General features: G+C 43.0%; 7 protein-coding genes and 3 long non-coding RNA genes across 18 annotated transcripts; 6 read left to right on the forward strand and 4 right to left on the reverse strand.

Moving 5' to 3' along the window:
- Positions 1 to 96,014: 96,014 nt before the first annotated feature.
- Positions 96,015 to 233,657, reverse strand: PHKB (phosphorylase kinase regulatory subunit beta). Of its 8 annotated transcripts, none has more exons than XM_082232873.1 (33): positions 233,458 to 233,657; positions 226,314 to 226,382; positions 219,775 to 219,789; positions 212,485 to 212,574; positions 208,533 to 208,671; positions 198,253 to 198,352; positions 188,497 to 188,604; positions 185,011 to 185,091; positions 179,240 to 179,355; positions 170,620 to 170,683; positions 162,747 to 162,842; positions 158,514 to 158,711; positions 156,067 to 156,124; positions 152,128 to 152,205; positions 149,901 to 150,059; positions 148,971 to 149,065; positions 139,684 to 139,739; positions 138,579 to 138,672; positions 136,224 to 136,307; positions 135,720 to 135,824; positions 134,204 to 134,286; positions 134,026 to 134,116; positions 127,911 to 127,972; positions 127,586 to 127,748; positions 126,666 to 126,747; positions 124,376 to 124,433; positions 120,630 to 120,720; positions 116,545 to 116,747; positions 107,598 to 107,732; positions 103,214 to 103,343; positions 101,728 to 101,835; positions 98,967 to 99,107; positions 96,015 to 96,775 (listed from the first exon to the last, which is right to left on the reverse strand). In XM_082232873.1, the coding sequence occupies exons 1-33, from the start codon at positions 233,522 to 233,524 to the stop codon at positions 96,638 to 96,640; spliced, it is 3,357 nt and encodes a 1,118-aa protein (XP_082088999.1). In that variant the 5' UTR covers positions 233,525 to 233,657; the 3' UTR covers positions 96,015 to 96,637. The 8 variants fall into 8 exon arrangements, with proteins under 8 accessions (XP_082088999.1, XP_082088994.1, XP_082088992.1 ...); XM_082232868.1 differs by having other exon boundaries at positions 226,314 to 226,402; positions 233,458 to 233,618; XM_082232866.1 differs by having other exon boundaries at positions 226,314 to 226,407; positions 233,458 to 233,618.
- On the forward strand, positions 211,997 to 214,996 carry LOC309537893. The gene is made up of 2 exons (XR_014222046.1): positions 211,997 to 212,318; positions 214,822 to 214,996. It is a non-coding gene; the product is annotated as an uncharacterized lncRNA (long non-coding RNA).
- A 106-nt stretch (positions 233,658 to 233,763) lies between the features above and the next one.
- On the forward strand, positions 233,764 to 355,207 carry ITFG1 (integrin alpha FG-GAP repeat containing 1). The gene is made up of 18 exons (XM_082232921.1): positions 233,764 to 234,176; positions 237,149 to 237,221; positions 238,273 to 238,412; positions 239,683 to 239,740; positions 240,255 to 240,329; positions 249,820 to 249,914; positions 271,451 to 271,512; positions 274,718 to 274,802; positions 286,307 to 286,401; positions 290,140 to 290,306; positions 310,448 to 310,598; positions 313,777 to 313,885; positions 319,916 to 319,959; positions 323,183 to 323,261; positions 342,253 to 342,377; positions 343,132 to 343,214; positions 350,273 to 350,390; positions 354,040 to 355,207. Exons 1-18 carry the CDS (start codon positions 233,966 to 233,968, stop codon positions 354,097 to 354,099), a joined length of 1,830 nt encoding a protein of 609 aa, XP_082089047.1. The 5' UTR covers positions 233,764 to 233,965; the 3' UTR covers positions 354,100 to 355,207.
- Positions 355,208 to 363,808: 8,601 nt separating this feature from the next.
- Positions 363,809 to 403,066, forward strand: NETO2 (neuropilin and tolloid like 2). 2 transcript variants are annotated; one of them, XM_082232936.1, is made up of 10 exons: positions 363,809 to 363,908; positions 365,535 to 366,482; positions 384,817 to 384,873; positions 386,487 to 386,627; positions 392,273 to 392,521; positions 393,839 to 393,883; positions 393,979 to 394,106; positions 396,106 to 396,334; positions 397,567 to 397,680; positions 400,022 to 403,066. In XM_082232936.1, the coding sequence occupies exons 2-10, from the start codon at positions 366,449 to 366,451 to the stop codon at positions 400,600 to 400,602; spliced, it is 1,578 nt and encodes a 525-aa protein (XP_082089062.1). In that variant the 5' UTR covers positions 363,809 to 363,908; positions 365,535 to 366,448; the 3' UTR covers positions 400,603 to 403,066. The 2 variants fall into 2 exon arrangements, with proteins under 2 accessions (XP_082089062.1, XP_082089063.1); XM_082232937.1 differs by having other exon boundaries at positions 393,839 to 393,862.
- A 41,692-nt stretch (positions 403,067 to 444,758) lies between these two features.
- On the forward strand, positions 444,759 to 462,343 carry DNAJA2 (DnaJ heat shock protein family (Hsp40) member A2). Its single transcript, XM_082229239.1, has 9 exons — positions 444,759 to 445,059; positions 450,533 to 450,592; positions 451,375 to 451,598; positions 455,615 to 455,695; positions 456,569 to 456,702; positions 458,175 to 458,371; positions 460,549 to 460,693; positions 460,832 to 460,959; positions 461,557 to 462,343. The coding sequence occupies exons 1-9, from the start codon at positions 444,982 to 444,984 to the stop codon at positions 461,743 to 461,745; spliced, it is 1,236 nt and encodes a 411-aa protein (XP_082085365.1). The 5' UTR covers positions 444,759 to 444,981; the 3' UTR covers positions 461,746 to 462,343.
- A 2,659-nt stretch (positions 462,344 to 465,002) lies between these two features.
- LOC309537847 (borealin-2-like) lies at positions 465,003 to 476,574 on the reverse strand. The gene is made up of 10 exons (XM_082233013.1): positions 476,363 to 476,574; positions 475,391 to 475,519; positions 473,435 to 473,487; positions 472,157 to 472,217; positions 469,079 to 469,155; positions 468,075 to 468,142; positions 466,600 to 466,701; positions 465,932 to 466,061; positions 465,421 to 465,507; positions 465,003 to 465,161 (listed from the first exon to the last, which is right to left on the reverse strand). The coding sequence occupies exons 1-10, from the start codon at positions 476,496 to 476,498 to the stop codon at positions 465,120 to 465,122; spliced, it is 885 nt and encodes a 294-aa protein (XP_082089139.1). The 5' UTR covers positions 476,499 to 476,574; the 3' UTR covers positions 465,003 to 465,119.
- Positions 476,575 to 477,291: 717 nt separating this feature from the next.
- GPT2 (glutamic--pyruvic transaminase 2) lies at positions 477,292 to 504,433 on the reverse strand. Its single transcript, XM_082232929.1, has 11 exons — positions 503,339 to 504,433; positions 492,262 to 492,351; positions 491,013 to 491,121; positions 486,716 to 486,849; positions 483,767 to 484,010; positions 483,234 to 483,313; positions 483,013 to 483,149; positions 481,763 to 481,937; positions 481,220 to 481,375; positions 480,508 to 480,620; positions 477,292 to 480,382 (listed from the first exon to the last, which is right to left on the reverse strand). Exons 1-11 carry the CDS (start codon positions 503,654 to 503,656, stop codon positions 480,292 to 480,294), a joined length of 1,647 nt encoding a protein of 548 aa, XP_082089055.1. The 5' UTR covers positions 503,657 to 504,433; the 3' UTR covers positions 477,292 to 480,291.
- LOC309537892 lies at positions 502,522 to 510,656 on the forward strand. Its single transcript, XR_014222045.1, has 3 exons — positions 502,522 to 503,149; positions 509,383 to 509,531; positions 510,616 to 510,656. It is a non-coding gene; the product is annotated as an uncharacterized lncRNA (long non-coding RNA).
- An 81-nt stretch (positions 510,657 to 510,737) lies between these two features.
- Positions 510,738 to 513,682, reverse strand: LOC309537879. The gene is made up of 2 exons (XR_014222029.1): positions 513,549 to 513,682; positions 510,738 to 510,930 (listed from the first exon to the last, which is right to left on the reverse strand). It is a non-coding gene; the product is annotated as an uncharacterized lncRNA (long non-coding RNA).
- Positions 513,683 to 513,822: 140 nt separating this feature from the next.
- LOC309537862 (UPF0547 protein C16orf87) lies at positions 513,823 to 525,878 on the forward strand. Its single transcript, XM_082233035.1, has 4 exons — positions 513,823 to 513,977; positions 521,879 to 521,972; positions 523,068 to 523,250; positions 525,165 to 525,878. Exons 1-4 carry the CDS (start codon positions 513,912 to 513,914, stop codon positions 525,281 to 525,283), a joined length of 462 nt encoding a protein of 153 aa, XP_082089161.1. The 5' UTR covers positions 513,823 to 513,911; the 3' UTR covers positions 525,284 to 525,878.
- The last annotated feature ends 4,402 nt before the right edge of the window (positions 525,879 to 530,280 follow it).

A 530,280-nucleotide genomic window follows, 5' to 3' on the forward strand; every position in this document is an offset into this window, starting at 1 on the left:
CTGGAAAAATATATGTCCACCGCCTATAATAAATATCTATCTTACTGGAGCTCTTAATAGCATGAAACCATGGGTGGGATAGGAAAACAACAGGGTCTCCCTTCTACTTCATTTTTATTCACATTTTCTTAATTTGACTTCTGAAAGGAGCAGCCATACACAGGAAGCTGCCTTATACCGAGTCAGATCATTGGTCCATCTAGCCCAGTGTTGTCTACACTGACTGGCAGCATCTCTCCAGGGTTCAGGCAGGGCTCTCTCCCCATCGTGCCTGGAGATGCTGATAGGGATCTTCTTCATGCAAGGCAAATGCTCTACCAGTCCTTCCCTGTTTCAGAGCCCTTTCCTAGTGTCTTGTCTTAATATTAGCAGTCTTATAGCTCTTCCCCTAAGTTCTCCATGAACCTTATCTCTGCTTTCCTTAAAGCATCACTGCATATGTAGGCCATTATTGTGAACCTACCTCCACATCAGCCTGCCTATGCATTGTGATCATCATCAGATGCCCTCTGCATTATCTGCACTTTATTGCAGTATTCTTCTTGCTATACAGTGGTACCTCGGATTAAGTACTTAATTCGTTCTGGAGGTCTGTTCTTAACCTGAAACTGTACAGTGGTACCTCAGGTTAAGTACTTAATTCGTTCCGGAGGTCTGTACTTAACCTGAAACTGTTCTTAACCTGAAGCACCACTTTAGCTAATGGGGCTTCCTGCTGCTGCTGCACCGCCGGAGCACAATTTCTGTTCTCATCCTGAAGCAAAGTTCTTAACCTGAAGCACTATTTCTGGGTTAGCGGAGTCTGTAACCTGAAGCATATGTAACCTGAAGTGTATGTAACCTGAGGTACCACTGTATTCTTGTTGGGGTGCTAACGGAAGGGTAGAACCACTGGTACTACCTTTGTCCAACTTTGGTCCCTACTCTGCACTCAGCTCTCACCTGTCACTCCTGGAAACTGCAAGCATGCAACAGCGGCAATACCCCAGGGAACAGCTTTGACTGGCTGGCTAAACTAGGGACTCAGCTACATTAGTAAAGAAACACTGATCTGAATGCACTATAAACATGCAACACCAGATGGCGCTAGAGAGCAGGAAATTATAAAACACGATTTCCCATAGAGATTTTTTTTCTTTTGTTACAGCGATCTAATTTCTGGCTTATCTATAGCGCCCCTCCCCCCCATGTTTAGATCTACCACAGGTGAGGGTAGCCAATGGATTTCAAACCCTCAGTGAGTTAGGGACTTTCCCTGCATGTGAAGACAGGTTACAGTGAACTGAGTGGATAAGACCAATGGTGGGTCCAACAGTCAAGACGGCAGTTACTGCACATACTGTAGAGAAAAATGAGGGGCAGTTGGGGCTCGTCAACCTGGGAAGGTAGTCCATCTTGGAGAAGGAAATCTCTGGTCCTAAACGTTTGCTGCCTTGCGGTTACACTCATTTGTGGGAAACACTTTGGGAGTAAACGCTGAGGAAGAATCCGTACCTACTGCTGTGCAGAACATCTTCAGGAGAAGAAAAGGCTAAGGAGTAAACCCTATACAAATCCGGAGCCGAGTCCCTAAGAAGGTTGGATGATGTAATTTTTTAAAAATTTATTTTTATTTGCACATTAAAAATTACACATACTAAGACACAATATTCTGTTATAGAGAAAAAAGAGAAAAGAAAAGAAAGAAAGAATAGAAAGAATGTTAAACGACATATCTTGTCAAAAACATACAGTAATTTGAGAAATACAAACCATCAACGACATTATTATGAACATATGTTTCCAGTAAGAATTTCTTTTCTTTTCACCTTATCTTTTTCTCCTCACGACTCTCACTTTCTTATCTATACCTAGTCTCTGGTTTTATTCCCATGATTGATTTGAGGACTTCCTTCTGCCTCTATGCGGTTCCTAATTTCTGGTATCTTAAAATTTCTGCTTCCATTTTCACTTGTCGGAGAACCTTTCCATGATCTCTGTGGAGTTTAGTCTATGCTCAACCAAGTATAACCATTGGAACCATATTTCATCATATAGTTTTAAAAAACATCCCATTCTTTTTTGATCTTATCTCTTGAATTATTTCTTCTTGATTCTGTTAATTTCGCCAACTCAAGATACTCACATAGCTTTAGGTGCCATTCTTCTTTTGTCGGTATTACATTACTTTTCCAGTACTTTGCTATCAGAATCCTGGCGGCTGTATTTGCATATAGAAAGACTCTTATTAACATTTGGGATGTTTGTTGTAAAAATACCTAATAGAAATAATTCTGGTTTTTTAGGAAATGTGTATTTTAATATTTTCTTCTTCATACATCGTGTCCCACAATAATTTAATTTTGGGACACGTCCACCACATGTGGAAAAGGTTTCCATTTTCATGAATACACCTCCAACACTTACTTGGATGGTGTAATTTACACCTATTTCCAGAAACTCCTCCAGCCAAGCTGGTACCAGATGTATTGCTCTGCTTTCATTTGGACCACACCAATGAGGTTGAGTGGAGGTGTCTGGTCAGCCCATGGCCTCTATACACATTGCCCAGGCTTGTGCCCCAGAGAGGTCACTTTGGTGTTGCTAATGCAGCAAAAACAACATGGGATCCAGCAGTTATGAGTTACCAGTCTCTGCAACCATAGCAGGCGCTGTGATTCTTCAGCCATTTGACTTCACACTCCATTGTCTCTTGAGACAGGCAGGTGCCAGCAATATTCTTGTTACAGTGATTCCCAACAACTGGCATTCAGGGGCATGCTGCGTGTCAGAGCTGTCAGGTAAGGACAGTTGTTCAGAGTGAGGAATTAACTCTTTAATGTCAAAAGTACACATACAAATTAGGAAAAGGCATCTCCATCATTCCTATGTCTCTCAGGTACTTCTAGATTCGCACCCAATGAGGCAGTTGCTGCAACAGAAAGGCCCCACCACTGAGCTCACATTATTGCCTTCCCCACCTGAGCTGTGCACAAGCAGGTGAAGATTCCAGCTGCGTGTAACCTTTTGCTCCTCCTGCTTCAATCATCTTCTGGGCCCAGGGAGACAGGGGAGCAGGAGAGGTGAGAGCAGTAGGAGGAGGTGTGAAAACCTTGACTCTACACCAGCCTGTCCTATCTCTACCTCCTGCACCAGTTCTTCACTCTCCAATCCTGAAGCTTCTCCTGCCTCTGGGCGTTGGATCTATGCATAGGGGGGGAAACGCTTTACATAAGTCATAAATTAGATTATTATAACAAAAGGGGAAATAAAGCCTCTGTAAAATCACACAAAGTTTTTTTGCTCTACAGCGCCATCTGAGGTTGCATCTTTACAACGGAGTTACAATGGTATAACTGGCTGAGTGTGGCTATCCTGGCTCCCCTAGATCATCAATTCATTCTTCCAAGTCAGTCTCCAACCCCCCTTCTCCCTGATGCCATTTGCACACAGCATGCAAATACTCTTTTCTAATTAATAAAGTACTTTCCTTCCTTTCAACGGGCATGTTTCAGCAGTGGACTGACGGTAGTCCTGCTGTCTCTGCTATAATTCTGAAACCAGCCTTCCCTCTAGCCAGAGAATAGAAACCATGAGCTGCCTGTAGGTTTCGCTTCTGGAAGAGCGGAACCTTTGCCCGAGTGACAGATGGGCTGACAGTCAGGAGTAATGTGAATTTTAAGCTGCCAAAAAAGCAGGGCAGTAAGGCAGCAGAGGAGGAGAGCAAAGGCTAAGAAGAAGAAAATGAGATTTCAGTTAGCGCTGAATTGCATGTTGAGAAATACAGAGCGGTACAGCCCTCTTTGGCCTGTACCATTTGCTCCAGAGAGAAGGGGGTGGCAGGTGTCTGAATGCTTGTCCATATAAATGAACTCCTGATCCCTGAGAAAACAGTATGACTGAATGTGAGGTCAGGACCCCATTATCTCTGACTACTGGGCAGGCAGGCTGGGGCAGACGGGAGGCCACTAACGTCTGGATGAGGCCAATGGCTTATCTAGTCCAGCATCCTGTTCTCACAGTGGTCAGCCAGACCTGAGTGCAAGCAGGACCCAAGCACAAGAGCACTTTCCCCTCCTGTGGTTCCCATCAAATGGTATTCAGAAGCATTGCTGCTTTCAACTCTATAGGCAAAGCATAGCCACCATGGTTAGCAGCCATCGATAGCCCTCTCATCCATGAATTTGTCCAATCTTCTTTTCAAGCACACGTCTGACTCTGTGTAAGGCAGCTCCTACATTCACCGAGTGATGCACTAATATTGGTTATAGATGACCATTAGGCCCCCAAGGAAGCAAATAGGTAATGGACTGAGTAATGGACTAATTGTGAGATTGGCTGACCAGATTGTATGGGCAAATGTATCTTGCTATTTCTATCCACGGTAATGAAAATTGGTTCTTTGGATTTAGAGGATTCCCATTGGCCCACAAAGAGAGACAACAAAAAAACCAACATAACACACACTTCTATTTGCTAAGGGTTGATTGATAGCTACACTTACACACAAATGAATCTGCTCAGCAACTAACAGCTCACAGGAGGAGAGGAATTCCTTAAGGTGGTCAGAGCAGAAGAGGATGGGGCCCATGCACCTTAAATAGTTATGCAGAAGAGACAATTTCAGCATGTATGGCATACAGTGGAGCTATTAAAGGTGCATGAGCCCTCACCTGTTTTGCATCTTTCCACCCTAAACTTCATGATGCAATAGCAGATATATGTGAGCACATTGACACAACACATTTAAAGCGTTATCATACCACTTTAAATAGTCATGGCTTCCCCTGAAGGATCTTGGCAACTGCAGGCTGTTAAAGGTTGAAATATACTCAGAGTCGCAAAGTGATTTCATGCTCTTTATTCAGCTCATAGTGGTGAGGAGGAATGAATGAATGTCCCCTCAAAGTATCTGCTTTATATACATTATTTACACAATGGGCTGCACATGATTGGCTAATTCTGGGATTCTACTGTAAGCCAATCAGGTTGTGGATTCACTTATATCTGGAGCATGATTGGGTGGTTCCTGCCAACCAATCATACTGCTGCATTGTTCTAGGACCAATCAGACTGCTGCATTCGGAATCCTATTGTTCTAGGACCAATCAGACTGCTGCAGTTTGGATCCTATTCAACTCAGTACATAACAAAGGTGCTGAGAGTTTTTAGGAGACCCCTGTACCCCTCATGCAGAGTTCCCTGGGAGGAGAGATTGATTGCTAAACCACTCCACAAATTGGGAGGGGAAACAGGGACCTCCTAACAACCCCCAGCACTGTGAACAAGCTAGAGTCCCCATGATTCTTTGGGGGAAACCACGACCTGTTGAAAATGTTATAATAGTGCTTTAAATATATGGTTGCGGATGTGGCCATAAAAAATTCTTCCCATAAATATAAGAAATCAATTTCCCCATATTTCCATACCAAGTACAGTGGTACCTTGGGTTACAGATGCTTCAGGTTACAGATGCTTCAGGTTACAGACTCCGCTAACCCAGAAATAGTACCTCGGGTTAAGAATTTTGCTTCAGGATGAGAACAGAAATCGCATGGCAGTGGCACAACGGCAGCAGGAGGCCCCATTACCTAAAGCGGTACCTCAGGTTAAGAACAGTTTCAGGTTAAGAACAGACCTCCAGAACGAATTAAGTTCTTAACCAGAGGTACCACTGTATATTATTTAAATTGCAAGGCAAATCTCTGCGGAGCTTGCTTTTTATAATAAAGATTGAATGAGCGAATACTATGCTTTCTCCCTGGTTATTAAAAATTAACTCTTCTATAGACCAAGGCACTCTAGTGACCTTTCGTCAACAAGGAGTATAACTGTGAGCAAAATTAGCGTTTTAGTATAAAAAGGGGGGCTCAGGGGGATTGAGATTCGAAAGCCGGGCTGTCATTTTTCATTAGCTCCCCAACGGAAACAAGTAACAGCTCAATGGATCAAATCCACTTCTCCTGCACCTTTTGTATACATATCCAAGAGGTTCCTAAAAATATCCTTGCTGAATATATAAAACACTACACTCAGCTGATTAAAAAACCTGGAAGCAGCTAAGCAGAAAAATCAAATCAGGCTCTTGTGGTGTGTGGGCTTTGTGTGGTTATTTTTCTGTTTGCGGTCCATAAGTAGCAATGAACTGGACTGAGAAATGAATGGGGAGCTGTGCACCAAAGGTGGTGAGTTGTGGCCAGCCCCACGAATGGCCTACTTTGCAGGGGCTCCTTTGTGGCACTGAGGATTCCAGTGGACGATTCGTTTACTTGCTGAGGGCCAGATTTGACACAGAGGTTTTTGGAAAATAAATGACACATATGCCCTGGGTGTGGGGGGGGGGGGCGGCGGAATCTGGATCAGAAACTGGGGCTTTAATTTTTAGTCTCCCGTTGCAATCCCAGTGCAGATTGTAGGGTAGTGAGGTGGCTTCCTTTGGAGCAACTGGACGTTTTCTCCCCCTGGTGTAAATAGCCAATCCAGATTGGGGCCATAGCAGGGTTCAGAGGGTTAACTTCCACTACTCTGCACGCTGTTGTCCAGACCTGGCTTAGCCTCCTGCACACACATGCATCTGAAATCTACTTTTTAAGAGCTGCTCACGAATTTCTACTTGTATGAATGGCGCCTCTCCCAATTTGGCCCTAAGGTAGCATTTCCTGAATGTCTGAGGTTAGAAATGCAGACACGTTTGGGTCTTACACCCCAAAATGTTTATTTTTAGAGTGTGTAAAGCCATAACTGAAAATCCCACTGTCCCTGGCTGATTCACAGGAGATGAAATTGGGAGGCATGTTGGTGATTTGCGATCAAATTGTCACCATTATTAATTAGCATTTTTACACACTCTCCACTATAAGACCCCAGGGTGGTGTTACAACAATATCAAAATACAATATTGAAATGAGTTTTTTTAAAAAAAATTACAATAAGCAGAATAGGGTGGGTCCTGATCTATAGCTATAGCTACAGACCCTCCAAGTGCCCCTATTTTCCAGTGACAGGCCTGGATTTACTGAAGCTGTCCCAGTTTCTGATTTGATCCCAGAATGTCCTGCTTTTCCTAAGGATGTGCCTATTTTCATGAGAAATGTTTGAGAATGAGGAGTTATGTGATCTCCAAACTAAGGAGATAAGTAGCTAAGTAACTATACAACCTTTAGAAGGCATCAAGACATCTGAAGGCAGCCCTGTAGAGGAAAGTTTTTTATGTCTAATGTTTTATTATGTTTTTATATATGTTAGATCCCGCCAACCTAGCAGTTCGAAAGCACATCAAAGTGCAAGTAGATAAATAGGTACCACTCCAGCAGGAAGGTAAACGGTGTTTCCGTGCGCTGCTCCGGTTCGCCAGAAGCGGCTTAGTCACGCTGGCCACATGACCAGGAAGCTGTACGCCAGCTCCCTTGGCTAATAAAGCGAGATGAGCGCCGCAACCCCAGAGTCGGCCACGACTGGACCTAATGGTCAGGGTTCCCTTTACCTTTACCTTATATATGTTGGAAGCCACCCAGAGTGGCTGGGGCAACCCAGTCAGATGGGCAGTGTATAGATATTATTATTATTATTATTATTATTATTATTATTATTATTATTGAAGTCTCTTTTTCATTGGAGAAATGTTGGAGGTTATGCAGCTATCTCAGGTTAAGGGAAAGAGCCATGTCTTCTGCACATGATAAAACCATACAATTCAACTGGCTTGTGGCCCTCTGTGAGGAGGGAATTCCATAGCTTAGGGAACACCAAAGAATATGATGCCTGTTTGGGGAAAGGGGACTGAATCCAGACACCCACTTCTCCCAAGCGTTGTGCAGCACTTTCATGACTGCGAGCACCACTCACCTGTTTCTGCAGTAAGGGGGGGGGGTGCAAATTTGGACCCTTAACCACGGCGCTTTCTTGATCCAGCAAGATGTATTCTGTTGTATCTGATTCTAAAGAAATCGAGTAGAATGAGAATTCTTTTCCCAAAAAAAATGTATGTGCCTAAGAAAGCCTCTTTCGTTTAATATAGATGGGCTAAACACATTGCAAACTAGGTTATCTTTGGAGATTTTTTTAAACACACGCACACACACACACACACACACACACACACACACACTGGCCTGAGTTATCAGCTCTGGATTCAAAGCAATACTTCTTTTATATATATATATATATTAAAAAATGTTTGATCTTCTGCCCACCTGACAGCATGTTTAAAAGGCATGATAAAATGTTGTTTTTAATCTTCTTGGCGCTATTTGGACTGTACGATGCGTTTCCTCCTTCTTCCTCCCCCCCTTCCCTTTCAACTGCGAATGTGTAGGAGTTTCGTGTTTTGCAAGGTTAAGTCAATATATATCTCATCTTGTAAAAGTGTTAATTGGTAAGGCTTCAGGCCTCTGGAAGAAAGAATGAATGTATATGGAAAGGTAAATATGCAGTGCTTGTAATTATGGCGTTTTTGAAAATGTCCTACTCAATACAAACACAAGCAAATGCCCTAACAAATGCCAAGACTCAAAATCAGATAGGATAGCATTGCAGCCTTAGCCACTTAGCTACATTAGCTTGATTCAGGGAGCTAACTATTGAGTTCTTAGGTAATGTCTATATATATATATATATAGTCTGAATTTACATCTGTCAACCTTCCCTTTTTTGCAGGAAATTCCATTATTCCAGCACTGTTTCCCGCAGCTATCCCGGATTGTTAGATATCCCGTAGACTGTCCCCGGGATAGGTGAGGCTGCTGATCCCTTATTTTCGAGGCTGCTGATCCCTTATTTTCAAATCTGAAAGTTAACAGCTATGTACCAGACATCCCCATTTCCTGGGGACAGTCTCGGGATTTGTGAATAAGTCCCTAGACAAATTTCATTCCTGGAATGTCCCCGGATTTCATCTAATGTCCCCGGGAAACACAGCAGTGGCAGCCTCAGCAGCCCAGAGCAGTTGTCTCTGGCTGGCTTCAGGAGCTGCTCGGAAGTCCCCATATGATGGTGGTTCAGGGACTTTAAGATGCAGCTTCCAGGCTGCCTCCACCTTCCCTGACCCCAGCAACTATGCTGTGAAGGGAGGCTTCATGCTGCCTATCGGAGCAGCCTCCCAGCAACCTCCCAACTCCTACTTGCATGCAAGCAGGAGAGAGGGGGGATCTCTCAGCTGTGAAGGGAGGCTTCACGCTGTCTATCAGAGCTTGTGTGCAAGCAGAAGGGGGCAGGGATCTCCCAGTTAGGCAATGGGAAGCCTCCCTTCCCAGCTGAGGGATCTCCGCCCCCTCCTGCTTGCATGCAAGTAGGAACGGGATTGGGGCTGCTCTGATGGAAAGGGAGGCATCGCACTGACTGAGCCTCGCCACCGCCACCACTCTTGGCCCTTTTACTCCGCCTTCCATGCCTGACCCACCACGCACCACTTCCCCACCACCAAAGAACCAGCAACTCAGGGGCTGCCCAGGCTCATGGAGAAAGGAGATAGAAGCCTCGGAGGAAGGGGAAACGTGGTGGTTGAGGTCAAGGTGGTGGCCGCCCTCTGCCACCGCCATCACTGAAGCATCAACGTCCCGAATGTGTAGTATGTATGTATGTATGTATGTATGTATTTATTTATTTCCAGAGTCACTAGAAAAAAAACCTGGTAACCTTACTACAAAGCAGTTTGGGGCTAACACCTTTTTGTGTGACTGAAGATTGCTCATTGCTTAATTCTCTCTCTCAAGACCTACAAAGAGATAACCTCTGGACATCTCTAAACATTTCCATTGATTCCCCTCGATTTACATACCAGTTCTGTATCCCAGGAACACTCGGAAGAGGACGTAGCGCTGAGATATTGTAATACGCCAAGGGACTGAAATATTGATGAGAGAACTGCAGTTGCAGAAGATGTGCATACCTGAGATCAAAACCATCCCTTCCTCACTCCTTATATATTAAGATAAATGTGCCATGGGGGGAAAGGCTTTCACAATGGGTTCCTGACAGCTTTATGAACACGGAGAGATGTCAAGCATACCCAATCACACTAAGGTTATTGGGGGGATATTTTGAGGAATATTGGAGGTTTTTAAGCAGATGTTAGATGGGTGTTTGTCATGGATGCTTTAGTTGAGATTCCTGTATTGAAAGGGGTTGGACTAGATGCTACAATTCTACAATTCTTTGATTCTAAGAGTTCCTTAGGAAGAGGGACTGACTGTTAAACCAACCTGGGAACTGTAGCTCTGTGAGGGGAATGGGAGTCTCCAAACACCTCCCAGCACCCTTAACAAAATACAGTTCCCAGGATTCTTTGGGAAAAGTCAAAACTATTTAACTGTATAGTGCAAGTGGGCCCTGTGTATGGACTAGGGGAGCATGATGCCATCTTATCCTTTGCCTCAGGCAGCAAAATGTTTTGGTCCAGCCTTGCTCCGCTGTTGCAAAAAGGGGGGAGGGTTCATTTCACAGATTGTCTTTGGCTGTACATTTCAAGCACATGCACACACAGCAAAAAACAACAACTCTGGGAACTGTAGTTTGTTAATGGCACTGGGAATTGTAGTACTGTGAGGGGGAAATTACAGTTTACAGCATTATTTGGAGGGGGCTTTAAATGTATAGGGATGGTAGCTAATGCTAGACCTCCTTGGAGCAGGCCCATTGAGATCAATGAAGTACCCAATGTGCATTTAGTTCAATGGGTCTACTCTGAGTAGGGTTTGGTTGGCTGCAATCCATGCTGTGTATGCAGCCCTTACACGATCTTGGGAAAGGTTTCCTCTGCCTGTGAGATATTCAGAAAAATGCCAAGGAAGTGAATGAGCATCTGACAGTCACAAGAAGATAGGGACAGCATGCAGGGAATAAGTGCAGCACGGTTTGGTGACTAACAAAAGACGAATAAAATTGGAAAATGATGGGGAAGCAATTTTCTACAATAAGTATATTTGACAGAGAAGGGGGAGGTGTTGAGGGGGGACACACCACTCTTAAGGATACCTTTATAAACGAAGTGCTTTTTGCTTTGGAAGCAGATCTCCTCCTGAAGGTTACTGAGTTGTAAGACTAACTACTGCTATTTTATTTTTCTGTTGCTATTTTAATGGATGAGCTTTGATTTTTCTCTTTTTTCAAGCGCGGGGAAGAGAAAGCTTTTTTTTTAATAATAAAAAAGTTCTCCTTTGTTGCCCTGGGATTCTATTGAACCTGCTCTCTTTTTTTACAAATCTTGTCATATTTCTATAATCGTTCTTCCAATGGGTTCCTTTTGTACCTCATCACACAAAAGGAGCAAACGGTTACCGTAAGTTGTTTTCTTCTTCTTCTTCTTCTTCTTCTCTCTCTCTCTACTATGATTATTACAGTTTGCACACTTGAGAAAGCCCTTTCAGAAATATGATGAGCATTGGAAACATCCATCGCAGGTCATGTTCTTTCTCTCTTGCTGGAAAAGCCTTTTCAATATAGGGCCATTGTATACAGACGACAGACGTGTGACTGAAATAAATCTCCTCATTTCTTCACTGCGGCCTGGTTCCCACTTCACACGTCATGGTGAGCCAAACTGTTGCTTACTGTGTGAGAGGAACTTCTCTCACTTTCATTGCACATATTCTGAAGGTGGACCTCTTCACCCTTACTTTTGACACTTGAGGTGTATATTTTAGGACCTACCTAGTTTTTGTACTCATAAGTTGTTTCAAACTGTTTTAAATACAGTGGTACCTCGGGTTAAGTACTTAATTCATTCCGGAGGTCCATACTTAACTTGAAACTGTTCTTAACCTGAAACACCACTTTAGCTAATGGGGCCTCCTGCTGCTGCTGCACCGCCGGAGCACGATTTCTGTTCTCATCCTGAAGCAAAGTTCTTAACCTGAAGCACTATTTCTGGGTTAGTGGAGTCTGTAACCTGAAGCGTATGTAACCTGAAGCGTATGTAACCCGAGGTACCACTGTAACCTGTTTAAATGCTGTAACCCACCCTAAAGAAACAGCGACTTGAACGCACTGTAAATATGCAACACCAGATGGCACCAGAGAGCAGTAAATTTTGAAACACGGTTTTCCATAGAGATTTTTTTTCGTTTGTTAAAATGATCTAATGCCTGACTTATTTATAGTAGTCCCCCCCACCTCCCACCCCATGTTTAGATCCACCCTAGGTTGCACACAAAGCTTTCTAGAGATCCTTGATTTCATGCAAAATTTTATAGCGATATCTTAAGAGGTGTCCAAATGCATAGCGGATAAACAAACAACTTTCCAAAGCGTACAGTAGATGGTTGCCATTATTGACAATGAGAAACCTTAACACAATTACTGAATTTAGGTAATAAAAAGTCCCAAGCGATGGACATACATGTGTGTCTGTGATCTTCAGCAGAGTTGAAAGATAATATCCTCCTTGCACTTCTTTCCTCCTGCCATAGACACTGCGTTTGAACTGAGCCGGAACAATTGTTTGTGCAAGACTAACGAGAGAAGCTTGAGATGGTCCCTGCAGAGTTGTGGGAAGGTCAAATCTAGCCAGCTTTCATTAGCAAAGCTCCCCATTCCTTACAAATGAGAGGAAGGCCTTTATACCCGCCAATCACAAGACTGGCCTTTGAGTTAGAGGAAAGATTTCACATCTTTGCCAGGGAGGGGGGCGGGTTCTGGCGGAAGTAATTTTTATATTTATCCCAACTCTTTGAAGTGTTTGTATGTAACAGAAGAAGCTCATAGCTAAACAAAATCATACTGCACAATTATTTGCCCACACCAGCTTACAGACTTTCACTGTTACCTCTCCTTAAAGGTAAAGGGATCCCTGACCATTAGGTCCAGTCATGACCGACTCTGGGGTTGCGGCACTCATCTTGCTTTATTGGCTGAGGGAGCCGGAATACAATTTCTGGGTCATGTGGCCAGCATGACTAAGCCGCTTCTGGTGAACCAGAGCAGCGCACAGAAACGCCGTTTACCTTCCTGCCGGAACGGTACCTATTTATCTACTTGCACTTTGACGTGCTTTTGAACTGCTAGGTTGTCAGCAGCAGGGACCGAGCAATGGGAGCTCACCCCATCACGGGGATTCGAACTGCCAACCTTCTGATTGGCAAGTCCTAGGCTCTGTGGTTTAACCCACAGCGCCACCCGCATCCCTTACCTCTCCTTACCCCCACCCCATAATCCACCCTCACCTGGGCATTATGTCAAGTGTAATGTAATCTATACCTCCCCAATAATCAAGGGCCTTCCTGCAGTTTACATATGGGTCATAACTGGAGGTTCGTCTACCACACGGGTGTCAAACACAAGGCCCACGGGCCGAATCCGGCCTGCCAGACCTCGTCATGTGGCCCGTGTAGCCGCTGCCGACCGCCAGCCTTCACCTTTTATTCTTGCCTCTCTTTTTTTGACACAAGAAAGCTGCCTCTTCAGCGCATGCGCAGCAGCCTACAAGCCAGAGAACGTCTGCCCTCTAGCGGCGCCAAACTGCTGATGCGGCCCCCGATAAATTTGAGTTTGACACCCCTGGTCTACCAGGTTGTGAATGGGTGGCTTAAGCAAATGATACTATTATTGAGTACTTGGCTGGTAAGACAGCTACAGCCATTTCTGGACTGGGATAGCCTGACCACTGGTAACCTCCAGGCTGCCCTTCAAGCTGGTCTGGAAGTGGCAGCCGTTGCGAAATGCAGTGGCTCAGCTTTTCCCTGGGGCAAGAGATCACCAACACCAACCTCTGTTGAAAGAATGGCATTAGCTGCCAGCTAGCTACTGGACTAAGCTTGGCAGTTTTGGTGTATAAAGCCCTATACATCTTAGGACCAGGATACCTGAAAGATTGTTTCACCCCCTTACATACAAAATTGATCCCTTTGCTTTGCAGATGCAAGGCCTCCTGCAGACCCCACCTTATCAGGAGGTCCATTCTGCAGGATGTAGGATTTGCGCCTTCCCTTGAAGAGTAGACAGGTGAGCGTTGGGCACCTACCTACCTCTTTCCACAAACCTTTGGAATTGAGCTCTTCCCCAGCCTGTATCTGTATTGGCTTTGCTTTTTAAAGATGATTTCATCTAGTTTTATCACCTGTTGTTTTCTGCCCTGTGCTGGTTTGGGAGGAAGGACAGAATACAAATTAAACAAACAAACATACTTACTGACTGACTGCATTTATATCCCACCATTTTCTCCAAGAAGTTGAAGGTAGCCTACATTGTTCTTCTCCCCCTCCTCATTTAATCCCCACAACACCCCTGTGAGGTTGGGTTAGGCTAAAAGGCAGCAACTGGCCCAAGGTCATGCACAGTGAGTTTCATGGTCAAGAGGAGATTTGAACCCTGATCCCCCAGGTCTTAGTCCAACTCTACAGCCACAGCACCACACTGAAATTGAGATGGGGTGGTTGTATTGGCCAAGGAGGGAGAGGGGATTGCAAGAGAAGAAACAGTCGCCTGCTGCTGCTGCTGCCACTGCCACCAACTTATTCACCATGCGACCGCATACCATGTGTGATGGGTTGCTCCTGTTATTTTGCTACACTTGGGGTGGGGACTGTCTAATCGCAGCACTGACTGCCACTGGGTTGTGCTGCCATCATTTGCAAGGAAGTGCATCTAAAGCACCTTCTAACAGGACCAGTAATTTTTGCAAGACAAATTGAAAAGCCACAAACATCTTTATGTATTTACACAAAATCTGCTATACACTGTACGTACAGAAAAATAAGGTAAGCAAGTTGTTGCCATTAAATTATGCTCTAATCTTGCAAAAGCAGAACACAAGCAGCTTTGGGCTTTTGTTGCGCATTAAAAAGCAAGGCATCAAAAAGCAACGTTTTTCTAAATTATGATTGCCACTGGAATTGACAGCCAATTCCATTAAACACCATCTTTTTAATTAGGAATGACTTATTACAATTGTCAAAGGAGGAGGGGGGTGGGGACCAGGGGGGTAGAGAAGCTCTTTAAAGCCTTATCGGGTTTTGGTGCTATTTGTATATAATTATTCCAACAGTTTCCAAGCAAATTACTGTTGTGAAAAGCATTGTTGCTGTTTCTATGGGCAAAGCCCTTTTGGGGCTTTTCAAAATTGCATATATTTGATTATACAACATTCTCTCCTGCAACACTTTACCTGTTAATATTAAGGCCCAGAGTAAATGCATTACAGCTATCATTTCTGGAAGCCTATTTCCTGAAATATTTTCCCCTACCCCCCTCACTGAAATTTCTGGATGCCTTTGGATGTCTAGTGGAAAGGGGGACATGAGATGTGGCGTCCATTAAGACTCTCAGTGGCTGCTTTTTAGAAATCAGTACTTGGAAAGTAGCAAAACGTGAGGGAGGCTTGTGGGTGTGGGTGGGTGTGAGAGAAAGAGAGACTCACCCAGTCTCTGTGTGAGTGGACAGTCAAGAGAACGAAACAAAAAACAAACAAAATATATACCGGTATATAAATGGGGTTTCTTACATTTTATCATCTCATTGGTCTAAACCACTGAGCCTCTTGGGCTTGCTGATCGTAAGGTTGGCGGTTCAAATCCCCTTGACAGAGTGAGCTCCCGTTGCTCTGTCCCAGCTCCTGCCAACCTAGCAGTTTGAAAGCACGCCTGTGCAAGTAGATAAACAGGTACTGCTGCAGCGGGAAGGGAAACAGCATTTCCATGTGCTCTGGTTTCCATCACTGTGTTCTGTTGTGCCAGAAGCAGTTTAGTTATGCTGGCCACATGACCCGGAAAGCTGTCTGTGGACAAAGGCCAGCTCCCTCGGCCTGAAAGCGAGATGAGCGCCGCAACCCCATAGTCACCTTTGACTGGACTTAACCGTCTGGGGGTCCTTTACCTTTACCTTTCTGATATATCAACACATTCTCCATCCAGAGAAGCAACGGGCATGAGAACAGTTCAAGGACACATTCCAGCCAGGCAACAGCATTCAGGAGGTGCATGGAACAGGGCTGGTGAGGGGAGTAGTCAGGGCAGAGTCCTAAGGGCCAAATAGAGATGGCTGGAGGGCCACATGTGGCCCTGGGGCTTGAAATTCCCCACCCTTGTGCTAATGGGTAGCATTGGGGGGCACCATTGTCAAGAATCATAGAACTGCAGAGTTGGAAGAGGGTCATCTAGTTCAACCCCCTGAGGTGCAGGAATCTCAACTAAATCGTACATGGCAGATGGATACCCAACCTCTGCACTGCAAAGGCCAGCACCCCAGGAGTGGGCCCACAGCCACTCACTGGCACCTCTCCTCCTCCTCCTCCTCCTCCTCCTCCTCTTCCTCTTCATCTGCCCTCTCTGAGCGAGCATTCAAGCAACAAGAAGAGCAAAAGGGAGCCCTTCACTCATGCAGATTCCCCTTTAGTGGAGCAGGCAACCTCTGTTCTCAATAGGATGGAGAAGATGATTGCAGATTAAAAGCAAATTAAAAATAATGCTCGGCTAGGGAAAACAAATCAGGGCATTTGGAAGTCTGGGCAGGGAAGAATGCCAGCCTTCTAAGTTACATCCTGGCCTCAAAAGTGCTTAAATCCACATTAGCACCTGTATAAACACCTAAACGAAAACAAGCAGACCCTAAAAGAAAACCCACAGGGCAGATATTTAAGTGGGAGAGCTGCGGAAATGGATGGCAGCGTCTTGAACCACTTCTGTTAAGTTACACCTCTTGTATGTTATTGGAGTCCTCAGGCCCTGAAGGGGAGATGAATTCACTGGTCTTGACAGAGCTGCAAGCTTAACAGAAAGTCATTTTTAAAGGCTTTAAAATCTTGGCCACAGAGAGATAAAGTGAGAGATAGCATGGATTATAAAATGCACAGAAGATGCTCCTTTGGGACTCCGCCACACTTCTGTTTGTCCCATCACTTTCCCCTGGGGAAACCAGCTGCTTACCCCTGAACCGGAACAAAGGTCATTTGGGTTTTCTGAAGATTGATGCTTCTTCTGAGTCAACGGTAAACAGCAGGTTTTGGCAGGGCAAATGAAAAACTCTCAGACACATGTCTAGAAAGTGTGGACAAGCCCACAATGACATTTAACATGGGTTTAATAATGCAGCAAAGCCTTTTAGTATCTCTGCCATTTCAGGGCACGAAATCATTACTTCTGTGGTAATTTATGTTAAGTTTTCCCCCCCAGTATTGCAGTACAATACAAAAAAGAAAAACGGATACAAAATAAGGCAAACGAAAGACAACAGATAAAAAGGCAGAGGATTAAGTTCATACGTCTGGAGCAACTGAAAAACACATACATTGCTGAATAGGAATGAGAGGATAGAAAATGTGGAGAAGGGAGCCAGAAAGTCCAGTTAGAAAGTCTTTCAACTTCCATATTTCCTGTGAGGCTGGTGAGGGGCCTCTTCCCCAGCCACATCCTTCCTCCCCAGGCCACGTCTCTCATCAGCGCTGCTACATACCTGCTTGGAGTGTTTCCGCCATTTTGGAACCTCTTTATCTGATCCTCAGGACACACCCCTTCTCCTCAAGCCACATCCCTCCTGTGACACTCCCTTGCACTCTTCCTTTAGCATTTTTACCTGGCTGGGATGTGACCTTCAATTCTGATGATGCCCCTTGCTTGCTTGGGTGGTTGGATAGGTGTGTGAATGTATGTAGAAAGTGTGGGAATGTTCTGGGGTGCAGGAGAGGATATATTGACTAATTATATCCTTATCCAACTTGTGCCAACAAGTTCCCAAAATATCAGCAGAGTTTATAGACATTCCCCTTTAAGTTCGCAACGGTAACGTGTGCACAGGTTCGCTAGAACCTCTATAATAATTACTCTGGTAATTTCCCCTTTGTTCCCTCTTAAAATACAAGACACAACACAGTCTTTATAAAAGTATAAAAGAGTTTACTCACGATCTGTTCACAATATGATCCCAGACGGCAGACAGGCTTAAAAAGGTAAAATACACTTAGAATCTATCTTATAGGAAGATAGCCCTCTCCTCTCTTGGCTGAGAGCCAAGAGGGCATCCTGCTTCTTCGAAAGGTGATGGCAGAGAGAGAGAGATGGCTGCCTGCCCTGTGCTTTTGTCATTACCTGCACAGGTGAGACCACACCCACCTCTGGTCACATGCGGAGGAAGTCTGTCCCCAGGAAGTTTACCTGCTTGCTGGACAGACATCCCTCCCCATGTTGTAACACGTACACTCTAGGAATGTTGTCATTGACTGCTCCTGTGTTTACATCCCACATACCCCTTCTCAGGCAATACAACATATACAAAACATAAACAACTTTATTCAACCACCCAGAGTCCCAGCTTGACACGTAGATTCTGGAAACTCTCTCTTGGTAGGGGTTTCGTCAGGATGTCAGCAGTCATCTCTTGGGTGCTGCAGTAGGATAGCTCCACAAGTCCATCCTGGATCATCTGGCGTATGTAGTGGTATTTAACCCCAATGTGTTTTGTTCTGGCCAGGAACTTCTCACTCTGCGTCAGCTTCAGGCAACTTTGATTGTCCTCTAGCAAGCTGACAGGCCCTTTTCTCACCAACCCAAAGTCCTTTATGAGTTGATCAAGCCAGGCGATCTCTCTGCAGGCTTCTGTTGCTGCAACGTATTCTGATTCTGTGGAAGATAATGATACACAGCTCTGTTTATAACTGCCCCATGAAACAGGTCCATCCCCAAACATAAAAACATGACCACTTGTTGATTTATAATCAGCATTATCCCCAGCCCAATCTGCATCAGTATACCCAACCAACTTAGGGTCTCTGACGGCTGGTAACCTTAATTTACAATTCATGGTACCCTTCAAATATCGCACCACCCTCTTTACACCTGCCCAATCATGCTCAGTGGGAGAATTCACTTTTCTGCTAAGAATCCCCACAGCATTAGCTAAGTCAGGTCTACATGTGGTAACTAAATACAAAAGTTTACCAATCGTCGACCTGTAGTCATTGTTGTCTGGCAACTGCTTCGAATCCTGCTGATTCTTCAGGAAGTCAGTAGCCATCGGTGTAGCAACTGGATGTGCGTCTTGCATCTGCATGTGCTCAATTAGCTCGTGGATCTTCTGTCTTTGGCTGAGAAGAAATGAGCCGTCCTCTTCTCTTTCCACCTGGATCCCGAGGTAGTACTGGACATCTCCTAGCTCCTTGACCTCCACCTCCTTGCTAAGGTGTTTTACTATCTGTGTATAGTCTTTCTCACTTGCTGTGGCAATAACCAGGTCATCAACAAATGCTAGGATATATGAGAATTGTCCATTATTTGACTTACTGTACAAGCACTTGTCAGCGTCGCCTTGCTTGTACCCAAGTTGCGTCAGCATTTTATGCAACTTCTGGTTCCAGGCTCTGGCAGCCTGTTTAAGTCCATAAAGTCCTTTCTGCAGTTTGCACACTAGATGTGCCTCATGTGGTTTTACAAAACCTTTAGGCTGTTTCATGTAAATTTCCTCTGAAATCTGCCCATGTAGAAAAGCGGTAGCAATGTCTATGTGTTTCACCCTCATTTTCTTGGAGGCTGCAATGCTTAAAAGCATTCTTACGCTGCTGTACCTCACAGTTGGTACAAAAACTTCATCATAGTCTTCACCAAAACGCTGTGAAAATCCCTGTGCCACAAGTCTAGCTTTGTAGCGCTGCACTTCTCCTTCTGACCCCTTCTTAACCTTGAAAACCCATTTACTGCCAATGGCCTTCTTACCAGGAGGCAGCTCAGTGAGTGTCCAGGTCTTGTTCTGATGCAGTGCATCCATCTCCTCCTGCGCGGCCTTCCTCTAGAGACTGGCTTCTGCAGTTGGCATCTCCTGTATCTCTTCCCAAGTGGAAGGTTCCTGTGGAAACGCCGACCCTGCAAGGTAGGACAACCGTACTGGTGGGACACCTTTGTTGGTTCTGGATGAGATCCTGACCTCTGGTTGTGCGACTGCATCAGCTTCCTCATCCTCCTCCAACGCAGGCATGTCCCCATCTGAGTCCTCATCTTCGTCTCTGGTGCCGCCAGGGTTCTGGTCCTCTGTGTCTTCTGGTGCGTCGCCTGTAGGGGGCACTGTAACACTCGAAGGCAGATAATTACTTTGTGGGGTCTCAAAAGGGAAATATACAAACTCTTGAGTCCTTTCCGACTCATCTGAAGAATCCACAACAGTGTTCTTAGTGTCTACTTTTCCATATTCATCAACATAAACCGCATGGTATGCATTTGTCTTACCAGTTTGTAAGTCCATAATTCTGTATCCTTTGCCTCCAGAAGCATATCCCACAAGGATACCTGCTTTTGCCCTGGAGTCAAGCTTGTGTCTGTGTTCCTTGGGCACGTGGAAGTAACACGGACTTCCAAACACACGTATGTGCGACAGATTGGGAGCTTTCCCATGCCAAAGTTCAAATGGTGTGCACTCTGCACCTTTAGTTGGCAGTCTATTCTGCAAATAGACCGACGTGTACACTCCTTCGGCCCACAGCTTTTGTGGCAAACATGCATCCTTTAGCATGCACCTTGTCATGTCCATAATGGACCTGAACTTTCTCTCAGCTATGGCATTCTGCTGTGGTGTGTAAGGAATTGTGGTTACGTGTGCAATTCCTTCCTTGGCCAGGAGAGCCTGCATTTCATTTGAGCAGTACTCACCTCCATTGTCGCTCATTAGCACAGCTGGAGCTCTCTGGAATTTGTTCTTGACCATGGCAATGTATTCCTGGAGCTTCTCCACTGTTTCACTCTTCTCTTTGAGGAAATACACAACACAAAATCTTGAAAAGTCATCCAGAAATATTAAAATATATCTATTCTTTCCCAGTGAGGGAACATTCATGGGTCCACATATGTCAGTGTGCACTATGTCAAGCACTTTGTTGCTTCTTTGTTCTGCACAACGTGGAAATGAAGGTTTTACAGCCTTCTCAGTAATACAGCTTATGCACTTTGCTGGAGCTTTGTTGCTCTGCTTTACCTGCAAACCTCTTACAAGATTTCTTTTCTGTAGATCCAGAATGATGCTGGCGTCCCTGTGTCCTAGCCTTCTGTGCCATAGGTCCAGATCTGCTTCATCCTTCTGGCTGGAATGTGCCACTTTTGCAGACTGGTTCTCTGAAAGATCAAGCTCATATACACCATTTATTAGCTTTGCTTGAGCAAACACTTTCCCATTTCTAGTCACTTTACATTCTCCATTTCCAAATGTGATCTGGAAACCTTTCTTGTCCAATGTGGACACGCTGATTAAATTGCAGCTCAGCTCTGGAACATACAAAACTCTAGAGATTGTGTTCTCAATGCATTCATTGTTTATATTGCATTTCAGGCTCATGGAACCTGCACCTTTTGCTTTAACAATGTTGCCATCTGCAATCTCAATTTCAGATCCTTCTTCATCATTTATTTCATTAATATCATTAAAATAGTCCTTTTTATGTGAAAAATGCGAACTGGCACCTGAATCTAAAATCCATTTGTTACATTTATTTTCACGATTCTGGGCAGCTAAGTTCCTTTCTTGCAGTAACCATGTGCATTCACATTTCCCCTTCTTTTCCCCTTTTGGCTGAAAGGGGTGGGGTTTCTTCGCTTTAGGAGCTCTGCAGTTCTTTGCAATGTGTCCTTCTTTGTTACAATTGAAGCAAATCACCTCCTTAGGCATCTCTTTGGACCTTGTACATTGCCTAGATGCATAACTGCTGTCCTTGCTTCTAGCATTTCTCACTGGAGATTCAGCTCTATCTCTGCATTCTTCTTTTAAATAACCAATCAAGTCTTTAAAAGTCAGACCTTGTCTATGAGCCATCAAACTTACAAATGCGCCAAAGCATGGTCCAAGTGATGATAACAAAAATGCTATCTTTGTATCCTCATCAAAAGCTTTGGGAGTCAGATCAATTCTTTGAATAATCTCAGTAAACTTGTTGATGTGCTCTGTGAATTCCTCTTTTGAATTCATCCTCAATCTGGTTAATTTACACACCAAGTTTCTGAAGCTGTTTATGCTAGATTCTCCATATACGCGCTCAATATCTCTTAAGATTTGAGATGCATCATCTGTACTATTTATTAATGATAGCTGCTCATCACGAAGTCCACTCAAAATTATGTGTCTAGCTTCGCTGTTCATGCATTTCCAAGCACTTATCTTGGCTAAATCTTCCTCAGTCGATCCCGTGGGCTGAGGCTTTAAAGCTTCCAAAATATGCTTATAATCTAAACACGCTATCAAGCGCTGCTTCCAGTGCATGAAATTGTACTCATTCAGCACAGGCATTCCTAGATTTGCATCACTATCAAAAGCTGCTCTAGCCATCTTAAAATCCAAAAATTGAAAATTCTTCAAAATTTCAAAATTTCTCAAAATTTTTAAAATCAAAATCTCAAAAATCTCAAAATACAAAACAATTCTTCACTGCCTTGGATCACTGTGAACTCTGAGGGAAGGGGGGGTTGCTTAATCCCCACTGCACAATGGAACAAAGGACCATGTGCTTACCAGGAAGTTAACTCAGAAAAATACTACTCAACTCAAAATCACAATCCAATGCAATCCTTCAAAAAATACGCAGAAATATGCAATACTGGGGCCACTAACCCTTTGTGGGAATGTTCTGGGGTGCAGGAGAGGATATATTGACTAATTATATCCTTATCCAACTTGTGCCAACAAGTTCCCAAAATATCAGCAGAGTTTATAGACATTCCCCTTTAAGTTCGCAACGGTAACGTGTGCACAGGTTCGCTAGAACCTCTATAATAATTACTCTGGTAATTTCCCCTTTGTTCCCTCTTAAAATACAAGACACAACACAGTCTTTATAAAAGTATAAAAGAGTTTACTCACGATCTGTTCACAATATGATCCCAGACGGCAGACAGGCTTAAAAAGGTAAAATACACTTAGAATCTATCTTATAGGAAGATAGCCCTCTCCTCTCTTGGCTGAGAGCCAAGAGGGCATCCTGCTTCTTCAAAAGGTGATGGCAGAGAGAGAGAGATGGCTGCCTGCCCTGTGCTTTTGTCATTACCTGCACAGGTGAGACCACACCCACCTCTGGTCACATGCGGAGGAAGTCTGTCCCCAGGAAGTTTACCTGCTTGCTGGACAGACATCCCTCCCCATGTTGTAACACGTACACTCTAGGAATGTTGTCATTGACTGCTCCTGTGTTTACATCCCACAGAAAGTAGACCATTGTACCCAGGTAAAACATCCATTGCTCCATCCCCTTTTAGCTCTGGCACTGCCCTCCATTGGCGTGTGGCCCCCAGAAGGTTGCCCATGTGGCCCTCAGGCTGGAAAAAGAAAGCTTCTGAAGCCTTGCTTTAGCAGATTGCCAATGATGGGGATCTCTGGCACACGAGTGCAGGTGGCAAAGGTGTCACTGAACACTCAAGGTTTGAAAGCTGAAAAGTGTGTGTGTGTGTGTGTGTGTGTGTGTGTGTGTTAATCTCCTGTCCCCTTCAAGACAGTATTTTCCCCATTCTGCTCCCTGCTCCATGTTTTCTGCAAGACCTAGTCTGCTGAAGCTGACATATTTTTCTCCGTTGGTGAATTGATTAGCTATCTTTCCTTTGTTTGAGCTGCTCTGTTTCCAAGAAAGATGAAATACCTGCTTTGTGTCATGTTCTTCTGCAGGTGACTAATGAGAACATAACGTTTATGAGTGGTGAATTTGTATCCTTAAAAGCCTCAAATTAGCACCATTTTTATTGTAACAATAATTGTATTAGCATAATTTGCTCTCTTTTCTTTCTTTCTTTCTTTCTTTTTTTTTTTTTGGAGAAATAATATGCTCCATCAAGTTAAATGGTTTCAATTATAGACTTTTTAAAAACAGATAATTAAAGCCATTTGGGAAGTGGTGACAGACTACATTTGTGCCCAAAATGACACCTTGAATCCAACTGTCTCCTTGAATGCAAATGATAGCACCGTGGATAAACTTTGGTTTCTCTCTCCCATGTTTTGGACAGGTGACTGGCCAGGGTTCCATTTAGAACCCATCTAACCCTTGTTTTAAAACAGCTACCCAGGTTGCCAGTCTCTTTCCGGGCCCAATTCAAGATGCTCACATTAGTCTTTTAAACCACAAACGTCTCAGGCTGTAAATATCTGAAAAGCCACCTCCTTACCTACAGACCTTCTTAGGTTTTAAGATCAGCAGAGGGGCCTTCTTGGTAGTTTTTCCACCCTCAGAAGCTCAGGAATGGTGGTAGCCTAGGAGAGGACCTTCTCTGTGATGGCTCCTAAGTTGTGGAATTCCCTCTTTACAGGGGTGTGCCTGCCACCTTCATTATACAGTGGTACCTCTAGTTGCAGACACAATCCATTCCGGGGTGCCGTTCGCACCCCAAAAAGTCCACAAGCACAGAGCGTGATAGAGCTTTTATGCGCATGCGCGAAGTGCACAGAACACTTCTGCGCACACACGCGTGGCGAAACCCAGAAGTATACACTTCCAGGCTTGCCACGTTCGCAAGCTGAAAAGACACAACATGAACCTACCACAACACGAGGTATGACTGTACAGCTTTTGGCAAATGCTGATGATACACTTCTTTACTGCAATGTGTTATATGTGGAGCTGCCTCTGAAGATACTTTGAAAACTTCAGCTGGTGCAGAATTCAAAGGCCAGGTTGCTCACTGGAGCAAGACAGTTTGAGCATAAAACGCCAATCTTGGCCCAACTGCACTGGCTGCCAATTAATTTCCAGGCTCAGTTCAAAGTGCTGCTTTCGATTTAGGAAGGCTTTAAGGACTCAGGGCCACAAAATTTCAAGGACCGCCTCTCCCCGTATGATCCAACCTGGATGTTGCAATAATCATCTGAGGCCCTTCTTCATGTGCCTCCTCCACAAGAGGTCCAGAAGAGGCCTTTTCTGTGGTGGCTCCCTGCTCGTGGAATTCTCCTCCCGGGAGGCTCGCCTGGTGCCTTCATTACATATCTTTAGGTGCCAAGCAAAAACATTCCTCTTCTCCCAGGCCTTTGTCTAATTAAGCAACCTATGGTCTTTTAAACCAGGGTGGGGGTGGGGGTGGTATTGTATTGTTTGCTACCATAGTATGTATTTTTGTGTTTTTATATTCTAAACCACCCTGTGATCCCCAGGTGAAGGGCAGTATAGAGATTTAGTAACTAAATAAATAATAATGATGAGATTTCAAAGAGGGCTGGGTATCTGAATATGCTGGAGAATGAACCTTGGACATTTTGCCTGCAGATCATACATTCTGCCACTGCTTTGCCACTCAGGAAGCCTGATGGTATATTCAAGAGGCATTCAGCCTGATTCAGCAAGGTTATTCTTGTATTCTTAGGCGCAGCGTTCCCCAATATTGAAATGCAACAATGGGGAAAGCTTTACCTGCTGAAATTCAGCTTGTTGTTGCAGAACCTCAGGTCAGGGAGGAAAGAAGGACCTCTCTTCATTTTCTTGGAGCAAAATGGGAATGCAGTGCTATGGTTTGGCTCATGGAACAATAAGGGATGGAACAGGACTGAAACCTGTGCTGTTTCGGAGAGGCACTCAGTCTCAAGAGGATCAGCTTCACACTTCTCCTTGAAACTAATCTACATCTTTTTCTTACTTCAGATACACCTTTTACAGAGTCCTTTCCTTCTGCCTCTGTGGATCTGCTGTGAACTCTTGTTTTTTGAGCAGTATATCTCCAGGGGTGTCACTGCGATGCTATTTATATGCAAGGAGTGTTTTCAAAAAGCCCAAGGGGAACACAGTGCCCCAGATCTGGAACTTGCCTTACTATAGGCCACTGCGTTAATCAATGGCTTACGGCCCCAGAAATCCATTTGTGCAAAGTGTTCAGTTTTTCAAAAAAAAAAAAAAAAGCTTGTCCCTGTTGCCTGATGCCTTCGTTAGTTTTGCCTCCCTCCTTCCCCGCTCCCCAAAAAACCCCTGCAGGAGAACAGAAAGTTTGCTTCATTTAAGAAGCACAGACTTTAAATCCCAAGTTGAGAATGTTGTGAGTCAAAAGAGCAACTTAAAAATATCTCACCTGCTCCGAAGGACCAGATTTTAAATTCTCGAAGGCTCTAACATGTCGCTAACACTTAACCCAGAAAGAATGTGATACAATCTTCAAAGCCTAATGATGTTGTTGGCTCATGAATTCAAATATAAACACACAGCCCACAGAACTGGTTGACCAAATAGAGGAAAACCGAAGCCCAGAAAAACCAAAACCCAGGTCTTTGGCAAAACATTCATCCTATTTCTCACCATGTTGATTCAACCTTGGCTGAACTCAGGGGCAGGGGATTCTTTTCAGATGAACGGCTCCATCCCCTTGTGGGAAAGTTTCCAGGGGATGTATTGCAATGGTGAGTAGGACCAGACGAAAAGCAGGCAGAGCAATAGGCGTAACTTGTACAGTAGGCTACATTCTACCACATACCCTCCAACATTTATCTGATAAAATAGGGATGTTATATTCCATAACAACAACAACAAACAACAACTTTATTTTTAAACGCTGCCATTCTGACTGGGTTGCCCCAGCCACTCTGTGTGGCTTCCAATATATATAAAACATTAAAAAAATTAAAAAAACCTTCCCTTCTAGGTTGTATTGTTGTATTGTTACCCATCTCCTTGGCTTGGGGGGGGGGGGTGTCGCATAACTCCATACACTCCAGAAGGTCGGCAGTTTGAATCCCCGTGATGGGGTGAGCTCCCATTGCTCGGTCCCTGCTCCTGCCAACCTAGCAGTTCAAAAGCACGTCAAAGTGCAAGTAGATAAATAGGTACCGCTCCAGTGGGAAGGTAAACAGCATTTCCGTGCATTGCTCTGGTTCGCCAGAAGTGGCTTAGTCATGCTGGCCACATGACCTGGAAGCTGTACGCCAGCTCCCTCGGCCAATAAAGCAAGATGAGCGCCACAACCCCAGAGTTGGCCACAATTGGACCTAATGATCAGGGGTCGCTTTACCTTTAAGGGAAAACATGGAATTCTGTGATCAAGTCAGAAACCAGGACGGCTTCTGTAAATCTGGGACTGTCGCTGGAAAATAGGGACACTTGGAGGGTCTGCATCCATGCAAAATTCACAGAATTCTGTGCACACCCACCCACACCCACACCCCTCTGTTCAGGCGAGCAAGTGGTATCATTCCAGTTCAAGGATGCATTCCAACCAGGGGCATGGCCAGTGAGGATACATAGTCTGTGTAGTTATGAAGGCCAGATGATGAGGTGTGGAGGCCACGTTCAGCCTACAGAGAAGAGGTTCCCCAACCCTAGCCTAGAATAAATGCACCTGTTAGGAACTGTTTATAAGAACATAAGAACTCTATCCAGACCAGCCACAAACTCTTAATTCTGCCCTTGACTAACCCTTGACTAGGCTGATCGCTGAAGAATTGATGCTTTTGAATTATGGTGCTGGAGGAGACTCCTGAGAGTCCCATGGACTGCAAGAAGATCAAACCTCTCAATTCTTAAGGAAATCAGCCCTGAGTGCTCACTGGAAGGACAGATCCTGAAGCTGAGGTTCCAATACTTTGGCTACCTCATGAGAAGAGAAGACTCCCTGGAAAAGACCCTGATGCTGGGAAAGATGGCGGGCACAAGGAGAAGGGGACGACAGAGGATGAGATGGTTGGACAGTGTTCGCGAAGCTACCAGCATGAGTTTGACCAAACTGTGGGAGGCAGTGGAAGACAGAAGTGCCTGGCATGCTCTGGTCCATGAGGTCACGAAGAGTCGGACACGACTAAACGACTAAACAACAACAGTCATTTACCTGAAGACAGGAGTGCCTGGCGTGCTCTGGTCCATGGGGTCACGAAGAGTTGGACACGACTAAACAACAACAACAAAGTCATTTACCCCCTTATTCATGAGCCAGTCTGTTCTCAACCTGATGAGGTCTCTCCCTGGATACTGAAGTCTTCTGGGTCAGTGCCAGAGTTTGGAGGCAGGTATCCTTCTGCTCCCCAGCATCTCCTGGCTCCAAGAAGTCTGGTCCTTCGTCAAAGGATGAATCCTCTGGGGTCAAGTCAGGACAGAGCATGGCAGATTATCTGGTCCTAGTCAGCATCACACACAACTTTTCATCTCGTTACACACAGGACTGATCCGTAGCTGCTTCTTGTCACAGTAATAGCTGTGCCATTTGAAGGCTTTCCCTCTAGTCATTTTCAAAAGGGTTTTACATTTACACTGAAGTTGTCAGGTCACTGGACATGTTTGAATCCCTGGGACAGCACAAACTGGATACAAAGCCCTTCCCTCTTCAGCCCCCCCCCCAAATCCATCTGCAAACTCCCTTTGGTGGAATAAACAACACCTTTCAAGGTCACAGGAAAGCTGCTGTTTACCTCTTTAGCTTGACTCCCAAAGGATGATGATGCGGGAAGACAAGAGAGGGAGGCTTTTAAAAAGAAGAAGAAGAAGAAGAAACAGCAATATTTGGAATATTTATGAATAGATGCCAAAAAAAGAAAGAAAGAAGCAGAAACAGAAAACACCTGGTGCATAAATGAACTTATCACCAAGCTGATTCCCATAACGTTTTGGACATAAATGTTCTTCCTCGGGGAAAGCAGCAGGAAAAATAATAATAATGCATGCTCAAATCCATTTGCAGCAGAATCACACCAAGCCACAGGTGATGACAAATATACTATTTCGATAAATATATTGTATGTTTTAATTTTCCAGTGAAGCTGAATGTTGAAAGTCATTCTTCATGCAATGAATAGTTTGGCTACAGAACTCACTCCTGCAGGAGGACCGATAGCCACCAAGGCTTCCTAATACCAGTTGCTGGAAGCCACAGGAGGGGAGAGCGCTCTTGTGCTCAAATCCTGCTTGCCTATTTCCCACAGGCATCTGGTCAGCCACTGTGAGAACAGGATGTTAAACTAGATAGACTATTGGTCTGATCCAGTAGGATCCATCATGTTCTTTTGATTGATTCATCGCCCACCTGCTAGTGCAAAACCCACCACACTAGCAAACAGAGAATGTCTATATCTACATTGCTCATAGATATAAACACATATAAGATTAATACTGTAGCAGAGTCCAAAAAGATTCAGCTGTGTGTGACCTGAATCTTTAGAAATGCTTTCAGAGTGTAACACAACACCATCATTGCAGGCTTTAAGAAATGGGATGCTATTTCTATCCGGAAGATGAGTTAAACTTTCTCACTGAATAAAGGTAAAGGTAAAGGTACCCCTGCCCGTACGGGCCAGTCTTGACAGACTCTAGGGTTGTGCGCTCATCTCACTCTATAGGCCGGGAGCCAGCGCTGTCCGGAGACACTTCCGGGTCACGTGGCCAGCGTGACAAGCTGCATCTGGCGAACCAGCGCAGCACACGGAAACACCGTTTACCTTCCCGCTAGTAAGCGGTCCCTATTTATCTACTTGAACCCGGGGATGCTTTCGAACTGCTAGGTTGGCAGGCTGTAGACATGTTATTTCTATGTGCCTAGTATAGTAAAACATTGGTTCTTTTCCTCCTGCATTCTGGGAATTATTTCTATCTTCTCTTTGCTTCTAAAACAGACTATAAGGCTTGTTTATAATCAATCACGCTTCTCTCCCTCTCTTTCACGCACAAGGCTAAAGGTCTGTGCCTGGCACAGATCTTTCTGTATAGCATTCCTTACATACCACACTTGTCTTCTTTAGTTCACCTTTAGTTCACAATGATGTGTAAATCACAATGATGTGTTAATCCTCAATGTATAATTAATTGTGTGAGTTTATATAACAATCTAAACATTAGTAAACACCTTAGTCATAACATTATCAATCTTAGTCTTAGGTGGATTAAGAGCTTATATGCCTGTCTAAATACAGCTCTAACATTCTGTCTTTCATGTGCCAAAGATCTATGGAGCTATGTAAGCCCGCCTTACATACAAATGAGCCAATAGGATTTCAGTTTCTTTGTCTTGTATTGAGCCAATCAGCCACTGGCACATTCGTGGCCATGCTTGTTGTAACTTTGAATAAAAGGAGATGCTGTGAGGCTAGAGAAAAAAGAATCTCTCTCTCTCTCACTTTCATCTGGCACACACGCAAGCTCTCTGAAAGAAAACATCTCGTTGTCTGTCTTTATTCATCTCTACAAACCCCCAAAATCCACATCTGGTGACCCCTTGACGTGATCCTGAAGAAGGGTAAGTAATCAGATCCCAATAGAGATCCCTTTAGAGCCAAAAGCATTCCTCATACTAACCCGACTGGGAAAAAGTCTAAAGCGCTTAATTCGTTAGTATGGGAGGGGATTTAAGTAAGGTGCAAAAGGCTCACGCGAAAGAGCTTCTTTCGTTAGTAAGACAGACAATAGACAAGGTTCAAATTTCTCTAAAAGAGATTGAACAGCTACTGCAGGAAATAACTCATCAATGTCCTTTTTATCAAGCAGAAGGCTCATTGCAAATTAGCACATGGGAGAAAATCGGCAAAATTTTATTTTCTGAGCCACGTGCTCAAATCAGCTGTCTACTCACATGGCAAAAGTGTGCTAACGCCATAGCAAAATTAGAACAATCTTCTCTTTCAATTTCTCCATTGCTGGCAACTGCAGAAACCTCCCCCCCGCCATACCCTCTGATTTTGCCCCCTTTGTCTCCTTCATCACCTAGCCAAAATCCCCCTCCCTTTTCTCCTTCCCTTGCTCCTGCGTCGTCTCAGTTTACAAATTCCCCCCCAATCCCCCCTCACCCCCCTTCTCTGCCTGAACAAGCAAATCAGCATGCCTTTGTCCCTTCCTCTTTGTCTCTAGACCATGCTGCTTTGCCAAAACAATATGGAGCCGTCCGTGCTGGGCTTTTACAGGCTAAGCAAGATGGGCTTTTTTCATTGGAAGAAACAGCTGCATGGGCTGGTGAAATCATAATCATGGCCAGCCAAATGGCAGGTCCACTTCCTCCTAATATCACAGGTTTAATTTTACCTAAATTTTCTGCTGCAAAACAAGGCATTCATGTCATCCCAGGTGCCTTGCCTCCTGACTATGTGGGCACAATCATGGTTCAATTTTGGAGCCATATGCCCATGCAGTTAACAAAGGGTGAATCCTTTGCTCATTTGGTGATGCTGCCTTCACCACCTGATGTTGTTTATGCAATTGACACTAATCTGCACAAGCTCTCTTTATCTTTCCCCCCACAGCTTCTAGCTGTGACCCAACGTATTGGAAGAGAGAAACTCCTTCGTAAGTATAAAATCAATGGAAAAATATTAGAGGGTCTGATAGACACTGGTGCGGATGTTTCGGTCATTTCGAGTAATTTTTGGGAACAAATTTGGCCGCTTGAAACTTCTCCTGAAGTGTGGGGCGTAGGAGGTAATCAGGCTTCTTGCAAAAGCGCACAGTGGCTGCCTGTCTCTTTGCCTGATAGCTCTGAAGTTATTGCATATATTCAGCCCTGTGTGCTCAAAATTCATCTTAATTTGTGGGGAAGAGATTTGTTGCAACAATTACAAGCAACCATTCAAATAAATGAGTAAGTTTGTGCTTCCACTTACTTGGAAGTCCACTGATCCTATATGGATTCCGCAATGGCCTCTTACTACAGAGAAATTGATTGCTTTGAGACAATTGGTCGATCAGCAATTATTAGCTGACCATATAGAACCTTCTGTCAGCCCTTTCAATAGCCCAGTCTTCGTAATTAAGAAGAAAAATGGGAAATATAGATTTTTGCACGATCTGAGGTCCATAAATAGCATCATTGAACCCATGGGGCCTTTGCAATGTGGTATGCCTAATCCAAATATGATTCCACATTCATATCAATTGGCTATAATAGATCTGCAGGATTGCTTCTTCTCTATTCCCCTGCATGAAAAGGATCGCAAATTTTTTGCATTTACAATTCCAGAATTAAATAATAGTAGACCATCTAAAAGATATCACTGGAAGGTTCTGCCTCAAGGCATGATAAATTCCCCCACTATGTGCCAATATTTTGTGGATAAGGCACTTCAATCCTTTCGTCTTAAGTACCCACATCTTAAGATTCAGCATTATACGGACGATATCCTTTTCTATGCACCAGTCCTTCCCCCTAATTGGAAACATGATTTAATAACCAGTTTGTCTTTGTATGGTTTAAAAATTGCTCCAGAGAAGGTTCAGGAATCTCCCCCCTTTCAGTATCTAGGACATAAAATGATAGCTAGTTACTCCATTCCAATAATCCCAGAACTTCATGTTTCAAAAACAATGAAATATGTACAACTGCAACAATTGCTGGGAAATATTAACTGGATAAGGCCTTATTTTAAAATCCCTCTTGAAGTGCTAAGGCCACTGTTTTCAGCCTTAAAAGGCCATCAATCTCCAGGTGAGCAAATCACCTTGAACTCTGATCAACTCAAAACTGTTGCACAGTTGAAAGCACTCATGCGTATTCATTGGGTGGATCGAGCGATTCCTAATGTTATGCCTGATTTGGTCATAATGACGGATTCTGTACAACCTTTTGCTGCAATTATTCAGAAAGGTCCATCAAAAGTTCATATACTAGAATGGCTTTATTTACATCATGCACCAAGAAACACAGTAAACCCTTTAGTGGATCTCCTTGCTCAGCTCATTAGCAAGGGACGACGACGTTGTAAGCATCTTTTTGGTGTTGATTGTAATCAAATTATTGTCCCTATGCCTTTAGAACAATGGGAAACAGCTCTCTCCACGAGCATGGATTTACAGTGTGCGTTCGCTGATTTTGTGGGTCAGGTGGATTGTCATATTCCACCCGATACGCGCCTGCAAATGAGCAAGCAATTCCCTATGTCTTTCTCTTCTATCATTTCCCCTGTTCCTTTGAATGCCCTGACTGTTTTCACTGACGGGGCTCCTTCTAGAGGAGTTGTTGCTTGGCAACAGAATGAGGAGTGGCATAGCCTGTACACTCTCCCACAAAAGTCTGCTCAGCGTTCTGAACTTGCAGCTGCTGTAAAAGCTCTGCATCATTTTTCCTCACAACCAATTAACTTGATTGTTGACAGCTTATATGTTTCAAACGTCATATGTAGAATGCAAGGCAGTTATGTAAGTCCTTTATTAGATGATAACTTGTTGAGTCTCTTCCTGTCTTTGCAACTGCTTCTTTCTAATCGTTCTCACCCACTCTTTGTAGTGCACATTCGCTCTCACCAACCTTTTCCAGGTTTCATTTCAGATGGAAATGCAAAAGCAGATTCTTTGCTAAAGATTTTGCCTGTCTCTCCTATAGAAAGTCATGCTTTTCATCATCAAAATGCAAAAGCCCTTAGCCGCCAATTTCAAATTTCATTGGAAGAGGCGCGTGCAATTATTCAGCAGTGTCCTCAATGCTCCAATCAGATTGGCCATCCCAGCCCTGGTGTTAATCCCCGTGGACTGGAAGCCAATCAATTGTGGCAAATGGATGTAACCCATTTTGCCCCTTTCTCACCCTGGAAGTTTTTGCATGTCTGTATTGACACATTCTCAGGCTTCCTTTGGGTTACGCCTCAAAGAGGAGAGCAAGTAAAACATGTTTGCAATCATCTTGTTCGTGCAATGTCAGTTATGGGCAAGCCTCATTCTATAAAAACTGACAATGCCCCAGCGTATTGTGCAAAAGGCTTTGCTAAATTTTGTGAAACTTGGGATATTCATCATCTGTTTGGCATCCCTTATAATTCTCAAGGTCAAGCTATAGTTGAACGCTCTCATCGTACCCTGAAAACTGCACTGATCAGGCAGGAAAAGAAAGCAGGCATTCCAAACTCACTTTCAGAAAAGGAAAGTTGGTTGTCAAGTGTACTCTTTACTCTTAATCATTTGAATATCTCCATACAGGATCACCAATCTTACACACGTCTTCAAAAGCATTTCCAGCAAAAGGAAATTCTTCCAGCTCCACTGGTGCGCTATAAAATTCTACCCTCCAATGAGTGGAGTGAACCAGTGAAATTGATTACATGGGGTAAGGGTTACGCTGCAGTTTCTACTCCACAGGGTGCTCGGTGGGTTCCTGCACGTTGTATCCGGCTGCACCATGGCGTGGCGACAGGTTCTTCCGGATCCATTGCCTCAATTCAACCACCAACTCCAGATCACCCGCGATGTGACGTCCAGCCCCCCCAGGACTCGTAAGCGGGGACATCGCAATCCCCCAGTGACGTGGGGCCAAATAAAATCGCTCTCTCTACAAGCTGAACAGTATAGGAGAGAACAGCAACTGGAAGCAAGCCCTACTAACCAGCTTCTATCCCTCATTGCTTGTCTTAATATGAATTCCATGATAATTCTCATTTTCAGTATTTTAATTTTGCCTCTCTCTACTTCAGCTCTTCCTACTGGTGATTCCACATCGTTAAATGTATGGGAATCGTTTGCAAGGACGCTCAATGTCTCAGCATTTTGCCTTACTCAGCAAGTAGCCATTGGTGATATCCTTGGCTCTTGTCTCATTCCAGTTTGCCATGATCCTCATGACATACAGAATGATACTTGGTTTTTCTCATTCCTACCTCAAAATGATTCACTTCGTACCCTTGGATATAAAGGCTATCATAATTGGGGCACGCAAATGCGTGAACGCCCACCTTTAGCTATTGATTTGACAACACCATATGTGGCCTCTTATAATGCTATTTGTGCACGTATGGTCAACTGTACGAAACAGAACTGCGTGAAAATGGGCAAAAATAACTTCAATTGCTCTGATTATGTAAATATTTCATATATATATAAGTACACAGAACTGCCAGCAGGCTGGTTTTGGTCCTGCCCAGGTTACACTTTCAATTACATTCCGGCAAACATTAGTCACGGCACACCTTGTTGTTTAAGCCGTCTGTCTATCATATTGCCTGAGAAACATCATTTCTCTTACTCTAGACATCAGCGTAGTGTTGAATTGTCTGATGACTGTGATGATCTTGTCTCTCTCCCTAGCAGGTCTGAATACATCTCTTTAGCTGTCTCTCTCTTAGGTGTTCCAGGTTTGGCTGTGCGTAATAGCGCAAATATTAATTCTTTAGCTTGCTCTGCAGCAAAATCCCTGAATATTACGTCTAAGGCGCTTCATCTTCTCAACACAGAGCAAGCTGAACTTCGCAACGGTTTATTAAGGTCGAAATCTACTTTGGACTACCTACTCATGGTACATCATTATGGTTGCGAACAATTCAAGGAAATGTGCTGTTTTAACATCACTGACAATTCTAAGGCCGTTCAAAGGCAAATTTCTCATTTGCAAAATCTCACTCACCACATTAAAAAGGATATCGGATTTTCCGGACTCTGGGATTCCTTTTCCTTGTGGTCTACGGCGTGGCTACCTAATCTCGATTGGCTACGCAATGCCTTTTTTTATGTAATTATTATTGTATGTATATTAATTTTGTTTTGTTGCTTTCTCCAATGCATTCCTAGCCTTACAAATCTTTTTTCTCGCCTTCTCTCTCCTCCACCACCACCTAGCGCGCTCCTTGCAGCCTATTATGCGAAATGGCAACGCCACCAGTAAGTAAAAAACAAAAATAAAAGGGGAGATGTGGGTAGGATTATTTTGAGATTCGTTGGCACACCACTAATCTTGAAGTACTTTTGCCCCATCAAGCCTAGCAGTATTATTTCCGGCATTTGATGGCAAACCACTAATCCGGAAGTATTGTTGCTTTATTCACCTAGTTGCCTTACCTCGCAAAGAAGAAAAAAAAGGAGGAGATGTAGACATGTTATTTCTATGTGCCTAGTATAGTAAAACATTGGTTCTTTTCCTCCTGCATTCTGGGAATTATTTCTATCTTCTCTTTGCTTCTAAAACAGACTATAAGGCTTGTTTATAATCAATCACGCTTCTCTCCCTCTCTTTCACGCACAAGGCTAAAGGTCTGTGCCTGGCACAGATCTTTCTGTATAGCATTCCTTACATACCACACTTGTCTTCTTTAGTTCACCTTTAGTTCACAATGATGTGTAAATCACAATGATGTGTTAATCCTCAATGTATAATTAATTGTGTGAGTTTATATAACAATCTAAACATTAGTAAACACCTTAGTCATAACATTATCAATCTTAGTCTTAGGTGGATTAAGAGCTTATATGCCTGTCTAAATACAGCTCTAACATTCTGTCTTTCATGTGCCAAAGATCTATGGAGCTATGTAAGCCCGCCTTACATACAAATGAGCCAATAGGATTTCAGTTTCTTTGTCTTGTATTGAGCCAATCAGCCACTGGCACATTCGTGGCCATGCTTGTTGTAACTTTGAATAAAAGGAGATGCTGTGAGGCTAGAGAAAAAAGAATCTCTCTCTCTCTCACTTTCATCTGGCACACACGCAAGCTCTCTGAAAGAAAACATCTCGTTGTCTGTCTTTATTCATCTCTACAAACCCCCAAAATCCACACAGGCGCTGGGACCGAACGACGGGAGCGCACCCCGCCGCGGGGATTCGAACCACCGACCATGTGATCGGCAAGTCCTAGGCGCTGAGGTTTTACCCACAGCGCCACCCGTGTCCCACTGAATACATCATCTCAAAGATTTGGGTATAAAATAATTTTTATAAACCAGATTCATCATTTGCCGTCCTTAAGTTTTCAGTAATTAGATTATTCTACCTTTCGAGAGCAATATTTCATTCTTTTACATTCCATGCTGGAGACTTTTATAAATGTTATTTTACCACCAGAAGGACCAAAAATAAGATAAAAAATCCTTGGAAACCAAGGAGAGGGTGTGTTAATATCGAAGAGAGCACCTTTGCCCTTGTATGCATTTTGGGGAGATTTGTATACTAGCTCTAGGGGACTCTGCTATGCTGCAAGTTCTCATTTTTGAGGGTTAGGAACAATATCCTGTAGCTTCTATGTGGAGCAGAAAATTGTCATTTTCTTTTGTGTGCATGCACAGAATCGCTTGAGGCTTAAGTCAAAGAGCCTAAACTCCCAATAGCTGGATGTAACTTGCTAATGATATTCTGGCGAAAAACTTTCCTAAGTGAAGGATGGGAACACTGCAGTAAAATGAAGTTCAAATTAATCTTCGGAAATCATTTTCCTAACAGTTAATGCTCCTTTTGATTGGGAGGTTTTGATGTTTGCTTTTTTGTAGCTGGATATATATATATATATATATATATATATATATTTGCTTTCGTAGATTTTCACGGGTACAGGAATGCAGGTTTTGGTGTCTTCGGGTGTCTTCCCGTGTAAGAGTCGGGGTGTCTGTGCGACGTTTCGACGAGGTCTCACTCGTCATCTTCAGGCTGGTGCTTTCGGCTTCTTGTTACTGGAACAGAGCAGAGTCTGGTGTTTGAGTTCCTGTATAGCCTCCAACGTTCTGGGCAGAGAGGAAGTTCCTAGATTAGTGTGCCTTTTCTTCTTTTGTTCCTTAATTACTTGAGGGATATCTTGGGTGATTTCATGAGTGATATTCTGAATACCACTGGGTGGGTCATTAAGTGTAGATTAGTTGCTAAAGCTTTCGTGTCTTGACCTCTTGAGCTTGTGAAGAGTTTTTCTGAGAAGATGGCTGTGCTGCATTTAGTTGTGCTCTGGCTTGGCTTCGTGTATAGGGGCGAGCTGTGGTTTTGTGCCTTGTGCCAGCCAGATCTGTGTAGGGATTGCAGGGGGGTGCAGCATCCGGAGGTGCCACTATAGTTTGGCTACTGGATGGAGTCTGTAATATGTCTGTGGAGAGGGTCTGGGTTTGGGTCTGGTGTGGTTGATTGGTGACGGCGTTCTGTGTGCCTCTGGTTCTGGTGTCGGTTTTTGTGGGGAGGGCTAATTTCCAGATGTCTGGCAGGCGGGACGTGTCGTCACGCTTGTTCATGTTGTGAGGGTGTTTCTCTATCTCGATGGCTTCCATGATTATTCTCTTGTGGTGATGTTCCATGTTAAAGAGCAATTTGGAATCTGCAAAATTAATTTCGTGTCCTGTTTCTTTCATGTGTTGGAAAAGAGAGGAAGTTTTTTCTTCTTTTTTGACGGCATTCTTGTGTTCTGCGATACGTGCATTTATTCGTCTGTTTGTTTGTCCAATGTACGTGGCTGGGCAGACTTTGCAGGGTATTTCATAGACCCCTTGGTTTTCCAGCTGGATTTTGTCTTTTGGGTTTCTGAGGATATTGGCTATTTTTTGGTTGGTGCAGAAGGCTGTTTTGATATTGTGTTTATGGAGGATTTTGCTGATTTTGTCTGTAGTGCCCTTGATATAAGGAAGGAGGGCCATGCCATTGTTTTCTTCTGTGTCTTGGTTTTTGGGGGGTGTTTCTTTTTGGATTAGCTTCGTAACCCTGTTTTTCTGGTATCCATTGGCGATTAACACATTTGAGAGATTCTGTAACTCAGTTGTCAAGTGGTCTTTGTCAGCCAGGCGTTTGGTTCTGGAGATGAGAGTCTTGGCTACGGAGTTTATTTGTGCAGGGTGGTGGTGTGATTGTGCATGTAAGTAGCGGTTGGTGTGTGTTTTTTTCCGGTAGATAGTGTGTCCTAGGGAGCCATCAGGTTTTTTGTAGATTAGGACGTCAAGAAAGGGGAGTTGGTTGTTGTCTTCTATTTCCATAGTGAATTGTATTTTGGGGTGTAGGCTGTTGAGATGTGTGAGGAAGCTATCTAGTTTTTCTTTCCCGTGTGGCCAAATTACAAAGGTGTCGTCAACATATCTGAGCCAAAGTTTGGGTTTGTGTTCTGACTTGTCTAAAGCATTGGTTTCAAAGTGTTCCATGTACAAATTTGCGATGACCGGTGAGAGGGGTGATCCCATAGGTGCTCCTTCTATCTGTTTGTATCTTTGTCCATTGTGGATGAAGTACGTGTTGGTTAGGCAGTGGTTGGTCAGGTCCAGGATGTATTTGGGGGGGTTGTATTTGTTTTGAATGGCTGTCAAGGCTTCATTAATGGGCACTTGAGTGAAGAGAGATACAACATCGAAGCTCACAAGTAGGTCATCGGGATGTAGGTATTGTTTCTTTATTGTTTCTATGAACTGGAAGGAGTTAGTAACGTGTGAAGCGATGGATTCTGCATAGGGCTGAAGTTGCTTAGCGAGAAATTTAGCGAGATTTTGTAGAGGTGAGCCTATGGAGCTGACTATTGGTCTGAGTGGTGTTCCTTCTTTGTGTATCTTGGGGAGACCGTAGAGTTTGGGGCATCTGGATGATTTTTCTCTGGGGATGATTCTTAGCTGGATTTCTTCACTGATAGGAGAGGCTTTTATTTTGGATTTGGTGGTTTTTTCCAGATAGGTGGTGGGATCTGTTTTTATAGGTTGGTAGGTAGGGTCTTGGAGTAGATTTGATAGTTTTGCTTGGTAGTCCGATGTGTTCATCACAACAGTGGCGTTGCCTTTGTCTGCTGGGAGAATGATTATGTTGTTGTCTTTCCTCAGGTTGGTGAGTGCTTTCTGTTCTTCTTTGTGTAAATTGCTTCTGGGTGGTTTGCTGGAGCAGAGGATGTTGGTGACTTCAAGCCTGATTTTATTGGCTTCATCTGGGTCGATTTTGGTCAGGCTAGCTTCGACTCCGCATATGATGTTTTCCGTGGGGATGCGTCTCGGGGCGACTGCAAAGTTGAAACCTTTGGAGAGTACTTTGGTTTCAGTTGGGGTGAGGATCCTGTCTGATATGTTATGTACTGTTTGTTTCATGGGTTGTTGTGGAGGGTGGCTGGGCTTCTGGCGTTTCTCTAGTTTGTAGAGTTTGTTGGTGTGTCTGTCTGTCTTATGTGAGGTCTCAGTTTCAGCTCTCCAGACGGCTAGTTGTTTGCATTTGTCCCAGAGTGCAGGGTGGATTTTGTTACATAGTTTGAGGTGAAGAGTGAGCAGATCTTTGTTGGTTTGGTTTAGTAGGTATCTTTTCTTATGTATTTCGTTTCTGATTAGGGATAGTTCAGTTCGTTTCAGGATCCTTTCGGTAGCTGGGGTTTTAGAGTGGAATTTAAGTTGGAAGCATGTGGGAGTTAAGTTGTTGTCTCGGCAGTTGCGTAGGAACAGGAGATCACATAAGATGGTGGCTCTTCGGATTTCTAGTTTCTCGTAGGTTCTTGTCAGCTGGAAGGTTTCCTCCCCGTAGAGGTGAGATATTTGCTTTCGTAGATTTTCACGGGTACAGGAATGCAGGTTTTGGTGTCTTCGGGTGTCTTCCCGTGTAAGAGTCGGGGTGTCTGTGCGACGTTTCGACGAGGTCTCACTCGTCATCTTCAGGCTGGTGCTGAAACCTGCATTCCTGTACCCGTGAAAATCTACGAAAGCAAATATCTCACCTCTACGGGGAGGAAACCTTCCAGCTGACAAGAACCTACGAGAAACTAGAAATCCGAAGAGCCACCATCTTATGTGATCTCCTGTTCCTACGCAACTGCCGAGACAACAACTTAACTCCCACATGCTTCCAACTTAAATTCCACTCTAAAACCCCAGCTACCGAAAGGATCCTGAAACGAACTGAACTATCCCTAATCAGAAACGAAATACATAAGAAAAGATACCTACTAAACCAAACCAACAAAGATCTGCTCACTCTTCACCTCAAACTATGTAACAAAATCCACCCTGCACTCTGGGACAAATGCAAACAACTAGCCGTCTGGAGAGCTGAAACTGAGACCTCACATAAGACAGACAGACACACCAACAAACTCTACAAACTAGAGAAACGCCAGAAGCCCAGCCACCCTCCACAACAACCCATGAAACAAACAGTACATAACATATCAGACAGGATCCTCACCCCAACTGAAACCAAAGTACTCTCCAAAGGTTTCAACTTTGCAGTCGCCCCGAGACGCATCCCCACGGAAAACATCATATGCGGAGTCGAAGCTAGCCTGACCAAAATCGACCCAGATGAAGCCAATAAAATCAGGCTTGAAGTCACCAACATCCTCTGCTCCAGCAAACCACCCAGAAGCAATTTACACAAAGAAGAACAGAAAGCACTCACCAACCTGAGGAAAGACAACAACATAATCATTCTCCCAGCAGACAAAGGCAACGCCACTGTTGTGATGAACACATCGGACTACCAAGCAAAACTATCAAATCTACTCCAAGACCCTACCTACCAACCTATAAAAACAGATCCCACCACCTATCTGGAAAAAACCACCAAATCCAAAATAAAAGCCTCTCCTATCAGTGAAGAAATCCAGCTAAGAATCATCCCCAGAGAAAAATCATCCAGATGCCCCAAACTCTACGGTCTCCCCAAGATACACAAAGAAGGAACACCACTCAGACCAATAGTCAGCTCCATAGGCTCACCTCTACAAAATCTCGCTAAATTTCTCGCTAAGCAACTTCAGCCCTATGCAGAATCCATCGCTTCACACGTTACTAACTCCTTCCAGTTCATAGAAACAATAAAGAAACAATACCTACATCCCGATGACCTACTTGTGAGCTTCGATGTTGTATCTCTCTTCACTCAAGTGCCCATTAATGAAGCCTTGACAGCCATTCAAAACAAATACAACCCCCCCAAATACATCCTGGACCTGACCAACCACTGCCTAACCAACACGTACTTCATCCACAATGGACAAAGATACAAACAGATAGAAGGAGCACCTATGGGATCACCCCTCTCACCGGTCATCGCAAATTTGTACATGGAACACTTTGAAACCAATGCTTTAGACAAGTCAGAACACAAACCCAAACTTTGGCTCAGATATGTTGACGACACCTTTGTAATTTGGCCACACGGGAAAGAAAAACTAGATAGCTTCCTCACACATCTCAACAGCCTACACCCCAAAATACAATTCACTATGGAAATAGAAGACAACAACCAACTCCCCTTTCTTGACGTCCTAATCTACAAAAAAACCTGATGGCTCCCTAGGACACACTATCTACCGGAAAAAAACACACACCAACCGCTACTTACATGCACAATCACACCACCACCCTGCACAAATAAACTCCGTAGCCAAGACTCTCATCTCCAGAACCAAACGCCTGGCTGACAAAGACCACTTGACAACTGAGTTACAGAATCTCTCAAATGTGTTAATCGCCAATGGATACCAGAAAAACAGGGTTACGAAGCTAATCCAAAAAGAAACACCCCCCAAAAACCAAGACACAGAAGAAAACAATGGCATGGCCCTCCTTCCTTATATCAAGGGCACTACAGACAAAATCAGCAAAATCCTCCATAAACACAATATCAAAACAGCCTTCTGCACCAACCAAAAAATAGCCAATATCCTCAGAAACCCAAAAGACAAAATCCAGCTGGAAAACCAAGGGGTCTATGAAATACCCTGCAAAGTCTGCCCAGCCACGTACATTGGACAAACAAACAGACGAATAAATGCACGTATCGCAGAACACAAGAATGCCGTCAAAAAAGAAGAAAAAACTTCCTCTCTTTTCCAACACATGAAAGAAACAGGACACGAAATTAATTTTGCAGATTCCAAATTGCTCTTTAACATGGAACATCACCACAAGAGAATAATCATGGAAGCCATCGAGATAGAGAAACACCCTCACAACATGAACAAGCGTGACGACACGTCCCGCCTGCCAGACATCTGGAAATTAGCCCTCCCCACAAAAACCGACACCAGAACCAGAGGCACACAGAACGCCGTCACCAATCAACCACACCAGACCCAAACCCAGACCCTCTCCACAGACATATTACAGACTCCATCCAGTAGCCAAACTATAGTGGCACCTCCGGATGCTGCACCCCCCTGCAATCCCTACACAGATCTGGCTGGCACAAGGCACAAAACCACAGCTCGCCCCTATACACGAAGCCAAGCCAGAGCACAACTAAATGCAGCACAGCCATCTTCTCAGAAAAACTCTTCACAAGCTCAAGAGGTCAAGACACGAAAGCTTTAGCAACTAATCTACACTTAATGACCCACCCAGTGGTATTCAGAATATCACTCATGAAATCACCCAAGATATCCCTCAAGTAATTAAGGAACAAAAGAAGAAAAGGCACACTAATCTAGGAACTTCCTCTCTGCCCAGAACGTTGGAGGCTATACACCACACCCCTCAACAGTATTTATAGGAACTCAAACACCAGACTCTGCTCTGTTCCAGTAACAAGAAGCCGAAAGCACCAGCCTGAAGATGACGAGTGAGACCTCGTCGAAACGTCGCACAGACACCCCGACTCTTACACGGGAAGACACCCGAAGACACCAAAACCTGCATATATATATATATATATATGCACACGCAAAAGCGACAGTTGTCACCGGGAAAAATAATGAGAGGGGAAAGTGTAGCAGGTTCGAGTCATAAAACATGTGCATTGATAATGTGACATGTTTACTCGAGAATCACATGCCAATTAGAAAACCATTCATATTCATTCCTACGCAGTCTGGTTTTGCGATGCACACAACTGGCAAGTCACAAAACTTGACAAATGCGCAGAAGACTAACACGGAGATTACGGCATCCAAAACCTGTCAACCTCTTGAGGACTTCTCCCACACTGACATTTTTGACATGGACCACCTGCCAACATTAGGGCCACCTCCAGGTTTGATGTGGGGCCTGGCTAAAATTCCCTCTACTATCAATGAGTCCTGGTGTTGTGGGGGGGGGTGCCCTCAGGGTCAAGGGTCTCAAGGAGGTAAAAGCCTCTTATCCAAAACACCGAAGAGAGTGCAGTTCATGGTACAGCATCATCTTGACAACCCAAAGACTAGCACAGAGGATCAATCTCAGTTCAAAATGAGATCAAGAGGCAAGTAGTCCAAGGTCACTATCACAGCCCTTACTAACCTGAGCTGCTGGTAGTCAAGGCTTTCCAGAGACTGACTACTCACAAGGAGACCGCATGAAAACTCTGGGTCCATAGATGCATACTACGTATGTCATAACTCTGGTGGGGGAATTTGCCTTGGAGGTCCAAGTACAGTGGTGCCTCGCAAGACAAAAATAATTCATTCCACGAGTCTTTTCGTCTTGCGATGTTTTCCGTCTTGCGAAGCACGGTCCGTCACAACTGTGCCTCTTCAAGCAGCTTTAAGAAAAAAGCACAATACGTTTTTGTCTTGTGAAGCAAGCCCATAGGGAAATTCGTCTAGCGAAGCAACGCAAAACCGAAAAACCCTTTCGTCTAGCGAGTTTTTCGTCTTGCGAGGCATTCGTCTTGCGGGGCACCACTGTATGGAGGCTCATAGCAAATTCCCAATTAGAATTTATTCAGTAATGTATTAGTGGACTAAGCCAAAAGAGTCTGCAAGAGCTTTCCATTAGGACACACACTATATAGGCAAAAGATATGTCATCTTGGCTGTTTCATCTTCTTCCCAACCGTCTTCTGTCACCCCATTGACCCACCATCTCTCATCCAACCACAGTCCTTGGAATTCAACCCAGTTTCTTTTCCTGTATGTGCTGAATCCTCCTTGCACCTTACCTGGAGTTGTTTTTCACTTTAACATTTAGATTCCTCCTTAACTAATTCTACCAGTTTTGTGGTCAGGATGTATTCCTGCATATGTGACACTGGTCTCACTGATAATGGGTTTTACAGAAATCCCACCTCCCTCTCCAGTCCTGATTTGAGCCTTTTGGCACCAATGTTCTCAAGGACTACGGGGTGGCTCCACCTCCTCCTATGACCTCTCTAAGGGTTCTCCAACTAGAAGGCCCCTCTATGGGATCCTCTCTACTAGTTCCAGGAGACCCTGCCCACTCAGGGTCCTCAACCTGCAGAGTGATGGGTTCATCCTTCAAAGGCTCAGTTGCTGGAACCAGGTTGGGGCCGGGCATGACACCTGGTGGGCTCACTTGGCAGCAATGGCTGCAGTCTGGACAGCATAGCCCTGTACAGCATAGCCAATAGCCAAGAATGATGGGGACTGTAATCCCCTTACTCAATTTTTCTATGGTACTTGGTAGACCTGGCAGAAAACAGCATTTAAATTGGTCCTAACACATTTGTTCTGTGAGTAAAAACTGTATTCCGGGCAACAGCAGTGATGACGAAAGCATTCTGGATCTAGAGATTGTGAAATTAAGATGCCTGGGCTTGCATGAAGTCTGCCAGCAGGGAGACCATGTACAATTGTTTACCCTGATTTGCAAGTTTCAATGTTCCCATCATTATGATGGATGCTTCTTCTTCAAGGAGAGGGCATCTGCTGGCGAAAATAGAGACATGGGCCTGTGTAATTCTATTGGAAATTGTTCGTGGTTTTGCTTTGCTTTTCAAGTCAGGTCCAGGAGCCTCTTGTTGTTTTCATCTTGCAGCAGTGATTACATTTATCAAGAAAATGATCCCTGGCAGATGAAATATTTGGACTGAAGATCTGCTAACAGTGCAACATGGAGCTGGAGGATACAAATTAGTGTCTCGTTCAAGGCCTCTGGTGAAGATGATCTAGACGGGTAAGGAAAGAGACTTCCTTCTGATGAATTTAGCATCTGTTCCAGCTTTGATTAAACATTAAGAATACTTTTAGGGGTAAACATTGCTTCATAAGTGGCCCGAATGAATTGTAATTCTTCCAGTAGGCATCTAATTCCCCCCCACCCCCCACATAAACAGATGGAAATTGTTTTGTCTCTCTACAATGCAAATTAAACATTAGATTGGTAATTTACAAGGGCTCTGAATTAACCCGTGTGTGTGTGAAGTGGTCGAAACACCAGGAATATTGGCCCAAAGTAGAAAAATTGGCCGTGCTTAAGATTTGTCTTGGCGGCTTCTTCATATTTGTGTGTATTACGCAATAAAAAAGGAGCTGGTAAATGACAGCATTCACACAAACTGTAAATTAAAAAGAATTATTTTATTTTAAAAAAATAAATTGTTCAGTGGGCTGAAGTGTGCAGTCCTAAACATGCCTATTGAGACATAATCTCCACTGGGTTCAATGGGATTTACTCCCAGACAAGTACGTACAGTGGTAACCTTGGGTTACAGACACCTCAGGTCACAGACACTTCAGGTTACAGACTCCACTAACCCAGAAATAGTACCTCGGGTTAAGAACTTTGCTTCAGGATGAGAACAGAAATTGTGCTCCGGTGGCACAGCGGCAGGGGGAGGCCCCATTAGCTAAAGTGGTATCTCAGGTTAAGAACAGTTTCAGGTTAAGAAGAGACCTCCAGAACGAATTAAGTTCTTAACCCGAGGTACCACTGTACATGATTGCAGTATAACCCCTTGATCTTTCCTGGGAGGATGTTACTGTCAGTGGGGTCCTCATCAATGGTAGCTGGTGTAGGATAACCCAGGGAAAGGGGTACAGAGCAGAGCTGGCCGTAGATCCTAAGCTTGTCACTTCACCCGAGAGTGCCCCAATCTGGACTTTCACCTGGAACCGGCGTAGCCATAACTAAAGGAAACCCCCCTTCCTTCCTTCCTGGCCAATGTGAGCTGGCAGGTGGCCAGAGTCAAGCCACTACTCCATTCCACAGTTGGAAAGGGTTCTGAAAAGGGCAACCCTGATGATCAAAGGGACAGAGTGACTTCCCTTTGAGGAACATTTGCAGCATTAGGGACTTTCTGGTTTAAAGAAAAGGCGATTAAGAGGCAACATGATGGAAGTTTATAAAATGATGCACGGCAGGGAGAACATGGATAGTTTTTCTCCCTCTCTTATAACATAGAGACATCCATGAAGATGAATGTTGGGTGACATTGGACAAATAAAAGAAAGAACCTCTTTACACTGAGAGTGCATAATTAAAACGATGGAACCCTCTCCCATACAGGGCAGTTATGGCCACGAACCTGGGTGGCTTTGCAAAACAGCAAGGCAAATTCATGGAGGATAAAGCTATTGGTGGCTACCAGCCATGGTGGCCACGCTCTGCCTCCATGATCAGAGGCAGTCATGCTTTTGAATCCCAGTTGCTGGAACCAAGGCAGCAGTTTTATCTTGTACTCACCTTACTCGCCTTTTCTCCAAGCTAAAAAAAAATCCCAAACACTGCAGCCTTCCTTCACAAGGGAGCTGCTCCACCACCTTGATCATTTAAGTTGCACTTTTTATTTATACTGAACATAGCATTCAGCCAAAACCCTGCCTGGAACCCTCTTGCCCCGCCTTGCCTCTGCTGAAGCCAGTGCTCACATAAGTGCAAGTTGATTAATTGGGGAGATCATCTTTAAACGAGAGGGTCAAATTCTAATTGGTGGGGTCACCCATTAGAAGTGCACTTGTTTATTTTTCTCCCGTGCTACTGCCACGGAGAATGAAAAAGTAACATTAATTGCTCGTTGGTGGGAACTCTTTATCAGTAAGCTTGGCTTCTGTGTACTGTGCTGGTGGGCAAGCTGCAAGGGCTTCAAATTGCCCTACCTGAAATCAGTGGGTTAGAAATATATTGGCCTAGGCTTCAAGGGAGCCTATGTCCATCATGCATCTAAGCAACATGAGACCATTTGGCAAAAACCCATTGAACTTTGTTTGTTGATGGATTCCAATAGGGCCATAGTGGAGGACATGCAGCACTCGAGATATGGATGGACTCCAACTCCCATCGACTACTGGTCATGCCTGATGGGAGTTGGAGTTCTGCAACATTTGGATGGCTACAAATTCCGCATCCTTGCTCTAACCATTTCATCACCCCAACTCTCCTTGCTTTGAGTGCAGCCGCAGCATCTAAAATTTGACTGTTTTGTAAAAGAATACTTCAAGGCAGATTTTGAATATCATGCGCAACTGACAGGGAAAGGAAACATCCTTAATGTCAAGCAATACAACATCAATGGGAACCTGGTCAACGCAGATCAAAGATTAGATTTTGATGGGCTGAAGTTGCAGGCTTGAAAGATTACCGCTTCTTCAAGTGAATCATTAGAAAAGCATGAAAGGAAGCAAGGCAAGGGATGTTTATCTCCAAGTCCATACTCTTGAGTTGTGTTGGTGATATTTTGCGGTATGGAAGAAGCAGGAACCAAAGGGTTACATACAAAAAGAGGAGATAGATTCCTCACACTGCAAATTGGAGAAAGACCATAGCTAATATAGGTGACTCACTAGCCGTCGTTTTTCAAGAAACGGTATTTTTGAACACACTTTTTAAACATATAGAGCAGGTGATGAAAAGAGTGCAATGAAGGCACCTAATGTCAATAGGCAGAGAGTTCCAAAGTGTTGGTGCTTATAGATTGATTGATTTATTATGAATGTGGAGTGCATAATATATAGCACCTGTAACAGTGCCACTTCCGCTGATTGAAGTGGATGAGTGGGCATATATGGGGTAAGGTTTAGGTGGGGTCTGGCTGAAGGCACACTGAGGTTGGTGGGGCAACACCCCACCTGCCCTAATGGGCCAGCCTCCACTGGCAATGGCACATATGGTATGGCCATGTGGCTTGGACCAGAATGTTAGTTTGGGTCTCCCAATCTGCCAGGAGGCATTTATCTATTTAATGGGTTCCCCCCCCTCTCTCATTCATATATAAAAATAAATAATGGACTTGACAGGCAAAAGCAAAGAAGGAATCTGCTCATGCTGAAACGACTCTCCATTCCTGGGAGATGCTCCATGTCTATTGCCACAGCAGTGCCTGCAATGTGGTACATGCGTCTCGCTTGCCATTCACAGGGTGGTCTCTGTCTTGTCTCAGAAACAATAACACCCTCTATCCCAGCAGCGTCAAACAAGCCATACAACTTCAGCATTTCACAACTGACAGCTCTGAGGCTCATCGCATCTCCTTACATTGTGTCAGTCCTATTATGTTATATAAGCAAACACGAGTGATTTAATCTGACATCCTGTGTCAACTGGGACTGCCTCTCCCTCGTCGTCCTCCCCTTTTGCAGGTACACACACACACACACACACACACACACACACAAAAACTTTCTCCCCACCCACCTCCAGGGGGAAAAATAACAGCAACACAGCAGGTCTGTCTTACAGCAAAGGATTGGACCAGAATACCATCTCCTTGGTTTATCTCAGTCTCCATTATGTAAAGTGCCTCTGAAGTGAGCAAAGAGTTCATAGGCTGTGCTGCTACCAGTGAGGAAAATAAAACTCTTTTTCTTTCTTTCTTTTTTCTCTCCAGGCTGACCTCTCTCAAGATGTACCCATCATTTCTTCAACAGATCTCCCCCCCCCCCTGGGAGCTGGGCCATTTATAGCTACAATTCACGGGAACACAATGCACTGAAGTATCTGCAATGTTAGCCCAAACTCTATCCCAAACTCTCCCATCTTTTCCCCGCTCCTCCCTATCTCATTTCCTATGATTACCCCTGTCCTGACCATGGTGTCACAGACTGAAGGACCAGTTTGGTGTAGAGTGTCAGATAGGAGACCAGGGTTCAAATCCCCATGAAGCCCACTGGGTGACCTTAACCCATCATTATAAATCTCAGTTTGAATGAATGAATGAACCAGTTTATTATAGTCACAGACCAGAAATATCTCAGTTTAACCTACCTCACAGGTGGTTTTTTAGTGTAAATGGATAGTGGGAAGAATGTTTACACTGTCTTGAGCTCCTTGAAGGAACAGTGATCTATAAATGTTGTTAATATTGATAATGATAATGATAATGATAATGATAATGATAATGATAATGATAATGATAGACCCTGAATCCAGGTTCCTGTGTCAGCTCAAGGAGGACTCAGTTACAGATGGCATAAATCACCTCAGTTGTGGGTTGAGGAACCCTTGGAACCCTTTCCTACACATTCCCAGCCTTAGGATGTGGCTTCCTCATCATTTTTTAAGCTCTGGGGATGACTTTCACAGAGTTTCCACAGCCTAGTAGGGGCATGTGAGTAAAGAACCCCTCTGGCACTGCAGATGTCACTGAACCACAACTCCCATCATCCCTGGCCATTGGCCATTCTTGCTCAGGCGAATGGGAGTTGTGGTTCAGCAACATGCAGAGGGCCAAAAGTTCCCCATACCTGCTTTTCAGGATTGCGGACAGGTGTCCCAGGGGGGCAAAGCCATGGTTGGGGAACACCTTGCCAGCTGTCCTAAGCCTTCAGCTGACCCTGGTCCTTTGCTGAGACAACATGCATCACAATTGGGAGCTGTCCAGGGTCCTGATCTGCCTTGCCCTGCCTGAGCCTGACGTAACCTGACTAGAAAAGGCTCTGGGTAATTGCATTGTACCCAGTGAGCCCCAAGCACCAGGGAAACCAGGGCATTGCTCCTCCAATTCTACCAATCTCTGTGACATCATTTGCTGTTTGCTCTTCCAGTTCAGTTCCTGTTTGCACTGGTCCAGCCTCTCCCACATTGAACAAATCACCCCTCAAACTTGCCCACATTCACTGGATGTCAGGATTAGACACCCACTGCCATCTATTCTGAAGAGGTTCAAAGAGATCAGTTCTGTGAGGAAGCACGACAGTGGTGAACGTAGGGTGGCACATCCTCATCATGTTGAGCTTTTGTTTCTTTTTCTGCTCTTTCGGGTGTGGCAGCCATTTTGTGCTAAGCCACTCCCCCACAACAGCCATTTTCTGTGACGCCACACCCTCTCACCAGCTGCTACTGTTCCAAAATGGTTGTTGACCCCTGACATGCAAGCTGGAAAACACCAGGAGAGCCATGACAGGAAAAGGACCTGGAAGAAACCATTCTTAACTTTGCAGAAAGTGTTGTACTACAGCAAGGAGGGGGGCGGGGAAGCAGCAGAGTGGAAGAATAATATGGAAATGCTTCTTCATCTTCTGGGAGGTTGACTGCCATACTCATCTTGACGTGCCTCTCATCTTTCAGAGAGGAGAAACTCAGAGAGAAAGTAGTAAATCATTATACACAAAACTGCTCTCTCTCACACACACTCACACACGCAAACATCTCATCAATCAGCTTTGATTCTCATCATGCACTTCAAAGGCTTGGAGTTGTGAGGCAGCATAGAGCTCCTCACTCAGTCTACACATCCATCAAAGAGCATAAGTCTCGCATTACTGGCTTGACAAGCCATGAATTGCAGCCCTTCTCCAGCGCAAGTATCTTGGGCTCCTTGTGAAGCTGGGGGTCAAAATGCTGGGCGTGGGCTAGGAAGACTCATCCGGCTTCCCCTGTGCTTGATCCGGAAGCTGCAGTGACTACAAAAGGCTGCGACACAATTGCTGGCAGAAGTAAGGCCTTGTCAGCATATAACACAGAGATCTGCAGTGGTTCCTGGTTTGCCACCAGGCCAAGTTAAAGGTGTTAGTATAGAAAGCCTTTAAGAAATTGGGACCAGTTTACCTGCAAGATTGCCTTACCCCATATTTGCCCGCTTTGATAGGCAGAACTGCCACCCTTATGGGTGCCACCTGTTCCACATTTGTAAGAACTCATTTTTTTAGTGTGGCAGCAGCTACCCTTTGGAACTCTCTGCCTATTGACACCATAGTCTTTTCAGCACCTGCTAAATAAATTTTGTTTAGACTAGCCTACCCAAATGTTCAGAAAGCTTATGCGAGTTTTAATCTGTTTTTAGTCTAGTCTTATTTCAACTTTTTAAATTGCCATATTTTTTGCTCTATAAGACTCACTTTTCTCCTCCTAAAAAGTAAGGGGAAATGTGTGTGCGTCTTATGGAGCGAATGCAGGCTGCGCAGCTATCCCAGAAGCCAGAACAGCCAGAAGCCAGAAAGCTGTGCTTTCACTGCACAGCGATCCCTCTTGCTGTTCTGGCTTCTGAGATTCAGAATATTTTTTTCCTTGTTTTCCTCCTCCAAAAACTAGGTACGTCTTATAGAGCGAAAAATATGGTAAGTCTTTAATTACTGTTGTTATTTTTTTCTCTGTCTGCTTGCTGGGGTGGGGGGACGACACCTCTCTGGGTCCTAATGATTTTGGCCCAGATCCAGGGCCACTTGCACACAGAAAAATGCACTTAGCGTATGTCAGTCCAGATCTTAGATGCGGATGCAGGCTGGCATCTGCAACAGGAGGCAGATGAAAAGTGCAGCCTCGTCTTTCCTGGGAAGGGATCCCCAGGAAAAATGCTATGGATCATGTCAACATGTGCACAGCCATGCACATATAAGCCATGGGACCTGCTTCCCCACCTGGTGTCCTTATGTGCAGCAACATCCAGTGCTAACCTGTGCACACAGAGAGGAGCTTTCTGCAGCACGGATCACACACAAACCTCCATAGCAGGAGGAGGAAATCAATGACTCAGCACTCTGAAGGCATTCCCAATTAGCAGTCGGACCACACAGCCAAGCCATCGATTTTTTCTTTCTTTCTAGGAAGACAACACACCTACTCCTCCTATATAAAAGAACTTCTCTTCAAGGGGCTCTGGGACACGGGGCCTTATTATCCTTCGAGCAGGACTCCAGCTTCTTGCCAGAGGATATCATTGGCGGGGCAGAATCAAAGAGCCAAAGAGTCTGTCTCTTCTCGCTGGACCAACCTGTTGAGAGCTGTCTCTTTTTTAAATAAAAAAAGACTTTAATAATTCATAGGTGCCTACAAATCACTTGCATCTATGTTGGGCTTTTGTTTTCTTTCTTTTTTTATTGCCCAAACCACAGAAGATGGTTTGGGACCTCCAGGTATAGGGGTATATAAATTCAACGAATAAAATAAACAAATAAATAAATAATAAAATAAAATAAAATAATAAAAGATGTATTTATTTTTTAAAAACAACAACAACAACAACATGATTCCAGACAAACAATGGGGGGGGGGAATACATGCCCACAGAAAGGCACTAAATATTTGCCAATATAGAAATGTCTTGCACAGCATTTCAGAAAATGGTTTTTCTGGGCCAAGGTGACTCTCTAGGTAAAGAATTTAAAAGCATTGGAACTACCCCAGAGAAGGCCTGCGAGGATCTCAAGGTGGCATACATGGTTCTTCCTCCCCTCCTCATTTAATCCCACAACTACCCTGTGAGGTAAGTTCGGCTGAGAGGCGGTGGCTGTGCCCCAAGGTCACCCAGTGAGCTTCATGACCAAGCAGGGATTTGAACCCTGGTCTCTCCCAAGTCCTGGCCCGACTCTCTAACCACTACACCATACTGGTATATTCCATGCTAAAAGCAACAGTGCATTCGAATAGGGCATATGCAACAGATATTTCCCTTCCTGCTACCGAACAATTACTTTACCAGAGGCCACTTTAAATGAACACAAATGCTCAGCCGGCTGAGGGATTCCATGGTTCTCCAAAGCTGACTAGAACCCTTTTATTATCCCAGCACCGATGCACCTGCCTTTGCCGCCTCCATCTTCCCTTCCTCTCATTTTTAAAACTGCCTGTTCCTTTATTTTAGGCTGTGTAGCTGAAAGACTCCTGTGGGGAAGCGAGGAAGAAGCTTGGCAATTTTTCCTCACGGAGGCCGTGGCTCCTTGACGTGCCTTTCTGAGGCTGCCCTGAGTATTTACTAATCCGGGATGCCATTTTAGACAAAGTAGCCTCATGTGGCCTGCGGTTCCCCTCAGCCATGTGTAACTGCTGTGCTGCTGAGACAATAAGCTGTGTTACAGCAGCACGGTGGGAATGCCCCTGGGGGGGTGGGGGAAGGAAGCAGAAATACGCTTGGCTGCAATCACTCTCCAAATATTTCAGGATAGAAAGGAGGCGTTTTGCTCCCTGTTCCTCAACAGGCAGCCTGCAAACCAATAAATGAAGACCCTCTGAGCTTCTCTGAGCCGAGACTTTAACTCAGGGGTCAGCAAACTTTTTCAGCAGGGGGCCAGTCCACTGTCCCTCAGACCTTGTGGGGGGCTGAACTACAGTGGGACCTCGGGTTACATATGCTTCAGGTTACATACGCTTCAGGTTACAGACTCTGCTAACCCAGAAATAGTGCTTCAGGTTAAGAACTTTGCTTCAGGATGAGAACAGGAATCGTGCTCCTGCGGCGCAGCAGCAGCAGGAGGACTCATTAGCTAAAGTGGTGCTTCAGGTTAAGAACAGTTTCAGGTTAAGAACAGACCTCCAGAACAAATTAAGTACTTAACCCGAGGTACCACTGTATATTTTTTTTTTGGGGGGGAGAACAAATTCCTATGCCTCACAAATAACTCAGAGATGCATTTTAAATAAAAAGACACATTCTACTCATTCTACGCTGATTCCTGGACCGTCCGCAGGCCGGATTTAGAAGGCTATTGCGCTGGATCTGGCCCCCGGGCTTTACTTTGCCTACCCATGCTTTAACTCCTTCCTGTCCCTCTTTTTCACATCACCAGTGCCTGTCCTGGCCCCCAGTTGCAGAAGAACTGAGAGTGGAGGAAGATTTCTTCCCAAAAGGCTTTAATGCTTCAATTGCTGCAGTACATATGCAGAACAGGGGCAGACACACTAAAAGCCCTGCTAGGGGTCACTGCAGAACGGGCTCCTGGGATCTCTGGAACTTGCAGGAGATACTCTCCCCTGAACACAGCAATCTGCTGGGTATATAAGGTAACCTGGTCCTGAGCTGTATATGGACTTACATGTTAGTAACACCTACACCTTTAACTTGGCTCAGTAGCGGATTTGCAGCCAGTACGGAATGAACCAAAAGAGGAAAAAATGGAGGGGGATTCAAGCTCCTCCCCAAGTCAGCACATAGAATTATCATATTGGTGTGGGCCTTACTTACACCATCTAGTCCAGTCGCCGGCTAGATGCAAAGAACTCCATAACCAGGGAACCCACAACAGTTGTGTGGACAATGCCTGCTCAATTTCTAACCAGTGTGTCTTGAGATGTCTTGTGCCATTTTGTCACTTACTTCAAGCAGCAAAATACCTTGGGCTGCCCATCAATCAAGGTAGCCGTCTAGGTAAATATGCATTTCCATAAAATGCCATTCAGTAACACCTAGGAGTTTTTAATTTTACCACGGTTGCCTTCAAACTGCTCAGTCTGAAAAGCAGCTTGGGATGGTGTGGGAGGAACAGAGCAGACTGCTGGCAGAAAGCAAAAGTTTCATACCAGTAATGTAATAGTAACAATCAGCACTTCAAAAAGAGGAAAACCGAGCTGAGCACCTTATAGTATGGCACTGCATTCTGTTTAATATCAGTGGTGCACCAATAACATCAGGAAAGCAGCAATCATTTCAATATTGCTGGATAAAAGATACTGCAATTCCCTATTGTGACAATGAAATGCAGAGCTGAATTCTAAGCTTCTTATACCAAAGCGTTTAGCACCTTGAGTGTATCTGTTGTTCAGCGTCTTTATATATGACTTGGATTAAGGAATTGAGGGGATGCTCGTTCAATTTTCAGATGACACCAAACTGGGAGAGGTAGCTAATTCCGCAGAAGACAGCATTAGAATTCAAGATGACTTTAATGGATTGGAGAACTGGGCCACAACAAACAAAATTAATTTCAATAGGGACAAATGTAAGATTTTACACTTAGGCAGGCAGAATTAATTGCACCAAAGAAAGACGGGGATACTTGGCTTGCCAATAGTACATGTGAAAAGGACCTAAGGACCTTAGTAGACCACAAGCTTAGCATGAGTCAACAGTGTGATGCAGCAGCCAAAAAAAGCTAATGCTAGTCTAGGCTGCATCAAAAGTATAGTGTCCAGATCAAGGGAAGAAGAAGAAGAGGAGTTTAGATTTGATATCCTGCTTTATCACTACCCGAAGGAGTCTCAAAGTGGCTCACATTCTCCTTTCCCTTCCTCCCCCACAACAAACACTCTGTGAGGTGAGTGGGGCTGAGAGACTTCAGAGAAGTGTGACTAGCCCAAGGTCACCCAGCAGCTGCATGTGGAGGAGCGGAGACACGAACCCGGTTCCCCAGATTACGAGTCTACCGCTCTTAACCACTATGCCACACTGGCTACTCTATTCTGCCTTGGTCAAACCACACTTAAGAGCACTGTGTCCAGTTCTGGGCACCACAGTTTAAGAAGGATATTGACAAGCTGGAACATGTGCAGAGGAGGGTGACCAAGATGATAAGGGGTCTTGGGAGGAATGGCTGAGGGCGTTAAGTATGTTTAGCCTGGGAAAGAGGAGACTGAGACTGATATTATATAGAGATATCATATATCTCTATATGATAGGCATTTTCAAATATCTAAAGGGCTGCCACATGTGAAAAAACTCACCTAGTGTAACAGGGCAAAAATGACATTTATTGCTCTGTCCACTTCTCCCTCTGGCCCTTCCCACTACTGACATGTGGCCCCCAACAAGCTGCCCAGAAGGAATGTGGCCATCAGGCTAGAACAGTTCCCCCCACCCTGCTGCAGGGCATACGAGCGAGAACATAGGTTGGGCTGTCAAATGGAAATATGGCCAGGGAACAGGAACAACAGCATAACAGCAGTGATGGAGGATGTGCATTTCAGATGCCAAGTGAAGCATAAATCTGTCCTTCAGCTGGACTCTGCTCTGGAGGAGAGTAAGAAGCCCATGAAGCTGATGGGTGGAATGGGAGACACGGTTCACTGAAGTGCCTGGAACAAAGCAGGAGTCTGCTCTCAAAAATTTGATGGTCATGATACAGGAAAATAAGAATAGAGGATCCCCCAATATTAAAGGCAGGACACAAATGATTCAGGTGCAGGAAATGAGAACTGCAAAAAAAATAAAAATCAGCGAATTTGTCCAATGATTCCAATGAGGCCTGTGGGAAACTGGAAAGAACAGTTTCAGGTTAAGAACGGACCTCCGGAATGAATTAAGTTCTTAACCTGAGGTACCACAGTACATATGTCTTCAGGACTGATAGCCCATTGGAATGGCTGTCCCCTCTTGCTTCTCCTTAAGGACATGAGGTGAGCCCTGCTTGTTCAGATCAGTGGCTCATCTAGTCCAGCATCCTGTTGCCAACCAGACCCCTACATGGGCAGCACACAAGCAGGCCCTGAGCACAGCAGAATGCCTCCTTCCATGCACTGCAGACATCAGAATGACAGGAGCAGCCCACATATAATCTGAATGGCTAGAGCATTTCCATCCATCCCGAAGCCAGCTCTCAGTGCTCAGATGTGATCCGTTTATTTTTAATTAAAAGGAGCTGCCTGGCGCAATTCAAATTAATCAAGCCCACATTAGAGAGAAAAGGGAGGAGATGTTGCAGAGCCGGGCTGCTCCAGCGCTTACAATGGGCCTGGGCCATCGCACACGATTAACTCATTTGCACAGCCAGCCTTCCTCATTCTACAACATGTTGGGAAGATGAGCTCAGAATTGTGACATAAGGTCCCGCAATCACTTTTCGTATTTGAAAAGGTTGACTCCTGGCACCACCAGTAAACAGAAGCCCAGGCGGGATTTTTGCAGATGAACGGTGGATCTATGCAGATAGAAGGGGGCTTGGATCCCAGTGGCTCCCACTAGCTATTACTGTACAGGGTAAAGAGGCAATGTCGATAGCAAAGGGGTAACCCACTCACCACTCCTGTCTCCCCGAAAACTTCCAGAGGGATGGCTGCGCTGAGCCTGTTGTAGCAAAGAAGAGTAAAGGACTCTATGCAACACTGTTCCTACTCAGAGTAGGCCCATTGAAATGAACAGACCAAAATGAGTCAGAGTCATTCATTTCAATAGGTCCATTTTTGAAGTCATCCAGGTTGGTGGCCATCCCTGCCTCTCGTGAGAGTATGTTCAATAATACGATGAAGCTGTGGGTTGCTTTTACTGCAAGCCAAGGAGATGGATCCGGTTTAGTCCTGCTCCCTAAGATCATCCATTTCATTTCTCCCACATAAGAGAATGACTGCTGCATCTTTGCACTGATGGACTAGAAGCTTGCCTTGTTTTGACACGAGAGCTAAGATTCGCAAGACGAGAGCTATACCAAACACAATATTCAATCCCATGCTCTCAAGGATCAATTGTGCAAACAGAAAATAACTCACAGCAGTCTTGTGCTTATTAGAGAGCACTACAAATGTGCAGGTGAGGAAAACAGCCTTCTCATCTCCAGCATGACACACACCTCTCTTCAACAAGAGGTGAAATAAGTTATGAAGCGTTGGGAGTTCGTATTTATGACTTGGGAATGGAAGGGTTCTTTGAAGTCTCAAACGATGAACTTTTTCAAACCTCGAAAAAGAGACACTGCAGACAAGCCTGTCATGAATGATCTTGCAAGTACACCTGTCCTTTGCAGAGAGATTCATATTTTACGCCGAGGCTGTGGAAGAGGGGTTGTTTGTAGTTTTCATCGACTTGTGGGCAAAATTAGCACAGAAATGACCTTCCGCATGCCTGGTGCCTTGCATTAATTGCTACAAAAGAACAAATTGCATCTGCAATTGCTGACATTAGAATGCTTTTTCTTTTACAATACTTTATTGCTACAAACACAGCACTCTGCAGAAAGCAACAGAAGCAAGACCTGCATTTTGGGTTGCAGTTTTACAAAGTTTTGCTATGGAGAGGCAGAAAGAGGAAAGGAGTGTGGGGAGGAGAGAAAGAGAGAGAGAGAGAAAAGAGAGAGATGGTGGGGAAGGTGAAGGCATGGAAATATAACTACAAATGGCTTTGTTTCAGTTGGGGACAAGAATTTGATAGCAAAAGTGGATTTTATTTATATCAAACATTTAAGCCCTATTCTAGGGTTGTCATATTGTGAAGAACAAAAAAGAGGACACGTTTGGCAACTTCTAATTTTAACTATGGATTGCTATGGCAACTCTCATTTTACATACCCATGAGAAAGAGGCCATGTCCTGGGAAAAGAGGACATATGGCAACCCTACCCCCACCCAAAAAACAACAACCTTTCATCAATCTGTCATAGGATCCTGCAAGTGGAACCTTCAACAAAAAGTTACTGCATGGAGTGTGCACACATGGAGTCTGTTCTGCATTCAAGCAAGCCAGCCACAGCCTTTCCCAAAATACTTCATTGCATCTCCTATCCCCTCCTGGTATTCCATTGCACCCACCCAACCACCACTTGGCCCATCAATGCCTAAGCTGTCCACTTTCTTGGAAGAAGAAGAAGAAAAGAAGTTAACATCTGTTAGTATGTTGACTAACATCTCTAGCAAGGCACTAAGCTTCCAATGAGAAAAAACAAACAATCCCACCTGAATAATGGGCCGTGGTTGGTAAGGAAAGTTAGCTAGCCATTGTTTTTGTTTTCCCAGTTCCAAGATAGCTGTTGTTATCAAGCCACAATTGCGAAATTAAATGGCGCTTTAAATTAGCTTTTCAAAATGCTTTTCTGTTACGGGGTTCGTGGTAATCATGTATTTAAACGTTTTCTCTTTGCTCCCCCAGCAAAAAAGGACAAGCCGCTTTTTTGCAATCTGTGCAATTATGTAGTACATAATGCCTAATTACCCCCAACAATGACCCGCTTCTTCGCAACATGGAGGGGGGGAATCAAAGTGTTTCCAAAATAACACATTGTTCAGAGCAAATGGGAAGGGAGGGAGGTTCATTGCAGTGCTTGTGCGAAAGCAAAATATCTCCCCTGTCTCTTTCCATGAGTCACTCGTCAAGTGAGATTTTTTTTTTAAAGGCCCGAAGTTGCTGGGATGGGAAGCTGCTCACATGCTTCCTACAGAATGGCTGGCTGGATGGAGGGACCATTCTTTACTCAGCTGCATCCTGGTTTCTCTCAGGCCAGAGGTGATAGCGACCTTACAAGGACAGAATAAGAACATTAGCCATGGATAGTGTTCTGAATAGAGTGGCATCCGGTGTCTTAGGTACCCCATCTGCTCTATATATGTAAAGTGGCATTTGCCACCTTAACAGTCACAGCTTGGACATAAGAACAAAGTAGAGTCTTCTGGATCCGGCCAGTGGCCCATCTAGTCCAGCATCCTGTTCTCTTAGTGGCCGACCACATGTCTGTAGGAAACCCCCAAGCAGGATTTGACCACGAGAGCACTCTCCTCTCCAACTGGTATTCAGAAGCATGGCTGCTTCCAACTGTAGAGCCGTCAGGGCTAGAAGCCATCAATGCCTTTCTCCTCCATGAATTTGTCAAATCCTCTTTTAAAGCCATATAGGCTGGTGACCATCACTGCCTCCTGTGGGAGCTAGATCTATAGTCTTAACTATGTGCTGCATGAAGAAGGATTCTCTTTTATCTGCCCTGAATCTTCCAGCGATGTCCATGAGTTCTAGTGTTATGAAAGAGGGAGGAAAACTTTCCCCTCTCCGCTGTGACTGTGCCATGCACTGTTTTATAAGCTTCTCTCATGTCCCCTATAAGCTTCCCCTGGGAACTGGAGTTCATTGAGGGCTCATGGCTCAGATGACAGAGCATGAGACTCTTAATCACAGGGTCATGGTTCGAGCCCCACATTGGGCAAAAGGCTCCTGCACTGCAGGGGGTTGGACTGGATGACTCTTGTGGTCCCTTCCAACTCTATGAGATTCTTTTATTCTTCCACCGCTACAAGGTGGAAGAGCGACATAATTCCTTCTAGACAAGTGTGGATACAAAAATTGACTGAATCTGCTGGAGTAGATAGTCTATCTGAAAAAATAAACCGAGAATTGAATTTGTATCAAAACTGGAGGCCTTCAGAACATATCTTAAACAAAATTATACCATGTTAAAATCTGTAGCAGCTTTTAAGTGACCCCAGCAGTTTTTAGTAATTGCTTATATAAATATAAATATTTATAAACTGTGAAAATATTAACATAAGAAATAGTATTTTGATAAGGCAGTACAGTGGTGCCTCGCAAGATGAAATTAATCCGTTCCGCGAGTCTCTTCGTCTAGCGGTTTTTTCGTCTTGCGAAGCAACCCTATTAGCAGATTAGCGGATTAGCGCTATTAGTGGTTTAGCGGCTATTAAAGTCTTAGCGGCTATTAAAGGCTTAGCGGCTATTACAGGCTTAGCGCATTAGCGGCTTAGCGGCTTAGAAAAAAGGGGGGAAGCGGGGAAAAATCGGAACACTCGCAAGACGTTTTTGTCTTGCAAAGCAAGCCCATAGGGAAAATCGTCTTGCGAAGCAGCTCAAAAACGGAAAACCCTTTCGTCTAGCGGGTTTTTCGTCTTGCGAGGCATTCGTCTTGCGGGGCACCATTGTAAATTTATGTAAAAAGAATTTATGTAAAAAGAATTCCGGAGGCGGCGCGAAACGGCAATGGCGGTCCTCTTCAGTTGTTGAAGAGGGGCTCCGCAGAAAAGGATCGTGCGCTACGGCACAGCGACGATCCACTAAGATAAACCACGAGCAGAGTGAGCTCGTGGCCGTGGGACTCGGCGGGCACCTGGAGCGACCCCCAAAACGAAGAAGGGGGCTCCGGAAGCGTGGAGGGGAAGCGGTGCTGTGGGTTCATCGCTCTTTCTGCTGGAGTGATGAGCGCCGACCTTTCTTCCTTTGAATTGGACTCAAAATTATCTACTCGTGAGTAAGGATTACTCTTTCTTTGGGATTACAAATTTTTGAATTTCGGCTGAAAGCGAGAGACGAAAAAAAGGAAGTCCGTCTCTCCGCGTTGCTTAAAGATCAAAGACAAAGAACCGACAGCGGGAAGCGCTTTAAAGGGATTTAAAAACTGAAACCATCGTGCGTGAACGGAACCGTTAACCAAAAGGGTAAAGGCAAGCTTTCCTTCTTTTAATTTTTATGGCATTGAATAGACTGGGAACTTTCTCCTCCTTAGTGGATTACAAATTCTGAGATACCTAGTATCGGGCTGGCAGAGTGAAGGAAATCTATGGCTGCGGAAACTGTATCTAAAGTGGAACTTGATACTTTTGGGCGCTCTGGAGGATAATTTTAAAGAACTGTAGCAGGCACCTTATGGACTTTGTGACGATTAGTGGATACTCTGTAAGCTCTAAAGAGGTGGGTTAAGGCTTATTTTTCCTTTTCCCTTTCTTAAAAAAGACTTGTCTAAACTTTGTGGAACTGCAGGGACTTTAAATGGCGGACAAATTCTTTCTTTTCTTTCCTGAACTGCAATAATACTCCCTCTAGCGGAGTTCTGGATTTACAATTGCCTGGGAACAAACTTTATTTTGTCTTTCTGTGGTTTTTATTGGCAACTCTGGGACTGCTTTTCCTACGGGAAGATTGACAATTTGACCTTGAGTCAGAGACAGGTGTGGAATGAGTGGCCAGCCGAAAACAAGGGCTGCAACAAAAGCGAAAGCAGGGAAAGGACAACTTTTGCAAACAACCTTGACAACCCAAGCACGCAGATCATCCGTCCCTGCTGTATTAGACGAAGCTGGTCAGGCTGTATCAGAGGGTATGGCTGCAGGAGGGGCTGAGTCCACTTTATTGAAACAGATGTTGGATCAATTTGCAATCCTAAATAAGAAAGTGGATGAACAGACGGCTAAAATAGACTTAGCCACATCCTCCATTACTAAACTTACTGAACAAGTGACACAACACTCACAAGCAATTGGAGACCTTAAAGACACTGCATCAGAAAATCGGAAATTGGCTGAAGCTGCAAATTTGAAAGCTGAACAAGCAAATAAAGAAATTCAGGAAATAAAGGGAGAAGTTAGGCCACTACATAAACATATTAGTGACCAGCAGGCCTACCTGTCTTTGATTGAATTGAGAAACCGGGAAAATAATTTGAGAGTCCGCCTTATCCCAGAATCTGAGAAAGAAGATTTGGCTGGTTATTTGACAGAGGAGTTTTCTAAATTCTGGGGTATAAAAGTTGACCAGGACTTTAAAATATTAACTGCATTTAGATTGGGAAGAGCAACAAGGAGGGACAGACCCAGGGATTGCTTGATTATTTTGAGATCGAAACAGGAGAGAGACAAGATATTAGACCTTCACTTCAAGAAATCACTTGAGTTCCAAGACAGGAAAGTGGAAATTTATAAGGATATACCAAAACAACTTTTGGACCTTAGAGCTGTTTACACGGACCTAGCAAGATTACTGAGAGGCAACGGGATACCTTATAGGTGGGAGTTCCCTCAAGGGTTATCATTTACATATAAGGGAAAGAAGATTAAGATTAAAACGCAAGAAGATTCCCAGAAGTTCCTGCACGACCACGGAGAGGACTTACAGAAGGGGACAACGATCCCTTGGCCACCACCACCGCCCGGAGCAGATCCATTATCTTTGCCCTCGGGTCCGAAAGAAAAGGAGGACACCCCATAAAGAGTAACAACAGATCGATCCAGGATGTCTCTGCAGTTGTACAGCTGGAATATTAATGGCGCAAATTCTCCGAAGAAAAGAAGAAAGATTTTTCATATCTTGAAAAAAGAACATTTGGACATAATCTGTCTTCAGGAAACACATGTGACAAGACTCCAAAAGAAAGTGCTAATAAATAAAAGATTGGGCCAAGAATTTATTTCATCGGACAGAGTTAAGAAAAGAGGCGTAGTAATTTATGCAAAGGAGAATTTGTCACCAAAATTTTTGTTTAAAGATGAATATGGACGAATTTTGGCAATTGAAATACAAACTCAGGGTGAAAAAGTTTTGATATTAGGAATTTATGCACCAAATGAGGGGAAATCGGAATTTTATAAGAAACTGCATGAGACATTGCTGGACTATCTGGACTATACTAACATCATTATGATGGGAGACATGAATGGAGTGGTCTCTACCCTAATGGACAAGTCGCAGAATCAAAATTTGACTAAAGACGGCAGACTACCTAAAACCTTTTTTGAACTGACTGACAACATGGATTTGATTGATATTTGGAGGACAAGGAACCCCCTTGGTAAAGAGGGAACGTTCTTCTCTGAGGCCCACCTATCTTGGACAAGAATCGACCAGATCTGGGTAACTAGAGGGCTGGCACCTAAGACTGTAAGAGTGGAAATCTGCCCAAAAACCTGCTCCGACCATAACGCTCTGAAATTGGAATTAAGATTTATTCCAACCGGTTCCTTCAGATGGAAAATGAATGACAACCTGTTAAGAGATCAAGAGATTGTAAAGAAGGCCCAAAAAGCTTTAAAAGACTATTTTGAAATAAATTTGAATACCTCGGTGGAAAAGAGAACTATCTGGGACGCAAGCAAAGCTGTAATGAGAGGGTTTCTGATACAACAGAATACAATCAAGAAAAAGCTCTGGAATGGAAAAAAAGATAAGATATTAGAGAAGATAAAAGATGGTGAGAAAAAACTGAGATCTAATCCGAAATCAAAAGAGACTTTGAGAGAAATTAAATTCCACCAAGCACAATATATGAAATTAATAAACCAAGAAGTGGAATGGAAAATTAAACAAATGAAACAGAGATCTTTTGAATCAGCGAATAAATGTGGGAAACTGCTAGCATGGCAGTTGAAGAAAAGACAAAAATTGAACTATGTTACCAATCTAGAGGTCGAAGGGAAAAACATCCAGAAACCAGGTGAAATTAGAAAGTGTTTCCGGAAATATTTTAAAAAACTGTATACGCAAGGACCCGAGGAAGTGTTTGAGATGGATCAATTTTTGAAAATCAATGGCCTACCAGAACTTTCTCAGGAAAAGAGATCAATCCTGAATTACAGAATAACACAACAGGAAATCGAGGTCGCCATTCAGAATATGCAGTTGGGCAAATCTCCAGGACCTGATGGACTTACCTCCAAGTATTATAAGATACTAAAAGACTATTTGATACAACCCCTAACGGAGGTTTGCAACCAGATTATGGATGGAGGGAGAGCACCAGAAACGTGGAAAGAAGCTTTCATTACATTAATTCCTAAAGTGGAATCTGAAAAGACTCAACTAAAGAATTACCGTCCCATCTCACTCCTTAATGTGGATTACAAAATATTTGCAGACATTTTGGCAAATAGATTCAAAAAGGTACTGAATGAAGTAATTCATAAGGACCAGGCAGGCTTTCTACCAGGTAGACATTTGTATGATAATACCAGGAACATTATTGATGTCTTGGAACTTTTGCAAACTAACATTAACACCAAAGCAGTGTTAATTTTTATTGATGCGGAGAAGGCCTTTGATAACATTTCCTGGAGGTTTATGAAGAAAAATTTGGAAGGGATGGGAGTGGGACGGGGATTTGAAAATGGCTTAGAGGCAATATATTCAGAACAGAAAGCTAAATTGATAGTGAACAATGTGGTGACAGAAGAGTTTCAAATTGAAAAAGGAACACGTCAAGGGTGCCCTCTCTCCCCCTTATTATTTATCTCGGTCCTGGAGGTGCTCTTGAATATGATTAGGAAGGACCGGCAGGTACAAGGTGTACAGGTCGGAGAGAAACAATATAAACTGAAAGCATTTGCAGATGATTTGGTTTTGACATTACAGGAGCCAGAATCTAGTACAAAAAGAGTTCTAGAATTGATTCAGGACTTTGGTCGGGTGGCAGGATTTAAGCTGAACAAACAAAAAACCAAGGTATTGGGTAAAAACTTGACATCTTCAGAAATAGATGGGTTTCAGAGGGAAACAGAATTAAATGTCGTGAAAAAGGTGAAATACCTGGGGATTAACTTGTCTTCAAAAAAATTGAATTTGTTTAAAGATAATTATGAAAAATGTTGGACAGAGGTGAAAAAAGATTTAGAAACTTGGACAAGATTGAAACTTTCCTTGTTGGGCCGAATAGCAGTGATAAAAATGAATGTGTTGCCAAAGATGTTATTTTTGTTTCAAACCTTACAGATCGTGGACAGAGTGGAATGTTTTGGGAAGTGGCAGAAGGATATTTCGAAGTTCGTTTGGCAGGGCAAAAAGCCCCGAATAAAGTTTAAAATATTAACTGATGCAAAAGAAAGAGGGGGGTTTGCCCTGCCAGACTTAAGGTTATACTATGAAGCTGCAGCCTTCTGCTGGATGAAAGATTGGTTTTTGCTTAAGAACACTGATGTCCTAGATCTGGAAGGGTTTAACAACTCTTTAGGATGGCATGCCTATTTGTGGTACGACAAGGTAAAAACACATAAAATGTTCAAAAACCATATTGTCAGAAAAGCAATCTTTATAGTCTGGACAAAATATAAGGACTTGCTAGAAAGTAAGACCCCGAGGTGGCTTTCACCAGTGGAGGCCAAGGCGCGGAAAAGACCCAATATGGAGGCCGAATGGCCGACATATGGGGAAATAATAGAAAAAATTGGAGATAACTGGAGGTTACAGAGTTATGAAAAACTAAAAGATAAGGTGCAAGACTGGTTTCATTATGCCCAAATTCAAGAGGTATTTAAGACGGATAAAAGAAAAACAGGTTTCCAGGTGGAAAAATCGAAACTAGAGACAGAATTGTTAGAACCAAAGACTAAGTTGTTATCAAGAATGTATAACTTGCTGCTTAAATGGAATATCCAGGATGAGACAGTTAAATCGGCCATGATAAAGTGGGCCCAAGATATTGGGTACAACATCATGTTTGAAGACTGGGAAAGGTTATGGACCACCGGTATGAAATTTACGGCATGTAATGCATTGAAAGAAAACATTATGAAAATGATATACAGGTGGTACATGACCCCAGTCAAACTAGCAAAGATATATCATCTGACTGATAATAGATGTTGGAAATGTAAAGAGGCTGAAGGGACATTCTTTCACCTATGGTGGACGTGCCCTAAAGTAAAGGCCTTCTGGGAAATGATATATAATGAGTTAAAAAAGGTGTTTAAGTACACTTTCCCTAAGAAACCAGAGGCCTTCCTGTTGGGCATTGTCGGCCAAAAGGTGTTAAAGAAGGATAGAACGTTTTTTATGTACGCAACTACAGCAGCAAGGATTCTTATTGCAAAACATTGGAAGACTCAAGATTTACCCACACTGGAAGAGTGGCAAACGCAGCTGATGGACTACATGGAATTGGCTGAGATGACTGCCAGGATCCGAGACTTGGGAGAAGAAGCAATGGAGGAGGATTGGAAAAAATTTAAGGACTATCTGCAAAAGTATTCTAAATTATATGAACTATAAGAATTCGCACGATTTGGAGAAAACAGCTTCAGCAATGAGAGTGAAGGACATTGAAATTAAACAATGAATTAATTTGACAATAAGTAATTTAAACTAAAATGTAACTTTGAAGGTACAAAAGAAACGTATGAAACAAGGATATAATTTGTTGAAATTTTTATTTGTTAAGGATGCAATGCGGGAGAGATGTGGGGAAGTTCGATAGGTAGATTGGAACAAGCTTGGAAACAATCAATTTCTTTTTCTTTTCTTTTCCCTCCTTTTTTCTTTGTAAATGGATTTTGTATAAGTTGCTGAACAATCTTTATCTGGAAAAAACAATAAAAATATATTTTAAAAAAAAGGAATAAATGGGAAATCGGGTATAAAATATAATGAGATTTTTTTACTTTTATTGTAACATGAAATTGTAATCACAAATTTTTGTCATAATTTTTATCTTAACAGATTGTGTAAATATTATTTACTTTCCTTTTCCCTCTTAAGTTGTACCCCCTTTTCAGTATTGTTCCCCTTTTTTTGTATGTATTAAGCATGGAAATAAGCATGGGGGGGAAAGAGATTCTTTTATTCTAAGGGTGATACGAGTTCTTAGGAGACCCCTACTCCTCTCTCAGAGCTACACGTCTCAGAGTTTCCTCCCAGAGGGAATGAATTGTAGCTCTATGTGGGGGACTGACCTGATTTGAGCCAGCTTCTGACAATCACACTCCCTCTCCTAACATGCCACACTTTTCCCCCATCCACACTATACATAGGCACCAACTCCAAGGAGCCCGGTTCCTTTGCCCCCTCCCCCAAATAAAATATTTGGGAAGGACCATGTTGAGAACCATCAGTTGCATAGGAGGCTGGGCATGGAGCCTAGCACGGCACAGCTACAGTGGCTGTCAACTGATGCTCCACTTCCTACCATGGAGGAGAAGGAGGGGGAAAGCAGCTCCCAGCTGGTGGCATGGAAGGAAGAGGAGAGGTTGTCAAGTGTCAGGGAGGAGGAACTGCCAGTCATTGAAGCCACTGCATTTTGCTCCGCCCCCGGCTCCTCCCAGCGTCCCAGAGTCATGCACGCATCATGCGCACGACATTGGCCACCCCCAGTCTTCTGCTAAAGTTAGCACCTCTGGCACTAAATGTTTAAAGCATTATACCACTTTAAACCATCACGGACACTGGAAAAATAAGAAATCAAGATAACGCACTTTCTATAAAAGAATGGAAATAGTTTATTGAATTTTTACAGACAAATTGAAAACAGATAATAATATTGGCAGGATTCTTGTAATAACCCGCAGGTTTTTTTTATAAGAGTATGCATTTAAAGTAGATGAATAAATGATTAAGTTAAGTTAATTTGGAATGTGCAGATAATATGAATTTAAGGAAACACAGAAAGAGGGAGAAGGAAGTCAAGTTTCGAAATATTAAAATGATTGAAAAATTATTGAAATGTATAACATTGAAAATCATAAATAAAAATTATAATAATAAACTTTCATGGATTCCCCCACAAAAAAAATTTTTGGGCAATATAGTTAGTTAAGGGGTTTCTCCAGAGCTACAATTCCCTGAGTCTCCTGGGAAGAGGGACTGGCTGTTAAACCATGCAGGGCTGGGAGGGGGAGGGGGGCTTTAGAGGTTTAAAAAAACAAAAGACAGCCCACATTTAAATATTTATGAAACAGCTTCTGCCTATAATTAAAAACAGGTGCAATTATCACCAGCGCCATTCATTAACCCACGGAATTAAGTAGCTGATAAGCAAGAATGTTACTTCTTCATTAAAACCGTACAAGCAGTTTTGCTCCTCCTGCCTCCAAAGTGCTGGACGGCTGCCAAGCAGGTGACAATGACAGCTGTGGGGGCCTTTTCTTCAGAGACAAAGACTGGGGAGGGGGGAGAATTGTTGAAAATGCATTAATAATAAGCACCTGTTCCCCTCTCAAAAATCTGAGCTAGAGTCCCCTAGGAACAGGGACCGGCTGCTAAACCACTCTGGGGAATTGTAGTTCTGCAAGGAGAAGAGGGGTCTACTAACAACTCTCAGAACCCTTAACAACTTGCGGTTCCCAGGATTCTTTGGGGAAAGCCAAAGAATGTTTAAAGTGGTATAGTATTGTTTTAAATGTATAGTGCCTAAGCCTTGACTGCTGTTCAGGCAACCCCACATGCATTCAGTGCATGAGTGCATGAGTAGGCAGTAGGCAGCAGGATCATGCCTGCTAGCCACATCCCACGACACTAAGACAGATTTCAGCAGCTGCACAGAAGACGGGGATGAGGGGAAATATAAAGTTCAGTTTGCTTAATTCACACTTTCTGAAATAATGCAAGAACCAAGATGCAGGCTTCCTTAAAAATTCACGCTTTTCCAAATTTTACAGTGCAGTCCAGCTGAATTATGTGCACAAGAATGCATAGATTAAAGTATGCATAAAATGCATGCATTAGTTTAAAAACAACATTAAGAATGCATATTATTGTGAGAAATTGCATTTCATATAGATCGATCGATCGAACGATCAATAGATATAGATTACATACAAATAACATGCGTATGAAGACGTTTGAAACCCATATGCAACAAAGCCTGTTAGCCACCTTGAATGGCTCATTTCAAGATGGGCCAGACTACTGGGAAGTTTTCCTGTCCTTATGGCCTGTGTGATCCAACACCTTTACACTTTATCAGTAGACAGATCCTTTATGACATTGCCACTCAGTGAAGTAAGAGCCACTCCAATTGAGAGTCTGGTGAATGAAGGATCAATTTCATGTTCTGCAACAGTGTCTAGCATCTTGCCAATGTTACCTGACCATTTTCTGCTAGACAAGGTCTTCCCATTGAGTGCTGTGATCAAATCTCACAGGGGTAACTTGTTGGTGTGGAGGGCACAAACCAACCAGACCAGCTCACAACCAAGCTTGACCTCTACCCAATGCATGGTACCACCTTTTCAGCCAGTGTAAACATTTGCAGAGTCACCTCCAATGGCCTGCAGGCTCTTATCAAGGTCCTTCTTCAATAAATCTACTAGATTGTTAGCAATAACGTCAGCTGTTTTCTCTCTCTTTGAGCCTTTCTCCAAAGTGAAGTGGTAGAGATATCTTCCACCTGGCTCACTGCGCACAGAATAATGCTCTTCTGTGATGATGCTAGGGGACTGCTGATCTGAATTGTCTGCTTCCAGCATAAATTTAGTTGTATCTTCACAGCCGCCAAAGAAGATGCAGTCTATTTCACCCTTCTGACAAAGACCATCAGATTCCTGATCCAGGGATTTCATAACTTTTTCTTGGGTCCTCCTGACTTTATTGTGATCCACAAATTTCTTGTCTTCTTCAGTGATCAAGCCAGCATCCATAAAGGCAGCAGTGGTGATAGAAGCTGTAGCCTAAACCATATCTGATACTCTGCAGAGAAACATTATGCATTTCTAATGTGTTGCATTCTATTAGAAGTGGAAAACGTACATTTGTTGCTCCACCTATTTTTGCCACTTGCCCCACGCACCTCTGGCCTGTGGCCCTCAAAAGGATGCCCAGAAAGGAATGTGGCCCTTGGATGGACAACAGTACCGTACCCTTGAATTAGTTTTTTTAAAGAAACATATCACCTCCACCACCCCATTTTAAAAATTAAAGACTCACATGCTAAGTTGCAGGAATTCAGTTTTGAACTTGGAGGGAATTTGACAAAATAGCAGCAATACCACCACGTAAATTGTTTACAACCTATGTTAATGACTGTTCATTTGATGTAATGTGCTGAATGCAGTTCAACTGCTCCAGGGGGGGCTTCATCCTAATAGTCAATCTTGTCCGTAATTGCAATGGCTCTGCCTCCATCTGCCTTGCACAGCCAATGCCTGAATGCAAAGTGCCTCTGAACTGGGAAGCCGTTCAGCGGAAAAATCTTGCCACAAAGTGGAACTGAAATGCGGGTGGGAGAGGAACACACATCCAAAGTGGGTCCTCGAAAAGAACGTCACTTGCTCCCTCGCCAGCTTAACAGCTGCTGATCAAAAGTGTCATGTCCTTAGCAAACCACACAAGAGGTGGAGAGCCATAAAGCAAAGCTCCCCGGCTTCTCCTGACAAAAGAGAGACCGTGAAAACTCGGGATCAGCGTCTGAATGCAGTAGTGGGCTGGGTGAAGGCTAATAAACCGTGTTTTGATCCTGGGAAGATGGAGGCTCTTTGGATGGGTGGTTCCCAAGTTTGGGAAACTGGAAAATTATCTCTTCTGCATGGGGTTGCATTTCCTCTGAAGGAGCAAGTGCATAGTTCAGGGGTTCTCCTGCACACATCTTTGTCACTAGAAGCCCTAATGTCCTCTGTGGCTAGGAGTGCCTTTCATCAGCCATATCTGCTTCATCAGTACGGCTGTTCCTGGACAGGGATAGCCTGATTATTCCTGTCCATGCATTGGTAACCTCAAGGCTGGATTACTGCAATCTGCTCTGTGGAGGCTGGTCTTGGGCCAGGTTGGGAAGCTCCCACTAGTGCAGAATGTGGCAGTCAGACTGCTGGCAGGAGCTTCTAGTCAAGAAGACCCAAAAACTCCTGGGAACTGTGGCTTGTTAATGGTGCTGAGAATTGTTAGGAGTTACAATTCCCAGAGTGGTTTAATAATCAATCTTTCTTCCCAGGGAACTCTAATGCAGGTGCGGAGGAAGGGGGTGTGGTGGGGCATGCCTCCCTGGGTGTCACCACTGAGGGGGTGACAAAATGCGGGGTGGCACTCACCGCAGGGCCTGCAGTGTGCCCAAGCCACGCATCTCTCCTGTGAGTGACGCAGTGGCTTGGGTGCCTGCAGGCTCCATGCTGCCCCAAACAGTCCACCTGCTGCCTCTCCCCCAGCTGTAGGGTGGCTGAGTACAAGGAGGCAGGCAGACGACTTGGAGGCCCCGCGAAGCATCCTGCCCCAGCTTGCCCTGCCCCGTGAGCGCCTGGCCCCACCGCTGGGTGCAGGGCAAGGGCACCACCCCAAACACCCGATCAGCTTGCTCCACTGCTGCTCTAATGTAGACCCAGATTGTTCTGGAACAGAATCCCTGAGAGTTGCCGCTTGTTATGCAGCAACCAAAAAATTCAGTTCTTCAGGCTAGACCAGCCTTTCTCAACCAGTGGGTCCCCAGATGTTGTTGAACCACAACTCCCATCACCCCTAGCTAGCAAGACCAGAGGTCAGGGATGATGGGAGTTGCAGTCCAACAACATCTGGGGATCCACAGGTTGAGAACCACTGGCCTAGACAAAGGGAGACAGCTAGACTCTGAGTTTTCATTCCAGGCCCAGCCAATCCAGAGGCTTGATGCTGCCTGCCAATCAGAGGGGATAATGTTGGACACCATAGTTCACATTTGTACCAGATGATAGCTCTGAGACTTAAATGCACACAGGCTGTGATGGAGAAAATGTGGTGCAGTGGTTAGTGTATTAGACTGGTGCCAGGGAGACAGAAGTTCAAAGCCCTACACAGCCACAAAGCACAGTGAATGACTTTGGGCCAGTCACTGCTTTTGAGCCTCACCTCCCACATAGGGCTATTGTTAGGAGAAAATGAGAGGGAAGCTAGCTCTGCTGTTTGTTTGCTGAAGCAAGTACTGGCTTAAAAATGTAGTAATAATAATCTCCCTGGTTCAAGCTCCAGAGGCTTGTGAGAACAGATGAGTATAACAAAATGCACCTCCCAGATAAATGCACCTCTTATTCGGACTAGAATTGTCCGGCATCAAAGTGTGAAGTCAGGTCAAGCCCCAAATGGCAGAATGGAAACCTTGTTGAACTATATGTGTTTCATCCTGATTTCAAGCTCACATCTTTAATTTCCCTCTTTTGTTTTCTTTTAAAAAAAAAGAGAGAAGAGAAAATTGGTGGGGGTGGAGGCCATTAATTCCCAGAATTGTTCCCTTCAGACTTCTGAAGTTCTCATCATACTGAAACTGGAACAACTGGAGAGGGAAGGAAATATTAAACAGTTTTGCGAATGCAATAATCTTGGATTCAGGCAACTGGGCATAAACACAGCAAGGCCAGTTCTGAAATGCTTCTTTTTTAGTGCTCCATTAAGAAGCAGGCTCATTTTGCCTTATTTTACAACGCTTGACGGCCTGTTCTAAAGGAACTTAGCAGACTTTCCAAACACATTTCTTAACTCATGGATGTGGATTGCCCACCCGCCCCCCAGCTCGAGGGCCACATTTCCCCCAGGCAACCAGCCACATGCCTGTGGTGGGAAAGGGACAGAGGCTCAAGCACACAGAGCAGTGGGTGTAATTCTTCTCTCTGTACAGCCAGAGGTTTCTACATGCCCTCCCAGTTCTCTAGGAGAAGCTTGTTCTTCTTAAGACATTTTGTGAGTAGATGGGTAAGAAGGAACCAGGATTTGGAGCCTTAGCTGGATCTAAAGAACTGCCAGAAATATGTCACACATAGGGAGATTCAATAAGTTTTTAAAAAGTAGTTATTACTTAGCATCAGAGCTCACCTCTGAAAGCTGACCTGGCCCTATTCTTGCATTTTTAACAGCAGTTGCTCCAGGCCTGCATACTGTTTTTCCAGAGTATCCAACCAGATGCCTTTAGGGAACTCACAAGGGCAATAGCCCTTCCCTGATGTGGTCCTGTAGCAATAGGCATCCATGGCATCCTGCCATTGAATGTGTTGGATCAACCATTGCATAAGAAAAACTTTGCCAGTCCATCATCTTGTTTCTACCATGGCCAGTCAGGTGCCTCTAGGAAACACATGAGCAAGGCAGAAAGGAAATAGACCTTTCCCATTGTCACATTGCAGCAGCTGATATTGTTCAGAGGGATGTTTCCTCTAAACCTGGAGGTAGCATGTACCTAGACAGAGAGTGGATGGGGAGAAGTTCTCACTCTCCCATAACATTAGAACTTGTGGACATCCAATGAGGCCGAATGCAGGAATATTCAGGACAGAGAAAATAAAGCAGTGCTCCACACAGTGCATGGTTAAACTGTGGAATGTGTTACTACATGAAGCAGTGTTGGCTGCCAACTTATATTGTTTTAAAAGAGGATTAGACAAATTGATGGAGGACAAGGCCATTGGTGACTACTAGCTGTGATGGCTATGTTGTACCTCCACTGCCAAAGGTAGTGTCCCACTAAATACCAGTTGCTGGGAATCACAGGAGAGCAGAGTGCTCTTGTACCCATGTTCTGTTTGATTTGGTTGACCTTTGTGAAAACAGGATGCTGGACTAGATGGGCCATTGGCCTGATCCAGCAGGCTTATATTATGCTCTTGTCATGGTTGGCAGCCATTGGCACACCTGTCCTCCATGAATCTATTGAGTTCTTTGAAAGCCACCCAAGCTCATCATCATTTTATGATAACAAATTCTCCAACTGAACTATGCAATGCCACGTCTAACAGCTACTGAGAGACTTATCCTCCATGAATGTTTGTTTCTTTTCCACATTCACTCCCTGCTCTTCAATTGTGGGAATTGATGGGCCTTCTTTACTTTCCCCAAAGCTGCTGGCACTGAGCCTGAAATTCTCCAAGTGAGATATTCTCCCACCAGAGACCTTTTTTAAAAGCTTCTCCATCTTCGTAAGCATTTTGTGTTATGCCAGAGAGAGAGAGAGGCCAGGAGGTTTTGTAACAGGCCTCCCGCTATTATCCTTACATAACATCGCTTCTCCCATTTGTAGGCACAATTAATTTAATGTTGCAAAGAGCGTAAGAGCTTTCTTGCAATCAACACCATCAAGGGAGACTGTTATCTCAGTGGCCCCTGCTGGTTTGATGAATATTGAAAAGTATCTCCCCTAAGGCCACTGCTCTGTGCACACACACCCATTCAGCAAAGTCCCTGGAACCTAATCCAAGCTAATGTTGTTTAGAGGAACTGGGGACAGAGTGGGTGCTTGTTTCTGCTTTGTCATTCAATGCAGGGTAATCATCGCAAGGTTTTATATCAGACTGTGCTTACATAGCACTTCCGGCATGTTTTGGAGTTGACTTGGCATCTCTTCCAGTTTGTCTTGTCCCAACGAGAATGAAGAGTCCATGACAAGCTAGGCAAGAACAGACCTAAAACAGGTGCTAATATCGCCTGTTCCAGTTAGAATAGTTTCAGATATTTCAGCACCTAGGACAGTTCCAATGCTCAACCAATATTCAATTAGTTAAGGGTGTTCCAAAATCTTGCTGTCACAACAGAAAAGGCCTTCTCCCTCATGCAACCCACCATATTCTAGTTAGCAGAGGAACCTGAGGTGAGACATCAGAGGTATATATCAACACTCAAGCAGATTCACATAGGAGACGATTCTTGATATACGTGGACTGCAAGCTATTGCATTATGTGGCATTTCTCCTAAGTTTCTGGGGGCTCCATATCATCCTCATCTAGATCTTCCTCAACTATGAAGTCATGTTGTTGGACTACAACTCCTATCTTCCATGACCACTGGCCGCATTTGCTGAGGTCAATGAGAGTTGGAGTCCAGGAACATTTGGCTATCTCATATTGGCTATCCCTGAATGAGAGTGACTGTAAACATTAATAAAGCTTCACTGGTGGGGGGGGGGAGATGAGCTTAATTTTAATATTGAATCAAGCAATGCGGGTTTAGAAGAGGTCCAAAGAAACCCTTTCTTCCTCTTTTTGCATTATCAAAAGCTAGCAAATGTGATGGGGGATGACTTCCTTTTGCTTTTTGCAGCTCTGCTTTACAGTTGTGGCCGCTGGCCTTGTACAGCTAGCCAGGCTGCAAAGTGTCCTCTCTGATTTGCAGTCACTGGGGAGAGCTGGGGGGTTCATGCAAGGTTGCTCAGAATTGCTATATAGCATTCAGAGGAAGAGAGCTGCACAGTGTGACCCCAAACACTTTGCTTTAGCCTCAGTATATCTGCACTTAGCAGAGTGAAAGAGCAGACGCAATGTCAAAGCAAAGATTCTCCAGAAGCATTTCCTTTTTAAAAGGGACAGCAAAACACATAGAACGTTGTGTCAATTTTATGCACAGGGAAATATCTCTGATGGCAAGCTTCATACTTCTCAAAGGCACTGCACTTTTAGAGAAAGGAGAGGGACTAAAAGGAGGCAATGAGACAGTGTCGTTGACATCATAGGGGTAGCCAACGTGATGTCCCCCAGATGCTGCTGGACTACAACCCCCATCATCCACAACCATTGGCCCTGTTCTTGCAGTGCAAGAACATTCGGAAGGCACTACATTGGCCACTCATGCCAATGCTATGTGCAAGCTGTTGTAGTACTACAGCTCCCAATAACCCCATACAACAGGGCCCACGGTCAGGGAATTGAACAATAATATACAACAACAAGAAGAAGCTCCAGGTCTCCCCATTAGAACCTGCCTTGAAACTCTTCCCAGACCCCACCCTGTTTTTGTCAGGCTGGGATGCAATCATGCCTCTTGCTTACCTGGATGGAAAAGTGTGAGTGTGTGTGTGTGTGTGTGTGTGTGTGTGTGTGTAAAATAAACACATTGACTTTTGTATGGCTGTAATGTAGCCTATAGCACAGGCATCCCCAAACTCGGCCCTCCAGATGTTTTGGGACTACAACTACCATCATCCCTAGCTAACAGGACCAGTGGTCAGGGATGATGGGAATTGTAGTCCCAAAACATCTGGAGGGCCGAGTTTGGGGATGCCTGTGCTATAGCAGAGTTATCTGTTGCCCAGTTACTTTTGCCTCTGGCCCCACCTACCATGGCATGTGGCCCTCAGGAAATTGCCTATGAAGGAATGTGGTCCTTGAGCTGAAAGAAGATGCTCCAAGCCTGCTTTAAAGGCCTGTTTAAAAGCCTGTTGATAGGGCCCCTGCGCAAATCACTTTAGCTATCCCCTCCCCCTGGAATTTGCTTCTTATTGCCATACAGATTTCCTTTTAATCTTTCATTTTGCAAGATTTATCAATCGTGTAAAAACTTCACAAAATAAATATTTTGGAGACATTGATTGCTATTTTACTGGGCCTATTAAAAAGTGGCTCTCCATCCCCTGCATCATATTATATATTGAGAAGCATAATGAGTACCTCCGCCTATTTATCATTAGACCACAACAGCTGTTCACTCGTTCCTCATTGCATTTGCTAATGGTAGGTTATTTAATTTTATTACATTTATATTATGGCCCATCTTTGCATTTTCATTTATAACAGAAAATTATACTCTTAGGCATCACCGGTTAAGATAAATGTTGTTCTTTTAAAAAAATAATTCAGGAAATAAATGACCCAGTGAGGGTCTCGGAGCTCTTAGAGATGGAGAGGGAATCATAAATCATTCTTTTTTACATCTTGGTTTTCTATCAGGTGATTTGATCAAATAGCACATACACTCTTTTAATATTAGTAGCTTTCCTGCATCAATAGAGAAACTTGAAAATGGGCACCATCTGCCATTGGATTATTATTTTTTAATGGGGGTGTATCTAGTTTTAAGAAATTACATTATGGAGGTAGTTTTGTATTAGAAATAATGATTGAGTTAAACGGCAAGAAATTGCTACTATTAGTCTATTGTTGTGTTAATTCCCACCCTATCCAAGGGACAGTATCCAGTCATCTGAAGTTTCCACCCTAGGCACCAAAAATACACCCAGGTTTTGTGCTATGTTAACTATGACCAGAGCCTTTAGTGTGGTGGCACCTACAGTAGTGATGTTTAGAAACTTGCTTAAAATAGGAGAACCACAGCTCAGTAATAGAGCAAGTATTTTAAAGGTCCTAATTTCAGTTTTGGCATCTCCAGGTAAATCTGGGATTGTCCTTTATCTGAAGCACTGGAGAGACACTGCCACCCAGTTTGGGAAGGTGTGGATAACCTTTGGCCCACCCACTGTCACTGCACTAAAACTCCCAACATTCCTGGCCATTGGCCATGCTTGTTGGGGCTGATGGGAGCTGTAGTTCAAGCAGTATCTGGAAGGCCAAAATGTTCCCCAGTTTGGGTAATGCTGATATCTTCCTATGCTCAGATGTTCTTAACTCATTTGTCCCACTCTGGCTTTCCTTGAGAGGTGATCCAGTTTCATTGAGGTATTGCAGTCATCTACTGATTTGTGGTGTATTTTGAGTTTGCTATATTAATGCAATTTTGTTTTAATTATTTAATTACATTTATGAATCGCTACCCCTAAAACATGCCTAACAAAAAAAATTTTTTTTTGCTGTGCACCACCATTATATTTCCACAGCCCCCTTTAACGTTGGCATGATAGGTGATTATTATTATTATTACTATTATTATTATTTGCAAACAAATAAATGAAAGTAGTGCAGTTCAAAATATTCAGAGGGCACCTGGTTGGAGAAGGTGCTGCAGCAGGCAATGTGAGTCCTGATGGACAAATCATTTGGCCTGGTATAAAGCAGCAGCTTACGCTTTTGCTATAGCCATGGCACAGATGTTACAAAGCTCTGTAGCAAAGCATCAGTCACTTTCACGAAACTCTAGGCTGTCAGTTCTAAAATGGGCAACTCTCTAGTCCTCATGAAAATGCACAGGCAGCTCCAAGCTCAGAAGCAACCACAAGCTTCAGTGTGGGGCCCAGACTGTGGCAGGCACCTCTTTCTCAAACCTTGATCTGCAAACCCCGCTGCTTGCACACCATGATCTGTCACCACCCCTTGAACCACCCCTTTGCATTCATTTTAACAAATGCAACTAAAGGAGTCCCCCCCCCAAAAAAAAAAAACAACAGGGTTGTACTTCAGAGCTCAGACTGGTCATCTTTTAATCTATATAAAATGCTGCAGTGCTTCTACAGTCCTGGAAACATATGAGCAGAAGTGAGGGAGGGAGAATGAGAGAGAAGGTAAATCCTTTCTTCCCTAGAGGTTTATTCAGTTTCAGGGGAGGGACACAGAAAAAGAAGATGGAAGGGGTGAGCTAAAAGTTGCCTTTTATGTCTTTGCAGTTAATTCTGATGCAGCTGCTTGTTCTCAAACCCACACAGCAGAAAAAGACAGGTCTATGCTTTTGCTTTTTCTTTCAACTCCATAAAATACACTCGTCAGCCTATGGGATTTTTAACCTAGCAAAAGGGGAGGCCCGGCAGAAGAGCCTTGGAAAAAGCAGGGAAATGACAAGATTAAACAAAGAGGAAATATAGAAACACTGCATTATTAATCAACTTGTCTGCTGCAGCTTTGTCCTGTCTCAGGAAGAACTGACGCTGGCCGCCAGTTGCCGCCTGGTGCTAGGCTTTCAGCCTGTGATGAATTATAAAGCCCCTGCAATTCCCTTTGCAGATATGAATGGCAGCAAAGTTGTGGTTGGGAAAGTCCTGGTGGCAGGAGGGAAAGGAAAGGGCACAGAGAAGCACAAAGCTTCCTTTTTCAAGACTCCTTACTTCACTGAAATGTCCCCAGGATTTTCTTTCTTAGATGATAGTTTGTGCGCCATAAAAGATTTCATTGACAGGACTGTGCTGGCTTTTCTTTAAAAAAAACCATAACAAAACAAAACTTCATTTTTCACTCACACTGCTCAGGGTAGGGGACCTCTTATCCTTTTCTCTTCACAACAACCCTGTGCGGTAGGTTAGTTAGGCTGAGAGATGGTAACTAGCCTCTGACAACCAGTCGCTGGGAATCACCAGTGGGCGAGTGCTGCTGCAGCCAGGTCCTGACAAATGCTGAAGGATGGAGAGACCTATAAACATGGACATCCATAGTAATACTGTATGTATAAGTAGCAACAACAACAAAAAAAAACAATGTGTACAGGAGTCTGAGTTTAAAGGTACCCTCTTTTTAGCAGGAACATGGGAAACTGAGTTATACCGAGGCAGACCATTGGTCCATCTAACTCAGTATTGCCCTCACTGACTGGCCATTGCTCTCCAGAATTTCACACAGGAATCTAGGTGCCTGGTATGGAAGCATGCAACACAGATGTTCTACTACAGAGGCACAGCCCTTTCCCACAGCCCTTGATGAGTTGGCCCATCAAAGGCTATAGCCATAATGGACTCCCCATGTGTCCTTGAAGACCAGTTGCTGGGATAGGGGGCAACAGAGCAGAGGAATGCTGTTGTCCCTGCTCAGGAGCTTTCCATGAAGACATCCAGTTGACGACCATGAGAATCATAGAAGCATAGAGTTGTAGAGTTGAAAAGGACCCCAAGGGTCATCTAAGCCTCTGCCCTGCAAATTAGAATGCCAGATTGGATGAGCTTTTGGCTGATCCAGCAGGTCTTCTCTTACATTCTCACCATGGGTTCTGGGCCTGAAAACATTGATGTCTATGGCCCTGTACTCTACATAGGCAGGGAGCAGGCTGCACTGCAGGAGTCCAAGCATCCAAATAGTGCAGGATCTAGGACCATGGACAGCTCCTTGGTGATAAGGCAGTCAGATTCCTCTTTTGAACTTGCAGGGGTGAAGGTTCAGTTGTACAGGGGCTTTTGTGCAGGGCAAGAGCCGACTCCCTTTGGTCATGCTGACAGATCACCCCTCCAGAGCCAGCAGCTAGACTCTCCAGCTGTCACTCCACGTCAGCTGTCATGTAAAATGCCCTCTTCTTCCCCCTTTGGCTGGCAGTCAGCAATCTGTCCAGTTCCTTAAAAAGCTATACTTCTTCAATATGGATCCAGCACTTAATTTGATGGCAGAAGGATTCTGTTAAGTATTCCTGCCTTTTAGTTATGTCAGATTAACAGCCTTTATATATATTTTTATAAAAAGTCAGGATGAAAGAGCATGCAGAGATGCAGGCTGCAGTAATGCTTCCATTCCATTATTTGTTTTCACACAATGAGAAACTGATCTAAATACTGTATTCAGCAAGAAGCCAATTATCAGAGAGCCATGGTGGCTCATTGTAGACTTTTACATGCTGATAATCCACCACTTTTTCACTCATCACTCATGGGCTTCTGTGTTTTTATAATCCCCCAGAATTACAAGAGTGGTTTAAGCTAGATGGATTTTTAACAATTGTCTCCACTGTTGTCATGCAATTAGAAAGGCATGTTCCATTTGAGCAAGCTGAATAGAGGGATTACTGTATACACCTATTGCCACAGACCTGAAGTGCGCAACATGCTTGCATTGTTATTAAGCATGCATTGTGCAGGCAAAGCAGCAGTGAATTAACAGCTGCTACATGGCTATTACCTCCATTTAAGGAATTACATCCCACAATCCAGCTTGTGGGTCTAGGGGGCATGATTGCCCCTTTGGGTACAAGGGGGGCTGGGTTCAAGTCCTGGGCAAACCCATATGAGCAAGAAGAGGGACTGAAGCCATCACAATCCCTCAGCCTTTCCTGCAAACTTCAGTAGAACTTTTGATTGGCGTTATATAGATGCTATGTTCTTTTTAAAACACACACACACACACACACACACCTCCCAGCAAGCTGAGCAAGAGGTGCCTAGCTTAGAATTTATACACACAGTAAAATGGAACACTAATCTACTTTTAGCCAAAAGGCTTTGCATGATGAAACATCTTAATTAATTTTACTATTTGCACGTATTTCAGAAATATGATCTGAAAGAATGCAAAAAAAAGGGGGAGATTCAGATCACTTTTGACTCAGGCTGAGTCAAAGTCCCCTGCAACACCGCAACTCTGTTCACAGGATAAAAAGTTAGAGGGCATTTGGGTGATTTGGGGGGGGGGATGAAGTGTGAATGGGGGCAGCTGTGGGGCAAACATGCAGAGAGAGTAGTTGGCATACACCATTGTTTTCTTCACACAAAGCAGGAAACATGACCCTCCCCCTGATTGCTTCATGATGAGAAGCGATGATGTGGTGTCATCAAGGAGCCAAATCAGAATGAGGACAATTTCCCCTGCTATCACTCTGATGCTTTGGGGGTGGATGAAGTGATGCTAGGGAATAACTGGAAATAGAATTGTCACATACATGGCTGGCGCTGTGGGTTAAACCACAGAGCCTAGGACTTGCTGATCAGAAGGTCGGCGGTTCGAATCCCCATGACGGGGTGAGTTCCTGTTGCTCGGTCCCAGCTCCTGCCCACCTAGCAGTTCGAAAGCACATCAAAAGTGCAAGTAGATAAATAGGTACCGCTCCGGCGGGAAGGTAAACGGCGTTTCCGTGCGCTGCTCTGGTAAACCAGAAGCAGCTTAATCATGCTGGCCACATGACCCGGAAGCTGTACGCCGGCTCCCTCGGCCAATAAAGCGAGATGAGCGCTGCAACCCCAGAGACGGTCATGACTGGACCAAATAGTCAGGGGTCCCTTTACCTTTACCATTACATGAAAAGGTCAGTGTGGATCACAGGAAAACCCTGTGAAGTATCTCCCATTATCTAAGTCCCCTCTTTTGAGCCAAATTGTTTTTTAAATTGTAAGAAAAACACTGGGGCCTAATTTGAATAATATAGTGATTGGTATAGTGATTGGTATTGCACTTGGGCAAAAAAAATGAGAGGCACAAATACAAGATAGGTGACACCTGGCTTGAGAGCAGTACATGTGAAAAGGATCTAGGAGTCTTGGTTGGCCACAAACTTGACATGAGCCAACTGTGTGACGTGGCAGCTAAAAAAGCCAATGCAATTCTGGGCTGCATCAATAGGAGTATAGCATCTAGATCAAGGGAAGTAATAGTGCCACTGCCTTCTGCTCTGGTCAGACCTCACCTGGAGTACTGTGTCCAGTTCTGGGCACCACAGTTCAAGAAGGACACTGACAAACTGGAACGTGTCCAGAGGAGGGCAACCAAAATGGTCAAAGGCCTGGAAACGATGCCTTATGAGGAACGGCTAAGGGAGCTGGGCATGTTTAGCCTGGAGAAGAGGAGGTTAAGGGGTGATATGATAGCCATGTTCAAATATATAAAAGGATGTCACATAGAGGAGGGAGAAAGGTTGTTTTCTGCTGTTCCAGAGAAGCGGACACGGAGCAATGGATCCAAACTACAAGAAAGAAGATTCCACCTAAACATTAGGAAGAACTTCCTGACAGTAAGAGCTGTTTGACAGTGGAATTTGCTGCCAAGGAGTGTGGTGGAGTCTCCTTTGGAGGTCTTTAAGCAGAGGCTTGACAACCATATGTCAGGAGTGCTCTGATGGTGTTTCCTGCTTGGCAGGGGGTTGGACTCGATGGCCCTTGTGGTCTCTTCCAACTCTATGATTCTATCTGGTGGGCGGGGCTTGTGTGCTATGCTCCGGAATCATCCCCTCCCTTCTGTGTGAGTTCCGTTAACAATGTCGGTTAAGAGGCACCAACTGCCTCTTCTTGTTTCTTGCCTCAGACTTGCCTCCTGTTGTTGTATTCAGTTTCTCTCATTATGTTATTTTGTTATGCTATTTTTTTATTATTAAAGCTTGTTTACATTTACGTGAGCCACTTATTTTTCTCAAAGAAAAAGAAAGAAAGGTGGAATATCCTAAACTTGGGCAAGTGAGGGGATATTCCCAGTTTGCCAAGAGGATTGATTTTGTTAATCAACCTCCACCCACCCACCTCCACAACAAAAATAATCCTTGGCTCCCCCCTCCCTGAAATTCTACAACCTAGCTCCTGAAGTTCTGCATCTGACCTCAAAAATGCATGGCTGACACAGTGGCAAAGCAAAGGTACTCTGCACATGCTCAGAGGCACCCCTTTTCTCCATCCAGTCGTTGCGTATAAAGAAACAAAACAAAACACGTTCCCACTTAATCAGGAAGACTCGGGCTATAAGCTCCAACACAGATCTCAGCAGCCAATACCAGGAAGCCTCTGCTCAAATTAAGAACCCTGGCAAGGAACAATAGCACAAACAAGTTCTAAAAAATTGCTGCAGGGGGGAGAGAGAGTGTGAGATGACTTAAAAGGTCAGTTATTGGAAATATGACAAACCCATCAGGTGCTTTGTCTGGAAAACATATTAGAGAATGTGGGAGATGCCAATTACTAGCAGGCATGAATAAAACATGTGCTCAGAATGAGGCCTACTGCTTGCGGCTTCCTTGCAGAGGTGGTTAGAGATGGCAAATGTAGGAAACACAAACTGGCACATTCTTGTCAAGCTGGCCATTATGTCTCTTCCAATGAACTGATGGACTTGGTTTACTTCTTCTTTGCATGGAGTCCAGTTGCTGTTCAGATGCACTGCTATTTATAACCAAACCCTGGCAAGAAAGAGCTTGGCCAGGGACATCTTAAGGGCCCCCCAATGCTCTCTCGCTCGTCTCAATGGATGCCGGTGGCTGAACGAGGCTGTCAGATAAGGGAAAGGTGCAGGGGTGGGAAAGAGAGCTGAGTGGAGGAATGACATGGGATCCAGTTTTCAGCTGCTCTGTTTACACAAATCAAGTTTTGGAGGGCAGAGCATTGGAGGTGGCGGTAGAGGGGGAAAGAATGAATTCAATGTTCCTAAACAAAAGAAGAGCTGGAAAACAAACCCTCCGATGTAAAAGCCTGCTGTTCAAAAGAAGAAATCGATGCTGTTTCATTTTTTTTTTTTTATAAAATTTTTATTGGGTTTTCACATTTTATATAAACAAAAACAAAAACACAAAAAAGAAATAAACACATAAACAAAAAGAAAAAGAAAACAACAACAAACATATATACTTTCCCGAAAATGTTATTTCCTAACCCTGGTCATTGACTTCCCCCTACCCCCTCCCTTGCATCCCCATTTCCAAATTTATATCAGCAAATTGGCATTTCCCTGTCTTAGTATTAGTCCTTTTATAAAAGCAAACAAAATTAATTTTTTCTAAGTTGGACCTCAATTCCCTTCCATCGATTTCCCATTTTTTCTTGAATAATGATCTTTTTAACCAAATCCCATAATCATGAGTGTTGTTAGAACTTAATTTTTCCCTCCCTCCCATCCCCGGTTTGCGTCCCTTCCCAAAGCATGTCCAAAATAACAGTTCTTAGCCCGGGTTCCTCACGTCCGAGGCCCTCCAGTCTCTTTCAGTCCCTCTCCGCCGGTCTTGTTGGTAATCCTTTATGCCAGTCGTCACATCTCGAAAGAGCTCTTTCACCATCAATCCAAAGTCTCTTCCCATATTTGCAAACAGCTGCTGAAGAGTTTCCACAAGGCGTAAATCTTGAAGGTAATCAAACTCAGAGTCTATGTGGAGGCCCCGATTATATTTCTTTATTTTAAATTCCTTAATTTCATAGACTCCCAGGGCCTCCACTTTCGTCTTCTGCATCTTTCGTGGATTTATAATAGATTTGCTCCAATAATCTCCTTGTTTGTATTCCACAGGCATCAGCTTCTGCTCAGTATTTTCCCACATCACTTCTTCTCTTTCTTGTTTTGTCTTCTCCACTTCTTTTATTATCATTTCTGGTTCAGCTGTGGATTCTTTCTCATTGAGGTCCTCGTTACATTCAGCAGGACTACTTGTTTCAGAAGTCAAGGTCATCAATTGTTCACTCATAGCCGTAGTCTGCTCTTGTAAGATTCCGACCAAATAGAACATCCTTTCGATTTCTCCCAGTATCTTTCCATCCACAGCCATTGTAGTTCCACAGAATTCCCTCTAGAGGGAATCTGGTTAGTTAGTATTCTTTTCCCCAACAGTCCTCTGTCTTGTTATTGTTTCTTTATTTCCAACAATTTTAGATCAATTGTAACTCTTTTTAATCCAGAGGTAACTTAGGTAGCAATTTTCCACTATTAACAGTCCGTTTGACAGCTTTGACAGCTGTCAAACTCTGCACTTCTTAAACCAGCTCCAAAGCAGGACGCTCCCGGGCCCGGGAGGGGGGGTTGTTTACAACAGAACACAAAGCATCCAACACTCCTCTCTCCTGTTCAAAATTTCCAAATCTTGGAAGTTACTGTCTTTTTTTTAAAACTCACCCTTTACAGGGTAGGCACTCCAGCTTAGTTCTTTTTTCGTTGCTCTAGATCGTCTGCAAGGTGGGGGGTGCGGACTTCCTTTTAGCACATCCCCCGATCGTCTCAAATTCAGTGGATAAATTTCTTAAAAGCCAAGTCCAAATTACTCACGGGTTGTTTTTTCAGCCGAATTTCAAGGAAGGAAGTCAGCGCTCTCCGGTCATGGCTCGCGGCTTCGCTCAGCAGAGGTAGCGATGGACTCTCAGTGCCGCGCCACCCCCCGTATCCCCTCCGCAGCCTTTAAAAAGGCTCTTCGCGAATCAGGGGGGGCACTTAAGGCACCCGCCGAGTCTTCAGTCCGCAGGCATTCCGCGCCTGCGGTTTTAAGGGTCCCCGTGTCGCCGGCACGGCAAAGACCCGTCCCCTGCTGAGCCGATTCCCTCCGGAGCTCGGAGGGAATCCGCCATTCCCAGATCGCGTCAACCCCGGAAGGAAATCGATGCTGTTTCAAACACAGGGAAAGTAAACAAGCCTGTTGGATAGAGGACTCCTTCCAAGCTCTCCAGCTGATGAGTTTTCTGACCAAGAAAACTACAGACTTCAATACACACACACACACACACACACACACACACACACACACACATTGTTTAAGCAAACAGTTTCACACACACACACAGGCCCTAAAATGCCCTTTCAACACCTGCTCCCTCCCCCAGAAAAGAAAATTGTTCTCAGGATGAACTGTATACATTGAGATCATTAATTCTGATCCCAGGGTATGATTTCTCTCTCCCCACCCCTGCCCCAGAGTTTGCTAAAATATTCCAGAGAAGTGGGTGTTGAAGACAAGGGAGTCAATCAAGTGTGGGAGTGTAGAGCATCACAATATAGGATTCAGTGCCAGGCTTGAGTTGAGTTTATTTGAGAGTCTAACAGACACTGTTTAAAAGGAGATGAAAGCAATAGCTAAGCAGCTGAGCACATGTTTTCCTTGCAGAGGATCCCAAGCACAATCCATGAAATCCAAGGGGGTGCCTGCCATAAGTGATGGACCAAGCAAACAGGAGGCCAATAGTTCCAGGCAGATAGGGAGGGAAGGCAAGATCAGCACCTTGGAGAACAACCAAGGTGTGGGCTTCAGGACCATGGCTAGTGCAGCTGAGAGAAAATACTGTATGCATGTTGACTCAATGGTGTCCTAGCAGCGTATTCTTCAACCTTGGGGCAGTAGATGTTGCTGGACTACAACTCCCACCATCCACAGCCAGCATCACCAATGGCCTGGGATGGTGGGAGTTGCAGTCCAACAACAACTGAGACCCCAAGGTTGAAAAACATTGTCCTAGAGGAACTGGTGGACCTTTAGAACCTGAGTGAGGTATTCACTAAAAAGAAGCCCCTCCATCTGGACTCTGCTTCTGGTCTGAGGAAGGACAGAACCTTACTCTGGGCCCATTAGCTTCTTCTGAGCCTTGGGGTTTCAAGCAATGGCAATATCTTTTCGGGAGTCTCCTGATCTCTCTATATAGCACAGACCATGGAGAGGAGCCATCTCCACTCCAGGGCTGCCATCATCACACTCTGCCTATGAAGATTCCTGGACTGGGGCCCTGGCACCATCTTCACAGTGAAGAGTTACATCATAGGTTATGAGAAATATCTCTCCTGGAAATGTTAGAGGGCCACTGCTAGTCAGAGCAGACAACACTGGGTTAGATGGACCAATGGTCTAACTCAGTATAAGGAAGGTTTGTGTGCAAACCTGTGATCATCAAGATTATTTTTATATGATGCTGATAGATAATATGCCCATAAATTCTTAATCCCCATTTTTCTCAGCATAATATGTAGTCTGACTTTAAAAGAATGCCTGACTGAGGTGAGATTTGCACCTGGATTAGGCTGAGAAGAGGGTGTGGCTTGTACAAATCAATCCAGTGGTCTTCTTAGATCCCACCACCCCGACCACTGGGCATGCTGGCTGGAAAAGATGGGAATTGTAGTCCAAAAATATTTGAAGGGTGCCAGGCTAGGGAAGATCCCCAACCCATATGGTGTATTGGCTATTCACCGACCTCTCAAGTTTGATATTCTTGCAATGGTTTCCTAAACCCTGCAATAACTTTTAAGAATCTTCACTTCAGATATGCAATTTTTTTTCTGTAAGAAGATAATAACTAAATCCTGAAACAAGGGATGACTTCAAATTATACATAGGTATTTGGGATATTAATTGAAGCTGCATGCACAGAATGGGAGTTCGTGACAGCTTTAAGGTTTCACAGGACTTTGCAAGGCTGATGGCTGGAGGGCAAGAAAACAGAAGAGGACTTTCATCTCCGAGTTACCACTGTGTGCAATCTGACCCAGCAAATTAGCAATCAAAATTCATTACTAGAGAGAGCCTGGCAGAGAGATTTGGCTACAGGAAAATCCATCTTGAGCCTTCTGCTCATATGTGAGCTGAACTAAATAACAGAAACTCCAAAGCAATTTGGAGCATGTTTTTATTTGGATGCCCTGGGACTTGCATTGTAATAACTCAATATGACTCTGCTTATCTTCTTCAGTGAAAATTCAGACAGAACGCAAGTGCCTGCAAACAGATACAAAAGTCAGTTAAACCCAGCTGAGGACAGATGTGTATACCATGCTATAAACACCCACACTAAACCCAACAAATTAGAATTCTGCACCAAGTGAAGCCAAAATTGGCACTGAAAGAGATCCTCAGTTCAGTGACTTTTTAAAGTTATGGAAACTGGATTATGTCAGATATGTTAGGATATGTTAGGATGTTACAGAGAATGTTCACTTCTTAAATACATGTAACTTGAAGGCAGACTGGTTGAAATTGTGCAGGTTAAATAAAATCTCTTATGGGGCCAGGTCTGCTTGGTGTTGCTTGGCAAGATCTTTTAAGCTCTCTGCCTTGCTTGAGGGGGCAAGGACTGCCCAGCACACCAATTTGGGGAAGCTATCACGAAATATTGTGAGAGCCATCCAAGTTCTCAAAAGATTTCACCCAAGCATCCCTAGGCTTCCAGAGCCAGCATGCAAAGGGGGCCTCACTCCCCACGCAAGGCAGAGAGCTTAACAGCTCTTTTTTTTTTATATAAAATTTTTATTAGTTTTACAAAAGTTTTTATAACAAACAAACATAAAATAAAAACAGACAAACAAACAAATATAATTTCAAAATGTCCTTTCATAGACTTCTTTCCTCGGACTTCCCCATACCTCCCCTTTCTGCATCCTCATGTCCAAATTTTATAGCAACTTATAAAGTGCTTAACAGCTCTTTTTGTGCCAGATCAACTTGGGTTACAGATGGCTACTTGCGCAATTAGAACAGCCAGGGAAACATGGTTCCAGGCAAAAGTATGCATAAGGCATTCTATGCAAAGTTGTGGTTTATAAGCACACCTGAAGACTTCTTGTGACAAACATGTGCTCAGGTCTATGGAAAAGAATCCAACTGTGCAAGAGGCTTGAAATAAATTGGTGGTCCCAGTCAGGGCAGCTGCCAAGGGTGGGCAAGGTGGGAGTTCATTTGGAAGACATAGCTACTGAGTCAGGCCTTAAGCTAACACAACCTCAAAAACCATCATTTATCTGTCACAGAAGCCAGGATCCTGCCTACACAAACTGGCCTGTTACTTGAGAAAGGAAGGAAGCAGCATCTTTTCTGCCTGTGTTGCAAAAGAATCAGAAAAGATTAATGCCCTCCCAGAATGGGGAAAAGCTGGTAATGAGTGTGCTGACTGAGCTGAGCTAAGATGTTGTCAACATACAACCTACTTACTACTTCTCAACTTTGTACAACTTAAAAAGCCCCTTGCGCTGATGAAAAGATTTTGCTCTCCTCCTCACACCCAGAAAGTATTCTGTAGAATAGGAAGGTTGGCGCTTCACTGGCTGTTAAGATTCAGGAAGGATAAAAGGCTCCCACTGGCCTTTTCGTGCTTCCAAATATTTAAAGCCCCAGTTGGGTGACTTCTGCAGTCTGGCGACGTAAGTGCTGTGCACCTTCCAGTCCTCTAGAGAGCACACTCTCACTGATACTTTCCTTTCTCAACCCAAAGAGTCAAACATCAGCCATTTCTTTATTTGGGATAAAAGAGGACTTGTTGCAAAATGGATTCATAGAATCATAGAGTTGGAGGAGACCACAAGGGCCATCTAGTCCAACACCCGGCAATGAAGGAATATTTTGCCCAATGTGCGGCTCGGATCCATGACCCTGAGATTTAAGAGTCTCTACCAATTGAGTTGCACCACTTCAGACTACAAGAGAAGTGGGGTGGTGATATTGCTTTGGAATGCTCTCCAGAACTATTTTTTTAAATAAAATAATAATTGCAAGTTAACAATAAGCATCTGTTCCACATACAGAAGGTCTCAGGTCCAGTCTTTGGCATCTCCAGGTAGGCCTGGAAGAGACACCTGTCTGAATTCCTGGAGAGCCCCTGGCAGTCAATGTAGACAATACTCAACTAGATGGACCCGTGGTCTGACTCTGTATACGGCAGGTTTCCTCTGTTGCTGTGTGGATGGTGCTGTTTTGCTGACACAAGGATCCATATCAGAGATAATGCGTTCACCGTTTGCATAGGTCCAAGGGAATGTGCTGTTGGCCAGTGCACAGTTAGCCCAAATCAAAATCTTTCCAATGAAAGCAGTCATTACAGCTCACATCAGGAACAGCGTTTCTGCCATTTTTTCTGCCAACGATCAATAAGTGATTGGTTGAGGCTTGGTGCAGTGATTCTTAAATTAACCAACAGAGGCCAAATTAGACGAGGAAAAGCAGAAAGGTCCCATTTGTGATGCAATGAGCAAAAGAAAAAGAAATGTTTGCTCATTTGTAATCCTGGTTTTGGACAGTCAAGCGCATACAGCAAGTTGGAAATGGGTACAGTAGATGCCCTTGGCGCTGGATTTCCTGAGCCTCCTCTTACAACCTCTCCATGAGCTGAATACTTAAAAAGCACTCTTGTAAAAACCCAGGCAGTTCATGAAGGTTGATACCTGATCTACACAAGGCAGCAGCAGAGTGAAGTGGTAGAATGAACTGCATCATTTCAGACTGCGGGGTGAACTCTTTATTGCTCCCGTACATTACATACGAACAAACAAAACACTCTGCAATCAGAAAAGTAGAACAGCGGGAAGTAGACCAGGATTGAATCCCTAGGCTTATTTGCCAGCTTTCTTTTGTTTTTACTTGGAATATGAAACAGCAATCAAAATTGGTACACTACCTCCCCAACTTGTATTCTGAAGTGGTACCACCCACTCTACTATTTTCCATCACGGTACCGCTTCATTCCTCTATCTCTGTAGATAAAAGTCCATGGTTCTCCATGCAAACCCAAGAAAACAATTCACTATGGGCTTATGAAGGTAAAATGCCCTCTGCAGAAACCTTTGTGTCTTCCAAACTGAGAGGTCTATGCATCAGCATGAATACCCAAAAGCAGCAGATGTATCATGGGAGACATCTTTCAAGAAGTTCTGTTTCTTCCCTGTTGAGCTTTGTGGCTGGGTGCAAATAGCTGCTGGATTATAAAGCTGAAGGTTTCATTTTCTCTGTCTTGCTAGGAATCTGTGGCACTCCAAATGCTGCCAGACTACAATCCCAATCTTTCCCTGACTGTTGGCCATGCTGGCTGGGACCAATGCTAACTGGAGAGAACATAGGAAGGGGCACAGCTTCCTTATTCCTGGTTTAAATGTTGACATAAGACCATAAGAAGAGCCTGCTGGATTAGGCTAAAGAGGACCCATCTAGTCTGGCATCCGATTCTGGGAACCTGCAAAGAGGATTCAAGTGCAATAGCACTTGCTCCTCCTGTGGTCAAATTCTACACTACAAGACGCAAAGTTGGAGGAAGCCTTTTTAAAAGATGCGGTTCTTCAAGGAACAAATGGGGCATATGAGATAACCTTCCATCCTCTAGCTCTGCCATTATAAGAAAATAAGCTTTAAATCAGATTTAAGGCTGGTCATGCTCTGCTAAGTGTGCTAATATTTTTACCCAGTCTCTCCTGCAGCTGTTTAAATATTTGGAAGCACAAAAAGGCCAGTGGGACCCTTTTATCCTTTCTGAATCTTAACGGCCAGTGAAGCGCCAACCTTCCTATTCTACAGAATACTTTCTGGGTGTGCAGAGGTGAGCAAAAACATTTCATGGATTCACCTCCATCCCCACCAACTGAGTTAAGAGATCTTTAGTTTGGCAAAGGTTGGAGCTTGCTGTGTGGTCATCAGATAAAATATCTGCAGGTTGCTGGAGATCCAACACACCAAAGCTACACTAGGTGTTGCTTTAAGTCCTGTGCTGTTTTGTTAACACTCTACTTTTTAAACTATGCCTTTTCAAATTCACTTTGGCTATATCCATGTTAGGCAACTATGTGGTTTTTTTTTTAACCCTTCCCCTGCCTTCAAGGAGCTCAAGGGGGCTCCTGCTGGTTGGCCAGCAACAACCCCTTTTGGACAAAAATGACTTGACCTGACTTGACTTGACTCTAGTTAACTTCCGACTGGATTACTGCAACACACTCTACTTGGAGCTGCCCTTGAGGACGCCTTGGAAATTTCAGTTGGTCCAAACTGCAGCAGCCAGATTACTGGCCAAGATTCCATTTGTTTTTAAAACAGCTGCCCTGATGGCCACTTTGTTTCCAGTCCCAATGCAAGATGCTCCTTTATGCTCCAGATACCTGAAAGGCCACCTCCTTCCCGACAGACCCTGCCAGGTATTAAGATTGGCAGAGACAGCCAATCTCTAGAGTCTGGACTGTTCCACTGTCCTCAAAAGCTCAGGGTGGTGGCAGCCCAGGAAATGCCATTCTGTGGGGCAACCCCTAAGTGGTGGAACTCCCATCCAACAGAAGTACATCTGGCACCATTGTTTTACAGCTTTCAGGAAATACTGAAAACACACCTCTTCGCCCGAGCTTTTGACACTTGAGATGTATATTTTCAAGGCCCTTGTTATTTCTGTGATTGTAAGTTCTTTTAAACTGTTTTTAACAGTGTGTTTTAATTGTTGTAACCACCTTGGGATCTTAAGGTGAAAGGCAGGTAAATGGTGATGATGATGATAAATGTTCTCCCCTTCTATCACTTCTATGTGATATGTTAGGGCAAGAATTACCCCAGAGAAGAAATTAGAACCTGAGTCTCCCATATCTAAGTCCAACACTTTAGCCATTACATCATATTCCCCACCCCCAGAAAAAAGAAAAGATTAATAAGCCACTGTGCTATGTCAGATCTAACTCCCAGCTCATCCATAAGCCCATCTGGTGGCCTTAGACAAACCCATAAGGGTCATTTTAACATTGTCCTGCCTTACAGGGCTATTGTAAAGATTTACTGAAACAATGCACTATATAAATGCTAAGTGGCACAATGAGTCAGTGAATCATCTGGCTGTTAACCAGAAGGTAGGCGGTTCGATCCCACCCTGGGACGGCTGTGGGCAGGATTCCTGCACTGCAGGGCGATGGACTAGATGACCCTCGGCTTCCCTCCCAACTCAACAATTCTATGATTCTACATGTGTGCTTCAGGAATTAATTTAATCCTCTAAATTATGGGTTGTCAACAGTTCCACCAAAGGCGGAAACAATTCAAACCTACTCAGTTCCTAATGAAATGTTGATATGCACGGTACATTCATAGCTGCTGACATTAAGCTGTGCCAATCCCCCAACGGTACTGCTCCAAGGGTTCCTGTTTGAGTTCAGGAGCCAACCATGGCTGGTCTCCAGCGCCCTACCAGGTGCCACCTGGCTCCCCAATTACCAGCTCGCTTCCCTTTCCATGCTTCTTGAAGCTGCTCATAGAAGCTGGAGGGAAGAACTCACTCCTATGCAAGCTCCTGGCCCGCCTTTGGTTTTCTGGCTTGTTTTGCAGCTGGGAAAAGGGGCCAGGAAGCCAAGAGGAAATGGCGCTGGAGGCAGAGCAGTGCATGGAGAGAAGTGCCTGCTTTGTACGCCCTTCTGCCTCTGCCCTTGTCAGGGTTTCCAAGGACTGTTTGACTGGAAAAGACAAAAGGCAGAAGAGACTCTACACATGCCCCTCTGAAAAGGTTCAAAATACCCCTGAAAAGGTTCAAAAAGGGAGCAAGATATGAGACCTTTGCTGCTTTTGCTTACTTATGCATTCCTTCCCCTTCCTTAATATGGTGCGCATCTGTAGTAGTTAAATCATGGAATCATCAAATTGTAGACAAACCCCTCCTCCCATGCAAACCTGCCATCTAATGAGACCTTGCTTCAGTTGTCATTACCAACAGAGATGCCACTGGCAGCAACAAGACCTTTTTCATAGTGGCACCCAAGTCAATGGAGTTTGTCTAGCCCCCTATTTGACCTTCAAGATGGTGCTATTTTGCTGGGTTTGTGAGATAACATTGTTGGTCTGTATATATCTGCTGACAGTAAGAGCTGCTGGACAGTGGATCATTTTGGATGGAGCTGGACTCTACTGCATAGGTTTTTAAACAGAGGTTGGATTTTTAGCTGTGATTCCAACTCTACTTTTATGTGTGTGTGCATGTGTGTACAAACACACACAGAGAGTTTGCATTAAAAAATTCAGTGTGGTTTACAAAAGGAGTAATATAACTCTTCTATCATTTGCTGCTGCTGCTGCTGCTGCTGTTTGCTTCTAATGTTGTTTGTAGTTTCATCTGTTCCTGATCTCAGGAGCCTTCAGGCAGCAACCTACCATTTAAATAAATACAATTCAGAAGACGAGAGTATATTGATTTGATGTGCTGCTAAGCCAACGTGCAGTGGAAGAGGGGAGCGGAGAGCCTGGCTTGATGGCAAAACTAGCTGCTGACTGCCGCTTTAATGACAAGCCATGTCTAAAGATCAAACTCTACCATTGCTAAAGCCAGATTGACACCGTTGCAGTGCCCTATTAAAGAACACAGCGAAAGCTTTCTAAGATTCCCCCTAGAAAAAGTCGATGTATTCTTAACTGAATGGAACACATCCCAACTGGATGGAAGTGCCTTTGTGAAACAGGCCATAATCCATCTTGCATTGGGAGAGCCTTTTTCATTTTTACAGCAGAAACTGCACTTTATTCCTTTCTGAATTCCAACCCACCCCTTCTAATAGCGGGAGGCTTTTAAGGCAGGTTTCTATCCCGAGGCATGCCAGATAATCTCCCTAGAATGTTTTGAGATTGAAGTAGAGGCTTCAATCTCCTCAGCCCTACGATACCTGGAATTTACCTTTGGGATCAAAGTTGGATCAAAATCTAAGCAGGGCTCTGTCCTTATAGAAAATACACAGAATAAGATTCGATCAAGAGCGAGCCTGGCTCTGAAAACGTCCTCGCTTCGGTGGTGACGACCATGAAGAAGGCTCCTTTGAATGCATAAGAACTGAGCACCTCAAACAAGGGCTGTAAACTGTGTCTGTGAATATCCTCAGCTCTAGAATCTCATTCTCTGTTTGGAATCAGTAGGTTTAGTTCAAACTGCAAGCAAGGCAGTAAAAACATTGCCGCACTATTCCTCTTCAGGCTGTTGCTGGGGAGGAATATTCCTCCTGCATGCACAAAACTAGCACAGGCTAGAATTGCTCACCCCAACTAATTCTTCGTCTCAACTAGTTTTTTTCTTCCCACATGCAAGGTGTTCTTGGGTAGAAGGCTCATAGCTCAGGCTTTGGAGCACATTCTTTCATAGGAATCTGCCTTATACCAAGTCAGACCTTGGGTCCATCTAGGTTAGTACTGTCTACACTGACTGCCCAGCAGCATTTCAGAGTTTCAAGGAACAAGTACTTCCTTGTCCTACCTGGAGATGCTGGGGATTGAAGCTGGGACCTTCCGCATGCAAAAGCCCTTCTGCTCTAGTCCTTTCCCCATTTGCATGCGGAAGAGCCCAGCTTTAGTCCCCGGCATTCTGCAGTGAGAAGGATCAGAGAGGATGGGGAGGACCTCTTTCCTGCCTAAAACTCTGGAGAGCAGCTGCCAATCAGAGGAGACAATCCTGGTCTAGTTAGTTAGAAAGAGTCTGACCTGGTGAGGGCAGATTTCTTAATTTCTTTCTTTTTTATGTGGAGGTGCATTCAGGCAAACAGAGTGTAAGAGGCTGCCTTATACTTAGCCAGACCCTGGAGTCCATTTAGCTGAGCAGGACTGGCAGCTCTCCAGGGGTTTACACAGAGGTCATTCCTAGCTCCCTGTAACTGGATTAACAGGGATTGAACCCAGGAGCTTCCAAATACAACAGATGCATCTTAGTCCACTTATGTGCATGGATACAATTCTGCTTCGCAGAGATGCTCTGCAGATGGGAGTGGGTTCTGACTATAAGCTTTTTCATTCAGGGCATTTCTTCTAATATGATTTACTGTCCTCTTTGATCTAGGGGACCTTCTCTAAAGGTTAATTTAAAATCATGTCCCTTAAGGTGTCTGGACTGGGCCAAAGAAAAATCTGTGATGTGAAAAGATATTCTCCAGCATAACAATTATTTCCCATTTTCAACTGCAGAAAACGAATGTGTTTAAGCAATTAGCATGCTAAGCAATTATTAAACGGAAGAACTGATCACAGAAATATTCTAAAGCATATATAGAACACAGTTGTTTTATTTTATCCTTGAGCTTCATTGGGAGCACTCAGATCCAAAGTCACAGTTATCTTCTTGGAGTTAACAAGTAACTCAACTTCAAACACGGGGCTCATTTATTTTTAAAATTTATGCCTGTATTTCATCCAGTATTCATAATGAAGCCTTTCAATAATGAATTACAATACAAATGAAGGGGGAGAGCTGATAAATTTTTCAGCGCACATTTAATTCACTATTACATAAATAAATTTATCACTGCAATCATTCCCAAGCAATGCTTAAACTATAAATACGAGCCCAGTTAATTTTTTCTAAAACATCCAAAGTCTCAATCAGCACGAGCCGTTTCATGCAATTGCTCTGCCGACTCGCGACCGCGGTGCTTAGGTGGAGAGTGCAGGTTGCCATTGGAGACGCAGGAAAGGAATACGGCGCTTGATTAAATGAGGTTCTCGGCTACTACAGAATCAGCTGTGTGCTTTTGCTACCCTAAGTGTCTGAGCTTTGTCACGGCGGCCATTTATAACAGGGACCCGAACGGCACCCCTTGAACAGTGAGGAATTGAACATCACATGCCAAGCAAACGAGACTGCTAAAGATACAGCATCCTGTCCACCTGCTTTTAGCTAATAGTACAGGGGTCATCTGTGCTGGGCTTCACGTCGCCTTCCAGCAATAGATTCATCACCGCCTTTGTCAAATAGCTGCAAGTCCCTCTCTTTCCCAGCGGAGGAGTGTTGTAAAAGGGAGTCATGTCATCCTGCATAAGATAAACACAGTTTGATCTCAGTCACAATGCTGATGGGTAACAATCAGACACAACTGAAGACAAGGAGGGAGCCACAGATGGAAAAGCAGGGTGGTGATGAAGAGGGCACTTCACACACTTGACATTCTCTGTCATGCAGTCTGATAAATATTTTGGATTCCAACCAAATAGCAAATGGGGAACTGGGAGGGAGACAGTGGGAACAAGGAAGCTTCTTAACAGCAACAGAGGCAGACAAAAAATAAATAAATCTGATATGCATTGTCTCAAACACTGTGAGTCAGAGATCTCATGCTGCTTCAGAACATAAGCTTTAGGCCGTGGGAAGGCAGCCGCAGATCATACCATAGTTTTTCAGTGAGTCACCACTTCATTGGTGCCAAAGGTACAGAGCTCATCAAGCTGCAGGCTCACCTTTTGCAAGAAGCAATTGTCCCCAAGCAAGGAGATGAGTGGCGGAGGAGGCATGGTCATGGTTGTGTGCCCTGTAGTGATAGTGAACCTTCCCCCTGGGCTCAATGGAGAAGCCTGTGGCTTTCGAGGGCACGGATAGCACAGCAGAGCTCCTGTGGGCTACAGACGCAAGTGGCGGCAGGGGAAGGAGGGAGAGGGTGGAGCAGATGGGCAGTGATGGGACAGTGGTAGCAGGAGGAGCAGACAACCAGCAGAAGGGAGGTGGGAACGGGGGAGGGAGAATTTGAAAAAAGAAATGTGCAAGATTGTAGGTGTCTGTTTCATCTGGTGCCCATTCTATGATTATGTACTTCCACAAACACTTTGGGTGAAGCATTGGATTTCAGCCACCCGTCTGTAAACTACAGAATTCCTTGATTTGCTTCCTGTAGGAGTGTGGCATGAAGGTTGACTCAGCTTTGCTCGTTAGGAAGAAAACTTCTATTCTTTTCTTCCTTGCCCAGCAATAAAAGCCTCTGTAGAGTATCAGGTGAGGACCAGAAAGACCCAGGTTCAAATCCCCAATTCAGACACAGAACTATGTGGTTACTCCTTGGGTCAATCAGTGTCTCCAGGCTTAGCACAGCACACAGAGCTGCTGTGGAACGAAAGTGTCTGTGGAGGAAGGAGAGGCAGGAACAACACCCCCAGCTCCTTGGAAGAATGGTGTGATAGAAACATGAGAAATAAAATTGCATGTGAGAGAAACAGTTGCTTGCTCTGCCATTTAGATACGAGGCAGCCACCTTTACTAATATATGTAAGAATATATGGCGATATAGCTCCATGTTCTAAAATACAGTGATTTAGAACCTATGACCACAGATGCCCCATTCCTTTTCTAAAAAAACGATATGGGAAGAAACAACCCATCTCACACATTTGTATTTAGAAGCATGCAGAATGTCATCAATATGATGGTTTAGAACAGTGACGGCCAAACTTGGCCCGCCAGCTGTATTGGGACTACAACTCCCATCATCGCTAGCTAACAGGACCAGTGGTCAGGGATGATGGGAATTGTAGCCGCACAACAGCTGGAGGGCCAAGTTTGGCCATCAGTGCTTTAGAAGGAACAACTTTGGAAGCTACTGTTTTACAGAAACAGAGACAAAGGTTGTGTGGGCAGGTGTGGATAAACCAGGAATAATTTTCAAGCGTGGATTTTGATCTGAGCCAGAGAGAAAAAGGTTCTGATGATGCTCGTCTATTCTTTAAGACAAGCCCCTGAAGCTGATATGTGGGCCAAAGTGCAGCAAACTTTGCCAACACCTCTGGCAAAAAGAGGCTCAGAGCTGTGCATGCCTGCGCAAACATTATTTCTTTCCTGAGGATCCCCATAAAGAAGTTGCTATTCATCAATCTCATACAGTAAGGGTGAGGAGAGCCATCCTAGCACAAGGTTACAGTGGAATCATTGTGAATGTGACATTGTTTAGAATTTTAACGAAATTTGCTCCTGTGAAGACTGCGGGACACCTCACAAACCAAATGAAAAAAACACACTGGCCTTGTGGATTAATCAATCCTAGTAAGAAATAAGAGCAAAATAGGCATTAGGCCAGTTGTAGCCAAACCTGGCCCTCCAGCTGTTTTGGGACTACAATTCCCATCATCCCTGACCACTGGTCTTGTTAGCTATGGATGATGTGAGTTGTAGTCCCAATACAGCTGGAAGGCCATGTTTGGCCACCACTGCATTAGGCTTTGGCATGAGATTTGTACTGACTTGTTTCTCGGTGCCCTTGAGCTTGTTCTGGTCCTTCTGGAAATCATGAAATGCTTCTTTCACCAGTCCGTCCAAGTCCACTTTATCCTGAAACTCTAATTCAGGGTTTCTTTCCAGAATAACGGAGACAACCATCAACAACTAAAGAATAAAACAAAAGCAAACGATTTAGACACACTACCTTCCCTTTCAAGGGTAGTTTAAAATCTGGGTAGTTTCAAGCCACGAAGTAAAATGGGAAATTAGAAATGACTAAAAACATACGTAAAATATACCCAACACTTAGACATTTATGGTGGAGGAATATTCAAAAGATCATTACAATAGCCCCATTCATACATTATGTACATTTAGGGTGCTCAAGCCTTGAAGAAAGAACTGTGCATCCCTGCTCCCAACATTTGTGCGCTGAGCATGGACATCCAAAGAAGAATCCATAGAAATGAGCAGCTGTTGACACACAGCAGTTCCTCTTCATATGTCCGTGTGTTGGAGGAGAGTTAGCTTAGGCATGCAGGATTGAGGGTGGAGCCAGCAATACAACCTAGTCTTTCAATGCATGGGTGCCCCACTAGTATTTAATGTGTGAATAGAGGTAATGATCTGAAGTAGAAATAATAATAGCCAGATGTTGGATAAGAGGTGTAATTACTGGTAAAGATAAAACATCCATGGATTTGAAATACAGTGACGAAAGAAAAAGCCATTTGAAATATTTGTGGCACCTCTTCTGTTCTGCCTTCCTTTCCACTTACTCATATAAAACTCTCTGTTCCTCTCCCCGCCCCAAACTTAAACTTCATGCAAAGCAAATAATTTTCTTTTGACGCATAACATAATGTTTAGTCTTGCAGCTGACAAAGCTGAACTTAGTTTTTATTTTGCTATTTTCAAATAATGCAAGAAACAACACTTGGTGGTGGTGGTGGGAATCCTTAAAGATCTATTTCCTGGGAACTGGATACAGTGGTACCTCGGGTTAAGTACTTAATTCATTCTGGAGATCTGTTCTTAACCTGAAACTGTTCTTAACCTGAGATACCACTTTAGCTAATGGGGCCTCCTGCTGCCGCTGTACCACCGAATCACGATTTCTGTTCTCATCCTGAAGCAAAGTTCTTAACCCGAGCTACTATTTCTGGATTAGCAGAGTCTGTAACCTGAAGCATATGTAACCTGAAGTGTATGTAACCTGAAGCGTATGTAACCTGAAGCGTATGTAATCCGAGGTACCACTGTAATCAGCAAACAGTGGTCACCATCTAGAGAACTGGTTCTGAGTGATCCCTGGAGCTTTGTGCACAACGTGCAGAACCTGAGGCTTCTTCTTTTTAACATCAGTTGTCTCCACCATCACTCCACATAAACTGCATCACAAATTGGCACTTAAAAGATAATAAATAAAACCACTGGGTGTGGAATACAAAACCAAGGAAGCTGCCTCCCACCGAGTCAGACCATTGGTCCCAGTACTGTCTACACCAGGGTTTCCCAAACTTGGGACTCCAGCTGTTTTTGGACTACAACTCCCATCATCCCTAGCCAGCAGGACCAGCGGTCAGGGATGATGGGAATTGTAGTCAAAAAACAACAAATGGAGACCCAAATTTGGGAAACCCTGGTCTACACTGACAGGCGGTGATACTCCAGGATTTCAGGCAGGGGTCTTTCCCAAACATATCTGTAAACACCAGGGATTGAACCTGGGATGTTCTGCATGCAGAGAAGATGCCCCGCCCATGAGCTGTAGCCCTTCCCTGCTGTGCAGCACTAGGCAACTGTTAGCTACCATTCAATATATTTCTGAGGACCAAGGAAAGTTGAGAAACATTGTTGTCCATCAGGAGGATAAAGCAATCAATGACCACTGGCCATGCTGGCTATGCTCTACCTCACCTGTCAGAGGCTGTGTGCTCCTGGATACAAGTTGCTGGGAATCACTAATGGGTACAGTGCTGTTACACTTCAGTTCTGGTTTTGGGGGTTTCTATAGGCATCTATAGAACAGGATGCTGGGCTAGATGGGCCTTTGGCCTGAGCCATCAGGGCTATTCTTACATCACCAAGACAGTTGTTACTACTTACAGTGGTGCCCCGCAAGATGAATGCCTCGCAAGACGGAAAACTCGCTAGATGAAAGAGTTTTCCGTTTTGGAGGTGCTTCGCAAAATGAATTTCCTATGGGCTTGCTTCGCAAGACGACAATGTCTTGCGAGTTCCTGCTGGTTTTTTCCCCTCCCCCCCTTTTTCTAAGCTGCTAAGCCGCTTATCAGCTGATCCGATCAGCAGATAAGCTGCTAAAAGCTGCTAATAGCGCTAATAGCGCTAATCCTCTAATCCGTCAATGGGCTTGCTTCACAAGACGAAAAAACCGCTAGACGAAGAGAATCACAGAACGGATTCTTTTCGTCTTGCGAGGCACCACTGTATTCTAATTATGATGTCAGGAGACTACAGGACAAGACTGAGACAAGACTGAGACAGTGTCATTTTCTTTGAAAGTCTTTCATGGCTTAAGTCCCTGAACACATTCATTCAGTGGCGTAGTGTGGGTGGTCAGCACCCGGGGCAAGGCAAGTAATTTGTGCCCCCTAACCCGTGGATTTGCGCCCCCTAACCCTAACCCCCAGATGTTGCGCCCGGTGCGCCCGGCCCCCCCTGCACCCCCCACGCTACGCCACTGCATTCATTCACTTGCTGCTTTTTTAAAATGTAAGATGAAACAACTAATTCATATCTCTCATCATCATTTGGTACAAACCTCTACAATGATTTGCCTGTATTCAGGCTGATCAATACTCTTTAACATGTCCTCAACCAGAAGGGAAAAGTTCATTTCATACATGGTCATGTCTGACAATGTTGGTTGCTGTAAAACAAACAAACAAAAGCAGATGCTTAAGTGAACTTTAATAGCAATATCAGTCAATTTCTAGAAAGTAGAAAGCATTTGGCAAATATGTTGTTTGATAACTGAAAACAAGCACACGCCCTATTTCTTCAAGGTGGTGAGTGGGTTATTTGAACCAATTATAGGTGTCATCTGCCTGGGTAAGATTAAGCTCCTTTCAGAACAAGGAATTATTTTAATGCACAAGTCTGACACATCCAAGGTTCTTCTGGTACTGAAGAGCCAAGAAATCAACAATTAATTCCACTTCTCTTTGGAATTTGTAGACTGTCTTATGCATTTATGCAAGGCTTTGCAAATTTAAAGTGCTTTGCACTACAAAACTACCAACCAGCTCACCAATACTCCCGTTTTACACATAAGGAACCAAGGCTCAAAATTGAGCCTAAGTTCAGAACAAAGGGGACGGAGAAACTTGAAAATCTTGGACATACCCATTAACAGCGAGGGATACACTACAAGGGATGAATGCATATAGGTGACACTTCCACGATTAATAGAACTTGATTGGATAGGAACTCTGTGCCCAGTACCAAGGCAGTTGGACTACATGGGACTTTGACTTAATCCAGCAGGCTCTGTTGTGCTTGTGTCCAGACTAGCATGACAGCATCCATGGGGAGGGGAGGAACTGAATTCTGGGACTCAGGGGCGCCAGGTCGCCCCCAAGATTGAGGGGGCCTGGCATGCATTGTGCGGGCAACAGAGGACAAGCGCTCTGGAGGAACTGGCCATTGGCTCTCCAAAACATGCAGGGCTGCCTCCAGATTGAGGAGACCCAACCCCCTTAAAACAAATATTGAGGGGGCCAAGGTGCCTTCGGCCCCCTAAAGTTGGCACGCCTGCTGGGACTCAAGTTACAAGCCTAGCTTTTTTACCACTGGTGAATGTTTGCTTCCTCTCTGAGAACACAAAGTAAAGGTAAAGGGACCCCTGACCATTAGGTCCAGTCATGGCCGACTCTGGGGTTGCGGCGCTCATCTCGCTTTATTGGCCGAGGGAGCCGGCGTACAGCTTCCGGGTCATGTGGCCACCATGACTAAGCCGCTTCTGGCGAACCAGAGCAACGCACGGAAACGCCGTTTACCTTCCCGCCAGAGTGCTACCTATTTATCTACTTGCACTTTGACATGCTTTCAAACTGCTAGGTTGGCAGGAGCAGGGACCGAGCAACAGGAGCTCACCCCATTGCGGGGATTCGAACCGCCGACCTTCTGATCAGCAAGTCCTAGGCTCTGTGGTTTAACCCACAACGCCACCCGCGTCCCTGTCTGAGAAAACAAGGTAGTCATCTAAAAACAAAAGTGACTTCAGAGCCCCATGTGGGTGGTTTTACCTGTGGCAAAAAATTCCCTGCTACTATTAAACCGTTGGGTGTTCTCTCCAAGATTTGCCACACCCTGTCATAGAACCCACTGGGAGTTCGATTCAATGCACCATCAATCTGACGTCTGTTCAACCAGCATCTGAAAACAAAAGAAGAAGAGGGAAAAGAAGAAAATGTTGATGAGCTCACAAAAGCAATCTGTTTCCAGATCAAAACAATGCTTGCTTTGTGGATTAATTAAGCCCAGTATGAAATAAAAGCAAAAAAATCAATCCATCAATAATGCAAAACACAGCATGCTGTGCTGCGTTTCTTGCTAAATGTTTCATACGGTTATTTTAATGAAAAGGACAAAAGTAGACTCTAATGAGAACAAAGCAAAATGTTCAGCCTCACAGTCATAGTGTTAAAGTTAAACGTGTGCCTTATTAATAGGTCTAAAGATTTTCAAGAAGTTAAATCTCTTTAAGTGGGAAAACAAAGGAAATCAACCAAATTAATCTCTTTGGGTCACAACCGAAAGTTAATCTACTAGAGGCAGTCAAAGCCTTCAAGCGAAAAAGCATCCTGGCTTTTCAGGTATTTTCAACATCTTGACACGTTTGAAAAATGTAAGCAAATCTTGAGCCTGTAATTCATCTCAACTGTCGCCCAGTGCCCTAGCATCATTTTAAAAAGTTATATTTCATTTAGGAAGTTACCATCACCTGTTCTCTTTTGCAATTAAAGATCCCAGGGCTCAGCCCAGCTAAGGTTAAAATAACAAGGCAATTTAGGGTGACTTTAGCCCTCCCCATGTCAAACTGCAACACAGCAACTGAGCTGGATCAGGGCCCGCAGAAAACTTCATGTTGCTCTGCTTTTTATATGTTCTACTTTTATGTACATTACTTAACTATGTTTCTCTATGTCCATGAGCTTTGCAAGAAGTGAGGCTGTCTGGAATGCTGCCTTCAGAGTGATGAAGAGCTCTGGATAATTAATTTGTTAAAGAGGAGCAGTAAATGACGATGATATTTTTTTAAAAAGCTACCAGCTTTACTTAAATTAAAAAAAAAAATTCATCCATTGCTGTGCTTGGGGGAAAGAAATCCTTTGGAGCAATTTAGTATTCTGCAGGCAGCAATCTGGACAAACCTCCCGTATAAGAGGATGCCCCCTTCCAACACTAATAAGCACTGGAAAGAGTGAAGCTGCTAATGTTTAAAAATATATACAAGCAAGAATATACACCATGGCCACCTCTTAATTATTTAAGGAAAGTAAGATAAAGATACTAACCTCTCCACCCCCCAAAAATATGGCTTTTGAGATTTTTCCTGGCTTAGTATAGATATTACCTGATTTTGGAGGATAGTGAATCCCTTTTACTTCCCCCACAAAAGCGCTTGGACCTGTTTGTTTGCAACTGGCAAGCTTAATTCCCTCTGGAGGGGGCTCCGGAGTCCTTTGCCAAGAGGGAAAAAAGGTATAGCTATTTTTAGTTCCCTCTTAACAGGCATAGGCAAACTCAGCCCTCCAGATGTTTTGGGACTACAATTCCCATCATCCCTGCCCACTGGTCCTGTTAGCTAGGGATGATGGGTGTTGTAGTCTCAAAACATCTGGAGAGCAGTTTGCCTATGCCTGCCCTATAAGAACGAATGTTGTAAAAAAACAAACAAACAAAAACCACAGAGATAGATACACAGCAAATCTTGAGGCCTGTGCACACCTCTTAGCTATTCATAAGTGTTTCAGAATGAACAGAGAAATTATTATACAGCCTGAAAGGCATTGTTTAGGAAAGTTTTTAATGTTTGATATTTTATCGTGTTTTTAATATTCTGTTGGGAGCCGCCCAGAGTGGCTGGGCCAACCAGTCAGATGGGCGGCATACAAGTAATAAGTTGTTGTTGTTGGAAATTCTTTCTGAAACTGGCTTAAAATTTATCAATTTTCAGAAAGTAAAAAGATATAGGAAGGACGGTAGCTTAGTGGTACAGCACATGCTTTGAATGCAGAAAGTTCAAACTCAATTCCTGGCATCGCCAGGTGGTGTGAGAAAAGTTCCCTTGTCTGAAACTCTGATGGGCCACTGCCATTCCGTGCAGACAAGACTGAGCTAGATGTACCAAAGGCATGGCTATTGGGTGGCATTTCAACTGAACCACATCTCACTATCAGAGCTTTTGTAAAAGAGCTGGAATGTAGATGAATGGAGAAAACCGCACATTTCAAGGGATTCATTGGGGAAGGGAGGAGGCGTTGCAAGTATCATATTAGGAAGACTGGTTTGTGATATTGAGGTATTCATTCATTTTCATTTTAAACGTGCCTGTGGTGAACAGGTTCATATCATGCCCCCTGCAAATTCCCAAAATGGTAGAGACAGGGAACAGCTGTCATATAACGAGAGTCCTGCAGCACCATAAGCACTAACAAATTTGTCACACTGCAACCTTCTGTAGATGAACAAACTTACAGTAGAACCTCTACTTACGACCACCTCTACTTGGGCCTGATCCAAGTTGCGACCGCGGTAAACCCGGAAGTAAATACCGAGTTTGCTGCGATTTGCACACGCTCAAAAGCAGCTTCTGCCGTTTGCACACACACAGAAGCAGTTGCCTCTGTCTGCACATGCGCAGAAGCACGCTGCCGCCAAATGCGCCTGCACACAACAATGCTTCTACCAGCAACCCGGATCGACTTACGGACGGACCTCCAGAACTGATTACGTCTGTAAGTAGAGGTTCCACTGTACTAGTTTTTTGGGTCTACAATACCCTGTTGTTTTTGTTGCAGCAGACTAACATAGCCATCTCTCTGGAAGTTGCAATACAAGAAGGAATCCCAGCTCTGCGCAATCAAGGGCAGGAATCTTCTGAAAGTCTGGCTGTTACTGGGCTATAGTTGGAAAAGGAAATAAGCTAACTGGATTTTTAAATTATGCAAAGTGCTTTTTGCCTGCTTAAGGCAAGAGTATCTCCTTGGAACTGTTCTTCCCTTTGAAGATCTCTATGTAGCCAAACAGAGAGAGAGTAATGTTGCTGATGCTGTTCTGAAGTTTGATTTCATAAAGAGATAAGCTAAGAGCTTAGGAGAACAGCTTTTCTGTGAACTCCATCTTCACACGTAGAAGGTGGCTAAGAGAAAGGAAGCAACTCATTTACCAGGTTTCTCATATTCCCCAGTTCAAAAGATAATGCTGTATTATCAATATTTGCAGAGCTTCCTGCAAAGAGAAAATTAAACACCACCTTTTGGAGGCAAGAAAGGTGTTGATATTACATTCACGTAGATGTGCTTGGCAGATAAGTTGTTGCTCCAAATGTTCAGAGTTATTTTAAAAGTACTGTATCACTTTGTACACAAAAGCACCAAATCCAAATTAGTGGTAGATGATGCTGTCCAAAGAATAACAAGAAAATGGGTCCAGGCAGCCTGTTGAAAAGTTTGGCAATACTTTAAAAATCCTGGTTTAGGGATTCTATTTCTGTAACGATTCAGCCTTTCTTTTGTGATGGTTTTGAGTTCACGCCCCGAACCAAGGGAGCCCCATATACATGTGCAAGTCACAAGAGCAGAAAGGGCACTTTCTGACTTTCCCAAATGGTAACAGCTTACAACCACTTTCACTCTCAATACCTAAGGACAGATGGAGAAATATGTGAAATCTCCTTGCATATAGACCAAGCAAAGACATCTTCCTCAGCATAGTACATCAGTAAATTAGCCTAATTTCTTTCCACTAAACTTTACATGTTTAACAAAATGAATCTTGGCATGTTATCCAGTGCTTTCCTACCACTTTGGGTTTCAATGCTGTTCCAGGCATAAAGAGACTGGAGCCCCCCTGTAAAATACCAGTGGTCTTGAACCAAACAATCTGGCCTTGACACTCTGTGTTGGGAGTCTGCCATTGTCATCATACTGGAGTGGCATATTTACAGAACTGGTACACTTCAGGAAGACAACACGGTTGTGTCTTGAGCCTGCTGACAATGTTTAATGACAACCCAGAGGAAAGGGGTCAGCGATCAGCAGCTAAATCCTGCTCTGGCTGAAACAAACTTCTTAAGTAACTGGCCTCTGGGTTACGTTGGCTTCCTTCCCGGTGTCAAACTAGGTAAGGGAAACCCTACACACCAGATGCTGGCAGCCACTGCCAAGTGAGGTATCAAAATCTGATGAGAGAGCAAAGCTCTCTGCACAGCAATAAAGAGAGCGGATAGACTCACCCATGTCTGTCTTTGCTTTTTTGGCTTCAAAATAAGATAAAATAACGTACTGTGAGGGAAAGAACCATTTGCAAAGGGGAGGGGGGAGGAAAATCAGAGAAAACACTGTTTGTGCAATCAATCAGCAAGGAATGCCAGCATGAGATGTGCTGCGAGAGAGAGCTCCTTACCTCCCTTGCTGCTGAGGCTGAAGAATATCCAAGAGAAGTTGCTTCACCTCACTGGGTGACAGCTGGTATAAATCAATGGGGGGCATCTCCCCTGCACGGATCTTCAGTTCATACTTCATGGCATGCACAATCCATCTGAAGAATGAAAACATCAGTTAACTCAATCTTTGTTTTTTAAAGATCCAAGAGGAAACCGGGGGTGGGGGGTGGACCTGTGAAGCTGAAGTTTCCCCAATCAAGAAAGGTAGCAGGAGAAAATCTGAGGTGGATGGAACATATTAAGGTCTACACAACCTGTAGCCTGTCAAGCTGAGCACAGCCAATGTACTGCAGAGGAAACGCCAAAACAATGTAATAAAAAGGCATTTGATTGTGTGTTGTTTTGAGGATTTAAAGCCAACAACAAGAATGACTGAATACAGTGGTACCTCAGGTTACATACGCTTCAGGTTACATACGCTTCAGGTTACATATGCTTCCTCAGTTGCCAGTTGCTGGAGAGAGCACTCTCATAAGATGCAGTTCTCCCAGGTGATAGAGAGGATTGGCCAAGGAAGCAGCTGAAGCCTTGGGTAGGCGCATCAAGCCAAGCCTTCCAGTGCTGCATTTGGCAACAGTGACTACTCTTGGTGAACAACACCTCCAGAGTGTCCCCTGGCACACCATCTATTGCAGCCTCTACCCCACCCAACCCCTAAACATCTACTAGCTAGTACAGAAGCCAAGAGGAACAGGTTGAAGGGTGCAATGGGTTTTTAAAAGCTAGACAGATTTCAGGAACTAATCTTCGAGATGTGTCATTTTAATAGCAGCTTTTAAGCTTGTTCTCTAAGAAAAGAAAAACTTATACAAATTCTCTTGTGCCCCAAGGCACAGTTAAATGCTCTGGAAGGTCTACTCTGCGAGGGTACAGCTGAAAAGTCTGATAACATGAAATGTGGCCAGCCAGCCATCTTTTGCACAATTCTCTGAAAAGCCGTAAACGGCAAACAGAATGTACTGTTTACTTCGACTGCTTAATGGGCTATTCAAATTGCTTCCAAAAGCTGGCGCCTCGCCTTTAAAAGACAACACCATTTAGATGAAAATGAACTTGTCTGCTCAGTGGAGCTAATCTGGACCAAGTCACCTCACCCCGCTTTACCAAATAATCATTTAAATTAGAAGTTTTGTTTACTGTTTAATTAGCCTCAACAGACATCTTAGAAATACATTTTTTTTTGGGGGGGGGAAGCATTGACATTCCCATGTGTGCGTCTGTGGCTAAATGGCAAAATGCCACTCTAGCATCAACCAAAGCACATCTCAGGCACACAATGTTTTACATTAACTGTGCTTTGTTACTGATTAAGATTCTGGAATTATCTCAGAATAAATTGCAATTTGGGTGAGAATGTGGGAAAGCTCTCCCTTCTCTTTAAAACTTATGGTTAAAGTAAATATTTGTACTATAGTTACTGCATTACAAAAGAGAATAGTTAATAATGTATTTGTAGGGAAGACATAACCTGTGCTAATTGTTGCTTCTTAAATGACACAAATACTGTATCATTTAATACTTGTAAATACTTGTAAAGCCCTGAATGGCATGAAGTGTTCCCTCCCTCCCACATTTCCATACCTACCCAGACTATAAGGTCAGATTCTGAGGCCCTTCCCTGTGTGAGGGCCTATTCCAGGGGTCTGCAACCTTTAAGACAAAAAGAGCCACTTGGACCCGTTTCCAAAGAAAAAACAACAACTGGGAGCCGCAAAACCATTGCGACATTTAAAACAAATATAACACTGTGAACGGCTTACTGTGCTTGACTATTTCCTGAGCGGCTACAAAACTAGCATATGTTGTGGAATTTGCAGACTTCACCCAATTCTTGAAATTATTTTTGCTCCTATCAACCTTCCTCATAAGTTCTGCAATGGCTTTTCGTCTCTCATCTCCATCGGGATATTTTTCAGCAAAGGCTGTGTGTTTATTGTGGAAATGTCTTGCAATATTTGACTTTTTGTTGTTTGCAAATTTCTCACCATATATTAAGCATACTGGTAAACCAGTCTTGTCAGTAGAGAAGGCAAATGATTCTGTCCATGTATCATTAAACATTCTGTTTTCTTCAGAAATTTTTCTTTTCTTGCCTTTATCCATGGCTGGCCTATCGGGGGTCCAAAAGAGGGACGTAACTAGAAATCAGAGGGCCCCATAGCAAAATTTGCTATGTCCAATAATCAATGCCCCAAAATGCCATAGAAAATTAATCAGGGCCCCAGTGTACCATAAATCATAATCAGTGCCTAAGGTAAATAATAATTAATAATGAGGGCCCAATGTCATCCTCGTCATTTTAAAATAACTTTTTTTGACACTTTATTATTATTTTTTTGTTTGACCCCTCAGAATTACTCCTCCTCATAGAAATAAATGTTAAATTAACAAGTTACCTTTTTTTGAGTGTGTGTTCTTCACTCCCCTTCAAAACAGTGACCAGCTTACATGCCCCCTTTCAATGCAGCCTGTTTACAGCCCTCAACCAAAATGGCCGCTCCCGCGACTCCCACGTGCGCCCACAAAGATGGCGCCGACGATTTTCCCTTATCGGTGCCCTTTAAAGAAATGGCCGCCGCAGCTTCAACCCACGCCTAGAGGAGGCTAGAGAGGGAGAAAAGCGGGGGGGAGGAAAGCAGCGAGGACGGCAGAGAAGGACTGCCGGGAGTGGAATCCCACACACCGCGAGGGGAAGGAAGGGAGAGGGTGCGAGCTGGAACGGGGCAAAGAGGGCGGTCCCCGGTCATGCCTGGCCTTAAATGGGCTAGGCCACGCCTCCCCGGCCCCGCCGATTGGCGGGCAGGGTTGCAGGGACGCCCGGGGATTCCCCTGTTCTCGTGGGGGCAAAAGGCCAGCCCCCGCGAGTGGAGTGTGGGAGGGGTTAGCTCGCAACCCCGTCTCCTCTCTAGCTCGGAAATGGCTTTGCGGAAAATGCGCCTCCTCCCCTCGCCTCCGCCCCGGAGCCGCGGCAAAGGCGTTAAAGAGCCGCATGCGGCTCCGGAGCCGCAGGTTGCCGACCCCTGGCCTATTCAGTGCTGGCTCCCATGTTGTAGAGCACCCTCCTCAGAGAGGCTGGCCTGGCATTTACGTCACAATTTTTTGCAGCACCAGGTGATTTAATCTCATCATTTAAACTTTGCAAATGTGTTAGTACTTTTAGACATTTGCACTGCTGCTGATAGGTTTGTTCTATCCCTGTTTTTATTTGTTTTAGATATGCTACTATGTTTTAGTCTCATATTCTTATTTTTAAAAAACCTGTATTTTGAAGACAACTAAAAGACTATCATTTGGGGGGTAGTAGTAAATAAATGAACGAATGAAAATAAAATTTTAAAACCGCATAGAACAATTTTTCACACTATGTACTAAAAAAGTAGCAGTTGCTTTAGCAAGCACCGTGATAAAGAAGAAGTGAAAGCTGGTGGAGTCCTTGGACAGAAATAGCTTGGATAGATGGGGTGCTTAACCTGAAGCCAGCTATAAAATAGGAAGGGATATACATACATTTAGAATTAATACAATAGCCATACATGCGTGTGTGTGTGTGTGTACACACACACACACACACACAGAGAGAGAGAGAGAGAGAGAGAGAGAGAGAGAGAGAGAGAGAGGATACCCCCAAATACACACTCAGCTCAGGAGTTTGCTTTCAGTAGCAGAACTGAGTGCTCAGTCTTTTCACCTTCAAATCTGCACCTGCTTTTCCTCCAAGCTTCCTTTGCTTTCAGCAGACTAATCTTGGAGTGGGGAGGGCAGGCACTCTTTCAGATGCTGCTGTTGTTAAAACTGGGAATCATAGACCCTTTCACTTCCACTACAAATCACCCAGAGATCTACCACTAGATCCCAAGTCTACCTTCTGCCTGCAAGTGCTTTAACTGAGTGTCAAATCCAGCTGAGAAATGAGGGAAACCATTTGCTATTAAGAGTGTATTTAGGTTTTCAATCATATACAAAGTGCCAAATAGTGACAAGGTTATTCTTGCGGGTAGCACTAAACCTCCTCCATCTCTCTCCCCTGACACTCTTCCCACCCTCAGGCTGTCTCCTACTTATTTACTAGTAATAGTTGACTGCTCTGGAAATATTAAAAAGGACAAATCAAACACAACAATGAGAAAAGCTATTAATAGAAAGAACCGAAAGGGGAGCATCTACAGCCTGTGGATGTTTCCTGATCAATGGCACCTCAGTTGCCAAATAACATGATCAAGGGGCACAATGAAGGCAGTTTTGGCTCCAGAGACCAGAGATGTGTCAAAGGTTAACATGCAGATCTACTGAAGTAGCAGCGATGAGACACCATTCCCAGCCTCAGTTACTATTCTGGTCTCTCTCCCTCCACCAGCCCTCCATAGAAAGCAGCTCTGATACAATACTGGAGAACATTGCTTGGAGAAACAGCCTGAAGGACACACTCACAGATGCTGTTAATTCACCAAGAGATAGGCATCCAATTCACTGATGTATCCTCCACCTGCTCACGTGAGATGTTCTAGTAATGCAAAGCAGCAGATGAAAAATGGCACGTACGCGCCCCTTCCAAATCTTTAGAGGCATGGCCTGCAAAAACCTGACTGACAGCACCTGGGTAGTAAACATTTGATTGGAGGTGTTTACGGTAATGGGGCTGTCAGGGTCTGGATCTATTTCAGCATGAAAGCTGGCACACAAATCAATAATGAGGTACCAAATCTAATCATTATCAAGCCAGAATACTATTTCTGGGAGAAGGTTAATTTTGTTCACTGGAGTGGATGATAAAGGTGAAATAAAGGAAACTGAATGTATGGAATTAACCTTGGAAGAAGCAAGGAGACTGGTTTTGTCTTTCTGATACACACACACACACACACACACACACAGAGAGAGAGAGAGAGAGAGAGAGAGAGAGAGAGAGACTATTTAAATGGGCAAGAGAAGCTAATGAAGGCTGCATAAAAATCTTGTTATATGTTAAGATCCTGCCTGTCTTCCACCATTGAACTTCAGAGGGCTTCTTTCCCATCCAGGGGCTGCCCAGATCTAGCTCTGCTTAGCATCCTCAAGGCGGCTGTATTATGCATCCTCACACCACACCTGTTGATCTCTCTGATGCCAGACTGGCTCCCTCCTTGTCCTTATATTAGATCAATATTTCAGCTACCCATTTAGTAGTTCCATTGAATCATATGCTGCCCCGACTGCGGTGTGCCTCTTTAAAGAAGTCCCACTATTAAGTTCTAAAGAACAGAGGTGGCTAAAGTAAAATTGCAGAGGCAGTGAAACTAAAACCCAGATGAGCTCAGAATGCTCCCTGCAAACGGAAGAGTTAGCTAGGCCACCACTGCATCACACTCCTAATTAACACCCAAGCAAGCACTCAGCATCTAAAAGCAGCTAAGTGGCTTGTAAAAGGGAAAGGAGTATGCCCCTTAACAGCAACTAATTAACCTGCACAGGAGGAGGAGGAGGTACACAACCCATACAAGGTGAAACGATTTCCAGAGGGGTAGCCATCTTAATTTGTTTTTACAAAAACAACTAAGATGCGTGATGTGTTATTATTTCCTTCTGGCCTCACTGCTTATGTTTCCTCAAATCTACTCCTGCCAACGTAGGAGAACGCTTCTTGCATCTGCTGAAGTAGACTCAGCTGTCCTTCATGGAGTAGCTTATGCCCTTGGGTAGCCAATATGTTGCCCTCCAGATGCTGTAGGCATTATCCCAGACCAGCCCTCAGGCATACCGGGACTGATGGGAGTTGTTGTTAAAGGCATCTGGAGGTACCACCCCTGCAGGGCTACCCCTGGCTTATGCCACAATGAATTTGTTAAGACTGTCCTCAAACTCTGTTTTTGTTTTCTTGCACATAGTGAAGTTACCTATCGCAACAACAGAGGAAGTATGGAGGATTTATGCAAACTCCTACTTCCCAAAGCAGCATGGCTGGAAACATAATCACCAATGCCTTTGAACATCTACCTTGAGTTGTTCAAATACACACAATCCACCTGGGCCATATTGACTTGTACTAATTCTATTTTGGTGCTGGGTAACAATGAGTGAAGGAACTCAGACCCAGTCGTTGACATATTTTACTGAATGACGATATACAATGGAATTTGACAACAAGCTGATTTTTTTAGAGAGGATGGATTAATTTTTTTTTTAAGGATTAGTTATAGCAGAACCAAAACATTCTTGGTTGTGTGCTGGAAAGGCACAATACACCTGTTGTACAAAAATTAAAAGGTGACGGCATTTATTAAAAGACTATTTTCTTCTCCAGTAGAGAAACAACCAAAGACGTAGATTACAATTAAGAATGTAATGCATCCTGGTTTTGTTGTTGTTAATGGGGAAGTATTTAAAAATGTAACACTATTTAGCCTTTTATTTATATCAGGTTTAAGGGGGAAAGGTGGCATTTTAGCAAAAACTGAACTTTTTTTGGGTGCGGGTGTGTTATAGAATAAGGTAGGCACATAAACTGATTGCATGAAGTCTAAGAAAGCTTCAGCAGAGAGGTGTGGAATCAGAAGAAGAAACTGGTATTGGATGGAAACAAATTTAAATTCAGTCTGAGAAGGCAAAGTAGCAATAAGGCAGAGATATCCAAGGGAATAAAACATAGTACCATAAAAGCCTGGAAAAAGCCAACTTCCCTTTAAAGCTTTGTTTAGGGCCATGTAAAACGACACATCAATGCACTGCTGCAACTGGGCTGCTCACATCGTGAGCTGCTTGCTCTTTGGATCAGTCACGCACACAAATATTTTCCTCCTGCTTGAATGCAGAAATCTGTGGCACTGAAAGTGTTACAGCAATAATAAATCCTGTTAGATAGCCAAAAGCTAAGCTCTGAGAGGCTGAAGGAGCGAAAAAGGCAATCCACAAATCACTCAGTCGGCTTACTCCCACTGAAGCCAATGGGGAGGCACCAGTTTAAGCACATGTGCATTGCCTTAAGTGGCTTGTGAGTTATGGGCTCTGTATGAAATGGAACTGAGTTGAGCATCCCATTTCTAACTGCTATGGCAACTAATTTTGATCAAACGATGAAAGCTGATAGAGGAGATGTATTGTCTTAGGTTTCTGCTACCTCCAGGCAAATGGAATAGCTAGATCCAGACCCCAGGTATGCCATCCATAATTTATTGCTGTGTATTGTGTTGTCGGTGTTCCAGCACAGAGTTGCGACAGCTTAACAATCTAAAGTGCCATTGGGAAAACAACATAAGCACAACACTAGATGAGAGCATAAATTACACAGGATTTGCCACAGGGAACATCCAATGACTTAGAAAATGCCTGCCAGGTATGTTTTGAGCTTTACCCACGAGCAAGAGGGGTTGCCTCCCTACTGCTAGGAAAATACTTTGATTGGCTGATTTGTTTTTCTCCACATAGTTCAACCTGTAAACTCATGGTTGGTAACAAAAGCAGCAACAGAAAACTTCTGCTCAAATTGCCCCATCCTTTGCCAGCTTAGGCATTAATCCTATACGGTATACAGACCATAGGTCAGTCGTAGAGAATCTATCTACTTTGCATGCAGAAAGTTCCAGGTTTAGTCCTTGGCACCTGGAGGGAAACCAACCTGAAACCTTGGAGAACTGCTGAGAACTCTGGAGAGCTGCTGCCAATCAGTGTAGCTAGTTGGCTACACTGAGCTACTGAGCTACTGAGCTAGATGGACCAAAAGTCTGACTAGTATAAGGTAGCATTCTGCATGCTTATGCATACAGTGGCTTGTGAACAAGTCTAACTGAACATAGAAGGAATTACTTCTGACTAGACAAACATAGGCCAACAACAAAGATCAGCCAAAACTGATGGAGCTTTACAGAGATTTACAACAGGGCAAATCTGCACTGTATTTTACAACTGAGGGCCAGCTTCCCAAGATGCTTTTCTTCGTGTCTGTCTCCATGTCTGAACTTGACGCAGATTCTGCTGCTGAGGATATAATTAGGGTTGTCATTCAATATAAGAAATTAGCCAAGTAACTATATGTGTGTTGGTTTATTTAATCTATTTAATCTATTGAAATATGCATATCAAAACAATAGCTCTATAGAGTTTTCAAATTGGTGGCAGCAAGTATCATTTTAGAAGAGATATTCCTTGTTCTCTCACACACAGGAGAAATGCCCTTTTCAATATATTAGTCAATCCAAAACTTTAAAAAAACCAAAAACGATTGAGTGACCAATTGCAATGAGACACTTAGGAGGAAGTGAGCTATATGGCATATTGGGCCTAAGTCATTTTATTTTATTTATTTTTAAATTTATATCGTGGTCTTCCTCCCAAAGGAGCCCAGGGTGCAAACAAGAAGCAATAAAACAATAAAGAAATCTTAAAAGCAATTCCAGTATAGTAGCTGCAGAATGGGAAAGATCTTAACTGAAAAGGCTTGTAGGAAGAAGACCATCTTCAGTAGGCACCCAAAAAGTCAACAGAGATGGCACCTGTGTAATATTTAAGGGGAGGGAATTATGAAGGTTAGGTGCCACTAAAGTACTAATTCCCACACTGTGCAGAACTGACCTCTTGATAAGATGGTATCTACATGGGGTCCTCACCTGCAGAGCATCATGATCACTTAGGTATACAAGGGGTGAGATTATCTTTTAGGTATTTTAGGGTTTTAGAGGTTAGAACCAGCTCTTGGAAGAGAACTGGGAGTTGAGACAGACCATTGGCATGATGGTTTAATGTACTCTAGCAGACCAGCCAAGAAGGCAAACAGACCCCCATGTCCTGGACCTTGATTCACTAATACACTGAATTATTATTTCCTTCAAAGAGAGCAACCTGTCTGCTTTGTTGGTGTGCACACTTTAGAAGGCAGGCAAAGGCCAACTCGGTTCCTCGGATGATCATGAGAATAAAATTTGAAGTTGTTTTACTAACCCCACTCGGATCTTCAGCATTCCATTAAAACATTCTGGGGAGTTGGAGATGATCCAGCCAATATGAATGACAAGTTCTTGCTGAAGAACAGCTTCTCTCTCATCCTGCAAATTACACTTGTTGTAGATGATGTCCTTAATTGCACCAGGAGACAAGGGATTAGATATAATTTCTTCTTCCTGGCCAAATGCCCCAAGAGTTACCTAGAGGAATATATTAGCAGCAATTAGAACTACAACCTGAAACAGGAAAGCAGTGAAGGAGTCCTGATTCATTATACCCCCTTGACTCAACTCTCCCTGTTTGCATCAATATTGGATAGAAGGGAGGATAATTAGCTGAGTTAAATTTAAAGCCGATGGGTAAAAGGGGGTTTACATGGCTTTGTTATTTTGTATTAAAACAGGCATTTGTAATGAAAAGAAGTATCATTCCAAAAAGCAAAATAACGACTTGGGAGAATGTGTGTTCAAGAAAGTGGCCCGATTTGCCCTGTTGATTCCTTATGATTAAAACTTGCCCGGTATAATAAAAGATAAAATTGTTCTAGTTCACTTCTAGGGGAGCAGGAGGGAAATTGTCTATGACCACCATTAGGTCTTCACAGTCATGGAATGCCTCCCTGGTAGCCTTCAAGGCCTTACTTTGCCGCAAATTCCAGTGAAAAGTGGGAAGAGGGGAAGAGGAGCTGAAGATGAAGGGTTAGGGAGGTACAAGTTCAGGTTGATCTGGGAATGGGGCATGGCATGGATGGAACAGACTACAAACCAAGGGGTTCAGGTTGTTCAGGGGTGCGGGCACATGGCATGGATGATGCAGGTTTCAAACCAAGGGTTCAAATTGCTTGGAGGTGGGGGTCATGGCATGGCAGGCTACAAACCAAGGATTTAGGTTGTTCTCGGGGTGGGCATGGCATAGCCGGTGCAGGTCTAAACCTAACTGAGATGCGGGATGCATAATCATGAACCCTTTGTGTTTAAAGGCCCCCTTCCATATTTTCACTTCTGCATTTTAACACAATGCTACAATGCCTAATGTTAGGTTGCTTAACAAGGCATCATGCTTCTATCTGTTTCTTCACATACAGACACACCCTTGGTGTCAGCAATGCTGCCTGTCCTTTTAACAATGATTCATGAGCTGTGAGATCACATTCTAACAAACCCCTTCATTTGGACATTCAAATTACTACCCTGGTTTCTCTACAGTTATGGCCACTATGTCTGCATCAGAGTCACCCAAGGTTCCTACTAAGCAGGCTTCACTTCTCACCAGGAACTGAAAGCAAAGAGTCCTACCATCTGTTCCTCTAACCATTGCTAAGGCTCAGGCAGCATTACTGACTCTTGGACCCCGAGAAAAAGAAAAAGGAAGCTCTCAGCCAAAGCAGACAACAACCAACCGTGCCAGCTCATGCTACATAAAAGCATAACATTTCAAAAAATGATTACACAGTGCACTTGTGATGGAAAAGCCCCCTATAAAACAACACTGCCTTCCTGTAGGACAAGCGGCTGGGATTACAGCCACAGTTTTGTGAACAAGCATGCTCAAGTGTCAGTCCTTTTCCTTTGGTCTAGAAATTATTTGAGGCGCTTGTCAAAGGCAAATTCAATTCCTTGCCGAAACATTTACTTTCCCCCTTGTTTTTCATGGGTGATCCATACATTTGGCATACTATAAACTCTGTAAAGTCTAGACTCTTCAAATTTATAAAGAATAATTGCTTGAAAACATTTTTAGCATATTAAGTAAAGTTGTAATATGCTTCAAGGAAGCACCTTCAAAGTACAGCACATGGCCTCGAGAGTCTTGTTAGCACTGGTGGAGGTTAAATTAAGCTCTTGAATTGGTTTGGCCCCTAAGAGGTTGATTGGACCAGCATGCCAGAAGCTAAATCCCTAGCATGCCCTTCAAAAGAACCCTGGGTGTTGATGGAGCTATGACATATTTCTGTCCATTCCTGAGAAACTGCTGTCCATCATCTTCCTCCAAAAACCTGCTAATTTTTTAGAACCAGCTCAGCAAACTACTCCCAACGCAGAGCTAGTAGGTCTGAAGTATACTATTGTTCCTCAATGATCTGCTTGTTCTCTTTGATTTTGCCTTTCCTCCTCCTCCTCCTCCTCCTCCTCCTCCTTCTTCTTCTTCTTCTTCTTCTTCTTCTTCTTCTTCTTCTTCTTATTATTATTATTATTATTATCATCATCATCCATCATTATTTTAAATCTTCTTAGAGTTCAAGTGCAAACTCAAAAACCCACTTAGGCACCTAACTATGCTATAGGGCAGGGTTTCCCAAACTTGGGTATCCAGCTGTTTTTGAACTACAATTCCCATAATCCCTGACCACCAGTCCTGCTAGCTAGGAATGATGGGAGCTGTAGTCCAAAAACAGCTAGTGACCCAAGATTGGGAAACAATGCTATAGAGGAACAGGTAGAAGCAAAGTTGGGAAGCAGCTGTAGCTTAGAGCACGTGATTTGCATGCAGAAGGTCTCAGGTTCAATAACTAGGTTGGACTGGGAGACCCCGTCTGAAATCCTGGAGTTACTGCCTGTCAGAGTAGGCATTACTGAGCAAGATGGAACAATGATCTGACTCAGTATAAGGCAGCTTCCTATGTGTCTTGTGTCCAGAGCAACTAAGAGGTCAGCAACCTTAGGAGGGATGCATTCTCCTGTAAAGCTACTCTGTGGGCAGTTCTTAGCTGGGAGCAGGTGTAGAAAGTACAAAGAGCTGGTTGGCAGCCAGATAAAATCTTGGTGGCATGGCTATAAGGTATGCTTCTACTGGAAGGCACAGGATCCTGTGTTTAGGGTGGTGGTTGAATTCCCTCTCAGGTGAGCAGCTTGCATGACAGCATTATGTTAAATGAATGTTATAAGTACACCAGAATAAAAAAAACTGTGTACCATTGTTGTCCAAGATTGACAAAGCCACTGCAAAGTTTGGAAAAATCCTATGAAAAAAAATTAGACTGCACCCAAAGCTACTTACTTTGGAAAGTTTCTATTTAGACGGCCAATAACAGCTTTGGGCATCATACAACCGTGTCAGCCTTTAAAATTGTTGTGTCAGGAGGCAGGCAGAAAATGCTTCCTTTTGGAAATTTTGAAATAATGTTTCTACCTGCTCCTGGAAGATAGCTGCTAAATTCTCTTTAAAATGACAATTCCAGCAAATAATCACTGCTTTGTTACACTTATCATCCCAGCATCCCCCATTTTCTCCCTCTATCTGCCAATTTGCTGCTCCTGCCTCTACTTGCTTTTTATATTGTACGCATCATAGGGTAGGGACCTGACCCTTGGCTATGCAACTATACAAACTAAGCCTTAGGCGCACTGATGTTGCTTACACAGAATGACAAATAATAATATCCCCTACATCAATTTTTTGTAATGAAGAAAATGCCTTACTCGTGTAAGACATGCCACACTGTTCCTGTTTTAAACAGGGCAGAACAACAGACGGTCAACACCCTGCTCATGGCTACACAATATGCCCAGGGCTAAGTTCCGGTTTGAACCCAGGGATTCTAGACTTGAAACAGAGCTATTTGTCAAGTGGACAGCACCTACTCTTGCCCTCAAAATCTATTTATTTGGAGGCCTGGTGGGTTGCCTGTAAAAAATAAATCTCCCCTAGTATGTGTGTTCCCTTTTCAACCCAGTAACTCTTAACTATTAGTTTTCTATGTTAAGCACAACCACCCGTCACCCAAGCTGTAACTTATAAAGTATTTCTTTTTCTCACATGTTCTCCCCACTTAACTACATTTAATGAGCAAATGGCTTTACCGTGGGGTGGGGGGGTGCTACAGGGGTGGGGAGGGCAATACAGCAAGGAAGGGAAACCAATTTGCTAATCCCTGTTAGCAGGGTGCCAGCATGATGCTTGCACTGGTCCTATGAAAAGGTTTGATAGAGCAGCCATTATCTAGATTAGATGCAACTTATCTTTTTATTTTTATTTTTTTGGAAAGGCTCCTCTCTTTTTATTAAGCCAACTAATGTAAGAATCTTCAGAAATCTAAAGCTAATGTTTTATCTGATTAACAATTTCGAAAAGCACAGACTTACCTGTTTGCCCTGAACTAAAACATTAGTAATGGACGGTGCAAGGCTGTCCACTAGTTTACATAAAAGACTTGCTGCGAAGCGAACAACAGACCTAAGGGCAGAAAACAGAGCAGTCCTGCTGGATATCAAACACGAGTTTAATGAATTCGAGAATCTGTTTGAAATTGTGTTGCCATATTTCATCAATCCCCAAAACTAAACATTAAAATATGTATATGGTATTTTGTACTTGAGTTCTCTTTTCGTGAAAGCTCTTTTTTTGGGGAGAGGCTAAATCTTCAATTATTTAAGCACTGAAACAAGAACACTGTAAAAACGGCTATGTTGGGAACACATTTTGAATTCATTAAACTGCATACAACATTACAAGACATTGCTGTTCCTTTCTCTGACATTGCAACATGATGGCTTGATAAAAATTATGTAAAGAAAAAAAAATTCATTGCTTCAGACCTCCTTGGCAATTTGCATTCAGAAAAAATTCTCTCATTAGATAGGTGTTTTAGCTCTTCTGTTTTGGATCTTCTGAATAAGAATTAAGATACTTAAACCAAATGCCATTGTTGCCTTTTTGTATAGGAATTCGAAGTGTTTCAGATTCCTAAAGACACTGCTTGAGAAAGCAGAGAGTTTCCTGTTGTGAGGGAAAGTTACAGGGCACGCAAGACATATTTAACACCACTTGACAACCTCTTGGTCTTAAAATAAACTAAACATACCACACTCATATATGTAGGTAATGAATTTCAGTGGTCAAGTTTTGGTAGCCACTTGCCAAAGACAGCAGTGTTTTATGGTGGATTCAGTAGGTCCATTTTGATAGTGATTAAACTCGCCATATGCAAAGCTCACTTCCCCATTAATGAAAAATATATGCAGCCAGCCAGCACATATTGAAAACTACATATGATCATGTGATCGGAGCATTCACAGCATGAAAATAATGATCATATTAACCCAGGGTTTTTAACCTCTGCTTCTCAGACTGAACAAAATGCACTTCTACAAGCAGGCAAAATATATGCTCAACAGCCGCTTGCAATGAATCCATTATACTTGTTTTTTGATTCAAATATTCAGCACCACACCTGAAATGTTACAGCCCAGCAGCAGATAAACCATGTCATCTTCAGCAGATGATGTGGGAACAGTATAACTTTCTATGTGTATGCGTGGATATACCATAGCAGTGAAAACGTAAACCATGTAAAGTGCTGGGTTTTAAAATGGGCCGCAGTGTTTAAGAGTGATAGATATTGACACGGCTATCTTTTCTACGTAACAATATTTCTGAAGTAACTGGATGTTTCACATTGCGCAACACAGGATTTGTAACTGCAACTATTATTTTTCACAAACATTAATGAATGAGTGTGTGATATTTCACTAAGGTAGCGTGAAATCCATCAACCAAATTGATGTGGATTTGTATGATGACGGGTGCACACACTCCTTAAAATCAAGAGCCAAGCACTGGGAAAAGATAAAACAGCAGCACCATAAGCAAAGACCATCAAAATGCAAATAAGACAGCACATGTCAAGCGGCACAGCTCCAAACCTCTATGCCCTTTACCTGCTTCCCGTGGACTACCAAAGTTGTAATATGGGGGGCTAAAGAGGCAGCGAATTTCTGAATGTATGCCGCACTGCAGCGAAGCACCAACCTAGATGTGGCATATGACAATTATGAAAGAGGAATTCAAGAGGAAGACCGTTTCCACATTTATTTTGTACAAAATATGCCTAGTGATCCAGGGACTTTAGAGAGCTAGCTAGGCATGTCCGAGAAGAATGGTGTGTGCGTGTCTTGAGAACCAGAAACGGAAACACCCACTGGGGACGCTGAACTAGCCATGAAATTCTTTAGAAGTGATTTACCGCATTTTTCGCTCTATAAGATGCACCAGACCACAAGACGCACCTAGTTTTTTGGAGGAGGAAAACAAGAAAAAAAATTTCTTAATCTCAGAAGCCAGAACAGCAAGAGGGATCGCTATGCAGTGAAAGCAGTGATCCCTCTTGCTGTTCTGGCTTCTGGGATAGCAGCGCAAGCCTGCATTCGCTCCATAAGACGCACACACATTTCCCCTTACTTTTTAGGAGGGAAAAAGTGAGTATTATAGAGCAAAAAAATACGGTATTCCGACATGTTGTTAGGAAGATATGGCCGTAAGAAGGGCTTGCTGGATCAGGCCAGTGGCCCATCTAGTCCAGCATCCTGTTCTCACAGTGGCCATTCTAGATGCTTATCCTATGGGAAGCCCGCCAGCAGGGCCGGAACACAAGAGGACTCTCCCATCCTGTGGTTTCCAGCAACTGGAATCCAAAAGCATACTGTCTCTGACAGTGGAGGTAGGGCATAGTCAACGAGTTGGTAGCTGCTGACTTAGACAGCTTTTTAGACAACTACAGGGAGAACAGGCCACAATAGCTAAATGGAACCCCATGTACAGAGATAGTCATATTTCCAGATCCCAGATGCTGCAGACCAACAAGGGGAAATAGCTGCCACTTTCATGGTCTCCTTGGGAACACCCAGAGAAATATGACTGGTCACTGCTGTTAACGAAATGCTGAGCCAGACACAGCATTTATTATTCTGGCCACTGACTGGCTTACTGGGAGCATCTCAGTTTAATTCCATTCCGAGACAGAAACAGGTTTCCAAAAGAAGATCACTAGACTCCTTTCCTTGCACAGCTGAGGTATCAGAGGAGCCCATTCAAAAGACTGATGGCCAGACAGCTGCACATTCCTCCTGTTTTACTGTACATCTAATTCTAAAGGTATTGGGGTGAAGCAATGACATGGGAAGCAAGGCATCAAAGCAATCATAACTGGGTAGGAAATACAGATGACACGCATGAACCTTAAAAATAATGACTTGTATACAAGGCAGCAGTAAGCAATTATCAGTGCAAGGATTTCTGCCTGCACAAAAGGACTTTCCCCCTCTCCTCTCCTTCTAAATATGTTCTGCAGACTCCCCCAACCCTTAAAAGCAGATCTTGGGAGAGCATTGGGAAAGGAAGCAGGGGGCAGGGCAGGGAAAGAGTTCCATTGTGCAAGCAGAAATCCTTGTGCTGATGGGACAGTTACTTAGTGCTGCACTGGATACATGCCAACATGTATTTTAAAGGGCTTAGCAAAAGCAGTTTTAGCAAGTCAGTAATTCCCAAAGTGAAAAGAATGGGTCCTATCTAATTCATAACATCCACGCTGCAGTAATCAAAAGGGTTTTTTTAATAGTGCAAGTTGTCTGTTAATGCCGTCTTTCTTGGTTGTTTTCCCTCTTTTTCTCTTAACCAGCACTCAACTCTACAATGTGATTCATCCTATAGGTGCTATCAGGACTCAGTCAGTTTTCAACAGCAGCACTCACTTCTGAATATTGTGAAGAAGAGATGAAAGTGTTCCTCACCAGATGCAGAGTGCACTTACCACTGAATAACTATAGAGAATCCTTCAGCATCAGATATTAAGGGGAAGAGCCTCCAGATAATATACCAGTGTTCCAGCCAGAACTTAAGACCCCACCTTCCTTTTTCTACAAACTTACGTAATGGCTGCACACAGCCGGAAGAGGAACAAAAACACATTATTAAAGTGTATGCATTAGAACCCCGCCCCCCAAATGTAGCTCATTTACTTAAATTGCAGAGAACTAGATGTAAACCATGTAGCGCAGAATTCAACGAACATAGTGCAAAAATATTAACAAGAAGCTGAACACTAAATACAAACCAGAGCTTTCTGCTGCCAGCTTTTCGATAGATTCTTTCAATCTGATCAGAGACTGTACCTAATTCACAAGTAAAGTGAAAAAGAGAAAAAGAAAGAAAGGAAAAGAAGGTGGAGAGGTTATACTGCAGCTGGATAATGAGTTTGATCTATGCTGTAAGCTCATTTCATCTTGCTGTGTAAGGGCAGCACTGCCAATTCTGTCCACAATATGAAATACCTGATGGACCCCACTTTCCCATTTATGAATATGCAAGAGCATAAATGTATGTGCATACGCGCATTTTGCTTACGTACTTCATTGGTTTCTGGCAGAAAACAGATGAGCAACAGGTATCCTTTGGCAATTGTAACCTACAGAGCTTGCCCTTATCATTCGTAAGCTAATGTACAGTTATGTAGCTAAGCAGTTAGAATACCAATTGCTAATGTTTTTACTAAGGTGAGCCTTTTGTGCGATGCAGGCCTGTAGTTGCTTTGTGATTCTGCACTAGCAAAGCAATAGTTAAGCCTCTTCCAAAGCCCTTATTTGTACAGTTTCTTCAAACTGGGCCACAAGAGTCATTTTGATGGAACTTGTCAGAGAAGCTAAAAATGGAGCAAACCAGCTGGACTGAATTACCCAATTGCTAAGAATCCCAGTGCAGATTTTCACTATAACCCTACTGAAGAATTTCACTCCTAGTTTCTATTAGTTATATAATATTACTTGTTATATAGTTTCTCATATGTGTGTGTGTGTAAGCTTCCTGTAACATAACAAGGGGGAGAATCAATCAATTGGTACGAAAACTAAACAGGTTTTTGAGGCTAGACAATGCGTTCTATGGAGATCTGTCTTTAAAGTCCAAGAGCTCCAGCTGGTTGAAAATGCAGCCGCTGTGGTCCAGATGGGTGTATGGACATCACATTCAAGAACACATGTAATATAGCTGTACTGGCTTTCAATACATTTCCAGCCCCAATTTAATTGATTGGGCCCAAACTACTTAATGGAAGGTCTACGACCATCCTGCTCGCACAATGAGATCTCAATCAGAGGCCCTCTTGGTGTGTCCACCCCCAGGTTTGTAAAGTGGGCATCCATGATAGAAAGGGCCTTTTTGGTGGTGGCTCCATACCTTTGGCACTCTCTCCTAGTAGAGATGAAGCAGATGGCTGCACCTCTGACTTTTTGGCCTAAAGATTGACCTTTCATGAGTATTTTTTCCTCCTGCTCACTGGATGGAGTTTAGAATACTGTTATGTCATTGGAGTTCAGAATCTGTTTTATTTTGGGGTTTTTTGTAATATTGATTTTATTTTTACTTATATGCTAAGCTACTTGTATGGAAAAATAGACACGAAGAGGAATAATAATAATTTTATTTGTTCAGCTGTAAGCCATAAGGAAGGCATTCAGAACTGAGAACTGAGCCATAAATTTGGCTCTTGATTTCTTAAGTTGCCAATGCAAGTAAGCACTCAAACTCACTTGGTGTAGTAAATTCTTCCTGTGGCTAAACTCAGACAGATACTTTTTATATAGAGGACAAAGTAAGAGTAAGACAAAATAAATAAGATCTATGAACCAGCCATTCTGATACTGATTTATGTTTTTCATTAGCAACACGGGGATGGTCATCATGATGCAATCAGCTACCTCTGGAAAATGGAAAGGAATTTATCTCCTTAGTCACAGAGAGATACATTTTAAACAGATGTGACATTGATCCAAAAGTTTGAATATGTTCCCCCTTATTGCACAAACTGTTTTTGGCAGACAAGGTGTAATACATTTGCAAAATATTATCATTGAGATGTTTTGCAAAATGTGTTACATTTTAAAGAAAGAGAGGACTAATATATGGGGGGGGGGGCAGGTGCTGCACCTGTGAATTGATCTGTGTCTCTGCACTTCTTAAAGCAGTGCAGCCAGTTTTAAAAACTGTATTAAGCTTCCAACAGCAACATTAAAATAACACATTTGTATAGAAAACCAATGTGAAGATTCTACAATTTCAAACATGCACAACCTGCATTCCAGCTTCACCTTACCATAGCAAATGAAACCCTCTTCCCCCACAAACCGACATGCTCAGAATTATAAACAGGCAACCATATGGTGTACAGACTATTTAAGAGAGTTAATACATTTAACGGTTCATTCCACTCTACAGTGTACGAATGCATGTTTCCCATTTTAAATTGAAAGTGCTTTAATGGAGAGGAAAATAGCAACACAACTTGCAGTGTGCATACCCATTATTCATGTTCATCTATGGATGTGCAAAATTGCCTCCTGCAATCATACCTTCCTTGGTGATGAAATTCGGGCCTTCTCTTTTGAGCAAAATGTTCAGCAGAATTGCTTGGCTTGCTAGGCAGTTGCAGTCCTGATAAGGAACAGCCATAAAATGTAAATCAATAGCAAGGAAATGCCAAATGTTACAGGTTTAAGTTGCTTTTCATTGATGCTATGTACACAAAACCAGGTGTGTTTAAGGAAGGCGTCTCTTCGGAAATTTCAACTCTCTATCTCATTTCCTATGGTGGTAATGGCACTTAACAGGAAAAAAGACTCAGTCTATGTGAAGGAATGCTCACTTGAAAGCTTCCAGATCTATATAACAAAGTCAGAAAAACTGTAGGACATCCTGGGTGGTAAATGTTACTCTGTGGTTCTATACCACCAAACTCTAGCCTGAAGTCCTCCAGATGTTATGGATCATAACCCCTATAAACTCCAGCCAGCATTTCCAGGGGTCAAAAATGATAGAAATTACAGTCCAAAACATCAGGAGAGCACCAGGTTGGGGAAAGCTGGTCTTAATCCCTAAATGAGTTATAGGCAAGGACTTCCAACATTTATGAAAGATTACCATTGTGAAATTAAACACTGGATTCTCCCAGATTCTATCCCTGACATTGCAGTTCCTTAGAGAAACCTCTACAGTGCTTGTGGTAAAACATGCTAAGTACCCAATTTGAAGACCTCTGGATCAGATAGGGTAAACTCTATGTTTCCTCCTGTATTATCATCACCTTTCATATTTTCTGTTTTGACAAAAAGGTGAGGTTTGGGAATATTTCATGAACATTCCCGCTTGCTTAGATTAAATAAAACAGATTGTGTAGGATGCATGCCAGTGTCTATCCTCTTCAGTGAGCTGCATGCCTTAAGAGAAAAGCACAGATGGGTCGCAGTATATTTAGTTTTTCCTTTATACTTACATTCAGTTTCTGAAGAATCTCATAAGTCGGCCTGTTTTTCCAGTCATTAGCATTAATATCTGGCTGTTGTTCCAGTTCAGTCAAGTGTGGTGTGCTGGTTTGTCTCTTTACTTTTGAATGTTTTGGGAGGTCAAGCTCCTCAAAACTCTTAAATTCTGGAGGCCTGCAGAAAGACAATATTGAAATCTCCCAAATCCAGTGAAACATTTCAACTATAAATCTTTGTAATTTGATTTGGTGGTGGTGGTGGTGGGGAATCTAGTGAGGGGGCTTTGGGATGCTATAGGTTAATGTCCTACTGTAATTTGATTTCAAGCATACATACTCTTCTGTGTCACTTATTCTTAAGAAATCCAGTTGTTCAACAACTGCTCCAGAAATTATTGTCTGTAATGGAGAAGAAAGGGAATAGGAGAGTAATAATAAAAGTTAGCAAAGACATTACACTGCCCTCGTATAGGATGATCTAGAAAGACTTAACTAAGTGAGATATATAGAAGCTATTCCCTCCAACTAAAGCTTTAAAAATATATATGCTAATGAATGTTCCCATCTTCAGGCATGGTGCCAGGTTGTTCCAGGTGAGACTAGAGAACTGCAGCTTTATGTTCCCTGATGTTGCAAGTGGCATGGGCAGGGGAATGAATTAGGACAGACCTGACTGGGAATGACCCAGCTCATGTCCACTAGATAACAAGGAGTGGCCAGCAGCACCATCACTTATTCTCCAGCTTCCTGTCCTGTCCACTCTTGGGATCAGCAAATACATTAACACTACACACCACTGTGGATGTGGGTTGAACACAGGCTAATGACCTGTGTCTTGTATGTTATTGTTTTGTTTGTTACTGTGTTATATATGTTTAATTTTTATACTGATCTTCTGATAAAGCACTGTATAGAAATATAATGAACAAATGAACAAGGCAAGGAAGACTTTCTTGCTACCCGTGCTCACTAACCTTGGAAGTATGGGCACACCTACCATGCTCCATGCTGGTCTTGCTTAGGGTCACTTATTGCACACTGTTTATCAGCTGCAATTTTCCAAGCAAGGGTGATTTGGAGTAGGGCTTTTAAGAGGTAAGTGGCAAGGAGAATTTGTGAGCAACAAAGGGGTGGGGTGGGGATCTTCTTAATAAGGCTAAGGGGCCCAAATTGGTTATGTAACTGGAGAGGGGGCTTAGAACTACAGTGGTACCCCGCAAGACGAACACCTCGCGAGACGAAAAACTCGCAAAACGAAAGGTTTTTTCGTTTTCGAGTTGCCTCGCAAGACGAATTTCCCTATGGGCTTGCTTCGCAAAACGAAACTTGCCCCGGGGACAGCGGGTCTTCTCTTTTGAAGCAAGGGGCGGCGGGGAGAAGCGATCTTCTCCCCGCAGCCCCAGGTGCGGGGACAGCGGGAAGCGCTTCCCGCTGCCCCCGGACCTCTTTTGAAGCAAGGGGCTGCGGGGAGATCGCTTCTCCCGGTGCTCCGAAGCCGGGCGGGGGGGAGGGAACACCTCCCGAAGCCGGGCGGGGGGGGAACACCTGCCCCCGCCAACCGGCTTCGGAACGGTGCTCCAAAGCCGGGCGGGGGGGCGGGAACACCTGCCCCCGCCAACCGGCTTCGGAACGGTGCTCCGAAGCCGGGCGGGGGGGAGGGAACACCTGCCCCCCCGCCTGGCTTCGGAACGGTGCTCCGAAGCCGGGCGGGGGGAGGGAACACCTGCCCCCCCGCCCGGCTTCGGAACGCTGCTCCGAAGCCGGGCGGGGGGGCGGGAACACCTTCTGAAGGCGGGCGGGGGGCGAAAGTCTTTGTCCCCCCTGCCTGCCTTCCCAGGGGCTTTTAAATCGCCCTGGACAGCGGAGAAGTCCTCCGCTGTCCCGGGGCAATTTTAAAATGCCGCCCGCCAGCATTTTATGATCGCCCGGACAGCGGAGAAGTCCTCCGCTGTCCCGGGTTTTTTTAAAATGCTGGGGGTGGGAAGAAAAGCCCTTGCCCCCCCCCCAGCCTTCAGAAGAGGTCTGGGGACAGACTGTCCCCAGACCTGGTCTGAAGGCGGTTTCCCTAGGAACGCATTAATTGATTTTCAATGCATTCCTATGGGAAACCGTGCATCGCAAGACGAAAAACTCGCAAGACGAAGAGACTTGCGGAACGAATTAATTTCGTCTTGCGAGGCACCACAGTATGTCCCCAAGAGGCTGGAAAAAAGAGAGCAAAGCTCAACCTGCATTGGCATCTTCCCTGGTGAACCAGCCAACAGGTGAGTGGTGCTAGTGCAACCTACAGTATATGCTATATCCTCCTGTCCCTGCCTTGGGGGTGCCTAACTATTTTGGATATTGGTAAAGGTAAAGGGACCCCTGACCACTAGGTCCAGTCATGACCAACTCTGGGGTTGCGGCGCTCATCTTGCTTTACTGGCCGAGGGAGCCGGCGTACAGCTTCCAGGTCATGTGGCCAGCATGACTAGGCCACTTCTGGCGAACCAGAGCAGCACATGGAAACGCCATTTACCTTCCTGCCACAGCAGTACCTATTTATCTACTTGCACTTTGATGTGCTTTCGAACTGCTAAGTTGGCAGGAGCAGGGACCGAGCAACGGGAGCTCACCCCATCACAACCAGTATATGCTATATCCTCCTGTCCTTGCCTTTGGGGTGCCTAACTATTTTGGATGTTGGTACTTTTGCATTAAAATGGTGGTCTTTGACATCCCAAACTGAGGTATGATTCTGCTTTGTTGACTCATTCTGGGCACAGACCAAGGAGTCACTGAAGCCGGTTAAAGCATATTAAAGAAGTTAGGAATGCACAGAGCCTTCTAGAAGCACTCCAGTACACGATGCAAACAAATTATTTAGTAGCAGATTACGTGGATTATATTCTCGGAAATAGGATATGCATCCCTGAAGGGCCCTGCATTGCTGCCACTGCAGTTGGTTCCCCCAAGAAACAAGTCTTCCTGGATTTTTGCCTCTCAGCATGTGGCCATAAATCACATATTGCCCAAGCAGTCTTTCAGAGCGCTTACAGGTCACAGGGTAGTGAAGTTGTCCTTTAACTCAGAGGTCCTTAAAAATATGTTAATGCTATTGCTCATGGCGTTGTATTCCTTCTCATATAGTAAGGGAGGGCTATGAAAAGCCCATTCTGGATGTATCTTGGGGAGTGAATGGGGGAGGCAGTAAAGATCTGTGCTGCATCTACCCACTGCTCGCTTACTTTACTCATGGAGCAAGGAAGTTTGGCAATGGATTGATGTGCTCTTCTCAGATTGAAACTAGGGACTAGGTTTCTGCAGGGGAGAAGTTAAAAGACAAAGACAAAAACAAAAACAGAAAAGCCCCTCAGGTCACAGGCACACTATACTTTTAAAGGACTTTTATATCACATTAACCTCAATGACTTTCCAAAAGAAAATTCTGGGAAATGTAGTCTGCTGAGGGTCCTGAGAGCTGTTTGGAGACCCCTATTCCCCTCACAAAACTACAATCTACAAAGTGATGTAACAATCAATCCCTCTGCCCATGGAACTCTGGGAATTGAAGCTGTTTGAGGGGGGAAAGTCTCAGCACTCTAAGAAATCCTACCAAGAGCAGCCACCTGCCTTTTTAATAGAATTGAATCTTAGTACCTTATGCACCTTGGCCTGAAAGGAGCCCAGCATGTCCTTGGCATCCATTGAAATGGGGTTAACCTTGGACCAGGCACTCCAGAACAATAAAAGCTTTCAAATTAGTGCTATGCATCTTGTTGGCCAAGACCCTCTGAGAGGAAAACAGTAACTTCCCAGGTAAATGCTTCTGGGTTAGCCAGAGCATCTCAGCCTCCAGGATATCAGATGGAGGAGCTTTGACCAAAAATGCGTTGTTGGGCCCTGAACGATGTTCTCTTCCACTGGAAGGTGTTACAATTTCCAGACTGATATGTTCATCAGGTCCAGAAACTAGGACCTCCTTGACCAATACAGAGCCACAAAGATGACTTCTGAATCAGAGAAAAGGGAGGGAATGCCTACATCAGAGCTGATGGCCACTCCAGCTCCAAAACATCCAAATCCAAGGCATCCTGTGGTCAGCAAGATCTAGTGAGGGCTGTATGGTACAGACATGACCTATATCTCCAAAAGGGGGCTCACAAAGATATTGTTTCCTACACAAAGGCAGGAAGGCCAGATCCCTTCCTCTTAGCAGTTAGGATTTTTATTTTGAGCCCAAGCCAAGAGGAGACTATCCTGGATGCTGACTGACCTCCAGATGCCTTTAGGAAAATACCTCCATATTTTTCTAACAACATGCTGTGCTACAGATATATAAAGCATACATCTAAGACTTTATTAGGCTTTCCTCTCTTTTTTTCTTTCTCCCTAACCCTGCCAGCTGAATTCTCTGCACAAATATTTATGTGCTATTGGAGAACAATACTGCACTTTATGCTATCAATATTTTATTAGGCACCCATACTATTTGCTATTAATTCATCAAGTAGTCACATAACTTTTTGGTAGGGGGATATTTCCAATTAAACCTGTTTTTAAGGTCTTTTTGTTAAAAAGGGTTTCAAAGTAGTGAAGGAAAGGAAACAGATTCAGGTACAGTGAAACTTATGTAAGAAAAAATATTTTGATAGCAATGCCGCCACAATAGGATACTGAATGGAATGCAAAGACACGGTGGTTTGGTTGGGGATTTTGTTTAATACCGATGCTGCTTTTTTCTGTTTAACTTGCGTATTCCCCTTGAGCACAAATTACAGGCTGCAAATGTGAAAATTATGGCTAAGACAGGGAACCTTATAAATTTTGCAGCTGAAACGGATGGAAATATTGTTATGCAAATATTGCAAGCTAAGATTATCCAGCTTTCCCATGAATTAACATCTAAAAGCATATATATATATATATATATATATATATATATATATGCATGCATACAAATGCAAAAGCTGGAAGTAAATTATGAACGTGCAGTATATATTCCCTTTAATAGATAATGCATTATCGGCATTTCACAATCTCAGTATTTCAGTTTTCCCTCCTCGTTTTAATGAAATGGACGATATCCAAGACACGACACAAGATTAATTTAGGAAATTAATGATTAGCAAAAGGAAATGCAGCATGATTAAAACTTGAGAAATTTGGTGTGCAAAGATCAAGTTGATCATGCCAGTGTGACTCCAGCAACCAATCCCACTCTTAATTGCTGAGAGTTCTGCAAACAACCCCCCCCAACACACACATCAGCAGATCTAAGCACTCTAGTAGTTTCAAAAGGCAAGGAATAGAAATACAGCACCGCCGAACCACACTTTCCCCCCATAGAAAACCTGAACTGATGTTTGCTCCAATTCAGCTTCAAATAATGGGTTTTCTTGGGGGAAACTTGGGGCCAAAACTAACAAAGAAACACACACACACACACTATGCTCCAGCACACAGCATTGGAGCATGGATCTCTAGCTGGAAAGAGTAAAGGTGAGTGTGGGTAAGCCCTGTGTTTCTTCAGAAAATGAGAAAGGGCCCTCAAAGTTCCCTGAAATGGGCACCTGTGTTGGGTCCCTGATCAGAAGCGAGTAGGTGGATCAAAGGGTGGGTGGGGCAGAGGAGCCAGACTTGGAAGAATGGGACAGGGCTCTGCACATGCACAGGAACCCTGGAAACTATAGAGTCGGCACCTAACTGTCAAAGCCAATTCGACAGGCACACCTTGTGCAGTGAAGCACAAGGTGGAGAGGCAAGGCAGTTTCTACAACAGCAGACCATCATATAACTGATTATGTCCAACTTACAGTCATGCTTTCTTGAAGATGTTTTTTTAAAAAATACACTACAGTGCAATGAAGCTGAGGTCACCTTCAAGAACTTGTACGTAGAGATGAAAGCATAAAGCAGATCTTGATTAAAAATTAGCCCATTTTTTGAAGTTAATGCCCACCATGAATAAACACACTACATAAACAGCAACAACCGTCAAAGAAATAAAACATTCTTCTAAAATGCTTATTAATTATTAAGTAAATCTACATGGAAAGGTAATGGGGGAAGGAGAACAAGTGTCCTCTGAGGACTTTGAATTAGCCCCGCTTTAAAAGAATAACACACTTTGTAGCATAGGACTGAGAAAAGTCCCATATGATAGTATGGCTTTTAATCAGATAAAAGATTACTAAATAAAAAAGAAAGGATGCAAATTCCCCTGATGTCTGGTAATAATAAAGCATGCACACGTATGAGCCACACATATTACTGTAAGATTTTATCCCAGCAGGAACAAAATAAAGATAATTAAAACCAACAGGACCACCTAAACTACTGTACTTTCTGTCTCTCTGTATTTCAGGGCAGGATGAGCAATGAGAAACGGCTCGTCTGGTTTCCAAAAACAGCAGCAATCAAATTTCGTTTGGCAAGGCCACATAGTTGCACGTACAAAAAGGCCAGCTTACCTGTAGCCTGTCAACATGAACCTTTACTCCACCAACAACTCCCTTCTTGAAACTGGCCAGCATGTCAAGTATCGGATTGAATCTGCTTCCCCTAAGAGTTGGAAAATGAAATGCATCAATAGGGCAAACTTGAACCATCTAGAAGTGATAGGAGTTTTTGCATCTGTTGAGCGCTTACCTTATATTGTCTTCCCGAATAAGCACAAGGAACAGGGGGCGGCCATGCATTTTCCAGTACTGTTTAATGAACTGCAAAGCATTCTGCATAAATACAAAAATAACAATAAATGAGAGGAGGGAGCAGAATGCTGCAACTAGAACACTTCAACTACAGGAAACTCATGAAATGTTCAAAACAGGTCAGGAAGATTTCATTTCATTTCATTTATTCAAAAATCATAAAAGCATTTCTGAACTGACCCAGTGTGGGGATTATTGCAAATGATTTTGCAACACAGAGGGTTTCACTACATGCAAATTGCCAGTTCAAGCCATTCAAAAGCCCAAGGACCAAAAGGAAAAGAACAGAGAAATGACATTTGGTGCATGTTGTTCCGAAGTTCCCAGAACAGCCCTTATGAGCCAGCAGATGCTGATTGGGAGTCAACAAAATCTCTCATTGAGGAGCTGCATTTCAACTGCTGTTTCTCCCCATGGCCCAGCCAAGAAAGGTCTCTTTTAACAGGTGACCAGTTTTCTGTAACTGCCCCCTTGTTGCATCAGTCACACTTCTCCCTATCCATGAATGTATGACTCTGATGCCTACCTATGCAAGCATGTATTGTTACCAACTTCAATCAATTTAATATCCACCATCCCCATATGGTGTCCAGCCTTCTCTCTCATAGCACAGAACACTGCAAATAATGCTGAATTTCACAAAGTGGGTGATAGTGGGTGACTACTCTGCAATACTTTCCAATGACTGCTATAAAGGTAAAGGTAAAGGGAACCCCTGACCATTAGGTGCAGTCGTGACCAACTCTGGGGTTGCGGCGCTCATCTCGCTTTATTGGCCGAAGGAACCGGCGTACAGCTTCCGGGTCATGTGGCCAGCATGACTAAGCCACTTCTGGCAAACCAGAGCAGCCCACAGAAACGCCATTTACCTTCCCACCGGAGCGGTACCTATTTATCTACTTACACTTTGACGTGCTTTCGAACTGCTAGGTTGGCAGGAACAGGGACCGAGCAACAGCAGCTCACCCCGTTGCGGGGATTCGAACCACCGACCTTCTGATCGGCAAGCCCTAGGCTCTGTGGTTTAACCCACAGTGCCACCCGTGTCCCAATGACTGCTGTAGTTGCCCTTTCATATTCTATTATACCCCCTTTCTCAAGGCTGTCTATCCTCTGCCTTCATGTTTGCCCTAGATGTGTCATTTGAAATTTTGAAAATGTTCTACATCTGTGTAGGGAAAGGCATGCAAACCCCTCTGATGTTCTTGTGCAACTCCAAATGCAGCAACATTCACTGTGCTGTGAACATGAGATCTGTGCACCCCCAATTCTGGCTTCCCCAGAATTAAGACAGTGAGGCTTAGTTTCAAGTAAGCAAACATGGAGTTGTAGCCTCAAAATGAAAACTGTGTTCCCTCCTTATCAGGGTTGCAGCCTAATGAGCCATTGCCTAAGTTTTAAAATGTAAAACATTTAATGGGCACCAGGTTTTACATGTGCACATTTACACCTACCTTAATGTCATCAATCAGCATCATCACATCCTGAGACATGAAGAAATCACTTAGATCAAAGATTATTGGGTAGCAAACAACAGTCTTGCCAAGGATTCGATAAATCTACCGAAAAGGAAAAACAAACATTTCCTTTAATACTGTATATAGGATGCTGTTAACCAAATCTTATGAAGAAAAAAATCCATATTCTGTTTTATAATTAAAACTCGGCACTAAGACAAATCATGCAAATGAAGGAAGCTTTTATCTTCATTTTGAGTGTGGCATAAACTTTCATAGGCAAGTGCCTGACTTTATCATATGCATGAAAATTTTCAGGCAAGTAACCACAGAGGTGACTTTTCCTTAAAGTATCTGGGCAAAGCCTTTGGTAAACTTGAGCCATGTGAATTGCTTTCAGAGTTTAGAGGATAATTCAATTGTCCTCCAATATTTACACGCAGACCTCCTCCATTATTCACACTAACGAAAGCATGCAGAAGAGCCATTTCTTGCACGGACCTTTGATGTTCCAAGGCAGCCTACTGGTCGGTCAGGTCTTCCCGAGAGTCCCAGTTTGTCATTGACCCCCAGATGGAAGTAAGCCTGTAAAAACATCACAATGCACAAAGTCTAGGGCACAAAACGCAGCTTGCATGCTGTTTGGCAGTATTTATTTGCTACTGGAATCCAACAGGCCTTTTTAAAGTTCTAGCTCGAAATAAAAGATCTCAAACTGGCTCCAATTAAACATAAATACTTTTTACTGATATAATAGTCCAAAAATACAGTCTAACATAAAAAATACTGGGGAATACTGGGCCATACAATGTTAACTTAAATTCCTCAATGGGCTTTCAAGAGGCCCAGGGGGGGGGGGGAAACCAGAAGAGTTGCACAGGTGGACTCATAGCAACTAAAGGAAGGGGTCCAATGGACCCTTATAGCCTAACAGGGTTTGGTTTTCCTAAAATAACTTTAAAAATAAGAAATCACTGTTGCAGGTTTGTGCTGTTAAGATAAAGTCAGCTTGCAGCAGAATTAATCCCTGATGGAAAATTTACTCCCAGGTGCAATGAGCCCCTATACGGATCTGTAATACATGTGTCTGTGCACATGTGTGTGTGTTGTCGTTGTATACAAAGAAATGTAATGGGTTGTCGTTGCAAAATGACCAAAAGCATCCCCTTCAGTATTCTTAAGGGACTGAAGTAACAACCAAATGATGCAGGTAAGATGCCGTTTTCCCTACCTGAATTTGATAAGTTGTTGGGGTTTGAAAAGAGCCCAGCCTTTTCAGTGGTGGCTTCCCACTTGTGGAATGCCCCCACCCCCACCCTGGAGAGGCTTGCCTTGCGCCAGAATTACATATTTTTATGCGCCAGGCAAAATCATTTCTTTTTCAACAGGCCTTTGGCTTTTAATTATCTGTGGCTGCCTTGAGCAGGTAGGATGTTTTAATTCTGTCTTTTTAAAATAATACTGTCTTTTAGATTTGTCTTCGTTTTCTCTTAGGACAATTTTAATGTGTTTGTTTGTGGATACATTGTTTATATACTTGAGTGACCTTGGTGAAAAGCGACCAACAATTTAAACTAAAAACAAACGAACAAATAAATGTCCCATTCATTTAAATAGAAGTAAAGCCTTGATAAGTTAAACACTCACTGAACTGTGTGTGTGTGTGTGGTATTCATCAATATGGAGTACCAGCACCTCTCTCTTTTTTGCACTCACGGCACTTTTATCACTATATGAGTACCAACACCTCATTTCTTTTACCAAAAAAGGAGCACTGGTTGAATAGTTGTATAAATGGTTGAATATATACATAAATCGTTGACATATATTTCAAGCAGCTGCTGGGGTAAATAGCAGCCCCCTTAGCTTGGGAAGCAGGGTCTTAGCTGGGATGGGTCGGTGTGGTTTCTGGAATGACTAATCCTTAGGTCTTACGATTAGATGCTCCTTCAGGCTAAAAGAGGATATTTATGGTCTCTGAGAGAAGAGATGACAAGTGAATGTGAACAGGAGAGGGAAATGATCTGGAACACCCCAAAAAAAATATCTCACCAGTTAGTACTTTTTGCACACAGGATAGCTTCACTGAACACATTAACTCTTAGGGCCCTTGCCAAGGCAATCCATCTGCTGCTTTCTGAGCCAAGTAGACTACAGGGAGCATGGTCAATGGTTCTGCAGCAGAGTGACCTTTTTAGAAATTAAAGGTCATCTCGTTACAGAATATCTAGGGAAAGAACACCCTCTTTCCCACTAGGAGGGTGTGGAGCTACTTGGAAAGAAAAGTGAGCACAGGAAAGGATTTTGGAGAGAGTGGCCCCTTGTCTTTTTAAGAGTGGTTAGAATGAAACTTGGAAGATACCAGACAGAAGAAAGAATTTTTTGTGCGCCCCACCCCCCATTAAAATAAAAATCCTGTCCATTACTGAATAGTGAAGCTTTATCATCACCATTATGAAACTTATGGACAAACAATACTGATAAGAACGCTTCATTATTCAACGAAGATTACCTGAATAACATTATTCAATACAATGAACTTGAGATTACAACAGCACCAGGAGCATTTCTTGCTCTTAAGTACAAGTACTGAACACATATTAGAGATTTCCTAGATACCAAAGAAAGTACATCATCTACTGCATCTCGCCATGATTCATTCCCACCTTATTTCTAAAGTTATTCCCAGTTTTGTAATTAAGTGTGTGTTTACTGAACAACAACGGACATATTTCGGAGAGTTTCAGGTATCGCTGGAATGGAACAGACACCAGATGATTCATCACAGCATAGGAAGCATATTTAGTAAGCAAAGAAACAAGAGGTCTACCTATAATGTTGAAAACAATGTCTTACTTTCACAAGCTCCTGTTGTGGCCATATCTGGATGGGTTCAACCTGCTGAGGAGTCTGTGTCTGGATTCCATATGTGTTCAAGAAAACCTGCAGGCTTTTTTTTAAAAAAATGGAAATCACAAGCAATTAGAATGCAGCAGAACTGGAGCCTCCTATTAAATATGGATCTTGGTAGCAACTGGCTTTGAAAGAAATACTGGATTTCACACCTAGAATGCAATCCACCCCACAGAGGCTGTAAGACTGTGATGAGAAATAGGATGTCTTAGTGTGTCAGAACATGTGCTAAAGCCAGCAAGCCAGCAAATGTGTGTTTGGCAATACCTATTTCTCAAAATGTCTCCTTAAAGAATTAAACTATCGAAGGCTACTATAGCCAAGCTGGGACCACATGGGATAGTTGCTACCAAAATCTATCATTTCCTGGAGCTGGGGAACTTAACTGGAGTCGGGGAGGGTTGTCTACAAAAAAAAAAAAAAAGAGCCCAAGGACACATTTGGAAATCTAATAAACAGTTGTGGGCATCACAAACTACCCATTTCACAGAAGAAAAATCCTCAGCACTAACCCCCAACAAGCAAAACAACTGCATCCAATCAGAACAAGTGAAACAGAGGCAAACAGCTCCTCCTCTGAAAAAAACCTAGGCACCCCTGCATCACACCACCAGAAAGCAAAAAATATTTTTTTTTAAATTAGCAAACAGGTGAGACAGGGACCATTAGAGAGTTGGGCGTCTCAGGGCACGTTGGGGACTCAGCATTAGAACAGGAGATTTGAGCTGGATCCTGAAATTCAGCACACAGAAATTGCTGCTCTTTTGAACAAGAAAAGGCACCAAGCCATGTTCCTAATATGTATACCAAGTCTGGTCAGTCCAGGGGATTCATACTGCCCAATAGTTTGCAGATTGTTCTTATAAGAATACTGCACACTGTTTTGCCCGAAAACAGCTCTGAGGCTTGAGCATTCACAATCCCATGTAGTCCATCAAAACATTTCTAAGTCTCAAATCACAAAGTTTCCGGTTCAGACACACAAGTCTCCAAATAATGCATTCAAATCCAAGCACTGAGGCTCAGATCACTTATCTGAATGGCTTACCGTTGGCTTTCAGCAATCAACGCAACTTGGACCACCAGGTCATTTTCGAGAGGACCCTTAAAACGCAAGAGTAAAACCAACATTTTTATTGGTGGAATGTGTTGGCTGATTGTGAGCCACAATGAGATACAAGGACAACATGAACAATAACCATTCATTAATATGATTGAGATCGTCTGGCCGCATTGCTGCTTTCCCTCGCTCTTTATTGCCCACTAATCAATTTGACGGTGCAGACAGGGAAATGGAGCACCAGGGAGGTAGCACACATAAATCTCAATGCCACCTGAGGAGCTGAATTGTCAATGCACTTTTGAGTGATGCAATAGTGGGATGTTAAGGACAGGTTCCTTCATTTATTTATTTTTTACTATTTTTGCATCAAAAGCAAAGGGAGGGGAGAGAATCAACAGCCTTTGATTTATTAGGCATGCATTGCATCATTAACAAAACAAAACAAAACCTTAATGTATTTTGCCAAGAACTGCAAGTCTCTTGATGATTTTCCAGCACCAATGCTGCTTTCATCTGCTGCACACACTCCTCATAGCAAAAAATGTACATTGACAGTATATATGGAGCGCCTCTACCTAAGATGGGAGCGTGATGACCCCCCTGCGCATTCCTTGGAGTACGCAGATCAGATCTCTACAAAGGAATGAACAAGCATGGTTGAGTGTCCATTTCTACATCGGAGCATATGCCAATCTCTGAGGTGAGGCATGTGTGCAAATAGGTTATATCAGTAATTATTTAAGTTTCCCTCTCCATATTCTTAAATAACACAAGTTAAAGAAACCTTACTACAGGGGTCCCCAACCTGTGGCCCGCAAGCTGCCCAGAAACTGATCCTTTAGTTTATTCTCACTTGTAATATTGTATTTCCAGATGTTTATAGAGGTTTGGTTTTATTTGATTTATTATATTTCCATGCCACTTTTCATTCCTGTGTAATGCCCTCTCATCAGATGTCAAGGAGATAAAGAACTACACAATGTTAGAAGGTAGCCCTGTATCAGGAAGTTTTTAACACTTGACGTTTTATTATATTATTATATTCTGCTGGAAGCTGCCCAGAGCGGCTGGGCGGTGTATAAATAATAAAATTCTTATTCTTATTATTAAATGAACTGCAAAGTGACTTACAAAAACAAAACAAAAAATAACATTATAGAACATAACAGATCATCACATATACAGCATGAATCATATAGATGAATTAACAAATCATCAGCAAAGCAATTATATATCATCAGTAAAACAATAACAGTAAAATGCTATTAAAATACTAGGCAAAACAGCACAATTACAACGAATAATATATTATAGCATTCATAAAGTAGTACATCATTCATAATCTATGAAATATTAACATTAACAAAATAGCAACCAGAAATAAGCAAAACAGAAAACAAACTGTTGAATTCACATACACTCTCTCCACCCCCATGACTCATAATACTTCACTCCATTCAGCTCCTTAATATACACATAGACATAATGCCCATGGCAGTAATCCCCTTCTGAAGGTTTCTTGGGCTGGAGGTGGGGCAGCAAAGGTCATCCCATGATGACAGACAATGTCTCTCGCCCCTCACAGTTCTTCCTCTGGAAGAAGTTCTTATGAAGGTGGAGCAAGGTAGGCGGAAAAAGCCAGCACAAAGTCTCTATCCCCTCACAGAGGATACTTTGTTTAACTGTTGACCGTGTTTTACTATGTGAACTCTCTTTGAATTTTTGTAGCTGGTTTTTATGAATAATACTTATTTTGATGCGAATGAGGGTCCTTTAGTTTAGCTGTGTCTTACAGAAATTCTCTGTATTTTGGTATTTGTTTTTTTCTTTGACATGTCTTCCGCTATGTTGTAACACTGCTTAGAGATCTGTTTAAATATAAGTGGCATATAAATTGTCCGTATAAGTTAAAAAATCAATAATTGGATGGCAATAAAAAAAAGCTTAAGAGAAAAGAAAATACCGTATTTTTCGCTCTATAAGATGCACCAGACCACAAGACGCACCTAGTTTTTGGAGGAGGAAAACAAGAAAAAAATATATTCTGAATCTCAGAAGCCAGAACAGCAAGAGGGATCGCTACGCAGTGAAAACAGCAATCCCTCTTGCTGTTCTGGCTTCTGGGATAGCTGCGCAGCCTGCATTCGCTCCATAAGACGCACACACATTTCCCCTTACTTTTTAGGAGGGGAAAAGTGAGTCATATAGAGCAAAAAATACGGTAATTTCCTTTTTTTTTTTTAGTGTGAAGGGTTTTTCATTGGCTAGCTATAACTTATTGTGATGACACTACTTAGATATGTGGGGTTTTTTTTAAGTGGTATATATATATTTCTAAATCAAAATAAATACATAAATAAAACTATACACAATGCATTTCACTGGCACTACACCTGCTTACCACAGATTGCTGTTTGTTTTAGGTGAAAATCATAGTTGCCATACACCATTGGAAAAAATGTCTGTAATCCATTCCATGGTCAGAGGTGCCCGATTTGAATTGAGGTGTACATTTTTGTAATGCGGTGGGATGCAAACACTGCTGTTCTCTTTTAATAAATGCAGGGTGCACTGTTGCAAGTTAGCCAGAGCTCCCTGCTTTAAGAAAATCAGTTTCCCTGGGGATAGCTTGCTATAGCAGATGTTGCGAATTCCGAGGCTCTAAAAGGTGTGAGGTTTGCCCTTCTAATGGATCCTAACGTAACTGTTGAGGAATATGCAAGCTAGTTTTTTTCTGCATGTTTCTGCATTAGCCCACGACTCTTGCAAGGAAGCTGAGCATCACCCTGTCATGTAGCTGTTAAAGGCGTGGGATCCTCTTGCCTAGAAATGAATTGACAACCCTGCTCATAAAGGCCCTGGATTTAGGTGTGTAACTACTTTGAGCTACTCCGAGGGAAGAGCTGCAGTCTGTGAGATGGGAGAATACAAGAGCAGAATACTGAAGTCACATCTACCTGAACGCTAGGGGTGATTAAATTCCAGTCAGGCAGCTCTGTGTCAGACAAAACAGCATACAGTGCAGTCAGGAAAATCACGGATACTGGTGGACTTCTGCAGTAGGCCATTTCCAGCTGTTATTAAGGAGATTCAGTTTTGATCTGCCTGGCATGACACCATGGTTGTAAGCCTTTTACTCTATTTTTTAAACGACCACTCAACAACAGACTTTACAGTGGGATTCTGGATGTTGCTATTCACTACACCAGACTCCGGGGGGGGGGGGCAAAGTGTGTGCCGCTTTCAGAAAAATAGATAAATGTAGGGACACAAAAACTGGAAATGTAATTAAATGTGTGCCCTTGTTTTTGATGGCATTTTTTCTCCTGTTTGGACAAATATAGTCATTTGGGAAGGTGGCCTTGATAAGAATTTTGTACTTCAGATAACAATCAGGGTTGCAGGGGAGAGAGGAGGTTTTTCACAAATAGCAAGAAGTAGGAAGATTCTTATTTGCAATCAAGAAAAGCAGCTGCTCTGGTCTGATATTTTGCATTTTATTTCCCAAAGAAATATATATATATATATAAGCAAAAGAATTTCGGTACACAAGTTTAATGGACAAATACTGTCGAGAATAAAAATCTGGTTGCGGTTTTGCCTGATAATAAATGGCTGCTGCTTTTATTTCTCATTTAAATCTTTTTGCTAGTGAGCAGAATTTCATGGATAGCTGCACTTGATGAAGTGCTTTATCAACAAGGAGCTGCAATCTTTTCTCTAGGTGACTTGATGCTTCAGTCATTTTTATTTTAGAGTGCCTGGCTGTGAGAAAAGTCAGTCTGGGAAGTGGGGAGGACTCTGCAAGCAACTCTGTTTGGTGCTTAAAACTGGAATGCTGCTTCTTATTATTACACCAAAAGCAAAAGCAACTCTTTGAAAAATAAAGACGGTGAGAGATCAGACATCTGAAAAAGGCATATTTATTCATCATGATTTATTCATTACTTTTTTAAAAACTGGATTAGGCATACATAGTTGTGTCCACAGGAAAGAAGGAAGGAAGGAAGGTTTAGGGACATTTCTGGAAAGCCACTTGGAACTTATGTGGACTCAGAATGAAACTTGGTTCACCAAGAAAAATGGAATCTAATCTACTCCAAAACAGAAGAATCAAGTCAGACAGAGACGAATCCTAATCAGGCCTCCCTGCTCTTAGCCACTCTCTAGGGGGCATGACTTACATAACTTCACCAGTCACAGGACCGTTTCAGGTGTAAAGAGCCCCAAGATGTCTCTGCTTAGAAGATCACAGCTTACTCTTACGTTTTTCAAGGCCAGGGCCTCTGCCTACTGCAGGACGTTGAACCAGCAAATGCTGACAATCAAGCAAAATATAACTTATCATCAAAAAATACCTCCCTTGGAATTGCTACAGAGGAAGGCAAACACACTTATGCCACCCACAACTCCGATGGAATTTCTGAAAGACGGATCTTAGCAAATGCAGATCTCTCTCTCTCTCTCTCTCTCTCTCTGTGTGTGTGTGTTTGTGTGTGGCAACCCTAAATCAGAAGCCACAACACAAATGCCTTCTTTGCTCTGTCAGTCAATAGCCACTTGAGATTAACAGCAATTTCCTATAGTGCAGGATGGATAACCTGTGGTCCTCCAGATGTTGTTACACTCCAATTCCCATTAGCCCCAATGGCCAATAGTAAGGGGTGGTGGGAATTTTTAGTCCAACAATATCTGAAGGATCACAAGTTCTCTAAACCCAAATGACATTATGGTGACTTTACATGATGTCACAAGCCCAGATGTATCAGAGAAAAATGTCTTTAAAGCACTGTGAAACTCTATAATTTCAATAGACATACAGAATGAATGTTGAGTTGACACAGCTCTATGCTGGGGTGGTTTTCCAACGGTGCTTGGTCGATGTTCTAGCACATTCAAAACCTGTCACTTTGCTGCACTGACTTCTAGAGGCCTCTATAGGCTTTAGTGGCTCAGCTTTAGCTGTAATAACTGCTAAAGCACTCCAGAGAGATAATGCTGCATTTACAAGCAATCCATTATAAATCACTCAGCAAGGCCTTATTTCTTGTACAGGATAATGTGGACACATAATCCACAAGGAGTCCTAAGGAGAAAGATCTACAATCACAGTGACAGAATCCTTAAACATGGCACATCTAATTTTATACAACATTCAAGGGAATTTGTGTTTGTTTGTATGCGTGTGTATCTAAAATATCTTGAGTTTTTCGTTCCCCATATAAGCATAATTTGTGCTCATTAGGCTTTGTTTGTAAATCATGGTACTTTCATTAGAACTGAATCTTTTTCAGTACATTAAGAATTCTTTAAAGAGAGCACGGAGACAAAGTTTTTAGAACATGAGTTAAGATAAGCCACTGTGCCCACATTAGAATATGATCTAAGCAGCATTACAAGTGTTAAGACAGGCTTGAAAATAAAGCTTTGTTGTTATCTTATACTGCAACAGACCTGCTGAGGATGGAACCAGGCAATGTGCACTGCCTGTGGTTTCAAGCTCCATCTACACTGCAAACGCGGACAAATTTTATACCACCTTAGCTAGCTGTCCCCCAAGAAAACCTGGGAATTGTAGTTTGGTGAGGTGCCAATAATTTCGTTGAAGATTCCTAAAATACGCACTCTGAGCTACAATTCTCAGAGAATCCTGGTGTGTGTGTGATTGGTGCGTGACCTTAATCAACAGAGCTGAGTTGAATCAAAAGGTGGCAAAAGCTGTGAAAATCATTCAGATCTCTCTCAGGATCAGATCATGTCGATGTATACAGGATCCATACTTTTTCTAAAGGTGGGGGAGTCAAGGTGAAAGTGCAACTGTTTGGGTGATCAGCAACAACCCCCAAGTTTGATCAAAGAACTTAGATACTTTCAATACTAAATCCATTCCCCAACCTCTGTCCCTGGGCGTAATACACTATAATAACCAATGATGCACACACACCTGCTACATCATCACATTGTTCAGGAACATGTAACACTCCTTCCCCACAACGCAGAAGTGAGAATTCTTCATGGTGGCATGTTTACTGCATGAACCCCAAACCACATGGTGACACAGGCTAATGAACATTCCTGTGAATGTCATATTAACACGGCTAGAAAAATTGTGTGGTCAGTTTCAACTTAGCAATTTTGTTTTTACAATTTTTAAAATTATGATTTCAGTCATATCTATAAGCTGCCTCTAATGGTATGAAGAAGTGGGGCAATTGTAGGTTTAATTCAGAGGCAGGACTGCAACACATAGAGGGTGACAGGCTCCACACCCCAGGTTTAAATAACTAAACCAGCCCGCAGAGGGATTTGACAAATCCTAAATATGCAGAACAATTTTCCACTTTCACCACCATCACTAATCTAAGGAATATTTGGCAGCATCAGATATAGCAATGGAAGACTGCAGCTCAAACACACAGGTTGTAAAGCAAGGTTAAATGCAAATGAACTTTTAATAAATGCCTGATGAATCCATTGTGGAGGGAAGGAAGGAACCTTTTATGACTTATTTATTGGATTTGCGATTCTGTCTGCTTTATGACTGAAGGGGAAATGCTTGAATAAAGATATTTTATGGTGCTGGCTGGAAGAAACAAATCAGCATGTGCCTTCTTTGTTTTTATGGTGATATAATGCCATGATGCACTCCCAAAAGACCAGCTGCACAAAAGGAATGGCCACAACCCAACCTCAATCAAGCCTGTATGGGCTTAAAGGCAAGTCCATGTGCTCTAAGGTCGGAATTACCAATTTTTGCTCCAAAGTAACCCACATTTTGCACCAAGAAAAGTCAGATTTTGCCCCATATCAATGATGTATATATATAAAAGGCCTGCATATGCTTATGTTGTATGATTTGTTTTTATTTTCATAGCCACAGGGAAAGCAAAGCATGGTCTGAAGTTTGTTTACAATCCTCGTTTAGAGGGCAAGTGCCTTTTATTTTTGTCAGTTCTGATATAATGGGAAAGTATGGTTCACTGCAATCCAGAAGTAATTGATTAATTGCAGGAGGGAGCGTGTGAGCTCAAGGCACACAACATTAACCCTTGCTTTGACATTTGATGGGAGACCCCATTGAATAGGATGGGAGGTGGCATGAGGTGAGGCAGAACTGTCACAAAATGCCTCCTTCTCTCTTCCACCAGAACCCCCGCTGGACTTTATGAAGTATGATTTGGCAAGGATCCTATCCGTTATGTTAGCAGAGTGTTTAATGCCAGAGTGTTTGATCACTCTGATGCTCAGTTTACTGGGGGATTTGCTGTTTTGATGCTTTAGTGCAGCATCGTGGAAGCTTAAGCCTTCCAGACCAGCATTTTCCTGCATAGAGTCCTTCATGCTTAAATTCCAGCTTTTGGTGCCAGAAAAAGCTGCCTTTTGATAGATTTGGATCCAAGATAACTGCTTATATAAAATGGTGCCAATTACTAGAAAAAGACTTTTGTAATGGCAATCTGTGTTACAACAAACCTTGAGTCTGATTAAATTGTTTTATTACTAATGAGAATAACTTCAATGAACCCCATTAATGAATGGGATTGCTTTTTTAAAAAGTGTTAAATTTGGGCTGATTGATTTTGCTTCCACAAGCCTATCTAACATTATATACATTGAGATGACTAAATGGATTTTTTAATTTGCTTTTGAACAAAATGAGATGGTTTAATTTGATACATTTTGTAGAGGGAGGAAAAGGAAGAAAGCACTTTTAAGAAGTGAAGTGGTGTTTGGGTTCTGAAGACATCATTATTAGGTGAAACGTTTTGTGCTCCAGTTTCAGATTCCATTTTTGGCTGGTTCTTTTAACACTTCAAACCAAACACAGACAGGAGCATCTGTAACTTTCATCTGTACACTATGACTATGCATACATTAGCAAACATTCAGATAAAGTATTTAAATAAATAAATAAATAAATAAATAAATAAATGAGAGTTAGGGGTATCAGTGAAAGATGTCTGACATTTGTGTCATGAGGAAAGAAACAAAAATCAGACTTGACTTTATTTTCTGTACTGCAGTATACCTAGAACTATTACAAAATGAGCTGTGATCCAGATGGAGCAGAACTGATGGATCCACAGTGAACTATCTCTGAAGGGAACTAAAATGGGTAGGTGGAGGGGGGATTTGCTCTCCCTGCCCACCTGGTGTGCTTGGTCAACCTTCAACATCCGTATCTACTTATGGAAGGGAATAAGCAGGCTTTCCCTAGATTATAATGTTTTGCTGCACTGGTCTGTTTTTAACGGTATGTATTCATTGCTTCATTGCTTTATTTTGTGACAAGTATTTACATTTCGGTTTCACTGTCATCGGGTCTATGCGCATTAAGAGGTATAAAATATTATAAATAAATAAATAAAATAACAAAATTAACCTATAGCCATGTGTTCCAGTTACAGATGGGTAGCCGTGTTGGTCTGCCATAGTCCTTCCTGTAGCACCTTAAAGACCAACTAAGTTAGTTCTTGGTATAAGCTTTCGTGTGCATGCACACTTCTTCAGATACACTGTGTATCTGAAGAAGTGTGCATGCACACGAAAGCTTATACCAAGAACTAACTTAGTTGGTCTTTAAGGTGCTACAGGAAGGAATTTTTTTATTTTGACTATAGCCATGTGGTTCACATCATAGGCCTATTCACATGGTCCCTCCCATTACACACATATGGGGAGGGGCAGATACACTAAGCGGGTGGAGGGGCTGGCATGTACTTAGTTGACTGATCTGACCCCTAGTGTGCCACTATGTTGGGGGAGAGGAGAGAGCCACTTCTTCAAGAAAGCTTTTCTGAAGACCTGGCTGATGCTACAACCTCAACTGCCCCAAAGTGAGAAAGATCAGATACTCCTCTGAAAAAGTAAACCATGTGGGCATTTTTTTCCCAGCCAGCAGAGGAGAAACACACTGCAACAAACAGGTCCATGAAGTTAAAAGTGACCATAACACCACCTCACCTTGCCATTTATTATCTGAAGTTATAGCTTGCTCTGTTCAGGCGAGTATACCAATCTATTAAAAATAAAATAAAGTTTCGGGCAGCCAGAAACTTTAACAAGCCACTCAAAAGGAATGTCTACCCAGCACTTTCTCTGAGGATGCATAGAGTTCACTTACGCCATCTGAACTCTTAGTATTTGTTTCGTACAGAACAAAGCCCAGCAGGGACTAATGCAATATTACTACTGCTGCAACATATTAATAAATGGCACGCCTCTCAACTGTATTTTTTTTTTTAAAATTAGCTTATTAAACACACTCATACCTGATTTGAATATCTCATGCTAACGTTCCGTTGATCTTGGGGAGGTATGTAACGCTTCACTGGGTCGATATCTTTAACACTTACTAAACCGTCAACTGAAAGCAAATCACCAACAATTCATCATTTGTCTCTTTATAACCAAAAGCATTTGTCATCATTATTACTCTGGAGCATGCAAGAATAAAAAAGCAATGGATTTAAAGTTTGGCATTTGAATAAATCCCCAGAAAAGCGATGGAATGTAGAAGCTGGTATTTCAATGGTTCAATGCATCTGAACATATTTTTCCAGAATGGGTTATCCATACATGGTGATTGTAGCAGGTTTTGTGAATTACAGTGATCGTGAATCCAGTTTCAGCTCATAGGGCTACCTACAAGAAAGCTGCACAGGCTATCCATTCTGATAGAAATATTTTTGAATGTGTACAAAGACCTAGTTCAGAGATAATGATCTCAGGCCAATAAACCATGAACAAAACATGTGCTCACATACTCCTCCCACAATTCCATCTTCAGCACTGAAGGTGAAGCTTGTTCAAACCACAGTTTCCTGTTACATTTACACCAGGAAACTGTAGCTTAACCCCTGTTTACTCTGGCTTCATGTCCTGGTTAGGAAGCCTTGCTTAAACCATACTTTTCTAATTTGGCTGTGAGAGGAAACAAGTCACACCACCAGTGTTGAAGCTAGGGATATGAGGGGCGAGGCAAGGAGAAACCAGGTGGGTGAATGGTTCATTCTCTGCCCATTAAACGGATTAATCGTTGGTTCAAGAATATTCTATCTCAATTGGGCTGTGTTAAATCTGAACTGGCCATCAGTCTGAAAGTTCTCGTAGTCACACAAATACAACTTTGGAGGCAGGCAGGGGCACATATCAAATCTGAGAAAACTCAAATTCTTCTACTTTTGCAAGTGTCTACTTACCAAGAAGTTTTGCAATAATATAAAGCGACTGTCCCCAGAGAAAGAATTTTCCATCTCGCCCATGGTTGCTGGGAAATCGTTTCTGACTGCCAGGATTTTTCTTTTCCAGTTCAACAAAGTCAGCTGGCACATAATAATACTTAGGTACAACAGGAAAGCCTGCGAAGTTTTAAAATATGTACTTAAAGACATGTAAAATTACATTATTACAAAGTGAGGAAACGTATCCCCCATGCACAACGTAAATGAAGTAAAAACTTGCTGATTGTCGTTCCTAGTTATAATTCGATGCCAGTCAGCTAAGAACACTTAACTGCTATCCTGAGCACAGGTTTATTTATGTCTCTCTTCTTGACTGAACAGATGCAGTGCCTATAAACTGGTTCCGAAAAAATAGTAAAGTTTTACAGATGGGAGGGGAAAAAATCCCCTGCATTTCTTTAGAGGTACTATTGTTGCTCTTGTGCAACAGAAGAGAAAATATGTACAACTGCTATTGGTAAAGGAGTACAAAAGCTTCAGGCAAGAATAAAAATGAACCTAAGTCTTGGATTGAAAAAAGTAGAAGGCTGATGATAAGCAAAAATGTTTTCAGTCACTTCTGATGTATTTATCAGTGAAAGAGAAAATACATGAACTAGTTGTGGATTCTTGCATTTAAGCTACTGTCCTCTACAATAAGGCTATACACTTTTAATTCCCATGTGCTATTTAAAGGGTGCACTTGAGTTTTCTTGTGCAAACGAGGAACAAAATGGAGAGGAGGGTTGGTTACACTGGAAGAAGTTTGCCTGTTTGCACCTTCTTGCTAAGGTCAAACTAGATGTGACGGTGGCAGTGCCATAAAAAGTGCAGCATGGACAGAAAAGGGCAAGGGAGCTGAAGTCTCCAATTGCCTGCAGTTCTTTCCCTGTCCACCGCTCTCCCTCTTTTAAAGTTGCTTTCCACTCTGTGATTGGAAGTAGAGATAAGCAGGTCGAGTAGGGGGGAATTGCAAACACCTCTATTTTACAGAAGCAGCAAGATAAGTGTATGACCACCTCACTTCTAGTTTCACCCTAGAACTTCTGTGTAAATTGAGCATGTGAATACAGCACAAAGTAATCCCAATCAAAAGTACTGTTTGGAGTCTTTAGCAGATGAACGTGATCTTAAACTGAAACTTCTTTAAAATAGGGAGTCCCCCCCCTCCAAGTTTTGCCCTCATTAATTGCGCTTCAACAGTTATTAATCAGAATATTGATTATACTGTACAGGGTGAGTGAGGGCATGTGTGTGTATTTAATGAAATCAAATATGACCACACACACACACACAAAACTGCAATGGAAGTTAAATGCTATGTCAGTAGGGGTGCTATGTATGAGATTATAAGCAAAATTTTTGTTCAGTAAATGATAGATCTTCCATAATTTATGTAATAAGAAATGGGAAGGAGCAACATCTCAGTCATTCTTCCCAAATTGTTTAAGTTGCAGGAGGTGGCTGAGATAAGCATACGGTGCAATCCAAAGTCTGGAGAAAGCAATCACTGCCCTTTTCTGAGCTGCAAAGAATACTGAATGGGTATCCCACATGCCTCCTCTGGATTTTATTTACTGTATGAAGGAACTGAAACTACCTTTTCACATTTTCAGATTGGGAAGGGTTAGAAGGCAGGAGGTGCCAGAAAAGGGAGCGAGAAACAACTACATAGAGAAAGGGAAGTGAGCAACTATTGCCATGCCTAGTTTAATGTGTGGTCTCTCCATCCTCTGATGTACCAAACTGCAACCAGTGTATCATATTCATGGCTAACCACCTCTATTGACAGCAGGAATTAAAACACATATATTATGGAAAGCTTTTCCATACTTAAAATAATTTTTTTAAAAAAATGGATCACATACTTAGGCTTTTCTAATTACTAGCCATAAGGTCTCTCATGCAACTGAGTAAATAACAGCAGGAGTGGGGGCGGGAAATGATTCGGGCGCAAACCTAACATTTAACCTATCAGCGTTTCTTTCACCAGTTAATGAACTCCATTTTATGATGAGCCATATTTTACTGGAGAAATGAATCACGTTTTATGTTCACACTTGGCCTGGAGCTCTGCTTTTGTAAGAACATAAGCTTATTCTCTGGGATTTGATCGGCACTTGCTACAGCTCCATGCTGTAGGGCCACCCCCATCATTTGCATTTGCAAAAGTTCAGATTTCTCCAGTGCCACTGCTGCACCATACCTTCTGCTGATTGCTGTAGCAATGGATCCAGAAGCTCTTGATATTCTTTGACTTGCTCAGTGTTACCCTTGAAGACTCCTAAAAGCAATTCCAGGAACAATTAAGAAAAGATAGTGCTTATGATAAGTGTCAGCATCATTTCAGATATTTTGCGCCATGATGGTTGGATGGGAAGGCCATTTTTGAAGTGCTCTTGTGAGCAATAATGGGGTCATTCAAATGGGAACTAGTATCAGGGAGCCTTGGGCTCATGTGGGGCCTCCTGCCTCGTTCAATTAGTGATTTCCACCCTGCAAAACATAGTTTGCCATTTTATCCAACCCAGCAAGCTGTGGTCTAGTTCAAACACCATTAGAGTTAAGAGCATGAGCCTTGATCCTTGAGTACAGTTTGAAGTTGGGTTGTTTGGACAATCCACAATTAAAACTAACCAGTTTGTCCCAGTTCAGTCATAACAACAAACCAAAGTTGGTTAAAATGCTTCTGATCTCCTTTTCATGACTGCACCATAGAAGCAAAGGGAAATATGCCAGCATGAGGCTCGTGCATGTAATGTTAAACCATGGTTTAGGGTTCCATGTGACTACTGACTATGTTTTGTGCTTGCTTGCAAGTCAGGATCTAATTCTAGCAATCCAGTCAAGAGCAAAACATAGTGCAGGCAAATCGGCAAAGTGTGATCTGCTGCAAGGAAAAGTCAGCATATGAGAGGAGGAAGGAATGGGAGATTATGAACCTCAAACTCTTCAGTGCTTGCACAATCCCAGTGAATTACAAAATCTGTTCCCTGTGCATGCTCTTCTCAATTCAGCTACCACAAAAGTCCACAAAGTCATTTTTTCATGTGTTGCATTCATCCCCACTACTTTGGTGTCTGTTGGCTGAAAATAAATTCCCCTCTCAGGTAGAGGTAATGCAGTGGCAAATTGACTTCCTACATGCTCTTAGGATCACAACGTTGAGCCATGATCAGTGTGGATTTTCATTTGGTGACATTTGTCTGTAATTCACACTTCTTGGCTGTTCCATTTCCCCCTTTCCTTGAAACTAAATTGCATATACAATTCCAGATTTTATATTTCCTTTAAGACCAAGGCTGCAAAGCAAAAAAAAAAAAAAAAAAAAAATTCTTTTGAACTAGATGAGGTTTCAGCTAGAGTTATTTTTACCAGTAGTTATTCTCACCATTTTTTTACAGTGCTGTGGCTTTAGGCCCTGCTTCCATAAATGAAAATCCTAATGGCAGATACAAAGGAATTTTCTTACTCGGTCAAACAAAAAGATCCATCTAGCCCAGCATTGTTTCTAGTATGGACAGCCACCAGATGCCTCTATACATCAACAGGAGCAACATCTGGTATACTGTCTATATACAGGCATGCTCCATTTAGCCATAATGGCTAGTAGTAATTGAAAGACTGATTCTTCATGGAGCTTCTCCTCTTTTTGAACATTCCTACAGCATCCGGTCATTAGAAGAACTAGTAACAAAGAACCTGTACCTGAGTTTGCTTATTTCCTCCTCCCTCCCTATTAATTTTCCTTTTTGCCCTCCCTTTTTAGATTGTATACCCAGTGTTGTAAGCTGTTATATTAACCTTTTTTCCTGAAGCATGGGATAGGAATTGCTAAAATTAATACATAATAAATAAATAATACAGGGAAGTCAGAGTGTGGCACAGGGTGAACTGTAAAGGTGAAACATACAATAGGTTTCAATTAAAAGTTTGAAATTTCACTACTGCCATTACTACCATTATATAAGGTGCTGAGCATAATGGATTCTATTCTGTTCCTATCCAGAGGGCTCAAATTCATAGTCTTCTCTGATTTTTAGTTTTCTTCGCTTTGCTAATTATTCAACATGCAAATGCCTCTTTCAATGGATACAAACTGGATTACTGTCCTGGAAAGCTACATTAAAAAAACACCAAAAAAAAAACCAGCTGCTCATGTACAGTGGCAAGGAGTATTAAATCTGAGCCAGGAAGTACTGATTCAAATTTCACTTAAATCATGAACTCAGCTAGGAGACTTTTGGCAAATCACCATCTCAGCAAGCTTCCCACATGTAAAATGGGGATAATAATACCCACTTACCTTACACAGGTTTTATAAAAGATTTATGACACATATATGCTCTCATTAATCATTCAAAAGGTGCTAACTACATGCCAGGCTTCACAAGGCTTTAGCTAGGAATTCTCTTTTTTGCATATTTCCAATGCTGCATGAATATTGAGGGGGAAATGCAATATTGTATGTTTGCTACAGAACACATTGGAACTTAGGTTTCGGAAGGGAGTTTTTCCCAGCCCTTCATAGAGATGCCAGGAATTGAACCTGGTCCCTTCTGTATGCAAAGCATGTGCTGTATCACTAAGTTACATCCTGATCTGGAAACTCTAATGTCCATCAACTTACAGGAGAAAATGGAATCCATGCTCTTTTGCTGCAGAAACTCTAAATGAAGAATTATGATAATTTGCTCATCTCTTTACTTCGCAGATTGAGGGCAAAGAGCCCCAGGAGAGACTTACACATGATAAATACAAAGAAAACCCCACAAGCTCACGGCTAAGATGAAATCAAACTATCTAAGGAACCTGCATGCCAGCATTCTCTCCTCATTCTCTCGTTTTAATTTAATTGTTACATCACAAGAAAGGGACACGATAAAATTATGAACAGTGTGCAATGGGAATGGTATGGAATGACCGGATGGCTAAAAAATGTTTCATTCTTTCAGATAACAACTAACGCTTTTAGAGTCTCCCAATGAAATTGATGGCTTGTAAGAAAGTATTTTGTCAGTTTGACAAGAGAAACTATTTCAAACAATGCACAACTGACTTGTGGGAGATGTGATGACTACAATTAGCTTAGGTGGCTTTTAAAAATGGATTAGAAAATGGGCGGTCCATTAACAGCTACCAGGTATGGAAGCAAAGCGGAGGCTTCACATTCAGAGGCCATGTGTCAGCTGAATATCAGCTGCTGGGGATAAAGACCCAGGAAAGGTGAATGCTTTCATGCCCTGCTTGTGGCTCTCCTGAACCTATCAAACTGGCCACTCCTAGAACCAGAATGCTGGACAAAATGGACATTTGCATGGCAAATCAATTCATTTAGGGCTACTCAATAAATTAGTACTTTTGAAGCAAGTTATAAGGACACTGATGGTACAAAGAGGAGGAGAGGTTAACGTGTGCCCCCCCCCAGCCAGCATGAACAACAATCAGGAATGATGGAAGCTGTAGTCCAGCAATATCTGGAGGGTCACAATGATTTAGAGGCATGCCTAGAGCAGAAGGGAATCTCATGAGTGTACAGCTTTCTTCATTCATTTCAATGGATATCTGATCCACTTCTGCATTTTGAAGTTGATTCTGCCATACGCACCTCACGAGATCGCACGAAAGCTCCACAAGATCTCGTGAGATCTCACTGGAACCTGCTGCTGCCACTGCTTTGTGGGCGCCACTGCGCAACCCAGGTAAGGGAGACCTGGGAGGGGCAGGAGTTGGGGAACATCTTCCCATTTGGCCTCAGGCAGCAAAACAGGACACACCGTTGCTGATGACAGAAACAAGAGAAACTCAGCTTAAAGTATTTGCGGGGAGGAGACTTGCGGTGAAGGGACAGAACAGAACTTTTGAAATTTTCCTGGCCATAAACAAACCCAAGCACTCTTCTCAGAAGTAAAAACTGATGTGCACAATGGAGCATTGCACACTCAGATATAAAATTCATAACAGAAAATAAGTTTATTCTACAAGAGCTGAAATCATTCCATTAGTTATACTTTGGCAGCAACACTGTCCCTGAAAACCTTGGCATAAGTAGATTATAGCCTTCCCTCTTGGATTGCTAAAAACATTTTAATACTGAATTCCAAGACTCATCTCTGACAGAATAAGAAAGTAAAGTCATACTTACCATCAATCATCATGAAAATAAAAAAGAGAGGAAATTCACACTCAATCCCATCAAAGAGCTGAAATTAGAAAAGGGGAGAATTTAAGATGCATTTGTGTTGCTTCTGAAAATCTATTCAAATTTCCCACTACATCAAAGAAACCAAAGATAAACATGAAAACAAATTATTCATTTAGACGCAACAACTTTTTTAAAAAAAGGAGGAGGGAAATTTCAGCTTGCTGCAAAAAGATTCACAGGACTTTCAAAAAGTGTTGTAGCCTAATTTTATGCACAAAATGCATCACAGGCTTTTTATTCTCAGCAAGGAAATTTTCATTTGAATTGAAAAAGGCAAAAACAAAAGCATTTGAAGGAAAAGCAAGGATTCTATTCAGACAGCCTTTAATGGCAAACATTAATACTCTGAAGCACATAGAAATTTGGTTATTAATACACTCCAGCCTGTAGTCAGCTGTGAAATTAAATAAAATGATAAATAACTCAGCTGTTTGTTAGGGGGAAACAAACTGTACATTGAGTTTGAAATGTAAGCACATTTACCTCTAAACAAATCAATCAGGGAGAAAAGTGCTGATGCAGCACTCCTGGGTACTGCACACCCAAAGCTACCACAACCATCTCCTTCGCTAAAAATAGATTGCAAAGAAGTGCCAAGGCTAATGGTTCATATGATTTGCTGGCTCTTCTCTGCTCCCCTTTATAGAATGAAGTTGTTCTCCATTTTGGAAGTTTTTGCAGGGATTAAAAGAACACTTGAAACTAAACCTTTGTCTTTCTCTACAGATTTCACTAAGCAAAATCAGGATTAAAATAGTTAAACCAGGCTTAACTCAAAAATGTAAGTTCTCATGTACCACTTGCCCTGCCTTACTTCCTCCCCCTACCCCCATTCCCACTCATAGGGATAATCTGTCTTGAAAGATGGCTCACATCTCAATTCATTCTTGGGTGGAGCATGTCAGCACACAGAGTGGAGATGTACCACTCCTGAGCAATTAAGCATGGCTAATGGGTCAGGAATTAGGGAGTTCAGTGACATAGCATGTACATTACATGCATAAGTTCCAGATTCCATCCCTAGCATCTCAACACAGGGCTGAGAAAGACTCTACCCTAAAACACTGAAGATTGCTGGCAGTCAATGAAGACAATATTGAGCTACATGGACAAATGATCTGGCCTGGTATAAGGCAGATTCATAATAGGTCACAGAACTGTATATTTCCTCTCCTATATAAATGAAGCTGCTGGATAATGAGCCCAACCAATGGGCTGTCCAGTCCCTTTTGGTCTTCTGAGACTGGACATGAGTTTCCAGGGTCTCCTCTTTCCCAGGCCTGCCGCATGATATGAGTCAGACAATTACTCCATCTAGCCGTACATTGTCTGCACTGACTGGCAGCAACTCTGCATGATTTCAGACAAGGTTCTCTCCCAGCCCTAGCTGGAAATGCCAGGGGTTGAACCTGGGACCTTCTGCATGCAAAACAGATGGAGCTGTGGCTCTACCAGAAGGTGCATCGCAAACTTTAGAATCACAGAACTGTACTTTTAGAAGGAACTTGAAAGCCATCTAATCTCACAACCAAGACTGCTAATGGATTACCTGGAACCAATTTCAATTATAGTGAAGTTGCTTGGTAATCTGTACAGTAAACGTTGCTCTAAGACATCAAGTCCCAAAAACAGTCGTTGCAATAGCTTCTTTCCATTAAGTAAGGGGTGGGGAACCTTTTCAGCCTGAGAGCCACATGACCAATCTTCCAGAAGCCACATGCTAGCAGTGGGGAGGGCCAGGGGTAAAAGCAGATGTGACTACAGGCAAAAGCAGGAGTAATAGATGTGACTCTTGTATAGTGGACTACATTCCGGGTAGGAAAGTCAGAGTTTTTACAAACACACTCATCTCAGCATCAAGGTCAGCAAGACGACACATTCCAGGGAAAAGGAGTGTGTGAAGCAAGGCTGGTGAGACCTGGGGTGTGACCTAGGGTGAGATGGGGTGGCCTAGGAAGAGTCCTGAGGGTTAGAGAGGCCCAGAGGACCTGAGGTTCCCCACCTCTGCATTAAGATAAAAAATAAATATTTTGACAGGTGGGAATGTAAGAGGAATCAACAAGGAAATCTGATCAAAAGTAACCTAACATTAGAATTTTTTGTTAAACCAATAGATTATATAGGAAGCACTAATAGAATCTGCACTCAAGCATACACAACCATGTCAGTACAGTGAAGCTAATTAGAAATCTGAATCTGACATTCAGAGTCAAGGTAATTAATAGTTTAAAAATTATTCAGTGGGCAAACCTGGAATTTCCTTGCCTGGTAATCATAAAAAAACACATTTCAATGAAGAAGGAACAAATCCTATACACAAGTGTACATCAAACATTTGGGCACACATAAGCCAATCCTTTCCAGTATCACATGAACAGACCCTTTACCTTAATTTCTGCTGGTTTGTAATAATGTCGATTTTTGTCTTCCAATGCAGTCCTATAGCCATCTCTCAAAAACCGTTTGAATCCGTATTTTCCTTTCAGCTTCCTAACCACCTTGTCAATTGTTTGGCTGTACAAAGCTTCATCATCCACAGCAAAGGCAGGATAGCTAATACAGGGCAGGAGGGCAGCATCAGTGTTCTGGCAGAAGAAAAAGGGATGTTTTCTAAATTATGGATGATACAGAGCGAAATGAAACATGAAAATGGAATCTAGATAATGGGAACTACTTATCTATGTTTTAATACATAGGTTGGAAACTTTGTTGGCATGGCAAACCAAATCTTAATCTCCCCCACCCCCACAAGTCAACTTTGACCGGAGGGGTGTCGTGACCCACCTGTCAATCATCTGATGTCATAATGACATCAGGTGATTGTCAGGCAGGTTGTCCTATGCACAGATGAAAGTTGGCACACTGGCATAGCAGAGAGTTCAATCCTGCTTTTTGTAGAGCCTGAACAACCAATCCAGCCATATATTATACCTGCTCCACACCTGGCATCACCTGTTTGGCCTGTAGGCCAAAGGTTTCCCACCCCTACTTTAATAGCTACACATAAAATCCCCCACATTCAATAACTCTAATCCAAAGTTCCTTTGGTGTTCCATATGAAGCTCCAATGATAGGAGATTTCCTCTCATACTTCAGTGTCAGGAGCTGCTTGCTAAAGAAAGTGAGAATGTGTGAATGGAGCTGCTTTGACCCTGAAATTGAAAACACTTTGTATAAGAGTTCTGTGTACCCTCTGGAGCACCCATCAAGGTTTGGACTGGATCCTTTTTAAACCACATTGGACCAACTGTTTCTGCTGCATCTATAACAATTGCACAGATCGTCTCAAGCCCTAAAACTATTTGCATTCAAGCATTTAAAGAAATATTATAATTACTTAAGAACCATGTTTATCCCTGTTCCTTGTTTACTTCTGAGATACTCAGCAACAATTTGGTACTGATACTCTAGAGAGGTCTCAGTAATCAGCACATTTTTTAATACGCTAATATATATTGAGCAAATAGCAAACTCCCAAAGGAGGCTTCCTTTGCAAAAAGAGTTTGGAGAAAAACCAATAAATTAGGTAAAATAGTTTTAACATCAGGGCTGCAGAAAATATAAGCTAACTGAGTGACAGTTATTCAAAATCCCATGAGAAATAATGGAAAGAAATCTTGAAAGTTTACAACCAGGAGAGACGGTATAGAGAATACGTTTCATTGTGTTAGTGATCCATATGTATTCAGATGCATGTGAACTAAATATTGCAATGCTGAAATCAACGGTCCCGAGGGAAATACATTTTATTTGCAGCATTCAAGAGCGAAAGAAAATATAAACAAAATAGCTGTCCGTGCCATTTTCTTTTAATTTTCTAAAATTAAATTCTAATTCTTCCATGAGGCAAATGCAGCACTAGCAGTGAAGATTAATGTGTTGCTTAATTTGTGGAAATGCTACCAGATCCAGGAATGAAGAACAAGGCATCATGTCATGACTGTTAATTTTAAGATGATGAACAAGAGCACACTGTGATGCTAATGAAAAGTACCTAACACTAAAATAGCATTCTTGATTAAAGACATCTTATGTCATATTAACTTGGCCTCACAGCAGGGCCTTTCCCAAGAAAATAATCTAAAAGCCAACATGTAAACTACCAACCCCAGAGGCAAGTGACATATATTTCTGTCCTTAAGATCCCCCACACTATAATTTTTTAGAGGTCTAATGCCCAGAGAGGGAAGAAACACGGGCTGTGCCTTCCACCTACACCATTTAGAGACAATGCAGACAACTTATAAGTGTGGATAATATGTTCAGCTCTGGAATTCATGCTGCAAATAGGCCATGAGCTGGAGAACTGAAGTTGATTTGCATGTTTCAGGTGCATGTAATTAATATAAATTTTCATGAACTCAGCAGCAGCCAAACAACATTAAGTATGCATGTTGATTTGGAACTGTTGCCCTCAAATGCAAAAGGCTTAAGTTGGTCCTTGGAAAAAGGAAAGGTCTGGATTTATATATTTTAAAAGATTTATTTATTTTTTAAATACCTCATATACATTTGGCCTGCATTTTATTTTATTAACCACATCTATATGCGTTCCCATTTTAAAACTTATCTCTGTGGTTAGAAGGGCTAGAAGTTCAACCTTAAGAAGAAAAATTGTCAGGTGTGTGACAACTGACGGGTGTCGGGAGCTGGTCAGCGATAACTCACAAGGTGTCAGTGACGTTAACTCTTTCTTCAAAGACACAAAACAGTTCAGACCTAGTGAGCACAGCAACTCTTCCCAGTAGATCTTGACCCAATGAGGAAGTTGTGAGGACTGAAGGTCCCCGCCTTCCCACAGCTCTCCTTCCCAAGCAATCTGAGATTCTTCTGCTCCACCCTCTTCATGACTCTGCTGGTTCTGGGTGACCAGGGGCAAAGGGAGCTGCCTGTCACAGGAGGGGGAGACAGCCTGGCTTCCTTATCAGCCTGCTTCATCTCTTGGCCCCCTTCCTCTCGTCTCCACTTCTGCCTCTGATTCTGGACTGCTCTCTGCCACAGACTCTTCCTGCTCACTAAACCCTGTTACCTCTTCAGTTTCCAATACCTCCTCTTCTCCGTCTGCTCCCTCTTCTCCCTCTGATCACTCATCGTTGTCCCACCACCAATCCCCAGGCTGTGAGCCTTCTTCCCTTGGGGGTTCCCCAGCTGGTTCTTCCCACTGCTCCTCTGCATCTAGCCAGTCCATGACAAAAATACAGCTGAGACTCTCAGGGTTTTTACACTCCACACTAGACTCATTCAGTTCTCTTCCTAAAGAACATGGGTTTATGCAAATGTGCTTATTAGAAGAAAAGTGCATTATATGTTTCAGTCCAGATGATGAGACTTGTGCATATATGCAGTGTGTGTGTGTGTGTGTGTGTGTGTGTGTGACTTGCAAGACTGAATTTGATGCACAGATTCTCACCAGGATGAGCGTACCACCTAGCCACTTTGACTAGCATGTATGTTCTGATATACATCTAAGAGCACATCCTTATCAGTGTTCATATGCAACTAGTCATGACTTAACAGCTGATTTTATCTTCTGTTTCAGTCAAGGTGATTAAAAACTGAGGTGGAAGAAGATAAATGGATATTCAGGTTTTCCACTTGGGTGCTAACATATATTGCTGGACATCTTAAAGAAAGTTGAAGATGGAGCAATGATGTTATGGGCAGAGCCATACGGTACCATTTAAAGCACGTTTAGTGCACATTGAAAGCACATGGCTTCCCACAAAGAATTCGTTTCTTAAGGGTGGTGGGAACTGCAGTTCTGTGAAGGGGAAACCGCAAATCCCAGGATTCTTTCGGAGGAAAGTAATGTGCATTTGATGTACTTTAAATGTATGGTGTGGACCTGCCCTATCATTGTATGATGTGCAAGCAAAGCGATGAGGAGTGATAGATGGGGTGATCTATTTCCCCTTTGCAAGCAGGGCTCTTTTGGTCTGACAAAGAAGGGAGTGCAGACGAATGGCAAGTGAAGGATGGCAGCTGAGCACTAAAGAAGAAATGATGCAGCTATGGGAGGAAATGATTGACATATGTTTGCAACAGGAGCGATAAACCTAATTTGGTTTGATTTGTAATAATTTGGAAAATTAATAAAAAATGATTTAAAAGAGGGGGGAAAGAAGGGAGTGCAGACTGCGGTCTTGAAAGAAGCCAAGAGGGGTATGGGACCCTGAAAATGTGGCACCCACTTTCAAGCACCGGGAGCGGGGAAGAAGTGCTCATTCCAAAATGAAAGGATTTTGCTCTTTGCCCTGTTGTGAATGACGTATAGCAGTTATCTAGAAAAATCTCGCTTGTGCAGTAGTACTTAAAACAGCAAATTGTAATTTCTCCCTGACCAGCAGCCCTTTAGTTTATCGTGTTTATTTCTTTTATAAACTGTTGGTTTTACCCCTATTTTCATAATTTAATTTCCTCTACTGTTTTTAATGTTGCTACTTTTAAATGAATATTTTATACTCTTATGCAAACCACATATATTATTAAGGGGTTTATAAATCTTGCTTAGCAAATATATATAAAAAACAGACTATTAAACTGGCAGTATAGCTAATAGCTATACCCAGATGCATTTGCTCCATGTTTTGTTAAACTCTGTTTCATCAATAATTACTTACATGGGACCTTGATTCTCGGGGAAGTAATGAGCAAAGAGTTTGTCTGTTCCGGTTGTGGGCATCAAGGTCTACAAATATGACAGACCATGAGCAACCCTGTAAATGGAATAGAAAATTAACACAACATAGGATATAGACAGCCCAAGCCTGGCACAGCAAAGACAAGAAAAGTGAATGGGTTCTTCAAATATCATGATTGCTATCAGCAATCATATACTAGTAACTTCAAATAGACAATGACATTTCCAAGACAAATGTACATAATACCATTTCACTAATATTAAGGGGATTAAATAGACATTTTAAAACCAGTTAGCAGATAAGAGACTTGAGATTACAGAAACTTAAATCTTCTCATTTTTTTTACCACTATTATTTAATTACACCTCTAGCAAACAGATAAAAGCTTTAATTATAAGGTCAATAACTTGACGACTAAAAACAATTTGATCAAAGAATACAGATCTGGAAGCAGGATAGTGGTTTGGATGCATCTAGAAAATCCTATTACCAACAAGGAGCTTAAGGAGAATTTGTAGGGATTTTTATTTATGTATTTACAGTATTGAATTTGTATCCCTTTTTTTCCTCCAAGGAGCTCAAGGTGGCATACATGGTTCTCCCCTTCCTTATCTCCATAACAAACCTGTGAGTTAGGTAAGACTGAGAGACTGGCCCAAGGTCTCGCCCAGTGAGCTCCGTGGCTGAGTGGGGATTTGAACCCTGGTCTCCCAGGTCCTAATCCAGCACTTTAACCACTGCATCAGACTGGTGATGGTACATCAAATGCAAGACATCAATATGAAAATGCTGTGGGACCACACCTGTTGGGTCAATAAGCCCCTTCTGGGCCAAAAGTATAAGCCCACCTTGCTGCTATGTCCTGGGTCAGTTGGCCACTGTGCTGAGAGTGCGAGTGCACTGCCATGGTTTTGTAGCTATGGCAATACAGCAGTCTTTGTGCACATGCTCAGTGCTTTACACTTATTTGACAGTGCAACAGATGACAAGATCCACACAAATTAGTAGCAGAAGCTAAAACTGTGTTGTAGTACCACTAATGTGTCACAAACGGTTTTAGCAAAATAGCTGCTTGCCCACCTACTGTGTTTCAGCCTATGAAATATGTCAAAGTCAGAAATTTAATTCTTCGTGAAAAGAAACAAATGAGCTGGAGTGTCTGACAGATGCTCCCATGCTTACTGGATCCGCTAGATCTTGGAAAGAAAACATCGACGTGGTGAAATGACCCTGCCCTCATCCCAACAAAGGAATATGCCAGGGAACCTATTCAATTGCAAACAAACAACCAGATGTGGAACAGGGGTTTTCAACCTCCTCCCTCCCCATAATGCAGCTTTTGCGAACCATGTGCCTTCCAGATGTTTTGGACTACAACACAACTGTGCTGCCGGGAGCTGATGGGAGTTGTAGGACATTGGCAAAAGCAGCTCTGTGGCTTTCTGTCTTGTTTCAAAAACTGCTCCCAAGGTCAAGGGAACTCTCTGAAATGGGGTATGGAGGCTGCATCCCATGATTTGAACATATTATGAAGCATAGGTCTGACCCTATCAGGTTTGAGGGGGTTCTGGGCAAAGTGGCCTCTGGTGGGCTCTCACTGACTTGCAGGTTTAGCTAGGGGGGCGGGGAGGAGACAGCAGAGACAAGAAGCAGGGTTGTGATCAGTGCCAGGTTGTTTGAAGCACTGGGAGCCACCATTTTATTCTGCTACAATGCCCTACGAGTTATGTTTTGTTGGGGCACTATGAGACATTAAAATTGTGGTTTCCACACCTAGCCATCCCGTACAGGGAAACCAGGGCAGGTATCAGTGCAGTGCTGTGCCCTGTTGAGACACTGGAACGCTCCCTGAAAGCTGCTAAAAGGTGCTGCCTGCTCACGGTGGCCCAGATGCTAGCATTTGTGACTGCATTAGCTCATGTTCATCCCTTGCTACTCTCAAATTTCCCTCCCTTCCCTCTGCTGTCCTTCCTAGGCTTGATTTTAAGCTCCTAGGGGGCAAGGATATGTGATTCTTTGCTTGTGAAACTGCAGGAAATACCATGTGCACAAAATGTTAGCATGTAATATATTCTTGAAAGTTACACAAATGTTGAAGGCCACTTAAATTTTATTTTTCAGGTCATTTAAGGTTTATTCCATTTTGTTAACAGAACAGAATTTTACAAGATATAATTTCTTTTGTTTCCTGCCAATCCTAATTTTAGAACTTCTTGATCATTTCTAAATGTTGAGACAGTATTTGTTCATCTAAAAAGTTTAACAACAGCTAGTTTTCTATCAGTCAGAGATCTCACAGAAAAAACAACTGGTTCTGAGTTACTGAATCGCGTACAGTATAATTTCTATCTCGTGCATTTTTTTTTAAAAAAAAACCATATTGCAGTATTTCAAAGGCAAACGTAGGTCAACAACACTAGATTGATTTTATAAAAGATTTGCAATTATGTCATCTTGCTCCTTAACAGACATGCAAATAGTTCTCAAATATATCTACATTCATTTACATGGTTTCAAGTGTGTGATCAGTGTGGGGGAGGAATGGGGGGGGGAACGATGCTACAAAATCTAACTGCACTGTTTACAGCAACTGCTTCATGATCAGAAAATGTAGCACAGAAAGAGAGCAGCAGCCAGTGATTCCAGATCCAAGGGGAGGGAGAGTAAAATGCATAAAAATAATTAAATGGATAAGCAGAGGATAGGATTAGGGTAGGTCTATTCACCCACAATGAATTTTAATGTGTACATGGGATGGTTATTCCATCGAGTGGGAGCCCCAAGTTCCAAATGAAATAGCACAGGGTGTGGTCCTCTGGCCTGGGGGGACAAGGGGTTCAAATTAGCCCCATGGCCCTCACTATCTGGCCTTTGAGACTCTCCCCAAGCCACGCCTCTTCCCTAAATTATGCCCCTCACTGGCTCTGCTCAATGCCTTCAAGTGATTTGGACTGGTTTTAAAGTGCCCTTGAACTGTGATTAACACCCTTTTTTTGCCTGATGGAAGATGTAGAGATTATGTGTGTGTTTGTTTCTGACTTCTGCATGGCTAGAATGCAGCATATTTTGCAAAGGAAAGGGTCACATCCTTTACTTTTCCCACATTTGCCCTGCCCACCATTTGACTGTGCCCTCTTGGACCCTGCCCATGAGGGAATGTGGCCCTCAAGTTGTTGTTCTTCTTTCCTGGAATAGTGCTGTGAAAAGTAACTAAGTTTTTGTGAGGATGCAGGGGTTGTTGCTGGAAGCAGATTCCAGTACAGTGGTACCTCAGATTATAGACACTTCAGGCTACAGAGGCTTCAGGTAACAGACTCTGCTAACCCAGAAATAGTACCTGGGGTTAAGAACTTTGCTTCAGGATGAGAACAGAAATCACGCCGCTGCAGCGTGCGGCCCCATTAGCTAAAGTAGTACCTCAGGTTAAGAACAGTTTCAGGTTAAAAACGGACCTCTGGAACAAATTAAATTCTTAACCCGAGCTACCACTGTAAAAGGTTTTGGTTTTCTGAAAAGCAATAACCTCTGTTTTTAATGCACCTATTACTTACTTCTACTGAAACTCATTGGAAATCCTGAAAGTTTAATGAAATGTTTTAGGCATATCATCAAGAAACATGAGCCCAAAGCTTGCTTGAAAGCATGGAACTAGATGCATGGATCAGCAAGGGAAAGTCAACAAAAATTACTATACTGTTGTGAGGTGCAATGAGACATGACCCAAGAGAGTTGCTCCAGAAAGGGATGAGAGGAAGTAAGACTACTGTCATTTTCACTTTTTATTACTAGAGAACCACTTCAATCTTGACAGAGAAAAACATTCAGAATTCATCAAGAGCAAACTGAGGACACTGAGCTTTACGCCCACACCATCACACAGGGAGCATGATGAACTCTTCCCTTGTAAAGGGAAAACAACATTTTTAATGTGTTTTTTATTGTATGCTTTTATGTATAGTTGTTGTGAACTGCTTTGATAGTTTATAACAAATAAATGCCCTCTTCCAGGATACAGTAAGTTATAAGGCAATCCACACCCTCCTCCCACCTACTCAGTTTTCCATCTTTTGGCTCCTACCTTGCTCAGTCCCCAAAAGATTGGGAGAGATTTTAGAGTTGGGGGGGTTGTACTGTAAACCCAAGACCTCCCTCAAGCATAAGGATTCCTCTTTTTCAGCAACTCCACTTGAGATCCATTTCTATCAGTACTCACCACTTGTGCTTACTATTATAGGGAGTGATGAGTGCAGGCTAAGCCTAGTGGGATATAAGCTAGCATAAAATGACAAAACTGAACATGCAACCAAATTGTGTTCAGTTGGGTGGGGGTTCTTTCTGCAGCTTGAAGGATGCTGAGATAGGACATTCCTCAGTGACCTCCAGCTGGGTGCCTCAACACCACAAATCTCCACCAGGACAGTTGTTGGGACAACCGTGAGAAATTAAAGAAGTTGTCCTGGGCTAGTGGTCCATGAGGAAATTCCAGTAGCATTAAGGATTAGTGGCAGAAGTGGCATGGAGAAATCATATTCAGTATAAAATATAGCAAGGAGAATACCTGTTACTCTTGGAGGGAAATGACCATATAATCTATGTTAAGCCTTGGGGACAAAGGCCATGTTTTGTATAGGAGCAGCAGGGAAGAACTGGATCATAACAGCATACCACTTACTGATGCCAAAAGTGAAAAGCAGTTAACCACCACAGAATTTGTTGACAGGAGGCCCAGAGAGGCCCTCTGAAAGTCCGAAAAGTGAGGACAGCAGTGGCCATGACTTTCAAGGGCTACATTTTTTACTCAAAGGCCTGCATGCAAAGTGGGTCACCCCAAAGGGTTAACACCAGGGGGGCAGGGTTCTGGCCTCTGTGAATGCTGATCCATGAATTATATGAGGAGCTGGTAGGAAGAATGTGCCTAGAAGTGCTGCTTGGGCTGGAAAGGTTGCAGCTGTCTACAGTGAAGACTACAATTCAGCTGGCTGAAGAGGATTAATTATATTAACTGAGTGGTAGGGATTGGACTCGGCTATTAATTTCTTGAGTAGATTTTTTAAGTAGTTGAGTGGCTAAACAGTAATTTAATGATTACCTTGATAATATAGTGCAATTAATATTTGTCATTACTGACTATAGCTCAACTGTTCTGATTCAAGAGGAGTCAATGTGGTGCCATCCAGATGTTGTTGGATTACAACTTGCACCATACCATGCTGGTTGGGGCTGGCAGGAGCTGGAGTCCAACATCTGGGAGGGTTCCATGTTTGGTTCTTGTGCTGGTTAAAGTCCTGTATTGGTATTATACAGGTGATGGGGGTGAAAGGAATGAATTAGAAAAGGAGGAGAAGAGAGAAAGAGGTGCTGTGGTGATGGACAATGGAGGTGTTGACCAGGGCAAAGATTGTTAGACATTTTAGTTCTATCCACCTTCCAGCATTACAAATATTTTAGGCTTATCTTAGCCCTCACAGGGCTGAAGCAAAAAATGCTAAGGTCAGTCAATGGAAAGGTCTTGTTATCCTTGACCTTATCCTAGGAGGACATGCCAACTTGGCCTGTATAAATGAAATGTGGTTGGATGAAGGGAGGTGTAAATCTCCCTAGGTTTCTAGGTCAGTGTCAACCATGCTTTGAGGGGTGGGAAAATGGGAGTAGTTGTGACCGTTAAGGATTTCATTTCCCTGGTCAGGTACTTTATCCTGCAGTTACATTAGACATTAGAAACTCAAGACAGGAGCGGGATTTAGCTGGTGCACTATCCACCCTATTGCCTAACAGTCTTCCTCCCTGAGTTGACAGAGGTAGTCTCAGAGGTGGTGTCGAGGACCCACCCCCTCAAGACTTTTGGCCTTCAGGGACTTCAACATATATGCTGAAGCTGACTTGCCTGGAGTAAATCAGGAGTTTATGGCCTCCATGACCATCATGGGCCTGTCTCATGTATCTAGCCCAATGCACACAGCAGGACACACCTTAGATCTGGTCTTCTGTACTGAGGTAGGGGATAAACGTAACGTAAGGCAATAAGGCCTAAGTCATGGATTTCATGGATCCATTTTGTAAAACAAATCAGCTCTATATTCATGGAAAGCATTCAGAGAGCAAGAAGGATGAGCTCTGTTATTTCAAGGCCAAACAGAGGTTACTTGCAAACGCTCAAGCTTCCAAATCCCCCAGATTAAGACATAGTTAAATTAAAGATGAAAGGTTCTTTTTTCCTGGTAGCTGTTTACACTTTGCCCTGTGCTCACCATAAGGATCCAGTTAAAACTAAGCCGAATCCCTTTAAGAAGCCTTAAGCTTTTCAGATAAGTGTGTCTGCTGCTCTGCATGCCAGTGGTCTCTTTGACAGTGGTGTCCTCAGATTAAACAAAGGCGACAATATTTCCACAAAAAGAAACTGATACCATGGGGTATGTCACTAATCCTTAAGAAACCCTTGGTGTCTTGGTTTTCTTTTCTTTTTTACCATTTGTACGTTCTTCCTATATATAGCTAATAATAACTTTATTAATGTGTAGCTATATAGCTATCTGGGACGCAGGTGGCGCTGTGGGTTAAACCACAGAGCCTAGGACTTGCCGATCAGAAGGTCGGTGGTTCGAATCTTCATGACGGGGTGAGCTCCCGTTGCTCGGTCCCTGCTCCTGCCAACCTAGCAGTTCGAAAGCAGTCAAAGTGCAAGTAGATAAATAAGTACCACTCCGGCGGGAAGGTAAACAGCGTTTCCATGCAGTGCTCTGTTTCGCCAGAAGTGGCTTAGTCACGCTGGCCACATGACCAGGAAGCTGTATACCGGTTCCCTCGGCCAATAAAGCGAGATGAGCGCCGCAACCCCAGAGTCGGCCACGACTGGACCTAATGGTCAGGGGTTACTTTACCTTTTTATATAGCTATCTATCCTGCACTTTTGATTTGTAAATGAAAACAGCTCATTTCATGTGGGGGAAACCCAACGCACACAACATGATTAATACTTTATCAATTTATTGCACTTTTAGTAGCATTAATTCACACTAGAGTAGGAAAGCCAATATTTTTAGACGAAGAAGTGTGCATCTGAAGTAATCTGAAGAAGTGTGCATGCACACAAAGCTTACACCAGAACAAACTTAGTTGGTCTCTAAGGTGCTACTGGACAATTTATTATTATTTTTTATTTTTACTTCTGAAAATGGTTCTATTGTAAAACAATTCTAAACTAGGGACATACGAATCGCACACAAGGCATTAGACCTTTTCCCTTTGTGCTTTTGCCTTTTCTTTTCATTTTTAATGGCTATATAATACGTAGAGAGTGAGACAGAGCTAGGACCAGTTTCTGTGATAATCAAGAGAAGGCTATGCATATCAAAGCAGATTTGGAGCAATTAATGAAAAGCATGGCTATTCAATGGATTCCCAAATTATCTGATAGGGGGTATGGGGGGAGACCCTTAAGAAGGTCAGTAAAAGAAAGTGATGGTGTACTGTATCAGAGGCTGAAAACAGAAAAATGGAAAGAGTATTTGTATAAGCAGCCAGAGCTGTTTAATGTCTTGATCAAAAGACTAGAACAGCAAAAAATTTATACTTTTCATTTTCACAAGAGTTAAATAAATGACTGAAAGGAAAAGTAACTTCTGTTAACTGAGGAAAGAGCTGGTTCTGTTAGCCTTTGAATCCTGTATCTAAAGTAGAAAGAAATAATTTGTTAGCCTAGTTCTTTAAAAAAGAATAATAGAAAATTGGAGAGTGAACAGGCTTTACCATATGGATATTAAGTGTCCTTTGATCTGCAATGAAAGCAATTTACTGAAGAACAAGCAGTTAATTAAAAATGGAAAATGAACAAATACTTAAATATTTTTACTACCTGATTGCCAAAGAGGTTGAATCCATTAATTGCTTCTAGGGCTGCTTTTGCTAACCCAACAGAACTGAAAAAGAGAGAAGAAGAAGAAATAAAAGTTTGTTACGCTCACAACTCTGGAAATAAAATCCAACTCCCTCAAGGCTACCTTGCTCATCAGATCTGTTCTTGCTGAGGAACTGAAAAAAACCAAACTAGGGTAAAATGATGATATAGTAGGCTTATTCTTTACTATTTTTCAGCAGTTTATCCTTAAAGGTCGCTGGCCATCTGTTATATATAGGGAGTCACCTTGTGTTTGGACATCTGGGGCTATGGGTTTGAAGGTCTTGCTGAGAGGGCACCAGTGACAGGAAAAATATCAGTGCTCTATGTGCTCATCTGTCAAGAGCCTGATGATAAAGCACTGGCAGCTTTTGCACATGTGAACTTATTTTATTCCACTTTATCCCACCTTTCCCTCAAGGAGTCCAAGGTTGTGTACATGGTTCTCTCCCTCTCCATTTTATCTTCAGCACAGCCCTGTGAGGCAGGTTAGGCTGAGAGAAGATGGCTGGTCCGAGGCAACCCAGCACCATCGCTAGGCATGGAACTTGGCAGAATAGCACCACATGCATAAAACCTAAATTTTGCCAGGCTGGGCAGCCGGGAGAGGCAATAACAGGAGGGATGGCAATAGTGAGGGTAAGCTTCATTTCAGCTGGGGTGAGGACTAAAGAGCTGAAGAGCAAATGTTTCTAAAAAGCAGAAAAGATGGGAGGTTATTGTTGATGTTAGCACTTATCAGTTGCTTGTTACCCTAAGAAGGTCTCCGAATGACTTAAAATAAATAAACACGAATAAATTATACCATAAAAGAGGCTAAAGAAAAGTAATATAAATCAGTGACATTGTTTATCATTTAGTGAACACACTCCAACAGACAGTAAATCTGGCAGCACACTAACAATGAAACATAATCAACTCAATCAATCAAAGGCCTGGGGGGAAAGAATAAGTGCTTCTACCACTATCATGGCAGCCCACACTGTGTTGGCTTTAAGACCGTACATCAGGAAATGAGCAGACAGACAGGGATGAGGGACCTTTGGCCCTTCAGGTGTAGCTGGACTCCAACTTCTCTCAGCGCCTGCTGGCATGGCTAACAATTGGGGATTGTGGAGTCCAACCTCTGGAGGGTCAAAAGTTCCCAACCCCTGTTCTACACCAAGGCAATATATGACTATCCGACCTCCTCCAACATCATACTGCGGTCACATTCTTTGCTGAGGAAGACATATTCTGACAGTTGAAACATTTCTGGTCTAGTTAATTGGGCATTACCCTGTCCCTTTTAAAATAAACACCTCATTAATATCTACAGAGAATATCTATTTTATGAACCCGAACATCACCAGCTGTTTCCATGAAATTAAATCATTAAGAATAGGTGGTAGATGGACTGATGATCCATTTGTGTGCACCCTGAGGTTATCTGGTGATTATTTAGCAGCGATTGCAAATGTTCACAATGGAGGGTTGTTGTTCGAGTTACACACGCACACACACACGTGGGTCAGAGATCAGGAGACAACAATAGATAGGAGAAGGGGGCTGCAGCTCAGCTGTAGAACACCAACTTTGCACACAGAAGGTCCCACGTTCAATTTGCCATTATCACCACATAAAAATAATATTTAAATTGTTCAGCGAAACCTGAGTAAACTGCTGCCCGTCAGAATGGCAATACTGAACAAGATATGGTAGTTCATACAGGCCAGTGCATGTACATGGGTCTGGTGTGTTCTGGGTGTAAAGCCCTTCATTAAGGTAACTATCATTTATGAGGGATAGCGGTGAGGGAAAAGTAAAGTAACTTAATGTAAAAATGGCACTGACAACAGACCCTAAGATCAAAGTAGAAAGCAATGATGGATTTAACCTTGGCCTTCACATTCAGTAGCATGCAGGCGTTTAGAAAATTAAAGCCCAGTCTGTAATACAGATACTAAATACGAGATGGAAAAAACTTATCGGATTCAAATTAAAAGCAACATTAGCCTGATGATTTTACTGCAGCCTCACAGAAGCAAGAATGGAAATGGGAACAAACGTCTTGCTGCGTGTAGCATATTTATCATAAATATAGCTTCTGTCGGAACATTTTCATTAACAGCTTACCATGAAACATTGATTTTAGACTCTTCCTTTATTTCTAACCGTCACACCAATAGGTTTCAAAGCCTTTCAGAAGCAGTGCCAGGAAAAGAAGAGAGAGAAAAGGCTTGTGGGGTTTAATTCTAATTGGTTCAACAAGGAAAAGCTGATTAGGTTGGCTACAAAACTCCGCTCTAAGCAGCTGCCATCAAAGGTTGGTGAAACTCCACAATTTTCTATCTTCTGCTGATTAAAAGTTATTGTTATCCAGATAATGGGATGACACATTAACAGAAGCTGGACTGGCGAGCATGCTGTTTCACTAAGAGCAAGCCTCTAAAAGCAGTGAAAGCCAATCTCTAGGGTTAATGAGCCACAAGCAAATTCAAAATATTAGACAGTGCCATGATGGGGCCTGAGCTACACAATGAGGTGGTGCAGTAGACCAAAGTTTTGACCCTGTGGGTGGGATTACTTTTTTGAATGCCCCCTGCAATGTAAATAAAAGGGTTCCTGCAAATGGAAAGGTTCCACATCTGGGTAAAAGTATGTAGCCCTCTCCTTAATGTATTTGATTTATACTTGCGGGAAGGGTTTTTTGGGAGGTGCCAGGCCTGTAGGACTGAGCCAATCCTTTCTTTCAAGTTTCTTTTTATCTGTTGCTCTTGGGACTGGATTTCGTTTATTTTGGGAATATATTTCTTTAATGGTTTTTAATGTGATGTGAGCCTCCCTGAGTGCTGTTTTACAAGGAGCAGGTAGGAGATAAATACTTTAAATTAATAATAAAATAAATATATAAAAATCAAGTAGTTTCTCTTTCAGCTCATTCTTATATCCAGCCCAATTCCTATCTATCTATCTATCTATCTATCTATCTATCTATCTATTTAAAAAGTTTATTCAAAGAGCAGAAAATCTAAAATGGATGAGCACACAAACTTCACAAAAAAAAATCTTCTCCAGGAACTACAAGTACAGCAGTTCAGTAAAAGTGTAATAATGCCAAGCCATGATAAACTCATCACTTGGATAATCACTTGCATTAGTTATTAATGGAGACCTCCCTGTTTAAACCAGCAAAAATGAGTAGCTTTTTCAGAAACAAGATTAGCCAACTGGTACAGTTCCCCTAGTTTAAGACATCAACTGCGGCAGAAATATAAAGAAAAGGGAACAGATAATACACTGCAATGAGGAACAACAACATTAGCTGCTGCCTTTTGTCTACACACAGGGCGTAGACACCAATAAAATGGATATAAGAGCTCGTTAGAGGTGCCAATATACCCCGCTAACGAGTGGTGGCAAGTCTGAAGAATGCCAAAGAGCTATTTCCAAGAACAAGCTCTGTGATTAGGTATTATGGCTGCTGTAAAATTTTGGGCACTTGATTGATGCCTTCATGATTGCTGGAGGAAAAGATATGAAAGACAAGGCACTCCACTACTAAATTACAGTCCATTGTCTTCTGGGCATCTTTAATTGCAGGCTCCAAGGATTAATATAAGAAACATGCAATCAGAGCTAAAGACTTCAGGAAAGGTGCAGGTTTCGAAGGATATGGGAAGATTGTCCTTTAACTGCATGAGCCAAAACTCCCCCAAATTACAAAAGGGATAGGAGTTATTTATTTATTTACTTATTTATTTATTTAATACATTTCTATCCCACTTTTCTCCCAAGTTGGGATTCAAGATGGTTTACAACATCTTTAAAACATCATAACAAAATACAAAGTAATAAAAACAAACTTGTTAAAATCCAATAGAACACATTTAGAACCAGCATTAAAATATTGATGGCAGTGACAGCAGCTAAGTAATCCACATTGTCCGCACCTAGTTTTCAAAACCCTATCCGACGTTACCTTGTTGACACTAAAAGCCCCTTGGAAGCTAGTTAAGATTTTCCAAAATTTCAGCTACAGACAGTGCAAGAATAAAAACTGCTGTCCTCAAATCGCCTCCCATCCTGGCTGTTCACCCAGCTCACAAGTTCTTTGCATGCTTACAGCTGCCTGCTGAATTCTTCACTCATTCAGGACGTGCTGGTTTCCAGCCACTACTAATTAGGTGATCAAAAGCAACAAATCCAGACTAGATATATGGGATTAAAAAGAAAGAAAAAGCTTTCAGACAGGAAACAAAGAAACTAGGTTACAAGCAACGTAAAGAAACCCAGCTACTAAGACTCGGATTCAATTACTGAGAACCTCAGAAACCTACTATGTATCCTGAGTATAATTTCCCCATGTTCACAAATGATGAATCTGTGTGAAACGTTGGGAACAGTGCTAAACAGCAATAAAGAAAATAAAAGAAACCATACGTAGGTGTTTGGGACTGAAAGCTACATTAAAAAGGCAGCCAAGCAGACAAACAAAATAACCCTAATAGGGACAGGCAGCATGACAGCAGCATATTAGCTGTAGAACAAAGGAGAACAAGTTGAAGATTCCGGTGCCTTTCTAAAGCTCCGGAGTACAAAGATGCTGCATTTCAGAAACACCACTATTATCAGTAACACAGATGGGAGATGTCAACAGTGTTTTTGCAGAGGTATTCAGCAGATGCTTGGGAACAGCTTGATCAAAATGGTTACAGGACAAATGAATACTTCAGGAGCTCGAACACATGGGACGGAATCGTACGATTCTAGCGAGATGTTGCAAAGCTTGCTGTTCAAAAATCAGCGGATGATTGCAGACCGGCAAATCTTCCTCGCTGAAAATTCAGCAGTAAAAGCTGTGCTGTCTGCAAGAAATGTTATGAAACTATTTTTCACAAGGAGCCCAAAATACAAGGTTTTGATTTTGTGTGGGTTTGAGACTGCCCCCCCCCCCGGAATTTCAAAGTGCGGTGCATTTTTGAAAGTATAGACATGGCTGGTAATTATCACACTCTATTAGGGTGCAGCTCTCTTTAAATGAGCAGTCTTACTAGGCAGGACCAACAGTAATTTAGAAAACATGGCATTCCTCTTTCATGAATTTGTGTCAGGCACAGATTTGGGGACCTGATCTAGAATCCCCAGGGATGGCTTTCCCTGGTCCAGCTTTTCAGGGCTGTTTTATTCTCTCACTAGTATTTAAGGTTACATCACCCCAGGGTTGCATTGGCTGGTCCATGTATTATCACTTGGACCCCAACTACAAAATTCAGGCGGCACAGGTGTTAGTAATCTGATTTATTAAGAGGCTTCCAAACAGCTCCCAGCCAAGACACTTAAGCAAGTGTGCAGAGCTGGGTTACCCTTAAAGGGACAGTGAACAGTTAATTTGTTGTGCCTAAATACAGAACAGTCAAGTTATCAATGTGTCAGTAGGAAGAACTGTCTAACTAACTTCTAAGGTTTGCCTGACCTTACCCTCAGGTTGTTCTCTGCGCTTATTCCCATGTACTCCCTGAAATGCTATCCATTTCTGACCCTTGACTCAGTTATTGGCATGACTCTTCTAATTACTGACACGGGCATATGGCTCCTGCCACACAGCTCCCTTCCACACAGCAAACTGAATTGGTTTTTCATAACACTCTGATCTGTCACAATCTGTCTCACGGCTATCAGGTGCACACCTAATGAAGAGCAGAATTCTCTTTCCCCATACTAACTAATTGGGCAGGGAGAGAGAAAAGTCTCCTTTGGTCAGTTGTTTCCTCATTTTTTTTTCTTTGCTATGGCTACATTTGTTAAACCTGAAACAAATATTTTGCAGGTTTAAAAGATAGCTGATAGAACTGTATTGCTGTGCCACAGCTCAAGATTACAGGGGGAAGATGCAGCCTGAATGGTTCCTACAACTTTCAAGGATCTGACTGGTGCCAAAACACCTTAAATCTGCTTTGAATGTAATGGTTTGGCCCTCAGGGTCATTATCTATCATTTATCTATCTATCTAATAATACCACTTGATCGTAGAAAAAACCCTCAAAGCTATCATGCTCACATGATCCTGCGGCTTCCAGTTTGTGTTTAAGTGTAAACAATGGTTCATGTGCAATGGCAAATTATGACTATCACAAACCAGAAATAAGGGAAGAAAAGAGTATGCAGGCTCGAGACATGGTCCCAAAAGGCATTCCATGGTTTTGCTGTGACGTCTGAACTGGACACAACCAATTAGCTGCTTGAGAAGGCACCTTTTCTGTGGTCAAAATATCTAGGTAATGTTACATGACCCTAGGATGCTTCAGGTCCCCCTGCCCCCCTTCTGCCTTGCTGAACATCTTGTACTTTGCTTGCACTGGGAAAGAGTACAGTCTCTCCAGCACAGAAACAGCCTAAAGTTTATGACCTTGACACATTCTCTGAATACAACCACTCAGATCAAGGACTAAAGTCTGACACTAAAAAAAAAGAAAGTAGTTTAAGGTCTATTGAAATAGCTCGGCTTCTTGAGTTAAGTTACCAATATATATTTTAATGTGTACTAAAACAGCAAAAGGAAACATCTAAAATTGTTACAAGTATCTCATTTTTATTGCAAGGAGAACTTACAAATACATAAAATTGCAGACACAAGCGTCCACCTGACTCCCTTAATGTTACTGCATACTGAAATAAACGCACTGAGCCAATACAGCAAATTTTATATATAACTATTGTCATTGTGACTTCTCTTTTAGTCTACAGTATTTGTAAGCCATTTTCCCGGGAAAATTATTACAGTTGTCATCTAAAAGGCCACAGTTCTACTGACTTCACTAGTAATGGAGCACAAACAGAGGTAACATATAATTTCAGAATTTTATTTCAAGAAGGTATGAGTAATAAAAAGAGCACAACTACAAAGAATATTGGCACTCTTAACACAGAAGCAGTCAGACCATGGAAGCTTTAGCATTATCCTGGAGTCTGTAATGATCTGGCTACATGAACCATAAGGTGTATTTGTCTGAACACTCCCAGAATAATATCAGACCTAGTATGGTCTGATATTCAGAGTTATATTTAAAACAAGGGGAGCCTGCCACTTGGTCCTTAGGATGATCACTGCTTAGGAAGTGAAGTGGCTTTAGAAGGCTCGCTTTATCGCATGGGGGAGGGAAAGGAACAATTTTCAGTTTTCAGTGTTATTAATCCAGTAGGATGTTGGATATGCTCCTAGGCTGTATCAAGAAAACTCAAAACTTTGCACTCAAATCAAACTGAGAATAGAAATGTACATTAGCTATTCATGTCTATCTGGCAATCTAAGTGATTTCATTTACACTACAGCCAGAGTACATTTTCTATACAGTCATGTGAATTGATTCAAGTCATCTTTCATTAACCATAAGACTGACAAATAAAGCATTGTTTTACAGTATCCAGGTTGATCAGAAATATAATGGCTTTCCCTAACACTACCGAAGCAGCCATTTGGACTACTGCAGTGCAGTGCATGTGGGACTGCCCCTGAAGACAGACCAGAATCTACCATTAGAATAGAATATAGCAGTTATTACATGGTACTGGGCATGTAGGACAAATCCCACCAGTCCTGAGACAACTGCATGGGCTCTCAATACCTCTGAACACAAATCAAGGTACTGGCTGAACTGTTCCAAGCCCTGAACAGCTTAGGGTCAGAACACCCCAAGGACTGCCTCATTCCATACAAATTTGCCTAGGTATCAGAAGCCCTCCCTATGGGTCCTTGTGCCAATGGAGGTTAGGCTAGGATAATCCAAAATTAGACCTTTTCAGATGTAAAGTCCTCTTTTGGGGATTCATTCTCCAGGCAAGCATACCTGGTGGTATCCCTATTAAGTTTCTATTATTATTATTATTTGTAGTGTTTAGATGTTCAAAAGCACAGCGAGATAATGAAAGGAAATAAAATCCAAAGGAAGGAGGGGAGTCGGCAACAAAGGGCATTTAGTTAAAAGAGTTCTTTGAGCTCCGATAAGAGCGTCTTACCTCGGCGCCATCTTGAACCATCTTCCCTATTTGTTGCTTTTGATCACTTTATTATTCACCAGTGGGTTTTTTAGGATGTTTGGTCTTAATGATGGGTTCACCTGGCTTTTTAAAAAGCTGCCATCTTCTGCTTTATCATATTAATATTCTACAAATACAATACTTTTGTAAATATTGTAGGAACCATAGTTTTGAACCATTTGCTAAATTTACTTACAGATACTCCATCTGAAAGGAAAAGCAAAACCATTTTCTTTTCATCTTGAATTAAGGCTCCAATATTTAAGAAACCTGATATGAACTGACCTCATCTGTACCTTCCAGGCTAATGCATGAATCAGAACTTAGCTATCAACCTGATTTCACATTTCTAAATGTTCCATTGCAGTTTTGGAGAGAAAATTCATTTGGCAATGTGGCTTTGGAGAGAAGGTATATTTTAACACACATATTTAAATAACAATTTTCATGTGGGTGTTTTTTTTAATGTACATTAATGTGGAAATGGAACAAAATGGTTTTACGGATCAATACATGCAAAAGAGGCACAGACTGGAAACAGAAGGACTTGCCCACACCATACCTGGAGTGCAGTTCAGCACTGCCGTTGTTGTATTTGCTTCCTCTTTCCCACACACCAAAGTCGGGCACACGATATGCCCTTTCCACACAAAATACAAGGTTTTGTATGAAGGTCACCTAAGAGAAAAAGAAAACAGAAAGGAGATGAAGGGGAAAAAGAAAAACCTGAAATACGCCAATATTTCTTCCATAGTTGGATGCTACAAAATTTTCAGATGTCTCTGTTGCTCTTACTTTCTGTTTCAACATATAGGGCAGGAGTGGGGGACATTTTTGGCTCTTGTTGACTGTATCATTATCTGCCACCACCCCTGAGGGTAATGTCATGATGATGTTAGATGACTGAGAGGTAGGTTGTCCCGCCCACCTGTCAAAGTCCCTTGTGCAACATTTGGAAGCTGTAGCACAAGGGGTTTTGCCAGACCCATGTTTGACACTTGGCAAGTACTGAGCACAGGGCTCGGAAAGTGCTTTCCGGCATTCTTGAGCTCAGCTGATGGTCAGTGAGTTCAGGTCTGCTTTCTACAGGGGTTGGCTGCAAGATTGAGTTCGCCATGGGGAACCTGGCTGCGCAACCAATTCAGTGGGCTAGAATTCACCGTCCATCAGCTGAAGGGGTGTGAGCTTAAGCCTGATTTCTGCAGGGCTCGGTAGCACAAAGCAGTTTGCATTGGCACACCAGTTAAAAAGGGGGAGGGCTCAGTTTTAGCAGTGATATCAGAGTGAGAGCTCACTTTAAGCTCCTGATTCTTCCCATGTAGCCATGTTGGTACCTGCCTATGATGGTACTTGTGGGAAGAGTGAGCATGGTTTGGGGGGAAAGGTTTCGTGGACCAATATGGGACATCTGCTGGGCCAAATCTGGCCTACAGGTCAAAGGTTCCCCACCCTGGCTATAGGGACATATAACTTGGTACTGTGTTGAGTTGATTGGTCAGCAGCAGTCTGTGCTATGGCAACTGCCAACTCTTTCTCTCCTCTTCTGCATTGTTGCCAGCAGAGGAGGAGAAAGATACACAGCTACAACTGCTAGAACACTGCTTAATTTCTATAAAGCACCCAGAGGACGCAACTGTTTGGGCAGTAGAAAGGTGCCTAAATAAATCAATATATTTCACTGCTGAGGCTATTCTCCTGTCTTCCTTCTTTCTGCCTCTTCTAGTACCATTAACTAACAAACCGGTGACCGTTGTCCTGCCTAGTGGTTGCTGCTTTTAAACAACCCTGGCATATAAATATCTTGTAAACATGTTTCTGGCTGTTCGGGGGCCTATAGAAACAGAGATTCTATTGAACGGTCTAATCTTGTCCAGGAACCCCACACAGAGCAGACACTTCCTAGCTGACAGCTTTGAAACCACCGGCCATCTGTCTGCATCTTGTTAATCCTGCAAGAAAACTACACAGAGCCTAACACATACAAAATTGTTATTTTTCCTCCCAGGTTGGAAACATTCAGCTTAATGGTGAACTTGGGCAATTAGATGGAAAACAATGAAGTGATGAACAAATGGAAATAAAGGAAAGGATTAAATGCATTTCTAAATTATACTGGTATCATCCAACCTTCAGCCACTTCAGTATGGCCAACTTGCCCACTACAGCTCCTGGCTTTGGACCAACTTAAAGTTTATTTATTGTAAATACTGCACATTTACAAACAAACGGAATTGAAATGAGAAGTTGTGTTTCTCTAGAAATTTCAGTGTACAGTGGTACCTCAGATTAAGTACTTAATTCATTCTGGAGGTCCGTTCTTAACCTGAAACTGTTCTTAACCTGAAGCACCACTTTAGCTAATGGGGCCTCCTGCTGCCGCCGCACCGCCAGAGCACGATTTCTGTTTTCATCCTGAAGCAAAGTTCTTAACCTGAACCACTATTTCTGGGTTAGCAGAGTCTGTAACCTGAAGCGTATGTAACCTGAAGTGTATGTAACCTGAGGTACCATTGTACAAATAATTCAAGATGAAGTCTTGGCTCTGGAGTTCCAGAAGCAGAATGAATCTTGTGGAATGGGACTGACCCCTCCTCCCCCTCCCTTGCAGACCTCCTAAAAGCCTCTCCAGAGTGTTGTGAGAATCTCATGAACACTCTGCTCACTCATGGTTCCCAATATAGGTGATTCCCTCCAGGAGCCATCTGAGTCACAAAACATTCTGTTCAGAAGAGTGCCCTGAGAAGCTTTCCAGGAGGCAAAGGGGACCCAAATGTCTCCTTCCACAAGCCCCCCTCCCCCGCTCAGTTGCTAAGCCATAGTTTATCAATACTCATTTTTTATTTTAAACATATACATGCCATTTCATATATGGAGTCCTGAAATGATATTAGGCTATAGACCAGGTTCATGGATACTTAACCAGGTATGGTGCATTGTATACATCTGTTGCTTAAATAATAAAACTGAAAATAAGTCGTTGTCGCCCCCCCCCCCTTTTGTAAGGATTTAACAAAATACTGCTGTTCTATGCTGGGAAACAAACCCCATTAAATTTACCCAACCATTCAAACTTGCTCAGCATTTTCATCTACTACCAGAGGCAGCTCATTTACCTCCGAGGGAAAAAGGAGTAATAATGAATTGCTTCACTGCATTCAATAGGCGTAACATCCTGCACAAGTGAATTGTCTAAATGTGAAATAAAGGAAGACGAGAGGGGGAAGAGGTCCCAAAGAAGTCTTCAAGCATTAAAATAGACTCAGCTATACAGAAAAGGGGCCAATTCAAAGGAAGTCAAAAGCAGTTCAGAGCTAGGAGCAAATTCAAAGTGTATAACATCCAGCTGGGCAACAGAGTCTTATTACTGCCTTGCACAGCCGGATCAATTTTCATCACATGAAGAGGCGATTTGGTGTAGTGTAATGGATAAGAGTGGGAGCTGTGAACCAGTCAATCTTGGGTTCAAACCTCAGCCTAGTAGTGAACCTATCAGATGGCTGTAGGCAAACCACTACCACCCAGTCCTCTATCTGTAAATGCCAGGATAGTTGTAAAGATTAATGAGGTTAATCAGCTGTGTCCAGTCAGGCAATTGGCAGGTGAAATTTCTGGCAGTCGCTATATCCTGACAAAGGTAGGATGGGGAATCCTAAACCTTACCTTCCAGAACTGGTGGAGGTGATGGTGGGGGTACTGATGAGTGGCTAACGGTCTGGGTGCAGACTACTGGCATCAATAGGGGCAACTCAGCTGGGTACTCAGCACTGAGTTAGATGGGGCACCCCATCAACACCATCAACAGATCAGGGTGGAAATCCTTTTCTCCACTCTTATCACACCATGCAGTGGTCACTAGCACTTCTCACCTAGCAAATCTCACCAGCCACTGTACGTAACTCAGGAGAAACACTCTGAACACACTGTTTAAATACTATTTGAGATGCAGGCCACATCTCAAATTTTGAGAAAGTGCCATGAACGCCAGCTACAAAATGGCTGCTGTGGGGGCACGGCACAATGCAAAATGGCTGCCACACCTAATAAAACAAGCAAAGAGACAGGACCTCAAAATGGTATGGGCATGCTTCCTGGTCTTTGGGGGAAAGGCGCCTACATCAGCTATCACCACATTTGCTCACACAAAGAAGCTCTTTGCACCTCTCCTCTGCTTTGGGTGGAAGCGCAGGTATCCAATCCTGGCATTCACTGAAGTGTGAGCAAGTTTCAGGGAACATTTCCAGGTAATAAAGGCTGAGGCTGTGCAAACAGGAACTGAGCAGAAAGAGCAAATAGATTGCGCAGATTTTTGAGGGGATACTTACTAAGACCTTTCACAAGAGCTGTAGGACGTATGGTGGGCACACTTGTGCACACATGGATCATGTTTGGAAACCCATTATACAGGCTGAATATCAGCTTTGCATGCAATTTCAATCAGGAAATCAGTCCAGAATAAAATGCTGCAACCCGCAGTTGTAAATGGAAGATTGAATTACACATTGTGACTGCAAGATTCAGATTTGATTGAAACAGATTGTCAAAATTCTAACTTTTTAAAGACTAAAACCACATTTAAAAAACCAGCATTCAAAGGGCCATTTCTGAATCTATTCATAAAAAGAAATGGTGGGGACTGTGAAATCTGTTGTGACTCATTAACAAGGACTTGCATGGACATTTTGTATGCATTTTGAACATGTACAGCTCCTAGCACAACAATAAGGGCATTATTCGTTATTAATGGTAATCCCTGCTACACATACATGTACACACACAAAACCAACAAAGTAAATTCCATAAAAGAATGCAAGGTTTTAATGCAGAACTTGTAATACCACTAAAAAAAAAACCCCACTATTCCTGCTGAGATTAAGGCTTTTATATTATTTTGAAAGGCACTGATTATCCAAATCAATCTATATGGGCTTTAGAAGCAGCTGAAGGATGATGAATGAAAATGGTATGAAAGGAAAAAGTCACATTTAAATGACAGTTTGAAGTTCTACCAACCTATCCTTTATTTCCATGACAGCACCATGAATCTTGGAGAGAAGGCAGATTTGTTTCACATTTGTTTCCCATCCCCTCTTCAAACAGCTCAGAGAGGGTAGCTTCCACAGGGTTACATTTTTCTTCTCACAACAACCCCATGAGGTAGGATAAACTGAGCATAGTGATAAACTGAGAGTAGGAAGCCTGTCATAACTCCCATTGGCCTAAGACAGCATGGCCAATGGTCAGAAATAAAGTGAGTTGTAGCCCACCAAATCTGGAAGATTACAGGTTTCCCCATCCTGGAGCTTCATAGCTGAACATGGATTTGAACCACAGTTTCCATATACAAAGCCAACACTACTAAGACTGAATGTCGAACAGAGCAATCTCTGCTGCTAGAATATTCTGAAATTACAATAGGTTAGATTACTGCAATATATTATATATGGGACTGCCTCTGAAGACAGTTCAGAAACTTCAGCTGCTGCAAAATGCAGCAGCCAGGTTGCTCATCGGGGCAAGACGGTTTGAGCCTATAACACCAATCTTGGCCTAACTGGCTGCTGATTAGTTTCCCGGCTCAATTCAAAGTGCTGGTTTTGACCGATAACACCTAAAATGGCGCAGGACCACAATACCTCAAGGACTGCCTCTTCTCATATGAACTGACCTGGACCCTACAACAATCATCTAAAGTCCTTCTTCATATGCATCCTCCATGAGAGGCTTGGAGGATAGCAAGCACAAGAAAGGGCCTTTTCTGTGATGGCTCTCCACTTATTGAATGCACTCCCCAGGGAAGCTTGCCTGGCGCCTTTGTTACATATCTTTAGGTGCCAGGCAAAAGCATTCCTCTTCTCCCAGGCCTTTGGCTAACTGAGCAATCTATGGCATTTTAAACTGGGGGGTGGGGGATATTTTGTTTGTTTGTTACTATGGGGTGTGTTTTTGTGTTTTTATATTGTAAACTGCCCAGTGGTCCTTGAATGAAGGGCGGTATAGAAATTAAATATATAAGTAAAAGGAAAAGTTATGGGTCACCACATATGATATTTTAAAAGCAACCTTGTGGGTGAAACCTTAGATTTAAAACAATCCAGATGTAATCCACAGAACATCTCTTAAGTAAGTTGTATGGAAGACAGGCTAACCTGGTGTAGTTAGTGTCTAAAGTATTAAGCTAGGACTAGCAAAACTTGGGGAACCATAGAACACACTTGGTGACTTTGGTACATTCCCCTTTCTATTAGCTTAACCTACCCCATAGGGTGATTTTATGAAGACTGTAAGAATACCTTCAACATGTTCTAATGATTCATGGGGTTGGTGAATTCATACCTCATCTGTATTGTAGATAATCTGCAAACCAGATGATATCATCTCAACTAGGTAGAGGAGGAACAACGACACAGCATTTATCTGTTAAAAGGAAAAAAGGACAAGAATGGTGAGACAGTAAAAGAAATGACCCTCAAAGCAAAAAAGAATCACCTATTATATCTCATGTTGAGTTTGTGCTCCCACTTGAATAAGAAGTCCTGCAGCAAAGTTGTCAAAGAACCAAAAAAAATGGAGGTGGCTAAAGTGAAACTGTCAGAGTGAGCAGAAAGAACAGGAACAGATGGAGAATTAATGCATGTCCTGTACATGAAGGGGTATGTAAGCTAAGAGCTGTTGGCTTGCTCCTGTAATTAACTATCATCTGTTGAAGTATGGCCCATGGGAATATTAAAGCACACTTGGGGCATCAGGAGACGTACACACACACAATCAATGTTGCTTACAGCAGAATCCACACAGCATCTGTTTTAGAAGGTAAAAAAAAAACTTTTACCTGCAGTTGGAAGTTGTGAAATTAAGCAAATTAAGTTGTGAAATTAATCTAGCTAGCTAGCTAGCTGTTTTTTGGTCTTCTGTTTTAAACAAGCAGGGATTTATTTCAGTGCCATTCATGTCAAAATGCTTCTAGTAGATGCAAATGACAGTGCAGATGACAAAGCAAAAAGAAAAGACATACAGTGGAGGATATTACTGCATCAGGCAGTATACCCCCATCTCCCACCTTGTAAACAAAACATTCATGCAGCCTCCTGCAGAGGGAAATATTAGTCTCAATCAACTCTTCCGCATTTGATTAATAGAGTTTAAATTATATTTACGAAAAATGAGTTGTTTTCTTCTGTTAACATAATTATCTATTAGATATCAGCATCAACTGCCGTAGCACTGCCAAGATATTGCATCGTAGGGGCAAAAAAAAAAAAAAAAAAAAAGGCAAAGTTATCAGAGAAATGAATGCACACAAAATATAATCATTTCACAGCAGCTAAGATTACATGTTGCTTATTCATGCACCTTCCATTTGGAGATAACAGAATAGTTTCAATTTATTTATTTTTTAAAGAACTGTAACCCTCCTTTCCTGGCAGTTAATAACAATAAAATGAAGAACAAGCAATTAATTACAAACAAACATCGCTAATAAAATGGCAGGAATAAAAAGAGCAACTGCCGTTAAAATAGAAAGTTTGAAACAGCAACAACGACTAAGCAGATTATGGTCTGGTGCCGAAAAATCATGAGAGGAGGCACCACGCAAGCAGCCTTGGGTAGGGCATTGAGGGTGCTACTACCAGCTGGATTGAAATTAAGCGGTTTCAAGCTGTAACTATGATAAAATGACTTTCTTTTTGTAAGCAAGAATTTAAAGCTATAATAATTTAAGATGCGGAGATAAGGATTTGCTGTATAAACAATTTAAACTGGGTATACAAGAAGGGGAGGTATGAGGAGGTCGGGGAAATAAGTCACAAGAAAATAAGTTGTGAAATTTATGTGTTTTTAATATTTTTATGTTTGTTTTTTCTTTTTTGTTTGTATAAAATTGGAAACTCTAATAAATATCTTATATAAAAAAAGAGGGTGCTACTACCAAAAAGGCCCTTTCCCCATTTTCCAACCACTTCACCTTGATGGGGGTACCAGGAGGAGAGTGTCTGAAACCATAACAATCTGGTTTATACAGGTGCATGCCTCTTTAAGCACCCAGTTCTAAGCCATAGAAAGATGCAAAGTCTGAAACCAACTGTGCTGACTAGGGCTGATGGGAATTGAAACCCAAAACATCTGGAGGGTACCAGGTTGTAAATGCCAGATAAAATGCCAGTAGTTACTCTAAAGGTGATGATATGTATTCTGACTAACCAGTCACAGGAATCACTGTTTTATGCTCACCACAGGTTACATCCAAAAATCTTTATGATTATGGCCACATTCATGCCATATATTTAAAGCACTATGCCACTTTAAGCAGTCCATGGTTTATCCCAAATAATCCTTGGGAGCTGTAATTTAAGGGTGCTGAAAGTAGTTAGGAGACCCCTCTCTTCAAAACAAAACTACGATTCTCAGAGTAGTTTACCAATCAATCCCTTTTCACAGAGAACACTGGGAACTGTAGCTCTGAGAAGGAAATAGGGGTATCACAACAACTCTCCTCACCTTTAACAGACTACAACTCCCAGAATCCTTTGGGGGAAGCCAATGTGACTGCTTAAAATGGTGTCACAGTGCTTTTAAATGTGTGGTCTGAAGGTGTCCCCAGGCTGCCCATGCCTAGGGGGTATTTGGACTCATGATTCTGGAAGAGCAGCCCCCCTTTGAAACCAATTTTGAAGCTGAAGGAAATCTCACAAGCACTTTGAGCACAAGACTGGCATGCCACAAAGAAGTAAGTCCAACTTTCCACTAGAGATGTGCAAGACTCTGGTTCCCCTGGAGTAGGTCTCTAATTTAGATGCCAGCCACGGGTTTGAAAACGGCAGCTGGACCATTTTCTGAAAAGTGGTCTTAGCTCTACTGTTCTTGCAACAACATGTCTATTCCTAAGAAGTACATCAAAAAATCTAAGAAGTACATCAAAAAAGGTAGACAAACAATGCCAATAAATGGTGATGACTAAGTTCGATGTGAGAAGGCTGGTTGAAGGTATCTGCAACATTCAGTTCAGTTCCTTTGTTTCAGCTACTGGCCATGACAAATGAAAAAGTAGAATACTAAAAATAACACAATAAAACACATTGGGCAGTAAACGAAGAAATCCACATAAAAGAAAGCCTACAATGTATCAACAGCTCAATGCCAAACTAGGCTCAGCAGCAAACATAATGATTACAATCTGCAATACTGTGAGTCAAAGTAATTTTGAAGAAGCTTGCAGCCAAGGCAAAAGTAGCCATTCTAGTGAAAATTTCCTCATGGCAATTATCCAGGAGAAACTCTAATTTCCATTGGCTGGACAAATAAATTTCTGACCATAAGCAAACATGACAAAAGCAGGAAGGAAACTTCATTTGTAAATCACAGAAATGTGAACTATGAAAACCAAAGCTAAAAATTAAATGAAAAAGCAGTATCAGAGTACATTAAGTCCTTCTTATTAATTAAGCTGTTTCCTAGTAAGTGAAGCTAAAACATGTACAAAATTACAGAATACAGCATCAGATGTTCTCAAATTTTATTTATAATACAAATGGTTTTTTAATATATATACTGAAATTACTTGCTGACAACAGCTTGTGTTGCTTCAAAGAAAGCAACTTTTGGCCATTGTAGTGCTATTTTATTCAATAAGATATACAGCAGAGAGTTGGGCTACAAACAGCTTGCTTTTATTGGTATGTTAAAGCGGGAAAATCAATTTGCCAAGCTCCAGAGTTTGGCACATCTTTAAAGAACTCTGGTCTTTAACTGAGCAGCAGGGGAAAGGAACAATACTCAAAGCCACTCAGTCCCTGAAGTATATTTAAGAATTTTATTTCATACCTGAAGATGTCCATATTCCTTGTGGGACAAGACTTCATCACCTGTGTGGGCACTGAAAACAGAATGGAGGCATTTGGATGGCTTAGGGTCTTGCTTATATTGTTGAACCTTTAGAGAGAGAAAACAGAGATGATACTCCTAAATAAATATACAGATTATTATGTTTCTATCATGAAAGTATCACAAGGCACTGAAGATTATAATTGTTGGATTAACTTTTTTTATCAAACAAAAACCCCATTATGCAATGTAAAACACTATGCTCTAAATATAAAGCTAATTCTAAAGATCACCTACTGGAGCGGTAAAACCCATATTCTTACCAGTCTTATGAATAAGAGCCAGACAGCAAAGGTGGCAGGATCCATCTCCAAACATAAGCTTTCTTCCACATGGTTGTTAAGGGTCCAGAATGGCCTATCACATCAATGGACTGGAAATCCTTCCCTTTCTATGCAATTTCCACATGGCAATGGAAAATGTGGCATTATTATTATTATTATTATTATTATTATTACTTTGGCGAAAACCACTGATTTCATTTTGGGGTCTTTCCTTCCAGCTATTTTTATATCTTCCCACTAGAATTCTCACTACAGAGAGATCAGAAGCAGGTCAGATTCCCCTGTCTTTCCACCGTTCCCCTTTTTGAAAGAGAGCGAGCTGAGTGGCAAAACCAATATACCCTGTGGCGATTTCAATGTGAGAAGTCCTTTTAAACCTAGCAGTCTAGACTCTTCCCGACTCCCAAAGCGAGTGGGGAAGGAAGGGGTCATGGAAGCCCAAGGCCTTCTCTGGATTGCTCAGGATTATTTTTTTAATGATTCCCCTCCGCAATCACTTCTCAATTCCCTCTGTGCCCCTCTAGCCTCGTGCTATGGTCCCCCATTTACACATTTTTCACCTGTGGCCCCCACGGAATATCCTGGGGGGCCCCAGGGGGGCCATAGGCTCCCCAGTTGGGAAACACTGGCCTGGAACCTAGCCTGTGGGTTTTTTCCTCCCCACATAGAAAGTGTATAGAGAACATAAGATATTTAATTAACTGAGTGGTTCATCTCATTGATCTTTGGTGCAGGTGATGAAAATGAGTAATTTTGCTACCCTAAGAAAGGTAGCTATCTTCACTAGACAACTGAAACAAATGTTTTATCATCACAATCAGGAACTACACTAATCTCTTCTATGAATCCATCCATCTTGATTATTGTTTAACCACAGACAATTCTAACTTACTTGAACTGGCACATGGAAAGTAATAAATCCTGGGCATATGCAATCAACAGAAAAAGGCTGACATGACTAAATGAGGTCAAGCACCATCATTTTTTTAAAGTCAACAAAAGTATACCCCTGTAAACAATACTGATATTTGTAAATTATTCAAAGCACGTAATATCTGCAAAAAACTAAAATAAAAATGTAGCAGTGTGGAGTGCTCCTTCTGAGGATTCTATGAAATCTTGCCCTTTTCCAGGAGATTCCATTAATGTTCCATTCCCCAGTTTTCCATTTCCTCCAGTCAGCATTACATACCCAATTGGTTGTCAATGGGCAATTTGCCCCTTTTTGCAGATTTTTTTTAAAAAAAATCTTCTGCAAAATTTGGCATTCCAAAAGAATTTCATCTTCCCAATCAACACATTTTGTATCATTTATTATTTATATGATTTTCTTTATTTTCAGTGTGTACACTCCAACTAACAATTACGCAAGGTGGCTTACAATAGAAATGTAAACGCAGTATCCAACAGCAACTTCAGCAAAAGCACAGAGCAATCAAGAATGTGCTGTGTTGCCACTCCACCAAAAGGCAGTAGCAGCCATAATACATGACAAAGAGCCTTCAAAGGTTTATTTCCGCTTTGTTGGACTATCTGCATCTTAGATTACTAACCAGAAACAGCTTTCAAAAGGTGACCCATCCCTCACTCCTCAAATAAGATATGTATAGATGATAGATAGATAGATAGACCGTATTTTTCGCCCTATAGGACGCACTTTTTCCCCTCCAAAAATGAAGGGGAAATGTGTGTGCGTCCTATGGGGCGAATGCAGGCTTTCGCTGAAGCCTGGTGGTAAAAGCTATTCAAAAGTGGAATGGACTCCTTCGGAAGGCAGTAGACCCTCCTTCCTTGGAGGTTTTCAAGCAGAGGTTGGATGGCCATCTATCATGGATACTTTAGTTGAGATTCCTGCATTGGCAGAGTACTGGCCTAGATGACCCTTGGGGACCCTTCGAACTCTACAATTCCATGATTCTATATATTTATTTGTCAAATTTGAATCTTGCCTTTCCAACAAATCGTGCTCCAAGAGGCTAACAATAATAAAACAAATACGATACAAGATTATATAGAAATATAACACTGGGCAACAATTTTTTACTTTTTGAATGTTGTCTAGATTTCTACAACTGATTTAGGGTATTTTTGCACTGCTGAATCAGGAAATGCCATCCGTTTCTCTCCATCAGGTCAGGTTTACTGTAAACTGAATGGTGGGCATTGATAAAGGTAAGTACATGTAAATTGCATGTTGCTTCACCATTTTTCAAACTTCAGGGCTTGAACTTCCGTTTCTTGGAACTCCTGGAATGCTCAGCGGCAGGGAGGTCTCTCTTCAGAGTCCAGCAGTAGTCAGCCATCATGACTGCGTCCCAGCGACCCTGATACCTGGTCTCCATCTCTTTCATGTCCTGATGGAATCTCTCCCCCTGCTCGTCACTCATTGAACCCAGGTTCTCAGGAAACCGGTCCATATGTGAAAATAGGTAGTGCACCTTGACACTCATGTTGCAGCCTAGGTTTCTGAAAGCAGTCAGCATGTTGTTGACAAGTTCTGCGTAGTTTCTGGCCTTATTGTTGCCAAGAAAGTTCTTCACTACCAGAACAAATGCCTTCTACACTTCCAGTTCCACTTCGTTCATTGAGTTTCTGAACTCTGGATCTCTGATGAGCAGATGGATCTGAGGACCATCAAAGATGCCAGCTTTCAACTTCTCCATGGTCAATCCTGAAAAAGCCTGGCACAAGTAAGTGAAGCAGTCACCATCCTTGTCCAGAGCCTTGGTGAACTGCTTGATTAAGCCGAGCTTGATGTGCAGCGGTGGGAAGAGTATTCTGTCTCTGTCCACCAGAGGGTCGTTGATGACGTTCCTTTCTTTGAAAGGCACCAATTTCTCCTGCACAGGCCAGTCCTTCTTCATGTAATGCTGAGCACGGTCCCTACTATCCCACATGCACAGAAAACATGGGTACTTGGTGAAGCCAGAGTGTTGTCCCAACAAAAAGTTCACCATCTTTAGGTCAACACAGATAAACCACTTATGCTGATCCCAGTCACATCAACAGCGCAGAAGTAGCAGTCAGTGACATGGTTTTATGACTTCAAACTGATCCCTTTTCAACATAATCACCCAGAACTATCGGACCTGAATACTTCTTGTCATTAAAATAATCATTTCCAATCAAAACAATTATTCGACATGGCATTTTACCCCCACCAACTTCTTCTAAAATGCTCCACACAAGCGTACATGTGAACAAAAACGTAAAAAATGACATGTGGCCATAGCTCAAAAACTTGACCTGATTGAGCAAAACCAATGTGATTTTTGGATTCAGTGCATCAGATTCATCCTAAATCAACTGAAAAAACGCAGACAACAAATTTGTTGTTGACCAGTGTAATTGACTAATTAAGTCACCACCGCTTTGGACACAATTCCTCCTCAGAATGATGTCACTCTACCTTACAAAAGACATTTTAGTTTTTCTAACCTCCACTGAGGACAAGGCTCTTTCAGCAGTTACTAAGTTCTCTTTGCAAATATATTTAACACAAAAGCCTGCATACTCAAAACAATGCATTGGAAGTGTAACAGAGAGCTGCTTATTCTCCAGTTCCAGAAAATGCTCTCGGCAGCTTCAGTTCTGAGATCAACATTGATCTTTTTTTCATACCAAAGACATCTCAACATGTAAAGATTGTATCAGTTTAGCAAAGCAATATGGGCCTCAAATAATATTTCAGTGCTCTATCATTTGTATCTCCCTCTAATACACATGAGATCAGAGCTTAAAAATTTCAAGACAACCATTATGCAGAGGGAATACTAAGTACAAAGGTATAAAAAATTATTTAGAAAAAGAAACAATGAAGGAAACAGTATCAAGGTCCTTAAACTCTGAAGCTGTTAACAGACAGCCAATTTAAAAATACTAGGTAAAAAGGCAAAATTGATAACCTTTAATGATTAGGGAGGCATGCCATTTGGGGATTAACATAAATATTACAGGATTAGTATAAAGCAGGAATGAGGAATCCATGGACCTCCAGATGTTGGTATACTACAGTGCCCACCATCCCAGCATATTGGCCATGTTGGCAGGGCTGATGGGATTTGTACGCCAATGACGACTGGAGAGCCACAGCTTCCCCATTCTTGGTATAAAATGAAGAAAAGCATTTAACAAGTTTTGGACAGATGCCAGAAAATGTGCTGGTTTGTGTGTGCGCACATGTGCAAACACACACACCACTAAGATTACAATATTATGTGCACTAGGCAAGTTGCATTAAATTCAGTGGGACTAATTTCTAAGTAAGCAGGCACACTATTGGGCTAAGGGTCCCAGCCTGTTAGAATTATCCTTACACTTTTTTATGAGGATTTCCAACTCTCATGTTCAAGAAGAAGAAACATATACCTAATAATCAGAAGTGGATCTGAGTGAGGTTCGGGCTCAAAAGTACAGAGAAAATGGTTTAGCAGTATGCTGCCTTAAATCAGGTCCATTGAGATACACCTTGGGTATTTGCTAGAGCATTCATGCTGTAAATAAATGATGAAGAAGAAGAGGAGGAGGAGGAGGAGGAGGAGGAGGAGGAAAGGTCCAGATCCATCTAGTCTAGTATGGCCTGTTTTGTTCTGAATGTTGTTGTTTAGTCGTTTAGTCGTGTCCGACTCTTCGTGACCCCATGGACCAGAGCATGCCAGGCACTCCTGTCTTCCACTGCCTCCCGCAGTTTGGTCAGACTCATGTTTGTAGCTTCGAGAACACTGTCCAACCATCTTGTCCTCTGTCGTCCCCTTCTCCTTGTGCCCTCCATCTTTTGTTCTGAATAGCAATGGTATTTTTAAATAACAGGGTAAAGGTAAAGGGACCCCTGACCATTAGGTCCAGTCGCAGACGACTCTAGGGTTGCGGTGCTCATCTCACTTTATTGGCCGAGGGAGCCGGCATACAGCTTCCGGGTCATGTGGCCAGCATGACTAAGCCGCTTCTGGCGAACCAGAGCAGCGCACGGAAACGCCATTTACCTTCCCGCCAGAGTGGTACCTATTTATCTACTTGCACTTGATGTGCTTTCGAACTGCTAGGTGGGCAAGAGCTGGGACTGAACAACGGGAGCTCACCATGTTGCGGGGATTCGAACCTCCGACCTTCCGATCGGCAAGGCTCTGTGGTTTAGACCACAGTGCCACCCGTGTAATAACAGGGTAGGTGGGGTTAAAAAAAATCACACCTATGACCTATCCCACAAAAGGATATGGATAAAATTGGATAAACCCTTAAATATGTTGCCTTGAGCTCCTTGGAGAGATTATATATAAAATGTGATAGATAACCTGTATATCTACTATTTACTTAATAGCTATCCATGCATTTTTGTTATTCCTATTTGCTTTGGAATTGCTATCTTCAGCATGGCACTGTGCACCATCAAATAACAGCTTACAGAAAGTGTTTAGCTTATGCTTACTAAAAGCTAAAATTAGAGAAAACACAGGACTGCAAACTCAGTTCACTTGTGCTATTCCATTTATGATTAAGTGAAGCTTATTGCAGGCATCTTCAATCTCAAGATATTGACATTGCTCACATACATAAAATGAAAATATAGGCCATGGTGTAACTATTGGTATATTAGATTACTCCTTCAAAATTCATCAGTTATGGCGAGATGAGTTGGATTTTTACACTGCCATGCTGTAAATGACTGCCACCATTAGCACAACTGGTTACCTCTTTGTACTCTGGAATGAAATTAGTTCTACTGTAGCATAACATTTGAAAAGATCTTTCTTGATAATGATGTGCAATGTCAAGCCTGGGTAGACAAATTATAGGCTTGTTAAATAGCTCTGCCATCAACTAATGAATACATTCACTTTCCTATTTGTTATCATTTTAATGCATTCTTTTCTTGGCAGAGTATTCTCAAGTTAGCTGCATGCATAGGTATCTCAAAGACTGAACATATGGAGAAAGTGTGTGTGTGTGTGTGTGTGTGTGTGAGAGAGAGAGAGAGAGAGAGAGAAGAGGAGAGGAGAGGGATTCAAATAAGACAAAGAAATATTGTTTCCCAAAGTCCATAAATGGAAAAGATCAATTATGAAAACTGAGCCATACAGTGATATTTCTATGAACACCCAGTCTGCAAGATATTACCCAGGTCATGAGTGCATCCATTTCCCTAGCTGGAATGTTCAAACAAAATCCACTTGAATGATGGCATCTAGACAGCAGGTTAAGGCTAGTTGTAAGACTGTGAAGGCCCAGCTTCAGCCCCACAGGAAAGGTTGGAGGCAATTATCTGCCCAGGCTGCTTTATTTGGCAAATGGCCATAGCTCAGTGGTAAGGCAGATACGCTGCATGCGGAAGACCCCATGCAGTGATTGTGAAGAAGCTTCTGCGTGAGGGAAATATCTGAAAGACTGAACTTTAGGGAATTAATGTTACTGTTACTTTTACCTTTGTTGACTGGAGGGAGCCAGGGGAGACAGAAGACAACTGGAGTGGAAGGTATTACATTGATTTTTTCCACTATATCATACTATGGCCTTGGAAGGATATAATAAGAAAAAGAGACCTGGAGGTCAATTACAGTCTCCAACCCTGCTAATTCTAAAACAATATAAAATTGACAACTTCATGCTAGGTAGTTCTGGCACCCTGGCATCCTCCCTTTCTACATTGATGTACCATGATTAACACAAGGTCGAGTTTGTTTCTTACGGTTCACTTTATTACACTGTTTAAAAATATATATATGGGGAGGGGTGGGGAAGAACACCTAGAAAAGTGAAAGGCTTGGGCATGCCTAAAGTAGCTTTTTGACCCCAGCTTTTCTGCTCGTGATAAAGTACTAGCGGGAAACTAAGACTTTAAAAAGTTATTATATGGGAACATCCTTCGTTATCTTCAAGCAATATCCAATAATTACCCTTCAGGAACAAGTTCCAGTTTCATTACAGGGAAAATGGTCTCCACATACAGAGTAAATGGAAGGAAAGAAAGTTGTTCCATTTTTGAAGAGCAAGACAAGATCCTCTTGGGGACATGAGCTCATAAATAATCTTTCCTGAATTATCTCTATCAAAGATGTTTGCACAGCACCTTGTCAAATCAACCCATACAGAAAGGAGAGAAATACCTTACTTAAAGGAGACCTTGTCACATTGAATTTTTCAAAGCAGATAGATAAATAAAAGACATGTCAAGTGAATCATTCTTTTAATAGCATGGTCTGAATTCATTCTTAAAGTTCCATGCTATTTTTTTTAAGGTTTAATGAATGGGACAATGTGTTTTTATAAAAAAAAAATACAGTCATACCTCGGAAGTCAAACAGAATCCATTCCAAAGTCCATTCAACTTCCAAAACGTTCAGAAACCAAGGCGCAGCTCCTGCAGCCAATCGGAAGCTGCGGAAGCCACGTTGGATGTTTGGGTTTGCGGCATTCGGGAGCCAAAACGTTCAACTCGCAAGGCATTTGGGATCCAAGGTACGACTGTATTTGTTATCCCTTAAGATCTTTTCCCCTCACATAACTAAAGAGATGGCAAATGTGCAAAGATTTTTAATCTCTCCCAAACAGCATTTAAAAGGAGATAAGTTAAAAGGTGAGCTCGTTTGCTAGTTCATACAAGTCAACTGCATTGGACAATGTTGTTCTGAGGACATGTTTCCCTCTCTACCGACAGAAAAGTGTTGGGATAGCCCCAATTGTTCAGTGTGTATCCCATACACAAATGTTACACCACAATATAGTTTATTGATTATATATTTATTAAATGTATTTTCCCAAGTTGGGATTCAAGGTGGTTTACATTTAGAACCAGCATTAAAATACAGTTTGCCCTGATAGCCCAGGGATCAGCATCATCTGCTCCTAAGTTTTCAAAGGCCAGTCTAAACAGGAAGGTCGTAGCCTGCCAGCAGAAGGATAACAAAAAAGAAGCAAGTCTAAACACTCCTTGGGGGAAATTCCACAATATGGCAGTAGCTGCAGAAAAGGCTTCCTCTCATGTCACCACTAACCATACGTCTGATGTTGATGGGACCAAGAGAAGGTGCTCACCTGAGGATCTTAGCACCTGGGCAGGTTTGTAAAGGGAGATATAATATTTACAGTAACTTGGGCCCCAAAGCCATAAAGAGCTTTAGAAGTCATAACCAGCATTTTGAATTGTCCCTGGAAATGGACCAGTTGACACATGTTGTAACCAGAATGGCAGAAAGATGCTTCCTAACACTAAGAATGGCTGAGCAACAGAGGTCATACAAATTCCTTTCCCAGGTGCTTTTAAGAATGTATTGACATTTATTGAAGGTGATTTAAAATCTCAAGAATCCTAGTTGGCTGCATGGCTCAGTCAGTTCCAACCATACAATGTAAGCTAATTTGTACAAAAACGCTGCTGATGTAAGCAGTCTACTCATGTGAGCCATATAACAAGGTTGGAGCAAAAGCAAACAAAATCAACTGCTCCCTCCTAGAACTGGAAAATGCCACTTTTCAATTCACAGAAAAGAGCAGACTATTCACATTCCCTGCTCCCATCTGTACATCGCTCACAGAACAGCCTTGTAAATGGCTCCCACAAGTCGTTGTTGTTGTTGTTTATTTATATCCTGCCTTTTCCCCAGACTAGGATTCAAGGCAGTTTACACAAATTAAAGCAATACAGATAAAACACCAAAGGCTAAAAACATATAAGATAGTTAAAAAGCAATTAAAATATAATAGAACTAAAAGAATATAAAAACAGATCTATTAAAATACAGAGAGTAAAAACAGCACAGCACTATTTAATAATCCTTTCCTTTAAAAAAAAAAGTCAGTCCCCAAAAGACTGTTAGAATAAAACAGTCTTCACCTGCTGGCTGAAAGACAACAAGGAAGGATCTTCTAGTGTCTTGTCAAAACCAGTTTTCGGGGGGGGGGGATTTCCCAACTCTATAATTTGATAGTCTATTTATTTATTCCATGAAATTTACACACCACTTGATCGTAAAAACAACAAAGCTCAAAGTAGTTTATAAAAGGATAAAATAAGAAAATCGGGGGGGGGGGGATACAACAATCCTTTAAAACATACCAAAGTTAAAATACCAAAAGAATTGTATATTTTTTCCATAGTGTTCCAGCTTGCTGTGCATTTTCAACATTACTTAAACCAGCAAGCTCCTGTCTGTTGTTTGCTTAAGTTCCAAGAGCAACTGAAAGATGGGATTTCTGACATATATTCAGTTCATTTACAACATCAGGTGCTTCTTCGCCTTCAGCTTTTAAACGCATTGGGCCCAGAGCCTGGGAACTGACCTTTCCTAGCAGGCTGCATTGTGGCATCGCACCCATTGCCCTTTTAATTTGATTCCCAGTCAGAACATTTTTAATGCTTACAATTAACTTAATCCTTTAGAATTAAGTGTGTGCTTGTGTCCACACTGCAGAGTTTTACCTTATCAGCCTGGCGCATGTAGCAGTAGAGAATTCCTCGCATACATTTTATAGCAGAATGCTCCAGCTCATGGGTCCTTCCCTTGTCATCATCAATACGCCTGGGTGAGAGAGATAACCCGTGAAACAAATTGGAAATGCATTCAGAAGGAAGTAAAAGGTACCAGCATCCCTTTCCTGATAATTAAGTATTAAGAATGCTTTATATAGTGGCACCAGCAAACTCTGATACACTCGGGCCTTATCAACCTTGCCACAATAAAGCCAATAGGTTTTTTTTAAAAAATAACAATAATAATCAAACACTATGTCTAGGTTTCAGGAAATGAAGTCAAATAAAGGTTGCCCACAAACTTGATACCCTTTTATTTGCTAGTTTCAATTATCATCATCATTATTTTAAGGTATTACTTGCCCTTCACCATAAGGTCTAGGGTGAGTTGCAACAGTTTAGAATACAGTACTAAAAAGTTTAAAACAAATTTTAAAGAAAGTAAATCCAAATAATTATGAATCATCAAAGGACAGGCAGAAACAATATTTTTATTTGACAAATAACTGTGACATATTGATGGTTTGCAATGTTGCTAATCATTTCTAAACAGTATGAAGTGAGCATAATGCATCAGATTCCTTCGTATTACTTCTGGGGACAGCACTGGGAAACAGGCCATGGCATCTTCTGCCTCTTGTGCCAATATGACTCGCAGTGTCCTTACAAAAGCCTTGCCCTCTCATTAAAAGGCTCCACCCACCTGGTGTACTTCAGTGTCATCATAGTGTTAGGGGTGGTGTCATGTGTGATTAAGGCATTAATACAGTTAGCTGTCACCTTAATACACTCAACGGATTTGCTCAGGACACTTAGAATGCCAGGAAAATTAGCTTGCAGAGTGGCATTCAGCCTTCAACATACACACAAACATACGGCTCATCCCTCCTCCTTGGCCTGTTAATGCAATTACTGTATAGCATGTGAGCTCCTTAAAATTTAATGCATTACCTGGATTACCAATGGCTCAGAAAGCGGAAACCAAAAATGACAGGAGAAAGTATGTGATGCATAGAGATATGCAGGATTAGGGAACAATGGCTGATATGCAGACTTATAGGGTTGAAAGTTCAATTGAGCCATTTTATTTGTTTATTTATTTAGAACATGCAAATCCCAGACTGAAGACCCAGAAGGCTCTCAGCGCAGTTTACAAAAAGATACACAGTACTGGGACTGTCAAGTGCCAGCAAGCAAAGATGTGCCTTCATCATGGGATGAGTGAGATTAAACTGCACTGTCCCCCATTTTTGTCCCAGATGAGAGATGTCACCAGTGGAAGCTGTGGCCTAGTAGGTGGTGGCCGAAGGGTAAAACAAGGATGGGGACAGAAAATGCTGCTGGAATAATCCCTGAACCATATGGACACACCATGTTATTGACACTCCTGGTATTATCTTCTCATAAAATATAGACGGTGGTAGTCTGCTAGTGCCTGGGAGACCAAATTTCGAATTCCAACTTGGTGATTGTTCATTAGCTGGCCTGGGGGCTAGTCACCATCTCTTAGCCTAACCTACCTTGAAGAGCTGGAGATGTGGGGACCATGTATGCCTCATTGGACGAAAGGTGAGATATAAATGTAATAATTAATAACAGTGCCCTGCATTAGTAAATCTCAAGCACCAGGCGAGTTAATAATCACTGTTGCTCTACTATATCAGAGGGTGGGGAAACTGAGGCTCGGGGGCTAAATGTGAGCCTCTGGGTCTCTCTATCTGGCCTTTATGACTCTCTGCAGGCCACACTCACTAGCCCCAGCTTCACACCCTTCACAAGTGTCTCTGCTTGTCAGAAATATATGTCTGTGAAGTGCAATAATCTTGCTTGCCTGGATAGAGACTGGTGTAATGTGTGCAGGTGCCAGAAACCTTCGACAAACATAGGGAACCTCTGACTTGTGAATGGGTGGAATACTGCCTTTTGTACAAAGGACCTGCATCCATTGCTCTGCCCACTTTTGCCTCTGATCCCTGCATACCACTAGCATGCACTGCCCAAAAGTTTCTACATGAAGGAATGTGATCCTTGGGCTGAAAAGGTTTCCCTCTCTCTGTGCTACATGAATGCTTTCAATCACCACAGTGTAAGAGAGTCTAAGGCCAGAACTGAGTACTGTGCAACTGTGCACTCACTTTCAGACTTATTTCAATACTACTTGTGTGAGCTGCGCAACAAAGGTGGAGAGAACACACAGGAAATCAAAGCAAAAGCTCTCAACCTAGAGTAGGGAAAGCTTCTAGGAAGATCTTGTTTCTTTTGACAACATAGAAAGAAAAAGTAACATCTGTACAAACCTTCAGATCATCGCTACCTAGTTCTGCATGAATCCCATGGGGAGAAGGAATTAAAGCTATAATGAAAGGAAGATGTCAAGGATTTCTTCCAGAGGCACAAGTAACAGAACGCAGGAGACATTCTGGCTACCTTTTATTCACCAGTTTTAATATGTTCAGTAACTGCATTTATTACTAAGTGTTTTATAATATTTTTAGAAGCAGTGGAATGAAATTAAACATATAAATTCTAAAAGCTGACATTTCTATCTTGTAATTAAATGGAACTCCTTAGGAGGTACTTTGCTGGTTAAGAACCTTTGGGTTTTGATTTGCAGTTACCAAGGGTACTTCAGACAGAGCTGTCATTAAAAAAAAGAGAATAGGACAGGCTTTTAAAAGGTGAGTAGGTTCACCAAGAGGAAAAAAAACAGTCTGAGGAATCAAACAGTAGCAAATGAATATTTCAAGAGAAGGCACTGATAGAGCTATCCAGCTTTCAAAAACAACAAAGTCTAAGTTTAAACCAGGAAGAAAAAAAGATTTCATTGGCATATAAGTTGTTTGGCACAGAGATCATCCACACTTGATGCAAAGTCTGTGCAGGAAAACAAAATTATAATTAGCTCTTCAATGAAAATCTAGCAGAGCTAGAGCAATGCTCAAGAAGAAGAAGAAATTATCTCCCTACTGTGTGATGCTGACTGGATATAGAAGTAAATTATTCAGCATTCCCAAGTCATTTTTCTTCCCTCATAAATATATCAGTTAAACTAACACCACCTTCCTGTGTATCACACATTAGAAAAAGAATGCAGAGTTTGATGACCACAGGGAAGCAGTATTTTAAGGAAATAAACACCTTTTCGAATGAACCATAAAGAAATTTTCAAGCATTAACCCAATCTTTCTTCATATCAACAAATTCCTTGGTTGTTGTAGAATGGTTTACCCCTGCCTAAGCTGTACTGGAAGCAAAAGCAAAATCTTCCCAGAAGTCCATTAAAGCACACAATATTCTTGAACAGGTTGTTGCTAATGTATGGGTGTTTTATTTTTAAAAAAACCCACAGACACCACCCAAAACTACAGGCAGACGCAAAAAAAACATGGTTGTATCCAATGTTGTGCGAAGTTAAAGTAACTTAGCAGTATACTTGTTCTGCTAGTGAAATGTTTTGCACTAGCAGAACTCAGATGCACAAGAGAATGCATAAGAAGGGTACTTGTGATTTGTTAACTTTACTGTGCAACAGATCGCACAATCAATTTGGGGATGGGCCATAGTTCAGCAGTAGAACATCTGTTTTGCATGCAGAATGTCACCGGTTCAATCCCTGGCATCTCAAGGTAGAGCTGGGGGAGACTCTTGCCTGAAATCCCGGAGAGCTGCTGCTAAGTTAGTGTAAACATACTGAGTTAGATGGATCACCAGTACAACTGTTGCACTGGGTTCCTCTGTTGCACAACATTAGAATTCACCTGTCCACTAGCAGACACAGAATATTGAGCTACAGCCATTGCATACAGAGTGTGGAAATTGTTTCAGTGTAGCTTTTGCACCATATGGGTAACATCCTTCAGGCCATGTGAAAAGAGTTCACACTGTGGCTTCTCCACATACCATCACAGTGACAGTTTCTGGGAGTGGAGATGCTGACATGGGGAGGAGTCACTGCAGTGATCTAGAGATTTGATCCCATGCCAATAAGGTAATGTGAGAAAGGCCTTTAATATTCATTTGCATTCCTTTATGGATATGAGAACACTATCTGAAACTTGAACCAGAGACTCCAGGCAGTGCTGACCTTCCTGAAAAGGCTCAAATCTTTGAAATGGCAGCAGGTAAAGGGCATACTGGACTCCCACTTTAAACCCTGACAGTGGTACTGAAAATCTGACATTTGAAATACAGTACAAAATTCATGAACTGCAATAGGGCATGACCTCAAATAATTAAATAAATGTTAAAAGGGATTAATAATTCAGTGGGAAGCATGAGCAAAACCATAGTGGCAAAGCTCTGGATACAAACCACACTTGAATCCCCAAAATGGTACATGCATAACTTCTTCAGTATGAAGGCATCCTTCAAAGAACATGAAGGTTGAACCTATTTAAATGAGTAGGTAGTGGGAATTGGAAGAGGAAATTATGTCTATAAAAATGATACTGTGAATGGCACCAGATATTTAATCAACCACTAAATGAGGCTGGAGCTTCCAAAACCATATATGCTGATTTTGAACACTGAATGTAAAACGTAAATTAAAATGATACCAAATGACAAGTGTGCATTATACCATGCTAAAGAAGATTTTGATTGAAAATTATTAAAGTTTGAAAATACTCCTAACTTGAGGTAGGGGAATTTCCTTTAAGTGTAAATTAGAGTAAATTGGACAAAGATAACAGGTGAACTACTAGATTAAAAGTGCATTTTAAGAGTTTGCAGAGAAAGTTATATTTTTTAAAAATAATAATAATGACAATCTATTTCTGTGGGAAGTGTTGAAATATGTGCCTGAAGACCTCAAATTCTTCCAAATTAAGAATCAAAATTGTACAGTTAAAATTAGGTGAATGAAATCACCTGCCCACATCTGCCAAAATGACACACCATTTCAGAGGACCCACAGGAACTCAAGTTTAGCTGCAGGTCAGGGGTGGGAACCACAGGCAGTTCCAGCTGAGACAGATACGCAGGAAAAATAGAATATTATCCTCCCAGCCTATGGAGGTCAATCAAAAATTTGATAACTTTCCACAGGCTGGCAGAATGAAGGGAAAACACTAGATTATGTGTTTTCCCTTCACTCTACCAGCCTCCCAAATGCAGTTGCCTGCCCTCGGGACTGAGTGCTTGATCTAACTTCTTGGACAGGATAAATTTAAAAAAAAATAAAAAATTGTCCAGTAGCACCTTAGAGACCAACTAAGTTTGTTCTGGTGCATGCACACGAAAGCTTATACCCAGAACAAACTTAGTTGGTCTCTAAGGTGCTACTGAACTTATTTATTTATTTATTTTGTTTGCGTCAGCCCAACATGGCTACCTACTTGATTCTTGGGACAGGGAAAGTCACATAACTAAAAAGGTTTCAAAATTATGTTTCCAGGAGAGTACACATAATCTCTTCTAGCTGTTCTGGAAAATGCTCATGAAAAGTAGCATGGCCAGACTGAGTGTTAGGCCAACACAATGGAGAATTTAGAACTACTGTCTTGTCTGTGAAACAAAAAAAGGAAGTTGTCTCTTCTAGGAAGACAGGAACACAGAAGTGTTAAAAGGTATAAAAAAAACAAGAACACAGAAGCATTAGTAAAAGGTACATGTAGCAGGTTTCAAATCCCAAGTGATCACCAGTAAATCCAAACATGACATGAAACCAACAGCCATTGTGTCTAAAAGCACACTGGTATTCAGGGCTTCAGATGCATTTAAAACCTCTAGAAATCTATAAAAGCTCATGGGTCAGAGGAAACAGAGGACTGCATAACATGTTGTGGAGAAACAAGCTTTTAAGCAGCCACTGTGGGATACCCAGACAATAATTCAGCTGTATGTGTGAACACAAGACACACTGATTTCAATTATTTAATCATGGGCATTTTACCTCAGGCAAATACCTGTGCCCTCCCACAGATATTTGTACTTGTGACAACAGTTCCCACTTCGTGCTTCCACACATGGCTAATGTAAGGGTGCACACCATTTTGCTTTATAGTTTGCATTACCTAACAGAATTAAAAAGCTGAAAGATGAATAGCTTAGCCAAATCAAATCTCTGATGATGTGTGGACCACTGATCCTCCAGAGTGCGCGCTCTCTCGCTCTCTCTCTGCTTCTGGGCTCATCCACACTTCCGCTTGTCCAACCACTTTCCCCTGGTGAAAGCCGCTCTTTACTGCTGAATGAGAGCAAATGTCATTCAAGTTTTCTGCAGATTGATGTTTGTTCCAATTCAGCAGCAAATAGTGGGTTTTCCCAGGGAAAGTGGCAGGGCAAATGGAAAACCGCTCAGACCCGTGCCTAGAAAAGGAGAAGCAGGGAACCTGTAAGACCTGTGCTTTCTAGGCATGGGGCAAGTGAAGTTTGAATGACACCCTCCTTGCACAACCACACATGTACTTTCTCAAGCTGAAGGTGGAAGGCATGCAGAGAAGGGACTCTTGTCAAGCGTTCAAAATCCATGAAGGAAACATATTAGAGATCCACAAACTCATTTCCTAATGGCTCTTCCAGTTTCTCTCAGACTTTTTAATCCATGGGATCAGTCCCCAGCCCAGCTTTAGTTGCTTCTAGCTCTTCCTCTTCTCTCCCAAAAGTTGTAATGAACACAAGAAGAGCCTCACTGCATCAGATTCAGTGGTCCAATATCTGGTTTCCCAGTTGCCAAACCAATGTCCTCTGGAAAGCTGACAAGGACTTCCTCATCTGCTCTAACCTCTCAACACTACCTTTTTGCTGTGCTCTCCTCCAGCCTTAGAATGCTCTGGCCCAAATAACTCCACCTGCAGCAGCTCAGGGCCACCAATTCCCCAAGGCACAATCCTATGCTGCCCTGGGAGTGTCTGAAAAAAAGAACCATCTAGGTGAAGTCAATGAGATGGTTCCTTCTCACATGAATGCCACTCATCCTCCAACATTCTTTGGCAAGAAACCTTCTTATTGGTCCTGCCTGAGTGACTCATTCATTTTCAGAGCAGAAGACCTTATAGGGTAGCAGCTCCAATACTGCTACAGCTGTGAATTAGTCCTCTGAACTGCTTCAAAGGAAAAAAAACTACCAAACTTGGGAAAGGTATGCTAGAGCCCTTGCACAGCTCAATTATCATCCTATGCATTTCATTTCGTTAACTTCTGTTCCATACTTTATACACCTGGGGAGGTAATTTGGGTTGAATTAAAATTATAGTTAAAATAGATCCTATTTTATAGATGAAAAATATTTATTGAACACTGATGCACTGTAAAACTAATTCATATTTTAAAGTATTCTCACTAGTTACTATGGTAACACCACCCTGTAATGAATCTTTCTATAGCTACAATTGCTCATCATTTATAATTTAGACAGTTTCATCATATTTAATTATGCAATGTAGTAAAGTATCATACATTAATTATGATACATTTATTTCTGCTTTCCATTTGATATGTTCATCTCCTTTTCCAAGACTGAGTTGTTTTCCATTATTTCAATTTGCCATTAATTTCTGAATTCTAGCACCAAGGCACCACTAAAGATATCCAATGAGCCAAAATCACACAAAACAACAACTTTCAACTATGTGTAGACAACAAAGCTGTTTTTATTCATTCTTACATAGGTGGAAGAATTAACAGCAGGAACTGCACAAGGACACATTTTGACTCAAAGGTTTTAACATGTTCTGTTCAGAGATACATTGCTTGGGTTAACACAATGGGCTACAGGTGGAGGACACCACAACTGAATGTGAACCCACCTAAGAATGCAAACATAAACACCTGCAAAACAAACAAACAAACAAAGCCCTCTAGGGTACCTGGGGGAAATGTTCTATTTATTTATTTCATAAATTATATTTTGATTTTCACGAACATATCCTCACAAAGTAGTATACATGATACATTAGTTATACAACAAACAAAAAAACCAATTTAAACCTTTTAAACATTCATACGACACAATCATAACCAAATCCACTCAAAGGAAAGTACAGTGGTACCCCGCAAGACGAACGCCTCGGAAGACGAAAAACTCACTAGACAAAGGAGTTTTTCGTTTTCTTAGCCGCTTCGCAAGACGCACTTCCCTATGGGCTTGCTTCGCAAAATGAAGCTTGCCCTGCAAGCTCCGGGGATAGCGGGGAAGCGCAGCGCATCTTCCCCGCTGTCCCCGGACCTCTTTTGAAGCAAGGGGCGGCAGGGAGAAGATCGCTTCTCCCCGTTGCCAGCCCCACAATCTCCGGGGACAGAGGAGAAGGCGCGTGCGCCTTCCCCTCTCTCCACGGATCCCTTTTGAACCAAGGGGCGGCAACGGGGAGAAGCGATCTTCTCCCCTCCGCCCCTTGCTTCAAAAGAGGGGGCAGAGGGGAAGGCGCTCGCGCCTTCACCTCTCTCCCCGGAGATTGCGGGGCAGGCAACGGGGAGAAGCAATCTTCTCCCCGCCGCCCCTTGCTTTAAACAGGTCCGGGGACAGAGGGGAAGGCGCGCGGCGCTTCCCCTCTATCCCCGGACGGTCTCCATAGGAACACATTGATTGATTTTCAATGCATTCCTATGGGAAACCGTGCTTCGCAAGACGAAAAACTCACAAGAAGAAAAAACTTGCGGAACGAATTAATTTCGTCTTGCGAGGCACCACTGTACTGCTGAATACAACTGGACCAAAACACTGGTTAAGAATTCTGCTTAGGTGAGGAACCTGCTTAACCAAATTTAACACTGGTGCCAATGTATCTCCTATGTGTAAGGCTGGGGAAAGAGTGTGCACATTTCCCATCTCTTGATTGTGGTAAAGGCAGCACCCTTTGCCACATTTTCACGTGGAGGAAATAGTCAGGAAGCCTACATGAAGGAATGGAAGCCTAAATTTTAGTTAGTCGGAAAGCCTAACTAAAAACTACATGGAAGGAATGAGGTGAAGACTTCTGGAAGCTGAATCGTTCTAATGAAGAGGCAGAGGACATGCAGTGGCACCTGTAGTAGAAAGCCAGAGGATGATCAAGTCAGATTAGTCTGCAGACATTAATGCCTGCCTATTCTACTAATGTGCCCAATGTAATAGGTATATCTGCCAAGTGTGGGAGGGACCAAAGCTCAGCGGTAGAGCACATGTGCTGCATGCAGAAGGTCCAAAATGCAACCCTCAGCATCTCAAGCGAAAAGGATCCAGCAGAAAAGCGCGCAAAAGATCTCTGCTTAAGACCCTGGCAAGCTACTGCCAAACAGAGCAGGCAAACCTGGGCAAATAGTTTGACTGGGTGTAAGACCAGGTCACACATATATGTACCACTAGTTCACACAAGCTATTTGCACTAGTTCTCCCCTACCCAGATGCTTAGGTTTTCCTATAGAAAAGCATCCCCACACACAAGACACACAGAAAGGATTGAAAATGAAGCAATTCTGTAGCGCTGCAAGACTATGATTAGAAAATCAAGTGCTAGTTATTAGGGTTTTCAAAAGCTTTCTTTTCCTTTTAAGAAAATGAATTATTGGAGTGTTTTTAAAATTAATATTATTGTTACATAGAGAGTGCCAATATTTGACAGACAAGGCAGCTCTATTTGCTGAAACAGCCTCTATAATTAAGGATGGGGGAGAAATTGGGGTCAGTTTTTGATGACTGGCATGGAACTCTGCTGATCAAATAATTTCAATGTATAATAATGATATACATTAATTACATAAATTAACTGTTTTATTCAGTTGTAAAAGAGTTTAATGGGTGTTTTGAGTTATTTGAGTATTTTCAAATATTACTTTTGAATGTTTTATTATTGGATGTCTACTGCTGTGAGTCTGCATAGTTTAGCTACTTGGTGCTTACTGAAATGGTCTCAAGAATGACTCAAGAAACTGAAAATGAGGAAAGGCAACATGACTTTTTAGATTCAGATTGCCAAGCCAACAATCAGCTATGTGAGAATGACCGCTACTGCTTACAGAAGCCAAGGTAGTTGACCTTAATGATTTTCCATGGATAAAAGTGATACTAAAATCTAGTGATGAGATTCTGGGTTGCTAAGATTTGCAGGGCAGAAGACAATGATTATAATACAACAACCTGAGACATAGTGCATATAATTTTTACAAAACTTTGTGGTGGCTGCCCACCCCCACTCCATTGACACAAATGCCTTTTTAGCATAAGAAGGAAGGAAGGCTGGTCACTAAACATTTTAGTGGACTAATACCTTAAGTGCATTGGACCACACAAACAAGAACTCATCCATTTTTACCTGTATGCAAGTGCCAGGGCCCAGGCGCAGGCAGCGCAGTAAAGACTGTCATGTACTTTTGCCCTTTGGTTGTCACCCAGTGTTTTTGTAGGAAAGAGGCCAGTGGTTGGACTTTGGAAAAGTAACACTGTTGACTTGACTGCCAAGATAAACAACAATTATTACTATTACTTCGAGTTTATTCCAGTTTCAGAAAGTACAGTATTTTAAAACAAAGGAATACGACCTGCAAAAACCAGATAACATGGAAAAGGAAAACTGAGAATAAATAAGTTAATGATGTTGCAAGGAAAAAGATGCACATGCAAAACTGCATGTCAGTTTTTACCATTCCCCCATGTTTCTCTATTGTTTTTCCTTTGTGCCTTTTGCTCTGGATCTGTTCTTGGCAACATCTGTTGACTGCTGTTCCTAGGCTTTGTCTACATTACAAAAAGCAGTTTAACTGTGATAGCATCCCTTCAAGGAACCCTGAGGACACTAGTTCTATGAGATGCCTAGAGAATGCTATCACAGAATTTTCAGTCCCTGAACAAAGCTACAACTCCCAGTTCCTTTGGAACTCTGCATGGAAACAAACTGCCATTATACCACATATTTTAGCATACCCCAACACCTAATAAGAGGCAAAATCCTCCTTAACACTTGCTCATCCTGCCCAGTACCATATATATATATATATATATATATATATATATATATATATATATATTTGCTTTCGTAGATTTTCACGGGTACAGGAATGCAGGTTTTGGTGTCTTCGGGTGTCTTCCCGTGTAAGAGTCGGGGTGTCTGTGCGACGTTTCGACGAGGTCTCACTCGTCATCTTCAGGCTGGTGCTTTCGGCTTGTTCCAGTAACAAGAAGCCGAAAGCACCAGCCTGAAGATGACGAGTGAGACCTCGTCGAAACGTCGCACAGACACCCCGACTCTTACACGGGAAGACACCCGAAGACACCAAAACCTGCATATATATATATATATATATATTACAATGCATCAGGTGCAGAGTTGGCCATGTCTATGTCTGTCTTATCCAGTTTGTGTTTCTAGCTTAATGTAATCTTACTATCCTCTTTATAACACCTTTAGTTTAGATTCTTCCACTTTTTATGCTTTATAGAGAGTTTAGTTATTGAACAATCACATTCAGAGCATTATTGGTACCTCAGAACAGAATACTGAAGAAATGCCCTTCCATGTGAAAGCTATTTATGGTTCAATTAAGGCTTCTGGGGGGAAATTAAAACAAAAATCTTTTTTACTCTGTGGATAGTCTTCAGTCCCTTCTCTCTTTACAAGTAAACTTTTATTCAGTATTTATATAAAATGCCTACAAGCAATGAAAACCATAAATTTTAATTATTCTCAAGGAAGTTCTACCGATAGTATTTTAAAGTTTATTTTAACTAGGCTAGAGGTTCCAAGAACAGCCCATTACTACTTTAGAAGGTCATTTTATAACTTCTATATTGGGAGACAGATGAAAAACAATGATGGATTTATTTAATGTAATATAGATTGTAAAATGAACTGGAATCTTGCTCAGAGAAGGAAAAACGTGTTTGTTTGAATATGCTGTTTCTCAAATAATATAAACTTCATTATTACAACTGGGCTCCAAAGAGCTTCTTGCGCTATCTGAATTGGAGAAACAGATGCCCAATTTCTTCTGATTTCCTCCTCTGCCTGTAGCCCCTCCTGCCACAACACCATGTCCCATATCACAACTGGGAGTAACTTGGGGTGGGATGCAATCCGCTGTGCTGAGAAGAAAGAGGCAAAAAACCCCTGCAGTCCTTGGTGTTATCCTCCTAGCAGCACTCGTGTTTCATTGCTATATCACAACAACATCCAAGTGGGTATTGTCACAATTTCACAATGCCGCATGTCAAAGTAGCCAAGACTCGTAGCAAAAAAAAAAAAGGTGGCAGGTGCACCTCAGTCACCCTGGCTTGCCAAGGGAGGGAGAGAAATTGGTGCAACCAATTGAAGCTGTCCATCACTGTAGTGGACACCATAATCTGGCCACAACAGCTACCAAGCACAATAAGTCAGCAGACCTGTCTGTTCAGAATTCCACCACCCCCTTCTCTCTTTATCTGACCTGCCATAATAAAAAATGAACATTCATTTTAATATATTTTGAACTTTAAGATACAAATCTTTATATTTGAACTTTGCCAGCTGGGTCACTCAAGTGAAGGCACTTCATCCTAGAGTAGGCTGTCAGTTTTGTATAATTATGAAATGACGGCATTTATAATTATGAATAATTTTGAATAATTATGAATACTTTTGAATAATTATGAAAAGGATAGCAAAGAGCAGCAAAGTTAGCCATTGCCAATTTTTAGAATTTAAACTGGATGGTCTGTGTGAGAAGCTCTACTTGAAGGTAGTATTGTACACACTGTACAAGTGCATCTGCTTGACTGTTTGATGTTGCACTGTCATTGCTTATTTTTTGCCACTGAATAATTAAGCTCGCTGCTCTAGTGGAATCCTACTCTGGCAGGATTCAAACAAATGGGTAGGCATTCACTGCTTGAAAATACAGCACATTTGAGCAGGCCGTATGGCTCACTGTTGGTTGCTTATTTGCCTTAATAGATTTAACGTGACAGAACAACTGAATGTCCCTGAATATAAGCAATGTTCAGTCCTGAACAAATATAATCTTAGTCTACATCAGGGGTTGGCAGACTAAGGTTTGCAGGCTGGATCAGGCCCAACTGCCTTCAGGATCCGGCCTGCAGACTGTCCATAGATCGGCATGGGAATTCTGTTCATTCGGCCTGCGCCATTTTCCCCCCTGCGCCATTCCATTTCCCTACCTCTCCCTCACACACAATGCAGTGGCACCTCCTCCCTCCCTCCTCCTGGCTTCTCCCCACTCTGCCTAGAGGAGGAAGGGAGCTGGGCTGGGCTGGCTGAGCACCATTTTAAGCAGCCCCTCTCTGGAGCCAGTCCTTTTGCGCCACTCATCTTCCCTCCACTGGCACCCCCCTGGTGCTCCTGTGGGCCAGAGAGTAGAGCAGACAAGTTCTCTCTGCCTACCCACGAGAAGCAGCGGTGGTGGTGGCAGCAGCAGCAGCCCCAGTGAAGGAAAGCGCAGCGGCTGGGGTTGGGGAGGAGGACTACTTGCCCCCCTCACCTTTTCTTCCAGCTCCGCCCCCCCCCCCCCCGGTGCCCCTTCTCCAGCCCACCACAAGGTCTGAGGGACAGTGGACCGGCACGCGGCTAAAAATTTTTGCCAACCCCTGGTCTACATGGTACTTTTGATTGAATATGTGAAAACAGGTGAGCATTGCTACAATGTAAACACCTGTACTTTTCATGATCCCAGTGATATTACAAGAACGTAGAACTATGTATTCAAATTACTTCTTTTACTTTTCATAAAGGCAAAGCAGCTGGCAGTAAAAGAGGGAAAAAATAAAGCAAAACAATAAAACAATCAATAAGAAATACATAAGGCACAGCCAATATATCAGCAGAAAAAAATCAGCAAGAAACTAGGGCATTTTGCCCAGCAACATAGCAGAGAGAAGAAAGCACAGGTCCATTTGCCCCCAAAGTAAGCTCCTTAAACAGCTAACTGTGACAGAAGATTAGCAACAACAACAACAAAATAGGGACCAGGCAGACTTCCCTGGGGGAGGACATTTCACAGTGTTGACACCATAAAGGTCCTGTTCTTGTCCTCAGCTGATGGAACCCAGAGCAAGACCTTCAACATGGATCAGAATGGAGATAAATGGGAGGAGGTAATCCTTCCCTAAGGTATTCAAGTTTCCAAACCATTTAAAGAACATTTGAATTTTCACCAATACTGATAGTCCCACAGGATGAGACACAAAAATTGTGATTTCCTAATTGTTTAAATAAGTTACGTTCACAAAAAGTAAACATATTACTTCCAAAACAAATTGCCTCTCCTTTGACTTACCTATCCGATAGTAACTATCCAGCTTATCCCACAGACTTTCTCCATCTGGCCTGGGAAGGTTAATGCTTTTAAGGGGTTCATATACAGAACCTAAAGGAAGAGTTTATAACACCTTGATTAGAATTACAGCAGTAACATGAAATTAAACCTTAAAGATATTGTCAAGAATGCCCTTTTATTCATTTTCATGCATGCATTTTCAGTTTTTATACTTCACCTTTCTAACAGCCAAGGTGGCTTACAAAGGATTAAAAAAATAAAAATAAAACCAGCAACAATATTTTGAAAAGATTTTTAAAAAGCCTATAGTAACATAAAATAATGTTACAGATAGGTAGCCGTGTTGGTCTGCCATAGTCAAAATAAAAAATTCCTTCCAGTAGCACCTTAAAGACCAACTAAGTTAGTTCTTGGTATGAGCTTTCGTGTGCATGCACACTTCTTCAGATACACAGTGCTCCATCTAAAAAGAGCTGAGCCACACGGTAATGAATAGATGGGTGAGTGAGAGTGTATCTGAAGAAGTGTGCATGCACACGAAAGCTCATACCAAGAACTAACTTAGTTGGTCTTTAAGGTGCTACTGGAAGGAATTTTTTATAAAATAATGTGGATAAGCTACTGAAAAGCTTGCTGAAGAAGCAGTCTATCTATAAGCAAATAGTGAAGGGGCCAGGCAAACCTTCTAGATCTTGGATACGACAGCTGAAAAGGCCCCCACCCCAAGAGTGTGTTGGAATAGAGCCTCATATTCATATCCAATTCTTTGTATCTAATCGCTGGACTACTACAATGCAGAAAATTGACAAACAAAAGGAACTCCAGATCTACAAATGTAACACAAGTTAACATAAATAAAATTTGTGCAAACCTGAATAAATGAAATTAAAAGTATAGACCAATTTAAAATTTTGAATTTTCCTCACAAAATACCACATTATTCTCCTTTTAAAAAATAATCCTAGGTCTTCAACTTTTTAAAACCGAACGGATAAGGACAGTCAAAACGGGGCCTATCCCTGTGTATTCCTTCTAAAACAGCTAAAGGAATCAGGATGAACTAAGCTTTAGTACAGGAAATCCCATCTGGGAATTTCTTTTTTTAAGTGGGGGTACTTCCACAACAGACAGAATGCTGAAATTTGGTACACTAGGAGCAGAATTCACCAAATGAATCCATCAAATGAAGCCTTGCACAAGAGCTTCCGCTTGCATAACCAGCCTCCCCCCATCCTGCCCCCACAATTGACTCAGGTGGAGGGGAGAAACCCCTACAAGAACACACAGGGGAGAAGGGAGAGTGGCTCGTTCTGTCTGGCAAGTGGATATGCCTGAACAGACAGACCACATGTGACAGCTTGACAGTGAATGCAACCCAAGGCGTCCAAGATACCATGATTACTAAAACCACCTGACAACAGTGTATTTACCTACAAAGTACAAATGTTTCAGTTCCTCATAATATCAGTCTGTGCTCCATCTAAAAAGAGCTGAGCCACACGGTAATGAATAGAGGGGTGAGTGAGAGTTCCCCCTTCTCCAGATGAACCAGTTGAAGAGAGCGGGAGAATACGGGCTGTGAGATGTACCATTGGGAGTGGATTACAACAGGCAAGTCCTCAGAACCCCACTTCTTATCTCTAGTCCGGGGGAAGCTTGCTTTTGCTATAGCCCCTATTCTACAAAGGGTTTTATTCAGTTGGCTAATACACTAACCTTCCTCGGCACTCTACCCCAAGCCTGCAATGCAGCACCAGTTTCTTCTCTTGGGCCTTGGCTCGCCACTGGGCTCTCAGCATGCGGCTTACCTGCAGTGTGTTCCCCTCTTGGAGGTTGGCTGCCCCAAGGAGGGTGCTCAGTCAGCTTCTAGGACACCCAGCAGTGCTCCCTCTGCCTCATTTTTCTGCCCTTACTCTGCTGCTCTGCTTGCTAGAGCCACCCACCAGCTACCTCTGCTCTTTGTACAGTCAGGGAAAGGATAGAGAAGGATCAGATGGGTCTGTCTGCCATTGCATGCTGCCTCTAGGCTAGTCTTGTTTACATCCAGTCGGGCTGGCTAAGGAGGCAGGCGTCAACCAAGACCAAAACCGCTACAGCAAGTTGTAACTATGTTTAATACCTTGCAGTATTTTTCTTCAGCAATCAGTTTTCACCAGAGAGAATAATTATTTGGATAATTATTTGCAGAGCCTTATAATGTAACACAACTGCACAGAAAAGACAAACATCCATTCTACACCTTTACAATAACGATAGCTATATTATTTCCTTCAACATCTGAAAACTTATTAGTTCTAAATAAAAGTGTATGCAATAATTTCATTTTTTTCTTTATAGGAGATAAAGAACTTCAGGTACTGGATGAAGTGTCAAGGTTGATTTTATTATTGTTTCTATAATTGTGAAGAATAGAACTGTTTGTGCTTCCATCCACTTCACTTTGCCTTTGTATTGCCAACCTTGCTCATTAAAATAAAGAGGCTAATTACAAATTGGTAACTAGCTAAATATATTTTTTAAAGTCTGTTCCTTGAATAATATATTCATAGCTTGTGTATATGGGCTATAAAGATGGACGCCTCTCTAATTAAGCTTGATGCTTCGTGCTCATTTTTTCAATGGAGGTAGAGTAAAAGATTAACTATGTGAAGCACTAACAATGGATTGATTTAGAACAAGTAAACATGTGGTTTAGATGCAATGCCAAACTATGGTATAACGTTACATGCACAATCAGACTTAAGTGCTTCTACATTCCCCTCCCCTTGCATACAACAACAGATTAACTTAATTCTGGGTCCTTGACAAATCACAGTTTGCCAAACCATCCACACTTGGCAAGCTATAGGTTGTGCATGCTAGTTGCCCTACAAATCAGGACTAAAATATGGTTTGTGATAGCATCTTATGAGCAAAATAGGGTGCTGTTCTTCCAGGTAAAGATGGCAATGGGTAAGGCTGTTTGTTCTTGAATTCTGCAGTCTGTTCTACTTTTAATTTGTTTTATTTTTAATAATGTTAAAGTTTTAAAGTCAGTTGGCTCAGCAGTTAATGTTAAATGCAACATACAGGCTAGGAGCATATCTGTTTTACTTTTATATGGGCTTAAAAGTCATATGTTTTAATTGAAGGACAGATGCTGGGACAGCAACTGTTTTAACATGGTTTTAACATGGTGACTACATGAGCACAGAACCTCAGTGCTTCAGATAAATCGTCCAGAACTCCATTGCCAATTTAGTCCAGAAATCTATGCTGGACTATTGTGACTCAGCAACTGGATCAAGGGAGGCAGAGTTAACTACAAACCAATTGCAGCAAGGTGTAATTAATATGTCTTATAAGGACAGCCCTGGTCCTTTATATAGCACGTATGCAAGTAACGGGGAAGGAGATGTCTTAACCCAAATAAGAGATTTTGCTACATATTCCTCTAATGAAAGCTTAGCTAACTGGTCAATTGATCTGGACTTGTTAAGAACTAATATATATGGCTCCCAGAAAACCTCAGCTCCTCCATATAACAAAACTTCAATTATGTTTAATAACAATCTTGGTATAATAGACTCTGCCACAACAGAGACTGAAACTCCCATACTGTGGAAAATTTGGCTAGAGCAATTAAGAATATACCTTATATGGTGCTTAAACCACTGGTGTATAAACCATATTCTGCTGGTTATGGAATCTGAACCTTGGGACTGGGGAAGCACGGAAATGTTGGGCATACAGTACATGGTTTGTTCACACTGGCACAGTCACCTCTGCATTCTTGGAGATGGAAACAGAGTCAAGAGAGCCAGCTTGCTGTCAAACGTATCCTCAGTTGCCTCCCCCAAATGGGAAGCTGTTGTGCTGAGAGAGGAAGGCACCAGGATTGGCTCAATGGCTTGTGACTTTGCACCTGGGACATCCAATGTCACAGGAATCAGGATGGCCTGCTCTCCAGATAGCCCACCAGGATCTCCCCTGGATCTGAATCTCCAGCTCCCAATCCACTGATGCCCTCCTCCAGGTCAGACTCCATGCACTCATGACAATAGGTATCTCTACCAACTAGCGATAGCACTACGTTTATGATGAAATGGAGCTTGCCCACAAAAAGTTTATACCACAGTAAATCAATATTCTTTGCTGGTTTTGCTGAAGCAGACCAACACAACTACCTCTCTAAAATTTGACATGTTAAATTATATAGTATGCATCTTACATTTATTTGTCAGTCAATAAGTAATTCCTTAATGTTATACTCTCAGCATAAAAACAGTTTTAAGTCACAAGTTTTTCTATCAATGCTTTACAAAAAAAAAATCAGCTATACAAAATGTAACCAAATGTCTTTAAAAATAAAAATCTATTTCCACTCTAACTTGCTGACACATTTTTGTAAAAACTTCAATACTTGAGATCAGGAGAACAAGTGGCATAGCTCTAATATTGCATTTACTTAGCATGTTGATGGGGGAGGGAGGGAGAGAGGAGCCACAAAACATGTTTTTCCTATCATTATCATGGTTAGGAAAACTGGTCAGTACTTTGTATACTGAGAAATCCTGTAGACTATTAAATATGAACACAACTGATTAATTCTAATTAAAATGAACCCTGATGTCAGTTTACGCAGTCAGCATGTATAAAGAATAGTCCTAAATACAAACATGAAAAGGTTTGCTACATAGTAAAGTTACCAAATTAAACAACAACCCTTGTAAAGATTGAGCAGAAAATGAGTCTGTAATACTGACTAAACGAATTCAGCAAAATAAAGGTAGGACAACTGCTATTAACATTATCACCTCTACTGAAAGTATTGTTCACTATTCTATGCAGCCTAGTTCCATAAATATATATGCAAAAGAACTGGAAAACAAAGTCAAGGCACACTTCAGTATTCAAGGTTGCACTTGAGTCAGTTCAAAATTAGACAAAACTAATTCCATATCAATGAGACATAATGGAAATCAGCCATGTACTCTCAAGTCTTTGATGTATCTAATTTGATTACTCCGTGCTGCTTCTTCCACTTACAAAGAAAATTGCATCCTTTTAACTTGAAACATCACCTTCCATTTTCATGGTGTCTTATAAGAGAACTTACGAAAGAAAAGAGGTATTGACAGAAGCCTCTGATTTGTATTAATTTATTATAATATGTTTGCTTGCTTGACCACACAAGCTCTTGAGTGTTCACTGATTGGAGGTTCCACTGCATTCCTCCGCTGGAGGTTTCATAGTAAAGAGCAATTCTACCTAAGAAACCATATGAAACCTGCAGTTAATCATGTTGCAAATCCTTTTACACACACTGAGAAGCCATGATTTGCTACAACAAATATACGTGTGCATTCACCATACATTTGTTTATTTGAAGGCATTTGTATTTTGATTTCAGGTAAAGCTGAGATATTGAGTGTAATCTACAAAGAAAATTATAGCATGCCAGCTGGTGATTTTGCAAATTTCCTCTTACTTGAATGCACTATTGCTTGACCGTTTTGAGATTTTATACTTGAAGACCATAGGGGAGCTCATACTTGGGCATTTTTCTCCTGTTGAGGGTTTACATTTTAGACCTCCATGCCTGCCTTGCTCCACTATTGCCCTAATTCATCTGAAGCTAGTTGAAACTCACACATTTGCATTACAGACCTAAATACATCAGGCAATGTTCAGAAATAAATGTGTATAAATTAATGTTTCCCACATGGGAGAGGGGCTGCATTGGTAAAAATATAAATATAAGACACACTCTGGTCTTGAGGCTTACAAAGCACTTAAAGAAATAGCAATAACTATGCAGTCAACAAACACAAATATTTTTCCAAAATATCCTGATACAATTGGATTCAAATTCAAATGTTTCTTTCCCAAACAATTACCGGTAGATGAGCTAAGACCAAGGTCAGTGAAGCAGGACAGTTGCCTTTTCCTCTAAGCCAGCAGAGGATTTCAAAGACTTCACATCCATATATACCATAGGTTCTTGTAAGGAGAGAGTTTCCATTTGGACAGTAAGTTCTCTGTTGCCCATAGGCATAGCCAGGATTTTTATTGGGGGGGGGAAGGACTTTGTTAGGGAGGACATGGCTTCTGGGGGGGGGAGAACCAATGTGATTGGTCAGTTCGTTAAGTATTTATATTGTTGAGCTAGGGGGGCAGCTCCCTCCCTTCCCCTCTTGGCTACACCCTTGCTGCTGCCCCATTCTGCCCTGGGATTCCCTAGGAGGAGCTGCATTGCTCCATGGAGGAATATGCCTTCTATTTCTATCTGCCCTCTCCTCCCACAGCTGCAGCTTACTTTGCTGCCTACCAGGCCTGCATGCAACACCCCAACAAAACAGAGAATAATGTCAGGTATATCTTCTGCAGAAATATACAATCTAGATCCATAGTAATACAAGACAAGTAAAGAGACACTCTTCTGAAAGCCCTGCATTGCATTGCAATCCTGATGGTTTAAAATGCAAGAGGGCTTTGGGAAAATGGCATTAATTAGTTCCTTTCTAGGTTTAAGGAGTGCATTAAATACCCATAATGAATCTCAAATTAACTTACTTTCAGCTTGCCTCTTGCCATTTTGTTGTACAGAATCAATTATTACTGTATAAGCCCTAATAGTGCATCAATGGAAACATAAATTAAATCAACCCTTCATGCTCTTCGAACAATCCAAAAGCAGATTTAGGCCATCCAAGTTACATGATTGGAAAAACACACAGACAAGACATTCTACATTAAAGAAGAAAAAACATGAAAATCAACTTGATCTTAAATTTGCAACTGTAAGCTGATTTGTCCCAAGTTTATTTCACAAGTAGCATGTCCTATACAAACATTTCATGTTGTTGTTTTTCAAAATATTATGGGAAGTGTGGTCATGAAACTGCCTTACAAGGCAGCGGCTTATAATGCAGTGTCACATTTATGAATCTGCAAACATAGTTGTGGAAGTTCAGTGCAAAACCTAGGTTCAAAATCCAACAAGGCGAGACCACAAAGTAAATTAGGATCGTGCATATCATAAAATGTCTGTTACAGAGAATAAAAACTGTTCTTGGCATCATCTGAAATAAGAACTATAATTGTATTTAAGAAATATGATCACTAAAGATACTAATGCAAGTTGTAATGCAACATTAACGGTACTTTTCCACCTCGCCTCCAGATAGAAGTCTTATTCTAATACCAAACAATGGCACCCTAAAAAACAGTCCTAAAGAAGGCCCATTAATAATGTAGCAGAGTAGATTACAAAAAGAAATGTTGGCATTGCAAAATATATACACTTACCAGGAAATCTGCCATCTGCAGCCAACAAAGAAATAAAATAACTGTTGTTACAATCACAGCATTCTCTCTCTCTCTCTCTCTCTATATATATATTAACAATGGGAAAATTTCAAGCAGAGAAACCAGTCTTCAGTGTGTCCATTCAATACATCAATTTCCTTTAATCATGTAGCACTTAGTGCACAGTCTACACTGGTCTCCTCTTGATCTTCAAAGCAGATGCTGGGAATAGTCAAAGTATCATAAATTGGCATTTATTCCCAGTTGTAATTTCTGACTAAATGTAAACTTGCTCTAAAATATAAACTTTCCCTCATTCACTTTGAACAAAGACATTACTCATATTGATGAGAGGAAAGATGCAAACAGCCTCAGTAATGAAGCCACTACTGGGAAATGTTTGAGCACCGTGACCATTTATTCTTACTCCAACACAAACAAGAGGTAAGATCACCGCTTATAAATTCATGCAATTCCTTTGAAATGTGGGGTGCAAAATTAAACACAATGACAGACTTTCTCTGGGAAGATGATAAAATCTTTTGTCATGTGACTACATCAAATCCTTGCCCTGTGATGGCTTCCTATTTACTAACACATAGCTACCACATCAGTTATTTTAAATTACCCAGGGGCACTGAAGATGTTAACCAGTATCAGGAGCTACTGGAACTAGAACCAGGAACTCTCAGCTCAGCATTCAGCTGCCTTGTGTGGTGAGCCACCAGAGTTGCAGCATCTTCTTGGGAAGTATAATGTACTCTCTGGATTGGCTCAACCCACACAGACTGGCCGGTGGATCCTCCTAGACAGAAAGGACTATAAAATGGCTTCCTGTTTTGGTTGGGACTTTGCTTAAGTAGCAACCATCTACTAGGCTCTGCTATATTCTGGTTTTCTCCATTGGCTCTGACTTTTGGCTTAATAACTCTGGTCTGGCCCTTGGTATGGCTCTTTTTTGCCCATAGCAGATAGCTCAGTCATGACTACCAGGTGCTTTTAGCCTAGCCAAAAATCTCCCAGAGGTGTGGTTACACATGTAGTGCACTCCAGGATCCTGTAATCACACACCCCTTAGTAGTTTGGTTTCTTAAATGCATGAACATCCTTTCAGCTTGATTGAATCCTGTTTATGGCATGCAATTGTGAATTATAGGTGCCTTGAAGATACCATCCCAACTGCCATTCACAGGGTTAGCTAGCCAAAGGTGCTGTTAAAATTAATGATCCTGTTAACTCAGCTCAGGCTCATCCCTTGATCATGTAAACAAATCCAAGGTTGAAACCAGTTAATGAGATCATTTCAGAATAATTGATCCAGCTTCGCAACCATTTCAAAAGTGAAAAGTAAAATGGGAACACCATGTGAATTTAAGACTTGTACACAAATTAACAGTGACCTGTGTTTCTTTATAAGTAACCAAATGTGAGAAACAATTATATCTTGTCTGACCAGCAGAACACAAATCCATTTCTCATATGCTTCATGATTTCCAGACAGCTCATTCTGCTCAAAAGGATTTTAAATGGACAAAATATGTTGCTGTGATCAGACAGCTTAAATTCTCTGCTTAACAAATCCTATGTTAAAATTACGCTTAATCAGTGTTGCAATCTACTCCATAGCAACAAATGGAAGTCATAAACACGGGATTATGGTTTCACTGCAAAATCAAGCAGGAAAAGATATGCATAAATATCTTTCATAGCCTATCTTGATGATAAGCCAGGGAAGGCATATAATGAAAAAAACAGTGTTTTGCTACAAAGCACTGTATGTGTCCCACCCACCCCCTTTCAAACATATTCTGTTGTGAAAAAGCTATTATCTATTTTATTAAAAAAATCATATCCAAATGTTCACAAATTAGCAAACATTAAGATAAGCAGAGAATTATATTCTTGATAGGGTGCTGTGCTTATTTTCTCATTTAACCGACAGCAAGTTTGCCAAAATAACAATGTTTTAGAAACACAGCTCCATTTTACAGCAAGATGAAACAGCCCTGGATTAGTAGCTGCCACATCCAAGAAAGATTATTTTACATTAGAAAGCATTTAGGCATTGACTTGGGAGGCTCTGTATTTTACTGGGCAACCATTAATGCACAACACAATATTCATTGCTCAGTCTCTGTATAGCCTAAACCATTTATGTAGCATCAATATTGCTGAATGGTCATTATTTACAGCTTCAAGCTACACAAGGGCACTTCACATTGTCTTTTCAGACTATCTGCTGCAATTTCTGCTTGGACAACAGGAGGCAACAAAGCACTCTAGAAACAAACATTAGAAAAGCGACTTTGACAGTTAAACCTAATCCTATGCTTTGTGGTAGATGAACCTAATGCCAAATGACCTTGATGTGCCTAGTGCCGGTGCCAAGCTGTCCCACAAAAAAGGTGGGCAGAAGTTGGTGGGATGGACCAAACCTTTGTGTGACAACAGCTTCAACAGAAGGTAGCATATAACTATAGTAATACCTTACAGGTTTATGGTCTGATCTTATGAGTTGCTGTAGTGGGACATAACATCTCACTGCCTATGTGAGGTCAAAGCTGGTGTCCTTGTTCCAGCAGGGACATGACACAGATTAAGAAAGCAAACTCTGTAGTAGAGTAAGGTCATTAACAGATCAGAATGAGTAATATCCATATTAAAGGACAAAGAACTGTGTAGAAAAGACAGCTCTCTTTTCTCATAAGGCATTTTATGTCTTCCCGAAGCAATATGAAAAAGTTAGAAATTTCTCACCCCTGTCAGACACTCAAATGTGTATGACTGAAGCTGTGGTGGTCTTACAGTATCCTAAAAACTACTGGAAGAGCCACCTTTATGTATCTGGCTTATTTTAGGAAGTTGCTGCTAAAACAGGAAAGCGTTCACATTGGGTGTTATCCAACTAAGTAACACTGACAAGTAGACCCACTGAAATCAACTGACCTAAATGATGAGTACATTGATTTAATTGTCTACTCTAAATATGACTTAATTGAGTATCACCCATTGTAGATTGTTATTTGGTTTATAGATTTTGTTGTTGTTACATGGACAGATCTTATGTCCCTCTGTAGTCACAACTAAAAACAGTAACTAGTTGCAGCAAGTACACCTCATTTGACACTTTAAAGCAGGAACAGTCAACATTTCAAGCCTGTCCCTAAAACCTATCAAGATTATAGCTGAATAATTTAACACAAAAGTGATAAGCTACATCAAATGACTGGCCCTGATTTAAACCTAAAAGCAGACCCAAAACTAGATCACATACTTAGTATGTATATAGCACATATAGCTTGTTTAAAGCACTTCACGTATATAATGTTGTAATCATTGCAAAATATCCTGTAAGGTAGGTCAGTATTATTATTCCCATTATGCACATCAACAGCTGGAGCTGAGAATGGCTGGTTTGTGCAACAGCACACAGTGACTGCACAGCATTATGTCAAATTGCAACCATATTTTCCTCAGTGTCTGCCATCAAAGACTGAGGATAAAAATCACCTGCTACTAAACTAAGGCTGCTATCCTAACATCTGGCCAACAACAGCAAGGTTCATTGAAGTGGCACCATCAGCATCACATCCACAGCCCCAGGACTTGGACCAGCCAGGGCAAAAGATAGACCAGCAGGAATAAAGTGCCACTTTGCTGCATCAGTCTCAGATTCAGATTGGGTCCATTATCATCACATGCTGGCAGCAGGGTCGCCACAGGATCTTCCAGGGTTTCTGCCAGCTTCTACCCACCCACACGTTAGCCAGGCACATTGGGGCATTCCTCATTGATGGGGTTTTCTGTCAATGGAAGATCTTCCATAACAGCAGAAGCCAGCATGGTTAGCAATAGTCAAACAGAGAGACACCTCTGCCCCATCCAAATCCCTCCAGTATGGTGGTTTGTGGTTTGGATTGCTCTAAAAATGTATTCACAGTTTTAAACATTTCCTGTTATTGTTAAAGGTAACATGCTATGTTAACAAACTGGAATTCACCAAACAACTGAAATTGCAGTTTTAACTCTCCATTTTTCATGCTATTCTGACAACATAATGTAAAATCCTTCATTATTCCCTGACAAGGCATGTTATCCTCCCAAAGTTACATGTCTGCGTAAATTCATCCAAACATGACTACCTAAGGATATTACTGTATATTGCCTAAATGACTGGTTTACTTATTAGCTAAAGCTGAGCGGTCAACTGTTGTGTGGGTATAGGCTACAACTGCAAATGAGCCCTACTGTCTTGTATGTTATGCAAAATTCAATTTACAGTCTAGAACTGTGACCCAAGCATTTCAGCTAATGAATCATTTCATCACAAGGCTCACAGTAATTCCAATGACAGTCTAAAATTACACTGCTAATTTTGCAATTTTGTACTAGCCTCATAGAACAAACTTAATCAAGCTTATGACGAAAAGCTACAACTACCAGGACTTTTTAGTTTAGAAATAAAGGCAACTAGGACACATTAGTGAGATTTATAAAATTATGCATGGGGAAAGGACCATAGCTCAGTAGCAGAGCAACTGTTTTGCATGCAGAAGATGCCAGGTTCAATCCCCAGCATCCCCAAGGTGGGGCTAGAAAAGAATCTTGTCTGTGATACTGGAGAGCCACTGCCAGTCAGTGCTGACAGTACTGAGCTAGATGGACCAATGGTATGACTTAGCATATGGCCGTTTCCTATGGTATTATGCAGAAAATGGCCAGACAGAAGTTTTCCTCCTTCTCGTAACACCACATCTCTGGGTCATCCAATGGAACAACTTAGCAGGAGACACAGGCCACAAAAGAAAGTACTTCTTCACATAACACAGAACTTTATTATGAAATTCCCTGTCACAAGCTTGGATGGAGATTTGTGGAAAATAGGTTTATCACTGGCTATTTGCCATGATGGAACCTCAAAATTCATAGGTGGTATGTCACTGAATACCAGCAGCTGAAGAGCAAAGGCAAGAGGGAGGCTATTTTTCTCATGCCCTGCTTGAGGGTTTCCCATAGACATCGTGTTGGCCATTGTGGGAAACAGGATACTGGACTGAAAGGATCTCTGGTCTTATCCACAGGGCTCGTCTCATGATCTTAAGCATCATTACCACTTGTGGCAATGCATATGAGCACAAAAGAAGAAACATTGTTATATTACTGATCATGTGGTTTTGCTTCACAGGTGATTGAGAACTTGTCCTGCTAGTGCAATGTGTCTGTGCTATAAAAATGAACATTAATGTATTTGGACTTTTTTACCTAAAGCTTTTCGAAAACCTCCAGCAATGCTGTAAGAACTCGCATACCGTGCACAAACCTCTGTAGTTGATAGCCCTACACCCCCCAGATGCATCTGTCTTGATGGTAGCCACTGAAGTGAACAGAACACTTTGTGCTCTTGCTGCTTCAGATTATTATGGCTAAGAATGCAATAGCAATAATCATATTTCTCTCTCTTTGAAAGGGGGAAATTATTCAGCGTGCCGAAAGGAGTAAAGCATCCTTATTTCTGAAATCCTTATTTTAAATGTAGCTTGATACTTCTATATATTCATTGACAGTTTCTTTTTGCAAGAAGTTTACAAATCTGATCAGACACACAGGGCAAGATCCACAAATTCCTACATTTGCCAAACCCTGGCAAATCTCACATTGACAAGCAATTGTGCGACATCTACCAGAGCAGCCATAAACAGTCAGTAGCAATAGCTCCCAACAAGAAACTGAAAGCCTGGAGCACCCAGTAATGGGAAGAAAGGGGAATCATGGGCATGTGGCTCTTGACTGTGGAGTGAGGTAGGGGCGGGTGGTGATACTAAAACCACTTTGACCATTAATTGCTGTGACAGGCACAGCACGCCCCTTTTTGCCGCATGAGGCGAAATGAGAGGTGCCCCCCACTCTGCTGTCGCTGCCAGCACCAACACCATGCCACACTGCCTCTGCTGCTTCTCTGCCAGCAGCATAAACAGGGGGCAGTTTGGGCACCCACAGTGGTGCCAGTGTGGGGGCTTCCACCACCTGTGGCAGCTGCTTCATCTCACCTCATGGATAGGCCAACCCTGCCTGTCAGTACAAAAGACAGCTCAAAATTGCTTCAAAATTGATAGGCACAATGTTTATTATTGACAGACCGAATAAAAAAATTATAATTCATACTTCACCAAAAGGATCAAGGGTGGAAATATATGCAGCCCAAACCAAAAACATTAAAATTAAAACTATGCAAGACATAGTATAAAATTAAATTATTGTACCAATATGACCACCAGCAAAAACAGAAATTCAGATGCCTAGGATACCTCACCCTTTCCCAAAAGCCAGGAAGATGAGGCATGTCCGCACCCAAGATGCACCTCAGGGGAAAGTTCATTCCAAAAGGCAAGGGGCCAGCAGAAAGAAGCTCACCCACAGCCCTCATTAGCACACATTATAGCTCTTCTTATGCTAATAATTCAAAAGTGCATTAACAAGCAGTAACATACACAAGCCTTAAAAACAAAAACAAGTGACCTGTAAGAGGTCAGCACACTTACCAGACCATGAGAATACACGGGCAGAGGTGGTTCTGTCAGCATCCAAAGTGGCCATTTCAAGCTCTGCAGCTAATCACAACCGTCTCAGGCTAAGCTACAGCAATTTTTGAAAATATTTAGTGAGGGTTAGAGGCAATCAGCTTTGAATTAAGCAAAAGCAGTGTTAGCAGAGTTATTAACATGATGCAGCGTACAATAAAGAGGATAATTAGATTCATTATATTTTATGTTTTCCCTCTACTGCAAAACTTGATTTTCCTATATCATAATTTTCAATAAATCTCGCTGGTTGAAGTACCATTACCTACTTTTACATAATGTCAGCCTACTGTTCTATAACAAGAATGTTATTTGACATTAACATATCTTATTATGCCAGATAATATTGGATATTTACAACAAAGAGAGGGGGAAATCCTCCACTAAGTTGAAATAAATTCCAGGTCCGAACGAAATGCGTTTATTCTTTGCTTAATGAAACATATAATTGTTCTAAACCAAAATAGTATGCAATTACACATATTTTTCAATACAATATTGCTTTTATAGAGTTTTGAAGCTTTTCATTAACGTACCCAACAACAGATTTCAAATTTGTTCAGTACGTTTCTGTACTGGCTCAGATTTCATCTGATGATTTCGCCATAGGGTTATGTCAACCCCATTTTAGACATAACACATTCATTTATAATATCCTACTTAAAATTCAACAAGGTTTCAGCAACCTGGTGACTGTTCCCAACTCACTTTTGGGGAAATTAGTGCTAAAAGGAATACAAGAAAAATCATAAATATAAACACTGGCAATTCCTCTGTTTCTTGGATACAGAAAAATATAAAGGAATGTGTCTGTTCTGTATGAATTTGGAAAATGTGGATGACAATTTGGGAAGCAATTGATTCTACAGTATCAGGACTGTATACGCTGCAACCTTTATTGCATCCTTCTGTGTAAACAAAGGTTTTAATTAAGCACAATTCTTCATCAGGCCAGATACTAGCATATGAAAGACACAGATTAACTCCAGTATTTGTAGATAGCACTGTCTCTATTACATAATGTATTTGTTTTGGATTTGTAGTATCTATGGTAGCAACCTCCTTTCTATTATGTCTGATAAAGGGTTCTACACAACACAGATTACATATTCTTACATTGCAGAAGAGTGTCTTGGTTAAATCAACACGCAGGGAGAAGCAAAGACAAGCAAGTTAGCCCCAACTCCCTTTGCTCTCCAAATGTTGTAGGGATAACTTCTTAAACAGGGAGTGTACTCTACCAGTGTCTGATTTCTGAGAAATTTAGAACCCTGAAAATCAGTGTTCTTCATTGTGCAGGAACCCACATGAATAGAGAAAGCTCTCTGCTTCAGAAATTAGCATTTCAATTTGTGGAGGGATACAGAGCAGATCTAGCACACTTGTCCTCACTCTCTTCTATCACATGTTGGCCTAACACTTCTGTAGAACACCTGAACAGGGCCGGTTTCTATTTTTTTAAATTGTTTAATTTAATTAAATTATCTACATTGAAGAGGGACATACTCAAAATTTCATTTACTTAAACTTGGGTCTACTCCCATGATCACCTTAGCACACAGTGGCTAGAAGAAGCAGCTCTAATAACTAGACTTGTGGTTATGTGCCAAAATTTAACCCAATATGAATTTTAGCAAGGCATGTACACAACAATCTCAATGACATGGCATGGAACTTGGTATTAATATGTTTCTTGTGGCCTACATCATACACTGAGGGTGCTGTGCTGCAAGAATACGTATTTAATCCTAGAAATAACCACATTCAGCAGCACCCAAAATTGTAGAGATCAACTACATACTATTCAGGCTCAAATACAAGAAGTATGCATATCTGGCAGTAAGGAAGCTATGATCCTGTTCCCCCATTGGCCATAGGCTCCATGTCTCTGAGAACCTCACCAACTACTGGATCACTCTCAACTATACTGCTTGTTCATTCATCCAGTTTTGCCAGGATTGAAGGGCCCGGGGGCCAAGTGATACACAGCTGCATAATATGGATAAATAAAATTATTTTGTCAGTCTATAAGGCCTCAAAAATTATTTGATCAGTCTAACTCTGTAAGGCCTAAAAAAACCCCACTGCTTGCAGCACTGTTTCCAGTAACAGTATCAGTAACAGTATCTTGAGGAAGATAAAAAACACTTCTGATGATGAGAGGAAGTATGACAACCATCGTCAAATATCTAAAGGGCTGTCACGTGGAGGATGGAACAAGCTTGTTTTCTGCTGCTCTGGAGGCTAGGACCCGAACCAATGGCTTCAAGTTACAAGAAAGGAGATTCTGACTTGCATAGCTCAGTTGATTAGACTGTTGCAGCTTTGATCCCCATATAGGACAGCTGCCTGTTCTTGCATCGCACAGGTTGGACTAGATGATCCTCGGGGTCCCTTCCAACCCTAAAATTTTATGATTCTAAGACTAAACAGAAGAAATTTCTGACAGTAAGAGCTGTTCGATATTGGAGCAGACTCCCACAAGAGGTGTTGAACTCGCCTTCCTTTTAAGAAAAGGTTGGCTGTATGATCTGTCTCACCCTGTGGGTCCCCAGATGTTGTTGGACTACAACTCCCATCATCCCTCACCACTGGTCATGCTGGCTAGGAATGATGGGAGTTGTAGTCCAACAACATCTGGGGACCCACAGGTTGAGAAACACTGATCTAGAAGAACTTTCTGACAGTAAGAGCTGTTCGATAGTAGAGCAGATTCCCATGAAGGTGTTTAAGCAGAGGCTGGATGTATGATCTGTCTGTCATATATGATCTAGTTGAGATTCCTGCATTGCAGGGGGTTGGACTAGATGATCTTTGAGTTCCCTTCCAACTCTACAATTCTATAATTCTTTGACTACACTTTTCCTATTTATTACCACATATTTTAATATGTCAGCTATTTTTGGTTGATAAACTATTTGGTAAAAAATGTATTTTTAAAAATGTACCGTGTACCATCTATGTATTATGCTGGTCAAAATAACTTTTTGCCATACTTATGGCATTTTTTAAAAGTACTATAGAAAAATGTGGGCCCCAATCCAAAGAAAAGGTAAGTTTTCACTTGTCATATACTGAGTCAGTAATGGTCAAAAGGTTTGCAACATTTTAACACAATATCAATGTACTGCCAGGTATTCTTGTGCATAAATGACTGTGCCTATATAAATACTTTTTGACCTCAGTGATGTTTTCAGGACACCTATTAGAATAATTTAAATAATTTAAATGATCTGTTTTAAAGTTCCCAGCAGTTTTCTTCCTTGCACACAATACAATTAAATAATCACAAACTTCTATTTATAATCAAATAAATCCAAATCAAAACATGTTTGCAGTTTTTACAGCTTAAGTTTATACTTGATTTGGCAACACTCCTTTAAGGCAGACTGGGAAACAAATTCAGCTCAAAAGATGGAATGCTGAAACACTTTTGAAAAGGCCTAGAAAATGTTTTAAATTCATGCCAGAGCATAATTTCTTAGCAGTCAAAAGCTTCCCAATTCTGAATGTGGATATCTTGTACTGAAATGGTGAACACCTCTGATTAGCTGGTGGGCATATAGTACTTTCAGTGGAAATTACACATACAGTGTTATGTAAGGTTAAGTCTGGGGTGCAAGTCATTGGTTATAATTGGTTATAGATCAATTTACACCTGGTCAGATTTGGCAATGAAAACATATATCCATAAGCATGTATACTGCCGTATGAAAGTTAGGTTAGCGTATGTATTGTAGAAAACGTGTGCTCTCTGTGATATTTTCTTACTGCAGTTTGGGCCAGCCAGCCTTAGGATTCAAACAAAACTTCATAGGTCAAATACAAAATGTGAGGGGAAAGAAAGGGTATCTACCTTATTTACTTTTGCTTTAGCCCTGAATTTTAAACTATCATTTGTAGAGTCACTAAAGCCTATTCTATACTATTTGTCAGGTAAATAATTTAAAAGTCATGTTCTGAAGTGTGTTGTAATGGAACAAGCGAATCAAGGGAACCATAGTAATTGTTCAAGGTAATAGTAATTTAAGAACACATTAATGTTTATTAGCTTGTCAAACACAATGATGTGTGTAGTAGGCTACTTATTTACAATGTGCTCAACAGGACTTTCTTCTGGAAGTGCATGGCCCTGGAAGTGATTTGAAATTTAACTATCTAATTAAATGAAATAAGTAGCAAAGTCACTCATCACTGGATAAAGTGAATTTCAAACATCAAGCCCAAATGATAGTCATTTACTGGCCAAATTTATTTGTAGGGATCATCAGTACTACAAAGCAATGGGCATGAGTGGTTGGTGGTAGAAAACTAAGTTTTCTCTTCTCAAGGGAACTACACATTTGATACAAGACTTTGATGTGTTCCCATAAAGTTGAGAAACTTAAACAGAAATAAGGCAAGATGCAGCTGAACACATGCAAGAAATTATGCAAGTTACTGAGACCCAACACATGCCTCTGCTAAACTTTCTCTTAAGACTTTTATTAGTGATATTTATAACAGAGCCACAGGGAGAAATATAAACAGGCAACAGCAGAGTTTGCATCTTCAGTGTCAGCCAGAGCTGCTGCCGCCTTTTCAAGTGACTTGCAAAGCTGCCAGATGGAACAAGCAAGACAAAAATAGCTACAAGCTGAGGCAGGGAAAGGTTGTTGATGGACCAGGGAAAGTGAGAACAGTGGGAAACGAGCATGTAGTGAAGGGAAGAGGAAGGAGGAGGATTTGAGGGTGCTGGAAAAGTTGAGAGGCCAAATCATTGGGAGGGGGAGAACACAGGGAAAACCATATTATGAGGGTGACAAAGAAAGGACAACTCTGAAGGTAAAGAAAAGTGGGGTGGGTAGAGAGAGATGCTTCAACCTCTGCCTTCAGTTATGCAGGGGAAGAGAAAAAGTTGAAGAGTCTAGGACTTCTAAATTCTGCTGTGCCAGAGTTTCTGTGTCTTCAGCATCTATGTGACAGAAGAGATAAAACTGTGATGCTTTCCCCCATTAGCTCGTCCCCATGTCACTGCATGTGATGATGAGGGAAAGCCACATCTGATGCACTTCTACTTAGCTTGAAGCTCTTGTACAAGACCCTGTCCTTAAAAAACAAGGGAGAGGGAGGTTGTCACCTTTTGTCTTTAAAGGTAAAGGTAAAGGGACCCCTGACCACTAGGTCCAGTCACGGACAACTCTGGGGTTGCAGGCGCTTTATTGGCCAAGGGAGCCAGCATACAGCTTCCGGGTCATGTGGCCAGCATGACTAAGCTGCTTCTGGCAAACCAGAAGCACACGGAAATGCCGTTTACCTTCCCACCTATTTATCTACTTGCACTTTGACGTGCTTTCAAACTGCTAGGTTGGCAGGAGCAGAGACCGAACAACAGGAGTTCACCCCATTGTAGGGATTCGAACCGCAGACCTCCCAATCGGCAAGCCCTAGGCTCTGTGGTTTAGACCACAGTGCCACCCGCGTCCTTTTGTCTTTAGCCATTGCTTAAATGTGCAACGTTACTGGGAGATAATGTTTTATCTCCATGCTGTAAAAACTTAGGGCACCTCTCCCATGAGGAAGAGGCTAAAACATCTGTGGTGTTGTTGTTTTAGCCAAGCCGTCAGAGGTTTGTAAAAACACATGCACATTGTGGAGGAAGTGAGCAAAGTAAAGTTTTTCTCCTCTTATAATACTACAGTTCAGAACAGGCAGATATTAACTGCCACAAGATGTGATAGCCCCTGTCTTAGAAGACTTAAAGTGAGATTAGACAAAGCTATAGAGAATGAGTTTAATCATCAGTCATTGACCATAACAGCCAACTCATGGGACTACTAGATATCATTCAGGTGGGAAGAGAAAAGGAGGGCTGTTTCCTTCATGGCCTGCTTGTGGGCTTCTTAGGACAAGACTGTGTCCCTTACAGCATGCTTCCAGAAAACAAAGTGCGTAAGATGGCAACCATGCTGAGCACATTGACTCAGATAAGTATGTACCACTGAGTTACGTGAGATCTTAACATGACTTAATTTTGAGTAAGCATAAAGGTAAAGGTAAAGGTACCCCTGCCCTTTCGGGCCAGTCTTGACAGACTCTGGGGTTTGTGCGCCCATCTCACATCTAGAGGCCGGGGGCCAGCGCTGTCCGGAGACACTTCCGGGTCACGTGGCCCGCGTGACAACGCTGCTCTGGCGAGCCAGAGTCGAACACGGAACGCCGTTTACCTTCCCGCTGGTAAGCGGTACCTATTTATCTACTTGCCCCCAAGATAAATATGTACCACTGAGTTACGTGAGATCTTAACATGACTTAATTTTGAGTAAGCATGCAGCAGATTAAACGGTGCATTAAACTGGACAGTGACCTTCACCTGATTCAGCAGGTCCCTTTTACTTTAGGAGAAAGGCCTTCATCCTTCTTTCAGTGGCGGAGCACCTCTTTTTCAGGCAGGTGTTCCTGATTCAATCCCTACCAACTCCAGCGAAGACTAGAAAAGACTCCTGCCTAAAACCCTGGAAATCTGCTGCGGGTCAGAGCAGTCCAGGAGCGAGGAACCTGTGGCCCTCGGGTGTTGCTGGGTTACAAACACCTATCAGCTTCCCACCCTCTCCACCCGCCCGCCCCCCGGCCTAGCCGAAAACTATGGCTGTTGCAACCCAGCAACATGTCGTGGGGCGCAAGTTCCCCACCACTAGAGTAGCAACACTGAGCCAAGAGGGTTTGTCTCAGCGCTGGGCATCTTCTTAGGCACGGAACCTCCACATTCATGGGTAGTATAGCTGCAAATGCCAGGCCCTGAGGGCAGGTGCTCTGCCTCTGCCTCCCTGCTTGGTGAGGTTCCTGTCCAATAGATATCTGGCTGGGATGTCCGCCGTTGGAAACAGAGCGCTGGGCTAGTTGAGGCGAGAGAGAAGGAAAAGAGAAAGGCAAGGGCCGAGGAAAAGGAAGAAGCAGCGGGGGCAGAGAGGGGAGCCAGGGCAAGCGGGGTTGGGAAGGCGGGTGGGCGGCAGTCCAGTGAAGCGACACCCGCCGCCCGCCCCCCTCACAGCCTCAGGCACAACAAGCGCGGTTCCCCTTCCCCCTGAGGAGGCGAAAGGGCAGGCGAGGGGGGCAGAGGTCAGACCTGAACGCTTGGAGCGGGCCCTCAGCTCCAGCACTTTCCAGCTCACGTCGGCCAGAGCGGACGCCATGGCGAAGGGAGGACCGGCGGCGGCGGCCGAGCAGTCAGAGGAAGCCTCGGAGCTCGGCTCTGGCGCTCGCCTCACAGACCCGGACTCTCCCTTCCCCCGCCCCAACTCCCGAGGCAGGCGGTTGAGCGGTTGCCCGGCCCGGCCGTAAGCGCGTCCCTGCGGCGCATGCGGGCTGAAGGGCGCGCGGGCCGTGAAGCAGGGAGCGGGCGCGACGCTGTCGTAAAGCGAACCCGGAAGCCGGTCGGGATTGTGACAGGCGCACCCCCTCCGCCCTCTCGCTTCGCCGTGGTTCTTCTCTCTCTTCCCCGCCCCGCCCCCACATTCCTGACATTCCTCGCCTCAGCGGATGGGGCTGTAAGTGATGTTGGTGGTCGCGGTGGCAAGGAGGAGGAGGACCCGGTTTGTTGGCGCTGCTGCTGCTGCTGCTGCTGCCCGTGCGCGATGAGGGCTCCCTGCTGCCGCCGCCCGCGGAGGGGCCTCCCGTTCCCCCCTTTCCTCCTCTTCTTCTCGTCCCTCCTGGTGGGAGCGAGGCCCGGCTGGGCCCTGCAGAATGTCACGTCCCAGCTCTTCGGGAACCAGGCCTACGGGACGCTGGCCGCCTTCGGGGACTTCAACTCCGACAAGCAGACGGACCTTTTCGTGCTGAGGGGAGGTGAGGAGGGAGGCGAGGCGAGGCGGGAGGGCGGGCCTTGGCCGGGTCGGGGTGGGCTTGACATCAACATTATCCTCATCTTCTTCATCATCCGTTTATTTGTATGCCACTTCTCCACAGCTGTGCTTACAGCATCCCTCGTGCAACACACCACATAAATATCTTCTTTATTTATCTATGTTATTTCATAAAATTTATACACTACTTGATTGCAAAAACAAAACAAAAAACCTCAGAGCAATTGACAAAAGAGGGTAAGACCATGGTATTATCAGCAGCAACAACTGTTTTTAAAACATTCAAAAAAGCAATGACACGTCATTTACTTTTTATATTAAGAACAATTGGAAGTAATCATGAAGTCAGTAAATACAGAAGAGAAATGCTGTTTGAGCAGCTTGGACTGAAGCAGGAGAGAGAATTATACCCAACATGAATGGGAACAAAATGGTAGTACATAAAACTTTTTTGGGCGGGGGTTGATTACTATTCCCAAAGGATGTTTCACAGAAACTAATCACAACAAACTTTTATACACTGTATGGTAGAGATATTGCCCAGCTTTCAGCTATGTCTCCTCTCTCCATTAGTGGCCCACCTCTCACCTGGGGGGGGGGGGGGCAAAGGACCTGGGGGTGGGGAGGTGTTGGACCCAGGCAAGTGGCAAGTAGATTAATCAGTTGCAATGGATCTGCCAAAAGAATGGTGAAGTGTTGTTTACATTGTTAGTTCTGATCACAGTAGACCTACTGAAATGAATGGGCATAGCTAAGTTTTGTTTCTTTTTAAACAATTTATATACCACTTGATTGTTTTACAGACATTTGACGACCGTATAAAATAGAACATATAGGTAGAGTTAGGTGCATTCATTTCAGTAGGTTTACTCTGACTAGAGCCAAGTAGAGCATGGCTTGAGCAGCCCCATGTCTGCCAATTGTGGATATGAAGTGAATTCTGTGTTTACAAAAGGAGTGTTAGCTTTAGGGTGGAAAGCTCTCAGCTGGTGAAAGAAACCTGTTGTTCTTTATTGGTCCTCATGCATGCCACGCCCTAATGACTCAATACAACTCACATGTCTGCAGCATGCCTCAGACTTGGTAGTTGATTCCAGACTAAACCACAATTAATAGAAGTAGTTGGGATGGGCTTTTGTTGCATACTGAAGCCCAGCAGCATGGTTAGAGCAACTTTTCTGCCCAGAATTCTGTAAGTTTCATAGGTTTTCTTGTTCTGTGTAAATTCATATAAATTCATAGCAGGCAATTGTCTTTGTAGTGATAAAGAACAAGATTTGTCAAGATATGTCTCTGTTACCCTTGTAACTGATAAGAAACATATTGAAATGGGAAACTGCATAACGCAAGATAAGATTCATAATGCCCAGATAAAGAAAGATGTGACTTTGAAGTGGTTCAGTTGTGAAGCCAAACTCACTTTCCTTCACATGCAGCAGTTACCTCTTTTTAGGCAAACCATAGCTTACAGTTTTGCGTTAACCAGAACACTATGGTTTGTGCTTGCCCTGTAAACAAGAATTGAAACCCATGATATTTTTCAATTCATAGTTTTCTTTTTGAGGCAAAACAAAAGTCTAATTTTTAGGGGAACCATGAAAGGAGGGAAACCATTTATGAAATGAGTGGGAGTAGGGAGCATGTTGACCTGAGCATGTAGACCAGTTAGACGTGTTCATGTAAAGACAAAGTATGATTTGGCATTACATTTAGACCTGGGGTGTGTGTGTGTGTGTGTGTGTATCTCACTATAGTTCAACAGTGGCTTTCAAACTTTGTTCCAGGGAACCTAGGGCTTACTCAGTGAGAAGTTTAGTAATGCTGAACAAGGTTCCCTGGAAAAGTTTGTTCATCATTACTTATATTTTCCTGCAGCATTCATGGGAGTACTAGGTCTGTTCTAGGGGCACTCTCCCACTTTGTATAGAGAAAGAGTGAAAGTCTAGCAGAGCTGGCAGTGTGCCTTCTGAACTGTGTGTGTGCACGCGTGTGTACACTTACCCTAGAAAGTTATGTAAAGCATACGACACTTACTCTAGGGTTCCTTAAGTCTACTCCACTTCACTGTGGGGAGGAGTTGCGGTGGACCACATGGCAACCCACTCTCCTCCGGGGGCTGGGGATGAAGTCCCGTGTTGCCCAAGGGATCCTGGCCACATCATTGTCCAGCCAGCCAATCCAGTGGCTGGGGGGGCATGGCTGGGACCATTTAAGCTGAGGTACGAGCCAGAGGGCTTCCTCTTGGCTCGCTTCTTCAAACTCCTGCCCTCCCTCCCTATTTTCAGGTTTCTTTTTTGTTCGCCTTGCTATGGACCTCGGTTGGTCACCATTGAGGGGCCTGGTAGGATTTTTTCCACTTGGCAAAATTGGCATGGGGCCATTTGGTTTTCACCTACCTTGTAGCAATGGTCACAACTTTGTAAGGTTTTGTGGTTAGGCACTGTTTGACCTTATGATGGGGAAGGGGAGGTGTGGCCATCATCTGCCCCTCCAAGCTTAAGGGTATTCTGTTAAAGGAATCTGGGGGGGGGGTGAATCTTGTCCGAAGCCCGGGGCAGGGTAGGGCCATGACATGACCCCACCGGGAACATCTGGGGGAGCTCGAATTGGTCTGCATCAATGGGGCTCCCATTTCTGGTGGTTTACCCTTACTGGTCTTCCTGCACAATGGGCAGGAGTCAGATAATCGGGTCCATTCAATGCCTAAGCCAATACCACTCACAGTCTGTAATCAATAAAGTTGTGGCCAAAATTTGCCCAATAACATTAACATAATGTCTGTGTCCTGGTGTCTTATTCTTTACGAGGGGGTGGTTGCAGGAGCTAGACACGCAACAGATGAGTTATTGTGGAACAGGTTTCCCAGAGGGTCGTTCAGAAACCATGTTTTACATGACAGTTCCTGATCTGATGTTTTCATTTTAGACTACAGTCATGTTTTTCTTTGGTTTTCAGATGGTGAATTAAATATTTTCCTGGCAGACCAAAAAGAACCCTATTTTAAGCCCAAAGTCAAATTATTATTAACGTAAGTATCTCTTTATAAGGTATGTTAAATACATCTGATATATAGCAGACTGAATTCTGTTCTCATCCCATCAGAACAGGCATAAGCCTTTCCAAAAGGCTGTTGTGTGCTATTTGTTATAACTGTCTGATTGCTGAACTTAAATGAGCTGTCCAAATGCTGAATTTATTTACCATGGGATTTAAGTCTGAAGGTTGTGGCTTGTGGTTTTGTGATTTGCACATAGGAAACTTGTGGTAACCTGATATGTGATAACCTTCATAATTAGTGGCTTGTAGACTAGAAATGACACTTTACATTAAGAATTGGGCAGAGCAATCCTGAACATGTTTGTTATGGAAATTACTGTCCAATAAGTTTGTTTAGGATTGCAGTTTTGAATACTGGCATTGCCATTAGTTTGTGAAAAATTACTGAGAAAATATTCCACTTCTTTCTTATGCTACAGACAAGGGCATGTTTAATTTTTCCTCATTTTAAACCCAGCTGAAGCATTTTTTTGTGGGGGAGAGCCTTTGGGGAACTTATTCTAGGAATGCCTCTTATCTCCTTGTGTGTGACACGTAGAAAAGAATCCTGTGCACCACCAAGTGTTACTTAGGGGATCATTCTTGGTTGGTGCAGGGAACTGAAAATGTGAGCCAAGGTAGAGACACTGGCTCTATTGGTAGACTTTGGAATGGATGTTAGCCCTGCCATTTGCCTAATGTATGCCATAATAAACTTTCTATTTATCTTTCAAAAGCTTTATGATGACAGTCCTTCTTTTCCGCTCGCTCCTTCTCTGTCCAGGGTTTCACCTTTGAGTCTATATTCTATGTGGAAGCAATTTATTAAGCCCTATTTTAAAAGCATGAAATAGATTCAGCAGTTGGAAACACCTCAGGAGTTTTGTGGGCAGAATATAGAGAATGATATAAGCTCAAATATTGTGCTGCATTAGAAGAGGAATTATGTGCAAGAATTATGTGCAAATCACTGTTAAAGAAAGCATGATTGTTTTCAATCACACACTAAGTAATTAACAATACTTTACCTTTTTTAATTTTAGAAATGTGGTGATAACCAGTGTGGTTCCTGGTGATTATGATGGTGATTCACAAATGGATGTCCTCCTGACAACTCGTCCTCAAAAACAACCTAACGCTGACCTATCAGTTTTAATTTTCTGGGGAAATAATCAAACTTTAGGTAGGCAATACCATTTTAAAATTTATAGAAAGTGATAATCAAGTTCAGTCCTGTAGGATGTCTAGCCATTGCCCTGTTCACATGTATGGAGAGGGGGTTGGAGAGTTAGTGTCGTACTTGCTCATGCCACCATTGACTTCCATGTGTTCAAGGGCCCTATGGGTACGGTACCTTCACACATAGGTAAGGGCCATGGGTCAATAGTAGAGCACATCTAAAAGGGTCCAGGTCCCAGGCATTTCCAAGTAGGACAGGCAAAATCCACTATCTGAAACCCTGGATAGATAGACAGACAGATTGTCTGGTTTAATATAAGGCAGCTTCCTATGTTCACACATACACCACTATTGTTTTGGGGTAGAGTGAATATACCTAGTTCAGATCTGTCCTTTCTAGGCACACAGGCAATAGACAACAATTTTATGACTTCCTTTACTCTGTAATGTAGCAATAATAATGCCTCATAAGGGTTCGCGTAATGGATATTGATACACGATTAGACTGTTGGGATATATGTTCAAGTAATGTGTGGAGCCAGATCCTCACACAGTCTCTGTCTCATACCTTCATGCACTCACACACTCAGACTGCTATCTATGGAAACAAAGGGCATATATTTAATTCTTAGCAGCTGCACTCCTGTTTCTCTTTCCAAGGACATTGTAAAAAAAAAAAAATCTGGTAAGTTTTAGAGGGGGGAAAGATCCTCTCTAACACTTTCTTTAGTGACTGCACAAAAAGCAAAAGGGACTCCTTAATCCCAGCAGAAGAATGCAAATAATGTCAGTGCACAACTGAACAGCAAGTACTGCCTTAACAACTATTCAGAGCCTCAAAATGTACCTGCATCCAGAAAATTGTGTGCATGCAGTTATAAAATCTATGAACAGTTCTTGCATATTTGCAAGGAACACAAGTCTATGTCCCTGCTTCTATATACTCCTCTCTGATTTGATCTGGCAGCGTATCTTCTTCTCAAGAAAGAAACTGCATTTGCTCAGTTTGCATGACATCAAAACTCTTTCCCCACTTAGCAGCTCCCCACTGACCAGCTCATGGGCAGGAGGAGACCCAGAAGGCTGGATTAAGTCCTGTGGGCCAAGGGGTTCCCCATTCCGGGTTTAGTGCTACATGCACATCAGCTGATTAAAAAGTGTTAATTTAAATGAACTGTATTAATAGTCAGCCCACAGAATTAAATCAGAATGCTTGAAATACTTAGCAGTTGAGAGAACCGAGGTTAACAACTGTATTTTTTCTTTCCTTTCAGATGTAAATCGTAAGTTTGTATTAAATAAAACATTTCATGATGAGCCACTAATCATGGAGTAAGTATATGTTCATTATTATGAGAAGAGTTTACAACTGTAAATTAGAATACAACAGAGAAGATATAGTTGACTCTCTGTGCAGTGTCCACTCTGAAATAAACTCAATTGAGTTCAGTGGGACTTTTTCCCCAGGAAAGTGAATATAGGATTGCAGTGTAAAAGTACTAATCATTTAAAATGTGGTATTTAGCCAACCTCTGTTCTTCAGATTTTAAGAAAGGGCTGTAGCTCAATGGCAGAGCGCCTGCTTTGCATGCAGAATGTCCCAATTCAATTGGCTGCATCTCCAGGTAAAGAGAGACCTTTGTCTGAAACCCTGGATGGACACTGCCAGTGAATGTGGACAATACAGAGCTTGATAGACCAGTGACCTGATTTGCTATAAGACAGTTTCATATTTTTCTAAGCTTCTGCATACTTGGGGGGGCAGTATTAAACTTAGGGGAAGAAGAATTGTCATATTATTGACAGAGCAGCTGGAAAGTTCAGCTTATCGTTGTTGCTTCTGCAGTTTCAATGGTGACTTAATTCCTGATGTATTTGGAGCTACAAGTGATTCTGACAAGCCACAGGTACTGCTTGGCAGGTAAGCTGAATTCATTCATTACCTTTTGAAAAGATGCAATGTTGAGTCATAAGTTTCTGTCTTACAGTATTGGTGTCATAAATCCTCCTGCTGTGACAGAATTTTGGGCTTGCACTGAGCTGAGCTTTAGATATGCATTTGGTACTGGAGCTTACAGGGAGGTAGAATTCGGTGTATAATTGCCTCTGTAGACACACCAGCCTGATTTGCACATAACACTTGGTGCATATGAGAAAATATCCTGACTCCCAGAGGGGAGATTGCGGACACTTTGCTCTTTCCAAGTCATTTGCCACTGAGCTGATCCATGGTTTGGCTTGGTGTGCTGTCTGAACCTCAGCTTGTGGTTTAGCACTCTCTAGACAAACCATGTGCCATAAGTCATAGGACAGATCTTGGTTACATCTTATGGTTTGTCTGGAGAGAGCAAAGCCAAACCACAACTTTTTACAGCACAATGTGACAGCAAATTGAGTGATGGGGAGCAAGGCGGTCGTATTCTCCTCTCTGGAAGCCTGCATGTTTGCTCATTCACACTGAGTAATGGTTTGGCATAGCATTACATACCAACATTTATGTGTGCTTTATCACATTTTGGCATCTTTATCGCTTGTCCTGTATCATGACCGAAAAGGAGGCCTTGTAAGTGATTGAGAGCAGATTATGTGCTCTCTGATACAAATCCCTACTTTCCTTCTCTTGTGGACTCCCAAAGGCATTTGACTGACTACTGAGGGAAGAGAATGCTGGACTAGACAGGAGTTTGGTCTGATCCAACAAGACTATTCTTACACGGTTTGTTTGAGCAGTAGTTAAGAATTACTTCTGCACTATGATGCTTGCCATTGTTAGTTTCACACTTAATCAGGATTTGCAAATGAGCTTTAAACCAGTGTTTCCCAACCGGTGTTCCGCGGCACACTAGTGTGCCGTGGAACATTGCCTTGTGTTCCGTGGGAGGGAGGCGGGCGAGTCGGGCGGCGAGAGGCGGGGCGGCGGCGGCGAGGAGAGGCCGCCCAGCGCGGGGCTCTCGCCGTCTGCCTGCCTGGCCGCCTGCGAGCTCGGCGGGCAGCGCTTCCGTCCACAGCGCCCGCCTCTCATTCATAGGCGCCCCCCCAATAATTAAAAAAATTATTGCGCGCCTTGGCTCCCTCGTCGCGCGCCTTGGCTCCCGCGGCCGGCGAGGGGAGCCCGGGCCGCGCGCGGCTGCTGCTGCCGCCGCCTCTCCGGGCGGGAACGCTGCGGGTGCGCGAGGGAAGAGGGCGGCCCCCGGGGGCTGGGAGAGCCGGGCTGCCGTGGCCGAGAGGGCTGCTCTGCCGGGCGCCTTGGCTCCCTCGTTGCGCGCCTTGGCTCCCGCGGCCGGCGAGGGGAGCCCGGGCCGCGCGCGGCTGCTGCTGCCGCCGCCGCCTCTCCGGGCGGGAACGCTGCGGGTGCGCGAGGGAGGAGGGCGGCCCCTGGGGGCTGGGAGAGCCGGGCTGCCGTGGCCGAGAGGGCTGCTCTGCCGGGCGCCTTGGCTCCCTCGTCGCGCGCCTTGGCTCCCGCGGCCGGCGAGGGGAGCCTGGGCCATGCGCGGCTGCTGCTGCCGCCGCCGTTTGTGGTCATGGCGGAGCTGCCATGCCACCTAGGGAGGAGGGGAGAGGGGGCGGGGGGGCAGGCGGTGAAGGGGGCTTGGCTGCCCCTTGCAGGCTCAGGTGTGCACAGGTGGGTCCCTGGCCATCTGCATCTCTGTGTGTTGATCAATTGGAGGGGGGAAGGCAGGTAGAATTTGCAGCCTCTCAGGCCAGGAAGGGGGAAAGATTTGGGGTCTGGTGAATGTCTGGTGCGGTTCTTGTGACGCTCTGGCCATCCTGGGGTGTCCTCGGAGAAGAACTCAGAAAGGCCTGTGGGAAAGATCTGAGCCCTAAACTGGCTTTTCTGGTTCCTGGAGGGAGGCGAGAGCTGAGCTGCCGGTTCTTAGGAATGTCCTCCTCCTCCTCCTCTCTCTCTCTCTCTCTCTCTGGCTCTTCCCGCCCAGGGCTTGTGGGCATCTGCTCTGAGAGGAAGATGAAGGTGACTTCCCTTAAAGGTCATGGAATCATAGAGGTGGAAGGAACCCAAAGGTCATCCAGTCCAACCCCCAGCAATTCAGGACTCACAGCTAAAGCATCCCTGGCAGATGCCCCCCCCCGACCTCTCCCTAAAAGCCCCTTCCCCTGTCTGACTGCTCTCACCACCAGAAAGGCCTTCCTAATGTTTTGTGGGAATCTCCTTTCTTGTTTCTTTATATTTTATTGAGAGTATTACAAGGAGTTAAATTGGCGGGGGGGGAGGGGGAATAAAAAGGTTACATGCATTAAAAATAAATAGAAGCAGAGGAAAAGAGCAATAACAAAATAGCAATGGAATATAATTAAGCCTACAGAGCTATATATGCAAATGGATCTACTTATTCTTTCCCTTGAAGATACATTGATTCGTTTTTTACTGTGGTTTCGATCAATACTTTCCAAAGATCTTTACATTTGTCCATGCATGATCTTTGTCTGAAAGCTCATGGGTTGCAGGAGTTGTCATAGGAGGTTATATTTTTGACCTTCCAACTGTTATGGAAATTACAGGGGGGGGCGCATCTTTAAAGTTGTTAAATGTTGCAAATATGCCTGAATGTACCCTTTCAACTTGACAGCTCAGGGAAGTTACCTAGATAAAATCCTGTAACACAATGTATCAGCCTTAATCATTTTGCAGATGTTAAGGGGGGGCAGAGCCTGCAGCCACCATCCCTTTCCGGTGGGGAGGAGGCAGAGGAAAGACAGGAAGCTTTTCCCTGCAGAGTTAGACCCCTTGGCTGCGTGGCCCTGTGGCAAGAGTGCATTCCCCTTTACACAGGAGGGGAGGGAAAAAAATTGAAACTTACACTTTCGTGCGTCCCTCCTGGCGCGACGCTGCGCGCTGACGTCACGGGGCTGTAATGGTGGTGTGCCTCGAGATTTTTTTCATCAAACAAGTGTGCCTTTGCCCAAAAAAGGTTGGGAAACACTGCTTTAAACCATGGTTTCAGATCCTTGCAAAAGGACTCTAACATAAATGATAATATAACAGTGTGGATGGTGGTGTTAAACCATGGTCGATGCAAACAAGAGCTTGGAGGGAAATTTTGTGCTGAAAATGTGGAAGGGTGCATGACTTTTTGCGTGCTGATGTTTCAGCTCTAGCTGCTGTGTTTCTTTTTATTTATCAAATCAATTTTACGAAACACTATAAACACAAAATTACCAATATTCACAAATTATGAACACAAATGTATGTTATTCAGAATAATATCTAAACCTATACATTATCCAATTAAAATTGAATTGTTAGTTTACTTGAATCTTATTAAACAAATTAGATTCTACATCTGACTGCTGTGTTTCTTTACAATACTGCAATGGAACAAGTCTGTGATGGTTGGTCACTAGGAACAATAGAGAAAAGAATGGCAGAATGGAAAGAAGCCTATTGTAGAAGCTTAGTGTGAGCTGACTTGTTGAAGGCATAAATGCACAACGCTTGTGCTTACCAAGATAAGGCAGTACAGTGGTGCCCCGCAAGACGAATGCCTCGCAAAACGAAAAACTCACTAGACGAAAGAGTTTTCCGTTTTTGAGTTGCTTCGCAAGACAAATTTCCCTATGGGCTTGCTTCGCAAGACGAAAAACGAAAACGTCTTGCAAGTTTGTTTCCTTTTTCTTAACACCGTTAATACAGTTGCGACTTGACTTCGAGGAGCAACTCATAGAACGCAGTGTGGTAGCCTTTTTTGAGGTTTTTGAAGACTTTGGTGATTTTTGAAGCTTTTCCAAAACTTCTTTTAAACTTTTTAAAACTTTTTTGGGGGGGGTTTGGATTTTGGGTTGGGGGGTTTGGAATTCAAGGACTTGGTGTTGGGGAGGGGATTGCAAGAATCTGGAAGCTTGTGTTTTTTTTTCCTGCATTTTTATGATTTTCTGTGACCATTGGGCCACTCTGCTGTTTTTTTTAAAAAAATCTGGATTTGAATTTCTGTGTGGTGGGTGGCTGGGGGAACAGTTGAGGAGGGGTTTGCAAGAATCTGGAAGCTTGTTTTCCCCCCTGCATTTTTATGATTTTCTGTGACCATTGGGCCACTCTGCTTTTCTTAAAAAAAAATTCTGGATTTGAATTTCTGTGTGGTGGGTGGCTAGGGGAACAGTTGAGGAGGGGGTACTTAAGCAAGTAGCAAAGAGTGGAAGAGGAACCTTCTTCGAGTTGTCCCCCAGAGTCTTAGAAAATGTACTGTACACTTTGTTGATTTTTAAATGTTTTTCTGTCATGTTTAGAAACTTAATTTATTGTTCCTTCAATTTTTGAAATGCTCTTTACAGTATGTGTGATTTTAAAGAGCACTTAATAAACTCTTGTTGTACCAAATTTGGCTTTGTTTGGACTTCTTTTTGACCATAGGAACGCATTAATTGAATTTCAATGCATTCCTATGGGATTTCGTGCTTCGCAAGACAAAAAATTCGCTAGACGAAAAAACTCGCAGAACGAATTAATTTCGTCTTGTGAGGCACCACTGTAATTGCTATGGCTGGGGCTGTTGGGAGTTGAGTTGCAGGTTCCTCCTGTTGTTAGAGGAAATCATCTTAGAAGAGGCATCCTTTCCTGTTTGTGAGAGAAGGGAGGGTGCCTCTTTTTAGGAGTACTGTATATTTGCTATCTATTATGTTGCTAGAAATCATCCTTTTAATAGTAATTTTAAAAATCATTTGGGTAATAAGTTGTGGCTCTATTTGAAAATCAAATAGGGCCATGTGCCCTATTTTTTACATTTTTTACATGTGCTCCTCTTTTCTAAATCAGGATATTAAATAAATTAATCCACATGATCAATTGTTTAATGTTTCCATCGTTTTAGAGGTATATATGAACACTAGGGGCTGCTGCGCCTTTGCTAACTGCCCTTCCCCACCACCTGACCAAACCCCTCCACACACAGCTCGCTCCATTCCCCATACCATTTTAAAGGAGGGAGGAAGCATATCACAGAGTAACTTACTAAACTTCTATGTGAAGCCTTTCCCTGTGTGTTAAACCTTGCTGTAGGTGCCTTTGACAAAGCAGGGTGGTGCTTCACAGCTCCACCTCCTCCATTAAACAGCTCTCCTGAGCCACTTGCTACCCATACCACTTCCTTGCTCACCTGCCTGCTATTTGTCATGCTGCAGTTGTTGTGGCTGCCTATGCATTGAACCAAAGGCAAACTATTCTGGAAGCTCTGCAAATGCCATCTTAGTAGTCAATATAATCCCACAATTAATAGGTAGTTATTGTAACAATGAGTTCATATATGTTTATATTCACTTGCTTTGGTATAGGCTAATTGACTTGTTTTGAAGCTATCCATATCTGTGAGCTTGGGGTGCTGGGCTCTGAGCACAGAAAGGGGAACGATCTGTTGCCACCTATGCCCTTATCTGGTCAGGTGAAGTCATGGGAAGTCCTGGACAAAGTGGTGTTTGCTGCTTTGTGTATAAAGAACATAGGAACATTTACTTGGGCATGGACAAACCATCTCCTTGATGCGATGCCCTGTAAATGCTGGGAGACATGGCAGGCTGATTTACTGTAAGTCTAGACCAGGGCTCAGCAAACATTTTCAGCAGGGGGTCAGTCCACTGTCCTTCAGACCTTGTGGGGGGGGCAGACTATATTTGGGGGGGCGGGGGGAGATGAACGAATTCCTATGCCCCGCAAATAACCCAGAGATGCAATTTAAATAAAAGAACACATTCTACTCATGTAAAAACACCAGGCAGGCCCCACAAATAACCCAGAGATGCATTTTAAATAAAAGGACATATTCTACTCATGTAAAAACACGCTGATTCCTGGACTGTCCGCAAGTCGGATTTAGAAGGCAGTTGGGCCGGATCCAGCCCCTGGGCCTTAGTTTGCCTACCCATGGTCTAGACCTTTCTTTTAATGAAGCACTAGAACTAATTGTTCTGGTGTTTTTGACATCCTTCTTTGGTATCCCTGGACCCAGCCACTCCCACGAGCTCTTTGGGCTTAATGGATCAGGGCAGCCTGTTGGTGGCTGTGCGAACTGCGGAGTATGATGACAGGCTTACATTTTTATGTATGTAGGAAGATAGACATATGGAAGGGTACTGAGTGCAGAATAAATCCAGGTGTCTGAAGCCTTTGACAGATGTTTCAGTTTTATATGTAATCAATGGTGATGCTCATCAGCTCTAAAGGAAATGGTTTGTTGTGAAGTGTTTTGCACTTCCCTGGGGCTTTTTAGCTATTGTGTCAAGAGAAGCGCATTAGACCTAGAGAAGTCAATCAGATTATGCCACTGTTTCCATAGAAACAGTACATCAGTTTTTCTAACTTGTGTCCCCAGGTACTTAAATGTTTTAATTAAGAAACCTATTTGTATCATTCAGGCTAAGAGTACTGTTCTTCAATAAAAAGGTAAAATATTCCCTCATTTAGGTAAATCACCCAGTAATTTAATATATCTATATTAGGATAACTAGATGGATTGTTGTCCTTTTCCGGTTTTTAAGACTTGATTTTTTTCATCTCAGAAATCTGTTTATAACATCTGTTTTTGACAGGGCAAATTATTTTGTGCTATGAAAACAGAAACAGTGTTTAGATGTTGAAATCATTTTAAGTGTCTAGGGGGAAGTTCTTCTGCCCTTCTGAGATAGTTTTATGGCCATTAATCTCTTTCATTTTTATCAAGATGACTTCTGTTTAAAAACTGTGACTTATGGAACAAAGCCTGCACATTCCTCAAGGGTGTGGATGACAGCAACCATAACCTTGCAATGATTGTGTTGGAAGATTTTATCAGCTTTTGAACAAAAAGTCTCCTTGCTCTTTCCTCTCCCCGCCCCCATCCCCAGTGAGGGGGAATAGTTTTAGTAGAAAGTAGCGTGGTTGTTAGAAATAAAAGGTTGAATATTACGGATCACATTATAATAAATTCCTCACAGTGTGTGAAGAGCACAACTCTCCTTTGCATTTCATGCTTTGTCTTTTAAGGGGGAAAGTGTATAAATTCATAGGGAACTTCTGACGAAATTAATGCAGACTTATCAAGGATGGTGTCTTTATCCATTTGGAAATGGAAACATGTGTCTGTCAAATGTAGAGGACATTTTTGGGAAACGTACTTGGACAGCAGTAGGTGCAAAATATGAACAATAGAACTAATAAGTGTGGAATAAAGAAGGGGGGGATAATATATTTCATCCTCTTCCCACTAGGCATGTAGTCGGTTTGCTGTTTGCAGTTTGCTGACTTGTCTCCTTAGAGAAGGGTAGCCAAAATGGTACAGTGATGCCTCGCAAGACGAAAAGAATCCGTTCTGTGATTCTCTTCGTCTAGCGGTTTTTTCGTCTTGCGAAGCAAGCCCATTGACGGATTAGCGGATTAGCGCTATTAGCGGCTTTTAGCGGCTTATCTGCTGATCGGATCAGCTGATAAGCGGCTTAGCGGCTTAGAAAAAGGGGGGCAGCACTTGGCTATCGCTGCCTTTTAAAGGATTCCCTAGAAGCCTTGACTGACATGGAGAAGCCAAAACTGTGTTGTTTTTTTAAAAAACAAAAAGCAAAAACACTACATCTCTATGTTGCCCTTCCTTCAACAAGCTCAGAAGGATGTACCTTTGATATGTAAGGATGGCTTAAGCTGAGATAGAGTAACTTGCTCACGGTCAAGCAGGCTTCATGGTTAAGTTTGAACATGTGTCACCCTGAAGCTAGATCACACAGGCACTCACCTGTCCTGAAGTGTTCATGTTGATGCTGTGGATCATCCAAGTTTTTTCCAGTGTGGTATGTGTCCCTTTATAATGGGGATTAGGACTGTGTGGCCCTCCAGATGTTGTTGGACTACAGTTCCCGTCATTCCTGGCCCTCAGTCATGTTGGCTGGGACTGATGGGTGTGGTAGTTCCAGAACACCTGGAGGGCCACAGGTTCCCCAGACCTACCCTAAATGAAGAAACAGGTAATGTTGGCCTGATCCTACTCGCAACTAGCAGTTTCTTTAATTTATTTTCACCTCCAAATACGTCAAGCAAAGAAGTCAAATTCAATTGAGCTCTTATCATCAAAGGACAGCCTGACTGGGATTTTGTGTGTTTTTTATTTTTTATAAGCCATTAATTTTCAGTTTCTTGCAATGAGTAGGCTTCTGCTTATAAGGGCTGAAGGTTAAATTCTGAGACAAGAAAGGGGCATCGGTTTAAGTAAGAATGAAGACTTTGAAGGAATAAAGTATCTTAAGCCAAATCTTCTTAAAGAATACCTAATCATTGGATGAACTAGTCAGAAGTTCAGCAGGAGCAACAGCAATACCAATTAAGTATGTTTAGGCAACTGTTTGGAAGTAAAAAAAGCTCCCCACCCGGTAAATGACTCAGAGAGATTTCACATAAGCTTTCTTTCTCATTCCTGTTCCAGAGTGCCTTGTCTTATGCAGTTATAGCTATTCTGCATGATCTAAAAATCGAGTTCTTCAAATGTGTAGAATACATTTTCACTATTTGTCTGCTTGCTTAGTCATTTTCACAGAGGCAGAATCTTGGGTATAGTTGTCTGGCTGAGTTCCCAGCTGTGTGTTGCATGGTACTAACAACCTTGTTTGAGATTCCATTTATTTGTTGCTTGGAAATGTTCCTATGAATATGCAGAATACAGGCAAATAAGTATGAAACAGAACAAAAACAAAAATCCTTACCATTGTCACTCAGTGTAAATCAACATATGGAGAGAGAGGAGATGGTGGTAATGCAAAGATCTTTTGGTTAGCAAGTTACAATACTGGGGATGATCGGTGGAATACTAAACAGAGGGAACACATAGCGTTCTGGGCACTACCATTTGAAATTGTTGGCTGGCTTAATTCAAGACAAATTGGCCCGTTGGTTTAGCTAGCTTTGGCGAAATAGGGGCTAATTAAAAGATTAAGATGACAAAATAGGAACATCATATTCCAGAAAATCGACAGCAAATTAGCCCAACAAGCAAGCTCATTGTTAAAAGCAGAAGGCAAGGTAACAACTCTGTAATGGGAGAGTGGTCTTTCTTCTTCTGGAAAATAGAAGTATTATGAATGCAAGTAATGTTTACTCAGATCAAACGTTAGGCAGTGTTAGTCCTTTGAAATGGTATTGTGTTTTTCTGTCCTCTTACTTTGTTCTTCCATTTAAATGAACTGTGTCAAAACAGCATGAGGCTCATTGCATTTTGAAGGCTACCAGGTACATATATTGTAGCATAAGCTCTTTGTCAGCAAAGCCTGCTTTCTCAATTACATGAAATGATCTCCTGAGTATGTATAAACCTAGAGGTTGCTCTCTCTTGCACACATATTATATAACTGAAGTCAAATCAGTTATGTGCAAGTGGTTGAATGCCAACATTGATGATCTTCAGGTGTTAACCTTGTTATTAAAACTAACTGTTAACAATTTCCCTTCATAGGAATTTATCATGGCACATAGCTCTGGACACACAGAAGAAGTTGTACACACCTCACTCCCATGCATTCATTGATCTGAATAATGATTTCACTGCAGGTGAGTCACTACTTTTGAAATATCTTTTAAGTTCAGTTTGGCATTACATCTACAAGCAATTAAACTGAACATTAAGCAACTGCATATGTGTTGAGAAATTTCCAAGGCTGAGTGGCGTCCAGGACTCAGATCCAACAATGTTTTTTCCACGCTGAGAAAAGAATCCAAAACTTAATGGGTTATTCTGTGTCTATGGGAGCCCTATAAGAAAAGCTCCTTTTAGATAAAAGGGGGGCGGGCAGTAAAAAACAGTGCTTGAATTATAGGACAGCATTGTGTTATGGCCCTGTCTTCACAAGATCTCTCTGTCATAGGAGCCAACTCCTAGGAGCCATGGGGGCTTTGGCCCCCACAATAAAATATTTGAGGGGGCAGGGGCCCCCATAGTTGACATTGCTATTCAAATGTTGTGCATGTACCTCATGTGATCAGTTATGCAGGGTGGGGCTTACCTGCCCCCCCAAATATATATTGTCAGGGGATGGTTAGCTGCTTGTGCTTAAAATTGTGCCCCTTCAGAGTTTGTGCGACCCCACAAACCTCTGTGTGTGACAGAGCTCCTCAGACATGTCTGCTCTAGTCACTAGTAGAGTCTGACAGTGGCTGTCTGCGGAAGCGCTTCCAGCAAAGAAGTTCCTTAACGGAAACGCGTCTCCTGGACTCACGGCGTGGCAGCTTCCGGCGAAGCATGGGTCTCCCTGCAGTAGCTTCTGACACCTCCCCGCTATTTTCGCTCGAAGTGTCTCTCACCCCTTTCTCTCCCCTGCTGCTTCCTGCCTGGGCTGCTGCGTCTCTCTCAGCATTACTGAGATCCTCCTCCAGAGACCCCGCGCTCCCCCTGCTGGTCCCTGCTTTGGCTGTTGACTCTCTCCCAGTCTCTGGGAGCCTTACCACTTCCCTTTCCTCCGATGTCAGTTCCCTGACATCCACCTCCCCTCCAGGGCCCCCCTCTCCCCCGCCCCTACTTTCTCCTCTGGGCGGTGAGGAGCTGAAACCCCTAAAAGAATCCTCTTCATCTTCAGACGTCTCGAACAATTCCCTCCATCGGTCTTCGTTCCGACTCGCTGAATCCTCCTCCACCTCGGAATCAGCGAACCCCTCCAATTCTTCTTCGTCGTCGGTGGTGGCGAAGTATTCCCTCCGGAACCTTGCCACTGGCTGGGGTTTTCTAGGGAATCTCTGATGAAAAGTTTCAATCAAAACCTCGTCATCTACATCCTCTGCCCTGACCCAGGTGTTTTCCGACTCCGGCTCCCCTTCCCACATTACCAAATACTCTACTTGCTCTCCCCTCCACCTGGAATCGAGAATCTCCGCTACATGGTAGCTGTGTTCTTTTTCCTCCATAGCTGGTCCCCTATTGACCCTCCCCTCTCTGTCCCCTATATACGGTGACAGCAATGATCTGTGGAACACTGGGTGCAACTTCATGTGGTTCGGTAACCGGAGTCTGAAAGCCACTGGGTTGACCTGTTGCGTGACTTCAAATGGGCCCAATCTTTTGGGTCTTAACTTCTTACAACCTCCTTTAAATGGTAACCCTTGGGTGGACAGCCACACCTGGTCCCCCACCCTAATGCTTTCCCCTTCCCTTCTGGTTTTGTCTGCCTGCCTCTTATATTCCTCCTTCGCCCTGTTTAAATTAAGTTGGAGCTGGCGATGGATCGCTTCCATTTCTTCAACGAACTGTTCTGCGGCAGGAACGCTCCAGTTCTCCCCCTCCCCCCCTGGGAAGGCTCGGGGATGACACCCGTGATTGGCCAAAAAAGGGCTCATCCCCGTGGACACGTTCTCTGCATTGTTATAGGCAAATTCTGCCAACGCCAGCTTCTCCACCCAATCATTCTCTCTGTCATTCACATAACACCTCAAATATTGCTGGAGGACACCATTAGCTCTTTCCGCCTGCCCATTGGTTTCTGGATGACGGGCAGTGGAAAAATTCACCTCTACGTGCAATAAGCTCATGAGCTTCCTCCAGAACCTGGAAGTAAATTGTTTCCCTCGGTCCGAAACCACCCTCAAGGGGGCACCATGCAACCTAAACACATTTTCCACAAACAATTTAGCGGTTTCTTCTGCTGTGACCGCATGTGAGCAGGCTATAAAGTGGGCCATCTTGGTTAACAGGTCTACCACAACCATAATGGCTGTCTTCCCTTTGGACCTGGGCAGATCAGTCATGAAATCTATTGCCACTGCCTCCCATGGTCTTTCCGGCGTGGGTAGTGGTTCTAATAAACCTGCCGGTGCCCGCCTCTCCCCCTTGGCTCGTTGACATCGGTCACACCCTCTCACATATTCCCGCACATCTTCCCTGACCTTGGGCCACCAGAATTCCCTGGTAACCAGCCACATGGTTTTGTGTTGCCCAAAATGCCCTGCTGTGGGGCTATCGTGCAGTTGCTTGAGTACCTTTTCCCTCAATTCCCCTTCAGGTATGTATAACGCTCCCTTGTAGTACAACGCCCCGTTTCTCTCCTCAAAACCCCCGGGTTTGTCTCCCTCCCTCCTGAGACCCCTGAGTTTGTCCTGGGCGTATTCATCCTGCACCGTTCCCTCTACCAGTTCCCTTTGCCCCACCAAAGCCGCCCCACACACCCAGCGGTCCTCGGGAATAACATGGGTCTCTTCGGGTGCACCCTCTCCCTCCAAATATTCAGGTTTGCGTGAGAGAGCGTCCGCCCTAACGTTCTCCGGGCCTGGTACGTAACAAATCTCAAAGTTAAATTTGGAGAACTCCTGGGCCCATCTCAACTGCCTTTGGTTGAGCACTCGCGCAGTTCTCCAATACTCTAGATTCTTATGGTCCGTGCACACTTGCACCTTCTGTTGTGCACCAATTAGTAGGTGCCTCCATCTCCGGAAGGCCTCATAAATCGCAAGAAGTTCCCGGTCGTGCACCGTGTAGTTTCTCTCAGATTTGTTCAGCTTTCGCGAAAAGAAGGCACACGGTCGCCACTCTGACCCCTCCTTCCCCGGCTGCAGAAGAAGCACCGCCCCTATGGCTCTGTCAGAAGCGTCTGTTTCGACCCTCAGCTTTTTTTGTAAATCCACATGTAGAAGTTGTTCGTCAGAGGCGAAGGCCCTTTTCAGTTCCTCAAACGCTCGCTCCGCCTCCCCCGTCCAAACAAACTTCTTTTTGCTGCTGAGACAGTCCGTGATGGGCGCCGTCAGGTGGGCGAAGTTTCGGATGAACTTACGATAAAAGTTTCCAAACCCTAGGAACCTCTGCACATCCTTCTTGGTCTTGGGTGTTTTCCATTCCAGCACCGCTTGAACCTTGCCGGGGTCCATGGCCAACCCCTTGTCTGACAAGCGGTACCCCAGGAATTCCACCTCCTTGGTATGAAACTGACACTTCTCCAGTTTCACCCACAATCTGTTGGCTTGCAGCCTGCTCAACACTTCTCTGACGTCTCTCACATGTTGCTCCTCATTCTCCGAATACACCAACACGTCATCTAAGAAGGCCACGCAATTCTTGTAGAGCAAAGGCCCCAGTACATGGTTCATAAAGGCTTGAAAACACGCGGAGCCTGTTTGTAATCCAAAAGGCATAACGAGGTATTCAAATGCCCCCAAAGGGGTGAACATGGTGGTCTTCCATTCATCCCCTTTCCTTATACGTATCAGGTTGTACGCCCCCCTTAGGTCCAGCTTTGTAAAAATCTTTCCTTTTCGCACCCTGGTCAAAATATCATCAATCCTGGGCATAGGAAAAGCCGCCGGCTCTGTCACTGCATTTAGGGCCCGAAAGTCACATACCAGCCTCGGCTTGTCCGTGTTTTTTTTATCCACAAAAAACACTGGGCTACCCCCCGCTGCCTTGGACTCTCTGATGAAGCCTCTCTTCAGGTTCTTGTCAATGAACGCTCGCAACTCCTGCATCTCCCTGTCTGACATGGCATACAACTTGCCTACAGGAAGCTGTGCTCCAGGGAGTAAATTGATCTGGCAATCAAAGGGCCTATGCGGGGGTAGTTGGTCCGCTTCCTTCTCGCTGAACACGTCGCTGAGATCAGCGTACTGTGGTGGCACCTTCCCCTTCTCCATCACTTCCGTCCCTGCTAGGGTGGCTTGGGCCCCTACTGACCCCTTTTCCCCCCTGCAGTGTTCCAAGCAATGTGCTGAACCGAAGGAAACCACTCTTTGATGCCAGCCCACCAGCGGATCATGTAGGGCTAGCCAGCTCATTCCCAAAATAATGGGAGCGCCTCCCAAGGTGGCCACATTAAACGCTATCAGTTCTGTGTGCCTTGCCACCCTCATTATCATTGGGACGGTCTGCAAGCTGACGCCTCCTCCCAACAGTTCCCTGCCATCAATCGTGGTCACCTGCAGGGGGTTGCTTAAAGGGATAGTCTGTATCTGGTGCTCAGCAGCAAACTCCTTGCTCATGAAATTGCAGGAGCTGCCTGAGTCCAACAGCGCCTTTATTTTTAGGGGGTGTCCATTTTGCAGCTCTAGAGACACTTCAAGCACTAGAGCAGGTCGAGGAGCTTCTGGCACTGGCACTTGGGGAAGGGGCACTTTCACTGCTCTTTGGCCTGGCTGCAGTGCCCTGCTGGCAACCAGGCGTTGTCTTTTACCTGCTCCGTTTCTCCCTGCTCTTCCCCCTCAACAGCTCCCACCATCCCTTGCCATTCCTTCCTCTGGGGGCAGACTCTGGCAAAGTGGCCTGGCTGTTGGCAGAGATAGCATTTCCGGGCTCCCTTTCCCTCCTTCTTCGCCCCCTCACTGGGCTTTGAAACTGCGCGCGCGCGGGCTGTTCCGATTTCCATCGGCTCTGCCGGCGGGAAAGCTGGCTCAGGAATGTCTGGAATGCGTAACTCCTTCCAACGTTCCCCTCTCCCTTCCCGCCTCTCCAAGGCTCTTGCCTCCTGGCGCGCTCCAATGGTCAGCGCAGATTTGGTCAGCTGATCCATAGACCCCGCCCTGGGGCTCCTGGCCAGCTCGTCTTTCACAGCTGAAGAAAGACCTTCTTCAAATAGCATCTGAATGGGTGCCGCCGATAAATCCCACCCCAATCTGTGAATCAGCATGGTAAATTCAGTCCAGTACTCACGGACAGATCTGCTTCCCTGCTTGCAAGCCATTAGCTGTCTGCGTACCAACCCTTCCTCAATATCGCTGGAAAACATGATATCCATTGCACGAAAGAATTTCATAGTGTCCTTTAGGATATCGTTGTGCGTTGCCATCAGGGGTCGAACCCAGTCCCACGCCCCCTTCTCAAGATGCCCAATTACGAACGCAACTCGCGATTCCTCATCAGGGAACTCATCAAACTGCACATTCAGAGCATATTGCATCTCAGTCCTAAAGGCATGGTAATCCTTGGGGTCCCCCCCAAACTTCTGCACCAATCCTGGTACCTTTCTGGGGAACTGAGTGGTTCTCCCCTTTTTGTCAGCATCCTGAGCCCTTCTCTCCTCGAGCCTCGCCGTCTGCAGCGCAAGTTGGACCTCCAGAGCTTGATACCTTTCTTCCAAGCTTGGACCAGCTCCAACCCCTGCGTCTCCGGTTCCGACTGGGTTGCTCATGATGCTTTCTCCTGCACAGGCAGCGTACAGAGACTGTCAGACTGCTGTCAGGGGATGGTTAGCTGCTTGTGCTTAAAATTGTGCCCCTTCAGAGTTTGTGCGACCCCACAAACCTCTGTGTGTGACAGAGCTCCTCAGACATGTCTGCTCTAGTCACTAGTAGAGTCTGACAGTGGCTGTCTGCGGAAGCGCTTCCAGCAAAGAAGTTCCTTAACGGAAACGCGTCTCCTGGACTCACGACGTGGCAGCTTCCGGCGAAGCATGGGTCTCCCTGCAGTAGCTTCTGACACCTCCCCGCTATTTTCGCTCGAAGTGTCTCTCACCCCTTTCTCTCCCCTGCTGCTTCCTGCCTGGGCTGCTGCGTCTCTCTCAGCATTACTGAGATCCTCCTCCAGAGACCCCGCGCTCCCCCTGCTGGTCCCTGCTTTGGCTGTTGACTCTCTCCCAGTCTCTGGGAGCCTTACCACTTCCCTTTCCTCCGATGTCAGTTCCCTGACATATATATATTTTATTCAAGTTGGCACCCTGCTCTCTGTGCCTGGCTGAGGAGCGCAGTCAGGTCTGTAGCTCTCCATCGCTTTGTTTGCACAGGATGTCTGTTCAGAAACATCCATGCTCAGTGCTTTAATGACAAGAGAATCAGGTGTATTCCTTGCTTCACTTTTGAATGCCCCCTTAAGCTTCTCAAAATAGTGCCTAACTTTGTGGAGGGTATTATTTGGCACCCACAGCACTTTGACCAATATAGAAATAGCAACACCCCGGTTTTTAATAATAAAAAAACACTGTTTAGAGCTATAAGTGCATTGCACTTTCCAAAGTATAGAAGGACAGGTACAGCCTCAAAGAGTTTGCCAGCTAAAATTCTACAAGAGAGGAGCCAACAGAAGTACAGAAGCCTTTCTATTGTTGCTTAATTTATTCTTTCATAGTTTAGCTTCTTGTGTTCTTTCTCTTTCCTACTTTTAGTCTGGGATTTTTTTAAATGATGGATTATTGTTTTATACTCATTTTTATGCTTTAGTTGATCTTTTTTTGGAAGGGAAGAGCGGGGTGTAAATTTTTGCATAAATAAATGCAAATTACATTTCAGTTACATGTACTCAGGTTGAGTAGGAGCAGTGTGATACAAATAAATGCAAATTACATTTCAGTTACGTGTACTCAGGTTGAGTAGGAGCCGTGTGATACAGGGACTACAGGCAATGTCCCAAATATTGCATTGAAAATGTGGGATTTGAGAAGGGATTTAAAAAGATTAACAGTGCAAACCTATGCTTGGGTTCAATGGGACTTATCCTAAGGTAAGCGGGTATGAGATGGTAACCTAAACTTGGATTGTAAGGGACACAGTAGGAATGGGGAACTTGGTGCACTCCAGATGTTACTGGACTACAGCTCCCATCATCACTTACCATTGACCAAACTGGGTAGGGCTGATGGGAGCTAGAAGTTCAGGAACATCTGGAGCACCACAGATTCTTCATCTCTGTGAAAGAGGAGGACAACTAAGAAGGGATGCGAATGATCTGTGCCTTGCATGTAAAGAACACGCTGTTTATTTTTGCAACAGATGTAGCCAAAATAGTCACGCCAGCTAAACTATTTTTGACAGTTATATCATTATAAACAGCTTAACAGCTTTAAATTGTGCCTGAAAGGGGAGAGGGATCCTCTCTAGTCTGAGCATCTTTATGCCAATTTAGTTTAGGCCTAATCCATTTTCCAACTGCCACACTCCTTTTCATCTTTTTTAAAAAAAATACTGTATGGATCTGTCCTCTCATTCTATGCTGAAGCACCATGTACATAGATGGTGCTATATAAGTCATAACACAACATTGCAGCAATTAAAACTTTATTTAAAAAGTTGAAATTATTACCAGCAATAATGTAATTATGTAGCAGTTATCTAGGAGACTCTGTTGAAGATTCATAATTTTTCATAATAGAATTCCATGGACAAATCTATGCACTCAAATTCTCACTTAAAGCCAGGATATGGCACCATGCGCTTTCTTGCCCCTTGCATGTGAGCAGCAAAATAAACTGTAAACAATAGCTTTCCCATTAAATGTGAACCCATAAACTACCGTTAATGCCCTGCAAACAAGCCAGAATATTAAGCCTTGATTTAAAATTAGTACCCTGGCTTATTTGTAAGCAAATAAGCGTAGTTTTTGAGGTGGTTCATAACAGAAATGTGTGATTAAGAGCTGAATCCTGGCTTGTTCAACCACCTCTGTATACTTGCATCAGGGCCAGCCCACCCATGAGGTAAGGTGAGACATCTGCCTCAGGCAGCAGAATCCATAGAGGCAGGAGATCTGGCATCCAATGAATGCATTGCCCGCTGCTGCAGTAGCAGCGATGGCTGTGGCACGCTGCTTGGATCTGCCTCTTCCTCACCAGCCCTTACCCCACATGCCATCTCTACAGCGGCCTCTCAGCCCTAGCAGAGAAAGGCGCCATTTTGTGGTTTGCCTCAGGTGCCAAAATATATTGAACCGGCTCTGACCTGCATGCAGCTCGTGTGTATCCTGCCTTATTAATCCAGAGATTGATTGTGTGGACCAGACCCAGTTTGGTAAACTGCATAAGAGTTCTCTCAGCCTTGAAAATAAGTACATCAACCAGAGTGAAAATAGCATTGGCCTAATCAATGAGATACCCTGGAAAAGCATCTGAAATAGTGTTATTTTAATTTGGCTACAAAAACACATTCGTTATTTCAAGAATTATTCCTGGTCTTGAAAACCTCTTTATCAGGGGAATTAATAGTATTGGCCTAAGTAATGTATTTCCATGCATTGCTGAACAAATTCACAGGTTGTTTAGATAAATGTGAAAACGATCCTGCCTAAATAAGTATAGAGCTGCCACCATATTTTCTTGGATATAAAAGTACTTTCAGCATATAAAATATAGACTCCATACAGATAGCCGTGGTGTGAAAGCGACATGGTTTGCTATGAAGGAAACTGTTCAGTCTGAGTATAGTCAGTCAGATTGTTATTGTTTGTAGCCAGTGGCCATTATCATTTTTTGCAGTAGCCATTTCGTGGCAAGTTATACCTGCACTCTTCAGTTCTGCTCAGCTTCATTCACAGTCTTTTTTCCTGTGATGACTTAACCAGTACTGTGCATCCAACGGGCTTTGGATTTGTGGTTATCAAGCACCAGTGCTTGGTAAAGCTGTTTTTTGAACTGAGGTTGTTTGTGATTCTATTATTGTTATTAATTTAATTTATATCCTGCTCTTCCTCCCAAAAGAGCTCAGAGTAGCACAGACACAAACAATAAAGCATGATAAGGTCTTGGTGGGGTCCATTGTTCAATAGAAGAAGCCAGACATCCCACCAGGTAGCACAAGTCCTTGTATTCTATGTTACATACTGGATTGTGACCTAAAGCTTTAAAGAATTGCAAAGAAACCTTTGTGTGATTGTCATATTTGATGGCTTTATCATATATTAGTATTCTCTGTGCAACATTCCTTTTTTTCAGCAGGAATAGTGTAAGAGAGGAAGGAGTAAGGTGTGTAGAAAATTGATGCGATGTATGCAAGAAAACTGAATTAACTGTGCACTTACTCCATGAGTACAGCTCTGCCTCCTCTTCTATCCCATAACCTGCCTTCCTCATTAGGAAAACCCCATGAAAGCCTGTACTAGGAACCCTTCAAGGAAGCTGTGTATGATCTTGTGAGTTATCATCACATGCGTAGAGTCGAGGTTCAGACAGCACAGGAATGAAGGTGCAGAAACTTTAGTGGGAAGAATGTGCATTATAAAACAGACATTTTTGTCTATGTGTGGAAATTGCACAGGTGTCTGCTTGCTTAGATTTTTGCGTCCCAATTTCCTTATGCACAGAATGTGCTTATTGGGAATGTAGAAATCACTGAGTTCCATTAAATCGGCTGCAGTGAAGAAAAATAAGTACGTAAATGTCACACAAGATATCTTCTGTTGGAATAAATGGAAACAATGAGTGTTGGGAAGAGAATTAAGTGGCTGTCTGCAAAGATTTTGCTCAACAGCAGTCAATGCAAATCTCGACGTGTGTTTCCCTCTTTAAACATCTCGTACAGTGTAGGCATTGCAAAAAAGCGTAACCTGATGTGCTGCTGGCTGTTTGCTTGAGATGTTGGATGCTTTGTGTAATCAGTTCTTTGAGGAGGCAAGCAAAGACATTTCAGAGAAAGAGACGGCGCCTTTCTGCCCTGTGCATTGCTAATTGTAATGCAGGTAACATCCCTCCCTACACAAGCAAAGGCGCTTCTTTGTTTACTGCCTGAATTCCTTTCCTTCTAGCAATAAATCTGCTAGTTGGACAATAGTTCACAAACCTGTTCCTAGTATCCTGTTCATTACAAGACTATCTAAAGCCTGAGTTTGAGAATGCAGCCCAATAACTTCGCAATACAAGCTGCCAAATAGAAATTAAAAGCACTCTGGGGTCAGAGCGCATTTGAATTGGAAGGGATAACGGCATCCATTCATAACTACATGTTCATCTCTTATCTGCATTCATCTGCCCTCTTAGCTGCCCTGACTGCACCCTGGCAGAGGATGCCACAGGGAGATTTGGCTGGTACGATCATTAATCCATTTTGGGCACTGCCATTTCTGTGCTGCTCTGATGGTAAACTGCATAGCAGAGTAATGGAGTCCTGCTGCTGCAGTAGCCCTACTGCCAAGGGTGCTGCAGGTTCAAGTGGAGGAGGGTCATGAGATTTACCTAGGCTTCTGGGAAGAGGACAGAGTGGCTCCCTCCCACCCTTCGTTGCTATTGCCATGCGTTTTCTGCTGTCACAAACACTGTCGGTGATCACAGCAAGCAGGGCAGCTGGCCTGTGCCAAGCTGGGAAGGGGGCAGGCAGCAAACCAAGTAGAACAGCAAGAGTTGGTGGCAGCATCAGAGCACAAAGGCTTGCAAATGAATTTTTATTTTCATTATTATTTAATGTATTAACATCTTGCCTTTCCTCCAAGTTGGATTCAAGGCGGCTTAAAACATTTTAAAGCAACATTATGAAATACAAAGTAATAAAAACAAACTAGTTAAGGACAATAATTAAAATGCATCGGAACCCATTTAGAACCTGTAAATAAAATGCAGTTTGACTTGACAGCAGCCCAGGGATCAGTATCATCTGCACCTTAGCGACTTTATTTTAGGAATGCTTATCCTTGCCAATTGTGGCACTTGCGGTGTGGAGTGGGGAAGAAAAGCGAAGCACTCCTCTCTTGGGGAACCTGACAAATCCTTGAAATTTCCTTAGCTGTTGTTGCTGCCCTCTTAATGTTGATTTCAATTACCCTCCAAAGAATCCTGTGCTAATGACCCTAGAGTAGTTTCCGTTATGTACATAGTGTGTTTTTCCTTGCATGTGAGAAACTATGTATTCATGTGCATTTTATATAGTGAACCTGGCTGGGCTTCTAGCTGGATTTTCCCCATGGAACCAATATTCTGACTGGTTTGCCCCATGATACTAAAGTGTGGCTTAGCAATGTGTGGCCAAGCCCCTGAGCAAGGCATTGGGCTCGCGCACTCCATGCTTTCCCCCCGCTGGTCAGTAAAACAGACTCTGGCTGGCTGATTCTTAGCTAAACAAGCCAACTTCAACCGTAGTCTAAAAACCTGGCTTGTGTAACTAACAATTGCTTGTTTTTAAGTCCCTATTCCTGGCTCACACGTCATACTAAGCCAAGATTCTTTGAAATTGAAAGTAACCTCAGCTGAAGAAGCCCTTTTCATGGAGGTGTGGGGTGCATACCCTCCAAGATTTTAATGGTGAAAATAGGGACGTCCCATTCCATAATGATAATTTTACTGTCTATACCCCACACATCTTACTGGGTTGCCCCAGCCACTCTGGGCAGCTTCCAGCATACAGTGGTACCTCCGGTTCCGAACTTAATTTGTTCTGAAGGTTCGTTCTTAACATGAGGCGCGCTTTCGCTAATGGGGCCTGCCACACTGCTGGCGCACGACTTCCACTCGCATCCCAGGGCAAAGTTCGCAAGCAGGAGCATCTACTTCCAGGTTAGCAGAGCTTGCTACCCAAAGCGTTCGTAAGGAGGACGATATGTAACCCGAGTTTCCACTGTATATAAAAATATAATAAAACATTAAAGATTAAAAAAAACCCCTTCCCTATACAGGATTGCCTTCAGACGGCTCAGGGGTTGGATAACTCCATACCTTCCAACAATTCTCCAGTGAAAATAGGGACATCCTAAGGAAAAGTGTAACATTCTGGGATCAAATCAGAAACCGGGCCAGCTTCTGTAAATCAGGGGCATCCCTGGAAAATAGGGAGGGTCTGGGGTTGTAATGAGAGAGGAGCATGCAAACCCAATACCTTGCATTGACTGAGGCCACTCCATTTAACTGTGAACTGTGTTAGGTGCAAACTAGCCCTCTGATTCTATGTACCTGCCCAGATGTTAATATATTCACCAAAGGTTCAGCTCTGGCATTCTGACCTTCTGAGGAAAAAAAGGTCTCTGTTTGACAAAAATAAGGTCTTTCTTGTGGCAGCATCTCAGTTGTGGACCGCTCTCCCCTTATCAGTCTTTGATGTCACTTAGGTACCAGGTAGATATGGTTTTGATTGTCCTGGATGTTTACTGGGTTTAATGCCTCTTTAAATTGGTTCTTAAGAGCCGTCATTGATAGGATCTGTTGATGTCTGAAGCTGATGCTGCTTTTTCTGTTTGTTATCTTTGTTCTTGTATTTTTTAAACTGTATTTTATAGCCTACCTTGAAGATACATTTTTTAATAATTCTCAGTAAAAGGGTTTTAAATGAGTAAGGTAGCCTATAATTGGTTACCAAAAAGCATTATGAGCTTGCAACTATATTTTGCAGAACTACATTTCAAATTATATGCAGGGGGCTAATGTTTTTGCAACATGGTTGTGTTGGGATATTTTTTTCCTCTGGTAAAGTTTTTTTTTTAATGAGAATCAGATACTGAATGCAAATGAGAAATTAATTGGTTTTCTTGCAATAATGTTTGGCTTATGAACTGTTGAACATAAAAATAATGAGTTTCAAAAGCCCGCTGATGTGGAGTGGGGTTTCTTCCACTGTTCATGGAAACACAGGAAACTTTGCATCCAGAATAATGGTATTTCCCGTCCTCATTGCCATGCAGTAAACGTAAAAATCCCAGAGGATGAATCCCAGTTGATCTGCATAATTGGAAACATAATTTATCTGTAGAGAAGAAATCTTAATACCTGTGTGTTTAAATGAAACTCCAGGGTTAAAAATGTAGATGTAGTCGATCTTATTCACAGATGAGCCGTTAGTTATGCCCAATATAATCTCTGCTCAGTGCAGTACTTAACAATTATTGTCATAAATCAGTTGAGTTTTGAAACATTTGTTTAAGGCTTTGCTCTAGAAATCTGGAGTCGCCAGTTGTCCTTGTTCCCAGTAAAATATTTTGTGATAATCTTTATTAGTAGTAATAGATTTTTTTGAGGCTTTGTTTTTAATTACTTAATTTAGTACTATCTGAAAGAATCAGTGCTTTAAAAATGTTGTTATTACATCAGATTACCCAGCAGACAATGCTGTTGTTCCTGTTGCAGCCTAGAACTATTTCTGTACATCTCTCAGGTATTTGCTAAGTGCCTTATAAATTCATAAATAAATAAACTCAATGTTTGGAGTCAGGCAGCAGCGGCATTCGCACGCAACACTAAGCCAGGGGGTAGCCAACATGGTGTCCTCCAAGTGCTGTTAGACTACAGCTCCCATCATAGCCAATGATTGGGGACGGGAGTTGTTGTCCATCTGGAAGGACCACTTTGCCTACCCCTGCATCTCGCCATGAGGCTGGTTTATGAAGCTGTAATGTGCTTGTTTAGTGGTGCACACCGCCCAAACACTCCTCCCTCTTTTCTCCTCCCTTCATGTAAGAGGGTAAATAAACCATGAAGTGGACTACCTTAACAGTCCACCTGAACCTAGGATATTAGTTTGTTTTACCATAATAAACCACAATAGCAGGTCAGCCTGAAATCAAGGGTTGTTTTCAGCTTAGTTGTCATGGTTTATGACAGTGAAGCCAGTCACAATCCAGGGTTCAGATTGCATAATGCTATGCCCACCTTTTTGTGGTTTGTTTATCTGCTTGCACCCATGCACAGAAAGGCTTAATAAACCAAGGTTTGTGTCTGCACTGTACGAAAATACAGTTGTCTCTGGCCTCTAAATGCACTTATTAACAACTTGACCTTGCAAGATTGTGACAGGGAATGAGATAAGGGGAACGACCATAGACCTACTTTCGTCACACCCAGTAGGACTTTTGATATCCCCACCCCAACATCCTTCAACCAGCAGATCCCAGTGACATTTCACAAACTGATTCTGTAGATTTGTCATGCATTATGGGGGTGGGGTGCTGCTTAAGAAACAACAACCCAAAGTTTCCTTGGGTGTGGGGAACTAGTTATGAATTCTGTTGATCCCAGCCAAATACACGTTTAAAGCTCAGCACAAGGTAAAAAATAAAATTAAATCAATGAATAAAGTGACTGTAGCATAACAGACACAAATAAATAAGAATTATGTTTGTCTCGATAAGCAAGGTTGTTTACATGGTTTTGGTGTAAATGTTGAGGTGAGGATAGATTGCAAACTCTTTGCAGACTAATTTCTGCAGAAAACAATTACAGAACTATATTTTGAAACCTGGGGACAGAAAGTCAGAATTGCCCAATTATTATTTTCTTCACATTCCCCAAACACTAACAGCCTAAATGCTGTAATGCTTGAAAATAAGTGTTTTAAAATAATTGTTTTTCAGGTGAGTGTTACTTAATGCAGAATGAAAATTCTTCAATTTAATATAGTTTATAAGATTATATTTTATGTTTCAAAGATTAAAATGCATTAGCTTTATTATTATTTTCAATGTAATTACATTTCAGGTTTTTTGCAATCTGTTTTTATGAAATATACAGTCCTTAATTTCACAGTCCAGGATTGTGAATGTGCAGCATCCAGAAATATACTTTAGGCTAGGCCTAGGGGCATATAAAGAGAGGGTGTGATTTTTTTAAAAAAGCTTTTGAATAGGTGACCCCTGTGTCGCATGGCAGGTTTTTTGAAAACTCCCCCAAAGCCATTTATGTACTTATAAATCCTGGAAATAAATTAATATCCTGCCCTTTGCCAGTAAAGCTCTCACAACAGCTATCAAACAAATAATTTAGAACCTTCATAGAATAAAATAATGCTTTAAAATCACAAAGTAAACGTTTTACAATCTCAAAACAGCATCAGCTTAAAAAACAAAACAGCAGGTGATAACATTATTCAGTTGTATTTTAGAATCCACCGAATGCCTGGTCTTCCAGGTAGCATTGCTATTGGAGAAATACAGGTCAAAGTCATTACACTCTGCATCCTGGCCAGATCGAGAGGCCAACTCCAGCACAGTTGCCCCTCTCACAAGCACTGTTTGATGGCCATACATTTGAGGATGGGGTACAAGCCAACCAGAGTCCCTGACATAATTCCAGATTGGATCTACTATATTAAAAGCAGCCCTCCACATTGAACCGTGGGCTAACAAGGCTGCAGTTCTTATTTGCTGTCGGTCTGTTCGGCGCTCAGTACAAAGGGACCCTCGATACAAAACTAAATGCACAAAAAACCAAAAAAAACAAAACAAAGACGTAACCATATCCAATTTAAGCACAGCATGGAGCTGGGATTGGCCAAGGGAATCATAGAATTGTAAAGTTGGAAGGGACCCCGAGGAAGTAATGCATTAACTTGGAATTCAGTTTGAAGAAGCCGAGTGGTAGACTATCTCCTTTGCACATGGAAAGTCCCAAGTTCAGTCCCCAGCATCACCAGTATAAGGCTGGGAGCAAACCTGGTTTGTCGTACTCGAGAGCCACTGCCAGTCAAAGTAGACAGTACGGATGGGTCTTACTCAGTGTAAGGCAGCTTCCTGTGTTCCTAAACTGACCTGATTGCCTTTCTGCAAGACACACTGGGCTCTCACAGTAGAGATGGGTGGGGAAAGAGAGAGAGAAAGAGTGCAACACCCATTTCTCCATCAACAAAGAAGCATTGCAGTTGGCGGCTCTTAGTTTAATAGCAGAAACACCAGTAGTGTGTTACTACAGTATAGTCTTTTTGTATCTCTCTCCTTGTGACCCAAGGTGGAGCTGAAATCCAAGATGGATACCACCTACTTCAAGGCTGCTGTGCAATACAAGTACATTTCTGGGTTGCTGTCATAGCTTTCCCCAAAGCTGGTACCAGTTGTGTGATTTGTGCTAGATGTTTTAGGCAGCCACTTACCGGGGGGGGGAGGGGCAATATCCTTTCTTCTTTCTCCTCTCCCCCTTTTTCAGAAAACAAACAGAACAAACCAATCTCATCCTAAAAGTGAGGAAAAGGCAACATGCATTACAGTAGACAGAGCATGCTTCTCTCTCTATAAACACCTTTTTTAAAAAAAAACAACAACTCACCAAACCTTTTAGACATTTAAATTATCATCTTTGTGTTAGCTCTTTGTAGCTTGACTTGTGCTTTTGTTTTTTTTAACAAATCCTCACATTTATTCCTCCCACACAGCAAATAGCTAAACACATGTTTTGTTTTATTGCTACGCTGCCCAACATCAGAGCCATTGTGTTGTTGGCTGGTTTTAAGAAAAACAAACCCAATCTCCATTTTGTTTTGGAGATGGTTATTATTCCAGTCCTATTGCTTTGTGGCTTTTTGTGTGTGTACACTTTCCTTAAAACAAATTTATTTTAATGTAGAAGGTTGATGGTATATTGCTTAATCAAGGTAAACTCTAAGCGATTTCCTTAAAATAATTTAAAACATTCGTAAGAAAATCTTAATAAAATCAACAGAATTTGCAATCTATAGTTTGTAAGAACAATTATGCATAGTAAAATTACATGTCAGGGCACGCTTGCCTAACCATAAAAGCTTTTAGCAAGCTTCAAAAACAATGAACTTTCTCCTCCGCATTCTCTTCCCACTGCTCTTTTTCCACAACATAATACTGTCTATAACATTAGTGTCTCCATCAGATGTAACTGATCTTTAGAAAGGACTCTGTGAACTGAAAACAGTTGTACTTCTGTATGTATGTACTTTTGTTACTCAAGAAAATCTTTATTAAAGAAAGGACTTTTATTTAGTGCAGGTAACTTCAACTTTTTTGGACCAACTTTTAACTCAAAGATGCATTTGGGGACCCATTTCTTAATATTTTACTAAATATTTGCATGGTGATGGTGCTCTTGTTACGACCCACCTTGGATCAGGCTGCAGACCCCCACTGGTGGGTCCCAACCCACCAGTTGAAGACCAGTATATTTGTACAAGGACCTCTTCTTGCCCGGCAGAGCTTCCCCTCCCTCTCCTCTTCCTATTCCCCCCACCCCAAATCTGCTCCAGAGGGTTAGAGAAACCCTGATAATAGATTAGAGGAGGGCACAGGGGTTGCAGAAGAAGAAGAAGAAGAAGAAGAAGAAGAAGAAGAAGAAGTTGTTTTTATTTATACCCTGCCCTCCCCAGCCAAGACCGGGCTCAGGGTGGCTAACAACCAATAATAAAAACAAGTTGATTAAAATAAAATTTATAAGCAAAAATCCTAATTGGGTGACTTCTTTGGATTCAACTATGTACAGCGAAGCCACCTACTTTCTGTTCATACGTGGTTGAGCTTCTGTTGGTTTCTACTATTGTGCTGCTTCCTGACATCCGGGTTTTTTTAAGTAATAGGGAGTAGAGAACCTCACCTCTGACGTGGTGCAGAAAAATGATTTGTAAATGTCTCTATACCACACATAGAAATAGAAATAAGGGGAAATGTGTCTGAACCTTTCCAAGACTAACTCTAAAACCTCTTCGGTACAAAATAAGGCAGCTAGTGTATTGGTAGTGACCAGCTGTATGGAATACATTTACTCAATATCATGCTGGGTCCTTCCAGGCACAATTGAACCTTATAGCTCTTTGCACCTAATGCAGCAGCAGGCAAAAGGTAGATCAGGATCCAGCTAAGAAATCTCTGGATGATTTGCAGTTGATCAGCAAGCACTTCTAGTTCCTTAGTAGCAATGGCAGAATCTTTCTCATTTCTGGCCTTGTGCTAATTGCTTACCTCTCAATCTGTGAACCCCACCTTTAGAATAATAGTATTGACTTGTTTGCTTTGGCCCAGGCAGGCATCTGTGCAGCTCCATTGAGCAGTTTTAAAATAGATGTTCACTGATCTTTGTGCACATTTGTACATGCAGCTTATCCCAGTTTAGGGCTTGTTTCTACAGTAGGTATTTGAATCCAGCTGTTTAGTGTTGTAACAAATAAAATGGTTACATGTATAAAAACAGTGGAAACAATTGCTTATATAAAAATCATTTTAAACACAGTTTTAATGAGTTCAGATCCAATACAGATATAGTGGTACCTCGGGTTACATACGCTTCAGGTTACATACGCTTCAGGTTACAGACTCCGCTAACCCAGAAATAGTGCTTCAGGTTAAGAACTTTGCTTCAGGATGAGAACAAAAATTGTGCTCCGGCGGCGTGGCCCCATTAACTAAAGTGATGCTCAGGTTAAGTATGGACCTCCGGAACGAATTAAGTACCTAACCCGAAGTAGAAGAAGAAGAAGAAGAGTTTGGATTTGATATCCCGCCTTTCACTCCCTTTAAGGAGTCTCAAAGCGGCTAACATTCTCCTTTCCCTTCCGCCCCCACAACAAACACTCTGTGAGGTGAGTGGGGCTGAGAGACTTCAAAGAAGTGAGACTGGCCCGAGGTCACCCAGCAGCTGCATGTGGAGGAGCGGAGACGCGAACCCGATTCACCAGATTACGAGTCTATCGCTCTTAACCACTACACCACACTGGCTCTCTGTACCACTGTACGAACTTGTATGGTTTTGTTAATGTATTTTTTTTATTCAAAATATGGTAATCTGCTTTGGGAATTTCTCTTTAGAAAGTTGAAATAAAATATCTCTAAATAATTTATTTTATTCAAACAATTTATACACTGCTTGACTACAGTTGTCCCTAAGCAGTATGCCACATTGTGGTGGTTGGGGCTGATAGGTACAACAACACATGGAAAGCATCATGTTTGCAAAGAATGGGCAAAGGTTTCAACCTCAGTCCCTGGGGAGACACACCTTCAGATTACCCCTCAGCCATGACGCTTACTTAGTCACTCTGTCTCTCAGCTTAGCCTACCTCATAGGGTTGTTGTGAGCATGAAATACAGTGGTGCCCCGCAAGACGAATGCCTCGCAAGACGGAAAACTCGCTAGACGAAAGAGTTTTCCGTTTTGGAGGTGCTTCGCAAAACGAATCTCCTATGGGCTTGCTTCGCAAGACGACAATGTCTTGCGAGTTCCTGCTGGGTTTTTTCCCTTCCCCCCCTTTCTCTAAGCCACTAAGCCACTTATCAGCTGATCTGATCAGCAGATAAGCCGCTAAAAGCCGCTAATAGCGCTAATCCGATAATCCGTCAATGGGCTTGCTTCGCAAGACGAAAAAACCGCAAGACGAAGAGAATCACAGAACGGATTCTTTTCGTCTTGCGAGGCACCACTGTAGGAGAGGGGCTGTGTGCTACCTCGAGTTCTTGGGGCAATAGACAGGATATAAATGTAATAAATAAAAATACATTCTGGACTTGCTTGCAAGGAATCAGCTGCTCTAGGTGTGAGCGGTGCGTGTGTTTTCAATTTCCCCTTCCCTCCGTGTGTTTGTATTTATTTATATAAAAGTTTATTTATAAATCATTTAATATTTTGAAATCTCTAAGTGGTTCTTTGAATCATGCATCTTTTTATTTGTATGCCTCCTTTCCGTAGTCAAAACCATGCTCATGGCAGCTTACAACATGAAAAATATTGCATAATTACGAACATAACAAACGTAGTGATAAACAATAAATGAGGCATCGAAAAGTAAACCAACAAGCTGAAGCAAGTTCCACATAAATCATAATAAGATCTGAGATAATAATAATAACAGCAACAACTTCCTCCAACAAGTCCCCAATCTAAGAGTCTGTTCGGCAGCCTCAGCTTTTGTAACTGGAGTCACTCGGTCCCCCTGTCCCAGGCCCTGGAACAGTGTTCTGGCCAAACAACACCTTATTTTAATCTTAATTTCATTTAATTTGTAGATCATCTTGTCAACATTTGTTGTTTGTTCTAAAGTTGTTTGTTCTCTCTTTAGTTTTAGAATTTGAATCAGCCATGAAACTTGTAAGCATTAGTCACCTGGTACAGAGTTGGTAGAAGTTTTAATTGTAAATACACAATTCTCACAAAAAGTTCTTGAGTGTGTTTTTGTTACTGTTCAGACAGAAAGAAATCTAAGAATTCAATTTAGCTCACAAACTACAGCCTGTTAAATAAAATGTGGCTGGCTTTTAAATTCCTGTTCTGAATGCTTCAGTGCTGGACACCTTGAAATAAGCAGGATTTTTTGCTCATTGGACAATTCAGATTTAATTTCTGTAGAGTTTAGCTAAGAGACTAAAAAGTTGTATTTCCAGCCACTTAGTTGCACAACCACAAAATGAACACTGAATAAAATTTGCTGCCAAGAGTAGTGTGATGGCCATTAGCTCAGTTGGTTGGAGTGTGGTGCTGATAATTCCAAGGTTGCAGGTTTGGTTCCATGTATGGGACTTGATCCTCAAGATGGCTTCCAACTCTACAGTTCTATGATTCTATGTCTGGATAGCTTAGGTGGCTTTGAGAAAAGAATTAGATGAGTTAATGGAGGATAGAGCTACAGTGGTGCCCCGTAAGACGAAAAACTCGCTAGACGAAAGGGTTTTCCGTTTTTGCGTTGCTTCGCTAGACGAATTTCCCTATGGGCTTGCTTTGCAAGACGAAAACGTCTTGCGCTCTTTTTTTAAAGCCGCTTGAAGAGGCGCAGTTGCAACGGACCATGCTTCGCAAGACGAAAAACATCGCAAGACAAAAAGACTCGCGGAACGAATTATTTTCGTCTTGCGAGGCACCACTGTACCTACAGCTATTAGCCAAGATAGCTAGGAAGTGCCCTGTTCAGAACCAATACAGCTCTGGATACCAGATGCTGGGAAGAAAAAAAAGGGGGGAGTCTATCCCATTTATCCCTGCTTATAACCTTCCCAGAGCTAGATGAACCTCTAGCAAGGTTTTATTTTTGTAACTAGACAATGGATGATTTGGATGTAATAGCAAAACTGTTGTCTGGCCATCAACTCTAAGCCTTTAGCTTGCATGCTCCCTTTTCCCTTCCCTCTCCTTTTTCTGGGTATTCTAATTCCTTCCCTGACTTCTGATTTTGAACCAACTATAGTTTGCTGTTATATCTGAATTGGCAAACTATGGACGGTCTTTAGCTTTCAGATCAGAATTTGATGCTGATTCAAATCCTGGTGAGGAGAGGGCAGGATAAAACCATCATTTCCTGTATTGGATGTCGTGGCAGACCACTGTTTTCTTGAAACCATAATAAGTGGGGAGGAAATTGCAGAGCACAAGCTCAAGGGTGATTTGGAGTTACATGTGAACTGACTTAAAGTGTGTTCATTTGTTTCACTGAAAGCTGGGAGACACAGTACTCCTAACAGGACTGAGTGTGATGATCGAAAATGTTTTACAGCAGGGATGACAAACCTGGGCCCTACCAATGTTGGGTCTTCTACCTGTCAGCCCCAGCCATCATAGCTAATGGTCAGGGATGATGAGAGTTACAGCCCAGCAATATCTGAAGGGCCACACATTCCCTGCCCCAATCTAGAGAATACGTATATTCTGGGAACCTTTCTGCAAGATATACATACATGTATTATTTTATATTTAGGATTAATTGTACCACGGCTGAATTAAATCCTCAAGCAAAATGTAAACGATACATTTCTTGGTCTCCTGTTGACCTTGTCCTTTATTTTATCTTTACAGATTTGTTTCTTACTACATTAGCACCTTCCGATGAAATCCAGTTTGAAATCTGGGTTAATCAGGTAAAGAAGTTTATATGTAAATGTTTTAGGATAGATATAATTTTTTAAAAAATGTATAAAAGCATGCTCAGAAAAAATAGATAAAAATAAAAGCATGCTTAGGGCCTGTTAAATGAAGAGGTTGTCTGATCATACTGATTTCAAGGATAAATAGTTGTCATTATAGTAAATATAACTTCAGCGCATTCAAACCTCAAAGATTGCTTGGAGGCAATGTTTTACTCAGCATCCCTGCCTCTGCAGGATTTTAGCATGACTGCCAATTAAACCAATCAGTCTGCCCTAATGTGTGCGTTAACAGGGCTCCTGTAGTGATGTCATCTGTTGTATGAGATTACTGTCATTTAATTTGTCAGCATGATGGCTTACAAAGAAAAAGAAAAAGATTTCAACACAGTGCTCATTCTTTGTTGCCTGTAGGCATTTGTCTAGGTTTAAACATGGCTGAAATTTCTTCCTTGGAGAAATGGCAGAAGATAGTTTGGTTATTTATCCCGGCTTCTTCCCAGCTGTTTAATTCCCAAGGAAGACATCCCAATGCAATTTGGTATGTTGTAAAATAGGAATCACCCATCTTAGGACAAGTGGCTAACCACAAAGTCGGTATAATTCTTACAATTCCTGCTGATCATGAAAGAAATTAAATATCAAGAGGAAGAAAGTCAACTCTGATGACAATCTCTTTTTTTAAAAATGCCCAGATACTTGAACATCATTTTTAAGGAGTGACATTTCAGGTTATCTCTGAGTTTGCCATTTAGAAAGGGTGGAGGGGGGTCACCTGACACCCCACACACCTTTTTGTTTCAGAGAGATTTTTGTTTCGTGATCTGAAGGAATTGTAAGAATTATACTGACTTTGTGGTTATTCTGCAGAATAATCTGCTTCACATTTCCTAGTTCTCTGCAGACATTGGCATATTGTTTTTCAGTTTTTTGAAGATCTAACATAAATGTGTCCTCAGTGAACTTGAAGTGTTCTAGGAGTTCAACAGTGTTTAGAAGACAATTCAATTTTTCAGTTCTAATAATTTCCACATGACTAAAGTACATGAAAACACACTCCGAGTTAATGGGAGATTGCAGTTTAAAATCCAAATTGTTTTCAAAGCCACTCAAACATTATTATAATGGATTATTCACATTAATGATTCAGGTGTGTTGAAATAAAGTTGTTCAAAATTGAAACCAGCTTTGATGCACAATGACCCAGTTCAGATTATCTTGGTTTATTATGCCATGAATATGTGCAAGCCTCTTGCCAGTGCACAGAGCCTCTTTGCTTCTTCTTTCCTGGGGGCCACAATTAAACCAGGAAGTGTCTCATTAGCCACAGTTTCCCATTTTGTCTGAACTTGAAAACTATGATTAGGAACTTTGGATCAAGCCAAGATCCTACACAAATGCTTAGTTTCCTTTGTTCAGACGAAATGAAAAATTACGTAATTGGAGTCTTCCTAGTTTTATTACAGCTCATTGTGAAGTGGCTACATGTAAAAGAGAAACAGGATCACCAACACCTCATCAATGATTACAGCTTACCAGAAACCTCATCTGCTTTAATTAATAGGAATTGTGCAAGGCTCCCTGAAATGTGACTTGTGCAGGACATGTTCCAGTGACAATACAGTCAAAAGTTTTATTTGCTAATTGTCATGTGCTGATTTCCTATTCAGCAATAAACTTCTATTTGCCATAACCAGGGGTCAAAATTTTGGTCCAGGGGCAAGTAACATAACTCTTAACTTTCATGTTGTGCTTTAAGGAACCAGAGAGAAAGTCCCTGTTTGCATCTAAGAACACTGCATTGTGTCCCGTCCCATTCCCAGGGGTGCAGCAGGGTATGTTATATAGCAGGCATCCCCAAACTCAGCCCTCCAGCTATTTTTGGGACTACAATTCCCATCATCCCTGACCACTGGTCCTGATAGCTAGTGATGATGGGAGTTGTAGTCCCAAAACAGCTGGAGGACCGAGTTTGGAGATGCCTGTTATATACTGTAGTCTCCGGTAGCTCATCTGAGCATCCCACACTACTAGTGATGTTGCTTTTCAGAAGCCATCTACTCAGGGTTTCCTGTTCTGATCACTACAGATCTTATTGCGGTGATTATTTGGAAGGAGATGTGAATGAGTATTCAGGAGGTGGCTGTTCTGGTACAGTGGTACCTCGGGTTACATACGCTTCAGGTTACAGACTCTGCTAACCCAGAAATAGTACCTCGGGTTAAGAACTTTGCTTCAGGATGAGAACAGAAATTGTGCTCCGGCGGCGCGGCAGCAGCAGGAGGCCCCATTAGCTAAAGTGGTGCTTCAGGTTAAGAACAGTTTCAGGTTAAGAACGGACCTCCGGAACGAATTAAGTACTTAACCCGAGGTAACACTGTATAGTGTATGTGGTGTTCTCCTGCCACTACCCTTTTGGGTGGTGACCAAATTGTTCTAGTAGTTGAGAAAATGGATATAGGTAACATAATCCTTCTCCAGTGATTGCATCCACTACAAATAAGTTGGGAAAATGCATTGTTAATTAGCACTGGAGCCATTTTTCAGACAGGTTTTCCCCAAATCAAAGTCAAAATTAAAAATGATTTGCAAATCATCAGATGTGAAAATCCAAGTAAATGCTTGCATGGCATGGCCATTGTGCTGAAGGGTGGCATAAAAGGTAAAGGTAAAGGTACCCCTGCCCGAACGGGCCAGTCTTGGCAGACTCTGGGGTTTGTGCGCCCATCTCACATCTATTGGCCGGGGGCCAGCGCTGTCCGGGGACACTTCCGGGTCACGTGGCCAGCGTGACAACGCTGCTCTGGCGAGCCAGAGCCGCACACGGAACACCGTTTACCTTCCCGCTGGTAAGCGGTACCTATTTATCTACTTGCCCCCGGGGGTGCTTTCGAACTGCTAGGTGGGCAGGCGCTGGGACCGAGCAGCGGGAGCGCACCCCGCCGCGGGGATTCGAACCGCGACCTTTCGATCGGCAAGCCCTAGGCGTTGAGGCTTTAGCCCACAGCGCCACCCGCGTCCCGAAGGGTGGCATAAAGATCCATTAAAAAAAACAAAGTAAGACAGAATTATATTGGTTCCAGAAAGTATCAAGTTCTACTTTTCCCCATGTGTTTATGCTGGGGTTTTCCCTACACTCACAGAGTTGTTTATAGATTACTTTGGGTAATATTTTGACTTTTTTATTTATCTCTGACAGGATGGGAATTTTTCCAAAGCTACGCATATGAAAAGGAAACCCAAAGATGTAAAAGTTGTTGGGCAATCAGTGTTCGCTGATTTTGGTGAGGTTCTTTTCTCCTTTTCCAAAATACTTGACATTTGCCAGTGCAGAAGAGTGGCACGACAAAGCACATACACAATAAGTTCTTTTGTTGACTTAACAAATGGATTTATAGTGCTGCTATTATTTTTTTTTAAAAAAACACCTTTTCTACAAACCTAAGGCATTCATTTACAAGACTTTAACAGATAAACTGCCTATAAAACTCTGTCATGCATGAGAAACATTTAAATTAATTAAAGTAGCTTATAAAAAGATTGATAAAATGTGTTAACATTCTTAATAGTTATAATTGCCAGTTGTTTCACTAAGCTTTAGAACAAAGGGAATACGTAATTTATATGTAAATCTAGTTTAGAACAGTCTTTGACCAGCAAAATGTACTTTTTAAGCAGTAGCTTAGCTTTTGGGAATCATTTTGTATATTTTAAAAGCCTAAAATATAGTTGTTACTAATACGGTAATCCGAAAGGTCTTTTTCTTTAACTCTAATTTTACTGATGATAGATAATGCTATTGTTTTTATTCTATCAATCCTAATTTAAACACATAGGTTAATATAGGGACTTCTTTGGCAGAGCTAGTACATCCTCTGAGAGTTAACTTTTATAATAGTTAGCTAACTGTTAGTGGCCATTCATATAGTCTTTTGTGGCAAGTCAGAACCTCCCATTGGCCACGAAGAGAGCTTCACAAAATTTTGCTCTTTTTATGCATAACTTATGGGTGTTTTTTTGGGGGGGGGGGTTGGGGTTGGTGTGTTTGTTTGTTTGTTTCAGTTAAATTTATAATCACTATGGGTGTGCACCAAAGTCAGGATTAGGTTCAGATCCTATTTGTGGGGGGAAGGCTGCTTCAGCTCATTTTGGAGGAAACCCACCTCCACTCAGGTCCAAGTCAAAAACTCTTGCTTCAGAACATCCAAGCTTTCCTTCATTGACTAGAATGAGGAACCAAGCAAATACCTTTCACACATATAACTGTGGTTGGCCTCTGGTGGGGTTGCTGAAGGCATTTAACTGTGTTAACTACAACAGACAAAGCACAGGGCCATAGGATCCAATTTGTGTGTTTTTTCCCTTTTTTGCCATAGTGTTAACTTAGAATGCTCATTAAAACTCAAATAAGTATCTGCATGCAATTCCTCCCCCCTTGTCTTTTATTTTGAAAGAAAGAATACCCATGAGATTTGATTTGGGGGGGGGGGAGAGATCTAAACTCTCTTTTGTCCATGCTGCTTCAGTTTTACATTGTCCTGGTACAGAAAGCTGTTAATGATTCCCCCAAAAGCAGATGGTGCTAAAAAGTGCCATGAATACTAATAAGCATAAAGTATATGTCAGATACATTTATTTTGAAAGATGTAAGAAAGAGAAGTAATCTGGAATCGAATTTCATCTCTCCAAGTGTTATAGCTAACAGCAGTGGATAATATCACCAAAGGCTGCACTGTAATTTTAGAAATCTGCCATATTTCAAGGAAGTATGAATTAACTTGGATTTCAGGAAGTGTAGAAACAAACCTTTTGCAACATATACTTTCTATATACAATGCGCCATTTGGAGTTCTACTTCTTGTTATCATTTTAAAGTAAGAATCCTGACAAAAAATTAACAGTTTCAGTGTTGCGAATAAATAAAATACTGAAAAAGAAGTGCAAAACTTCCTTCTCCTGAAAGCACTTATAGCTTTGAAGAGTTTTGTTACTTGGAATTCATTGAAAGATGTGTAGAGATTGCCAGGGGCAAGAGAGTTTGGAGACTAAAGACTGAAAATTTCTTATGCCTAAGAGTGCCTGTGGATAAGAATTTAGTTCAAAACAGGTTGGGTTTAATAAAGCAGAGAGCTCCATTCTTTCAGTGCCTTTCTGCTTTTCCTTTTCTCTGTTAGACTCGCATATCCCAGCCTTGCTAACTTTCTAAGTGATGAAAGGATGTATCCGGTCCTCACTCAAACCCTCACTCAAACCCTGTTCATACATTTACCGTATTGGTCTGAATATAAGCCTCACTTTATATTCGCGACCTTACGGTATGCAGCCAGGAGCGCAGGGCAAACAGTGCCAGGAGGGTGGTGAAATGGTGCCTGCCCTGCACATACTTCCCCATCCTTCTCCCCCAAGGCCAGGAAGGGAGAGAGCGAGGAAGGAGAAAGGCCCCCGGCAACGCAGCGTCCCCCCCCCCCCCAGTATGCAGCCAGAAGCAGCAAGGAAGGGAGCAGCTTATATTCGGGGGTTTTAACCCCCCCCCCCCATTTTTGAAGTTATATTCGGGTGCAGCTTATGTTCGGGCCAATACGGTATTTGTACCTTGGTGGCCCTGCCCTCAGCCCCCACATGCTTAAAGATGCCGTCTGCAATGATTTTGTTCATGCACACCCAACCACATGTAGGCCTCTGTACTCACAATCCCAGGCTGTTTTCCAAGATGCTAGATCACATGTACAGAAGTCTACATGTATTCAGATACACCTGCCTAGGCGCCTTGCAAATATCACCTTTGGAATATGTGGGAGTGGAAGCCTGATGAGTTCCCTCCATATGTTCAGTTGTATCTGAATGAATCTAAATAGATATAGCAACAAAGACACTTTGGCTCAGATGGAGGGAATTATTATAAAAAGAAGTTTTGGTACATTTTTTATTTGTTTGGATGCTATACTATAATCTAGCAGGAAGACAAGGAGAATTTACAAACATTCTTAACTTTACAAATGGAAAATAAAAATCTTTTCTTCAGAGTATGTCCAAATAATATTTATGGAGCAATAAATCATCCTGCTCTTCTTTTATTTTATTCTGTGGAATGTAATGAAACGGAGAATGGAATAGAAAACGTTTTTAATAAATTCTTTAGAAGCAACAGAACATACATTTTTCTACTGTCTTCTTCAAAATGAATTCAATATAAAATTTGTAATTGTATTTTGAAGAGAGAGACATATACATTTGCAGCTTGCGTCTCATAGCCAATTGAGTAAATGTACAGTACATTAATGCCATTTTAAAGCAACAGTTTTTCTACTACCATGAAACAATGTTTTTCCCTTGAGTGAACTATATTACATGCAGTTAAAAATAAAGTAAATTCAATGCAAAATATTTAGACTGATAATTCAGGCAGCATCTCTGCTTCGATATTCCCTGCCTGTTTTCTGTGTTGATTTTGTTTCGTGCTTGGTTTTGAATTTGAATAAAATATAGGATATATTTGCATGCCAGGATCCATAAATGGTGTAGCATGGGCAGATACTGAATTGTTTTTCGCAGCTGTTGAGTGGGTAGTTGAGGGTAGATGAACCAGACACCACCTAAGCTTGGGTCCCTTTTCCCACCCATGTTCACCATCTGCATAGAGTTTCTCTATGCAGCAGTAGAGTCATATTCATATTCATTCTGGATGTCAAGCACATTCACAAAAGCTGGCCCATAGCCATTTTTGCTTGAGCTACAACATGAAAAGCTTCTTTGGTACTGAAGCCAGCATGTAAGATATTTGAGTGGTCAAAGGTGCTTTCAAAGAGCATACATTTATGGCCTTTGAAATGCACCCTTATCAAAGCTGATTGCTCTGTGCCCAGGAAACCCAGTTTTTCTCTCTGTCAGATTGAAGACTTCAGTTTAGCTTGCTTGGTTTGTATAGTCCTGGTGGCAGTATTGCATTTGTGCATTCAAAGGATTGGTTAGGACAAAAGGTGAGACAAATGCATTTAGAGAGAGAATCGAACTAAGACACAAGTTTCATGAAAGGAAAGCTAAGAAAGGTTCATTAATAGATAACAGAGAGCTGTGCAGGATGCATGTGAAGCCTCACCCAGTCTCGATTTGGTCTTTTGTCCAACACATGAGTCCTCCGTAACCATGAAATTGAAAAGCCTGGAATCATGTGGGATCCAGTCTGCATGTGTCTGGATTGGGCAAATGGCACGGGAGCTGGTGTAATGCTATAGCTGAGTGCTGGTCTTGACCCTGCCTCCCATCACGACTTTGACAACTTGGGACCAGGTTGACTATGGAAATATATTCCTCCATATAAGCCTGACTGTTTCTAAAGCTCTCCATCTGAGGCTCTGGCAATTTCGCCTTCTGGCTGCAGTCCCTTCACCACATTGAGTGTCCCACCAGACAGTCCCCTGGCCTTCATGGGTGACTTGTTAGGCAGCACATAGCTATGACTGGAAGCCCTGCAAATCCCCAATATGTGGGTGGTCCTTTGGATCACAGGCATATTATTCATGCAGCAAGTCAATATAACTTATCCCCATGAAGTTCTAACAGGAATCTGTGTAGTGTTGATGGGTAGCAGGGATTCTCTTATGAGGTTAATCAAGTCTGTAGCTCATATATCTGTAACAAAGGGGGCAAAAAGCACCACAAGGTTATATCCAGGTATGGTCCTTCAATTTAGTTTAGCTTTATCCTGCCAAAGACATAGTAAAAGGTAAAGGGACCCCTGACCGTTAGGTCTAGTCGCGGACGACTCTGGGGTTGCGGCGCTCATTTCGCTTTACTGGCCAAGGGAGCTGGCGTACAGCTTCCGGGTCATGTGGCCAGCATGACTAAGCCACTTCCGGCAAACCAGAGCAGTGCATGGAAATGCCGTTTACTTTCCCGCCGGAGCGGTACCTGTTTATCTACTTGCACTCTGACATGCTTTTGAACTGCTAGGTTGGCAGGAGCAGGGACTGAGCAACAGGAGCTCACCCCATCGCGGCGATTCGAACTGCCGACCTTCTGATCGGCAAACCCTAGGATCTGTGGTTTAGACCACAGTGCCACCCATTTCCCTAAAGGCATAGTAGCAGTACAATATTCTGGTATCTCAACTGAAACAAAATCTGATGACAAATAAGCAAATGTCGTTCAAATATAGTTGCTGAGGCTTTTATCCCATACCCACTTCCCTAGGAGTGAGCACCATTTTGCTCAGTGGGACTTTTCAGAGTAAATATGTACAGGTTTGTGTTGGTGATGCCTTAACAAAGCTGCCAAGAGTGCTGTAGAAGCAGGGGAAGAGATGTTCTAAATAAATAACTCTTAGGCTTCCTTTCATACATCATAAAAGCATTTATAACATGTTAGAGGTGGATGCAAAACATGCATTGATATATTTCAGCATCTGATATCTTATATTTGTGTCAGCTTTGAAGGGGTAAAATTAATCCGCTTGCTGCAGAAAAGAAGTCCTCAATTGCCACAGATAAAACTGGATAGGTCACAGTGCCACAATTATCATTCACCTGACAGCGCTGCACCTCCATAATAGGATATAATTTTGCCGAGATGCGTTTTCCCTAAGGAGTGAGGGCTGCTCTTAGGGCTAAACGGGAAGCAGCAGCAGTGGCGGTTTTTTGTTTGTCATGTGGATCTGCCACAATCACCAGAATAGTGGATGGAGGGGGCTGCTTTTTGGCAGCAAAAGAGGCACAAAGACTGTGATTGCAGAAATCACCAGTCCTTTCCATATCTGAGCTCTGCTGTGGAGAAAAGCATTGGGTGGTGAAGAGGGAGCATACTGTGTGTGGGGAGGAGGATAAACTTCATTCCCTTTGCTTTTTAAATACCAGACCTCCAACCCATTCTTTTCTAGCAGAGTTGTGACAAAATCACATAGAAACTCACAGATCTGATGCCAGTCCATCTACTCTGCCCCTTAGTAGCATGGTCTGTTCCTGTGTGTGCATTTCCAGCTACCAGCTGCAAAGCACTCAAGAGAACACACACAGAGCCCAGATGGAGCAGTTAGGATGCACTGAGGTCAGTGCGGCTACTTAACGTGCATAGTTCCATCTTTATAAGAAGAGACTCCTTTAATGTGGAATATTCGTCAAGAGTATTCTTTTTTTAAAAGGAAAGTCCCTGCTAGATGGGCCCCATTGCTGGTGGCATTATTTGCAGAGGCACCATGGACGTTCCCTTAAAACGTAAGGTCGGCTTTTCTGTCAACATTACCCTCACAAAGTCCTAGGTTGAAAGCAAAGCATTGTTTCTCTGGTTGTGAACATCTCCAAATCCAACTTCTGTGAGGAGTTGTGGCAAGGGGAAACAAGTTTATGTGTCAATGATTCATTCAGAAGTGGGGGCACATGCATTCTCGCTCTCATCCTAAGGCTTTGTAAGCATAACAATTTTGGTATGATTGTTATTAGAAATTCGGAGAAATGAAATGCCCCTATATTTTACATGATGCTTTAGATTCCAGTCCTAGTTTATACCAAAGGGTCTTCAGACCAGCTGTAGGCTCATGGCCAACCAGAGTGGACAAAGAAAAGATGGAGTTTGTGGGGAAGGCAATTTAGACCAGACCTACCCACTTCAGGGTCCTCTAAGCCACATGAAGCAACTACTGCTCCTTTTCTGCAATCGTAGGCAAGCAACCAAAAAAGGAAGTGGGCCCCCCCTAGACCACCAAGTGGTTGGAGGACTGCATTCAACTTGGTATCATACTAGAACATCTTTCTATGAAACTTGTTGGCTGGAGACTCAGGAGAGACAAAAGAGACAACTTCACTGAAAAAGACTCCGAGTTGAGAGTGGATTTCATGCTCTTTATTCAACTCATAGTGGTGAAGAGGAATTGAAGTTCCCCCAGAATGTCTGCTTTATATACATTATTTACACAATGGGCCCCACGTGAGTGGCTAATTCCGAGATTCACCTGTAGGCCAATCAGGTTGTGGATTCACTTCCACCTGGAGCTGGATTGGGTGGCTCCTGTGGACCAACCCAACTGCTGCATTCTGAATCCTATTGTTCTAGTACCAATCAGGCTGCTGCCTTTTGGATCCTATTCAACTCAGTACATAACATTCACAGAGCAGAATTAATTGATGGTGATGGCTTGTTTAGGTGACTGAAAGGGAATTCATAACATTAATGGGGGATAAGTATTTCACTGAACATCAGTTACTAAAACTGGGACCTCACCTCTAGACATAGAATCATAGAGTTGGAATAGACCACAAGGGCCATCGAGTCCAGCCCCCTGACAAGCAGGAAACACCATCAGAGCACTCCTGACATATGGTTGTATATATGACTTTCTTCAGTATGTTCCATTGTGTCTCTTCCCCTTTTCCAACTGATACCCAACATTCAATGGCTACTGAGTGTTCTTGATCCTCAGTCAGATTGAATGGGGGGGGTGTGAGTTGCCCTTTATGTTTTATTTAGGGTCTACTTCTGCTAGCACTGACCATCTCAGTTTACTCTTTGAGAGAATTTGCATGTTCGCAGGCAGTGTCCTTGAAGTTGTTGTGGTGCAACCACAGCAGAGGAATCTGCCTTGTTTGTGGAATTACCAGAGGTGGCTTGTTGGTTGCTGTGGGTAGCAGGATATTGGAATAGATGGACCTTTAATCTGATCCCCCTGCCCCAGGGATGATCTTATGCCATTATCTCTAGACACTACGCCTGCTGCATTTGTGGCTCTTTTGGGGGGATTTTGTGAAACTAAAGTTGCCCATTTCTTAAATTGTTTGGAGCAATTTAAGTTTCACGAAAGTCCCCAAAGACCTATTTGCTCCCCAGGAAATGATAGAGGGATTAAAGCCTCAGTATGTCAGGTCTTCCTTTCCACTACCCGCAACTCCCTCTGAAAAAAGCTGCTCCCTTTGTGATGTGATGTGAGCTCCTCTTCAAATAAAATTCATCTTTAATATCTGTATTGTTCATCTGCTACAATATTCCTCTTAATCAGTTTAATTTTCTTGTAAAAATTGGTTTTGAAGCAGTACTACAGCATTAAGAAAACTGGAAAATATTATTTCAGCCACTTGAGTTCAACAATGAGCATTAATAATGGGTAAATTAGAAATCTTCATCTATGAGTCATTTTCATTGAATTGCATTCTCTCCAGCGCATGCGAATGTCTAGAATATATTTACATGCAAAGTGGTTAGCACTGGGATTGATTAAAATCATTTAATATAGTTGCCAGTAATTTCTAGAGATGGCTGCAATTTTGGAAGCATTCATCTCCTGGAAATGGATTTGGAAGCTCGATTTGGAACACTGGTGTTGGGTATATCCCATCCCTTGTTTCAGTCTTTTTTAAAAAAATCTTCCGTTTCCTCCCTCTTTGGTGAGGTTTTGGAAGTGAATATATACTCGCAACTAACTCTGCATTAAAACAATCCCTTTTCATTTCCACTGATTCAGACTCTTACTGAAGGGACAAAACTTGTAATAAAGGATCTTTACGTGCCTTTATGTTCCCATTACAAATAGGTTTTGCTCATTTCTGTTTGCTTTTTTTTAGCCATAACAGTTCATTTAAAAACTAAATAATCACTAAAGATGACTAGACGGTGGGTAAAACCAGGATCTGCTCCATAGGTTTCCTGCAGCGGAGAACACTGAAACATCTAGTCGAGGTTACAAATAGCTGGGGTGGGTGCATGATGCCGCTGTTTTTTCTTGATTCCTGAATAAAAGCAGAAAATGCAACTCTCCTTTTGAATATTCAGGGTAACATTTAAGTCTGTCGGAAAGGCACAGTTGGCTTTTAATATGCTTTTATTATGCATAATTTGATTTAAATCGTTGTTTTAAAAGTGGAAGCAAGTATATGAAACACCATTTTAAGAATGCCCAGAATGTTTACATGAGTTGAGAGTTTAAGGCTATATAATTTAGAAATGCTTTCTGCAGGATGTAAAATATACAGTGGTACCTTGGTTTTTGAACGCGATCCATTCTGGAAGACCATTTGAGTTCTGAAACGCTCGCAAACTGAAAACTCAGTAGCCAACAGCTAGGCCTCAGGATCTTGCACTCAGCGGAAGCTGTGTGACATGTTTGACTTCTGAGGTGTGTTCAAAAACTGAAGCATTTACTTCCAGGTTTACGGCATTTGAAAACCAAAACGTTCATCAACGGAGATGTTCGAAAACCGAGGTACCACTGTACTTAGACTTGTCGTTATTGTGAGGTTCATGTGTAGAACTGCCTAGCTATCAGTCCTGGAAAGCCAAGAAAAATGTTGACCCAGTCATAGTCTTCATCACTATGACAAGATGTATTTCTACTTAAATAATCATATTTTGAAATGTGCACATAAAACTTATATACATTTTATGTAAATTGGTTTCCTTTTCTTGTATTTCCTCATTTTTGGCAATATGTCAGTGGACACACTGGACTCTCTGCCTCAAATTTTTCTCCTAAAATTATTTGTGGTTATCGCATCTTTTAGCTGGCCAAATCTTTAAATTGTTTTAGCATCTGCTAAAGTAATATTTTCATTAGGAAGCTCGGCAGGGGCTGCCTCGTCCTATTTTAATAAGTTGGCCAAGGTGGAGAGATTGTGTTACTATAATTCCTTTCCCATCCCTGTCACCTCCTGCTGAGGTATTTACATCCCTAATTAAAAAGGACAAAGCCTTGGGAGGGTTTTATTTAAATTGAAAATTAATCTGAACAGTGACACAAAAGTTATCTCAGTGGGTGGCAGAACAGAAACAGAATGCTGGCTAATGCCCACAACACAAGTTTTGCCTGTCTTGAGAGCACAACACTGACCTCCTTGTGAAGTTGATTCTCAAATTATTGCCGCATGCTACCCCAGTCTCCAAGCAGTGTGAGATTCCAGGGGTTCCAGGCGCTTGCCCAGGGTTCGTGTTTTCTCCTGGAAATGAGGCACAACAGAGACTGTGGTGTCTTTATGGCATATGGTTTATTTAAACATACAGTGGTACCTCGGGTTACAGACGCTTCAGGTTACAGATGCTTCAGGTTACAGACTCTGCTAACCCAGAAATAGTACCTCGGGTTAAGAACTTTGCTTCAGGATGAGAACAGAAATCACGCGGTGGCAGTGGGATACCCCATTAGCTAAAGTGGTACCTCAGGTTAAGAACAGTTTCAGGTTAAGAACAGACCTCCAGAACGAATTAAGTTCTTAATCCAAGGTACCACTGTATATACAACCTGAGCCTACGATGGAGGGATTCACAACACCCATGCCCCCAAAGGGTCTTGTTTCTCCCATAGCCACAGCCTTGGATTGACAGCAGAAATCAGCCATGGCGCTCTCTCTGCCTGTCCAGTCTGCAGCTTTTTCTCGAGCTTCTAGATCACATGACAGCAAACTCTGCTCCTTGCTGCTTTCCTCCTTGGTGACGTCACACACACCACCCTACTATAAACTCTGGCTTTAACTATTGAGAAAGGGAGCCCTATCCATGTGCCGTATTGCACCGAGCTTCTAATCCTTTGTTCTCTTAATGGCCCATCCCCTGGGCGATCACCTGATGAGGAAACTAGTCTAGCTTTTAAACATTTGCTGGATCCAGGAATTAGAGGAGTATGGCACCCACAAACTCATAACACTTAGGTAACAAAAGTGCAGGCTCAAAACACCATTTTAGTGTGCATTTACAGGTAATGAGGCATCTGTAGTATTGGGGGGGGGCTTTAATTGCTGTATTAAAAGTCTCTCCTATAGATGAATAATTCTCATAACTACTCATAATGGAATCAGTTTATCACGTAGTAAAGGAAATGTATACTTTGGGGTGTTTATAAGTTCCTGGCAGTTTCCATTTAATTAAAGGTTATTTTAATAGCAGGACTATAGAAGCAGTTTCACCCGGCCCATTGTTCTTGCTGGCAAAGAGCCCAAACCGAAAGCCTTTTCCCTGACATCTAGTTTGCTGTGTGTAGCAAGTCCCCACCACCACCACATACACACACGTAATCACGAACGTTCAATTTTTGTTTTTACAGACAAAAAGTCTGTAGTAATGTGAGTCTCCCGCCTTGGTAGATTGAAATGGTTTGGCCTTGATCTTGTCAAAGGCTCTTTGTGAGAATAAGGCCATGGCGATCTTGCTGGGTTATGTATTTTCCTTTGTCTTAGGGATATTATTACCCAACTTCTCCTCAATGAAGAAAAGGAGGCATGAATGAAATTATCACATCATCAATAAAATTTTGTGCATAGGCCTAAGACCAAATGTAGATCTGCTGTCCCAAACTTTATAAGCCTAGGAGCTTATTTAGATTGCGGGGTGTGCCCCCCCCCCATTGCTTTGCCCTTTTCAGGAGTAGCCGTGGTGCAGTATTCTGTTTGCATTGGTGTTAAATCCTAACCAGAGTTTGGATCTCAAGAATGGTCCCTGTATCCAAGGCCCATGTGTTGGATTTTTTCAGTCATAAAGTGATTAAATATTCTGTACTACCCTGGGGATGAAATGGAGCAGTCAGGCTCACCTCACTCCTCTTGGGTTGCAAGTCAGTGTCATATTAGTAATATAAATCAGCTTCAGCATTTGACAAGGGAGAATCTTGTGCGTTTCGAGATTAACGGAAAGACTAGATAACAGGCTGACAAAGTTTAGCATTACAGCTATCTGGTTAATTATCTTGACGCCTCTATTGTTTACATGTTATCAAAATACATTGTCTTCCTGTGTGAGTGCACTGTTCTTCCCTGACGATAAAAAGAACACCTTTTTTATTCTCCTTTGCGGAATTATTTTTATCTCCCTCTTCTTTTGCCAGATGGTGACGGACAGACTGAGCATTTGCTGCCAGCCTGTGCTGATTCAGCTTGTCAGAAGAGTGTCATCTACCTATCTAAACCAGGATTGGATTCGGTATGTTGAGCTTCTGTTTGCACAGATTAAATTAAACCGTGTTTATATTTTGTACATCAGATGAAATGACAAAGATCCAAATCTAGCCCCAAAGGGACAACAATTAGGGCCATGCCAGATGTCAGCAGCAGCCACATATGCTGCAGTAGAAAGTTGGCGTGAGTTTTAATTTGTTTTTAGTCTGTTGTTATTTTAACATTTGTGCATCTTCCGTTGTTTTTCTTAATGATAATTTTATTGTTTTATCTTCTTTGTAAACCACTTTGAGGTTTTGGGCAGTCAAGCATTGTATGAATTTTATGAAATACATGAATAATAAGAAATAAAACCGTAAATGTGCAAATGAGGAATGTTCATCCTAACCTATTTCACAGGGTTGTTGTGGACATTCAGTGAGGAGGAAGAGAACCACATACACCACCTAGAGCTCCTTGGAGAAAAAGATGAGATACAAATTACAGCTAATGCTTTATTATTACACAGTTATTGTTGCATTCCACCCCAATCTGTACTGAGCGGTGTGTGAGACTTGGAAGTTTTCCATACACTCACCTAGGGTTTGTGTTTTCTTTGGAAAATGAGGCACAGTGGAGACCAGGCATAGGCAAACTCCAGCCCTCCATATGTTTGGGACTACAATTCCCATCATCCCTAGCTAACAGGACCAGTGGTCAGGGATGATGGGAATTGTAGTCCCATACATCTGGAGGGCTAGAGTTCGCCTATGCCTGGTGGAGACTGTGGTGTCTTTATAGGTTTATTTACACCTATATACAACCTGAAGCCTTCAGTGGAGGGGCTCGCAGCAGTAGCAGCCCCAAACATGCCAACTTCCTCCATAGTAACAGCATCAACATTCTTTCTCTGCAGCCTCTCTTGTTCTGCAGGGCACATCCCAGCTTAATTGCTTCTCTCTCCTACCTGATTATGGCACTCCACCCTCCCTCAACTAAGCCCTGTTTATTGACAGAGGGAGGAAGGCCTCCATTAATTTGCATTCTAACACCTTTTTCTTTTTATGCTTTGAACTCTTAATCCTCCCAGACAGTCACCTCACAAAGAAGTTTGCCTGACTTCATTAACACTTGCTGATTTGGCTAGGAGTACCATGTCCAATGCACAACCCAGGAAATGTGCCTACCCTAATTAGCTTTTACATGCTAATCACTGATGCTTAGAATACACACTATACTTCCTTAGATTCTAACCCCTGGATAGTCTGATACAGTTTTTGACATAAGCTTAATTAAGCCCCTCAAACTTTATACATTATTATTAACATCTGTATATTTGGAGATGTGTCAGATGCTCATTAGAGAGATGTGAGCCAGCTCCCTAAATCATTCATTAGTCTTCAGCCGGACGGTCGAAACCCACAAGTGGGTCATAGCCAGACCCAAGGTGAGTCACAACAGGAGAAAATATATGATAAAAGATTAATAAATGCTTGTTTAGGTTAAAAGCTTTGGTGCTGAGAAGGCTGAAGATACCTGCCCTAAATGTTTACAGGCCAGTGTGGTGTAGTGATTAAGAGCGGTAGTCTCGCAATCTGGGGAACCGGGTTCGTGTCTCCGCTCCTCCACATGCAGCTGCTGGGTGACCTTGGGCCAGTCACACTTCTTTGAAGTCTCTCAGCCCCACTCACCTCACAGAATGTTTGTTATGGGGGAGGAAGGGAAAGGAGAATGTTTGAGGCTCCTTAAAGGGAGTGAAAGGCGGGATATCAAATCCAAACTACTACTACTACTACTACTCCTCCTCTTCTTCTTCTTCTTCTTCTTCTTCTTCTTCTTCTTCTTCTTCTTCTTTAACCCCTTATGTACTTCACTACAGTGAACACCCAGGCACTCCTTGTCACATGTGACAACTTCATAATTCATAATGTCTCCCATAGACTAGAAAGAGGCAATGGCTTCAAGCTCAGGAGAGGCAACTTTCGGAACACATTTCTAACCGCAAGAGCAGTTCAGCAGTGGAACAAGGCTGCCCAGGGCATCTATGGAAATTAATAGGGGCACCTTCTTGAGTCACTCAAAATGGTGTTAATCAATCAACCTGGGTAATCAACAAAATGTTACAACCCTACTTAAGCAGGGTTGTTGCCGAAACACTTCCAACAGCTGTATATACCCAGAACAGTAAAGCTCATGTATCTCCAGATCACGACATTCTCTTTGAAAGCCTGAGAAATCCTCGTTCTGTTCAGCCATTGTTAGAATCTTATTTGTATTCCAAGTATCAGCACAAGCTGTATTTGAGGCTTCTGTTTACAAACTAATCTTCCTGAGGAAGGGGGTGGGAGGGGGGGAGTGAAAACCCAATAGATTTCTATCAAGCAGCTCCTTTATGCCTTTAGTATTGTAGTGGATACAACTGAACCCCTATTTTTAGTGTTTATAGCTCCATCTAGAAGATATTTAGGAATGGTGTATGAATGATCTCCCCTTTTCTGATTCTCTTTTGTTTCTAGTAATGGATTTTTTGCAGTGTAAATTCTTCTTCTGAGTGAAGTAAAACTGCAATTTGAACTTGATTGTTCTGTCTTAAACCAGTGGGAGGGATTGTACAAATGATTTGTCTCAGGCAACAAGAGCGTTTGACTGTTTTCTGTTGAGCAAAAACCAGCGTTAACGAATCTATCATTGCTTTGTTTTGCACAGTTCCCCAAAGACAACTGTCTCTCTTTCGCATCTTGCCATAGACTTTTCAAAAACCTGGCAGCCCACTAAAACACCCAGATGCATAAAGCACAAAGTTTACAAAAGCCAGGAATAGCAGGAATGGTGTATATGTGTGTCAGAAACAGAGAGATACTGTCTTATTCCTGTTGCTTTTTAATTCTTTAATATGCAGCTCAGTTTCATGGATGGAACAGTCCTATAGGATTTAGAGCACTCCAGAACAGAAAAGCAGAGGGGGAGAGAGAGCGATTGAGCAGCCTTGGGGTCACCAGGGTGGAAGTCTTCAATGGGCTCTCCATATGCACCTGGTTGGTTAAGGAGATTCCTGTTCACCAAGGCCTTTCTCTCCCTGTCCTTCTGAATCAGATATTGCAGTGATTTAATCTCTGCTCTGAAAAAGTATGTGCAGTCATTAGTATTTGGCTTATGTACTGATTTTATAATCAAGTTATTGGTTAGTTGTAATCCACTTAAGATAATTTCAGTAGAGAGGTGTTGTTTAAAAAGAGATTAACCATCTCTCCCTTTTAAGAAAAGGAACACTATCTACCAGATGCCTGCAGCTAAATACTTGGCTCCTTTCTTCATCCGCTCATTTTTTCTGCCATCCATTGGCTCCTCCAGCCACTGTTTTACAGCGCACAGCCTACTTTGCCTAATTTCCTTAGGCCCCCCTGCCTCTTGGTCAGTCTCCCTGATACTCCTGCCTTTCCTCCCCCACCTACACACATACCCTTCTGACTCTAAGCACTACGAAATTTCTTCAGAGTTTCCCTCTCAATAGCCACTTCTGACAATCTGCCCACATAGAAGTTGGGCAGACAGCGTTCCCCCCTGCACAATTGGAGTGCTTGTGAACAATCCTTACTGTCACATCAGAAGCTACATTGCCACCAGTACAATGTATGTGTGGGTCAGGTCAGTGCCTTGATGGGATCTCATGTATGCAGTCTAGGGTTCCATGATGAAAGAAAGGTAGGGTTTAATCTAAGGAAAACAAAGCAATATGTGTTCAATAAATCCTGACAATTTGTGTTGTTGTTTTTCTGGTTCTCAGTGGTTTCCAGTGTTGCAAAACTTCACATACAAAGGTACCCTCTGGGGCTTTGTTCCGTATGATTCCGCTCAAACCAGCTTTTCCTTCCCAATCACCCTTCACATTGGAGATTATAACATGGATGGCTATCCAGACGCACTTGCCATACTGAAGAATACATCAGGAAGGTACAGTATATTCAGTAAATAGTGTTTTCAAGTGTTTCTTCTACTTGGCATAATGGTGCATGAAATTATTCTCACCTTCAAATACCGTAGGCCCACGGAGAAGCTGAATCGCTTCTTCTAAAAAAGAAGTGCCTGAATGGTATGAGAATGGATCTATTTATCTGTATCAAGCAGCCCTTTTATTCTTTTCTGCTGCTTAGCAGGATGTTACAAATGCCATCTAGGAAGAAGAGTTCATTGTGAAGAAATGCTGCCTGTTTCACCCTTTCCCATTGGAAAAATGTGTGGAAGGAGCATGGGGAGCTTCCCCCCCCCCCCCTTATTAAGTTCCAATTGTCTGAAAAGCACATACTCATCATGGTTCCTTGTGGAATGATCTCCCCATGGAGATCAAGCAAGCTCCAGTTGTGGTTATCCTGCCAGCAGTTGAAAACTTACCTACCCAGGCATTTTCTTGACCATTATTATGGGCTCCCATCATTCCTGTTTACCGTGACTGATATTTTAATGTTATTTTGTTGTGATTGGTATTTTAAATTTGTTTCATTGAACTGGTTTTATTGTGTAGTTCTGTTTGTTTGAAAGCTGTTGTGTAGATTCTGTAAATATTTCTGTAGCAGAAGTCTTCAGAAATTGTACTTAAAGATGTGTAATTCCTAAATTTCTACGCTGACTTGGAGAAGCCTTCCCCAAACTAGTGTCCTCCAGATGTCCTCAAATGGACACCAGGACACCACTACGTGGGATTGTTATCCTCCCACTCATTTGAAGGAGGCAGGAGAACTTCATCCTTGCACTGGATTTGAGTTCCTCCCCTTCCTTGGGGGCTCTGTTTGTTTGAAGCAGCCTTCCCTAAGCTGCTGTCCTGCAGATGCTCTGGAGAACAATACCCATCATCCCTGACCATTGGCCATCTGAGGAGCACCATGTGGAGGAAGGCTGTGGGTCAGTACACCTGACTGGAGGTTTGAGCCCACTGAGGGAATCGTATGGGCAGGATGCCTGCATTGCTGGAGGTTCGGCTGGATGACTCTTGCAGTTCCTTCCTCCTCCACAATTCTATGATTCTATGATTAGGAACATGCTGTGGGCTCACATGCTCTCTTCCCACCAATCCCCCCTTCCCTGACATTGTGCTGATTCACTCCTTCACGTTTGCAACAGGACTTTCAAAGGCAGTCTGTGATATGTCATGAACAGCTCTGCTGTTGAAAGGGAGCTAAAGTCAGAAAAGCAACTGGTCATGCCCAAGCCATTGCTGGAGACCAGAGGAGGAAAGAGTGCTGTTGCACTCAGCTCCTGCTTATGGCCTTCTTATAGACCCACTGTGAGAACAGGATGCTGGGGCTAATCCCGCAGGCTCTTCTTATGTTCTGATGCCCAGGCACTTTGTGACATAACAGCAGATTAGTCACTCGCTGCCTGACGAGAGGCATAGCCAACAGGCTCTGACCGTACGTGCATACCCAGAGATGCCATTTTCCTGTTAAAGCAAGCGTCAACATCTCAGTCCCTTCATCAGCATCAAGTCCCTTCAATAATAATTCACACCAGCTGAAGCTTCTCTAAAGACATTTCTGCTGATCTTTCAAAGATGCTATTCCTCCCCTCCCCCTGCCAACCCTTCCTCTTGGCCGGCTAGATAGGAAGAATTTGGGTTCTGCTTCTAGGGCATTGTCTCCTTTTATTTTGACATTATGGCTGGCAAATGGAGGCAGTCTTTATACCCTGGAGGATCTTGGTTCATGGCCGTGGTTGTGAGTGTGCATTGTCAGTTCCATTTTTGCCTGAGGCAGCTCCTCTTCCCTCAAGCAGTTGTTGACCCATTTTATTTTGATGGATACACTGCAGATGCATTTTCTGGTAGCTGTCATACACGTTTTTGCTCAGTCACCAGCTCTCCCACCACTGGAAGACCGCCGCTGTCATGACCCTCAGCTGCTTCCTACCTCTGCCCCTTTACATTGTCATGTGCAAACATCTGGATGAATTACCTTGTGGTAATGCATTGCCTGGAGCTGCTGTGCAATACGAAGGATGCATGTTGGAAGTGGGAACATTCCTATGAATGCCTGCAAAATATTTGCAGGGTACATATTTCATTTATCGCCAGGTGTTTAAATCAGAGTTGGTGATCTTAACCCTGTTCTTGAAAGCTAGCTTAAGACAAAGGTTTAAAGTAGCAGAGCTGATAGCAATGTATAAATTTACATTGCTCTTGTAAAGAATCAAAGGGTACGATTAAAATACAAAGTTGATTTTTAACAAGAATAAGGGATAAGGGAAGGTTAGACTGATTCCTGAATCGGGTGGGCAGGCAGTAGATTGCAGTCCACCAGTTCTCCTAGGAGCTCCCAGGATTCTTGCAAGTAAAGACATCATGTTAAACCAATGTTAAAAAATAATGTATGGTTTATTGTGCACAAGCACCATGCTGGTGTGTGCTGCTCATTACTGCCCACTTTGTTCCCAAGTAGGAAACAGACCAGAGACTGGCATTGCTTTAGATGCAAACCAGCATTCACAGTTTGTTCCCCTCCAAACAAACAGCAAACAGTAAGCCAAGAACAAAGCTTGGCTTCCATTCATGGCTTGTTTGAAGAGAAATAAACCACATCCGCCGGTTCGTACGGACCATAACATCAGCCCCTGGTTTGATTCTTTCCTCGTGTGGCAAGAGGAAGAGAGAGGCAGGGACTTATGAGCAGCATATGCCACCCACCAGTGCACTGGTCTGTCACCTTTAAACCATGGTTGGTTGATTGGTTAAAAAAAGTTTTAACATAATATTGAAACCAGGCCATAACAAGGCACTTCCATTCCTCCGCGAGAGTGCATATTCAGAAGCGCAACAGTTTGCCAGTACCACTGAGCTGAATGAACCTGTGTGTTTTTTATTTATTATTGTATTTACATCCTGCTTTTTCCCCAAGTTGGGATCCAACATTTTAAAACAACGTAATATATGTTGGGTGAAAGATCCTGCCTTGCAGGGGACCTGGACCAGATGACCCACATGGTTCCATCCAATTCTGTGTTGATTCTATTATTGTATTTATATCATTGTGTAGCCCCAGATCTGTAATATTGCTTGAGTGCAGGCTTGGGTTTCAGGGCATGTACAAACCTCCTTGAGCATTAGTCCCTTGCAGAGCCTTTCTAATCACCTAATTATTATGGTATGATGAGTCTTATCAAATAGCCATATCCCAAGAATCTGCAGAGCTTGATGGATTCAGCTTAACATCTTGACTATCTATGCCCCAAAAGCACACTGTAACTTGATGCTGAGCACAAGCATATTCCCTTTAGCTATTTAAATCAAGTACACACAGTTCAAGTAGCAGGGTGCAGTTCCTGCACATATATCGGCCATCTGCTTTTTCAATCCCTCCCAATAATCCAGGGCTTCATAGCTCATCAAGACAAAATCTTCTTTTTCCCCCCAAACAGCTTTTGTCATATTTCAGTGGCCAGCCAAACTAGCACTCTAACATCACACTGCTGTTTAGCTTGGAGCGGGGTGGGGAATCCTCAAAGACCTTGTTAATACTTTGGAAATCCTTTAAGATCCCCATTTTAAGAGCTGTATAAATGCAGATTACAGCAGCAGACATGAAATGTAATCCATAATAAAGGGGGAATTTAAAATGTGTGTGTTCTGAGCAAAGACTCTTGTTCAGTCACTTTAAGGTTTTAGTGACGTCTAACAGTGAAATAGTGTTTCTGTGCTGAGCATTAAAAAACAATGACAGAAGGAGATGCTTTAATATGGGCAACCTCCAAGGAACCAATTCACTTTCTTAAGTTAATTTTTAAATTTATTTTATTTGTGCCCTGTGTTTTCAGCCAATATTATCTTCCAAGCAGCTTATAATTAAAACCCACAAAAGTGGTACAATATATTAGGGCTAAGTGGAGGTATTTCTGATAGTCCTTTTTGGTTCCTGGTAATGGATGACCTAATCCAAATTCTAGAGGGAGCAAACGGTGTTGCAAAGGCTCAAGGATAGACTGAGAGTAAAGGTATCAAATCCGAGGAAGCATTTATTTGATGCTCATCAAGGAATCTATTTGATAGCTGCCTTCGGATATCTAAAGGGCTGTCACATGGAAGATGGGACAAGCTTGTTTTCTCCTGCTCCAGAGGGTAAGACCCAAAGCAAATAGATTAAAGAAGATTTTGAGTAAACACCAGGAAGAACTTTCTGTTTGACAGCGTAGCGAACTCCCTTGGAAGCTGGTGGACTCTCCTTAATTTGGAGGCTTTTAAGCAGAGGTTGGATGACCATCTGCCATTGATGCTTTAGTTGAGATTCCTGCATTGCAGGGGGTTGGACTAGATGACCCTCAGGGTCCCTTCCAACTGTTCATTTCTATGATTCAGCAAGTTAATATTTTTAATTTCTAAATACTGTACTGAGTATCTAATTGCAAGGTGGTATCTGACTAAGTCCAAAAGTGGACAAGCTGGTCTGTTGATTTCAGCAGGTCTGCTAGGTATCTCTTAGCCAGATGTCAACCACACTGTTACTGCCGGGTCATTAGTCGCAGTATTTCAATTTTCCCTAATCTAAGGGACAATTGATTATTGATTCCCAACTAGTGGTATAGTGTCTACATGGGAGCTGATAACTAACATGGATTCAAACAGTGTTGGGAGCACTGCTAATGCCAATGAAATCCAGTGTGCTGTAGTGGTTAGTGTCAGACTAGGACCTGAGAGACAAGGATTCAAATACCCACTGACTGGGTGACCTCATGCCAGTCCCTGCCCCTGAGCCTAACCTCCCTTACAGGGTCCTTGTAGGGATTAAATGAGTAGGAGAACCATGTACTTAACAACAACAACAACAAAACAACAAATTACTATTAGTATTATTTATTATTTATACCTTACCCATCTGACTGGGTTTCCCCAGCCACTCTGGGCGGTTCCCAACAAAATATTAAAAGCACGATAAAACATCAAACATTAAAAATTTCCCTAAACATGGTTGCCTCCTTGGAGAAGAAAGCAAAATATAAATGCAGTTGATTAATAAGCAAACTGTACCGCTTTTAATGGATATTTTTATGTTTTCATGTTGCTGTGCATGACCCAGATATTTTGTGAGACAGCAATATATAAATACTTTTATTTAAAAATTAATAAAGGGCAGCATAAATTCTGGAGTTGAGAATGAGACCAACAGATATATTATGAATAAGCTCAAAGCATTATTCATGTGTTTCTTAAGTCAGATCCATTAGTTTATATCAGTGCAGTTTTTCCAGAATGTTTTAAAAACAAACCAAAATGAAAAACAGTTTTTCTGAGCTAGCTCAAATATAGCACCCAGGAGCCAGTAAATGTGATATATCCTGTACACTCATAATGCGTTGGACTGAAGTAACTTCACTGCAGGGAAAATAGCCCTACTACTTAAACTGTGGGTTGTTTTTTTCCTTTCTCTCTCTCTTCTCAAAATTGGGAGTAAGGAAAATTCCTGGCTTGCCCTGCTGGAAGCATCCAGCCAGCAAGGAGAAAAATGTTAAGGCGTTTAATGAAAGGTTCCTAAAATGGTAGGGCTGCATCGTGGGGAAGAGGGTAGCTTCCCTGCCGCGGTTGTGTTGTTTTACCATTTTCAAAACTATAGTGTTAACTGAGTGTTCCATATTGTCATGGGGCCTGGTCACCTCTAGGAGCAGTGAAGATCTGTTTCCGAGCCGTGGGCCCCTGGAGTAGGCACTCTGAGACAGACCTTAGCAGGCAGACAGGTTCATATGGGAGACATCAGTCCTTTCGTGATACCCAGGATTTAGCATGTTATTAGATATATATTATGAGATTACTGTAACACAATAATTCAAGAGAAACAGTGTTGGCCAAGTGGACTTCCCGGTTTCTTACGTTCTCTTTCCTGTATTTCATAATTGAACAGAACAGGTAGGCATCCTCTTCTTGTGCTACTGGTGAAACTTAATATATTTGGGAGCTCAGGAAAAGTAGGAAAAGTAGTCCGTTTAGGTGAGGATGGATTTTGCCAGCACTTCCAGCTATTTCTGCCATCATTCTCCCACACCAGAGTTGCTACTGCAGCTCTCCAGAGGTGTGGTTTCTGCAAGGAAGCGATTGCACACATGCCCCATGCCTCAATTGTTCCCCCTCCCAGCCTTTTAACTGTGTCCCCCCCCCAACTTGCATGATCTAATCCTTACCATCCTCTGTAATCCTAAATGCCCAAACCCGTTCTACAGTGTTTCTGGATTGTGAATTTTTATGTTGCAAAGGCAGCGTTACAGAATCCAGGAAGGCCCAGTGCCTGCAAAATAGGTAGAATTTTCTTTGAACGTTAATTTTTCAAGGCTCGCTGTACTACACTAATAACAGGGACAGCCGCTTTGCAGCAGCAAGTATGATGTCTTTTGCTGTTCTAATTGTTGATTCGTTCAGCCAGCTTTTAATTCACTGAAGCTGTTTCAGCAGGACCCCCCCCCCAATAAATTGGTGGGCTTTCTTGACTCTCCTTGTTGTCTGTAAGTAGTTATTGGAAGGAACATGTCTTGCTGATTAGAAGGCTGCTATTGAAAGTGATTTAATTTATCTGTGCTCAGCTCTTTGCTGTGACCTGTTACTATGTAAGGAAAGGATCAGTCTCAGTTAGACTTCGTATAAGTAAATGTCATCTCATTATTTCTAATAATGTGTTGGAGGATCTCTTATACAGAAATTGGAGGGAAATTGATAGTGGAATCTGTTCTATGTAGTAGTAGTTATTTGTATTACTTTCACCCGTGCATCATAAAATGGCACTAATATGTAAAATTGTGTTGTGGGAGGAATTTCTTCGAGGAATTCCAGATACGGCCAAACACCCTTTGGAAAAATTTCTCTTCCAGAAACCAAAATTGGCCGTATTTTCTCCTGTTCCTTCTTGCACATTGTATTAGGCAAAATGCCTTTAAAAATGAAGAAGCTCAAATCTGATCAGTACTGCAGAAGATTCAAGTTTAAAACCTGCATGGAGAAAAATTGCACTTGAACATTTCTGGCTTAAGTTGTTTGTGGTTTTAAATCCTTGATCCTTGTGGGTTTTGTTTTGAAGTGAAAAATACCTACTAGCTTTGGTTGCAAAGAGGAAAGAGCTTGTTTCTTTTCCATCAGGTTTCACATGAGTAGGAGGGAACCATCTGCCTTCATAGCTGACTTAGCACTTTACTCCTTAATCTAAGTTGATTAATCTACCAATTACATAAATCAAAGCATTCATACTGCATGGCTCCAGGTGCAGGTTACAGCATCTTCTCAGAAAGGAAGCATATTCTGTAGGTGAAATACAAAAGACCAAGCATAATGTTCTTTTACAACGAGACTGAGAATAATGTCCTTCTGTTACAAATTCTTGACTTCTTGCCATACATCTATAAAGCATATTATATTTACCTTGCTGCCTCTGCCATGATTTACTTCAGCAAGCACAAAATGCTAGATAAGAAATTGCTCAGCAGTGGAACTTCTTGACCTATTCGAAGTATGAACATAAGCACTTGTTCATAACTCTAGATATGCTTCAAGTGAGTCCTTTTCAGTTTTTGGAGTTCCTTTTCCTTTTCCTTTTTTAAAAAAAGTGTTTGGAACTAATGGTCACCTAAAGCATTTTAGAAAATGAAAACTGAATCCGAAGAACCGTTTTCAGCCTGATGTATGGAATTGCTGTATAAAATGCAAAGAAAATCTTGCTGACAGTGTCAAAAGGTGATTTTCATAGTAGTATTAAAATTTCTACATGCCAAGGCTCTGATTAAGTGAAGCTTTGTAGGAAGAATTCATAATACTTCTATTATCAGCAGTCACACAGATGTTGGGTCTTAGGTGCTGTAGAAAACCTTTGGAGAAGAGTAGTAAGGAGTGATCCAAAGAAGATACTTAGGTGTGCTCATAAGATTAAACACACTCTCTTTTCCCACCCCAGCCCCTACCTTGGCAAGCCACAATGACTATGCTTTGCCTCCAGGGTCAGAGCCAGTAATTCCAGTTGCTGGAAACCACAGGAGGGGAGAAATCTAGTAAGAGGGTTGCCATCTTACTGGATGAAGGATGGTCCCTTACCATTTAGGCGAAGGGCTAGGGAAGACACAGTGACCTATAGTGGCTACATACAGTGGTGGTGTGATATGGACGACATGTGACTGATGTTTGGCATGTGCTCCTCCTGGACGTATGTTCTTAGCGCTACAAAATACAAATGTGTGGAACATGTTCCTCAAAATGCAGTTCAGCTCTCGCACACTGCCAAACTGCAGGCTTATGCTTCTGAAACAGGAGCAAAATGAGCTTGTGCATCCAGTCCAAAGGCCAAAAACATGGTATGTTTGTGTTGCAAAGATGTTGGGCTTTGATTAGCAGCCTTTGATTAGCAACTTTTCATGCTAGAGCCTAGATGTGTGAATGTGCATAACATTTATAACTGTGTCTCACAACTGAGGGCTTCTCAAATACATGGTGTGATCCGTGCGTTAGTGTTGCATCTATAATACCATCCCTTTTCTGTTTCGAAAGCAAGTGATGAAAGCAGTTGCTGATTGCTGTCATTGAGGTGGAAGACATACTTCCTAAAATAAAGAAGCATTTCCACAGCATGTGACGGTAAAACAAGGGGCATTTCCCCCCTTAATTCTGGACCATTTCAAGGTTCAGTTAAGAACCGCTTATTAATGAATGCCCCACTTTCAGTTCCAGTTAAAAGCTTTTAAGAAAGCAAGTGATTTTTCAAGGAGACAAATCGTCCTGACTTTTAAGGAGTAATTGTACACAGCTGCTTAATTGAAGATAATTTCGCTGAGATGTCAGCCCATTTTCAAATGCAGGAAGAGCAGAAGAAAGATAACAGGAAGGGTATAGAATGAAGATGTGTTCCTTGGTGTGTTTGTGGGGCGGGGGTGGGTGGGATGGAAAACAAAACAGCTTAAAAAAGAAAAGAAAGAATGAGGCAGTGAAGCAAAAGAAATAATTATATGAGTAATGCCTGAGAAATACCCATTTAATGTATGCTGGCAAATGTTTTTATTCCCCCAGATTGAGACAGCGCACATCTGGTTCAAACTGGCAGGCGTTCAAACAGGAGGAGTCTCCTCTATTCCAGCATTCTGCCATGGTTCTTCTTCCCCCTTTATGTTTAAACACTTTAATATATTGTTACGGCCTATAAATTAATTGATTAGAACTTGAATTTTAACACATTTACCCACGCTGCTTCTACTGGAGTAAAGAACTGTAAGGATATATGCTTCTTTCAAAAAAAAAAGAAAAAAGTGGTCGTTTAAAAATAAAATCAGATTTTCCCCAATGGCAAATGAACTGCCAAAGGTGGTTATAAATATTTATAAATTCTTGTAAAATCTGAGCTGATAATTGGCAGGGGAGACTCTTAACATGAAACACTTAGTATGCCATTTTGGAGAGGAAATATATTGACAGTAGTTAACAGCTGCAATATAAAACCAAGGTTATTGTGGTTCTCATGAAACTGGTCTTCGTACAGGTGGCCTAGATTGGATTAACAATTGATTAGATCATTTTCATGTCTTCCAGAACCCAAGTGCTTATGCACAAGGAAAGCGAGTTCTCTCTGAATTTTTAAAGTTTTCAGCGCCAAGTGTCCTTTAAATATATGTATGAACCTTTTGGAGGCACATTTGGAACATCATTTTGATATATTCTAAGGATTCACTTTAGTTCTGATGTGTGTAGTACTATCTAGGGACTCAAACAATTCCTTGCTCTTGCTATTAAAAATGTTGTGAAGTTACTGAACTAGTTGCAAAAGACATAATTTGTTCACAGTTGTCGTTTTTTGTTTTTAAGAGAGGGAGGGATGTATCGGGAAGAAGAAAACCATTTGGTGGTTTGGCAGATGGCAAGGCAGCATCCATCAGATACATTAGTGGACTTGGGAAACAAGTTCCTTTGCCCAGTAAGTGTTACTATAAAAGAACTGCAATGGTACAATTAGTTGAGGTTGTCTCATCATACGAGTCAAATACTCAGCCTTGAGATCAAACAGATGGTCCTGTGAGGTTAGACATTGCTATTCTGCTCAGCAGAGCTTTCCCTTCATTCTTGTTTGCAGCAGCCTGACCTGTATTTTGGTCTTAAATTTTCAGCAGCAGCCAGCTGGCTTATTTGTTGACTCCACGTTGATAATCCCCAAATGGGCGATTTTGACGTTGGCAGCAAAATACCAATGTAATAGCCTGCTACTCTGCCCACAGATGATTCTTTTCCACCCTGCCATTTCCTGCTTCCAGACACAGGCATCACCATACTGGTGCAGATATAATTTTGCATCATTATCTAACCATGGTTAGAAGACTGGGAGTATCCTGATGATATCTCTTCTCCCTGTTGTGTGTGAATCCCCCCCCCCTTTAAGTTGCGTTATTTCGGGAGTGAACTACAGTTTGTATTGCACATCACCACATCTGCGAACATGGCATGGTTGAAACCAATCCTTTCCACCATGATTTTGAGGAGTTTGTTTGCAAACTGGCTCAAGCTAATCATGGTTAGCAAAAACACCTGGTGCAATGCTAAATGTGGGTTAGGTCAGAAAATAAAAGAAAAGGCAGAGAGCTAGTGGAGTGTGCACAGTATCTTAGTCACAATTTCCTCTGTTCTGTTTGCTAAGCATGGCTAGGTCCAATCACCACGCACTCAAGAAGACCATTAAGTCAGATCCTGCAAACTTTGTAGGTTCTCAAAGGATCAAGCGATCTAGAATAAATCATGAGTCTGCAGCAATGTTGCAGCAGAAGTTTCTCGTAGGGTTTTTCATAGCCAGCCATGTCCTCTTCAAATTCCTGTGCTTTTTTCCTGAAAATATGTTATACTGCTGCAAACCTCGGGCATGCTGGTTTTCAGTAGCTCTGTTTTGGTTTCAGTCCTGTTGGCACTTACCCCCCTGAGTTCACTAGGAGGAGGAGACATCATAATAATGTAACTGTCAGGATGCTGTTAGTGACTCCTGGCTGGTTGCCGAGGAAAGTATAAAGAAAAAGAAAAGTTTCTTACCATCCTTTTTTATTTCAATATTTACAGAGAGAGTCTATAAAACCCAGCCTCTTAAATAATGGTGTTGTCCCTAGTGAATCTCCACCCCGTCTCTCCCACATCCTCATTTGTCACTTCTACAGGCACTGCCACATGCCTTCTGTCTTTGAGCTCTTTGGTCTCCTACTTTCAAGGCTTGCTGGGTTCTGGGAGATGGAGCGTCTCGGATGCTTTCTAATGACACTGTGTCAGCTAGCTGCCGCTCCGGTTCTGTCTCGTCCTCCTCTGCCATTATTTCCCAACTTTTCCCCTCATCTGCCTTTGAGTTGTGACCTCCCTCAAACCACTGTTGTAAATCTATACTGTCTTCCTCTTTCTCCTCCCCGGAAGGGTCAGGATGGGGAGGTGGTCTCCACCATTCCTCCTCTGCCCAGTCCCTGACAGTAACACGTCAGCTTTGTGTCTGAGAGAGAGCTGCAAAAATTGAACTGATAACTGATAAAACATCATGTTTTCCCAGAGAAACCACATTTTTCAGTGTGTTTTTCTTTTCAAACTGTATGGATGTCCTGGTAATAAAGAAAAGAAATACTGAGTTCAAACATTTATAAGGCAGCTTTGGCTTCCAGGTGACACTCAATCTAAATGTACAATTTAAAAATGTATAGCAAACAATGCTACACAATTAATAAAACATTAAGGTCAACAAGTAACCCTAAGAAGTCAAAAGAGCCAATTTTGAGTGGTGCAACTGAGAGAGCTTCTGCCCTGTGTCCTTGCCAAACCTCCCTTGAATGAAGGAGAAAATGCTGAACGGTGCATCTGCTGCTCATCTAAGGGATGGAGAAGAACATACAGGAGTATAGCTTTTTAAAAAGATTTTCTTTTCTCTTAACATTACAAGGAACATTCAGTATACTGAAACAAATTCCCCCTTTATTTCAGATTGTGCACAAGATTCACTTCCATGAGCCGTATTAGGTGACTCACCAAGAATTCTCAACAATTAAGTTAAGGGGTGGAGAGGGAGAGAGACCGAGAGAGAGAAATCTTAAGCTAGTTGCTAAGGATACATCATGAATTGAAGCAAACCTTTTAATTCTTTCCCTTCCAGCTTTTAATACTAGTAACCACGGATCTAATTTTGATGATTGATTACTGTGATTAAGTGATAAGAGCTTTTTTTTGCAAACCTTTGGCTTGAGGCTGTGCTACTAGTCCAGGAAGCCTTGTTCTTAATTGCTAGGATCTGTAGCAAAGTAAAATTAAAAGGGGCCATGCCTCTTTTTATTCATCCAAGGCCACACTGATGTATATAATGACTTCATGACACAGAAGTGACTTAATTATATGCTCTTACCATCATTCTCAAAAATGGATTCAAAATAGTTTGGTGGTGTTTCTCGCTCTCAAAAAGAAAGCTCTAGCAATGTGTGGGATGGTGCTTATAATACAGTACAAGAATGTTGGGGTGATTTGGATATATTTCCTAGGTGAGCTAATAAGGGGGCAGGGAGAATCCTGTAAGTGGCTGGAATAAGGTTGTTTAGTTTCAGCTCTTAGGTCCATGCAGATTTAATGCTGGCTCCCTGCAAACCATAGTTTGCAGACTGAGAGCCAATCTCAGAGTGTGTCCCCCACTCCCATCTCTTGAGCAATTTCCCTTCTCTCATCCCCTTTCCAGAATTAAGCATAGGCTATTGTTTCCTGGTAAATCAGAGTTTGAAGTAGGTTTTCAGGCCAAGGTTACATTAGAAACTGTTTCGTGTTAACGAAGGTTTGCAGTTGGTGCTTACGTATTGCAAAACTGCGGTTAGCGCCAAGTACCTTGGGTTACATACCCGTTCATGTTACAGACTGCTAACCCAGAAATAGTACCTCGGGTTAAGAACTTTGCTTCAGGATGAGAACAGAAATCGTGCTCTGGCAGCACGGCAGCAGCAGGAGGCCCCATTAGTTAAAATGGTGCTTCAGGTTAAGAACAGTTTCAGGTTAAGAACGGACCTCAGGAACGAATTAAGTACTTAACCCGAGGTACCACTGTAGAGAAAAGAAGGGGATAGACACACCATAGAGGGAAAGTGCATATTTCCAAATGTTGGCTATAGTTGTGATCACATCAGGCCTGAGTTTTAGAATTTATTCTCTGAATATCCCAAACAGAGAACTTAAGTGATTTTATGAAGGGCTTTTGATGAGTTTGCTTTGAGGCTTTTCTTAAAGGAAAAATCCATTTAAATTCAGTGTTGGAGGGCAGGTTGTACCTTTATTTGAAACTCGCGAGAAATTCAAAGAAGCATATCTTTTACTAACCACATTTGATTTGATGCAGTCCAGTTAACTGGGGAACTACTGCTGAGCCTTAAGATGGGTCAACACCTGAAGCAGGATTAAGTGGTAGAATGGACTGTACTGCAGACTGCAGCTACACACACACACACAACATGGAAAACGAGTACATCAGGAAGAAAGGCTTAGTTGAGCCCGCTGTGCTGATTTTCTTTTTGCAAGAAGTTTTTAACACAAGGAAGCATTGAGAAATGCTCAGCCTCCCCCATGAAATGGTACACTACACCCTGCAGCATGAAATGGTACACTCCATTCTAGCATCTTCTGCAAGTGTAGACCAAGAATCTGGTATAGCTTATAGGGAGGAGCTGTAGCTCAGTGGCAGAGCAACCACTTTGCATGCAGCAATTCAGTCTGTGGGCAGCTCCAGGTAGGGCTGGGAACGTTTCCTTTCTGAATGCCTACCAGTCACAGAGCTAGATGGGCCTGTGGTCTGACTCATTGTAAGGCAGCACCCCATGTTCCTACAGCAGGGAGAAGGCTAGAGTAGTATGCAGTGTGATTTGGAGTCTCCTCCTGTGTCCCACTGGATTGGCCCAGAGAAATAAAGATCTCTCTTGTGCCTGCTCCTTCTGTCTCTCTCCCTCTCTGGCAGTTCCTGTGTTGTGTTGTTTTTACTGCTGCTGCTTCTTGCCTGGAAAGGACAGACAGAAATGTGCCAGTGAGGTTGCTGTTTGTTCCTTCCTTTTCCCAAGAAACTCAGAAGAGAAAGGAAAGGGGGGGAAGGGGGCTCCCCATCAGTCTTAAATCAAAATACCTTCACTCTTGCTCAACTATATCTTCGTATTTCATGTTAATTGTTTAGAAATGGACTGAAAACATTAGCATAACTCAGCATTTTATCATGTTAGTGTGCTTTTCAGGCTTGACACTGGTCTTGGATTTATTCCTGCATCTTGCTATTATGTCTGTGGATGTACTTTTTCTTTTTGCAGAAGTAGACATTCTATATTTGTCCAACATCCTATATTTTAAAAGAATGGCAGATGAGCACTACTCTTTTCAAACAGTAATTCCCAAACTGTTTCCTGAAGAGATTCACAGCTCGAATCCTGTCTTCCAGACTCATCTGCAGGTCTGAGTTTGTCACCCAGCAGTCACCTGTTCATGATTGACTTGCTTTACTCAGCCTTTCCAGTAGGCTTCTTATGGCTCACTTGAAGACTCAAATCCACTATTTTGAAATAATGTCTGTATTATGGGATGCTGTTCAGAATTTCCTTTCTGATGGGGGTTCCTACAATTAATTATGACCCTTCAGGTCCAGGTCCAGCTTTGAGGGGGGTCTGTGACAAATTGGCTCCTCCCATCATCATCAGTGTCTACCCAGCAGACAGACAACTCCCAGAAAGAGTCTGGGAGCTGCCATGTTTATTTCCCACAATGCCACAGAACAATGTGGGGCATTGTGGGAAATTAAAACACCAGTTTCCATGCCCCCACTAGGAGCTGCCATTTCAATCTCCCACTGTCCTCTGGAGTGACATGTTGCTTCTGATGCAACTAAGGGTTATATTTTATTTTACTAAAATCTGAAATGATGGGTTATTCTGCTAAAAAGTACAGTGTTGTGTCAGAAATTATTTTTGAGCCAATAATTGTGAAAAATCTCTCAAGTGCATAGTATTTATGCTATAAATGCAGTGCATAAACAGTAAATACTGCAGTTGAACATGAGATGGCAATGTAGCTTATGCTGCTTCCTTGCCGTCACTAATATCAGAATCCAGGTAATTTGAATCTGCATCTGAGTGTTTTAAGTTGTCGCAGAAATCATTGTCTCCACCACTTTAACGTCAAGTAATAATTAAAATTAATCAAACATTTATATAAAGAACAGACTGAAAAGTGTGATCTCATTTGTCAACAGTAAAGGAGAAAAACTTTTCATCATTTTGTAACTCCTGTTTCCCAAAGAGCTAAGTTTCCCATCAGAAAAAAAATGTAATCTGTATGATCTAATGAAAAAGACTGATACCACTCCCATGTTTGTACCACTAATGGTCCCATGGAACGTTATCCCCCCACCCCCGAAATATGCCAACAGACTATTGAGAGCTGCTTTTCAAATGTTACAGCCACATCCAGAAGCACTTTTCATCAGTCTTCCTGCGGGAGCTGTAATATTTGAATTCAACCTGAGTGTCTCGTTTTGGTCTCCCCAGAAACAAAAGCGCTTGGATGCATAATTGTATAGGTTTTACTGGGCTGTTTATTAGATGGAAGGAAGGGGAATGCAAATATCCCAAGATTAATTCCGAGACCAATAAAACAATCACACAATCTTTCAAACAGAGTAATAAATGCATGGTTTTCATACCTATGTCCCCATAAATTGTGGACAATAGTATGCAAAGCTATAGGGGTAATGGGCTGACAAATGGAGATTGCATTAGTTGCAATATGCATCTATTTTGGAATATTTTATCCTCTACCATTCAAACGTGTGACCCTCAAGGCAATTTACAACAGATTGGAATGATACAAACATTGGCAGCCCCAGGGCAACTGACCTTTGAAGCACTATTTCCTTTCTAGCTGGCGGAGTATCTTATTTTACTTGTTTTCATTGTTCTGCAATGGGATGGTTTTTCCCCCTGTACCATTACCAGGGGCGGCCCAAGGCATTTCATCACCTGAGGTGAAACACTCAGCTGCTGACCTTGTGAAGGGGGCGCAAACTCTGTAAGGAGAGAAGCCAGTGCAAAGCCCCCACACACCACCAGGTGGGGGTGGGAGATCCCTCCCCCCTGCTGCGGGAAAGCTGGGTGTTGGTGTCTAGTCCCTCTCTGCCCCTAGAGGCAGCAAAGTTGGGCGGCAAAACGGGTGACGCTTGAGGTGGCCGCCTCACGTGTGGGTCCAGAATTGGTCTCCACAGTCACTTACGGACTCATTGTTAAAACCGTGTTTATGGAAGACAATTTTACTCAGCTATGAGTGATCACCAAAGAAGGAGGAGACCCAGCTTTATGGGCAAGCTAGCTCTGCCACTGAGTGACTGCCTTTTTCAAAATTGACATGCACTGAGGAATAGTGGGAAAGGTGTGTTTGAGCCTTGGGGAAAGGAATATCATGCGTTCAAATCACTTCTCTGTTAAGATTATTGGGTGATCTTGAGCCAATCACGGGCTCTCTGGGCAATCTACTTTACAGGAAATACAACCAAGAATTCTTGCAGTGCTCTAAAGTCTATTGTGTTTACAGTGGTACCTGGTTAAGAACTTAATTCGTTCCAGAGGTCCATTCTTAACCTGAAACTGTTCTTACCTGAGGTACCATTTTAGCTAATGGGGCCTCTCGCTGCCGCTGCGCCAGTGCCACACAATTTCTTTTCTCATCCTGAAGTAAAGTTCTTAACCCAAGGTACTACTTCCGGGTTAGTGGAGTCTGTAACCTGAAGCGTTTGTAACCCGAGGTACCACTCTATTGAGGTCCAGGTTTTTGTAGGCCTACTTCACGATGCATGAAATCTTAACGCTCAGTTGGTTGAGAGATACAGTTATGCAGGCACTTGCATCTGAGTACAATATCAGTGCAATGCAATACAAATGCAGTAGGCCTGGAGAACCTTTTTGTGTGTGTGTTGTCGTTTGCCTGTTTTCTTCTTTAGATATACTCTCATATATCTACATAACTGCTGAGTAACACACTGTGCGCTTCATAAGGCATCCATGAAAGCTTGTTACAATGAAAGTGTTTATTCTTTTAAGTGAGCTTAAGACTCATTTTGTTACTGCAATGTAAGCACATAAGAAGAGCATTGCTGGATCAGGCCGATGGCCCATCAGGCCAAGCAGCATGTTCTCACATTGGCCATCCAGATGCCTGTAGGAGACCTCCAAGTAGGATTAGAGCATAAGAGTACTTTCTCCTCCTCCTGTGGTTTATACCTACTGGTATTCAGAAGTGTTATTGCCTCCTTCTATAGAGGCAGAGCCTAGCCACCATGGCTAGTAGTCTTTGATAGCCCTCTCCCCCATGAATTTGTCTAATCCTCTTTTTCTTTTTCTTTTCTTTTAATTAATTTTTCTTTTTTAAATACACATATATTACAAATATACAAGCATACAAGCATACATTTCATGCAATCCTTAAAAGTGTTCAAACATACCTACACTCAATCCCACAAATAATTCCTTTTCCCATCATGTCTAATCCTCTTTTAAAGCTACCCAGCTTGCCGGTCTTCACTGCCTCCTCTGAGTGCTAGTTCCATAATTTAACTATGCTGTACATGAAGAAGTGCTTTAACACAAATACATCTTTGGAATTTGTCTTATAGGTTTGTGTTTGGTACATACAAGTTTGCTTTTCCTACAATTTACAGTTGAACATTTTACACAGCTCCAGAAACGTTAATAATTTATACCCTGGTGTTAAGGGGGCATGTAGTGCCATACAAAATGCAGAAGAAAAGCATTTTCAATCATTTTAATCTGCAAAATTTCAACCAGGAATACATCAAAAGGATTTTTTAAAAAATCAACACACAGCATGTCCCCTTTTGTCACACCTGAATGGGAACGTTTATAGGATATGTAATGAAGAAATTGAAATAACCTTGTAAATTGTATAATGGTGTGTTTTGATATTTGGCTGAGACACAAAGGGAAATAATGGAGATGCAGTGTAATGATAGTTGTGACTCATACTGGAAGTAAATATGTAAATATTCATGAAAGGTGTTGAGAATAAAATTGCTGTGGTAATGAAAAGCTTCATTAGAACATTGAGTTGTGGGGGTGGGGAAGTGTGATTCATGCATTTTGAAGACTTTGCACAGTAAGGAAGCAAAGCTTACAGTACAGAATAAGTGACTTGGCTGATGAAATCATTCTATGTGTGTGTTAAGTTTTCCCTTTTCAAAAAACTTTGTCAACACATACACATAGGGAGATACTACATATACCAACAAACCCAAGAAATGTTGACAAAATAGCCTTGAGATTTATGTGTTTCCCAGAGACTTGACAGAATTTTTATAAGCTCTAGTAAAATCCACTTTAAGAGGGAACTAAGTGTTACATTGGGGGTGGGGAGAGTCATGCATTGCGGGGGGGTTGGGGCTAGATGACCCTCAGGGTCCCTTCCAACTCTAAAAGTCTATGATTCTATGAACAGTGAGGCCATGCTGCCCAAAACAGTATCTCTGTGTCTAGGTCAAGTTGTGAATCAACATAATGACCTCATTAAGATCTCTACCCCAGGAGCAATCCATCCTTCGAGTGGGGAAAGGGGAAAGTCATTGTGTGATGACATAATATTGTGTGGTGAGTTTCACATTACAGGGCATAAGTTGGGGTGAGGAATCTGTGGCCCTCCATATATTACTAATTCCAAGCCCCATCTGCCCCAGCTACTAATGGTCAGGGTTGATGTGTAGTTCAGCAATATCTAGAAAGCCACATGTTAGCCAACCCTGGCATAGGTCTACAGACAAGGTGGGTACCATTTCTGGCAGCGACGCAGAATTCAGGAATGTCTAGTTCTGCCCAAAGGATCTCTTTCCCAGCACCCTCTAGTGCCTTTTGCTTCCGAAACTAAAAGTAAAAGTGGGAGTCTGCTTAAACTGTCGCTCTATTCCTTTGATTTGGGGGCAAAAGAGTGACTTTACTGCAAACTGAGCTCTTTTTTCTCTTCCATGTAAAAAATGTTAAGTGTGTGTAGATTGTCATGTCTGACAGCCGTATGGCAGGCCCCGTGCCAGAAATGTGGTGAAAAGAGAGCAATCATCAGCAGAACAGCAAAAGCCTCAATATTAAATGAATCAGGATAGTCTCTAGGTGGCTTGTGGTCAAGTTTAAAATACAATGCATTTGTCAAAAGAAAGAAGCATGGGAGGCAGGGAGGCAAATACAAGATCATGGGCTGCTCCAATCAGATTCTTCCCCTGCTCCCCAACCAACAGACACCTCTTGGAAATAAGAGGGCAATGGAAACATTTAATTTTTGTTGTTATAATGTTAACTTCCCTGTGATCTCCAGATGAAGGGTGGTAAGCAAGCAAGTAAGTAAATGATGTACCCAATTGTCTATAGCAACAGAGTGATTTCTTTGGTTATGTTAAACTGTGGTACTTAACAAGCCAGCGAAAGCCATTACGAAAGCCATTACGAAGGCAAAAAAACACCCCCTGGTTTGGCAGGCTTCTTCTCCCCACAGATACAGGTTTTGAAGGGACCCAGGATGTCATCCAGATTGACCACCCAAACTAATAACAAGACAAATAAATAAATATTCTGCTTTACAGAATAAGATAATCAAGTGAGGAGGATGGAGGCTAGTCCCTGCTTCAAGTTGCTTACAATTTAATGTTGATTATGAATAAGGCTCCCTGGAGGTCTAGGTTTTTTGAAGAAAAATGGAAGGTTACGCACTCCCACTTTGCACTGCCCAAGGAGGATAGATAGCGGAATTAAATGGCGGTTTCCCTTCTGAGTAAAAATTATTAACTGACTAGTAGCACAATCCTAATTAGGTCTATTCACAACTTTTGAATTCAGTGGCTCTTACTCCCAGATATGTAGTGTTAGGGTTGCAGGAGTTTGTATATTATGTTTTTATATATGCTGTAAGCTACCAAGAGTTGTTGGAGAAACCCTGCCAGATGGGCAGGATATAAATAATAAAATTTATTATTATTATTATTCTTGTTGTTGTTATTAAGCCCTAAAGGGGCCCAGCTCACAGTCAGCTTTGCAAGAATAAAGGCAGGAAAACAAAACTGCACCCACTCCATGTTTCTCTCCTTCCTTTGCAGCAACCAGCAAGCTTTCCTGCTGGAGAATGTTGAGTGCAATGAGGCAAGCTGCGCGGGTGCACGGCGTATGTTTAAGGTCTACTGGGAGCTCTCGGATCTGAATCAGATCAAAGACGCTGTGGTGGCAACCTTCTTTGACATTTATGAAGACGTGAGTTGAGCGCTCTTCCTTGTTTTCCTGCCTGCTTAATTGCCATCTGCCCGTTCTTATTTGAGCTTTCGTTCCAAACTGGCATCTTGGAATATTTTGACTGTGCAAATCCACGGCACATAATGAAAACAAACGAGTTGTTTGAAGAGAAGTCATTTAAAGCTGAAGAGAGAGCCGCTGAGATTATATGAACAGTCACCCTTCATTTCAGCTCTTTTGAATAGATCTTTGTTAGTAATGGGCTTCCCTTTTTACATTTGATTTTTATTTATTTTTAAAGGAAGGGAATGGGACTTTCCTAAGGCACCAGTGTATACCATCACTTGTATCTGCTAAAATCTGTTTAGATGAAGTTCTCAGGCTTATTTTTATGCATTGCTTTATTTTGTTTATTTAAAACATTTTATAAACTTACTCTTTAAAGAAAACCCGGTAAGCAATACCATCAAAACAAAAATACAGAGTGAAAACAGTAAAAGAGTAGTATGAAGGCATGTGAAAGCATATGCAAACCAATATTGGGGAAGGAACAAAGCTAAGCAGAAGAGCATCTGATTTGCATGCAGAAGGTCCCAGGTTTGAGCTTCAGAATCTCCAGGCAGGGCGAGACTACCTGTCCTGAAACTATGGAGAGCCACTACCACTGAGTGTTGTTCCCACCCTAGCAACTCCCTCTCCAGAAACATCTGGGAATGTCCTCTGCCCAAATCCTGGAAAGCCTTTGCCATTAAGTGTAAACCAAGCTGAACTAGATAGAGGAATGGTCTGGCTAAGTGGAACACGGTTTCCTGTGCTCCTAAAAACAGGAATTCGGGGAGTTAATATAAATAAAAACAGGTGGTTGCTTGCTAAAAGCCTCTTCATGTCCAGTTTTTACTTACAGGCCAAAGTGGCATTCAAAATATACTTCCAGAACTGCATATGTGTGTATGCAGCAAATACAAGGGGTTTGCCTTTTCACAATCCTTGCATCTTTCCTCCCAGCTAGTAGTCTGGTGAGAATCTCAGGCTCAAAGAAGACAAGTTGCCCAGAGCATATGATGAATGCCAGAACAAACAACATGGGAAAGGAAGAGGCATTGTTGCCTTCATGCCTTGTGTGTTACCTTCCTAACTGCCTATGATTGGCTACTGTTGGAAACCAGCTAATTATCTGCTTCATGGATGGGGAACCTATGGCCCTTCAGACATCATTGGAATGCAACCCACATTAAGCCTGCCCATTGGTCTTGCTGGTTAAGGCTGATGGAAATTGGGGTCAAACAACATCCAGCGGTTTCACATTTCTGAACTAGATGGTCTTTTGGTCTTGATCCAGCAGGGCTGCTCTTGCATTCTTACTTCCTAGACCAAGTCCATCTTTCTAGTCCAGAAACCATGCTGCCTTTAAATATTGCAAACCAATATTCCCAAGTTGTTAAGGAAGGGGTGTTTACTGCACTATTAAGCTGGACACACCACAGCTGATCTGCTCAAACCCTAGCAACTTGACCCTCCCGTGCAATTTGGGGACATTTGTATACTAAGCTAAGCTAACATAAATCATAAGGTTCCAGCTTAGTTTCTCCCCTACTGACTGCCAAATATTCACAATAATTTATTTCTGCACAGTACATGAACAGACACTGCATCTGGCTCCCTGCATTCAGTGCCAAATTTCTCCTGGCCTCAGCTTTATTTCTCACTTTTAAACTTTTGTCCACCTCTGTACATCCATTCACTCCAAATCGCAATGGCACTCTGAGTCCCTTCTTTTAGATACAATTTCTTATTCCCTTCCACCCCCAGGCCACATGTTTCTTTGAAAACTCCAAGGGTGAAAAGTACATCTCCACATTTTTCCTGCATATTTCTGCCAAATAAGTCATTCAAAACGTTTTCATGTTCCGTAATATCTGGAGGTGAGGCTTGACACTTTTGAAACATTGTTAAATGCAGGCCTGATATCTGCTTAGCACAGCAGTGTTTCCTGTTGTGGAGAAGTCATAAAACTGACATGTTTCCCGTTAAACATAATGAAGGATGGAATGCCATTGCCTGGAATGCATCAAGTTGTGCTTAAAGCAGGTGCTTGCAGCCTAGATCTGTGCAAAACTGAGCAGAAAAGGAACACACACAGAGGAAACTTATCATTTGGCCATGTGTCTCCTATATTTCCCTTTAGCTTTTAGAATGAGGATGGACATATCAACCCTATGGTGCCCATAACACCAGTATGACATACTTCATTGTGTATTACCCGAGACGTGAGTTGTTTAATGGAAGTTCCAACATCTCCTTTAAACCGGCCTGAAATTGGCATTTATAGCTTTAGCCAAGTCCTTGGATTTGGAAGACATGAATCCCATAGAACTTAAATGTGCTGTTGTTTTTCACTCAAGAGTGTGCTATCCTGTGTCCTTTGGATAGGGTGCCATTGACAGAGGTGAAAGGGACCCAGTTTTTATTTCATTTTTCTCCCTGACCAAAAGCAGGAGTATGTGGACCCTTTTGCCTTCCCTGGCCTAAGCCCAACATTTTGGTGAATTTAAAGAGATCAACATTTTGGTAAAACTATAAAAGAACTGTTTTCCTTTCCATTTCACTAAATGGAAATATTCAGAGTTTTTAACATAAGTTTCCTTTATTACATGCAATGCTCATAATTCAAAACTGGTGTGGCTCTAGCTACTATATTGGTGATGGCCACTCATTTTCAAAATACAGCCCAGGAGCCAGAAAGTTGCACAGCTGCATAAAGCAACTTCCTTGCAGGTTGTGAGGCTCAGTCTTAAAGTGGGCACAGGTATGGAGAAAACGTGTCTGACTGCGGCCAGGGCAATGTACTCAAAACCAAAAGGGAAATTCAATGTTAAAATGAAAAATATCTCTTTCCCCCAACGTCTGAAAACAATTTTCTTTTCTTTACAAGTGAAATTGTTGCTAAGCTTTTATTGCAGCCTAATTTACCATTTTCAGTGGGTGTTTAGATAGATAGATTAAACTCTTTGCAACTGTGATCTGACCCACAGCTCTGATTCTGGAAGCTCTGTTTCAAGCGAAAACTAATTTTGTGATCTCATGGTTTTTGCCAGCAGTTATTGTGTTTTTTTGCTTCATTGTATTGACTGCATTTTAGTGATGTTCAGGTTTCTGCTCTTTTTAAAAAAAGAATACTGATATTTTGTTGTTTCTTTAGGGAATCTTGGATATTATTGTCCTCAGCAAGGATAGCACAAAGACAGAGCTTGCCATCCACACATTAAAAAATAACTTTGAAGCTGATGCCTATTTTGTTAAAGTCATTGGTAAGTGGATTGCTACGAAAACATCAAAATGCTGTTAGAGGGGAAATTTGATTCTGTTTCTCATTGCCCACCAAGAACAATAGAAAAATGATTTCATTATAGTAATAGTGTAAGAAGGGGAATGCTATGTGTGGGAGAACTGGGTTAAAGAAAACCTAATTGATAACATATGATTCAAATTATTTGCTTATTTTAGTGCTCCCACTCATATGTTAGCCAGTTTTGTATATTTAGATCACTGTAGTGTATTACTCCAGTACAGAACTTGCTCATGCTTCTGCTGTTATGTGTTTCCTTTTATACAGTATTTAAAATTTATTTGATTTAATTCTTTTTGAAAGTTTGTATACCACCAACCAATGTAATGTATCAAGGTGATATACTTTGCATGCAATAAAACACCACATCGTCCTGCATTTCAGCACTGGTTAAAGGGTGATCCTTATTCATTGTGATTAAGGGGAGAAGGGGGGATTGAGGTTAGTGATCCCATCAGCCAGTCTTTCCGAACGTGCAGCTGTCCAAATATTTTTGAACTACAGCTCCCATCATCCCCAGCCAACAAAGCCTGGGGTTGATGGGAGTTGTAGTCCAAAGCATCTGGAAGACACCAGGTCGGGGAAGCCTGCTACACCCTCCCGATCTCCTAAGCATGGTTAAGAAGGCTCCTTCATTATGCTTGCTCTTGCCCCTTAAATGTTATTGGACTTGATTTGTACTTGAGCAGGAAGGAACCTCCGCAAGCCTTGGATTTTCGGTCTCCCCTTGCCTCTTCCTGCCCTTCTGGGAGGAGAACAGTGAAGGCTGATGTTCATTGGAACTGTTAAGGTGGAAGGCAAGGAGGCTGATAGTGGGTGGAGCCAGAGCCCAGGACAGGCAGAGTCCATATTAGGCGGAGCCAACAAATTCTTGTTCTACCTGCATCCTGCTCCCTGTTGAGTTCTATAAAAGACAACACTTAGGCTAAGGAAGAGGAGGAGGAAGCTGGCAGCCAACTTCCCCCACCAGACTTGTAAGAAGGGAGGGAGGCAGGCAGATGAGGACTAGCTGAGCACAGAGTGTGCTTGGTGGACGAGCCTTGTGGAGGAGGACTTCAACAAACTTTAGTTTCCCTTTCCACAAAATCATGGCTTCTTGCCACATATAAACCAAAGATGGTGGTTTCAAATAAACCAGTTAAATGACCAAGCTTTGTAATCCACGGTTTGTTTAAAAACCCACAATTTGTTAAAAAACTGGCCGTGGCTTTGCATTGTGCTGTGAACCTGTCCCTTTGTTTCTTTTATCAGTCTGCACGGCTTATTTGAGATCTCTGTAATCTATACTTCTGAGTAATAATTCTTAAGTTATTGTATTTTAGTGTTTTGTTGGAAGCCGCCCAGAGTGGCTGGGGAAACCCAGCCAGATGGGCGGGGTATTAATAATAATAATAATAATAATAATAATAATAATAATAATAATAATAATAATATGTGACTCAAGGATTTGGTTTTAAACCCTGAAGCTACTGGTTCACAGTCAGCCTTGCACAAGAGGGAGGGAGAGGAAACAAAATGCCTATATTAATGAAGACCACTCTGTTTTCAAAATTTGGGATTAGAAGTGTTCACAGCAGCATAAACCAGCTCTCTTGCAAGTGTTCAGGCTGTATGTAAAAATGAGGCCATTTAGCCTTCATTACATTTGTATGTGTGTGTGTGCACGCGCACACACTCTCATCTCATTTCATTCTGCATTTTAAAAGGTATTGAGCTATGCCAAAAGTTTAGAGGGTCTTTTTTTTTTTAATGAGCACCAGAAACTTTTTAATCAGAAAGGGAAAATATGCAAGGTAAACGAAAGTAAAATACTGCTTTCAGCAGCTTTTGTCCAAAGCCCAGGAGTTGGGTTGCTTTTAATCTGGGCTACGGAGAATTAATTTCAATACAATCTACCGCTTGCTGCTTCAGAGTACGTAGGCAGCAGTGATTCCAGTACACAGCTGGTTCAATAAAATAAGAGGCACACTCTGGATCACCAGGCACTCTGATGAGGACTATTGATCCTCAGCCTCTGGAGAACATAATTCATGGTGCGTTTAGGCTACTTAAAGGTTAAACTGAAATAAAGTTAACATTTTTAAGCAAATGATAAGCCCAAAGCATTAGGAACATTTTATTAAACAAAAAACATTGGGACATTTCAGAAGTTTACCCTTCAGTTTTTTGCAGATGAAATCAGGGATGCATTTTGAGTGTATACCACCACCTGAGGCAAAGAAGATGGGTCGGTTCATATGGGGGAAAGTGTTCCCTATATATTACTCACACACTTTCTCTTAGATCCAGCTTGTCAAGTAGATTCAATTGCCCAGGGTGCCATTTGCCAAGTACAGCTGGGTTGCCAGCCTCGACCCCTTCTAGATAAAGGGACCCAGGCCACAGTTACCTATGCATTGGTAGCCTCCCAGTTAGATGACCGCAGTGTGTTTTACATGGAGCTGCCTTTGAAGACTGTTCAGAAATTGCACGCTAGTGTAGAATACAACTGCTGAAATTTGAATGGGAACAGCTCGTTCCGATGATATCTTGGTGGTCTTTTAAGAGTTTTAGTGGCTTCCTCTCTACTTCCAAACCCAACAAATGTTCTAATGCTTTTAAGTCCTAAACAGATTGGAACTGGGGTACCTACAGGAGTGCATGCTATCCACCTGCCCATGCTCTCCGGTCAGGGTAGCCAATGTGGTGTCCTCCAAATGTTGTTGGACTTCAGTTGCCATCATTCCTGACCCCTGGCTGGGACTGATGGAAGCTGGAATCCAACAAGGTCTGCAAAGCACTATGTTGACTACTGTGTTGATTCCTGTCTTTGTGTACCTTCACTATCAGAAGTGAGGCGAGTGACAATCTAAGGGCTGAGGGCTTTTTCAGCAGCAGCACCCCAATTATAGAATGCGATCTCCCATTAGACCTGCCTGGCACCAACATTGCTTTTTTAGGTGCTAGGTAAAAACTACCTTAGAGACGTGGGTGGCGCTGTGGGTTAAACCACAGAGCCTAGGACTTGCCGATCAGAAGGTCGGTGATTCGAATGCCCACGACGGGGTGAGCTCCCATTGCTCGGTCCCTGCTTCTGCCAACCTAGCAGTTTGAAAGCATGTCAAAGTGCAAGTAGATAAATAGGTACTGCTCCGGCGGGAAGGTAAACGGCGTTTCCGTGTGCTGCTCTGGTTCGCCAGAAGCGGCTTAGTCATGCTGGCCACATGACCTGGAAGCTGTACGCCGGCTGCCTCGGCCAATAAAGCGAGATGAGCGCCGCAACCCCAGAGTCAGCCACGACTGGACCTAATGATCAGGGGTCCCTTTACCTTTTAAATACTACCTTATTCACCTAGGCCTGGGATGTCCAACCAGTAGATCGCGATCTACCGGTAGATCCCCAGCTGATTCTGGTAGATCACGGGATCCTTATCATGTACAAAAAGTTGGGGGGGGAGCTTAAAAACTCTGTGCAATCCTCCCCCCCAAAAAGCTCAACTCCTCTGGGCACTTCCCTCCTATAAAAAACTCAACAACTCTGGGCAATCCACCACTCACTCACACTCACACACACACACACACACACTCCTCCCTCCAATGGCAATGGGTAGATCACTGCCAGTTTTTTATACTGGGAGTAGATCGCAGTCTCTTGGGAGTTAGACATGCCTGACCTAGGCATTTGAATTTATTAGCATTTCACTCCCTTCTTTTCTTTGCTAGCTTATTTTTATTGCATTGTTTTGTATACTGCGTTTTGTTTTGTTTTTTGTTTAAAAAAAACACGCCCCAGAATTAAATTGTGTGACAAGTGATACACAAATGGGTTAAATAACTAAATAGCTAAATCAGTCCTGGGCTCTTCATTTATATGCTGCTGCATGGCTTACATGGAGCCCCCAGAAGTCTCCCATCCAGGCTAAGCACCTGCTCAACTTTATCAGTGCATACAATGGTGAGAGCTCATTGCCTCATTCACAAGAGCCCATTTTGCCATCACTTTAGCTTACATCACTTAACAGGGAAAGCAAAAGAATTCACATGGTTCTATGTATGCAAGATTGCTTAATTCTGCAGAGTATGTAATGAAATTGTTCAGCTAAATACAGCTTTCTCTTCTTCTGGGTACCTGCTGAGCAAAAAAAAAATGTGACCTAAATATCCTATTTAAGATGCTGTGCAAAGTTGGAAATTATAAAAAGTCCAGAATAATGGTGTATGCACTTGCTGGTTTCCATTTCTGTTTTCCATTGTTTCCCTCTGAAGCGGCATTCATGGTTTTTTGTGGGTATTTTTGCAACTAAAATTGCAAACCCACCAATTACTTTTAAAAGAGCAGTTTTGTAGAGGGCAAACTTTTTTTCCCTAGAAATGCCCAGCTTTGGCACTAAGTTATTAAGGAATTGGCTGCTTAATCACAGCGTGCTACATGGTTGAACTAGCTTTAAATCTTGGCAGAAGGATGAAGTGCTTTCAGGAGCAGATGTTCTTGGAGGTATTAAGGGGCAGGGAAGGAAGGAAAAAGTGAAAGAGATGTGAGTTGGTAGCCTGCTGACAACAAGCCCTTTCTTCATTTTCCATGACCAGTAAGCTGTTTTCTCAGGCATTCATTACCTCTCTGCTCCTCCCCGCCCCCAAACTGATAGAATTTTTTAACATCTGTGTTTAGGAGTGATAAAATGGCACTCTTCTATTGCAGATGAGACCTAAGGTTGTGTCTATTACAAGCTTGGAAGCAAGAGACAAATACGCTTTTATAAAGCTTTATTTTTAAGTGCTTTGTGGTCTATATGATCAAGTCAGCGCCGTGCTCATCCTTTCACTGTGCTCTTCAAAAGTAAATGGACATCTTTTCATATTACAGGTGGTGAGGCTAAATCAGAGAGGCAGTCTGTGGTAGAGCCAGTATTTAACCCAGATCTTCCAAGCATTTTTCCAGCAGCATTTTCTACTCAGCCTACCGTGACCTGCTTCCTGGATGCATAGATAGGCTTCTTAAACAGAGGCTGCTTCGTTTCTTCATAAGTTTGCTCAGTTTTTTCTTTTTAGTTGGGGCGTTTCCTTCCAAATGATGAAGCACACAAACCCATTTATAAAATGTTGCTGCGTGGTACAAAAACACTGATGTGTTCCAGTGTTTTAACATAATATTGCTGTATTGCAGGTTGTGGGGCTTTGATCAGAAGAAACCTGGGTTCAAATTTTCACTTAGGCACAAAGCTCAGTGGATGACCTTGGAATAGTGACTGTGTGTCTCTGTCTCCGTCTATCTCTCAGCCTACTCTGCTTTGCAGAGTGGTTGTAAGGATAATGTAGAATATTATTTGTTCGTGCTCATAGACCATTGCAAATAATACATATAAAATGGCTGTTAATGTAACATTAAACATGAGCAAATATACTTCTTATTTAAGATAAGAATGAAGTTAAAATAAATCCTTGACCTATCCAAGAATTGATGGTAGTTCTCTTAAATTAATGAATCGCCTTTTTTACAACCCACAGCCTTGCAGGATGGTTGTGAAAATAAAACAGGAGATTTCCTTGTATGTCACTCTTTGAGCTGTTTGGTGGAAGGCTGGCTAAATGATGAGAAACAATAAATGGAATATTGAATCAAGAGTTGAAGAAAAATAAGCCTGAGGAACCTCTATTTTTAGCATGCATTTTAATTTGTTTTCGTTCTTACATGAATATTGAGTCTATATTTGGCATCACGTCACCCAGACAAGAAATAGGTGTGATAGAACAGTGATTACCTAATTAATGCCTTCATTATGTGAAGCAGCATAATTTGGACAAATCAATAATGTTTTTTAAAAAAACATTACTGTGAGATAAACAACAGTAATTAAAATTTTTAGGAGCCTTTATAAAGAAAAGGCAACTTGACTTGGATGTGCAAATTGAGCATGAAGCAGTGACAATTATAAGATTGCAGGGAGATGTGTATAGAACAAGCCTGTTAACAGCATAGATAACCATTGGACTCCTCCCCATTGTTTATCCACAGTGCTCAGCGGTCTTTGTTCCAATGACTGTCCGCGAAAGATAACGGTAAGTATGCTGCTAAAGGTTATTGTTATTGAAATGATTTGGTGTCCTTAATCTAAAAGGCAATAGACAGAGATAGGGGAGGATAGTTTTACCCCCATATCTTGCATGCTAAGTGCTATTATGATAACCCAGTACGCTTCTTCCTGGATGAGAGAGGCTGAACTTTTAATTCAGTTGTATGTAGAGTTCAAAGTCCACTATCTCCCTTCCCCAGGCAGTCTGCAAGATCTTGCCCATATGGAAAAAGTGAAGGAGGGCTTCAAGACTTCTGCCAAGAGATTAGAAGCAAGGCTCCAAAATGTTAATAGAATGATAGTTAGAAGGGACCATGAGGGTCATCTAGTCCAACCCTAGCAATTTAGGAATCACAGCTAAAAAATCCCTGACCAATAAAGCCACCCAACCTCTGTAATAACTCTCAACAAATGAGAGTCCACCAACTTTCAAAGTAGTCCATTAACTGTCAGACAGCTCCCACCCTCAGAAAGCTCTTCCTAATCTTTAGTTGGAGTCTCCTTTCTTGTCATTTGAATCCATTGGTTTAGGTCCTGCCCTTTGGAGCAGCAGAAAACAAGATTGCTCCATCTTCCATATGACAGCCCTTCAGATATTTGAAGAAGGCTATCATACCGCCTCTAAGTCTTCTCTTCTCCAGGCTAAACATACCCAGCTCCCTCAACCTTTCCTCATAAGGCTTGGTTTTCGTAAAGTTATGCTTTGCTTTCTTGGTCCTTTGTTTCCTTATGCATTCTGAACTCCCCGCTCCCCTTCAGCATCCTATTTCCCCCCCTACTCACTTTGTCACACAATGACACTTAACAGGCACCCAGATTTTAAAAGCAGCCCACAGTGCAAGGTGGGCAGTGAGTGGGCTGCCTTTTCCGCCATGGGAGATGGAGAGAAAGCCCCAGTGCACATGCAGGCTCCATTGAGCACCTGTGCACATGTAAAAGTGTTTGCTAAATCACAGCGCTGGTTATCCAGCATGAAACTTTGCAAAGTTTGCTCTGCCTTTTTCATTGACCATGTTCTATCGTGTGCAATGAAGCCTCTGAATAATAAGCCTTGAGCAAAAATTTTAAAGCAATAATTTTGAAAGGCATGTCAGCAAGGCCCAATTTGTGAGCGCTCCTTTCAGATTGACTCGCTTGACAGCTGGGTTCCCCAAGGCACGCTGTAGTTGAAACATTTGCCTCTCACTTATCTCCTTTGGACTTTGTTTGAGGATCCAAATCTTCTTGAACGGTTTGCCTTGTTCTTTATTCTCCCTTCCCAAAGGTACCGAATCTTGACACTTGGGGCGGGGGGGAATGAGCAATGTTCTCTTTCCCATATGCTTTGTCCTTCTGACTTGTATCCACGTTTGTATTAATCTCCCTAGGAGGCATATGTGAAGTTCATAATGATTTTGACTTCAGAATAATTTATTTATAGTACCAAGCAACACTGCCTTAAGTGAATACGATAAATGCACCAGAATCCCCATGCCTACAAAGCTCTTGGGTTGGGGGAGGTGGGACGGCAAGCCCTAGAAATGCTCACCCTGTAAACAGATCATTTGGAGCATTAAAGCTGTATTGATATTCAATAAATTGGTGTATACTGCCTGGCGATATGCAGACTGCAAAGTTCCACCTGGGGAACTAAAATATCAGACCCACAGACAGATAGCATCTGATACCGCATATTGTTAAACACCAAGGACAGATTTGGCATCTTAATATAGGCAACTTCTTGCCCACAGGTTTACAGTTTAAAGAAAATACATTACAGTGGTACCTCAGGTTACATACGCTTCAGGTTACATATGCTTCAGGTTACAGACTCCGCTAACCCAGAAATAGTACCTCGGGTTAAGAACTTTGCTTCAGGATGAGAACAGAATTCGTGCTCTGGCGGCACGGCAGCAGCAGGAGGCCCCATTAGCTAAAGTGGTGCTTCAGGTTAAGAACAGTTTCAGGTTAAGAACGGACCTCCGGAATGGATTAAGTACCAAACCAGAGGTACCACTGTATCTATATAAAGAAAGGAGGTAGGAAAGGGAAGAGGTAAATGAAGCAAATCATGGGAAGGAAGGCCTGAGCCAAGAGAAGTATTTAAGGATGGTTGTGGATGGAGCAAAGCAGATGTTATCAGGCAGTGCTGGGGTGGGAAAACTGTGGCCCTCCAGATGCTACTAGATTCCAGGCCCCATTATTCCCACCTTGCATAGCCAATGGTCAGGGATGGTGGCAGCCCAGCAGCAACTGAAGGGGCCACAGGTTCCCTACATCTGAGTTAGAGAGTATATCACTGGCAAGGGGTAGCTATGAAAAATATGTCCCGGTAGATGACAGTGATTGAAATTCTGGACTCAGAAATAAGATAGGTGGTGACCAGGTAGAAAGACTGAGAAGACCAAAAAGGTGAAAGAAGATAAAACAGACAGAAAGGAGAAATGGACACATTTAAAAGATATGTAGGAGAAGTTTGAGCAGAACATGATTGAGCAAGTCACAACAAGGTGAAATTGTGTAACCAAAGTGATGCTCAGGAGACGAATGGAGTGGCAGACTTGAATAAGGCAAAAGCGGACTCCATGGTACCCCTTCCAGTGCTAAAAGAGAGAGGCCCACTAATAAAAAGCCTGGGAAATGGTTGCACAACCATTGTGTTTTTCAACTTGCATAAGCCCTTTTCCTGGCATCTGCTCTTCTTATCAACTGTCAGCCTGCAGTCACTCATCTTTTAGACTTGCATTAGCTGATGAGAATAAGTATCTTCCCTGGAAACATTTGCTGTTTTCTGCATCATTGGCTAAAAAGAACTCCGAACATTCCTTCTCCCACACCAGATTGGACTTGCAACTTTAAATGCTGTTATGCTCGTTCAAATTGACGTCAGAACACAATGACTAGGTTAGTGCTGGGTTGCTTTGGAACTGCTGTCTTCTCTTTGCAATCACAGTACATTCAGAAGAGCACGTACAGGAGCAAATTGACAGCCGTATTGTTAGTTTGGTAGGGAAGGGTAGGCACCCCTCGTGGTTATTTGCCACATGAAAACAAAATTGTATTCTAGTCTCAGAATATCAACAATAAATCATTGTAGAGTTCCCAATATTGCGCACATCAAAATGAGTCTGCAGTCATTTCATGGTGGGGTGTTTTTTTTTTTCCTTTGCTGATTTTTAAGCTTTGAAAAGAAAAGGGGAAATAATCCAAGTCATTATCTTTCATTCCAGCCCTTCGGTGTGAATCAGCCTGGACCTTACATTATGTATACCACAGTGGATGCCAATGGATACTTGAAAAATGGTTCAGGTAAGACTTCTTTCTGTTGACTGCTTTCAGTGTGAGTTTCCCAATGTGGGGCACACCAGCATTGGTTGTGGGGGGATGTCTTCAGAGAAAGGGAACCAGTTGAAGAAAGTGGCAGTTGCCTGGATTCACCAAGCCCTCCATGTAAACACAAGAGCATGGCAGGCAATGATAATCCCATAAACCAGTGGTTTTCGACCAGTGTGCCATAGCACCCTGGGGTGCCTTGAATGAGAGTCAGGGGTGCCAAGGGCAACACTGGCCTCTGTCCCTCTCCTTCCTTTCCGCCTCTGATGCCCTCTCGCATGTCTACCTCCCAAAGGCTTGTGTGACTATTTACCTCACGTTCATCTTTGGCCAGAGGGGAGAGGGAGGAGGCTGAGGGAACACTCCACAAGGGAGGGTGCTCAAAAAGAGGTGAGGGGCTGCTGGCTCTGCAAGCAAGGGAATATGGACAGGATATCCTGTCTATGCAAATTTGATGCATTCTTGAGAGAGCTGGCATTCTTAAAATAGTGGTTCAGATACTAGACAGCAGAAGCAAAGGAACAAAATAACGAAATAATCTCTGTTTAAGACCCATTATGGATCAAGACTAAGATACTTGAACTTAGATTCCATTGAAATAAGTGGGGCACGCAAGTCAGAACTTAAGTGTGTCTCACTAATTTCAGTGGGCTCAAGTTCAGTTAACTTAGTTACCCACAATTTGTACCTCTCTTAAGTTTTGTCCCATCAGCATCGTATTCATCAAACATATTTTAAGAACCTGAATTGTTAAACGAGAAAACAGTGACAAAAAATGGATTTATAACAAATGGGCATCTTTCAGTTTTTCTGTTGTGGGTGCTGTGCTTTTGTTGTTGCCAGTGTAAGGAACAAATAGTAGCCAAATTTCTATAGAAAAAAAGAGAGTAAAAAATAAAATGTCATACTTGCTGTTATCCTGCCCCCTGCCCCACAGACACACACACTTGTAGCTAGCTAGACTGTTGGATGTGAGCTAATCAGTCTAGAGTGTTGGTGTGGAAACACATTGAAGTGTCTCCCAGAGTTGTGAGTTTTTGTTTGGAGAGCCGCCATGGCTAGAAAAATGGTCCTGGGTGTAGAAGAAAACAGCTTTGACTGCCTAGCAGAGTTATTGTGATGGTTGTTGTCAAGGGAGATCATTGAATGATGGAAGAGATAGAAATGTAACAATCTAACATCAATAGCTTTGGGCATGTTTTTAGCAAATTACTTCGAAAGATGTTACCCCGGGGTTAACACTATCAATTTCTAAATCATTTTCAATTTTTATCTACATTTGTTATCCTAGGGAGTTTGTTGTTGTTTAAAGGCCCTGTCCTGTCTTTTACACAGCTCTGCCTGCTTGTTTCAGACTTGAGTCCCCTTGATAGTTAATTTGCTGATAGGAGCCCACTTCTTTACTAAGAGTCAAAGGTAATGATGACCCATGAATATACATGACTGTGCTATAATTGTATTCTCCAAGAGTTGTGACTTTAGGCAAATGGGTCCCCTTTTCTCATCAGAAAAGTTATGTGCCCTTTTTTTAGGAATGGGAGAATGGATGATGTTTTTCTCTATATTAAAAAAAAAAGCTAGGTTGTTAACCTCTTTATTAGGGCAAGGATGTGCACAGTTAATGCAGCTTTGAATGGATGTATCATGACCTTTATTTACTCTTAATTGCACTCATTGGGTCTGTTTATGCAGTCATGACTTCTTTTTCTGTTTACTTTTTCACTCTGCTGGTCATGAATGATAATGGGGTCGGTGCAATCTCAGGCTTGCAATCCTTAATATTTCAAGGGAGCTGATGCCTTGTAAACGCACACAGGGTTGTGGAACAGCTGGCTGCAGGTACCCATATAATTAAGCAGATTATAATAAGCATCTCATATACAGACAGGGTGGTCATATTTTAGCTATTCAGAACTGGCAGCAGACCGGATCTCTGCATGAAAACTGTCAGTCTGGGTGGTTTTATAACCATGTTGGCTTTTAATAAATGAAAACATTTTTAGCACACAGATGGTAAGGAAAACCTGTCCCTCTGATAGGAGGACAGAGGGAGAGGTAGAAAACCAGCCTGGAGGTTGTACCAGCAGAGAATTCAGCTCCCTGGGAGCCAAGCTTGTCTAAACTTCCATCAGACTGCCATACATAGAGTAAGTAGGGCAGGCCACAATGATCAATAACAGGGATCTTTTGAGGACCCAGCCTTTTTACATGGATCCAATTTGGATGTTCATTAGTTCCAGTTATTTCAAAAGCCTGTGCAGCTTGTGACATGCCATCAGACATGTGACTTGTGGATTTTGCCCAGGGGTCATGCAGAATCTCTCTCACTCCAATTTCCTACAGGATTTCAGTATGAAATCACAAGTACGAGCCGTTTGTGCTTCTGAAATACCAACAGCTAATGACCATTCACAGCTGCTGCCTTCTGGGGTCAGTGCCGTCTGAAATGGCACTGTCACATCTAGAAGGGAAGGCTTGTGGCTGGCTGCTAAAGGGCTCAAGCCTCATGATAAGAGATACGATGACTCCAGCACAGCTTAGATGGCAAAGAAGCATGGTTTATTCAAATGGATCAAACCCCAGACAGCGAGTGTTAGTATGGGTGAGGTGATGAATCATACATCATTTCTTTCCATAGTGAAAACGGTAAAATGTTGCCATCTTGGTAGTTTAAAAATCCATACATCTTATAAATATATCCCCTGCTTCCTCAGTGTTAGCAGAAACCCAGGTTCTAATCTATATTCTGTCTGTTTTGAAAGTAGTTGACACTTAATTCGTCAGAGCAGAATATGAATGTTTAACTAATGATTGCAGCAGAGGTGAGGAACCTTTTAAGCCTGGCTAGACAGATCCTTCACTCACCCACTCGCAGGAGGTCACTTTGGTCACCTGTCAGTCTCATGTCATCAATGTGGCCCACTTTTTTCTTTGTGATGTGGCTTGTGCACTGCAAAGGAAATTCCCAGCCAGTCCACATAGGACTTGAAGTCACCGCTGATGAATACTGACTTCCTTCTCCACTTTCCCAAACTCCACTTGGGACCAATCCCAGCAGGGATTGCATTTAGCACCAAATTTTAGGAACAATAAACACAAGCACCACTTGCCAAAGAGCAATCAGGATCATATTTTCAGGCTTCCAATTGTTCTCTTGCAGTCATATCTTTATCTACGATACACCTGATGTTGTATATAAGAGATTTTCAATCTGTGTGTCACTCCCCACACTCCTCCCAGGGCTGGAAAGGGGTTAGTTTAACGTTCGATTTGCTAGTAAAACTGAATTACTGTGTCGCGAAACGATGCATGTCTAAAAAGCGTGTCGCCAACATGAAAAGTTTGGAAAACACTATTGTATATGATGTCAGAGGTGGGGCTGCCTTAGAAGGAAACAGCCACGTGGGCCTAACTGCTGGGCCTAATTAGACTCACAAGTCAAAGGTTCATCACTGCTGGTTTGGAGCATGTACTGAGAATTCTAGGTATTTAAAACACTCCTTAACAGTTAACCTGTTAACAGTTAAATTTTACTAGGCTCTTTCCCAAATCACAGGTGGTTCAGAAACAACTTAATTCAAAGCTGCCTGAGCAGTTCTTAACTCTGACCTGAGGGTCAAAGGAGCCCTTCCACAAAGAAACTCTTAAAATAAGGAATTATTTGTTTTGGAGCGGGTCTAATTGCATTTAGCAAATAACACTAGCAAGGCACTATGTAGCTTCAAATCATCCGAGGCCTTTTAATACATGATACAAATATGTCAGATATATATATAATTCCAGGTACCATGTGTAATGTAGTGAATTCTCAAGAAAGAGAAGCTAGTGACCTAGATGCCAATAAAGTAATGTGGGGTGTTAGTCCAGCACTGCAGCTAGCCTGCAGTCAGTGCAAGGAAAGTCGTTATCCTTAAGCAATAATTGTTAGGAGCTGGTTTGGCAACTATATTAACTTGGAGGAGAAGAGGTCTGTGAAAGTTATTATTGAGGTCTTTTCCAGGCAGAATGCTGCTCGCTAACATGAAATGTTCATGAACGATGAACTTTCATTTGAACCAAAAATTGTAGCCGTAGATAACAAAAAATATTTCTTTGTGAAAAAGGGCTCGACGAAAAGGGTTCTGGTATAATAGTTTTCTTGTATGATGGTCTGTCATTTCAGGAAAGAAATGCTACCAACTTGCTTGCAAAATGTACCGTATTTTTCGCCCTATAGGACGCACTTTTTCCCCTCCAAAAATGAAGGGGAAATCTGGGTGCGTCCTATGGGGCGAATGCAGGCTTTTGCTGAAGCTTGGAGAGCGAGAGGGGTCGGTGCGCACTGACCCCTCTCGCTCTCCAGGCTTCAGGAACACATCCGCAGCCTAGGCAGCCCTACGGGAGGTCCGGCAGGGATGTCTAGGCTGCGGATAGCAGCCTGCCGCCCAGCGGGCGGGGTGCCCTGAAGCAGAGCGCCCCCTCGCCGGCAGACATCCGCAGCGTGGGGAGCCTTGCCGGACTTCCCGGCAAGGCTCCCCACGCTGCGGATAGCAGCCCTCCGCCCGGTGGGCGAGGCGCCCTGAAGCAGAGCGCCCCCCTCGCCAGGCAGACATCCGCAGCGTGGGGAGCCTTGCCGGACTTCCCGGCAATGCTCCCCACGCTGTGGATAGCAGCCTGCCGCCCGGCGGGCGGGGCGCCCTGAAGCAGAGCGCCCCCCTCGCCAGGCAGACATCCGCAGTGTGGGGAGCCTTGCCGGAGTTCCCGGCAAGGCTCCCCACGCTGCGGGTAGCAGCCTGCCGGCCCCGCAGGGGGGGGCACCCTGATGCAGAGCGCCCCTCGCGCGGGGCAGACATCGGCCAGCCCCACAAGCTCGGGGGACAGCAGGGAGGCGCAGCGCTGCCATCCCGCTGTTCCTCGACCTGGTTCTGTTTCCCCGACCTGCTTTTGGGGGGGAAATAAAGGGAATTTTCCCCCCTCTATTTCCCCCCAAAAAAAACTAGGTGCGTCCTATGGGACGGAGCGTCCTATGGGGCGAAAAATACGGTATGTCTGGGCATAGCATTTTTTTGTTGTATGTTTGGCAATAAAATGATGTTTGTGTTCTATATGTTAAACATATTAAAGACTCAATCTGTGACCAACATCTTCCGTACAGCATAGCCTAGGGGAAAAAGTGAACTTTTTGCTGTAGCTGAGTTATGCCTTCTCAATATCCGTCAACCTACGCTGTGCAGACATTCATCTCAAACTCATTTTTAATGCTGTTAACCTCCTTGGGCACTTCACCAAAGACACCAAGAAATCCCATCCTCTAGGAGATCAGTTCCTATAGAGATGTGAAGCACAAGGTGCAAAAAAGCGACATTTTTCAAATCAGGGCCTAAATAGAAAGCCTTGTAGTTTTGTACGTTATAAAAGAGAAACAATTAATATTGTGTACCCTAAATTTTCCAATGTGCAGTTCGTAGTATAATTAACTTTGTTTTTTAAAGATTGCAGGAGGTCAATCTTTTGCAACCCTCTTTTACATAGTAATGTATAATTACCTTCAAAATTTTCTGTCCTTTCCATTAAAAAAATCATGTCTTGTTAGACTTGAAAGGTGCAGCTGTGGAGTCCTTTCAGGATTATTTTACAGAATAGAATAGTAACAGTTTTATTTGTTTGGCTATAAGCCATAACAAAGATAAAAGATACTCAGAGCTGAGCCACAAATTTGACTCCTAATTTCCTGGTTGCCAACACAAATAGAGAAATAAGGAAGGTAACACAATTTTCCTTGTCCGACAGCAAAAGACAGTAGTTGGGGATAATGGTGGACTTGTTAAGTTGTGTGCTGATAGATGTTTGAGCTACCTAATTCCTTCCTCCAACCAGGAATCCCAGTAGCACAGGAATTCGAAAATTAGCCCCATGGCATATGACTGCTTATTTATTTATTTTTTAAATTTTTTTATTGCATTTTTCCAAATACAAATGAACAAGGAAAGCAAAAGGAAAAAAAGAAGAAAAAGAGATAGAAGAAAAAAGAAAAAACAAACCATTTCAGGCATATGACTGTTTATAGTCACAGCCACCTTTAGAAAAGCTAGTGCCGCTTAGTATTATTCTGATGTCGCTGTGATGGCTGCCTAGATAAATATTTGTAGATATATTACTGTGGTCAGCAGAAGGAACCAGAGGAACTGCTTGTCCCATCCTGAGAACCTGTAGCCATTGTTGAACTACGGCTCCCATCATCCCTAACCATTGGCCATGCCGGGCGATGCTGATGAGAGATGGAGTCCAGCCCAACCAGATGAACCCTGTGCTCTTGATGGCTTAGGGCAGTGGTAGCAAACCTTTTAGAGACCAAGTGCCCAAACTGCAACCCAAAACCCACTTATTTATCGCAAAGTGCCAACACGGCAATTTAACCTGAATACTGAGGTTTTAGTTTAGAAAAAAACTACTCATACATTAGGGAAAATTTAACCCTTTCCATTGATATATAATTTTAGGGTATAACTCAGTGCTTTTTTCTATTAAAAATGTTTAGGGATACTCTCATTTTGACTCAAGAAAATCACCATCGGGGGAAATAAATACAATTCTAATTGGGGAAATTAAATACAGTGAATTTCTTCTCCCGTTAAATTCACAAAATGTTTAGGGGTTTGCATCCCCCTGTGTCCTCGCAGAAAAAAAGCACTGGTATTAGTCCCAAAAAAGTAGTATTATGAGCCGTCAAACCTTGGAAATACACTTCTTCCAGAAGGTGCACTGGAGGGCTGGTACTAAGAGCCACTAAGAGCTTCTGGGGGGAAGGGAATTGTTCTGAGTTGTTGAGCTTTTTTGGAGGGAGGGTTCCATAAACACCATCACAGACTTACACCAATTGTCTCCACCACAACGGCACCTAGTCGAAAACAGCACTTGACACAGCCACCAATCACATGCCCTAGCGACGCAGGGAATCTCCTGCTTCTGTCTTTCAGGAGCCCAGAGGAGCCGGAGAGCACCATCCACCTAGTCCATGGGTAGGCAAACTAAGGCCCGGGGGCCGGATCCGGCCCAATCACCTTCTCAATCCAGCCCGTGGACGGTCTGGGAATCAGCGTGTTTATACATGAGTAGAATGTGTGCTTTTATTTAAAATGCATCTCTGGGTTATTTGTGGGGCATAGGAATTCGTTCGGTTTTTCATCTTCAAAATATAGTCCGGCCCCCCACTAGGTCTGAGGGACAGTGGACCGGCCCCCTGCTGAAAACGTTTGCTGAGCCCTGGCCTAGTCCCTTCGTGTGTGCACTCTCTCTCTCACTCTCTCGCCCATAGACCCGTTGCTTCCACGCTCCCATCCCCTCCTTCCATGCCAGCTGGTTGGCGGGTGCACAACTTCACCCAACGCTGCTGCGGGCAGAGCGCACTCTACGGAGCGTTTCCCACCCATAACGGCATGGGGGGGGAGAAGCCACCCACTTTGCAAACACCCAGCAACGTTCCTGCTTTGGCGACTGCGTGGGTGCCCACAGAGAGGGCTCTGAGTGCCCTCTCTGGCACGCATGCCATAGATTCACTACCATTGGCTTACGGTCATAGTTGGCTTGACCCCACTGCAGTATCTTCTAGTATCTAAAATTCTTATGCTTTGTGAAGCAGATCTTCTCAGGAGCTGGGGGAGTTAATAGTGTGTGAATTGCAAAGGTATGTAGGTGGAGGAGTGATAACTTCAAGTTGCAATAGAGCTCAGCCCAGAATTAAAGCCTTATGATGTATAAATATTGATGAATTTGTGAGATTAGTTTTTAAATATTAATGGCCCGTTGTTTGCAAGCAATATTATAGGCAGCTTCTTGAGTGTCAGGCTTCGGTGTCGCTCTTCAACCTTGCCATCAAACAGATGATGATTAACTTATTAGCGCCTAGCATTTACTAAGCACTGAGCAATAAAACCTAGGGTAATAGACTATTTCTTTCCTATGGCTTACAAGGAAAGGAAATTTTGTTTCGAAACAAACACAGATATGAAATTAGTTCATCATCTTACCCCAAGCTATACATTAATAAATTATAATTAAAATCATTCCTGACATTTATATCTAGCATTCAGGGTGTTCAAAGTGTTTCGCATATGTTGTTCCCGTAATCCTTTCAACAGCCCTGCGAGGCATGTCTATATTTTCATCCCTGTTTTGTAGGTGTGAAGCTGAGGCTCATAAAAGGTGGGCTGTCCTGAGGCTGCCTGGTGAATTGGTAGCAAATGAACTAGGGTTTTTCCTTCATTCCCAATGCATTGTGCGTTTTGTTATGCTAAGAATGATTTTTTTTTTCTAATTTAAACACAGGACATAGGTATGCTGGTGGCTTGTATCCAATTAAGTCCCACTGAGCAGACTCTTCAGAATCAATGGACTTAAGTTAGAGTCCCTTGATTTAAATAGGTCTACTCTGAGTATGAAGGGCCGCAGGTGGCGCTGTGGGTTAAACCACAGAGCCTAGGACTTGCTGATCAGAAGGTCGGCGGTTTGAATCCCCGTGACGGGGTGAGCTCCCGTTGCTTGGTCCCTGCTTCTGCCAACCTAGCAGTTCAAAAGCACATCAAAGTGCAAGTAGATAAATAGGTACCGCTCCGGCGGGAAGGTAAACGGCGTTTCCGTGTGCTGCTGTGGTTTGCCAGAAGCGGCTTAGTCATGCTGGCCACATGACCTGGAAGCTGTACGCCGGCTGCCTCGGCCAATAAAGCGAGATGAGCGCCGCAACCCCAGAGTCGGTCACGACTGGACCCAATGGTCAGGGGTCCCTTTACCTTACTCTGAGTATGTCTTATTCAGATAGAACCCCTGTGCATTATACTGCAGACAGTTTCCTTTTTTAAGTTTTTGTAGTTTAAGCCCTCTCTCTGAAGATCAACGCTCACTTTTGTTTTGGTTCTGTTTGGCTAGAAATTATCACATTCAAGTATCAATCACCCAGCTGAAACTTGATTTATTTTCTGAAGTGAAGGGGGATTAGGCAGGGTTTCAGCTTTTAAACAGAGCTTCTTGCAGTTTGGGAAAGACTTCCTAAGTGTCAAACTAAATATTTGAGGGAAATCAATTATTTGCAGAACTGAGATTCATTCAGATGCTCCCGTGAGCAAGGAAGGCATACCATCATCCGGTACAAATTCCAAAGTAAACATAACTCTGCTAGTTTAAACAACAACAGGCAGAACAACAAACGAGCCCTCTGGCACCTTCACAGTGTTATTGTGGCGTCAGGGCTGCCATTCAAGCTTTTAGACCTCCGGCCTATACTGTGCTATCACCGCATTCAAAGCACTTTGCAGAACGAATTGCTGTCGAATAAAATTCCACCGCCCCAAGGACTGTGCTGCTTAATTCAGATTACAGAAGACTACAATGAGCAGCTTCTATAAGCATCTGTCATTCTCCTCTATTGCTAGAATTCTCCCATTTGTACTTGAATAGCAGGGGACCAACAACGAAACCTGAAAAAGATTATTATTATTATTATTATTATTATTATTATTATTATTATATTATACTATAATAATAATATTAAACTATATTATATAGTTTAGGAAACTGTATTATAAATATAGTTTCCTAAACTATATTTTTGGCTGCAGTTTTCCTGTACTATTAAGAGAATTCTCTTCAGACTTTCTTTTCCTAACTAGTTAGGAAGCTGTGTCTATAATGTTTCAGAGAGACATGACTAATCACTGTTAAATTCTGTAACATATTAACCCCGTGGCTCTGTCCGACAAGCATGAAAGGGCCGCAAGAGCATATCTCTGTCCTTAGCTCTGGGATCATTTTTCTTCTTGATTCATTGCTCTTTATGTCCAGATTCAAACTAGATTCCACAACCAATGCCTTATCACTGAGTTTTTGTTCTTTGCTGGCAATTTTTAACCCTCCTTGGCAGTCTGGCCTTTCACCTTCTGCTGAGCCAGCATCTTCGTTAGCCCTTCTGGGCTTACACCGTTTAGTAATGCCATGATTATTTAGCGCCGTTCTAGGTCCTTGAACTTATGATCTGCAGTAATAGTGTGAGCTGCGTACAAGTTGTTTGCAGCAATTTTACCAATATAGTTATGATAAATACGTTTTCAGCAGCGTGTAAGATACAATCAATTCATGGAGCAGAAGGCTAATTCTCATTAGGGAGTCCCCTCTCTTTTGTACTTGAGAGGCAGCGCTTGAAAGGAATGCTTACAGGAGGCAGAATGTTCCCTAGAAAAGGGAAGGGAGAACATGCCCTAGGGCCAGGGATCCAGTTTCAGACAGGGTCCAGAATAGCTGCGTAGAATGCATCAGGGGTGGGTACCTTTTTCAGCCCAAAGTTGCACATTCTTGGGGGGGGGGCATAAACCAGCAGTGAGCATGACCAGAGGAAAAAGTGGGCAGAGCACTGAATACAAATTTTGCCTTTGTACAGTAGGCTAGTTTTTGCTATTATTTATTTACAGTGGTACCTCGGGTTAAGTACTTAATTAGTTCCGGAGGTCCGTTCTTAACCTGAAAGTGTTCTTAACCTGAAGCACCACTTTAGCTAATGGGGCCTCCTGCTGCTGCCGTGCTGCCAGAGCACAATTTCTGTTCTCATCCTGAAGCAAAGTTCTTAACCTGAGGTACTATTTCTGGGTTTGCAAAGTCTATAACCTGAAGCGTATGTAACCCGAGGTACTACTGTATTGTGTTTATATCCCACCTTTTTCCTCCAAGGAGGCCAAGGTGATGTGCATGGTTCTCTTCCTCCCCATTTTGTCCTCTCAGCAACCCAGTGGTATAGGTTAGGTTGGGAGAATGTGAGTGGCCCATGGTCACCCAGAATGTTTCATGGCTGTGTGGGGATTTGAACCTCGGTCTCACAGGTCCTAGTCCAACACTGTAACCCAGTGGGCCTCAAACCGTTTTTTTCTCTGGGTCACACTATCAGAATAAAATTTTGCTTGCACCACACCACATTTTGTATTGGTAAGAAATATGTTGGGAAACAAAAAAGAAACTACTCCTAGCAGTGGCTGATTTGTAACATAGAACACAACTATTTTATCATACGATCATGGGACATCCAGAAAATATAAAACAATGCAGCTCCATAGGAGCTTGAATCGTTCCCAAAATATAATTATAAACAAGCCTCTTACATATGTACCTTAACTACAAACTCCATGAGAGGTGTGAGCTTGCTTTTACCAGGTAATCTCATTTTTATTAGGTATAACTCGAGACAAACAAACTCTAATCTCGCCATCACCTCAAAGAAGCCTTTCTGTTTTCTGATTTTTCATATTTGTCAGCGTTGAAAATCCCTGTTCGCAACAATATGCCATGGAGAATGGTAGAAGAATAGCCAGTTCTCTTGAAGAGAGGTGTGGATACTGTTCTAGTTGTATATTCCCACCACCCAAAAAATAAGATACTGTAGTGCAGAGCTTTCCATACTTTCCATGTTGGTGACACACTTTTTAGTCATGCATCATTTCACAACACAGTAATTCAGTTTTACTAGCAAACCAGAGGTTGAAACTAACCCCTTTCCTGCCCTGGGAGAAGCGCGGGGAGCATTCGCGCAACATACCTACATACTGCAGCTGACACACTAACGTGTCGTGACACACAATTTGGAAACCTCTGCTGTGCTGTGCTGAGCTGAGCTGAAATGTTTAAATATTTCTTTGATTGTCCTTGAATCTTCCTGGCACGTTCTCCTTCCTGTCCCCCCACACCAGTGTGGCATACCACAACCTTTGAGAACCACTGCTACACCACTCTGGCTGACTTCTACACACACACACTCACACACACCTCTCCCTGTCTTTCCTCTATCCAGGAAAGCAAGAGTCATTAACTGACTTCAAGGACACATTACACTGCAGGGGTCAGCAACCTTTTTCAGCCGTGGGCCGGTCCACTGTCCCTCAGACCATGTGGTAGGCCGGACTATATTTTGGAGGGGGGGGGTGAACAAATTCCTATGCCTCACAAATAACCCAGAGATGCATTTTAAATAAAAGCACACATTCTACTCATGTAAAAACACCAGGCAGGCCCCACAATTAACCCAGAGGTGCATTTTAAATAAAAGAACACATTCTACTCATGTAAAAACACGTTGATTCCCAGACCATCCGCAGGCCGGATTGAGAAGGCGATTGGGTCGCATCTGGCCCCTAGGCCTTAGGTTACCTACCCCTGCATTACAGCCTGCCAAAAACTCTTAACAAGGGTGTGAAGCAAGCTTGGGGGGGGCAGTGTGGCCTTGGGAAAGGACCAGAGAGAAAGGCCTGGTGGGGTGCATTTGGCCCCTTGGCCTGAGGTTTCCTACCTCCGGAATACATTTTTCAGGCAAGAATAATACTTTCCAACATAAAAAAGCTTGTAGTTGTGCCAGCATCCCTTGATTAAATAAAAGGCATAATCTTAACCATGTGCACTTTTGCTTGAATTAATATGGCATCTATATTACGAACTGCTGCCAAGTGTGAGGAGTTCTAGGAAGCGAATAGTGATGGAGTTTTGAGAATAGTAGGTGGGTGGAAGGGATAACAGGCTAATACTGGAAGGCGAAGCTAGAGAGATTGGGGGGGGGGGGAGTGACAACTGTCAGCCAGGGGAGGGAGGGATACTTGACTGGGAAAGCAGCGAATATTCGTAAATCGGAAAAGAGAGTAGGATGAAGGTTGCAAGGCCAAAGTGAGGGGGAGTGAAGAAAGCATAACATGATGAGTCTGCAGACTCATGCCTGAAAAAAGAAACAAGTTGCATGCCCTTTCAAGGAGGAGTGCCTCTGTAGAAGAAAAATGGAGCCTTGTACTACCATCAGAAGATGGGGGTACAAAAAAAGAGAGGGGGAATGTGACTGGCTTCTCTCTATTTTTTTCTTCTAATAAAAAAAAATCATTCCTCTAAAAGGGATGTGCAGAAGAAAGCTAGTTCAGCCACAGTATACTACGTTCAAGCTTAAAGGTCCAATTTGCAAAACATCTGCGCAAATGAGATTGGGCAGATGGAACCTCTTCCTCTTCCTGACACCTTCCTCTTGTTTCCTCTTCCAGTCAGCCCATCTCACAAACTCACTTGCTTCCATTTGCTTTTGGCTTTGTAAGTTTTAAGTAATTACCACAGTGGCCCCAGGTCCTGCGCCCTTGTCAGAGGGAATCACCTTTCCAGGTATCTTTGCAAAGGTACTGAGTCACTCTTAGCTTTATTTCCCTAGTATGCCTGAACCTGCTATTTTCTTTTAAAATAAAACAAACCAGGGTCTCTCTTGTTTTTGTTTGCAGTTTTCTCAATAAATTAGAGAATTTTTACATCTGTGACTTCACTTTGATCAACAGTGCCAGAACTGTGGGACTTGAAAGGGGGAAGTGAAAATTTGCACAGCTGTTTTCCTTTTCATAATCACAGCCGTTCCGATCTGCATAACAATGAGAGCCAGCCTGGCATATTTGGCAGCCCACTCCAGTGACCTCTGTGGGAGGTGGTGGAGCAGAAGCAAATCGCAGGACATGGCGGAAGAGCTCATTTGAATGTGCTCGGGAGATGAGAGGCATTTTCTAGTCCTTGAACAAGGGTGGCTGTTCAGTGCATTCCAACCTCTGTTCCACTTGCTCTTTTATTTTAGACCAGTCAGGTTTTTCGATATTTGACTGGAGAAAGTGATAACAGTAGAACAAAGGAGAGAAGTTGCAAATGATTTCTCATTGGCTGGAGCGGGCTAGCAGTCACTAATTATCTATGATCTGCCTCCACAGTTGGAGGCAGCAATGCTTCTGAATACCAGTTGCTGGAAACCACAGGCAAGGAGAGAGGGCTCTTGTGCTCAGATCCTCCTTGAGGGCTTCCTACTTGGCCACTGTGAAAACAGACTGATGGACTAGATGGGACATTGGCCTGATCCAGCAGTTTCTTTTTGGGGTTTTATGTATTGGTTTTGTCAAGCATTACCGTTTCCTGATTCTTCATCAGCACCTCTTTCCAAACAATAACACCATTGTTTGGTTGTCCAGCCATGTTTGTTTGTTTTTCTGTCATTCTTCGCTTGCAGTGGCGTAGCGTGGGTTGTCAGCACCCGGGGCAAGGCAAGTAATTTGCGCCCCCTAACCCGTGGATTTGCGCCCCCTAACCCGTGGATTTGCGCCCCCTAACCCTAACCCCCAGGTGTTGCGCCCGGTGCGGCCGGCCCCCCCTGCACCCCCCACGCTATGCCACTGTTCGCTTTAATTGTGTGTAGCAACCTTTCTGCATCACTTATGCATGGTGGGGCATGTATGAGTGAAGGAACTCCCCTGTGAAAGAATTGGGTGTTTGTCGGAAAGAACTCTGGGAAATGAGCAGTTTGTCTAGTCAAGTAACTCAGCATGTTTCTTAATGACAGAATGAAGTCAAGCCGCCGTATTTAAAAATCAGTTTAAAATATAGCATGGAAATCAGTCTTCCCCATTTGTGTCACCTGTCAGGTTCATCATCAAGTCAACAAAAGCACTGAGGTGAATTAGGCATGTCGGCCGGGCAGTCTGTGTGGGTCTTGAGCCACCTGCAACTTGGGGCTACTAGAACAGAGAAAAGAAAGGAACAAAATGGTGCTAAGAGCAGCAGTTCTGAAATGCTGGCTATTATCCTGCCTGTGAATTGCTAGTATTTACTATGATTTGTTGCTGCATTTGAGGCCACGGGTTCTTTCTCTCTTCCTGGTATGCAACGCTTGAAAATGAGAGGATGGATTTCTGTAAAGAAGATGGAGGCCTGCAGAAGTAATGTCCAGTGGAGAATTGAACATGATCTTAGTTTAGGTTTTGAATCTAATTAGAACTCTGCCATTTATTAATTATCCTTCAGCTTTTTGACAAGCAAACTATGAATGACTTGGCAGTACAAAGAAATCGATAAGCGCTCAGTACATTAGTGCTTTCCTTGAGCTGCTCCATTTGTTTATTTTGTAGAATTTGCCTCAGTTGCTGGCTGTTCCTGCATGCATATTTTTCAGTGACAGAAGCTTGTCATTCTTAACAAATTACCCCTATTTCCAGCCACTAAAACCCAAGAAGTTCACATATTAAATAGAGCAAGGAACAACTGATTTCTTTCCTAATCTAAAAGTACGAAATGTGTGGTGGGCTGTAAATTGAAACTAGAGTTTCTTCCAACATCTGAATTTGAATCCTCTAATAGAAATGTAAATTAGGAGTCTTTCTTGCACAGGTGGCACCCTAGTACCAGGCCATTTTTCTGTGTCCGCCTTCTCCCATTCATGTTTGGTTTCGTTTACCCCACAATGAATAACCTAGTCTAACATGTTTCCCCCAAACCTCCACACATGAGTCCTGCTCCACAGTTTGGGTGAGCCATAGAAATCTGAAGGGGAAAGGAGATGGAGATCCAGTTGGAGACCAGGTGGCCGGCCTTACCTTCCCCAGTACAGGGTCCCGAGCCTTCCAAATTATTTAACATACCCTAAAGTCTGTGGCTCTTGCTTTCCCCATAGTTCAGATCCAAGAAGGAAACATCACAGTTAAAATGCACTCCAGTGTCTTTAAAATTCACATTTTTATCCTAACGTTTACCTCCTACTACTGTGGTCAATATTATTGATTTTGTTCTGCCACTGCATTTGCTTAATCACTCTGAATGTCAGAAAAACATATTAAAAAACCGGAATGACTCCGTGGGATGCCTTTATTCTGCTGCCTATACCCAAGATTCACTGCTCATGTTCCGGTGGCGATTTCAGATATTTCGGCATTGTTTGATGCGTCTATTGTGCACTGAATGCTTTTGATTGAAATTCCTATTATTGCTAAGATTCCTCCATCTTCCCTAGCTAAACACTGTACTGCTTCTTCGAGGAGTTAAGAATGAGCTGTTGTGCCAGTAAACGTGGAATAGCAGGTGGTGAGAAAAGCCTTTGTGGACTGGCCATCGCTCGGTAGCAGAGCACATGCTTTTTATGTCGAAGGTCCCAATTTCAATGTCCGGCATCTCCCATTAAAAGGAGAAAGTAACAGATAGGAAAGATCTCCACCCCAGAACTGCTGCTTATGTGGCCACTTTGTATGCAGGGGAGGCTGGTCCAATAGGGCAAATGGGGCACGACCCCAACAGCCTTGGCCTGCCCTCTTACTCACATCCTGTCAAGAGGGTGTCATTGCTTGTCAACTTCCTTCTCCTTAGTCTCAGTGTTGCCCTTGTAGAGCTTGGCAGTGGGGAGCAAGGAGGGGGCAAAACTTGAGTCAGTTGGCTCTGCCTGTCATTGGATCTGGCTCCACTTACAATTTAGGCTCCCTACCTTTCACCCTACCAGCCCCAATGGGCACCAGCCACCATTGGATGGACAGATAATTTGACCTGGCATAAGGCAGAAAATTCTATGTTCCCCTGACAAGTCATGACAAGTGACATGATCTCTGCTGCTCCCATGCACTGTGCTCAAACCATGAGTCTAAGTGAGACTGATTCCTTGGATCTGTGAGTGTTTTACATTTCCCAGTTCTTTTTGTAACACTTTCATCAACAATTGAGGCTTAAACTCCTGTTGTTGTTGTTGTTGTTGCTGTTGCTGCTGCTGCTGCTGCTGCTGCTACAATAAGATTCCCTCTTCAAGCACTTGGTAACACTGTTCTCTTTTGTTGTAGTAATGTTTCATTGTCAGTGTGGTGGGTATAATTGCAATTTTCACCTGAAGTCAATAAAACTGGGCACACGGCCATGCTAGGATACAAAACAAAGTCTCAGAATATGAATTAAAGATGGCAAACTTCATTGCCCCTTGTTCCTTTCGACACTTGCATAAATTGTCAACTCTCTCAATCAGTCCTAATCCCCAGATCAACACAGTGAAGGAAGACATACATTCCAAGCAGGCAGCTCACTACTGCTGACTCTATTCTCAAGAAATATGTTTACATAGTTCTGCATATGAGAGTTGAATATTTAGATATTGCAGTGTGAGTTTCATTTAAATATAAATGGCCCAGAGGCAATGGAAAGTGAACACGCTGCTGGCATGATGCAGAGGTGGTCTCTCCATAATCACTTGGGGAAGTTGTAGAGCCAACACAGGGATTGTTATGCATGCAATTTTTGCTTTGTCAGTGACACACTTTAGAACCATCATATAGAAATTATAGTGGCTGCTATTGTATATAAGCCTGTCCTATGTGGAAATAAACTTACCCTTTAAGTTAGACCATCAGCCCTGTTCGGGGAAGTTTTTAATTAAAAACAGCCCTGTTCAGGGAAGTTTTTAATGTGTGAGATTTTAATGTATTTTTAATCTTTGTTGGAAGCCGCCCAGAGTGGCTGGGGAAGCCCAGCCAGATGGGCAGGGTACAAATAATAAATTATTATTATTATTATTATTATTATTATTATTATTATTATTATCAAGGAACAACCACATGGTTTCATTCATGTGAATAGTGTCACCGAGTGCAGTAATAGTACTGTAATACTTGGGGTTGTATCCAGCTAAGATCAACTCAGGGTAGGCACACTGAAATTAATTAGTCACAGCCATCATTTTCAAATAGATCTGCTCTGAATAGGACTAATATTGGATACAAACATGTTACGTGTACAGTTTTGTGCTGAGTAAGTTTGCTGCTGCAGAACAAGATGAAGAGGAGAACCATTATTCTAGTTCATCCCGAAAATAAAGTGGAAATTCTCAGCAGCTTTTAAGCACTGGAAGATCAGAAAGTCAACCATTAGATGTGTGAAAAGTTCTGACAATTCCACTTTACCATTACATGTGCTCCTTCCTTATCTGTCCAAAAGTGTATCTTGCCTCACAGGAATACAAAGATGGTTTTGACTAAGGAAAGGAGTGCAGAGGGTGCATTAAGGTGTGATAAGTCATGCCTAATTGCAGTGACAAAACTCTGCCTTCAAGCTCCCATCTATCACAAAAGCTGTGTGATTTATTGTATTGTAATTTACATCTGTATCTTACTGCTTCATTTAAGGCCCTTGATTTAAATGCTGGAGCACGTCTTGGAGCACACAAAAAATAGAAAGAATGCCATCATTATAACCATAGCAAAATGAAATGATGGGTCAAGGTGGCATCACAAACATGCCTCCAGATTTATTTTATAAACAAAGTTAAGGACTAAGCGCCAGAGGTGGGTGTGGTGGGTAACCTGTAGCTCTCCTGATTTTGTTGGACTTCAACCCCAGGTGGTCATTGGTTGATAGCAATTACTATTATTTATATCCCACCTTTTAGCCAGAGCCAAGACTCAAACGGGCTCACAGAAATTAAAACAAATACCGATAAAACAAACATAGCTAAAAACATATAAAAAGTTATGGTTAAAAAGTAATTAAACTATCTATGGAGTTCAAACTATGTAAAAAAACAACATCTAGAATAGAAAGAATAGAAAAAAGTGCGGCACACTATTAAAAGCCCTTTCCTTAAAAGCGGTCAGTTTCCAAATCCTGCTGGAATAAAAAAGATCCTCCATGTGACAGCTCTTTAGATATTTGAAGATGGTTATCATATCTCCATTCAGTCTCCTCTTTACCAGGCTAAATATACCCAGTTCCATCAACCATTCCTCATAAGGTTTGGTTTCTGCTCTAGGAAGGCATCATCCAAGTCCTCAGTCTGATTTGGAGATCTATAGCAGACACGCACAGTATGGTCAATGTTGTTTCCCTCTCCTACAATTTTACCCATATCCTCTTAATCTGCCAATGCACTGCTAGTCACTGTTCACAGTAGTGAACCATATAGATCAATGGTCTGACTCAACAACAGGCAGCTTCCTGATTCCCAGACCTACCTGCAAGGTAATGTATGTGAGGTGCTTGGAACTCTCCAAAGTATTATATCAATGCTAAATGTTTCTGCTGTTAAAATGTAAAAATGGATTTTAGGGCTCAAATATGGATGAAGAGCACCTAATCCTATGACTCTAAACCAAAAATATTTTGCTTAGAAGGCCTTAAGCAATGTATTCATTGTGTCATCTTTTCAATTGCATTCCAGCGGGACAACTGAGTCAATCAGCACATTTTGCCCTCCAGCTCCCATATAATGTCCTAGGCTTGGGACGCAGCGCTAATTTTCTTGATCACTTGTATGTGGGCATTCCTCGCCCATTAGGTGAAAAGGTATGTTGGGACCCCAGTTCACATATAATTGTATTGATAATCAATGTGCATTTGGTTTCATACCTTGCTCAGTACCACGTTGGCTTCTTCTTAAAAGGGTGGGATGGTGAGAATGTGTTGATGTGGGCTTCAGCCAGAGAATTGTGGTTTCCATGGCTGACCTACAGGATAAAATGACCAGGTAAACAGGCCTAATGGAATGCCAGTAGACCTTTTCCCTGCAGCATGGGCATTTTTGTTGTTTAAAGTCCTTTGAGACCTTGGAAAGGCATTCTCAACCTGGAATACCTTTAACGTTATGGTTGTACCTGATTGGGACCCAAAGAGCGTGGATTTACATCTATTTTGGCCTCCACCCACAGGGCATTCATACAGTTGTGAATCCTGATCAGACAGGGTCTATCCCAGGCTGCCATTTTGCAAACCTGATCCACCGTTTACTTAATTTTATTTATAATAGCAAAAGGCAGGGTTCCCTCTAGCTTTATTATCCCTTGATACATACACACACACACATACATACATATATACTGAAGTGGCAGTATTTACTCTTAAGTCTTGAAAATGTATCAGGTCAAAATTGTTTTGTCTTTGAAAGTGGGAAGGAACCAAACAGTCTTTTGGAAATGTCATTCCAGCCAGTTTTTTAAGATAATGAGAATGTTGAGATTTTGCTTTGACTACACAGTAGAATCAAGAATGAAATGAGCTCGCAAGACATTCACTGAGTGCTTTCATTTTTTCCCTCTTCCAGTCTATAAGGAAACAGGAATGGACAGCCATCATCCCAAACTCCCAGCTGATCGTCATTCCATATCCTCACTACTCCCCTCGAAGGTAATGCCACTGATTGAAATCCTGTCATATGAGTTGCAATGGCCGTTGATTTGAAGGATATTGAGCCTATGCTGCGGTTGGAGCCAGACCGTTTCCTTCTCTCACAGAAATCCTGGTATACTCAAAAATCTAACTACTTTCCTAGTCCACACAGCACATAGCTAAACTATAGAACTCACTCACATAGGAGACAGTGATGGCCACCAAATGGGGGGGGGCACAGAGGCTATCGGTGGCTACTAGCCACAATGACTATGTCCCACCTGCACTCTCAGAGGAATCATACCTCTGAATGCCAGTTTCTGCGATCTGCAAGCAGGCAAATGTTGTACTTGTGTGCGGCTTGCAGGCTTCCCGCATACATCTGCACAGGCACCATGAGAACAGGGTGCTGGAGCAGATGGGCGTGATCGTGCAGGCGCCTCTTATTTCCTGAGTTGCAGAGAGAATATACAAAGCTTTGGCTGTGCCCCAGAAGCAGAGTATAATTCTATAAACATAGGGCCATATTGCTTGGACTAAAATCAGACAAAGTCTTTAGAGCAATTTAATAAGAGTGTTGGTAGTGATGGTGGTGAAGCCTCTGGCTGTGATGGGCTGAGCCAAAGAAGCAGGGACTTGTTGCCATTGGCTTGAGCTGCTTAGAAATGAAAGAACAGAGCGATGAGCATGGGATTGGCACTCTTAAGAGATTTAGGCAATGACAGGCTAAGAAACCCCCTGGCTATTGGGAAATTAGGTTTGGTGTGGGAACGGTCCTGAGAAATGAGGGAAAGGGCAGAAGGCTTATAGAGCGAGTCTGAGAGGATTATTCAGAGAAGCAAAACTGGCATAGAGAATCGGCAGATTGAAGCTGTAGGGGCGAAAATGGGTGACAAAGACAACAGAGGGAAATAATTCCTGTCCAAAGAATGAGCAAAGCTGAAAGTGGGCATGTGATCAGGAACTATGGGCATGAGGTACTCACTTTCACATACTGACTGACTGCAGGTTTCTGGAAACTTAGGCAAGCCTTATTGGATGGAAGTTGTGCAAATGCAACCTCTCAGAAGATGTTCCCTGTGGGTTGTGTTAACTGGCAGGGATTTTTAAAAAAGAAAGAAAGATTCCAAATAATTGACCATAGATGTATAATTCCATAAAACGTGTCTTCATAAAATGTGTTCTGTCTGGGGTTTTTGGTTTTTGTTTTCTTTGTCAAGTAGCAAATGTAATTGTGGAGACAATGGCTTCCTGAGAAGTTTGGTTCTAATCAAATATACATTCTCTGTGTCCAGTGAAGTGCAAAAAGATTTCTATTCAGATTTCCAGCACATGCTGTGTGTTGCCATGGCTCTTTGAATTCTGTTGTAATTAGGGGCACGAAACTTGCTTAGCAGAGGATTTCCACAATGAAATCCCCTTGAAATAAAGTCCCATTTGTATGAAAGTAATTGGCTTTCCTTCCCAGCTGCCCTTATATTTGGCCTACTAGGAACCCCCTTGACATATAGTAAAGTTAAAAATGTGTCGTAGGTAGTGTTTATTTACTTATTTATTTACTTATGCACTGCTTTTTCAATGTGTTCCTCATGGCTTCCCACAGTTGCACAGAAAAGGAATAAAATAAAATAAAACTACAATCAACAAATCAATAAAATAACTAAAAGCTACATAGATAGATGTGTATGGTTTATAATTTGGTGATTTTATCTCTATAGTTGTGCTCTTATTGTGGTGACCAATGCAAGGAAATTTCAGTTTACCTTAAAAGAGAGAATTTTTTATTTTATTTTTGCATCAGTCACCAACCATTGCAATTTATATGCAGACTACATCTCATTGAATGTATGCAATATATTTGTGTGACTATGTTGATATTAAAGCTCCGCTCTTGGATAGAAACTATTTTTCTTTAACCATGAACAATTGGTTGTAACCTGAGGTATCGAACAGGCTGTAAACAGCAACTCACCTGTTCACCTGTAACAAAGACCCATTGCTTCCAGATGCCCAGGAAAAGACCATTTCCTTTTAAGCCACACTTGGGTAGCATGGATAAATATGGGACAGGAGGGCAAGCAAAATATTTTACAAGTCAGTAACTCTTGTAGCACTTATTTACAGGCTGATAAACTTGAATTTCTAGGCTGATAAATTGGTGTCCATCTCTCCCTTTCAGAAAAACAAAATCACTTGAATTACTACACTCTTTTTACTTCTCTTATGATGGTGATATTTGTATATACTTATACCATTGGTTCATATATCCAGGAACCCAGAGAAAAACTATATGAGAATAGGACCATTTTAAAATTAAAAGCTATAGAGACCTACCTTTGCCTTAGTAATTAATCACATTTTGTGATTATCTTCTCTGTTTGTAAACTACCCTCCTCTTTCTCTAAATCTCGTGGGTGATATGCAAATGTGCCTGTCCACTACAGCATATTTTTGCTTTTGCAAAAATCTCTTCCCCCTTCAGCCCCCCATGTTCCCCCCATATCTGCTCCAAAGTGTTGGAGAAGGACTCTTGATCAGATTTGGGGTGGCTGAGGGATGGGGAGATGAGAGAAGAAAGGGGAAATTGCTTGTGCAGCACTGGATACCATTCCATATATCCACATTTGACATCACAGGCCATTTGAGATGAAAAGAGACTGCATTGTGCTATTAAAAGCAATCAGAAGCACCTTGCATAAAACAAGGAAACAACACCCTTTTCCCCATGGGATTTCTGGAGAGGAAATCACTCATTACACTCTTCCATACATATGCAAGCTCCCTCTGTTCCCCCCTCCCCCAATCTTTCCAACTACCTCTACTATGAAAAAAGTCGGAAAACTACAAAAACTAAACCAGGGTGTTGGTTCAGTTATTGTTTTTTCCGAAGGTGTTTGCCTTGAAATCCATTGGCAAATATTAACTCATTGCCCTGTTGGCAGAACTGATTCCTTCCGCTTCCCAGTGCCCACTAAGATGGAAGAAACTTACCTAATAGAACAAATTCTTCCTGCCATCAGATGTACAGGTGGTCAAGACAAACTGACCAGCCATCACACTTGTAAGAAGGCAGAATGAAATGATTGCCCCTCATGGAGATATATCCTACCCCTAATTTGCGTGTCAAGCGTGATGGCCATTTCACTGATGTTCAGGCAACCAGATTTCTCTGGAGTTGTGAACTGGAGGTTTAATTATCTTTCTGTGCAGATTAGGGGGGGGTTGAGACTGTCTTGGTGTACAGTAAGCTAGCTGTAGACACACTCTATATATAAAATCATAGAACTGCAGAGTTGGAAGGAACCCAAAGGGTCATTTAGTCCCAGCCCCTGCAATGCACCTTCTACCTAGGCAAGCAAGAAGGATTATCAAATTCATTTATACAATCCGGTCAGGAAGAGACACTTGCAAAGCAGGTCTGGTGTGTCCTGGGAAGAGCCCAAAGGGCCAGATAGAGAGACCAGGATGGCCACATTTGGCCCACAGGCCTGAGGTTCCCAAACCCTGCTAGATGCCATCAGTAACCAGTCACTACAAAAAGGTGGAAGGAAAGGTTGGAGCAGATTTTAATGTTCATTCTCCACCCAGTCAACACCTTGCCTTGTACTGCAGGGGGAAGAAAAGCAAATTACTCCTAGAACCAACATACTGTGGGTAGGAAGACTGACATATTCAGATACACTTCCCAAAATGCTTACCAAATATGTTGAAATATTATACATATCATGCTATTGATCACCACGTGAAGTACCCCGAAGCGTTCAGTTAACTCTGTAATCCAGTTCAAGCTCCATTGAATCCAGACGCAATAAATGTCACGAGAGCGACTGTTACAATAATGTCTCATTTAGTCAAAGCAACACAGTGGGCTGTGCTATTGCTCCTTTTAACCAGCATCAAGTAAATTCTGGTGCTGATATTTTAGGAGCTGTTGGTGTAGTACTACTTCTTCCTACAAATGAGTTTTTAGTCATTTATCTCTTATTTTGCTCCTTGTGTTTTCTGAAAGAATGCTCTCTCAAATTTATGCCTCTTATAAAATGCACATTGATTTTAGTTTTCAGTCAGTTTCAAGATTTATTGATTGCAGTGGCTGACCTCAGTGGCCAATAAATCTTTATTGTAATCCTAAAACAAAACTATGCTTGTTTGTTAGAGAGATCACAGCTTTATTAATCTTTGAAATAAAGCTGCAGCACTTGAAAAAGTGATAAGAGAATGCAGTTTTGCTTTATACTAATGTAATCACATGGTAGTTGAGAGATATTAAACAAAGGAGAATGTAGTCTGCCACCTGCTTACTCCAAAGCAATCTAATCAATCTTTCCACAGATATTTGGTTCAGCTTCGTGTTCTATTTTTTGAAATGGCCTGTGTGCCTTTGGAAGGAGAGATCGGAAATATTTTTATGAAAAAAGTTCATTATATGTTGCTTTAAAAACCAGTGAGCATTGAAATGCAGTACTAAGGGATCCGGGAAGTCGTTTTCAAGCTAAATTTAATTAATTTAACAATCTTCTATCATAATTTATACTTGACAAGCTTGTGACCTTTTCGTATGGCTTGTCTAGAAAAGCTTCTGTAAATCTTACATTTTAGTAAAATGGTTTGTTATTCTAATTTGCCTTTGCATATTTTTTGTTTTGTTGTATTCTTGTTTTTAATTTTTTTCAGTTGTGATAGTTGGGTTTTTCTTGTTGTTTTGATTTTCACCAGTCTAACAGCTGTAGTAAAATATTGGATTTAGACCATAGTATTCGTTGTGCCCCAGCAGGATTTTTATATAGTAGTTGAGTTAATTTGCATCCCAAAGCAGAATTTTACCCTTAGAATATAGTTTTGTCTGAGGAATAGAAGTGTATAGTGAGACTTTGCCCTGTGCACCCACAAATGAGAGTGCATTCTTACTAGGCACTTCAGGTTTTTCACCCCATGCATATTATGGGGTGTGGTGGATGCTGAAACGTTTGTGGCTTGCCACTCAGTTTGCATTGACTCAGTGTTTAATCCAAAGTAGGAGGAAACAGGAATGCTTCAAAGGAGATTCCGCCATTTACAAGGCATCTGAAGTTAGATCAAGGAAGCCCCAAGTCATTCTGTAAACACAGGCATCCTCCCAAAAATGCTGCATTTTGCCTTTTTTTTAAAAAAAAGTGATCACTAAATTTAAAAAAAAAAGTTGTCCTTGTGGGAAAACCATTGCACCTATTATACTGAAAGTATTCAACCCCTGAGAAGGGAGAATCATTATACTGAATTCTAAGACTTTTTTGCTTTTTTTAAAAAAAAAACTTAAAAGCTTGCTGCACAAAATCCTTCAGTGAAACTGTCTGCAATTTGGCAGGCTTCATCCACCCTGGAGGAGCGCCTTTATCTGCAAATTTTGTCCACTTCCGGGGGGGGGGGGGGAATGCAGCCATTTTTAGATTCCCCATTGTAATCAGTGAGGGGGAGGGAAGACTGCTTCAGACCTGAATAACAAGTTGACTTGGAAACACATGGGGTTGTAGCCCACTAAAATCTACTCAGAGGAGACCCGTGGGTATTAGTAGACTTCAGTTATGCCATGCCCATGAATTTCAGTTGGTCTGTTCTGCATAGAACTAAAAGTAGATGCAATCCATAGAGCAGATTCAAAACAGGTGAGTTGGCTTCCCTTGGCTAGAGATAAAAGTTAAATATTTTGGCTGGCACACACCCCTAGTAAATACCTCCCGTAAAATAAGCCCCTAGAATGGAATTGAATGGAATGCATGATTTTGCAAAATGCTTTAGAAGAAGCCTTGTGCTTGGACCCCTGGGGAGTGTTTCACCTTATCCTAAAGAGTATGGTGGCAATTAATTCTGGAGCCATACTTTTTTCAATCCTAATACTTCTTTTCTTCAGGCAGACCTAAGGATTACAGAAGCACATAGTTTGCACCCGCTCCATCACTGATTGATTGCGCTCCCCACCACCCAAAAACAAGAGAGGGATCAATTACAAAACGGGAGCAGGGGTTGGAGAATGTATTTTAAATGATCTCCTGACGGGTATATTATGATTGTGTTGTTTTCTGCATGCCTGAGTTGGAACCACACTCCACAAATGGGACAGTTAGAGTTCATTTTGCTGAAACACATTAACTCAGATCGATGTGAAACCGTTGCCTGGGCTGTGAGAAAAGAGCAAAATGACACATGATGGGCTAAATGCCGCCTTGTGGCTTTGAATTGACATCCTGTTTATGAACTTCCAATAATCAATGGAGCCATTTGCAAAGCACGCCACAAGAACACTTGAAGTTCTTTTGTATTTCGGTACCCCAAAGATAATTGAAGAATTTTTATGTATATTATTTTCCTGAAATAAGGGTTTCAGGTTTCCAAACTCCATACGCTGTTTTAGTCCTAGCTGAGACAGGAGAACCTTTGGATGTTAGCATACTTTGAGTGTGATGTATTTGTGCGCTTATAAACTCAGAACATAGCAATATTACCTGAAAAGTGACTTTGGTAAAGATGATGGAAAGGGTTGCCTTTGCTCTGTTTTGGTATATTTCACCGATAATTCTTCTCTGCTAAGGCCTTTGAAGGAAGCTTTATTGCAGTGTAGTTTCCTGTATTTAATAGAACCCCGTTAAAAACAGGAGCTGGAGAATTACACCTACCAGCTTTTCCCAATTTGTACAGCTTCATATCATGGGTGTAGTTCCTTCCTGAAACATGTGGCCTTTCATACTCAGAGACTAATGTGCAGTAGATTATCTTCTCTCACTGCTGCTGCCTCCTGCTTCTTAAATCCTTCCTTTTGTCTGCGCATTGTCTCTGCTTCCAAAAGTGAACATCAACTTTGCAGTGAGTCAACACATCAAGCAACAAGTCAAAATGTTACTCTGACACGACAAACGTGCCCTGGCTGGGGAGCAGGGAGATGATCTTAACTCATTGCTTTACATCCCATAGAGCTCCAAATCAAACAGGCCCGAAGTCAGGCAGCTTTTTATCATTCTGCTTTCCATAATCTCTGTGGAACATCTTGCCATCAGTCCTGAAAGTAAACTGATGTTTTCTTGGATTCTCCTTTATACCCACAGCTGGAGTGCCAAGCTGTACCTAACCCCAAGTAACATTGTATTGCTGACGGCCATTGCCCTAATTGGGGTCTGTGTCTTCATCCTGGCAATAATCGGCATACTTCACTGGCAAGAGAAGGTAAGCTTAATTTGTTACGAGTGCTTGTCTTCCTCGCATCAAGCTCACACAATACAACATTGCAAACCAAATTCTGCATCATCCTTTTTTTAATTAAGCCTTTCACTTTGGGAAAAGTTGCCATTTTCAGCATGATGATTTTGAGTCATTTCTTCAATAAACAAGGGGGAAATAATGCATGTTAAAGTATGCAGAAGGTCCCAGAATTAGACTCCTATTATAAATATATTGAGGGACGTGGGTGGCGCTGTGGGTAAAACCTCAGTGCCTAGGACTTGCCGATCGCATGGTCGGTGGTTCGAATCCCCGCGTCGGGGTGAGCTCCCGTCGTTCGGTCCCAGCTCCTGCCCATCTAGCAGTTCGAAAGCACCCTTAAGTGCAAGTAGATAAATAGGTACCGCTTTATAGCAGGAAGGTAAACAGCGTTTCCGTGTGCTGTGCTGGTGCCGGCTCGCCAGAGCAGCTTCGTCATGCTGGCCACGTGACCCAGAAGTGTCTGCGGACAGCGCTGGCTCCCGGCCTCTTAAGTGAGATGAGCGCACAACCCTAGAGTCTGACAAGACTGGCCCATATGGGCAGGGGTACCTTTACCTTTTTATAAATATATTGAGTAACAAGATTGAGAAAAACGTCTGCTTGAGACCTTGAGAAGCCATTGCTAGTCAGAATGGATAGTGGGTTACCCCCCAGCCCCAAATCAAGCTTGGCTCTACACCTTAATGATGGGATGGGGCAGGTATTGCAGCTAGCTATCCATCCCAGTCTTTCTGAGCAAGTCATATAAGAAGGATTAGATCTGCCCCTCCATGCTAGCCTTAGCTGGTGGATGAACACCATGTTCCTTTAATAAAGTTGTGGCCTACTTATTCCCGTGCATTCGTGTCTTCCTTCCTTCCTTCCTTCCTTCCTTCCTTCCTTCCTCTTGCTCTCTCTCTCTCTCTCTCTCTCTCTGCAATACAATATGTCACTTGAAATTGCAGGTGAGGGTCACATTTTTAAATTCTCTTCAGTATTAATAACAACCCTGTAAGTAGAAAGCTAGCACAGCTGGACTAGAAACTCCCTCCCCAATGAGCTAGGTTTTTTGAAGTGGGGTTGCTTTCCATAAGTATCTGCCCTCTGCATTCTTAAGAGGTACTATCCCTTCCTCCCATCACATTTTGGTATATGTGGCCTCAGTACACAAATCAAAAAGTGCCTTCATTCATTAAACTTTGTTTGTGTGGCTGTGGCTTTGGATGTCTTGCTCTGCCTGTAGTTTAACTGAAAGATACTTGAGGCAGATTGTGGCTCTGTCAATGAATGAAATTTAACCCATGCTTTCATTATTTTCAGTCAGGCTGTAATACAAAGGGATTTCTTCCCTCTTGTGTTTAAGAAACCCTTGCTGACTTTTTATTGACATGCTTCAAACGGTGATATTTTACCATGAGCAAAACTGACTGTTTTTCTCTATAGAAATGCATTGATCCGGAGAAGCCATTTGGGAGGCTTCTTTTCACACTACAAAAGGAAACTGTGTCCCAATTTCCCATATAGCTCTCCATTCACAGCAAACAGTTGAGCCAGCAGGGTAGCCAATAAGTGCTGCCGCCTAGCCAAGCTGTAATCATAACTGTCAAAATTACCGCATTTTAGACTCACGGCGCCTTGTCATTGGCATTCATGAAACAAAAGAGCAAGAGCTAAATGTTTAGAAAGGTTTTGCACGGCGCCTGGAAATTAGTAAGCCTATTGTCATAAACCCTTCCAAAGCGTTAACACCAAATGCCAAAGGCAGGAGGTACAGAAACAACCATGAAATTAGATATTCAGGGTGGCACTCAACTCAGCAAACAGAACCAAGTTAGCAACAACTGCGCTTTTACTGAGCAGGGATATCTCTCACCTCTAAAGTATGAAATGCTCGCTGACTCCTCACACACCTCCAGCTTTATCAGGGGCATTAGCTGAAATTGGGAGGAAGACCGTGAAGGGCATTGCACTATTACGGGGGGCGGGGGCGGGGAATGCATATTCTGAAAAACAGCTATTTGGGGAAGTTGACAAGCAGGTTGAGATCCGAAGGTGCCCCCTCACTTTTTATAATTCTACTAATCTCTCCTTTTAAAAACCAACCATTTTTGTAATAAATAAATAAAAACCGTTCAAATCTAAATCCCGCAGTTCAAGATGCATCTTTTAATTCTGTGTGCGAGAACTGGCATATAGCGGAGAAATATCTCTGTATAAACCACAGTGTATCCGAGGGGTGGTTTTTTTAGACTTTTGTGTTAAATGAGTCTTACAGGTAACCTTTTCAAAATGCCATGGAAGGGAGAGAGAAAGAGGCTACAGCTGGCTTGGAATTACTGTTTGAAGGGAGCAACGGCAGGAATGGGAGAGGAGAGGAGCCTGCACATTATGCTCTGTGAATTTGCCAAGACTGGGAGTGGGATAGAAGGGAACATGTCTCAGGCTTCTTTTATACATTTGAGATGTGTCAGAGCCTTAGTGGCATGAGCATGTCACTGCCAAGAAGCCAGAAGTGATAACGCCTTAAAACCGGAGTTCTTTTCCTGAAAGATAAAAGGCCTGACAGCAAAATCCAGAAGGGTACTGTCAGTTCAACATGAAGTCCCAGAGTGCCCTTAGAGAGCAAGCACAGCTTGTCAGATAAGGATGAGGTAGGTGAGGGCAAACTTTTCACAAGCCACCTTAAGATGTAACAACCATTTCCCTTTCTGCACCAGGCCTCTCCTCAATTACAGGTGTAATGTTTGTGCACTAAACAGTAGAAAGACAGGTTTATGGGCAGTTTTTACTGGACAGGTTGCCCAGGGCATATGGAAGATGGCAAACTGCAGAAGACATACCTGGACCAACATAGGTTAAATATACCCCTTCCTCTGTTTAGAGAACAGGCATGTCAATCATCGTGTGCAATGCTTACAAATATTTCCTTTTCCTGCATTGCAGTACAGTGGTACCTCGGGTTACATACACTTCAGGTTACACACTCCGCTAACCCAGAATAGTTTGCTTCAGGATGAGAACAGAAATCATGCTCCGGTGGCGCAGCAGCAGCAGGAGGCCCCGTTAGCTAAAGTGGTGCTTCAGGTTAAGAACAGTTTCAGGTTAAGTACGGACCTCTGGAATGAATTAAGTACTTAACCCGAGGTACCACTGTACCTGTAATGATTATTTGAGCCAAACATTGTGGCTTATAAGTTTGCATTTCAAATAGTGGTTGAAGGAGAATGCTTTTTTAAAACACAACTGGAGCAAGCCCACCAGATGTTAGTCATTTTAGAGCTTCCCCTCATGTCTCAGCATATAAGCACGGTCCAGACAACAGCAAATCCTTGTGCATCAAGAGTCATTTCTACTTTGACAATTATCGCTCTTAAAGAAAAGCATTTAATGAACCAGCCCAAAGCACTGGGCCATTAACACAAAAGAGAGTTGATCACCAACTGCAGTGGCCATTTCTCTTCTCCTCTAAAATGACACCTATTTAAGTACTAACCGTTAAGGCTTTTAGTGAGCTTTCCATTACCTCTTCACATGATAAAGCAGCTACTCCATGCAATTCAGTAACTCCGGAAGTCAAAATGCAAGATGCATTTACCAAAATACTCTCTTTCATTCCTCCCCCCCGCCCCCACAGAAAGCAGATGACAGAGAGAAAAGGCAAGAAGCCCATCGGTTCCATTTTGATGCTATGTGATGCGCCTTAATATGTTGATGGAGGACGTGCTACACATTTGCTTGGTCTCAGATACTGTATTCGAGCCTGCGAGGACCGGGGGGGGGTATTGTTCCTGTGCTATTTGTAAATGTTGCATTGGTTTTAATTTATTTGTAAAGTGTTAAAATCAAGCCTGTTTCACATGGCCCTCCAATAATTGGTTGTATATATACTGATAAACATTTTCTCTTTCTTTTTAAAAAAGCTGTAAAATCTGCTTTAATAATGGATCATACTGCATGTGTTCAATTGTTTGCATATCCTCACTGTCTTCTGTACAACGACTCACGAAAAGGAAGTCATATGTAAATTTTAGAAGTGAGTTTCAGTCAGCAAAATCCCCATTAGTGCTACTTGAGTAAGACTTGTCACTTACAGATTCCACAAATGTGAATTGCATTTTTATAATTGTCAGATGAGTGAAGATATCTCATGCTATTCTGACTGTCCTCCAGGGTGTTTGATCTGTAGTTCTCTGGGTTACTCAGCTTTGTATGAATCTACGCAGCCAATCAAGTGAGAGGAAAGGCTGTAAATTGGAAGATACAAACACCCTAAAAAGAAAAAGAAACTGGTCACAATGTCTATTAATATATTAATATTTTTAAGATGGAAGTATATTATTCAACTTCTATTTTAAATTATGCCTTCCTAAAGTGGAATAATTTTGCATGGCTTACTCATGGTTATCATGTAATTGCACTAAAGATTAATCATGATAAAAGTTGACCAATAAGGTGAAGTTATTGGGAAAGGAATAAGGAAAGAATCCACCATGGAAAAATATGTTGTATGATCTTTCCAAATTCACTTATAATCAAGGGCTGGACTGTGCTGTATTTTCATATAATCATACCAAACCAATTATTTAATTTTTTTGCATTTGGCATGAACAAAGAGAATTCCAGCTAAGTTTAAGAATCACTTTCCAAAAAGGAGGTATGGGCTTTTTTATTAAACAGATTTTGTTGGAAACATACTTTGTATAATATGGTTGTTCCTTTATTCTTAGAGATTTATTTATAATTGACCATGATTTGAAAACTGTTGTCCTGCATTCCTAATAAATGGCATCTATTAAGTTAAATCATGCATGTTGGCTTAGTTTATGGATGGTGAATCTAAATGTTGCTTCTTTTCAATACAACATCTGTGCTCACTGTGTGGCCCCTTGAATCAACCATTGAATCAATCTTGTCATTTCGGCATTGACCTGTAAAGGGAAATCAAAAGGGGAAAAAATGAGTTGGAGAAACGGGAAACACATGAACATGTGAAGCTGTCTTATCCTGAGTTGCTCAGGCCGTTGGTCTACTCTGACAGCAACTCTCCTAGGTCTCACACACCAGTAGTCTTTCCTAAGCTTATGGCCTGAATTTGTTTCAAATGAAGACGCCAGAAACTGAAGCTGGGATCATCTATATGTAGCGCAAATTGTATGCAAACTCGTCCCCAAGCACGACTGCATTTGCTTTACTTCTTCCCAGTCTTGGCACTTCCTGAGACAGTAGCAAGAGAGAAGCAAGAAAGTGCAAATTTGCCCTGGTCTTGAAACTCGTTTTCTATCTGGTTGCCACAGGCCTTGCTTATTAAAGAAAGCTTGATGGCGTCTTCCACCCACATGTTGCATGACTGCTATTAACCGATCTAGAACAGGGGTAGGGAACCATGTTCAGCCTGGAAGCCACTTTCCCTCACGAGGAACCTTCCAAGTGCCGCATGCCAGTGGGAACAGAGACAAAAGTAGGTGGAGAAAAGCATGTAACAACCTTTGTTCAGTAGGACACATCCAAGCCATGCAAAAGTCAATGAGATTTCTATAAAGCTTCTTATTTATTTGCTGTGGTTAAAATCCACATTTCCCCCCTAAGGAGCTCAAAGTGGCATACATGTTTCTCCCCCTACTCATTTAATCCCTGCAATGGCCCTATGAGGTAGGTTAGGCTGAGAGGCCGTGAGCTTCATGCCTGAGTGGGGATTTGAACCGTGGGTCTCCCAGGTCCTAGTATAACACTCTAACCCAGGCTTCCTCAGCCTCAGCCCTCCAGATGTTTTTGGCCTACAACTCCCATGATCCCTAGCTAGCAGGACCAGTGGTGAGGGATGATGGGAATTGTAGTCTCAAAACATCTGGAGGGCCGAGGTTGAGGAAGCCTGCTCTAACCACTAAACCACGCTGGCAGCTTGCAACAAGAGGTATTTTTACAGGTCAAGGGCACATTTCAGCCAAGCAAAAGCATTCCAAGCATGCGCAAAGCTAGAATCATGACAAGTAGTCAGTGTCAAGGATAGGCTAAGTAGAGAGGTCTGGAGAGCCACACTTGCCCTCAGTAACTGAGGTTCCTCATCCCTGCTCCTGGCAGTGGGGCAAACAGAGGTCTCCTGTGGTGCACTCCAAATATAGAGAAAGTAGGCTTTGTACGGAGCTATTTCCATCTCGCTTCATTTTATATCACTGATAATACACAGAGAAAGCTATAGGGAGTATTATGGGGATTTTGTATTAATGCTACAGTTTGGTGGTTGTACCAAGGGTACGAAATGCCTGAAATATCTCATCTCACACTGAGATGTTTAACTTTTGAGGGGAAAGGACAAGAGTGCACATTCAGGGTAGTCTATAAACTATGGCTATTCCTATGTCTGGTGGCCCCGGATTCCCAAATGGGCTAGGTAAGGTTTCAAAAACAGATCTCAAAGACAAAATAAAAAAATTCCTTCCAGTAGCACCTTAAAGACCAACTAAGTTAGTTATTGGTATGAGCTTTCGTGTGCATGCACACTTCTTCAGATACACAGTGTATCTGAAGAAGTGTGCATGCACACGAAAGCTCATACCAAGAACTAACTTAGTTGGTCTTTAAGGTGCTACTGGAAGGAATTTTTTTATTTTGACTATGGCAGACCAACACGGCTACCTATCTGTAACCAGATCTCAAAGAGTACACCAAGACATGAAGCTGAATGTTGGAAAAATCCAGGACAGATAAAAGGAAGTCCTTCATGCAGCACATAGTTAGAACTATGGAAGTCACTCCCATAGGAGGCACTGATGGCCACCAGCTTAGATGGCTTTGAGAGAGGATTGGACAAATTCATGGAGGAGAAAGCTATCGATGGCTACTAGCCATGATGGCTATACTTTGCCTCCACAGCTGGAGGCAGCAATGCTTCTGAGTATCAGTTGCTGGAAACAACAGAAGGGGAGAGTGCTCTTGAATTTGGGTCCTGCTTGTGGGCTTCCAATAACCTTCTGGTTGGCCTCTGTGAGAACAGGATGCTGGACTAGCTGAGCCATTTGGTCTGATCCAATAGGCTGTTCTTATTCCAAGAAGCCACTAGTGTGGAAGTTGTTTTCTTCTCTCTATTCTAATAATGTGTTCACTGCTTGAGAACCACGCCCATCTTTCTTTAAAACAGTGATGCAAGAGAAGATGTTACAGTGGTGCCCCGCAAGACGAATGCCTCGCAAGACGGAAAACCCGCTAGACGAAAGGGTTTTCCGTTTTTGAGCTGCTTCGCAAGAAAATTTTCCCTATGAGCTTGCTTTGCAAGACGATTTTTTTTTGCTCCCCCCTTTTTCTAAGCCGCTAAGCCGCTAATAGCCTTTTAGCCGCTAATCCGCTAAGCCTTTAATAGCCGCTAAGCCTTTAATAGCCGCTAAACCGCTAATAGCACTAATCCGCTAAAGTGCTAATAGGGTTGCTTCGCAAGACGAAAAAACCGCTAGACAAAGAGACTCGCGGAACGGATTAATTTCGTCTTGCGAGGCACCACTGTACTGGTTTTGCTTGTTATTATGCTATGTACTTTTGTGTTTTTATATTGTAAACTGCCCTGTGGTCTTAGGGCGAAGGGCAGTGTTAAAAAAAATATGAATAAAATTAATAATGACTGCGATTAAATAAAAAAATAAAGAAATACTGTTCATCACCTTTTAGATTTTTACCGAATTGTTTGTTAGATCCATGGGATGCACAAGCTCTTGAGTGTTGTACCACCTGAATCTTGGCTAAAATGAATGGAGCTTGTATCGTCAGAACAATTTGAAGTTCACCACTTTTATAAAGCTATGCCTGGACAGTGTTCTTTATAGCAGGAAGAGCACAATGTAATTATAAAACTGACAGATTAGTGGATAGGAAAAAAATTCTAGCATTACTTTTGTTGCTTTCCCCATTTTAATGGTAAGAAAACATGTGTTGCCTCTTTGCAATGTGCCAACTCTTAGCAGTAACATCAATAAGCTCCACTGCAAACAATAGTAGCACTGCTCAAGTTCAAAACTGATTGTTCAAGTGTGGTTAAAAAAATTCTTTTTAATGGCAAGTCCAAATAAGCTAACTGAATCATTCTGCTGGTGAGCAGTGTTGGAAGACATCTTTAGCTTCCAGCAAAAAGTGAGCAATCTCACATGTAAATTTTTGGATACAATCTTGTGTTTAAATTCCTAAATAGCTTTGACTTCGGCGTAGAAATTTTATACTCTGCAAAACAGCTGCTTGGAGTTTTTAAAGATCTCCAGACAACTGTCTAGCAGATGCAGGATTTTTTAAAAAGTATAGCATGTTACGTTGCAGTTCAGATGGTTAGTCTAGATGAGCCTGGAGGTGCCTTTGTCAGCTGTTTACTATTCATGTGTTCTGATCATGTGAAGTGTTCCTTGCTATAGAGACTCCATTTGGGCATTTTTCTCTCCTAGTTTTGCTTTGGTTTGGAAACTCTAAAGACGGAATCCTATGGAGCCAAAGTTTGCAGGGACAAATATGTCACTGAATTCAACCTACTGCGGTGAGGAATAATTCTCCTTTCCACCAACACCCCCCCCCCAATTGATTTATGTAAATCAGATCACAATGTGCCAAGAGAAGATTCACCTGCCTAAGGATGCCTCTGCACAGAAGCTTCATGCAGACTCCTTTTGGGAATGCACACTAACCATGGGAATGCGGGGGACCTGTATCTTTTGTTCCACAGAGCAGCAAACAGAGGTCGCATCGGATTCGCATTGGAAATGCACCACTTCTGAGCCACCTGCATTGGCTCTTGGCGCAGAGCTCCAAAATGCAGGGAAAAACAGGTGAGGCAAGCTCAAGTCTTAGCAGCAGATTGGTAGAAGCAAGGTCAGTCTTTGAGAGGCAGCATCGCTCCGTGGTAGAGCAATCCTTTGCATGCAGAATCCCACAAGTTCTGTACCCAGCATATCCAATTATTTGGGTCAGATACCAGGTGATGGCAGAGACCTCTGCCTGAGATTCTGGTCAGCAGCTGCCAATCAGAGTAGACAATGCTGAGCTAGATGGACAAATAGTCTGACCTGGCACACGGCAGATTTGTGTGTTCCTAGATGTACCTTGAATCTGTAATGCACTCTGCATATTGTTTGTGTGTGAGGCGGGTGGCTTATTATAAATAAGCTATATTTTCAAGGCAGAGATGCAGCCTTGACTTCTGAAGCATGAGGAGCCACCACAGATTTGGGCCAAACTAAGCATATGCACGACTGAGCATTTGTGGGATAAGGGTCTATAATTTGCACGTGTATAAATGTCTCTCACCTACATATTAGAGGCTTAGGGAATCTCATGTTTTGCTGTGAATAATGATGGTACAATTACACTGGAGAGACACTGCTTCTTAATCCTCACTGACTGGCAGTCACAAGTTTTAGCCAGCTTGTATAAATTATTTCACAGGTGCTTATCTCTGTAGTGCCAAAACAGAGCCACCTAGGTTTAGAGTGACCTCGCCATATTGGAGACCATTCTTCCTGGATCACACATAGGTTAACAACCACTATTTTGGTACATCAGCGTGGGGGTTCCACTTTCAGTACAGTTTGTTTCCAGTTTGCATAACTAGTTGTGCATTTTATTTTTATTCCTAGATGGAAACCTACCCTAGAATCTGACATAAGAAGTGCCATGGCTCACAGCCAGTTGAGATTTATTTCTGCATGCTGATATTACCCCCAAAGCTGAACCTACATGGTTATATGTTCTACTTGATCACCTAAGACTGCTGCATATTGAGAATTCTGCAAAAAAACAAAACAAACACCAGTGAGGAAAAATGGGGGGGGGTGGCTGAAGAAAGAGCCACAGGCCCCCTCTGTTTCACTTATTGATCTATTCTTCTCTCTCTCTCTCTCTCTCTCTCTCTCTCTCTCTCCTTAGTGGTTAATTTTCCCTTATCCTTCCACACACACTTCTAGGGATAATTATCCACTGAGCGGGAGATGGGTAGATAAGGGGAGTAGAAACTTCCTTTCACTATCCCCTCCAGCTAGAAGAAATTAATCAGCTAAGAAGAGGAAGACATCTATACTGCTTGATATGTATAGATGCTAATTTGGAAATAATTAATGCAAATTGCAATACAGTAAACCTCTCCTTAATGGGTGTGAGCAGGTGAGCCAGGTACTAGCTCTTGATGGGCTGCTTCAAGTCTTCTATGATTCTGCTGCCACTTCACATGGTTGTTTATCTTAAAAGCCCTTCAAAGTAAAAAGTTTATTATTATTATTTTGAGAGAGAGAATGTGTGTGTGTTGCCTAACACATGATGGCTGTAGGCAACTTAAAACAAAGCATACAGCACTACAAGATACTTTTTATTTATTTAAACGGCATCAGCGGACACCTTGCAACAGAGGACTCTCCTCCGGAAAATAGGACACCTTGCCACCCTCCCTCCAGCCTTCTCAGCCTATTGAAGGGGGTGTGATCAATTAGCAGGGAAAGTTCCCATGTGGTGAGTGCAACAGGTTAGCAGTGACTGGCCAAAGGTCAGCCAGCCAGCTTGTGTGCTGAGTGAGAATTTGAAGCCTGGTCTCTCCCAGGTCCTAGTTCAACACTGCAACCATTGCACCACCCTATGTATACTGAGGGCAGTATGGCGAATAGCAACACCCTCAACAGCCGTCCCAGTTACACCTGCACAAGTTTTGAGCTGGAAGCAGCTGCCTTAGCCTGAGTGCAAGCAGAATTCTTAACAAGTTGCATTTCTGTCACTCAAGGTGACTTTTAACACTAGCATTCCAGCTTTGCTGAATAACATGGCCTTTATAGAGTGCTATTTTCCTTGAAAAAGAGGTGCCAGAACTCACCATGAAGGCCTCCCTTGTTCTCTTATAATGGCAATGGCACCCACCTGAGAGATGCCAGAACTGAGTTCCGATGAGTTCCGGCTGAAAAAAGCCTGACTTTATATCTATATAGTTTGTTTCATTCATTTAAGTTTCACAGGCTAACAGCAACTACATTTCCAACTAGGTGTATATACATAAAGAGGTTCAGGATACCTAAGAGCGAAATAGCACAATAGTTTTACAGTACAGCATGTAGCTCAGATGTCTGAAAATCCTGTGGCTGTGCTTACCCTATGAAGAAACTGCAGGGGAGGGGGGGAGAATTACAAAGAGAAATGCAAATTAGCACCAGTCTTATGACCCTGACTTCTACAGCACTGATGCAGCATCTTCAATGCCCAGGATCCTATTCTGCCAGAGAGGGGCTATTAGATGAAATGGCGCCATCTGCTGCACCAAAAATACACACTTGATACCTCTATTTCCTGTGTTGCTAGCTTGTTTCCAGCCCATCCCCCTATTAACTTTATACGAGATTCATAGGCTCCTCTAAAATGCTGTGCAAATTGGAAGTGTGCACAATTTTGTCACCATTAGATGTTGACCTTGCACGTCTGGGAAAAAAAATGATGTACAAAAGCTAGCAAATGACTTGCGGTTTGGGTAAGGATGGCTAAGCTACCAACACAATAATGATAGTAATACCAAAAAAAATAATAATCAAAGTGGCTAAAACACATTAGGACAACACTAGAATTCATAAGAGATGGAATCTATTGTTGTTCAAGCTCTAGTGAGTAAGCTCAGCTATTAAAACAGATATCAAAAGGCAACCTTTATAAGTGTCCATCTAATTTACAGAAGTTATTGGATTTACTAGCTCTTTGGATTCAGTTGCAAATTGCTTCCTTAAGTACTGAGACCCTGACAAGTGAAATACTGCCATCAAGATACCAACTGCAAAACAATATTGATCACTAAAGTTTGTATTGGCAGGTGTGCCCAATCCTGTGCATGCTATTCAGAATATGCATTATTCTCAAGTAATTGACTTGTCAGATTTAATAATCATAGGAGTTTGTGTGATGCACACATGAACTCGTATAACCTTACTACATTGAAAGCCTGAGACCAGGGCTTGTCTTTAACTCACAGTTTTTGTAAAGCACCTAGAACTTTGAGGCCATTCATAATTATCATCACCCTTTTCAATATTGTTTAGGAGCAAGTTTGCAGGGAAAGCTCTGCTGTTAAACCTTGCCTCAAAGGTTGAGGTAGCAAGAAGGGCAGAAGTGATGATAGGCTTGTGAAAGTGGGATTATCATACACCCATCATTAGAACCGACTTAAGCTTAGAGTGGCAACAACAGAGCAGGACTTTGGGGCAGAAGTTAAGGTCCACAAACAGTGGAATGAGCAGAAGCTACACACACAGCAGGAATGACTTATCACATTTTTAAATAAGTGAAGTAATTACACATTGGCATCTAGCGAGGAGGTTCAAAGTCCAAAGACTAAAATTACCTAACTAGATTTTAGCTTTCTTCCACTACTTTGCCGCAACCAAAAAAAAAGAGGAAAAGCTGTTGAGAAGAGATTGTGGCTCATTGTGGGAGAGAAGCAGCATGATGAGCCAAATATTGCTGCTGGACCAGGAATGGAGATGGATGAAGAAAGGACACAAAACAATCCCTCTGGAGTGGTGCAGGCGTCTCCTAGATGGAATGTGTGCGCTCACACTCATAGTGGCTCTCCAATTACTGGCAGGAAATAGTTACAGTTCTCTGGAACCAAGACTTTGACAGCAGCAAAGGCTCAGTCCTGGTGTGCATTTTCAATGTCAGGGCACAACCCTGAAACTTCTCTGGTTAAGAGTAGGTGGCAGCAGCAGCTCTGAACAGATGCAGAGTTCATTTGCCTCATCCCTCAGGAACTACTTACTGGGTTTGTATCCTGCCTTTCCACACCAGCCATGCCCCAGTGTCTCTACATCAGCAACGGGGGGGGGGGCGGACAGCAGCCACATGAGAGGGCATTGTTTCCAGGCAGACTTTGATTCTCGGGAGTGCCCTTACTTTAGGCGCTGAGCACGGCTTGGAACAGGGGTGCTAACCCACGTGGTGCGCTCCAGGTGCTGCGGGATACAATTCCCATCAGCCCCGGCCAACATGGCCAGGGATGCTGGGAGTCGTAGTCCACAACATCTGGAGGGCCACGTAGCGCTGGCTGTCCCCGGTCAAGACCAGCAGCTGCAGAATGCATTCATCAGCCAACCGCTCAAGGATGCTTCTTCCTGAATGTTTCCAAAGCAGCCACTGCTTGCGCATTTTTGCCGTCCACGCAGAGCATGTCCAGTAGGAAGGACCTTATCTGAACGACCGTCCAGATCGAGATGGATCCGTTCGGTCGCGGGTGTATGGGAGGGGAGGGGTGTCGCTGTTTGTTTGCTTCGGCCCCTCCAGTCGCAGAAGATGGGACAGAAGTTAATCCGATAAAAAGTGCGATCATCTTAACTCACTGGGTTTCTCTCGGGCAAGCGCGATGAGCAAAATGCAGTCAAGGCGGAGGCGCGATCGGCGGGGATTTGCACTTCGCCGGAGTCTCCAGCCGTGTCACCGGCGCCACCGCCGCAAATTTATCCACCGATTTCTCTGCCTGGCCCTGTAGCTGGGCAGGCGGAGGTCTTTTCCTGCAAAGGGGTAGAAATGGCACTTTTAACGTGAGGTCTGTCTGCTGCTCCCCAGTCAATCCGCGCGCTTGGGGATTGGAGCAGCCGATCTCTCTTGGGATCCACCCAGCGTCTCCCACCGAGCCAGGAACTTGTATCGGCAGCAATTGGGGAGAGAGACGCGCGCTTTGGAAAAGGAGACGCCGGGAGGGACACGGCCGCGCGCCCTGTGAGCTCTCGAAACGCGGAGAGAAACGCGTGAAATCGTGGAAGAACACCGAGGATTTTGCGCTTCGATTGGGGAGCCCAGAGCTTCCCATCCCCGGACAGCCGGGTCTCTGAGCCCACCTAGCAGGGCTGATGTGACGATTAAGGGAAGGCAAACGTGCGTTGCCAGGACTCAAGGGAGTCTACAGATGGCGCTCTCTTGGTCCCCAACTCCAGCTCCTCCAGCTGACTGCAGAGGCAAAGGCATTTTGTGTATGCTCAGAAACGCTCTCGCCTTTAGTGTGGCTTCATGGGAGGCCTGGCACTGGTTTCTTTCTGGGCAGTCCTGGTTTAAATTAACCTCGTCCACTCTCCTTCCCATTTCTATGCGCAAAATAAGGACCGCCAACCCCTTTTTCATTTCCTATCTCAGAAAAAAAGGATAAATCATCCCATTTCCTATTTCTCCCTAGCCCTTTCAGTTGTTACCCCTTTTTTTCTTTTCACTTCACCCAAAATTCCCCCTCTCCAAGCAGTCGCAGGACCTTCGGCCGAGGCGGCGTGACTGGTCCAGGTCACTCAGTGAGCTTCAGGCTGAGCAGGGATTCGAACCCAGATCTCCCAGGTCCTAGTCCAACACTCCAACCACTACGTCACACTGCGTTGGGATGGATAGATAGATTATATGGGGCAGGGATTACCAGGCTGACCCCCCCCCCCACACACACACAATATTTTCTTCCAGTTGGTGGCATAGATCCTCGCCCAAGTTTTTTGTACTTCTGAAAACCTTGGGATTTCCCCGATTTTTTGCGCGCGGATGGTGCCGTTTTGGCTACACAGGCAACGACATCCTCGCCGTACATCGGGAGTAAGAGGGGGTGGCAATTAAACGCGGCCGTGGCGGCGATGTCGTTATTAAGAGTGGCGGATTCATCTCCGTCTGAAAAGCGCTTCCAGGCCCCTCCCTCCCTCGGCCTGGCGGCCCCCTGGTTTCAAACGCGCCCTCTGACTCAAGCCAACTGGGCGACATGAAGTCAGCCAGTCAGTGGCTCTCCTTCGTCCCGTAAAGGGCGCGCGGGGACGACGACCCTGCCGGGTCCCTTCATGGGGAATGACCCCTCAGCTCCTGGGAAGAAAAGCCGGGTGCAAAAACCATGGGTGCCCGTGGGTGCCATACAGCGCACATGGGCCCGGCGCCGAAATTTGTGGGTGCCCGGTCCCCTCATGGGGAATTTTGTGGGTGCTCCTCCGGCACCCACCTAAAATGACTCGCAGCAAAACGAAATGAGCTCCTCGCCTCGGGCTTTTTCAGGCTGCGCGAACGAACCTACGCACCCACCCGTATAGGATCGCGCTGGAAGACACCCTCAGCCGAGGCTACTTTTTGACGCTTTCCCTCGGCCTCCTATATGTAAAAGGAGTGGATTCAGCCCCTCACCTTAAAAAGAAAAGTGGGGTTATGAGGGGCGAGGGCATATGGGGGGCGGGGGCCGAAGCTGCATCACCCCACACACCCGCCCCCTCGCAGGTGCCGCGAGGCAAGACGGCGGCGGCGGCGAGAAAGAGGGCAGGCGGGACGGAGGGGCGGGAAAGACCCCGGAGGTGCCCCTTGCCTCGGAGGCGGCGCGCGAGGGGCGGTGGGCGGACAGACAGACGGGCCGACGGGGCACATGCGTAGAAAGCGGCTCCTCTCGGGCGGACTCTCCCCTCCTCCCTGCCTGCCTCTCACACACTCTCAGGCTGCCTGGGCGGCGCGGGCGCTTCGTCGTCGGAGCTGCTGCTCGAGGGGCGGGTGGCGGAGGCGGCGTGAGGGGGGAAGCCGTTTCCGAAGAGCGAGCTGAGGGGATGCGGAGCGGCGTGGCTTTCCTCCGCTTGCCGCCGCCGCCGCCGCCGGAGGACTTGTAAGCGCCGAGGGGAGGGACCCGCAGCCTCGCTCCGTCCTGCTTCTTTCTTTGCGCGCGGGCTCCACGCGCTCCATGGGACTCGGCTGAGGCGGGAGCGGCGGCGCCGCTGCCCGTATCTTCTTCCTCCCCTCCTCCCGCTCCTCTCCTCCGAGGAAGTTTCCCGCCAGCAGGCGCGCCCTGGTGGGCATGAAGGGGCGGCCGGGCTGGAGCCGCGGCCAGAGGCGGCGAGACTCGAGGGCGTTGTGCCGGCGAAGGGCGAAGCGAGTCTGACCGGCGGGGGTCGTCGGAGGCGCGGGGGGCGATGATGGTGGCGGCGGCGGCGGGTGAGGAGACGAGGAGCCCCTCGCGCTGAGAGAGAGGGAGGGAGGGAGCGCGGCGCTTCTCACCTCTCGCCCCCGACCCCCTTCGCCCCTCCCCGGCCACAGGTGCGCGGAGAGACCGCGGAGGAGGAGGGAAGATGGCTCTGGTCAAGGTCTACTCGGTGCTGGAAGGTAGGAGGAAAACTGGAGAAGGGGTTGGAGAGCGCCCAGGATTTCAGACATCATCACCATTCATCTCGATCATCGTTTTTTGTTGTTGCCATCGTTTATTTTCCTAGTCACCACTGCCGTTATTGCCATTATTCTCCTTAACAGGGGAGCCTGCTTTCCTGCTCATCTCCCTGAAAAATCTGGATGCCCAAGACTTGAGCATAGCAGGAAGCATGGAGAAGAAAGTCTCTTTAAGGACCTGGGGGGGGGGAGAGAAAATTATTCCCTTTCTTCCCCCTGATCAGCTCAACGGGGACTATCTCTCCCTCTCTCAGCTCCCCAAAGTGGCCAGCCAGCTGCTTCTCTCCCCCCCCCCCTTCACATCCACCCTAGGGGGTTAAGTGGGGTTAATCCCTGACATCTAGGAGAACAGCCAGATGCTGGAGCACAGATAAGGGTTGCTGCAATCTTCCAGCCAAGAAAGGGGTAGGGGGAGTGGGCAGGTGGAGGTGTGCCCCAGGACATCTCCAGGGCTGCCCTTTTTTCTATTTGACAGGGATGTGGGTGTGTTGAGGTTTTCTGCTCAGTGTGTGCGTGATTCCGCTGTTCTTCTGCTCCAGTTTCAGCCATGTTTTGACTTTTCAAAGATGTGTGGAGCATTCAGCTCTTCATTCCCCTGCCCCGCCGCCACCCCCAAATTTCCGTCATCTGAGAATGCTGCAATGTTATGGGAGAGATGGGGTTGGGTGGGGTTTGCCTCCATTCAGGTCGTAACCCTGTTTGGTAAATACTGCTCCGGCCTCACGGTTTTTAAGCTTCTTGGGAGGTAGAGAGTGAAGAGCTGGACCCATTTTTAACCAACCTCCCACCCCCACCCATATGCCCTGCGATTTGGCATCTCTGTAGGTACATGATGCTGCCAGCACATTGGGTAGTAATCTGGACATCCAAGTATACCCCAAAGGCACCCTTTGCCCTCTACATGAAGACCTGGCATTTCCTGACTGGCACATGACTTTCCCCCCTTCCTCTTTCTATCCCCACCCCACCTGCACACACAGGAAACAGAGCCCAATGTTCTCCACCTCTGTGTGGTAGGTGTGCTGTGACTTTTTCTTGGAAAAGCTGTGGCCCACACCATGATCTTCCAAGCCCAGGGTTGCTGGCAATAGGCAAGCAGCTCTCTTCCTCTCTCTCCTCCCCATCCTTCCTAAGATTAAGGTTTGGCCCAGATTTGTATCACTTGCTCTTTGTGAAAGTTTAATGGCCTAGATCTACTAATCAGAGTCTGGGTCAAGACACTTCTGGCAAGGTGCCCTTTACCTGTCAAAGGAAATGTCAGCAGTGCTCAGCATGGCTGTGGCTGGCACGGTGCCTGTCTGCCTGGGGTCCCACCAACTAATCCGTAGCATATTTACAACGTACCATTAAACTTTTATTAGAAGTATGTGTTGCATTCAGTGGTGACAAATCCCATAAAGGGTGGAAGAAACTGCCCAAGTGTTCCTTTGTTCCAATAGGATGATCTGCAGCTATAGGCTCTCTGGAAACAACTGCAGCGCTGTAGCTAGTTATAGTTGGCACTTTCCCAGTTCCCTTCCACCCACCCCCAAAATTCCTGGGTTTTCTATACACACACTGGTTTATTTTCCATAGTGTGTGAAGACCGGCCACCTGAGAACATCCATAGTTGATTTCTTGGGCTCATCTGAGTATGCTTCCGTCCAACTACAAAGCTGGGGAAGTTTGTTTCTCTGGGGTGGATGGGGATGACTGAGTAGCAACTGAGAGTTAGGAAATCCCAAGGAAAATCCCACCCACTAGGTTTTCAGTGGGTGGGTGGAATTCTGGTTCTGCCACCGACAAAGGTAGTCCAGGTGATTGTGGAGTGTCCCTATGAGTACCTACAACTTTAAGGATTGTCAGATGTTCGTTTTGTTGTGTCTTGTTGCTGACTGTCACAGAGCTGCAGGTAGCAAGAGACAGCCCTTATTTTAGAACTGTTGAGCTGCACAAGGAGAGAACAGATTCCCAGCCAGGTTTCTAGCCAGGAATAGCGAGTGTATTGAAAGCCAAAGAAACCTCGAGGAAATCCAAGGCTCCCAGTTTGTCTTTGGAAATGGTAGCACAGGTGATGGTATTGAGAACTGAACCTTCCAAAGTTTGCAGCTTTATTACCATTCATAAGTGGAAGCATGTTTAAAATACTTTTTTGAAACAAGAGGAAGCTGCGCCATAGGTTCCAGCTCCTGAATCTTTTTAATTTTTGATTTCACTGAGCAAGGTTCAAACAGTGTGTCGGTTATTTGTTGTTGATGTTGTTGTTTGGTTTTGTAAAAATCCTTCTTACCTGAATCTTCCTTGGTTTATACAATATAGTATTCGTCTTCCATATTTCTGCAGCAAAAGTGTAGAAAGAGAACCAGTTATATGGAAACAAGGTGCAACAGATGTTTTGCAGCTTTCATATATTTTAATTACTTTGGACATGGCATAGCAATCAGGACATTCTGCTAAAATATCCTATCAGGAAATAGAGTTGTATGGAATGTTTGCTTTCCTAATTTAAGGAGCAAGCTGATAAATACTGCAAATAGAATGATGTTTGCCTCCTGTGCTAGGCTGACCTCTTATGGTGTTGAGGTGGCAAAGTTTAACTTCATCCTGTCATGTATTCATACATTTTGTATGACACAGAATAGTTTGGACAGATAATGACGAAAAGAAATACATTTTAGGTCCAGGAATATTACTCTGTAACACGAAGTTTGCCTCTATGAATACCTTGTATGTGAGTTAATTGCTGTGCTTCAGTGATTTTTCAGTTTTGGCTAGGAAAACAGAGAGCTATTAACAGCACATCTATATAGATATTGAAACATTCCATTAACAATGGTGTAGTAGGATCCGTAGTATAAAGCCTGTGTATCATGAGCTCATCATTGGAAGGTTAATTGCACATGCAAAGTGTAAGTGAGCTATAAGCAAGCATCAGTTCATCTACGTCTTTTAGTGCTCCCACGCCTTTATCCAGCCTGTTTCATTGATGCTGCTAATATTTAAAATAAGTTTGTATGCTACCTAATTCTGATATTTTGCTATAGAAGGTGACAAGCAAGATTTAGCATTTAAATAGGATTGAGAAGTTACCAAGGGCCATCCACAGCTCAGCGAGGTTTTGAAGTTCAGGTCTTTCCTCCTGATCCTTGGATGAGAAGCCCAACACTTTGGGGTGGCATATTTGGGGTAGGATGCATGCTGGCAGCAGCACCAACAGTAATAGGATATTGTGGTTATAAATCAAAGTGCCTGCAATTCATCTCGCTGTTTGTTTGTGACACTTGAGTTTGTGTTGCATAGCATACTTCAAATAACTTGACACTGACTTTGCAAATAACCTATGATTGCTTTATCCTGTCTGCTAGTTTTCTGTATAACCAGGTTATTGCATGAATTTAAAAGGAGATTTCTATAAGCTAATTTCTTAGCCGTAATCCAGAAGGTGTCTCCATCTGATGATCTAAAAAGAAATTGCTATGAATAGTTCTCAGTCTTTCTGAAGATTGTAATCCCTCTGAAATTCCATTTTTAGACACTTAATAGAGAATCAAGAGTATGTCATCCCATTAGTTTTTAACTTGGTGCTGAAACTCACTATGATAGCAGTTCTGTATATTACATAACTTGTGTAACGCAGTTACATTTTTGCAGGATTGCTCTGGGTGGTTTAGCTGTTTCACAGCTGAAAACATAATTGGATCCAACATGATAAATGTAGCTTCTTTCGCCATTTTGCTGACCCAAAGTTAGGCTTTGAAGTAAGTTGTATACTTGGATTAATTATATCTAGTTTACTTGGTATAAAAGTAAGTTCCTTAAAGTTCTTATGCGGCAAAGAAGTTACAGTAGACAATTTTGACAAGTTTTGGAGAAAGGACAATCCTGAGGTTGTCGTATCTGACAGAATATGCTGAGCAAGTCCTACCTGACCAGTGTCAACCTAACTTTCCACTACAGGATTGCCCCAGCAATCTCAGTGTGCCCTCAGCCAGCCTCCCATCTTATTTATAACCTGCCCAGGGTGTGGCAATGCCTGTTCACTTCCTCCTCCTTAGTCTGGTGTGGGCAGATCTACATGATGCATTTGAAGCACATGACTTCCTCAAAAGAACTAGAAACTGTAGTTTCTTGAGGCTGCTGGAAACAAGAGCTATGTGAAGAGAAAACTACAGTTCCCTATATTCTTTGGGGAGTCATGTGCTTTTAAAGGTGTGTTGAATATGCTTTCAATGCATAGTGTGGATCTGCTCTCAGTATTGCTGTTGCAGAAGAGAGGAGGGTGAGGACAAAACTAAGAATTTGTTGGCTCCGACTCCTCCAGCTCTTGGCCTCCCACCAGTCTTACCGGGTGCCAGCCACCACTGTTCAATTAAGTGTGTTAAGACTGTGAGGAAACATTTCTCAGTGGCGTTTCCACCCTCCTCCTTCCTCCAGAACCGAATGTTAGCAATGTAAATGCCTTGATTCTAACTGTCACGCAGTATTAAGGCATAAAACCTCCCAATATTAAGACATAAAACCTAACTTGCCGATTGCAAAACCAGCTATATAGGAACACATTGTTGCTCTTCTCTGGCTGTGTAATAGCATTCCTTTGAAATGTATCAAATTCTGGAATGAACTAAAGCCTCTGTAAATTCGGTTACTCCTATTTGGTCCTGTAACAATGAAACTTCAAGCAGTGTGTAAAAACTACTCTCCTGTGAAACTAATGGATGTTTTCCAACGATAGGGAGAACTGCCACTTAATGACATTTCTTTCTGAAGATTTAACATTCCAGTCCCTTTATGATAATAAGTAGAGTTCAATCTGCATTCAGTAGAAGCCTACATTTCTGAGTCACTTCAGGGTTTGTTAACTGCTGCATTCCATTTGCTAAAGAAAGCTCCTTTTTCATTTTCAAAATGGAACCTTTGGTTTGGGAGAATAGCGAAGCCCTCACTGCAATTTGCTTCTTCCATATTGTTCTTCTGCAACAATATTAAACTTCTCGTTTTGGGTTTTTGTAATTGTACTTTATCCTACACATCCTTGTCCAGGAGTTCTGGAGAGTAATGTTGCCCAGGTGTTAAGCTTCTTGTTTCTAGGGATGAGGAAGGCAGACCCAACTTCAGAACATCTTTGTGAACTTGATTAACATCACCCTGGGGCAGCATGGAAAAAAGAATGACTATGAGTAAGATGTTGAATTAAACATGTAAGAAACTCAGACATACCCAGCAGTAATTCTACTCAGAGCAGACCAATTAAAACCATTAGATGTAACAAACTGAAGTCCATTAATTTCAGTGGGTTATCTTTTAGTAGATCTTAGCTGAATCCCACCACTTGTTATTGTTTTAAGTCGTGTGTGTGTGTGTGTTTCATTTTCTCTTTTTATGAAAACCCAGAAACAGCAGTCATTTGTACAGAGTTATAGGGTGATACCCAATGTTCCTCATACTTGAGAGTAGACCCATTGAAATCAATGAACATAAGTAACTTGGGCCTACTAAGACTTAGCTGGATATCACTTGTTGTTGCTTCATATCCAATACTCGTTTTTTATGTGTATTTTAAATTACCTTCTGAAATGTCTTGCATGATAGCAGCAAAGAACCCATTGACCTTTACCGAAGAGAAAGCATATTGAATTGTTTCAGCTGGAGAGGCAAAACATCAGTATAGAATAGACATTGATCTGAAGGCTCCTGAACATGTCTCCAGCTTATGATCTAAATATTGTGTGCACAAACAGAACGGGAATGCCTGAATTTCTGGGAAGTGAGCTGCCTTTGGTTCCCTGTACAGCTTCCTTTGAGACACACACAGAGAGATCATGGAATGGAAGCTAATGCTGCTTCAAGTGGAATTAATATCCCAGATTTTCCACTCACTAAAGGCCTGCTGGGTTCTGAGGAGAGCATGCAAGCAGAGAGCATCTGCCTCGGTGCTGAAACAAACTATAATAGGTCTCTAGTAACCATTGCAAAGCCCCATTGTATATAAAGGTGAGATTGATATGGCAGTGATTCCACTGTTAGCTGAGATAATGTGCTGGCGGCTTAAAAGAAAGAACAGTGGTTCTTATTTCCATTTATTTATATAGAAACAGTTCACTAAAGCAGTCATCTAATGAACCTCATTCTCTTCACAATACAGCCCCACGCATCGCCAACCCAAAGCCCTACAAGAGGAACCTCATTTCATCTCTCCACTCAGTCCCAGTCACCAATTCCTATGGAATGTACAACTTGAAGGAAAAAAAGAAGGAAAAGATATTGGGAAGGGGAAGAGAAGTGGGAAAACTAGGAAGCTTTGCCAGATGCTGTTAAACTTTTTCATACAATCCCTACTATAAAACCTATAAACTCTGGTTGTGAGAATGAGTAAGTTCTATCCAAGACTTCAGTTTATGCAGAACCAATTTTATATATCTTTTTAGGAGCAGAATTGGCCTTTGTGATAGGGTGGGGTTTTAACTCTCTAAGATAAAAACTTTAAAATCAGTTGAGAGAATAGGAAAATGATCAGGGATAGTGCTCACAAGAGTTCATCAAGTGTATGGGAAGTAGATGATGGGATAGGAGGTAGCCAATTAATATCTGTGCTATTTTTCTACACACACACACATCTTAATTAATATTGGGGCATTCAACTGGAGTAGACTTGTTGAAATGAATGAACATGACTAACTTTCATTTATTAATTTTGTTGGATCTACTCTAAGTAAAACCTAGTTGACTACAACCCATCAGTATAATTTTTTGTCTACCTTTCCAGTTTCTCACACAAAGAGATTGCACTCTAGTCACACACAAACTGTTCTGTTGGAGAAAGGGAATATAGAGTTGTACAGCAGATGTGCTGTGCCTTTTCCCCAGTTGTGTATAGGGTTGGTGAAATTGAGGCATCAGTACTTTGGGGATAACATGGTGAAATATTGTTGTCCATACTGCACCCCCTTTTAAAATAGTCATAGCACACCTCATCACTGTAATAGGATGCTATTTGTGTATCTTTCACTTGCCTGACTGCAACTGAGGTTTTCTGCTGGAGATTTCCCTTCCCTTTTCTGCTAGATGGCTTGTAAACGTGTGATCTCTTCCCAGTAACTGGGAAGAGGGGTGGTATATAGCATTAGGTATGGTTGTGAAAGTCTAGCGATGGTATTATCAGAATTCTCTAACATGTAAGGAAGAATGACTGAATATCATTGGCCAGAAATGCTAGTTTGATGCCAATTATGAATCTACTATTGCCACCACTTCTTAAATAATAAAAATAAAATTCAGAATGTTAAAGCTAAATTCTTAGCCCCTGTGGCTACAATGCCAAGTTTTAAAGAGTGATGCCTTATAACTGTTTGAGATTAAATAGGCTTCGCATTGGACTTGACAGAGAGGAGAAACACATTCTTCAAGGACTGATTGCTACCCCTGTTGAATTGCTATCCCCAATGAATCCTCCTTGTGTTATTGCAAAACACTTGCTTCTCTTCCTTTCTCTCTCAGGCAGAAGTTTGTAGTGGCAATAGATGCTCGCTACTGTAGCAACTGTAACTGCATAGCTCATCCTTCCCTAAACTGGTGCCCTGAAGCACAGCTGCTGGCTGGGGCTGACTGCAAGTTGTAGTTCAAAACAAACTGAGGGCACTAGTTACAGATAGGTAGCCGTGTTGGTCTGCCATAGTCAAAAATAAAAAAATTCCTTCCAGTAGCACCTTAAAGACCAACTAAGTTAGTTCTTGGTATGAGCTTTCGTGTGCATGCACACTTCTTCAGATACACGAGGGCACTAGGTTGGTAGAGGTTGCTTTAAGAACACTGGACGTCCTTCTCCCGCAGGCAGCATGCCCCTATGATTCTGGGGCTGATGGGAGTTGCATCCCAGAAGAGCTGAAGGGCACCAGATTGGGGAAGCCTAGCATAACCAATATGACAGCCAGTGTGGTGTAGTGGTTAGAGCGTCAAACTAGGACCTGGGAGACCAGGGTTCAAATCTCCATGCAGCCATGAAGCCTACAGGGTAACCTTGGGCCAGTGACTGACTTTCAGCCTAACTTGCCTCACACAGTTGTTGTGAGGATTAAATGGAAGTGCGGAGAAGTGTCCCTTCAAACTCTACAATTCTGTGTTGCTGTGAAATTGTGTGTGTGTGTGTATTCATGGATAGTTATAGATCAGGGGTCAGCAAACTTTTTCAGCAGGGGGCCAATCTACTGTCCCTCAGACCTTGTGGGGAGCCGGACTATATTTTTTTTTTGGGGGGGGGAGAATGAATTTCTATGCCCCACAAATAACCCAGAGATGCATTTTAAATAAAAGGACACATTCTACTCATGTAAAAACACGCTGAATCCCGGACCGTCCGTGGGCCAGATTTAGAAGGCAATTGGGCCAGATCCAACCCCCAGGTCTCAGTTTGCCGAACAATGTTATAGATATATGAAAAACCTATACGTTTACTGCATCAAGGAATGGGACCTGCAAAGGAAGGGAGTATGTCAGGGGTGCTTACAGCTGTCCCAATTTCACTACTCCCAACCTGAACCTTGCGAGGGTGATCATGAGCACTGATATGATACCAACGAGGCAGGGGCCATAACCACTTAATAGATTGCTATCAGTTCCACTTTACAGTCCTTGTGTCTGCAGCCCCCCCCCAAAAAAGAAAGGTTAATGTGATTTATAAAGCAAGTGATAATTGCATCATGTATACTGTGCTGAATTTTCATTGTTTAGCTTCCGTTTTATGGCTTGTAGGAAACCCTGATGTCGAAATGAAGCACTGTGTGTGTGTTTGTGTGTGTGTGTGTGTGTGTGTGTGTGTGTGTGTGTGTGTGTGAGAGAGAGAGAGAGAGAGAGAGAGAGAGAGACTTAATATCTCAGCCAAGTTCAGTTTCACCTGTAAAAAACTTTTAAGCTAAACCGGGTCATGTGGCTAGCATGACTTAACTGCTTCTGGCACAACGGAACACCGTGACAGAAATCAAAGTGCACGGAAACACCGTTTACCTTCCCGCCACAGTGGTACTATTTATCTACTTGCACAGGCGTGCTTTCGAACTGCTAGATTGGCAGGAGCTGGGACAGAGCAATGGAAGCTCACCCTGTCATGGGCATTCGAACTGCTGACCTTCTGATTGGCAAGCCCAAGAGGCTCAGTGGTTTAGACCACAGTGCCTGCACTAACCATTCTGTTAGGACCTGGCTGCTAGGTCATCAATTTTTTTTTTGTTTCTCTAGCACTGCAGAGAGGAACCATAATAGAAAATTATTTCCTTGAAGTTTGTGTCTGCAGCACTGCCTTCTTTTTGTTATATTATTGCCCAAAGTCGGAGGGACTGAGCGGGGATGTTTTCACAATCTCCAGAAGCATGGCAGAGAGAGAGAGAGAGAGAGAGAGAGAATAAAAGAAAAGGGGCTTCCAGTAGTGAAAGGGTGCAAAAAGGGAGATGCCGAGGGAAATATAAAGAGTGTGTGAACAAAAGTGAATGGGATGGGGTCTGGTCTGGAAAAAACCCCAAATGTCTTGCCTCTTTATCTGCTGTAATTGGCTGCTTATCTGCTACTTAGCCATGCTGTAGCGGTAGGCTTCTCTTCTACACACACACACACACACACACACACACACAGAGCGCTCCAACTATTTATAGAATCAACATGAGCTTTAGTGAAAACCAATCAGATTTTATAAATCCTCCAGGAGGTTTGTTTCTGTAGCTGCAGCAGTGAAAGAAGTGAAATTGCTGGATAGTGGCACTGAAAAATGTAGCCTGTGGTGTCCTTTGTTTTCCCTCTTAATTCAGAATGCCAAAAAGGCTCGTACCACAGAAACAAGCATTGATGTTCATTGATTTTCTTTTTCCTTCTCTTAAAATAAGTGTGCAATAAAGGGGCAGCAGTAGTAAATAGACTTATCACTGTCAATTGAAAGTGATCGGATGTCTGGAATGTTAAATGTGCATTATTGTTAAGAAGCCTGCATATTTCTTGTATGGGATTCTGTGGGTGTTGTCTTGTCTTCCAGGGTTTTATTATCCCCCCCCCATTGTGTAAAACGACAGCTGTGTATCAGTCCTATCAACTCACCTACATATGCTAGATGTAAAAGCAGTGTATGTTGTAGCTGAAGAGCTATACCGCCAATACAGTGGCCCAATTCGCATGTAACATTAAGCCAAACCATGGCATAGTGTGACTGAACAAACATGCAAGCTCCTGGAGAGAAGATTGTGGCCACTTTGCTCCTCTCTAGCAATGGTGTGTGTGCACTGCGTCATGTGATCAGTGAAGTGGGGTGGGGCTTACCCACCCCAAAAAATATTTTATTCAAGTTGGCACCCCTGTCTCTAGTTGTTTTGCCACTGTGCTGTGCTGAGCTAAACCATGGTTTGGTTTAGCATGTTGTCTAAACCTGAGCTCATGGTTCAGCTCTCACAGACAGACCATGAACAGAAACCTGAGTTTGTGCTATGGTTTGCAGCTTGTGGTTTGTCTGGAGAGAGCTCAACCATGAGCCTAGGTTCAGATGGCATGGTAAGCCAATGTAGCAGCAAAATGATTGGGGGGCGGGGAGCAAAGCAGCCGCAGTCTCCTCTCCAGAAGCCTACATGTTTGCTCATGCACACTATACCTTGGTTTGGCTTAGCGTTATGTGTGTGAACAAGGGCATACTTTTTTCCTGGTTAGGTGGACCACCCCATCCTTCTTCTGCGAAGTAGCAGTGTGCTGTGTCAGGGGAGCTTGTCGCCCATTCTTTCTCTACTTACCATCCCAGTCAGAAAGATCTCCTTTCTCCTTGCATCAGAATCTAGTTCTCTTTATTCAGCTGCACATAATAAAGCCCCAGTTCTTTCAGGAGTGTGCAAGCCAAACACAGAATGGTATTTAAACAGTCCCAGATCTGTTTGCAGTATCCATGGAACTGACACATGTACACCACCCACTCTTTGTGTGTGCAGTGCAGCTTTGAAGGATACAGTTTCACAAGGCAGAGAGACAGAGAGCATCTGAATTCATAGGGTATGGTTTGAAACCAAAAGTGCAGTTTTACAAAATCCGATGCACATGTCTGTTAGCAGTAATTCAGAACCCTGAAGAACACACTGACCTACCGACTTAATCGAAGAGGCCTCCTGTGCAGTTGTTAGAGCATAATGGAACAGAATACTCTCTCTTTCACATGGATCCTTATCCTCAGAGCTTTGTAGAAAATACAGAACCTAGCATTAACACACACAGACACACACACACCTGTATCCAACAGACTTCTCAGTACCATTCCATCTTCAATCACAGATAATTAAGCACCGAATTTTTCCTCGATGCCCACAGCACTACGTAAAGCCTCCTAGAAACTCTCTGCATTGTTCATTGCCAGATTGGTAGAAAGGTCCAGCTCTGTAGGCTTCTGTCCCTCCAGGCTGGGGTAAAAGAGATTCAGGTGTGTGTTTATCCTTGGTAGTAGGATGCTGTCAAGAGAAATTGGAGCCGTTGGCAAAACTCTGTGGGACAATTCAGGCAATGCCATCGCTATTTGGAATGCTCTCTCTTGTGAGGTGTGGCCTACACTGATGTTGTACAGCTTTTGTTGGCAGATGAAGATGCGCCTCCCCCTCCAGGTATTTGGAGATGGGTAGGGCAAGATGAAGTTTTAGTGAACCCTCTACTGTTTTGGTGTTCTGCTGTTCATTTGTTTTCTGTAATACTTTTATGTAGCCCACCCTTGGGTGAAGGGCGGGTTCTCATTATTATAATTGGTATTAGCTTCATTGCACTTATATCAAACCTTTCATCCAAGGAGCTCAAGTGCAGTTCATCCTCCCTCCCCATTTTATCCTCACAACAGCCCTGTGAAGTAGGTTAGTTAGAGAGACAGACAGACAGACAGTCTGTCCCAAGATTACCCTGTGAGTTTCATGACCAGGTGTCTTCCTGGTCTTCCTGGCCCTAGTCCAACACTCTAGCTGCTACTATCCCACTCTTGCTCTCTTATAAGCACTGGGTTGCATTCAATGTTAGTCCTACTCAGAGTAGACCTATTGAAGTTAGTTAGCATGATTAACTTAGGTCGACTAATTACAACGGGTCTTCTCTGAGGATGTCTGATATTGAATACAAGCCACCATACATAAATTATGTCACCCATACTTACATCAGAACAATCTATGTTCTGCTAGGTCTCCATAGCCCAGTATCGCAAGTTGGGAGTGGTAAGACACACTGAGAGGGCAGTAGCCAACCTTCTACCCACTTCATTGAAGGGCTGCCCCACTTGGCCTTATCAGAGTTCTTCAGTAACTCTGGTTCTTCAGTAAACAGCTGAACCCGTTAACAGCAACATCTAGAAACCAAGAAACTGGTTGAAATTCGGCCCTTTCTTTTCTTGGTAGTAAGTAGTTGGCTGTTCAGCAATGCCCTGGAAACCCATAATGGAAAATACGACTTTCTCCTTTATGGAGCTTGTTCAATGTCCAGAGTAGGTCAGTAGTGAAGGAAAGCAGTTAGCCATCTGTTGCAGATGGGAGACCGTCTGTTGGGAAGTCATACTTTGCTATAGATTAACACTAATGGAACTTCCGGCACATATGGGAATTTGAAGGGCTAGAGCAGAACTGAACATTGTCTGATGCTTAAACCAGAGGGAGGGAGCAATGTCTTTTAAGAAACATTAGCATTGTTTGACAGACTTTGTGAGCTTCTACGTGCATTGGCTGCAGTAAGGAAATGGTTGTCCGTACGAAGAGGCAGTACAAGTTCATTGGGGAAGGGGTTGAAGATGGAATAATTATTCTGAAGTATGGATCTGTATCTATCATAGCAGACCAAAACATACGCCTCAGCCCCAAGACTTTTTGTTAAGGAGACTGATTGTATTTCCCCAGCTCCTAATCTGGCCCAGATATGCTTATATATTCACTTTGTAATTGAAACTCAAGCCTGGTTTATACAAGTAGCAAAATGGAGGCGGTAGAGTGGACTGTGTCACTTCAAACTGCAGTTGTGCTCTCGTGTACAAAGCTATCAGTTTAACTACTGCACCAGGTAAAAAGGTTCAAGCCCAGCCTGCTTCCTACTGTACCAGGTTTCAACTATTTATTGAAAAAATAAATAAATTGCTGGTCAGTATTCAAAAATGTGATCTCTCCCACATTCTACCTACAGCCTGAAATCTATAATGCATTGCATGTGAAGACCAGGGTTTGGAAATATTGTAGGAAAAGTTCAAAAAGCACGTGTTCTTGGTGTCACAGAGTACAAAATGCAAAGTGTTGGTTTTTATGGGAGTGTAGGATTGCAGAGCATACTTTCTGGAGCTAAGTACACCGGGACCATTGTATAACATGGCCATAAAAGACATGCAATTTGTACTTCAGTTCTTAGCAGGAAAGTGATCTGCAGAGTGTGCTGTCTTCCACATATGTTGCAGTATATCTTATCAGTCTTCTATCATTTGTCAGAATAAAAGTATCGCTGTAGTACAGGAATGAGGAACCTGTGGCTCTCCAAATGCTGTCAGACTCAACTCCCGTCAGCCCCAGCCAGCATGGCCAATGGCATGATGGGAGTTGTAGTTCAACAAGATCTGGACTATAGTAGTCCTTGCTGGCTGTATCAGTGGTTTTAAAGAATCGCTGTACAAATTAGAGGTGCACCTCAAAAATTCCTGCATCAAGGAAGTTTCTGTGAGCCCATGACATGCAACCATGTTGGACAGCCAAAACTTGCACCATTCCTCTAACATGGACAAAGAATTGCCAATGTACATGGTAGAGGCAACACTTCTTGCTGAGCCTGACACTTTACCTGCAAGGCTTTGATGATTTCCCAGTTGGGAATTGCTGTGCTGGGAGAAAGAAAAGAAAGCATTACACCAAAATAATCCTGTCATTCAAATTGTACGTATTGGACTACATTGTACATATATTAGAGGCCTTGAGAATTAATTTGTTACAACAGGCTTACCTGATGTCTACTGTTTAGGGCTAGAGGAGCACAAACCATTCTAGCTTTGGAGTCATGAGTGCGAGGGGAAGCTCAGAAAAAGAAGATGTGGGTCATCAAAAAGCTGTAAGAAAAGCAAGACTGATGATAACCTGGGAAACAAATTCATAACACAGTGAGATATCTGCTGCAAGGAAATCATGTGCTGGTAGTATCAATTGCTCTGTGTTTTAATTTTTAAGAAATGCATGTATCTTGCATATATGCATTACACATATCCAATATACTTTTTAAAAAGGAAAATGAAAAACTCAGATTCACATGACAGTCTCTGTTTCTTATTGCAGTAAACTGTGTTTTAAATATATATATGTCTTCTGACATTGGGTTCCCAGAGGTTTCACATCCAGTAAAATAATAAAGGCAGCACCTGCTTAATTTCAGCAATGACACTGCACCTGGTGTTCTCAGTCATGGGTTCTATAAAATCCCTTGCTCAGTAGTTACTACCAGGTAGAAGGAAGCCCAAGTCTAAGCATAATGCAAATCATAGCAGACAACTGTTTATACAGTAATTCTACTGTACAAAAGTTTTATTTATTGTTCTCAAAAAAATATGGGGGTGGGATTAAGATTTACATGCAGTGCTGAAGAACTGTTGCTAGTTCCCTAAGGAAACGGCGCTAGCTGAGATTTAAGTTTCTATCCTTTGATGGCTCAGCTCACTCTGCACCACTGCAGTCCTGGGTTAGACCTGCAGCAATGCTGGTATACCTGCTGCTTTGCAGGCAATGTGATAAGCCTTATCCTCAGTCCCCAGGTCTATGTCGGGTTTCTTGCTGAGAAGTGGTATAATGTTCACATGCATTTCCATTTCACTCTCAAGGAAGATTATAATCATGCAATCATGAAACAGTCCAAGGCTCTCCCAAATCTCCGAAAACAAACATTGAAGATGCCTTATTCAAGTGCTCTGGGGTGGGATGCCTAATGTTTTACTGCTACTTTACATCTATCTGGTGCAAGCCGTGTGCTGAATCTTAAAACTGAAGAGGCACAGTCCCAACACAGAATGGTTGCAGGAACATTGAGACAAGCCAGTGAAAAAACTTATGCTGAGGAAGAGGAATTCTGCCCCTGAAGAATAATAATTATGCAAATCCACATCCATTTAAATATATATAAAAATTGGCTTAATTGAATAATGCTAGTTAATACTACTTTAATGCATGTACTAAATCTGTGATGGATCACTTCTCCAGACCTGCCTTCTGGATAGTGATGGTTCAGTGCAAATGCTGCTGCCGTTTTCAGGAGTCCTTAACCCAAGAGCTGCTGGTTACTTGAGAGTATCCTAGTAATCAGTTTTCGCAGAAGCACACAAATATACAATCAGCAGACTTGCAGCATGTTTCTTAATAGTGGACAGAACACTGGTTTTGTCAAAAAGCCATTGCATGATGAGGCCCAGAGACCACCCTGTCCCCATGGTGAAATAACCAGACAAAACACAGTATATTGATTTATGGGATAAATTAAGGCCACAACTTTATTGGTTACAGATGTGAAAGTTTTACAATAGGCACTGGGTGAAGCCACCACTAATCCACTCCAGCCCGTCTGCTGAAAGTGGGGCTGAGGGTAAACCCAACCAGGAGGGGTGCCCTATGACTTACATCACATAGGGGTGCCCCCCAAGGGGTGCCCATTCGATCCTTTTAACAGGATACCCTTTACCATGGAGGGGCAGGTGGAGGCTACAACCTCCCCTCCATCCAAATCTAAGCCTATCCAGTGCCTATCCGCATCCAATTACAAAATGTGAGCTTTGTTTACGTTTCTGCCTGGGTTACATGGACTGGATGGGTATGAACTGAATTTCCCATAGTGTGAGACTGAGGAGAGTACGTGAGAAAGCTTTCTAGAGTAGCATCAGCTGTTGCCATCTCCACAGCAGCCCACCTTGGAGATCCATTGGAGATCTCTTGCCCCAGTTGGAGTCTGGAAGAGTTGTAGTTCCCAAGTTTGGGAAGAAACAAAGGATGCTGCTTTGTACTGAAATCATGGGTCTTTCCCAGTCCTACTTAGAGATGCTAAGGATTGAACCTAGGACCTTTTGATGCAAAACATGTGCTCTGTCACTGAAATACACCCTTCCCCCAACTAATGACCATTTAACAGTGAACAAGGTAGGTTAGGTGGAGGGCTTCTCTTTGGCAATGAATGCTTTTCTTCTTCTTTTTAAATTCATTTTTATTGAATTTTCCACTTTAACAATCCAATCCAATCACATTACTATTCCAAATTATACATATCAAATAATCCAAATATTCTGCCAAATTATAAATTTTGAATAGGACTTCCCATGCTTCAAGTTCAGAGTTGAATGCTTTTCAACTTAATTGAGAGTTGTTTATGAAAAGGGTACTAAGTGGAGATTTTTTAAAAAAAATCCACTTCAGCAACCCTTCAAAAGATAAAGATTTTTAATCACTGGGAAAAGATATAAATGGAGTTAGCATCCATCTGTCTTGAGAGACAAGAGAGTGTGCCTCCGGGGGTGAAATCTATCCACTGCATTAGCAGCACTGAAGTGCGAAGCCTGGGCAGTGTGTATGGATGTCCTGGGTTGCCCAGACAACAAGACCCCTCTCTTAGCCTTGTGGTCCAAAGGAAAGCAAGGCAATACATTTGGCACCAGCTTGGCTGCAAGAGTTGCTGGAAGAAGGTGTGCAAGGCACCATCCAAACACCTTGGGGACTCCACTCTGGATTTGTGTAGGGTTTACGCCTTAGCCTTTTCTTCTCCCGAAGATGTCCCACAAGGCTGCTGGTACATATATTAGGGAAAGTGAAGCGTGGCACTGATGAAGCACCTCCATTATTAACAAAATAGCCTTAGGAACAATAATATTGATATTTGGAGAGAGGGAAATCAAGCTGTCAGAGAAGAATATACATTTTGTTCAATATCATACTATTTGCACTCTTGCAGAGACAATATTTTGACCTCATAGAAAGTGGCAGGCCATATGATGAGTAAAACAGAGATTCTGTTTCTGATCGTGTGTCTGAAATGACAGACGGGCAATGCCTGGGGTGGAGTAAGAGAAACACATAGTGCTTCAATGTAGTACTTCAAAATGAAGACCTCTAAAGGTTTGGTGCTAACTCAGAACTTTTCCCAGGGCAATATTGTTGCAGGCTCATTGGGATTTGAATAAAGTCTTTCTGCACACAGTGGCTTAGAAAATATCACCTTATGAAGAGAGAGTAATAACAGAAGGAATGCTTATCAAGGAAACTGGGAAGCAGAACATAAGCAATCTTGCTCAGATATTGTTGGGTAAGAAAGTTATTTTCATAGAAACTGGCAGTGGGGGGAAAGGTAATTACTAAAATAAAAAGCAGGCTGCAGTCCTATATGCACTTACCTGAGACTATGGTTTACTTGCACTTACCTTCTGCGTAGGCACACATAGGGCTGCACTGTAAAGTAATAACTTACATTATATAACGGAAGAGCTCTTACCAGAGTTTTTCCACACTTTATGAAAAACTTACTCCTCCAAAATATTGCCTGCTGTTCGTAATTACTAATACTGAGAGATCAGAAGCTCAAGAGATTACCCGTGGACTAAAAAATAATATATATTTGGGCCCATTTGGCTATCTGGCAAAATTTTATTAGCGGGTTTTTCCAGTCATTGATCTGTCCAGTATTTTTTGGGAGCTCTAGAAACAGGAGGAGGACAAAAAAATTGGTTGGCTCTGCTTGTTGTTGGCTCTGGCTCTGCCCATTATGGGTTTTCCCTGTCTTCTGCCCTACCAGTCCCAATCAATGGGTACCAGCCACCACTGTCTCAGTAAGATTTCTCTTGGATGCTACCGTCATCAATTGGATGGCACAGCCATCAATAATCTCTTGGATGGCACAGCCATCAATAATGAATGTCTTTAATCCTTTTTTATTATCAATGCTGATTATACAGGGCCATTTCTCTACAGAATTTGTTATTCAATGTGATTTGCTATGTAAAACACACACACACTGAATTAATCTCACAAAGCAGTCTTAACTGAAGTATTGGCATAATAGCCAGAGGAATTTTACAGCACTGGTCCCTTTATTGGTTCAGAAAAACTCAACACTTAGTGAAAATCAAGGTTGTAGTGGGGGGGGGAGTTGTTTCGGTGATGAAGTAGCTGAGGGATTTTACTTTGTGTTCCCTTCTAAATAAATATATTGATCCAGTTACTCTGAGATACCCAAACTTGCCTCACAGCATGGGTGTGAAGCTACGATACAGCACCTCCTGCTATATTTATAGATCTATGTTTTTTTCCTGTTCTGTTTTTCTCACCAGTGTTCTTGATAACTATACTTGTCGTGGAAGGAATTGCTGTGGCCCAAAAGACTCAAGGTACTTCTCTGGAGAACGCTTGCTGTAATTACATGTCGGTACATAAAAAGTTTGACTTTTTAAAAAAGGCAATTTTAAATGTTGTTCCTAGCTTATTATCCTTGTTAGTTAACTGACATTAAGCTGGAGGGACCCAATTCAGATGTTACAGGGAACTCTGGCTTAATGTGAACCAGGATCTCTGCACTGAAGCTGGTGCACAATGAGAAGAGTGAGGAGCTTGTGGCCACAGTGCATATCTGGGGTGGTTTTGTGACAAGCGCGACCATAGAGATTGAAGAACAAGAACTCTCAATTCAACACACGTTCACATGCATATTGTTGTTAAAGGCCTATGCTAATTAACTTTTTTGCAAGGCAATGCTGTGTGTGTTAATTGCTCCCCGAGTAAGAAGCATTCGTGGGGGGAAAGTCACTGCTGAGTAATTAGCACTTGGCTTGCTTTCTTGGAAATAAGTTGACATTTAAGCCTTTTTGCATGATGTTTATATGCATTATATGTACCTTTGCCTTCAAAGCTTCTGTCTTTGGGGAGGAAGAGCAGATTGCAGTCCTTTCCTGTAGAGAAAAGAAACAACTAGCTGAATTCTTAATTTTTGGATGGGTTTAATTTTTTTTCTAAAGGTGTGAGCATTCAAACATGGAACATATACATTTTTTGAAATTCTAGAAATCTTTGAGGAATTGTCTAGGGAACAGAAGTCTCAGTTATGGGCTCTGCTTACAACACTGCCCATTCTTTTCAGCATGCTGCCTTTCCACCTCTGAGCAACCGTATTTCCCTCTGAGTGTCAGCATGGATTTGCTCTGGCAATCTTGGAGCCCTTTCTGTGGGATTGGTCTAGCCCATGGGTAGGCAAACTAAGGCCCATGGGCCAGATCAGGCCCAATTACCTTCTGGATCCGACCCATGGACGGTCCGGGAACCACCGCATGGATCGCCAGTGCATTCATTCTTTCCCTCTCCCTCCCTCGGTGCTGGCACCTCCTCCCCCTCCTCCCTCCCTCCTCCTGACTTCTCCCCGCCCTGCCTAGAGGAGGAGGGGGGCTGGGCTTTGTTGGTGCCAGCATCAGCAGCAGTGCTCAAGCAGCCGCCATTTTAAGCAGCCCCTCTCCAGAGCCCATTTGCACGCTGCTCATTGTCCCTCCGCCGCCAGCCCCTACCACTCGCAAGACACAGGTGAACAGCCACTGGGGCTTGTGGTGCTCTTGCATCATTTCCCCCCCAAAAATATAGTCCGGCCCCCCACAAGGTCTGAGGGACAGTGGACCAGCCTCCTGCTGAAAAAGCTTGCTGACCCCTGGTCTAGCCTTCAAGAGCAAACAGTTTTAAGAAACAAGCACTTTCCCTTTAGAGATATGCTCACATTTAGTGTGGTTTTGAGATCCTTGAGGAATTCGATCTTTGCTCATTCCGATTTAAACTGACCTTATCCTCATGTCTCAGACTAATGGGTGGTTTTGGAACTTGGTTACGAACGAGATTTTGCACTTCTCTAAATGTCACAGACTTCGTACCAGTACCCAGAGCTTGCCTTTCTGAGGGGGATTGTTGTTTGTGGAGGTATCCTGGAATTATTATGAATTGTTTTCTTGTGTTTTCTTCTGAAAAGGTGGGCAGCATATTGGAGGTAACCGCTTAGCAACTACCCAGTGTAGCGACTGGGTACGGACAAGCAACGGAGGCCACTTCGCTTCACCAAACTTCCCTAATTTCTACCCACCCAACCAGGAGTGTGTCTATATTTTAGAAGGTATTGACATTGTTGTTTACATCTTTGTGTACTCCACTGATGAAAGTATGTGTGTTTAAAACATCTTAAGCACAACTTAGTGACATCTAAATAAAACAAAATCCAGAAAGTATTGGCAGGTGTCTGACAACACACCAGAGCCGCTGCCAGCCCAAGCTGGGAAAGAGGCACGTAGCTGCCGCCGTGGCCTCATGTGCCTCTTTCCCCAGCTTGAGCTGGCAGTGGCTCGGGCTGTCCTCTTTTTTGTTCTACAAGATACGGCAGCCCTATTTTTACCTATTGTTGATTTTAATTATCTTGTGGATGTTTTTAAATAACTCTTTATTAATAATTTTAATGTTTTGTTTCATATTTTTGTTATCTGCATACAAGCAGTATACAATTTTGTTTAAATAAATAAATAGCAACTGCAGAACTTTGTCGTTCTCTCTTTCCCTGCCACCATCCAGTAGAAATTGCTTCTCTGAGGGCAGCATTTGCATTTCAGGGGGAGCTTCCATTGGTGCCAGTGAAGGGTTCCCTTGAAATATCAATACTACCTGTTCTAGCCAGACTATGATAGGGAGGGTGAGAGTTAAACTTCTAAACAGGACTAGAATAATTCATGGAAAGATGGGTTAATTATTCTCTCTAATACCCCAAGGAGATTATAGTGAGTATTCTGGAGGTGGGGATTAGAGTTTCAGAGGTTTCAAATATCTTTCAACAAATATTGATATCATTGGGAAGAAAACCAGGGAAACAACAGTCCAGGTATCTAGGCAACTATTGAGTAAATAAATCACTTGGACTCTAAATGAAAATACCACAAAGCATTAAACTAAGCAAGGGCAGTGGGTTTTTTTTATCATTGCTACTATGTTGTCTGAGATACACATACATACATTATTCTCTACCGACTTCAAACACTGATACAGGGAAATACTCTTCATTCACATGCAGCCCCCATACCGCAATGAATCCCATATAGAAAACACAACCATATCCGGATATCCAGTCACATTAAATCAGTTGTTGTTGGCATTTGTCTGTCTCAAGAGACAATAGAGGAATGCACCCATCAGGGCTAAAATCAGACCATTGAAGGGTTACAGCGCCTGCTGTGGCTATACGGGAGAGACATGTTTTATTGCAGCTGAGGCAGATAAAGATATCCAGTTTCAATGTTACAGGTGCACAATGGTTATGGTTTTCATGAAAATGAGCAGTGTGTTCTGGTCATTACTCTCTCCTCTGTTCCTCTCCCACTCCTCTTTACTACACTGAGTCAAATCCCAGAAAAGGCATTAGGAGTGATGCTTGCACAAAGTTTTTGTTGCAAAGTAAGTTTGTGTGTGTTGTTTTTTTAAGGATTATTGTCTTGACCAGAGAAAATCTTATCTTTCCACTGCAGGAAATAATGTGGAGAGACTGAGTTACAGCATCCTATGTATTTCTGGCATTAAGTGTGGCAGCAAAGCTCATCTTTTCACAACAACCATTTCCTTTTCTTTCATCATGAAAGCACCAAAATTGTACCCAAATGTGGACTAAATGCATTGTGATCATTTTCAGATATGGGGGCATGTTGTATTGCACATGTGTGCACATGCCACATGACCTGGGCAACTATGAAGTGCATCATGCCAGGATGTGGCACGGGACCTCTCTAGAGCAGCCTTTTCTGCCAAAGTACAACCAGAGCAAGACCAGAAAGTAAGAATGCAACTGAATGTTGTAGGGGTTTTACCTGAACCAGAAAAATGGAAGGACTTCCTTCATCAGACAGTAAAGGAGGACCATGCCTGATTTTTCATGTCTGAAGAAATCAAGATTCTCATTGCATCTCTAGCAGCCACGGAATGGTTTACCTGGCTGCTCCTTACAAATCGCACCTGCCTTGAGCCTGGGAAATCACATGCTACACCAATATCCCATGCACTTACAGGATGTAGCATTGTATCATCATTTGCTGGGCGTGCAAAGATGACACCCTGGTCCAGATGGAATGTTCTGTCAGATATGGCTGATGTACCTCTAAGACTAGTGTACGGGCCCCATTTAACATTCCAGAAGAAACTATGCATACCATTTGAGAGGTTCATCAAACAGGTCTATAACTGAACAAGCAGGTGGACAGATCTGGACAAGACAAGAAAGAAGATGTTTTCAAATTGGAAACATCAGAAGCTGCCTTATACCAAATCAGACTATTGGTCCATCTAGCTTCGCATTGTCTACACTGACTGGCAGTGGCTTTCCAGGGTTTCAGGCAAGGGTCTCTCACAGCCCTACCTGGGACCTTCTGCAAAGGAGATGCTCTGCCACTGAGCTTCAGCCTTTCCCTCTTTATATGAACTAGGGTGAGCTTCTTTTGAGTAGCATGTAAAGAAGGAAGTCCACCATCGTGGTTGCATCAGTGGTGAGGCACTATTTTCAAGGCCTGCCCTTGCTTCCCCTATACAGTAAGCTAGGCTGGATTCAGATGGATGTTGGACTATTTGAGCCTTTCTGGCCAATAATCCCTTAACTTCCCTGACTTCTTATGAACTGTCTTGTGACTGCATGAAACGGGGTGGGAAGAGCTACAAGTGAAAAAAAGCTGGACTTATGCACTGCACTCTGCTCTTGTGAGGGGAAATGCTCCAACAATTCAGTTTGATCATCTGAAACAATCTTGGATCAGCACTGATTTTTAACAAATGAAAAACCGAAGCTACTTTTCCACAACATATTATCCAAATCTCTGCTTGATTCTATGACCCTGATATGCAACGAATAGACACATTACTTTGTGCATGTATATTATGCCCAAAATGTCTAAAAATTATAACTATATGATTCTCCAAAGCTATCCTTGTGTTTTTAATGACTTCCTTAACTGGGACTTCAAGAATGGTGTTCATATAATCTTACATTCACTATGTGTTGTACCATGCTCAAATATTGAATTGGCTGCGCATGTGCATCACCACACTGAGCCATATCTCAAAATGATCACGATGGATTAGTTCACATTTGGCATTTAAATGAAAAAGCATGTCTGTTACACCATTCACTGTGTTATACCATGCTCAATGGGTTGTGCATGCTTAAAAGTGTAATACCACAATACCCCACGATACTCATGATGCATTGGTCCATGTAGTGTGACTTTGGTGCTCATATGAAAAAGTACACAGTTGTTACGTGACTTTCTACTGTATGTGTTATACCATGCTCAGATTTATTGAATCAGTTGCAGCATGTCCCCCTTATCTGAAAATGATTACTATGTATTCTTCCACATACGGTATAAATTTGGTACTTTTCTGGAACACTGTGAAAAAATAAATCTTATGTTGCCATACTAATGTATTAATTAATGTTATAATTATATAGAATTTGGTAATTCATCTCCATGTTATTTCCTGCGGTGGAATAATGGGTTTTCTGGTCAATGAGTTGTTCCTTTAAATAAATAAATGAAAACCTGAAAACAAAGCCCGCTTTCCACATTGCAACAAAACAAAACAAAAAGTGCAAACTTCGCTTTTTACAGTATCTATCTCCAAAGCTGTATGTGCAAACCAGCACTTGTGGTTTGTTTGAGAGCTTCTGCTAGAATGTGAAAAGTGAACAGTAAGCCAAAAACAAACCCTAGCTTCCCCTTATGTTTGGAGAGAAACAACCTGCAAGCACCATTTCACAGACAACCCTAAGCCAGCTTCTGGTTTGTTTCCAACATGGTGTGGCTAAGGAGAATGGGGGAGAAGCAGAAGTGACTTGTCAAGAGTCGCTTCCTGGCATATGGGTTACTGTTGCTTACCAGCAGGGGAAGAGATGAAGCAGCAAGGGGGTCAGTGAAGTGCAAACATACCAGCAGAGCAAATCCAGTGCTCATGCTGGTTCGTTTGCACCATGCTGAACCTCCCCACTGCCTCTCCCCTTTCCTTTCTGAGAAACAACAACAACCCACCTGCTAGGAAGCGAGTGCCCTACCCAGCAAGCCACATCTGGGGTGGAGTGAAGTGGGCACTAATGAGCAGCATACCCCAGCACACTGCGCTCATTTATTTTTAACTATGGTTTAATGTGATGCACAAACCGGGCCTTTCTTTGAAGATACAAAGGTGGATACCAGGAGGTTCATTAGGATTTTTCCAAGCTGCGTCAGGCAAACCGAAGAAGAACAATGGCCTGGCTTTAATTCCCATAGACAGCTAAATGTCATGTTCCCAAAGTAAAACGTGTGGTGTCGCTTTTCTGAGCTTTCATACAACACAGAAATGAAGTGTTTCAGAACTTAATAGCTTCAGCATTGGAGGAGGGAGTATTGCAGAGCTAGAAAAACTGCCTTCCCTCTACAACCTCAACCTCCCATGCTCTATAATATGAAGAAGTTTTATTAGAGGAAAAAAGCAAAAGGCAATTTTGTCCTGCACCAGGAACACACATATACACCATGAGATGCAGCAATAAAGTGATCAGGTTTAAGCCTGGAAGCATATATTGTACAGCAGGAGAAAGTACCAAGATGATACTTTCTGTAAGCAGCTCCAGGAAGCACTACAAAGTCAGTTGGAACCCTAAACAAGAACAGTTTTGTTAGGGGCTGGAAATGCACTGTAACAGTTTGTTGCGGTTTCCCACTTGTCAGCAGTGGGGAGTTGCAAAATGGAGCCCCCATGTTCAGAGACAGTGTATCTCTGAAGTGGGAAAGAAAGCATGGAATCTTTTAATGATCTGCTGATGACTTTCCCAAAAGCAAGTTGTTAATAATACTAAATACAAGAGTAGACCCAGCTGGTAGTGTGAAAGACCACCAAGCAGAAGTTAATCAGGTCTGGCCCTAGATGGGAAAGTGTCTGGGAAAACTCTGCATGTACCACCCTGGGTTCAATGGTGGTGTATTTACAGGTATATAATGAATATAGCATGCCAGTACTGGATGAAATGGTACAGCCTATCTAACTGTGCGTTCTTGCATTCAGCTTTTTCTTCCAGAGATGTTTACATCCTCCACCTTGATGAACATTGCAATCTCATATTGAAACTGACACTTGAATGAGTCAGTATTTTGGAAGAAATCTTGAATTTCAGGCTGGCATGAACCTGCAATATAAACCAAGTGCTTTAATCAGAGTAATATCCTAGGTATTAGGTTTATTTCTGTTGATTGCTGGCTTGGTTACTTTGTTGCATAAATTGATGAGGTTTTGTTCTCTGTGTGTGTGTTTTTTGCAGCCTTATGAATTATTCATGTAAAATAGGTTAAAAATGGTGGGGTTTTTTAGAAAGTTACTGTGTGTTTTTTTTCTTTTTAAGGATTTCAGCATGGGACAAATTCCAGAATGAAAGCATCAAATCTAGAGGCAACCAACTCATGTGTCTCTAACACATGTCTCTAACACATGTGTCATTTGTGTGCATGTTCTGGATAATGTTTAGGCTGCAATCCTGTGCCCAATTAGCTAAAACCATTGAAGTCAGTCAGACTTAACATCTGTGTAGGCATCTTAAATTCTGTTTGTGAAGATATATATTTATATTCATGCTAGGACTGCAATACCAATGAACTCCACACCTATGCTGAGAAATACAAAACTTCACGTCTTTTTGGAAATTGTTTTAATTCATTGTTGCTGAAAGTTATATTGATCTAGATTGTTTTTACTCTGTCACAGCTGCCCCACGGCAAAGAATAGAGCTAACCTTTGATGAACCATACTACATAGAGCCTTCATTTGAATGTCGATTTGATCACCTCGAAGTTCGAGATGGACCTTTTGGTTTCTCCCCACTCATTGATCGCTACTGTGGTCTAAAAAGCCCTACTCTAATTAGGTCAACAGGGAGATTTATGTGGATAAAGTTTACCTCAGATGAAGAACTAGAAGGACAGGGATTTAAAGCAAAATATTCATTTATACCAGGTAAAAAATAAATATGCTTTTTCTTTCTTTGCTTGTTAGAGATTCTGCCCAACTGGTGTTGAATTTAGTTGGGTAAATCAATATTAACCCAATATATTTTGCTCAGAATTGGTTATTGTTGAAGGCTGCATATAAAAATCATGGAGCAGAACTTTCTTTTTAATGTTCTTGTGCTCATGACTGCAGGAGGGTAAACGCAGCTATCCAGTTTCAAATGTCAGAAGCAGAGATTTCAAACCAAGATTGTGAATGACAGGGTGCCTTGTAGGCCTTGAAACTTAAAATCATCCTTAAATGGGGAAATTGGCATTATCTGTCTCTTGTTCATTCACTTCACATACACATGTGGAAACTGGCATTTTATATACATCCACACACCATGCAGATATGATTAGAGTTGTGTGCATGTTCATTCTCCTTTCAAAGCTACAATTCCCAGAGTTCCCTGGGAAGAGGGACTGGTGGTTAAACGACTCTGCGAATTGTAGGTCTGGGAGGGGAATAGGGGCCTCCTAACAACTCTTGGCACTCTTTACAAATGACAGCTCCCAGAATGCTTTAGGGGAAGCCATGACTGTTTGGAGTCATATTATAGAGCTTGAAATGTAAGGTACATATGTAATTGAGTGATAAGGAACCTGTCTCCCCTCAGTTCAGTATCCTAGTGTACCATATTATTATTTTTTTGGCATCTAGAAGGTCCTTTTTTGAGACACGGGTGGCACTGTGGGTTAAACCACAGAGCCTAGGACTTGCCGGTCAGAAGGTCGGTGGTTCGAATCCCCACGACAGGGTGAGCTCCTGTTGCTTGGTCCCTGCTCCTGCCAACCTAGCAGTTCAAAAGCATGTCAAAGTGCAAATAGATAAATAGGTACTGCTCCGGCAGGAAGGTAAATGCCGTTTCAGTGTGCTGCTCTGGTTCGCCAGAAGTGGCTTAGTCATGCTGGCCACAAAGCTGTATGCCAGCTCCCTTGGCCAATAAACCGAGATGAGCACCGCAACCCCAAAGTCGTCTGCGACTGGACCTAATGGTCAGGGGTCCCTTTCCCTTTCCCTTTACCTTTAACAACTCTTGGCACCCTTTACAAATGACAGCTCCCAGAATGCTTTGGGGGAAGCCATGACTGTTTGGAGTCATATTATAGAGCTTGAAATGTAAGGTACATATGTTACTGAGTGATAAGGAACCTGTCTCCCCTCAGTTCAATATCCTAGTGTACCATATTATTATTATTTTGGCATCTAGAAGGTCCTTCTTTCTGTTTAAACCTTCAGCTCTCCCAGGCCAATCATTATGTTTTTTCTTCTTCATTACAGATCCTGACTTCACATACCTAGGAGGTATTTTAAATCCCATCCCAGGTCTAGTATTGCAGTACTAATCTCTTTTGCATATTAGATTTTAAAAATTTCTCTTACCTTTAATTTGACAGCACATTGTGTCTGCCTCGCTTTAGATTGCCAGTTTGAGCTCTCGGGAGCTGATGGGATTGTGCGCTCCAGTCAGGTGGAACAAGAAGAGAAAACAAAGCCTGGGCAGGCTGTGGACTGCATATGGACCATCAAGGCCACTCCAAATGCCAAGGTGGGCCCTCCAAATCATTCACTGTGTAATGAGCTCTCAGGTCATTAGTAACTGGGAATGACCATTAGTAATGGTTTGCATATCGCGTCTCGTTCATTTAAATTAATTACCTGTTGGTGGTAATGAGAAACGAAGACAGATGTTGGTTTCACAGACTGCTTCTGGTGCACAAAAAAGTGTTACTTTTTCAGACCCAATCTGCACCGTTCTGCTGTTTAGAAACCAACCATTATTGGTTGTGGGGGTCAAAAGATGGATATAAATATTTGAATATGGTTTCTTCCAACTCGGCTCCAGTGTCTGATTTATTTTTCCTCTTCGGCGCTACTATTCTTTATATTTAACATAGGTGTTGGTCCAAATGCATGGAAATCGTATTCTTTTATCAGAAAAATCCCTTTGCTATGGGGCCAGGCCAAGGCCAGCAGACCCATGAGGTGGGATGAGGCAGTCACCTCAGGTGGTGGATCTACCCACAACCACTGCTGCCTACCTCTTTTTACTCCCCAGGCTACCATGCATGCCAATGGGGGACATTTTTAGTTTTGCCCAGGGCAGCAAAACACCCTGGGACTAGCCCTGGGCCATGCTTACAAGCCAACTTACTCAGTTTAAAATACTATGCTGCGCAACATATTGGAAACTATTCACCAGTGCTTTAATGGACACCACTGTTACATTTTGTAACTGAATTTTTCTATCCAAACTTAAGAAGCTTTGCTAGGTAGCTCCTAAATTACATAAAATCTCATGGAATCTGGTTGGGCCAGGGTGGTTCTGCTATAGTTTTAATTTGTTTTATGATTCAGATCTATATTTTAATATTGCAGATTGTTGACTATTTGAGGGTACAACAAAATAGTCTTCACATTTACCAAATTGCATGCCTTGTTGTGTTATGTCAGGTTAAAGAAGACTGTAACCAGTCTAGCTTCAATATACTTATTCAAATCTTGGCATCTTTTTCTAGTTGACACCACAATGCATCTTCTCTACACAAGTCTATGATGGGAAATTATTTTCTTGGTTAACATTCAATAACATCTCCTCCCAATCTGTGGTTAAACTTGCAGATTAATTTGAAAAGGGCTTGATGCTGTGCATAAGTTTTCCCACAATTTAGATACCCAGAACTAGGTAGGACCATGACAACAGCATGCACATACATCCATAAACATTCTCTGGTACTTTTGTTTTGCTCTGTTTTGGTTTTTTAAAAAAACTATTTAAGAGTAGTGCATAAGGGAATATAAACAATATACTTGCTGTTCACATTGATTTGTGAATCTTAAAGCACTGTAAACTATTGACATCGCAGCTTGTATTCCAAGAGTGAGAAATCAAATTATATCCCTCCCAATTCATCTATATTTGAAATATCTGATGCTTATTTATAAATTTCATTGAATATTGCTGGAATGCATATCTTCAGTTCTGCGCTTATTGAATTGAATTATCTTCCTAACTAGCAGTGCTTTGATTGGATTATTTATGGTGTATCAAGCTCTAAGTGTGTCAGGATTCAAAATGCTACTGGGCTTATCTTGCTAAGGTTTGGGACCATGTGTTTTAGCACCTTACAGCTAAAATTCCATCTGGAAATAAATATCCATCTAATAACCAGACAGTACCACTGACAGGTATGCATGTAAATGCAGATGTGACTAGGTGAGTTAATGCTGTGAATCGTTTCAGGAAAATATATTTATTCTGTTTGTCTGCAAAAGTACCATGTTTATTTAAGCATGGAATGGCTGTTAGTCACTATTTTTTAAAAAAATCAGGTTTATTATGAGAATGAAGGGAAAGGAGTATAGCTGGAAATTGCAAGTTTATATTTATATATGCCTAAAATATATTTACAAGCTGTTTGCGCCTTTCATCTAAACGAAATGTGTAAACTTTTAAAATCGAAAATAATGTTTGCATATTTGGCTTGTAGGTTTTTTTTAATAATTATTACTTCTTTTAAAAGCTTTCCCCTGCCTCTTACCAACAGATATATTTGAGGTTTCTAGACTACCAAATGGAACATTCAAATGAATGCAAGAGAAACTTTGTGGCTGTGTATGATGGGAGCAGTTCTATCGAAAACCTGAAAGCAAAGTTTTGCAGCACGGTGGCTAACGATGTGATGCTGCAGACTGGAATTGGGGTGGTACGAATGTGGGCCGACGAAGGCAGTAGATTGAGCAGGTTCAGAATGCTCTTCACATCATTCGTGGACCGTAAGTGTACTGTAATGCATCCTTTTAGGAACTATGGCAAAATATTGTTTAGAACTTTAAACTCAGAGCTGTTTGCTGTTTACTCCATGAATGCACGGAATTGACAACAACTGCTTACAGACACTACTTTTGCTATATATTAGTGGGTGACTCCAAACCATATAAAATATCATGTAAGGCTCATCAGCTGGAATCTTTTAAGAGAAGGCGATTGCGAGATTCAGTTGTCATTTGCAAGCTTTGCCTTGCTATAGAACAGCTACACTTCTACAGTGTTGTGTTCTCTCTTTAGAGCGGGGCGGTTGACCTCTGTGTTTGGAAAAGTCCTGTTCCTTTATTTGTGGCAGAACTGCAGGATGAATAATTAATGTAGCTTTTAGAGTATAGAAGGAAACAGGGTTTCTTCTTTAACAGATTGGGCATTTTGAAACTGGAAGTCTATCTGAAATCATTGACCGCTTTGATCTAAATCTAGTCTTCAGTGCAGTCTCCTGGAAACTTTGGAGTCACTGCCTTCCTTAAACTAAGTCTCATAGTTAAGAACAGCTGGAAATAGCAAGAAGTGTAATTAACTTTAAATTGCATTAATGTGATACCTAATTGGTTGTTGACCTTAATAATCAGCTTTACACTTTAAGCCTCAATAAACAACAAGGCAAAAAGTGTTATAATTTAGAGAATATGACTCATAACTAAAAGCATGGGCCATTTTCAACCACTGACTAGGCTGGGGAAAGCACAGTAAAGAAAAATGCTAGAACACTTGTATTTACAACAAAATAATCCTCAAAATAAACGCCACCCAAAGATCATTGCCGGGGTGAGAGGGTAGAATAGCGCTGATATGCTGCTTTGAATAAATACTCTGTGTGCTTGTGTATGATTGATGCTGTACTTTAGTAGTCACAGCTGTGGGATTATTATGAATGTGCCACTTTGTAGCACGCAGAAGACTTCTTTCTTCCTTAAATTCTAAGTCCAATTATAAAGTGTGCAGCGTTTTTGTTTGTTTGTTTGTTTTTGTGTTTGTGGTTTTTTTGGGGGGGTTACTTAAGGGTACGCAGTACCAGCACCTTTCCCCCCCTGCACTGGTTAAAAGTGTGGCACCTACTGTAACAAGTTCATGGAGAGTACCGGCACCCTTTTTCCTAGAAGAAAAGCACTGGAAGTGACTATCTATCTATCACTCTTAAGTTTGGGTAACTCATAACTCTTTCCCCCTTTCTTCCTAGCCCCCTGCTCAGGCAGCACATACTTTTGCCATAGCAACATGTGCATCAATAATTCTTTAGTCTGCAACGGCATTCAAAACTGTGCATACCCATGGGATGAAAACCACTGCAAAGGTGAGTGTGTGTTGCTATGAGGGGCAACTGGGGCTGCCTGGCTTGTGCCTTCTGATCCCCCCCCATCTCTCAAATGAATCAAGGTCAGGTTCTGAGACCAAGATACTACGGTGGTACCTTGGTTTACGAACTTAGTCTGTTCCGCAAGTCCGTTCTTAAACCAAATCGTTCTTAAACCAAGGCATGCTTTCCCATAGCAGCGGGGGATTCAATTTACAAGTGGAAGCGAAACAGGTTCTGCTTCCAAGGCAAAGTTCACAAGCACCTACTTCCAGGTTTGCAGCGTTCTTAATCCAAGTTGTTCATAAACTAAGCTGTTCTGAAACCAAGGTACCACTGTATAAGCAAAAAAAATGAAATTTAATAGAATTATTCTCCCTAATGGAGATCAGCCTACCTAAACTTTATAAGGCAAAGTGCACATTAAACTTGAAGTGCAGTTCTGGATTATTTATGTATTAAGCTGCATTTTCTAGTTTGGTATCAATTGTGATTTGTTTCTTCACCTTGAAGCACCTTCATTTGAGTTAGTAAACCATACAGATGCACTTACAGTGCAACACTATATCTCTCTGCTCACGGTGACTCGGTTTCCTGTTTTATAGCTTAACAAAAATAAATCAGTCGCAGACCAGCTCTGGATCATTTACAACAATCTTTTTTCCTAACGAACCTCCAGCTTGCTAGCATGAATCAGTTCTAGTCAGGGTGGCCTTTTTACCAACAATTCTCTAGGCAACAATTATGATGCTTTTGTATATGTTGCCTGTGTCCTTTCAGTTCAGAAATCTGTTCTAGCGTTTGTTGCGTGGCTGGAGCCAAACACCATCCTCTGGGCTGAAATAAATTACTATTCATATTTTGTCTGTAGATGTGAATGGACTTTTCTTTTTAATACCCAAGAGATAATAATGTCACTATACCCCTTCTGAATATCTTATTTTATTCATGCTCATGCCTCTTGCCATACAGAAGAATGACCTTTTCTTCTAAAGCTTGCTTTTCAACCCCTTTCTCTCTTTAAGTAGCTAGATATATAAAATTACTACAATCCGCTAGTGCCATCTTGTGTGCTTTCATATGAAGTGCTCACATCACTTTATGGTTTTTGTCACGTGGTGTTAACTTTTAGCGCTTCAGGTTGTGGCCCATCTCTTCCCCCAACCCTCCAGTCATCAAAACAAAGATAAAAGGAGGAGAGGGCTGTCTGTGGCTACTAGCCATGATGGCTATTTTCTGTTTCCAGGATTAAAGGCAGCAATATTTCTGAATGCCAGGAAATCATGGGGGGGGGGGAGTGCTTTTGTACTCAGTCATGAAATCCTACTCAATATTGATCCAGAGTAGATTCCAGTGTATAGTTAGCAGAGTAACAACTTAAACACGTTGCAGGATTAAAAAAAGAAGAAGAAAAAAGACCAGAGGCAATTAATATTTCATCCAGCAGAGTATTACTGCTACTGAAGGCAAATGAGCATAATGGTCACAAATCCAATACAATCAGGATTGGCACTGTCCTTAAGAAATCCAGTTGCAGCAGACTTAACTTAAACTTACAATAACTTACAAAAAGTCTAAACCTTAACACTATATACAGAACACCGCACCAGAAAGAAAAGAGATAGAAAGAGAAAGTGAGACCCAGGCTCCTTCTGGCCCTACTTTTATAGTCAGCATGACCTTGCCTGAAAGAGATAACAGAACCAGTTTAAGTCAGCTGTACTCAGCTTCTCTGAAGGTATAACCTAAACATCATGAACCTTCTGCTTGTTTCTTTCACACAGAGAAGCTTCCAGAACCCTCTTGAATTAATTATAATAGGGAAGCTCAGATACTTTCTGCACTAAGAAATGCAAACTGACATACTCCAACCATTCTTGTTGGGTTCCCACAGACACCTGCTTGTCCACTGCAAGAACAGGATACTGGCCAATATGGGCCCATGGCCTGATCCAGAAGGCTCTGCATGTATTCTTATGTCGCGTTGCCCTCATAGTTAGTTGCCCTGCTTTCGACCATAGTCTCCCACATAAGCAGCTCCTATGTAAATAAAACAGTGAAGAAGTTGGTGCTGGTAGAAGCTGCACAAAGAACTTGTTATGTTTTAGAATTCCTGGGTTAAGATTACTCTGCTCCATGCCGGTTCAAGCTTGAGGAAACAGGGGGAAAGCTAGCAGATAAAACATGTAAAACAGCTCAGCAGCAAAAGCTGGATTTTTTTAAAAAAGCAGAGTGCATGGTTTTCTCCCTCTCTGTTGGGTGACAGACTTAATATTGGCATATGACAGTCTTAATGTTGCTTGTTGCTGCTTGGTTCCCTTTTTCTTTTCTTTTTCTTTAGAAAAGAAAAAAACAGGGCTGTTTGAGCAAATCACCAAAACCCATGGGACAATAATTGGGATTACTTCAGGAATCGTCTTGGTCCTTCTCATCATCTCGATCCTGGTGCAGGTCAAGCAGCCCCGCAAGAAGGTGATGGCCTGCAAAACCACATTCAACAAAACTGGTTTCCAGGAGGTTTTTGACCCACCTCATTACGAGCTCTTCTCACTGAGAGACAAAGAGATCTCCGCCGACTTGGCCGACCTGTCTGAAGAACTTGAGAACTACCAGAAAATGAGACGCTCCTCAACAGCTTCGAGGTGCATCCACGACCACCACTGTGGCTCCCAAGCCGCAACTGTAAAGCAAAGCAGGACCAACCTCAGTTCCATGGAACTTCCTTTCCGCAACGATTTTGCACAACCTCAGCCAATGAAGACCTTCAATAGCACTTTCAAAAAAAGTAGCTATACCTTCAAACAGGCTCATGAGTGTCCAGAGCAGGTGATAGAGGACAGAGTGATGGAAGAGATCCCTTGCGAAATCTACGTGAGGGGTCGAGAGGACGCTGCTCAAGGCTCATTATCAATGGACTTCTAATCTGCTTTTGAAGGTGAAATGGGTGTGTGTAAATATTATATAAATATAATGTATGTGAATGTACAAAAATGTACCATACGGAATTCGATGGAGACATGTGTATTCATTCTTTTTTTCATTTTTTTTTTAGCTCATTTATTTTAGGGTTGTTGTTTTTCTTTCCCCTTGAAAGAAAACTCTTCATAAATAATTTTTTCCTTGTGAACTGCCCATCTGCTTGGAGAACAGAATAACAGGTTTTGCATGAGGCTTCACACACACAAACACAAAGATATAAATTACTGTATACTCTCTCCCTTGCTTCATTCCTGCAGGTTCTTGGTCTTCGAGTCAAAAGCTTAATTACTCCCGTAATAATAAAAAATAAGTGGGTACAACACCATATAGCTTAACATCGAAAGCAGTTATCATATTTGTCAAATTGTAGCTAGAGTTATTGTGTTAAGTGCCAATTAAGACTCAAATGAGTTACACTGCATTCCATCTGGTTCATCTTGTCTAATTTTTATATCGCTGCCTTTTTAATTACTGACTCCTTAAAGCCCAGTCCTAAGGCTTTCTATGCCAGCAAATAAATGGTATACTGGCGGCTGCTTCTGGTGACAATGGGACAAAATTTTAAGGACATCATACCAGCACAAATATTCAAGACCTCCAAGTTCTGTGGGGGAAATGAATGAAATGGGTTTCTTGCCTTTTAAAAGCATTTTAATTTTATCTTGGAACTCAGTTCCTTCGGGAAAATAAAGTTTTTTGTCTTTGGCAGACAAAATCCATTGGTAATTTCAGCATCACACCAAATCTCTAGTTGTGTTAACATCCTATCATGCACTGATAGCACTTCGTGCTAAGCACAGGTAAGACATCACCACAACACTTGTTTGACGGTTATCAGAAAAATGTGTTAGCAACGTTTAGACCATGACTTGTATTATCTTCTTGCAGCAATACATCAGGGATTTCGAAAACTGCTGAAAGGCAATTTCTGCCATATTAACATGGTGCAAACGTTATTGTTGCAGGTACTTAACTGTGAAAGAATATTGGCCCGTGTCTTTCAAAAGATTTTCAGCAATGTTGGTGTCCTAAAGCAGTCTGAGCGTTCTTCCCGCACATGTCGTTGGTGGAATAAATAGCTTTTGCTTTCTTTTGGTGATGCAGGTTGTTGAGAAATACATTTCCCCCCCTGTGTTGCAAGAATTGAGATTACTCTGTATGGCAGAGCTGAGCCAAGCCCTAGGCCAACTTTTTTTATGATGTGTGTATTACATGAACACTATTTAAATTCATTACAAATTGTGTGGGATGCCTACTTACAAGTTAGATTCAAATGCCTTTATGAGGCTTTCCTCTGCAGGAATCTTGGTACCCTTGTTGTTGGAAGGTTCTCCAGTGCCACAATACTCAGGCTTCCCTGACCATCTTCAAAGGCAAAAAGCATTAATCTGCAATTGGTTACCATTCATTGAGCTCTTTCCCCACAAGTAGCACTGGTTACTAGTCAGCCCAAGCCATCAAAGCCCAGATGCCAACATGAATAAAATATTGGGGGGGAAGCAGGTAAGCCCAACCCCACATGATCATATGATACAGTGCATACACACCATTTGAATGGCAATGCCCATCAACTTTTTGGGGGGTGACTCCCCCCAAATATTTTATTGGGTGGGCCAAAGAGACCTCAGCCCCTAGGAGTTGGCTCCTATGCCATATGCTAATCTATAGAAATTGTAATGCAAAACATCTATCCTCTCTACTTGTTGCCTCTCAGAAAAGAACCTGAGATGATGTTGGACTTCAGTTCCCATCAGCCCCAACCAGCACGGCTGATGGTCAGGGAAGATAGGCATTCTAGTCCAACAACATCTGGAGGGCCACAAGTTTGTTACTGCTGCTCTAGACACAAGGTGTTCTCTCTATCCATTAGAAAGAAGGTTCTTTGAAGAATGTGGCTGGACTAGGAGCCAGAAATCCCACTTCTCTAGTGTCTTTGTCCTGCCTTGTCCTGTCATGGAATATTGTAAGTTGTGCTCCTTGACTTTAGGCCAAGGTCTGTTTGCAGGTCAGGCTGAAGAAAGAAGTATCACTTCACATTTTTGTAATATATTCTTAACTCTACAGGTATGGCTTCCATATTTTTATGATCAAATGGTTTATAAATGGAACTCTCCAACTTTTCTTAGACTTTGATATAACTCGACACTGTATGACCTATGTCCGCCACTCAAGCACCTGTACAGCAAACTGATTATCAGTGTGCATGTTAACAGCTATGAACTGCAGTGTTGCTACTTGTGAAGAACACCTGGTTTCTTTACCATCTAGCCTTTTATAAATCCACAGGTTTCTTAAGCTTTCTTTGTTTACATATCTGTTTTTCACTAAATGTGACCTTGCAACTCTGAGCCAATGGGCAATACCCTGTATTTTAAAAAAATGTATGATAAAGGAAAGTTACAAATTATTTGTTGTACTGACTTGCAGGCTGCTGTGTAACTGTAAGATACTTGCAATTCAAGTACTTGTGTTTTAAGACTACTGGGATTTTGTAAAGGTAAAGCGTAACAACTCAAGTCTTTAGTTTAGGGCATTCAGCCATTGCTGTTTTCCCCAAAATAAGAATGACCAAATAATTAGTTTTGTTCTTCTAGGAAAAAACTTGGTCACGGTTACTGTGTGGAATAATACAGTCCTAAAAATAGCATCATTCAGAAACGATTGCACAAAGATGTACAGCAAGGGTTTTTCACACAAGCAAGGATAGTACCTTCAGCATTCAGTGCAATAAGCACACACTATTTTGGTCATATTCTTTGGTGCAAAATAATCCCAAAGTGACTTCAATTTTCGGGTTCTGATATCTTGCTGGGTACAAGATTTTTAAACAGTGGGATTTTTAAATAGTGCTACTTTTGCAATCAACTGAGCCAAAGTAGACATGACATGGTCATCTGTAAACAATCTCCCAACAATCTTGTTCTTAAAAGCAGGTGTGCCCTACCTCTCCCAATGCACCTCCCCCCAAAAAACCTTGTCTTTTTCCAACTCCTGGACTATTTAGCAGCTTGTGAGGGGATTGCAATAAGAAAAAACAAGCATTACAAGGAGTAAAATACTTCCTCAGTGACATAGGGTTGGCCAAGCTGAATTTATCAAGTGCCAAGCCTATTTTATTAATCACGTTGACCTTATAATCTGTGATTTCGGCCTACCTGTGCGAAAGGTCTTCCTGGTTTCTGCAGTAGTTCTCTCAACACACAACTGGATTTCAGTCGCCTAATAGAAAGGAGAGTTGTCTGTTCCCTGGAAGTTTGCTTGCTTGCTGTGAGCAAGCTGAAGCTTTCAGTCTAACCACAAGACCATTTAGAACAGTGCAGCTCCATCTTAGCTGACTTAGTTTACATGGTTAGTAAAGGCAAACGTTCAAAAAGAGGGCAGCTTAGGTAACTGAGTGGAAGCAGTTGGTATAAAATGTAATCTCCAGGAACCTCCAACGATCTTAAGAGAAACTGTGTTGTGTTCTCTTCGAGCAATATATTTCACTTGGTACCCACACATTATTGGTACAAGAGATGCAGAAATGTTTTGTCATGTTGTGGAACGCTGAAAGCAAACGCTGAATCATCCCAATGTATGACAAGCAATTCCAAAGTGGATTACTACTTCTCTTTTTTTAATCTCGTCTGGTTGGATGAACCATGTAGTCACAATTCCCTTTTCTCCATTATTTTCCTAATGCAATCACTGTTCAGACCCAGCTGATGAGGGAGGGGAGAAGGGAAGGTATGGACAAAAGGGAGATCACAAATGCTGCATCAGCTAAATCTGTTTTCCATCTACTTCAGGTATTAAAATCATGAAAATTTTGAAATCCAGCTTCTCCTTTTCCCAGCATTTAGCTGTTGTCAGTAATCCAGGATGCAGAACGTAACGGCTTCATTGCCACAAGCCTTTATGATTCCACAAGACTGGACCATGAGGAGAGAAAGCAAAGACCTGAAAATATTGGCCACGTTTTCATTTAAATGTGTGCATTTTCAGGAGTCCTTTTAAGCTATAAGAGGGATGTGGGGTGTTTGGATATTTCAGAGAAAGAATGTTGCTGTCTTGAACTGCATTATTTTTAAGCACTATAGCACAGGTGTGCAACTGGGGTGCCTGATGCCTCCTGAAGCTGCCCCCTTCTCCCATCCCATCAGAGTTCCTTCCCTCCTGTTTGTTCCCTCTTTTCCTGGCCTTTAAAAGTGTGTTTCCTTCTTCCTATGCAGCTCCAGAATAATTGGAAGGTGCTGCTTTATTTGAGAAAAACAAGTGATACTTTGATGTTTTTTTTCTGGTAGGAGAAAATAAGTTTTTTAACCTAGCTGTCTTGGGGGGGGGGGTAGTCCTCTGCCACACACACTCTGTGTGTCACCTAAAGTCCTAAAATAATTGCTTCCATTTGCTTTCCCAAATGTATTGGTCTAGTGTACTCAGTCTTCTGTAGGACTGCTCAGAAATAACTTTATTTTGCTTCTGAGCAGATCTTCCTAGAATTGGGAATTCTAATTTGAGGCAGCCATGGTGAAAACTGAAGGAGGGCAATATTTATCACTCTAGTGATAGTAAGCTGCTTTGTATTGATTCAGCTAGCTCAATGCTGTCTGCACGGGCTGGCAGCAGCTCTCTGGAGTTTCCTACAGGGCTTTCTCCCTGGAGAGGCCAGAACCTTTTACACACAAAGCAGATGGTCTGCTGCTGAGCTATGGCCCCTCCCCATTTTCTCCTTGGACCCACCTGCTGGATCAAGCCAATGGCTAACCATCTAGCATTTTCATCTCACAGTGGCCAGCCAAATGCCTGTGGGATGCTCGAAAGCAAGACATGAACATGATAGCATTCTCTCCATGTGTGGTCCCAGCAATCAGCATTCAGATGTATAGTTCCTCCAACAGTGGAGATAGAGCAGAGCTATAGTGTGTACTAGCCTTATCCACAAATCTTCCCACCACTGCCCCTAACAGATTAGCTCCCAGGGGAAAGGCTGCCTACCCTGTTCACTAACAGAATGTCAACTTGCGTGTCATTAAGAGACGGAGACCTTCCCCACGTTCGTTATCTTGTTTGTTATTCTTTTTATTCGCATGGTTACCTGGTATTATGTGCTCATAACGCAAAACTCTTATCTCGGCTTGTATGAGTTCTCGGTTTCTTTGGACATCTCAATGAGTGGTGTCAGGATTGTGCTTCAGTTTCACAATGCATAGAAATAATCATCTCAATATGCAATAGCCGAAGCTATTTTGTATAAATTTTGAAAGGATCCCCTTTGGTTAGTTTCCAGGACACCCCCCACCCCCCATTGCTCTACCTTGGAAAGAGATTCATCAGAAACTCAGTCCCTAGCTGCAGAATTAATTTTATTAAGAGAACTCAAATGTATGTTAAGCTATTTAAGTTCTCTCTCAAGAGTGTCTCAATAGGAACCATTTTCCTTTATACTTATTTGCCCGACGGCTCTTTCCAATCTCCTGAAAGTCATCTGCTCTTAAATTATGCCTCATTGCAATCCACCATCTGATCCAAGTTTTTATTTGCCTCATTCGGAGTCAGCCTGAAGTGAGTTTTGGCCAAGTGAGCAACACTAATTACTTTGCTCTGTAACTTTCTAAGCAAGCCTCTGCAAATGCTTTGTCCATAATACAGCACAAAACATGCAGATATAACACACTTCTCCCTAATCACACCCACAGAGACCAGACATCAGTGCATCTGCTGAAGCATTTGCCATTTTTGAAAGTCCCAGTGTTGTAAATGTTGAATAATCACCTTGTTCATGAATCATGTAGCGCTCATGGCTACAGCTGACTCTGAAACTTCAGTCACAAGGTCCATATTCCGGAGATTGACAGTAACACAATTTAGAGCTCATACCGGTTTAGATGGGGAAACAGGCTGTGACTAAATTACAGCAGTCAGAAACTATCCTTTTTGATATGGCCATATCACACCTGACATGTTTATGATGTCTGATGTATCAACATGTTCTGGTTTAAGCAAAAAGCTTCCATTTTCTTTTTTCACTTTCACAAACAGATATTAAAAAGCCAGTTATTGTCGGTTTTCACTCATTTTGAAACTATTAGAAGCTGGTAATTTCTTTATTCAGTTGTGATTAAAGCAACACACTTTGAGTTCAAATACCTGTACTGTGCCGGGCACTAACAATTACTTAAAATATTCTGGCACATCACACTTATACAAAAGCCGAAAAGAACATTGCTAGATCTCAAAGAGTACAAGCCCAGAAATAAGTCCCACTTAAGAGGACCAACTCTCAGGTAAGAGCAAAGGATCACAGCCTTAGCCTCTTACACCTCTTTTTTCTTTATAGCAGATGAGGCTATAGTAATTGTGCACAGGGGTGGGTTGTTGGTTTTTTTGTAATAATCTTGCAGAATTTGATAAGCCTGTGTGTGCCTTTGCGGCTGTGGCAGAAAAAGCCAAGAAATCCAATAGAACAAAGAGAAGAGACATTATTTGTACATAATGGAGAAATCAAAACCCACCAGGGCTATTTTTAGCTATTTCCTTTTCTTTCTCTTCTGTCTGCGAACTGCCTTTAGAAGCCTCCAAGGGGAATATAGGCCAGCTCTGAGAATAATTGGTGGGGTGCTGACGTTAAAAAGCTCAGCCTTTGTTGCAGGTAGCCCAGTTCAAATATTCTGTACCAGTGAAATGCTATAGAGACTGCTGAGCTAGGATCATCTGTACCAGTTAGGAAACTGAATTAGTCTGATAATTGTGCTGCATCAACTACAACTCATGGGCACCTTCCAAAGCTTATCTCTGACACTCAGCTCCCCACTTTTAACATGAACTCTCTTATTTTCTTATACAATTTTGAAGCGTTTTTACGTTTCCTTTCCCCAACTACCTTAGGGCTCACCCACACACCCCAACACTTTCCCCGGGGAAAACTGCTGTTTGCCACCGAATCAAAACAAACCTCAATCCACAGTCTGAAAAAATTGATTCAGTAGTAAACAGCAGGTTTGGATGAGCCCTAAGTCTTAGCATCGTTTCCTAGGCTGGTTGGGGAGGTGGGTAGCACATCCTTCCTTGTGTCATATAGAATGTCTCTTGCCAGCCCATGTTCTAAGGTTGCCAAACCAATTAGACCCACCTTATGCGTTTGCCTTGAAGGACAACACCACGCCGAGGTCAGCAAGCGCATTGATTACCGAGTCGACCTCGCTGAGGTTGGACGTATTCATTGATTTCCTCAAGGAAGCCCTCTGTGAGTCATTGAAGCTGCTATTAGTAGCTGATGTCAAATATCTTCGCCAGCCAGTGTGGTGTAGTGGTTAAGAGTGGTAGTCTCGTAATCTGGGGAACCGGGTTCGCGTCTCCGCTCCTCCACATGCAGCTGCTGGGTGACCTTGGGCTAGTCACACTTCTCTGAAGTCTCTCAGCCTCACTCACCTCACAGAGTGTTTGTTGTGGGGGAGGAAGGGAAGGAAGGGAAAGAATGTTAGCCGCTTTGAGACTCCTTCGGGTAGTGATAAAGCAAGATATCAAATCCAAACTCTTCTTCTATCCTGAGCATTTGTTTTTGTTTTGTTTTTTGTTTTTTTGCAAACTTAACTGAACAGCCCTCCCCATACATCACAGGAGCTACCAGAAATAAATGCATCTATTTTAATGTTTTATTCCTGCCATGCTCAAAAGCATCAGTGTATTGTAGAGGCTTCTCTGTAGTGTGGGAAGATATTCAAAAGGAAGTGGGTTTTTTTAAAAAAAAAAATGCATACAAGAAAAAGGAAGAACTGTCAGATCTATAAATAGTCTCATTGTCAAAAGCAGATATGATCCAACGTTTGAACTAGCCCTACCAGAAGCCTGTGGAAATTAAATGTGTGTCAAAACACTTTCTGCAAGCCCAGCAGAGTGGCGTGTTGACTCGACAGCTCTGGAGTATAATTCCAAAGCAGACATGCCCAAACTGTATGTTCTGAAAGAACTGTTGTTATGCTGTGATGCTGATAAGAGCTGCCTTGAATATCTAGAGCAGAAGGCAGGCAGTGTGGTCCAGTGGCTGGAGTGTTGGACTAGGACCTGGGAGACCAGGGTTCAAATCCTGACTTGGCAATGATGCTCACTGGATGACTTTGGGCAGTTCCTGCCTCTCACCCATCTCTGCCACCTTGAGCTCCTTAGGGCTTAGTGGAAAGGATAGGTGTAAATATAATGCCTTTTTTATTTTTATTATTTCATAAAATTTATATACATTTTAACGGGGGGGATGCTCAAAGCAGTTTACAGAAAGAATAAAACAACAAAATTATCAATAAAAAACAAGCCATTTAAAAAGTTGGAAGAGTAATTAAAAGCAAAGGTAAACCGAAAGCCTACATCTCAACATTCTCATACACGTCTAGGTAGACAAAACAAACCAAACATGTTTTTAGCAGGTGCTGAAAAGAGTGCTGGGAAGCCACCTGCCTGATGTCAATAGTCAGGGAGTTCCAAAGTGTGGGAGCTGCCACACTAAACTATGGATTTCTTGCAAATGCAGAAAGAGTTTTAGGTGGCACCTGTAACAGGTGTAAATGTAAAGAAATGTAATGTAAAGGAACAGATGTAATGTAAATAAGGCCAGATGACACACACAAACTTACTGTTAGACCTGCAGTGAAGTGTGTGGGGGGGGGGAGAGATATAATATGTTTCCTCACCCGTTTTCTGAAGGGTGGAAAAAGGGCTGGGAAGCTGCTGGTGTCTTTGCTCACAGCCTAAGAGATGCTGTAAAAAAAATTAAAAACGGAAAAGCTAGCCTGGAGTTAAAGCAGGGGATGGGAATGTGTGCTTTCAAAAAGACAACAAAATAATACCACAGTAGGTAGGTAATAATTTTATTTCCTTAGCTGTAAGCCATAACAAAGAAGAAAGAAGATGCAGACTTGAGCTGTAAATTTAGCTTTAAATTTTCTGGCTGCCAGTATAATGAAAGAAACTCACAAAATAACATAATTTTCCTTACCAAATAGCAAAAAGCACATTCACCGGCTAGGTACCCATTCACACCCTACATTTAAAGTAATATCACGCCATTTTAAAATAGTCATGGCTTCCCTCCCAAAGAATCCTGGGAACTGTAGTTTGTTAAGTGTGTTGGGAGTTCAGGCAGTGCTTTTTTTTCTTAAGTGTTGGTACAGACCATGAAGTTGTTATAGCAAGTGCCACACTTTTAACCTTATTTGGGTTTAAAAGCACTGGGAGCTACAGTTCCCAGAGATCCCTGGGAGGAGGGATTGCTTGTTAAACCAATCTGGAAAATTGTAGTTCACGAAGGGGGATTGGGGTCTCCTAGCAACTCTCAGCACCCTTAAGAAACTACAGTTCCCAGGATTCTTTGGGGGAAGCAGTTCCTGTGTTAAAGCTGTGTCACAGATTTTTAAATGTATAGAACAGGTCGTGTCCTGAGTTTGGCAAAATTCTCCCCACAGATAAATTCCAACAAATATTTTCCCAGGGGTTTCTTCTAAAGCTGACCTTGAGTAATATAAGGGACAATATCCTCTGTAACGGTTTGATGAAATGGGCTTGGGTGCAAGTTGAGTGGGATCAATTTCAATCTGTTACCTCCGAGGATGTGGACAGGCTGCTTGGACGAGTGAAACCAACCACCTGTCTCCTGGATCCTTGCCCATCCTGGCTTATAAAAGCTAGCCGGGAAGGACTGGGCGATGGGCTTCGTGGGGTGGTGAATGCTTCCCTCCGTGAGGGAGCCTTCCCAGACCCGCTGAAAGAGGCGGTTATTAAACCGCTTCTTAAAAAACCATCTTTAGATGCGGCCACGATGGCCAACTATCGCCCAGTCTCAAATCTTCCATTCCTGGGCAAGGTGATTGAGCGAGCGGTTGCCGAACAACTCCAGGCACGCCTGGAAGAAGCGGACCATTTGGATCCCTTCCAGTCGGGATTCAGGCCTCATCATGGGACTGAAACTGCCTTGGTCGCACTGGTTGATGATCTCCGGCGGGCTAGGGACAAAGGTGAGAGCTTTTTCCTAGTTCTGCTGGATCTCTCAGCGGCGTTTGATACCATCGACCATAGCATCCTTCTGGACCGTCTTGAGGGGCTGGGAGCTGGGGGCACTGTCATACAGTGGTTCCGCTCCTTCCTCCTAGGCCGTGTTCAGAAAGTGGGGGGGGATGAGTGTTCAGACCCCTGGGCTCTCACTTGTGGGGTGCCTCAGGGTTCTGTCCTCTCCCCCATGCTTTTCAACATCTACATGCGGCCGCTGGGAGAGATCATCAGGAGGTTTGGGCTGGGTGTTCATCAGTATGCGGATGACACCCAGCTCTACCTCTCTTTTAAATCATAGAATCATAGAATCATAGAATCATAGAGTTGGAAGAGACCACAAGGGCCATCGAGTCCAACCCCCTGCCAAGCAGGAAACACCATCAGAGCACTCCTGACATATGGTTGTCAAGCCTCTGCTTAAAGACCTCCAAAGTAGGAGACTCCACCACACTCCTTGGCAGCAAATTCCACTGTCGAACAGCTCTTACTGTCAGGAAGTTCTTCCTAATGTTTAGGTGGAATCTTCTTTCTTGTAGTTTGGATCCATTGCTCCGTGTCCGCTTCTCCGGAGCAGTAGAAAACAACCTTTCTCCCTCCTCCATGTGACATCCTTTTATATATTTGAACATGGCTATCATATCACCCCTTAACCTCCTCTTCTCCAGGCTAAACATGCCCAGCTCCCTTAGCCGTTCCTCATAAGGCATCGTTTCCAGGCCTTTGACCATTTTGGTTGCCCTCCTCTGGACACGTTCCAGTTTGTCAGTGTCCTTCTTGAATTGTGGTGCCCAGAACTGGACACAGTACTCCAGGTGTGGTCTGACCAGAGCAGAATACAGTGGCACTATTACTTCCCTTGATCTAGATGCTATACTCCTATTGATGCAGCCCAGAATTGCATTGGCTTTTTTAGCTGCCGCGTCACACTGTTGGCTCATGTCAAGTTTGTGGTCAACCAAGACTCCTAGATCCTTTTCACATGTACTGCTCTCAAGCCAGGTGTCACCCATCTTGTATTTGTGCCTCTCATTTTTTTTGCCCAAGTGCAATACTTTACATTTCTCCCTGTTAAAATTCATCTTGTTTATTTTTGCCCAGTTCTCTAATCTGTCAAGGTCGTTTTGAAGTGTGATCCTGTCCTCTGGGGTGTTAGCCACCCCTCCCAGTTTGGTGTCATCTGCAAATTTGATCAGGATGCCCTTGAGTCCATCATCCAAGTCGTTGATAAAGATGTTGAATAAGACCGGGCCCAAGACAGAACCCTGTGGCACCCCACTAGTCACTCTTCTCCAGGATGAAGAGGAACCATTGATGAGCACCCTTTGGGTTCGGTCAGTCAGCCAGTTACAAATCCACTGAGTGGTAGCATAGTCAAGACCGCATTTTACCAGCTTCTTTACAAGAATATCATGGGGCACCTTGTCAAATGCCTTGCTGAAATCAAGGTAGGCTACATCCACTGCGTTCCCTTCAGCTACCAGGCTTGTAATTCTGTCAAAAAACGAGATCAGGTTAGTCTGACATGACTTATTTTTCAGAAATCCATGCTGACTATTGGTGATCACAGCATTCCTTTCTAGGTGCTCACAGACTGTTTGCTTAATGATCTGCTCCAGAATCTTCCCTGCTATTGATGTCAGACTGACTGGGCGGTAATTATTTGGGTCCTCTCTTTTCCCCTTTTTGAAAATAGGGACAACATTTGCCCTCCTCCAGTCTGCCGGGACTTCGCCTGTTCTCCAGGAATTCTCAAAGATGACTGCCAGTGGTTCTGAGATCACATCTGCCAGTTCTTTTAATACTCTTGGATGCAGTTCATCTGGCCCTGGAGACTTGAATACATCTAAACTAGCCAAATATTCTTGTACTATCTCCTTAGTTATTCTGGGCTGTGTTTCCTTTGCTGAATCATTTGCTCCAAATTCTTCAGGTCGGGCATTGTTTTCTTTATCGGAGAAGACTGAGGCAAAGAAGGCATTGAGTAGTTCAGCCCTTTCTGTGTCCCCTGTTTGCATTTCACCATCTTCTCCTCTGAGTGACCCAACTGTTTCTTTGTTCTTCCTTTTGCTACGAACATACCCATAAAAGCCTTTTTTGTTGCTTTTAACCTCTCTAGCAAGCCTGAGTTCATTCTGTGCTTTAGCTTTTCTGACTTGGTGTCTACACGTGCTGGCTATTTGTTTGAATTCCTCTTTGGTGGTTTCCCCCCTTTTCCATTTTTTGTACACATCCTTTTTTAATCTTAATTCAGTTAAAAGTTCTTTAGATAGCCACCCTGGCTTCTTTAGGCACCTTCCATGTTTCCGTCTCATTGGTATTGCCTGACGTTGTGCTTTTAGTATCTCCCTCTTAACAAACTCCCAGCCATCATGAACTCCCTTTCCTTTTAGTATTGTTGTCCATGGGATCTCACCCAGCACTTCCCTAAGTTTTATGAAGTCGGCTTTCTTAAAGTCAAGAAATTGAGTCCTAGTATGCTTGGCTGCTCCTTTCCGCTGTATAGTAAACTTCAGAAGAGCATGATCACTCGCGCCTAATGATCCTTCCACTTCTACCCCACTAACCAGGTCATCAACATTAGTTAGGACCAGATCTAAAATGGCTGTTCCTCTTGTTGCTTCTCCCACTTTCTGGACAATGAAGTTGTCTGCAAGGCCAGTGAGGAATCTGTTTGACCTTATGCTCTTGGCTGAGTTTGACGTCCAACAAATATCTGGGTAATTGAAGTCCCCCATTACTACTATCTCCCTTCCTTTTGCATGCTTGGCCATCTGTTCCAGGAAGGCATCATCTATGTCCTCCGTTTGGCTTGGGGATCTATAGTAAACTCCCACAATGAGGTCTCTGTTATTCTTCTCTCCCTTAATTTTGATCCAAATGCTCTCACTTTGGCTTTGAGGATCTAAATCTTGGATCTCTTCACAGGTATACACATCCCTGACATATAACGCCACTCCTCCTCCTTTCTTGTCTGGTCTGTTTCTCTGAAATAGATTGTATCCCCCCATTATTACATTCCAATCGTGGGACTTATCCCACCAGGTTTCAGTGATGCCTATTATGTCATATTTAGTTTGCTGTACCAAGAGCTCAAGCTCATCTTGTTTATTTCCCATGCTTTGCGCATTAGTGTACAGACATTGAAGTCCATTAATCATTCCCCCGTGTCTCTTATTTAAGGATTTTTTCCTCCCACCACTAGGTCCGCGTGCTGTTTGCTCCATTTGGTCTATGACATTTGGATGATCATCTTCATTAATTGATAGACTCCTACCTTCAGGAGCACTGTCTCCCTCCCCCACATTAGTCAGTTTAAAGCCCTCCTGATGAGGTTTCTGAGATTTTTGGCAAAAACATTTCTCCCAACCGTTGTGAGGTGCAGCCCATCACTTGCCAGAAGTCCATCTTCAAGAAACTGCAGTCCGTGATCTAAGAATCCAAACCGTTCCTGTTTACACCATTTGCGAAGCCAGCTGTTCACTTCCACTATTTTCCCCTCTCTCCCTGGGCCACGTTGTTCAACTGGGAGGACAGATGAGATGACAATTTGTGCATTTAGTTGCTTCAATTTCCTGCCGAGAGCCTCATAGTCTCTTTTGATCTTCTGGAGGCTATTGCTTGCAGTGTCATTGGTTCCCACATGAACCAAGAGGAAGGGGTATTTGTCAGTGGGTTTTATGATTCCTTGCAGTCGTTCAGTTACATCTTGGATCTTAGCCCCGGGGAGACAGCACACTTCCCGAGACATCTTGTCAGGCCCACAGATCACTGCTTCTGTTCCCCTCAGTAGGGAATCCCCTATCACCACTACACGCCTCCTCTTGGGTTTGGTCGGGGTTCTTCCGTGAGCTGTCCGTTCCAAGGTCGCCTGCACATTCCCTGAGGACTGACTTTGCTGCTCGTCTTCATATACCTGATCGACTGTAATGAGGGAGAGATCCTCAAATGGAGTCTGCTCTTCGTCTTCCATGCTAGGGGAGAGGACCTCAAAGCGATTGTGTATTTCTAAGCAATCAGAGTGAACCCTGGGCCTCCTACTTCTTTGAGTCACGTTTCTCCATATATCTGGCTCCTGTGTTGGTGAACTAGACTCCTTCTCAGGGGAGTCCCCTGTCTCCTCCTTGGTGGAGACGGTGTGCTCTGTTGCTTCTAAGAAGAGCTCCAGCTCTCTAATTCTTTGGAGCGTAGCTACACGTTCCTCCAGTTGCTGGACTTTGTCTTTTAAGAGGGCAATCAACATGCAATTGCTGCAGGTAAAGCTGCCTGCAACCTTTGGCAAGATGGCAAACATTGCGCAGGAATCGCAGGCGACTGCAGCTGTTCCCTCCCCTTCCATCTTGAGATCGTGTCGTTGGGGTTGGCTACAGAGGTCCTCCATCATAAAAAGCTTGAAGACAGGGCAAATAACTTTCCCCCCCACAAAAAAACACCTAGATCTCCCCCAACAAACGTTTGAGACTAGCTCCCCTAAATCTAAAAGATGGATCTAACTGCGCGCGCCGCTAGGTGCGCGTCGCTGCCCTGCTAGGTCTGATAAGCTCCTCCCACAGCTAATCCCCTGCCTCAACAGAAACCCTGCCCCCTCTGACCTTTACACAGGGAAAACAGCTAATCAGCCAGAAAGAAACACACAGACACAAGAAAACCCTTTTTGATCCTTCAACTGATGCCCTGCAAACTCTGATAAGCTCCTCCCACAGCTAATCCCCTGCCTCAACAGAAACCCTGCCCCCTCTGACCTTTACACAGGGAAAACAGCTAATCAGCCACCAAGAAACACACACACACAAGAAAACCCTTTTTGCTCCTTCTTCAACTGCTGCCCTGCAAACTCTGATAAGCTCCTCCCACAGCTAATCCCCTGCCTCAACAGAAACCCTGCCCCCTCTGACCTTTACACAGGGAAAACAGCTAATCAGCCAGAAAGAAACACACAGACACAAGAAAACCCTTTTTGCTCCTTCAACTGCTGCCCTGCAAACTCTGATAAGCTCCTCCCACAGCTAATCCCCTGCCTCAACAGAAACCCTGCCCCCTCTGACCTTTACACAGGGAAAACAGCTAATCAGCCAGAAAGAAACACACAGACACAAGAAAACCCTTTTTGCTCCTTCAACTGATGCCCTGCAAACTCTGATAAGCTCCTCCCACAGCTAATCCCCTGCCTCAACAGAAACCCTGCCCCCTCTGACCTTTACACAGGGAAAACAGCTAATCAGCCACCAAGAAACACACACACACAAGAAAACCCTTTTTGCTCCTTCTTCAACTGCTGCCCTGCAAACTCTGATAAGCTCCTCCCACAGCTAATCCCCTGCCTCAACAGAAACCCTGCCCCCTCTGACCTTTACACAGGGAAAACAGCTAATCAGCCAGAAAGAAACACACAGACACAAGAAAACCCTTTTTGCTCCTTCAACTGATGCCCTGCAAACTCTGATAAGCTCCTCCCACAGCTAATCCCCTGCCTCAACAGAAACCCTGCCCCCTCTGACCTTTACACAGGGAAAACAGCTAATCAGCCACCAAGAAACACACACACACAAGAAAACCCTTTTTGCTCCTTCTTCAACTGCTGCCCTGCAAATCAGAACCAGTGAAGGCGGTGAAGGTCCTGTGTGAGTGTCTGGAGGTGGTTGGAGGATGGATAGCGGCTAACAGATTGAGGTTGAATCCTGACAAGACAGAAGTACTGTTTTTGGGGGACAGGAGGCGGGCAGGTGTGGAGGATTCCCTGGTCCTGAATGGGGTAACTGTGCCCCTGAAGGACCAGGTGCGCAGCCTGGGAGTCATTTTGGACTCACAGCTGTCCATGGAGGCACAGGTCAAATCTGTGTCCAGGGCAGCTGTTTACCAGCTCCATCTGGTACATAGGCTGAGACCCTATCTGCCTGCGGACTGTCTCGCCAGAGTGGTGCATGCTCTGGTTATCTCCCGCTTGGACTACTGCAATGCACTCTACGTGGGGCTACCTTTGAAGGTGACTCGGAAACTACAACTAATCCAGAATGCGGCAGCTAGACCATATAACACCGGTCTTGAAAGACCTGCATTGGCTCCCAGTACGTTTCCGAGCACAATTCAAAGTGTTGGTGCTGACCTTTAAAGCCCTAAACGGCCTTGGTCCAGTATACCTGAAGGAGCGTCTCCACCCCCATCAGTCTGCCCGGACGCTGAGGTCCAGCACCAAGGGCCTTCTGGCGGTTCCCTCATTGCGAGAAGCAAAGCTACAAGGAACCAGGCAGAGGGCCTTCTCAGTAGTGGCGCCCGCCCTGTGGAACGCCCTTCCAGCAGATGTCAAAGCGATAAACAACTACCTGACATTCAGGAGACATCTTAAGGCAGCCCTGTTCAGGGAAGTTTTTAACGTGTGATATTTTACTGTATTTTTGGTTTTTATGGAGGCCGCCCAGAGTGGCTGGGGAGGCCCAGCCAGATGGGCGGGGTATAAATAATAAATTATTATTATTATTATTATTATTATTATTATTATTATTATTATTAAAGGTATAGGTAAATTGACCCCTGACAGTTAAGTCCAGTCACACAGGACTTTGGGTTGTGGCACTCATCTCCCTTTACTGGCCAAGGGAGCCGACGTTTGTCTGCAGACAGCTTCCGGGTCATGTGGCCAGCATGACTAAGCCACTTCTGGCAAAACAAGAGCAGCGCACAGAAACTCCATTTACCTTCCCGCCAGAGCGGTACCTATTTATCTACTTGCACTTTGACGTGCATTCGAACTGCTAGGTTGGCAGGAGCTGGGACCGAGCAACGGGAGCTCACCCTGTCATGGGGATTCGAACTGCTGATCTTCCGATCGGCAAGCCCTAGGCCCAGTGGTTTAGACCACAGCGCCACCCGTATCCCTGCAGGGGAGGGGTATGTCCTTTTAAAAAGGCAGTAATGCAATACAACAGCAGCAGTATATCCTGGAAAGGTAAGCCTGTGTCACCTGTTTCCAAATGAGAAAGATACAGAGTCTCTGGGTGGGTGGAATCATCAGTTTGGAGAAAATCAGAGAGGCTTTGATGAAAATGTCAGTATAACAGCATGGATTGCAGCAAGAATAAAGAAGCAAAGGCAGCTCATTCCTAAGTATTAGCAAACAACGCACAAGCTCCAGTCGGTTGGGAATTTCATCAAAGCATACAAAATCTACAAAAGGGAGCGTTGCAGTGTGGTGATGTGGGATAAAAGCAGTGACACCAACCCTAAGATCTCTGGAGGAGTGAGAAGAGGCACACTGCAAATCCTGAGTTGTTTCATTTTGATGCCAGGATGCCATACTGGCAGCTCGGCTGGCTATTTAATGCATTTCCTGAACAGCTGTAGACAGACAGAGTCCTAAGGGGCTGCTGTCTCTGCACAGCCTCAGCCCCAGACATGAAATTACCCAGGATGCAGTGCAAGAGGGCTGGATCCAGTGGAGCTGTTTGTGCCAAAATTATTCAACTCTGCAAAGTTCCCCTGGAATATCTTCACTGCTGTTAGTTCATTTTCAGAACTGCTCCTCTGCCCCTCACACAGTGTGGATAGAGGTCTCAGCACCCTTAGCAAACAATGTTTTATGACTGCTGAGAGATGCTTTAAAAAGTGTGACACAAATTTCACAGATAATAAATGAAAGTGGTGTTGTTGTTTAGTCGTGTCTGACTCTTCTAGACCCCATGGACCAGAGCACGCCAGGCACTCCTGTCTTCCACTGCCTCCCACAGTTTGGTCAAACTCATGTTTGTAGCTTCGAGAACACTGTCCAACCGTCTCGTCCTCTGTTGTCCCCTTCTTCTTGTGCCCTCCATCTTTCCCAGCATCAGGGTCTTTTCCAGGGAGTCTTCTCTTCTCATGAGGTGGCCAAAGTATTGGAGCCTCAGCTTCAGGATCTGTCCTTCCAGTGAGCACTCAGGGCTGATTTCCTTAAGAATGGATATGTTTGATCTTCTTGCAGTCCATGGGACTCTCAAGAGTCTCCTCCAGCACCATAATTCAAAAGCATTTAAAAAAGTGAGGAAGTAGCAAATGTGTCCCTTCTAGAAGTCAACATCTCTAGGTGGAGAAGTCACAGAGGCCTGGCACTACTTGCAGGCCCATTGGAAACGTTTGAGACGTCTGCCTTCCCAAAAGATTCAATTATTAAGGACATACGGTCTTAATTATATCGTTACATTCACACACAAAACCAGCCTGTCTAATACCATTACCTTTGTAAGCCATAATATGATTACGGGGAACATTAAGGAAATTAAAATCGTGGCAAAGGGGGAAATAGCTCTTGAGTAATTGAAACCAACTTTCTTGCAGGGAAATCATTAGGAACAGGATCAGCCAGCTGAATTAAAAGGGCAGATTTTGATGACTGATCCCGCTGCAGTTTGAATGCTTAAAGGTGGGCAAACCCAGGATGAGCAGAAGCCCATTTGCGGAATGAACACAAGGATTTCTGTGGCAGCAATAATTAATGTTAGAGGGGGAATGCTCCCATTGCCACCATTGCCACTAATGCTATTAACTGTGCTATGGGGATTGTGTGTGCGCGCATGTGTGTGTGTGCGTGCATACACTCAGAGAGAGAGAGTGATGTGCGTGTGAGTATCGGAGCCCAGGAAGGTAAGAATCAGGACAGACAAATGAAAGAACTTCTCCAGGAGGCAGTGATGGCCACCAAACGAAGATGGCTTTCAAAGACAGAGTCACAGAGGACAAGGCTACCAAGGTCTGCTAACCATGATGGCTTTGCTCCAGCAGGCTCTTCTCAGGTTCTTATGTCCTTCCTCCTTAAGGGATATTCTGTGGCTGCTGCTTTGTGGCAGCCTCACAAAGAGTTGCGGGAAACGCACAGAGAACATGTACTAGTAGCTGAGCAGATGGGCATCTAGGTGGGAAGCGAGGTATTGTTGTTGGCATCTGTCTTTCTCAGGAGACAATGGAGGAATGTGCCTTTGGGGGGGAGGTCAAGCAGTTGGAAGGTTGCAGTGCCTGCTGTGGCTGTAGATGTTAGATTTCCTGCTCCATGATTGCAGTCATGAGATTGTTGTCTATCACATGATGGTGTATGTTTTGACTCCACAGAGTGGGAAGTGATGGACACAGGATGTTTGTGTTACTGTGTTCCGTGAAGTGGGACTATTGCCCTTTGTCCTTTTTCTCTTTGCTGTCTGATGCTAGAGAGAGAGGGAGCCATGTTGCAGTGCTCCGTGTGTGTTTATATGTAAATAAAAGTAAATAAGCCAAAATGCTGAGTTGCTGAGGTCTGTTACACAAGCTGTGAAGACTCTGCGGATCCCTAAGTGTGCCGTGTCGGTTGGCATCGGTTGCTGGGATGTTCGGGCTGAAGAAAGCTTTTGAAGCTCCCGAACGATCGACCAGGAGGGAGAGAACATGCCAGTTGGGCATGTGTCTCTACCAGGGTCCTACTCAAGTGTAGGCTGAGCTCCTGACAGTAGATACATGTTTTGTTGCAGCTGGGGCAGATGAAGGCATCCAGATGTCTTGCTGCCATTGCAGAGAGAAGCAACGCCACTGTGATCTGCAGCAGCACAACTGGAAGCCTTCATTGCATTGCTGAAGCATCTGCTTTGTATGCAGAAGGTCCCAGGTTCAATCCCTGGCATCTCCAAGAAGGGCTGAGCAAGACTAAAACCCTGGAGAGTCACTGCAAGTCAGTGTAGACATTGCTGAGCCAAATAGACCAATGGTCTGACTCAGTAGAAGGCACTTTCCTATCTGTCTCCCAGCCACTGTAATTTCCCTTAATCCTGAGCTCAATATATACTTAACAAAGTTTTGAAGAACTGGTGTGGGATCCAAAAAGTATTCAAGCATCTGGCTACGTGCATTTGGAGGCTATGCTTTGGTGTCCTCAGCAACTGAAATATTGGGGGGGGGCAGTGAGGGGAAGGAGCATTGTAGTAGCTGTGTAGTCCATACAAGTGGAGGGCATGTCAAACTGATGTGATAGAAGGATAGAGGCTGACTAATTTGAAACCCGAGCATCATCATTTTCCATCCCCTGAGCCTCAGTCTCAGCTTTGAGATACTGCTAATCCTTTTTATGAAGCATTAAGATGGGGGAGGGAGGGGTCACCGTTTGCTGTATTGATTAAGCCCATTTTGGATCACGACTCAGCTCTCAAACAAATTCGCCACAGCAGTTCTGAGCCACCGGTGAGCTGTCACAGACCTGGTGTTGTTACGAGACGTTTTAATTTGTATGCCTTTTATGGAACAGATAAAAACTGTAGCAATGGTTCGTTGCAGAGCTGTGATGTAGCGGCATATCCTGAAAGTGCAAAAGGGCTCTTTGTGATGGGCCCCATAGTCATGCCCCTTTGAAGATGGTGAAAAGTCAAGTGAACTTTTGGCCAATGCAGAAGGTCCGTTGCTTCAATAGAAGCATGGAGGTAGGAAGAGAGACCAGGCATGAGTTCAGGTTCTGAGAAAGGAAGGCAGGTAGAGTCAAACAAGGAAGAGCTGAGATTCCAAAGAGAAGATGTCAACAACAACAAAAAGAGAGAGAGGACAAGTTTGTGGAACCAGTAAAGCAAAGTGCAGGTGGGTAGCACCCTGGACAGCTCCCTGTTAAGCTTAGGCTGGAGAGTCACACAGTAGGCTCAACCACAGGGAAATCCTCACCCTGATCTGCCACTGGGTCTATCTCTTCTCTTAAAGGGGCCTCACCTGCCTCAGTAGTTGCAGGGAGCCCTTAGTTCTTCCAGGACTTCTGCTTGAAACTTTGGAGGTGCCAGTGCAACCTCATGGGGCCTGACAGCCTTCTCTTACAGAGAACCAAAAACAGCTGCCTTTTACTGAGTCAGACCATTGGCCCATTGAGTTCAGTATTGCCTTCACTGACTGGCAGTGACTCTCCAAGGTTTCAGCCAGGGGACATTCCAGCCCTACTCAGAGATGGCAGGGATTGCACATGATCTTCCAAGGCAGTGAAGAAATCTGGGGTCAGTTCTGTAGGGAAGCCCTTCTCCTCCTCCTTGACATTCCCTGTATCCCTATCCTTGTTCCTGCAAGACTCCAGAGTCCTTGAACAGCCACACTGTGGTCAGTCCCTCTCTGAATGGGTCTGTTAAATTTATTTTTCACAATATACTAATATGTCTTAGAGACACACTGCTTGGCAAGATCTTTTCCCTCCCCTGTGTCCTGCTTTCTATATTTTGATTCTCCAGTTCTCAGAGTTTGCTCCTCATCAGGCCAACTCAAACTCCAATGCCAGAGACCTCTCTATAATTAGCTAATTAGTCCCTGTTACAAATTAAGTGAAGTGAGCACTGCCTGTCGTTTATCAGTCCCTCCTCCGAGTTATTTATAACCCCTCAAAATGCTTACCATGACAATTGAGGGGATGCTTTTAAACCAAGCGTAAATTCTCGAGTAAGCAGCTCTGGGAATAAATATACAAAGCATACATCCATCTAAACTGAGGGAAATGATTAAAGGGGGACAGATTCCCAACTGGAAATGAGCAAGAGCACAAGCAGCTCCCTTTTGTGGAAAGGTTGCAGCCTTTGGGACTTTTTAATTTAGAGAATAGGCGAGTTGGGGGTGGTATGATAAAATTCAATAAAATTATGCATGGCATGGAGAAAGCTTGTTGAGAAAGGTTTTTCCTCCCCCTCTCACTAGAAACTGAGCGTTTGAAGATTCAGGAGAGGCAAAAGAAAGTCCTTGTTCACACGGCGCATAATTAAACTTTGGAACTCACCCCTGCAGGAGGCGGGGATGGCCATCAGCTTGGACGGCTTTAAAAGAAGATAGAAGAAATTCATAGAGGAGACGGTTATCAATGGCTACTCGCCATTGATGATGGCTTTGCTCTGCCTCCAGAGTCAAAGGCAGCAATGCTTCTGGATGCCAGATGCTGGAAACTGTCAGGAGTTCAGCCTACACTCGAGTAGGACCCTGGCAGAGACACATGCCCGACTGGCAAGATCTCTCCCTCCTGGTCAATCGTTCAGGAGCTTCATAAGCTTTCTTCAGCCTGAACATCACAGCGACTGATGCCAACCAACACTCACACACTTAGGGATCCGCAGAGTTTGCACAGTTGTGTAACAGACCTCAGCAACTCAGCATTGTGGCTAATCTACTTCATTTACATATAAACACACACGGAGCACTGCAACATGACTTCTTCTCTCTCTAGCATCAGACAGCAAAGAGATAAAGGACAAAGGACAATAGTCCCACTTCACGGAACACAGTAACACGAACATCCTGTCTCCGTCACATCCCACTTGGTGAAGTCAAAACATACACTATCATGTGATAGACAACAATCCCATGACTGCAATAACGGAGCAGGAATTCTAACAGGAGAGTAAAGTGTTGCTGTGCTCCGGTTCAGCTTCCCTAGATGTCCATGTGTTTTAGTGTTACGAGAGAGGGAGAAAAACCTTTCTCTAGCCACCTTCCTTATGCCATGCATATTTCTATAGTCTTCTATCATGTCACCTTTTACCCACCTTTTCTCTAAGCTAAAATGTCCCAAATGCTGCAAGCGTACTTCATAGGAGAGTGTCTCCATTCCTTTGGCCATTTTGCTTGCCCTTTTCTGAACCTGCCTCTTGGTGTAGCCGTGCTGTCCTTTCACTTTGTCCTTTCATTTTCTTTGATGCCTCTTAAAGGAATGATGTGCGGAAATCACAAATCCTTAGGGCTGGCTCTGATTTGCTTTGCAGGAAAAATATGTGCCATTATTAGATTTTTGCTTTAAGTAAACAAAGAAACAACAAAGTGAATCAGAACAAAATGGCGGGTAGGCAGAGAAGAGAAATTTCTCGTTGATTTTGCAATTACACTAAAACAAAGATTCCTCAGCTACTCGCTGACCTTTTCCAGAGAGGGGATGAAAATAATCTTCCATTGTTACAAGCTTCAAAGGGTGAGTGACTAAAAAATGTTATGTTCTCTAGTTCTTGGCAGTATAGTTCAATCTTTGATCTGGGTGAAAGTGAGGCTTCTCTCTTGGTCCATCCTTCATAAGAAGGTTTTAGGTGAATATAATGTATTAGTTTAAAACAAAAGTTTTTGTACTTGGCTAATGCACTGCATCAGCATCTTAAAAAGCAGAGACATCACATTGCTAACAAAGGTCCGCATAGTTAAAGCTATGGTTTTCCCAGTAGTGATGTACGGAAGTGAGAGCTGGACCATAAAGAAGGCTGATCGCCGAAGAATTGATGCTTTTGAATTATGGTGCTGGAGGAGACTCTTGAGAGTCCCATGGACTGCAAGAAGATCAAACCTATCCATTCTTAAGGAAATCAGCCCTGAGTGCTCACTGGAAGGACAGATCCTGAAGCTGAGGCTCCAATACTTTGGCCACCTCATGAGAAGAGAAGACTCCCTGGAAAAGACTCTGATGTTGGGAAAGATTGAGGCCACAAGGAGAAGGGGACGACAGAGGACGAGATGGTTGGACAGTGTTCTCGAAGCTACAAACATGAGTCTGACTAAACTGCGGGAGGCAGTGGAAGACAGAAGTGCCTGGCGTGCTCTGGTCCATGGGGTCACGAAGCATCGGACACGACTAAACAATAACAATGCACTGCATGAACAGGTTATCTAACTCGGAATTTGATGCTGAAAATCTCAGCTTCCGTTTTCAAAACAGCTATGTCCACAGCTCTCGTGCCTGTGAAGAGCAGCTTAAAAAGAGCTGTAAAATTTGCCCAAACTTCTCAGGCACACTTCTCCCTTGGCATTAAATTGAAACTGGAGTCACACTAGAAAAGGTCTACATTTAGAGTAGGAATAAGATAAAGTGGATCCTCTGGACCCTCACTCTAAGCAGCAGTCTAGGCTTGACTCAAATGAGGAGGAGTAAAATGAAGGATCAAAACCATTCCTAGTTGTGCTTGTTGAACTTATCTGAGGATAATAATGAAGACTGGAAGGAAAAGGAAGTGAAAATCTCCTTTTTTTCAGCAAGAGCAACAATAGCTAAATATTAGAAATTGTTAAAGTTCATGTATTTTAGGACATTGATCCTGTAACTTTGGCAAATAATTGTTTTGGAAAGATTGTCTCACAAACCTCAAGGTCAAAGGAAAATGGACAGGTTTTTGGCAGGCTAGCATTTGTTTATTGATTTTATAAATAGCCAGGTATCTGGTTGTTCAATTTCAGCTACATATAAAATGACTTGGTCTTTTTAAAAGGATTTATGGAAGAAGGGTTAGATCAATTAAGGAAAAGGAAATGTGGATCTAATTAATGGAGCCATTTGTTCTGATTCTAGGTCATAGAAAACAGTGGATGCTGTAAATGGAGGGGAAAGTATCATATATTATAGTAGATCAAATATTATGTTAAGCAGAAGATTCCTAATCCTGCTAGCAGCTTGTACAGTATTGTGTTTTAAAGAAAAGTAACCTGACTCTCAAAATACTGTTGGGGGGGGCAATTTATGTTTCCATTTAGACAATAATTAATATTTCTTTTGTAGCACAGTTTGGTATAAAATAAAAATAACTCCAAAAAGTATTAAATAATTTAATCTAAGAAGAAAAGAAATGAGGAGGGGTCAGCCAGATCCATTGGACCTGTGGCACCAGAAGCAGAGGTGCTAAAACTGACCCAGATCCCAGCACCATGATTAGGCCCGAGCCTTGGTCCACAAGCAAACAGGGGAGTAGCTAGCTGCTCTGGCACCCGTGGCGCAGCTGTGGCGATCCACTCACAGAGTCCACCTGGTGGACAGAAGGCCCACACTACCGTTTTGGGCAGCACGGGGCCCCGAGCCACCATGTCACTCGCAGGAGAGACACGTGGTTTGGGTGCGCTGTAGGCCAGGCCGCACGGTAAGCGCCATTTTGTCACCCCCTCAGGGATGACACCCAGGAGCAGACTGCACTCCCACACCCCACTTGCTACGCCCCTGCAAGCAAACACAATAAGCCTGGAACGAATTGTCTAGGGGGCCAAATTCTGAATGATGAATGCTGGAAAATTCAAGAAAGGCAAAAGAAATCACTCCTTCACACAGCACATAGTTAAACTATGGAACTCACTCCCACAGGAGGCAGCGATGGCCACCAACCTCAACGGCTTTCAGTGGGGATTAGACAAATTCATGGAGGAGCGAGCTATCAATGGCCAGCAGCCACAATAGCTATGCTCTGCCTCCATGGTCAGAGACAGCAATGCTGCTAAACACCAGTTGCTGGAAACCACTGGAGGGGAGAGTGCTTGAATCCTGCTTGCTGGTTTCCCACAGGCATCTGGTTGGCCACTGTGAGAACAGGACGCTGGACCAGATGAGCCATTGGTCGGATCCAGCAAGCTCTTCTTATCTCCTTATCTTAAAGGTAAAGGTGAAGGACCCCTGACAGTTAAGTCCAGTGGCAAACGACTCTGGGGTTGCTGCACTCATCTCACTTTACTGGCTGAGGGAGCCAACGTTTGTCTGCAGACAGTTTTTCCGGGTCATGTGGCCAGCATGACTGGCAAAACCAGAGCAGTGCATGGAAACGCCGTTTACCTTCCTGCCAGAGCGGTACCTATTTATCTACTTGCATTTTGACGTGCTTTCAAACTGCTAGGTTGGCAGGAGCAGGGACCGAGCAATGGAAGCTCCCCCATCATGGGGATTCGAACCGCCAACCTTCTGATCGGCAAGTCCTAGGCTCAGTGGTTTAGACCACAGTGCCACCCGTGTCCCATCCTTATCTTACTGGCAATGTAATAATTTAGCCCCACAATTTTTCAGCAATGCCAAAAACAGACATTCCCAAGCATCCTGGTGTCTTTTTGTAGCGGAGGCTTACTTTATTGCTCCCTTCCTTTATTGCGTTTGTTTTACTCGCGCACTCCCAGGAACGCTGAGCAGCGTACGGGGGGATGTGCTGCACCATCAAGATAATGAACTCCACGGGGAGAAGTTATTGTTCCGTGTGCTTCACATCTTGCAAATATTGTGCCTGGCACACTCATAATTATAAATGGAGCAGTATAGGCTCCCGGGCTCATTTCGGTGGTGAATAGCCCTCAAAGTGCATGGGGAAAACCAGCTAGCTGTGAACACAAAGGCTGTCCGGGAGGGTTGAGAGTTAAATCCACAACGCTGGAGTCATCCACAACTGGTTTGCTCCTGACCAGCATCAATGTCCCCTTTGCTCTGCCAAGACACAAAGCCATCCGTGTACTGAGAAATTGTGTGAATTCCTTTCTTTAAAAGGAAATAGAAGGTGTGCCTCTCCCCAGTTTGGATCAGGATGCCATGGATGTGGGACGTGAAGATTAAGGGGCTTTATGCCTTTGCCCTGCAGTCCCAATCCAGATCAGGTCTTCTTTTCTCCTCAGATTTAAACTGCAGGTAAGCTACTAGCTCTTAGCAGCCTAGTTTATATTCTAAAAGGTTGAACTATCTTCCAGGTTATTTTATTCTATTATGTCTTACTATATAATAAAATTGCAAGGCATCACTCAACCTCGTTTTCATTGGCTTTGTGGCACCTGGTTGGCCACTGTGAAAACAGGATGCTGGACTAGATGGGCCACTGGCCTGATCCAGCACGGCTCTTCTTAGGTTCGTATGTTCTTCCTCCCAAAGTAACCCAGGGTGGTGGTCCTGTAAAACAATTAAGGAATATTGGGAAACTATATACAGTGGCGTAGCGTGGGGGGTGCCAGGGGGGCCGACCGCACCGGGCGCAACATCTGGGGGCGCGCTCGCTGCCTCCGGAGTCGCCGAAGAGCCTCCGGCGCAGGCTGTAGCAGAGCCCCATGTCTCGTGGAACCGACGAGCTGTGCGCGCGTCCGGGCTGAAGGCGCCCGGCAGGCAGCGGCTCTCAGCGCTCGCCGCGGAGGACGCACCAGGCAGCCCCTCCTCACAGCCCTGCCTCCGCTGCTGCAGCTGCTGGGCCATGTTGCATTTTCCTCACCTCTCTGCCCCCCTCCTCCTCCGGGCAAGCGGCGTCGTTTGGGCGGCAGCGCCAGCGGCAACTCGCAGGTTAGGGGTTAGGGGGGCGCAAATTACTTGCCTTGTCCCGGGTTAGGGGGCGCAAATTACTTGCCTTGCCCCGGGTGCTGACAACTCACGCTACGCCGCTGACTATATATAATGAATTTTAAAAGATACTTTAAAAAACTTCCTCTAAAACACCTGAAATTTTCCTCTTGGGGATGGTAACAATGGAGGTCCTTCCAAAACAAAAGAGTTTACTACTATATGCCACCACCGCAGCTAGAACCTTTTTGGCATAAAAGTGGAGAACAAGTCTAGTACCTGCTAAGGAGGAATGGCAGGGTAAAATGTTCGAATATGCTGAACCGGCTGGTCTGACAAACAGGATAAGAGAAAACAAAGACAAGGAATATAAGGAGGGATGGATAATGTTTATTTACTATTTCAAGAACCAGTGTAGACAAATACATGGCTTAGCAGGTCTTGTGTAAATCCAGCAGAGTTTCCAGCAGATAACAAATTGGATGATGAAAAAGATGTGGATTACGCGGAGTAGTAGAAAAGCAAAAGGAACCAGGAAAAGTCTGGAAGGGAAGCCGTATGGTATATGTATACATGCTGTATTTGGTATGAAGTTGTAAGTGGGACAGGGGGAGGGGAGGGGGGTTAAATATGTTCTCCGTTCCTGTTTTTGAAAATGCAAATAAAAACAAAACAAAGTAGCCCAGGGTGGCAAACAACAATGAACAAAACAAGAAAAAGTCTGGAAAACGTCTAAAAACAAAGTTACAATACATATGCAGACTGGGCAGGAGCTCTGTTTAAAGGGCATGTCAGAAGAGGAAGGGAGGTCTACAGTAGAACACAGAAGAGACAGTGCCTGTCTAATGTTTTAAAACAGGGAATTCCTAATGGCTGAGACCACCACACTCAAGGCACAATTCCTTTATGGTGCAGAATGGAACGCCTTATAAGATGGTATCTGCAAGAGGCCCTCACCTGCAGACAGCAGTGAATGTGATCAGTTGGGTATATAAGGGGTGAGACGTTCTTTTAAGTGCACTTCTATCAAATAACTTTTTTTTTTAAGTTGCTGGCCAGTGAATTTACTGATGAGACTTTTTTACTCCCTTTGGGGAAAATATATTTCAACTGCTTAAGAAACCCCCTTTGCTGTGGTCTGTGAGGAAAAGTCTAATATCCTCAAACAGCCCATCCAGGTTTCATCGCAGCTTGCTTTCTTATGGCTTTGGGATGATCAAATGAAACACTTTCACTCTAAGGAAGTTTTAACTTGGATGCTAGCAGGTGCTATGATTTCTGTAGCCCAGAAACGGAAATCACGACAGGATCTGCAGCTCTCCCTCTGGTACAAAAATATGAGAACTTTAGTTATTGCTTGGAAGGGGGGGAATCTCATAAACTAAGTATCTCAAAAGGTACAGAAAATCAACAACAGTTCTGTGCAGTTCTGGGGAAAAGTTTATGTCATATACTTCAGACTCAGATATACAGGACTCCACATGAAATGTGGCTGTCTTAATAAACTCATGTACAACACTTTTCTTTTACTGAACTACACTCAGGATTCTGGCCGTGCTAATATGTTTCTTATTGTTGTCTCTGGTTCTGTTTGTATTCCTTGCATTTCACTCCAATAGTTCATTTTCTTAAAAGGAAAAGAAAGCTTTTGAAAACCCTAATTAGCACTTGATTTGCTAATCATAGTCTTGCAGTGCTACAGAATTGCTTCAGTTTCAATCCTTTCTGTGTGTCGTGTGTGTGGGGATACTTTCCTATAGGAAAGTATAGGAAAACCTAAGCATCTGGGTAGGGGAGAACTAGTGCAAATAGCTTGTGTCAACTTTGTTGTTGTTGTTTAGTCGTTTAGTCGTGTCCGACTCTTCGTGACCCCATGGACCAGAGCACGCCAGGCACTCCTGTCTTCCACTGCCTCCCACAGTTTGGTCAAACTCATGCTGGTAGCTTCGAGAACACTGTCCAACCATCTCGTCCTCTGTCGTCCCCTTCTCCTTGTGCCCTCCATCTTTCCCAACATCAGGGTCTTTTCCAGGGAGTCTTCTCTTCTCATGAGGTGGCCAAAGTACTGGAGCCTCAGCTTCAGGATCTGTCCTTCCAGTGAGCACTCAGGGCTGATTTCCTTAAGAATGGGGAGGTTGGATCTTCTTGCAGTCCATGGGACTCTCAAGAGTCTCCTCCAGCACCATAATTCAAAAGCATCAATTCTTCGGTGATCAGCCTTCCTCATGGTCTAGCTCTCACTTCCATACATCACTACTGGAAAAACCATGGCTTTAACTATACGGACCTTTGTTGGTGGTACATATATGTGTGTGCTGGTCTTACACTCTGACCGAGTGCAAAGGTTTGCCTGCTCTGTTTGGCAGTAGCTCGCCAGGGTCTTAAGCAGAGATCTTTTGTGCCCTTTGCTGCTGGATCCTTTTCACTTGAGATGCTGAGGGAGGAGGAGGTCTAAGAAAGAAGGCAATGACAGTTAAGGATCTGAAAATAATGAATTTGTTTTTAAATGTTTTTAACGGTTTGTGATGTATTTTTGTATTTTTCTTTTTTTTCTGTCACTTTTTCTTATTTTGAATTTTTATTCATATGGTGGGAAGGGGTTTGGTTTTTTTTTCTTTTTCTACTTTGTCAGCTATTTTTATTTTGTACTTTCTTCTGCTTCTATTTTATTTTTTATTTTTTGTAACATTTTGAAAATTTCAATAAATATCTTTTTTTTTAAAAAAAAGAGATGCTGAGGGTTGCTTTTTGGACCTTCTGCATGCAGCGCATGTGCTCTACCGCGGAGCTTTGGTCCCTCCCACACTTGGCAGATATACCTATTACATTGGGAGCACTAGTAATGTAGGCAGGCATTAATGTCTGCAGACTAATCTGACTTGATCATCCTCTGGCTTTCTACTACAAGTTGCCACTGCATGTCCTCTGCCTCTTCATTAGAACAATTCAGCTTCCAGAAGTTTTCCCCCCATTCCTTCCATGTAGCTTTTAGTTGGGCTTCCTGGCTATTTCCTCCACATAAAAACATGGCAAATTGCTTTTGCTTTGCTTTGCCAATTGCTAAATGAATAATAAGAATGAAAGAAGCTTCTGCTGGATCAGGCCACAGACCCATCTAGTCCAGCATCCTGTTCACAAAGTGGCTACCCAGATGCTCATACCCGAGCATAAGAGCACTTCCCCCTCCTGTGGTTTCCAGCAAAGGGTATTCAGAAACATTAGTCTGCTCCTCCATGAATTTGTCAAATGCTCTTTTAAACCCATCTAGGTTGGTGGTCATCACTGCATCCTGCAGAAGTGAGTTCCAAAATTTAACTTTGGGATGAGTGGGGGAAAGTATTTCCTTTTGTCCATCTTGAATCTCCAAACATTTAGCTTCACTGGATGTCTACGAGTTCTCATTTCAAGAGAGGAGGATACATTTCTTTCCCCATGTCGTGCATAATTTTATAAACTTTTATCATGCCACTTCTTACTTGCCTTTTCTCTAAGCTAAAACACCCCAAAGCCTGCTACCTTTCCTCATAGAGGACTCACTCTAACCCCTTGATCATTTTGATGGTCCTTTTCTGATCCTTTGGGAAGGATACAAACTTATTAATAAATTAAAATAAATGTGTGGAAATGTGCAAAAAACATACACTCATTTTCTCTAAATGAAAATTATTATTATTAGTAGTAATAATATTATTAAACTCATAAAAGCATCCTAGCAAGCTTTGTTATTCAGAATCCATTCACCAGGTATACTTCAAGGACATGCTGATGAGATACTCCACTCACTCATCCGGATTGCATCCTGATTTAACACAGGTTTACTCAGCGTGCCAGAGTGCGGTGTTTGCCTCTGGCTTCCGCAATCACAACTCTGCAGTTTCAAGGAGAGTCACACCTGTTTCCATCAGGAGCGAGTTTAGCCTTGGAAAGAGCCATATGGTCCTTGCATTCCACCATATGGTGCCCTCCTTTGCTCCTGCTGTCCAGCATGCAGCAAGATTGATCGTGCATTTACCAAGGATGCACTGAGATGCCAGCAGGCAGTTCGCATGCTCTGGTCTCTCGGCCCCCGAAGACTGTCCCTGGACAAACTGCAGAAAGCAAAAGCAATACATAACGCTTAACTAGACCACATCAGCAACATTTGCCTTAAAAATCACTTTCTTTAAGAAAAATTAAAGTTGGGTTGTTTTTTTAACCCACGTTAGCCTATAAAGAAATGCACCAGATGCTAATGGCAAGGTTTAGAAGAATTAAAGAGACCCCTTTGCAGTTTCAGTCTATTTCCACATAGTATTTATAATCCACTTTTCTTTCCCGTGGGAAAGCCGAAACAGAGAGCCTTGTTTGCTTGCCAGAGTTACAATTCCTAGAGCTCCCTGGCAAGAGGGATTGATGGGGACAGAATGGGGAGCAAGAAAACTATATGTGCTGCCACCTTGGGCTCCTTGGAGGGAAGATAAAATGGAAATCTAATAAATAACATGTAAAAAATGATGCCTCCTACTTGCTTGCTTGCTTGCTTGGATGGGTAGAGAGGTGGGGGTGAGTGGGAATATGGAAACCTTGAATTGCATGGCTGAAATGTAGCCTACCGTACAAAGGGAAGCATCACCTCTGTTGCTCCACCCACTTTTGCCACCAGCTCCACCCACACTGGAATGTGGCCCCCAGAAAATTGACAGCAAGGGGATGTGTTCCTCAGACTGAGAAAGGTGGCCCACCCTTGTTCTACGGTAAAAGCATGGGTTCTCTGTCCTGAGCTGAAAGAGAATAGCCACTTTTAATGCAATCTGAAAAATGGAAAGCATGTCAACATTTACAGTGGCGATCATTTTTCATCTTTTGTACAGCCTTCTTCTTGCTAACCTTGCAATTTCTTCGGTTTCCCTCCTCGAAATAAGGGGAAAACTTTAGCAAGCAAAAGCGCCCTCTGCTGCCAACATTGGGGAAAAGCTGGCGACATGTATCAGAGAAGAACTTCAGGAGAGTCTTGCTAGATTAGACAGAGACTGAAAGTCTATCTAGCAGGTGTCCCCTTCGGGCATCCTTTTAATTGCAGATTCACGATGATTCGTGCTCATGATGGTATCAGGGCAGTTATATAGGATCCTGCTATCACTACTATTTAATACTGTTCCCCCCACCTTTAGGGCTGGCTTGGGTCTGCAAAAGTTTCAGGGTGGCTATACAGCTTCCTTTCCAATCTGCAGGGCCAGGAATGGACCTACTATGAAACTAACAAAGCTTCAGGACTCCTAATGCCAGAGCAGCATTAGCCCACATTGCTTCAAAATTTGGGGCCTAGTAGGCCTATGCTGTGGGTCAAACCACAGAGCCTAGGACTTGTTGATCAGAAGGTCGGCGGTTCTAATCCCCGCGACGGGGTGAGCTCCCGTTGCTCGGTCCCTGCTCTTGCCGTTCCACCTTAAAAGGGAGCAGGCTTTGTGAGTCACAGAGTCTGCGTATTTCCTGTTCATGGGAATGGACGTCCGGAGGCGACGTGGGGCCATGATGGACTTTGTCTCCCTGGCAGTATCCCAACACCTGCCACCCTAACAGTTTGAAAGCACGTCAAAGTGCAAGTAGATAAATAGGTACCACTCCGGTGGGAAGGTAAACGGTGTTTCCGTGCACTGCTCTGTTTTGCCAGAAGCGGCTTAGTCATGCTGGCCACATGACCCGGAAGCTGTACGCCGGCTCCCTCGGCCAATAAAGCGAGATGAGCGCCGCAACCCCAGAGCCGGTCACGACTGGACCTAATGGTCAGGGGTCCCCTTACCTTTACCTAGGCCTAATTTGAGTCACGTTGGGCTAAATTAATTTTTGTTGTATACATTTCAACAATCCCAAAGGTTGATCCTAGCACAGACATTGTAAGTGGGGATCTGTCATGGAATGACCCCACTGGTTGTTATAGCCAGTGCAGGGGAACCAGTGACGATGCCTTAAATCTGCCTCTACCCAGAAAGGGAAGGGGAGTTTCTGACTAGACACATCTCTTGAACTCACTTCAACCCCTTCGCTTACCTACTCCATCACTGTTCCTGGAGTCAATGTGATTAAGCAGCTTCTAGCGACAGCAGCACATTTTGAGCAAAACTCTCATGTATTTGCTGCTGCTCCTGAACTGCATCCCCAAGGGCCCACCTGAAGGCCTTGCCTCAGTGATGAGTCCATCTTTCCTCATGCAAAAAGTCAGTTCCTTGACCTGCTCCTGCCAGTGCCAGTTGCCAAATATCACCCATTTTATCTCTTCAACCTCCTGACAGACCCCTCTCTCACCCACACGACATTTGATCCTCTCCCGTCTGCCCACCACTGAAGAATAAAGAGCAGACGGATCTAAGAACCAAACGATGTTAATATCGGAGGAGACATATCAACTGTGTGACCTTTAAAAATGAATTTTACTGTCTTTCATTGCCAGCTGAGTCAAAGGATAAAATTGTGTCCACCCTCACCCTTCCCTGGAAACAGAGAACATCATTAAAAAGCACATAGGAGGCCTCTTACTTTTCTTTTACCTTGGTTCTTGCAGTCACTATAAGTAAAAAATTGGACATCCTTTCCAATTAAAGCATATAGGGACTTTGCTCTTCATCTTTTTCCAGAGCCCTATGGGGAATGTACATGCAGTACATGGAGTCCCCTTTTCTCTCCGGGTTCTCCAAAAAGGAATTACCAAAGGCTGCCACCACCATGCAGGCAGAAACCTGCCTGGAAGAAATACAACTCGGAGGCAGGATGGGGGGAATTCTAAGCTGCAGTGTTTTTCTGGATTTCTAAAACAGCCCCCTGCAAGCCCAGAGAATGCCAAACCCAACAGAACACCAAGGTTTGGTAAGATTTAGTGATGTATGTGTTTGCATGTATGTAATCATGTATGTATGTATGTAATTGCGAAAGGCTGGGCTGGATGAATCCCAAGCCGGAATTAAGATCGCCGGAAGAAATATCAACAACCTCAGATATGCGGATGACACAACCTTGATGGCAGAAAGTGAGGAGGAATTAAAGAACCTTTTAATGAGGGTGAAAGAGGAGAGCGCTAAATATGGTCTGAAGCTCAACATCAAAAAAACGAAGATCATGGCCACTGGTCCCATTACCTCCTAGCAAATAGAAGAGGAAGAAATGGAGGCAGTGAGAGATTTTACTTTCTTGGACTCCATGATCACTGCAGATGGTGACAGCAGCCACAAAATTAAAAGACGCCTGCTTCTTGGGAGGAAAGCAATGACAAACCTAGACAACATCTTAAAAAGCAGAGACATCACCTTGCCAACAAAGGTCCGTATAGTAAAAGCTATGGTTTTCCCAGTAGTGATGTATGGAAGTGAGAGCTGGACCATAAAGAAGACTGATCGCCAAAGAATTGATGCTTTTGAATTATGGTGCTGGAGGAGAGTCTTGAGAGTCCCATGGACTGCAAGAAGATCTCGACTAAACGACTAAACGACTAAACAACAGGACACGACTAAACGACTAAACAACAACAATCACACACAAACATTTTTATTGGAGAAACTGATGAAGGTGAAAGCTGAAGCATTTTGCAACCTAATTTTTTTTTAATGCTCTGTTTGTTAATTACAGTTATGTATGTATTATTTTTGCGATTAACGAAATCCTTAAAGGGATCCAGAACCATCTTACATGAAGTGCTGTTGGATGATATTATACAAACACACACACAATCACACAGAGAGAGCCAGTGTGATATACTGGCTTAGAGTGTCAGACTAAGACCTGGAAGACCAGGGTTCAAAACCCTTGCTAATCTATGAAGTTTCCTGCGAGATCTGGGGCACTCATTGTCTCTCACTCTAACCTACCTCACACAGCTCTTGTGGGGATAAAATAGTGTAGATGAGCTATGTACACTGCTTTGAGCACCTTGGAGGAAAAGTAGCATATAAAAGACACACATGCATCCATGTTCATGCATATTTTACAAAGTAGTGGTATATCATTTCCTTAGCTGGAGCAGTTTTTTGCTCCTCCTTTTCTTCTAATTTCTCTCCTCATTGCTTTAATCTTCTCTCCTCTCCTTGCAAGTTCTCTGTCTTTACCTCCCCCCTCCCAGGCAGCCTCCTTTATCGCTAGAGTCCCTTATCTCCCCCCTCCATCGCTTGCTGATAAGCTGCTCAGCGGCTTTGTTTCAACACCCCCTTCCCTCTTTCTAAAAAAAAAAGCACAATCTGCTTTTTGCCTGCTCCTGGGCAATTCGGCTCCAGGGACCACACATTCGCTCCATAAGATGCACAGACATGTCCCCTTACGTTTTAGGAGGAAAAAGGTGCGTCTTATGGAGCGAAAAATACAGTACTTTGGGAATTTGTGTGTGTAAGAGAAAGAGAGAGGGGAGAGGGAGACAAGGAGCATTATATCCCTTATGGCTGCAGGTTATACAGGCCCTTTTATTATATCCCTTACAGAAGTCCCTTAACTTAATGAACATCACATACTGTACTTTGAAAAGTTGCCCTTTCTGCCAGAATAACATAGCCGCAAAATATATCACTATCATTTGTTCATGTGATGTTCCCTCTGGGTTTATTTATTTTTTAAGTGATAATGACCTAAGACAAACCAAGTCCTGTGTTACAAAGACCTTGCCCTTTTGTTGCTTACTATCACAGCATTTAAATATAAAGTTTGAGGAAAGCACATGCCTAAATCTCCCAAATGTTTGAAAATAGCTTATGGGTACAACTCAAAGTGCTGCTTTTGATCTTTAAGGCCTTAAACCTCTTGGGATCAGTTAACCCACAAGGACCATATACTGTAAGCTGACGTGGATCCTTAGTTCTTCTTCTTCATAGCCTCTTCTTCAGAAGTTGTGATGGGGAGCTTGACTTGCAATAGGACCTTTAGGAAGCTGAAGGTAGTGTGCATGGCTCCTCCATTATAGATACACAACAACCCTGTGTGGTAGGTGATGCTGAGAGACAGCAATGGGGATGCTGCTTTGCCAGGGATCTAGATTCAGGTAGGTAGCCGTGTTGGTCTGACGCAGTCAAAATATACACAGTGGTACCTCGGGTTACATATGCTTCAGGTTACTTACGCTTCAGGTTACAGACTCTGCTAACCCAGAAATAGTGCTTCAGGTTAAGAACTTTGCTTCAGGATGAAAACAGAAATCGTGCTCTAGTGGTGTGGCAGCAGTGGGAGGCCCCATTAGCTAAAGTGGTGCTTCAGGTTAAGAACAGTTTCAAGTTAAGAACGGACCTCCAGAACGAATTAAGTACTTAACCCGAGGTAAAAGGTAAAGGTAAAGGTACCCCTGCCCGAACGGGCCAGTCTTGACAGACTCTGGGGTTTGTGCGCCCATCTCACATCTATAGGCCGGGGGCTAGCGCTGTCCGGAGACACTTCCGGGTCACGTGGCCAGCGTGACAAGCTGCATCTGGCGAGCCAGCGCAGCACACGGAACGCCGTTTACCTTCCCGCTGGTAAGCGGTACCTATTTATCTACTTGCACCCGGGGGTGCTTTCGAACTGCTAGGTTGGCAGGCACTGGGACCGAGCAGCGGGAGCGCACCCCGCCGCGGGGATTCGAACCGCCGACCTTTCGATCGGCAAGCCCTAGGCGCTGAGGCTTTTACCCACAGCGCCACCCGCGTCCCTTAACCCGAGGTACCACTATATAAAAATTAAAAAATTGTCCAGTATACCAAGAACAAACTTAATTGGTCTCTAAGGTTGCTACTTGCCAGGAATGTTATTGAGTTGTCCAACCCCATTCTAGACCCCATGAAATTATTCTTCAAGAGCATCAGCGTTTGTGGCCAGTAGGGATGCTGGAGAATTCCGACAGAAACAGGAGCACAAATTGCCAGCATTCATTTATCTGTCCCATGTCTGGAGTGGAAAGTAATCCAGCAGACACCCTCCATATTCAATTTTGTTGCTTCTGCTTTCGGTTTCCAAAGGATACATAATTTATTACGTGTTTGTGTGTGTGTGTGTGTGTCCCCATTTTGCACTGTGTTTCCTTTCCATTGAAATGAATGGGGTGTAATAATGCAATGACAACCTAATTTACATAATTTCAAGAGCATTGGCATTTGTGGTCAGTAGGGCTTGATTACACAAATAATAGATGAACCAGAACGGGTTGGAAAACAGTGCCTTCTCACATCCCTAGGGGCCAGTTACTGTATTTGTCACTATTATCGTGAACAATCCACTTGGCCCGCACATTGCCTGTGCACAAATTACTGCAATGTGTCTGGTTCAGAAACTCCAGCTGGTGCAGAATGCAGCAGCCAGACTGCTAAGGGGAGCTTCTGGTTGAGAACATGTGATGCCAGCTGCAATGGCTGTCCCTCTACTACTGAGACGGGTTCAAGCTCCTTGTATGAGTTTACAAAGCCCTAAACAACTTAGGTCCAGGATACCTCAGGGGCATCCCAGCTTGATCACAGAGATAATTGGCAGGAGTGTTACTGGTCATTTCCAGAGTTGCTGAGGCTCCTTGACAAAAAAAACACCAAAAAACAAACAAACAACCGAACCAAGCCTTTTGCCATCAGCCCAATCCTGTGGAATTCTCTGCCAATAGAGATTCAGGGGCACAAAAACAGAGGGTGGAGGGGATTATCATTATTACTAAGAATTTTACGTTTGATTTTTGTTAAGCCTCAATGGTGTCATCCTGGGAACTTCGTTAGACTTCTTTGTCCTCCGCTGCACACCCTTTCCCCATTTTTTCCTGTTCTCTTTCAATAAATTAAGGGGCGTCCTACTAATGTAGATCAAAATAATGCAAGGAATTCAGATCCAAGTTTTTATTATTGATAAGTTTTTCTGAGTTACGCGTACTGGATTTGTTTTTCCTCGCATACACACACACATAGGCATATACTGTAGACATGTTATTTCTATGTGCCTAGTATAGTAAAACATTGGTTCTTTTCCTCCTGCATTCTGGGAATTATTTCTATCTTCTCTTTGCTTCTAAAACAGACTATAAGGCCTGTTTATAATCAATCACGCTTCTCTCCCTCTCTTTCACGCACAAGGCTAAAGGTCTGTGCCTGGCACAGATCTTTCTGTATAGCATTCCTTACATACCACACTTGTCTTCTTTAGTTCACCTTTAGTTCACAATGATGTGTAAATCACAATGATGTGTTAATCCTCAATGTATAATTAATTGTGTGAGTTTATATAACAATCTAAACATTAGTAAACACCTTAGTCATAACATTATCAATCTTAGTCATAGGTGGATTAAGAGCTTATATGCCTGTCTAAATACAGCTCTAACATTCTGTCTTTCATGTGCCAAAGATCTATGGAGCTATGTAAGCCCGCCTTACATACAAATGAGCCAATAGGATTTGAGTTTCTTTGTCTTGTATTGAGCCAATCAGCCACTGGCACATTCGTGGCCATGCTTGTTGTAACTTTGAATAAAAGGAGATGCTGTGAGGCTAGAGGAAGAATCTCTCTCTCTCTCACTTTCATCTGGCACACACGCAAGCTCTCAGAAAGAAAACATCTCTTGTCTGTCTTTATTCATCTCTACAAACCCCCAAAATCCACATCTGGTGACCCCGACGTGATCCTGAAGAAGGGTAAGTAATCAGATCCCAATAGAGATCCCTTTAGAGCCAAAAGCATTCCTCATACTAATCCGACTGGGAAAAGTCTAAAGCGCTTAATTCGTTAGTATGGGAGGGGATTTAAGTAAGGTGCAAAAGGCTCACGCGAAAGAGCTTCTTTCGTTAGTAAGACAGACAATAGACAAAGTCCAAATTTCTCTAAAAGAGATTGAACAGCTGCTGCAGGAAATAAATCATCAATGTCCTTTTTATCAAGCAGAAGGTTCATTGCAAATTAGAACATGGGAGAAAATCGGCAAAATTTTATTTTCCGAGCCACGTGCTCAAATCAGCTGCCTACTCACATGGCAAAAGTGTGCAACGGCCATAGCAAAATTAGAACAATCTTCTCTTTCAATTTCTCCATTGCTGGCAACTGCAGAAACCTCCCCCCCGCCATACCCTCTGATTTTGCCTCCCTTTTCTCCTTCCCTTGCTCCTGAACCGTCTCAGTTTACAAATTCCCCCCCCATCCCCCTCGGCCCCCCTTCTCTGCCTAAACAAGCAAATCAGCATGCCTTTGTCCCTTCCTCTTTGTCTTTAGACCATGCTGCTTTGCCAAAACAATATGGAGCCGTCCGTGCTGGGCTTTTACAGGCTAAGCAAGATGGGCTTTTTTCATTGGAAGAAACAGCTGCATGGGCTGGTGAAATGCCATTAATTTTTCCTCTCACATATCAAAATGCTCCTGGAGGTCAGCAATTACAAGTTTATCATGAAAAATTGCCTTATGCTGTCATGAAAGATCTCAGGAAAGCCATTAGTGATTCAGGTCTTAAATCTTCTTATGTAATGGGAATTATAGAGGGAATTTCTACCTCTTATTCAATGATTCCGATTGACTGGAAAGATTTGATGAGGATGATGTTATCTCCAGCGCAATTTTTAGTTTTTGAAAATGAATTTAAACATGCCGCCATAGCTCTGGCTGATCAAACGCATACAGCAAGCCAGCTTTTCGGCGCTCCTCCATTTGAGACCCTGGCTGCCCAAGCCGTGTTGTCACCTTCACACTTTCAGCGCACTGCAACTTGCGTGCAGCGTGCATTTCGTAAAATTCCTGTCTCAGGACAGCCACTGAGTTCCTTTGTAAATGTTAAACAGCAGAATACAGAGCCATACCATCAATTTGTGGATAGACTGAAGGAATCTATCTGTAGACAGATAGATAATGAAACGGCTCAGAATGAGTTGCTAAAAAAATTGGCTTATGAGAACTCTAACACGGACTGTAAAAAAATGCTGCAATCAATCATAATCCGTTCAACATATTCCCTTGCAGATTTGATAAAAGCGTGTTCGGAAGTAGGGAGTCAATCTCATACAATGTCTTTGTTTGCCAATGCACTTCAGGCTTCCGTGATACAAACAGGCAACTGTTATAATTGTCACCGTCCAGGTCATTTTGCAAAGCAGTGCAAGGCCCAAGGTGGGACTGCACAGAAGAATAATAATGCAAATACCACGACCAGACCTTCCAAAAAATGTCCAAAGTGTGGGAAAGGCTATCATTGGGCAAATCAATGTAGGTCTCAGGGAAACTTCACTGGGCCCAGTCTCTCGGGCCCCAAAGAATAGAGAGATGTCAGCCTTTAGTTTCTGCTGCTGCAAAAGTTACTAAAATTATGCCTTCTGAATTTGCCATTGATTTGATTAATCAAGAGACCAAAAACACTGCATTGCCTGGTGAAATCATAATCATGGCCAGCCAAATGGCAGGTCCACTTCCTCCTAATATCACAGGTTTAATTTTACCTAAATTTTCTGCTGCAAAACAAGGCATTCATGTCATCCCAGGTGCCTTGCCTCCTGACTATGTGGGCACAATTATGGTTCAATTTTGGAGCCATATGCCCATGCAGTTAACAAAGGGTGAATTTTTGCTCATTTGGTGATGCTGCCTTCACCACCTGATGTTGTTTATGCAATTGACACTAATCTGCACAAGCCCTCTTTATCTTTTTCCCCTCAGCTTCTAGCTGTGACCCAACGTATTGGAAGAGAGAAACTCCTTCGTAAGTATAAAATCAATGGAAAAATATTAGAGGGTCTGATAGACACTGGTGCGGATGTTTCGGTCATTTCGAGTAAATTTTGGGAACAAACTTGGCCGCTTGAAACTTCTCCTGAAGTGTGGGGCGTGGGAGGTAATCAGGCTTCTTGCAAAAGTGCACAGTGGCTGCCTGTCTCTTTGCCTGATAGCTCTGAAGTTATTGCATATATTCAGCCCTGTGTGCTCAAAATTCATCTTAATTTGTGGGGAAGAGATTTGTTGCAACAATTACAAGCAACGATTCAAATAAATGAGTAAGTTTGTGCTTCCACTTACTTGGAAGTCCACTGATCCTATATGGATTCCGCAATGGCCTCTTACAACAGAGAAATTGATTGCTTTGAGACAATTGGTCGATCAGCAATTATTAGCTGACCATATAGAACCTTCTGTCAGCCCTTTCAATAGCCCAGTCTTCGTAATTAAGAAGAAAAATGGAAAATATAGATTTTTGCACGATCTGAGGTCCATAAATAGTATTATTGAACCCATGGGGCCTTTGCAATGTGGTATGCCTAATCCAAATATGATTCCACATTCATATCAATTGGCTATAATAGATCTGCAGGATTGCTTCTTCTCTATTCCCCTGCATGAAAAGGATCGCAAATTTTTTGCATTTACAATTCCAGAATTAAATAATAGTAGACCATCTAAAAGATATCACTGGAAGGTTCTGCCACAAGGAATGATAAATTCCCCCAGTGACGTGGGGCCAAATAAAATCGCTCTCTCTACAAGCTGAACAGTATAGGAGAGAACAGCAACTGGAAGCAAGCCCTACTAACCAGCTTCTATCCCTCATTGCTTGTCTTAATATGAATTCCATGATAATTCTCATTTTCAGTATTTTAATTTTGCCTCTCTCTACTTCAGCTCTTCCTACTGGTGATTCCACATCGTTAAATGTATGGGAATCGTTTGCAAGGACGCTCAATGTCTCAGCATTTTGCCTTACTCAGCAAGTAGCCATTGGTGATATCCTTGGCTCTTGTCTCATTCCAGTTTGCCATGATCCTCATGACATACAAAATGATACTTGGTTTTACACATCCCTACCTCAAAATGATTCACTTCGCACTCTTGGATATCCTGCGTATCATAATTGGGGCACGCAATTGCATAAACGCCCACCTTTAGCTATTGATTTGACAACACCATATGTGGCCTCTTATAATGCTATTTGTGCACGTATGGTCAACTGTACGAAACAAAACTGCATAAAAATGGGCAAAAATAACTTCAATTGCTCTGATTATGTAAACATTTCTTATATATATAAGTACACAGAACTGCCAGCAGGCTGGTTTTGGTCCTGCCCAGGTTACACTTTCAATTACATTCCGGCAAACATTAGTCACGGCACACCTTGTTGCTTAAGCCGTCTGTCTATCATATTGCCTGAGAAACATCATTTCTCTTACTCTAGACATCAGCGTAGTGTTGAATTGTCTGATGACTGTGATGATCTTGTCTCTCTCCCTAGCAGGTCAGAATACATCTCTTTAGCTGTCTCTCTCTTAGGTGTTCCAGGTTTGGCTGTGCGTAATAGCGCAAATATTAATTCTTTAGCTTGCTCTGCAGCAAAATCCCTGAATATTACGTCTAAGGCGCTTCATCTTCTCAACACAGAGCAAGCTGAACTTCGCAACGGTTTATTAAGGTCGAAATCTACTTTGGACTACCTACTCATGGTACATCATTATGGTTGTGAACAATTCGAGGAGATGTGCTGTTTTAACATCACTGACAATTCTAAGGCCGTTCAAAGGCAAATTTCTCATTTACAAAATCTCACTCACCACATTAAAAAGGATATCGGATTTTCAGGACTCTGGGATTCCTTTTCCTTGTGGTCGACGGCGTGGCTACCTAATCTCAAATGGCTACGCGATGTCTTTTATTATACCATTGTTATTGTATGTATATTAATTTTGTTTTGTTGCTTTCTCCAATGCATTCCTAGCCTTACAAATCTTTTTTCTCGCCTTCTCTCTCCTCCACCACCACCTAGCGCGCTCCTTGCAGCCTATTATGCGAAATGGCAACGCCACCAGTAAGAAAAAACAAAAATAAAAGGGGAGATGTGGGTAGGATTATTTTGAGATTCGTTGGCACACCACTAATCTTGAAGTACTTTTGCCCCATCAAACCTAGCAGTATTATTTCCGGCATTTGATGGCAAACCACTGATCCGGAAGTATTGTTGCTTTATTCACCTAGTTGCCTTACCTCGCAAAGAAGAAAAAAAAGGAGGAGATGTAGACATGTTATTTCTATGTGCCTAGTATAGTAAAACATTGGTTCTTTTCCTCCTGCATTCTGGGAATTATTTCTATCTTCTCTTTGCTTCTAAAACAGACTATAAGGCCTGTTTATAATCAATCACGCTTCTCTCCCTCTCTTTCACGCACAAGGCTAAAGGTCTGTGCCTGGCACAGATCTTTCTGTATAGCATTCCTTACATACCACACTTGTCTTCTTTAGTTCACCTTTAGTTCACAATGATGTGTAAATCACAATGATGTGTTAATCCTCAATGTATAATTAATTGTGTGAGTTTATATAACAATCTAAACATTAGTAAACACCTTAGTCATAACATTATCAATCTTAGTCATAGGTGGATTAAGAGCTTATATGCCTGTCTAAATACAGCTCTAACATTCTGTCTTTCATGTGCCAAAGATCTATGGAGCTATGTAAGCCCGCCTTACATACAAATGAGCCAATAGGATTTCAGTTTCTTTGTCTTGTATTGAGCCAATCAGCCACTGGCACATTCGTGGCCATGCTTGTTGTAACTTTGAATAAAAGGAGATGCTGTGAGGCTAGAGGAAGAATCTCTCTCTCTCTCACTTTCATCTGGCACACACGCAAGCTCTCAGAAAGAAAACATCTCTTGTCTGTCTTTATTCATCTCTACAAACCCCCAAAATCCACAATATACTCTGTGTGTGTAAACGTGATATGCAAAATTATATGACATACACACATACACCCCTATAAAAATAATGCACATTATGCCATTTGGGCTTAAATAGCTTGTTTTTATTTTGAATTATATACGCGGAGGTTGGGGGAACACAATCACCTTTTCATCTCTAAAAAGCCTTTAATCCGCCCCTGCCCACAACTACAATTCCCAGCATTCACTAGGGAAAAAAGGGGCGGCAGTGTTAACAACTAACGTTCAGCACAAACTCCTAAGAACCCCGATCCCTTCAGTCTAACTCCACTCCGGTGTTCCCCCCCCCCCTTCTCCCCTTCACTTCCTGGAGTTCCGCGAGCAGGAGAAAGCGGGGGAGGGGCGTTCCTTCTCCGCGAGGCCGGTGCGAGTGGGCGGGGCCTCCTCCTTCTCCTCCCCGCCCACCAACTGTCTCGCTCCTCTGTCATCCGGGTGTGCGCTGCGGTGCGTGCGTCGCGACGTGACGACGTCGGCGCGTGCGCGGCGGAGGGCCTTCCCCCTTCTTACACTCACCCGCTCGCTCTCTCGCGCGCGCTCTCTCTTTCTCCTCTTTCCCCCCCTCCCTTCCTTCTTTCCCTCATACACACACACGCGGGCGCGCGCGCGCGGCCTCCTCCTCCTCCTCCCGGCCTTTCTCCCCGCAACCTACCCGGGCGGCTTCATCGTCGTCGTCTTCGTCGCCCTTCCCTCCGCCTCCCAGCCGGCCGCCATGGCGAACGTAGCCGACACGAAGCTGTACGACATCCTCGGAGTGCCGCCGGGGGCCTCGGACAACGAGCTCAAGAAGGTCTGCCTGGCGGTGGGGGGGGTGGGAGCCGGTGGGGCGGCAGTGGTGAGAGGAAGGCCCAGACTGGAGGGAGGCCGCCGGTGCCGGGCCGCCTTGTGACCGGGGTCATTGGAGACGCCCGGGGTTGGAGCAGGCCTCGCCTGGCTAGGCCTGGCCGGGGGTCGGGCGGTGGGGGGAGGAGGCGGCGGCCTGGATGGGGCCTTCGGGGCCGGTTGCGGGGAGGGGGAGGCGGCAGAAGCTCAGGGTCAGGCCCGGGCTTGTTGGGTAGCGTTGGGTGGCCGTGTGTATATATGTGGAGGAGGAGGAGGAAGGGAAGGCCGCTTGTGGGGGGGGGGAGGTGGGAGTGAGCTCTCGGCGTGTGCTGGCCCTGGAAGGTGGCCCTCCTGCCAGGAGGAGGGGGAGGGAAGATTATACATTTGCTTATATAATTATACATATATAATTTGCTTATGGCGCTTGTATCCAACCTATGCACCACACACACAAACACACACCTCCGCGCTCACCTTGCCGGTTAGTGGTGGGTGTTATGTGGAGGAGGAAGGGCCACCGGTTGAGGCGGGAGCCGGTGTTTGTTGCGGTGTTGGCTCTGGAAGGTAAGTAGGCCCTGAAAGAGAAGGTGGATGCTGATGGTGGGCTGCGTTGTGTTGGATTGATTGCGTTTATATCCTAGAGTCACTTCTCTTTCCACACCATTGAAATATACATTTGGGTGGGGGTTGCTTATGCATCCTCCCTGCCATCTTACTTAGACGAATTTGTGGAGGAGAGAGCTGATGGTGTCTACTAGCCACAGTGGCGAAGTGGATGCTTTTGAATACCAGTTGTGGGGGGGGGGCGGAGTGCTCTTGTGTTTGGGTCCTGCTTGAGGGTTTCTCATAATAGGCATCTGGTTGAGCACTATGAGAACAGGATTCTGGACTAGATGGGTCAGACAGAGACAAGCTTTCTTTTTTCCTTCTCTTTCCCCTCCCGTCTTTAGTGTTGTTATCTAACCCATAATACTTTACAGGATAGAAAGGTATGTTCAGAAGCAACAATAACCCATCCCAGCTTCCCAATAGTTTGTACCTTGGGGATTGTTTTTAGAGTGGCAGTGAGGGAAAGCTGGATGCTGCTCCTCTCCCCATTTTCTTTCCTGTGTACTGCTCCCCTAGATGAGAGTTAAGACTTGCTTCATGATCACAAAGAGGGGAGGGATATTTTCTTGTTAATTCCACTCTTTATCCTCTCCACCCTTTGCAGACTTTATTATTTAATTTGTTGCTGACCTTCAGTGGATTTCAGCATTAAAACCTAACATTCTTTCCAGAACCACAGCACCCATAGATTTTGTATGGCTGGTGAGTTATTTTTACGGTGGCAAGAAGAAAGACCTGGGGATTAGGTCCCCCATTTTTCAAAATTCTGTGTGCCTTGCTTCATGGTGGCAAGGGTGAGCCATAGGCTGGCCTTCCTTTTCTCTCCCCATCTTCTCTTTGCCTTCTTCTTGTACCCCCCATAAAAAACCCTTTTGTTCCTTGAAAGCAGTAAGGGAAAACAGAGACTATCTCACCAATATTCTTATTTCCTCCCCACAGTTGAGGCTTGCTGCATGGTATCAAGAACCTACTTGTCTTGTCTTCCCTCTCCTCACAAGTTTGTGCCTTTCTGGATTGGCCATGTGAGAACATGGATGACCTGTCAGTTTCCACTCTCCACATCTCACCATTTTTTATTCCCCTTGTCACTCCATCTCCTGTAACCTTGAGGAGTTTCTTATGATGGTGAGGGAAATCTGGAGGTTAGCTCTTTGCCCTTTTATTTTCTACTCTTCTGTCCATTATCAACCCCCAACCAAGGCATGGCCAAAGTTGGCCCTCCATCTGTTTTGGGACTACAACTCCCATCATCCCTAGCTAACAGGACCAGTGGTCAGGGATGAATTGTAGTCCCAAAACAGCTGGAGGGCCAAGTTTGGCCATGCCTGCCCCAATCCCATGCCTCCTGGGAATTGGTTTTACCTGAAGATCATTTCTCCACTTCATTCTTGGGGAGGGTAATTAGAATGGTATCCCAACCTATATTCTCTTTATTTTTAATTCCACATATGCTGAATCTCATTTGGGCACATTCTGTTTCTGTCTACAAAAGCACAGGCTTCATTCTTGGCCTTCATTCATCTGTAGGTGATCCCTTCTCATCCTGGCTGTTCAAAAAGGGGAGTGGGGGTGGAAAGGTCAAAAGTCCCTAGGTAACATGGGTACCCCTGCCCGAGCGGGCCAGTCTTGACAGACTCTGGGGTTTGTGCGCCCATCTCACATCTATTGGCCGGGGGCCAGCGCTGTCCGGGGACACTTCCGGGTCACGTGGCCAGCGTGACAACGCTGCTCTGGCGAGCCAGAGCCGCACACGGAACGCCGTTTACCTTCCCGCTGGTAAGCGGTACCTATTTATCTACTTGCCCCCGGGGGTGCTTTCGAACTGCTAGGTGGGCAGGCGCTGGGACCGAGCAGCGGGAGCGCACCCCGCCGCGGGGATTCGAACCGCCGACCTTTCGATCGGCAAGCCCTAGGCCCTGAGGCTTTAGCCCACAGCGCCACCCGCGTCCCTTAGGTAACATAACCCCTTCATATTAACCCTTTCAAGATTAATTGCCCTTAACTTGTTTTTGTTAGGCACAACCCACTTCTTTTCTTCATCTAATCTTTAAGAACCCCATCCCACATCAGAACCTTCAGCTGGTTAATAACCATGTCCTGCCTGTTTGTGACGGAAGGGTGGTGCTACTGGGGAATAGATCCTCTTCATCTGGGCGTGTAATAGTATAATTTGTTTGGGCTGGGTATTCGTTGTTATGGAAGCAGGTATTTTGGAGGAAGCAGGAGCAATAAGATGGTTCTGAGGTTAACAGGAAAATAAGTTCCTTCATTTGGATTCAGAAAAATCCTATTTATATTCTGTGTACACGTTCCTCCTTTAAAGTGGTGTTTGGTCACTACAGTAATAGGTGATTGTGTACTAAGGGCTGCTGAGATTTAGCAATGTCTTATCCCTTTAAAATGAAGGTTTAGGTGAGTAGCAAAATTAATTATGCCCTGATATTCCTTTTGACTATGTCCTTTAAAAATAGAACATATCCAGGAAAACTTCATGGAAGTTACATTGATAAGTGATTTTTGTTTTTGAACCACTTGCATGATCTAAACTTTTCAAAAAAATAGAAAGTCAAATTAGGGTGTAATTTTGAATAACTGGCCGTTTTAATATTTCACAAATAGATGCTTTCTAGGTGAGAGGCAAACATTTAACTGGACTTGCTAGCAGGATTGTTGCACTTGCATATATTTTGGAGAAATACATTCCAGAGGCTAGAGAACCTTCTTTTCACAGATGCACATATTGCTTATCACAGCAAGCAGTTTTTGAGCCCTGGGAATATCAAAGGCAGCTAACAGTGTGGCATGGGAAGGCTTCTGTGTGGGAATCAAAATTCCCACTGCTTATTTGTAAGCTTTGGTACATACAGAATGATGGTCTCTGAATTGCAATCATTGGATATAACAGATGGCTGAAGACGCCATTTGACTTTTTAAAGGTTATTCTTTAATTGGTAGATTAGGACCTGGAAGTGGGTTGCATTCCAGCCTATGTTGGTTTGCACTATTACTACCATAATGTTGCTTTTTTTTTCCTTTTGGAAGGAGAAAATTAAAACAGTAAAGGTTAAAAATTCAGGATGCCTTGAAGTAGAGGGCAGAGCTACATTACTTTTAATTAATGTATAAGAAAATTCTGATGTAACAGCTTGCACATGTAAAATTTCTGTCCATCTTTGGTCATTAGAGAGAAGAGATTCGTGAAACAATTTCTGGTTTGTGCCTGTTACATCTTTGGGTTAAAGATAGGTCGTAGGTCTTAAAGTAGGAAGTTGTGTCCTGATGAGCAACATTGTAAATCTTAATGCTACTTCATTGCATAGTCTAACAAAATGCAGTGGTACCTCGGGTTACATACGCTTCAGGTTACATACGCTTCAGGGTACATACGCTTCAGGTTACAGACTCCGCTAACCCAGAAATAGTACCTCGGGTTAAGAACTTTGCTTCAGGATAAGAACAGAAATCGTGCTCCGGCGGTGCAGCAGCAGCAGGAGGCCCCATTAGCTAAAGTTGTGCTTTCAGGTTAAGAACAGTTTCAGGTTAAGAACAGTTTCAGGTTAAGAATGGACCTCCGGAACGAATTAAGTACTTAACCCAAGGTACCACTGTATATAGAGGAAAGCGTAGTTTTGTCCAGGAATCGGGATACTGTAAAAAAAGAGAGAGATGCTCCATTCAAATATGTACCAATGGTGATGTCATTAATGGAAACAGTTCAGGATGGCTGATATTTCTGACAATGTTTGTAATCATAGTAGCATCTCAACTTCAATAGTTTGGCACATGGTATTAACTCAGAGCAGTCATTGAAAATACTTTTCAGTCTTGGTCATGTTACAGAATTACTTCTTAGCAACTATGGCTTTTCTCACTGAAAGTTTATCAGTCACACAGATTTTTAGTGAAGCTTCACTATAACCGACTCCAAATTGTTCTCATTGTTGATCTTTGGAGATTCTTGCTGACTTTGAGGAAATAGTAATGTGTCTTGTTGAGAATTAACTTTTTATTTGTGGGCCCTATTTCCATTCTGTGCATATGGACTTTGAGCACATATCAAACCTTTAGTGGTGATCTTCTTAAGGGGATGGTTGCAAGGTTAAACACAAACAGTTATAAAGTACATATTAAAAGCACTAGGTCATATTTAATTGTAGAAGTAGTGGTGGTTGTTAATGTAAACAGGGAGAGTATGAATATTGAATTGGTTGAGAATTCACAACATTTTATTAAGGGCAGATTTTTTATGGCAGCAGCAAATATGAATAGGATTTGTGTGCATGGAAGAGATTGAGAAACTCAAGGATATTCAAAAGAGCAAGCATAATTTTAATTTTCTAAGCTGCCACGAATAATGTAGTTAACAGCTACCAGGCAGTCTTTTATTGCACTTCAGTGGTGCTATAGTATAGTGTGATACATGAACCCCTATGGAAAAACTGTAGACAGCTATAAAGTTTTCCCTCAGGAGGATGTATATGAGATGTGTTGGGCTTTGATAAGGTTATTGTACATCTGCACTGTTCTGAAGCCTCTTCAGATTACTGTAGCTATTCCTGTTCAGACTGCTGAAGTTTGGCCATGCTTGAATAATTGCTGTTGAATTGGGTTCAATCTTTGATAACCTAATGCTGTTTAATCTAGTTTCATTTCAGTGGGGGCTCAAATGCAAGCTTGTTCTTGTAATGGATTTTTAAAAAAATAAAAAATAGGTTTTTCAAGCACTAGTTGACTTCAGGGGCTTTTTTGGGAGTGGGGGAAGGACAAGCTGAACTCAAAATCTGTATTCATTTCCCCACTAACTAGTTATGTTGGTTCCTTTTGCCATTTAGGCATACCGGAAGCTTGCCAAGGAGTACCACCCTGATAAGAATCCAAATGCAGGTGACAAGGTAAGACTTCTTCTGCAAATTGTTGCATTTTAAGATGAACAAGACACAATGCTGGCCAAAATAGCTTGTGAACATGTAGTCTGAGAAAAACTGAAAAGAGGAAAATATGCAAAAACGATCACACTGGTGGAAGAGTAGCCATTGGTGAGGTGTAGGTAGTACTCAGCTTTAATTGGATGAAATGTTGGTTTAAATCCATACTCTGTGGTGAAGCTTACTTAACAGCCCAGTTCTATCTCAGAGCTGTTGTGAGAATAAAATGGAACAATATTCATGCGCATTAACCTCGTCTCTTTGGAGAAGCAGTGGGATGTGAATGTTATAAGATAATCAAAGCTGCCTTCTTGCCATTAGCTGTGCTTTGACACATGACTGCAGAGAGCAGTTTGTTCAAATCAATGTGAGTAATGGAGAAAGTTCATGAATGACACAGATGTGACATGCTTGTGTAGTGAATCACTGAGATGCCTGAGAGCAAAGCACAGAAGAAGGATGGCTCAGCTGTGCAGAGCAGGATATACCTAGTCCTCCTCAAAAGCAAAGGAGAGGCCTGTTCTTTGAAGATAGGTCAGTAAAGGAATGCAGGAGAGTTGGATGCCCAGAGTCGGCTCACCTGCCTGTTGCCAGAGTCCAGACTGGGCTGGCATTTTGCATATATCTGCTTATAAAACAGTAATTGTAATGTAGTAGAAACGTATTTGCCGAAACACTTTGCTTTCCTATTGTACATATATTGCCAAACATGCAAATAATAGGCATTTCATTTACATTTACCTCCCTAGTTCAAAGAAATAAGCTTTGCCTATGAAGTTCTCTCAAATCCCGAGAAACGCGAATTGTATGACCGGTATGGAGAACAAGGCCTCCGAGAAGGTAGTGGTGGAGGTGGAGGAATGGACGATATTTTCTCCCACATATTTGGTGGGGGACTGTTCAGTTTCATGGGTAGTCAGAGTAGAAGTCGCAACGGAAGAAGAAGAGGTGAAGATATGATGCATCCACTCAAGTAAGTACCTGGCTTATTGTCTCTGGGGGAAGTTCCTGTCTTCAATGCATAATTGCTCTATTAGTGGGCTGACGTTCTCATGACAAACTGAAGGACTTTCAAGTACACATGATTTAAAATTATCTGAAGCTACCTGATACCAAAATAGCCTTGGCGATCCAGCATTTATTTGTTTTGTTTTTTTAAGTCTACCCTGCCTTCTTTTCCAAGGAAACTTAAGACAACTAAATAATAATACAGTATTGTACACACAACATTCCATACCAAACCCAACAAAACAAATCCAGTTATTAAAATATGCACAACTTAAGCCAGCACAACATTTAAAAGCTGTCTTTAAAAGCCATGTTGTCACCAGGCACCTGAAAGGATGCAGTGATGGGTCTGGTGCATCTCACCTGGCAAGCAACTTACGTAGAGTGGCACCACAGCAGAAAATCCCTTCACTTTTTTAAGGCTGAAACCTTACCTGCAGAGTTTGTGTAACACCTGACTCAACACAAATGATTAGCATGACCCCTTCCATTGTGAGTGTAGGTGGGACAAGATCTCCATAGGGCCCAATGTTGCCCCTTTGGATGTGGCAATGGAGGTATACCAAACCTTTACAAAAAATTAATGTTCTTCCTGCTTCTCCATGGAGCCTTCTCTCTCTCTCTCTCTCTCTCTCTCTCTCTCTCTCATCAGATGAGTTGTTGTTTTTAATTCAGATGGGGTTTTAAAAATGCTAGAGAAAAAAATTCTGGATTTAGCCTTGAACACAAAAAAGTAATCCAGCATTGTAATAGATAGTCCCAAGGAACTGGTACCTGGTTATGTGTTGGTTTGTTTCTGCCAAGGCAAGTTACTAAAGAAATAAGGCCAAGCCACTAAATCCTCAGTGAATGGACTATTAAAGCCTCACCCATGCTTTAGGTAACTTGATACATTTACAAGACGGGTTGGACTAATCATTGCAGCAAAACCACTTATTAACAGCCTAGTGAATAGATCGCTTTAAACCTGAGGCTATCGTTCTACCAAGTCAATGTGATTAAAAACATTGAAGTTCAAGTTGTTCAGAATCCCTTACAATGAAAAGCAGACAAGTTGGAACAGCAGACTGTTCCAATCAGATCAGGTGAGAAAGCAAGCCTTCGCAAGAGCAGATGGAGTGAGGCAGGTATTCTGAAATTCTAGTTTAACGCAGCAGGTGGACTAGGCAGGCAGTGATGGGTACAGAATTGAATAGCCTGAAATTTATTTTTTAAAGAACAAAAAACCCTACCCTTTATAGCCAGTAAGATGCTAAGTGTATTTATCTTAGAGTATTGGTGAGTCGGTTTTTTTGGCAGGAGGCGAGCTTAATGTTCTGCATAGCTCCTTTCCCCAGTCTTTAACTAGGCCTTGATTGGGTGCCAAGTGCAGAAAGGCAGCATATAAAATTGAAGCAATAAAAAGCAGAAGCAAAATTAATGGTGCAAAATTAAGCAAATGCCAGTTTGCTTCCATTAATTATGCAAGTTGCAAAATTCAGATTACATTGGTGCAGAAATGGTTTGTTTATTTGATTCATTTTAAAGTGAGTATGCAGAAGCCTGAGCAGGAGCTAGCCAAGTGTTACTTCTACTTTAGAATGCTGCATTCTGACAGAGCAAATGTACTAGAGGAGTTGTAGCATATGGTTCTTATTCCATGAATGTGTCCCAAGTCAAAACAAAATCCTTAATTTCACCTGAGGTGGGTTGGGAGTTAACCAGGAAGAGCCTTTTCAGTGCCATTGCTCCATTTGTGGAATTTTCTGACATTTATGAGTTGCCCCATTAACAGAGTTGTAGGGTGATGATCATTGTTGGTTTTGTTTTTTGCTTTTAACTTGAATTCCAACATCTTGTCATGTGAAACATCCATGTCTTAGCAGATAACATAATTTCATCCATAGTCATGTTAAAGAGAGCCACAAAATAATAATAATAATAATAATAATAATAATAATAATAATAATAATAATAATAATAAATTTTTATTTATATCCCGCCCTCCCCAGCCGAAGCCGGGCTCAGGGCGGCTAACAACACTAAAAAAAAACACCCTCATTGAGCTTAAACCACAGTGAAATTCAGAGATTAGAATATTAATGTAAATAATTTTAAATGATGTTAAAAGCCCGGGGGGAGGGGGAATACTTGACTGGTACGAAAAATATATTAAAGAAGGTTCCTTCCCAGGGCAGGCCCAAATAGTGCCAACATTGTTATCCTTTCAGTGCCAACAAAATATATTTTTGTTTCCCTGGCCTTCTAAATGTATTTTGATGTCTGTTTCTCTCTCTCTCAGTATGATATGTATTTTATATTGGGTTGTTTTTAATCTCCCCGGAAGCTGAAGGGTCATATACAGATCTTTCAAACAAATAATGTGTGAAATATTCCATTAAAATATCTCCATCTGGAATTTAGTGATATTTTATTTTTCCTGCTGAAAGCAGAACTGGAATCTGCTGCCTTTAAAATCTGTCTTTTTCACTAAAGGGCTGTAGAAACTGGCTGCAGCTTTTAACTGTGGTTTGTAAAATCCTTCCCTTTTAATCTTCAGCTGATGGCTTTTACTGGTTATGCTCCTACAGTATGTGTTGTCATATTTTTGCGTTGCTCTTGGAAAAAGCAGTGGTACAAAGGAAAAACAACCATGCAGTATGAGATTAGGTCTAAAATGGTTGCTGTGTTGAGTGTGAAAGTCCTCGCTATGCTGCTTGAGAAAGGATGGGCAGCAATTAAGGGAAAGAGGACAGCAATAAAAACTAGTGGCTATTCCTCTAGTCAAAATTTGAATTAAAAATTTCCATGAAACAGCTGAAGCCTCTTGATTTACGGAACACCTTGGTTTGCTGTCATAATCATGTATTTGAAGTGTTTGTAGCCTGCCTTTTGAACATAGAATCACTAAAATATCTTACATGTCACCAGACTAAGATAATTGTATATTAAAAAGTCCACACTTAATCATTCAGGCTGCCAGATTTCCTTCAACAGAAACCATTATTATTATTGTTGTTGTTGTTGTTGTTGTTGTTGTTATTAAAATTTGTATACTGCCATATACTCATAGGTTTGAAGGTGGTTCATAACATAAAATTACAATATAAAAAAGAGAAACCCCATTGGGAAGGTCAGGAAAGATGAGAGTTCTAGATATTGTTGTATGCCTGTGTGAACAGGAACACTGAGTTGGTGCTTAAATGTTAATACAGACATCTGAGAGATACACACAAGGCAGCAGTTCCTTACTTGCAGAGCCACCTGGTAGCCACCTGCCTTAACCTCTCCCTGAAGGTGAAGGCACCAAGAACACAGCCTCCACTGAAGACCTTGATAGGAGTAAGACAGTCCTTTGCTGTGGTGAGAGTGCTGAGGTAGGACTGGAGAAACCCAAGTTCAAATCTCCACTGAATTACTGGGTGACCTTGGACCTATTGCTAGCTCTCAGGCCAGGGTTAGCCCTTGCCATGCCTTCCAGATATTGTTGGACTACAGCCTTTATCAGCCGCAATGGCAATGGTCAGGGACAATCGGAATTATAGTCAATCAATCTGTCAAGGGTGCCAAGTTGAGTATCTCTATTTTAGGCTAATTGCCCCACAGGGCTATGTGAGGATGAATTAGAAGATTCATGTATGTTGAGTTCATTGGAAGGAAGGTAGAGTATACATGTAGTAATGATTCATTGCTATGCTATGGGGTATGGAGACTTTGGTGCACGTGTGAAATCCTGGTAAGAGAACGTAGAGCTACCGTATAATGGCAACAAGTTGGTGGGCATACTTTTTCTACATTGCAGCTCGTCTAGCTCTTGGGCTGGTCTAAAAAGAATAGTGCTAACATTTTTTACCAGTGTATATTCTGTATCTGGAACAAGTTTTTGCCATTTCATGTAGCCTTTCAATAGTTGTGCTTGCAAATATGTTAAAACAAGATGTGTTCAGTTTTCTGCTGATACTTGAACCAAAACCTAAAGTACAATCCCTTTCCCTTACTCAGAGTTTCTTTAGAAGATCTTTATAATGGGAAGACTACCAAACTACAACTTAGCAAGAATGTCCTTTGTAGTTCATGTAACGGGTGAGTTGTTTTTTGTTGTATTTTTGCTTTTTTTTTTGCATTCATCTGTCTTCAAAAGATTAATGATTTGATTCTTGAAAAATTGAGCAAAGATTTAAAAATGAAAATTAAATATAATTTTTTGTTTAGACAAGCCTATCCAGATATGTAGAATGTTTACATGAGTTCTAATCTGGTTTTAGCTTATCACTGTTTTTAATTGTTATTTTATTTTTTAAAAATAGCTGTTTTTACTGATAATTTTATTGGTTTCTTTTTGTAAATCGCTTGGGGTTTTTCTACAGTCAGTTGGTATATAAATTGCTGGAATCTAATAACTGCTAAAAAAAAAGTCCATGTCCACCTAAGGTTTAGTTGTTTGTAGGGTTACATTGTTCAGCTTTACAACAAGATGCCCTTGTGTGTGTGTTGCCTGCATCCTGCTCTTCCTTGCTAAGTGCTTATATGATTTTTTTCAAGTGGGTTGCTATCCAAAGCACTAAGACCTGCATCTTCTCGGTAGTGGCGCCCACGCTGTGAAACACCCTCCCTTCCGATGTGAAGGAAATAAGCAGTTATCCTATCTTTAAAAGACATCTGAAGGCAGCCCTCTTTAGGGAAGTTTTTAATTTTTAATGCTGTACTGTTATTAACATTTGATTGGGAGCTGCCCAGTGTGTGGCTGGGGAGACTCAGCCAGATGGGCAGGGTATAAATTATTATTATTATTATTATTATTATTATTATCATCATCATCATCATCATCATCATCATCATCTCCTCCTAAGCTTTAAGACTTGCTACAGGATTAGATGTCCCCAGGCTCCAAAGATGTAAAGCTGCATTTCCTTTTTGTGTTTATAATAATATGAAATCAACATATTTTTGATGTAGCCAAGGGGGTAAATCTGGAGCAGTTCAGAAGTGCGCGGCTTGCCGAGGCAGAGGTGTGCGTATCATGATCAGGCAGCTGGCTCCTGGGATGGTTCAGCAGATGCAGTCTGTCTGCTCTGACTGCAATGGAGAAGGTAAGCCAATCAATTCACCACAAGCATCTGATCTCAAGAAAAGTCCCTTAAGTTTCAGTACATTATGATAGCTAAAACTAGGGTGCAGGTTAGCAAGATGAGAAGCTCATAAATCCCTGCTCCCCATTGAATTGTTTAGACACATTGGCAACATGGTTTGCCCTTTGCCTTGCTTTCATTGGTGTGGTTTGTCAATGCAGTGGGAGTATAGAACTCTTAAGGATGATACACATACAACTAGCCATCTGCAGTCATACGTCGGGTTGCAAACACTGCAGGTTGCACGTTTTTGGGTTGCAGACCGTGCCAAACCCAGAAGTACCGGAACGGGTTACTTCTGGGTTTCCATTTCAGAAGAACAAAATGACATCATTCGCAGAAGCGCCGAATCACACGTGTGCAGATGCAACGCTGCTGGTTGCCAGTGCTGCAGGTTGCCAGCGTGCCTCCCACACGGATCATGTTCGCAACCTGATGTACTAGATAACACCTTAGGCCTAACTCCTACATTGCAGGAGTGGTGAGGTGGTTGTTCCAGTAATGTAGGAGTATAGAAAGCATATGCAAGAAATGACATGGAAGGAACTGGTGTACATTCCTCATAACCTGGTCAGCATGGTCATGGGTGTTCAGCAGCTCAACTGTTCCTGAATAGTTGCAAGTTGGTGGCTCCTGTGGTGGGGTCAGGTATCTTAGCCTTAGCCTGTCTTCCTGCTTTTAATGTCACACATTTGAATGGGGAAGTTTCTGACCTGGTTTTAGCGAACCGCATTGAGACACAAGCAGCACTTGTTGTTAGGTGTGCCTTGCATCTTAGTAAAGAAGCAAACTATGGAGCAGGACTTAGGAACCATTTTATTATTGGAGTGGGGGGAGTTTCTTGTAGATTGCTTTCTATCATAAACCCAAAAGGGTTTCCATAATAAACAAAATGATACCAGTGAAATACAGTTTAAACATACAAGAATAAAATAAGCACCAATACGATTGAGACCAGGGCTAACGGTAATCAAAGCATTGCCTCCAAAAGTTTGTGAAAACACGGGGGACTTCAACATGCAACAGAATCCCATCAGCACAGGGGGATTCAGAGGGCCACATTCTCATTTGGGCAACCTTCCAGGGGCCATGTGTAAGTGACATGGTGGCCAGGGGCAGAAATTGGGTGTGGCAGCAGATGTGATCCTCGTCTTTGTTCAGTGGGTTGCATTCTGACTTCACAAGTCAAAGCATGTTCACACACACTTTCACACACTCCATGCAGGCAAGCCAGAGGCATTATCACAGTTGGGCACATTCCAGCCAGGCAAAGGCACTCCAGGAGGGTGCAGAATAGGACTGTGGACAAGTGTGGTCTGGGGAAAGTCGCATGGGTCAGATAAAAAGGCCTGGAGGGCTGTGTTTGTCCCGCATGCCAGATGTTCTCCACCCCTTGAAACTGGGTCATAACTGGCCGTCTCTCTCTTTTCTAGGGGAAGTAATTAATGAAAAAGATCGCTGTAAAAAATGTGAAGGGAAGAAGGTGATCAAAGAAGTGAAGATCCTTGAAGTCCATGTAGATAAAGGCATGAAGCACGGGCAGAGAATCACCTTTACTGGAGAGGCCGATCAAGCCCCCGGAGTGGAGCCAGGCGACATCGTTCTGCTGCTTCAGGAAAAGGAGCATGAGGTAACTTGCTGCCTGAAATGCAAAGCTGTCTTTTTATTGCAGACCTTTGGAGCCTTTTGAATACTGAGGCTTGTGGCGGTTTGTGGGGGGGGGGGCGGTGTGTGTGTAGTGGTGCTCCAGTAAATGCGTGGAAGATAATGGAGTTGAACTAGATAGCCATGAGCAAAAGGAAAATTGCTGCTGGTGCTGTTCTGCCTGTTTGTGCAAGAGTGTGAGTAGTTCTTGTGTTTTGGCTTCTCAGGAGATATTGCGCCACCTCTTGAAGTTAGAATCACCTTTTGCACTTGGTGCCTTGCCACATGGTGTAAAAACATACTTCCCATGAGCAGAAGAAACATGTATACAGAAGTGCACTTTTTTGTATCTAACCCAGGGCTGGGGAACCTCCAGATTCTGACCCTCCATATACAGTATTGTTGTCTTCTGTCACCCCAGCCAGCATGCCCAGTGGTCAGGAGGGACACAGGCTTCCCCCAGTTTAACCTGTGATAATTTGTGTGAACAAATTAGTTGACAGTAGCAGAGAGAAACATGGGGCCCCACCCAGTAGATTCAGCCAAGGGACCATGTGCTGCTTGGCCCCAGCTATCAGCAGCCCAGTCTCTGTTCAAGCTGGTCATTTATATGAACTACTGTACTACTGTGTGTGATTAGTCTCTTCTCTTTTTCCCTATGTGTCTAATCTTTTTTAGAAATGTAAGCCTGTGGGAAGGGCCTATCATGTTTTTAAATCTGTGTGCAGCATTTGGTACATTCTAGGCACCTAATTGTTACCTAGCAATTAAAATAGGTATGTCTGTGTTGCTTGTTTCCATGCTTTACATATGCGCAACTAGAGAAAGATAACATAGCAGACCTGCTGCTATTTTAAATACGCATTCTGGAAACCAGAGAAGCTAGCAATGGGCAACTCTTTATAATGGTCAGAGGCCATTTGAGACATGGTTGCTTTTGTTCTCGTACCTTTCCCAGTAAAATGTATTGTGAACTCCTTGCTGTTGTGACCCGAGCCATTAGAAATACACTTGGCTGCTATTCAGAATTAAACAAAAAACAATTGAATGTTCAGAAGCAAAAGCCTTTCAGCCCAAAGCTTTGTATTTTTGCTCACAAGTCTCTGGGCTGCATCCAGCTAAGCCATGTTTTGAAGTATCCCCATTGAAACAAATGAAACTGGTCATAACTAAGTTGACTGAGTTCATTTTCATGAATCTTAAGTCAGATGGCCCTACTGAATTCTGTGAGTTGTCCTAGTCCTGGAGTTGTCATAGCCAAGGCAATTTCTGCTATTTCCCCCTCCCCCAGTCCTAGTCTCAAAATTTATATACAGTGGTACCTCGAGTTACATACTCTTCAGGTTACAGACTCCGCTAACCCAGAAATAGTACCTTGGGTTAAGAACTTTGCTTCAGGATGAGAACAGAAATTGTGCTCTGGCGGTGTGGCAGCAGCGAGAGGCCCCATTAGCTAAAGTGGTGCTTCAGGTTAAGAACAGTTTCAGGTTAAATACGGACCTCTGGAACGAATTAAGTACGTAACCAGAGGTACCACTGTATAGGAGTGTAGTCAGATGTAAATGTAAGATACTCCTGTATGTGATACTTTTTGTCTACCTGTGAGATTTTAGTGTAATACAAAGCATATACACACTAGGAGTTCATGATCTAGCTAGAGGCCAGTACCCATTTTTCCCCTTCCCTCACAATGATTCCTACCTGTTTGCAGGTAGCTCAAGACAGACAAAAAGCCTGGTCTGGACCCTGCATTATCATCTGAAGTGCTTCTCTGTGTGCTTCATGGGGTGGGAATGGGCCTTTTCATTAGTAGCTCTTTGCTTATGAAGTGCACTCCCCAGGGGGGCATGCCTGGCACCATCTTTATCTATTTTTAGGTGACAGCCAAAGACTTGTCTTTGTACCCAGGCTTTTGGCCCTAAATTTTGGACGGTTTCTCGTAATTGTGGCCTCTTTTTCTGCTTTTATTAGTGGGCCACGATCAGTAAAACGTATATTTTATTTGTGGTTTTTATTGATTTTGTTACAATTGGGTTTTACTGTTTATATTGTGTTTGGGGTAACTTTTGTAAGCGACAATTTTTTGTTTTGTTTTTGTTGTTGTTATGGTAGCCCATCTGCTCGTGCATTTGCCGCTAAACTTCTTTCCCTCCCTTTTCCAAGGTGTTCCAAAGAGATGGGAATGACTTGCACATGACGCACAAAATAGGACTTGTTGAAGCACTGTGTGGCTTTCAGTTCACATTTAAGCACCTTGACGCACGTCAAATTGTGGTGAAATACCCCCCAGGAAAAGTAATTGAACCAGGTAAAAAATCTCATGGGCTTTTGGAGCTTTTTGGAAGCCTGTTACCCTGTATTTTGCCCGTTAATGTATTTGATTTTACACAGAGGGGGAAACTAAAGGCTGCCTCTTAACAACAATTGCCTTTGTCCATTCCTGCAGGCTGTGTCCGTGTTGTTCGGGGGGAAGGAATGCCACAGTACCGCAATCCCTTTGAAAAGGGAGATCTTTATATAAAGTTTGACGTGCATTTTCCTGAAAACAACTGGATTAGCCCAGAAAAGCTTACAGTGAGTACCCCAGGATGTATCTCTAAATGCTCACCTCTTCTGCACGCCAGCTGCAGAATATGTGGAATTTGCACATCACCATTACATCTGATCACTATAGGAAACAGTTTTATCCAGCTATGTTCCTCTGCTCGGAGTAGACTCACTGAAGGTGAAATTGACTTAGCTCCACTAATTTCATTGGGCCTACTCTGAGTAGGTCCAACATTGGCTGCTCGATCAGACGACACACCTGCCTGATTCTACAAGCATAGATTTAAGGATGGTGATAAAAACACAAGCTCTAAAACACTTGTACTGGGGAAAGGGCACAGTGTATGTAAAAAGGCCAGATTTTTTTTTATCAGTGGAGAAAAGGGTACTGACCAAGCCATGGCTTGAAACTTTAAATAAAACCAAAACAATAAAAAATAAATAAAAGCAGACATCAGTTAACCATTGTAGAAGGATTTCTTCTTAATTTTCTGCATAGGCCTGGTGGAATAGGAAAGCTCTCAGCAGGTGTTCAAAGGTTGGTGCAGAAGGCGCCTGCTGGAACGTGTGTTCCTGAGAGTACTACATTTTTGCATCACTCTTCTTCCAATACTTTCTTTTTAGGAACTTGAAGATCTTCTGCCTGCCAGACCAGAAATCTCCAACATAATTAGTGATGCAGAGGAGGTAGAACTTCAAGAATTTGATACCACTCGTGGTTCAGGTGGCGGCCAGAGGCGTGAAGCTTACAACGATAGTTCTGATGACGAAAGCGGCCATCATGGACCTGGGGTGCAGTGTGCCCATCAGTAAAAGTTTTGTCTGGGGGTGGGGGCGGGGGGAAGTTACACATGGATTTTTCTCTTCAAATTTTGCCTGACTTGTTTCCAGCAATCCAGTTGGATTGTGTGAGCAATCCACACGAACCCGATGGACATCTGTTGCTATATGTGTAACTTTTAAATTGGTCCATAGTATCTACAGAGTGTATAATTTAAACTAACCACACAAAAAAGCTTTTTTTTCCTACTGTTCTGTAGCAGAATAAAGGCACTTGAAAGGAAGATGAGATTCTCTCCTTTTCACCTGGGTTAAGTTTCAGTCCTTGTACTTGTGCTTGATTTTTACCAGTTTTTGTGTAGATTTTAAGTTCTATATTGTAAAACTTTGTCCCGAGGCTTGGTATTTGGCTGCACCTGCATAAGCTGCTACAATAGAATAAAGAATTTCATAGCCTGTATCTATCACTTTAGATGCATGGTAAGTTATTGGACTTGGCACACAGTGGGGTTAGAACTGATGGGGAACCATGGAAGAGAGAGAGGAAAAAGTGAGAAGTGGTTGTAAAAGTTTTTTACCATCTTGTGAAAGGTTTCTGAAACTAAATAAAAGCCGTTGGTGTATGATGATACTTGTAACCTTTTTCTTTCCATAAATCCACACCTAAAATTACTCTTGAAATAGATTTTTTTAAAGGCTCAGAATGGGTGGGTGGGCAGTTGTATGGCTCCTGGGCTCAATGCTTTGTTGGCCAGTGCCCATGAGTTTTAAAACCCCTGATGAAACAGACAGTGGACCATCTTGAACAGCTTGAAACCTCAACTGTTTCTGAGTTGCTCTCTGCTTAAGGAATTGGTTAACAAACGGTTACAAGGCAAATCCTATGGTCTGTGCACACTCCTATAATATAGGAATACACTTAAATTTCTAAGTAGAAATTTTATCAAAGGGAACTTAAGAAAAGCAATGCAACGTTTTGCAGTAAAACATTGCAAACCTCAGCACAACTGCAGGAAGTTGGAATAGTACCTACAAAACTGCTTCATGATTACCTAGCCACATACTGTTTTACCTGATCTAAAGAAAACCCTACAATCCATGGTAGAAGTCATTTTGAGCCGCCGCCCCCCCAGGAGGTTCCCCCAACCCCTTTCCTTTGCTCATTTTGGCTGCCATTAAGTAATTTAGCAGTGCACCAAACCAACAAGTTTGCTTTGAAAGCTTAGAATGTGTCTTAATTATCCTAATTGTCTCTTTACCTGCAGTGTGGAAACAGCCCTTTCAACAATACAGAGGTCATGAGACATGCATTACTCTCGTGTGTTTGTGATCATGAACCACTGTTCAAGGTTAGTCATAATTGCAGAAGTAACATTTTGGTACTGGTGTTTTAGGAAGTACCTCAAACATAAGTTAACATCTCCTTTAAGGCAGATGGCCAGATGACTTGCTTTGAGGGCCTCCTGATAAATTATTAGTCCTACAATTAGGGAAAACACGAAATGGCATAGTTACACAGCTAAAGGTGTAATTGAAGATACCAACAGTTGCCAATGTCTTTTGTGATTCCTACAACTTTTACACATCTGGCAGTCCAGCAAAAAAGAAAACCAAAGGATGTCTGCACATTTTATTTTGCTGAGTATTTAACTACAACATCTTCAATCCGAGGAAAATGATTGACCCATTTTTATGTGCAGTAGTTACAATATTAGTTCAACAGATACTAGGTCAGCCTAAGTATGTGATTCTACAAGGCTTTGAGTCAAACTCCAAGGGAGCATTGGAATAAAAACTCAACTAAGGTCAACACTGCTGAAGATCTGGGAAAGTTTTTCCCAGCCAGCAAGCACCCCTTGAGCTAGGACTGATCTCGCTCCCCTCCGCAAAACCCATTAGTCAAATACTAGCCACAATTTAAAGTATGTTAGTTTCCACTGGAGTTTAGCTACTTCTGACCCACTAACTTTCAAGTTAAAACATAACTTGCTCTCTCTCTCTCTCTCTCTCTCTCTCTCTCTTGTTTATTGCTTTGCTCCCTGATGATAGTTCTTACAATGGGGATGGGTGGTCCTCCAGAAGTTGAACCTAGCTACTATGTCAGTGGTCAGCAGTTGCAGTCCAACAACTGGCAAGCCACCCATGGTTTCAATTGTAAGACAGCCACAGCACTGACTTAGTTGCAAGAGGCCTAGGGCTACAAGCAGTAAAATCCTATTCTAAAAGTAGGACTTAACATGGGAATATCCCTGCTGCAAAACTTCCACTAGGTTCTTGGAAACCATCCAAGCTACACTGCTGGAATATTTCTCCAGCCATTTTAGTTCAGCCAGACTGTTTTTAGACAGCCTTAACTTAATGCAGGGAGCAACACGGCCATCTGCTGTTAGCTAGGAGCTTGCTGCGAGTTAGATCACTGGTTCAGGTGCAAAAACAAACTACAACACTGGATGTCGTGAGGTTGGTGTTAAAGGCGACACAATAGAGCCATGCAAGATCAGGCAATGTGTGGAGAAAGTGGATAGAGGAAAGCTTTTGTCTCCATCTCTTTACACTGGAATTCAGTGACCGTCAATGAAGCTGAATGGTGGAAGATTTGGGACAGACAAAAGGTTGTACCTCTAGCTGTTGACGGCTTCACATGGTGCTCTGCTGGCTGGCTCTGATGGGAGTTGGAGTCCCAACTGTCTCTGGAGGACCACACAGGGGTCCCCATCCCTCACTGAAGTAGAACTTTCAGCAGATGAGGAGACAATACACTTTAGAAGGAAGCTCCACTGGCTTCCATATAGGATCCTGGTCTCCAATTAAGCCCTGGTCATATATTTATGGAACAATGTAGAACCAGACCACAGGAAAGTACCCTACCACCACATCCTCCAGCTTGGTCTGGTGACATCTGGGCTTAAATATGCTTTGGGTCAGGGCACTCCAATAGATATGGATGCAGCAAGGGAGCCAGTGTGGTGTACTGGTTAAGAGCGGTGGACTTGTAATCTGGTGAACCGGGTTCGCATCTCCGCTCCTCCACATGCAGCTGCTGGGTGACCTTGGGCTAGTCACACTTCTCTGAAGTCTCAGCCTCACTCACCTCACAGAGTGTTTGTTATGGGGGAGGAAGGGAAAGGAGAATGTTAGCCACTTTGAGACTCCTTAGGGTAGTGATAAAGCGGGATATCAAATCCAAACTCTTTTATATCTGAACTATGGGGCACAACAAACATATAGCCCATGTTTGGCACTCTTTTAGAGCAAGCACCATTCACCCTGAAATAATGCCAGCAAGCCTCCATAGAGAAATAACAAGTTTAATAGTACTTAAAAAAAAGCCTATCTATTTAAACATAAGGAACCAAGGATATTCAGATCCAAGAATGAAAAAAGGTTGTTTATGGAGTCCATCAACATCACTTAACGGTTGCTTTTCCGCAAAGGACTGTCAACTGGTTCTAAGGAAGGGGGGAAAGAAAAAAAAGCATGGGCAATTGATGGAGCTCTCCAAGCATCCCTCTGAACCACCAAAACTCCAGATTCTATGCAAGGAATGCCTTACACAGAAGTATTTCTGAGAACTACTTGCATGGATTTTTCAGACCTGAGAATGAACAGTGCAGATTGGCACAGCTGACAACGATGTTATGACGAACCCTGCCAGCCCCCCTGCGGGGACAGAGCCATTTCCAAGGTTTATTTGTTCTGCACACTTACCACAAGGCTGTGAATATGCTGGACGGTGTCCTCATTCAATAATTCCACATTGATGTTCTGGAGGTCATCGCCAGCTGAGCAGAGAGTCTGAACAAGAGCAGAGAGTTGTTGTTTGTACCATTACACATGTTATTGCTTCATGTCACATAGAGAAAGTGGGCAGAGAAAAGTTTCTCTCCCTCTTTCCTAACGCTAGAACTCATGGAAGAGTTGGAAGAGTCAGGGCGTAGGATTTATTCATGCAGTGCAGAGTTGAACTATGGAACACTCTCCCACAGGAAGAAGCGATGGCCACCAAACTGGATGGTTATAAAAGTTGATTAGACAAATTTGTGGCAGAGAGGGCTACTGGTGGCTACCTAGCCATGGTGGCTATGCTCTGCCTCCACAGCTGGAAGCAGCAATGAAAGGGGTTTGGGAAACGTCCTTAATTTTTGGATGTGTGTCTCAACCTGGACGCATTTATATTTGCAAATCAAAGATTCACAGCCCTCCACGGCTGATACAGTACCTTTCCATCAGACAAAGGGATGTTGACAAAGGGAACGGAGCTTTCGTGGGGCATCGACATACTCCGGAGCGTCACCGTCTGCGTTCTCTCTGAGGCAGATGCACTTTTGGAGAGACCCCTTTGTGGAAATCTAGGCACCAGAAAGGGGTGGGGAAGGGGGGTGGAGGAGAGGGAAGGCGGTTCAGAAAAGGGCAAAACAACTGATCGAGGAGATGACGCAAGACCCCTAAAAGGAGAGGATCCAGACATTTGGCGATGTTTGATGAGATTAGTTTTAAGGAAAAGGTAAGACGAGCCATGACAGAGATGCATGGAATTGCACACGGTGCATAGAAAGTGGACAGAGATAAGTTTTTTTCTCTCTCTCATAATGCATTATAATTTAGCAATATCCAATGAAACTGAATGTTGGGATATTTGGGACAGAGGAAAGGAAGTACCAGCTCAAACCTCTTCCCACACTGAGCTTTTCAGGTAGACTGGAAGGGAACAAAGGCTTGATTATCTAGTTCTTCCCAAGGTGAGGGAAAGGGGGCATAGCTAGACCTGGCAGGACAGCTTACTTGATTGTATTAACCCCTTCATGCATTTATTGGACTTAAGTAGGTTGGCTGTTTGAGTCTTGGTTATCCCACAATATTTATATCCTTAAAAACAGCATGGCTTGCCTTTTAGAGCCCAACGAGATGCACTTGGAAGCAGACACCGGCCGCTCCCGCATCGAGGTCGATCGCTCAATTGTTCTTCCGTTTGGAGTGGCGTATGCAGACCTGATGGGACACAGGGGGCATTTACAGGATTTTAAGGTTGCAGCAGCAGTTCCTCCTATGCCTGTTCCTATGAGAATTCTCTATAAGGAGAGGTCAAATGGCAGGCAGAATGGTCACAAGGAGCGGAGCTGTTGCAGCTGCGGAGACTTCCCCATGTAGTCCGTAGATCACTTCATGCTTCTCTTAGGTAGTTCATAACATTATAAAAAGATCAAAAGTACAAAGTAATGCCACATTTTAAAGCAAAAACGGAATGATTAGGGGGCAAAATTCTCTTAAACATCAAGATAAACCCAATTAAAAGATATAATAACCAGTGCTTTTTCTGGGAATATGCATACCTCTAAACATTTTGTGAATCTTTGTACTTTTGTTCATTTACTGTATTTATTTTTCCCAATTTGAACAATAAAATGGTGATTATCTTGAATCAAAATGAGAGTACCCCTAAACATTTTTTTAGAAAAAAAGCACTGACCATAACTACTAGCAAATAAGAATAGCACATAATAACTAACTGATAATAATAATAGCAGATATTGTCATTATTATTTATTTGCTTATTTATTACCTGCTCCTCACCCTAATAATAACTAATAGCATATAATAGCTACCAGCAGATTCAAAACACGGAAATGCAGCAGAGTCAAGAAGCCCTACCCACCTAACATGCAGGCAGATAGAGATGCCTGGAGAACCACATTCAGTTCCCAAGGCCTGAGGTTTCTCAGCCATGAGCTATGTGACTGAGGACATGGACAGGTGTTTTTTTCCAAAGCTTCCTAGTACAACCATGAGGGCTAGCAACCTGCTTTCTCTAAGACTATTCTCATAAGCAGCTTCATGAAGCCTCTTTTTAAAACAGAAGGCATTGGCCATCAACAGCCATCACTTACAAGGAGCAGAAGCAGCTTCCAGCCAGTTAAAAGCTCCAGTGAGTTCATGTTTGCAGCCTCCCCCATCGATATATGTAGAACTTGGTCTTTGGCTGGACAACACCATAGTTTACTGTGTGTTAGATACAGCATAGGCCAGGGGTCAGCAGACTTTTTCAGCAGGGGGCCGGTACACTGTCCCTCAGACCTTGTGGGGGGGCCAGACTATATTTTGAAGGGGGGAAATGAATGAATTCCTATGCCTCGCAAATAACCCAGAGATGCATTTTAGATAAAAGGAGACATTCTACACATGTAAAAACACGCTGATTCCCAGACCGTCCGTGGGCCGGATTGAGAAGGCAATTGGGCCGGCTCCAGCTCCTGGGCCTTAGTTTGCCTACCCATGGCAGAGCTGCTCCTTTGAAAGCCAACGCACTTCGCTGCCTCACAAGAAGAACCAAAAACAATGAAGCAAGAATATAGGGTTACTCTTACCTGGACGGAGTCCCTTGCTTGCCCTTTACGGCAGAAGCCAAGGAAGCCAGAGAATTTGTTTTAAATGCCTGCAAGGGTGTTGAGCAGCAAAAGAGGGCATTAGGGCCACAAAGGTAGTCCATGGAAAAACCAAAGTTGTTTAGCATTCCTAAAAGTCACCCGATTCTCCACTGTTTGGAACAGCAATCTAATTTTGCAGATTTATAGGCAATGAGATGTTGAATAATGTGGGACTTGTATGTCTGTTTCCCCCCGCCAGCGAATAACCCTGTGTGTCACACAAAGCATTTCCCAGCTCACATGCACTACCTCACACACACAATGCTGCATAAGATCAGCATATACACCTTTTGTGCCCTGGTGCTAGTGTCAGAATTGAGGGGGACAAGGGATTTCAGGTAGAGCCTGCCCCCCCCAGCACCTGTCAGGATCTGATCTTGCCATGCACACAAAATTCTCACACTGACTTCTGTTGATGCTGACTTTGCACAGAGAACCTTGGGGGAATGGGTCCTTTGCCAATCTTGGGGGCCACTGAACATTCAACCTCACCAGGATCACAGAGACAAAGAACTCTCCAGGCCACACTGCTAAAGAGGGTAGCTTTGAATCAGCAAAAAAGTGTAGCATCTCTTACATATAGGACCTGCAACAAAACAGTGAGAGTGCTCTCGTGCAGGTTTCTAGACTGCTGAGCCTTTTCCCAGGATATTCCGTTCCATTCCCAACCTCAATTTTGTTCCCAGGACACTCAGCATTGCACGTGCGTTCAGCGTACTCAGTTCTCGCTGAGCTATCTTCAGGTCATCCCTACCCTCTTAAGGTTTCCCCATCTAAGTTGTTGTGTGGTGGTTTTTTTGGTACATCCACAAACCTCCAGGTTCCTCAGAGCCACCTAACGTCTCCCTCTTGTGCATGGATAGTACTGTTTTGGCTACAGAAGGATCCGCACTTAAGAGAATGAATTTGCTATGAGCACATATGGGATACTATTCCCCACTTACCTTTCGAGACAGTTTCCTGGCCGGGGCTCCACTCCCTTCTTCCTCTCCCTTGTATTCCACAATTGTCGTGACCTTAACTAGAAGGGGCAGTTTGGTCAAGGGTTATTATAGGCATGTTATGCATGCATCTTACATCAGTCTCTCCAAAGCTATGGTAGGATACTTTGGCTTGGATCAAACTGTTAGGATTTTACGTAAGCCAATGCTGGCTAGTGTGATTAGTATAAATCACATGAGATGTCTGAGAAGAGTGTGGGAACGGAAGACTGTCTTATCTCTTCCATCTGAGAGTGTTATTGGACTATACTTTCGTTTTTGCTGTATGCTTTCTGTTTCTGCCAGAGTTTGGAGAACACAGACGTGATTATGGATTCTCTGTACAGTGGTACCCCGCAAGACGAACGCCTCGCGAGATGAAAAACTCACAAAATGAAAGGTTTTTTCGTTTTCGAGTTGCCTCGCAAGACGAATTTCCCTATGGGCTTGCTTCGCAAAACGAAGCTTGCCCCGGGGACAGCGGGTCTTCTCTTTTGAAGCAAGGGGCGGCGGGGAGAAGCGATCTTCTCCCCGCAGCCCCAGGTCCAGGGACAGCGGGAAGCGCTTCCCGCTGCCCCCGGACCTCTTTTGAAGCAAGGCGCTGCAGGGAGATCGCCCCTTGCTTCAAAAGAGGTCCGGGGGCAGCGGGAAGCTCTTCGTGCTGCCCCTGGACCTCTTTTGAAGCAAGGCGCTGCGGGAGAAGCGATCTCCCCGCAGCGCCTTGCTTCAAAAGAGGTCCGGGGGCAGCGGGAAGCTCTTCGCGCTGCCTCCGGACCTCTTTTGAAGCAAGGGGCGGTGGGGAGAAGCGATCTCCCCGCAGCCCCTTGCTTCAAAAGAGGTCCGGGAGGCAGCGGGAAGCGCGGCGCTTCTTCCCCGCTGCCCCCGGACCTCTTTTGAAGCAAGGCACTGCGGGGAGATCGCTTCTCCCGGTGCTCCGAAGCCGGGCGGGGGGCAGGGGACACCTTCTGAAGGCAGGCGGGGGGCGAAGGTCTTTGCTCCCCCCTGCCTGCCTGTCCCGGAGGGCTTTTGAAGGCAGGCGGGGGGGAGCAAAGACTTTCGCCCCCCGCCCCCCTTCAGAAGAGGTCCAGGACCTCTTCTGAAGGCGGGCGGGGGGCGAAAGTCTTTGTCCCCCCTGCCTGCCTTCCCAGGGGCTTTTAAATCGCCCCGGACAGCGAAGAAGTCCTCCGCTGTCCGGGGCGATTTTAAAATGCCGCCCGCCAGCATTTTAAGATCGCCCGGACAGCAGAGAAGTCCTCCGCTGTCCCGGGGTTTTTTAAAATGCTGGGGGTGGGAAGAAAAGCCCTTGTCCCCCCCCCCCAGCCTTCAGAAGAGGTCCGGGGACAGACTGTCCCCGGACCTGGTCTGAAGGCGGTTTCCCTAGGAACGCATTAATTGATTTTCAATGCATTCCTATGGGAAACTGTGCATCGCAAGACGAAAAAACCGCAAGACGAAGAGACTTGCGGAACGAATTAATTTCGTCTTGCGAGGCACCACTGTATATATTGTGAATAAAACAATGGTTTAGATCTACAGATGTTTCTATCTTCTTGCTGTGTTATGCCAGAAGACTTGTGTGCACTTTTCATATGAGAAGTGTCGCAGAGGGGCACTCTGGAGTTAAGGGACATGCCATTCCAGAGACTTGCCTACTGGGAGACACTCGGAGGTACTGGGGGTCTGCTGTCCCCCCAGGAGTGTTTGCCAACACAAACAGCATCAGCTTTTGCACACTCATTAACTTTCCTCTTCTTCTGTCCCACGGGGAAGAAAGAACACTCCCAAGGGCCCATGGAAATAAAATGACTGCTCATAGCATAATGCCATTCCAGAAATCTATGGCGTGACCACATCTGAAATTTTATGTACCCTTCTGGTCGCCTCACCTCAAAAAGGATGTGGAGCGATCTGACTGTGAAGGGAAATAGCAGCACTGGGGTTTTTATTAGTTTAGGTAAAAGAGATAGCATGATAGAAGCTTATGAAATTATGAGTGGCATGGAGAAAGCAGATAAGGGAAAAAATTGTCTCCTTTCATCACACTAGAAGTCGTGGACATCCCATTCAGCTGAATGTTGGAAGATTTGCAGAGGAAGATAAAAGAAAGGACTTATTCATGCAGTGCATAGTTAATTTAAGGAACTCGATCCCACAGGAGGCAGAGAAGTCAAGCAACGTGAATGGCTTTAAAAGAGGATTGGACAAATTCATGGAGGAGGGGGCTATCAAGGGCTACTAGCAATGAAGGCTACTAGCCATGATGGCTACAGTCTGCTTTCATGGTAGGAGGCAGTAAATGCTTCTGAATACCAGTTATTGGAAACAACAGGAGGGAAAGTGTGCTCTTGTGTGGGGAGTCTGTTCCCACAGGCATCTTGTTTGCCACTCTGAGAAGAGGAGGCTGGAGTAGATGAAGAGTAGAGAAGAGGAGTAGAGGAGTAGAGAAGAGGAGGCTGGAGTAGAGAAGAGGAGGCTGGAGTAGAGAAGAGGAGGCTGGAGTAGAGGAGGGTGAAGTAGATCAGGCCATTGGGCCTGATCCAGCAGGCTTCTTATGACCCCCCCCCCAGAACAACTGGTAAGCCAGCTCTTCTGCATTTTGGGCCCCAGATGTCTACTCCAAAGTCCAGCCCTGACAGCATCACTGCCATCAAACATTGACCTGCTTGGCATGGAACAGCAAGTCAAACCTTGGCCAAGCACGAACATTCTCAAACCATAGTTTAGCATGTTCCCAGAGAGGAGACTGCACCCAGTTTGTTTCTCCTCTGCTACTCCACCTGAGAGCTAAGCTGTGGTTTGGGCTTAGCATATCCTCCACATCCAGGTTCCTGGATTTTATTTTGCTCCAAACAAACCTTGGCTACTACGACTGTAGTTAGATCTGATCTGAAGCCCTGATCTGGAGGATATGCTAAGCCAAACCATGGTTTGGCACAGCTGTAGAGGGACTCAGCAGCAGCAGCAGCAGCAGCAGTGATCTCCCTTGAGTGAAACTGGTCAACCCTCCCTCCAAGCAATGTTAAGCTTGGAAGGTCAGCTCACCTCGTTTGCTGTTGGTCCTCACTAGTCTGGGAGTTGGCATATCTGCAGCACAGCAATCATTCTGTGGACAGGAGGGAGAAAAAGGTAGTATTATCAGGCCAGAATCTCTGTTGTGGGTTTGGTTGCTGGATCCAAAGAGTTGGACACATGGATGAATGTCAGAAGAGGCAGGTGACTGGGGCATGTGGAAATCACCTAGGTAAAATCTTCCCTCTGGAGCAGAGTCATCATCCCATGGGAAGTTGACTTATACTGAGACAGACCAATGGTCCATTTATCTCAGTATTGTCTACACTGACTGACAGCAATTCTCCAAAATACCAGGCAGGAGATTTTCTCCAGCCCTACCGAGAGATGCCAGGAATTGAATCTGGGACCTTCTGCATGCAAAGCAGATGTTCTATCAATGATCTACTTAGAATCATAGAATTGTAGAGTTGGAAGGGATCCCGGGGGGGGGGTCATCTAATTCAACTTTCTGCAATGCAGAAATCAACACTCAGCCCCCCCATCCACGTTGAAACCATTCTGGACCTTGCTTAGCTTTGCAAATGTGCTAGCAGTTTTATTCCCCAAAGGGCCTGGGACAAATATCAGAGGCCACCCAGAGCTTGCCAGAGCTTTGACAAATGGGGCTGGCTTCTACTCCAATCTGCCTTTCCCACCCACTATTTAAAACTGCTTTCTCACCGCTTCCAGTGGTGTCCAAACTTTTTTCAATGAGGGCCAGATTTGATGAAGTGAGGGGCCGTGACCTTTTTTTAAAGGATTGAAGTTGTTGAGCTTTTGTTAGGATTTTACTCCAAAGTTCTTGAGCTTTTTTTAGGGTTGAAGTTGTTGAGGGGTTTTTTTTAGGATTGAAGTTTGTTCAGGTTTTTTAAAAAGAATTTTACCCCAGGAAATAAACTGCCGCAGGGGCCGGATTTAAACGACTGGCGGGCCAGATTAGGCCCCCAAAACAGACTTTGGAGATGCCTGGCTTACACCTACGAAGTAAGGCATTCTGGTAAGGTGACACAGATCTGGCACCTGCATTCTCCTGGGTCATATCACACAGAATTTCTTGCTCTGAGAAAGGAATCCCTTTTATTAATGGGTGGACAAAAAGAGGAGTGGGAGCAGTAGCAACATAAGGACGGTGCAATACTTTGCCCTACTGTAGGCTTTGGGGCAGTCGCCCCAATCTGCCACAACCTGAGAGCAGCATTGCTAAAGAGGCATATGGATCTGTTACTGGTTTTTTTAAAAAGCATTTCCGTGTTACTTGACCATACTTACTGCCATGGCAGTGGCGATGACTGTGGCAGCGGCAGCTTCTTCTTCCTTAAGATCTGTGGTACGGAGACAGGCAATTATACCAAGGCAGACAGTTGCCAATTAATCAAAGGGATTAGCTTCTTATCAACCACACATTCTTTATAAAATAAAGGTTGGAGCAATATATGAGCACAAAAAGAGCCTGCTGGATCAGGCCAATGGCCCATCTAGACCAGCATCCTGTTCTCACAGCGGCCAACCAGATACCCGTAAGCGGGACCTGAGCACAAGAGCACTCTTCCCTCCTGTAGTTTCCAGCAACTGGTATAAGGAAGCATTAACGCTTCTGACCATGGAAGCAGCTCATAGTTGTACTGGCTGGTAGCCATCAGTGGTCTTCTCCACAAATCTGCCTAATCTAAGTTGGTGGCAATCCTGTGGGAGGGAGTTCCACAGTTTAACAATGTGCTGCATGAAAAAGTACTAAGAAGTGGGAAGGGGGAAAGGAAGGTATTAAAACTGCACATAGTTAAGATGTGGTGTTTGTTGATGACCACCAACTAAAGTCCTTTACAAGACAAATTCATGGAGGAGAGGGGCCATCAACAAGTACAAGGCAATGGCATATTAGGGGCATTATGCCTCTGAATATAGCTGCTGGGGAGCACTATTGAGAAGAATGCAATTGCACCCGGGTCTTGCTTTTGGGCTTCTGGCTGGCCACTGTGGGAACAGGATTCTGCACTAGATGGGCCACTGGCCTGGTCCAGCATGTTCTCCTTGTGTTTTACTAGCAGGCTTGTATCTTACTTTGCTCAGGAAGTCTTAAGTAACCAAGAACAGTGTAGTTGTGAATTCAGCTGTTAAAATCTGTGTGGTTTTAAAGGCTCAGTCACGATTCAAAATGACAAGCAATCTTATCCAAACATAAATGAAAACTGGCTCCTTGATCTCAGGATCCATCATGCAAAATTTGGTTGGGCTATCTTAAGAGGTGTCCAAATGCACAACAAACAAACCAAGAAACCACTTTTCTAAATATATATTAGATGATGGGGGCCAAATGCAGCCTTCCAGGTCTCTATCCCCGGCACTCAGGACTCTCCCCAGGCCACACAGCCCTCACTGCCCTTGCTTTGCACCCTCCTTGCTTCCTGCTTGCCTGGGTGGAGAGCAGAGATGGGTGTGTGAGTGTGTGCATAAACTAGCCTACTGTGCAAAGCTAAAATTGACATTAGTGGCTACCTATTTTAGAGTGGTTTAACAGTCCATCCTTCTTCCAAGGGAACTCTGGGAATTGTAGTTAAACCACAGAGCCTAGGACTTGCCGATCAGAAGGTTGGTGGTTCGAATCCCCGCAATGGGGTGAGCTCCTGTTGCTCGGTCTCTGCTCCTGCCAACCTAGCAGTTCGAAAGCACATCAGAGTGCAAGTAGATGAATAGGTACCGCTCCGGCAGGAAGGTAAACGGTGTTTCCATGCTCTGCTCTGGTTCGCCAGAAGCGTCTTAGTCATGCTGGCCACCGGCTCCCTCGGCCAATAAAGCGAGATGAGCGCTGCAACCCCAGAGTCGGCCATGACTGTTCCTAATGGTCAGGGGTCCCTTTACCTTTACTATTTTAAAGTGGTTTAACAGTCCATCCTTCTTCCAAGTGAACTCTGGGAATTGTAGTTCTGAGAGGGAAATAGGCATCTCCTACCCACTCTGAGCAGCCTAAGCTAACCACAGTTCCCAGAGTTCTTTAGAGAAAGCCCTGACTATCTAAAGTGGTGTGATACTGCTTTAACTGTATAGTACAGATGGGGACTTAGTTGGGAGCAAGCCCCACTGAGAAAGTGGCTGAGCAAAGTCACGAGGACCTATCTGCATGATAATTCACTCAACACAATTCTAACCACGTCTACTCAGAAGTATATCTGTCTGAATTCAACAAGTCTTACTCCCAGCAGGTAAGTGGGGTTGGGATAGCAGCCTCACCAATCAAGTCCTCCCTCCTCATTTTTCTCATGACCACCGGCATGGCCAGCAGCTCCACCTGGAATGCCTTCTCAGCTGTCTGCAGAAGCGAAGCCAGCTCCTTCTTCAAATCTCGCAGGTTTTCCTTTGCTTGGAGAAAGGGAGAAGGACAGAGGAAGCTGCCTTATGCTGAATCTGTCCATTCGTCTATCTACCTCAGTATTGTCTACACTGACTGGCAGCAGCTTTCCAGGCTGTGTTCTCTCTCCCAGGTCTACCTGCAGATGCCAGAGGTTTAGACCTGGGACATTCTGCATGCAACAAAAATGCTCTAACCACTGGACAATATGGCCCTTGGCAGAAACACAGCACTGCGAGACCCTGAAATGAATAATCAAGTGAAGCAGCTAGAACTGAGGCATTTCTGTCCTTTGGGGGACAAAATTGCTAGCACATTTGCAAAGCTAAGCAAGGTCCAGAATGGTATGGATGGGGGACTGAGCGTTGAGACTCATGCATTGCAGGGGGTTGGACTAGATGACCCTTGGAGGTCCCTTTCAAGTCTACAGTTCTATGATTTTATTCTTCTAAGCCCCACTCCTTGCTTCACACTCCACTTCTCCAAGATTCATTTATTTATGCTCCACCTTTTCCTCCACGGAGCTCAAGGTGGCTTATACATGGTTCTCCCCCTTTTCACTTAATCCTCACTGAAAGGCAGTGATTGAGCAGGGCTTTGGACCCTGGTGTCTCCCAGTCCTGCTCCAGCACCCTGCCCCAGCCTTTCTTAACCTTGGGTCCCCAGATGTTGTTGGGACTACAACTCCCATCATCCCTGACCACTGGCCCTACTAGCTAGGGATGATGGGAGTTGTAGTCCAACGAAATCCGGGGACCCAAGGTTGAGAAAGGCGGCTCTTACCGCTACGCCAGGCTGGCTCACATTTGCTCACTCAGCCCACCCGTTTTGCCCGCCCCATCCCGAGGCCTCACCCTGGTGCTGGAAATCCCGCAGAAAGAGACTGATGCGCTGGTCCCTCTGCTCCTTGCTCAAGAGGCTCCGATCCGACTCCACGCCGGAGTCCGCGCTGCGCTTCTTCGCCTCGTTCAGGTGTTTCCTTAGCGCCATGTCTCGCTCCCAGCTCACAAATCGGGAAAGCCCAGAAAGGAGAAAGCATCTCTCTCTGTGTGGATTTATTGCAGTTCCCCGCCCTGGCTGTGGACACGCCCACCTAGGACCCTGGAGAAGGGGGGGGGGGCGCTGATTGCAGGTGCAAGGCACGCTCTTTCTCTGAAGAAGCCAAATCTAGCCCTGGGGATGGAGGAATCAGCTGCATGGAGCTGTTCCTTTGTGGATGCATTTAGCTCTCCCAGTTTATTGAAAGGAGGGGTGTTTTCACAACAGACTTGGCTTAAAAAAAAAGTGGGAGGCTCAATTCCTGGATTAGTTTTCCTCCATTAATGTCTACTTTTTCCTAGCTATCTCAGCAGCAGTGATAGATTTCACTTGCTGAATTTCACAGTTGTTAAAAGGCACTGGAGTGAGTAGATATTGTTGCATGTGTGAACAAATGGCTGTATTCAGTTGTACTCAAGAATAACTGTTTAGGGTCACAACCCCAGGGTAGTTTTGCCAGTGTCTAATTTTTTTTACAAGTGTTTTGTTGGCCTAATGACAGACAGAAAGGTGCTTGGAAATCTAGGTGGCCATTTTTGCTCGTTTTCTCCCTTGTATCCTAGTGGGCTGTGTTGCTTTAAAAAACAACACCTGTGGCAGATCTTAACCTCTATAAGAGCCTTGCTGCATCAGACCAACTCTCTAACTCTATATATGCTAGCTTCTTATGTTCCTAAGTGTCAGCTGTGAGAAAGAAGGCTTCTGGAAAACTCATTAAAATATAGAAAGCGCCACGACAAAACAGTTTCCAACCATTCTTTTATTTAATTTTTCGAAGTTGTAGGTACGTTTAAAAAGTCATCCCAAGAACAGCATGAGGAGCACCTGTAGGAAATGTGAACCTACGAGCATGCATCACAATGTTTAGATATTGCCTTACTCATTAAGGACGTACATTTTTTAAAAAGAGAGAACAAAAAATCAGTGTAGTAACATTCTCCACCTGCAATCTCGAAACCGTTTATTTGGGAATTGCATCCACTGAGGTCCACTCTGGAATAGATTCCAAGGATGACCGCCTTGCCTCCAGGACAACCAAGTTCAATTTTAGCAGCTCATCACAGTACTTACAAATATGTCAAATCAACTGTGGAAGGATCGTATCATTTCTCAAAAGATGCAGGGAAAAACAACAACAAACCCATTCATTCTCCCTCGGCGTACCAGAAATCAAAAGGCACCGTAACAGTGTTTAGAAAACACAAAGGAAGGTAGGTCAGCATCCTTGATTTAATAACTAAACCTCTAAGGATTCCTGCTCCCATTTTTAAAAAGGCAGAAAACAACAGGTGTGGGAGGAAAAAGCAAACCTTTTAAAACATCCCTGCAAAAAGAGTTATTTAGAAACATGTAAACCTTGCATTGTTTTCAGGAACACTGGGTGTAAACACAAGGTAAATAGAAAACCCACTGGCTTGTTAAGACTACAAATACTACCCTTCCCTCCCACCCTTCCCAAACCCAATGGGGGAATAAAACTTACAAAAGTATATAAAAATATATAGTAATCACGAGTAGAGCACAGAATTCTCTTGCACTGTATGTTCAATGACGGCCCTCCCCAAGCAGAGAGCCTGAAGCCAGATTTCAGGGAGGGAAAGTGCAATTCCTTTGTTTTTTTGTTTAAACTGCAGTGTTCCAAGAGTGAAACATGCTAGTTTTCAGTAGTTCACATAATCAATGCTTAGGAAACTATGCCAAGCAGTTGCGCCAGCAAGCTGAGTGTTCAGCATTCCGATATCGCCATCCTTGTCAGTAAAATGGTAGGTTTAAGGGGACAAAAATGCAGAAAGGACGTTTCTGCTGCTCTCGGATGGCAATGTGTCCATTTAGAATTAACACCACCTGTAAGATACATTTGTTTGCCCCTTTGGAATTCAACTCAGCAATATAGTCAAGTACGCAGGGTAATCTGCAGTCGTAATTGCTTTGTTCACTTGGACCATTCTGGAAACTTGGGTCAGCAACAGCAGCAGTCCTAAAAAAAAGTTAAGCCAGGTTTATGTACACAGGAGCCAACTCCGAGGGCCAAGGGGCCTTTGCTCCCCCACAATAAAATATTTGAGGGGGCCAGCCCACCCCACAAGTTGCTAGGCATTGCCATTCAAACAATGTGCATGCGCTGCATCGTGCGATTATGTGTGGCAGGGCTTACCTGCTCCCCCAATATTGAAATTGGCACCCCTATTTATGTACAAGACTGAGATGGATTAATGGGGGAGGAAATGGTACTTTCGCACTGTATCGTAAAATGAAGCCCAGTTGGACCAACACGGGAGACTCATAGATCTACTGTAGGAGAGCAAAGTGTCATGAACCTGGGCGATAGTAGCAGTCAGGCAGTCCACTCCACTCTGGATAGCCATGCTAAATAGCCTACTGGCATTCTTGCAATCTCATTTTCACTTCTACTTCTTAGAAGAGAAACTCAGCCCATGTGACATACCTTGGAGAAAATGCCTGTCTTTCTGAGGCTAGAAACAAAAGAAACAGCCATGGGATAGCGATTTTCACAGAACTTCCAGTTGCCTGTTCAGGTTGAAATAGCAGCCCTGAGAGGGGACTGAATATTTAGGCAAGATTATACTACCAGATTGGACCCTTTCTCACTGTGACATTTCCACATTCCTTCAACGTTGGACCTTATTATTATCGGTCAGTGATCAAAATATGCTTCTTTTTTGCAGAGTATGTTGTTGAACAAAATTGGCAGATCATTTCACACATAGGAAAATGCTCCCTCTGGTATCGGCATCTTGTATTTATTTGCTACCATGCTGAGGTGCATTCCAATTTATAGCTAAGAAGCATCTCCTTTGCTTAGCTAATTTACTCAATATCTACATTCTAAAGCAGCACCTAGCCAAATGAAAGGAGGATAGTTCTGTGTCCTGATTATAGCTGTTCCACGCCTCCCCCTTATAGGCTCTCAATTTTATTTATTTAGCTCATACTTGTGATTTTTTTCCATGCAAAGACCATGACTGGCATCAGTTCACATGCTGGGGCAGTCTAGTCTGGGTTCACTAGGTTCTCAGAGAATAAATTTGAGGCATTTCTTAAATCCTGAAACAGAAAGGAATGACATACCTAATGCCCACAGCGTGGCATAGTGCTCAAATGTTGAGTCTGAACAGGACATCCACCACAAAATGTATCTGTTGCTGCCTTGCTTAGGCCAAGGAGAACGGCACAACAGTTTACACGAACCATATTATACCCAATTTACTGGAAGAATGCAGCTTTTAAAATATGGAAGATAGAAGGGGATGCCTTGTTAAAATACACAAAACAAGGGATTTTTTTAAATTCTATAGAAGGGTGTTTATTGACACTCAATTGCCAGCTTAGTTAAATTTTGCTTTCATATTTAAGACCAAAGGTAAATTTTGTAGGGTTGCTGTTTCAAAATAGGGAAATTCTCGATGAGAATTATTGGAACTATTACTAATTTTTTTTTTTTCATCAGACCAGCCAGCCACACAAGCTAAGAAATAAAAATTGAGTCAAGGCACTCTTTCCCCCACCCCCCCAATTCTTGCCCTTATTTCCATTTCTTTCCATGAAATTAAAGCAACAGTACACACTCAGGCTGGAGGTACGCAAATTTCATAGCTGGGCTCTAGCCGTTCTAGTGTGGATTTGATTGATTAAAAGAAGACAAAGAACATTTTCCCCTCACAGCTTTGTTTGGATTTCTCTTCTGGAAAGAGAGAGCGAGAATAGAAGAGAGTCTTAATTTTGCTTAAGAGTACTCTTTGAGAAACTTTATGTGGAAGTCTTTCACTTTCTCCAGTAAGATCTTTAGCTTCTCTACCGGAGGGAGAATGGTCATCCTGGGGAAACAGGAGGGGAAAAAGTATTATAAAATGACTTTTAGAAGCATGGAGACCATGTCATCAAAAAGAAAGAAAATTTAATTCAGCTGCTGACACTGCAGCATGCTTTGTCAACCCTGTACCTAAAGTGGTAAGTGCCTTCTCTTTGGCCAAAGCCACTTCCAGGAACAACACAGATCCCTGTTTCCTCCAGAAGTTTCATACAGTAGAACATGTCGGGAGCCATTTTATGAGCCTACAGAAATAAAAATGATGTAATAATTAGAAACTAGAGAGTGAATAGCAAGTCCCATTTTCATGGAATCAAAGAGCTAAAAGAGACCTCAGCAGCCACCTAGTCCATCTATGCAGTTACGTTCCTTTCATTATAAAAAAAGGATGCTTCCAAATACTTTTATCTGTTCGTCTATCTGGCAAAGCTAAAGTTGGTCACACCAGGGACTGTCAACTTGTCCGTGTGTTTCTTTAACAGCTGTTTGACAGACATGAATCAGACGGGTGGTGTGTTCACTACGATGTTTCCATAAACATTATTATTGATTGTCAAAGGACCAATATCGAAGGATAGGAATATAATCATACTAGTGTGCTACAGATGGCCCAAGATGAGATCCTGCAAATCCAGGACACGCCACCCCTGTTGAGTAATGGAGCTTCAGGAAAATTCAATTTAGCTCCTGTAAAAAAAGTACTGATGTCTCCCCAAAGCAGTACAGCAGCTCCAGAAAAGCAACAAAGCTCCCCTGGCCTGGAGAATGGCTCCTCCAAAACTGGAATGGCAACAATTGTACAACTGCAGCAAAAGTATTAGCAGTGGTTGGGGAGAAGTCTCACCTTTGCTACCTCGATGGCCTTGGAAGGGATGAAGATTCGTGGAAAAGCATACATAGCCCCCTGAAGAGGGTTGCAGTGAATCCCCGGTACTTGATTGAACATGTCTTCTGTCAGTTTGGCTTTTTTGGCGAGGTTGTTCAAGACAGACTCTTTTTCCTGATTTGAGGGGAAACACACAGCAACATCACACCACAGGCAAAGGAACTATGTACAACAGAAATGGCTTGTGTTGCCCTGCAGTTCCTCTCTTCCTTAGGGTGGTGCTTCTCAAAACTTCTGAGCACAGCCCTACGCTTTCTAAACTTCCTAGGCCTTCTGTCATCCTCCTCCCACCCCACCCTGATGAGCAACACAAACCACCTTAGTTTGACAGATGTGTGCAAAGGGAGCTTTGGTGAAGTGTTGTGTATCCCAGCACTGAATATAAGAATCTGCGTGTGGATTCAGGAGATGCAGGTATCACTTTAGCTTCCCTCTCATGCTTGTCATTCTGATTCTCTTGTTATTACTGCACAAGGTAGATGTACACACACACACACACACCTTGATGAACTGTGCATACGATTCCTCCCCAGGTACAGGAGGATTCACGACAATATCCATGGCTGCTTGACCTGAGACCGGCGGACACAGGCGGACTGACAGAAGCTTCACAAGTTGCCCTTTAATATCTGGGTGCAAGTTAATCACCTCCATGTAGCCGCCTCTGTAGCCACACCTGAGAAAAATGGGAGAGTCAGGAGGGTGGGGGTAGTGAATAGAAAAATAGAAAAGGAGAAAAAACAACACATTCTGAAACTCTCAGGATAATGATAGCATTACATGCCACCTGTTGCTTCTCAACACCTTGAACATTATTTGATTGAAAGGCAGGGTAGAAAAATCTTAAAATATAATCAGTCCACTAGTATAAAACCTCAAGGAAGCGTTGAATTTTAGAACACAAGTGGGACAAATCTCAAGCCAAAGGGGTGTGTGTCCCCCAATGCATTGCCCTTGGGATGCTGTTGGACTCCAACTCCCAGAAGCCCCAGCTGATGGGCTAGGGATGATGGGAGCTGCAACCCAGGAACATCTGGAGAGCATCTTTAATGGGCAGTCATGAAGCAGCTGGAGCAGTGTCTGTACAGCCAAAGATGTTATGAATTCTCTCTCTCCTTTTTACTGTAGCTCAGTAAAACGGACAAGCCTTTTAAAAATAAAAACACAATTTACATTTTTGAAAAGTTTTTTTTTGGGGGGGAAGAGTAAACAGAATAAAGTGGGGGGGGGGCCGAAGTCCCTTACATGTAGGTGCATAGCTGCAGACCGCCATACATTTAACACACACGGCTGCCCCAAAGAATCCTGGGAACTGTAGTCTGAAAGGGTGCCAGGAAGCACATGCCACCTGCGTGTGATTCCTAGCAACTGGCAATCAGGGGCTTCAACAGTGGAGGATGAACACAGTCACCACAGCCAGTTGGTGGCCATCACTACTTCTTGTGGGGGGAAACATCCAAGATGATGCATGAAGGAGTACTTTCTTTTGTCTGCCCTGAATCTTTGAACATTCGGCTTCATTGAATACCCCCCAAATTCTAGTGTCATGAGAAGAGGGCGAAGTTGATTTGGCAAGACACCATCCTGCACTGACCTCAATAGCCCAGCAGGGAGCAAAGTGGGTAGAAACTCCTCTCTGGGAGTCAGCATGTTTGGGTGGACTAGAGAAACAAAGCTCCAGCTTATTGAGATACGAGAACCAGGACACAGTCATGGGGGGGGGGGGGGAAGGAGGCACTACGAAAACTTACTCGCCCATGTATCCTTTAGAGGTAGAATGAAAAGAAGCAAGCTCCACATTGTTACAGTAATCTGGTCCCATCTCATAAAGGATCTTTTTGAAGGAGTGAAACTGACAGCTCTCCGAGTAGACATTATCTTGATAAACCTGTAACCAGCAGAAAAAGGCACATGTATTCTTTGTTTATGAACAAAGTAAAAGATGTGGCCTGCAATTTAATGCTTTTATTACCTCATCAGCTAGAAGGAACAACTTCTCTTCCCAGGCAAAGTGGATCACATCTTCAATGCATTTTCTGTTTTGAACCTGACCTAAATTAGGAGGCGCGCGAGAAAACAGAGAGCTCTGATTCATAAAAATCTGTAAGCAATAAATCTGTAATCTTTCAAACTCAGAAGAAAAAATAAAGGGTGTGTGTGTTCTGCTTTAAAGCCCTTTGCAAAAATGCTTATTGAAGCAGCCCCATGCTTCTCTAAGTAAGTGATGGGGGAGGAGAGACTCCTTGCTTCTCCCCCCTCCCCTCCATTAAAAGGGAAGCACACATCTGCTTCAAAGGGACTTTTGCAAAGGGTCTTAACCCCCACTCATGAGCTGATGAGCGGGGATTTAATTTTCCTGCTTTGGCACGCAGCAAAGGCAGGATGAAAAGCTGTCCTCCTGCCCATCGCCTAACATCACCACTAATGTCACTTGATGGACAGGTGGGTGAAAAGTCATTAGAGAAGGAAAATTGCAGCATGAAGACAAAGAGGAGTTCTGCAAACCTGTGGGATTTCCAGGGTTGATGATGCAGAGGACCTTTGGATTGCAGTATGTTTTGGCTTCATTCAAGGAGCGGCGTAGTTCATTGACGTCTAGGGCCCAACAGTTCTCTTCGTCAAGGTAATAGTTGATCTGAATGGCATCCAATTCCGATATAGCAGCTGAATACAAGGGATACTGGGGGATTGGGATCATCACTCCAGTTCGGGATCTTCCGCCCCCTGAGACAAGGATCTTTAGAATAGTCTGGAGGGAGAGGGAAAGGCAAAAGTTATTTAACAAGTTTGTGTTCCATTTCTCCCCTAAACAAATAAAAGAAAGCATCAACATTACAACAATATTTTGCAGGCTTTTCTAAAAAGTGCTTAAGTTTCTTCTTGAGGGTGTTTGAAAAACCAAGAGTGTTTGGGGAAGGGCAGTATAATAAGCCCTGTGGTTCATCTAGTTAGGTGTTGTCTACACTGATTTTCAGCAGCCCTCCAGGATTTAAGACAGGGGTTTCTCCCAGCCCCACCTGGTAAATGAACCAGGGATCTTCTGCTTACAAAGCACATGCTCCCCCACTAAGTTACAAGTGGAACTTTGGTCTGATCCAACCAGGTTCTTTTTATATTGGGAACACAGAACAGAGATGGGGGAACCTCAGCCCCAGGGGCCAAATGCTATCTGGCCCTCGGAACGCCCCCCAAGCCACACCCCCTTACTGACCCTCCTTTTGCCCTCTCCTGGGGGTGTTTTTGCTTGGCTGGAGTGAGCCCTTGAACTCTCTTGCTGGCTTGGATGGGCACAAGCCATGCCAAATCCTCCAAAATAATGATCCACCACTGAGCTCCCGCTGAATTCGATTAATTGCTGGCTTTTAGGGATAATGAATCTAAAGAAGCGATTCCTACTCCTCCGAGAAGAAAAGGAGCAAGTGCGGCCAAGCACAGAGATGTGTGCCATTTCTGGCAATGCTTAACATAAGCAGCTAGTAGTCCACCTCGATCCACTGCCAACCCAGAGGCCAAGAACACTGGGTGAATCAATAAAACCGCCGGCCCAACGGTGCTGCAATACCAAACTGTGCCAGGCGATGGCATTTTCATTAAGGTTTTTTTTTTGCAAGGCAGCCAAAATGCCTGAATGTATAAGCAGGATGGGGAAGCGGGGTGTAGGATTTCAAAGTTACATATTGACAGACCCCCCATTTGCAGCAAACCTACGCCACCCTATAGATACTGAAGCCGAGGTGGGTTTCCTGCTGAAGGTCAACAAATATTGCACTGGCACTATTTCACCCACTTGGGTTGCCAATGTTAGTGGGAGGGAAGGGGGCGAGGTCTGGGGGAGGAGATCTTGCACCATGTTTAACTATGCGTTATGTCCTTTAACCATGGGTCCCTATGCTACTCACACCACCCACAGACAGCTTAGGCAATGGTCAGAAATGATGGGGGACCCAAGGTTGAAGAGCATTAGTTTATAGAATAAAGGAATTTCCCCCTCAATGTGCCAAACAAAATCAGTCCCCCCCCCCCCAACGGTTCTTGTTTTGGTTGTTAGATCAAGCCAGGCCACTGACACACAAGCAGGGCCTTGATCTTGTTTTTCAGGGAGAGAAACCTTGCAAGCAGGGCCTCCACATGAACAGGTCCTGACATAGACGCCTTTCATTCCTTTGAAATGCCTGGGGCCAGAGAGACAAAGAACTGAAGCAATATGGGGGGGGGAGATCATAAACAGAGAGAAGAACGCCCGTCCACTTCTGCACCATATGAAGGCCGCGGCTAGAAATTTCAAAACTAGGACTATTTCTTTGCCCATTTCATCCCTTGTATGGCTGCTTCTGTATTCCTTCCCCCCTTCATCTCCTCTTTTCTCTCTGGGCAACTGCAAAACAAATATTCAAACCCTGCAGAAGCTCAGAACGTGTGCTGTCCAAGTATAGCTCGGCAGAGCGTGAGACTCTTAATCTCAGCACCATGGGTTCGAAACCCACATTGGGCAAAAGATTCCTGCATTGCAGGGGGTTGGACTAGATGGCCTTCGTGGTCCCTTCCAACTCTACTATTATAGGAATCTAGGGATTTATGTACAGTACATTCACTCAGGCTATGCCGCTCATGCCAAACAATAGGTTTCCATTTTATATGGCCAGAGTACACCCAGCTTGGGGTCTCAATGTCTAGAGCTAGTGGGGTGTAGGTGTTAGGAGACTGGACTAGGACAGAGAAACTTTTTAAGCCTGAGGGATGCAGTTCCTTCTGGGCAACCTTCCAGGGCCACATACCAGTGCTGAGCAGGGACCGAGGCAAAAAATAATAATGGGTGGAGCAATGAATGTAAATTTTTCCTTTGTACAGTAGGCTAGCGTCTACACATACTCACACACCCCTCTCTGTCCAGGGAAGTAGGAGGCGTCATCAGAGTTCAAGAGTGCATTTCAACCAGGCAAAAAATACTTGAGGAGGGCATGATGGGAGAGAGCATGAGGCCTGAGGGCAAAACAGAGAGGCCTGAAAGAGCCCACTCAGCCTCTGGGCCTGAGGTTCTCCACTTCTGGGCTAGGGCCCTGGCCACCAGCGTTCAAATACGAAACTCACTGGGCGACCTCAAGGCCAGTCTCAGCCTATTATTGATCATGTTATGACGATAAAACATATATACTACCTCAAGTTCCTTGGAGGAAAGAAGGGATATAAATATAAATATAAATATAATGATTTTACTGCAGTTTTATCCCACCTTTGCTGCAAGGAGCTGAAGGGAAGGTTCTCCCCCTGCCACGTAATCCCCACAACAACCCTGTGAGGTAAGTTAGGCTGAGAGACAGTGACTGGCCCAAGGTCACCAAGGAAGCTTGATAGCTGAGTGGGGACTTGAACCCTGGGCTCGCAGGTCCTAGTCTGACACTAACCACCGAACCGCACTATCATAAGAACAATAATATATTAAAAAACAAAACATACAGCAATACCGTCGCTAGCTCCCGTTGTCAGGTATATGTTCTCTGGATCTGCAGGAACGCCTCCATCCCGTCGCTCAATGTAGGCTGCAACATCTTCACGGATACAGTTCACCCCTTGGCTGGCACTGTAGGAACCTGTAAGGGAAATGGGGTCATCATTAGAGATTTGCACTCAGACAAGCAGAAACATTTGCAATCCCAGAACAGGCTTGTCACTGAGATGTCCAGAACAAAACTCAGCCACCCTTCTAAATGCACTCTGAATTTTGCAATGCAGCTCCCCAGCCAGGTAGTGTGTACTGAAACCAACAAACAAAACACACTCATAAAAATATCAGTGAAAACAGACCAAAGTTATATTAGGAAAAACTACTTGCAAAAAAGGGGGGGTATTAGGCAAAACTGCATACAACAATGGATAAGAGGAAAGATTTGCACAAAAATGCTGACAATTTTTCCTGATAACTTTAAAAAAACAAACCTAACAGATAATGGTAATGTGGAGAACCAAACTTAAGTGTAAAAATGAGAAATTAAAAACCATGAGAAAACTCGAAATTGGCAAATTTGCGTATCCCTACTACTGGCCCATTTCTTTTCCTCTGAAATGTTTAGAGGCAGAGGCAATCCTAATCACACTTGTGCAAGTGACTCTTCTGCTTACCCGTTTTCAAATGCATGGGTAGGTTTTCCTAGTAGGAAGAGCTGTAACAACGGCTCTTCCATGTTAACTCTCTGCATCACCTTTACTACCAAGTCAATTATGAGCACATGCCTGAGAGATGCAGATCAACTCATCCAGCAGCCTACTTATAGCTAAGAAGGCCCTGCAGTCTCCATAGCAGAATGCATTCAATAAGCTGTGTACTTGTCTCTTCCTTCTCCATCAACCATGAGTCCTAATACCTTCAATTAATCTCGATGGAGGCTGCCTTTCCTTTCTTTTGTGAGCACAGCCAGCCTAGGATGAAAGACCTGCTTTTTAGTACCAAGCACAACAGTTACCACACACAATACAGTGGTACCTCGGGTTAAGTATTTAATTTGTTCCGGAGGTCCGTTCTTAACCTGAAAACTGTTCTTAACCTGAAGCACCACTTTAGCTAATGGGGCCTCCTGCTGCTGCCATGCTGCCAGAGCACGATTTCTGTTCTTATCCTGAAGCAAAGTTCTTAACCCAAGGTACTATTTCTGGGTTAGCAGAGTCTGTAACCTGAAGCGTATGTAACCCGAGGTACAAGTACCATTGTACTTGTGGTACTAGGATGGCTTTGTATAGGAACTAATTAACTGAGACTCTGCATTCAAGTAGTGTGCCTGTGATACTAGCAGAGCTAAGGCTGCTACCTACCAGTTTCTAGCATCACAGGGACTAGAAACTTCCTTGTGAAGAAAACTTTTGCTTTTTTCCCCTGGGTCAGACAAAGAGACTCCTCATTACACAGCAAAGAGAGACGGGAACTGGCTGGCTTCCCTCTCACACAGTCGCACTTCCTTATAGATCTAGTTAAACTAGTTTCAAAATTGAATCAATATTAGGCAAATCTTTATGGTCTAGGAAGTTGTGCACGAGTGGGAGTGGAAGGACAGAGAACACAAAGGCAAGCATTTGCTATGTGGCTACTTAAAATCAGCCCAGCAAGGGATTTTATCTGCCAGCTGGCCAAGGTTATTGAAGTTCAGATTTACTGTTGAGCAACAGGGAGTATTTAATGTGCAGCTTTTAAATTTTCTTGCTGTATCTCATTAAGAAATTACTGTTCAGCCATCCTCCAGACGCAGGTAGCAGTCTTAGAAGGAGGCTCTTATCTCTCATGGGGGATAAGACGAAACAAACAAACCCACACAGAACTTATGAACCTTCACCACTTGTCCAATGCCAAGGTTTCTGAGCACATCCTGGTCATCAAGACACAACATGTTTGCTTATCAGTGTGCTTTCAAAAAATGTTACATGCTGCTCTGGTCCTAGGGTATTATTCAGAAGTAAGCAGACTAGCACACAAAGTATTTACATCAGGAAAAAGCAGCAGCTGCAATGTCATTTCTGCTTCAGTGAAAACAAAAATCGCTGTGGGATGGGGGCTGTGCTGATCTGGAAATGGTCCTTTTGGTTTTGGTTTTTTAAAAAACAAATAGCAATGTTCAGAATAGGCAGGATTGAAGCCATTAGAAGTGAGCCTATTGTAAGCTGCTAACATTCCTTTATAATGGTTTAAAAAGATATTTTTGCAGTGAGATACATTGAAGGCCATCAAAGCGCTGGGAAATGCAAAATAAATAAATAAAAATGTCACATGCCAAACTAACTAAGAGCAGAGCTGCTAGTCAGAATTCAAGGCTGCCTACCACACACACACACACACACACAGAGAGAGAGAGAGAGAGAGAGAGAGAGAGAGAGAGAGAGAGAGAGAGATATTTGTATGCAAGGTGCCAGGTTCAATCCCCAGCATCTCCAGCTGGAGCTGGGAGTCGTCCCCTGTCTGAAAACCCAGAACTCCTCTGCCAACTGGTGTAGACAACACTGAGCTAGATGGACCAATGTGTCAATTCAATATAAGGGAACTTCACATGTTCCCATCTGAAAAAAGACCTAGATTGACATTCTGAAGATAACAGAATCTGAAAGGGTATGTTCACATATCCCAATCCAGGCAAAACTCAAATTTGGGCTGCTGCTGATTTCACAGTATGTAAAAGGAGTTAATGGTGCAAACAGACCTTTGGCAATTAGCCACATTTACACTGGAAATACCCAAGCGTGAATGTATCCTTTATTCAGTGACAACTCTGCTTTGTGCTTGTTGCTTTTCACAGGTCGTGAATGGATTCCGGATTGGCTGGCTCCTACAGCCCAGTCTGTTAATGCACAAAAAGCCTTCAAGTGATTTCATGAAAAGGAAAGCAGTCAACAGAAAGGAAGGAGGCCAAGCACAACCTAGAAGAACAAGCAAGGCAAACATACAGGCTGCCCCAACTTGGTGCTGCCCAGATAATTTTGGACTTCAACTCCCACCAGCCCCAAGCAATGGTTATGCTGGCTGGGGCCGATGGGAATTGTAGTCCACAGCATTTAAAGGGCACTAGGTTGGGGATGGCTGTGCCTCAGAACAATATAAAAATGTTCAAAGGAAACAGGGAGCAGCACTGAATGTTATCTAATGCAAGTGGCTGTACTTCCCTCGCCCTTGATTTTGATTGGTCCTGCCAAATGTCAAGTAGGCACTTATCACAAAAAAATTAGGGAACAGCTCTTTTATTTTAATTATGCCTCTAGTCATGCCATGATAACTCTCTTTTCCTGCCTGGAAAGGAAGTAATAAAGGCTGTCAGATTCTGAAGTTCTCAGTCATACCCTACAACAAAAGCACTACCTAGATAACAGCAGCATAAACACAATTTCTCTTAACTTTTCTTAGGGGTGGGGGGAAGAGTTATGGCACTGGGTTAAATTAGGCTGCAATTTTATGTACACCTGTTTGGGAATAAGTCACGTGGGGCTTACTTCCCAATAAACTAGGCTGGGATCGAGAGCTTAAATGCATGTAAGAGTGAGCCCCTGAGAGTGAGTCATCTTTGAACACAGCAGGACTCACTACTGAGATGTGCATAAGACAGTATTGTTGGCCTCGTATTTACTTGGGCTCCCTATTCCTGAGGAGGACAAGCTTGAGCAAACTCTATGCAATGGGAATTCTGTTTTGCCTGATTTTCCTGTTTGCAGGAAAGTTAATTCACCTGAACATGGCTTGAGCCTAAAAGGTTTTTTGGTCTGCAAGAAAACAAAGAATAGGAAAGAGGAGTCGGCTACATGATGCAACTATGTACAGCGTCCCACAAAGCTTTCAGAAGTAATTCTGCCACTTTCCAGAGGGGCTTAACAATTCATCTCTCTAACCCAGGGAACTCTGGAATGGGAAGTCTGTGAGGGGGGAATAGGAGTCTCCTAACAATTCTCAGCACCCTTAACCAACTACAGTTCCCAGCAGCCTTTTGGGAAGGAGGTCACAGCTGTTTAAAGTAGTATAATACTGATGTAAATGCATAGTGCAAATGAGGCCCAGGAAAGAAAATACACAAAGTTGTCAACAGTACCCAAACTGGTGTGCAGATTGTGGAAGGTTGGGTAAGAAAAGGCATGCACATTGATAAAATGTGCATGGAAAAAATGATTTGGATGTTCTCCTTTCTTTAAAAGTCCAAAGAAATATGACTGTATACTAACACCCTATGATTAAAACCATTGTCATGGAAGATCTATAATTTAAATTAAATTAGTAATATGAGAGGAGTACCTAAGCTGTTCCCTCCGCAACCCTGCAAGATTCGTCTCGCTCTCTTCTTAGAGTCCTCTGGGAAGCTTGGGCTGTCCAACAGGTTTGGGTACGTACAAAGCGCAACTACCTACATGGTTGAGAAAAAACAAAGCACACAAAAACTGGTTTTCAAACATGAAAAGACCTCACTGCTACTGAACATTCCTTGTTCTATTTTCAAACGTCATTTTTCAACCTTCCTCCATTACCTAAAGTACCTGGTAGGTTTCAAATCGGGACCGCTGCTTAGTTTTTAAGTCAGAAAGGTCATAAAAAAACCCCAAAAAAGTCCCTTAGGATTTGCCAGTAAAGTCTGGCAGCTCCAGAGTGATCAATGACAGCTGATCAATAGGCACCAGGGCCTTAATGCTAACACAAGCAGCTTTTCAGAGATCAGGGTGTGTGTGTTTCTTGAGGGTGGTAGCTGCTTGCCCTTGTCTTAGGGCAGAGATCAGCAATGTGTCACCCACAAGGACACACACACACAACTGCAGAGGCTTTCCCTGGTGCCAACAGGGTTCCCTCCTCCTCCAACTCCAACTGGGCTTGAAGTGCTTCGGTTGTAGCATAGGCTGTGATTTGTGCTCGGTGGAGAGATATTTGTGTGTGGTTCCAACAGCAATTTCTCCAGTTTGCCAAAGAACCCATGGGGTGTAGTGGTTAAGACCACTGGACTAGGGTCTGGGAGACCAGGGTTCAAACCCACACTTGGCCATGAAGCTCACTGGGGAACCTAGGGCCAGTCACTGTCTTTCAGCCCAGCCTACCTTAGTTGTGAGAGTAAAATGGGAAGAGGAAAACCTTGAGCCCCTTGGAGGAAAGGTGGGATATAACTATTAATAATAATAATAATAATAATGTGCCCATGAGTCCAAACAGGTTGGCAAGCTCTGGATTAATGCTTGAAAACGGCACAGCCTCTAGCCTAGCCTTCCTTTTTTGACAGCAGCTCAAACTGCAGCAAGTGTGAATTGATTACATCTGAATCCCACTTTGCTTCCGTAGAAGTCAAGGCCTCCTAGTCTTCTATCCAGGTACATCCTTGGCTTCTGCAAAACAACGCTGCCCTCGTAAATCCAAGCAGGATGGGGACAAAACTAGAATGAGTTCGCTCTAATTGTCATTGGTGAGTCTACTGGCTGTTGGGAGCCCTGCCTCCTGCCCTACCAGTTGCAATGGGCACCAGCAACCACTGGGAGAGCCTGCAATGGCTTGAGAACTATCATACCTGACGAAGGAAGGTGATGGGCTGTTGACCCATGGCGTGTGCGTCCCCAATGTTGGCCTTGATGACCTCTGTGAAAGGCTTTTTGATCCCCTAAGAGGAGAAAGCACATGAGCTCTATTCAGATACAGCAGATTGGAAGGACACACTGTATTGCTTTTTACATGCATTACCATTTGCAAAGGACGACGGCAACAAAACAACACTGACAAAGAACAGAAGAGAATCAAGGTGCTAGAAGTTTTGCCTACCGCTATCCGGGGCGAAAGGAATTGTACCTGGTCCCCCACAAAAAGGCAGAAGCCCAGAGAGAAGAGTGTTTGAGTCAAGCCAGCACAGTGGGGAAACACTGGCTTTAAACCCTGCGCATTTGCAGCAAAACAAAAACCCTTGTAACACCTTTCTCAAAAGATGGTAGATTTGTGCCTCCTTACACAGATAATCTCAGAGTAGGGCAAATGCCACCTCTGAAGCAACCCTAAGACACCCCCTCCACTTCCATTTTCAAGTCCTGGGAAAAACACGTGGTTGGAGTGTCACATTTGAACTGGAAAGATGTGGATTCAAATCTCTGCTCATTCCAGCAGCAAGCTGGGTGGTCATGGGCAAATCACTGAGTGTATTCAGATATCACATTTCCAGTTCTCTAGTCTAGGTCATAGCTTGGAGGATCAGTAAAATGTCCTATGCTGACACATTCTCTTCACCCCTTGCAGGCCTGGTTTAATGAATAATATCCTGGCTTGACCAAACCACAAGAGTCCTGCAGGGTCAGACCAAAGGTCCATCTTACTCAGCCTTGTGTTTCCAACTATGACCAACTTACCATTTCTGAAAAGCCCAGAATCAAGAACATAATGACAATAACTTTCTCCGGTTTTTCTCTCCTAGTAGTTGGTATGAAGAGGCATGGAGGAAAGAGCATCTCACCTGTTGGGGCAGAACTATAGCAGAAGCCTGCTGGCACTGGCATCACAGAAGAGAGGGGCATGGGTGAAACTAGAATGAAGGTGGGGCTGCATGGACATCTGGCTGGACTGCAGGATTGGCTCTGCCAGTGTGCCCATGCAGCCCCAACAATGCTTCCACCTCACCCCTCTGAGGAAGCAGTAGGGATGCTGGTGCGTGGAGGCTATTGCTGCAGCTCTGCCTCACTGGATGACTAACACCACAGTTTGCAGTTACGGTGGAAACAGCAAACTATGGTTTGATCAAACCCTCCTTTCCAGGATTGCAAATCAGGATCAAACTGTGGTGTTCAATCATGAATAAATAAAGAAGCTTGCTCAAATGACAGTTTTCCAATTAAAACAACAAGTGATCAAACCAGGAAGGAACACATGAACCACAGGGCTTGCTTCCCATCCTCCGAATCATAGTTTGTAGAATTGGAAACATGGAACCTACGAACAGCCACTGTTTCCAACCCTAGCCTGCCTCACAGATGCTGTCTGTTCAAATCAGCAGAGGTTCACCATGGTATCTTGAAAAGATCTTTCCCAAACCTGCCATGGGAAATCGAACCGCCCAATCTCTGGGCTAAACATGCAATCTTGTTAGTCACCTAAATTGACTTTTTGGGAAGTAGTCCTGACCCTATGCTTTGACAGAGGGTTATTTTTAATTATTTCCTTTTAGACTGAGCCTAAAACACAGGAACATAGGAAGCTGTCATATACTGAGGGAGACCATTGGTCCACCTAGCACAATTTTGTCAAAGCTGAGTAGGGGTGGTTCTCCAGGCTTTAAGACAGAGGTCTCTCAGCCCTACCAAGAGATGCAAGGGGTTGAATCTGGATCCTTCTGACTGCAAAACAGATGCAGACAAGAGCCATGGCCCTTTCCTGCTGCAGTAACTCTATACTGACCAACTAAGTATAAGGTAACTCTATACTGGCAATATAAGGAAAAGAATGTACTTTAGGCGTATTTTGAACAAGCAATGACGGAGACCAAAACTAGAAAAATAAGAGAGACAGCAAGTGGAAGATTTGGATGTCTTGCAAAAATTATAAAGAGAAAAGGGGGGAGGGATAATCTTTTACAAGCATTTTGCTGAGCACTGATTAACTAGACCTATCTGTTGCATGTTTATGCTGCGATTTCTTTTGTTTCTACAATCTCTTAGTTTCACACTGTGCTTGGTACAAGGACTTCTGATATTAAAAGTATTGACATACATTTGAAAAGTACGCCATGGCCCTTCATCCTTACAAGTTACAGCTCGAGTGTTGCTGCTTTTTCCTTTCCTTTCCTTTTTTGCCGAGAACAAACCTTTCCAAGAGAACATTTGATGAGCGCTGGCTTGCCATCAAGCTCTCTTTATATTAAAATGAAGAACCCTGCTGAAAACATTTTGCTAAGCATATATATTTACAATATTCAGTCAGCCTGTGCAAAGATGCACAAAGGCCAAGCTTGTTCTCGGTCTCCCATCAAGAGTGACAAAGCTTGGAATTAAGGGAATGTTTTTGTTTTCCCAAAGAAAAACATCAGGCAACCCCTGGATATAGTTACTAAAGCAATGGCTGTCATGGATACAAGGTTAGAGAGGTTTGAAACATGGGGTTCAGGAAAGGGAGGATATGTTGTATTAGAGGAAATAATTCAGGTCCTCATCCTGGTCCCATTACAAACACTGACAAAAGTAGAAAGGCTGTCCAGAAACTGACTGTGAATTGAAAAAACAACAGAACCACCACCCCAGGCAGGGATCTAATTTCATTTACACAGGGCATCTCAGAGAAAAGGTCTTCCTTGACATGAAAAATACCAGGGGGCTATTTGCTAAAACACAGCAGGCCCGCAAACCTTCCTACTGGCAGGGCCCCTGGCAAAAATCCAGGGTACGCAAGGCAGAAATCCAGTTGAAACTTCCCTCCCTGCCATACCAGAAGAGACTTAGCTTGTGCAATTCCTTCAAAACTGGCAACCTTGGAATAGAGTCAGTTGGCCATTTATCTGCAGGCTCTCTTTCCCATCGCCTCTAAGAAGTGACAACCAGCCCCTCCACTTATTTGGAATTATAGGGAAAAGGGCAACTAGGTCAGAAGGCTGGATAGAGAGGAATTGCCCCCTCCCTCAAAAAGCACTCATAGGAACACAGGACAATATGTTCATCTAGCTCAGTACTGTCTACTCTGGCTGGCAGCAGCTCTCCAGGATTTCCATCAGAGGCCTCTCTCCCAGCTCTCACCTGGACATGCTGACTATTGAATATGGCACATTTTACACACAACGCAAGTAAGAACATAAGAGAAGCCTGATGGATCAAGGCAACAGCCCATCTTGTCCAGCATCCTGTTCTCTTAGTGACCAACCAGATGCCTATGGGAGGTCCAAAGGCAAGATTTGACTGCAGCAGTACTCTCCCCACTTGAGATTTCTAGCAACTGCTATTCAGAGGCACACTGCTTCTGAGAGTGCAGGTAAAACATAGCAATCTGAGTCTCTGAATACTAAGCACCTTTGATATAAGTAAAGGTAAAGGGACCCCTGACCATTAGGTCCAGTCATGGCCGACTCTGGGGTTGTGGCGCTCATCTCTCTTTATTGGCCAAGGGAGCCGGCGTACAGCTTCCGAGTCATGTGGCCAGCATGACTAAGCCGCTTCTGGCGAACCAGAGCAGCGCACGGAAACGCCGTTTACCTTCCCGCCGGAGCGGTACCTATTTATCTACTTGTGCTTTGACGTGCTTTTCAAACTGCTAGGAGCAGGGACCGAGCAACAGGAGCGCACCCCGTCGCGGGGATTCGAACCGCCAACCTTCTGATCAGCAAGTCCTAGGCTCTGTAGTTTAACCCACAGTGTCACCCGCGTCCCTTCGATATATACATCGCAAAACTATATTAGGAAGCATGAAACTTGTGTCCAAACAACTATGCAAAGCATTGCTGCAACTGGCTGCAAACTTGGGAATAAAGAACCAGCAGACTCAGCTGGAGTCAACTTCCATGAAAATGTGCAAAGGACGGTGCTGTCAAGCAACCTTCTTTTCCAGTAAGAGAAAACCAATTTAAGCACGAGTCAATTCAGCTTCATAACAGACCGATGCATCTTTTAAAGCTGTCCTCGCCTGTCCTTGTGGCACTTAAGCAACCACAAAATGTTGGCAGGCTGGCAGTGCGATCCTGCGTGCATCTACTCAGAAGGAAGTCCTGCTAAGTTCAGTCTAACGGGGCCAGCCTGTACACACCTGTCTGGGGGTAAGCCCCATTGAGCTCATTGGAGCTAACCTCTGATGGTGCAATCCTACACGCGCCTATGCAATCTCCTGTTATCAAACAGGTTCACCGCAGATGCAACTGTCCTGCTTGTCAAGCCAGCTTTACTCTGGGCTGGTGTCATTTCAGTGTAATTGAAGCCGACAAGAGCTGTAGCTGAAGGAGGAGGCTAAACAGTCTTGATAGTGGCCTCAAATGGCACCGGACTGTTTGATGAGCCTTACGGCTCCCTAGAAAGGGGTGATGTAACTAGAAGGAACTGAAGTATATTGCTATGCCTTATAATATAAGTGTGAATGTGCTTTTCTGATGAATAACCTCGTTTTAACGTTATTATTTGTATGTATTTATCTAAGAAAATGTATATGCTGTTTAATTGTAAGTAAAACCTCTAACAAACAGAGGATGTCACTGTACATTACTCCTCATATTAAGGGAACCCTGAAAAGAGAGTGGTCAATTTGGAATAATTTGTAAGAAAATAAAATTAGGCCAAGGGAAGGAAAGCCTCAGGTCTTTTAGGCTGCAATTCTCTTGTAATGTTGCATTATGTTGTAAAACCAATGGCTCACTCTTGAATTTAGCATGGGGAAAAATGCTGCAGGCTTATGATGTACAACACATTACTATCAGCACTTACCATACCCTCCAACATTTCTCCGATGAAAATAGGTAGTAGTAGTAGTAGTAGTAGTAGTAGTAGTAATAATGCCCCATCCACCTGACTGGGTTGCCCCCATCGAACTGGGCAGCTTCCAACATATATAAAAATAAAACATTAAAAATTTAAAAACTTCCCTATACAGGGCTGCCTTTAGATGTCTTCTAAAGGTTGTATAATTACTTAACTCCTTTGCATAACTCCATACCCTCCAACATTTCTGCAATGACAATAGGGCTGTTCTCAGGAAAAGCAGGAAATTTGTGGATCAAATCAGAAATTGGGATGACTTCTGTAAATCCCGGGCTGCCTCTGGAAAATAGGGACACTTGGAGGGTCTGAGATGCAGTATCTAATACCCATCATTACAAGCACATTGGAGGGTTTTGTACCCTTCTGTGCAAAGCGGAGGAGGAGGGAACATTCGGTGTTCCCTACCAGAGGAGGGAACATTCGGTGTTCCCTACCACACTAGGAGATGCCACAATTCATACGTCTGCTTGCTACGTATCTTTCCTGTTCCAATTCTCCCCTAACTCAACTGGCAAACAATTCATTTTATTTATTTAACCAAGTTGTTACACCTCTTGATTGCAAAAACGCCTCTGAGCAGTTTACAAAAATATAAAAAGGTAACAATCTAAACTGATACAGGAAGGACACACTGCAGTGCCTTCATTGCCTTTTTATACCGTCCAGCCTCTACCTCCAAGGAGCTCAATGTGGTATACAGTGGTACCTCGGGTTAAGAACTTAATTTGTTCTGGTGGTCCGTTCTTAACCTGAAACTGTTCTTAACCTGAAGCACCACTTTAGCTAATGGGGCCTCCCGCTGCCACACGATTTCTGTTCTCATCCTGAAGCAAAGTTCTTAACCTGAGGTACTATTTCTGGTTTAGCGGAGTCTGTAACCTGAAGCGTTTGTAACCCAAGGTACCACTGTACATGGTTTTTTCCTACTCCCCTGTAAGGTAGGTTAGATGAGATATAGAGCTCAAGACCAGCCAAGTAGGGATTTGAACTTGGACCTTTCTGGGCCTAGTCAGTCATCCAAACCACTGCATCAACCTGCATCCCTTGTACAGAAAGAAGGCAAGGGTACCTGGTCACTGCAGTGGTACCTCTGGTTACGAACTTAATTCGTTCTGGAGGTCCATTCTTAACCTGAAACTGTTCTTAACCTGAGGTACCATTTTAGCTAATGGGGCCTCCTGCTGCCACAGCGCCACCACCATGCAATTTCTGTTCTCATCCTGAAGCAAAGTTCTTAACCCGAGGTACTATTTCTGGGTTAGCGGAGTCTGTAACCTGAAGCGTTTTTAACCCGAAGCGTTTTTAACCCGAGGTACCACTGTACACTGTAAGGAACAGGAGGAATTAGCAGGGCTTTTTAAGGGTAGGCTGTGCGCAAATAAACATGGCATAGGCCAGAACCAGGTATCACTTTGTTTTTCTGGTATGGATCCAGGTACAGGATCCCGGATTCTTGTTGAGTCGTGTCCTTGGCACACTTCCATGTATGTACTCAAAAGATTTCTTCCCTCTTTCTTTTATTTAAAGCAATGTGTTTTGTTGGGAGAGGCTCGAAATCACTTAAGCGATGCCAATAAAGCTCCGTCCTCGTTGATGTTGTACGCAAATTGGACAAGAGTTGTGACAAAACACACATACTCATTTTCCCTCTGTGCTGGCATAGATCCAAAGCATTTTTCAGGTGTGCTCAAGAAAGGGCTCTGCACCTCAGCAAGTCAAACATGGTACATGTGTCATGGATGGCAGCTCACAAGGAGTGGGGCCAATAAGTCTTTGGGGGCCTCAGTCAATTTGGCAGAGCCCTAAAGGGGGTCCAACATTATGCCAGCCTGCCTCCAGGCTTGGAGCATATCCAGAGGAACTTTTGATTGTGCTCTTTGAAAATCTGATTCTATGCTATATCATGATCCATACAGTGGTGAGGCTAACTTCCAAGTGGACATGTGTAGGAATGCATTGAGCTGTCAGACCTTTTTGGCTCTACAGGCCAGATCTTTGCCATAGAAGTACACCATTGGCCAAATTTGACAAGTGGGAGAGGCTACCCACCTGTCAATCACACATCTTTAGGAAGTGGGAAAATTTTGGGTTTCTGCTTGAGAACAACAAACTAAAAGCCCCCTTGGGTGTATGAAATTAGTTATAATTCTCTGGTCCTGGGCATTCACAATTTGGCATGGTGACATCCAGGAATCACTACAATGCATAACACTTTTTGTGTGTGTGTGTCTGATGAGAGGGTGATAGTAGTAAAGAATGGAACTGAGTTAAGGGTCACCAAGTTGCTGATGATGTTTTAGACTAAATATAGACCCAGCACGAGCTTTTAAAAAACTTGGGTTTTTTACTGCTATGAATGACTTCCTTCTATATTTGCAGACAGCAATGTGCTATGAATATCGGATGAAGAGGATTTCCCTACCTGCAACTGAAATTAAGGAAAAGCAATGCAACATTTACAAATTGTGCTGCATAAAAATTTACTCTCGGGTCATGAAGGGTCAAATAACCAGAGCAGTGACTAAGTACCGTATTGACTCGAGTCTAACGTGTCATTGAATCTAACACGCACCTCCATTGTCAGAACCTTGAAACCAAAAAAAGTATTTGCTGGCAAATGTAAATGTGCCACTGAATCTAATGCACACCTTAATTTTCGCAATGCAATTTGACCAAAAAATGTGAGCATTAGATTCGAGGAAATATTATATCTGCTACAAAGACCTCATTTCATACTTATTCAAGTAAGGCCTACTCAGAGTAGACCCATTGATACGAATGAACCAAAGTTAGTCATGTCCATTAACTTCAATGGGACTATTCTGAGTAGGGCTAACACTGAATACCACCCTAGGAATTGTTGCAGATGCATTTACTCACCCCTCCACACCAACACTCCCTGTGGGTGGCACATTTTATTTGTCTTACATGTGCACAGAGAGCCTAAATGTGAATTGCTGGTAATAGCACCCTGGTAGGTTGATCTTAAGGGATGCAGGTGGCGCTGTGGATTAAACCACAGAGCCTAGGACTTGCCGATCAGAAGGTCAGCGGTTCGAATCCCCGTGATGGGGTGAGCTCCCGTTGCTCGGTCCCTGCTCCTGCCAACCTAGCAGTTCGAAAGCATGTCAAAGTGCAAGTAGATAAATAGGTACCGCTCCGGCGGGAAGGTAAACGACATTTCCATGCGCTGCTCTAGTTTGCCAGAAGCGGCTTAGTCATGCTGGCCACATGACTCGGAAGCTGTACGCCGGCTCCCTCGGCCAATAAAGCGAGATGAGCGCAGCAACCCCAGAGTCGGTCACGACTGGACCTAATGGTCAGGGGTCCCTTTACCTTTACCTTTAGGTTGATATTAAGAGGAGCACAGTAAAGCATTTTTACACCACCTTTCTCCAAACAGCCAAGTTTTATGTTTCTAAACAGAAATAAACTGAACCAAAACAAAAGTTCCCCCAAGGTTACTCTTCCCCCATCTTGGCAGTGTATGCGCCTGGTGAATTCTTGGGTCATGTGCGAACATGCATCAAGACTCATGGCCCTAAAGCCTAAGTAAAATGCAAAACAACTAAAGTAAACTGAATCTGAAAAAAGCATTAGCTCAGAGTTGATGAACTTGTGCCTGAAGAATGCAGCTGCAAGCTCATGCACATTATTACTTTCCTCTATACAAATAATAATAATAAATCTCTGTACAAATAAGTCTAGCATGTCTGGAAAGGTTCTAAGCATAGACTCCTTCAGGGCATGGTAGCTTACTGTGTGGAGGCTCACAGTTTAGTCACCCAACTGAGATCTACACTATGCAAGGGGAACCTGTGGCATTCCAAATATTTTGAACCACATCATCCCTAACCATTGAACATGCTGGCTGGGGTTGATGGGAGTTAGAGTCCAGCAACATCTGGAAGGCACCAAGTTTCTTAATCCCTGAAGTAGGGCTTAACAATGCACTAAACAGAAATTATCTTAATTAGCAGTGTTCTCTAGCTCAGTGGGGAAAACAGTTTCTAAAATAGCAAACATTGTTTTAATTTCCACTGGAGGGGAAAAAACCAAGGTATTAAGCTAAAAAGTACCTGGGCCCAACCGAAGGTCAATTCTGACAGTTACTATAGGCATATGTTCCACTGTTGCAAGTTTCCCAATGCTTTGGGGATTAAGGGCATACAACTTCTCTGAGCTAGGATCCAAGCATTGCCAAACAACCTAGGTATGAATCACAAAGTCAGGCAAACCTCTCTGTTCTCCTCAATCTCTCCATTTGCAATAAGTGGGATGTTACCGACTTAGACAACCATATGAGGTAAGGCTACAAAATGAGCTTTGTGAAACAGCTGAATACTTTGAAGTGTTATACAAATAAAAATATTTTAACATTATTCAGAAAGGACTATTGATTTGAAACAATCTGAGAAAACATATGAGCCGGAGAAAGGGATTCAGAAGTGAGAGATGCAGTGGAACAGTTTAATTTATAGTGGTTTCTTTCTGCAACAGGAACTGACTCCAGGTTAACTCTAAAGAATCTGCAAATGAAGCACTGAATGGCAAAACCAAACAAAGATTCTCATGGCACCTTTAAAATGTATTACATTTATTGTGGTGTCAGGGTTTGCTGGAACAGACTTAGCATGGCTAACCTTCTGAAAAACTGACCAGTTATCTATTACCCCTTTACATAAGACAAAGGAGTCATTGATTACATCAGAGGGCAGCAGAGGCAGAAGCAAAGTAAATATTAATTTATAAAGTATCTGATCACAAAATGACGCAATTGGATGACACAGATTGTGGGAGGGGGATATTTGCTTTTTTGGTTGGCTTTTTAAAAAAGAGTTCTGAGTGATTGCCTAGCAAAAATATTAGGCTGTAAAAACTCAAAATGGATATGATATGCAGCTTGAAGATCATCATTCTAGTTTCTTAATTCTTTAAAACAAAGCACTTTTTACTGTTCTTTCCTGATGTCAGTTTTACGTGCCTGTAGATCGCCCATCCCCCAAAAATGTCTAATTGAAGGTAGACCCAACTTTTTAGTGTGGTAAGAAAACAAAGTGAAGCTTCTCAAAAACTATCTTGGAAAATATTACTGAAAAATAAATCTATGCTAACATGATTACCTTAAATATTTTTTTTTCAGCAAAACTTTATTTCCATGGTCACAAACCTATTTATGTGGAAACATGTTCTGCTGAAAACCATTGAACTTACTTCAGTGCAAATTGTAGACTCTATATACTGCATAAAATTAAGGCTGCAATCCTTAAAACACTCAGTAAATCCCACTAATTTACTTCTGAGTAAGCACACATAGGATTACTCTGTGCAAAAGCTTTTATTCTACTGAAACCAGTATTCGAATATGGCTGTTATTTTAAAATGGTGTAAGTGTAATTTTATTCAAAGCAAAGGCAGCCATGGAAAGTTAGGTCCAAGGATTAACGCCAGAGAAGTTCTATTTACATATGCCTGGTAGTATAATGGACATGACCTGCAGGAATATCTTAAGTATGTTTAATCAGAATCAAACCAGCCATTTTTGGGACGGGGATTTGCGCTTGCCTCCCCTTCCCGGGACGATTGTCCTATGTAATGCAATTGTCTTATAACTATTAATTAGTAAAGCCAGAAGCTTGGAAAGTTACAGGGCCATTCCTGACCCTTGAAGTGTGTGCGTAAAACAGAATTAATGCCGTTCCGAGATGTTGCCCACTAGGCTCCGCCGCGCTCCCTCCCTGGGCCAAACTCTGTCCCGGTTGTTGATGCAAAAAGCAGCGTGCCTCCTTCGCTCCATGCGGGCTGGCAGGCCTCCCTCGCCTGCCCCAATCAAGAGCCGCAGCGGCGGAGGAGTGGCCCGGGGGCGGCGGCCCAGGCCGGCGGCGAGAAGAGCTGCAAGCGGCGGAGGGGGAGGGGGGAGGCGTGAAAGGGAAAGGAACAAAAGCAAGCTCTCTCTCCGTTGAAACCGGCCAGGTACCAGCTGTTATGCCTATGACACTTCTAGTGCCAGAGCCATTAGGCACATATTTCCGGGAGGGGGGGTGTCATTTCCCGCATGCAAATAGGGGGTGTCTTTTTTTCTGAGCAGACCACCCTTTTTTCCCATTGCAACAAAGCTAATTCATTCAGGCAGCCCAAACCCTCCGCTCCCCACCCGCTTACCTTCCGCAGTTCGTTCTCGATCTCGCCCGCTTTCAAGACGATGGGCCCCCGCACGGCGTACTCCACCGCTTTGACCTGGGGGTTCATGGATTCCAGCGTGAGGATCTTTTCCCGGGTCTGCTTCTCCTTGATCGGGATCGCAGAGGCCTTGGCAGCGCTGCTCCAGTCTTTCCCCGGCGGCCGGCGGGGCCGGGCGGCCGATCTCGGCTGCTTGTTGCCGGCCACGAGCGAGGAGACGAAGCGCACGGCTGCCTCTGTCCGTTCATTCTTGCTGCTCGGGCGAGCGGCTTCTTTCGCGAGTCCCGAGAGGCGATGCATGCTCCCCCTTGGAGGGTGCAAATTCCAGAGGTGGTGGGGAAAGCAATCACATCCACCTCTTAAAAAACAACAAAACCCCCCAAAAAACAACCCCTGTTATTTCGCAACAGAGATGCAGTAAGACCTCACGAGCAAAAATTTAAAATAAAATAAAATCAACGTTGCCCGAGTACAAGTGCATGCTTGGCAAGGTTCTTTTTTTCCTCCTCCAAGCTTCCAAGCAACTTGACGGAAAGAGGGCAGAGTTGGGTCTTTACAAGAAAGAGCAGTTATGCTCTCGCCCAATGAGGAGGAAGACTCCCAGCACTGCAAGGATTAGGTCCTCGCAGTCGCAATCTGTATTCTCTGCAGAGGAGCAAAGTCCGGGGAAATCCCATTCGGCCAAAGACCCGAGACACCCCCAACTGCAAGCCCGCCCCTCCAAGACCCTCTTTCCCCCGCTACCGCCTGTGGAGATAAGAGATTGCACCAGCCAGAACTGTCAGCCGCGCTGCCTGGTGGGTCTTGTAGTCCTGCTTGCCTCTATCTGAGCCAACCCAGTAGCACCAGGTGGTGACATATAAAACTACCACGCCCAGAATCCCCTCCTAGGCAGAGCAGCCTAGTGCTTGTATTTTGTCATTGTGCTTGCGAGGATGTGGGATGGAGTTGGCTGCGTGGGTAATAATGGGGAGATCACGCCACGTCTAAAATGCGATCTCTTTAAATAGTAGCTTGTGTAGTTTGCTGGCTTTTAATTTTAAAAGGCGAGGCTATTTGAGAAACGTTGCCGTAATTATTGTTTCCCCCACGGCGGTGCAGTTCCAAATTGAAGAAGGCTCCCCAGGTCGTGCAAACAGTGCATGCATTAAAGAGAACCTGGAAGAGAAATGCGCCTGCAATTTCAAAGCCCGTGATAAAGACTACAGTCCTATCGTATCCTGTGCATACTAATAGCGTGGTCATTATCCGCGTGCAGATTATTGTGCAGCGACAATGGATCCAGCTGCAGGAAACGCCAAAGTATACACCAGTAAAAATCTCACACAGAGAGAAAAACAAAGGGAGAAGCCTTCTCAAAATACAACCCAATGAAAACTCAACAGGCTTAGTGGTCGCAGAGTACAGGGCTAGGGGGTGGAATGGAGTATCCTAAAAAGGGGCATGGCTAGCAACACACTGTACAGGTGCAGCTATACTGCAACATTCTGTTGCAGGCACACTTAACCACAGTTTCTAGGGATATGGCTCCACTGAGCTGGATGTGACATCCAGATAAACTTGTTTAACATCAAAACTGTAAAGTGTCTTGGCTGCACTGTAAAACTCACCCATAAGGATATAAGAAGAGCCTAGCCCACAATCCTGTTCTCACAATTGCCTGTTTGAAGCTTGCAAACAAGGCCAGAACTCAACAGCCTACAGTTTCCAGCAACGTATTCAGAAACATTACTGCCTCCAATCATGGATCGCAAGGTTGCGGGTTCGAGCCCCCCATTGTGCAGAAAGGTTCCTGCATTGCAGGGGGTCAGACTAGATGACCCTTGTGGTCCCTTCCAACTCTTCAGTTCTATGATTCTTTGGCGCCAGAGCATACGTATCATGGTTAGTAGCCATTGGTAGCCTTATCCTTCATAAATTTGTCCAGCTCCCTCCTCCCCACAATGAAATCTCTGGATGTTGCTCAGAAACTTTCAGCAGTGAAAAATAAGATTGTTAATATTATTACCTACAGCTGGGCAAGGTTAAATCCTCATGTTCTGTCATCCTGTGCAGGGGCGGATTTAGGTTTGATTAGGCCCTAAGCTGCTGAAGGTAATGGGGCCCTTTATATGTCCAGCTGTCCTTTGTAAAAAACAAATTGTCGTTGTTTTTTGTGTTGAATATATGCTATATGGTAATTTATGGAGCTACTAGGTATCTAAAGCCATTTGCCACTGTTGCTGTATGTAGGTTTTATTTTATTTGTTTTTTATCTTATATTTTGGAAATGTACATCCAGTTTTTTTCCCTTTAAATTTTTTGGGGGCCCCCAAGAGAGTGGGGCCCTAAGCTATACCTTGTTTAGCTTATATGTAAAACCGGCACTGATCCTGTGTATCTATCAACTTGCTAGAAGCTAGCACAAGATGTGAGTGGCTTGTCCTATTCTCAAAACAGATTTTCAAAGGTAGTTCCCCTCTAGTAAATGTGCCTAGGATTAAGGCCCTAAGGCTAAAGCAAAGAAAGAAAAAGTGGGAGTACAACTACTTTTGTACAAGGAAGAGCATTTATGACTCAATATAAGCCACCAGCAACGATAAGAGAACAGCACTGAACTGTTGCACAATTAATTGGGCCTGTTCAGCAACAGTGTTTTTCCACTAATGATGCTTACATTGTTGACATGGAAAATAACTATGCAGTCTGATGACTTTATATGTAAATTTGAGAGCCATGGGTCTTGCTCCCAGGTAAATGTATATTGAACATACAGTAGTACCTCAGGTTAAGTATTTAATTCGTTCCGGAGGTCTGTTCTTAACATAAAACTGTTCTTAACCTGAAGCACCACTTTAGCTAATGGGGCCTCCTGCTGTTGCCGCGCCGCCGGAGTACAATTTTTGTTCTTATCCTGAAGCAAAGTTCTTAATCTGAAGCACTATTTCTGGGTTAGCAGAGTGTGTAACCTGAAGCGTATGTAACCTGAAGCATATGTAACCTGAGGTACCACTGTAATAAGAAGCTGCTGGATCAGTATACTGTATACTGTTCTCATAGTGGCCATTCAGATGCCTGTAGCAAACCAGCAAGCAGGATTTGAGCACAAGAGCCCTCTTCCCTCCTGTGTTTTCCAGCAACTCGTATTCAGAGACATTGCTGCCTCCAGTTGTGGAGGCAGAGCATAGCCATCATGGGTATTGGATAGGTCCATACATTTGTGTGGTCAGCAAGAAAATAATAACTGACAACAATGATGTTCTATTCACTATGAATGATAGTTGTGTGTACTAATCTACAGCACATGGCACATAAGGCTTTACATAGAGAATAACCAAATCCAGCACATGCTTTCATATGACAGCCCTTCAGGATGCATTTAATTGGCATCTTTTACAAAATCCAGTGCACATGCTTGAGAAGAGGACATATAATTAATTTGAATACAGTCATACCTCATGTTATGCTTGCTTCATGTTACGTTCTTTCAGGTTATGTCCCGCGGCGATCCGGAAATACTGAAAAGGGTTACTTCCGGGTTTCGCCGCTCGCGCATGCACAGAAGTGCAAAATGACATCACGTGCATGCGCAGAAGCGGCGAATCGCAACCCACATGTGCGCAGATGCGCCGCTGTGGGTTGCACTCTTTTCATGTTGCGAACGGGCCTCCAGAACGGATCCCGTTCGCAACCAGCAACTGCTTGTTTTTTTATTAAAAAAAGATTATAAGGGGAATTGAATATTTCTGAACCATTTAAAGCTCATCTACACAGAATGGAAGATGGCAGGATCCTCAAGGACATACTCTATGGGGAGCTAGCTTCAGACGATGGGCTTGTAGGCAGAAAAACTCTATGTTACAAAGATGTCTGCAAAAGGTGTTGGCAACATCAACCCCGCCTTATGGGAATCCCTTGCCTGGAGACAGTCAATTTGTGTATCCACAGCAGTGACCAGAGCAGGAATGACTCCTGGGAGGAGTGCAAAGAGAAGAAATGCCATAGTGCACCTGTAGAAGCAAAACCAGATGCCTACATCTGCCTAACCTGCAATAAAACATGTCTCTCCTGCATTGGTCTCTACAGCCAGAGCAGGTGCTGTAATTCTCCAGTGGTTTAATTTTATCTCCAGGCGCATTCTTCCATTGTCTCCCAAGACAGATGCCAACAAATTTAAAGGCTGTTTTAACAATATGTAGAAAAGGCCCATGCATATCTACACAGAAGCAACAGCAAAATCCTAGTCATGTCCACTCAGAAATGAGTCTTGGTGATTTCAGTGGGATTTATTTCCAGGTAATCATGTACAGAATTGCAACCGTAGGCAACAATCCTATACCCATTGAATTCAATGTGCCTTCTGTATATGCAGGTATAGAATCGCTTGTCAGTGTTACAAGCTGCACTGCCTGTAAGTCTGATTCACAAGCCATTTACGCAGAAGTACTTTGATTTAAAATTAATTTCCAAAATCTTCCGATTCATCAGTTGTACGTGTCTCAGTATGCAGCACTATAAGCTGTGACACAACAATGCCATCTCTATGATTAACAAAAAGCTGCTGGATATTGTTGTTGCTGTGCAGGTTGGTAATCTTTGATGTTTCATGAGAACTATTGGCAGAACTATGACCTTTGCAAAATAATGATGTAAATACTCTGTCTTCACCAGTTTTGATGTTTACTTAAATTTCTGACTGTTGCACAAATAACTTGTATGTGTTAAGTTAATTAAGGAAAGAGACTGTGTTGTTACATTCTTGGTTTGGAGAACTCTAGTATGATCAAACAAGTACTTTGGCTATAGGTGCTTCATTAAATTAAAAAGAAAACTAACAACATTCCAGGCCTCATTTAACTAATGCCCCAAGGGATAACTGTTTCATTCGTTGGTATTATACTAAATTTTACTCAGAGTAAATAACTGAAATTAATGAACATGACTTAGTTAAGTCCATTAATTTCAGTTGGTCTACTCTGAGTAAAACTTAGTTTACTGCTACCCACTCCGTCTAGTTTTTGTTCAGGAATTAAACTCACTTTGTATGTGAGTTTATTTTTTATTTATTTTTTGCTACAATGTATATATCAAAGAGGAAGAATGTTTGAATAACATGCTACAGCCTGTGTTATTCTGAGCCAAAATGAGAAAAGTTGATATGCTCTAAAAATAGAGATTAATTATCTCAGTAACTAGGTGCATAATTGGAGTGTTCTTTATTAAAAGGCATGCACTGCAAGGTCCCTGGTCCAACCCTCAGCTCATATGGGAACTTCCTAGATGGCTTTATATAATATGCCACATTTCTTAGCCTTAGCATCTCATTTTTAATCTGAAGACAAGCCATTTGTGAATACGGTATTATTCAGGGTGCATTCGCACCTATGTTCTCAAACAGCTGCAGTTAGCAAAACCTTCAGCAGGAAAATACTTCTCTTCTGTACTGTCTGCACTGTGAAATGTGAAGCACTAGAGAACTTAATAAATGCATTGTGCAAATACAGTACAGTAATAAGCATTTAGCATTCTGCAGGTGTGGAGAAACTATGCCCTTGTTTTTTGCTTTCCCGTCTAGGATGGAGAGAGTTAAGTTCAAGCAAGAACTATAAACGAAGGCTATATATAAGTGCAAAGAGGATAGCTGAAATTATTAGGCACTGCTTCTGACAATATTTCTGAAATGTTACTAAGTTTAAAAAAGATAAAAAGAAAATAAGATACTAATGCTGGCACAGTAAAATTAGACAGTGATCAAGAAATCAAGATCATGAGAAGGGATAACTTTATGTAACTGAATAAGTAAAGGGAAGGGCCTTTCCAATATATTTTGGTGCCAATGTATAAAGTCTGATTTATGTTTTTCCTTAATGATAAATATATACTAATACATCAAGTAGCATAAAATCTTCAGTCCTTTAATGGTGCTTGAAGTCTGCCACTGGAAGCAGCTCCTACGAGTTACATCACTTCTAGAGCCAAGATTATTGTATGCTGCCTACACTGGAAAAGACAGCATTGCAAGTACATCTTTGTAATAATGTTGACAGGTCTATGGGCTGTCTAAAGCAATAATCTTCAGAGAGATTCCCCTGCCCAGAGACCTCATCCTCCTGGATGCATTATGAAATCAAAGTGTGGAAACTGAATAAGAAGAAATAAATTAACATTTTGTTCAAAATAAGAATATTGCATAATTGTAAGTTGGAATTTCCCCTCTTAAATATGATGTTCCCTGTGTCAGGTGCATGGAATTAGTAGGTTGTTCCCAGATATGACTAAGGTCTTCATTGTATAAACTTTTAGGGGCCCTTTAATAAAGATGTATAAAATAAATATGTATTCTCAGGGGGAAAGTATTAAAATAATAGAATTTTAGAGTTGGAAGGGACACTGAGGATCATCTAGTCTAGCCCCCTGCAATGCAGAAATATGCAGCTATTCCCATATGGGGATCAAATCTGCAACCCTGGTGTTTTCAGCAGCATGCTCTAACCCAACTGAGCTACCCAGGCAGGGTGTGGGAAAAGATGTAATATGTAGGAATTTTTAAATATCTGGGTGGCACTGTGGGTTAAATCACAGAGCCTAGGGATTGCCGATCAGAAGGTCAGCGGTTCGAATCCCCTCGACGGGGTGAGCTCCCGTTGCTCGGTCCCAGCTCCTGCCCATTTAGCAGTTTGAAAGCACTGCAAAGTGCAAGTAGATAAATAGGTACTGCTCCGTCGGGAAGGTAAACGGCGTTTCTGTGTGCTGCTCTGGTTCGCCAGAAGTGGATTAGTCATGCTGGCCACATGACCCAGAAGCTGTACGCCAGCTGCCTCGGCCAATAAAGCGAGATGAGCGCCGCAACCCCAGAGTCACCCACGACTGGACCTAATGGTCAGGGGTCCCTTTACCCTTTACTAACAAAATAATAGTATTAACACTGAAAAAATGGGAGAGGAGTTTAATACAAATGGTAGAGCCAGACATGACAAATATAGGTTTATAATCCTCAGATATGCTTCTTTTGCCCTGATTCTTTATCTTGTGGGCAGAGAGGAGATGGATTCTGAATTTACTCAGTTATGTAGACTAGAAGGTCTGCTTGTTTTATGAAAACAGGTTATCAGAATTCTATCATTATCATCTTTGTTACTCATCTCTGTCCTAAAGTTTAAAGTGTCTTCTTAATTTCCTTTATTTTTGTGATCACTTTGCATTTTTATAGAGCAGTCAGCTGTGAAAGTGGTTAATGTGTAAAAGTCATTGTCCTTGAATAACATCACATTTGTTTTCAGAGACAAATCAGGAAGACAGCCTAGCTACAAGGACTTGTGAAAAAAACCTCTTTGCTAGGCCCCTGCAGCAAGTATAGTACCTGAATGTATGAGGAAATCATTTGGAAGCTACGCAGAAGAGACAAGATTAAACTTGCTTTACTTTGGGCAGATGTTTTTGCTTGAGCTGTTTCTTTTTTCCATTTTAAGTGAAGGACTTCACTTCTATTGGCATTCACCCATATCATTTCAGCGCCAAACAAAAATGCTTCATGTTGAAGAGCACAAGAATATGGCAATAGCAAATACCAGGCAGAAGAATGTCTCTGTGGGTCTCTGTTGAATACAGTGGTGCCCCGCAAGACGAATGTCTCGCAAGATGAAAAACCCGCTAGATGAAAGGGTTTTCCGTTTTTCGATGTGCTTCGCAAGACAAATTTCCCTATGGGCTTGCTTTGCAAGACGAAAACGTCTTGTGAGTCTTGCGATTTTTTTCGCTCCCCCCTTTTTCTAAGCCGCTAATAGCCTTTTAGCCGCTAAGCCTTTAATAGCCGCTAAACCGCTAATAGCGCTAATCCGCTAATAGGGTTGCTTCGCAAGACAAAAAAAACCGCTAGACGAAGAGACTCGCGGAGCGGATTATTTTCGTCTTGCGAGGCACCACTGTACATATGAGAAAACATGCGTCTGTGAGAAATATCTTCAAATTAAGTTACAACTAGGGATGGAGGAAAATTTCTTTTTCTTTTGCATTGTAAAGTGAACCTACATAATTTGCACTTGAACCAATGTATGAATTGAAACACAGCTATCCTTCAAAATTTACACTTCTTCAAATTTTGTGAGGCAGTTCTCCAACCAAACAATATATGCAAAAATGTATAGATTGGAGGGCAATGTACATAAAACACACTAGTGAAAATAACATACAAAAATCATTTATATTAGGGCAAATTGTTTACAAGAATGTTTACAAAGATTACATACAAAAATGTGTTTATTAGGAGAAATTTGCCCTGAAACGTTGACTAATTTTCAAGTTTGTTTTTTTAAATTGTTACAGAAATGTGAAGAACTGAATTTAAGATTGGGAAAATGAGAAATGTAGAGAAACAAAAGTGACAGGTTCATCCATCCCTAGTTACAACCTTTGCTTGGAGCTGGAAGCTTGTTTGAACAGTGTCTATGCTCTGAGTCTTTGGAATCTGTCCTGTGTGAACCAATTATGATACCATTTTGTGAATACCATTTTGTGGAAATTTCAAAATGTAAAAACCAGGACACCCCAAAAGTTGTAGAAAATTGACTTGCCTAAGATCCAGGGCAAAGTGCCGCCTTTTGGAAATTCCCCCCAGATGTCAATTCTGCCTTTGAAATCCCTGTAATGTCCAAGAAAATCCGGACGTATGGCAGCCCTGTGTAACATACTATATTTTGCAGAGTGTGGTTTGAGTATCTCCTTGATTCAGATAGATGAAGCCATAAGAATTAACCCCATGGTTCTATATTTGACGACTCACCCAATTTATAACTTCCTTTCCCCTTGTGGCTTTGGAAGTGTGCTGTTTCCAGCAGGAGTTCATCTACAAGCCTTGCCATTACAGTCACTCTGGCCATGCAGCCTCTCCACCCCCACCCCTGCAAGCATTCATAGGAAGCTGCCTTGTATTGAGTCTGGCTATCTAGCTCAATATTGTCTACTCTGACTGGCAGCAGCTCTCCAGACAGGAGACAGCTCTCCAGACAGGAGACATTCCTGGCCAAACCTGGAGATGCCAAAGATTGAAAATGGGATGTCCTGGATTCAGTGCAGATCCCCTACCATGGAGCTATGGACCTTGCCCAAAGGGAGCAGGAGTGGAACCATTAACAATTTGATCACCAGGCTTTCAAGTTTTGTCTTTAAGGGCACTCAGCAAGGACTAGTTACCTCCTAACATTCCTAGATTTGAGAAGGTGTGGGGCATTGCCTTCACTGAGTTATGAAACAAGACCATTTTGATGTTGTATTGTTTCAATTTGTATGCTTTTAAGACAAAAAATATGGTGCTGCATGGGCGCCCAACAACATGTCTCTATGTGGCAAGCTTACCATATCAATATGTGACTCTTATTAAAAAATGTCCCTTTGCAGAATCTATTTTATTGTGATGTTTTCAAAAGTAGACTGGCTCTTCTGATTATTTTAGTCTAACTTCAATAATGCACTCCATGTGGTCATTTAAAAAAAATTATAATTATCTTGTTTGTATGTTGTTCTTTTTGAAAACTGAATAAGCACCTCATTTTTTAAAAAATAAAATCCCCTAGCTATCCTGCCACACGAAGAATCAGAATGACTGAGGGGTGTAAAAAAAAAAGAAAAAGGGTGTGCTCCTCCTGTGTCTTTTTTCTATCTTTGAGACCTCCAGATACTAAGCGGTCTATAAATACTCCAAATGATAATACAAATATGAATAGTAAAATGTTTTTATAATGAGCAGGCATGCCTAGGATGGCGCTGTTAATAAGAGAATAAGTTGAATTATGTTTCAAATGTTTTTCTTTGCTGCCTTTGTAAATAGATGGTACTCTTTTTATTTTTAAGATATTGTACATTCAGAGTTGCTATGATTTGCACAAGTATGATCCATGTGAGTTTGCCGAACATTTTTGAATTTTGAAAAATAATAATAATCCAAACTTGAATATTAACTTTTTTTTAAAAAAAATGTGGTCGTCGTCCATTTCTCCCCCGTTTCTAATCCGTGCCTGCTTTTATTTGATGTATTTCCCGCCTTTTCCTCCTCAGGCGTATCCCCGCCCCTTCTGCTCCATCAACCCCCAAACCGTCACTGAGCCGACTCTCCCGCCCTCCCCTCTTGCCCCCACTCTCGCCGCCGTCTTTCATATCTAACTCCACCAATCCCAGAGTGAAAACGAGGCTTGTCGTTTCACAAGCTCCGCCCCGTTACCTCTCGCAACTGATAAAGAGGTGTGGCTTTTGGAAGGAAAACGGTTTCCTGTTTCGGCTTTGAAAAGCCTCCGTTGTGCCCGCGCGCGCGCACACGCACGCACGAGCGTCCCCAGGGTTTGGCAGTGGTCGGGCCGCCGGCGGAGCTTTGGGGGTCCAGCCCGCGCGCGCGCACAGAAGGGGAGGGAGGGGTGAGTGTGGGCAGGCGCGCGCGCGTGGCGGCGACTGCTACTGGCTGTGATTGGCGCGAGGGCTTAGTTCCATCCAGGTGGGAGGGGCGGCTCGCTCTCGGTCTCTCTGTGTCTCCTTTGCAAGCTGAGCAGTAAGTAGCATCCGCTGCTGTGCGCGAGACCAGGCAAGGAGCATGTCTGCAGGCAGGGCCAAGAAAGTGAAGATGGCCACCAAGTCCTGCCCAGAGTGCGACCAGCAGGTAAGGCTTTAGTAGTGTGAGTAAGGAGATCGCCCCGAAAACGTGGACCACGTCCTCCCTGGCTCAGGTTGTGGGTAAAGGAGGACTCATCGAAATGCCCCAAGTGCTTTTTCTCCATCCTGAGTTTAACAGCTTACCTTAAGCATCCAGGTGTGTTGCGTTGCATTGCATTGCATTGCATGCCCACATAGGCATGTCGAGGACGAAGATGGCACTCCCCCCCAAAAAAAAAGTCTTAGCCTGAAATCCTGCACTGAATAATTCTATTACATTTGTAGAATGCATTTAAAAACAAATATTTTGCTTTACACCCCCCCAAAGTATTTGCTGCAAATATCATTGCATTGTATTGTTGGCAGCTGCAGTTCCTTGGCAAGAGGAGGTTTGGATTGGTGACTTGTGAAGCTTTAAATAAAGGAATCCTGTGCTTTTAGCCCCTGCCCTATATAATTTTGTGGCGCTGTGAGTGTTCTGAATAAATACATTCAGTATGTTCTCTTGAAGAGTTATCTGGAAGAGGTGACAGATGGAAGAATAATAAGGCTGTTGAACTTGCAATATTAATATTTCCTGATGAACAGGATTAGGGATTGGCAGTGCACTCCTATGCACATCTACTCAGAAGAATGTCTTACTGATTTAATCAGGGCATATTCCCAGGGAAGTATGTATAAGATTGCAGCCTTAGGAGCTGAAAATGAGACTGAAGACTTATGTACACTCATATATTGATTTTAGTCTTTTAAAAATACTGCTGTGCTACTTCCTGTAAATGATGGTGTTTGTTCTTGCCCATGTTTTGAGATTATATCAGTCAAGTTTGACTCTGCCACTATTCCTTTCAAAAGATGTAGCAGAGGTTTTGAGGTTTTACAACTGTATGTAGCCCACTGCTGCCCTATTTATTGTTTGTCTGAGCTGGAGATATATACACACAGGTACTGTTGTGAACAGGTCACTCAGTGGCTAAACATCCTTACATTTGACACCTTGTGTTGCAGTTGAGAATCGGCTGTTCTTCATTCTGCTGGGTGAAAAGGTTCATGAGACTCAAATAATTATATACCCCACAGCATTGGTATGGTAAAAAATATTGTGTGTTTCATACCTTGTTGAAATAACACAGAAACTTTAATTATATTGAAGAAAGAAGCCTGTGTTTTTCTTTTTCCAATCCCCAGATGCTATATTTAATTGTCATTTTCCTCTGTCCTTAATCTGTTTTGTTTGAGGGGATTCTTATTGCAATTTTCTCCTTAAAACTGAGATTATAAAATACTGGAAGTTGCCTTGGTGGGGGTCAATACTAGCAGAACACTGTTGTTGACTCTTAGAAATGTTATGTGTCTGGGCAGAGCTCGTACATGTTGCTACCACTATGACCTTTTATTTACAGATTTATTAATTTCAATCTTTCATTTTCCCCAAGTTGCTCAGGGGTGCAGTGAGGGCCCCCCCACATTTAATCCTCACAACAACCCTGTGAAGTAGGTTGTGCTGAGAGAGACTGACTGGTCTAAGCTCATCCACAGCTCAGTAGGGATTTGGTCTTGGGGCCCCCTGGTTTCTCTATTGGGCACATTAATTACTGTTGATTGGATTATGGTAGCATTCGTCTTTTAAGCTTCAAGTTGATTTAGTTGATCTAGTTGATCTGAGTAGGCCCAGAATCACTCAAACTCAAATCTGTTGGTTCAATTCATCTCCCCACAATGCTTAATGGGTTTAAGCTGGGTTTGAAACTACTTAACTAGCTTTAGCTTCACACTTCATGTGACAAACATGTTGCTGCATGTAAACTGGGTGTTTACTGTAGCAAACATGTAAAGTGTGGATGACGCGTCTTTGAAGGCCTCATTATGCCCTTTGGGGAAACCCGTCTCAGTCAGGTTTCCTAGATGCTCCCTCTCTCCCCCAGTTTATGCATATGCTTTGGGAATCACCAGATACATTTTCCATGCAAAGTGTGGAGCTGCTTTTAATTATGGCATTTTCCTGATGCAACTTCTCAATGCTACACAGTTCCTCACAAAGCAAGGGTTCCTATTTTGTCAGATGGGTGTATTTTACACAGCATGGAAAAGTTATTCTGAGAGTACAAGTTTGTAAGTAGCTTATGGGATATCTTGTGGCCCTATAAGGCCTTGTTTCGCTTGCCCCAATGAGAATCTGCTCAGAGTTTATTTTACCCTCTAAGACTACTGCATCACAAACAGCTGTCTCTGGATATGTTGGAGTTTATGCAGTTGTGTCTGGCGTCTGTGTCTTGATCTTCAACCTTGTGAAAGCAGGCCAACTCTGTTTCCTTTTTTCCCATCCTAGAGATTGCCTTTGGAAGGAGTTTGCTCTGTGCAATCTGTACTTACCACCCAAGAAGGAGCCTGACTCAAATGTGGGGGATTCTGCATAGCTATTGCTGTCTCTGCCTGTGCTCCAGTTCTTTCCATATGCTCCATTCACTCTTACCACACTTTTTCGTGTTCTGAGGGGGTTTGCTGAATGTGTAATAGGGAGGTAGTCATCGTGCTCTGGCAGAGTTGTGCCGAATAAACCCCCCCCCCACAAGGCCTAGTGGTACACAGCTGTGAAGAATCAGAAACTAAAAAAAGAAAGAGAGCTTATTATAAAACAGCTTCTGATCTTTAGCATTTAAACACACCACCCGGCTAGCTTGCTGCTTAGTCATTTAACGGCTGTAATTTTTTAATATTACGTACATGCTGTGTTGTGTTAGTGCCCTGATAAAAGGGTTTGCGGCGGCACCTCAGTTTGACAATCTCTCAGCCTAACCTGCCTAACAGGAGAGACCCCATTGCCCTCACGGAGATACAATTCTCAAGAGTGCTTTAAGAAGCACCCCTTCTCCCCAGGGAATTGTAGCTCTGTGAGGTTGAATAAGGGTCTCCTAACCTGGAGGTTAGTGCCAGAGCTTGGCTAACCGTAGCCAGGCTGTTGCTGTCCAGGTGGGGTTGCAAGCTGGTGCACCAACTCAATTCGTGAAAGGTACCCAATGTCACCAGAGACTGCGTTCCTGATCCTTGACGGGAGTGCAGCCCCATCGAAAACAGGTTGGACAGATGAACCATCTCTTGACAGCACATCAGGACAAATACTGAAAGGAAGTACTTCTTCATGCAGCACGTAGTTAAACTGTGCAAGTCCCACAGGAGGTCGTGATGGCCACAACCTTGAATGGCTTTAAAAGACAATTAGGCAAATAAATTCATGGAGAAGAGGGCTCTCAGTGGCTACTAGCCATGGTGCTGTGCTGCCACAGTTGGCAGCAGTAATGCGTCCGAAGGCTAGTTGTCGGAAACAAGAGGAAGAGAGTCTGCTTGAAGGTTTTACCAAAAGAGGCACCTGGCTGGCCACTATGAGAATAGGATACTGGACTAGATGGGCCATTGGCCTGATCCAGAAGACTGTTCTTACGTTCTTTGTTATCAGGGTGAGCTTTAGTTTATTGGCTGACATCCAGTCCACAACTGATTCTGAGAATGACTCGGCACTTCCTCACATGTGAATATGAGAAAAAGGGGAGGGAATTGTGAAAATATTAATGCCGGCCACCTTCAGAAGACATCTCATTCTGTGGTTGTAAAAAGTGGGAGGGGAATGCCACAGAGCTGAATTCTAGTCTTTTAGTATCATATTCTGAAATGGGCCCTCCAGAGAGGTGGAAGATCACTCAAACACTGTTTTTTCAACTCCCTATCCAGAGGGTCAAATCTAACCGAGTAATATTCGGAGTAGGCCCATTGAAATCGGTGAATGCAAGTTAGTCATGGCCAGGTAGCTCAGTTGGTAGAACATGAGACTTAATCTCAGGGCAGTGGGTTCCAGCCCCATGTTGGGTGGAAGATTCCTGCATTGCAAAGGGTTGGGCTAGATGATTCTTGTGGTCCTTTCCAACTCTGTGATTCTTTGATTAATTTTGGTAGGTCTCCTCTTAGTAGGACTAATATTGACTAATATAGCCTCATAGAGATCCAGGAAAATTGGCAGGGCACACTCCCTCTGTCCTGCTGGTTAACAAGTCATCAATCAGGGTGCCCAAGATGGCTTCTGAATTGAAACTAGGCCAAGCTGAAACAGATCCAAATTAACAGTTGCATCCAGGAGTGCCTGGAGTTGTGTGCATCTTAATTCTGACAGTCTGCTGCTGTTTGGAGGAAGCTGCATTTCCAATAATTAGGTTTTTACGTCGAGGCTGATTTCAGCATGCCTCTGCTTTGAGTGAAGGCTTCCCACTGACATTTACAATAATAGATCTAATGCAAATCTTTCAGGCTGCCGTCCTAAACAGGCCTGCCTAGGTGTAAGACCCACTGGAAGAAGAGGTCCTTGTTTCTGAATGAACATGTTTAGGATTGTACTGTGGTGCTGTTACCTTTTTTTAGCTTTATACAGTTAGGTTTTGTGGCCTGGCCTCTTTCATGCTTTAAGTCTGCAGGCCTTTGCTGACACTGACAAGTTCAGCTAAGCATGACATAGTTTCCTGAGCTAAACAAGTCAAATTCTCATCTTTTGGGCCCAGGACGAAAGCAAAAATAGCAGAGAATCTACTGTGGCATAAATGTGTTATTGAGGAGTTTGGGTTTTATTTGTTTTCATACGGTCCTTCACTAATTATTTTGAATTTGTAGGTTAATATTTACAACTACTCAGAGTGTCTTTTCTCAAGTTCTTTGGTGGAAACTTTCGGGGTCCTTACCAAAGGGAGAAAAGTCTGATTTGTATGAGTTCTCTATGAGATGCTGACGTACAGATTTGGGTAGGAAAATAAATTGGCTGTTGAATAGAGTGCCTCTGATGAAATGTTAACAAAAGTAGCACCCATTTTTAATCCTCCACCACATGTAAAAAAGCACATTCCTCAGGTTGCAATCCGGTACTTTTTTTAGCCTGAGGACTGCATTCTGGGCAACTTTCTGAAGGCCAGTGGTAGCCCGAGCCAGAGGCAAAAGTGGGCGGAACCAGAAATGTGAATGTTACCTTTCTACGATAGGCTTATTTTGACACACACACGACCCTTTGTCTCTTCCATGCGGACTAGGCCTGAGACGGAGTTTAAGGACCTATTCCAGCCAGGCAAAGACACTTGAGGTGTGAAGCCTAGGGAAGCCAGATTAAGAGACATGAGGGCCGCATCCATCCCCTGGGCCTGAGGCTCTTCACCTCTGCTGCACATATTTAACTGGGTTGATTGCCAACCCCACTGGTGTGAGAAAACACATGCAACAAATATGGGTTCAGACAGAGCACCGCTCTCCACATTATATCAAAATGCACAGAAGGCCATTCACTCGTGGGGATCCCTTGAGAGAGTGGCAAATGTATTTTGTGTCTTCTGTATGATGACAGAAGCTTTAATATTAGTCAGGCGCATAACCGTAGCTGCATGCTAGGCTGTAATCAAAACTAGCCAGTGCAACCGAAAGAACTGCAGGGTGTTAACTTAAAAGGGGTTGCTAACGTTTTCCTGGAAATGGCAGAATAGACGGTTGTCGATTAAGGAATCAGTGTTTCCACTGAAGCGAGCCTTTTTGTATGCAAGCATAGATCGCTTCATGAGCAATGGAACTCCTTCCTTTCTCTGAATAGCAACTTTGTGCTGCCTCGGAAACTGCTTCTGAAAATTGTTGTGGGGGTGGGACGCTTCTTCCTGTTTTCTTCACTGGATGTGGAAGCTCCATGACTTCTGGCTCTTGTAAGGGAAGCAGCAGTAATAAATACCACTGCAGTCTTAAGATTGCGTGTGAGTGGTGTTCTGGAAGAATGCCTTTCTCATTTTTGTTTTTCAAATGGGCTTATTCATAAAAATTACGTGAATGAGATTATCAATGAAGGTTGCCTTGGGGTTTTTTGATCCAATTAATTACCTCCAAGTTCATCATGAATGGGGCCCATTGTGAATAACGCAGAGCCTTGGCAGATAATGCATGACCCAGGAAGAGCAATAATCTGCTGTATGAGGGCTGTCTGCTCGTAAACTTGCATCTGCATGTAGGTTTCTGCATGCACAGGAAACGGAGCCCTACCTCTGGTGGCACTAATAACTCAGTGTGATGCATACAGTAGGAATATTCTTGCCCCTTTTCAAAGAAATGCAGAGGCTGAATACCATTTGTTCTTCTAATATTAGCTCATGAAAGGGAAACCCATATGTGGTTGGGACAGCTTCAAGGTTTCATTCTGATTTAGCCTAGGTCTAAGCTGTTTTAGCAAAGCTATCTGAAATACCATGTTTTTAATGAAAGGGCTACGGTTGTTGTTATTATAATACGTATTTTTAATATACATTCTTAATATATTGTCTCAAATCCATTACTGCTTAATTACTTTTTCTTTGTTTTAGCGGTTTCCATTTTATCTGTGTTTTTGTACTTTTTTGCCTGTAAGCCGCCTTCAGCCCCGGTCTGGGGAAAGGGCTCGGTATAAATAAATATAATAAAAATTAAAATTTATCAGGACTAACGGCAGGCACAACGACGAGCGCTATGGCAGCTGGCAGGCGTAGATTCGCGATGTGCTCGTTGTGCCAGACGTAGAACACGTAATCAATACCTGGTTTGTTAATAACAGGTGTGATAAATGGGCAGCAGGTCCTTCTGCCACGATGCTGTTTTGTTAACATTTCCCGTGGCACAACCTCTTTATTGCATGGTTCGTTTATTGTTAAGATAATGACTTTATGAATCAGAATGAGTTGAGTAGATCATTTACAGTGGAATCCCATGCTTGGGAACATGGGGGGAGGTTGCCTTACATTTTGAACTGGGCCATTGGTCCATCTAGCTCAGTATGGTCTACACTGAGTAGCAGCAACAGCTGTCCAGAGTTTCAGAGGGAGGACATTCCCAGCCGTACTTGGAGATGCCAGGGATCAAACCTGGGGCCTCCTTCATTCAAAGTGGATGCTTGACCACTGTGCTCGCAGCCCTTGTCCTTGTCTACTCAAAGGAAGTCCCACTGAGTTCAATATGGCTTACTCTCAGGAAAGTGGAGTTGCAACCTTAAACTGCCCAAGTATCAGTATCACCAGCAGGTATTCTGCACAAACCACAGATGACGTCATAAAATTGTTCCTTGGACTGTGTAGCCATAGATGGTAGTTGAACATTGGAGTGTTCACCCATTTAAAAAAATTGAAGAGATTGTCTCCTCCCTCCCCCCCCCCGCCAGCCAGCCTTCCCCAAACCGTTGCAATCCAGATATTGTTGGATGAAAGCTCTCATCAGTCACAGCCAGCATGGCCCAATGGTCATGGTCAGTGGGGGCTGGAATAAGCGTTTGGAACACACATAATTGCACTCTAAAATAGATGGGAGAAATTGCTATAGCTCAGTGCTAGTGCATAATCCTTGCATGGTAAAGATCCTGGGTTCAGTTCCTAGCATATGGCTGTCTGAATCCCTGGAGAGCTGCTGCCAGTCAGTATATAGACAAGGCTGTGCTAGATAAGGGCCTAAGGGGCTGCTGGATCAGGCCAGTGGCCCATCTAGTCCAACATCCTGTTCTCACAGTGGCCAACCAAGTAGGAGCTAAGGACAAGAGGGCCCTTCCCTCCTGTGGTTTCCAGCAACTGGTACTCAGAAGCATTTCTGCTACTGTGGGCCAGTAGCCATCAATAGCCTTTTCCTGCATGAATTTGTCTAATCCTCTTTTGAAGCCATCCAAGTTGGTGGCCATCCCTGCCTCCTGTGGGAGTGAGTGTTGCATGAAGAAGTACTTTCTTCGATCAGTAATGGATTTTCCAACAGATGGACCCATGGCCTCACTCAGTGTAAGGCAACTTCTCATGTTCCTGTGTAAAGCAGTGCAGTCCTGGGGCAGTTTTTAACTTGATTTTGCTGAGTTCTTTTGAAATGCAGTCCTTTTCTCTTTTGTCTCTCTTCCAGGTTCCTGTTGCATGCAAATCCTGTCCGTGCGGCTATATATTTATCAGTCGAAAACTCTTGCATGCTAAACGTTCTGAAAGGCTGCCGTCCTCAGGTACTTTTCTACTTGATGGCTTTGCTTATACTGTTGTGGTTTTAAAAGAGTACAGCTGAAGGGGAAGGATTAAGTAGTGCCCCCCCCAGGATATCCCTGGGTGCCAGCTTCTACTGTACATCTCTACTATATAATATCTGTTTTGTCCAGGTGCTGTAATGGGTATTCTGCTGCTGGCATATCTGTTGGGCAAAATGTGGGTTTTCTTTTGACACAGAGGTTCAGAAATGTTTTCTGCCTCTGGTTTTGTTTACCCAACCCTTTCCCTACCTCCTTCCTCTACTTTCTTCTGTATCTCTTGTACAGTGGTACCTCGGGTTAAGAACTTAATTCATTCTGGAGGTCTGTTCTTAACCTGCAACTGTTCTTAACCTGAAGCACCACTTTAGCTAATGGGGCCTCCCACTGGCGCTGCGCCGCCATGCACGATTTCTGTTCTCATCCTGAAGCAAAGTTCTTAACCCAAGGTAATATTTCTGGGTTAGCAGGGTCTGTACCCTGAAGCGTATGTAACCCGAGGTACCACTGTACTCCTTTTCATTTATGCCAACTCCTGCCTGTTTGATGAGTTCCTTCCTTCCTTCCTTCCTTCCTTCCTTCCTTCCTTCCTTCCTTTCCAGCCTTTTGATTTCTAACCACTTTCCATCAATCTGTTGCCCTCCAGATGCTTTAGACTGCATTTCCCATCAGCCTTCTGATGGGAATTGTAGTTCTAAGCATTTGGAGGGCGCCACCAGCTTGGCAAAAGCTGCTCTTACTTCCTGTACACCTCTGCTCCTGTTTTCTTTCTGGTCCAACAATTTGGATATTATTCATTGTGCGGATTGTGGCAAGAAAAGGCGAATCTGTTTGGTTATGAGATCTTTTGAAGCATTGGATTTGGAAAGAAAAGCATCACTGGTTATAGAGGCAATTTCATTTTGACATTTATGCTTTGTGAATAATATCTCTTTAAAAAAAAGCTGGGTGAAGAGGCTGGGGTGGTGCAGAGAAACACTATGGTGGAGTCAAAGGGCTCACATTGAGCAATGTCAGAGAAGCAGATCTTAAAATGTACAGTATCATAATAATGGTGGTGATAATGTGTTGAAACAGAAAGCAGAAGTGAAGCTAAGAGGAGACGGACAGAGAGAGTCACAAGAGAGAGGATAAACTCCGTGGTAAATAAAGATTTAGAAAACAGGAGAAGATCCAGATCAAACAGCCATTCGGATCACAGTAGAAGAGGAAGAGGACGACCAAAGACCACCTCAGCGAAAAAACACGAGGAGGAAAGAGGTATAAAAGGCTAAGAGCTGCTGCTTGCTGATCTTAGCATGCTGTAGAGGCCACAAGCATGTGAGGGTCTGTGAATTTCTTTCCCCCACACACACACGAGGAAGAAGGGGAGGGGAGCTTCGTTTTTGCCTTTGTGATGATTTCCTCATTTTGGTCAAACGGACTGGGGACTGTTGTGGTAGGGAAGGCAAACATCCTTCCTTCTGAGGAAATTAGTTTTATAAGCTATGCTTACAGGACTGCCTTGTGAACCTACCCAACCTTTGCTTCTGAGGCTGCCTCTTACTTGCAGAGATAATCACTGGGTGGGGAATGGAAGAGGCCAGAACATCAAACACCCCATTACCATTTCCAGTGTCAAATCTAGATTGGGCAGGTCAGGGAGTGGGGGAGCAGGATACTGTCACCGGCCTCATGTGAGGCACAATGCAAAGTCACATTGGCACAGGGCAGGATCCTGGTGGCCACAGCAAACCGCCAGCCAGATATAGTGGACCGCTGAGGATCAAGCTTAAACACTGATGTGGTTTGCCAGTGGTAAACTGTGGCTTGTCGTGAATGAGACAGCCTGCTTGTGCCACTGTGGCTGTTTTGCTCTTCCTCAAGTCCTACTGCTGCCACCACACTAGGCATGGTTTGGCTTAGTGTTTCGTGCAAACCTGGGCTCATGGCTTGTCTCATTCTGAACAAACCATGCTTTTTTCCTTGGCATGTCCCAAACGAACTACAAGCCTGGGTTCAGATGCGTTGCTAAGCTAGGCCGTGTCTTAACTCACAGCGCAGCAGGAGTGGGAGAGGAGTGAAGCATCTATAGTTGTCGCCCTGTGCACCCTGCATACATGTCAGTCTGTGGTAAGCCATAGTTTGGCTTACAGTGGCATGCAAATGAAGCCATTATGATGATTATAAAATCAAGGCAGTCCCAGCTGTCATAATTTGCCATGGGGAGCTCCCATTGTGAGTGCAGTAAGTAGGACAAATAAAAGAAAGCCTGCTAAGAAATTGCTGAGTTACAGCACTTCAAAGATTTCCGACTTGAAGTGCAGTTTGTAATATATCCTGCCCCCTCCCCCTGGCCACCTAAAGCATACCTCCTAGCTTTTCCTTTCTTCAGGTTTAGGTTGTCTCAAAATTACAGGGGTCTGTTTTGGTAAAATTACTGTTTTTCTTTAACTATTTGGTTCATTAAAGTAATGTTCTCATTTCTGAAAAATTGGCTCATAAATTAAGGGGATCTTGGGGTGAAACTAAACTTATGGATTCTGCCTCTCTTTGGCAGCTGTGTTTCTTATCACAGGCCGATCATGGTTGTTCATAACAGTTGTTTTGTCTTTTCTGTGTATCTGGTTGGTTTTTTAATCCAATGTGTAGTCTCTTGAGAATACTTTATTTTATGAGAATGGCTGTGAACCCTGTTTGTTTTGTACAGTTTTTTTATTTTTAATAGAGTTCATACTTGGTTGTTACTTTCACTTCATAATAAAGCCTTGAAAATTATAGATTAAAAATGCCTGACACATTAATAACATTAACTGTTAAAACCTCTTTTTTCATGGTGTATACATTTGAGTCACAATCTGTTCATTTTATCTCTATGCGACACGGCTGTATATAACTAGAAATGACTGAAAAGACCTATATAGGGTCATTCTTTTATAGGACGGTATCTGTCTTCACATAATCTTCATGTTGGCAAAGTGCACAGCATAATTAATTGCATGACTTAAATCAACAGAGCGATTATTGACCGCTGTCAGGTTTTATACAAGCCGGTTTTTCTTCATGGGGAGAATGTGGCTAAATATATTTAGACCAACACAGCAAAAAGAGTGTTCGTCTGCGTGTCCAATTCCCACTTTTTAAAAGTAGTTGAAATAATACTTGGCTTATGTAATGCCTTTTCTTTCTCTGCAGAGAAACAAGAGAAAGAAGTTGACATGTATGCAAACCTATCTGACGAAAAGGCTTTCGTATTTTCCGTGGCCTTGGCAGAAATAAACAGAAAAATAATCAACCAGAGGCTTATTCTGTGATTGCCTGGCCCCAGGACCTATGCATGCTATGGTGTTTAAGCCAGGCAGTGGATTTCGAACTGTCGGTGGCCTCTCCAGCAAGGAATGCTGCTGCCTGCCTTAGTGAAGGCTGTATGTCTCTCTTCCTTGCTGACCTTCTGCTGCTGCTGCTGCTGCTGTTTGGATCATGCAGACTTCTTGTTCCAGCTAATTGTCAAGAAGGAAGACGACCAGCACTTTGCTTGGGGGGGGGGAAGAAATCGAAATCTGATGAACGTGGCATCTTGAAGAACTCAACGGAGTTATTAAAAACTGTTCTTTTGAACACTTCTGCAATTAAAATGCAACGTTTTAATTAATTTAAATCTCCTTCACCATAGGGTTCAGATTTTGCAGTTTTATTGAAGCTTACATGTACATAGTTAAGCTAACTTCTTAATAAATCGATATTCTGGTGTTTGTTTTTATTAATCTGCTGAATTGATCTGGGAGCCATAGCGTGCTTTTACTTCCGGTTTAAGAGAGTCTGAATAAACGCTTCTTAAGTCAGCATATAGATCATTTGTGCTCGGAGCAGAAATGTGATATATGGGCAATAAAGTGAAAATCAATTATTCCTCTTTTTTCCAGAAGCATTGATGCATTTGTGTTGGACTGTCACCCCTTTTAATCTCAGCTGCAGAATCAAACTAGTTTGATTAAATATGCATACATCTACATGTGACGAAAACAGCAGCTTTGAAGCGTGTGGAGGGGGGGGGGACGACCCATACTTTTGCTGGAAGACTAAAAGAGTTTTTAACAGGGAAGACCTGAAATCTTGCTAGGAAATCTTCCGGAAGGGGATTGTATAGATTCCATGTTGGGCTGTGTTTTAGGTTTTTTCTAGAGATGCTTTGCACTTGTGCAAACCTTGTTTGTTTTATTTATAGAAGTATTTCCATAGCTTATCTGCAGATGGTCCCATTTTGGATACATAGTCAACAACACTCACACATTGAAAATAGAGGGAGCCAGCTGGGCCTGCAAGAAAAGACAACAGTATGCAGTGCTCTTTCTAGCTGGCTAGAAGACACACTGCCTTTTCGAGGACACTGTTACATCCCCTCTTAATTTTATGCCTGCCCCTTCCAACAGTCATTCCATGGCCGCTGAGCTTGCTCAGAGTCCACAGCCTGGGGCCACCACAATTCTGTCAGAGGCCAAGTTTGGGCCGTGAGCCACCTACGGGTTCAAGCCTGGTACTGCTAGTGCATTTAGCTTACTTGAAATGCTTTCCTTTCGCATGCTGATAAGAATTCCTTTTTCCAGGGGGCATCATGGACCTTTGCGACTGAGTGGGCTAAGTGAGTGCCTTGAAGGGCTTTCTAATGAGGATAAGCAGAACATCCCACTAAAAGCTGTTGACAGTCAAATGGAGAAAACAAAATTTCCAACAACTTTCAGAATTTTATATATATATATATACACACACACACACACACACACACACACAGTGGTGCCCCGCAAGACAAATGCCTCGCAAGACGGAAAACTCGCTAGACGAAAGAGTTTTCCGTTTTGGAGGTGCTTCGCAAAACGAATCTCCTATGGGCTTGCTTTGCAAGACGAAAATGTCTTGCAAGTTCCTGCGGGTTTTTTTCCCTCCCCCCCTTTTTCTAAGCCGCTTATCATCTGATCCGATAAGCTGATAAGCCGCTAATAGCGCTAATCCTCTAATCCGTCAATGGGCTTGCTTCGCAAGACAAAAAAACCGCTATACGAAGAGAATCACAGAACGGATTCTTTTCGTCTTGCGAGGCACCAGTGTGTGTGTGTGTGTGTGTATGTGTATGAATGAGATCTTTTAAAAAATGGAAACAAATTTCTTTGGTAAAGCATATATCTTGTCTTTTGGGAAACCCTCTCAAGAAACCAACCTCTCCGCAGGGAAAAAATAAGCTGTTGCCTCTTTAATTCCGAATGCGATTAAAAATAACTCTCGACTTCACTGGAAAATCATTTCACTTCCTGCAAGCAAAGCCTATAATTTATAACATTGTGGGGAGCTTTTGTTTCTGTTGTGTGGTTTCTCTCCCCCCCCCCTCCTTTACCTTCCTGCCCAGTTCTCCAGCTCTTCAAATTGTAGGCTGTGCCTCTACATTTTTAATTCGTTGTGCATGGAGAACATTGGCACTGAGTTGTCTTTGAGCCCTTGAAAGCTGGAGCTTGAAAGCTGGACTTCGGGTGCTTATTTACAGTAAGCGGGCAAGCTTGCCATTGCTTTAAGTACTTGAGGCCAGGAGCAATTATGGAAATAGGATTGTAGAACTAATAAGATGTGTCTCTCTCCCTACCCGCCCCTCCCAAACCAATATCCATATGGGCAACTTGGAACAACTTTGGAAAAGGACCAACATCGTATTTATTTACATTCTCGTCTGTGAACAGCAGCAATTTGAAGTGTAAGAGCATAAGAAGTGCCCTGCTGGATCAGGCCAGTGATCCATCCAGCCCAGCATTCTGTTCTCACTGCGGCCAGCCAGATGCCGGTGGGAAGCCGGCAATCTGGACCTGAGCAGAGCAGCACAATGTGTATATCAGCAAGTGGCATTCAGAGGCAAGATGTATCTCACAGTGGAGGTAGAGCTTAGTCATTGTGGCTAGTAGCCACCAATAGCCTGCTCTCCCATTATTTATTCCAATCTTTTAAAGCTATCTAGGTTGGTGGCCATCACTGCTTCCTGCATCCATACTTTAACTGCTGCATGAAGGGGGACTTTTCTCTGTCTTGAATCTTCCAACATTCAGCTTCATTGGATGCCAGCTAGTTCTGCCGTTATGAGACAGGGAGAAAAACTTTCCTATCCATTTTTTTCTGTGTCATGCATAATTTTATGAACTTCCAAGCATGCCACCATGGGTGACATATGTGTGAAGCTTGTGTCATTCCAGGTGGTTGTTGGACTCCCAACAGCCTCGGGCAGTGTGAGGTCAACATCTGATTAACAGAAAGATGCAGAAACACTAGGACAGGAGGCAAAAATGGACTATGCATTTAAATCCAAATCAAATTTGCCTTTTGAAAATATGCAAACCGAAACAGCTATTCTTTGAAATTTGTACTTACCTGAATTTTCTAACAAGGTTCTCCAACATTCACAAAAATGCATATATTAGGGGAAAGCGTGCATGGAAATGAAAATATTAGTGACTATAACATGCAAATGTGCTGTGTATTCGGGAAAATAGCTTGCAAAACTTTATTTGTAAAACAATTTATAAAAAGTGTTTATTGGGGGAAAATTGAAATAAAGCACTGATGAATTTTCATGAGGATTTCTGTTTGAATGAGTGCAAAATGTAGAAAACAGAATTTAAGAATGAGAAACTGAGAACCAAAATTAACTGATCCTCCTATCTCTAATGAACACCCTGCAAGCCTTTCAGGAAGGATGCACATTGCTGCATAAACCACACTGCCAACAAAATGAAGATCAATGCTCTGCGAATCGGGATCAATGCTCATCTGGAGGATGCATTTGGGACTTCCTTTATCTAGCAGTTATTAATGCTTGGCACCTACTGAAAATCCAAATTGGGACGAGGCGGCTTCTCTTTCCCCATTCTACACTTCTTGCTCAAAGTAATCAGAGATGAAAGCAAAATTGCGGAGCTCAATGATGTACACATGATTTGCATTCTTTCAAACAACATTCCAGATGCACGCAGGAAAGAAAAATATGATTAACAATAAATCGGAGCAAATGCTTGTCAAAGCCCAGGCATAATAAACACAACAACTGTAAGCTTTATTTATGCAAACAAGATCAGGACGGCTGCTCATTTAGCAGGCTGGCCTGGAGGGGGAGCCCCATGACATTCTCTTGCTTTAAAGCCTGACTTGGGGGGGGGGGGAGAGATACATGGCAACTTCTACGGCTAGGTGGCAGTATATTCCCAAGAGAAAAAAGTACACCCTGTATACTGTGGCTATTTGGCCATTAGAAGGAAAGGGCATGCCATGCTGCTGCCTGTTAGCGTTGGCTGCCCCTTCTTATTTGCAAAGCACCCTCAGGAGGGAGTGATTTGCATCAGAGAAATATGAAGAAGGCTGTGCCTTACCCTCTCCTTGCCACATGCTTTCAGCTGAAACTGCTTTCTGGCCCACACCCAATACTTTTACTGCTGGGACGCTCCAGGCCCATGCTGGTGAGCTTGGTTTGTTTTTTAAACACCTCATCCATCACTGTGGAAGGTTGCCTGGATGGAAAAGTGGCCATTATTCTGGAAACCCTCCACTGTTTTACATCTCCTTTCATTATGCATCATGGGCTTGATGGTGGTGGTGTTGAGGAGAAACATGCCCTGCGTGCCCCTCTGGCAGATAGAGAGGAGGAGACCATTGGGTCAAGAAGGCGGTTTTTGCATATGATATACAGTAAATAGAATAAATGTTCATAAATGTACAAGGCAAACACACACATACAGTGTCTGAAACAGTGCAGGAGAGCACCCCTGAAGCCATTTTGAACCTCCCAAATTGACCTCAAATATTTATCGGCAAGGAGGAAGGTAATGGGAAAAGCTTTCCAGTTGTCTTTGGACTGTAGGGGCTTACACCTCCCTTTGCAAATACAGTCTGGCAAGTATCTGTTAAGCTGTGCAAACTATCAATATATGTAAGAGATTCGGGAACTACAGTATTTACCATCACAAAAGAATGGCCAGAGTGCCCAGGTTGAGCAATGATTGACCATTATCAGGTATCCTGATGTTGGTCTTGGGGGTGTGTGTGGTCTTCTTGAGCTACAGGGGATGCAATTTAAAAAGTCTATATAAGAGCTTGCACACCATTGTTCGGTGTTCCTCTCCTCCCTCCCTGCGTGTGGTGAGCAGGGAACCCTGTTGCAACAGTTTAATAATGATCATGCTTACTTGCTGCTTTGCTTCTTAATATTCTCTGGTTGGCCTGTTATTTTCTCTTACCGATAGAGAACCTACTTAAGGACTCTGTACGGGCTCTTGGATACCCCATA

This window comes from Podarcis vaucheri (genome assembly GCF_965113315.1).
Source record: "Podarcis vaucheri genome assembly, chromosome: 7".
In the NCBI taxonomy this organism is placed as follows: Eukaryota; Metazoa; Chordata; class Lepidosauria; order Squamata; family Lacertidae; genus Podarcis; species Podarcis vaucheri.

Excerpts from the sequence above, each read along its gene's own strand:
- PHKB (XM_082232873.1), bottom strand. The coding sequence starts at position 233,524 with ATGGCGTCCGCTCTGGCCGACGTGAGCTGGAAAGTGCTGGAGCTGAGG. Across the intron at positions 185,092-188,496 it reads AGGAATATGGACATCTTCAG|ATAAATGCTGTGTCGTTGTT; the intron begins GTATGAAATAAA and ends TCCTTTTAACAG. Across the intron at positions 138,673-139,683 it reads TTGATTGCTGAAAGCCAACG|CCTGCAGGTTTTCTTGAACA; the intron begins GTAAGCCATTCA and ends TTTAAAAAAAAG.
- NETO2 (XM_082232936.1), top strand. The coding sequence starts at position 366,449 with ATGGCTCTGGTCAAGGTCTACTCGGTGCTGGAAG. Across the intron at positions 394,107-396,105 it reads AGGCCACTCCAAATGCCAAG|ATATATTTGAGGTTTCTAGA; the intron begins GTGGGCCCTCCA and ends TCTTACCAACAG. Across the intron at positions 396,335-397,566 it reads CTTCACATCATTCGTGGACC|CCCCCTGCTCAGGCAGCACA; the intron begins GTAAGTGTACTG and ends CTTTCTTCCTAG.
- LOC309537862 (XM_082233035.1), top strand. The coding sequence starts at position 513,912 with ATGTCTGCAGGCAGGGCCAAGAAAGTGAAGATGGCCACCAAGTCCTGC. Across the intron at positions 513,978-521,878 it reads GCCCAGAGTGCGACCAGCAG|GTTCCTGTTGCATGCAAATC; the intron begins GTAAGGCTTTAG and ends TCTCTCTTCCAG. Across the intron at positions 521,973-523,067 it reads TGAAAGGCTGCCGTCCTCAG|AAAGCAGAAGTGAAGCTAAG; the intron begins GTACTTTTCTAC and ends GTGTTGAAACAG.
- DNAJA2 (XM_082229239.1), top strand. The coding sequence starts at position 444,982 with ATGGCGAACGTAGCCGACACGAAGCTGTACGACATCCTCGGAGTGCCG. Across the intron at positions 450,593-451,374 it reads ATCCAAATGCAGGTGACAAG|TTCAAAGAAATAAGCTTTGC; the intron begins GTAAGACTTCTT and ends TTACCTCCCTAG. Across the intron at positions 458,372-460,548 it reads TTCAGGAAAAGGAGCATGAG|GTGTTCCAAAGAGATGGGAA; the intron begins GTAACTTGCTGC and ends CCCTTTTCCAAG.
- ITFG1 (XM_082232921.1), top strand. The coding sequence starts at position 233,966 with ATGAGGGCTCCCTGCTGCCGCCGCCCGCGGAGGGGCCTCCCGTTCCCC. Across the intron at positions 239,741-240,254 it reads GATGAGCCACTAATCATGGA|TTTCAATGGTGACTTAATTC; the intron begins GTAAGTATATGT and ends TTGCTTCTGCAG. Across the intron at positions 343,215-350,272 it reads CCTCACTACTCCCCTCGAAG|CTGGAGTGCCAAGCTGTACC; the intron begins GTAATGCCACTG and ends TTATACCCACAG.
- LOC309537847 (XM_082233013.1), bottom strand. The coding sequence starts at position 476,498 with ATGGCGCTAAGGAAACACCTGAACGAGGCGAAGAAGCGCAGCGCGGAC. Across the intron at positions 466,702-468,074 it reads AAGCAAGGGACTCCGTCCAG|GTCTGCATACGCCACTCCAA; the intron begins GTAAGAGTAACC and ends GTGTCCCATCAG. Across the intron at positions 466,062-466,599 it reads ATCTCGTTGGGCTCTAAAAG|ATTTCCACAAAGGGGTCTCT; the intron begins GCAAGCCATGCT and ends TCTGGTGCCTAG.
- GPT2 (XM_082232929.1), bottom strand. The coding sequence starts at position 503,656 with ATGCATCGCCTCTCGGGACTCGCGAAAGAAGCCGCTCGCCCGAGCAGC. Across the intron at positions 492,352-503,338 it reads TCGAGAACGAACTGCGGAAG|GGGATCAAAAAGCCTTTCAC; the intron begins GTAAGCGGGTGG and ends TTCTCCTCTTAG. Across the intron at positions 481,938-483,012 it reads TCTAAAGGATACATGGGCGA|GTGTGGCTACAGAGGCGGCT; the intron begins GTAAGTTTTCGT and ends CATTTTTCTCAG.